Source organism: Heterodontus francisci, chromosome 37 (genome assembly GCF_036365525.1).
Source record: "Heterodontus francisci isolate sHetFra1 chromosome 37, sHetFra1.hap1, whole genome shotgun sequence".
Lineage (NCBI taxonomy): Eukaryota > Metazoa > Chordata > Chondrichthyes > Heterodontiformes > Heterodontidae > Heterodontus > Heterodontus francisci.
This window is the reverse complement of record NC_090407.1, coordinates 26304381-26798933: the sequence shown is the minus strand read 5'-3', so window position 1 is coordinate 26798933 and position 494553 is coordinate 26304381. Positions and strand designations below refer to the sequence as shown.

The 494553-nt window shown below is 43.6% G+C and overlaps 7 protein-coding genes across 20 annotated transcripts; 3 read left to right on the top strand and 4 right to left on the bottom strand.

Moving 5' to 3' along the window:
• Nucleotides 1–46558: 46558 nt before the first annotated feature.
• rimkla (ribosomal modification protein rimK-like family member A) lies at nucleotides 46559–145811 on the top strand. 3 transcript variants are annotated; one of them, XM_068017412.1, is made up of 5 exons: nucleotides 46559–47442; nucleotides 129531–129761; nucleotides 130459–130545; nucleotides 133467–133670; nucleotides 139599–145811. In XM_068017412.1, exons 1-5 carry the CDS (start codon nucleotides 47280–47282, stop codon nucleotides 140093–140095), a joined length of 1182 nt encoding a protein of 393 aa, XP_067873513.1. In that variant the 5' UTR covers nucleotides 46559–47279; the 3' UTR covers nucleotides 140096–145811. The 3 variants fall into 3 exon arrangements, with proteins under 3 accessions (XP_067873513.1, XP_067873512.1, XP_067873514.1); XM_068017411.1 differs by having other exon boundaries at nucleotides 130459–130569; XM_068017413.1 differs by lacking the exon at nucleotides 133467–133670 and having other exon boundaries at nucleotides 130459–130569.
• Nucleotides 145812–148317: 2506 nt separating this feature from the next.
• Nucleotides 148318–185793, bottom strand: zmynd12 (zinc finger, MYND-type containing 12). Of its 2 annotated transcripts, XM_068017409.1 has the most exons (9): nucleotides 185642–185793; nucleotides 182136–182277; nucleotides 178582–178753; nucleotides 172127–172296; nucleotides 166728–166850; nucleotides 163423–163549; nucleotides 157240–157385; nucleotides 154148–154287; nucleotides 151019–151080 (listed from the first exon to the last, which is right to left on the bottom strand). In XM_068017409.1, exons 1-8 carry the CDS (start codon nucleotides 185755–185757, stop codon nucleotides 154168–154170), a joined length of 1116 nt encoding a protein of 371 aa, XP_067873510.1. In that variant the 5' UTR covers nucleotides 185758–185793; the 3' UTR covers nucleotides 151019–151080; nucleotides 154148–154167. The 2 variants fall into 2 exon arrangements, with proteins under 2 accessions (XP_067873509.1, XP_067873510.1); XM_068017408.1 differs by lacking the exon at nucleotides 154148–154287 and having other exon boundaries at nucleotides 148318–151080.
• A 240-nt stretch (nucleotides 185794–186033) lies between these two features.
• ppcs (phosphopantothenoylcysteine synthetase) lies at nucleotides 186034–190758 on the top strand. The gene is made up of 3 exons (XM_068017410.1): nucleotides 186034–186614; nucleotides 189182–189285; nucleotides 189770–190758. The coding sequence occupies exons 1-3, from the start codon at nucleotides 186083–186085 to the stop codon at nucleotides 190100–190102; spliced, it is 969 nt and encodes a 322-aa protein (XP_067873511.1). The 5' UTR covers nucleotides 186034–186082; the 3' UTR covers nucleotides 190103–190758.
• Nucleotides 190759–192989: 2231 nt separating this feature from the next.
• Nucleotides 192990–222969, bottom strand: utp3 (UTP3 small subunit processome component). Its single transcript, XM_068017407.1, has 16 exons — nucleotides 222917–222969; nucleotides 222311–222404; nucleotides 220504–220560; nucleotides 219731–219787; nucleotides 218057–218156; nucleotides 217275–217349; nucleotides 215867–215988; nucleotides 213780–213932; nucleotides 207114–207185; nucleotides 206968–207008; nucleotides 200411–200507; nucleotides 199463–199636; nucleotides 198700–198821; nucleotides 196640–196706; nucleotides 195507–195614; nucleotides 192990–193183 (listed from the first exon to the last, which is right to left on the bottom strand). The coding sequence occupies exons 1-16, from the start codon at nucleotides 222928–222930 to the stop codon at nucleotides 193094–193096; spliced, it is 1443 nt and encodes a 480-aa protein (XP_067873508.1). The 5' UTR covers nucleotides 222931–222969; the 3' UTR covers nucleotides 192990–193093.
• A 493-nt stretch (nucleotides 222970–223462) lies between these two features.
• On the top strand, nucleotides 223463–354249 carry ccdc30 (coiled-coil domain containing 30). Of its 5 annotated transcripts, none has more exons than XM_068017397.1 (29): nucleotides 223463–223865; nucleotides 231628–231813; nucleotides 233372–233492; nucleotides 237413–237603; nucleotides 238400–238489; nucleotides 241472–241555; nucleotides 245665–245818; nucleotides 259345–259460; nucleotides 288028–288117; nucleotides 288728–288838; nucleotides 292676–292767; nucleotides 296234–296426; nucleotides 300434–300544; nucleotides 301230–301355; nucleotides 305811–305948; nucleotides 311144–311319; nucleotides 313801–314155; nucleotides 319665–319793; nucleotides 324240–324410; nucleotides 325790–325999; nucleotides 328935–329092; nucleotides 330993–331158; nucleotides 332712–332833; nucleotides 334149–334290; nucleotides 335920–336056; nucleotides 337770–337877; nucleotides 345254–345356; nucleotides 347872–347984; nucleotides 350235–354249. In XM_068017397.1, the coding sequence occupies exons 1-29, from the start codon at nucleotides 223848–223850 to the stop codon at nucleotides 350440–350442; spliced, it is 4119 nt and encodes a 1372-aa protein (XP_067873498.1). In that variant the 5' UTR covers nucleotides 223463–223847; the 3' UTR covers nucleotides 350443–354249. The 5 variants fall into 5 exon arrangements, with proteins under 5 accessions (XP_067873498.1, XP_067873502.1, XP_067873499.1 ...); XM_068017401.1 differs by having other exon boundaries at nucleotides 345254–345370; nucleotides 350235–350320; XM_068017398.1 differs by lacking the exon at nucleotides 241472–241555.
• Nucleotides 336520–421798, bottom strand: LOC137352200 (protein-arginine deiminase type-2-like). Of its 5 annotated transcripts, none has more exons than XM_068017406.1 (20): nucleotides 421715–421798; nucleotides 408907–409087; nucleotides 402190–402300; nucleotides 402004–402051; nucleotides 399003–399183; nucleotides 398030–398102; nucleotides 397373–397434; nucleotides 395968–396085; nucleotides 395130–395258; nucleotides 393924–394081; nucleotides 392954–393057; nucleotides 391975–392086; nucleotides 389819–389926; nucleotides 388609–388754; nucleotides 387133–387280; nucleotides 386005–386098; nucleotides 382323–382402; nucleotides 382078–382209; nucleotides 360605–360678; nucleotides 336520–336650 (listed from the first exon to the last, which is right to left on the bottom strand). In XM_068017406.1, the coding sequence occupies exons 3-20, from the start codon at nucleotides 402279–402281 to the stop codon at nucleotides 336587–336589; spliced, it is 1923 nt and encodes a 640-aa protein (XP_067873507.1). In that variant the 5' UTR covers nucleotides 402282–402300; nucleotides 408907–409087; nucleotides 421715–421798; the 3' UTR covers nucleotides 336520–336586. The 5 variants fall into 5 exon arrangements, with proteins under 5 accessions (XP_067873507.1, XP_067873504.1, XP_067873503.1 ...); XM_068017403.1 differs by lacking the exons at nucleotides 336520–336650; nucleotides 360605–360678 and adding exons at nucleotides 379669–380368; nucleotides 415945–416054 and having other exon boundaries at nucleotides 421715–421778; XM_068017402.1 differs by lacking the exons at nucleotides 336520–336650; nucleotides 360605–360678 and adding an exon at nucleotides 379669–380368.
• A 9008-nt stretch (nucleotides 421799–430806) lies between these two features.
• LOC137352198 (protein-arginine deiminase type-2-like) lies at nucleotides 430807–486105 on the bottom strand. Of its 3 annotated transcripts, none has more exons than XM_068017396.1 (17): nucleotides 486087–486105; nucleotides 476957–477066; nucleotides 468991–469171; nucleotides 464468–464540; nucleotides 463183–463244; nucleotides 458183–458300; nucleotides 457785–457913; nucleotides 457261–457418; nucleotides 451512–451615; nucleotides 450019–450130; nucleotides 441715–441822; nucleotides 437814–437959; nucleotides 436139–436286; nucleotides 434850–434943; nucleotides 434165–434241; nucleotides 433940–434071; nucleotides 430807–433457 (listed from the first exon to the last, which is right to left on the bottom strand). In XM_068017396.1, exons 1-17 carry the CDS (start codon nucleotides 486087–486089, stop codon nucleotides 433224–433226), a joined length of 1989 nt encoding a protein of 662 aa, XP_067873497.1. In that variant the 5' UTR covers nucleotides 486090–486105; the 3' UTR covers nucleotides 430807–433223. The 3 variants fall into 3 exon arrangements, with proteins under 3 accessions (XP_067873497.1, XP_067873496.1, XP_067873495.1); XM_068017395.1 differs by lacking the exon at nucleotides 486087–486105 and adding an exon at nucleotides 478064–478107; XM_068017394.1 differs by lacking the exon at nucleotides 486087–486105 and adding an exon at nucleotides 477878–477954.
• Nucleotides 486106–494553: the final 8448 nt, after the last annotated feature.

Here is a 494553-nt window from a genome sequence, read left to right as displayed (position 1 = left end):
GATCCAGCCCCTCAGTTCAGCTTGGTGGGGGGACCTTACACTGTGATCTTTCCCCATTGAGCCTTTGCTGCGGCTGCCCCAAGCTTTAGTGCGTCCCTCAGCATGTAGTCCTGGACCTTGGAATGTGCCAATCTGCAACATTCGGTGGTGGACAACTCTTTGCGCTGGAAGACCCTCTCCCTCTATTCATCCCTGTAGATGATGTTCTTCCTGAAACATTACATATCTTTTTCAAATGCTGTCAAGCATGCTGTATGTTTCCACCATTTTGGTCGTTCTAGCTACAGTGGAAGATGCTGGGAAAGGGCTAAGTGTTGTTCAGTCGATGATGACATCAACATAGTTGTTTTCTTGTATATTCTGGAAATGTTACGTTGTAGCATTTTTTTCAACTTCCTTTAATGCAACTCATTAAAAAAATCGATTGATGTAGACGGAAAAAATATTTTGTCTCTGTCAGTGGCCAGTTGTGGTCACGTGACCTTTGCAAATCACTCACACTTTCTGGCAATCTGGTTGGCCAATATTCCTAATGCCACTTTTCAAGCTGAGTGGTGTTTTAAAACAATCTCATTGGGTAACAGTAATCACATTGTTTTACTTAAGTCATTTTATGGCAATTTCATTCGTTGCAGTTAGTAGGCAATTAATCTGATTGGTCCAGAGTCCTGTCACTGAAATGTATAACGATGCCCATTAAGGCAACCGACATGGTTTAGGAATTCATCATTTTTCTGTTTATAAAGTAATGGCTTATTGGTCCCTGGTAACAATGTGACTGTTGTCATAGTAACCAATGTTCAGTGTTTTTGAGCACTGTGATTGGGGCTCTGATATAGATGTAGTACAGCCAAGTGAGCAATTGAATATCAGAATATATTTCTGATGTAGCTTTCTTGCCTGAGTCAGATGGTTGCGGGTTCAAAACCTGAGTCAGGGGTTTAACACATAATCCAAGTTGACACTCTAGGAGCCTCGGAACAGGAGTAGGCCAGTCAGTGCTGCAGGCCCACTCCACCATTCAATGAGATCATGACTAATCTACACCTCAACTCCATTGTCTTGTCTTTGCTCCATTTCCCATGCCTCTGAAACACCCTGGGACATATTACTATGTTAAAGGTGCTATATAAATGCAAGTTGTCATTGAAAGCTTCAATTACCCCAGCATCCGCTGTCTTTTAGAGGAGAGCGTTCCAAATTCCTACTGTCATTTATATGAGAAAAGTGCTTCTGGATTTCACTCCTGAATGGCTTTGCTCTAATTTCAAGATTATTATCTCTTGTTTTTTGATTCCTCCACCAGATACAATTGTTCCTCCCCATGTAACCTAACGAATCCTTTCAACATTTTAAACACCTTGATCAAATTACATCTCAACCATCTATACTCATGGGAATACAAGGCAAGTTTTTGCAATCTGTCCTCATAATTTAACCCTCTAAGGACTGATATTGTTCCAGTAAATCTGTGCCACACCCACTCCTCGGTCAAGATATCTTTCCTGTGGTGTGGTGCCCAAAGCTGAATGCAATACTGCAGATGAGGTCTGACCAAGGCTCTATGCTCTGAAACATAATTTCCTGCCCTTGAGATAAAGGCCAACACTACATGGGCTTTTTATGTTTGCTTTTTGCACCTGTCTACTGACTTTTCATGATTTGTGCAGTACTGCGGGAGTGCTGCCCTGTTGAAGATGCTGTCCATTTGACGCAGTGTTAAACCGAGACCCAGAAACAACTGAAAGGAAAACATGGGGGTTGCCAGCTTTGATTGGACATATTCCTAGAAGTTTTATGCCATCTCGTTCAGTCAAACAGTCTTCTTTCCCCATCCGCAAATTTATTTTTGTAACGAATCAGAAGTGTTCACAGATGGTGAAAAGAGCTTTTTTTTTAAATGCGCCAATGATTTTTCTCCTGGGTTGCTCTCCAGCATGAGGACAACCTCGATCATGTAACATGGGGAGACGAAGGACAGAGGCAGCAGTTCAAAACTGGGCATCCATGAGGTGATGTGGGCCAAGTTCTTCCAGTGACCTCACTAACATCCATTAATCAGCCAATGCCATCAAAAACGACTAATTCATCATTTATTCCATGTGAAGTGTCTGCTGTGTTTGCTACATTGCAGTAATGGTATTTCAAAAGTAATTCATCGGAACTTTAGGTACTTCTTCTTCTTTGGGCCTCCTTATCTCGAGAGACAATGGATATGCGCCTGGAGGTGGTCAGTGGTTTGTGAAGCAGCGCCTGGAGTGGCTATAAAGGCCAATTCTTTATAGCTATATAACTATAGTTATAACTATATAAACACAAGGTAGGTAAACAGGTTTGAAAACTGTGGGTTTTAAATTATCACTCGATCCGTGGCATTGGTCTGTATATATTTTTTAAAAATTATATGCTGGTCGATCTCCTGTGACATTGTGCTCGGGGAATTAAGACCAAGTATGACTCTCAGGTGCAGTGGAATTAGTGGACAGGGAATAATTGGACCAGGGCATGAAGACATCATTCAATCGCTGTTTTAAATCACACATTCTGCCCTTATTTTTCGACATCTCCATTATAATTTCCTATGTGCACATTCTGAATGGAAACAGACCAGCTAAATTCGTTACACTGTTATTCCACCCTCCCGATCGGGATGATACTTTGGCATCTCCACTGGTGGGAGAGTGTAATTGCAGTGTGATGTGTGTACACAGGCATTTTCCATTATAAGTGTGGACATAGGAACTATATATATGTGAGAAATATTGCATCCTTGTGAAGACAAACTCTTGTCTCCATCGCGACGACATCCTTGATCTTGTAGCATGTGACAGGCTTAGGACAAATCTAGCAATCCAAGACTTGGCACCCACGAGGTACTGTGAACAAAGTTCACCCGCAGACTTGTACACCACCACAATCTGTAATATCGTGCCCAGAGACATTCCTCATTCCTTGATCACCACCAACTCTAAGAGACCAACCATGGCTCAATGTGGTGTAGAAGAGCATGCCAAGAGCAGGACCAGGCATATCTTAGAATGAGGTACTAACCTAGTGAAGCTATCACAAAGGACTACCTTCACCCTAAACACCAAAAGCAGCAGGCTATAGACTGAGCTAAGCACTCCCACAACCAAAGGAACAAAGCAAAGCTCTGGAGCCCGATCACATTCAGTCAAGTATGTTGGTGGATGAATATGCAACGAACAGGAGGGGGAAGGTCCATGTATAAGCACAGCTTCAACGCTGGTGGAGGCCAGCAAATGAGTGCAAGAGATCAGGCTGGCATTTTCAAGACACTTCAGCCAAAAGTGCTACGTAGATGATCATACTCAGTGCACTCCAAGGTCTCCACCATTGTAGATGAAAGTGCCCAGCCAGTTCAGTTAATTCCACATGACGTTAAGAAGAGACTGAGTTCACTTGACACACAAAAGGCTATGGGCTTGACAACATCCTGGCTGTAGTGCTGAGGACCTGTGCACCAGAGCTAGCCATCCCCTGGCCAAGCTGTTCCATTGCAGCTGCAACATTGAAATCTACCCGACAATGTGAAAGATTGCCTAGGAATGCCCATTTCATAAAAACATGATGCATTTGGCCTGGCCAGTTGTTGCCTTATCAGTTTCTTCCCAATCATCAGTAAAGTGATGGAAGGAGTCATAAACAGTGCCATCATGTGACACCTACTCACCAACAACCTGTGCACCATGACTTAGTTTGAATTCTTTCAGAACCATTTAGCTCCACACTTCATCGCAGCCTCGGTCCAGATATGCATGTGAGAGCTGAATTCCAAAGGAGAAGTGAGATCCAGTGCCACACAACAGACTTGTGAGCAAATTTATAGCTCATGGAATAAATGGGACGGTAGCAATATGGATATGAAATTGCCTGAGTGACAGGAAACAGAGAGTAATGGGTAATGGATGTTTCTTGGACCGGAGGAAGGTTTGTCATGGAGTTCACCAAGGGTCGGTGTTGGGACCCTTGCTTTTCCTGATATATATTAATGACATAGACGTTGGTGTACAGGGCACAATTTCAAAATTTGCGGATGATATCTAACTTGGAAACATTGTGAAATGTGAGGAGGATAGTGTAGAACTTCAAAAGGACATAGACAGGTTGGTGAAATGGGCGGACAGGTGGCAGATGAAGTTCAATGCAGAGAAATGTGAAGTCATTAATTTTGGTAAGAAGAACATGGAGAGACAATTTAAAATAAAGGGTACAATTCTTAAGGGGGTGCAGGAGCAGAGGGAACTGGGTGTATATTTGAATAAAACATTGAAGGTGGCAGGACAGGTTGAGTGCGCATTTAATAGAGCATGCAGCATCCTAGGCTTCATTAATAGGGCATAGAGTACAAAAGCAAGGAAATTATGTTAAACTTGTATCGAACACTGGTTTAAGCCTCAACTGTTCTGGGCGCCACACTTTAGGAAGAATGTGAAGGCATTGGAGAGAGTGCAGTAAAGATTCACAAGAATAGTTCCAGAGATTATGGACTTCAGTTATGTGGATAGATTGGAGAAGTTGGGATGGTTTTCGTTGGAGAAGAGAAGGCTGAGAGGAGATTTAATAGAGGTATTCAAAATCATGAGGAGTCTGAACAGAGTAGATAGGGAAAATCTGTTCCCGTTGGTGGAGGGATCGAGAACAAGAGGGCACAGATTTAAGATAATTGGCAAAAGAAGCAATGGCGATATGAAGAAAAACTTTTTCACACAGCGAGTGGTTAGGATCTGGAATGCACTGCCTGAGAGGGTGGTGAAGGCAGGTTCAGTCGAGGCATTCAAGAGGGAATTGGATTGTTATTTGTAAAGGAAGAATGAACAGGGCTACAGGGAGAAGGTGGAAGAGCGGCAGGAGGTAAATTGCTCTTTCCGAGAGCCAGTGCAGACACGAAGGGCCAAATGGCCTCCTTCTGCGCTGTAACAATTCTGTGATTCTCAGAATAGCTGCCTTCAAAATCAAGGTTGCATTCATCTGAGTATTGAGTCAAGGAGCTCTTATTTCAAGGTGAACATGGTGTAGTAAGCTACCAGATTGTTCTTTGAAGTGAAGTGCACCATGTTAATATTTATTGAATCAGCTCTCTGTTTTTTTTGGGCTGCGTTTGCTGACAATGCAACCACTAGGTGGCGCAGTACTAGCACATGCGTAAATGTAGCCTCTTCCACTGAAACGTCACTGTCTGCGACTTTCAGGCAGCTGCCAGTAATAAAGATGGCGCTGCTCAATTTGTCACAACAAACAAATTCAACCCAACAATTCCCTCATCGCTGCCTCCATCCCGCCCCCAACAGTCCCCCGCTCCCTCCTGCCATTGCGCTTCTCTTTGCCGCTCCCTCCTGTGCCTGTCTTCTCGCTGTTCACTCCCTGTTGCCTTCCCTTAGCCACTTGCTCCCGCCTCGCCACTCCCCCCGTCCCCGGTTGCTTGCCCCCGCCCCCCGCTTCCCCCCTTCCAGCCACTCGCTCCAGGCTATGCTGCTTCCCTCCTCTCGGCCACTCACTCCCGCGTTCAATTGTTCCTCGCCGTGCTGCCCGAAGATGGAAGGCGGGCCGCGAGAGGTGACAGGGCGACGTGGGAGCGAGCGGCCGGAAGTGGGGAGTGAGCGGTGTGGGGGGGGGGGGGGGGCGGGGGGTGGAGGCCGGGGGCGAGCGGCCAGAGAGCGAGGTGTGGGAGGGGAAGCGTGGGGGGTGGCGAGCGGCCAGAAAGAGGAGTGGTGATGTCATGCGTGCTTATGCGCACATTCATCTTGGCAAGCTGGCATATGTTCGCACGCACTGATGACGTCGCGATCGCTCTGCGCCTCTCTGCGTTGTCAGGAGTCACTTTGGTTTCTTTTGCCATTTTTCTCCTCCTTTCCCGAGGCCATTGTTGGGGACAGTTCCAAGGCTGCCAGTCATCCTCTCTGAAGTCACCCAGCTTGTCAGATTTCATGCAATAGCCTAGATAGTGAGTCTCAACAGGGCATTTGATCTTCAGGGTAGCGTCAAAATCAAACTTAATTCTGCTCTCAGCTAATGCCCATACACATGGAGTTTCTAACAGGAGTGATTGAATGGAGATTGAGGGCAGGAACCTATCCATAGACCAAGGACGCTGAGGCCAATTGAAATGCTCTTTTACCACTTCAGCTGAGGTCAGCTAACTCAACACAGACCCATCAATCCTAGCCTATACAGGTCATTAATGTGTTGTCATAACCAACTAAGCAACCCGTGATGCTCTTACATTACAACCGAGACTAAACCTCAAAAGGTACTTTTTGCCCTCAGTGCAATCGGATGTTCTGAGGTCGTGAAAGGTGCTATATAAATGAAACTTTGCTCTTTTTAAAATTTTTCTTTCTTTTCATATTATCCTTCAATCTCACTTCTTGTAAGTGGCCGATGGAGGCAAACCTGAATTTATGTGATACTTGTGACCAAGTATTTTGTAGTCAATTAACGTATAGCCAACATCATTAAAGCTTACAAGCTCCACTTTAATTCTTTAAGGCTGCAAATTGGCTTCTAAATCAGCAAGAAACATTAATAGGAGTGGGAACCTGGACAAACTTTACAGCGAAACCATGGAGAAAATAAAGTACAGGTCAGTGGATGTCAAACTTAAACTATGCATGCTCTGATTGCACTGCTTTTCGTATAGTTTCCAGTTTTGGCCACTCGGCCACAGAGGAGTCATTCAAGCCCCTGGAGGCAGAACAGAGAAGATCCCATATATCAGAAGATTGAATTATTGGGAAACAACTGAGGAAGCTCGTTCCCTCATCCTTGAATAAAAATGGGCCTCAGCAATACAAAAGTCAGTAAAAAGTGCAGATCCAGTATATTACTTCAAATTAAACCATGACAGTAATACAAGGCTGCGCAGGGTCACAGTGATGAATTGCAAATTTAGAACTGATATCAGGAAACTCTTCCTCAGACAAAGTGTGGTTAACATGTGGAATGAACTTTGTAATTTTGGAATTATTTAAATAAGAACTGGCATTTGTTTAGCATTTTTCACAATCTCAGGATGTCCCAATGCACTTCACAACAATTGAAGTACTTTTGAAGTGTAGTCACTGCTATAGTGCAGGAAAACATGGAGCTAATTTGTGTACAACAGGGTCCCTCAAACAGCAATGAAAAAAATGACCAGATTAATCTGTATTTGGTGAAGATTGTCAAAGGATAAATGTTGGCCAAGATACTTGAAGAACTTCCCTGCTCTTCAAATAGTGCCGTGGGATCTTTCATGTCTGCCTGAAAGGGTATCTAATCAGTCTTAACAGAAAGATGACACCTCTGACAGTGCAGCACTCCCTCAGCACTGCACCAGAGTATCAGCCTAGATTATGTGGTCAAGTCTCTGAAGTGAGACTAGAATCCACACCCTCTGACTCTAAGGTGAGAGTGATACCACCTAGCCAAGACTGACACTGTAGAACAGCTGGATGCAGTAATGAGGGATATATAGGGTTGTTTGAGTTGGAATGTGCTTTTGTTCTTCTCTATCTCATGAGTGTGGGTTCAAAAGTGAAGTCCAAAATGTTTATGTTTAATGAATTGTTTCTTCTAATTTAGGCCCACCAGAGGGCAGCATAGAGCCAGCATCAACATTTACCTTATTAACAAAGGATCAGAGGCACTGCTTAAAACAATAAGCTGACAGCAGAAAGATCAGGTAACACAAGCATTACAAAATTGAACAGAAAGAGAAATTAAACACTCAACTCTTCAAAAATTGAATAATCTCCTTTCCCATGGACTATTTTTGGAGACAGGAGGAAGGTGCGTTGCTGAGGTATTCCTCTGAATCCTTCTTCTGACTAAGGAGTTTCAGTGGATAGGTGAGTCTGAAGTTTGGCACGACTCTCGAATTTTGCCCTGCTATTGGTTTGAAATTGCTTTCCTTCGTAACAGTACATCCACTGATGCAGGCAGGTTGGGATTAGCTGATTAACAGACTACTATCTGTGTGTAATTATTCTTCATGTAATCTTTGACCACACAGTATGTGTCCAGACTGTCTGATTTTGAATGTCCAAAGTTGATTTGAGAAAGGATCTGATCTTATTGCCAGTTAAATGTACATCATATGCGTATATTTACTTAAATATATTGCCACCATTCAACAACCAAGGAAGTAAAGCACTCACAGCCATCAAAAGACACTTGGCTTTTCGTCGAAATGATTTTAAAAAATTCATTCCTGGGGTGTGGGCATTGCTGGCCAGGCCAGTATTTATTGCCCATCCTTAATTGCCCTTGAGAAGGTGGTGGTGAGCTACCTTCTTGAACCGCTGCAGTCCATGTGGGGTAGGTACACCCACAATGCTGTTAGGAAGGGAGTTCCAGGATTTTGACCCAGCGACAGTGAAGGAACGGCGATATAGTTCCAAGTCAGGATGGTGTGTGACTTGGAGGGGAACTTGCAGGTGGTGGTGTTCCCATGCATTTGCTGCCCTTGTCCTTCTAAGTGGTAGAGGTCACGGGTTTGGAAGATGCTGTTGAAGGTGCCTTGGTGCGTTGCTGCAGTGCATCTTGTAGATGGTACACACTGCTGCCACTGTGCATCGGTGATGGAGGGAGTGAATGTTTGTAGATGAGGTGCCAATCAAGCGGGCTGCTTTGTCCTGGATGGTGTCGAGCTTCTTGAGTGTTGTTAGAGCTGCACCCATCCAGGCAAGTGAAGAGTATTCCATCACACTCCTGACTTGTGCCTTGCAGATGGTGGACAGGCTTTGGGGAGTCAGGAGGTGAGTTACTCGCCTCAGGATTCCCAGACTCTGACCTGCTTTTGTAGCCACGGTATTTATATGGCTACTCCAGTTCAGTTTCTGGTCAATAGTAGCCCCTAGGATATTGATAGTGTGGGATTCAGCGATGGTAATGCCATTGAATGTCATGGGGAGATGGTTAGATTCTCTCTTGTTGGTGATGGTCATTGCCTGGCACTTGTGTGGCGTGAATGTTACTTGCCACTTATCAGCCCAAGCCTGGATATTGTCCAGGTCTTGCTGCATTTCTGCACGGACTGCTTCAGCAAAAGCACAAAAAAATTAAAGTTCACATGCACAAGCTGTGTGAATATGAGTATTCAGATCACATACCCTATGATAGAGTCATTTTTAATTTACTAATCAGAAATGCAATTATCCACATCTGGATTCCCAATTAGTCACACGTGGCTAACGTATGAACACACGTACATACGAACATATGAATTAGGAGCAGGAGTAGGCCACTCGGCCCCTCGAGCCTGCTCCGCCATTCGACAAGATCATCGCTGATCTGATTGTAACCTCAACTCCATATTCCCGCCAACTCAGATAGCCTTTCGCCCCCTTGCTTATCAAGAATCTATCTACAAGGAAAACAATCCCAGCCTATCCAGTCTGTCTTCATATCTGAAATGCTCCAGTCCAGGCAACATCCTGGTGAATCTCCTCTGCAATCACATCCTTCCTATAGTGTGGTGACCAGAACCGTACACAGTACTCCAGCTGTGGCCTAACTTAAGGCAGGTGATCTCCAGTAAAGGTTGTTTTTAGCACTTCTTGATTATTCCAGCAATTGTTTTCACAGTCAGGTGTCCTTTCAGTGACCCCAGTGAAAAAAACAAAGTCCGGCATTTCTTCAGACTTCCAAATGAAAACATTTCCCCAATTTAAATATGAGTCGTTAAAAACATATTTTTTGAAAAGAAAATAGAAGCACTCTCATAACATGAGTATTGCTGAAAATAGGGACATGTTGTCGAAGCTTTTTGTTTTGCACTCATCAGGACAATCGGCAAGAACAAGTGACAGCCATTTGTTGGTGCATTCTGCATGACAACGCCTTTACCAATCAGAGTTCACTTGCCAACCAATCAGCACTCTCTTCTCATACAATATAAAGTTGTTGTTTTCCATTACATTGGTATTCTTGTGGGTTGTCCTGATGAGTGCAAGACGAAAAGCTTCAACAAAATATCTCTATTTTCAGCAATGCTCAAGTTCTGTACTCTCATAACAGTTGCATTTTGCACGTAAGCAAAATCACCCCCAACATCCCCTCCCATTCCTATAACATTTTTCCATGCAAGAGCAGGAAATGCCCTTTTACCTCCTTTCTCCTAACCATCCAAGGCCCCAAACACTCCTGTCCAGGTGCAACAGCAATTTACGTGTACCTCTCTCAATTTATTATACTGTATTCACTGCTCACAATGCGGGTCTGCTCTACTTTTGGGAGACCAAACGCAAATTGGGTGACCGCTTTGCAGAACACCTCTGTTCAGTCCGCAAGCATGACCCCGATCTTTGGATGACCTCTCACTGACATCTCTGTCCTTGGCCTCCTGCAGTGTTCCAGTAAAACTCAACGCAAGCTTGAGGAACAGCACCTCATCCTTCGATTAGGCACTTTACTGCCTTCTGGACTCAACATTGAGTTCAACAATTTCAGACCGTAATCTCTGCTGTCCCATTTTGTTTCCTTTTTTTTTTACATGTTTCAGTTTTAATGTTGTTTTCTCTTGTTTTGCTTTTGGACGGCAGCTGTTCATTATTCTGCCCTTCACACCTCCTCTGGATAAACCTTTTGTTTCTTTACTTGTCCCATTACCACTTCCTTTAGCTCTGCTCCACCATTTGTCATTGGTCATTTAATGTCTCCTGTCTTCCGCCCTATCACAGACCTTATTCCCTTTTGTTCTTTATCCACTCTCCCTCATTTGACCTGTTAAAACTTATTACATTTCGAACTTTTCCCAGTTCTGATGAAAGGTCATTGACCTGAAATGTTAACTCTTCACAGATGCTGCCAGACCTGCAGAGCATTTCTAGCATTTTCTGTTTTCATTATATTTCCTGATTGGTGGAATCTTCTATTTTAAAAATATTTCTTCCAGTTCTCTTAATGGAGAGATAAGTTAATGTTTGTTCAGTGTGTGTGTTTCTGGAAGCTTTATTCATTGGTTGTTTGTTTTCAGGAGGGTGAGGCTTTTACTGTGACTCACAGATATAGTGTAACGCAGGTTAGACTGTTGTTTAATAACTGTAGAGTGTTGGCAAGCCGTGTGAGAAAATGTGACATTCCCAATTCATCGCCTCACACAGACAGAAAGGCTTTAACATGATATCAGCATACTACTGACCACCCACCCCAAACATTGTCATTCTAAAGAGTATAGACCTCATAAATGTCAATCGGGTTAACTTGGAGTAAGCCTTTGGTTACTGTGGTAACACCTGTGTCTCTGAGTCAGAAGCTAAAGGGTTTGAGCCCAATTCCAGGCAGCCCCAGCATGTGGAAACTAGAATACTGTCTCTGAACTGGGTTGACATCCAGTGTGGAACTCAGAACTCACGACTGGATAGAGTGGTCACTGTCTCAATAATTTTATTCCCAGCTCTGTGTCAGAAGGGTTGTGCTCAGGCCCCATTCTGGACAGGCCCAGCAAGAATACTGGCTCTGAATACTGGATCGATGTTCAAAGCACGTACTCGTGACCTATGGGTGCTGGTGACCAACCCACACTCCCCCTCATCTTAAAGGATGGGGGGGGTGAGAGGGGGGGTGCTCTTCATCCATGGTTACAGCTCATCTAGGGAAAGGTGATGCTATATGAACATACAAACATATGAATTAGGAGCAGGAGTAGGCCACTCGGCCCCTCGAGCCTGCTCCGCCATTCAGTAAGTTCATTGCTGAACTGATTTCTCCACATTGTCACCTACCCCTGATAACCTTTCACCTCCTTGCTTATCAAGAATCTATCTTGTTCAATCTTACCTGATACTTATAACCTCTCAGGTCTGGTATTACTCCTGTGAGTGTTTTTTGCACCTTCACCAATGCCTCTATATCGTATTTATAATATGGTGGTCAAAACTCTGCATTGTATTCTAAGCGTGGTCTAGTTTAAGATTACATTCCTGCTTTTCAATTCTATCCCTCTAGAAATGAACCCCAGTGCTTGGTTTGCTTTTTAAATGGCCCTATTAACCAGCGTTGCTACTTTTAGTGATTTGTGTATCTGTACCCCGTCCCCAGCTGATCCCTTTGTGCCTCTATCTGATTTAGTCTCTTATTATCCAAACAGTATGTGGCCTCCTTATCCTTTATAGCAAAATGCACCACTTCACTCTTAACTATACCGGAATTAATTTGCCAATTAAATAACCATTCTGCAAGTTTATTAATGTCTTGCTGTATTTTGTCACAGAGCTGCTTTGTATTAACTATACCACCCCCCACCTCCACAATTTGGTGTCACCTGCAAATTTAGAAATTGTACGTTTGATTACCAAATCCAAAATCATTTATGAAAATGGTGAACAAAAGTAGTCCCAGCCCCGATCTCTGCGGAACATCACATTCCAGTCTGAGTAGATTCTACACATCTGCTGCCTTCGAGACTCTGCTGATCAGGTACTGAGGGGCAAATTTGTTGCCGCAGAGATGGATGTGGAAAGAGATGCAGTGGTTTCTGTCGAGGTTCGTCTCAATCGGCTCTGTAAAACAGGAGTCTGTGCTCTACAGGCTGTTCCCAGGGACACACGCCGAGATAAACATCAACTCCTGCTGAAGGACCAACAATTCGGTGAAAGACGCTCTTTGGTCTGCTCGAAACTTGCTGGTCTTCCAGCATGAAGAGTTGTCCACGATCAAGTGTTGCAGACTGGCACATTCCAAGGTCCAGGACGACGTGCTGAGGGACGCACTAAAGCTTGGGGCAGCCACCGAAAAGGCTCAACAGGAAAAGACCACTGTGTAAGGTCCTCCCACCATAGTGAACTGAGGGGCTGGACCCATGGGAAACCCCTCCGGCTGTATACACCAGATATGGTTTAGCTGTAAAATGTACATGGCATGTAACATGGAATGGAAGGGTTGTGAGGCAACTCACTCCAATATTGAAAAAAACTGATTTTCTTTGCACTTGTTTGAATGTCAACTTGGTGCTATTTTGAACTGTTTTGTAGTCTATTTTTTTACAGATTTTTATGAATAAAGTATATTTTTGGGAAAAAAATGTGAGGGTCGCTGGCGACCAGTATTTTATTGCCCATCCCTAATTGGCCTTAAGAAGGTGGTGATGAGCCAGATTCTTGAATCACTGCGGTCCATGTGGTGTAGGGGCACCCAAAATGCTGTTAGGGAGTTCCAGGATTTTTCCCCAGCGACAGTGAAGGAGCGGTGATATGTTTCCAAGTTAGGATGGTGTGTGGCTTAGAGGGGAACTTGCAGGTGGTGGTGTTCCCATGCGTTTGCTGCCCTTGTCCTTCTAGGTGGTAGAGGTCACAGGTTTGAAAGGTGCTGTCGAAGGAGGCTTGGCGAGTTGCTGCAGTTCATCTTGTAGATGGTACATACTGCTGCCACGATGCACCGGTGGCAGAGGGAGTGAATGTTTAAGGTAGTGGATGGGGTGCCGATCAATCAGGCTGCTTTGTTGTGGATGATGTCAAACTTTTTGAATGTTGTTGGAGCTGCACCCATCCAGGCAAGTGGAGAGAATTCCATCACACTCTTGACTTGTGCCTTGTAGATGGTGGACAGGCTTTGGGGAATCAGTTAAATTTCTGGTCAATGGTAACCCCCAGGACTCAGCATTGGAATGATTGGGGTGGATGCAGTGTCTAAACAAGTGGCACTTACGTGAGTTCCTTAGGTGCCTCCTACCCCTCAGGATGCCTCTATCGCCAGTGTCATCAGTAGAGCCTGCTCGGACATTTTTGACCTCTGCTCTCCCCAGGCTATCTACCCCCAGGTCATGGATTGGCGACATCAACTTGACACTGGCCGACAGGTCACTGTGCAACACATTCCACTGACTATTCAACGCTACATTGTGATGGCCAGCCTGGACTGTGACCTCCCACTCGGATCACTACCGCCCACTTGGACCATGACCCCCCACCCGGACTGCGACTTCCCACCGGTTTGCGATGTGCCTGAAGCCCTTCGATCTCAGTTTCTTTATGCCATACACAATATCCTCACTGGCAAACATCAAGATTCATGACCCATTCTTAATCACCTCCTCCATATTGCCTGGTGGACAGGTATTCTTCCAACCTCAGTAAAGACCACTAACTTTAAAGCAAGAAACATGAACTTCCCAGCGACCTATTAAAGAATCACATGACAAGATTTCACATTTTAAGATGTTTACTGTAACGACTAAATCTTCTTCTTCTTTGGCCTCCTTGTCTCGAGAGACAATGGGTAAGCGCCTGGAGGTGGTCAGTGGTTTGTGAAGCAGCGCCTGGAGTGGCTATAAAGGCCAATTCTAGAGTGACAGACTCTTCCACAGGTGCTGCAGATAAAATTGGTTGTCGGGGCTGTTACACAGTTGGCTCTCTCCTTGCGCTTCTGACTTTTTTCCTGCCAACTGCTAAGTCTCTTCGACTCGCCACACTTTAGCCCCGCCTTTATGGTTGCCTGCCAGCTCTGGCAATCACTGGCAACTGACTCCCACGACTTGTGATGAATGTCACAGGAATTCATGTCGCGTTTGCAGATGTCTTTAAAGTGGAGACAAGAATGGCCGGTGGGTCTGATACCAGTGACGAGCTCGCTGTACAATGTGTCCTTGGGGATCCTGCCATCTTCCATGCAGCTCACATGGCCAAGCCATCTCAGGCGCCACTGGCTTAGTAGGGTGTATATGCTGGGGTGTTGGCGCCTCGAGGACTTCTGTGTTGGAGATACGGTCCTGCCACCTGATGCCAAGGATTCTCCGGAGGCAGCGAAGATGGAATGAATTGAGACATCGCTCTTGGCTGACGTACGTTGTCCAGGCCTCGCTGCCGTAGAGCAAGGTACTGAGGACACAGGCTTGATACACTTGGACTTTTGTGTTCTGTGTCAGTGCGCCATTTTCCCACACTCTCATGGTCAGTCTGGACATAGCAGTGGAAGCCTTTCCCATGCGCTTGCTGATTTCTGCATCGAGAGACAGGTTACTGATGATAGTTGAGCCTAGGTAGGTGAACTCTTGAACCAGTTCCAGAGTGTGGTCACCGATATTTATGAATGGGGCATTTCTGACGTCCTGTCCCATGATGTTCGTTTTCTTGAGGCTGATGGTTAGGCCAAATTCGGTGCAGGCAGCCGCAAACCTGTCGATGAATCTCTGCAGACACTCTTCAGTGTGAGATGTTAATGCAGCATCATCAGCAAAGAGGAGTTCCCTGATGAGGACTTTCCATACTTTGGTCTTCGCTCTTAGACGGGCATGGTTGAACAACCTGCCACCTGATCTTGTGTGGAGGAAAATTCCTTCTTCTGAAGACTTGAACGAGAGAGCAGCAGGGAGAAGAAGATCCCAAACAGTGTAGGTGCGAGAACACAGCCCTGTTTCATGCCACTCAGGATAGGAAAGGGGTCTGATGAGGCGCCGCTATGCTGAATTGTGCCTTTCATATTGTCATGGAATGAGGTGATGATACTTAGTAGCTTTGGTGGACATCCGATCTTTTCTAGTAGTCTGAAGAGACCACGTCTGCTGACCAGGTCAAAGGCTTTGCTGAGATCAATGAAAGCAACGTAGAGGGGCATCTGTTGTTCACTTCCCAGTGACCGATTAAAGAATCACATGACAAGATTTCACATTTTAAGATGTTTACTGTAACAACTAAATAGTATTTAGTAAGAAGCTAATACACAATTACAGAGAAAGGTATTTCTCATTAACTTATTGACACACTCAAAAACCCCACACCACATTTATACATTTAAAAAAATTTGTTTCTGGGATGTGGGCGTCGCTGGCAAAACCAGCATTTATGGCCCATCCCTAATTGCCCTTGAACTGAGTGGCTTGCTAGGCCATTTCAGAGGTCATTTAAGAGTCAACCACGTTGCTGTGGGTCTGGAGCCACATGTAGGCCAGACCAGGTAAGGATGGCAGATTTCCTTCCCTAAAGGGCATTAGTGAACCAGATGAGCTTTTACAACAATCGACAATGGTTTCATGGTCACCATTAATTCTAGATTTATTAATTGAATTTAAATTTCACAATCTGCCTTGGTGGGATTCAAACCCATGTTCCCAGAGCATTAGCCTGGGATCTGGATTTCTAGTCCAGTAACATTACCACTGTGCCACCGCCTCCCCATTACAAAGTGTTCTCAGTAAAAAAAGGTATCCTTGCAATTAAAAGTGCCCAAACGCCTCCAAGCTGGATCTCCCGGTATCCTTCTCAAAGCCAACGTCATCTTTGCTCACGTCTTCTGACTACATTCGATTGGACTTCCATTAATAAGACAATCTCTGGTGACCCCATTGGTCTTTTCTCCTCAAACCTCGAGCCTTTGAGCTGGGTTCAAATCTTAACAGTTTTTTACTGTATTGGTGATCTGAGAGCAACTGTTTCCCCAGAAACAGCCCACAGGTCTCTCTCTCCCTCTCTTTAGGCTGTGTAGCTGACTTCTGGTCTTTGTTTTGTCCTTTCATCCCCAGACTTAGGAAAGCCTCTCGATTTTATCCAGACCAAAGTCAATAGTCGTTTGCCTTTGACAGTTCTTCAGAGACCATAAGTCTGACCTTAGCAAAACCATCTGGGCCTTCCTCTACTTCCAGATGTTACAAAGTGCAATTCAAATCTGCACTTTAGGGCCCCTGGCTCCCCGTTTGCAATCTCTGAGTCTGGGAGAGTGAAACCCATTGTCCTTTAGGTGCTATAACCTTGCATCCTGCTTTCAAAAGGTTTTTAAAACATAACCATACTACAAAATCTAGTGTTCGTAACAGTATCAGGGATGATAATACTACATCTCCACAACTGCCTTGTCTTCGCATAAAACAACCCTGTTCCCTGTGAGAATTGCATGTTTTTTTTGAGGCAGGCACCTACTGGACTATACCAGTGATCTCCTGCAGACTGCAAGAGGCAACAAATACCTCCTCATTATCATAGACTCGGTCACCAAGTGAGCTGAAGCAATAGCCACTTAACCGGTATATGGTCATAGAGTCATAGTGTTATACAGCACAGAAACAGGCCCTTCGGCCATCGTATCTGTGCTGGCCATCAAGCACCTAACAATTCTAATCCCATATTCCTGCACTTGGCCCGTAGCCTTGTATGCTATGGCGTTTCAAGTGCTCATCTAAATACTTCTTAAATGTTCTGAGGTTTCCTGCCTTGACCACCCCTTCAGGCAGTGCGTTCCAGATTCCAACCACCCTCTGGGTGAATTTTTTTCCCTCAAATCCACTCTAAACCTCCTGCCCCTTACCTTAAATCTATGCCCCCTGGTTATTGACCCCTCCGCTAAGGGAAAAAGTTTCTTCCTATCTAACCTATCAATGCCCCTCATAATTTTGTATACCTCAATCAGGTTCCCCCCTCAGCCTTCTCTGCTCTAAGGAAAACAACCCTAGCCTTTTCAGTCTCTCTTCATAGCTGAAATGCTCCAGTCCAGGCAACATCCTGGTGAATCTCCTCTGCACCCTCTCCAGTGCAATCACATCCTTCCTATAGTGTGGTGCCCAGAACTGTACACAGTACTCCAGCTGTGGCCTAACTAGCGTTTTATACAGCTTCATCATAACCTCCCTGCTCTTCTATTCTATGCCTCAGCTAATAAAGGCAAATATCCCATATGCTTTCCTAACTACCTGGCTGTTGCCTTCAGTGATCTATGGACAAGTACATCAAGGTCCCTCTGACCCTCTGTACTTCCTGGGGTCCTACCACCCATTGCATATTCCCTTGCCTTGTTGGTCCTCCCAAAATGCATCACCTCACACTTCTCAGGATTAAATTCCATTTGCCACAGCTCCGACCATCTTACCAGCCCATCTATATCGTCCTGTAATCTAAGGCTTTCCTCCTCACTATTTACGACACCACCAATTTTCGTGTCATCTGCGAACTTACTGATCATTCCTCCTATATTCACGTCTAAATCATTAATATACACTGCAAATAGCAAGGGTCCCAGCACTGATCCCTGCGGTACACCACTGGTCACAGGCTTCCACTCACAAAAACAGCCCTCGACCATCGCCCTCTGCCTCCTGCCACTAAGCCATTTTTGGATCCAATTTGCCAAATTGCCTTGGATCCCATGGGTTCCTACCTTCTTAACCAGTCTCCCATGTGGGACCTTATCAAAAGCCTAACTGAAGTCCATGTAGACTACATCAACTGCTTTACCCGCATCTACACGTCTAGTCACCGCCTCAAAAAATTCAATCAAGTTAGTTAGACACGATCTCCCCCTGACAAAGCCATGTTGACTATCCCTGATTAATCCCTGCCTCTGCAAGTGGAGATTAATCCTGTCCGTCAGAATTTTTTCCAATAGTTTCCCAACCACTGATGTCAGACTCACTAATGGTGCTCACTGCCATGAAAGTTCTTGTGGAACAAGTTCTTTCCTGGTGGGGAATGCCATGGGTCATTGATGGTGACAATGGAGAATAATTTGTGTGTCAGGTCATGAAAGAAATGTGCACAAAATTTGGGATAGAATAGAAATTCCACACTAAGTGTCAGACTTAGTGGAATGGTTAAGACTGTGCTGGAGAAGGTAGTTCGCGTGAGACTGGAAAGTGGAGTCGAGGTTACAATCACTGGGATCTTAAAATACTCCTGATTTTTATGTTAATTAGAGGAACTGTGTCCAAAAGTACTGAAGTAACACCTTTTGAAACTATGATAGGATGCAAAATGTTTCTCCCAGGAACACCTCTATGGTGCCCCTATGTTATGTATGTTAAAGCAAACCGTTGCCACTGAACAGTGGGTCATTTAGCTCCTGGTATGTGTGAGGGAGGTGCATAAGCAAGTACCAACTTTTTGTGGTTAGACCTACAGAAAGATGCAGTTGTACTATGAAAGGGATGTTATCGCTCAGGAGTATGAAGTAGGAGATAGGTTGATGGTGCGGCAGATCGTCGATAAGAAACCATTCTCGAAGCCCGCATGGGAAGACTATTCTATGTTATGCAGGAGGCAAGGCCTTTGGTACATCTGATCTGTGTGGACAATGGTAGAGAGGGAGTCGATTAGTGGTTGCACATACATACTAAAACCTTGTAACTGACCTCTGAAAGGCCTCCCCTTTTCAGTCCATACATATAGTTAATTTATGATTAAATTCTAACCTGTACATAGAGTTATTTCTTTTACATTGAATGGATGGCATGAATGTTCCTTGCAGGTCTGATGGATTTTGTTGTGACCTGTCAGGAAGGAGGTACCAGAGTACCTGAATACACCACTTACCAATGACAATTGGCAGTGCAACGCAGGCTGCTATTGATCCAGCAGAATGATATACTAGAACTTGAAATGTTTCTGTCATCAACAATTGTGGCAATTGTTTGAACTGCAGACTTGTGCTAAAGGGAAAGAGAGGGAGGATCAGATATTAATAAAGATCAGATATTACCACACATTTTTCTCTTTCTTCTGATATGTATGCCGTCAAAGACCAGGTGGTCTCGAGTGGCTGTTTTTCATCAAGCTATCAACATTTATCACCATATTCATTTGGCTCTAAAGATCCACAGCTGTGATAAATCAGACCACTGCTGACGACCAGGACTCTCTGCAACTAACACAACCCCTGACTATTTGGAACTGCATCGTGACAGCAGGCAATGAACGAATCAGTAAGACTGGTAACAATGTGGTGGTAATACTCCTGGGAAATGGTGCAAAGATTGTGTGTTTGCGTCCATCGAGAACGGGAGTGGTTCAGTAGTGACATTCAATGGCTGAGCCAGGGGACTGAATTTTCAGGGCCCCTTGAAGATTAGAATGGAGGCCGGGGAGGGGTGGGGAAAGTGGGGGCAGAAAATACTGGCGCTGGGTGGCATTTCAATTTCAAGGCACTGATCCCAGTGCTGGGGGGGGAGGGGGCGGTGGTGGGGGCAGAGGCAGAGCGGGATGGGATTCCCGCTCTCTTCCCAATTGAGGTCAATTAAGATTGTCAGAAACTCATTAAGAACTTGTCCTGGCTGGAACTTTAAATTTTTAAAGGGCAAACAAGTTACCCATGCTTCAGAAACTGACAAGCTGAAGGCAGGCAGGTAAAGAGTGGAGAGCCAGCCATGGCTGCCCCAGGGCATCACCCCAGCCCCATAAAAGGGCCATCGGGGCAAAAGGGGACTGGGCACTTGGGAAGCGGGTGCGCTTGGTGCTGCACAGATGGCAGGGAGACCGGGCAGTCAGCCCCTGGGCTTTGAATGGGGTTGGCACCCCCTGGCATCACAGAGGCAGAATATACGAATTAGGAGCAGGAGTAGGCCACTCGGCCCCTCGAGCCTGCTCCACCATTCAATAAGATCATGGCTGATCTGATTGTAACCTCGACTCCACATTCCTGCCTACCTCTGATGACCTTTCACCCCCTTGCTTATCAAGAGTCTATCGACCTCTAACCTAAAAATATTCAAAGACTCTGCTTCCACTTTTGAGGAAGAGCATTCCAAAGACTCATGGCCCTCTGAGAGAAAAGATTTTTCTACTCATCTCTGTCTTAAATGGGCAATCCCTTATTTTTAAACAGTGACCCCTAGTTCTAGATTCTCCCACAAGAGGAAACATCCTTTCCACATCCACCCTGTCAAGACCCCTCGGGGTCTTATATGTTTCAAACAAGTCGCCTCTTACTCTTCTAAACTCCAGCAGATACAAGCCTAGCCTGTCCAACCTTTCCTCATAAGACAACCCGCCCATTCCAGGTATTAGTCTGGTAAACCTTCTCTGAATTGCTTCCAATGTATTTACATCCTTCCTTAAATAAGGAGACTAATACTGTACACAGTACTCCAGATGTGGTCTCACCAATGCCCTGAATAACTGAAGCATAACCTCCCTACTTTTGTCTTCAATTCCCCTCGCAGTAAACGATAACATTCTATTAGCTTTCCTAGAAGAAGAGCAGAGGGCAGGGCTGCCAAGGAAAATTGGGTGGCCACCTGCACAGAATGAAGGCTCCAGCTGGCAATGGGGGTATGACTGTCAGACGTTGGGTCCAGTGGCGATGAGGGACAAGAACCTCCGCAGGAAGGGTAGAATCCTGAGCATCAGGAGCGTATGGAGAGGAAAGAAGGGCACTGGAGTGCTGACTTGGGTTGCATTAGAGTGTTGCAGTGGACGTTTGGTAACTGAGGATAATTAAGGGTTAATTTTATCTTAAATCTAATGTCTTTTATTTAGCAGATTAACTGAACAGTTGCTGTTTGGATTGGAGAAGGTGAATTTTAGACCAGCTTTAAACAAGGTTCACTCAGGCTCTGCTTGCAGCTGCACCTTGTTAATTAGAGAATTGGCTTAAACCAGTTTTCAGGGGGCTAGAGTCAGTCAGTATAAAAGTGAGCCATCTTACAGTGCTGACCTTGTTTGCACTAGAGTGCTGACTTGGGTTGCATTAGAGTGCTACAGTGGAAGTTTGGTAACTGCGGAAGTTCGGTAAGGAGGGAGCGAGGAGCTCTTTTCATTTCCTACCTGTCCTCAGAGTGAGGGGAGCTGAGAGCTTCCAAAGAGCACAGCTGACTGGGAGAAGACTCGGAGGGCGGAGTTCCGGACTGCTAAGTATAAAAAACTTACCTCTGGTAAAAAAAACTGAAAGTGACGTCACAGGAAAGCTGTGACCTGATTGGCTGGTAGGGAATTTTGTTTTACTGAATTTGAAAATAAAACATTGATAAAAATTAATTAAAACCCTAATTAACTAATTAATAAGTAGAGTAACTAAACCAGAGGGAGGAGATTACTGTATTTAGTTAGCATTTAATATTTATAGTAGGAATCTAGTACTAGGGACCAGATAGTTAATTATAACAATTTAGTAAGGATTGAATAAGTATTTATTGATTTTAAATTAATTTATTAATTAGTGCTAGAAATGTCAGTTAGAGGGGTGAAGTGCTTCACCTGTGAGATGTGGGAGGTCCGTGATGCTTCCAGCGTTCCGGACGACTACATCTGCAGGAAGTGTACCCAGTTGCAGCTCCTCACAGACCGCATGGATCGGTTGGAGCGGCAACTGGATGCACTTAGGAGCATGCAGGTGGCAGAGAGCGTCATAGACAGGAGTTTTAGAGAAGTGGTTACACCCAAGATGCAGGCAGATAGATGGGTGACCGCTAGAAGGGGCAGGCAGTCAGTGCAGGAATCCCCTGTGGCTATCCCCCTCTCTAACAAGTATACCGTTTTGGATACTGTTGGGGGGGATTGCCTATCAGGGGAAAACAGCAGCAGCCAGAGCAGTGGCACCACGGCTGGCACTGTTGTTCAGCAGGGAGGGACAAAGCGCAGAAGAGCAATAGTTATAGGGGACTCTATAGTCAGGGGCACAGATAGGTGCTTCTGTGGACGTGAAAGAGACTCCAGGATGGTATGTTGCCTCCCTGGTGCCAGGGTCAAGGATGTCTCTGAACTGACAGGGGGCATTCTGAAGCAAGAGGGTGAACAGCCAGAGGTTGTGGTACACATCAGTACTAACGACATGGGCAGGATGAATGATGAGGTCCTGCAGGGAGGGTTTCGGGAGTTAGGTAGAAAGTTAAAAGACAGGACCTCCAGGGTTGTAATCTTGGGATTACTCCCTGTGCCACGTGCCAGTGAGGCTACAAATAGGAAGATAGTGCAGCTAAACACGTGGCTGAACAGCTGGTGTAGAAGGGAGGGTTTCAGATATCTGGACCATTGGGATCTCTTCAGGGACAGATGGGACCTGTACAAGAAGGACGGGTTGCATCTAAACTAGAGGGGCACAAATATCCTGGCTGCGAGGTTTGCTAGCGTCACTCGGGAGGGTTTAAACTAGTGTGGCAGGGGGGTGGGAAGCAGAGCAGTAGGACAACAAGTGAAATAAATGAGGGGCAGCGAGTAAATAAGGCCAGTAAGACTAAGAGGAAGAGCAGGCAGGGAGATGTTGCTGAGCACAGCGGGACTGGTGGTCTGAAGTGCATTTGTTTCAATGCGAGAAGTATAACAGGTAAGGCAGATGAACTTAGAGCTTGGATTAGTACATGGAACTATGATGTTGTTGCTATTACAGAGACTTGGTTGAGGGAAGGACAGGATTGGCAGCTAAATGTTCCAGGATTTAGAAGCTTGAGGCGGGATGGAGGAGGATGTAAAAGGGGTGGGGGAGTTGCATTACTGGTTAAGGAGAATATCACAGCTGTACTGTGGGAGGACACCTCGGAGGGGTCGTGCAGCGAGGCAATATGGGTGGAGCCTAGGAATAGGAAAGGTGCAGTCACGATGTTGGGGGTTTTCTACAGGCCTCCCAACAGCCAGCGGGAGGTAGAGGAGCAGATATGTAGACAGATTTTGGAAAGATCCAATTCAAGAGTGAACTATACAGTAAATGGAAAAGTCCTGGGGAAAATTGATGTACAGAGAGATTTGGGTGTTCAGGTCCATTGTTCCCTGAAGGTGGCAACGCAGGTCAATAGAGTGGTCAGGAAGGCATACGGCATGCTTTCCTTCATCAGACGGTATTGAGTACAAGAGTTGGCAGGTCATGTTACAGTTGTATAGGACTTTGGTTCGGCCACATTTGGAATACTGCGTGCAGTTCTGGTCGCCACATTACCAAAAAGATGTAGATGCTTTGGAGAGGGTGCAGAGGAGGTTCACCAGGATGTTGCCTGGTATGGAGGGCGCTAGCTATGAAGGGAGGTTGAGTAGATTAGGATTATTTTCATTAGAAAGATGGAGGTTAAGGGGGGATCTGATTGAGGTGTACAAAATCATGAGAGGTATAGACAAGGTGGATAGCAAGAAGCTTTTTCCCAGAGTGGGGGATTCAATTACTAGGGGTCACGAGTTCAAAGTGAGAGGGGAAAAGTTTAGGGGGGATAAGCGTGGAAAGTTCTTTACGCAGAGGGTGGTGGGTGCCTGGAACGCGTTGCCAGCGGAGGTGGGAGACGCGGGCACGATAGCGTCTTTTAAGATGTTTCTAGACAGATACATGAATGGGCAGGAAGCAAAGAGATACAGACCCTTAGAAAATAGGCGACATGTTTAGATAGAGGATCTGGATCGGCGCAGGCTTGGAGGGCCGAAAGGCCTGTTCCTGTGCTGTAATTTTCTTTGTTCTTTGTAACAGGGTTGTAGTGGTGAGTGATTTTAACATCCCCTATATTGACAGGGACTCACTTCGTGCTAGGAGCTTGGATGGGGCAGAATTTGTAAGGAGCATCCAGGAGGGCTTCTTGAAACAATATGTAGATAGTCCAACTAGGGATGGGGCCGTACTGGACCTGGTATTGGGGAATGAGCCCGGCCAGGTGGTCGAAGTTTCAGTAAAGGAGCATTTCGGGAACAGTGACCATAATACCATAAGTTTTAAGGTACTTGTGGATAAGGATAAGAGTAGTCCTCGGGTGAAGGTGCTAAATTGGGGGAAGGCTAATTATAACAATATTAGGCAGGAACTGAAGAATTTAGATTGGGGGCGGCTGTTTGAGGGTAAATCAACATCTGACATGTGGGAGTCTTTCAAACGTCAGTTGATTAGAATCCAGGACCAGCATGTTCCTGTGAGGAAGAAGGATAAGTTTGGCACGTTTCGGGAACCTTGGATAACGTGGGATATTGTGAGCCTAGTCAAAAAGAGCACCTGCTGCTCTCACATGCGTTCAAGTCTTCAGAAGAAGGAATTTTCCTCCACACAAGATCAGGTGGCAGGTTGTTCAACCTTGCCCGTCTAAGAGCGAAGACCAGAGTACGGAAAGTCCTCATCAGGGAACTCCTCTTTGCTGACGATGCTGCATTAACATCTCACACTGAAGAGTGCCTGCAGAATCTCATCGACAGGTTTGTGGCTGCCTGCAACGCATTTGGCCTAACCATCAGCCTCAAGGAAACGAGCATCATGGGACAGGACGTCAGAAATGCTCCATCCATCAATATCGGCAACCACGCTCTGGAAGTGGTTCAAGAGTTCATCTACCTAGGCTCAACTATCACCAGTAACCTGTCCCTCAATGCAGAAATCAACAAGCGCATAGGAAAGGCTTCCACTGCTATGTCCAGACTGGCCAAGAGAGTGTGGGAAAATGGCGCACTGACATGGAACACAAAAGTCCGTGTGTATCAAGCCTGTGTCCTCAGTACCTTGCTCTACGGCAGCGAGGCCTGGACAACGTATGTCAGCCAAGAGCGACGTCTCAATTCATTGCATCTTCGCTGCCTCCGGAGAATACTTGGCATCAGGTGGCAGGACCGTATCTCCAGGCGGACCTTGAGGCGGCCAACATCCCCAGCTTATACACCCTACTGAGTCAGCGGCGCTTAAGGTGAGCCACATGGAAGATGGCAGGATCCCCAAGGATACATTGTACAGCGAGCTCGCCACTGGTATCAGACCCACCGGCCATCCATGTCACCGCTTTAAAGACGTCTGCAAACGCGACATGAAGTCCTGTGACATTGATCACAAGTCGTGGGAGTCAGTTGCCAGCGATCGCCAGAGCTGGCAGGCAGCCATAAAGGTGGGGCTAAAGTGTGGCGAGTCGAAGAGACGTAGCAGTTGGCAGGAAAAAAGACAGAAGTGCAAGGGGAGAGCCAACTACGAAACAGCCCTGACAACCAATTTTACCTGCAGCACCTGTGGAAGAGTCTGTTGCTCTAGTCTTGGCCTTTATAGCCACTCCAGGCGCTGCGCCACAAAACACTGACCACCTCCAGGCGCTTACCCATTGTCTCCCGAGACAAGGAGGCAAAGAGAAGTCAAAAAGAAAAAGGAAGCATTCGTAAGGGCTGGAAGGCTAGGAACAGACGAATCCCATGAGGAATATAAAGACAGTAGGAAGGAACTTAAGCAAGGAGTCAGGAAGGCGAAAAGGGGTCATGAAAAGTCATTGGCAAACAGGATTATGGAAAATCCCAAGGCTTTTTATACGTATATAAAGAGCAAGAGGGTAACCAGGGAAAGGGTTGGCCCATTCCAGGACATAGAAAGGAATCTATGTGTGGAGCCAGAGGAAATGGGCAAGGTACTAAATGAGTACTTTGCATCAGTATTTACCAAAGAGAAGGACTTGGTGGATGATGAGCCTTGGGAAGGGAGTGCAGATAGTCTCAGTCATCTCATTATCAAAAAGGAGGAGGTGTTGGGTGTGTTGCAAAGCATTAAGGTAGATAAGTCCCCAGGGCCTGATGGGATCTACCCCAGAATACTGAGGGAGGCAAGGGAAGAAATTGCTGGGGCCTTGACAGAAATCTTTGCATCCTCATTGGCTACAGGTGAGGTCCCAGAGGACTGGAGAATAGCTAATGTTGTTCCTTTGTTTAAGAAGGGTAGCAAGGATAATCCAGGAAATTATAGGCCGGTGAGCCTTACATCAGTGGTAGGGAAATTATTAGAGAGGATTCTTCGGGACAGGATTTACTCCCATTTGGAAACAAATGGACTTATTAGCGAGAGGCAGCATGGTTTTGTGAAGGGGAGGTCGTGTCTCACTAATTTGATTGAGTTTTTTGAGGAAGTGACAAAGATGATTGATGAAGGAAGGGCAGTGGATGTTATCTATATGGACTTCAGTAAAGCCTTTGACAAGGTCCCTCAAGGCAGACTGGTACATAAGGTGAAGTCACATGGGATCAGAGGGGAGCTGGCAAGATGGATACAGAACTGGCCCGGTCCTAGAAGACAGAGGGTAGCAATGGAAGGGTGCTTTTCTGAATGGAGGGATGTGACTAGTGGTGTTCCGCAGGGATCTGTGCTGGGACCTTTGCTCTTTGTAGTATATATAAATGATTTGGAGGAAAATGTAGCTGGTCTGATTAGTAAGTTTGCAGACGACACAAAGGTTGGTGGAGTTGTGGATAGTGATGAGGATTGTCAGAGGATACAGCAGGATATAGATCGGTTGGAGACTTGGGCGGAGAAATGGCAGATGGAGTTTAATTCGGACAAATGTGAGGTAATGCATTTTGGAAGGTCTAATGCAGGTGGGAAGTATACAGTAAATGGCAGAACCCTTAGGAGTATAGGCAGGCAGAGAGATCTGGGCGTACAGGTCCACAGGTCACTGAAAGTGGCAAAGCAGGTGGATAAAGTAGTCAAGAAGGCATACGGCATGCTTGCCTTCATCGGTCGGGGCATAGAGTATAAAAATTGGCAAGTCGTGCTGCAGCTGTACAGAACTTTATTTAGGCCACACTTAGAATATTGTGTGCAATTCTGGTCGCCACACTACCAGAAGGATGTGGAAGCTATGGAGAGGGTACAGAAGAGGTTTACCAGGATGTTGCCTGGTCTGGAGGGCCAGAGGAGAGGTTGGATAAACTCGGATTGTTTTCACTGGAACGACGGAGGTGGAGGGGCGACATGATGGAGGTTTACAAAGTTATGAGCGGCATGGACAGAGTGGATAGTCATAAGCTTTTTCCCAGGGTGGAAGATTCAGTTACTAGGGGACATAGGTTTAAGGTGTGAGGGGCAAAGTTTAGAGGGGATGTGCGAGGCAAGTTCTTTACACAGAGGGTGGTGAGTGCCTGGAACTTGCTGCCGGGGGAGGTGGTGGAAGCAGGTACGATAGCGATGTTTAAGAGGCATCTTGACAAATACATGAATAGGATGGGAATAGAGGGATACGGTTCCCGGAAGTGCAGAAGGTTTTCGTTTTGGCAGGCATCAAGATCAGCGCAGGCTTGGAGAGCTGAATGGCCTGTTTCTGTGCTGTACTGTTCTTTGTTCTTTGAAGGTAACGGAGGTCAAACTTTCAATACAGGATCTACCGCCGAGGCCAGGCAGATGGACACAGACATCTGTGCTCTGCTATGACCGAGGCAGGAGCAATGCACTGTCAATTCAGTCCCATCACTCCACAGGCACAGCATATTCTTAAACATTTTCGCACCCAACTGGAAAACAGCCAAATTAAACACTTTAGTAATGCCCAGAAGCAAACAGACCAAACCAGGTATCTTTAGACAACAACAAATTAACTATTTATTAAAACTAAATCTTAAACGCTGTCAAGATAAACCTATGTCTCAAGACCTTAACTTTTTATTTTATCCTAACTCCCCCATTCACACACATGCACTCAAAAACTGATGGTTAACCATTTTGTTTCTCAATGATGTTTTAAAAATTAGCTGTTTCTTAAGAATAAATAACTGGTTTATTAGTCTTTGTGGGTTACGTTCCTGATGGGTGAGGTATCCGAGCGTAAAAATAATCAAATGCCACTCAGTCTCCATGCGGATTTGATGAAACAGTCCTTCAATAGATAGGCATTCAAAGCACCTTGGCTGGCGCAGGCATCAAACAGTTCTTTAAACAAGGAATATAGCAATAGATCCACTCATATTTTAAAACCAACAGTCTCTCAGTCAAAACTTTACTGTGAATTCCAGAAAACAATCAGTCAAGAGAGATTCAATCTTGAAGCAAGGACTTATTGCGTTGGAAGTAAAGAAAATGAATTTTGCTACCTCCAGCAATACAAATGGTCTCTTCAAAAGGTTTTTTTCCTCCTGAGGCAGTTACCATGGCCTGTAGCTCATTGTAGAATTTCTGCTGAGAGAAATAGACCGCTCTTTCCTTTCGTAAGAAGGCTTCACTGGTGTCTCGCAAAACTGGTTTTAGCTGGTTTTTACATACAGTTAAATTGAAACATTATACCATGTGACCTCCTCATTCTCCTGCTGTTGCTAAGGTAACAAATGCAGCTGAGGCACTGTTCTCAGAAATCTAAACTTCTCTCTCTGTCTTAAGGGTGCACTGTTTTAAAAAGTCTTAAAGGCACACTGTTTGAAACAGAGGAGAAAAAAAATACAGTTCCGTGACAGCCCTCAATGCCAAAGGCCTTGCACCACTAGTTGCCATGTCCTGCCAGCAACCGTAAAAGAGATTGTTGCCTTGAACTTTTCGCTACAGGCTCCTTCCAAGGATCAGCTGCGGACCTTAGTGGCATCTCAAAAATGACTGCATACCACTACATCTTGCTGGTCACTGATACCCTCTTTGCCAGACCTGGACAGTACATTCATTTAATAAAATGGACAGCCTCGCAGGGACATAAGGCACTGTTTTTCACCTTTCTTGCTAGATTTCCCCAGGTGCAGGGCATCACCCATGTGGCCATCAAGGCACCCAGTGACCAGTCAGTGAGACCCATCAACAGGAAGGCTTCCACTCCCTCAACATCCAACTGGTCTGCAACCACAACAGGAGCTTACTCCATGTGTGTGCTCAGTTTCCTGACAGTTGCCATGACTCCTTCATCTTTCACCAGTCCAGGCTGGCTCAGATCTTCATTCCAACCATCAAAGTGCGAGGTTGGATCTTAGGGGACAGGGATATCCCTTGAAGAGATGGCTACTCGCCCCTCTGCGGGAGCCACAGACAGAGGCACAGAGGCGATACAACCAATGCCACCTTCTCAGTAGGGCAACCATTGAGCAGACCATCTGGCTTCTGAAGATGTGATTTCATGGCCTGGACCAGTCAAGTGGTGCCCTCCAATAAATCTCCTGCAAGGGTCTCGGTCATTGTGGTGGTCTCCAGTGCTTTCCGTAACATTGTTCTCCAGAGAGGTGTGGACCTTCAGGGCAGTGAGGCCCTGGAAGGAGACAGCTCATCGGACATGAGCAGGAGCAGTTGGTGAGAGAGGGAAAGGAAGAGGAGGGGGAAGGTTATGACGCTGAACAGAGAGGTGCTCCTGCTGCACGATGAGGTGGTCTCCTGCACCTCCGTGAAAAGGATCTCCCTCCACCCCCTCACAGCCTCCAGCATTAGATCCAAATCGGTACCGATGAAGCAAGGGGCTGCCCTGCCCCGGGTACCAGGCCTCCAGGTCCCCTGTGACATCTCCCTTCCCTCTGGTGAAGTGGAGGGCTTTGGCACAAACCGCAAATCTCTCCCTTAAGACATCCAGCAGACTCAGTGATGGCTGCCACAGAAGTGTAAAGGAGTCCCACACTTCATCTGACCCATCTCCGTTCCTGCTCCCACTGGCTCTAAGAGGACAGGAAATCTGTCTCCATACCAATTAAGGGCTTCCCCCCCCCCCCGCCCCCCAACCCCGCTCCAACCCCACCCCAGCAAAAATCTGAACTTTAATCAGTTTTCCACAGGAAGTGTTTTCAGACCTGGCTCCTGTTTCCCACCTCTGTGGTAAAAATTCAGCCCAGAGAAACGGCAATAATCTGAGAGCTCCAGATATTCCACTGGTAGGACTAGGAATACTATATTTTAGAGGCACCAGAAAGATGAACATGACAGAGCGAGATGGTCTAAATTGTCCACAGTTTTGGCCGAGAAATCAGATCGGAGCCCAGAGTCAGGTGGCTTAAGTATCATCATGGGTGATAATGCAAGGACAATAAAAGCATATCTGTGAGCTGAGGATGATGCTCACGAGTGCATGGAATTGAATTACAAGAAGTCCTCGAGAAATGGTGAAATATTTACTGGAATCCATGGACAATGGAAACATATGATATGAAATGATTGCTGCAGCCCAAAATTAGGGGGAGGCGGTGGCGTTGTGATTATATCACTGGACTGGTAACACAGAGACCCAGGCTTATGCTCTGGGGACATGGGTTTGAATCCCATCATGTCAGATAGTGGAATTTGAATCCAATTAATAAATCTGGAAATAAAAGCTAGTCGAGTGGTGACCATGAAACCTTGTCGATAATTGTAAAAACCTATCTGGTTCACTGGAAGGAAATCTGCCATCCTTACCTGGTCTGGCCTACATGTGACCTCCAGACCCACAGCAATGTGGTTGACTCGGAAATGCCCTCTGAAATGGCCTAGGAAGTCAAACTGCTACAAAGTCTCAGAAAAGGAATGAAACCGGACGGACCACCTGGCAACGACCTAGGCACCGGAATCTACAACAGCAAACCCAGCCCTGTCGATCCTGCAATGTCCTCCTTACTAACACCAGCATAGCTGTGCCAAAATTGGGAGAGCTGTCCCACAGACTAGTCAAACAACAGCCTGAGATAGTCATACTCACGGAATCATAACTTGCAGACAAATGTCCCAGACACCACCATCACCATCCCTGGGTATGGCCTGTCCCACCAGAGGTGGTGGCACAGTAGAATACAGTCAGGTGGGAGTTGCCCTGGGAGTCCTCAAGATTGACTCTGGACCCCATGACGCCTCATGACATCAGGTCAAACATGGGCAAGGAAACCTCCTGCTGGTTACCACCTACTGCCCACCCCCACCCCCTCGGATGATGAATCAGTGCTTCTCCATGTTGAATACCAATTGGAAGAAGCACTGAGGGTGGCAAGGGCACAAAATGTACTCTGGGTGGGGGACTTCAATGTCCATCGCCAAGAGTGGCTCGATAGCACCACTACTGACTGAGCTGGCCAAGCCCTAAAGGACATAGCTGCTAGACTGGTTCTGCGGCAGGTGGTGAGGGAACCAACAAGAGGGAAAAACCTACTTGACCTCGTCCTCACCATTTTTCCCCATTTATTCATAAAAATATGTTAAAAATACATCACAAAACAGTTCCAAGTTGACATTCCAGAAAGTACAAAAGAAATCAGTTTTCATCAATACAGAAGCTGAGTTGCCTCACAACCCTTCCATTCCATTTTACATGCAATGTGCATTTGCATTACACAGCAAAACCATATTTTGGAGCATACAACCAGAGGGGTTTTATACACGTTCCAGCCCCTCAGTTCACTATGGCGGGAGGACCTTATACAGTGGTCTTTCCCCATTGAGCCTTTGCGGCGGCTGATCCAAGCTTTAGTGCGTCCCTGAACAGGTAGTCCTGGACCTTGGAATGTGCCAGTCTGCAACACTCGGTCGTGGACAACTCTTTGCACTGGAAGACCAGCAAGGTTTGAGCAGACTAAAGGGTGTCTTTCACTGAGTTGATGGTCCTCCAGCAGCAGTTGATGTTTATCTCGGTATACATCCCTGCGAACAAACCGTAGAGCACAGACTCCTGTGTTACAGAGCTGCTTGGGATGAACCTCAACAAAAACCACTGCATCTCTTTCCACACTTGTTTTGCAAAAGTACATTCCAGAAGGAGGTGGACAATAGTGTCTTCCCCACCACAGCCACCTCGAGGGCAGTGTGCGGAGGTGGTGAGATTCCGGGCGTGCAGGAAGGATCTGACTGGGAGGACCCTTCTCACCACCAGCCAAGCTATGTCTTGGTGCTTGTTTGAAAGTTCTGGTGATGAGGCACTCTGCCAAATGACTTTGGGAGTCTGCTCAGGGAACCATCCGACAGGATCCACCATCTCCTTTTCCCGTAGGGCCTTGAGGACATTCCGTGCAGACCACTGCCTGATGGATTGGTGGTCAAAGATGTTTTTCTGCACAAACTTTTCCACGAAGGAGAGGTGGTACGGCACAGTCCAACTGGATGGAGTGTTCCACGGCAATGTGACCAGATCCATCCTTCGCAACATCAGGGACAGATAGAACCTCAGCACATAGTGACACTTGGTGTTTGCGTACTGGGGTTCTGCTCGATGCAGCCGCACACAAAGGTGGTCATCAGGATGAGGGCAACGTTGAGTATGTATTTTCCCCCTTTATCCAGAGGTTTGAACATCATGTCCCTCCAGACACTGTCCATTTTGAATCTCCAAATAAAGTGGAAGATGGCTCTGGTAACCACCACGGTGCAGGAGCGGGGTATGGGCTAGACCTGCGCCACATGCAGCAACAACGTGATCGCCTCGCACCTGATGACCAGGTTCTTACCCGCAATGGAGAGAGAACGCTGCTCCCACATGCTCAGTTTATGGTGTACCATGACTACTTGCTCCTTCCAGGTTTTGGCACATGCGCCAGCCCTTCCAAACCATATCCCCAGCACCTTCAGGTAGTCTGACCTGATGATGAAGGGGACAAAGGATCAGTCAGCCCAGTTCCCAAAGAACATGGCCTCACTCTTGCCGCGATTTATTTTGGCTCCCGAGGCCAGTTCGAATTGGTCGCAGATACCCACCAGCCTGTGACCAGATGGCGGATCCGAGCAGAAGATGGCGACATCGTCCATGTACAGGGAGGCTTCGACCTGAGTGCCTCCGCTGCCTGGGATTGTTACCCCTCTTATGCCGCATCCTTCCTAATGGACTCAGCAAAAGGTTCGATACAGCAAACAAACAAGACAGGGGAGAGAGGACAGCCCTGTCTGACTCCAGATTGGATCAGGAAACCTTCTGATTCACACCCATTGATTGAGACTACACTACTGATGTTTGTGTAGAGCAGTTTGATCCAATTGTGGATTCCCTCCCCAAACCCCATTTTGGAGAGCACGTCCATCATGTAGGTGTGCGATATCCTATCAAAAGCCTCCTCCTGCTCCAAGCTGATGAGGCAGGTGTCCACCCCCCTGTCCCGTACATAGGTGATCGTATCCCTGAATAGCACAAGGCTATCCGTGATCTTCCTGCTGGGTACAGTACAGGTCTGGTCGGGATGAATCATCAACTCCAGAGCAGACTTGACGCGACTGGCGATGACTTTGGACAGAATCTTGTAGTCTACATTAAGCAGTGAGATGGGCCGCTAATTTCTGATTTTTGCCCTCTCCCCCTTCCGCTTGTAGATGAAAGTGATGATGCCTTTCCTCATGGATTCTGACATGCTGCTGGCCAGAAGCACACTCTCGTACACTTCCAGCAGGTCTGGGCCGATCCAGGCCCAGTGTCGAATACAACTCAACCAGTAAGCCATTGCTTCTGGGAGTTTTACTCATCTCAAAGGACTGACGGCCTTTGTCAGCTCGTCCAGAGTTAGCGGTTTGTCCAGACTCTCCTGCGTGCTGTCACCTAAGATCTCCGTGATAGATGACAGGAAGTAGTGGGAGGCTGTGCTGTCTGTGGGCTCCACGTTGTACAGCTCAACATAAAAGGATTTGCTGATCCTTACTATGTCAGACTGCAATGACGGCACCAAGCCATCCTCTTCCTTCAGGCTGCTGATCACAGAGCTCTCTCTGTGTGTACCTTTTGGAAGAAGAAACATGAGCACATCTCATCCTGCTCAATGGAGCGGACTCTGGACAGTAAAATGATCTTGGAGGCCTCCGTGGCAAAGACCGAGGCCTGCTGGCTCTTCACCTCTTGGGAGATCCTCCTTGACCTCGAACCCCATCGACTGCAGCCAGCGCAGATTCTGCTTTCTTTTCTGGAGTCAGGACATTTCCCTCTGTCTCTCTCTCGCCCTCTGAACACCTTTTAAGGATAAAGAACCTCTTGATGTTCACCTTGATCGCTTCCCACCAGTGCACCGGAGACTCAAAGAGGGGTTTCACAGATCTCCAACCTTTGTAATCCCTTTTGAGTACCTCAATGTTCTCTGGGATCAGCAGTGTTACATTCAGCTTCCATGTCCCCCTGCCAACCCGCTGGTCATCCTGTAGGTGACAGTCGGCCAGTAGGAGGCAGTGGTCAGAGAAGAACACCGGTGGATCTGACCGTGAAAGTACGGGACACAAAAAGGAAGTCAATCCTGGAATGGCCAGACCCATCCGGTCTTGACCAGGTATATCTACATTGCACTCCATCTGCAGGGTTGCTGAAGACATTGTGCAGCTTGGCATCTTTTACTGTTTCCATTAGGAATCTGGACGTGGCGTCCAGTTTGCTGTCGTCACTGCCGGATCGTCCAGCTGCATCGATGATGCAGTTGAAATCACTGCCTAGAATGTGAAGCCCATGGACAGCACGGCCTCCCGGTCCTTCCTGTCATCTATCATGGAGACAGCAGTGGGAGCTGCTGGAGGACGGTCAGCCGCTCGCTGTATTGGACCGGGGCGTACATGTTGATTAACCGGAATGGAGCATTGTTGTACATTACGTCTGCTACGAGGAGGCGACTGCCCACCACCTCCTTAACTTCGGAGCAGCAGAATACCCAGGCCAGAGGAACAGGTATCATTTCCGCCAACCAGATCGATGGCCCGTGGAACCACGATCGCGACCATTGCCTGTAAGTGCTGAGGTGCGGTATCCCACACTCCTGCAGAAACAGTATGTTGTCTTTGAACTTGGCAAGGTAACCCAAGGTTGAAACACATCGCATAGTGGATTTAACACTACGCACGTTAATAGAAGGAATATTTATACCCATTTAAAAATGGATGTTGCTTACAACACCAGTTGTCCTTATTAGTCCCAGTCCTTGGGTATTTTCCTGCATACCCATAGTGTGCTCAAGCTGTTGCACATGCGTTGGGCTCAGAAAACCCTTCTGATCACTCACAGGGTTTTTTTCCCGCTGGGTGACATGGAGGGGGGGCGGGGGGAGGTGGCGGTGTCTCGTAGGCAGCAATGTTTGGATTGTCCTCTGCTGGTGTTGTCTTTCCCCTCTGTTACTCCTCAATGACGTTTCTGTTCCTGGCTTTCCGGAGCTGGAGTGTGCTGGACGCTTTGCTGCTCTCGGTCTCCCGGAGCTGGAGTGTGCTGGACGCTTTGCTGCTCTCGGTCTCCCGGAGCTGGGGTGCGCTGGGCATCCCACTGCGTTCAGCGCTTTTGGAGTTGGGGCCCGCTAAGCCCTTCGCTGCTTCCAGTGTCGCAGAGCTGGGGGAGCTTTCTCTTCCAGCTCCTTTGCATTCTGCCGCTTCTTTTGCATGTGCCTTCTTTCCGGCCCTTCTTCGTCCGATGAGGAGCAGCTGCCGTAGTCTGTCTCAGACGGTAGCCTCCTCTTGCTACTGGTTTGGGTGGTGACCTGTTCCTTTTTTGGGGCTTCTTCTTTGTGGTTTTCCTTTTGACCACTTTCCACTCATCCGATTGTCCCACTGCTGCCTCCTTCTTCATAGATTCTATGTGTTGAGGAGGAGTTTCCAGGCACGGGGTAGGTGTTGGGTCACTGGTGGCAGCTACCTCCCCTTTCTTCTCCTTCTCAGACAGATTTTCCTTGCTGCGGGGAGGGTTGCTGGTCTTTTTAGCATGAGGCGCGTTCACCGTTCCTTCCCCCAGCCTTTCCTTGGACCTTGCTACCTGTGCGTAATTGAGGTGGCATTTGGGGCAGGTCTTGGAGAGGTGGCCTGCCCCACCACACAGTTTGCAGCACTTACTCTGCTTACAGTCCTTTGTGTGATGGCCTTCCTGCTTGCAGTTCTTGCAGACGACTGTGCTGCAATTGGCTGCCATGTGACCAGATTTGCCACAGGCCCGACAAAGTCTGGGCACCCCGCGTAGACCAAGAAGCCTCGACTTCCCCCGATGGCGAAGCTGGAAGAAGGATGGATGATGGCTCCATTGGTGTCGACCTTCAAGGTCATCTTGACCTGCTGCTTGCTGGTCCAAATCCCAAAAGGGTCCTTGACCTCGGTGCTGCTGCTGGCCACCTTGTCGTACCTGACGAGGAAGGTGAGCACATAAACGACAGGGACATGGGGGTTGTAGAGGTGGGTTGTCACCACCTGGTTGCATTGTGACGGCAGGGTGAAGAGCGGCTCCACAGCGAGGAAGGACAACAGTGCCTGATTTCCTCTTTCCTTGAACACCTTCAGGAACTTGATGCATCCCGCCACATTCTTGAAAGTTACATTGAAATATCCACTGCTGGGAAGTCCTGCAGGCAGAAGACGTCCGCAGCTTGGAATCCACAGCATTCGATCAGGATTTTCTTAATAAAGAAGGCGCCGTCAATAGGTGAACTTCCTTCACTATCTTTCATCGCCACCCTAACGGTGTTACGCACCCCCTGGCCTGGAGCTCTGGTGTTGGTTGCAGCCATTTTTTGCTTGAAGCTTTCCTGGGACAGGCACTAAAAAAACCCCAATCAACAGGAAAACAACAACCACGGTAGATCTCCAATCCCAAAGGGTGAAATGCTGTAAAACGGCGCTGAAACCACACCCCAAAAAACCCAGAAAAAAACACAAAAACAGCACCTGCAGGATCAAAGACCACTAATCATGGTCTGTCCCCTGCCAGGCACCAACAAGAGGGAAAAACATACTTGACCTCATCCTTACCAATCTACCTGTCACAGATGCATCTGTCCATGACAGTATTGGTAGGAGTGACCACCGCACAGTCCTTGTGGAGACAAAGTGCCGTCTTCACGTTGAGGGTACCCACCATTGTGTTGTGTGGCACCACCACCGTATGAAATGGGATAGATTTTGAACAGATCTAGAAACTCAAAACTGGGCATCCATGAGGCGCTGTGCGCCATCAACAGCAGCAGAATTATATTCAACCACAATCTGTAATCTCATGGCCCGGCATATCCCCCACGCTACCATTAACATCAAGCCGGGGGACCAAACCTGGTTCAATGAAGAGTGTAGGAGGGCATGCCAGGAGCAGCAGCCATACCTCAATGAGGTGTCAGCCTGGTGAAGCTACAACACAGGACTACTTGCATGCCAAACAGCGGAAACAGCATGCAATAGATAGGGCTAAGCGATCCCACAACCAACGGATCAGATCTTAGCTCTGCAGTCCTGCCACATCCTGTCGTGAATGCTGGTGGACAATTAAACAACTGACAGGAGGAGGAAGCTGCACAAATATCCCCATCCTCAACGATAGGGGTGGCCCAGCACATCAGTACAAAAGACAAGGCTGAAGCATTTGCATCCATCTTCAGCCAGAAGTACTGAGTGAATGATCCATCTCGGCCTTCTCCTGAGGTCCTCAGCATCACAGATGCCGGTCTTCAGTCAATTTGATTCACTCCATGTGTTACCAAGAAAAGGCTGAAGGCACTGGATACTGCAAAGGCTATGGGTCCTGACAATATTCTGGCAATAATACTGAAGACTTGTGTTCCAGAATTAGCCGCGCCCCTAGCCGAGCTGTTCCAGTACATCTACATCATTGGCATCTACCCATCAATGTGGAAAATTGCCCAGGTATGTCCTGTGCACAAAAAGCAGGACAAATTCAACCCGGCCAACTACCGCCCTATCAGCCAACTCCCAATGATCAGCAAAGTGATAGAACATGTCGCCAACAGTGCTATCAAGCGGCACTTGCTCAGCAATAACCTGCTCACTGATTCTCAGTTTGGGTTCCGCCAGGGCCACTCGACTCCTGACCTCATTACAGCCTTGGTTCAAACATGGACAAAAGAGCTGAACTCAAGAGGTGAGGTGAGAGTGACTGCCCTTGACATCAAGGCAGCATTTGACCAAGTATGGCATCAAGGAGCCCTAGCAAAACTGGAGTCAATGGGAATCAGGGCGTAAACTCTCCGCTGGTTGCAGTCATACCTAGCACCAAGGAAGATGGTTGTGATCATTGTAGGTTGATCATCTCAGTCCCAGGACATCACTGCAGGAGTTCCTCAGGGCAGTGTTTTAGACTCGACCATCTTCGGCTGCTTCATCAAAGACCTTCCGTCCATCATAAGGTGAGAAGTGGGGATGTTCACTGATGATTGCACAATGTTCAGCACCATTCATGACAACTCACTCACTGAAGCAGCCCATGTCTATATGCAGCAAGACCTGGATAACATCCAAGCTTGGGCTGATAAGTGGCAAGTAGCATTCGTGCCAGGCAATGGCCATCTCAAACAAGAGAAAATCTGAGTTCTTATGAAAGGTTACAGACCTGAAGTGTTAACTCTACTTCTCTCTCCACAGATGCTGCCAGACATGCTGAGTACTTCCAGCACTTTCCGTTTATATTTTATATTATATGTGAGAATCTAACCATCTCCCCTTGACGTTCAATGGCATTACCATCGCTGAATCCCCCACTATCGACATTCTGGGGGTCACCATTGACCAGAAACTGAACTGGACCGGCCACATAAATGCTGTGGCTACAAGAGCAGGTGAGAGGCTGGGAATTCTGTGGCGAGTAACTCACCTCTTGTCTCCCCAAAGCCTGTCCACCATCTACAAGGCACAAGTCAGGAGTGTGATGGAATAGTGAAACAAAAACAAGAAATGCTGGATTCACTCAGCAGGTCTGGCAGCATCTGTGGAAAGAGAAGCAGAGTTAACGTTTCGGGTCAGTGACCCTTCTTCTTCCGAAGAAGGGTCACTGACCCGAAACGTTAACTCTGCTTCTCTTTCCACAGATGCTGCCAGACCTGCTGAGTGAATCCAGCATTTCTTGTTTTTGTTTCAGATTTCCAGCATCCGCAGTATTTTGCTTTTATTTTAGTGTGATGGAATAGTCTCCACTTGCCTGGATGGGTGCAGCTCCAACAACACTCAAGGAGCTCAACACCATCCAGGTCAAAGCAGCCCGCTTGATTAGCGCCCCATCCACCACCTTAAACATTCACTCCCTCCACTACCATGCATAGTGGCAGCAGTGTGTACCATTTATAAGATGCACTGCAGCAGCTCACCAAGGTTCCTTCGACAGCACCTTTAAAACCCGCGACCTCTACCACTTAGAAGGACAAGGGCAGTAGATGCATAAGAACACCGCCACCTGCAAGTTCCCCTCCAAACCACACACCATCCTGACTTGGAAATACATCGCTGTTCCTTCACTGTCGCTGGGTCAAAATCCTGAAACTCCCTTCCTAACAGTACTATTGGTGTACCTACACCCCAAGGATTGCAGCCGTTCAAGAAGCATGGGTGGCACAGTGGTTAGCACCGCAGCCTCACAGCTCCAGCAACCTGGGTTCAGTTCTGGTACTGCCTGTGCGGAGTTTGCAAGTTGTCCCTGTGACTGCGTGGGTTTCCGCTGGGTACTCCGGTTTCCTCCCACAGCCAAAGACTTGCAGGTTGGTAGGTAAATTGGCCATTGTAAATTGCCCCTAGTGTAGGTAGGTGGTAGGAGAATTGAGGGAAGGTGGGGATGTGGTAGGGAATATGGGATTAAATGTAGGATTAGTATAAATGGGTGGTTGTTGGTTGGCACAGACTCGGTGGGCCGAAGGGCCTGTTTCAGTGCTGTATCTCTCTATGACTCTATGCCATCTCACCACACCTTCTCGAGGACAATTAGGGATGGGCAATAAATACAGGCCTAGCCCGCGATGCCCACATCCCAGAAACAAATAATTTGGAGGGTCTGTGTATTCAGGGACAAAAAGAGTTTTTTGAAAAGTGTAAACAAGGACTTTCTGGCCTAAAATGCAAAACAAGATCAATGAAACCTGGCCCATGGTATCCAAACCCTGTGACCCTGATGTTCATAATATGACTAATGTTACGTCAAATCAGAGGAATCAAGACCTCAGTGAATGGGTGGGTATTGGTGCTATAGCCGATACTATGGCCTGGAACCAAATTGATATAGAGAGAGTTTGTGAACGCTATGAGTTCATGAGAAAACAACTAAATGGAATAGTGATGAAATTATCCAGGGAGCGTGGCGATTTGATTCACAAGGGACGTCAGACCATCCTGTCTCTGCAAAGAATGGCGGAAGGATTAGGACATGTAAAGAATAAAGTGAATGTTCTCATCCATCAATTCAATCAGCAGTCTAGAGGCCAAGACATATCCAAGGTTATTATGTGTGCTACTACGGAGCATTCATGGTATCTCAACTACAGGCTAAACTTAGTGATATTGAGAACAACCACATTCCAAACTTTGTCACTGATGGTCGCTTATCAACTTGGACAGGTAAAGGAAGGAACCATTGTGGTGTAAAGCCAGATGTTACGGATCTTGTATTACAAATGTAAACCCAATAAGGAGGACAATGGAGGCCCCGAACCTTTTGTCTTTTTTTGAACCATTCCCTTGTTATGAGAGATAAATAAATCTATGGAAGTTTCAAGGCAGAATACACAGGGATTATGGAAGGAAATATACATAGGGAATTTGTGAAGCATCCAAGATTTCTAACAAAAGAGCAAATGACATAGCGGGAACTTCTCGTACTTCATGTTGCAACTGCCACTTATGGGGTGTGGTTTTGTCAATGTGATGTTACCCTTGATAGTGAGCCACCTAACTGCACTGTACAGATGGCTAGTTGGCACGCAGAGGTGGCCAAGGCTGCCTTTGTAGCCAGAGGAAGGCATTGTATCATTGTGTAGAATACAAACAATTAGAAAGAAAAAAAATCAGAAACTTAAATAATTAGCTAATGAGGAAGAAGAAAATTCACCAATGCCCAGACAAAATGTTATCTTGAAGCTATTTTACCACAATTTAATTCAATATACTTTGTACAGATGTTCCAAGTTTTAAATAGATGCTGTCTGGTCAGAGAATTTACCAAGCCTGCTCTCCTTCCCTATCACTTATTCTAATTCCTAAAAACAAGAAAACAGACTTTATATAGCACCTTTCATAACCTCAGGATGTCCCAAAGCACTTTACAGACTTTGTAAGTGTAGTCACCGTTGTAATGTAGAAATAATTATTGAATACCACAGCAAGGGGTGATTTGAACTTTTGATGAACTCTCCTATTGCTTCACATAACACACGCACACACAATAGCAATTAAAATTAAAACACAACTCAAAATGTGACAGGAAAAATTGCAACTGTGACTGAAAAGAACACAGAAGTTTCTGCATATCTCACAAAGCAGCTTTCCCAGCAAGAGCAGATTTTTCTGTGACACTGAAGAGCTTGAAATGTAATGGGGAAAGCAATGCCAGTGAGTTCCAGCAATGGCTGGACCCTTTACTTTCAGATTATCAGTTACTTCAATAAGTTATAACACTGGTTCGTCTAAAAATAAGTACCTGCTGCTTCATTCATTAATTTGCTGACTTTTTAATGCAATCAATGAAAGACAAACATTTATATAGCGCCTTTATGGCCTCAGGCTTCCAAAAGCGCTTTGCAGCAAATAAAGTACTTTTTAAAGTGTGCTCACTGCTGTAATATAGGAAACGAGGCTGGATCAAAATCCTGGATCTCCCTTCCCAACAGCACTGTGGGTGTACCTACACCACATGGACTGCAGTGGTTCAAGAAGGCAGCTCACCACCACCTTCTCAATGGCAATGAGGGATGGACAACAAATGCTGGCTTTGTCAGCGACGCTCCCATCCCATGAAAGAATATAAGAAATTGGCACACAGCAAGATTGCAGAAACAGCAATGAAATAATGACCGTCTGATCTGTTTTAGTGATGTTGGTTGAAGGGTAAATATTGGCCAGGAGACCGGAGAGAATTTCCCTGTTCTTCAAAATAGTGCCAAGGGATTTTGAACGTCCACCTATGAAGGCTGTCGCAGCCTTGGTTTAGTGCTGCATCTGAAAGACAGCAGTTCCAACTAAAGGCCCTCTACCCAACCCGAACCCGGGTCGGGTTGCACTTCCGGGTCCGGCATTCAGGCTCGGGTCAGGTCAGGTTTTTTTTGCAGACCTGAGCAGGCCTTTACTTCCAACAGTGCAGCACTCCATTAGTACTGCACTGGAGTGTCAACCTTAATTTTGTGCTCAAGCCTCAGTAGTGGGACTTGAACCCATAACCTTCTAACTCAGAAGTTGTGAGAGTTCTACCCACTGACCCATGGATAACACTAGGGGTTCTTTCACCTCATCCAGTTTGGCAGCAATAATTAATTCAAAATATTTTAATTTCTTTATAAATTCTTAATTGAGAGAAGGGGTTTCCATGGTGATTGCTTAGTTAAAGAAACGTATAAGAAAGCTCCATTTTCAAAATTTTAGTATGTTACTGTACATTACTGAACCAGCAGACACTGTATTTGAGAGCAGACCAGGGCAGAAATATTGTTATAGCAGCTAGGAGCCAGTCTGTTGATTTTACATATTTCTGATTTATTTTAAAGTTGCAGTGTCTGAAGCATATGATTTACTTGAAAATAAACCACAAGGTCAGCAATGGACTTGAAACTACTACCTTTTTCTATCAAGCACATAGTCCTATTGTGTTCTGTTTTTAAAATTACATTTTGCAAAAATTTGAATCAAATCAAGTAGTTTCACAATGATGCCTCAGCTCATCTGCTGCTGACAATTTAATCCATGCTTTTGTTACCTATAGACTCATCTATTCCTATGCTGACAGGGCCCTCAACCACGTCTGAACCATTTTCCGCACTTCTGTCCTCACCCCTTCCCCTCCCTCCCAGAACCACGACAGGGTTCCCCTTGTCCTCACTTTCCACCCCACGAGCCTCCACATCCACCACCTCCAGCGAGATGCCACCACCAAACACATCTTTCCCTCCCCTCCCCTGTCAGCATTCCGAAGGGTTTGTTCCCTCCATGACACCCTGGTCCACTCCTCCATTATCCCCGATCTCTCATCCCCTTCCCATGCACTTCCCATGCAACTGCAGGAGGTATAATACCTGCCCTTTTATCTCCTCTCTCCTCACCATCCAATGTCCCAAACACTCCTTCCACGTGAAGCAGCGATTTACTTGTACTTCCTTCAATTTAGTATCCTGTATTCACTGTTCACAATGTAGTTGCCTCTACACTGGGGAGACCAAATGCTGATTAGGTGACCGTTTTGTGGAACACCTCTGCTCAGTCCGAAAGCATGACGCCGAGCTTCCAGTTGCTTGCCATTTCAACTCGCCACCCTGCTCTTATGCTCACATTTTCTGTCCTTGGCCTGCTGCAATGTTCCAGTGAACATCAACGCAAGATTGAGGAGCAGCACCCCATCTTTCGATTGGGCACATTACAGCCTTCTGGACTCAACACTGAGTTCATAGTTTTACAGCATGACTGGCCTTTTTAATTTTTTTTATTATCTTATATTTTTTAACCATGTGCCTTCATGTTTGTGCTTTTGGACAGAGCTGCTCATTACTCTGCCATTAACACTCTCTCTGGACTAATGTTTTGTCTTTCACCACAACCATTACCACTCCCTTTGCCTTCGTCCCATGACATCTTTGTCATTTAATCTCTCCTGCCCTCTGCCCTATCACACACCTTTCCTTTTGTTCTCTTCCCCACCTGCACTTCACTCGCTTGAAACTTAATACATTTCGAACTTTTGCCAGTTCTGATGAAAGGTCACAGACCTGAAAGGTTAACTCTGCTTCTCTCTCCACAGATGCTGCCTGACCTGCTGAATAGTTCCAGCACTTTCTGTTTTTATTCCTATGCTGTCTTGGCTGGCCTTCCAGCTTCCATTCTCCATAAACAAATTCATCCAAATCTCTGCTGCCTGTATCCTATCTGGCACCAAGTCTCATTCACTCATCATTTCTGTGTTTGCTGACCAATATTGGCTCCCAGTCCACCAACACCTCAATTTGAAAATTCTTATCATTTTGCTCAAATCCCTTCATTGCTATGCTCCTCCCTATCTCTGTAACCTCCTCCAGACATACAACCCTCCGCAATCACTGTGTTCCTCTGACTCTGGTCTCTTGTTCATCCACTTCCTTTGCCACACCATTAGCAGCTGTGTCTTCAGCTGTTTAGGCTCTGGCCCTTCCATCTACGAAAGATGATGGACATGCAGCATACAATCCATTTAGGTGATGTGTCTTCTCTTGATACCCTTTGTTGATGGCTGTGAAGGCCAATCCTTGAGAGGCAGGTTCTGCCCTAAGTGCCGCATGTGAAGCTGCCAAGTGACGCCCCGTGAGTTGTTGTTTTTGGTGTTCACACCTCTTGCCAAGCTGCTGTAGCCACCGGTTGTCGTGGCACACCAATCCACAGGATGTGTCGCCATGTCCCTTTTTCACCAGCTACTGATGCCCAGGTGAGACAGTCAACATTTAGAGCCTTTACGTCACACTTTCAAGCATCTTTGAAGTGGAGCTTTGGGCGCCCCACTGGTCAATGGGCCCCGGCTACCTCAGCATACAGAAGGTCCTTGGGTATGCGATTGTTTTCCATTCTGCGGACGTGTCCAATCCACTAACGTCGCCTCTGTTTGATTAATGCCAACACACTTGGGAGCTCTGCCTTTGAGAGAACTGCCGCATTTGTGTTTTTTTTTCTTGTCAGGATATACCCATAATGTGCTGCAGACAGCAAAGATGGAAATTAATTAGCTTCTTTCCCTGGTTGCTGTAAGTCACCCATGTTTCACAGCCACAGCAAGGTGGATAACACAGGCCTTGTAAACCATCAGCTTAGTCTTAAGGTTCAGCTTTGTGTTATTCCATGTGCTTTTCTCAAGTCGGCCAAAGGTTGCTGCTTCTTTCCCTATGCATGTATGGAGCTCTGGATCAAGGGACAGGTTGTCTGTCACCGTGGACCCAAGGTAACAGAATTTGCTAACCATGTCCAGTGTGGTGTTATTTAGTGTGATCAGTGGCGGAGATGCAACACCTTGTCGTATGATCACAGTTTTCTTGACACTTCTGGTCCAGGAGAACAAGTTGCAGGCATGGGAGAGACAGTCCATGAGTCCATTAAACTTTAAGCTCTGAAATTTCTTCCCTCACCCTTTCTGCCTCACTGGTCCCTCAAGAGAATCCTTTGATCAAGCTTTTAGCCATCCTAATATCTCCTCCTTTGGCTCCCTGTCAATTTTTGTCTGATTATGCTCCCATTTCACTACATTAATGGCAGTCTATAAATGCAAATAGTTTTCGTGGAAAGTGTGGCTGTAAAAAATATTTTTTTTGGAATGAGGCCTATTAAATAATTGAACACAGTTAACATCGAAGGCATTTTTTGAATGCTTTGCTCCGTAAAAACGCCGATTTCCATATGTTGACACCTTTTATGTTGACCCAGGTCATAAGCAGTGCAGGTCAAACCAGGCACCTGATTGTAATATTAAATGATTTAGCAATTACTGGAAACATTTCAATCGGGTGAACTTGCATGAATCAAAAATACAGATGATGTATTTGCAACGTATGTTTTAGTGTGCATTTTTTTAAAAAACAATCTGAGATTGCATTCATTCTTCTGGCATCTTGCAGCAAAAACATCCTTCTGTCTATCGGGATTAAATGGGTTCCAGTCTCCAGTTTGATCCACCTGACTCTGCATTCACTGTCCTTTGACGCATATGCATAGTCCTGGCGATCGACCCAAATTTGCAAGGACCCTTTTTCTACCTTGGAAGGAGCGCATAACCGAGACGCCCCCTCCCACAAATGCAACTTCAAAACACGTTTGCTGTCATCCAGACCCAGTTGCGCTCTTTTATGATTTCTTTTTGTACAGTGAGGGGCATCAAAATAATCTTTCCAAAAAATCCATAGCAAATAACAAGAGTCCATTCTCCAGGTCCCACCCCCGCACTTCCATATAGATGCATGCGTGGATGCCGACGAAGGGTGAGGTGCATGGTTACCAAGCACAGGAAGACTCCAGAAGCCGCAACAACAGAAGCACGATAATGAGTGGCGAGGGAGGGGGGGGGGGGAGATTTGATTGACGTGCGCGTGCCACTGGGTCAACGGGAGGAAAGGGGTCCGAAAGCGCGCGTGCGCAGGGAAGGGCGAGTCGCGCGTGTCTGCAAACGCAGCGCGCGCGGGGGTGACGGGGTGTCGCGCGCAGGTGCTCCGCCGACACACATGCGCCCCTCCCTCTCTCTTTCTTCGCAAAGCGCGCGGAGCTGGTTCCGCGCCTGGCACGCGGTAGGTTCGCGCGCTTCGAACGAACGAGAGAGAGAGGAAAAATGACGCGTGGAAGAGAGACCCGGGGCGGGTTACAGGGCGCGTGCGCAGTGGACTGTTCGCTGAGGACCAACTCCCCCGCCCCCCCCCCTCCTCCTGTCCGCCCCGCCCCCCCCCTCCTCCTCACACTGCCCCGCGGGTCGCCTCACTCACAACAAAACCGAGCGGTAGGAGGCTGGCGCTGTCTGCACCAGAGAGAGCGAGAACGGCCACCGGGCGTTTGAGGAGCTGTTCACACACAGACACCGTGAGGAGAGGAAAAGACACTTCAATATAAACCCAAAACAAAGAGAATCACCGTTATCCGCCCTTTTAAAGGGCATCGGAGGGGAGGGAGGGTGGTGGAAAAAACAACCTTTCCCTTCAGCTAGTTCGATATTTTTCTTTCTAAAGTAATTGTGTGAGGGGAGAAAGAGTAGAAAACGCCCCCCCCCCATTTTGTCTTTTGTCCGTTGAAGCCCCCCAAACACCCCTCCCCATTTCTCGGCCTCGTTATAAGCCGTCAGTTAGCGGCCAACCCGACCCGTCCATCCACCCGCCCACTACCTGGCCCGGACGGGGTTGATACCTACTCCTGGTCTAACGGTAACGTTTATTTTATTGTTTTTCTTCACAAGCTTCCCCTTCCCCCACCCCGACCCCCCCCCCCCAACCCCACCCCACCCCACCCAACCCCCAGGGCGAATTTAGGACGATCGGAGCCCGCGGGCGGAGAAGCGGCACCGGCCCCCCTCCCCTCCCCTCCCCCTTGTCTCAAGCTGGCATCTCTCCTCATCCATCATTAGCTCCCACTCCCCGAAGTCAGTTCTCTAGCCCTGATTCTTTCTCCCACTTCCCCGGGGCTGCCCTTTCGGTACGTGAATCATGTCCGCCCGGGTCTGGTTCGTGACAGATCGCCGGATCCTGCAGGATTACCCGCAGCAGGAGATCGAGCGCGCCCTCCGACAAAAATGCGCTGAGGAGGAGGTGGAATTTCGCATGGTCTTAATGGATGAGATCGTCATCACCATCGAGCAGGGAGCCTTGGGTAAGAAACAGTATCAATGCTTTCAACATAATTGATCATTTACATTCGTTTGCTCTATTCTTCCAAATTCTGACTTAGCACAATCATTATTTCTTGCATTGTGTCTGCATTTCCATTACTGCCAAGCATAATTTGGTTCTGAACAGGTTTATTTTCCCCTTCTGGTTAATTGCTTCTGTAGTGTAATGTTCTAATATGTGTTGGCGTGGTTCAGCAGATCATTTTATTTTAATCCTTTCTCCCGTTACATGGCTCATGTGGTAGAATGGATTGCATTGTATTTTAGACACTTGATTACCCTTTTTTGAATTGGTGGACAGGATTTCTTCCAAATGTTACTTCGATAGTTATTTGAAGAATCTCTGCCGGGAGAGTCGTCAGGATTAGCCAAAATCCACATATTATTTCTTTGTATATTATATGTTTATCCAGATCTTTTTAAACAATCTAAATTATTTCCAATTTGAATTTTGTTTGAATATTGAAATGATTTTTTAAAATCTCCACACTGTTCTGCTAAGGTTTTTTTTCTGTTCATTCATGATAGCACCAACTCCTCATTATAATGGAACATGTTGTTCCCTATCTTATACAGAAAGTAGATGGAACACATTATTTATAATGTCCTTTTGTAGGGCTGCCAGTCTTATGAAAGTATTTAACATTTCAGAATGTCTGAAAGGTCTTAAGGATGCAAAAAATGGCTAATGATGGATTTTGTGATGTCTTTTGTAGAGGTTTGTTTAAACCTTCCTTGCAAACATGTGGGTTAAAGAGAGTAGCTATCAAGAGTACAACCACTAGATGTAAGGAGGTAATCTTCTGTACTATGTACTGTGCCATATTCCTGTTAATATAATTTTGCAAACTTTCAAACTTGCTTGTACTAGACTTTCTGTATGACTGCAGTTTCAATTTTCAGTTGACAATGAAGTAAGTCCTAGTTTGGGAATGGAAAGTAGATTTACATATATTTCACACAGAGCACAATATCTTCACGTGATTAGTGAATAGGCAGGAAGAGGTGTCATCTGCTAGAAAAGGTACCCAAATGTGGGTAATTTTCGGTCAGAAAATGATCTTAATTATTTCAATTTTTTATTTGTAGCTTCAATTTTTTTGTGGGGGTGGGGAGGGGCGGTGGGGAAAAAGACCTGACACAAAGCTGAAACTTCAAATACAAAGCTTGTGGTTCATTTAGTTGAGAGAAGTCACCATCTTTATGACACCAATAGGTGAAAATCAGAAAATCATTTCCAGGTTGGCTTTCTGAAGATTGCAGTGGGTGCTCAAGGATGAAGACAGCGACCTGAAACAGAGAAGCAAACTGAAGACAGAACTAACATCTACGTAGAACAAAGACATGAAAGAAACAGTAAAATAAAAGCAAAATGCTGCGGATGCTGGAAATCTGAAATAAAAACAAGAAATGCTGGAACCACTCAGCACGTCTGGCAGCATCTGTGGAAAGAGAAGCAGAGTTAACGTTTCGGGTCAGTGACCCTTCTTCGGAACTAGCAAATATTAGAAATGTCAAAGGTTATAAGCAAGTGAGGTGGGGGTGGGGCAAGAGATAACAAAGGAGAAGGTGTAGATTGGACAAGGCCACAATAGCTGACCAAAAGGTCATGGAGCAAAGGCAAACAATATGTTAATGGTATGTTGAAAGACAAAGCATTAGTACAGATAGGGTGTTAACGGACTGAAGATTGAATAGCAGCAAGTACAAACATGAAAAAGAACAGTGGGTAAGCAAACTGAACAAACTAAGATGAAATGAAATAAACACAAAAAAAATTGTAAAAAATGTAAAAAAGAAAAAAAAAGAGAAAAAATAACTAAAAATAAAAGTAAAATGGGGGGGCCCGTCAAGCTCTGAAATGATTGAACTCAATGTTCAGTCCGGCAGGCTGTAGTGTGCCTAATCGGTAAATGAGATGCTGTTCCTCGAGCTCGAGGAACAGCATCTCATTTACCGATTAGGCACACTACAGCCTGCCGGACTGAACATTGAGTTCAATCATTTCAGAGCATGACGGGCCCCCCATTTTACTTTTATTTTTAGTTATTCTCTTTTTTTTCTTACATTTTTTACAATCTTTTTTTTTGTGTTTATTTCATTTCATCTTAGTTTGTTCAGTTTGTTTACCCACTTTTTTTTTCATGTTTGTACTTGCTGCTGTTCAATCTTCAGTCCATTAACACCCTATCTGTACTAATGCTTTGTCTTTCAACACACCATTAACATATTGTTTGCCTTTGCTCCATGACCTTTTGGTCAGCTATTGTGGCCTTGTCCAATCTACACCTTCTCCTTTGTTATCTCTTGCCCCACCCCCGCCTCACTTGCTTATAATCTTTGACATTTCTAATATTTGCTAGTTCCGAAGAAGGGTCGAAACTGACCCGAAACGTTAACTCTGCTTCTCTTTCCACAGATGCTGCTAGACGTGCTGAGTGGTTCCAGCATTTCTTGTTTTTATTACATGAAAGAAACAGTGTACAGAAATAATAGGTGAATTGGAAGTGTGTTACAAGAATGTGGAGCAATCAAAGGGCCTAGATGAAGTTTTAAATCAAAGGAGCTGAATCATAGAATGTTACAGCACAGGAGGCCATTCAGCCCATTGTGCCTATGCCAGCTCTTTGAAAGAGTGATGAAGTTAGTCCCATTCCCCTGCCCTTTCCCCATAGTCCTGCATATTTTTACCCTTCAAGTATTTATCCAGTTCCCTTTTAAAAGTTATTATTGAACCTGCTTCCTCCACCCTTTCAGAGAGGGCATTCCAAATCATAACTTGTGTAGTTTTTTTTCATGTTGATTCTGGTTCTTTTACCAATTATCTTAAACCTTTGTCTGCTGGTTACTGACCCGTCTGCCACTGGACACAGTAAATAAGGAGAAACTATCGAAACTTTTCATGATTTTGAACACTTCCATTTGCTTTATAAGTAGAGGCATAGAACACAAAAGCCAGGAAATTATGCTAAAACTATATAAAACACTAGTTTGGCTCTAACTTGGAGTATTCTATCCAGTTATGGGCATCACGTTTTAGGACGGGTGTGAAGGTGTTGGCAAGGATTATGAAGAGATTTAAGAGAATGCTTCTAGGGATGAGGGATTACAGTTACATGGATAAACTGGAGAAGCTGGGGTTGTTCTTCTGAGAGTGGGGACGGCCAAGAGGAGATTTGACAGGTGTATAAAATTATGAAGGGCTTATATTGAGTAAATAAAGAGGAACTGCTCCCAGCTGCTAAAAGTTCGATAACCAAAAAGCACAGATGCAAGGTGATTGGCAAAAGAACCAGAGGCACCAAGAGGGAATATTTTTTTTATTAATGCAAAGACAGTCAAGATTTGGAATGCACTGCCTGATAGGATGGTGAATACAAATTCAACAGTAGCCTCCAAAAGGGAATTGGATAAATATTTGAAGGAGAAAAAAACTACAGGGACGTGAGGAAAGAGCAGGGGAGTGGGTGAAGTCCTGGAGGGCTACTGGAGCCCATAGAGCTTTGATGCTGAAAGCTTTTGGGAGACATGCTTTTGTAGCTTAATTTATTTGATACTTTAAACATTAACACTGTATTTGACACCTAACCGAATAGAAGAAATATCTGAAAATGTAGAATGGTTGGGTGAAGTTTGCTACTCCATCTTCATTCAATCCTTTGAAAGTCAAGTTGTCAAATTTTAGGCTTCATCTATATTTATCATGCTTTACAGCTAATTAAGTACTTTGGTAGTGTAAATGCTGTTGTAATGTAGGAAATGTGGCAGCTAGTTTGCACACAGTAAGGTCCCATAAACAGCAATGAGATAAATGACCAAATAATTTGTTTTGGGTGTTGGCCAGAACTCCCCTACTGTTCTTCAGATTGTAGTGTGGGATCTTTTAAGTCTGCCTGCTAAGGATCTCGGTTTGACACTTCATCTGAAAGATGGAACCTCCAACAGTGCAACGCTGCTTTAGTACTGCATTGTAGTACAGTGTTGATCATAAGGATATTTAGGGAGCAGTATTAGAATGTGAGTGTAATAAAAAATGTATTGCCAGCTAAATTGAGAAATGGTTTTGAGTCCATATTGAACATTTTATCCCAAAATATGCAAAAAGAAAAAAGAAAAAGTGTGGGATATTTTAAGTCTGCCTGCTAAGGATCTCGGTTTGACATTTCATCTGAAAGATGGAACCTCCAACAGTGCAACGCTGCTTTAGTACTGCATTGTAGTACAGTGTTGATCATAAGGATATTTAGGGAGCAGTATTAGAATGTGAGTGTAATAAAAAATGTATTGCCAGCTAAATTGAGAAATGGTTTTGAGTCCATATTGAACATTTTATCCCAAAATATGCAATTGCTGAGTTGCAGCTTATGAGGAAAAATTGGATAGGCTAGGGTTGTTTTCCTTACAACAGAGGCGGCTGAGGGGTGACTTAATTGAGAAGCCTAGATTGAGTAGGCAGGAAGGACCTGTTTTCCCTAGCAGAGGGTCAATTACCAGGCGGCACAGATTTAAGGTGATTGGTAGAAGGATTAGAAGGGACATGAGGAAAAATGTTTTCACTCAGCGGGTGGTGGGTGTCTGGAGTTCACTGCCAGGAATGGTGGTGGCGGCAGAAACCCTCAATTCTTTTTAAAAGGTACCTGGATATGCACCTGAAGTGCAGTATCCGGCAAGGCTATGGACCAAGTGCTGGAAAGTGGGATTAGAATGGGCGGCTAGTTTTTCGGCCGGCACAGACACCACGGGCTGAATGGCTTCCTTCTGTGCTGTAATTTTTCTATGGTTCTATAATGCACCAATACAATAAAGGTGTGTCACAAGATTCTTAACCATGAAACTGTTACTTCTGTGAAGTATTTTTTGTGCAAATGATTGTGCACCAGTGCATTTAGTATAAAATAACCTAGAGGCATGGTAATCTGTGTTTAGTTGTGTACAAATTTTGGTGTATGTGCGCTCACCCATATCTTAAATTCAGACTGACCACAGTCTCATGTACATGAATGACATTGAGTTGATCATCACGTTGCTGTCAAAATGACATTTTATACATGAAGATTCATCTTCTATAATCTGAAAGGATTGTGCTCAGTTTGGAGAAGGCGCACAGTTCACTTTAACATGTGTTGAGCTTAGTTTTTTTTCCCCCTTGCTTCAAGAATGGAGCACAAGTTTGTTCGCAGTTGGTGGGAGGCTTTAATTGAATCGCACTTGGGATTTAGCACTTCTGAGGAATTTTGCCCAAGTTTTATTAGAATTTTAAATATGGAGAATTCAGTAATACATAATATGTTGATATAAAAATAATGAGAAAAAAGTTTATTATTGAAGTATAATTTATTTCAGGGCTTTTGATTTAACATTTTGTTGTAATTGAAATAGCTCCAGAATAGCAGTAAAAAAAATCTTGAAAAAATTGTACCTTATGCCTAAATCTACAGCATATATACAAAAGTATATTTTCTTTTGTCAGAGAAAATCAGCACAAATCAAAACTATGTGAGTACTTTCATTTCTAGTCTGACCTTCAGACAGAAACCTGCATTACTAAAAGACAGTAAACAGCATTTTGATTATTTTTAATTTGTGAATATGAACTTGGAGCAAAAGATCTATACTAAAATTTACAATTAAAAATTTAAAAACCAATGTCTATTGAATTTCTTTTGTTGAGATGTTTTTTTAATTCATTCGTGGGATGTGGGCGTCGCTGGCTAGGCCAGAATTTATTGCCCATCCGTAATTGCCCTTGAGAAAGTGGTGCCTTCTTGAACCACTGCAGTCCATGTGAGGTAGGTACACCCACAGTGCTGTTAGGAAGGGAGTTCCAGGATTTTGACCCAGCGACAGTGAAGGAACGGCGATATAGTTCCAAGTCAGGATGGTGTGTGGCTTGGAGGGGAACTTGCAGGTGGTGATGTTCCCATGCATTTGCTGCCCTTGTCCTTCTAGTTGGGAGAGGTCACGGGTTTGGAAGGTGCTGACTAAGGAGCCTGGGTGCGTTGCTGCAGTGCATCTTGTAGATGGTACACGCTGCTGTTACTGTGCATCGGTGGTGGAGGGAGTGAATGTTTGTGGATGAGGTGCCAATCAAGGGTGCTGCTTTGTCCTGGATTGTGTCGAGCTTCTTGAGTGTTGTTGGAGCTGCACCCCATTCAGACAAGTGGAGAGTATTCCATCACACTCCTGACTTGTGCAACAACTTGTTCACTGTCCAACTTCAGCTCAGTCTATGCTTTGAGATAGTTTTGTATAAACTTCCAATCTTGAGTCAGTTTTAATTATTGGAGGGTTTGATCTATATCTGAAGCTGTTATTCTCTTATTTCTTTATTCAGTCTAAATTATTTTAAGTTTCTTTCATAGATTTGTGCTAGATCCATTTGTTCAAGCCATGTTTACTGCTTTTCCAGATTAGGATGAAAATTTCAAAATTCATGTTTTAGCAGTGGTTTTCATGGAGCCAGACAAGCATTGATGCTTTATGTTTTTAAAGTATAAGTCTCAATACTGAAAGTTTGGTTGTTGGGGAATTGATATTTTCTTTCCAAATGATGATTTAATGGTGTTGTCGTGGGTTAATTGATGTAACACATGTTGGGGTGTTCAGTCACCGGTCCTACTCAGAAGGGGTGAGTGGAGTTTGGAGAGAGGAAAAATCTAGTCGTTGAATGACTATGGATTGCACTTCACGCATTCCTTGTTACCAGTCACCTGGCTTGCCCTTTCAGCTGGGCAGTGATGTGTGCTGCAGGAAGAGTTGAAATAGCTTTCAGGGCTCGAAATTTTATCTCCCTTCCTTTTGTGACATGAGACTTGTCTTTAAATTCTTTCAATATACTGTATGAAGATGCAGTGAGCTGGGCAGCATTTGTTGTAGTATTTGGTATTGTTTTGAACTGAGGTGACATACTTTCTCTTGTAGTGCTCGTCACTGCTCATTGTACGTTTAATCAAGACTGTGATCTGTGATATCGCTGTTTTGTCACTTGTCATGACTGCATAAATTTATTTTTACATTGATCTTCTGGTTGCTCTGAAATGAATATAGGATTAACTGCCTTTGAATTAGCTACTGTGCTGTTTGCAGACTTTTGGTGCAAGCAGGATTCAGATATACAATCTGAGCACTTAGGTTGCACTCAAGTTGCACATGACCCTAATAGAGACATTGGATGTACTGTAGCAAGGTTCAAAACTAATATCAGTCTGTGGGAATGCTTCAGTGGAAGAGGAGTTGGGTTAGTGTCTGTGTTATGATGCTAATATTTGCACACTTTATTGGGGTACTGGGAGTTGAAAATTGGAATGAGGGAAAAATTATGCATGTTAACTAATTTATATGTATTTGCTTTGATAAACCAGCAGTTTTTATGGTGGATCAGCTGCTGATTCAGGTGTTAAGTGCTTCTATAGCCCTGACTTTGGCTAGTACCAAGCCATAATATGGTTAGGTACTAGCCATACTGAGATTGTTTCCCCAAACTCTTTGGACTTAATGGAGTGAGGATGGGGGCTGTACCTGACCAACAACCAGGGTGGGAGAGGGCAAGTGTTTACTTGGAGAGAAAGGCATCAAAGGAGGAGATGACAGATTGACTTTAGTACCACAGCGAACGGAACATCAAAGGTTAGTTAAGAGTTTGAAAGTGCCATTGTAGGTGACACAAAAGAGTTTATTTTCCCAGGATGGATGCAGAAAGAAGTAGGTGTGGAAGGGGCATGCAGATGCGGAGGGAAAGCAGGAAGTGATCATTCATAGGTGGTCTTGTTTGTGATTAAAATGGGAATAGAGAGGTCACGTGAGATGGCAAGGTCAAGAGGGTGGCCATGAAGATGGGTTGGAGAATTTATATGGAGGCAGAGGTTAAGGGAAGACAGGTGGGCAGTGAACTCAGGAGGGATGGCAAGATGAGTTGAAATGGAGATGTAAATCACCGAGGCTGAGAAGTCGCTCAGTGCAGATGTTTATGGAGGAATGAAATGAGCATATTTCAGTGAGAAACTCTGGGTGAGATGGGTGGACGATAGAGAATAAGGATTTTAAAGGAAAGGTGAGAAGAGTGAAACAAGATGAGGTGCTCAAAGGAGGAGGTGTCAGGGGAAAAGCCATGGTGAGATTTGGTGATGACAGCACCATCACCATCATGGTGCTTTGGGCAGGACAAATGGTGGAAAGTGTAGCAAGGCAGGGAGTCTGCAGTCAAGGGCACGGTGCCATCACTCATGAGTTGAGTTTCCATCAAGGCCATGAAGCCAATGCAATCATTCATACCTTATTAGCAAGTCAAAGGATATTCTGAGCATGACTCCGTACTTCCCTCTTTAAACTTTGATTTGCGCTCATATAAAGTTAAAGTTTTATTCTGATTGCTTGTTTTTGCTTCCCTGCTACTTTGTTTATGCCCCTTCCAGATTAGAGTTATGTTCTATAAAGCAAGGCTCCTTGGCATCAAAAAATCAGCCTCGCATTTACAAAATAGTTTCACCAAAGCTTGGAGCATTGTTAAGCCGTTACTGTGGCTTGGAGGGCAATTTGGGGAGAAGTGAGGGAAGAGATGCAGTCTGTTTCTAATAATTCCCCCCAAAGCTGAGTCAGCACAATCAATTGATAATAGAAAATATCTATGGTATTGGGGAGTCAAATATCACTCATCACCTATCTCTGCCCCTCCCTCAGCTTATCTACTGCTGAAACCTTCATCCATGCATTTGTTACATCTAGACTCTCCTATTCCAATGCTCCCCTGGCCGGCATCCCATCTTGCACCTATTTCTTGATGCCAAGGGGCTTTATATAACGTAACTCCCATCCTAATCATGAAAGGCCATAAACAGAAAGTAGTGGGGAAGCAAAGACAAGTCATTATATAACGTAAATTTTAGCTCATCCAAAACTCTGCTGCCCAAAGGCGAACTTGGATGGGGAGGTGGTGGTGTAGTGGTATTGTCACTGGACTAGTCACTCGGGTGTTCCTCTGGGGACATGGGTTCGAATCCCACCAGAAGGTGGAAATTGAATTCAATTAATTAAAAAATCTGGAATTAAAAAGCTAGCCTAATGGCCATGAAACCATTGTCGATTGTCGCAAAAACCCATCTGGTTCACTAATGTCCTTTTAGGGAAGGAAATCTGCTGTCCTTACCTGGTCTGCCCTACATGTGACTCCCGACCCACATCAATGTGGTTGACTCTTAAAATGCCCTCTGAAATGGCCTAGCAAGCCACTCAGTTGTGTCTAACCGCTAAAAGGTCGATAAGGAATGAAACCGGACGGACCACCCGGCATTGACCTAGGAACCGGAAACAACAATGGCAAACCCAGCCCTGTCGACCCCGCAAAGTCCTCCTTACCAACGTCTGGCGTCTTGTGCCAAAGTTGGGAGAGCTGTCCCACAGACTAGTCAAGCAACAGCCTGACGTAGTCATACCCGCCGAATCATGCCTTACAGACAATATCCAAGACATGACCATCGCCATCCTTGGGTATGTCCTGTCCCACCGACATGACAGACCCAGCAGAGGTGTCGGCACAGTGGTATACATTCGGGAGGGAGTTGCCCTGGGAGTCCTCAACATTGACTCCGGACCCCATGAAGTCTCATGGCATCAGGTCAAACATGGGCAAGGAAACCTGCTGCTGATTACCACCTACCGCTCCCCCTCAGCTGATGAATCAGTACTCCTCCATTTTGTACACCACTTGGAGGAAGCACTGAGGGTGGCAAAGGCGCAGAATGTACTCTGGGTGGGGGTCTTCACTGTCCATCACCAAGAGTGGCTCGGTGGCGCCACTTTGACTGAGCAGGCCGAGTCCTAAAGGACATAGCTGCTAGACTGGGTCTGCGTCAGGTGGTGAGGGAAAAACTCACCAATCTGCCTGCGGCAGATGCATTTGTCCCTGACAGTGTTGGTAAGAGTGACCACCGCACAGTCCTTGTGGAGACGAGGTTCGTCTTCACATTGAGGTTACCCTGCATCGTATTGTGTGGCACTACCACCATGCTAAAGGGGATAGATTTCGAACAGATTTAGCAATGCAAAACTGGGCATCCATGAGGCGCTGTGGACCATCAGCAGCAGCAGAACTGTACTGGAGCACGATCTGTAACCTCATGGCCTGCATCTCCCCCCACTCTACAATTACCAACAAACTTGGATTTCAACCCTGATTCAATGAAGAATGCAGGAGGGCATGCCAGGAGCAGCACTAGGCATACCTAAAAAAATGAGGTGTCAACCCGGTGAAGCTACAACACAGGACTACTTGCATGCCAAACAGCGCAAGCAGAATGCAATTGACAGAGCTAAGTGATCCCACAACTAATGGATCAGATCTAAACTCTGCAGTCCTGCCACATCCGGTCGAGAATGGTGGTGGACAATTAAACAACTAACTGGAGGAGGTGACTCCACAAATATCCCCATCCTCAATGATTGGGGAGCTCAGCACATCTGTGCAAAAGATGAGGCTGAAGCATTTGCACCAATCCAGCCAGAAGTGCTGAGTGGATGATCAATCTCAGCCTCCTCTAAAGTCCCCAGCCTCAGATGCCAGTCTTCAGCCAATTCGATTCACTCCGCGTGATATCAAGAAACGACTGAAGGCACTGGATACTGCAAAGGCTACAGGCTCTGACAACATTCCGGCAATAGTACTGAAAACCTCTGCTGCAGAACTTGTTGTGCCCTTAGCCGTGCTGTTCCAGTACAGCTACAACACTGGCATCTATTGGGCAATGTGGAAAATTGCCTGGGTATGTCCTGTACACAAAAAGCAGGACAAATCCAACCTGGCCAATTACTGCCCCATCAGTCTACTCTCAATCATCAGTAAAGTGATGGAAGGTGTCATTGACAGTGCTACAAGCGGCACTTGCTTAGCAACAACCTGCTCAGTGATGCTCAGTTTGGGTTCCGCCAGGGCCACTCAGCTCCTGACCTCCTTACAGCCTTGGTTCAAATATGGACAAAAGAGGTGAGGTGAGAGTGACTGCCCTTGACATCAAGGCAGCATTAGACCGAGTATAGCATCAAGGAGCCCTAGCAAAACTGAGGTCAGTGGGAATCGGTCCGGTGGGGTGGGTGGGGGAGAGCTCTCCACTGGTTGGATTCAGACCTAGTGCAAAGGAAGATGGTTGTGGTTGTTGTAGGTCGATCATCTGAGCTCCAGGACATCACTACAGGAGTTCCTCAGCCTAGTGTCCTAGGCCCAACCATCCTCTGCTTCAACAATGACCTTCCTTCAATCATAAGGTCAGAAGTGGGGATGTTTGCTGCTGATTGCACAATGTTTAGCACCATTTGCAATGACTCAAATACTGAAGCAGTCAGTGTACAAATGCAGCAAGACCTGGACAATATCCAGGCTTGGGCTGATAAGTGGCAAGTAACATTCATGCCACACGAGCTAGGCAATGACCATCTCCCCATGACATTCAATGGAATTACGATCGCTGAATGCCCCCACTATCAATATCCTCGGGGTTACCATTGACTAGAAACTGAACTGGAGTAGCCATATAAATACTGTGGCTACAGGAGCAGGTCAGCGGCTGGGAGTCTTGTAACAAGTATCTCACCCCCTGACTCCCCAAAGCCTGTCCACAAGGCACAAGTCAGGCGTGTGGTGAAATACTCTCCACTTGCCTGGATGGGTGCAGCTCCAACAACACTGAAGAAGCTTGACACCATCCGAGACAAATCAACCTGCTTGATAGGCACCCCGTCCACAACATTCACTCCCTCCACCACCGACACACAGTGGCAGCAGTGTGTACCATCTACAAGATGCACTGCAGCAACGCACCAAGGCTACTCGAGCAGTACCTTCCAAACCCACGGCCTCTACTAACTAGAAGGACAAGGGCAGCAGATGCGTGGGAACACTACCACCTGCAAGTTCCCCTCCAAGTCACACACCATCCTGATTTGGAACTATATCGCTGTTCCTTCACTGTCGCTGGGTCAAAATCCTGGAACTCCCTTCCTAACAGCACTGTGTGTACCACATGGACTGCAGCGGTTCAAGAAGGCAGCTCACCACCACCTTCTCAAGGGCGATTAGGGATGGGCAATAAATGCTGGCTTAGCCAGCGACGACCACATTCCATGCAATGAATAATAAGTCCCATTCACCCATCACCCTTGTGTTTGCTGACCTACATTGGCTCCCTGTACAGCATCGCTTTGATTTTAAAATTCTCATCCTTTTTTATTGCTCCACCATTGGTGGCTGAGCCCTTAGCTGCCCAGACCCTAAGCTCTTGGAATTCCCTTTCTAAACCCCTCTACCTCTCTCTCTTCTCCTTTAACATGCCCCTTTAAACCTACCTCTTCAACCAAGCTTTAAACAACCACCTGTCATAACGTCTCCTATATGTCTTGGTGTCAAACTTTGCTCGATAATGATCCTGTGAAGCGCCTTGGACATTTCACTACGTTCAGGGTGCTATATAATTGCAAGTTGTTGTTACTAGGAATGTTCTCTTTTTTCTTTCTTGTCGCTTTCTCTGATGCTCCCTGCAACTGACAGCCCGAGACCTGGAAGTGTCACGGAATTCTGACTAAGTTCATGTTGTACTGTTATGTTTGTAATGCAGCACTTGCACCTGTACAACATTTGATTGCACTACTGAGCAACCTTCAGCAGTTCCATTTTTATATCAAGCCTTGCTACTTATTGTATGACCTCCAACATTATTTACTAGATACGGACTCAAATTTTCTTTTTGGTAATTTTGATGTTAGTTGGTCCAAGAGCTTTGCCGTCACATAGACTTTATCACTAAAATCATTGCCAGGAAAGGAATGTGACCCCTGGGATTGGTTTAGGATTGTGTACTTGATGTGATATGCTGCACTGTACTTTATTGAGCCGAACTCAGTCTAGAAAATTACCAATTCAGAAGCTTAATGTTACAGCAGTTAAATAGAAACATTAAATATTGAAACTTTCTTCACTTTAAATTGCCCCAGCTCATGGCTTAGAGATGAGACAAATAATCTGTTTTCAGGCTTTTGCCGATATAACTTTTGTAACTGATCATATGTTGAGAACAGCTTGGGTGGTCTACCCTTTAATTTCCCTTTGTTGTGAAAGTCTCTCCTTAAAGTTCAGTAATCAAGAGTTTGTGCTATGGGGAATCGTGGAAATGAACTATTCTATTCTACTCTTCTGGCACAGCTTGTTATGCCACTATGTGCTGTTTTACTTTTAAATTCCTTACTTGCCAAATGAAGAAACTTCTATTGAATATAAATAAGTCTGAATTAGGAGCTTCTGTAAGTCGCATTGTTAGAGCCAAACCATTTAGGTTTTTAAGGCCTAATGCCAGATTTTTAAAAATGATTTTCAATCCTGTGTTTGGGTGTTCGCCATTCATACGGATTCACGCTCGAAAGTTGTTGGATTAAAATGTCATGTAACTTTTGCCCAAACCTTGGTTAGGACAGTCCAGTTATGGGTACCTTTTCTGGATGGTGTTAAGACCTTCGAACCTAAAATATTCAAGGATGCTGAAATGTTAATAGAAAAGATTTCCCTGGGATTTGTCACTTTAAGCCTTCAGAAGTTTTGGGATTCTAGATGACTGAGTATATCTGGCACCTTTCCCATCAATGTTCTTTCCTCCCCCCCCACCCACCTTGAAGGTTTAGATTCTTTGCTAGGATGTAGTTTTATGGGTGCCATTTGACCTCTGAGAAATTAAGGGTGGCAAAGGATTTGATTTTAATGGTGGGGGAGATCTTGACCTGCATGCTTGCATGCTTCCAGTAAGAGTGGTTGTTATGTCCAGGTGAACAATGTGTTTTAGTTTTTAGTTTTAGAGATACAGCACTGAAACAGGCCCTTCGGCCCACCGAGTCTGTGCCAACCATCAACCACCCATGTTATACTAATCCTACACTAATTCCATATTCCTACCACATCCCCACCAGTCCCTATATCTAGGAATCTCTTTTGTCTTACCTGGTCTTATTGTAACAGGGTTTAATTTTAAACACTGTGTTTTGAGCTCCCCTTTTTGTGAATCCTTGTTCACAGTTTCCAGTTATAAGACATAGAAATGAGCACAAACGGGCTTTCTTTGGTTTAAAGCTGAACGATGAAATTTATTAAACCTTAAACAAAAACTCCAATACGGTTCATACCCATGTTAGCATGCACACGCGATAAAAACATTCAGATAGGGACAGGAAAGAGCAGAAGATAAGATAAGTAGAATGAGGCAACATCTTGTTACTGTTTCTCGAACTCGCTGTAGTCCTTGATTGAGGATATGATCTTGTGTTTCGTTGGGGCCCAGTAGTGTTAAAACCTTGTTCACGTAGGAAACCTTTCTGAGTTTCACATGTTTCCACAAGATTCAGTTCCGTGTGAAGAGATGGAGGCAGGCAGACAGGAGAGGCTGTAATTCTTGCTTCAGTTCCAGGAGAGATCTTTACTCCATGAGCACATGTCTCCATTCAGATCCTTTGTTGGAAGTTCAAATTCAAAAACTCCAGCCGACTAGTCATGTGACTAAAACTGGTTTGACCACTTTTGTGTATTGTGGAAGCAACTACTGCCTTGTGGGCGTCTCGGGAGAGACCCAAGGCTAAGGGAGTAAACCCTAACAGATAATCCGGAGTGGAACCCCGTAGGCGGTCATGTGTCACCTTTGGCATGTTTCCGGCAGTTCCTGCAGCCATACCGGTGCCAAACATCGTGCTCTGCACTCCTTTGGACCCCACCAGAAAGGCCGAGAGGGGGGTTTTGACTACTGGGCAACTCTCAACCTCCATAAACTTTCCCAGGCATGCGCCATGGAGAGGTCACTCCATAGTTGCCTCAGAGCGACTGACACAACATGGAAGGCAGCAGTTACGGGTTATAAGTCCAGATAAATTGGCGTAGAAACTGGGCGCCACGGGTTGCCTTTGTCGGTGGGAGAGGTCATTGCACCTCACTGGACAGCTACCGCCCGCCTCAAACCGGGCAACCCCCGGTCAATAAGGTTCTGTCCCGCCACAGTCTGCCTGCTTCAATGGATGCTTGGAGCTCAGGGTCATTGCCTGAAAGGTGGACTGATACACCGCACCAAACAACACGAGAAAAGGAAAGAAGGTACCAGCCCTTCGCTTTGCAAGCTGGAACGTCAGAACTATGTGTCCTGGCCTGTCGGAAGACCTTACACAAATCAACGATTCTCGGAAGACCGCCATCATTAACAACGATCTCAGTAGACTCAATGTAGACATTGCAGCACTTCAGGAGACACGCCTCCCTGCGAGTGGATCTCTAGCAGAGCAAGACTACACCTTCTTCTGGCAGGGCAGAGATCCTGAAGAACCAAGACAGCATGGAGTGGGCTTTGCCATCAGAAACTCCTTGCTCAGCATGATAGAGCCTCCCTCAAATGGCTCGGAACGCATACTGTCCATCCGACTGCTCACCACCTCTGGTCCAGTACACCTACTCAGCATCTATGCTCCAACACTCTGCTCCCCTCCTGAAGCTAAAGACCAGTTCTATGAGCAACTCCATAACATTAGCAGCATCCCCAAAACCGAACACCTATTCCTGCTGGGGGACTTTAATGCCAGGTTTGGGGCCGACCATGACTCACGGCCCTCCTGTCTTGGGCGCTATGGCGTTGGAAGGATGAATGAGAACGGGCAGAGACTGCTTGAGTTGTGTACCTATCATAACCACTGCATCACCAACTCGTTCTTTCACACTAAACCCTGTCACCAGGTTTCATGGAGGCACCCAAGATCGCGTCGTTGGCACCAGCTAGACCTCATTGTCACAAGGCGAGCCGCCTTAAACAGTGTTCAAATCACACGCAGCTTCCACAGTGCAGACTGCGACACCGACCACTCCCTGGTGTGCAGCAAGGTTAGACTCAGACCAAAGAAGTTGCATCATTCCAAGCAGAAGGGCCACCCGCGCATCAACACTAGCAGAATTTCTCACCCACAGCTGTTACAAAAATTTCTAAATTCACTTGTAACAGCCCTTCAAAACACTCCCACAGGGGATGCTGAGACCAAGTGGGCCCACATCAGAGACGCCATCTATGAGTCAGCTTTGACCACCTACGACAAACGTGCGAAGAGAAATGCAGACTGGTTTCAGTCTCATAATGAAGAGCTGGAACCTGTCATAGCCGCTAAGCGCATTGCACTGTTGAACTACAAGAAAGCCCCCAGCGATTTAACATCCGCAGCACTGAAAGCAGCCAGAAGCACTGCACAAAGAACAGCCAGGCGCTGCGCAAACGACTACTGGCAACACCGATGCAGTCATATTCAGCTGGCCTCAGACACCGGAAACATCAGAGGAATGTATGATGGCATGAAGAGAGCTCTTGGGCCAACCATCAAGAAGATCGCCCCCCTCAAATCTAAATCAGGGGACATAATCACTGACCAACACCAACAAATGGACCGCTGGGTTGAGCACTACCTAGAACTGTACTCCAGGGAGAATGCTGTCACTGAGACTGCCCTCAATGCAGCCCAGCCTCTACCAGTCATGGATGAGCTGGACATACAGCCAACCAAATCAGAACTCAGTGATGCCATTGATTCTCTAGCCAGTGGAAAAGCCCCTGGGAAGGACAGCATTACCCCTGAAATAATCAAGAGAGGCAAGCCTGCTATACTCTCAGCACTACATGAACTGCTTTGCCTGTGCTGGGACGAGGGAGCAGTACCCCAGGACATGCGCGATGCCAATATCACCACCCTCTATAAAAACAAAGGTGACCGCGGTGACTGCAACAACTACCGTGGAATCTCCCTGCTCAGCATAGTGGGGAAAGTCTTTGCTCGAGTCGCTCTGGACAGGCTCCAGAAGCTGGCCGAGCGCGTCTACCCTGAGGCACAGTGTGGCTTCCGTGCAGAGAGATCGACCGTTGACATGCTGTTCTCCCTTTGTCAGATACAGGAGAAATGCCGTGAACAACAGATGCCCCTCTACATTGCTTTCATTGATCTCACCAAAGCCTTTGACTTCGTCAGCAGACGTGGTCTCTTCAGACTACTAGAAAAGATTGGATGCCCACCAAAGCTACTAAGTATCATCACCTCATTCCATGACAATATGAAAGGCGCAATTCAACATAGTGGCTCCTCCTCAGAGCCCTTTCCTATCCTGAGTGGCGTGAAACAGGGCTGTGTTCTCGCACCCACACTTTTTGGGATTTTCTTCTCCCTGCTGCTTTCACATGCGTTCAAGTCCTCTGAAGAAGGAATTTTCCTCCACACAAGATCAGGGGGCAGGTTGTTCAACCTTGCCCGTCTAAGAGCGAAGTCCGAAGTACGGAAAGTCCTCAACAGGGAACTCCTCTTTGCTGACGATGCTGCTTTAACATCTCACACTGAAGAGTGCCTGCAGAGTCTCATCGACAGGTTTGCGGCTACCTGCAATGAATTTGGCCTAACCATCAGCCTCAAGAAAACAAACATCATGGGGCAGGATGTCAGAAATGCTCCATCCATCAATATTGGCGACCACGCTCTGGAAGTGGTTCAAGAGTTCACCTACCTAAGCTCAACTATTAGAATTAGAATTAGAATATTACAGCGCAGTACAGGCCCTTCGGCCCTCGATGTTGCGCCGATCATCTGACCTACACTATTCCATTTACATCCATATGTCTATCCAATGACCACTTAAATGCCCTTAAAGTTGGCGAGTCTACTACTGTTGCAGGCAGGGCGTTCCACGCCCCTACTACTCTCTGCGTAAAGAAACTACCTCTGACATCTGTCCTATATCTTTCACCCCTCAAATTAAAGCTATGTCCCCTCGTGTTTGCCATCCTCATCCGAGGAAAAAGACTCTCACTATCCACCCTATCTAACCCTCTGATTATCTTGTATGTCTCTATTAAGTCACCTCTCCTCCTCCTCCTCTCTAACGAAAACAACCCCAAGTCCCTCAGCCTTTCCTCGTAAGACCTTCCTTCCATACCAGGCAACATCCTAGTAAATCTCCTCTGCACCCTTTCCAAAGCTTCCACATTCTTCCGATAATGCGGTGACCAGAACTGCACGCAATACTCAAGGTGCGGCCTCACCAGAGTTTTGTACAGCTGCATCATGACCTCGTGGCTCCGAAACTCGATCCCCCTACTAATAAAAGCTAACACACCATATGCCTTCTTAACAGCCCTATTAACCTGGGTAGCAACTTTCAGGGATTTATGTACCTGGATACCAAGATCTCTCTGCTCATCTACACTACCAAGAATCTTCCCATTAGCCCAGTACTCTGCATTGCTGTTACTCCTTCCAAAGTGAATCACCTCACACTTCTCCGCATTAAACTCCATTTGCCATCTCTCAGCCCAGCTCTGCAGCCTATCTATGTCCCTCTGTACCCTACAACACCCTTCGACACTATCCACAACTCCACCGACCTTCGTGTCATCCGCAAATTTACTAACCCACCCTTCTACACCCTCATCCAGGTCGTTTATAAAAATGACAAACAGCAGTGGCCCCAAAACAGAACCTTGCGGTACACCACTAGTAACTAAACTCCAGGATGAACATTTGCCATCAACCACCACCCTCTGTCTTCTTTCAGCTAGCCAATTTCTGATCCAAAGCTCTAAATCACCTTCAACCCCATACTTCCGTATTTTCTGCAATAGCCTACCGTGGGGAACCTTATCAAACGCCTTACTGAAATCCATATACACCACATCCACGGCTTTACCCTCATCCACCTGTTTGGTCACCTTCTCGAAAAACTCAATAAGGTTTGTGAGGCACGACCTACCTTTCACAAAACCGTGCTGACTATCGCTAATGAACTTATTCTTTTCAAGATGATTATAAATCCTGTCTCTTATAACCTTTTCCAACATTTTACCCACAACCGAAGTAAGGCTCACCGGTCTATAATTACCAGGGCTGTCTCTACTCCCCTTCTTGAACAAGGGGACAACATTTGCTATCCTCCAGTCCTCCGGCACTACTCCTGTCGACAATGACGACATAAAGATCAACAACAACGGCTCTGCAATCTCCTCCCTGGCTTCCCAGAGAATCCTAGGATAAATCCCATCTGGCCCAGGGGACTTATCTATTTTCACTCTTTCCAAAATTGCTAACACCTCCTCCTTGTGAATCTCAATCCCATCTAGCCTAGTGGGCTGTATCTCAGTAATCTCCTCGGCAACATTTTCTTTTTCTACTGTAAATACTGACGAAAAATATTCATTTAACGCTTCCCCTATCTCCTCTGATTCCGCACACAACTTCCCACTACTATCCTTGATTGGCCCTGTTCTAACTCTAGTCATTCGTTTATTCCTGATATACCTATAGAAAGCCTTAGGGTTTTCTTTGATCCTATCCGCCAATGACTTCTCGTGTCCTCTCCTTGCTCTTCTTGGCCCTCCCTTTAGATCCTTCCTGGCTAGCTTGTAACTCTCAAGCGCCCTAACTGAGCCTTCACGTCTCATCCTAACATAAGCCGCCCTCTTCCTCTTGACAAGCGCTTCAACTTCTTGAGTAAACCACGGCTCCCTTGCTCGACAACTTCCTCCCTGCCTGACAGGTACATACTTATCAAGGACACGCATTAGCTGCTCCTTGAATAAGCTCCACATTTCGTTTGTGCCCATCCCCTGCAGTTTCCTTCCCCATCCTACACATCCTAAATCTTGCCTAATCGCGTCATAATTTCCTTTCCCCCAGCTATAATTCTTGCCCTGCGGTATATACCTGTCCCTGCCCATCGCTAAGGTAAACCTAACCGAATTGTGATCACTATCGCCAAAGTGTTCACCTACATCTAAATCGAACACCTGGCCGGGTTCATTACCCAGTACCAAATCCAATGTGGCATCGCCCCTGGTTGGCCTGTCCACATACTGTGTCAGAAAACCCTCCTGCACACACTGGACAAAAACAGACCCATCTAAAGTACTCGAACTATAGTATTTCCAGTCAATATTTGGAAAGTTAAAGTCCCCCATAACCACTACCCTGTTACTCTCGCTCCTGTCGAGAATCATCTTCGCTATCCTTTCCTCTACATCTCTGGAACTATTCGGAGGTCTATAGAAAACTCCCAACAGGGTGACCTCTCCTCTCCTGTTTCTAACCTCGGCCCATACTACCTCAGTAGACGAGTCCTCAAACGTCCTTTCTGCCGCTGTAATACTTTCTTTGATTAACAATGCCACACCCCCCCCTCTTTTACCCTCTTCTCTGTTCTTACTGAAACATCTAAATCCCGGAACCTGCAACATCCATTCCTGCCCCTGCTCTACCCATGTCTCTGAAATGGCCACAACATCAGGATCCCAGGTACCAACGCATGCTGCAAGCTCACCCACCTTATTCCGGATGCTCCTGGCGTTGAAGTAGACACACTTTAAACCAAGTTCTTGCTTGCCAGTGCCCTCTTGCGTCCCTGTAACCTTATCCCCTACCTCACTACTCTCAACAGCCTGTACACTGGAACTACAATTTAGGTTCCCATTCCCCTGCTGATTTAGTTTAAACCCCCCCGAAGAGCACTAACAAATCTCCCCCCCAGGATATTGGTACCCCTCTGGTTCAGGTGAAGACCATCCTGTTTGTGGAGGTCCCACCTACCCCAGAAAGAGCCCCAGTTATCCAGGAAACCAAAACCCTCCCTCCTACACCATCCCTGCAGCCACGTGTTCAACTCCTCTCTCTCCCTATTCCTCTCTTCGCTAGCACGTGGCACAGGCAACAACCCAGAGATAACAACTCTGGTTGTTCTCGCTCTAAGCTTCCACCCTAGCTCCCTGAATTTCTGCCTTAAATCCCCATCTCTCTTCCTACCTATGTCGTTGGTGCCTATGTGGACCACGACTTGGGGGTGCTCCCCCTCCCCCTTAAGGATCCCAAAAACACGATCGGAGACATCACGTACCCTGGCACCTGGGAGGCAACACACCAACCGTGAGTCTCTCTCGTTCCCACAGAACCTCCTATCTGTTCCCCTAACTATGGAGTCCCCAATGACTAATGCTCTGCTCCTCTTCCCCTTTCCCTTCTGAGCAACAGGGACAGACTCTGTGCCAGAGACCTGCACCCCATTGCTTACCCCTGGTAAGTCGTCCCCCCCAACAGTATCCAAAACGGTATACCTGTTGTTGAGGGAAACGGCCACAGGGGATCCCTGCACTGCCTGCTGGTTCCCTTTCCTTCCCCTGACGGTAACCCATCTACCTACTTCTTTTACCTGAGGTGTGACTGCCTCCCTATAACTCCTGTCAATAATCCCCTCCGCCTCCCGAATGATCCGAAGTTCCTCCAGCTCCCTAACGCGGTCTGCGAGGAGCTGGAGTTGGGTGCACTTCCCGCAGATGCAGTCAGCAGGGACACTCTTGGCGACCCCTACCTCCCACATTCTGCAGGAGGAACATACAACTGCCTTTACCTCCATTCCCACTATTCTAGATTCCCAATAAATCTACTGAAAAACCAAACGAAAAAAAAGTCAAAACTTGTTCGCTTAGCAATCCGACGGACTGAACTTTTTAAATAAAAAGCTTACCTTATCAACACACCAGAGTCCTTTTTTTTTGGTTAGAGGAGGAGGGTGGGTGGGAGACACTACACGTGTAGTGTCTCGGGTACTGCCACTGCCCAAATAAATACTTTTCCCTTACCCAGCAGTCCCCTGGTCCTCCGAAACAAAAGGGGATTAACTTGTAACTTACTGAAATTGACCGCTCAGCTGAAAGTCCGCTCCGCACCTCGTTCTGTCAAAGCTGCTCCTCGCAAAAGACAAAGATTTTAAAACTGCCCAAATAAATACTTTTCCCTTACCCAGCAGTCCCCTGGTCCTCCGAAACAAAAGGGGATTAACTTGTAATTTACTAAAATTGACCGCTCAGCTGAAAGTCCGCTCCGCACCTCGTTCTGTCAAAGCTGCTCCTCGCTAAAGACAAAGATTTTAAAACTGCCCAAATCAATACTTTTCCCTTACCCAGCAGTCCCCTGGTCCTCCGAAACAAAAGGGGATTAACTTGTAACTTACTGAAATTGACCGCTCAGCTGAAAGTCCGCTCCGCACCTCCTTCTGTCAAAGCTGCTCCTCGCAAAACTATCACCAGTAACCTGTCTCTAGATGCAGAAATCAACAAGCGCATGGGAAAGGCTTCCACTGCTATGTCCAGACTGGCCAAGAGAGTGTGGGAAAATGGCGCACTGACATGGAACACAAAGGTCCGAGTGTATCAGGTCTGTGTCCTCAGTACCTTGATCTATGGCAGCGAGGCCTGGACAACGTATGTCAGCCAAGAGCGACGTCTCAATTCATTCCATCTTCGCTGCCTCCAGAGAATACTTGGCATCAGGTGGCAGGACTGTATCTCCAACACAGAAGTCCTCGAGGCGGCCAACATCCCCAGCTTATACACACTACTGAGTCAGCGGCGCTTGAGATGGCTTGGCCATGTGAGCCGCATGGAAGATGGCAGGATCCCCAAAGACACATTGTACAGCGAGCTCGCCACTGGTATCAGACCCACCGGCCGTCCATGTCTCCGCTATAAAGACGTCTGCAAACGCGACATGAAATCCTGTGACATTGATCACAAGTCGTGGGAGTCAGTTGCCAGCGTTCGCCAGAGCTGGCGGGCAGCCATAAAGACGGGGCTAAAATGTGGCGAGTCGAAGAGACTTAGTAGTTGGCAGGAAAAAAGACAGAGGCGCAAGGGGAGAGCCAACTGTGCAACAGCCCCGACAAACAAATTTCTCTGCAGCACCTGTGGAAGAGCCTGTCACTCTAGAATTGGCCTTTATAGCTACTCCAGGCGCTGCTTCACAAACCACTGACCACCTCCAGGCGCGTATCCATTGTCTCTCGAGATAAGGAGGCCCAAAGAAGGAAGCAACTACTGGGGTCACCATTGTTTCAACATTGTCTGGTACTATGCAAATGTCCTTCCAGTAAGGGCTTGCAATTTTAAATTTTAATGTTCATATGGCGAAATAATGTGTGCCTGAAGTCTTGGCAGGTGGGGTTTGCCTGACACTGCACTGGTCATTGAATTTAGAGATCAGGAACAGTAATTCTAGGTAATTTTCGCTTTCTATCAGCTCAGCACAGACTGAGGATAGAAATGGGAACACTCTTGATCTGTGTGGTTTACCTATTCATTGCCTTAACTACCTGAGTATCTGGGACATTAAGATGCATGTCCTCTACTCTTACTGTCTGCATGAAAATTTTGCACAATGCCCTATGCTCTAAAAAGTCTGCTGTTTTTGGCCAAACTCATCCCACGTGCCTCAATCTTTGAGGTGTTGTTTGGCAAATCAACCTCACCTCTATTGTTGTGATGGGCAGATTACTGATATGTTTGTTCTGTCTGCAGCCTTTTACACGGCTGACCATGCTTCATCTTCCGCCTCTCCTCCATTCAGCTGGGTGAGGCAGTCTTTGCTAATTCCATTCCAAGCTATCCAGTCATAGCCAGAAAATCACCTTCAGTGGCTTCTCTTTCCACTCCCACATCATTACCTCTGGAGTCCTCCAATGATCTATCCTTGGGCCTCCCTCTTATTTCTCATCTACATGCAGCCCCTTGGCGACATCATCTGAAAACAAAATTTCAGATTCCCCATGTCGCCACACTTTAGGAAGGATGTGAAGGTCCTTGAGAGGGTGCAGAGGAGATTTACTGGAATGGTTCCAGGGATGAGGGAATTTAGGTACAAGGTTAGATTGTAGAAATTGGGTTTGTTCTCCTTGGAATAAAGGAGATTAACGGGGGGGGGGGATCTGATTGAGGTGTACAAGATGATCGGTTTAAATAAAGTAGAAAAAGAAAATCTGTTCCCATTAGCTGATAAAGGGAATAGGGGACACAGATTTAAGGTTTTGGAAAGAGATACAGGGTAAAGTATGGCTATCCGACCCAAATCTGACATGCTGGGTTTGAGTCGGCTCTCTCTTCCAGGTACAGCATTCGGGCTCGGGTTGAGTTGGGCTGGACGTGAACAGTGCTGCCTTGCTCTGGGAAGTCATCTTCAAATGAACATTCAGGACGTCAAGGCAGGAAACGTGCAGTCCAGATTCTGCACTATGCAGTAAACCCTGGCGACCTTACCAAACCCGACTACATGTGTCTGGTTCGGGTCGGGCATTTAAAAAAATTAAAGGACTCTGGCCCGGGTCAGGTTCGGGTTGGGTCGGGCCTGGGTCAGGTTTTAATTTTATACCCGAGCCAGGTTTTAATACGGGGGATGTGAGAAAGAACTTTTACATAGTGAATGGTAATGACCTGGAACTCGCTGCCTATGAGGGTGGCGGAAGCAGAGACTATCAATAATTTAAAAAAAATTGGATAGACACGAGGGAAGTAAACTTTGAGGGCTATGGGGATAGAACAGGATAATGGGACTGATCTTTGATGGGTCGAATGAACTCCTTCTGTGCCGTTATGACTCTGTCTTCGCTGATGACATCCAGCTCTACCTCACCATCACTTCTCTCGATCCACTCCACTGCCCCTGATTTGTCATGCTGCTGTCCGACATCCAGTATTGGATGAGCAGAAATTTCTCTGACTAAATATGGGGAGATCGAAGTCGCTGTCTTCAGCCGCCACAGATTCCATTCCCTGGTCACTGTCTGAGGCGGAACCTGATCCAGAGATCAGCAATCTTTTTTTACCCGAAGAGCCTTTTTCAAGAATTTGACAAATAAAAACTAGGGTGTCGCAAGGTGAAATTTCAGCATTTCTAAACTAAATACGTGGCAAATTGCCAAGTATCTCTGATTGAATGCGTAATTTGCATAAATAACAAAATACATTGTTATGACCAAATGAGGTGGGGGTCTAGGGCTCCCCTCTCAGCCTTTTCCTGGTTTGGTCGTAACAGGGTTTAATTTTTAAAACAGTGTTTTTGGCTTCCCCTCAGTGAATCCTTGCTCACTGCTCTCGAATTGAGATTGCAGAGAAATCAACCAGAGAAATTTTCTCAGATTTCAAACAAAGGTGTAAGGTTATTAACCTTAAAACTCTATTTCAGTTAAAACTACTAAAAATATGTGACGCGACCATGCTAGCATGCATACGTAATGAGCACACATGCAAATCGAGACAAAGGAGGAGGAAGAAGGGGAAAGGTTTGAAGTAATAACTGCAGTTCAGTTACTGGTTTTGGATTGGATGTGAAGTCTTTGATTGAAATTAAGTCTTGCAGTTCTCGTTGGGGCCCAGTGCACGCTTTCACATGTTTTGCTAGTCTTCTGTCCTGAGGCTTAAGTTACTTCCGTGGGTCCCTAGAACTTTGCGAGAGAGAGACGTGCTCTGTTCTTGAAGTTCGGTTGCAAACTGTTACCCAAACTGTTCTGTGAGCACAATTCAATCCCCCAGCTTGGCCAGCAGGTTTGTCATGTGACTAGCTTTTTGTTTAGAGCAGCCTCGCCTGCAAGATTTGTGGATTCCTTCAAGCTCACCAGATACTCTGAAGGGGGTCGGGGCGGAAGTGCGTTGCTGGCTCAATGACTCTCAATGTCTCTTGATCATCACTATTGGCAAAATCCATCTGGTTAATTGAATCAGGGAGTAATCCCATTGTTGTCTTCATGTAACTGTCTTATAGAATGCAAATGTGCGGCCATGTTTTCAGCAACTGTTGTGGTCTTTTTAAACAAGTTATTTCGAGTCCAGTAACAGTTAAAAAATAGTGTTCCATATGACAATATGTCTCATTTTGGCAGATGTGGTTTCCGTCACGTTTTTTTGATTTAGAGATACAGCACTGAAACAGGCCCTTCGGCCCACCGAGTCTGTGCCGACCATTAACCACCCATTTATACTAATCCTACACTAATCCCATATTCCTACCACATCTTCACCTGTCCCTATATTCCCCTACCACCTACCTATACTAGGGGCAATTTTTTATAATGGCCAATTTACCTATCAACCTGCAAGTCTTTTGGCTGTGGGAGGAAACCGGAGCACCCGGAGGAAACCCACCCAGACACAGGGAGAACTTGCAAACTCCACACAGGCAGTACCCAGAATTGAACCCGGGTCGCTGGAGCTGTGAGGCTGCGGTGCTAACCACTGCGCCACTGTGCCGCCCTATGTATTGAATTTATATATCAATAGGAAAAAACAAAATTAAAATAGACCTAACTCTGAATTATCATGTTTTTTGACTTTTTTTAAACTATAATTTTGTCAGTAAAATCATCTTTTAAATCAAAGTAGAACTTAAGATGCGTAAAATTAAGACACATTTTTCGGCTATTGATTCTCATGATTAAAAAGCTTCCAGTAGCATATTCAGGATAATTAATTGTCTCAGCTATATTAAAAACAATAATGGCTGCAACCATAAAACCTGTACCTTGAACCAAAGGCATTATCTAACCATGGTGTAGCTATACCACTCAGTTTTATTTAGAGCACAGATGTTTTTCATTAAATTAATCATTTAAAACCATGAAGCATAATTATTACCTTTTTATCCCCACAATAAAAACGCGGCTTTTACTTTTTGTTGACCCTCTTGCACATCCCTAATTTTAATTGCGCCACCATTGGCTACCGTGACTACAGCTGACAAGACCCTAAACTCTGGAATTCTCTCTCTAAACTTCTCTGCCTCTGTACTCTGACGGAAACCACACCGGCCAAATGAAAACATATTAATTTTGTCATATGGAACACTTTGAACTTTTTACTGGACATTGAACATAACTTGTTTAAAAAGACCACAGAGCTGAACGGCTGAAAACATGGCTGCACGTTTGCATTCCGAGAGACAGTTGCATAGAGAGACAATGGGAGTGCTCACTGATTCAATTAGCGAGATGGGTTTTGTCAGTAGTGATAATCAAAAGACATTGAGAGCCATTGACTTAGGAAAAGAGAAACCTCCACCACCTCCTTTCCACTGCGCCCCCACCCCCCGCAAACTGAGTGTCTGTGGAGAACTCTTGAAATCAACATTCCTCCCCAGAAGATGCTTTTTGAACAAAGAGCTGGTCACATGACTTACCTGCTGGCCAGACTGGGAACTGTCTGAATTGTGCCTCATAGAAAGGTTTGGGGCAGACAGCAATTTGTTTATGTTTAGAGATACAGCACTGAAACAGGCCCTTCGGCCCACCGAGTCTGTGCCGACCATCAACCACCCATTTATACTAATCCTACACTAATTCCATATTCTTACCACATCCCCACCTGTCCCTATATTTCCCTACCACCTACCTACACTAGGGGCAATTGCTAATGGCCAATTTACCTATCAACCTGCAAGTCTTTGGCTTGTGGGAGGAAACCGGAGCACCCGGAGGAAACCCACGCAGACACAGGGAGAACTTGCAAACTCCACACAGGCAGTACCCAGAATTGAACCCGGGTCGCTGGAGCTGTGAGGCTGCGGTGCTAACCACTGTGCCACCCATTTGAAGACCAAAAAGAAGGAAGCTCCGTCTCTCATTTTTTTCTCCCTCTTTTTCTCTCCCTCGCTCTCTCTCCCTCTCTCCCCTCCCTCCCTCTCTCTCCCACCCCCCCCACTCTCTCCCACACCCCCACTCTCTCCCACCCCCCCACTCTCTCCCACCCCCCCACTCTCTCCCACCCCCCCACTCTCTCCCACCCCCCCACTCTCTCCCACCCCCCCACTCTCTCCCACCCCCCCACTCTCTCCCACCCCCCCACTCTCTCCCACCCCCCCACTCTCTCCCACCCCCCCACTCTCTCCCACCCCCCCACTCTCTCCCACCCCCCCACTCTCTCCCACCCCCTCACTCTCTCCCACCCCCCCACTCTCTCCCACCCCCCCACTCTCTCCCACCCCCCCACTCTCTCCCACCCCCCCACTCTCTCCCACCCCCCCACTCTCTCCCACCCCCCCACTCTCTCCCACCCCCCCCACTCTCTCCCACCCCCCCCACTCTCTCCCACCCCCCCCACTCTCTCCCACCCCCCCCACTCTCTCCCACCCCCCCCACTCTCTCCCACCCCCCCCACTCTCTCCCACCCCCCCCACTCTCTCCCACCCCCCCCACTCTCTCCCACCCCCCCCACTCTCTCCCACCCCCCCCACTCTCTCCCACCCCCCCCCCACTCTCTCCCACCCCCCCCACTCTCTCCCACCCCCCCCACTCTCTCCCACCCCCCCCACTCTCTCCCACCCCCCCCACTCTCTCCCACCCCCCCCACTCTCTCCCACCCCCCCCACTCTCTCCCACCCCCCCCACTCTCTCTCCCACCCCCCCCACTCTCTCTCCCACCCCCCCCACTCTCTCTCCCACCCCCCCCACTCTCTCTCCCACCCCCCCACACTCTCTCTCCCACCCCCCCCACTCTCTCTCTCCCACCCCCCCCCCACTCTCTCTCTCCCACCCTCCCCCCCACTCTCTCTCTCCCACCCTCCCCCCCACTCTCTCTCTCTCCTCACCCCCCCCTTCTGTCTCGCGCTGTCTCTTTCTTCAGCATTCTGATACCAGAGAAACAAGTTTGAAAGTGTGCACTGGGCCCCAGCGAGAACTGCAAGACTTCAACTCCAATCAAAGACTTTACATCTAAACCGAAAGACAGCAACTGAATTCTATTCATTGCCTACCCTACTTCAACGCACCCCCCCCCACACCCGTAATTCTTCCCGTCTGTATCTATTTGTGTGTGTGTTTATTGTGTATACACACTAGCGTGGTCGATCCACGTATTTTAGTAATCTTAACTGAGTTAAAGTGGTAAGGTTAATAAACTTACATCTTTCTTGTTTAAACCTAAGGAAACCTGTCTGGTTGGTGCATTTACAATTACAATTCGAGAGCAGTGAGCAAGGACTCCGAGGAAAGGCTAAAACACTGTTTTAATAGTTAAACCCTGTTATGGCCAAACCAGGAAGGGGGCAAGAGGGGAGATTGAGACACCTTCCTCACCTGGTCATAACAATACTAAGACGCACTTTTTAACTTACTTGTTCGATCAGTCTTTTGGTCACCTGTCCTCACGTGGCTCGGTGTCTAATTTTGTTTGTGATCACTCCTGTGAAGCAGCTTGGGATGTTTTACTATGTTAAAGGGACTATATATATGCAAGTTGTCATCAGCCTCAGTAGAATGTCATACTTGATTGCTTGGACATTTGATGGGAACTGTTGAAAAATTGGGAGGTTTTGTGAATAAATGAATAAATCCGGTGTTGCTATTAAGCCATACAGACCCAAAAGTCTGAGGTTACATTTCTAACTTGTGCGCAGTTAGCTGATCTCAGCCATGGCAGCATTTGGATGCTACAGCTGTCCTTTCCTGGACTATAGAAGGGAAGAAAATTCAGCCAAAATGTTTTCTTCATGAATGCTGTCTGCTGACTTTTCCTGGAAAGTGGGCATATATGAGTGTCTGGTAAGGAGCCAGTCAAATTCAGATCTGTTGACCCTGTTGGACTAATAGCTTATTGCATTTGCTATCTTAGATTGCACATGAGAAATGGCCAGTTGGACGAGATCTAGTGAGAAACCTGGGCCTGCTGAAATAAACCCCAGCATGTGTTGGCACCTTTAGGGGAGGAGGGGAACTTGGGGCTGTGGAGGTGGACAGGAATTATTAATGCCTGTTCTTCATAAGCAAGCAGTAATTTGTATTCTTGGTAGTGCTGACTCTAAAGGTTGTCGCAAAAATTTCATCTTATCTGATGCAGAATACACACTAAAGTGAAAAGTGTATAAAAATTGCAGTCATGTTCAATGGTCTTAGTGTTAAGTGGTGGTTATTCAAAAATATAGGTGTCGCTGCCAAGATGAGTATAAATTGGAAGATCTGTATTCCTTAATTGGTCTATCAGATGATGTGCTTAGGCAATGCTGATATTAATCTTGCTGCTGTGTGAGAAGGATAAATCAGCTAAGCAATGAATTGTCAAATTCTTTCTTTTTCTTTTGGGCCTCCTGATCTCGAGAGACAATGGATACGCGCCTGGAGGTGGTCAGTGGTTTGTGAAGCAGCGCCTGGAGTGGCTATAAAGGCCAATTCTAGAGTGACAGGCTCTTACACAGGTGCTGCAGAGAAATTTGTTTGTCGGGGCTGTTGCACTGTTGGCTCTCCCCTTGCGCCTCTGTCTTTTTTCCTGCCAACTACTAAGTCTCTTCGACTCGCCACATTTTAGCCCCGTCTTTATGGCTGCCCGCCAGCGCTGGCGAACGCTGGCAACTGACTCCCACGACTTGTGATCAATGTCACAGGATTTCATGTCGCGTTTGCAGACGTCTTTAAAGCGGAGACATGGACGGCCGGTGGGTCTGATACCAGTGGCGAGCTCGCTGTACAATGTGTCCTTGGGGATCCTGCCATCTTCCATGCGGCTCACATGGCCAAGCCATCTCAAGTGCCGCTGACTCAGTAGTGTGTATAAGCTGGGGATGTTGGCCGCCTCGAGGACTTCTGTGTTGGAGATACGGTCCTGCCACCTGATGCCAAGTATTCTCCGGAGGCAGCGAAGATGGAATGAATTGAGATGTCGCTCTTGGCTGACATACGTTGTCCAGGCCTCGCTGCCATAGATCAAGGTACTGAGGACACAGGCCTGATACACTCGGACTTTTGTGTTCCGTGTCAGTGTGCCATTTTCCCACACTCTCTTGGCCAGCAGTGGAAGCCTTACCCATGCGCTTGTTGATTTCTGCATCTAGAGACAGGTTAAATTGTCAAATGGTAGTATCCAAAAAAAAAAATCATCTTGTAACTGCTTTTCTTTGGCATTTCTGCTGTTTTAATTGGAGATTATGTGGGCTTGTTTGATTTTGGGGTTTTGGGGGGAAAGCTGGAAAAAGAGAGCGCCATGAATATCATTCAGGGGAGGGGGATTTCAAACGTCTTGAGTGTATTTGATTATTTTCAGGTGTTTTGTAGCTTGTGCTGTTAAGAGTACAGATCCTGTTGGCGCAGAAGTGCAGTAGGCATGGTTGTGTGAACAGACATTGTGGGGGTGGGGCTGACACTGCAGAGACTGCAGACTGAATTAATGGATCATTTTCTACTGACATTGGAAATTCCTACCATTGTCCCTTCACATAAACAGACAAAGGCAATTCAACCACTTCCTAATTAAAATAGCTTCACGATAATCCCAGCAACATTGATGCATCGCTAGCCCCCCGCCAATCACCGATTTTTGTCCTGTTTTGAATTTAGGGTTGGTAAATAAATGTGTATGTCTATTGACTGGCAGATTGTAATACGAGATTCTGAGAGCCATTATAGACAGGTTTCAGTGCATTCGCATCAAGGTTGTTCACTGAAATAAGACGAGTTTTTGAAGGAAAATTTTCCACTTTCATTGGAGTGGTTGGATTGTATAATGTGAGGCGTTAAGCACTACAGAATATTCTTAAATCAGTTATGTATATTGAAGAGATAAAACTAAATTCTAGAAATATGAAATAAAAAATGCTGGAAAATCACAGGTCTGTTGGCAAATTTCAAATGAACCTTTGACAGGGCTTTGCATTTTTTTTCAGCAAGTTGCGGGATGTTTTTCCACCCATTGATGAATTATGTTAAGAATCCAAAGATTTCTTTGCCAGATTTGAAGATCCTCAGACATGGTTTGATACTATGTTTTGGCAAATTGTTCATGAAATATAAATACATTGGATTACAAAGATATTGTGCAAATGTGGCAGTGATTTTTTTAAAAATATTCATTCATGGGATGTGAGCATTGCTGGCAAGGCCTGCATTTATTGCACATCCCTGATTTCCCTTGAGAAGGTGCTGGTGAGCTGCCGCCTTGAGCCTCGGTAGAGACACCCATTGTGTTGTTAAGGGAAGGGGTTCCAGGATTTTGACCCACTGACAGTGAAGGAACAGCGATATACTTCCAAGTCAGGATGGTATGTGACTTGCAGGGGAGCTTGCATGTGGTGGTGTTCCCATACACTGCTGCCCTTGTCCTTCTAGGTGGTAGAAGTCACGGGTTTGGAAGGTGCTATCAAAGGAGCCTTGGTGAGTTGCTGCATGCATCTTGTAGATGGCACACACTGCTGCCACTGTGTGCTGCTGGTGGAGGGAGTGAATGTTGAAGGTGGTGGATGTCATGCCGATCAAGAGGGCGGCTTTGTTTTGGATGGTGCCGAGCTTCTTGAATGTTACTGGAGCTGCACTCATCCAGGTAAGTGGAGAGTATTCCATCACACTCCTGTTTTGTGCATTGTAAATGGTTGACAGGCTTTGGGAGTCAGATGAGTTACTCGCCGCAGAATTCTCAGTCTCTGTCCTGCTCTTGTAGCCGCAGTCTTTATATGGCTGGTCCAGTTAAGTTTCTGGTCAATGATAACCCCCAGGATGGTGGGCAGTTCAGTGATGGTAATGCTGTTGAACATCAAGGGGAAATGGTTAGATTCTCTCTTGTTGGAGATGGTCATTGCCTGGCACTTGTGTGGTGTGAATGTTACTTGCCACTTATCAGCCCAAGCTGAATGTTGTCCAGGTCTTGCTGCATGAGGGCATGGACTGCTTCAGTATCTGAGGAGTTGGGAATGGAACTGAGCACTGTGATATCATCACAGCCTTCCCCACCTGATCTTATGATGGAGGGAAGGCCGTTGATGAAGCAGCTGAAGATGGTTGGACCTAGGACACTACACTGAGCAACTCCTGCAGCGACATCCTGGGCTGAGATGATTGGCCCCCAATGACCACAACCATCTTCCCTTGTGCTAGATATGACTCCAACTAGTGGAGAATTTTCACCTTGGTTTCCATTGACCTCAAATTTGCTAGGGCTCTCTGATGGCACACTTGGTCGCATGCTGCCTTGATGTCAAGGGCAGTCACTCTCATCTCATCTCACCTCACCTCACCTCTGGAATTCATCCCTTTTGTCCCTGTTTGGACCAAGGCTATAATATCTGGAGCAGAGTGGCTCTGGCAGAACCCAAACTGAGCATCAGTGAGCATGTTATTGCTGAGTGCTGCTTAATAGTATTCTTGACGGAGCCTTCCATTACTTTGCTGATGATTGAGAGCAGACTAATTATCTGGCTTGGGTTTGTCCTTTTTGTGGACAGGGCATACCTGGGCATTTTCTGCATTGTCAGGCAGATAGATGCCAGTGTTGTAGCTGGACTGGAACAGCTTGCTAGGGGCCCGGCTAGTTCTGGAGCACAAGCTTTCAGTGCTACAGGTGGGAGATTGTCAGGGCCCATAGCCTTTGCTGTATCCAGTGTCTTCAACCATTTCTTGATATCATTTGGAGTGAATGGAATTAGCTGAAAACTTGCATCTGTATTCCTGGAGACCTCAGGAGGAGACCAAGATGGATCATCCACTTGACAGTTCTGGCTGAAGATGGCTGCAAATGCTTCACCCTTGTCTTTTGCACTTTTGTGCTGGCTCTGGCATCATTGAGGGGGGGAATGTTTGGGAGCCTCCTCCTCCAGTTAGTTGTTTGTCCACTACCATTCACGACTGGCAGGACGGCAGAGCTTTGATCTGATCCATTGGTTGTGGCATTGTTTTGCTCTGTCTATTGCATGCTGCTTCTGCTTTTCAGCATGCATGTAGTCCTGTGTTGCAGCTTCACCAGGTTGGCATCTCATTTTTAGGTATGCCTGGCGCTGCTCCTGGCATGTTCTCCTACACTCCTCATTGAACCAGGGATGGTCCCCTGGCTTGATGGTAATGGCAGAGTGGGGGAGGTGCCAGGCCATGAGGCTACAGCTTGTGGTTGAATATAATTATGCTGCTGATGGTCCACAATGTCTCAAGAATGCCCAGTTTTGAGCTGCGAGATCTGTTCTGAGTCTATCCCGTTTAGTACGGTGGTAGTGCTACACAACACCATGGAGGGTGTCCTCAGTGTGAAGCCGGTACTTCGTCTTCACAGGTACTGTGCAGTGGTCACTATTGACAATATTGTCATGGACGGATGCATCTGTGACAGTTAGATTGGTGAGGACAAGGTCAAGTAGGTTTTTATCTCTTGGATGTTTTTCTCACCACCTGCCACAGGCCCAGTCTGGCAGATATATCCTTCAGGGCTTAGTCAGTAGTGATGCTACCGAGCCCCTCTTTGCGATGGACGCGAAAGTCCCCCATTCAGAGTACGTTCTTTGCCTTGCTACCCGAGTGCTTTTTCCAAGTGGTGTTCAACATGGAGAAGCATTAATTCATCAGTTGAGTGAGGGCAGTAAGTGGGAATTAGCAGGAGGTTTCCTTGCCGATGTTTGACCTGATGCCATGTAACTTCATAGGGTCCGGAGTCAGTGCTGGGGACTCACAGGGCCATTTGCCCTGACTGTATACCACTGTGCTGCCATTGCTGGTGGGTCTGTCCTGCCACAGGGACAGGACATGCCCTGGGATGGTGATGGAGGAGTCTGGGACATTGGCTGTAAGATATGATTTGATGAGTATGACTGTGTCAGGCTTTTGGTTGACTAATCTGTGGGACAACTCTCCCAATTTTGGCACAAATCCCCAGATGTTAGTGAGGAGGAGTTTGCAGGGTTGGCAGAAAGCTAAAGCAGTTTTTGCAGTTGACGTTTAAAATGATTACACCTTGCATTCAGTGCCTTTATCTTTTTTTTTACAAATTTATACAGCTATGTATGCATTGTCAATGAAAAGAAAAGGAATATTTAAAAGTTGATCTATCTGGCACTCCTTAGAGGCTCAAGAAGTTTCTCTAGTTCATAGCTGAACTCAGTACAGTGGTAGAGGTGTTACTATTTATTACCTTTAGCCCTTGGGTTGGGGAGGGTTTCTTGGTTAATGTTTTAGTGCCCAATTGCTATCGAAGTAACTCCAGCCAGGCTGTGCATGTGTGACCAGCGGATGAAAATGGATCAGGCAATAATTGCAAGAGAGAAACTCATTTAGGAGATCAGAGGCTGGGAATTCTGCAGGGAGTAGCTCGCCACCTGACTCCACAAAACCTGTCAACCATCTACAAGGCACAAGACAGGGGTGTGGTGGATAACTCCCCACTTGGCTGGATGAGCGCAGCTGCAGCAACATTCAAGAAGTTCACCAGATGGACTTCAGCGGTTCAAGAAGGCAGCTCACCACTACCTTAAGGGCAATTAGGGATGGGCAACAAATGCTGGCCTTGCCAGCCATGTTCACGTCCCGTGAAACGAGTGAAAAATATATTTTGGGTGATGGTGTTAGATGAAACTCTCAATTCACCATTTATTTTTCAACAAGGAAAGCAACATGGCAATGAAAACTTGCTGCCATTTACCATTTAAACTAAAATGGTAGTTCCTGTAGTAAAGGCATTCAACAAGTTGTGGTAGTGACAGCTAGTGGCAAAATGTTTATAAACCAAGCGATTTAGATTTTGCAAATGTGTCTTGAAGAGCTAATCATAACAAGTTCTCTAGCCATTGAGAAGCTCTGTTCAATTTTGTGATAGAAGCTTCCCAAATGGAGTTGACTTAAATGTCTCATTTGAGTCTGCCACAGATAACTACTTTGTTCGCTGCTGAAGTGATCTGATCACCTGTTTTCTTATGGGAGTTGATGGCTGCTGTTCTACATGTACTATCTTGGTAACAAAAACTGGGACTGGATCTTATCAATGTGTACTTATTCAATCTCATTGAAGGAAGATTGAGTTAACACTAGGTAGATAATGTTTGCTCATTCTGTTGGATGGCCGTACTCAACTTAGAAAACACAATGGGCGCAAAGTTAGTTATGGCATATCCTACGGGTCCTAGAGACTCCAGCAACAATAAATAAGGCCAATACAATGTTGAATTGTGTAGCTAGAGCAGTAGATACAAGTTCGATAGCTAAACTGTGTGGTGTGCTCATCAGACTGTACCTTGAGTGCGACATCTAATTCTGGTTATTGTGACACAAAGGAGGCATTCAGGTGCTACCAGCAGTGCAAAGAACCACAATGCTGCTCCCTAATGCCAAAGCACTGAACAATGTGAAAATCAAGAGTCTTGGTCTTTTTAGTTTGAAAAGGAATCTGCAATGTGATTTAATACAGTACATAAAATAGTTATGAGAATGGAAAAAGTAAATCTGGAATATTACTTCAAAATACATTGCGTGAGAAAGATGAGGGAACACCGAGTCAAGCTACTATCTGTAAATTTAAGGTCGTCAAGAAATTCATGTGAAGCGTGAACAATGTATAGAAAAAACAAGAACAACTTTTATTTAGATAACACCTGTAACGTAATAAAACATCCCAAGGTGTTTTACAGGAGAAATTATAAAGGGAAGTATGACACTGAGCCATAAAATCAGATATTGGCTGGAATTTTACGCTCCCCAAAAGAGCGGGCTGATGGTGGAGGGAGAGGCGTAAAATGGAGTGGGAGGCCAGGGTTGGGGGGAGGGGAGGGACCCTTCCTGACCCGCTCGCGCCTCCGCTTCAAATTTACCTGGGACGGCGGTGGCGAGAAACGGCTTGCTTGCCCCAGGCCAGTCGAGGCCCTTAAGTGGCCAATTAGCCGGCTGCTGGGCAGCTGAGGCCTCAGAAAGCCTACCTGATGAAACTAGGCGGCGTCTTGCGGGCTTGGGGGTGTGGTGCGTGGGTGGCCCTCCTGATGGGGAATCCTGTGCGCCTTGGAGGGCCGCCCCGAAACCCCAGCCGCCCCCAACGCACGAAATGTCCCCCACTGACCCCCACCCCCCATTGCCCAGCCAATTGTCCCCGGCGAGGCCCTGATAACTTAACTTTTTTCCAGGGCCGTCCTTCATCTTCCTCCTGAAGCTTGGTGTAGTCCCAGCAGTGGCCACCGCTCCAGGGTTGGCCGCTGATTGGCCGGCAGCTCCATTAGGCGGGACTTGCTGCCTCAATGAGGTGGAAGTCCCACCCAAGACCAGTTAAGGGACTGGGGAGCGTAAAATCCTGTCTGGATTAAAGGAGAAATAGAATTCCAGATAAAGTAATGCAAGCAAGAGCCCAGGAATAATTTAAGAAACAATTGGTTGCTGCAGTGGTGGAGCTAAGAGACCTCTGTGGACATATAATTTGTTAACTATTCAGTTGTTAAATTATAGATTTTACGTCCACATGAAAACAAATCTTGTGCTCAGTTTAAATGATGTCAGTGTGCTATTTTCCTATTTTAGTTCTTGTCTGACTTCAGCATCAATCTCATGCCTTGGTTCCATTATTAAGGCAACCATTACTGTCATTACCCACATGCTTGTGGCTTTTCTTCTTTTCACTTCCAAATTTTAATTTCTTTGCTCTCAGGAAGGCATTGACTCCAGCTGGGTATACAGAGATTGACGACCCCTCTGGTACCTTTTAGAATGTTAGCCGCCTTCCGGTGAATTTAGGCAGTAGGCATTATAATTGAGCTTGATTCTGTTCTCAACCAATGCCATGTGCAAGATGTTCCCATATGTACCTTCTAGTAGGAATGACTAGATAGTGATCAGGAGCAAGAGTTTTGACTGGCTTCTGCTTCCTAGCTCATGAATTGTTGTCCTGATAAAATCAACTAAATTGGACCAGACCAGGAATAGAATCATCGACTTTCTTTTCTATGAGGCGTAGTCCTTCCCTGTTGATGGTTTTACTCATTGGGTTTAGTTTAGTTTAGAGATACAGCACTGAAACAGGCCCTTCGGCCCACCGAGTCTGTGCCGACCATTAACCACCCATTTATACTAATCCTACACTAATCCCATATTCCTACCACATCCCCACCTGTCCCTATATTTCCCTACCACCTACCTATTATGGGGGCAATTTATATTGGCCAATTTACCTACCAACCTGCAAGTCTTTTGGCTTGTGGGAGGAAACCGGAGCACCTGGAGAAAACTCACGCAGACACAGGGAGAACTTGCAAACTCCACACAGGCAGGACCCAGAATTGAACCCGGGTCGTGTCATTGAGTAAGCACTCTTGTGCCAAAATGGTGGTGTTTGTAGTTGCAATTCATCACAAGTTACCATTAGAAAATAATTGCCTGTGCTTTACTATTCTTTCCAGTGCTTCAGATGGCAGCTGGCAGACCCAGTAAAAAGATCCACTTCACTGTGTAAGTACACTAGTAATATTGATGGGCAGAAGATAAAGGCACAACTTTATGGCTGAAGATTTTTTGCAGCTAGATTGGCTAGTTCAGCTCACATACTGATAATCTTCCCACTTTCGAAAGAAGCACTGAGGGTAGCAAGGGCACACAGTGTACTCTGGGTTGGGGACATCAATGTCCATCACCAAGAGCGGCTCGGTTGCACCACCACTGACCGAGCTGGCAGAGTCCTAAAGGACATAGCTGCTAAACTGGGTCTGTGGCAGGTGGTGAGGGAACCAACAAGAAAAAACCTACTTGACCTTGTCCTCGCCAATCTATCTGTCGCAGATGCATCTGTCCATGACAGTGTTGGTAGGAGTGACCACTGCACAGTCCTTGTGGAGCTGAAGTCTGCCTTCACACTGAGGGTACCCACCATGGGCTTGTGTGCCACTACCACCGTGCTAAATGGGATAGATTTTGAACAGATCTAGCAACTCAAAACTGGGCATCCATGAGGTGCTGTGGGCCATCAGCAGCAGCAGAATTGTACTCCTGTAACCTCATGGCTGAGCATATCCCCCACTCTACCAATACCATCAAGCCAGGGGACCAACCCTGGTTTAATGAAGAGTGAAGGAGGGTATGCCAGGAGCAGCACCAGGGATACTTAAAAATAAGGTGTCAACCTGGTGAAGCTACAACACAGGCACTACTTGTATGCCAAACAGTGGAAGCAGCATGCAATAGACAGAGCTAAGCAATCCCCCAACCAATGGACCAGATCTAAGCTCTGCAGTCCTGCCACATCCAGTGGTGAATGGTGGTGGACAATTAAACAACTGACGGGAGGAGGAAGCTCCACAAATATCCCCATCCTCAATGATGGGGGAGCCCAGCACATCAGTGCAGAAGACAAGGCTGAAGCATATGTATCCATCTTCAGCCAGAAGTGCTGAGTGGATGATCCATCTCAGCCTCTTCTTGAGGTCCCCACTATCATAGATGCCTGTCTTCAGCCAATCTGATTCACTTCAGAGTTAGGTCTATTTTAAATTTGTTTTTTTCCTATTGATATGTAAATTCAATTCATAGGGTGGCGCAGTGGTTAGCACCGCAGCCTCACAGCTCCAGTGACCCGGGTTCAATTCTGGGTACTGCCTGTGTGGAGTTTGCAAGTTCTCCCTGTGTCTGTGTGGGTTTCCTCCAGGTGCTCTGGTTTCCTCCCACAGCCAAAAGACTTGCAGGTTGATAGGTAAATTGGCCATTATAAATTGTCCCCAGTATAGGTAGGTGGTAGGGAATATAGGGACAGGTGAGGATGTGGTAGGAATATGGGATTAGTGTAGGATTAGTATAAATGGGTGGTTAATGGTCGGCACAGACTCGATGGGCCGAAGGGCCTGTTTCAGTGCTGCATCTCTATATCATAGCATATCATAACGTCATTAATGGAAAAGAAAATGGTGAATGTGGCCAGGATTTAACCCTGGGCGGACGGGAGCCGGCCACCTACTAAAAGGTCGGTGGCGAACCTGCTTCCGCCTTGCCTGGGGATCCGGCCTGTATTGTGCTGGTCCCCGGGCTTTATTTAGTCTGAGGCGGGACTTCCACCTGCTTGAGGTCCTGCCTAATAGAGCTGCTAGCCAATCAGCGGCCGGCAGCTAACTGGGACTACAGCCCAGCTTTAAAAGGATGACGTCGGGGACCCCGGAACACAGGTAAGTTTTTTGATTGCCTCGCTGGGGTTGAACGGGTGGGCCCCGACGTCATCTTTTTGAAGCTGGGCTGTAGTCCCAGTTAGCTGCCGGCCGCTGATTGGCTAGCAGCTCTATTAGGCAGGACGTCATCTGTCGGGCACAGGGTGCCTGATTATGAGGCCTCCTCCCCCTACTCCCAGGACGTCAGAGAGCTGCCTGCTTTTAACAGGTGGCTTTTCTCAGGCCTGGCCGCCCGACCAGCCACAGGTAAAATCCCGTGGAGGTGGGCGATGGCTGTTAAATGGCCACGTAAGGGCCTTTATTGCCCTGGGGCAGTTGGACTGTTTTTTTCCGCTGCTGCCCTACGTAAAGTGGTGGCAAGAGCAGGTTGGGAAGGGCTCCTGGAGCCTCTCGCTCCATTTTATGCCACCCCACCACCACCATCCTGCTCTTTTTGGGGGGGGCGGGTGTAAAATTCAGCCCTATGTTTCAAAAATATTGGCTGTAAAATGCTTTGAGACATCCAGTAGTCCTGAAAAGCGCTATATAAAATGCAAATTTTTCTAATAGAATACAGTGCTTTTTTCTTTTGTCACTCGGTGTCAGCTTAGCCAACTGCAGAGCATGGCTGTTCCTGCTCTGCTCCAACAGTGTGCTTAAACCTCAACCAAAGATAATCATCTGTACTGGTGTGATATTTTCCCACTTTCCATCTAGCTATCCGGCTAACCTTTTGAGAAAGATTGTCAATTTTTTGCTTTGGGCTTGAGCGCCACAAGCAACTAGGTTGAAATTGCCTAAAAGAAGGGAGGCTTTCATTCTTCCGTCTCAGCTGAATTCAGAACAGGATGCTAGACTTGAAAGGGCAATGTACAAACCCCATGGCACCAAGTTCTTTTCTCATTTTTCTTCTGTTACTGTTTGTCCCTTTTTAATTATGTCTTCTGATAGCTATGTTTTATTCTATTTATTTGTGTTTGGTTTTTTTATTTACATTGTACGAAAAGTATGTGCATATATTCTTAATTCTATCATATATTCTTTCTCAATTCAGTAGCTTCAAAGCCTAGTTTGCTGATCTTCAGAGTCTTAATAACAATAACATGTATTTATATAGCACCTTTAATGTAATAAAACATCCCAAGGCACTTCACAGGGCATTATAAAACAGAATCTGACACTGAGCCACATAAGGAGATATTGGGGCATATGTCCAAGAAATTTGTCAAAGAGGTAGGTTTTAAAGAGTGTCTTAAAGAAGGAAAGCAAGCAAGATAGAGAGATGGAGAAGTTTGAAGAGGGAATTCCAGAGCTTAGGGCTCATTCAGCTGAAGGCACAGACACCATTGGTGAAGTGTTTAAAACCAGGGATGCTCAAGAGAACAGAATTAGAGCAACACAGGTAACTCGGAGGGTTGTAAGGCTGGAGGAGATCACCGGGAGGGCCAAGGCCATGGAGGGATTTGAAAACAAGGATGAGAATTTAAAAATTGTGTGTCTGTGTGTGGTGTTGCTTAACCGGGAGCCACTGTTGGTCAATGAAAACAGGGGTGCTGGGTGAACGGGACTTGGTGCAAGTTATGAGATGGGCGGCAGAATTAAGTTTATGGAAGGTACATCATGAGAGGCCAGGTAGGAGTGCATTGGAATAATCAAGTCTGGAGGTAACTAAGGCATGGATGAGGGTTTCAACAGCAGATGGGCTGAGTCGGGGCCAGGGATGAGAAATTTCCCTCAAGTGGCGGATTTCCAATATTGGGGTTTCAGAAATCCATCATTGGTTTCTCCCTTTCTGACCTTGACCAAAAGAAAGGCGTTTTTAAAAAAAAAATCAGTATTGTCAGTTTCACTGACCGTTCCTTTTTTTAAAAGCCGGCCAACCATGAAGCTGCCAGAAGGTCTTCAAGACCCAAGCTGATGGTTACCCACAACAGTAACTGAGTTGCTTTTCAGCACCAGGTAAAATCCCTTCTCATTATGATACAGAAATATTCTCAATGCTAAATCGAAGGTGCAAAGTGGATGCAGACTACTCTCCCACCCCTCACCCTCTCTTTGGACATTGAGTCATCCATATAGGACTGACTAGTTCCCAGTACCCTGTTCTATTAAATTAATAACTGAAGGCAGATATAGTGTGTTGAATCATTTCATATAGGCAACTTGATTAGTGCTTTAGTAATTTAACTTAAATAGTTGTAACTGCAGCATAAATGTTAAACTGTAACTTCATCAATAGGCAAACTTAATGCAGTTATTTATTTAAACAAGAAATTACTCAGATTATGGTTTCATGTTTATTGGCCACTTCCTGAATTATCTATCATCCCTTTGCTATAGCTTTTCACTATATTTATAAATGACAGCTGAATCATGTGCTGTATATCCATTGTTTGTTGATGACTCTGTTATTTGTTGATCTCATAAGTAGTGTAGATGGGAGCCGGAAAGTTGTGAACTGACATCGATGGATTAAATCTGTGGAAAAAACTATGGCAGGTGGAGTTCAGCGTGAGGAAGTGTGAGGTCATCCATTTTGGACCTAAAGAAAGATCAGAATATTTTCAAAGTGGTGAGAAGCCAGGAACTGTGAAGGAACAGACAGATTTAGGGGGGGCAAGGTACAGAAATCATTAGAAAAACTGATGGACAATCAGGCACACAAAGTAATGAGAAAGGCTGATTGAATGTTGGTCTTTATCTCAAGGAGGCTGGAATGCAAAGGAGTGGAAGTTATGTTCGAGTTACATAAAGCTCTGGTTAGGCCCATCTTGTGTTCATTTCTGTACCTCAGGAAGGATATATTGACTTGGAGGGGGCGTAGAGCAGATGCAACAGAATGTTTCTGGGGTTAAAAGCATTAAATTATGAACAGAGATTGCATAAACTAGACTTGTAGTCCTTGAAACATCGATGGTTAAGGGGTGATTTGAGCTTTATAAGCTCAATTGATGGGGTAGATAGGTAGAAACTTTTCCACTAGTGTGGAAGTCCTAGGACTTGTGGAATGACATTAAAATTCAAGCTAGACTTTTCAGGGGTGATGGCACTTTTCACACAGAGTGGAAATCTAGAACTGTCTTCCCCCAAAGAACCTGTTGAGGGTTAGGTCAGTTGAAACTTTCAAAACTGAAATTGATAGATTTTGTTGATTAAGGGTATTAAGACATAAGGTGTCAAGATGGGTAAATGGAATTGAGGTACAGACAGGCCATAATCTAATTGGATGGTGGAACGGGCCCTCCGGACTGAATAGCCTCCTCCTGTTCCTATGTTCCTAATCTCTTGCTATTTTAGGCTAATTTTCTCTTGAAGGGATCATCCCTTCTGGTGTATGGTTCCAGGGTTCCTCTCTGGAATGCTCTTATTTTATGTGATCTGAGAGTGAATCATGGAGGGCGAAGTGCAGACATTATAGCTGAACCCAATCCTGTCCTCACCTGATGATCACAGTTTCTCGTGGGAACCTTCCCTGATATTTCTCCTGTGCATGGGGCACTGATGTTGGGCATACTTGCCAGCTTGACTGAAACCTCACTCCAAAGGAGCCTAGAAATCCAAACTTAGACTTTCTGGTCCAAACTGATCAATTGGGTGAGCGATTGTGAAGCATTAATGGATTTACCAAGTGGTTAAATTGCTCCTTCTCACCCTTATTCCTATCTGTAGCCTGTGTTCCAAATCCCAGATTATTCTGTTATTTATCAGGCTTTCCAACTCCCTTTCTACTGCCCATTCTGGAGGGTTTGCTAAAATTGGTCCGAATGCCTCTGGGCACGGAGGAGAATGTCAGTGAAGGTCCTTGCTCCTAATTGTATTCAGTAAAGGTTGAACTTGTAGATATTGTGTGCAGCAGTGATGTGATGCGCTCCATGGTAGAGTATATATTTCAGACATGAAGAAGGACTACTTGCGTGAGATGCTAGAAGGCTGCTGGCATCTGAAATTGAGATGCAATGAGAATCTCATCCTTCAGGTGGAATTGTATGTGGTGGGAGTGGTGGTATTTCAAGCATGTTTATAGCACCTGTTCATTGCAACAATCAGACAATACATTGTCAATTACACTGGTATAAGCACAATGCTTGGCTGATATAGAAAGCAGATTTGAATAATCCACTGTTACTAGGCAAGAGGTGTGACCAGTGACTTATACAGCATTTGGAAGTCCAGAAGCATCAGCATGAAATTGGAAAAATGTCTCGTACAGTTGCACTCTATGGTTGCGAGAGTTGGGCTCTGAAGAAAGAGGATGAGAGGTTCTCCCTGTGTCTGCGTGGGTTTTCTCCGGGTGCTCCGGTTTCCTCCCACAAGCCAAAAGACTTGCAGGTTGGTAGGTAAATTGGCCATTATAAATTGCCCCGAGTATAGGTAGTTGGTAGGGAAATATAGGGGCAGGTGGGGATGTGGTAGGAATATGGGGTTAGTGTAGGATTAGTATAAATGGGTAGTTGATGGTCGGCACAGACTCGGTGGGCCAAAGGGCCTGTTTCAGTGCTTTATCTCTAAACTAAACTAAGGAGGACAACAGCTTATGAAATGCGGGTAAGGCAGAGGATGCTCGGAATCAGCTGGATGCACAAAAAGAAAAATGAGTGAGTTAGATCAGGAGTAGAAGTTCAGGAATCAGAAGGGTTGCTCAGCACCGTTAGAGAGAGAAAGATAGCTAAGTACGGACATCGGAAATGAAGACCCGACAGCTTTGTCATGGCAACAGTTGAAGAAGAAATTGAGGGAAAAAAGCAAGTGGAAGAAGAAAAATCAGATGAGTGGATAAAATTGAGATGTGGACTGAGGGAGGCTTGAAGAAAGCTAGAGGAGAAGCAAGATAATGCCAATGACCCCACTGAGACTATGGTGGCATCGAATGAATGAGTGCAAATTTATGAATAAGTTTTCAAGGTCATATTCTGGTAAAATTTACTTCAATCTTCATAATTACATGATATACTAACTATATTAAATGCTGGAATGCTGTGCCCATCTTGGTGATTTTATACAAATGAAGTGGTCCACCGTTTTGATAGCAATCGAAGGTAAACAAAGGGAAAACTAGTGATTCTACACATTTGAAGTGGCTAGGAAGCATTTGCATTCATTACAGATCATTTAACAGTGCTATAATTACATGAATCCTTGTCAAAAAAAAAATTGACTTTTTTGTCTTAACTAATTTTTTTCAGACCTTTTTTCGTTTATGGCCCCTCTTACCTTTGGGCAGGGCGGAGTTGGGTGATGTTACGGAGGTGAAAATAGGTGGCCTTAATGCTGGCACAGATTTGTGGTTGAAAACTCATCACTGGGTCAAATATGACAGCCAGGTTTCAAACAGTCTGGTTCAGCCTCAGACAGTTGCCAAGGAGAAGGATGGAGTTTGTGGCTAGGGAGTGGAGCTTGTGGTGTGGACTGAAGACAGTGGCTTTGTTCCTGTATTTAATTGGATGAAATTTCTGCTCATCCAGAGCTGGATATCGGATAAGCAGTCTGACAACTTAGAGACACTGGAGGAGTCAAGAGAGGTGGTGGTGAGGTAGGGCTGGGTGAAGTCAGCGTACATGTGAAAACTGATGTGTTTTCGGACTTTTTTGCCAAGAGGCAGCATGTAGATGAGAAATAGGAGAGGGCCAAGGATAGATCCTTGGGGGACGCCAGAGGTAACTGTGCGGGTGCGGGAAGAAAAGTCATTGCAGGTGATTCTTTGGCTTCCAGCAGATACAAGTGGAACCATACTAGTGCAGTCTCACCCAACTGGTTGATACTGGAGAGGCATTGGACGATGGTGGTGTGATCTTCCATATCAAAGGCAGACTGGTCGAGAAGGACAAGAAGGGATAGTTCACCTTTCTCACGGTCACACAGGATGTCATTTGTGACTTTGATATGAACCATTTCGGTACTGTGGCGGGGTGGAAACCTGATTGGAGAGATTCAAACATGGAGTTCCGGGAACGATAGACACGAATTTGAGAGATAACAACACTTTCAAGGACTTCGGAGAGGAAAGGGAGATTAGAGATGTGGTGGTAGTTTGCAAGAACAATGGGGTCAAGGGTTGTTTTTTTTTTTGAGGAACGAGTTGATCACGACAGATTTGAAGGCAAGGGTATCAGAACTTGAGGAGAGAGAACTGTTTACAATATCAGCTAACATGGGAGCCAGGAAGGGAAATTGGATGGTCAGTAGTTTAGTGGGAATATGGTCAAGAGAACAGGAGGTGGGTCTCATGGACATGATGAGCTCGGAGAGAGCACGAGACAAGATAAGAGAGAAAAATGCAAGTTCATGGTTATGCTGGGGGGGAGCCTTAGAGGAAGTTTCGTTGACTAGGGGAAGTGAGAGAGGCAGCTGATTGAATGGTCTCCATCTTAGTGACACAGAAAACTGGCACTTGTTGGAGGTGAGGGTGGATGAGTCAGAGGACAGAGGTTCCAGAAGATGGCTTGCAGTAAAGAAAAGAAGCCGGGGATTACTTTTGCATTTCAGGACGATCCTGGAATATGAGAGTAGCACCCAGTAGTGCTTTAAATGGTGAATCTGGTGGTGAATGACTAAACCAGTTTTCCTCCATATGCGTTCAAGTCTGCGTCTCTTTGACTTAAGAGAGCAGAGATCAAGGTCGTACCGGGGGAATGGCCAGGGTGCAAGAGAGTAATCGTTTTAATGGAGATGCAGGTATTAGAGGTGGAGGTGAGAGTGTGGTTAAGCAGATTGCTAGCTGCAGAAATGTTGTGGTGAATGGAGGACCAAAGATTAGACAGTGAGATTTTAAAAGTGCAGTTGTAAGTTGGCAAGAGTTTTATTTTTCATGGACGGGCACAGAAGGCAGTAGTTTGGGGGGTGGGGGGGGAAGATAGTTGTGGTTGGAGATCGATACAAGGAAATGATCAGAGATGGAGTTATCCATGATAGATACTGAGAGATGTCAAGGAGGTGGCCTTGCATATGGGTTGGGAAGATTATGTGGAGGGAGAGATTAATGGAGGATAGGAAGACAGTGAACTCAGGAAAAGAACGTGATGAATTGAGGTGGAGGTTGAAATCACCTAGGATGAGAAGTCACAGTGCAAAGGCTGAGGGAGGAAAGCAGTGAAGATAGCTGGATGAGAAAATTGGCATAGTACTTGGGTGGGTGGTAGAGAACTAGGGCCAGAATTTTAATCCCCCCCCCCCCCTCCACCCCAGGAGTGGCCTTGAGGGGAGGGGGGGGGGGGCCGCATTGCCTATCCGTCTCCGTTGCCATTTTATGAGCAGCGGGAGGGGTTGAAAATGTCCTGCCTGCCCCAGGCCAATTGAGGCCCTTAATTGGCCAATCAATTGCCACTTAAGGACCTCCTCCCGCTGCCTTATTACCAGCAGCAGCTGGGCACTGCCACCTGGGGAGACCATCTGGTAAAACCAGGCAACCTCCATGCAGGCTCGATTTGGGGGGGGGAGCACCCTCCTGATTGGACATCCTGTGCCCCACAGAGGAGCCACCCGTGGCACAAACCGCCCCTGCTGAAATACCTCCCCCCTCACCCTCCTAATCGATGCCCGCCCCACTTGCCGGGGCCCAGCCAATTTTCCCCGAAGCGACCCAAAACCCCACTCACATTTCGGTGCTGGTGTCCATGGTCCTCTGCTGGCTGTGTGCATTCCCAACAGTGACCACCACTCCCAGTGGCACTGCTGGGACTAAGAGGCTTCCAGTCCTCTGATTGGCTGGCAGCTCCTGGAGGCAGGACTTTCTGCCTCAGGGGCAGAAGTCCCACCCAGGGCCAACTCGGGGTTTGAGCTATGTAATATTGCTGTGTGGCTTCCAGGCCTGGTGGAGATGGACTCACCCCTGACATTATAGCCAGAGGGCAGGGCCTCAGCCGCCACGTAAACTTCTGGCCTAGGATTTTAAATGAGTGGTGGGAGGGTTTGAACAAGGTGAGATGCTCAAAGGTGGAGAAGGTGCCAGAGGAGTAAGGGAACAGACTAAGGTATGATTTGGTGATAAGACCCAGGCCACCACTGCAATGATCTGGGTGAAGCAAGTGGCAAAAGATATAGCCAGGTGGGGAGTCTTCAGTTGGGGGGGAAGGTGTCATCACCCCTCAGCCAGGTTCCTGTCAAAGCCATGATGTTGATGCAATCATCTACAGTAAGCTCATGGATTGCAAGGGCTGTGTGGTCAACTATTTCACATTGCTAATCTGTTAGTTATTGTAATTTCTAGTTATCATTGGCGTTTTGTTGATGCGTGTATTGATGTAGTGTTTGGATCACAGCAGATGCAATCTCATTGAGCTTCACTTTCAGTTGGTTTATTGCATTTTACTTGCAGATGGAATTCAGCGAACTTAGAGAACTATAAACTTGAATCAGAATAACCTCTTGTATGTGTTCAAGGTGATTAAGCACAGTTTGGGTTAAGACTTGTTTCTTGAGGATGGTGCAATTCAGTGGTTGAAGATCTTGCTGCCAAAATCTTTTTTACAGAAGACGTGCAAAGCAAGGTTTGGGAGAGTAAGGTTTGAATAGTGCGTATTATATTCATCAGGACAATCTTGTAAACAGAATATATTATGTGAATTGTCTGTTAACCTTTTTCTATTATAAGGACCAATGTTCACATAATTAAAACTGCTGTGTAAGCCGTAATGACACGCTCCCACTAGTCATGTAATGTTTCAGGTTTGCATCTCCCAGCTTGTCATTCTGTACTGCAAAAAATCATCCAGTGCTCCAACCAACGATATTTCCCGGGTTTGTCATTTAATTATAGATAATATTTTAAAATACATTAATTTTATGATTGAAATCAATTTAATTATAAAAATCAAGGATAGAAAATATGACTTTGAAAGTTGGTTGAATTCCGTCTGTGTGCCTGGTTCACTTATCTGCCCTCTGACCCCAATTCACCTGAAGTCTGCACTTGGTCTTGACTCACTGTGCAACACCATAGGATATCAGCCAGTAATATTTATAAATCTAGGGAGCTATCTTAAATAAATGTTTTCTTTAACATCCAGCCTGATATAAAATTCAAAAAGTAGATTGATTTATAACCACGTACTTGCTGTACAGTGGTTTTATTGGAAGCATTACAGTGTAATTTCCAGTGTCTTGATTCTATAAATGAATGCTAGCCGTGTTTCAGTTAAATGTAGCAATATATTTCAGGTTCTATAAGGTCATTGAAAATGTGCTTTCTTTTGTCCTCTCCTTTGATGTTTTGTTACTGATTAGTGAAGAGTCCCTGAGGATGTTTAGAAAAGTTGTGCGATTCAGTCTCTGCCAACATTATATGTGCCTCATAATTACATACTACATAGATTTTTTTTAAATTCATTCATGGGATGTGGGCATTGATGGCAAGGCCAACATTTATTGCCCATCTGTAATTGCCCTTGAGAAGTTGGTAGAGAGTCACCTTCTTGTACTGCTGCAGTCCATGTGGTGAAGGTACTCCCACAGTGCTGTTAGGTAGGGAGTTCCAGGATTTTAACCCAATGACGATGAAGGAATGGCCATATATTTCCAAGTCAGGATGGTTTGTGACTTGGAGGGGCACTTGTGTAGTGATGGTGTTCCCATGCCCCTGCTGTCCTTATGAGTGGTAGAGGTCACAGGTTTGGGAAGTGCAATGGAAAAAGCCGTGGCAAGTTGCTGCAGTGCATCTTGTAGATGATACACAGTGCAACCAGGTTTCGCCAGTGGTAGAGGGGGTGAATGTTTAAGATGATGGATGGGGTGCCAATCCAGGCAAGTGGAGAGTATTCCATCACACTCTTGACTTGTGCCTTTTAGATGGTGGAAAGACTTTGGGGAGCCAGGAGGAGAGTTACACCCCACAGAATACCCAACCTCTGACCTGTTGTAGCCATAGCATTTAGCTGGCTGGTCCAATTAAGTTTTTGGTTTTGTTTTATTCATATGTGGGCATCATTGGCAAGGCGTTTATTGCCCATCTGGAAGTGCCCTTGAGAAGGTGGTAGTGAACTGCCTTCTAGAACCTTGAGGTGCAGGTACACCAACAATGCAGTTAGGAAGGGAGTTCCAGGATCTTGACCCAGCGACAGTGAAGGAGCAGCGATATGGTGTGTGGCTTGGAGGTGAACTTGCTGATGCTGGTGTTCCCATGCATCTGCTGCCCTTGTCCTTCTAAGTGGTAGAGGTCGCGGTTTTGGAAGGTGCTGTCAAAGGAGCCTTGGTGAGTTTCTGCAGTGCATCTTGTGTATGGTATACACTGCTGCTACTGTGTGTCGGTGGTGGAGGGAGTGACTGTTGAAGGTGGTGGATGGGGTGCCAGTCAAGTGGCCTGTTTTGTCCTGGATGGTGTTGAGCTTCTTGAGTGTTGTTGGAGCTGCACCCATCCAGGCCATTGGCAAGTATTCCATCGCACTTCTGACTTGTGCCTTGTAGGTGGTGGACAGGAATTGGGGAGACAGGCACTGGAGCAGACAGGTGTTGAGTCACTCGCCACAGAATTCCCAGCCTCTGGCCTGCTCTTTTAGCCACCGCATTTATGTGGTTGGTCCAGTTCTGTTTCGGGTCAACCCTAAGCCCCCATGATGTTAGTGGGGAATTCAGTGATGGTAATGCCATTGAATGTCATGCGGAGATGGTTAGATGCTTTCTTGTTTGAGATGGCCATTGCCTGGCACTTGTGTGGCATGAATGTTACTTGCCACTTATCAGCTCAAGCCTAGATTTTGTCCAGCTCTTGCTGCATACGGCATGGGCTGCTTCGGTATCTGAGGAGTCGCGAATGGTGCTGAACATTGTGCAGTCATCAGTGAACATCCCCACTTCTGACCTTATGATGGAGGGAAGGTCATTGATGAAGCTGCTGAAGATGGTTGGGCCTAGGACATTACCCTGAGGAACTCCTGCAGTGATGTCCTGGGACTAAGATGATTGACCTCCAAATTTGGTCAATGGTGAATCCCCTGCCCCCCCCATTCCCCCAGGATGTTAATGGTAGTTTAGAGATGGTAATGCCATTGAATGTCAAGGGAGGTGTTTAAGCTCTGTATTTTTAGAGATGGTCATTGCCTGGCACTTGCATGGTGCAAATATTACTTGCCAGTTAGCCCAGCTTGAGCATTATCCAGGTCTTGCTGTGTGTGGATGTGGACTGCTTTTTCTGAGGAATTACAAATTGAACTGAACACTATGCAATCAACAGTTGACATTCCTACTTCTTCTGACATGATGGAGGGAAAGTCATTGATGCTGAAGTTGACGGTGGTTGGGCCTTGGACACCACCCTGAGGAACTCCTGCAGCAATGGCCTGGGGTGAGAATGGCACAGAATTCACAGCACAGAATAGACTGTTAGGCCCAATTGGTGTTATGCCAGTATGTAAGATCCACTCCAGCCTCCTCCCACCCTACTTTCACCAGGACAGTGGTACTGAGCAAATTGGAGGTGCCGGCTGGCAAGTCCCCGGGTCCTGATGGACTTCGTCCTATTGTCTTAAAAGAAGTGGCTAGTGAGATAGTTGATGCATTGGTTTTGATTTTTCAAAATTCTCTAGATTCGGGAAAGGTTCCATTAGATTGGAAAATAGCCAATTTAACTCCTTTCTTTAAAAAGGGAGGGAGACAGAAAGCAGGAAACTACAGGGCAGTTATCTTAAGATCTGTCATTGGGAAAATGTTGGAACAAAAAGACATTATAGCAGAGCACTTTGAAAAATTCAAGGTAATCAGGCAGAGTCAACATGGTTTTGTGAAAGGCAAATCATGATTAGCCAATTTATTGGAGTTCTTTGAAGTAACATGTGCTGTGGATAAAGGGGAACCGGTGGATGTACTGTACTTAGATTTCCAGAAGGCATTTGGTAAGGTGCCACATCAAAGGTTATTGCAGAAAATAAAAACTCATGGTGTAGGGGTAACATTGGCATGGATAGAAGATTGGCTGTCTAACAGGAAACAGAAGATGCATAATTGGGTCATTTTCTGGTTGGCAAGATGTAATGAGTGGTGTGCCACAGGGATCAGAGCCGAGGCCTCAACCTTTTACAATTTATATAAATGACTTCGATGAAGGGACCGAAGATGTAGTTGCTAAATTTGCTGATGATGCAAAGATAGGTAGGAAAGTAAGTTGTCGAGAGGACATGAGGCTATAAAGGGATATAGATAGGTTACGTGAGTGGGCAAAGATCTGGCAAATGGAGTATAATATGGGAAAATGTGAAATTGTCCATTTTAGCAGGAAGAATAAAAAAGAAGCATATTATCTAAATGGTGAGAGATTGCAGAGCTCTGAGATGCAGAGGGAGCTGGGTGTCCTTGTCAATGAATCGCAAAAAGATTAGTGTACAGGTACAGCAAATAATAAGGACAACTAGTAGAATGTTATCATTTATTGCGAGGGAATTGAATACAAAAGTAGGGAGGTTATGCTACAGTTATACAGGGCATTGGTGAGACCACATCTGGAGTACTGTGTACAGTATTGGTCTCAATTAAGGAAGGATGTAAATGCGTTGGAAGCAGTTCAGAGAAGGTTTACTAGACTAATACCTGAAATGGGTGGGTTGTCTTTGGAAAGGTTGGACAGGCTAAGCTTGCATCTGCTGGAGTTTAGAAGAGTAAGAGGCGACTTGATTGAAACATATAACATCCTGAGGGGTCTTGACAGGGTGGACGTGGAAAGGATGTTTCCTCTTGTGGGAGAATCTAGAACTAGGGGTCACTGTTTAGAAATAAGGGGTCGCTCATTTAAGACAGAGATGAGGAGAAATATTTTCTCAGAGGGTCGTGAGTCTTTGGAACTTTCTTCCTCAAAAGACAGTGAAAGCAGAGTCTTTGAATATTTTTAAGGCATAGGGGATAGATTCCTGATGAGCAAGGGGGTGAAAGGTTATTGGAGGTAGGTGGGAATGTGTCGAGGTTACAGTCAGATCAACCATGATCTTATTAAATGGCGGAGCAGGCTGGAGGGACCGAGTGGCCTACTCCTCCTAATTCGTTTGTTCATAGGGCTAGGTAAAGTACATATCAGCATAGCCATCTATTCCTTTCTCCTTCATGTACTTGCCTAATCTCCACTTAAATGCATCCATGTGATTTGTCTCAAGGACTGCATGTGGTAGCATGTTCCACAGTCTAATCTCTCTGGGTCCTGAAGTTTCACCTGAATTCCTTATTGGATTTATTAGTAACAATATTATATTTTTGACTCCTGGGTGATTGAAGTTGATTGCAATTCAAACTATTTCCAATGACTAAACAGTGTTGTGTAATAATTGTAATGTGGTTTCTATGGCCTTTTTTGTTTTACCTCCTGGGAACATAAAAGAAAAGACTTGCAATTATGTAACTTTTCAAAACTTCATGGTGTTCTGAAGTGCTTTACAGCCAATGAAGTGCTCTTGAAGTGCAGTCACTGTTGTAATGGAGGAAACGTAGCAGCTGAAAAGGTTAAGTTCGAAGAACAGGTGGCATGGAGTGAGCTTGTGTTGCCTTGAGTATCGGGGATTAGGAGGTGACCTAATTGGAGTGTTTAAGATGATTAAACGAGTTGATGGGGTAGGGAGAGAGAGAGAGTGAGACACGATTCCCCCCTGGTGGGAGAATCCGTATCGGGACCGTAGACCTGGAGCCGGGCCCTGCAAGGACAATGTCACACGGCACATCACAAAGACGATAGTGAAAATCTGAAACTCTTCCACATTTCCTCCCCTGCCCCCAACAACTCCCCCGCACCTCAAGAGCTGGTTAAAGCTGAGGGTCAATTACAAGTTTCAAGACTCAGTTTGATAGATTTTTGTTGGGTAAGGGTATGAGGTGTTGCAGTGCCAGGGCAGGTAAATGGACTTAAGGTGCTTTAGAAGACAAGATCCAGTGGGAACTGTTTGCAGTGTGCTTTAAATTAGAGAGTCCAAGATCAATGACAAATTTCAGCAGTGGGACATGTTGGTAAATTCCAAAAACTCATTGATTAAAGTCAGTGATTGAAGAAGAGACCTTGTTAGATACGTATTTGAAGAAAATAGGTTGAAACCATAAGAGATTAACATTAGAATTTGAGTTAGGTCTACCATAGGCACAATGGGTTGAATGGCCTTCTGTGCTGCATCATACTATGACTCGGAAATTTATTTGGAGGATTCCAAAATAAGTTGCTTTCTAATTTCTAACTGAGCCAAGTAACTTGCCACTAAGCTGTGAAGTTGATCTTTTGGAAGCAGTTAATTTTTCATTATGGTAATTGAATTAGAATGGCGAAGAAATTCTCTTGCCGCTCTGTTGGTAATGTAAGTGCACTAAATGTACAAGTTGCCTAACAAAGCAGAAATGCAAAAAAAAAAAATACGTTTACTGTACAATTGTGCCATTTTAATTGAGAAGGGAAAATCTGTCACAAATGGTCATGAGTTTATGTTGCAAGAATATAACATTTTGCAGCGCTAAGTCTCCAAGGAGCAAAACTGTCTGCTTTGCATTTATTTTTAATGTCAGGTGCGATCACGAAGAATGTTTGGCATTTTGCAGAGGTCAGGAGTCGTAACTTGAGATGACAACCCTTTGGCATGTTCCATGTGTGTCTGTCTGCCTTAGTAATTCAATTTCAAATGTGTTCTCTGCTAGCTACCCCAAGAATTATGGGTTTTCTCAGCTAGGAAGGAACATTTTGTTTGTCTTGTTATCTTTCTCCCATCCGTTCAGTTACATGTGGACTGTTGGTATTTATCCCTTACATAATGTTAGTCTGGCTTCAAAGCCACTTGTGGAACTAATCACAGCAAGTAATATTGAACGTAGTGTTAAGGTCAATTTGCTAATAGTAACAACAACTACTTGCATTTATATAGCTTCCTTAATGTCATCAAACATCCCAAGGCCCTTAACAAAATTAATTAAACATTTTTGACACCAAGCTATAGAAGGGAGCTATCTGGACAGATGACCAAAAACATGTTTAGAGGTAGGATGTATCACTGGTTTGTTTTTGGCCTTTTAGCTCAGCAGAGCCTCACCAACTCTTCTGTTTTTACGGTATCGCTGCTACTTATGTATATTTAGCGTCTTCTATCAGATTTGTATCCCTTTATATTTTTTTATATTTTTTCGATGCCTTAAAATGTTTTCTTACATAGAATTACATAGAATCTTCACAGTAACAGGCCATTTGATCCAACTGCTGGTGTCTATACTTTACACAAGCCCCCTCCCACCAGTTATCTCTTTGTCCACTATCCCTGCATACCTTTATTCCCTTCTCCCTTATGTATTTATCAAACTGTCCTTTTTTTTTTACATCAGTGCTGTCTGCTTCAGCCACTCCATGTGAAAGTGAGTTCCACCTTCCCACACACTCACTTTGTAAAGAAATTACTCCTAAATTCTTTATTTGATCTGTCAGAGAAAAGAGCTCCAGCCAGCACAATCTTTGGTTTCATCCTCTCAACTCTAGTAACATCCTTGTAAATCTTTTCTGCACACTCTCGAGTGCTTCAGTATCATTTTTGTAATATGGAGACAGTTACTGCACACAGAGGTTCTACATAAATTTAACATTACCTTCCTGCTTTTGTATTCTATTTCTCTAAGAACAAAGAAAATTACAGCACAGGAACAGGCCCTACGGCCCTCCAAGCCTGCGCCGATCCAGATCCTCTATCTAAACATGTCGCCTATTTTCTAAGGGTCTGTATTTCTTTACTTCCTGCCCATTCATGTATCTGTCTAGATACATCTTAAAAGATTACATCTTAAAACCACCTCCGCTGGCAACGCGTTCCAGGCACCCACCACCCTCTGCGTAAAGAACTTTCCACGCATATCCCCCCTAAACTTTTCCCCTCTCACTTTGAACTCGTGACCCCTAGTAATTGAATCCCCCACTCTGGGAAAAAGCTTCTTGCTATCCACCCTGTCTATACCTCTCATGATTTTGCACACCTCAATCGGGTTCCCCCCTCAACCTCCGTCTTTCTAATGAAAATAATCCTAATCTACTCAACCTCTCTTCATAGCTAGCGCCCTCCATACCAGGCAACATCCTGGTGAACCTCCTCTGCACCCTCTCCAAAGCATCTACATCCTTTTGGTAATGTGGCGACCAGAACTGCACGCAGTATTCCAAATGTGGCCGAACCAAAGTCTTATACAACTGTAACATGACCTGCCAACTCTTGTACTCAATACCCCGTCCGATGAAGGAAAGCATGCCGTATGCCTTCTTGACCACTCTATTGACCTGCGTTGTCACCTTCAGGGAACAATGGACCTGAACACCCAAATCTCTCTGTACATCAATTTTCCCCAGGACTTTTCCATTTACTGTATAGTTCACTCTTGAATTGGATCTTCCAAAATGCATCACCTCGCATTTGCCCTGATTGAACTCCATCTGCCATTTCTCTGCCCAACTCTCCAATCTATCTATATTCTGCTGTATTCTCTGAGAGTTCCCTTCACTATCTGCTACTCCACCAATCTTAGTGTCGTCTGCAAACTTGCTAATCAGACCACCTATACTTTCCTCCAAATCATTTCATTTATATATATCTAATACTTTGCACTCTTTAGAGCCGTATCAACTTATGTTGGTACTTTCAACAATTATGTATCTGTATTCCCAGATCTCTTTGCTTCTCTACCCCATTTAGTTTCTTCCAAGGAATAAATAGCTTCCTATTCCTCCCATCACTGAACCATATTCCCATACTTGTTAAAGGAAAGTGTTTTATCAGTCTGTGGAAACTGAATGGAAGCATAGGTCTGGTATCCTCTCAAAGCCTGATGCTTGAAAAGGGAGTGCAATATAAGGGTTTTGCTCCTTCAGTTGTGGAGCCTGTTTTAGTATCCAGAACAATCTCCACACTAAGCTGACAATGTTGAAAATAGTATGCATGTATTTTGGCATAATTCATTCAGTCTTTTACATTGTGACATACCATCCATTTCATGTTACATTCAGCCCTTCCTGTTTTTCGCTCTCTAAGGGTATATTGTTGGCCATTGTGGCATTCCACATTCCCGTGGAAGGCAGATCTGATGGGGAATGCCATCTTCTATGTCTTCTGTAATTGAGTTTTAGTTTCAAATCAAGTGGAGCTTTAAATCACAGGTTTCCTCCTTAGTACCAACCTGGTAACTAAGATAAAAACAGAAAATGCTGGAAATATTCAACAGGTCTGGCAGCATCTGTGTAGAAAGAAACAGTGTTAAGTTTTCAGGTAGATTACCTTTTAATCAGAATCATCTGAGACCAATCTAAGACTTGTTCTCTGCAAACTCCGGAGTATTGTCCTTGAATTCATAGTTTTGGATGCTTCCAAGCTTCTTGTGTTTAAAAGAAATGCTGTCATTAGCTAACTTTTTTTCTTATTGGATAAACTAAGAATAGTGATTTGATAAAGTGTTCCATTCCTTGAGGTACAATATTTTTTATCTCTGAACCAAAGCACTTGGAATTGATGAATTTGTGTCCAAAATTTCTCTCATTTGCTGCCATCCCCATCAAATTCTGATTGAAAATAATTTGTATGGTGTGGAAAGAGATAACCATGTGGAGCTTGGAAGGCTGCTGTGAGCTTAAATGCTAAAATGTGGCTTGCATTTTAGTTTAGAAACCCCTATCACTAATTGTAGTTGGAGGGGTATTTCTTACCAGAAAACAAGATGGAGGTGCGTTTTGAAATGTAGAAAGGTAGCGTCAGAACATTACCTTGTTCGCTTTGTTAGATGACATGAATGGCATGAAGCAGGAACCAACAAAATGCTAGATGAATGGTTTTCCAGTTTTTCTTGAACCTGTAATGAAATAATGCATAGGAGATTTCCCACTCTTGTCTCTTTGTACACCGAATCATGGCTACAGCTCATCATACTTTATGGGTGAAATCTTACTGCATATTTTCATTTTAGTTAATTTGAAATATTTAATTCTAATGTATTTTTTTCTGTTACTTCTATTTTGAATTTTGTTTCAAATAAAACATTTGGAGGGACTGGGTTGCAGGGTGATTTAAGCGAGAGAGTATGAGTTTCTAAATTCTCAACAGTCACGATGTTGGGGGTTTACTACAGGCCTCCCAACAGCCAGCGGGAGGCAGAGGAGCAGATATGTAGACAGATTTTGGAAAGATGTAAAGGTAACAGGGTTGTAGTGGTGGGTGATTTTAACTTCCCCTATATTGACTGGGACTCACTTAGTGCTAGGGGCTTGGATGGGACAGAATTGTAAGGAGCATCCAGGAGGGCTTCTTGAAACAATACGTAGATAGTCCAACTAGGGATGGGGCCGTACTGGACCTGGTATTGGGGAATGAGCCCGGCCAGGTGGTTGAAGTTTCAGTAGAGGAGCATTTCGGGAACAGTGACCATAATACCATAAGTCTTAAGGTACTTGTGGATAAGGATAAGAGTAGTCCTCGGGTGAAGGTGCTAAATTGGGGGAAGGCGAATTATAACAATATTAGGCAGGAACTGAAGAATTTAGTTTGGGGATGGCTGTTTGAGGGTAAATCAACATCTGACATGGAGTCTTTCAAATGTCAGTTGATTAGCATCCAGGACCAGCATGTTCCTGTGAGGAAGAAGGATAAGTTTGGCAAATTTCGGGAACCTTGGATAACGCGGGATATTGTGAGCCTCGTCCAGAACAAAAAGGAAGCATTCGTAAGGGCTGGAAGGCTAGGAACAGACTAATCCCTTGAGGAATATAAAGACAGTAGGAAGGAACTTAAGCAAGGAGTCAGGAAGGCTAAAAGGGGTTATGAGAAGTCATTGGCAAACAGGATTAAGGAAAATCCCAAGGCTTTTTCTTCTTCTTCTTCTTCTTCTTTGGCCTCCTTGTCTCGAGAGACAATGGGTAAGCGCCTAGAGGTGGTCAGTGGTGTCAGTCGCTGTGAGGCAACTATGGAGTGACCTCTCCATGGCGCATGCCTGGGCGAATGTATGGAGGTTGAGAGTTGCCCAAGCGTCAAAACCCCCCTCTCGGCCTTTCTGGTTTTTTATACGTATATAAAGAGCAATAGGGTAACCAGGGAAAGGGTTGGCCCACTCAAGGACAGAGAAGGGAATCTATGTGTGGAGCCAGAGGAAATGGGCGAGGTACTAAATGAGTACTTTGCATCAGTATTCACCAAAGAGAAGGACCTGGTGGATGATGAGCCTAGGGAAGGGAGTGCAGATAGTCTCAGTCATCTCATTATCGAAAAGGAGGAGTTGTTGGGTGTGTTGCAAAGCATTAAGGTAGATAAGTCCCCAGGGCCTGTTGGGATCTACCCCAGAATACTGAGGGAGGCAAGGGAAGAAATTGCTGGGGCCATGACAGAAATCTTTGCATCCTCATCGGATACAGGTGAGGTCCCAGAGGACTGGAGAATAGCCAATGTTGTTCCTTTTGTTTAAGAAGGGTAGCAAGGATAATCCAGGAAATTATGGGCCGGTGATCTTTACGTCAGCAGTAGGGAAATTATTAGAGAGGATTCTTCAGGACAGAATTTACTCCCATTTGGAAACAAATGGACTTATTAGCGAGAGGCAGCATGGTTTTGTGAAGGGGAGGTCGTGCCTGACTAATTTGATTGAGTTTTTTGAGGAAGTGACAAAGATGATTGATGAAGGAAGGGCAGTGGATGTTATCTATATGGACTTCAGTAAAGCCTTTGACAAGGTCCCTCAAGGCAGACTGGTACAAAAGGTGAAGTCACATGGGATCAGAGGGGAGCTGGCAAGATGGATACAGAACTGGCTCGGTCATCGAAGACAGAGGGTAGTAGTGGATGGGTGTTTTCTGAATGGAGGGATGTGACTAGTGATGTTCCGCAGGGATCAGTGCTGGGACCCTTGCTGTTTGTAGTATATATAAATGATTTGGAGGAAAATGTAGCTGGTCTGATTAAGTTTGCGGACGACACAAAGGTTGGTGGAGTTGCGGACAGTGATGAGGATTGTCAGAGGATACAGCAGGATATAGATCGGTTGGAGACTTGGGCGGAGAAATGGCAGATGGAGTTTAATTCGGACAAATGTGAGGTAATGCATTTTGGAAGGTCTAATGCAGGTGGGAAGTATACAGTAAATGGCAGAACCCTTAGGAGTATTGACAGGCAGAGAGATCTGGGCGTACAGGTCCACAGGTCACTGAAAGTGGCAACGCAGGTGGATAAGGTAGTCAAGAAGGCATACGGCATGCTTGCCTTCATCGGTCGGGGCATAGAGTATAAAAATAGGCAAGTCATGCTGTAGCTGTACAGAACTTTAGTTAGGCCACACTTAGAATATTGCGTGCAATTCTGGTCGCCACACTACCAGAAGGACGTGGAGGCTTTGGAGAGGGTACAGAAGAGGTTTACCAGGATATTGCCTGGTCTGGAGGGCATTAGCTATGAGGAGAGTTTGGATAAACTCTGATTGTTTTCACTGGAACGACGGAAGTGGAGGGGTGACAAAGTTATAAGCGGCATGGACAGAGTGGATAGTCAGAAGCTTTTTCCCAGGGTGGAAGAGTCAGTTATTAAGGGACATAGGTTTAAGGTGAGAGGGGCAAAGTTTAGAGGGGATGTGCGAGGCAAGTTCTTTACACAGAGGGTGGTGAGTGCATGGAACTTGTTGCCATGGGAGGTGGTGGAAGCAGGTACCATCGAGACGTTTAAGAGGCATCTTGACAAATACATGAATAGGATGGGAATAGAGGGATACGGACCCCGGAAGTGCAGAAGGTTTTAGTTTAGGCAGGCATCAAGATCGGCGCAGGCTTGAAGGGCCGAATGGCCTGTTCCTGTGCTGTACTGTTCTTTGTTCCTTTGTTCTAGTTACAGTAATATAACTGGTTCAGTAGTTTTATCCATATATACATTCAACTCCCTCATGCTTTGTGGCTCAGTAGATTCTCCAAGGCCATTTCCCCAGATCGTGTCAACATTAATACTTGCTGTTGAAACATGCAAAATAAGCATCAATGGGGATTACTATTGAGAGCTGTTAGACTATTGCAGTACAATAACCATGCGTTGTGTGATATTGTGCAAAACATTACAAACAAAAGTGTAATCTGAATCTGGAATATAATTTTTAAAGTGAGACAGATGTTTTGGCTAGCAGCAAAGTGTTGGGCTGTGTAGGGGAAATCCAGCTGTTTAAGTTGTTTAAACAGTCTTCCTCTCTTCTGGTTGGCCTCAGAGTACAGCTCCCCACAAATCCCACATTATTTTTTGTTTAGTATTATTTTGTTGGCCTTCTTGCACATCAGAAGTGACATGAAAAACTTTTTTATGCATGCAAGTGGTCGAGTTTATTAATGTATGTCAGGAAGAGCAAGGGTCCTAACACTGACCCCTGGGGAGCTCCACTGTAAACCTTTCTCCAGTATGAAAAATAACCATTAACCACACTCCCTGATTTCCTATCACTCAACCAATTTTGTATCCATGTTGCTACTGTCCCTTCTTATACCATGAGCTTTAACTTTGCTCACAAGTCTATGGTGCAGCACTTTTTCAAATGCTTTTTGAAAGTCCATGTACACTACAGCAACAGCATTACCCTCATCAACCCTCTCTGTTACCTCATCAAAAAACATAAGCAAGTTAGTCAAACAGGATTTCCCTTAACAAATCCATGCTGGCTTTCCTCAATTATCCCACATTTGTCCAAGTGACTGACTGGCTGGCTGGTCTTTAGTTGCTGGGCATATCTTTACACCCTTCCTCCCCCATCCTCCCTTCCTCTTCCCCCCCCACCCTACCCTCCCTTCTCCACCCCCCCGCCCGACCCTCCCTTGTTATTCGCCCCGCCCCTCCCTTCTGCCCCCCCACACCCTTCCCTCCCTTCTGCTTTCCTCCCCCCCCACCATACCCTACCTTCCCTTCTTCCCCCCCCCGACCCTCCCTTCTTCTTCCCCCCCCACACACTTCCCTCCCTTCTGCTTTCCCCACCCCCACACCCTACCTTCCCATCTTCTTCCCCCACCCCCCCGACCCTCCCATCTTCTTCCCCCACCCCCCCGACCCTCCCTTCTTCTTCCACCCCCCCGACCCTCCCTTCTTCTTCCCCCCCCCCCCCACCCTACCCTCACTACTTCTTCCCCCACCCCCACCCTACCCTCCCTTCTTCTTTCCCCCCCCCCCCACCCGACCCTCCTTTCTTCTTTCCCCGCACCTATATTCCCTTCTTCTTCCCCTGCACCCTTCCTACCCTCCTTCTCTTTCTCCCCCCCCCCCAACCCGACCCTCCCTTTGTTCTTCCTCTCCCCCCCCCCCCTCACCCTACCCTCTCTTCTTCTTCCCCCCCCACCCTATCCTCCCTTTTTCTTTCTCCCCCCCCCCATACTACCCTCTCTTCTTCCTACCCTCCCTTCCTTCCCCCCCCCCACCTTACCCTCCCTTCTTCTTCCCCCCCCTCCCACCTTACCCTCCCTTCTTCTTCCCCCCCCCCCCACTCGACCCTCCCTTCTTCTTTCCCTCCACCCGACCCTCCCTTCTTCTTTCCCTCCACCCGACCCTCCCTTCTTCTTCCCCCTCACCCTACCCTCCCTTCTTCTTCGCCCCCCCCCCCGACCCTCCCTTGTTCTTCCCCGCCCCCCCCCACTGACCCTCCCTTGTTCTCCCCCCGACCCTCCCTTCTTCTTTCCCCTCACCCTACCCTCCCTTCTTCTCCCCCCCCCCCCCCCACCCGTCCCTCCCTTCTTCTCCCCCTCCACCAACCCTCCCTTCTTTCCCCCCCCCCCACACACGCTACCCTCCCTTCTTCTCTCTCTCCCCCCCCCCCCCCCAACTCCCGACCCTCCGTTGTTCTCCCCCCCCCCCCCCCAACCCAACCCTCCCTCCTTCTTCCCCTCCACCCTACCCTCCCTCCTTCTTCCCCTCCACCCTACCCTCCCTCCTCCTTCGCCACCCCGCCACCCTAGTTCTCCCCCCCCCCCGCCCTCCCTCTCCTGCCTCCCCGCCCTCCCTCTCCTCCCCCCCCCCCGCCTCTCTCCCCCTTCCTTCCTCTCCCGCCTCCTCCCCCCACTTCCTCTCCCTCTCTTTCCCCCCCCCCCCTTCCTCTCCTCTTCCCCCCCTCCCCCTCCTTGTCTAATCTTAGCATTTATATAAGCTGCCACTTCAAGGCTTCTACCACAGGGCCTATGCACAACTCCCACTACAGTCTTAAATCTTTTCTGTTTTTTAATTCTACCTGTTCTCACTGCGTACTTCCTTTTGTGATATCCTTTCTAATCATTTAAGTGCTTTCATTCTTAATCGTTAAGATTACTCCTCTCCATTTACTATTTTCCTTAGCATTGCAGTAGACCTTATAACCTGCTATATTTAGTTCCCAGTCCTGACTGTCTTGCAGCCATGTCTCAGTAAGGGCTGCCATGTTGAATTTGCATCTGCAATTCATTCAATTTGTTCCTGATGCAAATTTGTAAAAAGAACGCTTATCTGCAATTTATTCGTAAGGTTTAAATTCAATTTTTCCTCTGGACTGGAATTTGAACTTTGTGCTTCTTATTGATTTCTATGAAATCATTGTGTGAAAGGCATTCTAGAGCATTATGCATTTTTGCCTTTAACGGAATGCATTAGCAAAAGATGACTCGAATAAATTCAAAAATCCAGCCTCCACTATTTTCTGGGGAAGAGAATTCCACAGACTAATGACCCTTTCCTCATTTCTGTCTTAAAAGGGAGACCTCTTATTCTTAAACTGTGTCCCCAAGTTCTAGTCTCCCCTACAAGGGGAAACATCTTCCCGATATCCACCCTAGCAAGTCCCCTCAGGATCTATATGTTCCAATAAGATCACCTCTCATTCTTCTGAACTCAATTGGGTAAAGTCCCAACCTGTTCAACCTTTCTTTGTAAGATGACTCATTCCTTGGATGAAGGCTTTAAGTGAACCTTCTCTGAACGGCCTCTAATGCAATTATATCTTTTTTCAAATAAGGTGACCAAAACTGTACACAGTACTCCAGATGTGGTCTCATCAAGGCCCTGTACAGCTGCAATAAAACTTCCCTACATTTATATTCCATTCCCCTTACAATAAACACTGACATTACAGTTGCCTTCCGAATAACTTGCTGTACTGGCATACTAACAATTTGTGATTTGTGTACCAGGACACCGAGATGCCTCTACCACTGAATTCTTTAATCTCCATTTAAATAGTATACAGCTTTTCTATTCTTTTTGCCAATGTGGACAAGTTCACATTTTCCCACATTATACTCCATTTGCCAAATTTTTGCCCACTCACTTAACCTATCTCTATCCCTTTGTAAACTCTTTACCTCCTCTTGACAAGTCATTGATATAGATTGTAAATAGTTGAGGCCCTAGCACTGATCCTTAAAGAGACTATTGCTTGTGTGCGGTCTGTTGGTTCCCTGCGAGGCACATTCCTGATTGCTGTGCGTCCGGCCAGCTTAGAGAAAACGTTGCCATCAGGACCGTTCATATTCATCCTATCCATAGTATGATGCAGATTTGTACACCAACCTCCCCAGCTGTTTGTGACTGCCAGAGACTTGCAGTACTGAAGATGAGATGTTAGTTAATTTCAGGAAAGCACCTCCCTAACTCCCAAAGGCCATTACGAAAGCTGTAGAATGGTTACCCATCATTGCATTGCTAGACATGCTTCCAATTTTATTATGCATGATAGAACTAGACAGGATGGGAAATAAATATCGCCATCTATCTAAGAACATAGGAACTAGGAGCAGGAGTAGGCAATTCAGCCCCTGGAGCCTGATCCGCCATTCAATACGATCATGGCTGATCTCATCTTGGCCTCAACTCCACCTTCCTGCCTGTTCTCCATAACCCTTCAACCCATTTCTAATTAAAAATCTGTCTATCTCCTCCTCAAATTTACCCAATGTCCCAGCATCCACCATACTCTGGGGTAGTGAATTCCACAGATTCATGACCCTTTGAGAGAAGTAATTTCTCCTCATCTGTTTTAAATCGGCTACCCCTTAACCTAAAACAATGACCTCTCGTTCTAGATTGCCCCACAAGAGGAAACATCCTCTCTATGTCTACTTTTGTCAATCCCCTTAATCATCTTATATACCTCAATTAGATCTCCTCTCGTTCTTCCAAACTCTAGAGAGTAAAGGCCTAAACTACTCAATCTCTCTTGATAAGACAAGCCCCTCATCTCTGAAATCAATCTAGTGAACCTCCTCTGAACTGCCTCCAATGCAACTACATCCTTTCTCAAGTAAAGGGATCAAAACTGTACGCAATACTCCAGGTGCAGTCTCACCAACGCCTTATACAGTTGCAGCAACACTTCCCTACTTTTATACTCTATTCCTTTAGCAATTAATGCCAAAATTCCATTTGCCTTCCTTATCACCTGCTGTACCTGCAAACCAGTTTTCTGTGATTCATGCATGAGGGCACCCAGATCCATCTGCACCGAAGCACTCTGAAATTTCTCTCCATTTAGATAATTTGCCTTTCTATTCTTCCGACCAAAATGGATAACCTCACACTTATCCATGTTAAAATCCATCTGCCAGATTTTGGCCCATTTATCTAAGCTATCCATATCCATTTGTAGATTTCTTATTTCTTTGTTGCAACTTGCTGTCCCACCTACGTTAGTGTCATCTGCAAATTTGGCTATAGTATCTTCTATCCCTGCATCCAAGTCATTAATATAGATTGTAATTAGTTGGGGCCCGAGGACCGAACCCTGTGGTAGGATCAAAGTACTCATGAGCAGTCTGCCCTCCCTAGAAAAAGTGTCGCAAGTTAAAAACCATGACCAATGTAAATGAGATGATCTAGACAAACTAAAAGGGCTTAAAAACAAAAAAAATCATTTGGGTTAGGTAGCATATGCTAGTACTTAGATGCGAGAGATTTGTGAGGTATTCACGATCATTAAGGGATTCAATGGACTGTGCAGAGGATTAGAAGCCAGTGAATATGGTGCCCATTTTCAAAAAGAATCACATTAAAAACTCTTTATAGGTTACGTTACTGGTCAATTGATGTTAGTCCTTGCTTCAGCATGACTGAAAATTATGACAGAGCTTTATAGGTTCATAGTTTATAGTGTACTAACCAAACCAATATATTTCAGTAAGTTCAAATGCTCTTCTAAGTATACTCCTCCGTTGCCCTAATAATGTGAACAACCAGTTTTTCACACGACAGGGGCCTTTAGATTCTGAAAATTTTCAAGGGGATAAAAAAGCCAATGCGGAGGGTTAAGAACCATGATGCAGGACATCATCAAGGTTGATCTATGTCGGAGAAGATGACTAGGTAAATGAAAGAGTTAGGTGACTTCAGGCTTGGGTTTGTTCAGATTCTAGATTATCACTACTTTCAATGCATATCTGCTTTCACCGTCCAAGCCAGAAAGCACCTAGCAAGCTTAACATTTCTTTGGCTCTTCCATCAATGCACATGAAATATACTGCATGTTCACCGATATTTTTTGTTTTTCACTACAGTAATTCTACGTGTGTACAGTCAGTGGCTCCTATGACACTGGGGATTCTCCAACAGTGTAATGGTTGTTCTTATTTACTCTTGCTGTTTGATTTTAGGGAAGCAGATGCATATCCCTACTTTCTTCACTGATGCAGCTGTGACCTAGATGCATCCCCGCATGGCTGACCGGCAAAATCGCTGGAGAGAGTCTGGAAGACAACAGTAGCATAGAATGTGAGTACTGCAGTCACTTTCACTGCTACTGGTAAGGCTGTGGAAACTGCAGGTGCAGATTTGAAAAATCTGTCCGCAACTCTTCTCTGGCCTATCTGAGTCTGAACTGCTTGGCACACTTAACCTCTGAGAAAGTTGGGCAATTTCTGTGGTCCTATACATCTTTTATGAGGCTTGGTTTGATCTCTGCTGTAGCAATGTATAGTTGGTGAATGTGGGTATCTCGTTATTGCCAATTGGTATGCTGTTTGACAGATCAATCTTTTATGTACAGTATTTAAAAGAGGAAGAATTTGACTGTTGGTTGTTTTATTACCTCAAAAGCAAGTTGGCTCACCTGAGAGATTTTGGAGAATTCTGCCTTCTCAAACAACATTCTTGTGCAAGGCTCAGGGATTCAACCACAAAAAGTACAACTAACCAAATCCATACTGTTACAACATTGTAATCGAAATTAAGCCAAATTTTGTTCAAAATCTTCTCAAATGCAAGAAAGATCAGAGTTGAGAGAAAGGGATAGTTGAAATGCAAATGGCATAAGTACTTCTTGCTATCTGATTGCAGCTAGAATTACCACATCCACAGCATTGGTAGTAATGACCCACGACAAAAGTCTCCTCTTTTGTGGAGGACACCCTCCAATGTGTGGCTTGCTACTATGGTAGCACTAAGTGGGAGTGACTATGGACAGATCCAGAAGCCCAGAGCTGGACGATCAACCTGATCTGTAATCTTATGACCCAGCACATCCCTATCATGCTGGGGGACTAACTTTGGTTCAATGAGCTGTGTGGAAGGATGTGCAAGGAGCAGCACCAAACATACTTTAGGATAAGGCATCAATTTAATGAAGCTATATCACAGGGTGACCTACATGTTAAACAAAAAAGTAGTAAGATACAGCAAGAGCCCGTACCAACAGATCAAAGTTCTGTAGCCCTGCCACATTCAGTTGAGATTGGTGCATGATCAGGCAACTATTGAGGAAGTGGCTATGTAAATTTTCCCATCACATTCTCAGGACAACTGGAGTTGCTGTTTCAACTTGCTGTATTGGTGGCCAGCCAAAATTTGGTATTTTGACCTCTTTCGCACGTCCTGCTGAACTGAACAGCATCTTGCACAAATTGGATTGAGATGGCTCAAATTCATTCCACTTGGGATCTGTGCTGCAATCTATCTGACAATATTTTTGTTCCATCTATTTTGATTTGACTCAAACTCTGAGTACTGAGGAGAAGCACAATTCATTGGTCCTGAATTTTACTCTATGTAAATGAGTGGTTTTGAGTGATTTTAAAATCTGGTTCATTTATATTAACTTACTGGAGTACCTTCTCCCTGTGATAACACTTCAGTGTAGATTGTGAGTAACTGAACTACAGCTGTTGGGCCTTATTCCTCGAAGCCTTGGCAACCTCACCCACAAAACCCAGGCAACTCAGCCTATTTGTGCTTGTATTTTTTGCCTGCTGGCTTATCCAGTTTGAATTTTGTGGGCCAGGAGATTTGGAAACAACTGTTATTTGTCCTGTTGCCTTGTTGTATAAAACCTGAAGTAGAGTACCAAAATCTCTTGAGATCTGTAGTTAGAGAGATATGCAAATCAATGGGAACACTGCTTTCAGCTTTACATATGCCTCATGAGACTCCATGATATGTACCAACGCAGCCCATGAAGACAGAAAGCTTGGAAACTCATTTAGAATAGTTTTTATTGTCTAATTAACAGGGCCTTTTCTGTATTGAGGCACCCATTTCTGTAACCTTCTGTGTTGATTTGTAAATGTATATGATGTTGGTCAGTCATCACTACATCAAGAAAATGATTGTCTCATTGTGTAGAGGGATAGAGAAAATTTTTTGTATCTCAAAAGTGCTGCTGTATAAACACTAAAACCACGACTGGGCAGGCAGCCACATTTGGCTCAGTAAGGTCTGTCCTGGTTATGACCCTGCTAGTCAAAACTGGGATTCAGGTGCAGGCTGCTCAAGCTACAGATACATCTTTTTTTAAGATTTTCATTTTTACAAGCAGAATTCCAGAAGAAAATTTATTTTATGTTGCTCATGTGGAATGATAACTATGTTGAAGGTGTATTGGAATTTACAAGAAACCTTTAACAAAAGTGAGATGCTTCTAGTGCCATGCCTGTGGCCATTTGAATAGCCAGTAAATGGGTACATGAATTAAATGAATTGAGACAGACCCTCATTCAGTGTCAGGTGTGAAAGATGCAGCTAAACTTATGGCTCATGGCAAGGAATTGCAGGTGTAAGGCTGTATCCTGCAACACTGTGACACAGCGGGTTGCTATTCCAACTCATCACTGGTGGGCTGCCCAAAGTTAGATATTCTCTTTCCATTCCCATTCCCTTCCCCCCTCTCTCCCCTCGATGTACTGGAGAGCATCTTATTACCTGAGAGGCGCTATTAATGTACCCTCATGTAAATACCATAGTGTGCCAAGCTGCTTCACAGTTGGAAAATCGACTAGGAAATGGATGCTGAGCCATATCAAGAGAGATTAAAGGGGTGACTGAAATTTAAAATTAAAAAAAAAAACACATTACTGAAAAGATGCATTTTAAGATGACTTTTAAAGGTGGGGAGGCATGGAGAAGAATGGGATTTCGTGAGTGATTTTTAGAGAGTGGCTGAGGTAGACAAAGGTTCTAACGCTGGTGGTATGGGCGGCAGAATGAGAAGTGGAAAAGGTTAGAGTCAGAAGTTGTGTAGGAGGGATTATAATCCTGAAGTAGGCCACAGAGATGTGGTGAGAAAAGTCATGAAAGGATTTGGAAACTCGGACGAATATTGGAAATTTAAAATATTTTGGGAGACAAGGATGGGGGTAAGGGTGAACTGGATTTAATATGGATTAGGAGACATGTGAAAACCACTACCTTTTTTTTCTTTTAAAAATAACTAATTAAAAAAAATTATATCTGGATTGTTGGTTGTTAAATATTTTAGTTTTCCTGTTTCAAATGATAATTGATATTGTAATATTTTGAGTGTTCTGAAATGCTGGCGTGGAGTTTCCACCAGGCTGTGCTCATTTGTTCAAAGCAATTCGCCTGAAGTGAACCAAACCAGCGCACGAGACTGAGGAAATTTGAGGGTAAATTACATCCAGGACAAATCCAGTTTCTGCAATCTTTTGTGCTAATTCAAAAATCATGGCACTAAAAGTCGGCGCAGGCCACAAAACTGTCCACATTCCCCAGATTAATGTAATCACCATGATAAGTTTCAGCTAATTGTGCCCGTTTGCGAGTCATAACTTAAGAAATACGAGCAGGAGTGGACCATATGGCACCTCGAGCCTGCTTCGCCATTCAGTGCGATCATGGCTGATCCTTGGCCTCAACTTCTCTTTCCCGTCTGCTCCCCATATCCCTTGATTCCCTAAGAGACCAAAAATCTATCTGAGCCTTAAATATATTCCAAGATGGAGCATCCACAACCCCGTGGGGTAGAGAATTCCAAAGATTCGCAATCCTTTGACTGAAGAAATTTCTCCTCATCTCAGCACTAAATAATTGGCTTCTTAACCTGAGACTGTGCCCCCATGTTCTGGATTCCCCCGCCAGGGGAAACAACCTCTCCATGTCAATCTCTGTATCTACACAATCAAGCCCCTTAAGAATCTTGTATGTTTCAATGAGATCACCTCTCATTCTTCTAAACTCCAGGGAGTATCGGCCCAATTTACTCCGCCTGTCGTCACAGGACAACTCTTTCATCCCAAGAACTAATCTAGTGAACCTTTGCTATATCGCGTCCAATGCCAGTATTTCCTTCCTTAAATATGGAGACGGAAACTGTGCACTGTACTCCAGGTGTGGTCTCTCCAAAGCCCTGTACAATTGTAGCACGACTTCCTTATTCTTGTACTCCAATCCCCTTGCACTAAAGACCAACATGCCAGTTGCCTTCCTAATTGCTTGCTGTACCTGCATGCAAACTTGGGTGTACTTGTACAAGGAACACAAAATCCCTCTGAACATCAACATTTAAAAGTTTCACGCCTTTTAGAAAATAATCTGCTCTTCTGTTCTTAACACCAATGTGAATAATCTCACACTTCCCAACATTATACTCCATCTGCCACCTTGTCGCCCACTCACTTAACCTGTCTATATCTCTTTGCAACCTCTTTGTGTCCTCCTCACAGTTGACATTCCCAACTGCCTTTGTATCATCAGCAAACTTAGATACATTACTCTCTGTCCTGATGCCTAAGTCATTATTATAGATTGTAAATAGCTGAGGCCTGAGGACCAATGTTTGTGGCGCTGCACTTAGTCATAACCTGCCAACTTGAAAATGCCCTGTTGATCCCTACTCTCTGCTTCCTGTCTATTAACCAATCCTCTATCCATGCTAATATATTACCCAAAATTCCATGAGTTCTTAACTTGTATATTAACCTTTTGTGTGGCACCTTATTGAATGCCTTTTGGAAGTTCAAGTATTCTACATCTACTGGTTCCCCTTTACCCTACTAGTTGCATCCCCAAAAAACTCTAGTAAATTTGTCAAACACAATTTCCCTTTTGTAAAACCATGTTGACATCATCTGATCATACTATGATTTTCTAAATGTATTAAGACTTCCTTAATAATAGATTCCAGCATTTTCCTGACGGCTGATGTCAGGCTAACTGGCCTGTAATTCCCTGTTTTCTCTCTCCCTCCTATCTTGAATAGCAGTGTTACATTTGCTAATTTCCAATCTGCTGGGACCATTCTAGAATCTAGAAACGGAATATTGGAGAATCATAACCAGCGTATCCACTATCTCTGCGGCTATCTCTTTTAAAATCCTGTGATGGGATTTGTCAGATTTTAGTCCCATAAGTTCCTTCAATATTTTTTCCTTGCTGATTATATTAAGTGCCACAATCTTATTAGCCCCTTGGTTACCCTCTATTTCTGATATGTAATTTTTGTCGTCTTCTGTGAAGGCAGACACAAAATATTTGTTCAGCGTCTCTGCCATTTCATCATTTCCCCATGATAATTTCTCCTGCCTCTGCCACTAAGGGACCAACGTTTACTTTTAGCTACTCTCCTTTTTATATACTTGTAAAAGTTCTTGCTATCTGTTTTTGTGTTCCTGGCTAGTTTACTCTCATATTCTGTTTTTTCCCTTTTAATCAACTTTTGGTGGCCCATTGCTGGTTTCCGAAACACACCCAATCCTTGGGCCTACTACTATTCTTTGCCACATTATCAGCCTTTTTAAAAACCTAATACTATCCTTAACTTCCTTACTAAGCCGGATGAATCTTTCTGACTGAGTTTTTGTTTTTTAATGGAATGTATTTTGTTGAACATTTTGAGGAGGCTCTTAAAATTAAGCTTTTTATTAGGCAGAAGGACACTAATAGGCACTTTTAAAAGCTTTTGATTTTTAAAAAAATTTACTAACAAACTGATCCCTTGTGCACTAGTAAGTAGTAAATGGTTCTGAATAGTTTTTTAAAAGTCATTTTCAGTTCTTTAATATTGGGTTACTCACATATGTTGGACTAGACGCTCTGATTAAAAATGTTTTTTTCTTTTGATAAACCCATTTTCAACTGCATTAATAAAACTGCACCAGCTTACTACTCTTAAATATATCAAAGAATATATTTTAATGCAAATTTTAAAATGTCCTTGATTGCACTGGTTCATGAAAGATTTTGCATTTTGTGATAGAAAGATCTCCAGGCGCGTATCCATTGTCTCTCGAGATAAGGAGACCCAAAAGAAAGAAAGATAGAAAGACATGCATTAAAAGAGCAGCTTTCACAACCACAGGACTTCCTGAAGCACTTTACAGCCAATGAAGTACATTTGAAGTGTAGTCACTGCTGCAATATAGGAAACATGACAGCCAATTTGCTCACAGCAAGTTCCAACAAACAGCAATGACTAGATAATCTGCTATGGTGAAGTTGATTGTGGGATAAATATTGGCCAGGACACTGGGGACAACTACCCTGCCTGAGATCTTTTACATCCACCTGAGGGGGCAGATGGGCCCTTGGTTTAATGTCTCATCTGAAAGATGGCACCTCCTGCAGTTCAGCACTCCCTCAGCTGGAATGCCAGTCTTGATTTTTGTATTCAAGCCCTGGTGTGTGTCTTGAACCCACTAACCTTCTGACTGAGGCGAGAGTGCGACCCACTAAGCCATGCCTGACACTGCAAATGAGTTTGAGCGGAAGCAAAAAATAAACAGTTCTGAAAACCAGCGCCATTCTGAGCGCAATTTGCTCCCAGATGTCGACCGACTGTGCCCAAAGCGGAAATTATACCACAAAATGTTTTTATGTCAAAACTGCACAATGTAGTTTTTCATTCAGCTTAGAAAACAAGGTGTTGGAAATTTGAAAGAAACAGAAAATACTGAAAATTGAGAATTCATCAGTCAACATCTGAAAGAGGTTTATATTTCAGGGGTGGCTCCTCATCAGAAGTAATGAACGCCACACCTAAACTTACCTTTTTTTCTTGTAGTTGTTGATCATCCTGCTTTATATCTGCAATACTTTCCTGTTTTTATTCAGAATCTTATTAACCTGATTAATAAAAGTTGTTTTGAGAAAATAGAGAACAGGAATATTGTTCCCAAAGCAATATGCTGTAGGTTATATCATCTTTCATCTAGAATCTAGGTTTGAATCCAATCCAGACTGAAAGTATGCAAGTCTCCTCTCTGTGAGCTCCGAGGGGCCAATATGAAATGAGTGCAAAACCAGATGTTATAAATATTCAAAAAGTAGTATTGTTCCTATAAGTAGTGTCTAATATTTAAATAAAAGCATATTTTCTGCAAAACCCTGAAGTTGCTTTTGAAGTTCATGCAGAATCTTGTCTGGTGTAAATCTACATATTTATTGGTTTTTAAAGTTACTTTGTAAGTGTGGGAAAAGATATCTTTTAATAAAAAGAAGATGGCTGTCTGTATTTCTGAGCAGTTTTTGATCTTGTATATCATCACTAATCCAAAATGATGCAACATGCATGTGATTAGGAGTACCTTGTGATGCTGAGCACCATGGTTTATCCAGATTATGTAAGATTGACATTTAGAAAGGGTGTATTGAGAAGAGATTCCTATGGCTGTACTGTATATTACAGCCATGCTGAATCCAGCAGACCTGCTCATTTTCAGCCACAAGAATTCACCATCATCTTCTGTCAGTTCCTACAACTGTCTGGTTACACTCAACACTTCCATTCAGGTTTTTTCCTGACAACCATTCCTCCATCTTAGCTTTAACCTTTCGGACATTCTTCCCCAATTCTAGAACTGTGTGAAGAAACCAGTCTTCAGCCATACAACATACATGTCCAGCCTCTTGAATTAATCAGCTTTATTTCGCATACAGGCTGTGATGGTCTGTCCTATTTCAGATTATAACATTTGAAAATTATATTTTATGAATTTGTAGCTAGCCATAGGTAGTGGAATGTTCCAAATTGACACTGTCTGCTTTGGTTTCCTTAGTCTTGCTTTGAGACACTGTAGGAAAGTGAAATGCTCAACTTTGTCCGGAAGCATTACATATTGATGCCAAATTTAAACTGGTTTCAGTTAACTGCTTTCTGTTTTTATGAGGGAGGAGTAAATATGCAGAACATGTCAGGAATACAGGTGCCAGTTTTAAAGGATGACCAGCCTCTCTCTCTTTCGGTTACTTGAAGCATGATCCCCTATTGGGGCAAGATTTGTTTTTACTTATCACTGAAAAAAATAGAACTGATAATAATAGCTGTCGTACTGGAGTAGAGAAGCTGGTATTTTATCAGACTTCATAGTACGACATGAAAAGCTTTTTTGGTATCAAGGCCTTGAATTGTTGCTTATCTCCAGTTCACTAAGAAACAGCACATCCAATTGACTTTGGCAAGAAGGGACATGCCTAGCACCATGTTTGTTTGTTCAAAATTGACTTTAATGCAAGACAGTTTTAATGTCCTGTTGAAAATAAGCAGTGTATTTGTTGTTTTAATCTGCTGTTCCAGATAGTTTCTGTGGAATTTATTTCTTGGAATCAATTCAAGTAGTGGGAAGTTGTGTGTGGAATCAGAGGAGATAGGGGAAGTGTTAAATGAATATTTTGCGTCAGTATTTACAGTTGAGAAAGAAAATGTTGTCGAGGAGAATACTGAGATTCAGGCTACTAGGCTAGATGGGATTGAGGTTCACAAGGAGGAGGTGTTAGCAATTTTTGAAAGTGTGAAAATAGATAAGTCCCCTGGGCCAGATGGGATTTATCCTAGGATTCTCTGGGAAGCTAGGGAGGAGATTGCAGAGTCTTTGTCCTTGATCTTTATGTTGTCATTGTCGACAGGAATAGTGCCGGAAGACTGGAGGATAGCAAATGTTGTCCCCTTGTTCAAGAAGGGGAGTAGAGACAGCCCTGGTAATTATAGACCTGTGAGCCTTACTTCGGTTGTGGGTAAAATGTTGGAAAAGGTTATAAGAGACAGGATTTATAATCATCTAGAGAAGAATAAGTTCATTAGCGATAGTCAGCACGGTTTTGTGAAGGGTAGGTCGTGCCTCACAAACCTTATTGAGTTTTTCGAGAAGGTGACCAAACAGGTGGATGAGGGTAAAGCAGTGGATGTGGTGTATAAGAATTTCAGTAAGGCATTTGATAAGGTTCCCCACGGTAGGCTATTGCAGAAAATACGTAAGTATGGGGTTGAAGGTGATTTAGAGCTTTGGATCAGAAATTGGCGAGCTGAAAGAAGACAGAGGGTGGTGATTGATGGCAAATGTTCATCCTGGAGTTTAGTTACTAGTGGTGTACCGCAAGGATCTGTTTTGGGGCCACTGCTGTTTGTCATTTTTATAAATGACCTGGAAGAGGGTGTAGAAGAGTGGGTTAGTAAATTTGCGGATGACACTAAGGTCGGTGGAGTTGTGGATAGTGCCGAAGGATGTTGTAGGGTACAGAGGGACATAGATAGGCTGCAGAGCTGGGCTGAGAGATGGCAAATGGAGTTTAATGCGGAAAAGTGTGAGGTGATTCACTTTGGAAGGACTAACAGGAATGCAGAGTACTGGGCTAATGGGAAGATTCTTGGTAGTGTAGATGAACAGAGAGATCTTGGTGTCCAGGTACATAAATCCCTGAATGTTGCTACCCAGGTTAATAGGGCTGTTAAGAAGGCATATGGTGTGTTAGCTTTTATTAGTAGGTGGATCGAGTTTCGGAGCCACGAGGTCATGCTGCAGCTGTACAAAACTCTGGTGAGACCGCACCTGGAGTATTGCGTGCAGTTCTGGTCACCGCATTATAGGAAGGATGTGGAAGCTTTGGAAAGGGTGCAGAGGAGATTTACTAGGATGTTGCCTGGTATGGAGGGAAGGTCTTATGAGGAAAGGCTGAGGGACTTGAGGTTGTTTTCGTTGGAGAGAAGGAGGAGGAGAGGTGACTTAATAGAGACATATAAAATAATCAGAGGGTTAGATAGGGTGGATAGTGAGAGTCTTTTTCCTCGGATGGTGATGGCAAACACGAGGGGACATAGCTTTAAGTTGAGGGGTGATAGATATAGGACAGATGTTAGAGGTAGTTTCTTTACTCAGAGAGTAGTAGGGGCGTGGAACGCCCTGCCTGCAACAGTAGTAGACTCGCCAACTTTAAGGGCATTTAAGTGGTCATTGGATAGACATATGGATGTAAATGGAATAGTGTAGGTCAGATGGTTTCACAGGTCGGCGCAACATCGAGGGCCGAAGGGCCTGTACTGCGCTGTCATATTCTAATTCTAATCATTTTAGCCTAAGTACAGTGACATCTCATGCTATTTCCAACATATAACCAGTTGCATTAAGATAATTTCCCTAATGACTTCATCCCAAATACTTCATGCATAGCATCAAGTTTTGGTGCATTGAAAGCACAGAATTACCAGTGGAAGCTTGCTCTTTTGTTTTTATTGATTCATGGAATGTGGGCATCATTGGCAAGGCTAGCATTTATTGCCTATCCCTAATTTCCCATGAGTTGGTGGTGAGCCACCTTTTTGAACTGCTGTAGTCCTTGTGATATAGGTACACTCACAGTACTCTAGGGGTGGGTGTTCTAGGATTTTAGCCCAGCGACAGTGAAGGAATGGCGATATATTTCCAAGTTGGGATGTTGTGTAACTTGCAAGGGAACTTGCAGGTGGTGTCTCATGTGACTGCTGCCCTTATACTTCTAGGTGGTAGAGGTTGTGGGTTTGGAAGGTGCTGTCAAAGGAGCCTTGGCAAGTTGCTGCAGTGCATCTTGTAGATGGTACACACTGCTGGTACTGTGTACCCGTGATAAAGAGGAGGTATTAGAAAGGCCAGCTGTACTTAAAGTTGATAAGTCACCAGGACCAATGGGATGCATTTGTGGATGCTGTGGGAAGTAAGGGTGAAAATTGCAGAGGTACTGCCATTATCTTCCAATGCTCCTTAAATAGTGGGGTGATGTCAGAGGACTAGAGAATTGCAAATTTTACACCCTAGTTCAAAAAAGGGTGCAAGGATAAACCCAGCAACTACAGGCCAGTCAGTTTAACCTCGGTGGTGGGGAAGCTTTTAGAGACTATAATCCAGGACAAAATTAACAGTCACTTGGAGAAGAATGGATTAATTAGGGAAAGCCAGCATGTATTTATTAAAGGTAAATCGTGTTTAACTAACTAGATGGAGTTCTTTGAAGTTACGGAGAGGGTTCATGAGGGTAGAGGCCTGCTACCTGACCCGAACCCGACTGGACCCGACAGCTTGTGTCAGGGTCGGGTCGGGCCCATCTTCAGGCTCTGGCTCTCAGGCTCGGGTTGGGTTGGGCTGAGTCCAAGTCGAGTCGGGTTGGGTTGGGCCGGACTTGCAGGGTCAGTGCTGTGCCGGTAAGAATTAAAAATAAAATACTTACCTGAGCTAGGAGTCCGGGACGAAACTGAGTCTGGACAGTAAGCGAGTGATGTCACCATGACATCATGCATGCGCGGCAGCTTCGTGGAGGTTCTGAGTCGGGAGGTAAGTAAAGGGATGGCCGGGTCGGGCTCGGGTCAGGTCAGGCTTGGGGCAAAAGCGGAGGGACTCAGGCCGGGTCGGGTTCGGGTCGGGCTCATTTTCCCGACCTAAAGTAGGCCTCTACATGAGGGTAATGCAGCGGTTGTTGTGGTGTATAGGGACGTCCAAAAGGCATATGATAAAGTGCTACATGATATACTTGCCAGCAAAGTTGAAGCCCATTGAATAAAATGGCAAGTGACAGCTTGGATATAAAATTGGCTGAGTGACAGGAAACAGAGAGTAGTGGTGAACAGTTGTTTTTCAGACTGCAAGAAGGTATGCAGTGGAGTTCCCCAGGGGTTGGTACTAGGACCACTACTCTCTTGATCTGTATTAATGACCTAGACTTGGGTGTGCAGGGCACAATTACAAAATTTGCAGATGACTCAAAACTTGGGAGTATTGTGAACTGTCAGGAGGATAGTGATAGACTTTTAAGAGACGTAGCCTGGTGGAAAGGGCGGGCATGTTGCAGATGAAATTTAATGCAGAAAAGTGTGAAGTGATACATTTTGGTAGAAAGAACAAGGAGAGACAATATAGGACACAATTCTAAAGTGGGTGCAGGAACAGAGAGATCTACAGGTATGCAAGCACAAATCATTGATGGTGGCAGGGTGGGTTGAGAAAGTGGTTAAAATGCATACAAGATCCTGGGCTTTATAACTAGAAGCATAGAGTACAAAAGCAAAGAAGTTATGGTGCACATTTGCAAAACTCTGATTCAGCCTCAACTGGAGTATTGTGTCCAATTCTGGGCACCACACTTTAGGAATGATGTGAAGGCATTGGAGAGAGTGCAGAAAGATTTACAGTAATTGTTGCAGGGATGAGGGATTTCAGTTGCATGGATAGATTGGAGATGCTAGAATTGTTCTCGGAGAAGGGAAGGTTTGATAGTATTCAAAGACAGAGTAGATAGAGAGAAACTTCCTATTGGTGGAAGGATTGAGAATCAGAAAGCCCTGATTTAAGGTGATTGGCAAAAGAATCAACGGGAGACTATTCTAGAATCTAGGGAATTATGAAAAATCATAACGAGTGCATCCACCATCTCTGCAGTTACCTCTTTTAAAGTCCATCAGGTTCTGGGGATTTGTTGGCTTTTAGTCCCTTAAGTTTCTCCTTTACTTTTTCTCTGCTGATAATTAATTACCTTTAGTTCCTCACTGTTATTAGCCCATTGGTCACACTCTATTTGTTATGTAGTTTCTGTCTTCTACTATGAAGACAGACATGAAATATTTGAATGCTACTGAACACTGTGCAATCATTAGTGAACATCCTCCACTTCTGACTTTATGAAGGACAGAAGATCATTGACGAAGCAGCTGAGGATGGTTGGGTGTAGTGCTGAAGAACTCCTGCAGCGATGTCCTGGGGATCAGCTGATTGACCTCCAACAACCACAACCATCTTCCTTTTGTGCTAGGAATGACTCCAGCTAGTGGAGAGTTTCTCCCTGATTCCCATTGACTTCAGTTGTACTCTGGCACCTTGATGCCGCACTCTGTCAAATGCTTCCTTGATGTCAAGGGCAGTGACTCTCAACTCACCTCTGGAATTCATCTCTTTTGTCCATGTTTGGACCAAAGCTGTAATGAGGTCTGGAACTGAGTGGTCCTGGCGGAACCAAATTGAGCATTGGTGAGCAGGTTACTGCTAAGTAAGTGTCGCTTGATAGCACTGTCGATGACCCCTTCCATCACTTTGCTGATGATTGAGAGTTGACTGATAGGGCAGTAATCGGCCGGATTAGATTTGTTCTGCATTTTGTGGACAAGACATATCTGGGCAATTTTCCACAGTGCTGTAACTGCACTACAACCGCTTGGCTAGTAGCACGGCTGGTTCTGGAGCACAGGTCTTCAGCACTACAGCCAGGATGTTACCGGCACCCATAGCCTTGGCTTTGTCCACTGCACGCAGCTGTTTCTTGATGTCCTGTGGAGTGAATTGAATTGGCTTAAGACTGGCATCAGTGAAGACTGGAGTCTCAGGAGGACGTCAGGATGGATCATCCATTCGGCACTACTGGCTGAAGATGGATCCAAAAGCTTTAGTCTTGTCTTTTGCACTGACATATTGGGTTGTGCCTTCATTCAGGATGAGAATGTTCATGGAGCCTTCTCCTCCCATTCATTGTTTAATTGTCCACTGTCATTCACTGGATTTGGCAAAACGGCAGAGCTTTGATCTGATCCATTGGTTGTGGGATCGCTTAGCTTTCTATAGCATGCTGCTTCTGCTGTTTAGTATGCATGTAGTCAGTCCTGTGTTGTAGCTTCACCAGGTTGGTACCTCATTTTTAGGTATGCCTGGTGCTGCTCCTGGCATGTTCTCCTACATTCCTCATTGGACCAGGGTTGGTCCCCTGGCTGGATAGTAATGGTAGGGTGAGGGGTATGCCGGGCCATGAGCTTACAAATTGTGGTGGAGTACAATCCTGCTGCTACTGCTGATGGCCCACAGTGCCACATGGATACCTATTTTGAACTGCCAGATCTGTTCTGCACGGTGTTAGTGCCACACAACACAATAGAGGGCCTCCTCAGTGTGAAGACAGAACTTTGTCTCCACAAGTACTATGCAGTGGTCGCTCGTACCAATACTGTTATGGGCGGATGCATCATCAGGTAGATTGGTGAGGACAAGCTTGAGTAGATTTTTCCTCGTGTTGCTTGATGGGTCTGTGGAACAGCTCTTCCAATTTTGGCAGAAGGCCCCAGGTATTCGGGGGGAGAACTTTGCAGCGTCAGCTGGGCAGGGTGTACCTTTGCCGAATCCGATACCTAGGTGGATGCTGCGTTGTCAATCCTGTTTGTGTTTTTTTTTTACTTTTCTGCAGCGGTTCGATACAACTGAATGGCTTGCTGGGCCATTTCATTGGGCAGTTAAGAGTCAACTGCGTTGCTGTGGGACTGGAATGACATGCAGGCCTGCCCGGATAAGGATGGTAGATTTCCTTCCCTAAAGGACATTAGTGAACCAAATGGGTTTTTACAACAGTCCAGTAGCCTCATGGTCAGCATTACTGAGACTAGCTTTTTATTCCAGATTTATTCAATCAGCTGAATTTAAATTCCCCCAGCTGCCATAGTGGGATTTGAACTCGTGTTTCCAGAGCATTAGTTCAGGCCACTGGATTGCTAGTCGAGTAACATTAATACTATGCTACCATTTGTGCCGTGAGTATGAATAGAGCGTATTTGGAAGGAGCCCAAATAGTAACTACACATGTCCCCAGCTTCTCAACAATATCCTTCCTGTAACAAACTTCATTACTGTATACAAGGCACTTCTCATTACTTCAGTACTCATCACTTCAGTACTCTTCAGTCTCATCTTGGTCTATACCTTACATTCTCTACACAAATGTTGCAAAGCATCCAGAATCTGCTTCTGTGCTTTTCCACTTGTATCATGGTTCATCTCTCAGCATTTTGCACAGCTACTGATTGGATGCTCGCTTCATATGCTGCTTTTCATTGCTCATCATGTCTCTTCCTTACCAATGCTCATTTCTGTCAGACATCATGCAGCGATCATGCACACCTGGACTGGGAGAAATTTCATTTACAGATTTCTCACAGAGTTACTTGCTGAACTATGTATCTTACTGGTTTTGAGCCAAGTGCCTACTAAGAACTGTGTCATGCGTTTTTTAAATCAAAATCATCTTTGATTTAATGTCTGTTCATTAAATTAAAATAGTAAAAGGGCATGAAAATAAATTGAAAGATTATTTAATTATTGAAGAATCTTGTTCCAAATATACCATGAGTGTAACTTCCTCTACTGTGCTTGTTTCATTTACTCAAAGCAACTTGCAGTTTTGAGCGTTGTCATCTTACTCTCTTATTTTAATTTCTGTATAGATCTTCCCTAGCCGCCCTTCCTTCTCATTTGTCTCACCAATGACGTGAGTGCAGGCAGGAGAGCTGTTCTGATGTAGATAGACTGCAAGAACAATTTTCAGTGACTTGTGCGAGTGTTTTTGTGTTTGTGTTTTGTGTTTCTCTCTTTTCTCACTAATCTCTTATGCACATTTGTGGGTTATCAACTAACCTGTGTTATTCTCTGAAAGCAGAACCAGGATCAGAAAGTCATACACATGCATAATATCTCATCTTCTTGTGACTATTTGTCTTTTCCTCTTCCTACATTTTGTAATTTGCCTTTTTAATCCAGTAATGCTATTTGTGCTAAAATAAATATTTCCATGCCTCTGAGTCAAGTCTTGTGTTCATTTACAGAATCGTGCACAAAGGAAATTATCAATATAAATCTATTGTAGGTTACATCTTCCTGAAGACATTTTTGTTGTATATATGTAGGTTTATTTTTTTGGGGGGGTGGGATTTGGTGGTGAGTGTTGCTTATTGTTCTGTGAGGTTACCAAAATAAGTTGGTTTTGAAGGTAGTGTTAGGGGTTCTCTTTACTACTTCCTCCAGTTCTGATATGCTGAAGTTAACCCATCTGAGCTGAGCACCAGATAGAATTATTAGCACACCTAACCAAGAGGCTGCTTGTACTTGTTTGCCATAAGCCCTGTCGTACGGTACGGTTTTGGAATTGTGTAAGCAAAATATTTTATGTAAAAAGTGTACATAAAGTATTCATTCTGTAGATACTTTTATGGCCATCTAAGATTGTTGAATTAGATGGTTGTACAATGCTACTAATGTTGACTGTTTTGTTCCCTGCAGGACTACGTATCAAACAGGAACCAGTAACCAGTTACCCTCAAGTGGTGGTGGTTAGAGTTCCCACTCCTTCAGTCCAGAATGACAGTGACATCACTCTACTACGGCACCTGGAGAAGATGGGCTGTCGCCTGGCCAATCGTCCTCAGGCCATATTGCACTGCGTCAACAAGTTCTGGACATTCCAGGAGTTAGCTGGTCATGGAATACCACTGCCTGATACTTTCTCTTATGGTAAATATAAACGGATGTCAAGGATCCTTTTGCAACTTTACAGTCTTTAGCAATATTTTATTTTGTTTAATTTGGTCGTCAAATAAACGCTTCATACCCTCTGACAAAGTAATTTAATTTAGATACAAGCTGGTCTATGCAGTCTGCAGAGCTGTAGCTTTCTTTGCCACCTGCAAAAGTTACTATCCGTAATTGTTATATGTACACCTGTGAACTTACAGTTGAACAAGAAAGCTAGACAAGAGTTATAAAATGTGCTTCGTTACCATTCTTGATCTTGGTGTCCTTTTTTTATTGTGAGTACTGTGTGTCCCTGAAGACTTTCAACCATTGCATTTGATATAGTTTGCCTCTTTTTTTTTAAATAAGAGGTAACCAAAAGCTGAAACAGATTTCCAGGATGGGTAGTTGAGACCAGAATACGTGACTTGTTTATGAAATGGCTAGGTGCTGTAGCTGGTAGGGTTAGTATTCTGGAAGGGTAAGCTAAAATGTGTCTAATCTTTGGCTCAATCTGTATATATTTTAAATTTTCTGTTTATCTTGGGTGATGAGGGGGGATGGCGGTAGTGGGGAAGAGAGGACAAATTTGTTTGCTTCCTGCAGACAGCCAAATTGGGGAGATGGGGACTGAAGCATCCGTAGCCTTTTCCCTTATTTGCTCAATAACCTAAAAACTCTATTCTGTTTACAACAGGTGGCCACGAAAATTTTTCCAAAATGATTGATGAAGCTGAGCCTTTGGGTTATCCAGTAGTGGTTAAAAATACACGAGGTCATCGAGGTATAAATTCTTTCTCATTTTGCAGTTAAGTATGGATACAGTAAAGCCACATAAACTTACATTTATTTTGTACTCTTAATTATCACTTTTGTTGAGGGCGCCATCTTTGACTCAGCAACGACCACCTTTGGCAAACGTGAGAAGCAGAATGCAGACTGGTTCAATCTCACTTTGAAGAGATGGAACCAGTCATAGCTGCTAAGCGCACTGCACTGCTGAACTATAAGAAAGCCCCCAGCAAGTCAACATCCTTAGCACTTAAAGCTGTCCGAAGCACCGCGCAAAGTACAGCCAGGCGCTGTGCAAATGACTACTGGCAACACCTATGCAGTGATATTCAGCTGGCCTCCGACACTGGAAACATCAGAGGAATGTATGATGGCATTAAGAGAGCTTTTGGACCAACCATCAAGAAGATCGCCCCCCTCAAGTCTAAATCAGGGGAAACGATCACTGACCAAAGCAAGCAAATGGACCGCTGGGTGGAGCATGAGCTAGAACAATACTCCAGGGAAAATGATGTCACTGATACTGCCCTCTATGCAGCCCAGACTCTGCCAGTCATGGATGAGCTGGACGAACAGCCAACAAAATCTGAACTCAGTAATGCCATCGATTCTCTAGTCAGCAGAAAAGCCCCTGGAAAGGACGGCATTGCCCCTGAAATAATCAAGTGTGCCAAACCTGCTACACTCTCCGCACTCCATGAACTGCTTTGCCTGTGCTGGGTTGAGAAAGCAGTACCACAGGACATGCGCGATGCCAATATCATCACCCTCTATAAGAACAAGGGTGACTGCGGTGACTGCAACAACTACCGTGGAATCTCCCTACTCAGCACAGTGAGGAAAGCCTTCGCTCGAGTTGTTTTAAACAGACTCCAGAAGCTGGCTGAGCGTGTTTACCCTGAGGCTCAGTGCGGCTTTCATGCAGAGAGATCCACTATTGACATGCTGTTCTCCCTTCGCTAGCTGCAGGAGAAATGCCGCAAACAACGGATGACCCTCTACGTTGCCTTCTAGCAAAGATCGGATGTCCACCAAAGCTACTAAGTATTATCAGCTCGTTCCATGATAATATGAAAGGCACAATTCAGCATAACGGCGCCTCATCAGAACCCTTTCGCATCCTGAGTGGTGTGAAACGGGGCTGTGTTCTCATACCCATGCTGTTTGGGACCATCTTCTCATTGCTGCTCTCTCTCGCCTTTAAGTCTTCAGAAGAAGGAATTTTCCTATACACAAGATCAGATGGCAGGTTGTGCAACCTTGCCTGTCTTAAAGTGAAGACCAAAGTACGGAAAGTCCTCATCAGGGAACTCCTCTTTGCTGACAAGCTGCATTAACATCCCATACGGAAGAATGTCTGCAGAGACTCGTCGACAGGCTTGCGGCTGCCTGCAATGAATTTGGCCTAACAATCAGTTTCAAGAAAACGAGCATCATGGGACAGGACATCAGAAATGCTCCACCCATCAATATCGGCAACCACACTCTGGAAGTAGTTCAAGAGTTCACCTACCTAGGCTCAACCATCACCAGTAACCTGTCCCTCGATGCAGAAATCAACAAGCGCATGGGAAAAGCATCTGTTGCTATGTCCAGACTGGCCAAGAGGGTGTGGGAAAATAGCGCACTGACACGGAACACAAAAGTCCAAATGTTTCAAGCGTGTGCTCTCAATACCTTGCTCTACGGCAGCGAGGCCTGGACAACGTATGTCAGCCAAGAGCGACGTCTCAACACATTCTATCTTCGCTGTCTCCGGAGAATCCTTGGCATCAGGTGGTAGGACCGTATCTCCAGCGCAAAAGTCCTCGAGGTAGCCAACATCCCCAGCATGTACGCCCTACTGAGCCAACGACGTTTGGGATGGCTTGGCCATGTGAGCCGCATGGAAGATGGCAGGATCTCCAAGGACGTGTTGTACAGCGAGCTCGTCACTGGTATCAGACCCACGGCTGTCCATGTCTCTGCTTTAAAGACATTTGCAAATGGGACATAAAGTTCTGCGACATCGACCACTAGTCGTGGGAGCCAGTTGCCAGCGATCGCCAGAGCTGGCGGACAGCTATAAAGGCAGCGCTGAAGAGAAGCGAGTCGAAGAGACTCAGCAGTAGGCAGGAAAAGAGTCAACTGTCTAACAGCCCCAACAACTGACTTTACCTGCAGCGCCTGTGGAAGAGTCTGTCACTCTAGAATTGGCCTTCTTAGCCACTCCAGGCACTGCTCCACAAACCACTGACCACCTCTAGGCGCTTACCCATTGTCTGTCGAGACAAGGAGGCCAAAAAGGAAAAGGGAAAAAGGAGAATTCAGAACTGTGAAGGATGGCATGATCTCTGCTCTGCGTTGAGATAGCTGATCTCTCCTGTGGTAGCAGTTGGGGCACTAACACAAATTGGTTACCGTTCTTGTCACTGGGTGGGGAGTGTGGGAGGAGGAGGGATGGATGCATAATCAACTGGGCTTTTGCTCCTGATCACTATCCACTGACCCCTAACGATAAATGAGAGAGTTTGGATTTGAGCGAAGGCAGACTTGGCTGAGATGCCACCACCACCTCAGTGCTCAAGTAACCTGCAGACACTCGCCATGCAGGATTGAATAGTAAGATTAGCCCCCTTGGTGAGGTACGGAGAGTGCCTGGTGCTCAGTAGAATGCACCCCTGCAGGAACCAGCTTTTTCAGAAGAGGAGAAAAGAACAAAAAGGAAGGGATTAAAATCATTTTCTTCAAATAAATAATTGAATTTGCATAAAAATTTTGCGAGGTAAAGTACTGCACTGTCTTGTGTGTTTTAGCACCTGTATATAAAGAATAATACTAAACCTTATTCTTTATTGGCTGATCAGAAATTACATCTAATAGATAACCTGTTCAGAGGCATAAGAGTTTTACCTGTATGTTGTTCCTCTTCAGGGAAGGCAGTGTTCCTGGCAAGAGACAAACATCATTTGTCTGATTTATCTCACCTGATACGACATGATGCCCCATACCTTTTCCAGAAATATGTAAAGGAATCTCACGGGAAGGATATCCGTGTGGTCATGGTGGGAGGCCGTGTGATTGGTGCGATGCTGCGCTGCTCTACCGATGGCAGAATGCAAAGCAACTGCTCACTAGGTGAGATTTTGCACTTCATGGGTCGTTACTAGATGATTTGTGGTTCCCCCAGTGGCACCATTGGTAAAGGTTGTGTTTGATCCCTGGTCTGGGCTGGGACAGTTGGGGCAGAAATTTCCCAGCCCAGTGGAGGTGGATTAGGGAGCGTGTGGGGTGGGAAAGTCCTAGAAATTGACATTGGGTTGGGATCCCAACATGGTCCTGCTCTCTTCCAGCTTTCCCTAGGGCTGGATTGAAGGAGAGTGGGAAAACCCCTTTGGATCTTCCGGGTAAGAAATTAAGAAGGAGGTAAGGCTATTAAACCAATTATGAGCTGTTTGTACCCTGAATCCTGGATTTCCCAGCCAGGGAACCTGTTTCTGACCTATCAGCAACTTTCCAGGGTCACTGAGGCGATTGCACAGCAGGAGGTTTCTTCAGTGAAACTGATGAGCTTTGAAGGCTTGGATCAGTTATGCTGAAGAGCTCCAGCCATGGCCATTGAGATACTGCTGTTCAAAGCACTTCTCTCAGAGAGTGCTTTCACTGCTTGACAGGTGATTGCCAACTTTTTGGAAGACACTTCACTCACCCTCAGCTGCCCTTCCCTCTTGCCAGCCTTCAACGTGGCATGGCAGCAGTTCATGTTGCTCCGTCTTCCACTCCTGCTTGAAGTTAAGAGCAGAGACCACACCACCGCCAACTGTTCCAGTAGCAGGAGCAACACCAGCTGTCTTTTCCTCTGCTGCATACCCCTCCACAGCTGGAGTTAGGAGGAGAGACTGCCAACAAAGGGTCTACAGGCAGAGGATCAGCTCTGTCGACATGTCTGAGCACCTATGCCTCAGGAGGTTCATTCTCTCAAGGCAGCTCATTGCTGACATCTGCAGCCCTCTGGAACAAGGCCTCCTTCTCAGTGGAGCAGGTGGGCATGCGTTGCCAATGGCCGACAACGTGCCTGTCACTGGAGGGCACCCCCCCCCACCCTCCCTTCCTTCCTGGGTTTCTGCCTCTCGTCAAGTAGCGTGGTTTCTTCTGCAAGGAGGGAAAGCAGAGAGGTGTGAATGGTCGTAATAGCTTGGATGGAGAGGAGGGAAGGACACCTTTTGTGGAGGTTGACTGTAAGGCATGGGTTCAAGACGGTAATAGGTTGAGGGTGAGTGAGCGTGTTGGCTGCGGATGTGAAGTGCCTGCAAGGAGAAGGATAAGTGGAACTGCAAGCTGTGTTGATCTGAGGCGTGTTGTGCAGGAGAATTCTGGGCAAGTCAGGTTGTGGAGCTTGGCAACTAAAAGTGTTACACCACTTATTTGCATTGCCCTCCTGAGGCCCTAGCCCTGGCTCCTCTCAATGCACTGTCTCCAGCTTGGAGGGACCACACCTGCTGACTTCCTCAGTCGCTTCCAACTTCCATCCATGCCTGCTTGGTTGGAAAGGTTCCTCCTGTCCTTGGGCAAGCTCACCTAACTGCAGCCCCTTCGATCCTACAGCAGGACTTCCAGATAAGAGTGGGAGACGAGGGAGGCAACCTCCCCAGGTCTCCTCTCCATTCTTATGGTTGCTGCAGCCTCAAAAATCCAAGTGTTGGTGAGCTTTTCTGACCAATGCCATGGTCCCTTTAATTAGAAATCCTTCCTTTGACAGAATGATTGCACCATCCCACAATCTCTCCATAATTGGTCAGGGAACCTGGAGGGGGAAGACAGTTGGTTTGCACTGGTAATGATCACTGGCCAGGCATGCAATTCAGAAAGTCTGGTTTCAGACCTAAAACTGGTCCTGCTGTTCTGGCAGGAACTAAGGTGACAAGATTTTACTCTTGGTTTCAGTGCTCTGGGTTTTGATGGGGAGAAATCAGCAAGGCTTCATGTTCTTAATCATGAAATAAAAGCAGTCTGCAATTAAACCTATCTTCAGATTTGTAACTTTTGCCTCTGTGCAGAAATAAAGTGGTGGGGTGGGGGGGGTCAGATTCTTTTTTTTTCTTATCTTTGTCTGTTGGCCTATTGCTCTCAAGAGAAAGCTGAGGAAAGATCCAAACCTGTTGTGAGCTGAAATGTTAAACCACCAAGAAATGCCAGGATTCAACCCCTCATGAACTAATCACTCTCCGATATTTTTCACGTTCAGTATTCTAGCTCCTAATGACCATTTTGTAGTTCACTCTCCCAGTGGGCCCATTGGCAGTGTTGAAAACTGAAATGTTGCGTTGGTACCAAAGGGTTTTAGTCATGTTATTGGACAGTGTGGAGGGAGTTTAACTCTGTCTCTAACTGTGCTATACGTGACATAGGATGGCTTCTTGATTATGCTGGGCACAACATATGGCCGGTGTTCCATCTCCAACTGTAATATCCCTCATCTTAAATAAAATCATTCAGTAAAGCATCCCCCCATCCCCAAACCAAAACACTTTCTTTATTTAAAAAAACTACGGTTTGAAGAGTATGTTCATTATATAGTAGAATGTTGCTAATCCAAACAAGCTAAGAACAGCCACAGTTCAGTTTAGCTGTTTGGAGTTGCTTTTATTTCTAGTACCTATGCTCGTCAACTTTGCAGTTGCTTTGTAGATTTGCTGTGTCTTAAGTGTTTGTTTCATTACATAAATACGAATTTCTATAGATGGTCTTTCCAACTCCCTGTTCTCAACATTGATCTGTGCAAATTAACTGTATTTGGATAACTGGTGTTGTGCTTTGCTGAGAAGTAATATATTACAAAAGTAAAATACTGCGGATGCTGGGAATCTAAATACAAACAGAAAATGCTGGAAATTCTCCACAGGTCAGGCAGCATCTTTGGAGAGAGATAGCATTAACGTTTCAGGTTGATGACTTTTCATCAGCACTGGGAAAAGTTAGTAATGTAATAGGGAAAGGGGGGAGGGTGGAAAAAACAAAGGGAAGGTCTGTGATAGGGTGGAAGGCAGAGATTAAATGACAAAAGAGTTGATGGTGCAGGACCAAAGGGAGTGGTAATAGGACAAGTAAAGAATCAAAACCTATCTGGAGGAGATGTGAATGGCAGAATGAACAACTGCCATCCAAAAGCAAAACAAGGAAAAATGAGAGTGAAACTGAAACCTGAAAAGAAATTTGAAGTAAAATGGGAACAGAGGTTTACAATCTAAAATTGTTGAACTCACTGAGTCTGGAAGGTTGTAAAGTGCCCAATCCAATGATGAGGTTCCTTGAGCTTGCATTGAGCTTCATTGGAATACTGCAGGAGGCCGAGGACAGAGAGATCGGCATGAAAGTGAGGTGGAGAATTAAAATGACAGGTGACCGGAAGCTTGGGGTCATGCTTGCAGGCTGAATGGAGGTGTTCTGCAAAGTGGTTACTCAATCTGCATTTGGTCTCCCCAGTGTAGAGCAGGCTGCATGGTGAGCAGTGAATACAGTATACTGCATTGAAATAAGTACATGTAAATTGCTGCTTAAGCTGGAAGAGTGTTTGAGGCCTTGGACGGTGTGGAGAGAGGAGGTAAAAGGGCAAAAGTATTATACTAATTGTGCTTCCACATAAATTTGTTTTAATTACACAAGGTTTGGTTACCAAGATGTGCTACAAGCGTACCATGTTATTGCACACTTAAAAATTACTTTTAAATTTAGAAAATGAGTTTTGAGTGTTTAGGCTTTATTTCTTGTAAAAGATATTGGTTCCACACCTGACTACTTGTTTCTTTTTAAAAAGTTAATTCTGCCATTTTATAAGGTTGTATTGCTGGGTTTTTCTACCGTTTAAGGGCTTCATCTGTGAAGGCAGAGAGCATCCTCCACTGGAAACTGATACTACTGCATTTTGATACAATGAATTGATCAGGCTGTATCGTCATTAGAACCCAGAGTTCAGGAGCTTGGATTCAACTGGAAAAACATTTCTGCTTTTCTTCAAAAGCATGATAGTTCAATGTGCTGCATGATTAAAATTCAAGAGTTTGACTGCATTGCTGACGAAAGGTAGCATTGGAAAGAGTGTGGCATCCTAAAGAAACTAAAGTCACTGAGGGTCAAAGGGAGAATCCTCCAGTGATTGGAGTCATAGCAGACTCAAAGGAAAATACTTGTAGATTGTCAGGTGATAATCATCACAGCCCTCGGACATTTTTGCAAGATTTCTACAGGGAAGTGTCCTGAGCATAAACTTCTTCAGCTGATTCATCAGTGATTTTCCCTCTGTCCAGAGGTCATGAGAGAGGTTGTTCATTGCTAATTCTAGTATTCAGCTTCATTCACAACCTTTCTGATAATAAACCCATGCTAGTCTACATCAGGATCTGGACAATGTCCAAGGTTGGGCTGACAAATGCAGGTAACATTTGTAACACATAAATTCTAAGTAATAGGAGCATCCACTCGGCCCCTCGAGCCTGCTCCGCCATTAAACAAGATCATGGCTGATCTGGTTGTAACCTCAACTCCACATTCCTGCCTCCCCCCAATTAACCTTTCACCCCTTGCTTATCAAGAATTCTACCTACCTCTGCCTTAAAAATATTCAACGACTCTACTTCTACCGCCTTTTGAGGAAGAGAGTTCCAAAGACTCACGACCCTCAGGGAAAAGCATTTCTCCTCATCTCTGTCTTAAATGAGCGACCCCTTATTTTTAAACAGTAACCCCTAGTTCTAGATTCTCCCACAAGGGGAAACATCCTTTCCACATCCACCCTGTCAAGATCCCTCAGGATCTTATATGCTTCAATCTTCTAAAGTCCAGCAGATACAAGCCTAGCCTGTCCAACCTTTCCTCATAAGACAACCCGCCCATTCCAGATATTAGTCCAGTAAACCTTCTCTGAACTGCTTCCAACGCATTTACATCCTTCCTTAAATAAGGAGACCAAATGGCCATCTCCAGCAAGAAAAGGCACAACCACCTCCCCCTGATCTTCAGTAGCACCATCATCAACATCTTGATAGCTACCAATGACCAGAACCTGAACTGGACCAGCCATATCAACACCATAGCTACAGGAATAGAACAGAGGCTCAAATGAGTGGCTCACCTACTAACCCCCTCAAAGCCTCTCCGCCACCTATAAGGCTCGTCAGGTGTTTGGTGGATAAGCCCGGTCACCTGGATAGGTGCAGCTGCAAAAACACTCAAGAAGCTCAATAGCATCCAGGATCCATTTGCTTGATTTTTGCCCTTGCCATTGGATTTGATATCCACCTCCTGCACCACCTGCTTGCCATTGCTGTAGTATGTGAGATCTACCAGATGTGTTGCAGAAACTCAACAAGGTTAGTTCAAAACCACTCTCTCCCCTGTGACCTTTACCATTGAGAAGACAAGGCAACAACATAATGAGAATTCCATCACCTCCATGTTTCCCTCCCATCACGCATGATACTGCCTTGGACATATATCACCCTTCCTCATCTCTTCTGAAATTCCCTACCTAATATTATTGTGAGATCACCACCACCATGAGAATTGCACTGGTTCTTGTAACTAAGGATCAATAATAAATGCAGTCTTGGCAGAATTGCTCACATTCAGAGGGCTTTTTAAAAAAAAAATGGAGGAGGATCTGGAGATGAATGATGGTAATGTCAAATATAAACTCTTTAAGATATGAGTTGGAAAAATTGTCATCTTCAGTTTAGCAACAAGCATGGAGGGGAAGTGACTGTTCTTCATTTCAAGATTAGCAAAATTGCTGTTAGGAGATAAATTTATTTTCTTGGACGTGACAGACTGTTGAAGCTTCCCTGGCTATACGTAAACTAAGTTAAGACTGGAGATTTGAGTTTTTGTTGCCCATCAGAGTTTCTAGCTGTAGATACAAGGCTTCCTGAGTGTTGCACAGAAAGCTTAATTGTTCATTTTAAAACAGTGCCTACTATTTCACTTTTACCCTTTTTCTCTTCAGTTCCCTAAAAATTTTTAATTTTCATGGGAGTTCTGAACTGATGCTGTTTTTTTTTCTGTGTTTGACAGGTGGTGTTGGTATGATGTATCAGCTGAGTGAGCAAGGCAAACAGCTGGCAATCCAGGTCTCCAATATCTTGGGCATGGACGTGTGCGGTATCGATCTGCTCAGGAAAGATGACGGTTCTTTTGTAGTGTGTGAAGCCAATGCAAATGTAGGTTTCAGGGCCTTTGACAAAGCTTGCAATCTGGATGTAAGTGGTATCATAGCGGACTATGCCCTGTCGTTGCTGCCAAGCAGACTGACCAGAAAAATGTCACTTCTTTCTGTAGTCTCGAGTGCCAGTGAAACAAGTGAGCCAGAGGTGGGGGTTCCAGTCAGTGCCATCCCAGAGAGTGTGTTCACCATGAGTGTGGGATCAAGCTCTAGTGAGAGTGACCCTGAAATAGTGGAGGTCAGGGATTCTGACACTACTGCTTCCAGGTCCATGCAGACTGTACTACCTGAGCCAGGCTACAACATGAACAATCTCATAAACACTGAAATGAAACTATTGAGTGAGTGAGGCTGAGGACTCTCTACTAATAGGTATAACAGACAGGGCAGCTTTTCCAGCTGAACTGTGGATAAAAGGGTAAGGGAATTGATGGAAGGGTCACTTAATGGTTAATGTGGAGAATAAATGATCTCACTCCTGGGCAACGGGTTATGTAGTCTCAATGTCATTGGGGGTTACGGTTAGGTGCTGTTCATAAACTTACTCCAGTAACACAATAATACGATTTCAGTTGTTCAGTTAAAAGGCATTGTCTTGGCAATAAAAAGGTAGTCAGTCAATATCATAAAGAAGAAAGATTGTTTAATGTTACAGAGGAGACCTTTCATCACTTCCCATCAGGAAATTCATGGCCTCTGCTTGACATCTTCCTGTGGTGGCATGATTGAAGTCAGGAAAGTCCTGCATTTCGAGACAATATCTTGCCTCTCTGCAATGAACTGCACCTCTATGCTATTTCCCCTTCCATGCATACCTGTTGAGGCAGATAGTAAGTGTTATTTGCTAAAGTCAAGTTCACAGAACTTTAATATTTTTCAGGAATTTTGGTGAGAACAGTTTGAACTGGTGCACTAATAAACCTATTATTCCAGAGCTAGTAGTAACTCACAAGCTGAGATCTTTTAGCTGGTCCTAGACCAAAAGCTTAAGGGTGAACGGAATGGAGACCCTCAATTTAAAATAGAATTTCAGCACATACCAACAATGACACGAGCCACGATTTCAATTCTTTTCCCCAAATCTCCCCCCAAACAAAATTCCTTAAACAGTAATAGTAAAATACTGATAAGAAAATAAACAAACCTCTGCGGAAAATAATTTGAGAGAAAATCTAAATCTTGGATAATTAGTCACTTAATATTTTTAGCTGTTTTTGGAATTTGGCACGTGAGGTTGCCTATCTGGTAGATTAATGGATAAAGAGTGCATGTTGAGGGGGTATGATCATAAACAGTGGAAAACTGTTGCTTACAAGTAGTTTCTCTGCATTTGAAGGTGGATTAGATGTTCTTCTCAGCTCGAGATTTGGTTGTAACATTGAAATCTTCATTGTGTTGACTTAATTGATAAAATGCTGATTTTCTTAGACGTGTGATTGCATGGAAACAATCCCAGACATAACAGAAATAGTGGTAAAATAAATAAGATATGCATTCTAGCCCATAGATACAGAAGTTCTTTTGACTCATGAGTGACCACGTTGGTGTGTGGTGTAACTGCTTTGAATTGCAGCCACTGTTCATTGCCCCCATTTCCAGTTCACTTTTAATTTTACTTGCCAGCACTTATGCTAAGGTTATATCACTATAGTCAAAGATAAACAATGACGATTTGTCCCATTGAAGCTTGTCTCTCTAGTATCCTGACTCTCTAGTCCTAGGATCATGCAGGTAATGGATGAAAGGTGTGAAATGTACTGCGATTGATCTCTGCTCCTTCATCAGCTGGTTTTGCAGAAGTTTTGATCTGGTTTATCAAGTGCAGTGTGCAAGGTGTAAAATGCATAGGGGTTAACTGTAAATCAGTAAGAATTAAAAAATTGTCATTTGACATTCAGAGCAGCAAGTATTGATGTTTATATGTTGAGTATTGGTTATCTGCTAGACAGGTGGAATCTGCAAAGTGTGTAATGTATGGGGATTGATCTGAGCTCTTTTTGACTTTGCAGAAGCCAGCTGCAGACTCTCAAGGTCTGCTGAGCCTCTCTTATTTAAAAAGTATTTACAATTTGTATCTCAGAATGATGGGCAAAGCATCAGTATTATGTTTTCCTTTTAAACATTTCAATATATTTCCTGGTATTTATAATTGTTAGTGAGTTTGAGTGCCCATTGCTGAATACGTTATGGCAGTTAATGTATCTGTCAATAAGCACAAGGCTCACAGGCATTTAAACAGACTAGGATATACAATATTGTGATTTAGTATTAAATAGGAAAACTCAGTTTCAGTTGTTTTTGTTAATGCGTACACTTTTATCGTCATTACTATTGTAAATACTGGAACTTTAAACAAAAGCCATCAGCTTAGCTAACTGTCAGGTCACCCCTAGCTGTCTCATTTTGCTAGATTAAAAAAACTCGATAAAACAGCTGGGGGTTAAGTGGCAGCTATTACTGTAAAATGAGCAGTGCATGGGAATCAGAAGCCAAATAGAGTAATCTGCTTAAACCATTAAAATGCCTGTTTAAAAAAAAAAAAGCTGCTACTTTTTGCAGTATTAAAAACGTATATGAAGTCCTGGACAGGTTTGGCCACAAAATTTACATTTACATATCACATGTTGAGTTTCCTGCAGCAGTTGGCTTAAGGTGCTGCAGAATTCTAGGTCCCAAAATTTAATGGTTGAATTTCTGCAAGAAAGGAGTCTCTGTGATTGAATGCTCAACAACAAGCTGTTTGTGCAGCTCAGTAAGGCCAGTAGTGTTCTCGAAATAATCTGGTTCTTATTAATGTGAAGGCAGTGGCTGGTACTGTTTGCACCATTAATGTACAGGGCAGCTCTCAACACAGCCTGTTGATGTGTGTGTACTTAAAGCAGTAAAAGAGCATTGTACACATTCTTCTTGCAGTGAATTTTACACTTGTAGACTGTACTGACCTGTGTTTGCACAACATCCAGGTCAAATGTAATTAATGTGTTATCTACAATTCAAGGGGCTTTGAACTGAAGTAATTAAAATTGACTCTGTCTGAGGGCTTGGGTTAAAAGGTTCACAGCATTCTCTTGTACCCTTTTAACATCCTTGAGCACACCAGCCTCTAATTTTTAAAATGGCTTGTGAACATTCCCAGCCATGTTCTATAAACCTTTCTGCAATTTTAAAGGACAGCAGGGTTACTTTGAAAAATTAAATCCAGATTTCATTTATTGAAAAGTTTTCATGCAATATTCTGACTGCATTGACTCCAACTGCTGCTGGTTTTAAAGTCAATGACTTGAAAATCCCTGGAAATATTTCTACGCAGCACTGAATCCAAGGATAAAGCACAGACAAAGTTCATCATGCATCACTTAAACTTGTTGACTAATTTTCTTGAAGCAGATGCTTGATTTTTGTTCTCTGATGTGAATGTGCCACATGGTATAGCATTTTTGCCATGCAGTCCCAACACATTAGGGTGGCGCAGTGGTTAGCACTGCAGCCTCACAGCTCCAGCGATCCGGGTTCAATTCTGGGTACTGCCTGTGTGGAGTTTGCAAGTTCTCCCTGTGTCTGCGTGGGTTTTCTCCGGGTGCTCCGGTTTCCTCCCACAAACCAAAAGACTTGCAGGTTGGTAGGTAAATTGGCCATTATAAATTGCCCTTAGGTGGTAGGGAAATATAGGGACAGGTGGGGATGTTTGGTAGGAATATGGGATTAGTGCAGGATTAGTATAAATGGGTGGTTGATGGTCGGCACAGACTCGGTGGGTCGAAGGTCCTGTTTCAGTGCTGTATCTCTGAACTGAACTAAACTGAACAGTTCCTAATGAGGATACTGCTTTTGACCTTGCTGTGCCTGGGCTGGGGGAGGGGCACAAAATTGGCCTCAGTGGAAGTGTTTGTGAACAGTAGCAAAGGACAAAATCAGGCTTAACTCTTAATCAAACAGCCCACCAATATTTGCTATTCATGCTTGCATGTGAAGAATGGCCATGTGGGTGAAATGCCAGAGGCCACTCTGACTGGAACTGTCGCTCAGCAAAAGACCTGGTCTTCACGGAATTAAAGATGAGGGTGAAAATTAAAATTTAATGCCATTTATGCTGAGGAAGTTGCACAATTGCTGTGGTAGACAGAAAATTCTAATAGCAATCAATATTATTTGTATGTACACAGTTGCAAAATTAATAGCAAAAGCAATACACTTGTATAATCCTTCTCTTCCCTCCTACACCCCTCCCAAACACCAAAGGAAAAGGATTAGCTTTGACATTCTTTCTAAAGAAGCTCTGAAGTTACCCTGTAAATTCAATGTTTTAAGAAGTTTGTTGAGTGGCAAGGGCATTTCCTGGTCCAGAATAAGGTGTAACTGACTCCCTAGCCGTTTTGAGGGAAGAAGGATGGGTTATCAAGCCTGTGAACATCTTCACAGACACTGCCAGTAGCTAACCCATAAAGAGCTGTGTTTCAAGTGGTATGGATAGACTGTCCCCAACGAGATAGTATTAGTTGTTTTTGCTTCCTTCTCTTTGTGAATGTCTAGCATTTGAGTAGGTTGATGAAATGAGTGGGGAGGGTTCTGATGTTGAAGGTCAAGAGGTGACTGATAACACAGATCCAATATCGATGTGCATGCTCAATGGAGAGATCCAGAACTATTGGAAATTTGACTTATTCTCACAGTGTAATATGGTTTGCAGTTTAACTTAAGAATATGCAAGAAAATGAAAGCTTATGTGTTTAAATAAAGATGACCATTGATTGCATTGAGTGTGCTTACCTCCCTGATTACTGTGAGAGGTGTGGGGAAGAGAAGAGGGGCTCCAGTGGTTCAAGGCTTGAAAATATTTTAAAATGGTAAGGGATAAGTGTTGAGTGTTTGCTGGTGTTCTGTCCCCTCATCTTTCTGAGTAACTTTAAGAATTTGCTGATTTTTATCTATGTTTTAACTTAGTAACACTATGACAAATGGCTGGTGTTTATGCAGTGGCTGTGCCTGGGATGTATCCTGGTCAAAGCAAAACGTGTCAAATATTCACAAGTGAAGCTGACTGGATAACCTACTGAAAAATTTGTGATTATACAGCTAGCTGTTGACCTATTTACAGTAAGCATCTAAAATTTGAAAGAATTTTTGCTTTGATGACTTAACTGGTAATGGGGGTAAGGGAGAAGAAAAGATGACTTTTTTAAAAACAAACCTAGTGATTCTCAAGCTATGGACATAATGAAAAACTTCTTCACAGACATGAATTCCTTCAGCCCTAGACCTCTGCTACAATTAGGATTTCTGAATGCAAACTTCAGAGATCAATGCAGCAGATCTTTCTGCCAGCCGTTTGATAGATGAGTGCTATATGATACTATGTACAAAATGTGTTCTCGTGCAAAACACTGACTGAATGTTAGCTAACCTGCTGTCCTGTTTAATCAACAGCATTAAGACTATACTAGTGAAATAATTTAATTGACACATGCTGATATCAAAATTTTATTTTATTTTTTTTTTAAGTGTGACAGTCCCTTACCAATAATTTTAGAATGAAATGTGTATGGTTTTTGTGGGGGGTTGAGGGAAGAAATTTGACCCTTTTATCCACACTTGCTCTGCATTTCAGCCTTTGCTTGGAGATGTAAGCGCTTGAACAAAAATATTATTGGAGAGTTTTTGGTATTTGCCTCAGTCTGATCAATATGGATTTTTACCCAGTGGATATTCTCCTTCCCAACTTTAGCATAACAACAAAATAGTTGAGTCAGATCAATAATGTGACGCCCCATTGTGCTGGAAACTTTAAAGTGGAAGCCCCCAGTAGCCGAAGTTTCAAACCCAATTGCAGATCTTTTACTACAGTCTATATGTGGTTTCTATACCCAGGGCAAATTTGAGAGCAGTTCATTGTACAGAGTGTAAAACTAAGGCAGCCTCACCAATCCTGACATTCCATTGTGTTTGCAGACCTACTGTGGGAGAGCAGGAGAAGCAGCCCTGTCCCATTCTCCTGGCATGAGTAGAATATTATACATATGTAGTTAGGAATTAAATTTAACTTGTATTTAAGAGAAAAAATATTTGAGCATCCAAAAACTGTTGAGTTTATGCTTTTACTGCTTATTAAACATTGGGATGGGGAGAGGGGTGGGGGGTGGGAAGGTCTGAAATGTACATTTTAAGAATAAGCTGTGAGTGTTCCAATGCACTGAACTGTACAGCTGTGAAGTTTGAATTTACTGACAGTTTCACTAACTGTGTTTCTCTGTATAACATTGTGTTTGGAGCAAAGTTGATTTTTATGTGTATGTGTGGCTGAATGCATGCTAGACTGGGTGCCTCGTTCAAATCTAATTGACACAATTGTCAAAGGTCATCAATGAGTTGGAATACAAGTCAGTTGTGCAACCAAGTATCCTTGACAACATACACTAGGGACATAGCTAAACTGGTTTGAATTATCAAAGCCTGAAAATTTGTGTAACGATCTTCACTGAGATGATTTGGGATATATGCACTATGCTTGTTTTAAATATTTTATTGGGTAAAACAACCTTTAAGTGCAGCATTTTCCATTCTGGTCAATGTTCGTGTGAAATGGAAAGTAATTTTTAATGGTTGTTGCCATTTAGGTAATGTATAGTAAACTAAAAGGTAACTCATTTCAGCCAGCAGCTTGTATTCAGTGTATCCATCATTGGTTATACATTGTGCTTGCACAGATTACAACATGAGCTGTGATTTAAGATCTGACTATAGTGATGTGTACAACAACTGGTAGGTTACCTTCAGCTTCAAGCTATTGGGAGTTGTAAAAATTTTGACCGTGACACTGAAAAAGATTGGAGTATGGTTTTTGTTTAAAATAATCCATTAGACCCTTGGGCTGCAGTTCTGGATGGCATGGTGACAGGTAGTGATCAGCACGAAAGTACCTTTATATATTAGCAGAAAATTTTTTATAGACCTGGATTTATCTCCCATTTTTGTGATCTTGTCCAACTGGCAGCTAGAATTTGCAAATTTATAAATTATTGTAAACTTTTCAGATGTTTTTGTCACACAAAAGATATTTTATAAACTTTATTAGAAATTTTTTGAAAAACATTTTTACTATTGGTTATTAATTACCTTTACACTGGGCAGTCATTTGGGTATTTAAGGAGACTGAAGCAATGAATTTTCCACTTGTAAAGTTGGTGCCTCATGACATGCTGCCTGCACATGCTGCCCGATTGTACTGCTGTTTGACAGCTGAGTGACTGTAGCCCAAAGGTATAATAAAACATTTTTTGATGGTAATACTTAAGGTTTTGCCTCCTGATCATACAATTGACATCCTGTGTACAATAATGTGTATTAGCCTTTTGCTTTTATCATCAGGCACAAACTCTTAGTCATTCTGGTTCTTTTGGGCAACCTTCTAGTACAATTGTGGGTTACTAATTGTATTATATGTTATGTATTCCCTGTGTATATATATATATGTGCGTGTGTGTGTTTGAGAGAGAGAGCGAACATGCATGTCTTTTGTGATTGTACAGATTTCAAGAGTGTGGTTAACTGGTAAGTGGATTGACCTACAAAGTTTGAAAACTTGAAGGACGAATGAAATTGAGAATGCTTGGTAGGGGTTTCATGACCATCAGAATGGTAAGCTGAATTCCTGGACGTCCATATCCTAACTATTCTAACTATATTCTAAAATGCTTCCCAAAAGGATGTGGATTTTTAAACAATAAACTGACATAGTTTGATAGACAAGTGGTTGTGACTTGAACTGCTCACACGATAGAAGAATTATCTGAATGAAAACATCTATAATCACCTTCTAGAATCCTGTCTAGCTTTAAATATATTGAAATAAGTTTTAAAGATTTGGTTAATAGAGAGAATTTTCAAACGATGCAGGATGAAATGACAGTTTAGAATCCCTCCATTTAGATGCTCTTGCTCCATTACAACATGAAATATTTGTGTTGGTTTGTGGAGAATATAGGATTTCAACACAATATTAAGTTAAGTGGGCCTTAAAACAAATTGCTTCCCCATCTTGCAGCTTCTTCTGGTGCAGCATGTTCATATTCTCAGCTTGTGCCACACCAGTTATTTTTCCTGCACTGTTCTATTTTTCAGCCTCTGCGGCATTGAATAGTAGCAGTGCAAAGCAACGCTAGTGGTGAACATATGAAGATAGAGATTCACATATTAGGTTTTTAACATCATTAATACAAACTGTGAAACATTACATCTTTTAAACATCAGTAAACACTCTGGGTGCCAAGTGCCTGTAGGTGGGGTTTGATAGCAATGTTTTAAAAAATTATCATCCCACAGCTATTTGCAGTTCACTTTGGAGTTGATAGAATGTTTATTGATGTAGCAGTTTGAATATGAAACTCCTACCAAGTAGTGCATACTGACCAAGTGCCAGTGAAGCTGGCCAATTATTGGTACTTGGATAACTAGTTGGAAAGGCAGGGATGTGGTGTTAGTCACATTGATCATGGTGAATACTGTACATATACTTATGTTTCAATTTTTTAGAATGTAATAAAATGATTCATAGAAATTAAAGCCATCTATTAAACTGAGTTGTATTTTTTTCTTACTTTAAAAGAGGGGTAAGTGAAGGGTTAAACCAAATACAAAGGCACATCCTTTCTACAGACAATGAAACAGCCTCTTTCTTGGAAAACATTTTTCCCTAACAGGATTTCTTGTAAAATTTCAGCATTAAATGGTCATGTGTGAACTTTACTGAAAAGTAGGTTTAGTATTTACTCTGGTCCTGTACAACCCAGAACATTCTGTTACTCTTGCAGCAAAGTTCAGACTAATAATTACTTCACTCATTCACAATACAGTAAAGAGACACTTCAGATCACTGTGTTCCATACTAATGTTTGCTTCCACCTTTGGCAGGAGATAACACAATTTACTTGGATAGTTCCTATTTGATCTGTTAAGTCAAACCAAAATACAGTACTGCATGTTTTTTAAAATATATATTTTGTACCAGTGTGCATTACTGTTTTACCATTTGAATTTCATCTACTATTTGGTATTGATGTTTTCCCCTTCCTCGAAGCAGATAGAAACGTCAATAGAAAGTTGACGATCAGCCATGATCGTATTGAATGGCGGTGCTGGCTTGAAGGGCTGAATGGCCTAGTCCTGCTCCTATTTTTCTAAACCAAGTTTATCAGGCAAAATGGTGGTGGGAGGTTGGTGACCCTCTGGACAAGATCATGGATACAGCTGATTCACTGTTTTGAAGACTCTGCTGGATACTCAATCGTTTCTATGCATTCCGGATTGGCTAGACAAGTTTAGTCACATAGACATGTGTACGATCTCTGGTCTGTGCTTCTCTCAGCTGGGTAATTATAATCAGTGTCAGTAACCTGGGATATGTAGGAAAACATAAGCTTGGATTCTTGCTTCTTGTAACCTTGTGCAACCTACTGCCATTGAATGCATGTGAATATCTGGTGAGGACAAGATAACACTTCAATAGTCAAATGGGTTGCCTGGAAAAAAAAAAGGCTTGTGAGCAGTGTTACGTCGCTGCTCTGGTACATTATATTGCCAAGTATAGGATGCGTAATCCAAGGATTCAATTCCCAATATGGTGTGTATAATTACCTCCGTTTTTACTATTATGTATAACTGCTCTGTTGAAATTGCTTACTCAGTTACAGCAGGTATCCAGTATTATTTTCATAATGGAAATAAATTTACACTTACTGAGTAGCTGTATTGTAAACTGTTCTGTTCCTAGATACAATTTTCCTTAATTGTCACTCCTAATCTGGTAAAATACACTTGTCAGCTGACCTAATTATCTGGCTTTTTAAATATTCCTATGTATCACCTGGGCTGTTAATGCAGTACTGGGCAACTACTGCTTGGTTGAAGATGCTGTGTTTCAAATGAGATGTCAAACTGGGATCTGGTTTGTTGGTCCTAATGGACATTCACAGTCCCATGGCATTATTTCGAAGAGTAATGAGTTCTCTTGTTGTCCAAGCCAACATTCCTCCCTCAACCCAAAAATGGAGTAAATGGTAATTCCTCTAAGTGCTATTTGTGGGATTTTGCTGTGCATGATTGGTTGCAAGAGATAACAAGAGAATTGTAGAATGGGTACAGCACAGAAGGAGACCACTGTGCCCATGCCAGCTCTCTGCAAGAGCAACTCAGCCAGTCCCACTCTCCTGCCCTTTCCTGTAGCCCTGCGCATTTTTCCTCTTCAAATAATTATTCAATTCCCTTTTGAAAGCCACAATTGAAACTGCCTGCAGTGCATTACAGGTCCTAACTACTCGATGCTTAAAAATAAAATTGCTCAAGTTGCCTTTGGTTCTTTTGCCATTCACCCTAAATTGGTGTCCTCTGGTTCTTGACCCTTTGCCAATGGGAACAGTTTATATCTACCTTCTCCAGATTTTGAATACCTCTAACAAATCTCAACCTTTTCTAAGAAGAACATTCTCAGCTTCTCCAATCTGTCCACATAACTGAAGTCCCTCATTCCTGGTATCTTTTCTGCACCCTCTCTACTGCCTTGATATCCTTCCTTAAGTGTGGTCCCCAGAATTGGATGCAATATTCCAGTTGAGGCCAAACCAGTTTTATGAAGGTTCAGCATAACTTCCTTGGCTTTGTATTCTATGCCTCTATTTATAAAGCCCAGGATCCCATATGCCTTATTAACCACTTTCTCGATCTGCCTTGCCACCTACAACAATTTGTGCAAATGCACCCCTAGGTCCCTCTGCTCCTGCACCCCTTTTAGAATTGTTTGCTTTATTTTATATTGCCTCTCCTCCTTCCTACCAAAACACATCACTTCACACTTTGTGGGATTTTGCTGTGCATAAAAAGATTGCAGTATTTGCATAACAATCACTGTACTTAAAAATTTATTGTATTTGAAGTACTTGAGATGTTTAGACATAAGATGTTCTATAAATAAGTATTTTTGTTGCAGTGACATTATTTGCTGTTATAATGACTTTTAAGTGTAATGTCTTTGCTCAAGAAACTCTTAGATAACTTTCTATGTGGATTTTTTTTGTCAAAACATTACTACTACCAAGTGAGTGTATAAAGTATATAAAATGCAACCGGCGTTCATTTTCTTTTACACTGAGAGAGCAACCTGGCACAGATGTTGGCACATAATTTTTAGCATGAGTTAGCCCAAGCAGAGGGAGATGGTCCCTTTCCTCCAGGATACGAAAGTGCCTTTTCAGCCATCTCGAGAAGACGCATGACAGTGGCAATCTCTTTCTCATTGTGTGATAACAGCTGGCTGTCCTCCAGAGCCAGTTTCCCATATTCAACTGCCTGTAACAAGAAAAGACAAACCTGTATGAAAGGACTCTCTGACCTTTACTTAAAAAAGGACTATAGAAAATTCCCTTGATTCAGTGAAATGCTTATAGTGGACCATTCTTGGTCTCTTACAAGAGCATAAGAATTAGGAGCAGGAGTAGGCCATACACAGCCCTTTTAAAGTCTCTTTGCCATTCAATAAGCCATGATCTGCTCTTCTACATCAACTCCACTTTCCTGCCCTATCCCCATATCCCTTGATTCCCTTAATGCCTAAAAATCTATTGATCTCAGTTTGAATATATTCATTGAGCATCCATAGGCCTTTAAGGTAGTGAATTCCAAAGGTTCACAACCCTCTGAGTGAAGAAATTTCTCCTTATCTCTGTCCTAAATGGCCGACTCTTATCCTGAAACTATGACCCCTAGTTCTCGACTCTGCAGCCAGGGGATACGGTCTCTCGCACTAACTTTGTCTGTGAGATGAAAATAAACTTCCTTGAAGCCTCAGTGTCTTCCCAATTTGATTAGATAGATCATTAAAATATATTACAAAATGGATCACTAATCTCCTGTTAAAATGCACCAGGCATGAACTGTATTAATGCTGTCAGTGTCATAGCTCTCGAAGACAGGGCAGTTGAATTTCAGAATTCTTTTTTGAAAAACATTGTTCTATTAATATTCCCTGATTAATGGCACAGACAGATTAATAATCCCATGCTAATTGCTAACCTATGTTTTATATAGAGAATAGGATGGGAAGCCGACTGGTGACAAACCAGTACTACGAAGGTCAGAACAAATCAACAATGGATCTGGATGAGTCAGTGATCAGTTATATTTTCACGTATTCCAGATTTTAATGAATTTGCTTTAGTTGTAAAATGCAGGACTTTGCTGTTCAACTGTGGCAGAATATAACAAAATGAAACAGGAGTCACTATACTATCCATAACCTTGGAACTCTCACAAATTGGTTAAGTATTAGCTGTGGCTCAGTTAGTAGCACACTCCCCTGAATCACAAGGTTCTGGTTTTAAGTCCCACTCCAGAGTTTGAGCACAAAAATTAAGGCTGACACTCGAGTACAATACTGAGGGAGCGCAGCACTGCGAGAGGTGCTGTCTTTAGGATGAGATGTTAAACCTGCCTGCTCAGGTGCATGTAAAAAAAAAATCCCATGGCACAATTTCAAAAAAGAGCAGGGGACTTATCTCGAGTGTCCTGGCCAATATCACAAAAAAAAATTGTGATCATCAGCACATTGCTGTTTGTGGGACCCTTTCTATGTGCAAAGCTGCTGCATTTCCTATATTACAACAGTGACTACACTTCAAAGTAATTTATTAGCTGTAAAGCACTTTGAGACGTCTGATGGTCGTGAGAAGCGCTATGTAAACTCAAGTCTCTCAAAAAAAATCGGAGATCTACCTGGTTATGGATTTGTTTCTCCCAGTTTTTGCGCTAATGTCTGAGTGTTTCTCATAGCGAGAGACTTAGTTTTAAACTAACATTCACCATTACTTTCTGAAATAGATTTACCCTTTTATTAATTATTGAATGCAAATTCCAGTATTTTCCTCCGGTATACTTTAAAAATTCATTAATGTGTTGATTCTCTACCAAATAAAAATGCAATTTTGACTTGCAATTATAGGTGGCTTGGTTCAGTCCAAGATGCGGATTGGTAGGAGTGTGATCGGAGCTTCTCTTCCCTCTGAACAAATTAGGTGCTTTGGGTAACCTCAGGCCTTGTGGGGGGACCTCTGAGCCGCCTTTGCCTGCAGTGTTTGTCCCTTGTGAGGCCTGACATACCTATATTGTACCTTCTGAGCTCTACTAAGTAACCAAATGCACCTGACGTATTCCCTTGTGAGTTTTCTCAAGCACACATATATCTGCAGCGTTTGTCGCTCAGGAGCTCTTCTAGCACCCTTTTGTTCCATTATTCTTACTGTGCTTGTTAAATAGTCAAGGCTCTATAGTCTACAAGCTGAGTTGTCATTTGAGCACGAACATCCTGAAAACAGGTCATGTGGGAATAGTGGCAGATTGATATTGTACACACGCTTGCTTGAAACAGTTGAAGTATTAAAATGAAGAACAGCTGTGATCTTTGGATATTCAGGGGCAGGCTGACACTAATATCATCAAGGAACAGATCCAACACAACTCATTATTGCCATTTGAAACATCGAGCTCAGTAGTTAATGCGAGTGCGTCATTTTTAAAGTTCCCTTTAAGCGTTTTCACTTAAATAATATATTTAAATAAGCTATTCAGCTATGTGGCCTTGTCCAATCTACACCACCTCCTTTGTTATCTCTTGCCCCACCTCCACATCACTTGCTTATAACCTGTGACATTTTTAATATTTGTCAGGTCCGAAGAAGGATCACTGACCCGAAACGTTAACTCTGCTGCTCTTTCCACAGATGCTGCCAGACCTGCTGAGTGGTTCCAGCATTTCTTGTTTTTATTTCAGATTTCCAGCATCTGCAGTATTTTGCCTTCATATTTAAATAGGGCTGCGTTTGCTGACAATGCTACCACTAGGTGGTGCTGCAGTGGCACATGCGCAAATGCAGCATATGCCACTAAAACGTCACAGTCTGTGACTTCAGGCAGCTGCCAGAACTAAAGACGGCACTCCTCAAATAATCACACGAAGGCAACCTGACCTAAATACATGGCAGCACACAATGGCGGGAGGGAGAAAGCAAGTGAGCAGGCTGGTGGTGGGAGGCCACAAGGGCGAGGGGGGGGCGGAGAGCGGAGTGACCTGGGGTGGGGGAGAGGAGCGGCCGAAAGAGCGGAGCAGCCGGAGAGAGCAGCGGGGGGGGAGTGGAGCAGCCGGAGAGAGCAGCAATGGGGGGGGAGCGGACCTTGACGCATGGGTGAATACATTAGCGTTGCATTGCTATACGCGTAAAGTGCATGCGCAGAGGCTGACCAGGCACGTTGCCTGAAGATGCACACATCACGCGATGATATCAGCGCATGCGCTAACCAGTTCTGGCAAGTTGGAACGCAGCGCATATGCAGAGAGCAGGAGCCCATCTGCGCAAGTGCACACCTTGGCGCAGCCTGATGACTTCAGTGGCCGGCTGCGTTGTCAGGAATCACTTTGTTTAAATAATTAGGTTCTGTTGTCTCCAGGCTCCCCTGACTAGTAGCGAAAAAACCGCAGCTCCTGTAAATCTGAAACAAAAAGTGCTGGAAAGTGCCAGTAGATTAAACAGCATCTGTGGAGATCGCACGTCTGCTTCAGCCCTCCTATGACCGGTCGGCACCACGAGCACTGGAGCGCATTTTCCACATGGGTGGAGCATTATTATTTAAGTTTTCTTTTTTATGATTTGATTTCTATTAGTAGTGTCCCTCTAAAAGGGGGGCACTGGTTTGATGACACTGGGACCAGTGTCATCTTACAGATTCTAAAGAAAAGGATTCTATGAAGAGAACAGGGGAATGAACACCTTGGGTGCGCTGCGCACCTGAAACATTAACTTGTCTGTTCGCTCCACAGATGGTCCCCTCCTCGACCCTCTGACTCTTGTTGGAGTACAGTTCCATGGGCACCATCAGTTCCCTGATAAATAAAGGGGCTATTCTTGGTGGCGCAGTGGTTAGCACCGCAGCCTCACAGCTCCAGGGACCCGGGTTCGTTTCCGGGTACTGCCTGTGTGGAGTTTGCAAGTTCTCCCTGTGTCTGCGTGGGTTTTCTCCGGGTGCTCCGGTTTCCTCCCACAAGCCAAAAGACTTGCAGGTTGATAGGTAAATTGGCCATTATAAATTGTCACTAGTATAGGTAGGTGGTAGGGAAATATAGGGACAGGTGGGGATGTTTGGTAGGAATATGGGATTAGTGTAGGATTAGTATAAATGGGTGGTTGATGTTCGGCACAGACTCGGTGGGCCGAAGGGCCTGTTTCAGTGCTGTATCTCTAATCTAATCTAATGGTGTGTGAATTTAGCAGAGAATGACCATAAGCTAGTTCATTTCGTTCAAGCCTAATCTTGGGACACAATTCCAACAGTTTCGGAGTGAAGGATGGAGTGAAACAGGATTGTGTCCTAGCCCCCACTCTGGCATCTTCTCCATGCTCCTGACCTTCGTCTTCCCTGCAGATAAGGAAGAAGCCTACTTAAACACTAAGTCAGACGGCAAGCTCTACAATCTAGCAAGGCTGAAAGCAAATACAAAAACACATCACGTCCTGATCAGAGAACTCCTCTACACTGATGATGCTGTGTTTGTAGTTGAGTTTCCATGTGAACAACTAAGACTCATGGACTGTCTCTCCCATGCCTGTAACTTGTTCTTCTTGACTATACGTGTCAAGAAAACCGTGGTCATGGGTCAAAGTGTTGCATCTCTGCCCCTGATCATACTAAATAACACCTCATTGGAAGTGGTTAGCAAATTCTGCTACCTTGGGTCCAGGGTGACAGACAATGTGTCCCTTGATGCAGAGCTCCATACGCGCATAGGGAAAGCAGCTACCACCTTTGGCCGACTTGAGAAACACGCATGGAACAACACCGAGCTGACCCTTAGGACTAAGCTCAGGGTTTGTAAGGCCTGTGTTCTCAGCACCTTGCTGTATGGCTGTGAAACATGGGTGACTTATAGCTACCAGGAAAAGAAGCTCAATAATTTCCATCTTCACTGTCTGCAGCGTGATATGGGTTCATCCTGGCAGGTCAAAATCACAAATGTGGCAGTCCTCTGAAAGGCAGAGCTGCCAAGAGTGTTGGCACTAAACAAACAGAGGCGGCTTCGGTGGATCGGAAACGACCGCAGGATGGAAGACGGTCGCATACCCAGGGACCTTCTGTATGGTGAGGTAGCTGGGGCCAGATGACCAGTGGCACACCCAAAGCTCCGCTTCAAGGATGCTTGCAAGCATGACATGAAGGCCCTAACTGTTGACTATGTGGGAGTCACTAGTTGGCGAAAGAGGGAAATGACGCCACATCCTGTGGACTGGTGTGCACTACCACAACGACCAGTTGCTACAGCAGCTTGGCAACAGGTGCCAACATCAAAAACCACAATTCACAGTATCACTTGGCAGCTTCACGTGCGGCACTTGTGGCAGAAGCGGCCTCTCAAGGATTGGCATTCACAGCCATCAACAAAGGTGCACCAAGAGAAGACACCCCACCTAAATGGATTGTTTGCGTGTCCACCATCTTTTGTAGATGGAAGGATGCCAACCACCAACCAATCTTGGCCACATGGGCGTACTTTCCAACAGAATCCCTGGCTAGTGGGAACCCTAACTTCACTCTCATTGAAAACCAGTTACATGGTCTAGCTGCTGCAGAGGGTGAGATCAACTAATGCAGACCAGGAATCCAACCTTTGACCATCTGGTTGATTTGGTCCAGTAACACACCGAATAGTGTTTTTAACCACTCAGCCAGGAGGGGAGGAAAACTTTGATTTTCTTTTAAACTGCAGACTGAATGGGAGTTGTGCTGCACAGTACAATCTGTACCAGGCAATAGAGGGATGTACTGGGCCTAGAAGGTGAACTAGAAGTGTTAAAGGGCATTTTTTTCCTGCCCTGTGTTTTTGATGGCTTGTGAGAATAGTAGTGTAATTGGAAGCATTCTTCCCTAAATTAAAAAAAATTGCCTCCTTTCCCAAAGATGCAAACACATCTGCATACAAATCCAGTGGTTCTGGCAGCACAGCAGCTCTTGGCCCATGTGGCCAATTCTCCTCATGAACCCAAATACCAAATATCACTTTCAATATGTGCAACTCCCAGTTGGAACATGGACAACAATCAGATGGGCAGTGGGCACCTTAATCTTTCTGCCCCCAGTCCAGGGGTCACGAGGCCAACTGCTGGTGCTCTACCTGCTGAAATTTGCTAAATTAGCACAGAATCTGGGATTTTCCTGACCAGGTAATGCCCAACTACCTATGTGGTACTATCATAACATTTTATCTCCTCATTTGTGGCCTTTTTGAGGTTTTGTTGCTTAGCAATTTGACAAAAGCTGGACCTAATCCTTAGCAATTTGACAAAACAGATTCACTCAGAAATTCATGGTTAGATACTTAGTCAATGATCAAGTTTATTCTGGAGACCATCTAATCATCGGCATATATTATGGTTACATCTCCTGAAAAGGTAATGTGAAGCCTACCTTTTTAAAATCCAAGAACAGGTAATAAAGCATAGCCAGGGTCTGAGCAATATTTCCAATTTTGCCATGTTTTGGAAGGTACTCCTGGTTCCGCAGGTCAAAAATTGCATGCAGGACTTGAACTGCTTCTGCTTCCTGGGCTTCATCTTCAGGAGACACAAAGAGGTATTTAAAAACAGAATCTCATACACGTAATGTACAGGTGAACATGTGTAACCATTACCCAACAGGAGATGGTAACTTCACAAGAAGACTGGAGAAAAAAGAAAGGAAAGTAGTAGAAACAACTTGCACACCTCCCAGCAGCTGACTTAAAGACTGCATTAGCAACGGTCTGGGAGGATATCTCTCACATTTATCACTCAGCTATAGGAAGCTATGTGCTGCAGGCAACCTAAAAGGAGAGAAATAAATTGTAGAAAGAATATATTTTTCATAATTGCTCAACTACTGTGTCTTGTGACAGCTTGAAAGAATATTCAACAATGAAAGGTTTAATTTTCATTACCTGTGCATTGGGGATTTTGTTGTCATTGTTTTAAGCTGCCTCATCAATTGTTGAAGCTGATGCTGCTCTTTTATGGCCTTGTGTCTTTAATGTAATGGCTGTGCTGCAGAGTGAATCAAAGTGATGTATCTGTGTCTGGAATACAGGAATAGGCCATTCAGCCCCTTGAGCTCAATCTATCATCCAATTAGATCATGGCTAGTATGATGCAGTGCGTTGGGTATCACTGGGACTCTCTTGCACTCATTTAAATAGCAGGCTCTAACCATATACCTCAGATTGAAACATGTCTTCTACTCCACTTTCCTCTAGCCCTCCTTATCTCCAGATATAGTGACTGCCAAGAGAGGAAATTGCTGCAGTTGTAGTGACTATAAGGGTCATTGCCTTATCTAAAAAAATGACTGATAACATAATAGAGCCTCCCTCAAATGGCTCGGAACGCATATTGTCCATCCGACTGTTCACCGCCTCTGGTCTAGTACACCTACTCAGCATCTATGCTCCAACACTCTGCTCCCCACCTGAAGCTAAAGACCAGTTCTACAAGGAACTCCATGGTATCATTAGTAGCATCCCCAACACCGAACACCTGTTCCTGCTGGGGGACTTTAATGCCAGGGTTGGGGCCGACCATGACTCATGGCCCTCCTGCCTTGGGTGCTATGGCATTGGAAGGATCAATGAGAATGGACAGAGACTGCTTGAGTTGTGTATCTATCATAACCTCTGCATCACCAACTCATTCTTTCACATTAAACCCTTTCACCAGGTTTCTTGGAGGCACCCAAGATCACGTCGTTGGCACCAGCTGGACCTCATCGTCACAAGGCGAACCTCTTTAAACAGCGTTCAAATCACATGCAGCTTCCACAGTGCGGACTGCGACACCAACCACTCCCTGGTGTGCAGCAAGGTTAGACTCAAACCAAAGAAGCTGCATCACTCCAAGCAGAAGGGCCGCCCCAACACTAGCATCAACACTAGCAGAATTTCTCATCCACAGCTGTTACGTAAGTTTCTAAATTCACTTGAAAAAACCCTTCAAAACACTCCCACAGGGGATGCAGAGACGAAGTGGGCCCACATCAGAGGCGCCATCTATGACTCAGCTTTGACCACCTATGGCAAACATGTGAAGCGGAATGCAGACTGGTTTCAATCTCACATTGAAGAGCTGGAACCTGTCATAGCTGCTAAGCACATTGCACTGCTGAACTACAAGAAAGCCCCCAGCGAGTTAACATCCGTAGCACTTAAAGCAGCCAGAAGCGCTGCACAAAGAACAGCCAGGCGCGGCGCAAATGACTACTGGCAACACCTATGCAGTCATATTCAGCTGGCCTCTGACACAGGAAACATCAGAGGAATATGATGGCATTAAGAGAGCTTTTGGGCCAACCATCAAGAAGATTGCCCCCCTCAAATCTAAATCAGGGGACACAATCACTGACCAATGCAGGCAAATGGACCGCTGGGTGGAACACTACCGAGAACTGTACTCCAGGGAAAATGTTGTCACTGAGACCGCCCTCAATGCAGCCCAGTCTCTGCCAGTCATGGATGAGCTGGACGTACAGCCAACAAAATTGGAACTCAGTGATGCCATTGATTCTCTAGCCAGTGGAAAAGCCCCTGGGAAGGACGGCATTACCCCTGAAATCATCAAGAGTGCCAAGCCTGCTATACTTTCAGCACTGTACGAACTGCTTTGCCTGTGCTGGGACGAGGGAGCAGTACCACAGGACATGAGTGATGCCAATATCATCACCCTCTATAAGAACAAGGGTGACCGCGGTGACAGCAACAACTACCGTGGAATCTCCCTGCTCAGCATAGTGGGGAAAGTCTTCGCTCGAGTCGCTTTAAACAGGCTCCAGAAGCTGGCTGAGCGTGTCTACCCTGAGGCACAGTGTGGCTTTCGAGCAGAGAGATCCACCATTGACATGCTATTCTCCCTTCGCCAGCTACAGGAGAAATGCCGTGAACAACAGATGCCCCTCCACGTTGCTTTCATTGATCTCACCAAAGCCTTTGACCTCGTCAGCAGACGTGGTCTCTTCAGACTACGAGGAAAGATTGGATGCCCACCAAAGCTACTAAGTATCATCACCTCATTCCATGACAATATGAAAGGCACAATTCAGCATAGCGGCGCCTCATCAGACCCCTTTCCTATCCTGAGTGGCGTGAAACAGGGCTGTGTTCTCACACCTACACTGTTTGGGATCTTCTTCTCCCTGCTGCTTTCACATGCGTTCAAGTCTTCAGAAGAAGGAATTTTCCTCCACACAAGATCAGGTGGCAGGTTGTTCAACCTTGCCCGTCTAAGAGCGAAGACCAAAGTATGGAAAGTCCTCATCAGGGAACTCCTCTTTGCTGATGATGCTGCATTAACATCTCACAATGACGAGTGTCTGCAGAGACTCATCGACAGGATTGCGGCTGCCTGCACCGAATTTGGCCTAACCATCAGCCTCAAGAAAACGAACATCATGGGACAGGACATCAGAAATGCCCCATCCATAAATATCGACGACCATGCTCTGGAAGTGGTTTAAGAGTTCACCTACCTAGGCTCAACTATCACCAGTAACCTGGCTCTCGATGCAGAATTCAAGAAGCGCATGGGAAAGGCTTCCTCTGCTATGTCCAGACTGGCCAAGAGAGTGTGGGAAAATGGCACACTGACACAGAACACAAAAGTCCAATTGTATCAAGCCTGTGTCCTCAGTACCTTGCTCTACGGCAGCGAGGCCCGGACAACGTACGTCAGCCAAGAGCGACGTCTCAATTCATTCCATTTTCGCTGCCTCCGGAGAATCCTTGGCATCAGGTGGCAGGACTGTATCTCCAACACAGAAGTCCTCGAGGTGGCCAACATCCCCAGCATATACACCCTACTAAGCCAGCGGCGCCTGAGATGGCTTGGCCATGTGAGCTGGATGGAAGATGGCAGGATCCCCAAGGACACATTGCACAGCGAGCTCGTCACTGGTATCAGACCCACCGGCTGTCCTTGTCTCTGCTTTAAAGACGTCTGCAAATGCGACATGAAGTCCTGTGACATTGATCACAAGTCGTGGGAGTCAGTTCCCAGCGATCGCCAGAGCTGGCGGTCAACCATAAAGGCGGGGCTAAAGCGTGGCGAATCGAAGAGACTTAGCAGTTGGCAGGAGAAAAGACAGAAGCGTAAGGAGAGAGCCAACTGTGTAACAGCCCCGACAACCAATTTTATCTGCAGCACCTGTGGAAGAGTCTGTCACTCTAGTATTGGCCTTTATAACCACTCCAGGCGCTGCTTCACAAACCACTGACCACCTCCAGGCGCTTACCCATTGTCTCTCGAGACAAGGAGGCCAAAGATTAAAAAAGACTATGAATGAGAGATATTAAAGCAAGGTTAAGTCCTCCTGATAGCTTACTTGGTAAAGGGAATTTATAGCTGAACCATATGGATCAGAAGGTTCCAGGTTTGATTTTTGGTTTGTGCAGTTGGAATACTTACAATTAGTTTTCAGTCCCCAATGATCTGCCAGGATTGGTGATCTCATTGAAGCATACAAAATTCTTACAGGGTTAGATGCAGGAAGGACGTTTCTCCTGGCTGTGGGGTCTGGAACCAGGGGACATAGTCTCAGAATAAGAGGTAGTCCATTCAGGACTGAGATGAGGAATTTCTTCACAGAGGGTGGTGAATCTTTGGAATTCTCTACCCCAGAGGGCTGTGGTGGCTCAGTTATTGAGTATATTCAAGACAGAGATAGACAGATTTCTAGATACTAAAAATATCGAGGGATTATGGGGATAGCGCAGTAAAATGGCATTGAGGTAGATGATCAGCCATGATCTAGTTGAATGGCAGAGCAGGCCTGAGGGGCCGAATGGCCTACTCCTGCTCCTGTTTCCGATGTTTCTATGATTCCCCTCCCTGGTTGTTATGCAGTGACTCATGCTGGCATGTTGGCTGAGAACTAGTAGACATGAAACGGGGCAATAGCATTTTGGGTTTAATAAAGGGGCGTGGAGTACAAGAGAAAAGAGGTAATTAAAGAATTGCACAAAACAATGGTTAAGTTAGATTTCCAGTACTTTGTGCGGTTTTGGATGCTCCATTTTCAATCCAAAGAGAGAGCACAGCACATATTCACTAGTATACCAGGGATGAGAAACTATCGTAATGACAGACACAATACTGAAACTATTTTCACTCAAGCAGAGAAGATCAAGAGTTTTATTTTAAGTCTCTTAATATTTATGAAGGGATTTGATAGGATGAACAGGGGAAGGCTATTTCCTCTAGTTGGTGAGTGAGTGGTGAGGAATATCAATTTAAAATAATCACTGAGAGTCAGGGAAGAGGTTAGGATGTGTCTTTATGCAGAGTTATTAAAGCATGGAATGCTCTGCCACTGAGAGAAGTTGAGAAAAGAATAAATAACATTTGAAATAGTGAAATTAAGTTTTGGATTACTCTCGCAAAGAACTGACTGGCTTTCTGTGCTGCCAACTTCTGTCCATATTTTGAGAGGATCAGGTATGGTTGCGATGACCTACGATGTTAAATAATCTATAAATTCACTGTCTGGGTTCACCACCAAAATTACCATTCTGCATGTAAATACTGGAGGATTGTTAACCCCAGAGGAACTGTATCACAGTAAGAATTGGTGACCAGAGGTAGAGAGAAGAAAATTGGAACCAAATAAAGTTTGTTTTGTTGGAAGTAGTATAATCTTTTCCTTCACTTACATGCATGCTTGTGGACCCAATAGACAGAGAGATGTCTGATTTTTTTGTCAATACACCAATTCTAACCTAACACATGCAGTACTTATGAGGGTGACATCAATTATCCTCACAAGCAACAAACTCATCTGGCCTGTGAACTCCATCCTCTGACTGTTCATAATGGTCTCATCAAAAATACTTAAAAGTTCTGGAAGTACACTGATGTGTGGTACCTTTATATAGTTAATTGTGTAGGGTAAGCATGATCTTAGTTATCCATTGAATGTATGGTTAGTACGCAAGTATGTTTGGCTGGTATGTAAGCAGGTTAGTGGTTATGCAGGATGCTTTCCTCATCCCGTGCATGCTCATGAACAATATTATCTGTTTATTATTCTCTGGATATTTCACACGTATGATTGGCCAAAACTGGCCTTCAGAATCCTCACTTCCTTGTCTTTTTAGATTTTTTATTACACTTGAAGCCTTTTTCTATTCACACTCCAAACCCCTCCACCAGATATTTGTGTGCCTGTCCAATAATTAACATTTCACTCTCAGGCTATCCTACACTTTGTAGTCTGATATCTCTGTGTCCAGAATATAATATAATCCAATTTAACTCTTGCTGCTTTTACCCTACAAATCTGCTGCTGACTACTCTACCTACCTTACTGGTCATTACAGTTTCTTGGCTATACTAAAACGTTTTGCAGTCACTCTGTTCATTCCTTGAACTGGCTAGTCAGTAATTATTCTGAATTGCTGATTTTAGGCAGAGAGAATTTGAAAGGAATTTTAAAGTACTCTAAAATCCAACCTCCTTTGTTGTTGGGATTGCCCCTATCTGGCATATGGCTGGTTTTACTTCCTGCCAATATCACAGTTGTGTGTGTAAATACCGTACTTTAAGGAAACAGTTAATCACGTGATAAGGCACAGACCGAAAACATCCTCCAAATCCATGACAGTGGTGCCGGGTTCTGGTGAACTGACGCCTGCTTTCCACAGTGTTTTTTGTATCTCCATCTCAACCAGCTCACCCAGGAAAGTGTTCCAGATGTTGGTTACCTGTATCGAAAATATGAATCATAATGCTGTTTAAATGCAACAGGACATGTAACTACCTTTATTTATTTAAAACCCTTTTTAGTTCGCTAAACAATAAATTTATAAGCCTAATTTGTGTGCACATCTCGTTATATTACAATACAGACGCTTCTTAACGAGGAACTATAAGATAGTAAGCCTAACATCATTAGGCAAAATGCTAGAATCTATTATTAGGGATGTGGTAACAGGGCTGTTAAAAAATCAAAAAATGATTAAGCAGAGTCAACAGAGATCTATGAAAGGAAATTTGTGTTTGATAAATCTGTTGAGTTTTTTGAGGATGTAACTAGTAGGATGAATAACAGGGAACCAGTGGCTGTAATGTATTTGGATTTTCAAAAAACATTCGACAAGGTGCCACTCAAGGTTATTACACAAAATTAGGACTCTTTAGCTTGTGAGTAATGTATTAGCATGGATCGAGGATTGTCTAATGGACAGAAAACAGCGAATAGGAATAAACTGAAATTTTCATGTTGGCAGGCTGTAACCAGTGGGGCACTGCAAGGATCAGTACTTAGGCCTCAACTATTTACAAATATGTTAATAACTTAGATGAGGGGACTGAGTGTAACTTATCCTAAATCAAAATACTGTGGATGCTGGAAGTCTGAAATGAAAACAGAATTCTAGAAATGCTCAGCAGGTCTGGCAGCACCTGGAGAGAGAAGGAGAGTTAACATTTCAGGTCGCTGACCTTTTCAGCAGGTCCAATTTACGCAGCCTGTTATCATGGGACAACCTCTCATCCCAGGAACCAATCTAGTGAACCTACCCTGTACTGCTTCCAGGGCAAGTATATCCTTTCTACGAGGAGAGATTGAGTAGACTTGGCCTATATTCCCTGGAGTTTAGAAGAATGAGAGGTGATATAATTTAAACATATAAAATTCTTAAGGGCTTGAAGGGTAGATGCTGATAGAATGTTTCCCCTGGCTGGAGAATCTAGAACACAGAGATAACCGTCTCTGAATAAGGGGTCGGCCATTTGGGACTGATAGGAGGAGAAGGTTCTTCACTCAAAGGGTTGAGAATCTTTGAAATTCTCTACCCCAGGGAGCTGTGGCTGTTCAGTTGTTGAGTATATTCAAGACAGAGGTTAGTAGATTTTTTGGGTACTAAGGAAAGTAAGGGATATGAGGGGAGTGCAGGACGATGGAGTTGAAGTAGATCAGCCATGATCATTGCTGCTGTACAGAATCCTCATGGTGCCAAATCCATTGCCATAAACTCCTATTGGCTAGAATCCCAATTGATCCTTCACACAAAATTTCTGATCCAACCACAAAATGTCACCAATTACACTCTTGTAATTTATGCGCTAATCACATTCTGGGATGTTGCTTTCCCATTTCAGACATCTAGTGTGAGTGACAGGCACTCACCAATCACATTTCGCATGGTTAGATAGGGCTTTTTTTTTGAATCAAGTAGTCTCAGGTTAGATACAGAACAAATAAAACTCCTCTACTCAGCCTCCACCCCAATCTTCGGGATAGTACACGTACTGCATGAGTGTCTTGCTCTCCATCAGAAAACATAAATTCTCTGAATTCAAGAATAAAAAACTGTTAGTAAAGTTTAAATATTGAATATGGCCCAAGAATTAAATTAATGGTTCCCAGCCACATCGTGGGATTGATTCACTACCTGTCATTTCACCTGGAATCATATGAAGTGCTACAACTGGCATTAATGCACCCAGGCTGAGGGGACATGGGAAATCATCCAGAGTCCCTGTTCCTTCCTGATCACTATTAGAAACCACTGTTGGAAAATGTATGTGAATATCAGGTGGGGCAGGATTACCTTTGGCTGTGACAACCCTCTATGGCTAAATAGTTGCAAATACTCACTGTCAAGGTTCCTGGGAATCATAGAAATTTGCAGCACAGAAGGAGGCCATTCGGCCCATTATGGCTGCACCAGCCAACAAGTAGCCATCCGGCCTAATCCCACTTTCCAGCTCTTGGTCTGTAACCTTCTAGGTTACGGCATTTCAAGTGTATATCCAAGCACTTTTAAAATGTTCTGCCTCTACCACCCTTTTAGGCAGTGAATTCCAAATACCTACCACCCTCTTGGTGAAAGAAATTCTCCTCGAATCCCCTCTAAGCCTCCTCCTCTTACCCTAAATCTATGCCCCTGCTTATGGACCCTTCAGCCAAGGGGAATAGGTCTTTCCTATCCACTCTATCCAGACCCCTCATAATTTTATACACTTCAATTAGCTCTCCCCTCAGTCTCCTCTGTTCCAAAGAAAACAACCTTAGCCTATCCAATCTTTCCTCATAATTAACACTCTCTAGTCCAGGCAACATCCTGGTAAATCTCCTCTGTACCCTGAATCTAGTGCAATCACATCTTTCTTATAGTGGGGTGACCAGAACTGCACGCATACTCCAGCTGTGGCCTAACTAGTGTTTTATAACCTCCCTGCTCTGATATTCTATCTCTTGGCTCCCGCACACCTTCTTGACCACCTTACTTACCTGTCCAGCTACCTTCAGGATCTGTGGACATGCACTCCAAGGTCCCTCTGTTCCTCTACACCTTTCAGCATCCTACCATTTATTGTGTATTCCCTTGCCTTGTTAGCCTTACCCAAATGCATTACCTCACATTTCTCTGGGTTGAACTCCATTTACCACTGTTTCGCCCACCTGACTAATCTATTAATATCTTCCTGCAGTCTACAGCTTTTTTCTTATCAATAACTGAGCCAATTTTTGTATCGTCTGCAAGCTTCTTCATCATACACCCTACATTTACTTCCAAATTGTTGATATATACCACAAAAAGTGAAGGAACTAGTACTGAGCCCTGCAGAACCCCATGGGAAACAGCCTTCCCGTCACAAAAACACCCATCAATTGTTACCCTTTGCTTCCTCCCTCTGAGCCAATTTTGGATCCAACTTGCCATTTTGCTTTGGAACCCACAGGCTTTTACTTTAGTGATCAGTCTGCCATGTGGAAAAATGACAAGTTTGACAAAGTACCAGTGAGAGACTAGTGCCCCCATCAAACTGTGCTCTAGCTTGAGACAACACCTTCAAGCAAAGAGGAAAGAAAATTGCCAGTTGTTTAGTCCTAAAAATGTTGATCATGCTGGATTGTATGATACTGATGCTTACCTCCGAATACAGCGAGTCTGCTATGTCCATCTTTTCCATTCTGTAAAACACGTTGGCCATGTGGAAGTACCCACCTGCTGTGTGAATATCGGATGCACTAAACACCTGAGTGGCATGGTAAATCTGTCGAGAGTAAATTTCTGCACTTAGTTTCTTTCAAATGGGAAATGAAGCAGCTTTTATAATGTGGGGTTCATCCATCATTGTGTGTTTTATTTTAAATGAATCGTAAAGGTACCTTAATATTACATGGTTATAAATGGAAATGTACTTCAGGTCTGATGACTGGGTTGAAATCGTAGTGGACAAGCAGAATGATTTGCAGTAGTGATGCATTTCCAGATCTTTTGTTTGAAAAATCATTCAGCCTGTGTCAGTCAAAGGAAGTGTGTGGATTATTTGATGCATATGGCAGCATCATGCACTAAAGCCTAATCCTACCCATCTGAGTGCTGTTAGGGACAGGTGGTAAGGGTTGTGGGTGATTCCCACTGTTCACCTCCCAACTGACCGCAATCGTGTTTTGTTTAAAATGATGAGTTAGTCAGAGTGTGACAGGTTTTCTTGTAGGTTTAAAGCAGAAGATTAACTATTTATTGAACAATATTCATTCCCTGAAATGCTGGCAACACCTCTTACTCTTACATGCACTCTCAAGAGAAGATAGATAGAAGGTAAAGGGCAAGAATTCAAGGTGTGCTAGGTGTTCGTGGTTTATGGTAAAAGGTTATTCCTTCATGGGATGTGGGCGTCACTGGCAAGGCCAACATTTGTTGTCCATTCCTAATTGCCCTTCAGAAGGTGGTGGTGAGCTGTCTTCTTGAACTGATGCAGTCCATCTGCTGTCGGTACACCCAGAGTGCTGTTAGGGAGGAAGTTCCAGGATTTTGATCCAGCAACAGTGAAGGAACGGCAATATATTTCCAAGTCAGGATGGTGTGTGGCTTGGAGGGGAACTTGCAGGTGGTGGTGTTCTAATACATCTGCTGTCCTTATCCTAGGTTGAAGAGGATATGGGTTTGGAAGGTGCTGTTGAAGGAGGCATGGTGAGTTGCTGCAAGTGCATCTTGTATTATGGTAAACTGCTGCCACTATGCGTTGGTGGTGGACGGAGTGAATGTTGAAGGTGGTGGATGGATTGTCGATCAAGCTGGTTGCTTTGTCCTGGATGGTGTTGAGCTTCATGAGTGTTGTTGGAGCTGCAAGTGGCGAGTATTCCATCACACTCTTGATTTATGCCTTGTAGAGGGTGGACAGGCTTTGGGGAGTCAGGAGGTGAATTACTCAGTGCAGAATTCCCAGTCTTTGAGCTGCTCTTGTCGCCACAGTATTTATGTGGCTGGTCCAGTTCAGTTTCTGGTCAATGGTAACCCCCAGGATGCTGATGGTGGGGGATTCAGCGATGGTAATGCCATTAACTGTCAAGGGGAGATGGTTAGATTCTTTCTTATTGGAGATTGTCATTGTCTGACACTTGTGTGGCATGAATGTTACTTGCCACTTATCAGCCGAAGCCTCAAAGTTATCCAGGTCTTGCTGCATACGGACATGGACTGCTTCAGTATCTGAAGAGTTGTGAATGGTACTTAACCTCATACAATCATCAGTGAACACCCCACTTCTGACTGTATGATGGAGGGAAGGTCATTGAAGCAGCTGAAGGTTGTTGGGCCTAGGACACTACCCTGAGGAACTCCAGCTGCAATGACCTGGGGCTGATATGATTGACCTCCAACAACCACAACCATCTTCTCCTGTGCTAGGTATGACTCCAACCAGTGAGGAGTTTTTCCCCTTGATTCCCATTGACCAGTTTGGCTAGGGCCTCTTGATGCCATACTCAGTTAAATGCTGCCTTGATATCCAGGGCAATCACTCTCACCTCGCCTCTTGAGTTCAGCTCTTTTATCCATGTTTGGACCAAGACTGTAATGAGGTCATGAGTTAAGTGCCCTTGCGGAACTCAAACTGAGCATCAGTGAGCAGGTTATTGCTATCGCAGTGGCGTTTGATTGCACTGTCAATGACACCTTCCATCACTTTGCTGATAATCGAGAGTAGACTGATGGGGCGGTAAATGGCTGGATTGGATTTGTCCTGCCTTTTGTGGACAGGACATACTTGGGCTATTTTCCACATTGTCAGATAGGTGCCAGTGTTGTAGCTGTACTGGAACAGCTTGGCTAGGGGCACGGCTAGTTCTGCAGCACAAGTCTTCAGTACTGCAGCTAGGATGTTGTCAGGAACCTATAGCCTTTGCAGTACCTGTTGAATCTTCTAAATAGAACAGTCTCTTTTAAAGATGCAGACCTGGGTTGTTCATATTCTTGACTTGTTGAAGTGTTGTAGATTTCTGGTGGTTAAGATTTCAGATTGGAGGTGGTGGGTCACTTTCAGTTCTCTGCTGCAGCAAGTTGAAGTATAGACTTAGCAGCTGGGCTCCTTGTTGCCGGCCTGGGCTTCTTTCCACAGCCATTGGCTGGACAGCCTTTCTGTGATGTTATTGTGATCTCTCTCTCTCTCCCAGAGAACTACCATTTTAGGTCAAGATCTCTCTCATTAGCTTTTGTTAGGAGACTGACATGGAACTGTATTTATTTTCTCCTCGGATTAAAACTGTGTGTGCCTTTAAGACTTTTTTAAAGGCACACTTTTTCACCAAAGAGGCACAGCATGTCAGCAGGAGAGAGAGGGCACATGGTGTACTGTAACAATTTAACTGTGTGTAAAAACTGGCTGAAACCAGTTTTGAGAGACACCAGCAAAGTGTGCTTACTGAAGAAAGGAGCTGTCTATTGCGCTCAGCAGAAATTCTACAAGGAGCTACAAGAAGTGTTAATTGCCTAAGAAGGAAAAAACCCTTTGAAGAGACAATTTGTATTGCTGGAGTAAATATTTTACCAAAAGACTGCGGATATTTAAAAATTCAAGTAGATCTATTGCAGTGCTCATCGTTGAAAGAACTGTGTGACACCTATTGCAGCTGAATGCCTGTCTACTAAGAGACTGTTTCATCAAATCCATGTAGAGACTGTTTCATCAAATCCATGTGGAGACTTCGATGCCATTTGATTATTTTTTCACTAGGATACCTCACCCGTCAGGAACGTAACCTACAAAGACTAACAACCCAGTTATTTATTTATTCTGAAGAAGCAGCTAATTTTTTAAAACATAATTTTTTTAAACTGGTTATCTGTTAGTTTTTGAGTGTATATGTATGAATGGGGAGTTAGGTTAAAATAAGTTATAAGGTCTTTAGACATAGGGTTATCTTCATAGTGCTTGAGATTTAGTTTTAATAAATAGTTAATTTGTTGTTGTCTAAAGATACCAGGTTTGGTCGGTTTTATTCTGGGGGTTACTTGAGTGTTTAATTTGGCTGTTTTCCAGTTGGGTGGGAAAACTGTAATAATATGCTGCGACCTGTGGAGTGATGGGACTGAATTGACAGTGAATTGCTCCCGCCTCAGTTGTAACAATACACATGGCCGTCTCCCCTGTTGTGACCACACAATGGACCAGGATGTGGAATCCATACGTTATTATCTAGATGAGTATAATCCTGTTCAGATGTGGCTACTTCACACCTTTATTTCAGAGGAACTCAATCAATTAGGGAATGTTGCTTGATTGTTTCAGGATGGATGTAATTAACACCTCTTAGCCTGGAATGTATCCTTTGTCCTTAACAGACAGTGAGGCAATGTTCAAATACACAGGCCGGTGTCATTTAACCTTTGGCGACTATTTTCTGCAGTACTGTCCACCTTTGTTATTAAAAAAGTAGTCAATTTTAAAAGAGTCTACCCTGAATAAAGTTTGTATCTTAAAAGTAGGAATATATGTCTTTACTGGGCATGTGTATATTTGTGCATAAAACAGTCTACCTGCACTGCTCTAACTGCACACATTAGATGTGATATATTATGAAGTTGTTGGAATTTATATAAGGCAAGACGACTTGATCTGAATAAATTAATGACAGTACCCAGGTATTAAATAGGGCAACATTGCAGAAACATTACAGCTGCACATTTTGAGGGTGAACTGGCACTATCCTGAAAGCTGGATCCACATTTATAATAGGATCAGAGGACTGGCATGGAGGGGAAAGGAAGACACTGAAGAATAAAGTAAGAAAAGTAGCATGAAGACTGGGAGACACATGAAGAAAGACAGAGATATTGAGATGCATGCCAATGGCCACAGATGAGGGTGAGCCCTGTCACATAAAAAAAGAAATGAAAGACTTGCTTTTCTGTAGCGATTTTAATGACCTCAGGATGTCCCAAAGTGCTTTAGAGTCAATGAAGTACTTGTGAATTGTAGTCACGGTTGTAATGTGGGAAATGCAGCAGCCAATTTGCACACAGTGAGATCCCACAAATAAGAATATGATGATGAATAATTTGTTTTTTATTGATGTTGGTTGAGCTATAAATATTGGTCAGGAATCCAGGACGAACTCCCCTGTTTGTCTTCAGAATAGTGCCCTGGGATCTTTTTGTCCACCTGAGGCAGCAGACAGGGCCCCAGTTTAATGTCTCATCTGAAAGATAACACTTCTAGAGTGTCAACCTAAATTTTGTGCTCAAGTCTCTGGAGTGGGACCTGAACCAACAACCTTCTGACTCAGGAGCGAGAGCGTCTACCACTGAGCCATAGCACCGAGATCAGACAGCACAAAGAAGTGCCAAAGTATGGAATAGAGACGTTTAGTTTAGTTATACAGCACTGAAACAGGCCCTTTGGCCCACCGAGTCTGTGCCGACCATCAACCACCCATTTATACTAATCCCATATTCCTACCACATCCCCACCTGTCCCTATATTTCCCTACCACCTACCTATACTAGGGGCAATTTATAATGGCCAATTTACCTACCAATCTGCAAATCTTTTGACTTGTGGGAGGAAACCGGAGCACCCGGAGGAAACCCACGCAGACACAGGGAGAACTTGCAAACTCCACACAGGCAGTACCAGAATTGAACCTGGGTCGCTGGAGCTGTGAGGCTGCGGTGCTAACCACTGCGCCACTGTGCGTTATCAGGAAGAAAGTGAAAGGTTTGGCTTCAACATTGTCACCAGCTTCATCAATTCTCTCAACCAGTCAAAGATGAAGTTTGTATTACTCCCCCAAGATCAAATACTTGCTGCCACTTTCTTGGCCGAGGAGCTAGAGCGTTATTTCCGGATTCCGGATCCCAGCTAGAGTCAGTACTTTTAGAATGAGGAAAGGAGAAAATTGAGGGTGGGAGAGAAAGTTTTAAAAAATGTAATATGTTCTGTGTGTATATATATTTCAGAATTCAAAAGTCCCTTCTATTCATCATACACAAAAGCTTAGGTTAGGTGAACACACTGCTATTCTCTGTCAACTCTCAGCTACTTACATCTTCAGCGTAGTACCAGAGTGCCTTCTCGTCATCGCATTTGGCTGAGAAGAGGAGGCCCAGGTTTCTGTACAATTTGTATTGGATGGCATTAACGCACTCTGTGGTCCTCATCACTGTCCACTGAGCCTGTGAAAGGTATTCTTCTGCTTCATCTAACCGTCCAAGGCCTGAACAACATTCAGTACACAAAAAGGTTAAATTACTAATTGAACATTACTACAACAAATCTTAAAAATATATAAATACACCTCCTCTAATATCTCAGTCAGTGAAGGTATTAGATGTAGCACTAAGCCATGCAGAGTAGCAGGTCTGAGATTTCTCAGGTCTCAGCACTTCTGATTACCATCTAGTGACCATTGCCAGAAAATATGCATGTTTGGATTTTAGGTGATGCCCCACAGCTAAACAGCCTGCTGACACGACCTATCTTGGCTTATACATGAAGAATAGCCACTAGGGTGAGGTACTGGACGAATGCTAGAACTAGGTGAAAGTGTCTTATTAAGACCTCAGAAATCCCAATACATTTCATTAAGGAGAAGAACGTGGTTGTGGGGGGCCAAGAATGTGCAAGTAACCAAACAAAAGTTTGAACAGTGATCAGACAGTGCTTGGCAATGCATGGTATTGTAACAGATCACAAGAAAATGCATCTCTGCTATTCAAAGTCTGTCCACTGGTTTTTAGTTTTTAGTTTTAGAGATACGCACTGAAACAAGCCCTTCGGCCCACCGAGTCTGTGCTGACCATCAACCACCCATTTATACTAATCCTACACTAATTCCATATTCCTACCACATCCCCACCTGTCCCTATATTTCCCTACCATACTAGGGGCAATTTATAATGGCCAATTAACCTATCAACCTGCAAGTCTTTGGCATATGGGAGGAAACCGGAGCACCCGGAGGAAACCCACGCAGACACAGGGAGAACTTGCAAACTCCACACAGACAGTACCCAGAATTGAACCCAGGTCGCTGGAGCTGTGAGGCTGCGGTGCTAATCACTGCGCTGCCCACACATGACAATGACACATGAAAATGACAAAAATAGAAGCACCCAGCTGAAAATAGGAAAAGCCAGCTGCTGGCTGACACTTTCCGAAATTCACTCTCTATATATGTCGAGTGAACCCATGGCCACCCGCAGCAACAAATCACAGATCATAGTAATAGGAAAACTAATGAGATAAGATTGATGTTACTCCTAGCAGTCGATATCATCCAGAACCACCCCCAACCAATGAAAACCAATTGCGTGCATCCTCCACCATTAAGCAAAGATTTCACCGATAATATTTTGATATCTCCACTGCAGAGGTTGAATTTCAACCCCCTTCAGCAACCCAGTGAGCAGGGATAATTAACCCCTCCATTTGACTCAGCAGATCAGCACCAAACCCCCTCCTGCCCCCAACACACTGAGCTGAAATTTCAACATCCCCAAGAACCAGAGTTGAAACATTGGATGCCCAAGAATCCATTAATGATTAATTGTCAAGGACAAAGGAGTGGAAGCCTGGCAGTAACCAGGTGCAAATGTGGAGTAATCAGTTCAGCCATGAACTTATTGAATGGCGGAGCAGGCTTGCTCCTAATTCGTATGTTTGTAACCATCTGACCTTCCCTAACAACCAAGGTAAGAAACTCCTAGCTCTTTGACAAAGGGAGCAGGAAAGCCTCCAGACTTCCTCCTCACACACTCAGCGGAGATTGATAGTGACTCCCTTCAACCCCCACTGAGCACAATACCCCTTCCCATCCCCTGAGCTGAAACAATGTGCTTCTTCTAGCCACTCACTTGGATGCAACCCAGTGTCAGCCACACCTGAGCTGAAAATCTACCTTCTGTAAAAACCCCAGCATGTGAGAAGAAAAACATGACCCCTCCCTCAAGATGGAATTGGGCCTAGGTACAGTGCAGAACCCCTCATCCTCTATCTTCCTTATGGTGTCAGCAATGGCTCAGTTCGGAGCACTCTTGCCTCTGCATTTGAATGTTGTGGGTTCAAGTCCCACTCCAGGACCTGAGCACAAAAATCTATGCTGACACTCCAGTGCAGTAATGAGGGAGTGCTGTGCTGTTGGAGGTGCTATCTTTCAGATGAGATGTTAAACTTAGGCTTTGGCTGCCATCTCAGATGGATGTAAGAGATCACTTGACACATTTTGAAGAAGAGCAGGGGAGTTATCCCTGGTGTCCTGGCCAATATTTATCCTTCAATTAACATCACAAAAAAGATTGTCATTATCACATTGCTGTTTGTGGGAGCTTGCAGTGTGCAAATTGGCTGCTGTGTTTCCTGCATTATAACAGTGACTACTCTTCAAAAGTAATTAATTGGCTGTAGGGTATTTTGTGAAGTCAAGAATGGCATTATATAAATGCAAGTCTTTTCCTTTCTCCATTCATCCTCTTCCCTTGCCCAATTCCCCCTCCCTATTCCACTCCCATCGCCTCTCCGTGATAAAACAGGCACTGACCCAGTGCCACACACCCCTTCATTGTGGTCTCTGGCTCCTTCTCGTCTACCCGCTCCTGTCCGTGGGAACAGCTTTGTATCAACATTTAACTGCAGTACCCGTTACACCTGTAGGTGGCAGTGTAATAAAAGTTTTCGATGTTAAATGTCTTAATATTATCTGCCAATAGCAACCATAATTCTGAGTTAATCTTAAAATAAATCCAAGGGTCGCTGTGGAGCAACCTAATTTTTTTGAAACTCCACTGAGGTAGGCAGCAGACATGTGGATAAAGGATCTGTAAAGGAAGGGAAGGAATGACGGGTGATTGTCAATTGTTCCCTGTGTACCCTATGTAAGTAGAATGCAGAAACAAATTTTATTGTTGACATTAATGGTGACTAATCGAACACCTTCCCATTTCCAGTGCTCAACAGAAGACTCTGATCTGTGTTTTTATATTTTCAAGTTATTCTCTTTGGCCTCCTTATCTCGAGAGACAATGGGTAAGTGCCTGGAGGTGGTCAGTGGTGTGTGGAGCAGCGCCTGGAGTGGCTATAAAGGCCAATTCAAGAGTGACAGGCTCTTCCACAGGTGCTGCAGAGAAATTTGTTTGTCTGGGCTGTTACACAGTTGGCTCTCCCCTTGCGCTTCTGTCTTTTTTCCTGCCAACTACTAAGTCTCTTCGACTCGCCACACTTTAGCCCCGCCTTTATGGCTGCCCGCCAGCTCTAGCGAACACTGGCAACTAACTCCCACGACTTGTGATCAATGTCACAAGATTTCATGTCGCGTTTGCAGACGTCTTTAAAGCGGAGACGTGGACGGCCGGTGGGTCTGAAACCAGTGGCGAGCTCGCTGTACAATGTGTCTTTGGGGATCCTGCCATCTTCCATACGGCTCACATGGCCAAGCCATCTCAAGCGCTGCTGACTCAGTAGTGTGCATAAGCTGGGGATGTTGGCCGCCTCGAGGACTTCTGTGTTGGCGATACGGTCCTGCCACCTGATGCCAAGTATTCTCCGGAGGCAGCGAAGATGGAATGAATTGAGACGTCGCTCTTGGCTGACATACGTTGTCCAGGCCTCGCTGCCATAGAGCAAGGTACTGAGGACACAGGCCTGATACACTCGGACTTTTGTGTTCCGTGTCAGTGCGCCATTTTCCCACACTCTCTTGGCCAGTCTGGACATAGCAGTGGAAGCCTTTCCCAAGCGCTTGTTGATTTCTGCATCTAAAGACAGGTTACTGGTGATAGTTGAGCCTAGGTAGGTGAACTCTTGAACCACTTCCAGAGCGTGGTCGCCAATATTGATGGATGGAGCATTTCTGACATCCTGCCCCATGATGTTTGTTTTCTTGAGGCTGATGGTTAGGCCAAATTCATTGCAGGCAGCCGCAAACCTGTCGATGAGACTCTGCAGGCACTCTTCAGTGTGAGATGTTAAAGCAGCATCGTCAGCAAAGAGGAGTTCCCTGATGAGGACTTTCTGTACTTTGGACTTCGCTCTTAGACGGGCAAGGTTGAACAACCTGCCCCCTGATCTTGTGTGGAGGAAAATTCCTTCCTCAGAGGACTTGAACGCATGTGAAAGCAGCAGGGAGAAGAAAATCCCAAAAAGTGTGGGTGCGAGAACACAGCCCTGTTTCACGCCACTCAGGATAGGAAAGGGCTCTGAGGAGGAGCCACCATGATGAATTGTGCCTTTCATATTGTCATGGAATGAGGTGATGATACTTAGTAGCTTTGGTGGGCATCCAATCTTTTCTAGTAGTCTGAAGAAACCACGTCTGCTGACGAGGTCAAAGGCTTTCAATGTAGAGGGGCACCTGTTGTTCACGGCATTTCTCCTGTATCTGACGAAGTGCGAACAGCATGTCAACGGTCGATCTCTCTGCACGAAAGCCACACTGTGCCTCAGGGTAGACGCGCTTGGCCAGCTTCTGGAGCCTGTTTAGAGCGACTCGAGCAAAGACTTTCCCCACTATGCTGAGCAGGGAGATTCCACGGTAGTTGTTGCAGTCACCGCGGTCACCCTTGTTCTTATAGAGGGTGATGATATTGGCATCGCGCATGTCCTGGGGTACTGCTCCCTCGTCCCAGCACAGGCATAGCAGTTCATGTAGTGCTGAGAGTATAGCAGGCTTGGCACTCTTGATTATTTCAGGGGTAATGCTGTCCTTCCCAGGGGCTTTTCCGCTGGCTAGAGAATCAATTGCATCACTGAGTTCCGATTTGGTTGGCTGTATGTCCAGCTCATCCATGACTGGTAGAGGCTGGGCTGCATTGAGGGCAGTCTCAGTGACAACATTCTCCCTGGAGTACAGTTCTAGGTAGTGCTCAACCCAGCGGTCCATTTGTTTGCGTTGGTCAGTGATTATGTCCCCTGATTTAGATTTGAGGGGGGCGATCTTCTTGATGGTTGGCCCAAGAGCTCTCTTAATGCCATCATACATTCCTCTGATATTTCCAGTGTCTGAGGCCACCTGAAGAACCAAGACAGCATGGAGTAGGCTTCGCCATCAGAAACTCTTTGCTCAACATGATAGAGCCTCCCTCAAATGGCTCGGAACGCATACTGTCCATCCGACTGCTCACCACCTCTGGCCCAGTACACCTACTCAGCATCTATGCTCCAACACTCTGCTCCCCACCTGAAGCTAAAGACCAGTTCTACGAGGAACCCCATAACATCATTAGCAGCATCCCCAACACTGAACACCTATTCCTGCTGGGGGACTTTAATGCCAGGGTTGGGGCCGACCATGACTCATGGCCCTCCTGCCTTGGGCGCTATGGCGTTGGAAGGATGAATGAAAACGGGCAGAGACTGCTTGAGTTGTGTACCTATCATAACCTCTGCATCACCAACTCGTTCTTTCACACTAAACCCTGTCACCAGGTTTCATGGAGGCACCCAAGATCGTGTCGTTGGCACCAGCTAGACCTCATTGTCACAAGGCGAGCCACCTTAAACAGTGTTCAAATCACACGCAGCTTCCACAGTGCGGACTGCGACACCGACCAAGTTATATTTTATATAATTAATGGGGAAAAAATCAAGGGTGCACACCCTACGCTGAAGACGAAATGCTGTCATTAACAATCAAGTGTAATCTTAATGCAGCACAGCATATTCTCCCTTTTGAATGATTGAATAAGACATTGGTTTGTAAAACACAGGAACAGGAGACCATTCAGCCCCTCGAGCTATTCAATTTGATCACGACTGACCCAGTATCTTAATTTCATCTACCTATCTTGGTTCTGTAATACTCATGCCTGATAAAAGTCTATCAATCTCAGTTTTGAAATTTTCAATTGACTCAACAGTTTATTTCCAGATTTCCACTACCCTTTGTGTGAAGAAGTGCTTCCTGATATCATCCCAATCAGTCTAGCTCTATTTTCAATTTTATGCCCCCTTGTTCTGGACTGACCTACCAGAGGAAATATTTTTTCTATATTGACCATATCATCTCCTTTAATTATCTTAAACACTTCAATTAGATCACCCTTAAGTTTTCTATACTGAATCCAAGCCTTGACTATGCAACCTGTCCTCATAACTTTTAGCCAAGATATCATTCTGGTGAATCTGCACTGCACTCTGCTCCAATATATCCTTCCTGAGGTAGGGTGCCCAGAACTACACTACTCCAAATGCTGTCAAACCAGACCTTTATATAACTGTAACATACCTTCCACCCCTTTGTATTCCATCCCCCTTGAGATAAAGGCCAACATCCATTAGCTTTTAAAATTATATTCGTACCTATCCACTAGCTTTCAGTGATTTCCATTCTTAGACTATTAAATATTCTGCTGCTCCATAGTTCCTAGTTTCTCACCATTTACAAAACAATCTGATCTATCTTTCTTAGGTCCAAAGTGGATAACCTCATACAGCTCATGCTGACACAGTTTAATAATTGTACAGTTCTACACAGGTGACAAGCCCCCATAACACAAGACATTCTTACCAATACTGGCCTCTGCCAAGAGTAATTGAGATGGCACTAGCTCAGCAGAGGTGCTGCCATAAACAGCAGTCGCAAAGCGGAGAGACTGCAAGGCTCCAGGAATAGCTTCCTCGTGTTTACCCTCGAAAAGAAGTTTCTGGGCCACGGTCCGTGTCAGATCGATGAGGTGTTTCTGTAAAACAACAAAAGCATTAGACAAATGTTAAATATCAACATTAAATGTTGAGTTCTTTTTGTTCATAGGAATTACTTTAGCATAGTAGCCAATTAACAGAATTACCAACAGGCAACAGGTACAAGACAGCAAATTAAACTGTATTTGTTTGTTCCAATTTTCCTATCTCCTCTCTTGAAGGCTCTTCTAAGCAAACAGCATGGCAACACTCCATTATCGCACCAACTGCCATTCCTCATGTGTAAATGAGATGGTGAGTTTTTGCAGGCTATTCAACTGTAGAAAAATATCACAGCTGAGTCCGATCCTGTCCTTACCAATGCATTTTCCAACAAGGATTAATGAATTAACAATCTGGAGTGAGAACTCTGGCTGATTTTTAAAAAACTTTTACTAATGCAGCAAACTTATGGGCAAAAATGGATTACAAACATACTCAATGAATAGTGTTAAAATAGTTAAGGATAAAGTTGAAAGAGAATTGGGTGTCTTGATACTCAATATACCTAACTATTGCAGAATGACAATCAGCAAAATTAATACATTATTAATAGAATTAATGGAATAGAAGTCAGAGGAAGCCTAGTCAGACCATATCTTGAGTACAGTGTCTAATGCTATTTCCCAGGATGGAAGGGAGGCATTGAAGTTTTGGAGGCAGTGCAAAGAAAATACATGAGGCTGATTTCTAATGTTAAAGGTCTGAATCAAGACTGAAGAAACTTGGGCTTTTGAGCCTGGAATGGAGGTGTTTGATCTTAAAGAGGTACAGATAGTATATTACGGAAAATATAAATCTGGCAAGTTGGTTGGCATCCTTCCAGCTACGAAAGATGATGGACACACAGCAAACAATCCAGTTTGCTGATGACTGTGAAAGCCAATCCTTGAGAGACAGGTTCTGCCACAAGTGCTGCACGTAAATCTGCCAAGTGGCGCTGTGAGTTGTTCTCTTTGATGTTGGCGCCTGTTGCCAATCTGCTGCCGCAACTGGTCATCGTGGTAATGCACACCAGTGCACAGGATATGGTGCCATTTCCCTCTTTCGCCAGCTAGTGACTCCCACGTGCGATAGTCAACATTTAGGGCCTTCATGTCATGCTTGCAAGTGCCCCACTGGTCGTCTGGCCCCAGCTAAGTCACCATACAGAAGGTTCTTGGGTATGTGACCGTCTTCCGTCCCGCAGATGTGTCCAATCCACCGAGGCCGCCTCTGATTAGTGCCAACACACTTGGAAGCTCTGCCTTTGAGAGGACTGTCGCATTTGTTATTTTATCCTGCCACGTTATATCCATAATGCGCTGCAGACAGTGAAGATGGAAATTATTGAGCTTCTTTTCCTGGTAGCTGTAAGTCACCCATGTTTCACAGCCAGATAGCAAGGTGCTGAGAACACAGGCCTTATAAACCATCAGCTTAGTCCTTAGGGTCAGCTTGGTGTTGTTCCATGCACGTTTTGCAAGTCAGCCAAAGGTGGTAGCTGCTTTCCCTATGCGTGTATTGAGCTCTGCATCAAGGGACAGATTGTCTGTCAGCCTGGACCCAAGGTAGCAGAATTTGCAAACCACTTCCAGTGGGGTGTTATTTATTGTGATCAGGGGCAGAGATGCAACACCTTGTTCCATAACTGGGGTTTTCTTGACGCTTATAGTCAAGGAGAACAAGTTACAGGCACGGGAGAGACAGTCCATGAGTCCTTGTAGCTGAGTTTCTGTGTGAGCGATTAGTGCAGCATCATCAGCTTGGAGGAGTTCTCTGATCAGGACGTGATGTGTTTTAGTCTTCACTTTCAGCTTGTCGTCTGACCTAGTGTGCACATAGGCTCCTTCCATATCTGCAGGGAAGGCGAAGGTCAGGAGCATGGAGAAGAAGATGCCAAACAGAGCAGGAGCTAGGGCACAACCCTGTTTCACTACATTCTTCACTCAGAAAATGTCTGAAGTGGAGCCATCAAACTGTACAGTGCAGTGCATGTTGTCATGGAAGGAGCGAACGTGACTGAGGAGCTTCGGTGGACAGCCAATTTTTCCAAATTCTTGTACAGCCCTGTTCTGCTGATGGTGTCGAATGCTTTAGTGAGATCTACAAAAGTAAAGTAAAGGGGTACATTCTGTTCCCTACACTTCTCTTGTAGCTGTCTTATGGAGAAGGTCATATCTACAGTAGATCTGCCGACATGGAAACCCCTTTAAATTAAATTGTGATAGTTGGAGAATGGAACACAGGTTCAATCTAGTAAAAGACAAGCATCAGACTGATATCGGAAAGTGTGTGGTCAATATATGGAACATAAAACTTTACAGATGTAGACCCTCAAGCGCTCTTGACTCTGCTAATTCTACTTCTTAATAAGTTCGATTTATATATAGCTTAAGACTGCTGTAGAGTTTTTTTCCCATCTACTGAAGAAGCTTGGAGACCATCAAGTATCATGCTGTATTCAGTGAGGTTGTTGGCTTATTGTTCACTCTAGGTACACTACCTCTCATTACTTCACATACAAGGTCACATTTTGGTTCATGGGAAGTCTGACTGTGGATGAGGCCTTTTGCACTGGGCACTATTTTTTTAAGAGCTACTTAATCTGTCTATGTAACCCAGCCTTCCATCTCCACAAACAGCACAGCAGACTATTATAGAGAGTGCATTCATTGTCACTGTTACTTAGTATTGATCTGCCTGATTGATTGGTTTTGTTTCCAAATTGTTTCCAGTATCTCTATTTAGAACACTCAGGGTTCACCAAATCTGCCTGATGAGAACTGGGGGGGAGGGGAGGATAATTAATATCACTATAGATTCATATTACCACTGTAAAGCCACGTGCATATGATGGAAGGTAAGGAATGACTTCATTCATTAATGGCATTTGATCTGTCCATTATGTGTTGTTGCCATTTAAAAAATATCATTTTGAATGCTTACCAATGACTCAGTTGGTAAACAGACTGCCCAGTGTGGGGCTGAGCCATACAGGCCAGCAAGGTTCTAGGTTCAATTCCCAGTCTGTGATGAGTTAGATGATATAAGGAAGGATAGGAATGCGAGTACTAAAATTCACCTTGCACCCCGAGTTAAGGAGGGGAAAGAAGTCAGCCAGGTTTCTACTCTGTATCACAATTCAGATACCTTCCTGCTGTAGATCTGCTAATGTGGACCTCAGGTATAGACAGGATTTGACTTGGCTGTGCTTACCCCATGGTCAATATTAATATCCTGCAAGCACTCAATATCAAGGATCACATATGTAGAATGGTACCAAAGGGCTGTTCGTTCCTATGAAACTATATCCCTAGCATGAGTCAGTGCCTTCAAGGAGAGGAGAAAATTGAAGCAAGAGAAATAACTGAATGAATATGAAAGCTGCTCAATATTTACCTGTCTCTGGACCATCTGCTCCTCACTGTGTTTTCTCTCTTTCGCAGAGCTGAGGAATGATGGCACTGTCCGTATTGGAATCAGGAGCTGGCAAATCTTCTCATGGATCCCATTCCAGTCTGCCTCTTGGTGTGCTACATCACTGACAGAAGACAATTACAGGCACATATTCTTGATAGGTCATCCTTAAAAAAGTAAGATACACATGCTGGCACAGTCTGATATATACAAATGTATTGTAGATCCAGTGAAAGAACTTGCTCTTATATTGCATTTATCACATCTCTGAGAAATTTCCAACATATATCCCATACAATATATTACTTTGTGGTAGTCACAGTTGCATTTGTAGATAATTGCAAAAGCCATTTTGCACATAGCAATGCCCTATAAACAGCAGTGAGATAAATGACTGATTAATTTGTTTTGTTGTTGGTTGAGGATGGAATGTTGACAGGAGAATTCTCTGCTTTTCTTTGAATAGTACCAAGGGATCTTTAACAACCAACAGGACAACTGAAGCAGGCAGACAGGTCCTGGGCTAAACCTCATATATGAAACACCTCAGCCAATACAGTCTATCTTCAGTAGTGCACTGAAATGCCAGGCTAGATTAGTGCCCAAATCTTGCAGTGAACTTACAACAGCCTGATTCAAAGCCAAGAGTGCTATCAACTAAGCCAAGCTGACACTTAAATGTGGTAGGATGTGAGCTTGTCCCTTCAATTCCACACACAGTTCCTGATCTCAAAGCTGCTGTACAGAAGCACTGAGCAAAGTCCAAGTGATTCTACTTGGAAGGAGAAACTGGAGGCACAATTGCTCCAGAGCACTTGCATCCAACTAGCATCTGCATAAGTCTGGGAACGGCTGAAAGTCAGCAGTTCACTTCTCATGAATAGGCATTGCATGATCCAGGGGAGATAAAAGGGATCAAAATGGAAACCTAGGAAAGCAATCTCTACTGCATGGATTTGGGATTTTCAGTTTTCGCACCATTCAGACTGCTCCAAGTCAAAGTGGCAACTTATATCAGCTTGTGAGCAGTTTAGTGCAGTCTGATACAACGTGGCCCAGTCTCCAAAGTTATACTAAAGGGTTTCAAAAAGTTTGCTTACAACTTCAATAACCACCAATACATAGGGAATGGTTTCAATTTCAATTTAATGGTTTCCACTGTGAAGGCCTTCCAAATTTTTTTAACCATTGTACATATTTATTTTAATTAAACTCCTGTCATTCTTTGCCCATAGTTCAAACTACTGCAGCAATTTTCTCTTTACAATCACTAATATAATAACAAAATAAATGCAGCTTCACTTTTACAACAGTTTAAACAGGATGATAATCACCATAAATTAAGAAAACTGTGAATAGGCTTCGTTCAAAGGGAATGCTGCCCTTGTCCTTCACGCAGAACCATTTGTCCTTATTTCACTCTTCCAAGGGTAAAAGCCATCTGCGTATCAGACTAAGTCCCACTGCAGTGAGACTATAGAACCATAGAGGGTTATAACACAGAAGGAAGCCACTTGGTCCATTGCGTCTGTGTCAACCCTTTTCTGGAGCAATTCCAAATGAATCCCACTGCCCTACTCTCTTCTCCCTTGCCCTGTATCTTTCTCTGCTTCAAACATTTATCCAATTTTCCCTGAAAAGATGCAATGTCCTCTGCCTCAACCATTCTCTGTGGCAAAGCACACTACACTCCATCAATGTAAAGACATTTCTTCTTAACCTCTGGCTTCATTTCCTGAGCTCTCATTGTCTCCCCAGTAGATGAAATAATCTTTCATTTGTAGTCTATCAAAACCCCATATAATTTAAAAAGTCTTTATTAAATCTCAACAACTTGCATTAATACAGCACATTTAATGCTGTAAGATAAGTCCCAACCTGCTTCATTGATGCATAAAGAAAAATGGACACCAAGCTGAAGAAGGAAATATTAGAAGATGTAACTAAAACATGGTCCAAGTTTTAAGAAGCGTCTAAAGGAAGCCAGAGAGATAGAGAGATGGAGAGGTGGGAATTCCAGAGTATGGAGCTGGGTAGTGGAAACCGTAATTGTCAACGGTAAGGTGAAAGGAGAGGGGATGCACAAGAGGTCTGAGTCAGAGGAATGGAGGGTTTGGGAGGGATGTCCTAGTACTGAAGGAGTAAGAAGATAGGGAGGGTGCAGTTGTGGAGGGATTTAAACATCAAGGTGAAAATTTTAATTTTGAGGTGCTGGGGAACTGGGAGCCAATATAGATCAAGAGGATAGGAGGTAATGAATGAGTGGGACTTGCTGTGGGATAGGATATGGGCAGCAGAGGTTTGGATGAAATGAACTGTATGGAGCGTAAAGGATGGGTAGACGGATAGAAAAGCATTAGACAGTTGAGTCTAGATGTTTCAAAAGCATGCATAAGGGTTTCAGCAGTAGATGGGATAAGGTAGGTACTTGGAAGGTAGTGTTATAGAGATGAAATAAGTAGTCTTTGAGATGGAGAGAGTATGGAGTCAGAAGCTCATCTCGAGTTCCTTGAGGATGCTGAGACTGTCAACATTCCAGTTCAGTGACCGGGAAGGGGGATGGAGTTGGTGGTGAGGGGACAGAGTCTGCATTGGGAGCATCAATCTTCCCAATGTTTAACTGGAGGAAACTGCAGCTCATCCAAGACTGGATGTCAGACAAGCGGTTTTATAGGACAGAGGCAGTAGAGAGGGTGAGAGAGGTGACGGAATAGCGACAGCAGATGATTTTGTGAAAGGGTGGCAGATCTATATGAGAAAGAGGAGGGGGCAAGGATACATACTGAGGACTGCTGAGATGAGAGTGTGAGGATGCGAAGAGAAGCCATTGGTAGAAATGCTCTGGCAAAATTAGATAGGTAAGAGTGGAATCAAGAGTGTCATCAAACTGGAGTGCCCAGGCTAGGCACTGGAAGAGGATGGTGTGGCCATCTGTGTCAGTTGTAGGAAGATTAAGGAGGGAAAATGCCCCATGGTCATACTGTGGGAGGGGTGGAAACCGAAATAGAGAGAATAAGGAAAGGAGTTTAGTTTAGTGATACAGCACTGAAACAGGCCCTTCGGCCCACCGAGTCTGTGCCGACCATCAACCATCCATTTATACTAATCCTATATTCCTACCACATCCCCACCTGTCCCTATATTCCCCTACCACCTACCTATACTAGGGGCAATTGCTAACGGCCAATTTACCTATCAACCTGCAAGTCTTTGGCATGTGGGAGGAAACCGGAGCACCCGGAGGAAACCCACGCAGACACAGGGAGAACTTGCAAACTCCACACAGGCAGTACCCGGAATTGAACCCGGGTCGCTGGAGCTGTGAGGCTGCGGTGCTAACCACTGCGCCACTGTGCCGCAGTTGGGGAGGGATGGGCACGAATTTGAGGCAACAAGACTTCAGAGAGGAAAAGAAGGTTGCAGTTTGGACAGTAGTTTGCAAGGAGAGTTTTTGAAGAGTGATGTGATGTTGGTGCTTTTTTACTCACCAGTAATAAGTCACCCTGCACTGGGAACACATAACATAAGCGGTTTTTTGGCATATCTCACATTCTAGTTTGACGCCTTTGGGATTAGCAAGTGGATAAATCGAAGAACTGAGCATCTCGGTGTGCTTAGCTTAGCTTCTTCTCGGCTGCGGTTGCTAGGGACTTCTGGCCCGTTGCTAAGGACTCTGACCTCTGAACCCAGTGCTTGCGGCACATCTTAGTGCATCCCCCCAACAAACAGATCAAATCACAAATCGAAACTTAAAATAGATGAATAGAAAAAAATCACATATTTAAATATCAAAGTGTCCTTCCTGTGACTAGTTGATGGCCGACTTTTTAAAACTAGTGAGGGGGTTGGGGGTTATTGTTGGTGCCTGGCGGACTTGTTAGTGGGTGGAAGGGCTGGCACCCGGACGTTAATTGAGAGGGGACCAGTTCATGATGGCGGCGGTGAAGAGTGAGTCGGAGTGGAGCGGCTTTTTCTCAGACTGCGTGCCGCCGCCCAATGCGGACAACGCGGCTAAGGCCATGGCCGAGTTCGCGGTGCGGCACGCCACGGAAGGGCGCAGGGTGGTGCTGGTGACCTCGGGAGGCACCAAGGTGCCGCTGGAGTCGCGGACCGTCCGCTTCCTGGACAATTTCAGCAGCGGCTGGCGCGGCGCCGTGTCCGTTGAGCATTTCCTCGGCCTGGGCTACGCCGTTATTTTCCTGCACCGCCACCGCTCGCTCTACCCGTTCTCCCGGCGCTACTCCGGTCTCAACATGCTGGACGCGTTGAAGGCCGTGCTGGACATCAGAACTACCTGCTGGCGGGTGGAAGCCGACCAGGCGGTGTTGCCGGACATCGTGCCGGTGCTGCAGCGCTATGCGGCCGTGCGAGAAGCCGGCCTACTCTTACCCGTGGAATTCAGCACCTTATCCGACTATCTGTACCTGCTGAGGGCGGCGGCTCAGGCGCTCAACTCCATCGGTGAGGAAATTAATACTCGGGTTCGGTCGCTTCGTGGTCATGTAACTGGACTATTAAATCAGAGTTCCGAAGAACGGTCACTGACCCGAAGCGTTGACTCTACTTCTCTTTCCACAGATGCTGCCAGACCTGCTGAGTGGTTCCAGCATTTCTTGTTTTTATTTCAGATTTCCAGTATCCGCAGTATTTTGCTTCTATTAAATCAGGATTAATGATTTGAAGACACGAGTTCAAATCCTATCACAGTAGTTGGGGAATTTAAATTAAATTGATTAAATACAATCTGGAATATTATCTGTAATGTTGACTGTAAAACTACCAGATTGGTGTAAAAACCCAAAATACTGGGGATGCTGGAAATGTGAAATAAGAAATGTATGAAATACTCAACAGGTTTGGCAACATATGTGGCAAGAAAAACAGAAGGGAAAGCTGAAAGGTCATCGACTTGAAACGTTAACTCTGTTTCTCTCTCCACAGATGCTGCCAGACCTACTGAGTATTTCCAGCACTTTGTTTTTATGTTTTAAAAACCCACCTGGTTCACTAATGTCCTTTAGGAAAGGAAATCTGCCATTCATACTCAGTTTTGCCTATATGTAACTCCAGACCCACAGCAATGTGGTTACTTAACTGCTTAGTAGTATTCAAAAAGGTTGCTCACCACTACCACCTTCGCAAGGACAATTGAAGATGTCTCAATAAGTGCTTGCCTTGCTAGTGACACATCTGGGAATGAATAAAAAGATGGGCTGTTTAATGTTGATGCGTTACTAAGATTTTAGTGAAGTGTGAGGGCACGTGTGTGAAATTTTCAAATGGAATATGTGTATTATATATTTTACACTGAATCTAACTAGGATTTCTTCCAACCAAACATTGGAAAGAACAAAGCCATTGTCTTTGGTCCCTACCACAAACTTTGTTCCCTAGCCACCGCCTTTCCTTCTCCCTGGCTACTGTCTGAGGCTCAACTAGACCATTCATGACCTTCGTGTCATATTTGACTTTGGAACAACCTACCAACCACATCGAATTATAGAATGGTTACAGCACAGAAGGAGGCCATTCAGCCTGTCATGTCCATGCCGGCTGTCTGCAAGAGCAACTCAGCTTGTCCCAATCCTTGCCTTTTCCCTGTAGCTCTGTAATTTTGTTCTTTAACAACAACTTGCATTTATATAGCACCTTTTAATGTGGTAAACTGCCTCAATGTGCTTCACTGAGTGATTATTTGACACTGAGCCACATAAGGAGATATTAGAACAGACGGTCAAAAGCTTGGTCAAAGAGGTAGGTTTTAAAGATTGTCTTAAAGGAGGAGAGGTAGAGAGGCTTTGGTTGTCGAAAGATTACAGTTTGAGCTGTGTAGTGCTGGTGGTTACAAGCCTATTGGGATAATCTGTGGTGTTGAATTAAAGGTGAATTAGCATTACATCATATTGGATAATGTGTAATTTTCCAAAACAAGTCATATAATGCACAGTATTTATACTGGGGGAGGAAGGGTAGTTGCATGTCACCGATCACGAGGTGTAAAAGACATGAGTTCCTGTTGTGGTGTTGTATTGTGATGCAAAGTACATATTTGCCTTTTGAGCTGTTCTACAAAAATATTTTTGAAATTCCAGCTGCTGTTGATAGCTTCTACATGTAAGGAATACAACATCTATTTTCTGACCTTTGAGAAACCCCCTTATGTCTTGTGCCTGCTTCCCCATACAAAACTTGGCTTTTTTTTAACCTTCCCTATGAAAAAGACTTGCATTTTTGTAGCATCTTTCACAACCTCAACAATAAAATACAATAGTAATTGTGTTTCAAAAGTAATGTAGGAATGCAGCAGCTAATTTGTGCACAGCAATGTGACAATGACCAGATTTTTTTTGGGGTGATGTTAATTGAGGGATAAATATTGGCCAGGACACTGGGGAGATCTCACCAGCTCCTCTTTGAAATATTGCATGGGATCTTTTATATCCACCTGAGGGGGCAGATAGGACCCCTCTTTTTTAACCATCACATCTGAAAGACGGCACTCAACAGTGTAGCACTCCCTCAGTACTGGAGGATTGTCTTAAGGTATATACCAGATGGTAATGCTCCTTTCAAAAAAAAAATTCAGCCTGGTCAAAATTAGATATTTGGCTGAAAGCTGTTGGTTCTATTTGGATTTGCATCTGGTGTATTCTGTTCTGCACACATTTATATAAACTGGGAGATTAACTTTCATTAGCAGATACATTCTTGTATTAGAGCAGTCACTCCATTCCAGCCACAAATGATTGAAACTTTTTACTTTGCTATTCTTTTTTCTGTATTTGGTGTCCAGACATTGAGTTAGATGGACTGCTGCTGAAAGAGGGACGAGCAGAGACTTATGTAGTTGGTTCTGTTTATAAATTCAGTAGAATGAAGAATAATTTCTACACTGCTGTGTTCCATATTAGAATTTACAAGTCCGATTACTCACTAGACAGGAAAATCGATGTTATTTAAGCATGTAATTATATCTACAAGGCATGGCATTATGAAGTAGGTAATTTGTGACTTTTTTTGTTCCGCAGGACCAAAAGCCATGTTCTACCTTGCAGCAGCCGTGTCTGATTTTTTCATTCCTGCCTCTGAGATGCCAGAACACAAAATCCAGTCAGGTGTTAGCCCTCTGCAGGTGAGTGAGAAGTGGACTATCCTTAGAGAGCAGGGTTATGAGGAATAAAGCCTGGCTCAGGTATAAAATTAAAACCTGACCCGACAACAGCCAACCCGAACCCAACCCAAGTCCTTTAATTTTTTTGAATACCCAACCCGAAAATAACATTTTTGGAACAGAACAAAAATCATAGACTAAAACAAAAACAATACGAAACAAAACAGTACAGTCAGGTCCAACCCGAGCCCGAATGCTGGACGCAGAATACAGACCAACTTGAACCTGACATGTAGTCAGGTTTGGTCGGGTAGCCAGGCTTTGATGAGGAATATTTGTTTCACCTGAAGTGGATGTTCTCTCATGCCCTCTGGCTAGAACTAACAGTTTGGGTTACGTTTGTGCAATTTTCCATCTCCAGTTGGGATTGCTTCTTTTAAATTTTAAAGTGGATATTCTTGGAGAAAGGTTAGTTTATTGAATGTGATTTTTTTTTTCTTCAAAGCTAACTATGCAAATGGTTCCCAAGATGCTTACCCCTCTCGTAAAGGATTGGGCTCCTCAGGCATTTGTCACATCCTTCAAGTTGGAGACTGATCCATCACAGCTGATTGCCCGAGCACGTAAAGCTTTAGCAACTTACAGACATCAGGTTGTGGTTGCCAATGCCCTTGAAACGCGGAAGGTGTGCGTTGTAATAGTAACGGCAGACTCTCAAACTAACTTAGTGCTTTCAGAGAATGAAGTGAAGCAACACCATGAAATCGAAGAGAAGATTGTGAAACACTTAAGTGAATGCCACACTAATTTTATGGAGAAGAGCAACAATCCTGCATAAAGATATTTCTCGAGTTATTGAGGAATAGTTGTCTGACAAAGGAATATGATCTGTTGAAATGTTACTTTTTAAAAAAAAACTTGCACGTGAATAAAGCCAGCTGGGTGATCTGGTATTGTGCTTAATAAAGGTTTTAAAAAAACAAGCACTAATATATGTAGTTTGGGCTAAATCTAAAACTTAGCTTCTGACTGCATTAAAATTTCCTCCTTGAACCATGACAAACTGATAAAAGGCACCACAGAACTCGGTGTACCTGGAATGGGAAATACAAAGGCATGTAACTGCAATATTCAGTGATGGCACCTGCCTTGGTGTGATTATTTAATCTGTATGTGTCTTTTGAAACTATTTCTGGTGCAGGTGGTTGAAGGACTAAATAATTGCAGCGGGAAGGAGTTTTTAAAACTTTCAGTAATACTTCTTGGTTGTGTGCGCAGTAAAAATACCCCAGTATTATTAAATAGGGCAAAACTATTTTTTATCAATATAGTTGAATTCACTGGATGATATATGCTGTAAATAAACTAAACCAGAATATTGTAGCATAAATCTTGGGATACAGCTTTCACAAATGAGAAAGTTATAGCGAATACGAGTGAATACAATTGATATCTTGATCCTAAGCTGAAATAAAATGCAATGATGTACATTAATTATTTTTTGCCATTTGTGATTTTCCTTCTTTGGTAATCAGTGCCATTCCACATTGTTATGCTAGGCCCCACCTATCAAGAATGAGGCACATTAATTTTGTCATGAACATTGATTTTAAACTGTTACTGGAGTGAGGGGAGGTCTTGAACAGATCAGCTGTGGCTGGAAAAGGCATTTGCATATTAACAGATGGTGTGTGGAAGGACAAAGCAGCCATTCACTAACATTCAACCCACAATGGACTTTTGATCAGATGTTGAAGGTGGGGGAGCTCGCATGCCAGATTAACTAAGATGGCCGAATACACAAACGGACATGGTCAAACCAGCTAGTCCCATGGCTAACCTGCTGGGTAACTTGAGTTTTTTGAATTTGTACAAACAGCTGGGGTAGAAAGCTATTTGCTCCTGGACTGAGAAGATCTCTATACTGTCTGCTCCCATCTCTTTCTCATAAGCCTCTGAATCCACTGAAGATACATGAACCCCAAGAGAAAAAAGTCTCCTCCAGCTACTGAGGTTTAAGAAGAATACTGGGCCCCATCAAAAAGCAAGATCTACCAACAATCAAGGACTCTACAGTGAGCTCGAAGAACGGTAACAATAATTCTTCAGATATTGCCTCAAACCTTTCTACTTTATTTTTCTTCTCCCTTCTGTCCCTATTTGCGCTTGGGGCGCGGCGTGTATCCCTAGTCGTTGACTGAATTAGAATTTAATAAATTCCAACTTTTCTTTAAACCAAAGAAAGCCTGTTTGTGCTGGTTTCTTTGCCTTATAATTGGAAAGCGGTGAACAAGGATTCACCAAGGGGGGGGGGGGCTAAAAACACGGTGTGTTTAAAATTACACCCTGTACAGTAAGACCAGTTGAAGGCTGAAAGGGATCCCTAGACACCTTTCTCACCTGGTCATAACATCAATACATTTACAGGGATAAGACACCTAGTTGTAAGTAAATGTTCATTCAAAACTTTATTAATAGTTGGTGACAGCTGTGCCCAGTATTATGCTCCCCTTGAATCAATACATTAGGTCTGATTAAGGGTCACTGACCTGAAATGTTAACTTTGCTTCTCTCTCCATAGATGCTGCCAGACTTGCTGAGTATTTCCAGCATTTCTTGAGATACTACACTACCCTGGGCTTGGGTGGTTAAATATTGGAAGTATCTGCTCCTTCTTGCTATCCACCAACTCCTACTGGAAAATGTATTGATTCAAGGGGAGGCTGACTGGGCATAGCTGTCACCAACTATTGATAAAGATTGGGGATTAACTGATTATAAACTTCGAGGTCCACAATAAAAAGGTTAGGCATTTGCACCACTCATTATTACTGTATTCTAGTCATTTTTTTTTAATGAGGGATACAGTACTGAAACAGGCCCTTCGGCCCACCAAGTCTGCACCGACCATCAACCACCCGTATTACACTAATCCTACATTAATCCCATATTCCCTACCACCTACCTACACTAGGGGCAATTTACAATTGCCAATTTACCTATCAACCTGCAAGTCTTTGGCTGTGGGAGGAGACCAGAGCACCCGGCGGAAACCCACGCCGTCACAGGGAGAACTTGCAAACTCCGCGCAGGCAGTACCCAGAATCTTAAATTATCTATATGCAAGTTGTCTGTTTTTTATAATGAGGGAAGAGCATTGTTCAGTTGCACTAGTGACTCTACAAAGTCACTCTCAGCACTGAAGCCCCATCAAGAACAGCAATCCATAATGTCAGCAGTCAGAAGTTATCACCCAATGTGAAGAATGGTAAACAGCTGCCAGCTGTCTTAGTGCAAGTTGGTTGGGAAAGCCCAGTCTGTGGCACAGTACATTCTATGCAAATGATTCAGTCATACTTTGCACAGGAAGTAAACTCTTGTACCATATTGCTCACCAGCAATAATAAAGCAGAAAAATATGCAAGGCCTGGCAATTATCGTAAATATGCACAAACTAAACTTTGTATCAAAAACTATTTTGACAGAGGATTGATACCTCCATTGAAACAGTAGCCTGAGGAACAACACAAAAGTGTTAAGTGTTCATACACTATATCACAAAGTAATTTTGAGGCTGCAGTTCCTACTGTCGTGAGCATTCTATATTGGGTTAAAGTGGATTGTACGCCATCCTTGTAAATATAATTCAATAGCCTGTAAATTACATGGTCCACAAGTCCACTCATCAGTATGTTTGCTTTACGAATAGGTTATAAGTACAGTAAAAATGTACAAATTCTTTATTAAACACTATAAATACATCAGAAAGAGGCAGAGCAGGTGCTTCCCCGGTTTTCTATTTGCAGATGTTTGACAGGAGGCAGCGAGATCACTGAAGCTTGATGCTCTTCTTAACTCCAGCATGGATACCAGACAGCTCACCTCCATATCTGTGTTCCTCCTTACGGACCTCTCGTACCTGTAAAATTAAAACCTCTCAATGATGTAAACAAACTATGGCATTGGGCTTGAGGGAAAGACCGCAACACCAAAAGAAACATACTATTTTGAGGTAATTATATTACGGAGGTATGAAACTAAAGGATGTAGTTATGAGTCAATTCCAAATATGGATTCAGTATAAATATCCACTCTTCGTAAAATAACTATTCTCAAATGTTTCAGCCAGTGCAGCATCATTAGGAAGTGCTCTTTTCTCTTGGCTCCCAAGAGTCTCCCACATGAATATTGGGCCATACTTTGTTAAAATTAACAGCAAGGCACTTGCCTATTTTTACGAATCAAATGGTACTGTAATTGTATGAGGAGCAGATGCACAGTTAAATACAAATATCCAAACGTTGCTGTCCGAGTTGCAGGGAGCTTGGTGAAAACAGCATTTTGCCCTTAGCCTTCCAGTTTTTTCCCCCCTGGAACTTGCTGTATTTGTCCATTAATCTCACCACAGAAAGTTAAGTCTCATTATAACAAGTGTAGGTACTCTTTTAATGATATCATAACTATTAATGACAGCTAATTAACCTTTCTGGCACCAAATTTTTTTTTTTTTTTTTAATATTCATTCATGGGATGTGGGTGTCGCTGGCCAGGCCAGCATTTATTGCCCATCCCTAATTGCCCTTGAGAAGGTGGTGGTGAGCTGCCTTCTTGAACTGCTGCAGTCCATTTGGGGTAGGTACACCCACAGTGCTGTTAGGAAGGAAGTTCCAGGATTTTGACCCAGCGATATAGTTCCAAGTCAGGATGGTGTGTGACTTGGACGGGAACTTGCAGATGGTGGTTCCCATGTATTTGCTGCCCTTGTCCTTCAAGTTGGTAGAGGTGGCGGGTTTGGAAGGTGTTGTATGATTCAGTGAGTATGACTATGTCAGGCTGTTGCTTGACTAGTCTGTGGGACAGCTCTCCCAACTTTGGCACAAGCCCCCAGATGTTAGTAAGGAGGCCTTTGCAGGGCCGACAGGGCTGGGTTTGCCGTTGTCGTTTCCGTTGCCTAGGTCGATGCCGGGTGGTCCGTCCGGTTTCATTCCTTTTTATTGACTTCGTAGCGGTTAGGTACAACTGAGTGGCTTGCTAGGCCATTTCAGAGGGCATGTAAGACCCACATTGCTGTGGGTCTGGAGTCACATGTAGGCCAGACCAGGTAAGGACAGCAGATTTCCTTCCCTAAAGGACATTAGTGAACCAGATGGGTTTTTACAACAATCGACATTGGTTTCAGATTTATTAATTAAATTCAAATTCCACCTTCTGCTGTGGTGGGATTCGAACCCATGTCCCCAGAGAAATATCCTGGGTCTCTGGGTTACTAGTCCAGTGATAATACCACTACGCCACCGCCTACCCCTATTAACTAGTACAAGTGGGTAGTCTCATTCCTTCAAGTTTTGAATTTTTCAGGGAGATTTTAAAAACATTTTAAATTAAAAAAATTTTTCTTACCTTACTGTTTTTTTTCTTTCAATCCAAATTCTCTTTCCCTCCCTATTTCTCTTTCTATACCTGTTTTGGCATGGATTTCACTCCTGTAATTCATCCTACTTCTGAGTCTGTCCTGTGTTTACTTCCTAATCCTTAAATCTCATTGGTTAAGGGGATACCCTGTTCAATCAGGTTCCCGATGTCCAGTTTCCCTCACTGTACTACTATAGATTGCATTTTCAGCAAATTTGTGGGTAAATTTTTTTTTGAACTGAAGGGTGCAGGGGCAAGTCTAAATAATGGCAGTCACTGTTAGATGTCCTGCTATAGTAAATTCTGGTTCGTTGTGTTCCATTAAGCTAGGAGCTTCTGTTTCATGCACTTTGCCAAATGATCTCATAATCCTTTCTCCCCCACTGCTTCTGACTACAACTAAGCTTTTAGTTTGTACGGCTTCAGTACTTGAGCCTTCTCAAGTATAATTATTTCAATTTCTAGAGTCTCTTATAGCTTAAGGGCTCAATCCCAGTTATCAATTTAGTTGCCCTGTGCTATACCCTCTCCAAAACTATTATCTCAACTGCAGTACAGAACATGAACACAGTACTTTGATTCAACACAATGCCATTGAGCACTACCATTCTAGAAACAGTAGGTTATTCATAGGGAAATTTCTACAAAGGCCAATGTCAGAGGAACCATTTCCAATTTTATTCACTTAATGTCTGGCATCTCCTCTCCTGCTGGTAAATAGCAGCTGAGAGACTCCCACAGCCAGATTTAAATTTAAATGTTAACGACCTTTATTATTTAAAAAAAAGATTCTCAACAACTTGAAACTACTAAAGGGCCCCTTCACTTACCTGGCCCTTCCGTCGAATTTTAGCTCGTCTGAATTTCTCTCGGTGCTTAACTCGAGGATTACGATCAATCTTCTTCCTCCTGGGCGTGAGACCTTTATTCTTGGCAATCTGTAGGGGACCGTGCAGAAATTAATGTGCATCCAGAGACGATTTTGACAGACAGGGTTACAAACAGATCTTTGTAGTCAAATATTGTGAATTGAAAAGGCTATCTAAAACAGTTGAATGCATAATTCAGTCAGTAATGTGCATCACAAATGATCTCCAGACCCAGTTCAGTTGGTATGTTGCTCAACTAAAGATTAAGATGTGTTTCCGAGTTTATCTTCTGCACAGCAGCTCATAAAAGACATAAAATGTGAAATGTGACCAGCACATTTATAACATTCAGTACTGGGGCGGCGCAGTGGTTAGCACTGCAGCCTCACAGCTCCAGGGACCCGGGTTCGATTCTGGGTACTGCAAGTTTGGAGTTTGCAAGTTCTCCCTGTGTCTGCGTGGGTTTTCTCCGGGTGCTCCGGTTTCCTCCCACAAGCCAAAAGACTTGCAGGTTGATAGGTAAATTGGCCATTATAAATTGTTACTAGTATAGGTAGGTGGTAGGGAAATATAGGGACAGGTGGGGATGTTTGGTAGGAATATGGGATTAGTGTAGGATTAGTATAAATGGGTGGTTGATGGTCGGCACAGACTCGGTGGGCCGAAGGGCCTGTTTCAGTGCTGTATCTCTAATCTAATCTACTATAGTTGCTCATACTCATTAATCTTTTCATGATGACCTGAGATTCTCCATCTGGGGAGGTTAACATCCAATTGGACAGTTAGAAAATGAGGAGCAAAGAGGAAACACAGATTACCCCTGAAGTGCCATTTGCTCACTCATGTAGTACATTATACAGCAGCAAAAATTGAGCTGGGTATTAACTGCCTATCTGCCCTTTTGGTAAGTAGAAATTTAGGATTGTAAATGTCCTCATCAATATAAACTCAAAAGAAACAGGAAAATAGTCTTAAAATTAGAGTTCTTCAAAAGTATCACTGCTTCAGGTAGGTCCAGAAAAAAAAAAATGAAAAACAGTCCTAACCCAGACAAATAGTAAACTATAATATGATGTTAGAATTGAGATAGAAACCTGGTATGTGATCTTTCTCTTCCCATCTGGACCAAGCACTTCCTTTACCACAGCACTATCCTCATTCCTGAAATACAAAACCCAATGTTACTGCATTTGAATACGTCAACATTTCACATATAGTAATGAATATAGGTGGTAGTGGGGGCACACGAGGTGGGGAGTTCCAGCTGTCTGGGGTCAAGTAAGTTTTGGAATAAACTGGCATGACCACATTATTTCTCAAATTAACAACCCATTCTTCTTCCCCCACCCCCAAAAGGTGCGGCTTCTTGAGTTCCCTGTAGCTTTTCCATGCAGCTACTCTTCATGTTTGAGTCCAGGCAATGAATCACAGCAGATTATTTGATCAGAGGGATGTGAAAAGAGACCAAAGACGAGCCCAATCCAGCCCTTCATCCCATGCTCAAAAATACTCCAGCTGGGGTCACTGCAAAATGGCAAGGAGCAGAAAACACTGACGAGCCAGAAGCGTCCGTTTAAAGGGGAACTAAACCCCGTTATGATGACTTCATGTCTAATTTACAGCTTTTCCCATTCTTGTTACTCAAGCCTTTTTCTGATGCAGTGCGGCTGATGTTTTGCCTCCTTACCACCCCAGGGAAGCTAAATCCAGTTGTTGTGCCCCTATTGCACCCTTGTCTGAGAATTATGTAAGAATTACAACATAGAAATAGGCTAATCAGCCCAACTAGTCCATTTTGATTTTTTAATCTTGCTATCACAGTAGTACTAATGTCATGTATATAACCTGTTCCCATCTCTTTATTTAGCTTTCCTTCAACCACCTATCTACCCATTATTAAATGTTGACGTGGTCTGCTTCAATCATAATCTCTAATTATGCATTCCAGAATCTCACAACTGAGGGTTTAACATCAAAAAATGTTTCCCCTGTTTTCAGTCCTAAATCTCTTACATTGATGTCTGCTGATTCCAGCCCCTTCAATCATATAAAACAGTTTCTACCTACTCTGTCCTACCCCTTCATAATTTTAAATACCTCCATCAAATTGCCACTTAGTCTCCTCTGACCTTGCAAAAACAGCCCAATTTTTTCAAATCACAGTTTACACTTTATATTTCCTCATACCAGGCAGCATCCTAGCAAATCTGTACTGTACCCTCTCTACTGCCTTAACATCCTTCCTATAGGGCAGAGCCCAAATTGCACTCAGTATTCTGTGATCTTACTAAGGCTTTATGTATATTTACCACTACATCACAAACTAAATATTTGATACCTCTTGCTGTAAAATCCAATATTCCATTTGCTTTCACTATGGCCTTATCCACTCAAGTGCTGCTTTTAATGTCTTCTGAACCTGACCCTCGTTTTACTCTGCTCATCAACAACAGCCATCATTCCCCCATTCATAGTATAATTTTTTTTATAGAAACCACGATGTACTACCTCATCTTTGCTGACATTGAATTCTATATCCCACTTTTTTGACCATCCCCTCATCTCAAGATCCCTTTGCAGCTTCCTTTGGTCCTTAAAATTACTTACTATGCCTCCCATTTTAGTATTGTCTGCAAAATTTGGATACCACTCCCTCTAGCCCTATATCCAAATCACTAATTGCGCATTGAACAGAAGCAGTCCTAGAACAGAATGCTGTGAGGCACTGCTGACTACCTCTAATCAGCTTGAGAAACTGCCCTTAGTTCCTTCGCTGTTTCCTCTGATCTAAATCAGTTTTTAATTTAAGTTGCTACCGTCCCTGTAATTCCACATCCCTTATTCTTTTCCAATAATATCCTGCATGGTACCTTGTCAAAGTCTTTCTGAAACCCTATGCACATCCACAGCATCTCTGCCTCCACCATATGTCTAATCTTCCCATCTCCAAGGCAGCTCATTTTTTTTTTTAAGTGCGTATGACTTAATGCTATATGTATGATGCCTTTCCCCACTAAATAACTGGTCAGTTTTTGTGTGGTGCAGTGCACACCCCGATAGCCATTCTCCTGATTAGAGGACACTTCAACCTAGGACATGTTTTAAAACACATTAATATACATGCATACTCCATGTTTAAACAAATAATCAGTACCTGTCTTGTTGCGTTCTCTTTCTCTTCTGGGTCAGCCACTCCTCCATTTCCTTATAATATCGGAATGCTGCTTCTTCATCTGCATCAGACTCCGAGTCTTCAGAGACTTCCTGAGCAGTGACCTGCATCAAAACATTAATCCTGTAAACTCAAGAATGTGTGGAAAGGCAGAAAATCGTGCTCTGTGAGCCAAACACCTATTCATATCAATACTTAGAGAAAGAGATCCCCGCATTAACATTTCACTCCCCAAAACATTTGAGAAAATCCATTTAAAGGGGAACCTCTTCCAATTTCATGCTATTCTCGTAACTAGTCTCTGATACCGGGCAGTTTTGAATCACTGTGTTGCGTCTCACTGTTTGACACCAACGTGGCTGGACTATGTACATTGTATACTTCTATGTAATTTATTCCTTGGGGCAGGGGAGAAAGAAGTGAAAAATGTGGCTAAAGGATGAGTGAAATTAACATAAGCTGGGAAAACTTTTGAATTAAAGTTTCAAATTAATAAATCCAACCAAATATAAATCAATAGGACTGCAAAGGACAGATTCAGACTGAGAGAGCTCACTATAAAACTTGGATTTCAGCTTCAATATCAAACTTGTATGAAAATAGTCATAATTCTGGACATAGCTCTGTGTCACTGTCACAACATGTTCAAACTTTGTACACTTTACACAACTAGCAATAATTGTTCAACCTTCAAAACCTGGATTCTGTCTCTGCTAATCTCTGATGAAAGCTCCTCCATCCTCACCTTTTCTTCTGCTCTTTGTCCAGCTTGTTTGCTCAGCTGCATCGGGGCTTTCTTCATCTCTGAGATGAGTTGATTTTTTTCTGTAACTGATCCATGCTCTTGGCTATTGTGGCTCAAAAGCTGCCGGATTTCAGGTGCCAGTTTTGCATCCACTTCAATCAAGTCATTGATCAACTGCAAGGAGAAAACTCACAGTCGTCACTTCCTGGAAAAGAGAAGTCTGCACAATTTGTTTTTAAACCCAAGCATTGTTTAGCTGGGACCCCCTATCCCCAACCACTGGGTATAGTTATGGAATCTTCAGTAACCTAACCTGGGATTTTACTGCCCAGCGATTGAGGTATTTTTAGTTTAGTTTAGAGATACAGCACTGAAACAGGCCCTTCGGCCCACCGAGTCTGTGCTGACCATCAACCACCCATTTAAACTAATCCTACACTAATTCCATATTCCTACCACATCCCCACCTGTCCCTATATTTCCCTACCACCTACCTATACTAGGGGCAATTGCTAATGGCCAATTTACCTATCAACCTGCAAGTCTTTGGCTTGTGGGAGGAAACCGGAGCACCCAGAGGAAACCCACGCAGACACAGGGAGGACTTGCAAACTCCACACAGGCAGTACCCAGAATTGAACCCGGGTCGCTGGAGCTGTGAGGCTGCGGTGCTAACCACTGCGCCGCCCTTAAAAACAACAAATGGAATTTGATGCTGACTGGGGTGGGGAGGAATGGGTAGGAGAATAAAACAGAGGGAAGCATCCCTGGGCTCGTCTTATTCACTGCCTAATAAAAAGGTTCTGAATGACACAACAGAAAACATAAGCCCAGGCTGAGCCCATGGTCTTAGCCATAGGTAGCAAGGAAAACAATAAAAAAAAAGGAGGCAGCAAATACCTTTAAGTCACTAAAGACCCTGGAACAGTTCAACCGTGCAATACTCACATTTCTGTAGGTCAGCAGTCTCTCAATCACTGGGTGGTTGTGCACTGGGATCCGCTTTGCCTTCAGTACCAGGTAAAAACTGATGTTTGTGCAGTAGCTACAGGTTAGAGACATCTCAGTAAGAAGGAAATCATAAATGATATTTGAAAATTTAAACAAAAAACTGTGGGTAGGTGGTGGCGTAGTGGTATTATCACTGGACTAGTAACCCAGAGACCCAGGGTATTCATCTGGGGACATGGGTTCGAATCCCACCCCAGCAGAAGGTGGAATTTGAACTTAATAAAAAATCTGGAATTAAAAACTAGTCTAACCAGGAAACCATTGTCGATTGTTGTAAAAACCCATCTGGTTCACTAATGTCCTTTAGGGAAGGAAATCTGCTGTCCTTACCTGGTCTGGCCTACATGTGACTCCAGACCCACAGCAATGTGGTTAACTCTTACATGCCCTCTGAAATGGCCTAGCAAGCCACTCATGGCATCAGGTTAAATATGGGCAAGGTAACCCCCTACTGATTACCACCTACCGCCCTCCCTCAGTTGATGAGTCAGTAATCCTCCAGGTTGAACACCACTTGGAGGAAGCACTGAGGGTGGCAAGGCAAGGGCACAAAATGTACTCTGGGTGGGGGACTTCAATGTCCATCATCATGAGTGGCTCGGTAGCACCACTACTGACCGAGCTGGCCAAGTCCTAAAGGACATGGCTGCTAGACTGGGTCTGCGGCAGGTGGTGGGGGAACCAACACGAGGGAAGAACATACTCGACCTCGTCCTCACCAATCTGCCTGCCGCGGATGCATCTGTCCATGACAGTACTGGTAGGAGTGACCACCGCACAGTCCTTGTGGAGACGAAGTCCCGCCTTCACATTGAGGATACCGTCCATCGTGTTGTGTGGCACGATCACCGTGCTGAATGGGATAGATTTCGAACGGATCTAGCAATGCAAAACTGGGCAACCATGAGGCGCTGTGGGCCATCAGCAGCAGCAGAATTGTACTCAACCACAATCTGTAACCTCATAGCCCGGTATATCCCCTACTCTACCATAACCATCAAGCCAGGAGACCAACCCTGGTTCAATGAAGAGTGCAGGAGGGCATGCCAGGAGCAGCACCAGGCATACCTCAAAATGAGGTGTCAACCTGGTGAAGCTACAACCCAGGACTACTTGCATGCCAAACTGCGTAAGCAGCATGCGATAGACAGAGCTAAGCGATCCCATAACCAACGGATCATATCTAAGCTCTGCAGTCCTGCCACATCCAGCCGTGAATGGTGGTGGACAATTAAACAACTAACTGGAGGAGGTGGCTCCACAAATATCCCCATCCTCAATGATGGGGGAGCCCAGCACATCAGTGCGAAAGATAAGGCTGAAGCATTTGCAACAATCTTCAGCCAGAAGTGCCAAGTTGATGATCCATCTCGGCCTCCTCCTGAAGTCCCCAGCATCACAGATGCCAAACTTCAGCCAATTCGATTCACGCCACGTGATATCAAGAAACGACTGAAGGCACTGGATACTGCAAAAACTATGGGCCCTGACAATATTCCGGCAATAGTACTGAAGACCTGTGCTCCAGAACTTGCCGCGCCCCTAGCCAAGCTGTTCCAGGACAACTACAACACTGGCATCTACCCTGCAATGTGGAAAATTGCCCAGGTATGTCCTGTACACAAAAAGCAGGACAAATCCAACCCGGCCAACTACCGCCCCATTAGCCTACTCTCAATCATCAGTAAAGTGATGGAAGGTGTCATCAACAGTGCCATCAAGCGGCACTTGCTTAGCAACAGGGCGGCACGGTGGTGCAGTGGTTAGCACCGCAGCCTCACAGCTCCAGCGACCCGGGTTCAATTCTGGGTACTGCCTGTGTGGAGTTTGCAAGTTCTCCCTGTGTCTGCGTGGGTTTTCTCCGGGTGCTCCGGTTTCCTCCCACAAGCCAAAAGACTTGCAGGTTGGTAGGTAAATTGGCCATTATAAATTGCCCCTAGTATAGGTAGGTGGTAGGGAAATATAGGGACAGGTGGGGATGTTTGGTAGGAATATGGGAATAGTGTAGGATTAGTATAAATGGGTGTTTGATGGTCGGCACAGACTCAGTGGGCCGAAGGGCCTGTTTCAGTGCTGTATCTCTAAAAAAAAAACAACCTGCTCAGTGATGCTCAGTTTGGGTTCCGCCAGGGCCACTCAGCTCCTGACCTCATTACAGCCTTGGTTCAAACATGGACAAAAGAGCTGAACTCAAGAGGTGAGGTGAGAGTTGTCCGCCCTTGACATCAAGGCAGCATTTGACAGAGTATGGCATCAAGGAGCCCTAGCAAAACTGAGGACAATGGGAATCAGGGGGAAAACCCTCCGCTGGCTGGAGTCATACCTAGCACAAAGGAAGATGGTTGTGGTTGTTGGAGGTCAATCATCTGAGCTCCAGGACATCACTGCGGGAGTACCTCAGGGTAGTGTCCTAGGCCCAACCATCTTCAGCTGCTTCATCAATGACCTTCCTTCAATCATAAGGTCAGAAGTGGGTATGTTTGCTGATGATTGCACAATGTTCAGCACCATTCGCAACTCCTCAGATACTGAAGCAGTCTGTGCAGAAATGCAGCAAGACCTGGACAATATCCAGGCTTGGGCTGATAAGTGGTAAGTAACATTCGTGTCACACAAGTGCCAGGCAATGACCATCTCCAACAAAAGAGAATCTAACCATCTCCCCTTGACATTCAACGGCATTACCATCGCTGAATCCCCCACTATCAACATCCTAGGGGCTACCGTTGACCGAAAACTGAACATATAAATACCGTGGCTACAAGAGCAGGTCAGAGGCTAGGAATCCTGAGGCGAGTAACTCACCTCCTGACTCCCCAAAGCCTGTCCATAATCTACAAGGCACAAGTCAGGAGTGTGATGGAATACTCTCCACTTGCCTGGATGGGTGCAGCTCCAACAACACTCAAGAAGCTCGACACCATCCAGGACAAAGCGGCCCGCTTGATTGGCACACCATCTACAAACATTCACTCCCTCCATCACCGACGCACAGTGGCAGCAGTGTGTACCATCTACAAGATGCAGTGCAGCAATGCACCAAGGCTCCTTCGACAGCACCTTCCAAACCCGCGACCTCTACCAACTAGAAGGACAAGGGCAGCAAATACATGGGAACACCACCACCTGCAAGTTCCCCTCCAAGTCACACACCACCCTGACTTGGAACTATATCGCCATTCCTTCACTGTCGCTGGGTCAAAATCCTGGAACTCCCTTCCTAACAGCACTGTGGGTGTACCTACCCCACATGGACTGCAGCGGTTCAAGAAGGCAGCTCACCACCACCTTCTCAAGGGCAATTAGGGATGGGCAATAAATGCTGGCCTGGCCAGCAATGCCCACATCCCGTGAATTAATGAAAAAAAAGCATGCAGTGTGGAAAACTGCAGATATGCGAAACATTGCTGTTGGCAGTACAAATTATTTTCTGTGTACAGTAGTTCCTACCCATATTTAGTTTAGTTTAGAGATACAGCACTGAAACAGGCCCTTCGGCCCACCGAGTCTGTGCCGACCATCAACCACCCATTTATACTAATCCTACACTAATCCCATATTCCTACCACATCCCCACCTGTCCCTATATTTCCCTACCGCCTACCTATACTAGGGGCAATTTATAAAGGCCAATTAACCTATCAACCTGCAAGTCTTTGGCATGTGGGAGGAAACCGGAGCACCCGGAGGAAACCCACGCAGACACAGGGAGAACTTGCAAACTCCACACAGGCAGTACCCAGAATTGAACCCGGGTCACTGGACATATATAGTATATATAAATATATAGTTCTCGGGCATAATACAAGAAATCCTTATTTTCTCTCAGTCATTATTCCACAGCGCGCCTTTCCATAGTGGGTTCCTGGTGTTTCTGTGGTGAAGTCCAGCATCTTCAGCTATAACCAATAAGCAGTAACCAAGGAAGTATAGTGCACATAACAATTAAAAAAAATACTTGCACACTCTGCTGTTCACTTTACTATCAAATGCGCGAAAAATTTTACAGGACACATGCATACACCATGTGAATATGAGCATTGAAAGCATATGTTCATTACTCATTTCGATTTACTATGGTGGCTAGTGGCAGTTTTAGACAGTGTTTGGAAATGAAGATGGGCAGGTGGCAGTGGGAGAGCATTTGGTGGTAGTGATCATAATTCAGTCAGTTTTAACATAATTATGGAAAAGGACAAGGATAGAACAGGAGTTAGAGTTCTTAATTGGGGAAAGGCCAATTTTACTAAACTGAGTGATTTAGCGAAAGTGGACTGGGAACAGCTACTTGAAGGTAAATCAGTGTCAGAGCAGTGGGAGGCATTCAAAAGGGGAGATTCAAGGGGTTCAGAGTAAACATGTTCCCACAAAGAAAAAGGGTGGGACAGCCAAATTTATGGGGTTTACAGGGCAAGATAAGGCAGAAAAGGAAAGATTATGTCTGATACCAAGAACTCAACACTACAGAAAGCCAAGAGGAGTATAGAAAGTGGAGGGGTGAAATCAAAAATGAAACCAAGAGAGAGCATGAAAGAACATTGGCAAGCAAAATCAAGGTGAACCCAAAGATGTTTCATCAATACATTAGGAGAAAGAGGATAACTAAGGAAAGAATAGGGCCCATAAAAGACCAAAAAGGTAACCTATGTGTAGGGGTGGAAGATGTTGCTATTGTTCTTAAATGAATACTTTGCATCTCTCTTCACAAAAGAGGGAGATAATGCAGATATTGTAGTTAAGGAAGAGGGGTGTGAAGTATTGGATGTGATATACATAGGGAGAGAGGAAGTATTAATGGGATTAGCATCCTTGAAAGTTGATAAATCACCAGGCCCGGTTGAAATCTACCCAAGTTAAAAGAAGCAAGAGAGGAAATAGCGGAAGGTCTGACCATCATTTTCCAGTCCTCACTGGATACAGGTCTGGTGCTGGAAGATTGCAGGACTGCTTACGTTGTACCTCTGTTTAAAAAGGGAGCGATGGATAGACCGAATAATTACAGGCCAGTCAGTCTAACCTCAGTAGTGGGCAAATTATTGGAATCAATTCTGAGAGACAGGATAAACTGTCACTTAGAAAGGTACGGATTAATCAAAGATAGCCAGCATGGATTTGTTAAGGGAAGATCTTGTCTGACCAACTGGATCGAAGATTTTGAAGTAGTAACAAGGAAGATAGATGAGGGTAGTGCAGCTGATGTGGTCTACTTGAATTTTAGCAAGGCTTTTGACAAGGTCCCACATGGCAGACTGGTTAAAAAAAATAAAATCCCATGGGATCCAGTGAAATGCAGCAAGGTGGAAACAAAATGGCTCAGTGGCAGGAAACAAAGGGTAATTGTTGTTGGGTGTTTTTGCGACTGGAGGGCTGTTTCCAGTGACATTCCGCAGGTCTCAGACCTGGGTCCCCCACTTTTTGTGGTATATATTAACTATTTGGAAGTAAATGTGGGGGGCATGATCAAGATTTTGCAGATGACACAAAGATTGGCCATGTGGTAGATAGTGAGGAGGATAGCTGTAGGCTGCAGGAAGATATTGATGAACTGGTCAGATGGGCAGAAAAGCGGCAAATGGAATTCAACTTGGAGAAATGCGAGGTGATGCATTTGGGGAGGTCAAACAAGGCAAAGGAATAGACGATTAATGGGAAAATACTGAGAAATGTAGAGGAAGTGAGGGACCTTGGAGTGTATGTCCACAGATTCCTGAAGGTAGCAGGACAGGTCGATAAGGTGGTTAAATAGGCATATGGAATCCTTTCCTTTATTAGCAAGGTATAGACTATAAGAGCAGGGAGGTTATGCTGGAACTGTATAAATCATTGGTTAGGTCGCAACTTGAGTACTGTGTGCAGTTCTGGTCACTTCATTACCGAAAGAATGTAATTGTACTAGAGGGGGTACAGAGGAGATTTACGAGGATGTTGCCAGGACTGGAAAAATGCAGTTGTGAGGAAAGATTGGATAGGCTGGGTTGTTCTTCTTGGAACAGAGAAGGCTGAGGGGAGATCTGATTGAAATGTACAAAATTTTGAGGGGCCTGGAGAGTGGACGTGAAGGGCCTACTAACCTTAGCAGAGAGGTCAGTGACTAGGAGGCATAGATTTAAAGTGATTGGTAGAAAGATTAGAGGGGAGAGGAGGAAAAGTTTTTATACCCAGAGGATGCTGGGGGTCTGGAACTCACTGCCTGAAAGGGTAGTTGAGGCAGAAACACTCAACTCATTCAAAAGGAGTCTGGATATGCACCTCGAGTGCTGTAATCTGCAGGGCTACGGACCAAATGCTGGAAGGTGAGATTAGACTGGGTGGATCGTTTTTCGGCTGGCACAGACACGATGGGCCAATTGGCCTCTTTCTGTGCTGTAAACTTTCTACGATTCTAGTGGCTTAACACATTAGACATCCTGTATTTAAAGCATCTGCTTAGTCTCCCACCTCATCATCTTCTGGAAAGGGCACAGACTTGCCAAGGTACTACCAAAGAAACTTACTTCAGGTACAGATGGTACTTTGTCTGCAAATAGTTGGCACCCTGTGAATAAAAAAAAAAGAGAACAATTATTACAATACAATGCCAACAACCTGTACACCCCCTATTCCCACCCTGCCATATGTGGTTCTTTTGTTCCCATCATACCTTCCCTGTAGGTATCTTCCCACTTTGCACCATCTCCATCAGTGGATGCAGCTCATCCCTCAATTCTGAAAGCTGCAAGAGATAAATCAGAAACTAATGTCCTGCTTCTTACAGAAACTTAGCATCGATGGTCTTAAAATCAATCCACAGTCATAACAAGTAGCAAGTATCTAAGACAGGAATGCCCAAACTTTCTGTCTTTCTAAGCGGCTTTTAAAGAGGAAGATTTCAATAGTTACAAAAAGTCAGATACCTTCAAGTGAAGGGGATAAAGAAATCTGGGAGACTACACTACCGTAGCATAATTCATAGGCTGCAAATAGTAGGAACTTTCTTTCTTTTGGGCCTCCTTATCTCGAGAGACAATGGATACGCGCCTGGAGGTGGTCAGTGGTTTGTGAAGCAGCGCCTGGAGTGGCTATAAAGGCCAATTCTGGAGTGACAGGCTCTTCCACAGGTGCTGCAGAGAAATTTGTTTGTTGGGGCTGTTGCACAGTTGGCTCTCCCCTTGCGCCTCTGTCTTTTTTCCTGCCAACTACTAAGTCTCTTCGACTCGCCACAATTTAGCCCTGTCTTTATGGCTGCCCGCCAGCTCTGGCGAATGCTGGCAACTGACTCCCACGACTTGTGATCAATGTCACACGATTTCATGTCGCGTTTGCAGACGTCTTTATAACGGAGACATGGACGGCCGGTGGGTCTGATACCAGTGGCGAGCTCGCTGTACAATGTGTCTTTGGGGATCCTGCCATCTTCCATGCGGCTCACATGGCCAAGCCATCTCAAGCGCCGCTGACTCAGTAGTGTGTATAAGCTGGGGATGTTGGCCGCTTCAAGGACTTCTGTGTTGGAGATATAGTCCTGCCACCTGATGCCAAGTATTCTCCGAAGGCAGCGAAGATGGAATGAATTGAGACGTCGCTCTTGGCTGGCATACGTTGTCCAGGCCTCGCTGCCGTAGAGCAAGGTACTGAGGACACAGGCCTGATACACTCGGACTTTTGTGTTCCGTGTCAGTGCGCCATTTTCCCACACTCTCTTGGCCAGTCTGAACATAGCAGTGGAAGCCTTACCCATGCGCTTGTTGATTTCTGCATCTAGAGACAGGTTACTGGTGATAGTTGAGCCTAGGTAGGTGAACTCTTGAACCACTTCCAGAGCGTGGTCGCCAATATTGATGGATGGAGCATTTCTGACATCCTGCCCCATGATGTTCGTTTTCTTGAGGCTGATGGTTAGGCCAAATTCATTGCAGGCAGACGCAAACCTGTCGATGAGACTCTGCAGGCATTCTTCAGTGTGAGATGTTAAAGCAGCATCGTCAGCAAAGAGGAGTTCTCTGATGAGGACTTTCCGTACTTTGGACTTCGCTCTTAGACGGGCAAGGTTGAACAACCTGCCCCCTGATCTTGTGTGGAGGAAAATTCCTTCTTCAGAGGATTTGAACGCATGTGAAAGCAGCAGGGAGAAGAAAATCCCAAAAAGTGTGGGTGCGAGAACACAGCCCTGTTTCACACCACTCAGGATAGGAAAGGGCTCTGATGAGGAGCCACCATGTTGAATTGTGCCTTTCATATTGTCATGGAATGAGGTGATGATACTTAGTAGCTTTGGTGGACATCCGATCTTTTCTAGTAGTCTGAAGAGACCACGTCTGCTGACGAGGTCAAAGGCTTTGGTGAGATCAATGAAAGCAATGTAGAGGGGCATCTGTTGTTCACGGCATTTCTCCTGTATCTGACGAAGGGAGAACAGCATGTCAATAGTCGATCTCTCTGCACGAAAGCCACACTGTGCCTCAGGGTAGACGCGCTCGGCCAGCTTCTGGAGCCTGTTCAGAGCGACTCGAGCAAAGACTTTCCCCACTATGCTGAGCAGGGAGATTCCACGGTAGTTGTTGCAGTCACCGCGGTCACCTTTGTAACGGTCACTAAGGGGTTAAAAACTGCCATGTTTAATCTGTTGTTACTATACCACTTGAATGAACCTGTGCAGGTTATGGCCTGCTGCAGTTTACATGAGGTGCTAGATTTTTAAAGTAGAATGCTTTTAAGAAATGTTGTAGTTATGCTTGGGAATAGTTATACTTTGTATGTGTATCAATGCATTATATTAAAATTAAGTTGTGTACCTTGTGTTTGGAATCATGTTATGTGAAATGTATATTTCTATGCTGAACTGGAAAGATGGTGAAAGACTGTGTCTACTGTAGTAACAACAGCAGAAATGGCTTTTAGATGAAACAGGATGTCTTCATGACTGCTCTTCTCCATTTCAATTAAGACGGACTCAGGATAACAATATGTGATAGATTTGCAGGCCTCAGAGATGGAAATGCAAATAAAGGTATTCAGAGGCCATTCACGACTGGAATGTTAATGGATATCACAAACATCGCCATTGTGTGACAATTACTTAGACCATCAAACCATCTGTAGAGACAATGTATGGAAGGTGAGTCATACCTGACCAATTGAAAGGGTTAAGTTGGAACATAACCTAATATGGAATGAAGAAACCCTCAGAGGGGGATAAAGAAAAGGTGCTGGGAGACATCGACGCGCACAGATTTGAAGAGACCGTACTAGGGTCAACAGAACACTTAGAGAGAAGACTGCGCCACACTGGCTCGGGAGGCAAGAACTGAGGATACTCTGCTGTATAACGACTGCCGTTGGTTAAGTATTGCTTTGTAAATCCTTCCTATGCTTAACAAACTCTCTACCTTGATTCAAGATCAGTCTGTACCTTCTAGGTCAAAGACTAGTCAATATTTCCCCCCTCCTCCCAAAACACACAAAAATCTTACAAAGCCAAAGGTTGTGGCAACCGATTAAAAGACTGTTGTGACGTGCACCAAAAATGCAATGATACAAATTATGGACTAACTCAGAATAGTTATGCAAAACTGACCTTGACATTTAAAAAAAAAGATCCTTTATTTTAAAAAGTGAACTGTCCAAAATAGTTGAAGAAAAAGGAATTGGCCTTTGTGTATTCAAACTGTCTGACAAAGAAAGACAAAGGACAAATCTTCAAAGCTAAGAGGTATCAATTGAACCCATCCTAAAACATTCCAGAATTGAATGTCTCCTTCTAAAACAAAGGTGTGAAGTAGCCACGTCCTGGGCCATTGTGCGATCACCATGGGGATCAGAACGTCTCCTACCAGATGAGAAGTAACACAGCTTTACCTTAAAAAAAAAGACAACAAAAAAAGAGAGAGCCAGAGAGAAAAGCAACATCCAGCAGCTTGTTTTCCAGCAAGGCAGAAGGCACATACCTTGCTGTAGAATCCTACATCTACATTATACAGCAGCAAACTAGAAGTGACCCACCATCTTCAACTGAACTTTCAATCAAAAGAGAAATCTACAATCATCTCAGACCTGTGCCCATCGAGAACTTGATTTCCAAGAGAATTCAACAGGTTTATTGTGACCACCCCCCCCACTAAAAATCAGTTCCCCCTCGTCCCCCTCTCTGTCTTGTGCGCGCGCCCGTGCACGAGCGAATGTTTGAGTGGAGGAGGTTGCGACAATTTTGGGATAAGGTGTATCAATCAATAAATAATTGATTTTCTGTTCTTTTAAACCCAGAAGAAAACCTGTTGCTGTCTGTTTATTTGAAAAATAAAACACCAAAGGGTTAAACTCCAATAACAAAACACTTGCTACGGTCAGGTGGGGAGTTGAATAGTGGGAACCATCCATATCGCACCATGTATCCATAACATGTAGACAGGCCAACCATGGGCGATGCCACATTGGATTTGGTACTGGGTAATGAACCCGGCCAGGTGTTAGATTTAGATGTAGGTGAGCACTTTGGTGATAGTGATCACAATTCGGTTAGGTTTACCTTAGCGATGGGCAGGGACAGGTATATACTGCAGGGCAAGAATTATAGCTGGGGGAAAGGAAATTATGATGCGATTAGGTAAGATTTAGGATGCGTAGGATGGGGAAGGAAACTGCAGGGGATGGGCACAATCGAAATGTGGAGCTTATTCAAGGAGCAGCTACTGCGTGTCCTTGATAAGTATGTACCTGTCATACACGAGGGAGCCGTGGTTTACTAAAGAAGTTGAAGCGCTTGTCAAGAGGAAGAAGGCGGCTTATGTTAGGATGAGACGTGAAGGCTCAGTTAGGGCGCTTGAGAGTTACGAGCTAGCCAGGAAGGATCTAAAGGGAGAGCTAAGAAGAGCAAGGAGAGGACACGAAAAATCATTGGCGGATAGGATCAAGGAAAACCCTAAGGCTTTCTATAGGTATAACAGGAATAAAAGAATGACTAGAGTTAGATTAGGGCCAATCAAGGATAGTAGTGGGAAGTTGTGTGTGGAATCAGAGGAGATAGGGGAAGCGTTAAATGAATATTTTTCGTCAGTATTTACAGTAGAGAAAGAAAATGTTGTCAAGGAGAATACTGAGATTCAGACTACTAGGCTAGATGGGATTGAGGTTCACAAGGAGGAGGTGTTAGCAATTTTGGAAAGTGTGAAAATAGATAGGTCCCCTGGGCCAGATGGGATTTATCCTAGGATTCTCTGGGAAGCCAGGGAGGAGATTGCAGAGCCTTTGTCCTTGATCATTATGTCGTCATTGTCGACAGGAATAGTGCCGGAAGACTGGAGGATAGCAAATGTTGTCCCCTTGTTCAAGAAGGGGAGTAGAGACAGCCCTGGTAATTATAGACCTGTGAGCCTTACTTCGGTTGTGGGTAAAATGTTGGAAAAGGTTATAAGAGACAGGATTTATAATCATCTTGAAAAGAATAAGTTCATTAGCGATAGTCAGCACGGTTTTGTGAAGGGTAGGTCGTGCCTCACAAACCTTATTGAGTTTTTCGAGAAGGTGACCAAACAGGTGGATGAGGGTAAAGCAGTGGATGTGGTGTATATGGATTTCAGTAAGGCGTTTGATAAGGTTCCCCATGGTAGGCTATTGCAGAAAATACGGAAGTATGGGGTTGAAGGTGATTTAGAGCTTTGGATCAGAAATTGACTAGCTGAAAGAAGACAGAGGGTGGTGGTTGATGGCAAATGTTCATCCTGGAGTTCAGTTACTAGTGGTGTACCACAAGAATCTGTTTTGGGGCCACTGCTGTTTGTCATTTTTATAAATGACCTGGATGAGGGTGTAGAAGGGTGGGTTAGTAAATTTGCGGATGACACGAAGGTCGGTGGAGTTGTGGATAGTGCCGAAGGATGTTGTAGGGTACAGAGGGACATAGATAGGCTGTAGAGCTGGGCTGAGAGATGGCAAATGGAGTTTAATGCGGAAAAGTGTGAGGTGATTCACTTTGGAAGGAGTAACAGGAATGCAGAGTACTGGGCTAATGGGAAGATTCTTGGTAGTGTAGATGAACAGAGAGATCTTGGTGTCCAGGTACATAAATCCCTGAAAGTTGCTACCTCGGTTAATAGGGCTGTTAAGAAGGCATATGGTGTGTTAGCTTTTATTAGTAGGGGGATCGAGTTTCGGAGCCACGAGGTCATGCTGCAGCTGTACAAAACTCTGGTGAGGCCGCACCTGGAGTATTGCGTGCAGTTCTGGTCACCGCATTATAGGAAGGATGTGGAAGCTTTGGAAAGGGTGCAGAGGAGATTTACTAGGATGTTGCCTGGTATGGAGGGAAGGTCTTACGAGGAAAGGCTGAGGGACTTGAGGTTGTTTTCGTTGGAGAGAAGGAGGAGGAGAGGTGACTTAATAGAGACATATAAGATAATCAGAGGGTTAGATAGGGTGGATAGTGAGAGTCTTTTTCCTCGGATGTTGATGGCAAACACAAGGGGACATAGCTTTAAGTTGAGGGGTGATAGATATAGGACAGATGTCAGAGGTAGTTTCTTTACTCAGAGAGTAGTAGGGGCGTGGAACGCCCTGCCTGCAACAGTAGTAGACTCGCCAACTTTAAGGGCATTTAAGTGGTCATTGGATAGACATATGGATGAAAATGGAATAGTGTAGGTCAGATGGTTTCACAGGTCGGCGCAACATCGCGGGCCGAAGGGCCTGTACTGCACTGTAATGTTCTAATTCTAATTCTAACACTGTCGACATCCAGATTGGCATCTTATCCTGAATGGATGCATTTCGGATTTAATTATTTTTCAAAAAATTCAGCTATTCTGAAAAGTCAGTGTTTATAAACACTTACTAATTGCGCAGCGACCCCAAATCTAAGCTTCCCTGAAAATTGAGCTGCAGCTGTTGCCGTAAAATGCAAGAAGGCCAGAAGTAGTGAATTCAGAACGTTAAGAGTCTGCCTGGAGTAGTGTTACACTACTAATCCACAATCACAAACTGTAACTGATGGCACTGTTGGAAAGAGGCAAATCCTGCATATTAAAGTCTCGATTCCATTTTAGCTATTTTCATCCCTTTTCCCATCCTCCTACACCACTAGGTCACCCAGTCAAGCAACTGCTCTGGAAATCCTTACCAGAAAGCACAGATCCATTCCAGTTTACTCTTTACATGATGTATGAGGAGCTCCCAGTGAAGTAGTTTCTGGCTGCACAACTCTTGGCTTTTCTTCTTTTAACTATTTTGTACGTCAGATTAATTTATTTTTAATCCTTTCTATATACCATTTAACATTATTCAGAAAAAACAGCAAAACATGAATAAACTAAAGAGCAGCTTTAAAAGTTTTGCTAACCTTTTCTTTGAAATCCTGAATGAGTTCCAGAAGCTCTGGTGACTCTTTCTTCAGCAGTTTCATTTTTTCTTTATGGGACATTTTCTTCAAATCCTTTTTGATTTTCAGATCCTTTTCTGTCTCTTTCTGGGTTTCCTGCTCCTGGGTAAATGCCTGCGACAAGAACACTCCATGAAATAACCAAATCTCCCCCTCGGCCTTTCTCGAAAACCCTGCCTCCTTTGAGATAGAGTCTCAGGAGTGCAGGCAGCCCTCAAGATACCTCATCCCACTTCTCATTCTTCATCTGCACTTGCGTTGGCAGGATATCTTCTCACCTGATAGTCATAAAAATCTTGCAGCTTGGATAATAATCGGAGCAGGAATCATCATTGATTTCCCATCCTATGCAAAGGGGCACTGAGCTGAATTGTAGTCTCCCAGCCAATTAAGATCAGTCGATGGGAGAGGAGCAAAACTGCAATTTAAGGAATGAATGCCTTTCCTTTTGGGCCCTGTGCCTTAAATCCAGCACCAACAGTGGAGATTGAAGGCCTGCTACCCAACCCGACGACATGTGTTGGGTTCAGGTTGCGTTGCACTTCCAGATCTGGCGTTCAGGCTCAGGTCGGGACGCGTCAGACACGTTCTATCACAGGCTCCACTATTTATTTAATTTTTGGACTAGAAAGGTGGTTTCGTTACAGATATTTTAAAATTGCGCAGATCAGCAACAAAGTGAAAAACGGAAGGCAAGTTAACTGATGGTCGGGTCGGGCGCGGTAAAAAAAAAATGGAAGGACTCGGGCCGAGCTCGGGTCGGATGTGGTTCTGTTGGGCTCGGGTCATTTTTTTTTTTTGCAGACCCGAGCTGGCCTTTAGTGGAGATGACATCTCCTCTAGTTAGAGGGATATTGCATGAGTAGAGCTTCTCTCATCTCTGGGATTTACAGACAATGGGAGGGAGAATGAAGATCCCTTTTGGACAGTTATTTTACGCAGTGAAGCAAGTTTATGTAATTGCAATCTAGTTCACTTTTGTATGAGTTTACAGCACAAAATTCAAGTAAAGACATATAAAAGAAAGTTTTAAGATGAAAATAGCTTTACTTGTTTAACAGGGACAAAATTTCCCAACCCTTCAAATTTAGCAACAGCACTCAAGTATCATAGACAGGGTGTGAGAGACAATACTGAACTGACCTAACTGCTATGCAAAGGTTGTGCTTCAGGTGCAGCATGGATTTAAAACACATGAGGTAATCTCCTGCATACCCATCTCCCTGTATCTCTCGATGCTGCCCCGACCCACTTCCACACAGTGTGATTCAGAATAATGGGAGAATCAAATGGAGTCGGGGAGAAGCCCTGCGCTACATATTATTGGTGCTATAAAAGGAGACCTGGGTTACTGCATTCAATGATCCTTTAAACAGGAGAGTAATGGGCACCTCAACATTAGCCAGAATAGGTGCAGAAGGTGCAAAGAGACATCAAGCAATTTCTCGAGGAAAATTGGGGGGAAAGAGGGGAAATTATTCCAGACTGCTCCGATGCCCTTTCCAATTACTGTCTGTAAAGGAATACTAGAGCAAGTGTCAGTTCATCAGATCACTAAGCAGCAAGTCTTACACTTAGACCCTGATAACAATGATACCCAAAATAAACCCATAAACAGCATTTAAATACAGAGAATGGAGACTGCAAGCATTCTGAAAATGTCAGGATAACACATGGCTGGATCTCTCATTACAGGGTGCAACAATCTGGGCTCTCCATCCCCCCTTGGCCCACTGACTTTTTGGCAGATCAGACAGGCAGATGCAGAGATTAAGTCAGGAAAGCATTCTGCCTCCCCATCACTTTCAATGGGTCAGTTCCACCAGAACAAACCACACCTGCCCATGTGCGTGGACACATTGCAAAGACATTGAATGCCAGAAATATGGCTGACATCAAGCAAGCATTGCAAAAACAGATGAAAGTTGAGCCCCAATGGAGATGTGCCCCAAACCTAGTGGTGGGGTAGAGAGAAAATCAGAAAGCCTAGAGCAGCACTTTCTGCACCTACATTGATAATTCTCCTTTAATACAAATTAACTGGTTACCTGAATAAGGTCGAGTCCAAAGTCATCCTCAGTCAGATTCTCCGCCAATCGTTTCTGAATATTCATAGCCTCTTGCTCCTCCTCCTCAGCTTCTGCCAGTGCCTCCTCCTGACTCTTACCACCTGCAAGTGTGTAAACAGCCAGATACTGAGAATCTCACCATGATAAATTCCCATACCTCCCTGCATTACCAGTAAATGTTCATCAGGATGAAGTACAAAATAGAAAATGCAGGATTATAATTTTCCAGTTGAGGATTCTCATGTCAAAAAAGGAAGAGATTACCAGTTAAAACATTTGTAAAACTTGAAGCAAAGTGCAGCAATGCACCCGATAGACTTGATCTCAGCTGTGCCACTATGACAAAAGGGTACTGGAATCAGTTGCTTACTGCATTCACACACCTCCCAACACCACTGGCAGAGAATTGTGAACGGATCATGCATTGCTAGCATGTCACCCAGAGACACTGATCCAGCTTGAATTCAGGATCAACATCTATTGGTTCCAAAAGGCTGGGTGTTGAGGGAATCTAAGTTAGACCCAATATGTTGCGTCTTTGGGGCTGTGAGGAGTGACAGTGGACACTTGCAGCCAAAGCAGTTTATTTAAGATGCACACCATGAATCACAAGATTGTTGCAGATGAAGGTGTTTTTGTCCCATTCAATCCCACGTTTCCAGAATACCAACTTTCGTGTCCTCACCATGATTCCAGTGTTCAAGCATTTGTCTTAAAGAAAATCACAGCCCCAAGATGCTTCCTGGGAACACGGGGGTACAGGATTCCTTACAGAACAGTCATTTAACAGCTACAGAAGAAAGAGGAGGTCAATGGACTGAATGAAAGGATAGAGAATTTGGCACTAAAATATGGGAGGTTCAACCTCTCAAACTGGAGAATGCAAAGCAGCAAGAAAACCTGCAAAGTCCATTATACTATTGAACATGTAATGGAGGAATGTGTCCCAATTTGTTGCAATTTTCAACAACACATCAATACAGAATCTGACTCCATTCTCACCAACGCTCAAACCACCGCATGTCACATTCCAAGAAAGAGCGGAAATCAGCCTTGGAATAAATGAATGAGTACAGTATGGCATAGCTCAGCTCACAATGAACAGCATAGCCAGTGACTTCAATATTGTCAGTTTTAATGAAGGGTTGCCATCCGAAACATGAACCCGTTTTCTTTTTCTGGTGATAAATGATCTGTTATACATTTTCTATTTTTAATTCCACTTCTTCAATTCTCAAGGTGGAGATGCTGTCCTTATGGTACAGGTGACAAAAATAAAGAATTTGTCTATAAAGAACCGGTTTATAATTCTGTTACATAAAATGCATGCAGGAAATCTTTCCCACCCTGTTGAAGCTGGTTCAACATGGAAAATTACTGGACTTACGCGGAAGCTCATCGACATAGTCTGTATTGTAAAATGCCGCCTTCTTCTGGCCCCAGGCCAACTCGTTCGGAAGGCCTGCAAAATGAAAACCATGTGAAGCAAAAATGAGTTTTACTGTAAAGAAAATAATTCAGCACTTGCAGAACAGTTTCTGTATTTTATCAGTTACAGGTTTAAGCAGGGATGCATGCTTCCAGGTCAGATGATTTATAAGCATAGTACAAGAAAGATTAGGCAATCAGGTTTTAAAATAAGTTACCAAAACTTAATAAGATAATCTCGTACAATATAATTTAATAAAAAAATTAAAATAGATGCAGCAACTGGTATCACTTGGCCAACAAGATGAAATGGGAATGGCACTCCCACTCCTCAGTCAGGAACCTGTTGTGTTTTTTTTTATAAAAAGAGTGGTCACTCATGTAAATAGCATCTGTTTAAAGTTAGATGGATTACTTGGTTCAATTTACTTCTTGGTATTGCAGAATGCAGTTTCTGCCACCAGAGGTCACTACAGCACGTCAACAAAGCTTCATAAAAGCTAGTTGAGGTTGGGGAGTTATGTGAAGTACAAGAGTGAGTGCACCCTTGTTCTGACATCTTGGCACTTTGGTCCTGGTACAATTGATTTATCCCCTCCTTGCAATCACACAGGGGTTTCCTTTGTTGGAGGTGAGCTCGCCCAAGGGAATTCCAGAACGGGGAGGTGGAAAGAGATCGATGAATTTTGTTGAAACTGAATGCATTATATAAAATCTGACGCACTGCAGCACTACACTCACCAGCCTCCGATTTGCCCTCAAGGTCACTATCCATGTCAACATCTTCCTCATCAACATCATCTTCCTCAGAGTCAGGAATCTCCAGGGGCATCACCTCTTCCTATTTAAAAAAGGATAAATTCAATCAAATAGCAAATTTTAGGGTGGGTGGGGGGGGGGGGGGGGAAGAGGCTAATTGGTTAATTGTCACCATTAGTTTCTATCTTAATAGATGTATGCACATAATGACCCAAGGAAATGAAGATGAAGGCACTGTGCACTGGAAACAGTAGAAACCAACATAAGAACCCATGGACAGCTTCCTTTTAATTCACACCTTCTTATTGAAACACAAGATTGTGAGGGGGTTGACTGGGTAGATGCTGTATCCCCTTGTGGGGGCATCTAGAACTGGGGGCACAGTTTCAAAATAAGGGGTCTCCCTTTTAAGACAGATGAGGAGGAATTTCTTCTCACAGAGGGTCGTTAATCTTTAGAATTCTCTTTCCCAAAGAGTTGTGAAGGCTGGGTCTTTGAATATATTCAAGTCAAGACAGATTTCTGATCTACAAGGGAATAATGGGTTGGGTGGGTGAGGAGGCAGGAAAGTGGAGTTAAGGCCACCATCAGATCAGGCATGATCTCACTGAATAGCGGAGCAGGCTTGAGGGGCTGAATGGCCTACTCCTGCTCCTATTTATGTTCTTATGTACCTATTGAAGAGGTAAATTCTACAGTGTAAGACACCACCACAGCCTAAATGTGTAGGTACAGAAGGTGAGGTGAATTAAGTAGTGACATTAGATTCTGAGATAGATGACAGGATGGAAAAATTATAAAGTGCCTACCAACTGCCTCAAGGGATCAGAACATTCTTGTAGGATTTAGGAGGGACTGACAAGTGGCAGTGGTACTGGTACTACCCCAGGTGAACTAAGAGGTTCCACCACTTGTTATTCTGAACACCAGTAATGCACAGAACAGGAAACCCAACACTGCCTTCAATTGGAATGCAGGATTTCACAGAAATAACAACTGGCTGATCATGGATAAAAAGCAACTCACCAGACCTGCCCTGTATGGACATGTTATCTTCCATATCAGCTGTGGCTCAGTTGTAGCACTCTCACCTGAGTTAGAAGGCTGCGAGTTCGAGTCCCACTCCCGAGACTTGAGAACAAAATCTAGTCTGAGTCTTCAGTACAGTACTGAGGGAGTACTACTACACTGTCAGAGGTACCATCCTTCAAATGAGACTTTAAACCACAGTCCTCTCTGTACCCTCATATGGGTGAAAAGATTCTATATACTATTACAAAGGATGCTCCCCAGTGTTCTGGCCAATATTTATCCTGCAGCTAACTAAAACACTCTATCTGGTCACTGTCACATTGCTGTTTGTGGTACCTTACTGTGCTATGTTTATTACATTAAAACAATGAGTACATTTTAAAAAAAACTTCATCAGCTACAAATCGCTTTGGGACATCCTGAGGTTGTGAAAGACACTATATAACTGTTTTTCCTTTCCCATTGGAATCCTGCCATTGCTTCTCAGAGGATGCATTGCGAAACTTTTTCGGGAGTTTGTTTTCTTTTTCAACAAGGGGATTTAGAAACAAATCAAAGATTTTTGGGAGATCCTGTATCCCCCACAGGGTTCAGTGTCAGTTTAGTGGAGTCGATCACACCCACCTCACCCGCAGAGTCTTCACTCGCATCGTCTAGCATGACTCCATCAGCCAGCAGCTTCTGTAACACAAAATGCCACAGTCAGCAACAACAAGGATGATTCAGGTTTAAAAAGTCTGCAACGGAGACCATCAACATACTAATATTCTTTTGCTGAAAAACTTGATTTGGCAATTGGGAATATTATGTGTTCCTGACAATTACCTTCTATAAAAATGCTTTTCCTCCTACCAGCCTTCTCACACCTGCCCAGCCAATAGAGTAGTCACAAGGTGGTACAGACTCTTTCATTTTGGAAAATCTATAACAATATACTCATCTAATCACAGAACATACTATGTGCATTTATCTATATATAAAAAATCTGATGTCGGAGCAACCGTACTTGCTGCCGTTACATTTTAGTTGCATGTTTGAGTCAATTGTCCTATTATAAATTATGTCCACATTTATAATGTTAAGTGCCAACGTAAACTAGTCTTACTTTAACTGCACCCTTCCTGCCATAGCAGCATTGTACAAACCTGGCTTTGCAGCTCCCAGCTCGTCAGCCTGTATTGTAGAAAAATTCCCATGTCCCAACTCTGTTTCCCAAATTGCCTTCGGTTTTGCTCTTTAATAAGTTACAATAGAACTTCAATTATTGTTCCTCCACCTGCTACACCTGCAGATTACACTTGTCTCAACTCCATGGGAGATCGACTAACACACAATTGCATGTGTTAGTAATTTACAGTTTTCTTGACTGGAGAGTTATGGTCATGCATCTCACTCACCTGGAGCTTCTTCTCGTGAAATTCATCCACATCATCATTATAATATTCTGAGGAGTTCTACATAGGGGAGAAAATAAATGAGTGTTTTCATGTCAAACAGAACTGCTCCTGCCCTACGTTCCACTTCATGGTCACAATTGTACATTTCGTAGCTCAACCGCTCCCCCCCAGGCGCTATATAAACGCAACTTTGCTCCTTCAATCAATATCACTGGTCATTTATCCTAATGCAATTTGAGGGATGTTGCTAGTGCAGAATGGCTGCTGTGTCTCGACATAATAGTCAAAGTACTTCATTGTGTGGAACACAGATGTTTCAATATCTTAAGGTGCTATGCAAGTTCAAATATTTTTGTCCCGTACCATCAAAAAAATATACCTTTCTCTTGATGGACAAGTTAACATTTTACTTCCAGCTATCTATTAATAACCAGTGTTTTATAAAAGGTGTAGCATAAATTCGTACTCTTTACCTCTATGAATAAAACCAAGTATCCCTCATGCTTTAACAGCCTTCACAACTTGTCCTGCCAACTAAGATGTGTGTACATACTCCCCAGGTTGCTATGTTCCTGTACTCCCTTTAAAATTGTATCATATAGGTTTATATGCCTCTCCTCACTCTTCCAATCAAAAAGTATAACTTCACACTTCTCTGCATGAAATTTCATCTGCCACGTGTCTGCCCATTTCACCAGTCTAAGTCCTCTTGAAGTCTGTTACTATCCTTCTGATTATTTACTTCATTTCTTAGTTTCATGTTATCTGCAAACATTGAAATTGTGCCCTGTACACACAGGTCATTAATAGACATTAAAAATGTAGTGGATCCAATGCTGACCCTTGGGGAACACCACTGTATACAACAACTTGTATTTATATAGAACTGTTAAAGTAGTAAAATGTCAAAGGCGCTTCGCAGGAGCATAACCAACAGAAGTTGACACTAAGACACACAAAAGGATATTAAGGCAGATGACCAAAGGTTTGGTCAAAGAGGTAGGTTTTAAGGAGCGTCTTAAAAGCAGTAAAGAGAGGTAGCGAGGCAGAGGGGTTTAGGGAGGGAATTCCAGAACTTTGGGCCTAGACAGCCGAAGGCATGGCCACCCATGTGGTGGAACAATTTAAATCAGGATGCTCAAGAGGCCCGAATTGAAGGATTGCAGATATTTGAGAGATGTAGGGATAGAACCATAGAAAAATTACAGCATAGGAGGCCATTCAGCCCATCATGTCTGTGCCGACTGCTTAATCAGGAGCCAATGTAGGGCAGCGAGCACAGGGCTGATCGGTGAATACGAGTTAGGACACAGCCAGCAACATTTTGAATGGCCTGAAGTTTACACAGGGTAGGAAGTGGGAGACCAGCCAGGAGAGCATTGGAATAGTCATGTCTAGAGGTAACGCAGGTATTGATGAGGACTTCAGTAGCAATTGTGCTGAGGCAGTTGGGGGGGTGGTAGTTAGGCAATTTTACAGAGGTGAAAATAAGCAGTCTTAGTAATAGCGCAGATGTACTTCCCGCCACAATGAAAAACAACCATTCACCACTGCTCTCTGCCTTCTGTCCCTTACCCAATTACGTATCCATACTGTCACTGTCCCTTTAATCACATGGGCTTTAATTTTGCTAATAAGTCTTTAATGTGGTAGTCAAATTGAAGGTCTTTTGAAAGTCCATATACACATCAACCCTTTCCATTACTTCTGTATAGATCTGTAGGATTTTAAGTCATCAATTCAAGTTACTAAAATTTGAGTCCTCCCCAAGCCATTTAAGAAATGTGCTCATCCCTTTAATACTCACAATATTTGGATTTGATAACTTGCTGTACACCTGAGGGTCATCACGGTCATCATCCACCTGCTGCTGTTGGTTGGGCTTTTTTCTACTGGACCCCCTACAAAGTAGAAAACAATTTTAAAATAAGGTTACAGACAACTCCAACATTTGTAGATGTATGAATACAAACTGATGGATAACATCTTGTTCTTCCCATATACAAAGACACTGGCGTAGGAGCTGGTCAGATATACATCTTCCTAGAATTTTCTGCCTATTTACATAGAACCAGATGTAGAAGTTAGTTACAGAATAAAGACCCCTGTAGTCTTCTTCGTATCAAATGAGGAAGTTTTTGTGTTGAGACCCTACACATCGGAAACTGGGCTGACTACCCGAAACTCGTTTCAAAGATATTGGTGGGTAAGGGACTTTCATTTCTTCTGACTGAGCTGGATGTGTGTCAAGATCCCGAGGAAGAAAGAGGAGGGTCTCACCCACTACCCCATATATTTACAAATGGATAAAGCAGCAGCTCCGAATATAACACCTGATAATAAACGGACTTGAAATAAGCACCAGAGAAGGAAAAGCCCCAGCCCCTCTCCTCGGTACCGGCCTATTTATTACCTCCGCGTCCGCATGGTCTCTAACAGCAACTCCAGGCGCTCCCGGTCCCTCCCCGAACACCACCCTCAACACCACCGGTGAAATATAACAGTTCCCACGGTGCGCGAGTGTCGGACTCACTTACTAGTCTTGAAGAAAGGCCCATGGCTTGAAACGTCGATTGCTGTTTTTGCACGGACGCTGAATGATCTGGTCAGTGTTTCCCATCTTTTTCCTGTTTGTATTTTCGGATTTAGAGCATCTTCAGTATTTTGAATCTTTTTTGTTGATTCTCTTACCCGGAACCTTTCTCTAGCCGGACCATTACCGGTATGCGGGGATTATTCCACTGTAGCTGGCAGAGGGGGCAGCAGACTCGCCTACCATCTATTTCCGAGATTGTAAGGCATCTGGTTTAATATTCAACGCAAAATTCAATTGAAATATACATCTTATTTTACAGTTTGATGATAAGGTTGGGTATTCTGAGTTTTTCCCATATGTAAGGTGTTCAGTAGGTGTGGTCTTCCCCTGGGTAGGTGAGAGTGGACTATGCTGGCTGCCTGGTAACTGAGGGAGGCGCTGAGGCTCAGTGCGGTTGCTCTGTACACAATGTGCAGATTATATCGGTACAGATATATTATAGGTGGTGATTGCATTGCACCTATCAGCATTGCGTTCAACAGGGGAATTCCCTTCTATATTTAGCTTGGAAGCTGTGTTGTTAAGCTGCTCACCCACATGCGGTCCTAGCTGCAAATCCTTGTTCCTCACTCTTCAGCTGCAGGGTTTCAGGGACCTCTGCAAGAAGCTGGCCTGGTGGCCCACCGGGAACTCGGTGCATCGTCCACTCTGGTGACAGCAACAGAAGGACCGTGCACGATGTGGTCGAGTCACGGTCTGAGAGAAAGAGGAGGAGTCAGAGGAGCCTGCTGAGTTTGCAGGGTGGGAGATGGAGAGCAATGGCGAGGTAAAGATTAAAATGTGATTTTCCCTCCATCTCTCCTGAAGTCCCACTTGGTCTCAAAGGCGCTGGGATTCCTCACTGGCCAGTCTCTGGATCTAGACGTTGAGATGTTGGCAGACTGTCTGACCGTAAAGACCAACTTTAAATCCTGCCCTGATCCAATATTTTTTTTCATGCACTTCCAAGCACGAGTTACCGGAGAACAGTCATGAATCGAAATTCTGCTTATTTCCCCCATTCCTAACCCAGGGGCATTGAGGATACTTGTAGCACCCGACTGCTCCTATCGTTCAGATCAGTTTAGAGATCAGATATCATCCCTGGGACATACTTTTCTGTACTAACCTGTCAGGTGGGCTCTAAAATTTATGGTTTATTTTCATTCCCTTCAATTTCGAAATTTCATAGCAACAGATGTGTTTTCTTTGCTGAGATGGGTTAACATAGCTGAGCGCTTGGTGGAAGAAAAACACATTCAACCGTGGTAATTCATTCATTGCATGCCTTTCTGCATGCTATCGCAACGCACATTTCACACTTCTAGTTCAAACTGTGATATGTCTTGTCTCATAAAGTGCTGTATAAATCTTTATAACAATCTCACTTGTTTTAAGTGCTGGAATGCATAACTGTCACTTGGATTTTAGTCAAGTACAACAAACAGTGGATGAGTAAAATGTTTGTATTGTAACTATTTAAATTCTGAAGTGCAGTACAATATTTTTTGAGTTTAAAACCTCTGGAACAAACATATTAAGCTGGACAAACTAGGATGAAATGCTGGTAGTTACAGTTATTAGTGGTGGGACCAAATTGAGATGATGAATTTAAAATATCACCCAAGGTATTATATAACATTCAAATGTATTGGGTTAAGATCTGACCATGCACAAGATGTGTCCAATGTTGTCACTGGGCATATCTAGTGTATTGGTATTGACATGCTATTTTCTCAGTATTGTGTTAGTACTCCAAATGCTAGCTATGCCTAGTGACAACACTGGAGGGTGTACAAATCTAAATATTGGTCTTTAGTACCATTATATCTTTGTGTAGTGAAGCTGTTCTTTAGAAGTTTTCATTTATCCTAAGCAATGTGAATCTGAACTACCATCATTTGTTTCTGCACACACTTTATCATTGGTGAAATAGCTTTGTAAGACTACTTTGAGATGCTAGTATTTTGGGTGGGATCCTTCACTTGAACACAATTGGTGATCACAAGTCTGTGTTGAGAATTATTTGTCTCAGTTCATGTGAACAACGAATTGAAATTTTTGAGGAAGTAACTAAATTACTATACAGAGGAATGTCTATGGATGTAGTTTATATGGAATTCCAGAAGACATTCGATAAGGTTCCCCATAAGAGGCAGAAAGTGCTGAAAATACTTAGCAGGTCTGGCAGCATCTGTGGAGAGAGAAACAGAGTTAATGTTTCAGGGTCTGTCATCAGATGAAAGGTCACAGACCTGAAACGATAGCTGAGTATTTCCAGCACTTTCTGTTTTTATTTCAGATTTCTGGCATCTGCAGTATTTTGCTTTTATCCACATAAGAGACCATTGGCTAAAATTAAAGCTCATGGAATTGAAGGAAAACCATTGATCTGGTTATGAAATTGATTGGGTGCTAGAAGACAGAGAGTAGAGATAATGGGTACATATTCAAGTTCAGCTTTGGCCCAGTTGGTAGCACTCTCACCTCTAAGTCAGAAGATGTGGGTTCAAGTCCCATTCCAGAAACTTGAGCACAAAAATCTACATTCCAGTGTAGTCCTGAGGATGGGTTGGAGGTGCTGTCTTTCGGGTGAGATGGTAAACTGAGGCCCCATCTGCTCTCTCAGATGGATGTAAAAGATCCCGTGGCACTATTTCAAAGATGAGCAAGGAGTTCTCAGTGTCCTGGCCAATATTTATCCCTGAACCAACTTCAAAAAAACAGATTATCTGGTCATTATCACATTGCTATTTGTGGGAGCTTGCTGTGTGTTTCCTACATTACAACAAAGATTACACTTCAAAAGTACTTCATTGGTTGTAAAATGCTTTGGGAAGTATAATATATATTTGATGCTATATAAATGCAAGTCCTTCATTTATCTTTCTATGTTATACTTTACAATAACCCTGAAAGCTCCAAATACTGAGTTATTTGGTTGTGACGTGATTCTGAAATGCTATCCACTATCTTCGAATGACTAGTAGCTTGTGTTTGCTGTCTGGTAGGTGGATAGTGAGGCTCCTTCATTGGAGGGTTTTGGAATCTGATCCTCTTTTCTGTGAAGGGAATGTTCATTCAATCCTGTGCTTGGGTGGTTTGCAAACATTCTTTGGGTCACAGGAGGATGTTAACACATGTTTTAGCATGCCAGCCTCACGCTATTGTTGCATAGCATGCTAGCAAATTGACATATATTCTTTAGTTTTTTTTTAATGGGAGTCCTGGCTTGTGAAACAACTTTCAACTCTTTGATGACTGCAGTTGCAGCTCTCTGTCCTACTCAGAAGAAAAGGTGTACAAGTGTTGGAATATTGCAGTTTGTTAGATAGTGTTGTGCTCTGGAGATGTTTTGCTGATGCTCCATACTTTGCTCTGTGCGTATTCTTTAAAAGTTCTGCGACTAGAGTTGATTATCCTGTTGGTCTGTGGGGTAGTGTGAGTATGCATATTCTGGGAGAGACAGGCCTCACTAACATTCATATAGCTCACTAGCAAGAGTTATAAGGTGTTGAGGAATATATTGAGTAGCTCTAAAGAAGTAACCATGATAATCAGGGTGTAATAATCAGCAATATTCCACTGACAACAGTGATTCAGAAATCTTTCTTCCTTTGCCTCCCTTTTCCATCTTTTAGGACTTTACTTTCCATGTTTTAGTGCTGTGAAGTCTATCCTTTTCCCATCCAGAACTGCAGTTTTGGCTATATAATGTACTGTATCAGAATGACTCCATCTAGAGAGACAATACTCATGTTTCAGTTGCAGCTTTTAAATCTGTTTGTTGAGGAATGTCCCATGCTGCACTTACTCTTGGCTTCTATGTAATGTTAACCTGCAATTTCATTTCACTGTTGTAAAAGTATAGGGTTCTGATTTCAATAATACGCAGGAGCATGTTGCTACTAGCCCAAATGGCACCCCCACCACTCCAGTGTGGATAAAATGAAGCTGTTCCATGGCAACACCCTGTATCCAAATGCATGTTTAGTGTTATATTTACTGTACTATAGAGTAGGAAGTTGTAAATGTAGAGTGGCCAAGGCACCAGGGCAGACAGGGGGCTGCATTGGAACATGACAATGCGACAGACAGTTTCTGTAAGTATTTTGTTGTGTTTTTACTGGACTGGGAGTCATTCTCATGCAATATGTTATTAAAATCAGATGCGACGGAATCTGAGTCAGTTCAGGTTGCATCCCTGTCAAGCTGAAGGCTTCAAGTCAAATAAATGGTCTTTTGCAAGACAATGGACATTTAATTTCTAAAGTCAAAAACTGTCCAATTGATGTCAGCAATGGTTTCATCTAGATGGAAGTGTTAATGTATGCTAGCTTGTAGACTAGGTATGAAGACCTGTATAGACTGATATCTTGAAGGGAAGATGGTTAATATCTAAAATTAGCTTTTTAAGGATGGAAGTGAAGTAGTGAAACAGCAAAGTTTTGGGAGGAAGCATTGATGCGAAGAAAGCCAGAGCTCAAAGAATAGAATGCATACCTTGGCACTTAGAGCTGTAGCCAAGTTGCAGAGGTGAGGAAAAGTGAAGCTGCGGAAGGATTTATGAATGAGGACCAGGATTTTAATTCAATGGATAGGGGCTGGGGAGTCCTTGGAGATTGACAGAGGCAGTGGTGTTTGTGGAGTGCGATTGGAGTTTTGGATAAGTTGCAGTTTATGTAGGATGTTGAGGAGAGGGTTTAAAAAGTTGACCCTGGAGGTGACAAAGGTGTGGATGAAGGTTAATGGAGGTGGACAATGCTGTGAAGATGGAAATAGACGACCATGGTGATGGATAGAATGTGGAGCTTGAAGCTTGCATTTATATAGCACTTTTCACGAACACTGGCCATTTCAAAGCACTTTACAGCCAATGAAGTACTTTTGAACTGTAGTTACTGTTGTAAATGTAGGAAAAAACATGAAGATTGTGCATCATTGGGTTCAGCAAGAGCAAGCAGAAGAGGGTAGGGATATAATTAGGCTATGATGTGGGATTTTTGTCAGGGACTTGAACAGAATGGCTTTGGTTTTGCAGATATCAAGTTCAACAAAGTTCCTACTTATCCACAACAGCACAGTAAAGAGCCAAGAGGTGAGATAGAGTTGGTTGTTACCAGTGTAACCACAGAATCGGATCCCATGTCTTCAGATGCTACTAAAGGGCAGTGTGTAGAGGAGAAGAAGAGGGTCGATCTTTGTGAAACTCCGAGCTAATATTGTGGGAGCAGGATGAGAAGTCATTGCTGTGGATGCTCTGGTGAGAGCAGTCCCACTGAGCTGGACAGATGTTGGAGCAGGATGGTGTAGTTGATCATGTCAAACACTGCAGGGAGATTGAAGAGGACGGAAAGAAGGACTTGCATTTATATAATGCCATTCACAACCACAGGGCGTGTTAAACCAATTAAGTACTGTTATAGTGTAGTCACTGTTGTAATGTGAGACATGCAGCAGCCAAGTTATGCACAGCAAGATCCCACAAACAGCAATTTGACAATAATAAAATAATCTGATTTAGTGATGATGGTTGAGGGATAATACTGGCCAGGACACTGGGGAGCATTCTCCTGCTCTTCTAAATTATGCCATGGGTTCTTTTATGTCCATCCAAGAGGGCAAACATGGCTTTGGTTTGACGTCGCATCTGAAAGGCACTACCTCCAACAGTCCAGCACTCCCTCAGTACTGCACTGTCAGCCTGTATTTTGTACTTAAATGTCTGGAATGGGACTTGAACCCATAACCTTCTGGATCAGAAGTGAGAGTGCTATCTACTAAACCATAGGTGAGGAAGAGGGATTATGCACTATGGTAACAGAGGATGTTATTTGTGACTTTGATTAGGGCTATAAAAGTAATGGACTCAACTGAGTATTTGGCCTGTTGTGTTGCAACTTAGCAGGAATGCACTGGGTTGAATAATGTTGCATTGTTCAACTACCTGAGTGTTCAATGATTTCTTTCTTCGCTGTAGCACAGAGAGTAAACTCGTGGTGTATATTCTATAAATGCAATATGCCTGCTGCTATTGTTATGGCACCCAACTATGGTGCAGAGAGTTTAATCTTCCCCATCTTCTAAGGCAGCCCCTAGGAATCGAGGATGACATCTTCCCCATATAATGTTACAGGATTTCTGTGATATCCTAATAACTTATTACATGGTTGTGTGTTTCACATACTCTGGCATCCTGGTTATGTGGAGAAACTTGTTATGGAGGTTAAAAGGGTGTTGAGCTGGGAAACTATAAATTTGGGTTCTTGATGATACCTGCCCTCTGTTTTTTTAAACTTTGTTCTGAGGATGTGGGCAACATTAGCAAAGCCACATTTATTGACCTTTTTTTAAGGTATGGGGCAGGAGGTTTAGAGGGGATTTGAGGAATAAAATTTTCACCCAGAAGGTGGTTGGAATCTGGAACACACTGCCTGAAGGGGTGGTAGAGGCAGGAACCCTCACAACATCGAAATACTTTTTAAATGAGCACTTGAAACGCCATAGCATACAAGGCTACGGGCCAAGTGCTGGAAAATGGGACTAGAATAGTTAGGTGCTTGATGGCCGGCACAGAACACGATGGGCCAAAGGGCCTGTTTCTGTGCTGTATAACTCTATGACGACGACTCTAGCACATTGAGAAGATAATGGTAGGCCCTGTTCGCCATAGTGATTATTTTTGTGATTAAGTGGCTTGCTAGGCCTTTCCAGAGGGCATTAATTGTCAACTATAGTGCGAGATTGGCATCACATAAAGGCCAGACCAGGTAGGAGAGGCAGGTTCCCTTGTCTGAAGAACATTAGTGAACCAGTTGGCTCTTTATGAAGATGCTGACTATTGCTAGGGTACAGTTCCAAGGACACCTGGAACCCTCTGGTACTTGTCACAGGTGGCCTTTCTGAAGACAAGGTTCAGTAGGATACTTTAGTGTAAGGTCATCACCGCTAAGCTTGATTCTACCCTTACCTGACATCAACTTGCATGTACTTTCCTGCAGAGTTTTCTAGATAGGGTACCCTTTACCCTCTCTCTGTGCTAATTCAACACTGGACTCAGTACCATACCATTGTGCTTGCCCATTCCTTTTATTGTTGCTGAGGAGTATAGGGAAGTGTGCATGGAGGAGTATAAAATTCAACTCACTACTGATGGATTACTTTCTGGTGAATAAAATCTGACACCTCCAATCATTCAGGTTGTAATATTTTCCTACTGCTCTTGGCCCTCTGTTGTGTTGCAGTTCCTCACTGAAGTGTTACTATGGATAAGACAACACAGGCATCCCTGATAGCAATGGAATCTGTTCCACATTTTAACTGATGATGCAGTAAAATATGGGGTGTGAAAGGTTCATGAGAATGAATGTTACTACAAAGCTTGCATTTTTATCGTGCTTCTTATGTAAAAAATGTCTCTTAGCGCTTCAAGTTGTGTTGGACAGAAGAATAAATGCAAAAGATTTTTGAAAGCTGGAGGATGATGAGGTGGATCAATGCTGAGGGATACAGTTTCAGAGAGTACTGATGTAGTGGTTGCTAATGGGTGGGGAGTCCGTGTCAGTGTAGTGAAAATAACTGACCCCTGATGTTGGAAGAGTTGAAGGTGTGGACAAGGACCTATGGCTGGAGGAGATTGCGGAAGTAGAGTGGGCAAGAACTGAAGGGATTTTTAAGGTAAGAATGCGGATCTGAAAACTCAACTTGTCAGAGCACAGCGAGCCAGGAGAGGTGAGGTTTTGAACAGATGACGACATGGGCCTTGGAATTTTGTATAAATTGTAGGTCCTGGAGAGTGGAAACAGGGAGGCTGGAAAGGAAAACATTGGATAAATGAAATCTGCACATGATGAAACAAGAGGTGGGTGGCTGGGGGGGAGGGAGGGGCCAGATGGGTGTCAACGTGTGGGTGGAAGAAAGTGGTGGTGGTAATGGATCAAATACTCAGGGGGGAGTTGAATTAGAAGTTGAGCAGTACATCTTCAGAAGACTATGGTCCAAGCTCAGACAATGCAGAGTGCCCTTTGCTGCTAGCCCCTAAACCGGATTGATACCTCACTAGGCATTTAAGTATCTCACGAGGGCATCATCACTGAGACTTGAAGACATCATGAAACTGCAGCTGACAGTACACACAGTGTTCTCTTGATATTAGTGGCACTTGGAAATGTCTTGCTTCACGGCAGTGATCCACTGTTTTGTAACCTTGTGAACTGACGTTGAATTTGGCAGCCCCTGCTCTGGCCAATATCTGATGGAGAACAATCCTAGCTGGGAATGTAAATGCTTTAATATGGTAACAGGAGGTGGGAATAGAGGCATTCTGCTAAAAAGAAAGCAGCAACCTAAAAGCACCCATAAAATTTAACATGCAGAGAGACTGAGCAAAATTTAATGGCTGTTACAATTTTTGAGATCACTTTTGTACACGCTACATCTTTGAAAATATTGTGAGTACAAGGGGAGAATTGGGCTTTTTTGCTATGTAGAATCTCTTCTTTCTCCATTCAGCAAACTATTTCTGATTCTCACTGTTTCTTTCTCTTCAGGAGAAGGTGGAGCTGGAAGATATACTGAACAGACTCCGGGCAGATGGACTGGACACCGCAGCCTGCACTGCAGATGAGCACCTCCGCCACCTGTGGCGTATATACCAGCAGGCTGAGGGCACGCTGCAAGCCACCAAGCAGGATCTGGAAGGGGTGCGACAGCAACAGGTGTCTGAGATGAAGGAGGTGAGATCTGTCAGCAGAGTGGCGCAGTCTTGACCTCTTGTGAGATTTTAAAATAAAATCTGGTTTGTATGTGACTGTTGGCCTTTGACCATCAAATTTATAGCCTGCAGCTTTGGCCAGATTAAATATGCTTGACTGATTTTTCTTTTCTGTGACAAGCTTTCAAATCTACATTGGCTAGTGTGTTTCATTGCTGCCTCTCCAGAGCGCTAGCTGTGCACTGACCGGTGACTGATCTCTGTCGTTCCCTTGAGGGGTGGTTATCTGTACTCCAACTCATTCTCCTCACTTGCAGAGTTAGCTGCAACAGGGAAAGTGACCCAGTCCTTTCTCGTAGGTTATTAAGGTTCTTCAGCTACATAGTAACTCACACTGTTCATGATTTATCTTTAGAGTAAAAATGAACATACCAGCCATGTGTATCAGTTCCTGAGCTGGCATCCTTTTTTGCATAGAGAAGTGATTTAGGAACGGGCATTTTGTGTAATTTCCCCCTACGGCTATTTTGTGAGATTCCGCTTCAGTGACATTTTTTTTGCCCTGCAGTATTCTCTCCCCTGCTGAAGTCCTAGACTCTTCCTCGATTCCAGGTTTGCGGGTGAAGGCAACCTTCTTGTATGCCACCCAAGTGGCCATTCGTCACATCCAAGCCTAGGCAGTGTTAGCAGACTATTTGCCCAAGAGGCTGAGCTGTATCCTGTCCTCATCTGTCATCCATCTACACACTGTAGGCATCCTGGATGACAACCTGGAGTAGGGACCCTGGTTGATTTGTATTCCTTTCCCCTCGTGCAGGGTCAATGAGGCCTGTGCAACATTGGAAATGCTGCCTCAGCTTAAATCCTAGTAACATTCGAAAATTCTAAATCAGCTAACTCAACACAGGTTGGACATTAACTTGAGACATCTGGTGGCCTGACTGGCTCAGTAACCCCAGTCACTGAGGGGAGCTTCACTAAAGAAAAGGACCTATTTTTTGTGTTCTTGGGATGGATAGATTTTTGGTCTCGCAGAGAATCAAGGGATATGGGGAGCGGGCAGGAAAGTGGAATTGAAGCCCAAGATCAGCCATGATCGTATTGAATGGCGGAGCAGGCTCAATGGGTCATATGGTCTACTTTTGCTCCTATTTCTTGTGTTCTTGTGTCTCTTTCAAAGATAAACTTTCGTATCTTGTTGATCCTTTCACCTTGGTCGCCAATATATATCCTTAATCCTCTTAACCAACCCCCTGCTGTGTGACATGGTAAAATTAACTGCTTTAAATGTTTTGTGAGATTTGTAAACAATATCACAATCAGTCCAACAAAACCTGCCTTTGAGGTCAAGTAAAATTGTATTGCAGCATGAGTATGGCTTGAAAAGGCTTAAGTTGCTATGGATATTAAATCAAATGCAAGTGCTACTGGGACTACCTGACCCTCACCTCCCTCACTGGTGTAGTGGTGTCACAGTTTGCAGCAACCTTCTGCTATTCTTTACAACTGCCCCTCCCCTTACCTGTGAAACGTAACTGGCTCACCTACAGAGTGACATCGGAATACTCCTGTTTCTGCAGGTGGAGAATTATGTGGATCACATCCGCAACCTGTCGGAGGACCGGGAGGCACTGACAGCCGAATGTGAGCGGGAGAATGAACTGCTCAAGATGGAACTACAGCAGTTGCAGTTGGAGCAAGGTCAGCACAGTGACCTTTCAACTTTGTTTTGACCCCTCCCAACTGATGTGAGGTGGATTTGTTTTTCTGTGACTTGCATTTGTTTCAATTACACACTATGACTATGTGACCATCTGAATAAAATGTTCTCACACTTTCATTACCTTCTTGTCCTGATTAACTCTTACTGGGGCATAATTTCACAGCCACTGGTAGCCCTCCAGTATCTTGCCCTAAAGTGTCTGTTCTTCATGCAAGAGTCTAGACAGTAAGTCTCTGCAGGCTATTTGACCCAAGGGGATGGAGTCATAGCTGAACCCGATCTCCACACATATGCATTCACTTTTCAGCATGGGTCACTGGATTTTCTCCCCAGCTACTGAGGTCAATTATAGTGCCTGACTGTTGCCCCAGCTGAAATTGGTAAATTTCTTTTTAAAGATTGAACAGGCTCAAGTTCCATTCCAACCCCATCCTCCCTTGAGTCTTCCAAGGCCTTGAGCAAACTACGGCAGGTGATCTATTCCTACAAATCCTCCAGGACTGCTGTGAGTCAGAGCTGCCATCTTTCAGATGAAACATTAAACCGAGACCCCATCTTCTCTCTCAGGTGGATGTAAAAGATCCCAAGGCCCTTTTTCAAAGAAGAGCAGGGAATTTCTCCCTGGTGTCCCAGCCAATATTTATCCCTCAACCAACATCACTAAAAGCAAGAAACAGATCCAGTCGTTACCACATTGCTTTTGTGGACATTGCTATGCACAAATTAGCTGCTGCATTTCCTACATTACCACAGTGACTACACTTAAAAAGTCAGCCAGTGGGATGAGAGAGAAGGCCAAACATAACTCTCCTAGTATTTATAATAACATGGCCTGCACTTGGTGACACCTCACAGCGACATGGCTGAAGATTAGAAAGTCATTGGAGTGGGAAATCCAGTAATTATGCCTCTCCATGAAGCTGGTCATCAGTACTCATATTTGGCACCAAACCTTGGACTATATCGTTACATAATTGATGCAAATTTTTTAAATATTTCATCAATTTCCTGTGGTGTTGCACATTGGGAGTTGAGACTGAGTATTATCTCCATGGTGAAAAGGGCTTAGAGGATGGGAGATAATTGGACTCGGGCACACAGACACAGTTCAATCCCATTTTTCACACTCTGTCTTTTTATATGTTTCTGTTATAAATTCCTAGGTTCATGTTTATAATGGAAACTGCCTATGTAAACTTGCCACACTGACAAACCTCCTCCCACTGGTGTTTCAGCATTTGCGCTATGGGGTGTAAATGCAGCATGACATGTTTAAGTTGGCAATTACCATTGTGTGGTCATGGGAATTTGTGATGGAAAAAGTTGACGGGAAGTGCATTGCAAATGAATGAACATCTAGAATATGTTTAAAAATCATATATTGAATGGATTTGACATTGTTTCTGACTTGTTACTATTGCACTTCCACACCACAATCAGTATTTCTGGAAAGCTGTGCGATCTTTTACAGCACGTGAAATCTGTAAGAATTCAGTACTGTCCTAACCCAGTTTGTGTATGTTTGGAAGTATGTAACTGAAGGACTGTGACCATGAGACTACATACAATTAATGTTGCAGTGGAATATTTTCAATCTTACTTGTTTGAGGTTTGCTTTTACTTCCAATTGAAAGTTGTTTTGATTTGTAATAAAGTCATAATTCCAAAAAACGGATTGCAGTTACAACTTTTCATTAATATGAAGTCATTTTGGATGTGCATTGATGCAGAAGTGACAGAATAACTCTGGAGTTAAGTGTAATAAAAATGCTGGATATACTCATCAGATCAGGCAGCATCTGTGGAGAGAAATAGCATTAATGTTTCAGAACTAAGCAGCAGTTGTGATGAAAGGTCACAGAGCTGAAACGTTAACTCTGTTTCTCTCTCCACAGATGCTGCCTGACCTGATGAGTATATCCAGCGTTTTCTGTTTTTTTTCAGATTTCCTGCATCTGCAGTATTTTGCTTTTATCTGGAGTTTGGTGCCCAATTTAATGAGTGTACAGCCGTGGCTCAGTTGGTAGCACTCTCGTCTTTGAGTCAGAAGGTACCACGGCGATGACTTGAGCACAAAATCTAGACTGACACTCCAGTGCAGTACTGAAGGAGGATTGCACTGTCACAGCTGAAACATTAAACCGAGACCCCATCTGCTCTCAGGTGGATGTAAAAGATCCCATGACCCTTTTTCAAAGAGCAGGGAATTTCTCCCTGGTGTCTCAGCCAATATTTATCCCTCAACCAACATCACTAAAAGCAAGAAACAGATCCAGTCATTACCACATTGCTTTTGTGGACATTGTGCACAAATTAGCTGCTGCATTTCCTACGTTACCACAGTGACTACACTTGAAAAGAAGTACTTATTTGGATATTAAGCACTTTAAGATGTCCTACGTTTATGAAATGCGCTATATAAATTCAGTCTTTTGTTCTCTTACTAAAGCTAAAAGGTATAAGATGCATTTTTGGAGATCATCTGTCGTCTCTTGAGCTTCACACTGTGTGGAGTTCAAGTCCAATCTGGTATGCAGCTGGGTTTTAAAGGTGCTTGGGAATTCTGATGGTTCTTTGGGAATTTTCTAAACTTACTGTAGAATATTTTAGAATGGTATGAACAAGCATTCAAACCAAATATAGCTGCCACAACAGCAAAGTTTTACAAATGCGTGTACACACAGAGTGCCATCTAGTGATTGGAGTGTGATTCACAGCTAGGGACAGTGTGCAATATAACTGTGTTGTCAACTGCAGCCACCAGACTCAAACTGGTACTGTATTATAACTACAGTAATCAGTATTGAGCATTATATTTAATACTGCATGGCCACCAAGAATTGTACTTTGAAATAAAACTGGAAAATGCTAGAAAAACATAGCAGATCTATAAACATTGGAAAGAGAAAAGACAAGTTAATATTTGCAGTGAGACTGTATCAATATTATCTTGTGTTACAAATACTATGTCATTTTACTTTCAAAGTTCATATTTCCAACATTTTCCCTTTTAATTTCAGATTTCTAGCATTTGTGGTTTCTGTTTTCACAGGATAGGTTTAGATGAAGAAGGTCCTTTAGCCCATATGATATCCTTCTAGAATACTAACTCTACCATCTTCCCATTACAGCATAACATGCACCTGGACAGATAGACAGGGGCTCAATTTATACCCATTTATCTGATCCTATTTATTAAAGTTTTGCCGCTCTTAGTTTCGCTAGTGCTCAGCAACGAACCACTTGAGTGAGTGGAAGCCAGATGTCTCTGAGTGGGAGAAGGGAAAACTGGACAGGAAGTCTTCAATATGCCTACTGCTGGATTGCTAAAGAATAGAAAGAAAGAATCTGCATTTATGTAGCACCCTTCACATCCTCAGGAAGTCCCAAAATGCTTCACAGCCAATTAAGTACTTTGGAAGTGGTAATCACTGTTATAATGTAGGCAAATATAGTAAGTAATTTGGACACAGCAAGGTCTCACAAACAGGAATGAGATAATTGATAAGTTCATCTGTTTTTAGGGGTGTTGTTGAGGGATAAGTTTGGCCAGGACACCTGGAGAAGTCCCCTGCTCTTCAAATCATGACATGGGATCTTTTCGATCCAACTAAGAGAGCATCTATCTGAAAGGTGACACCTCTGACAGTGCAGCATTTCCACAGTGCTGCACTGAAGTGCCAGCCTAGATTATGTGCTCAAGTATTATCATTGAACCAAGGCTGAATCCAGTGGTATAAGTGGAAGGTTGGGAAGCAGAGTCCTTCCCTTGTATGACCCGAATCAGGGATTGGTAAAGAGTGTATGTCTTCATAGGAAGGAACATATCATGATTTTTAAAAAAAAATTCATTAGATTTTACCACTAACCCAAGTACTTTGGACTGGTGGATGTACAGAGACACAGGTGAAGGAAGTGGAAGAGATGTTGGATCAGGAAGGACTAGCAGAGATCGCACATAGTGGCCCAAGTGAGCAGGTAGCCTACCTTCTCGTGGAGCGCGCTACACTGCTGGAAAAGTTGGAATTGGCAGAGAGAAAGATGGATTCACAGAGTGTCACAGGGAGCAGCCGTGAGACACACTTACAGGTAAGAAACTGTTACAATACCTCCATGACATGTACTTAGATAAACAAAATGTGCAGTCACAAGTGATTTATTAGTTCAGTTTCATTCAAAAGTACTCATTTTGAACAGATTTGCAAAACATGTAGTTTTCTGCTAACTGGTGCCCATATGGTATATTTTCTTCCAGCACTAATGTAAACAAAAAGGACAGTATGAGTACAAAGCAGGGAACATTAGAAGAAAAATCTACCTACATGCAATGTGTAATCCAGCTCCGTATGCTGCAGGCTTGTTTCCATTATTTCTTTCATTTCCTGATTTGCCTTCTGGCTTCACTGTTTGCTTATTATTGCTGTAGAATGTGGAAGATGGGTCAGGGGAAAAAATTGCACTAAGTAGGACAGTGGAATCACCATTATCCACTACACTAGAGAAGCCTCCACCCTCCCCATGAATAATGGAAATGAACAGAGTAGAAATTCTAATCAATGAAATACAAGTATGCACACTTCATGTACCCGTGCTGCATTCCTGTAGCTGCTATTTTTATAGAGACATTGGATTTTCTGTGTTTTCCACTGTAGGGCCTGCTGAATGGGACAGGTAATGGCAAATTACTAACTGTACAAGGACAAAGGTAAATAATGAATCCACATTCACCAACTGATTAGGGGAGTGAACAATACTGAAGTTATATTCACTGACTGTACAGAGGAGAGGGTCATAATGAAGCCAGATTTACTATCTCATTGTTTGCTTTTGTTGGTGATTCAGTCTCAGAACGTCACGTGAGAGTAACATTTTCTCTTGTTCACAGGTGGAGTTGGACCAGATGCGGCAAACCCTAGAAGAGGAATTGAAACAGCAGCGGGAGTCCATGCAACGCACCAAGGAAACCATGGCAAAGGTAAACACGTCCTTTATAGGACTCACTGGCTGCCCCATGCTCCAATGTGAGAGTGATATTTTCGCCTAGTTTTCTTTCATTGAGTTAAGATGACTTTTGAACTAAAAGAAAGATAACTTTTAATCATTAAATCGAAATAGAAATATTGTGCTAGAGTAATGTTGTGCATCGGACATTGCTCTTTGACCTCGAAGACTTGGATTCAAATCCAGCCCAAACTAATGGGAAGATAGTCTGCTCACTTGCTCTGCTGGCTATAATAGTCCTACTCGAAACAAGTGCCAATACTTCCTGGTGGATCTGGCAAACAGCATAAAACTGCCCCTAATTCACTATCATCACCACTGGTACTCCCACTAAATACCTGTCTATGGGCTCAGTCGCAACAATAGGACTGAAATTTACCATTAGTTGACACTAAATGGCCAACCACCCAAATGTTTAGTGTATCAAATGGAAAAGATTCACACTTTTGCTGTAGAGGCAATTTTCAAGGTTAGGCTTAAAGCATATTGTTGGGGCAGTATAGAGGAAGCTTGGTTTTGCACCTGACCATGCTGAACTGGAAATTCTTGATGGCAGGGTGTAGCAGGAGCTTAATTCTGCAATTAACCGAAATTAGCAAGGATAAAATAGTGGGATAATGTTCCTTGATCAGCACTCGCTCAAACTTCCTGAAAATGTATATGAATTAATAAAGTACTTGTTAGACCATGTTTTACTTTTAAAATACACCTGCTTTATTATGTTGTTCACCCCTGGTGTCACTTGCTTTTATAGTATATACTGTGGCCTGTGCTGAGAGATTCATTTTAGTGTACAAAGCCTTGTTTCCCAATTACTTTGTTATAGTAACATGGACTGTGCAGTCGTGGTAGTTGTAGTGTTGAAGAGATAGGAGAGTTGGGACGTGCTTTTAAAAAAATACACAAGTGACTCTAAGCTAAACAATTCGATTTTGCTACAGGAAGACATTGTCACTTAGTCATAGGAAGAATATTTTGTTCTAGTTATGGTGCAGAGGATACATAAAGAAAAGTTTGTTGTAAGGGTAGTTCCGGAGGTTGGACTGATTTTGTTTGTAAAAGAGAAGACTTCAAAGTGACTTTTAAGTTTTCAAGATTATGAAGGAAATTGACATATTTGATTGGGGCAAATTATGGTGGAGGGTTTAAATACTGGGGGACAGAAGTGAAAAATCAGGAAGTTAAGAGGAGGAAGGGAAGTTAGGCAGAGTTCTTTACCCAAGGAGTAGTGGAGTTATTGAAACTAATTACCAGGAAGGGCATTAATGAGTTCAAGAGGTAACTGAATGAGTTTCTGGCCAGAGAAGGGGTTGAGGTAAGATCTGTAGAAAAACAGGAAAGAATGGGCTTGTCAGACATAATAGTCTTTTTCCTTTGTGTGCCCCCTTTGTTTACTGTTTTAAGCCATTGCCTCCACCCCTTCCCCAACCTTCTGGTCTCTAAACCAGGTCCAGGTAGGAAGCCAAAACTTGTCAGTGTTGCTGGCTTGTCTTGATGACAGTCATGGCATCTCCAACCAGTGGTGTTCTTGGTAAGTTTTTTTTTAACCAAGCATTCACAAAGCATTGTCTTCTGTTCTCTATTATTATAACTTCCATTTTAGTAACATTTTACACAGAAATCTTGTATGACTGTTAAATGGTTATACAGGTTTGATGATGTTTAGATGCCACGGTCAATGCCACCATAATGTTTAAATAACATTTTAGCATTAATTGAGTTAAAATAAACTTTCTGATGTCTCAGTTGGTAAAGCCAGTGCATAACTGAGCTGTTCAGACCAGGAGACCACGGGCTTAAATCCTGGTCTCTGCAAAATTAGCTGATCTCAACTAACTCAGTGGTAGGACAATTAAATTGATTTGGTCCTGACTCAGGGAGAAAACAAAATCAGCCCCTTGATTTCCATGTGTGCGTGCATGTGTGTGTCAGATAATGGCCTCTTGTTGAACAAACTTGTTGACACTGAGGCCTAGGCTTTTCACCCCTGGCATCTTGATTGGGGTGTGGCATGATCTCCCAGACCTTAGTTATATTTCTGAGTCCAGAAAGGTCTAGGTGTGGAAACTTCTTGTGGCAGCAGGAAAAGGAGATGCCTAGTGAAGGCAAAAAAAGTTCTGATCAAATATTTTTAATTTTACTGAGAGCACTTCCATGGGCCCCTCTTCCAGTTTTGTCCTGGGGTGCCCACTGCTGATCTCTGAACATTAGATACTGGGGCCTAGTAGGCAGATTCTGTGCCCAGAGTTTGCAGATGGAAAGAAACACAGTGAGGCCATGTTTCCTTCAATTGTATGTATTTACCATGCAGGTAAATGCAGACCAGGCACCAGAAAACAATGTGAAAGTGAGGACATCCCCATATTGCTTTCTATCTCGAACTGCCCCAAGAAATCAGCGGGCAGGATGGGAGGGAAAGCATAAAGTCAAAGCCTCACTATTAAAGTTTACATATGAATAATGGCCCTTCAAGTGAAGGGTGACAGAGCCATTTACTCCAGCAGGAGTCAAAGCCTTCAGGAAAGGGAAGGGGTTGAAAATTAGCCAGGGTGGGGTAAGTTAAAATCAGAAGACAGTGTCAATAAATGTGCTTTAAGGCACTTTAAACTACCGTAGGCTTGTTGACTTTCGATGCATGACCATCTTGTTCCAGCAGCAATTTTTAGCAGTCCCTTGGCCTGCAGGAGACTGGCAGCAGACTTCAAATGTAAATACAGGTGACCGTTGCAGAGAGGTCAGTTTAGGGTCACATTGCGAGTGCTGCAGCAGGCGCAACTGAAAAGGCCTGTAGAAGGTAGCATTCACTACAACAGGACTAACTGACACTTAAGGTTGAAATGTACTTTTAGCTTTATCTTTAATGTTGTATCTGTTGCTTAATCATTATTAATTGCAATTTCTAACTTTGTCTATTTTTCACTTTTAATTGTAACTTTTTACCTTATTCTTTCGAAAGGATCCTTTATCTCAACCTGCGAGTCCATGGAAGAAGCTGTTTGGGGTCCGTCAGCAGACGCACAGCGTCTCCAAATACATAGCCGTATGTCCCACCTACTGTCTGCCCATGGCCAGACTGTACCTAATAATGTTCTGGCTACATCTGCACAGAGCAAGGCAGCAAAATGAACGCACCTACTGTGGGCAAAATATTCTCATTGCACAAATAACATTCCCCACCCCTCCTTACAAATTCCTGTGTCTGAAAGACTTGCAGTTATATGGTACTTTATCTTGCTGCCTAACATCTACTTTCGAAATGCAGTCACTGTAGGAAATTACGGCAGCCACTCTGTATCAACAACATACTGCAAAGAGTGAAAGCTGTTCGTATATTGGTTTAATTGTGTGCCAGAGCCACTGGCTTTTATTTTTATTGGGTCTTTCCATGTGCTGGCGTTCCATCTTCCACCCCCTGTAAACTAGCTCATCCAAAACTCTGCTGCCCATATCCTATCCCACACCAGTTCCACTCGCTTATCACTCTGACCTTCCATACCTGTTTTGGGTGGTGGTCCCAGATTCAAAATTCTCAAAATTGCCGCAAAGATCTCTTTCTCTAACTTCCTCTAGCCCAACCTGGGCCCCCATCCCCGCCCCACAAACTCTCTACTTCTCTGATTCAGGTCTCTAGTGCATCCCCCCTCCCTCGCCCCACAGTTGGTGGTTGTACCGTCAGCCACATAGGTCCCACTCTGTAATTTCCTCCTTCAAACTCCCTTCACCTCTATGCCTTGCTCTCCTCCTTTAATAGCCTCCTTAAACCCATCTCTGGCCAAGCTTTTGGTCAACTCTCCAAATCTTTCCTTTGCTTTGAGTTTTTCTCATGCAACTGTGACACACATTGGGGTGTTTTTTGATATGGAAAGGGCTACATAGGTGCAAGCTATTGCTTCAAAGGTGAAATTTAGAAATATAAATGTTTTGATATAGAGTGCAATGAATGCTGGCAGGAAAGTAAACGGAAATGAACCTGCCTCTTCTCTCTCTGGTGCTACCTATTGTGCTTCATTGCACTGCAGATTTGTGCTGCAACAGATGCCAAACATTAGGCTTTTGGACACTCCCATCTGTTAGTTGAGCATAAGGAAGTCACTTTTTGCCCCCCTTTTTCTGCCTCCTCTTCCAAATTGACTCCACGTTGGGGTGCATTGCATATTTGCACAAACCACCCACTGGTATCTCACCCAAGTTGCAATTTTGTATCTGTGAGCTTAGACAAAGAGCACTGGCAGATGGAGATGGTTACAGTCAAGCCTAATCATATCTTCACGCAAAACTCATATACACACAATTTTCAGCATGAGCTAATGAATAGCAAGCAATGAAGAGAAGGAATCCTAGTTGATTTTTATTTTCTCTTTTTCTAACAACCCCCACCCTCAGCTGCTTCTCTAGCCCATAGGTATTGAATCAAATTATAACACCCTTCACCGCACCCACCCCCAGCCCTGCCACCCTAACTGAGATCAGTCAACTCGGCATGGATCAGGAATCAAACATAGAGCCTTCCTAGTCTGTGTGGCTTTGTTCCAAACTGCACAGTGCTTTTACCAACGGAGCCTTGGGGGAACTCTAGTTTGGTGACTGCTGAGAGACAATACTGCTTTAGATTTATGGTATGTCTATTTTCCTGCTATAACCCAATTCTAACAATTTAGTTGCAGTTTTATATTTAATCAGCTGTGAAGGAAAGATGTCAGAAAGCATCTTTTCTACACATGGGAGATCAAGTGCTGGAATGAGTAGCTAGAACATAGAACAGTACAGCACAGTACAGGCCCTTCGGCCCACGATGTTGTGCCGAACCTTTAACCTACTCTAAGATCAAACTACCTAGATACCCTTCATTCTACTATCATCCATGTACCTATCCAAGAGTCGCTTAAATGTCCCTAATGTATCTGCTTCTACTACCACCGCTGGCAGTGCATTCCGCGCACCCACCACTCTCTGTGTAAAGAACCTACCTCTGACATCTCCCCTAAACCTTCCTCCAATCACCTTAAAATTATGCCCCCTGGTGATAGCCCTTTCCACCCTGGGAAAAAGTCTCTGGCTATCCACTTTATCTATGCCTCTCATCATCTTGTACACCTCTATCAAGTCACCTCTCATCCTTCTTCGCTCCAATGAGAAAAGCCCTAGCTCCCTCAACCTTTCTTCATAAGACATGCCCTCCAGTCCAGGCAGCATCCTGGTAAATCTCCTCTGCACCCTCTCTAAAGCTTCCACATCCTTTCTATAATGAGGCGACCAGAACTGAACACAATATTCCAAGTGTGGTCTAACCAGGGCTTTATAGAGCTGCAGCATAACCTCGTGGCTCTTAAACTCAATCCCCCTGTTAATGAAAGCCAACACCCCATACGCCTTCTTAACAACTCTATCACCTTGGGTGGCAACTTTGAGGGATCTATGGACGTGGACCCCAAGATCCCTCTGTTCCTCCACACTGCCAAGAATCCTGTCTTTAAGCCTGTATTCTGCATTCAAATTCGACCTTCCTTCCTAGTGATTCATTTTGGAAGGGTATTTGAGGATAGGACATTAGAAACAGCTTGATGTTGATTGTAGGGTTGGTATTCTGGAAGGATGAAATCAAATGGTGCAAAGGGCCACCATTGTTTGCAGCCACCTTGTGATCTTGTTGGATTTTGCACACAAATTGCAAGGTGTGCCCTGTGCAATAATGCTGTTTTAAGGGACGCTGTGTGGATTTTTGAACTGCCTTGCTCTGTCTGAGATTCGGGCTACCCTGGAATTCCAGTTGTACTTACATCACTTATCAGATCCTAGCATGTCTTCTGTAGTAACCAGATTCTGCATGTATGGAACTACTCACTTCCTTTTAACTCCCTCTTACCTTCTCATTCCCTAACAGACCAAGAGTGCCAGTCTACCACCAGTACTGAATAATTGAGGATGGGGTTAATGTCTTGATTCTATTACTTCATGCAATAAATAAAGTATCTAAGGTTCTGAGGCTCCATTTGCTGTATTCCTACAAATGTTACATTCATACTTTCTCTGGTTAAATTGAGCTCATGGAGAGCATGCATCAAAGGAAGAGGGTCGGGGCAAAAACGAATATATTGTGTTGCTTTTCTGAATTTTTGACTTGCAAAGTAAAAATTTCCAGTTTGTTAATAAGCTATCCATCTCCCTTGCAACTCACTAAGGCTCCTTTGACAGCACCTTTCAAACCCGTGACCTCTTCCACCTAGAAGGACAAGGGTAGCAGATGCATGGGAACACTACCACCTGCAAGTTCCCCTCCAAGCCACACACCTTCCTGACTTGGAACTATATTGCACTGTCGCTGGGTCAAAATCCTGGAATTCTCTTACAGAACTGCAAGGACTGTAGTGGTTCAAGCAGGCAGCTCACCACCACCTTCTCAAGCGGAATTAGGGATAGACAATGACACTAGCCAGTGATGCCCTCATCCCATGAATGAATAAAAAAAACTACATGTTCCACCAATTCATGAAGGGGGATGTCCATACCATTTACCTTCATGCTTTTTTTTCTTTCTCACCCATTTTCTCCCCTCACCTCCTGGAGTGCAGATTCCTGGGCACTAGCAGCTCACCTGTACCTCATCCAAATGACCATTTTCCATGTGCAAGTCTGCACAGTGATTGCCAGAGTTGAGTATTTCACCATGGAGGTGGCATCCTGGCTGATTCCCGAGCCACTCCTCACCAATGTCCACGTTCCCACAGGGGTAAGTGGACAGTGATCAGAAGTGGGAACCTTGCCTGATTGGGGCAGAGAAGAAGCAGCTTTGCTCTGCATCTATCTCCTGTGCCTGGCCTGGAAGCTCTGGATGCTAACACCAGGCAGCTGAAATAGGAATGTGCTTGACTTCCCAGCACAAATATTCCTCAGCTTGAGCACAAAGTTTGTAAACAGAAAATAAATCAGATTTAATAGTAACTGACCTGGTTCTGTATGGCAGAAGTTCAAACTGCAAAATGTAGGTTCAGTACTCTGGTGTCAGACTGCTACTCATACTTGGCTCTCGTAAGGTTTCTCAGGTTTTCTCTGCACCTTTTCTCTGTATCGATTTCTCTTATCAGCAGTCCATGAGGACCTTATGTATTTCAGCAGTTCATTTTTGACACCTTGCTCTGGTTGACATTACAGTCCCATGAAGAGGACCTGGAGAAAGAGAGGAAACTCCGGGAACGAGCAGAGAGAGACCTGGATGAGGCAGCACGGCGGTTACAGATGGCACACGAGGAGATCCGTCGACTAACAGATGAACTGGACATGGAGAAAAAAGTCCGTAGCAACAATGGTGAGTGAGGTTTAAACTACTGCTCTTGGCTCTTTCTCTTCCACCAGCAGCATCTGCAACATTAGGGGAAATTGTCAATAAATCATCTGATGAAATGAAAAGCTCGCTCACGATCACAACAAACTTTCCTAATAAAATGTTATACCAAAGCCTTTCTCTACCACCATTAGTCATACCATTAGGTCTATTTTTATGTTTGGTAATGTTAGTGTGACAAAATCTAAGTATTTTTTAATCTAGTTTTGACTTGGTGGCTGTTGCTTTAAAAACAGTCACATTACGCAAACAGTTAAGAAACTGGCCACAGTGCAGATTCCTGTACTGAGCTTGTTTTGATGAGTTTTTCATTTTGCGAGTCACAGGCTAGATGGAAGAATAATTCATGCCGGAACAATACTATGTGATTGGTTTTATTTGTATAAGGCAACAGTTCCTTTTAAATATGAATGATCTAATAATTCAAAATCCAGGCAGTATCAATAACTTTTAATTTCCTGAGCTATAAAAAAGGAGTGTTGTATTTAAATCAGAGAGTCAAGCTTTTGAAAGGAGCCGGTTAGCCTGAAACGACTGAAAGAGAAAAATCAGTTTTGTTATTTCCAAGAAGCAATTTAATTTTCCACACTGATAAGTGATTCAACGGACAGAAACACTGAATGGAATTTGCAGCTTTGGCAGGAGCTATATTAATAACTGGTTCACGTTGACCACATGCTTTTAAGGTGCGATCAATGATCATTCCAAAAGGACAATGAAAAGGTAAGTCTAAGCCTGAAATTTGATTGCTAAACTGATGTTTGACCGCTGTGCCTACTGTGAATCTGGAAAAAGCAGCACTTTGAGTATCCTTGTATCTACATTACATTCTCCCTTGCCAGAGACAAGCAGATGGAATGAGCACATGGCTTTGCTAGGATTCCAGGCTTTCCCATTCGATTAATGGGTGTTCCTCTAAATTATGCACAGTCTCCATATCTGAGCTGGTGGCTGCACGTTTGAAATCAATTGTGGGTGTGTCTTCATCATTACTGTCTTCTTGTCGTTCCTCCACTGCCTGGCCAGGTTGCACTTTTTGGGTATATGAAAGGTGAAGGGCACAAGGGTAAGGTTATGGTGAGGGGAGTAGGAGTAAGGGAGTAAGAGGTGCAGGCTGACATCATCTTCAGCTTCAAAGTTAGAAGAGATTATGGGATGAGGACAATGTGGGATATGAGAAGGAGAATTAGGTATGAGGATATCATCATCTTGGATGGTTTCTGCCCTGTTGCTGGCCATGGCTCCGCAATTGATGTTCCAATAATGGCCAGTGCCATCTCCTCCATGGAGATCAAGACAGGCTGGCTCACCTGTCCCCCTACGATTGTCCAATTGTGTGCCACCTTCTCCTACAAGAGAGAAGGAAGTGTGTCACTGAGTGTCATGCATAGTGTCCTACCAAATTCACAGTCAAATTTAACAAATTTCATGGGCACAGTGTCACAAAAGGTTTTATTTTTGGACTAAAATCTTGGACTTATATGTGTTTTTTAAAAAAAAGGATTCTGCTCAGTGAAGGACACCTGCAAAAATAATTGGAATTCCAGCAATGTTTTGAAAGGAAGTTCAGAACAAAGAGTTTTGGGTGTTTTGAAAGGAAGTTAAACTTGTAAAAGGACAGGAAGGTCAACAGTTTCAAGGAAATCACAGGAGTTTGACCTTTTTTCAGAGCAGCTTGAGTGACAAGGGGGAGACACTGTGTCTGGACATGTGGCCATGTTCAGGAAGGTGCTTTTTTCAATTTGAATCCTTTAAAAGCCTGTGAATTGGACGAAGAGCAGGGATTTTGAAATTTTTGCTTGACGTGCCTGGAGCCAGAGAGACAAGACCCAGAAAACTGTTACCTCTCTTTCTGTAAATGAGACTTGCATCTCTTGAAAAGGAACTCTGCATTTGAAAGGTAGAAGATTCCAGTTGCCACCGTTCTCTGAAGATTTTCTGCATCCAGTGAGATTCCTGCTGCCTCCTGTGTTCTGAGAAAATCCTGAAATCTGAAGAATTCTTCTACTGCTAGACTGCAGCTTCAAAACCCAAGCAGACCTGTTGCTACACCCCTGATGGAATACCAATGTGACGCCTGCTGCAGTTAAATTGCCGTGAACACCTACCCATGACAGACTGTTCATCAATCTCGTCCGGATAGACTTCAAGTGGCATCCAACTATTCGACTCTTGGACACCTCACCGTACCGAAAGCATCCTACCAGAACGTGAACCTCAATTTTTAAAAAAATTATTCCTGCTATTCCTAAGAAACAGTTATAACCCAAAACCCCCTTTTGAAACCGATTAACCGTTTCTTTTTGAATGTATGTGTGCCTGAGGGTTAAGAGAATAGGGTTTTTTTCATGTATAGATTCATCTCATTAGTAGTTAAGACCTATTATTTCTTTTCTAATAAATAGTTAATGTTGTTATTGTTTAAAGAAACCTGGTTTGGTGTGCTTTATTCTGGGGGGAAAATATAGTGTTTAATTTGGCTATTCTTCGGTAGATGGGAAACTTTATTTGATATGCTATGACATGTGGAGTCGTGGGACTGAAGTAACAATACATTACTCCCGCCTTGGTCGTAACAACAGCATTTTAAGAATCGTGAATTTCACGATTTCACGTATTTAAATCATAAATTTCACAGTGCCGCAATATACCATTAAAATGATCTATTTAAAACAAGAAAAAAGACAAGGGAGGTTCCTGGTTTCAAAAGGCATTTATTGCATACTCAAAAACTATGGTAAAAAGCTGACTATAAACAGGTCATATTCTTTACTCACTGAAGTCAGTGGTTGAATGTGAGCATGGAGCAACCTGCAGCTATCTCTTTCTTCATTCCCTGTTTCTGTGCTGTGAACACCTGTCTGTGTTTAGACACAGCTCTGCCCGCGTCCACAGAGTTTGTTGGAATTGTCAGACGGCGCCGTACAAACTGTGCAAGGTGGGGGATTCTGCATTCCATGGAGTTCCAAAACTGCATCACAGGCAAAGTACAATCTGCTTCTTTTGCAATGCTTTTATAAGCCGGTATCTCCAGCCTACAATTCTTGTCAAAGCCAGGAATTGCATCAAACAATCACAGAATCACAGAATAATACAGTGCAGAAGAGGCCCTTCGGCCCATTGAGTCTGCACCGATGCATTAAAGACACCTGACCTGTCTACCTAATCCCATTTGCCAGCACTTGGCCCATAGCCTTGAATGTTATGACGTGCCAAGTGCTCATCCAGGTACCTTTTAAAGGATGTGAGGCAACCCACCTCTACCAGCCTCCCAGGCAGTGCATTCCAGCCCGTCACCACCCTCTGGGTAAAAAAGTACTTCCTCAAATCCCCCTTAAACCTCCTGCCCCTCACCTTAAACTTGTGTCCCCTCGTAACTGACCCATCAACTAAGGGGAACAGCTGCTCCCTATCAACCCTGTCCATGCCCCTCATAATCTTCTACACGTTGATCAGGTCACCCCTCAGTCTTCTCTGCTCCAGCAAAAACAACCCATGCCTATCCAACCTCTCTTCATAGCTTAAATGTTCCATCCCAGGCAACATCCTGGTGAATTGCCTCTGCACCCCCTCCAGTGCACTCACACCCTTCCTATAATGTGGCGACCAGAATTGCACACAGTACTCCAGCTGTGGCCTTACCAAAGTTCTATACAGCTCCAACATGACCTCCCTGCTTTTGTAATCTATGCCTCGATTGATTAAAGGCAAGTGTCCCATATGCCTTTTTCACCAACCTATTAACCTGCCCTTCTGCCTTCAGAGATCTATGGACAAACACGCCAAGGTCCCTTTGTTCCTCGGAACTTCCCAGTGTCAGGCCATTCATTGAATACTTCCGTGTCACATTACTCCTTCCAAAGTGTATCACCTCACACTTTTCAGGGTTAAATTCCATCTGCCACTTTTCTGCCCATTTGACCATCCCGTCTATATCTTCCTGTAACCCAAGACACTCAACCTCACTGTTAACCACTTGGCCAATCTTTGTGTCATCTGCGAACTTACTGATCCTACCCCCCACATAGTCATCTATGTCATTTATATACATGACAAATAATAGGGGACTCAGCACAGATCCCTGTGGTACGCCACTGGACACTGGCTTCCAGTCACTAAAACAAGTTTAAATCCACCACCAACAGGTGTATTTGTGCAGGATCAAAGATACACACAGCTTTCAGGAACGCTGCAGAAAGTTGTTGAAACCTCTGAGCCGCTTTTTCTTCTCCATAGCATTAATATTGTTTGAGCTTCTTTGCCATGCAGGAAAACACCTGTTTTAATTCAGCATTATCAGAGTGTTGTTCATTTGATTGTGCTTCAGCCCAGAACAGTGCATCTGTTACTTTATTGTAAGATTTGTGGATTGTGCCGTTTTGAGATTCAAACCAAGTGATTAAATCTGACGGTCGTGTAGCGTTCTTGGCAAAAAACGGAACCTCCTCATGAAGCTAAGCATCGTTTAGAAGGGTTACAATGTCTGTTAAAACCTGTGTTTTTGGTGTCAGTTTGAGCTGTTCTAAGACGAAGTCTGAGTAGTATTTCAGGTGAGCTGAATGATCCTGTACTGCCCAAAACCAAGAATTCCAACGTGTCATTACGGTTGTGGAGGAAGGGCGATGTTTAGTTCCCCAATTCCAGCCATTTCAGCTGCATTTGCAATGTGTTGCCTGTATCGAAGTTTGTGACTAGGGCAGTGTTTGAAAATCTTTTTAATGTAGCTTACCAGTTTGTCGACTTTACCAAACTTGCTTTTCCACAGCTCAGTGATAAGAGAAATGTATGTGCATTGCATGTAATATGGACAGTATTATTACACCTTGGAGCACAGATTTGAAAGATTTTGTCATGTAAGTTGCATTGTCACTGATGAAAGCAGAAACTTTATTGAAATCAGCAGCATATTTTGAAACAGTTTTGATTATTGCTTGGGAAACTGGTGTAACTAAGAGCTTCTAAGTGGATGCAGTCTTGAGCACTATTGTTAGCTTTCCTGACTGTACATCTTCGTCTTACCAGACATAAAATCAAACAAAACATGCAGAACATAGTTGTCTTGCTCATTGATGGACTGATCACAAATAATTGCAAAAGACATGCGTTAATCTGAGACTTCATCTCCTCACAATGTGTAGCAAAAACCTTCGGTAGGTAGCCCTGTCATAGTTTATTTGCACTTGGCAAGCAACCACCAGCTTGATCATTGCGTTGAATGAATACCCACATCTTTGGGTGATCAAGTTTTTCCAATGGTATGTAGGCGCTTGCAAAAGCATCCGTAAGTTCCATTGTAACCAACTGATGATTTTTTGAGCTTTCTGTCAACTTCTTAAAAAGAGATGAAATTGTTGCTTGTTTCTTTCTTGTTCATTTTCCAGCAGCGCGGTGTCGGATACTCTGTTTTTGCCAAGATGCCTTTCGGACTCTAAATGGCGCTGAATCATTACCCGCCATGTGTGATTCAACGAAACATTACAGCTTGTACAAAACAGTATTCCACCATTGGCATGCAGAGTTTAGCTTTCAAATTCTTTCACTTGATGTGCTGCTGTAATGGTTGTGGTCGTTTTTGATTTGCTCATTCTGGCATTCTCACTTGTCTACTAATATTTAAGACTGCTTCTCTCAAAACTGCACCAAAAGCCCTCTTTCATCTACCAATCAGTGAGTTGAGCCTTGTGTCAATCACTAAAACACACAATGTTCGTAACATGCCCAGCAATCAGCGAGGTGAGTCTTGTGTCAATGAATAAAATGTGCAATGTTCACAAAATGGCCAATTTCACAGAGGACTTCAGATTTCATACAGGACCCAAGATTGCGTGGTCTGTAATGCATTTTTCACAACGTGAATTTGTTAGGCCCTAGTCATGCAATATGCTTGGCTGATGTAGCTGTCTTGGTTGAATAGCTGGCAGGGTGTGCAACCTGTGAGATGTGGGTGTCAGGCTTGTAGTGGTGCTAAGAAGGTGAGGTGAAGTATATCAATGTTATGTATGAGCTTGAATGATAAATTGTTGGTAGGTGAGTGATGGGGGTTGGGGGGATGAGTGTGGGTGGTCATGGTGCGGTGGTGGTGCGGTCTGGTGATTTGAGTAGTGGCTGAGGTTAGTTGTGCAGTTGATAGGATATAACCTTTGACGATTCATTCTCTGACCTTGACCAGTTGTGCGAGATCATTTAACTTCTTGTGGTACTGCATCCAGATTCTCAGAGCTTGACACCTGGCATTGACCTCTTCGCCTGTCTGCCCCCACTTCCTTTTGAGCACGTGTCTTGTTATGACGGTGCTACTATACTTATTGTTAGGTTTTTTTGAGGATTCACATATTTTAGAATTATGGACATTGTTTCATTTGGGAAAACTGAAAAGGATTCCATGGATGCTTTTTTCACTGGGGTCATTGAAAAGAGGGAATCGGAAGGTCTTTAGGACTTGGTTTGTAAATGACCCTTTACTGGAAGTCACCTGTCTTCAGATAAGTACCCAGTAGGGTTTTTTTGACCAGGGGATGATGATTAAGAGAATTGATAGGTCAAAATTTATAGGGGTCAGGAGGCTTGACTCTTGAGATATCGTTTTTGCCTTCATTTTGGACAGTCAGTTGGGGTTTGGACAGTGTTTTGAAAGGAGTTTATGAATTAACCTGCCAAGGACAAGACCCCAGTTCAGCCTTTTTCCATCTCTTTGAAAAGCTCTTAGAAGCGAGTATAAGAAATTGAGAAATTGATGCTGCATTCCTCTTGAAAGGCCTGCCAGAAACCCCTGTTGCCGCATTTCTGCTGGAACACCTGCCAAACTGATCTTCAACATCGCCTGAAAAGAACTGTTCTAGAAAGATCCTAGTGACAGCTATCTATGCGTATTTGGGATGCCAAACCAAAAAGGACAACTGGCATCTTTCCATATCTTCTCTTTTTTTCTTCAAGAATTAGCAAGTATTTGGCCAAAGTATTCTTTGTCTTTTTTTTGAAACAGCGCTCTAAAGAGAAAATCTTTATTTTTTTGCGTGTGTGTGAAGTTGCAAATTTTTGTTTTTTGATTAATAAACATTTATCTTTCTTTAAACCTACAAGAAAACCTGTCATGTCATTTGTCTGTTTTTGACCATTAAAATGTTCAAGAGTTAAAACACAATTCTAATAAAAACACAGTCTGCGTCAGTTGAGAGGTGAAAAGGGAAACAAGTGCCAGGCAATGGCCATATCCAATGAGAGAGAAAGAATCTAACCATCTCCCCTTGATGTTCAGCAGCATTATCGTCACTGAATCCCCCACCATCAACAACCTAGGGTTACCATTGATCAGAAACTTAACTGACCAGCCATATAAATACAGTGGCTACAAGAGCAGGTCAGAGGCTGGGAATTCTGCAGCAAGTAACATCTTCTGACTACCCATAGCCTGTTCACCATCTACAAGTCAGGAGTGTGATGGAATACTCTTCACTTTGCTGGATGAGTGCAGCTCCAACAACCCTCAAGAAGCTTGATATCATCCAGGCAAAAGCAGTCTGCTTAATTGGCACCCCATCCACCACCTTAAATATTCATTCCCTCCACCACCCAGTGCACAATGGCAGCAGTGTGTACCATCTACAAGATCCACTGCAGCAGCTCACCAAGCCTCCTTTTGACATACCTTCCAAACCCCTGACCTCTACCACCTAGAAGAACAAGGGCAGCAGACACGTGGAAACGCCACCACCTACAAATTCCTCTCTAAACTACACACCACCATGACTTGCAACTATAATCATGGTTTCTTCACTGTTGCTAGGTCAAAATCCTTGAACTCCCTTCCTAACAGCACTGTGGGAGTACCTGCACCACATGAACTGCACTGGTTCAAGAAGACGGCTCAGGTTAATTAGGGATGGGCAACAAATACTGGCCTTGCCAGCGACACTCATATCCCATGAACGATTTTTAAAAAAATCATTCTTACATTTATATAGCAACTTGTGTTTCTGAGAAGCATCTGAAAATGCTTAACAAAAATATTGAAGTATAGTCACTGTTACTGTAGTGATGTGAAAGAAAAAGGAAGGAACCTGCTTTTCATGTCCTTGGGACATCTCAAAGCAATTTACAGCCAATAGTATTTTTTGAAGTGTAGTTACTGTTGTAATGTAGGAAACAGAGCAGCCTATTTGTGTATAGCAAGCTTCCATAAACAGCAAAATGATAACATCCAGATTATCTGTTTTAGTGATGTTTGTTGAGTGATAATTATCAAAAATTTGTGAGAACTCTGCTGCTTTTCTTCAAATAATGCTGCAGGATCTTTTGCATCAAATTGAGAAGGCAGACAGGGCCTTGGTTTAATGCCTCATCCAGAAGACAGCATCTTTAATGGTGCAGCAGTCTCTCATTACTGCCCTTAAGTGTCAGCCTGGATTATGGACTCAAGTATCAAGGTTTGAATCCACAATCTTCTGACTCAGAGGCAACAGTGCTACCCACTGAGCCACGGCTGACACTTGTGGCAGGCACTTTACACATAGCAAGATCCCATAAACAGCATTAAGATCTGAGAATTTTTTTAGTGTTATTAGTTGAGGGATAAATATTGGCCAGGAGAGCAGACAAAACTCTCTGTTTTTCTTTCAAAAGTGTCATGGGATATTTCACATCTATCTTTGATGTTACATCCAAAAGATGGCACCTTTGAGAATGCAGCAGTCCTTCAGTGCTGCTCTGAAGTGTCAGCTCAGACTATGTCCAAATCCTGGAATGGGGTTTGAATGCAAAACCATCTGATTGAGAGATTAGAGTACTACCAAAGAAGCTAAGCTCGCACTTAAATGATGGACTGGAAAGGTCTTTTCAGGCCTGCAATTACTTTCCCACAGGATGATCTGTGCAGGTACAAGCAGGGTTTATTTTAGAGCATAAAAGTTGTTACACACCTGAGTTTAAGCATCCTATTGGGGAACTAACAGGGCAGAAGAGAACATGTGAGCTCACTTCTCTCTTCCCCACTACCAGCCCCATTGTGCCCCAAAGTTTGTAATAACAAAAGCTTGAATTTATATCGTGCCTTTAAAACAGAAAAACCTCCCAGGGTTCTTCACAGAAGTAAAATCAGACAAAAATTGACAGTGACACTGAAGCCAGAAATGATATATTAGGAGGGGTGACTAAAATCTTGGTTAAAGAGATAGGTTTTTAAGGAGGGACTTAAAGGAGGAGTGAATAGTGGAGACATTTAGGGAAGACGTTCTTTCCTCAGGGAAGGAAACTTAAAGTCTAGATGGTTGAAGGCACAGCCACCAATCATGGGGTGAAGGGAGTGGGGAATGCATGAAACCAGAGCTGGAGGAATGCAAAGTTCTCAGAGAGTTGTAGGGCAGGTATTTGTGACTGGGACCAAAGACAAAAGCTTCAATCTTCCCAATGTTCAACTGGAGGAAACTGTAGCTCATCAATGATTGGATGTCAGCCAAGCAATCTGACAGAACAGAAACAATGAAGAGGTCGAGATGGGTTAGAGAAGTAGATCTGTGTGTTTTTAGTGTAAGTGTGGAAGCTGACCCCATGACTTCAGGTATTGTCACTGATGAGCAGAATGTGGATGAGTACTGGGATTGGGGGGCTAAAGATGGATCCTTGGGCATTCCATAGATTCAAGAGTAGGTAGAGCAGCCGTTGAATCATAGAATGGTTACAGCACAGAAGAAGCCCATTTGGCCTGTTGTGACTGTGCTGACTCTCTGCAACAGCAATTCACCTTGCAAATTTTTTCTCTTCAGATAATTATCTAATTCCCTTTTGAAAGCCTCAATTGATTCTGCCTCCGCCCCACACATAGGCAGTGCTTTCCAGATCCTAGCACTTGTTGCGTAAAAAAAGTTTTTCCTCATGTTGCTGCTGCTTCTTTTGCTAGTCACCTTAAATCGGTGTCCTCTGGTTCTGAATCCTTGTGCCAATGGGAACAGTTTCTCCCTATCTACTCTGTTCAGACCACTCATGATTTTGAACACCTCTATCAAATCTCCTCTTAATCTTCTCTTCTCCATGTAACTGAAGTTCCTCATCCCTGGAACCATTCCCGTGAATCTTTTCTGCACCCACTCTAATGCCTTAACATCCTTCCGAAAGTGTAGTGCCCAGAACTGGATGCAATACTCCAGTTGAGGCCGAAGCAGTGTTTGAATCAGGTTTATTCATAACTTCCTTGTTTGTGTAGTCTTTGCCCCGTTTATAAAGCCCAGGATCCCCAATGCTTTACTAACCACTTTCTCAACCTGCCCTGCAACCATCAATGATTTGTGCACATAAACCCCCAAGACCCTCTGCTCCTTTAGAATTGTACCCTTTACTTTATACTGCCTCTCCTCATTCTTCCTACCAAAATGAATTACTTCACAGTTTTCTGCATTAAATTTCAATTAAATTGCAGGAAATTTTCAGGCTAAAATTGGATAGCTCTGTGGAACCAAGCGACAGCAGACCTGCTGTGCTGGACAACAGAAAAGAGGTGCTGGTGAAGGACGGTGTGGTCAATCAGCCATGTCAAACGTTGCAGAGAGATTGAGAAGAATGAGGCAGGATCAAGCGTCACAGTTGCAGATGATATAATATGTGATCTTGATGCGGGTAATTTCAGTGTTGTGGCAAGGGCAGAAACCTGATTGAAAAGATACAAACCTGGAGTTGTGGAAAAGATTTGGGAGGCAACGGCATGTTCAAGGACTTTGAAGAGGAAAGGGATGTTGGACATGCAATAGTAGTTTGCAAGGACATGGGTTCAGGATAGGTTTTTGAGGAGGTGTTGGCAGTGGTTTTCAAAGGGAGGGGGAGACCCATTTAAAATGTCAGCTAGCATGTTGGGAAGTTGGTTGGTTAGTAGTGGGAATAGGATCGAGACTGAGAGCAGGGGATGGGTCTCCTGGCCAAGATGAGCTCAGATAGGGCATGAGAAAAGATGGGAGAGAAGCTAGAGAAAGATTTGGGTTCAGGACTAAGATGGTGGGGGGAACCTTGGGTTTGTTTGTAATTTAAAAAATGCAAGATCTTGCTGTAAAAGCATTGTTTATGCTGTTTACCTCCTTCGAAAGGACTGATTATTGGTCCAATAATATGATAATTGTGAGACTTGGGGTAGAAGGAAAGCAAGAAATTGTGCCCCATCCCTCTATCTAGCATGTGCCTGACTGTTGAATGCCTTCCTATAACAGTATAGCAAGATTGATAACTTACTGTTTAGGAAACCAATCCTGGTATCAGTGGTATAATGTGTTGGAGCTGCAGCTTGCTTACTCACTGTATGGTCCTTGTCCTCATAAGTCTTATTAAAAATAAACCTGTTTTATATAAAGTTAATTTCTTCAAGGTTTGAACTTACAATAACAGTGACATCACAAACTAGCTTCAACTGTTACCAGGCTGTGAAAATGCTAAGTAAAATTTTATATTTTACACTGAAAATCTTGTACAGGGGGATTTAGTTCCACGTGATAAATCTTTCCATTTGGGAAGTGCCCATAAACCAAGAGATATTTCTGTAAAATTTCAACCCCTTACTCCCTACAAGAGGCTGCTTGTCATATGTTGTGACTGGCCAGGATGCAGCTCTGTAATGCCTTGCAGAACGACCCTCACAATGTTTTAGAACCGTTCAGCTTCATTACATCATAAAGCAGAGTAAACATACTCAAGACACTAGAATTATTCATTTTAGAAAGCATTTAAAAGCAGTTTACCTCAATCTTTGTCCATTGTGTAAAGGGAACTCTTGCATTGCCACGTTTTCAACCCACTGAGCTAATTTTAGGAATGCTGATATATTATTTCCTGGTCTCATTTTGCCTCCAGTCAGAGCTAGCTACTAATGTGTGATGGGATGCTAATATAATAATCAGTGGTCAGTCCAATAAGGAGATGGTCAGGTAGGATTGTATAAAATATCACTCCTAATGTTTTTTTTTACCTATGTAAAAATATGATCTCAGCTGGGCCAGTAAAAACATTACATTTGGCCTCAACTCCTTGGAGTTAAAAAAAAATCAGCCAGAGTTCCCACTCCTGATCGACATTCAGTGACTCCTGCTAGAAAATAGGAATATATGGACTTTGGCTCTGAACAAGATTAAGCTTGGCTTGATTTCCTCCACTGTCAAGTATCCTGGTAATACTCTGGTAAAAACAGGTGGGTTTGGGTCGGGTAGGACATTAAAATGTTAAAAATTTGAATCCCGTCCCTAACCTGTCTATATCCAGTTTTAATGCAAGCAGGTGGCAGACAACTAACTGCTCACAGGAGGTGGGCTTGAAATTTAAATATTATAGTGAGGCTGTGTGCCCCATATTTAACCACTATTTTAAATTTAACTCTGCCTGGCTGAGTTTTCCAGACCTTGGGAAGCCTGGCAGCTAAAGGGAGATGAGGACTGCTGGATCCAGTATACCTTCTTCATCAACCCCCGTGGTTGTCACCATCCCTGCTCCCTGTCCCTTCCGATCTCCTCCACAAGGCCTCCAATCTCCTTCCCCATGCCCCACCCCCCAACCCGCAATCAACCCTTTCGATCTATCCGGACTGCTATCTCCCGTTTGCCTTTAGCCTCCAATCTCTGCCGACTTCGGCCTTTGATCTGCCTCTGAACTCCCCCAATCCTGATCTCCTGATTTTGGCTGTTTGCGTACCCTGATCGCCCCCAGCTTCAGACTCTGATCTTCCTTGTTTGTGCAACTTTAGCCCAACAAGATACATTGCCTTCAGGAGAGGAGAAGAGATGAGAGGGAAAATTGTTTGAGGAAAAAAGTTAAAAATCACTAAAGTGAGGCCTACCTCATTGGTATTGTTCATGGTACAACTATGTGGTTGCATGGAGTTCACTATCCATGAGCAAGTCAGACTGGTAAAAGGACACTCAACTTTTTTTTAAAATCTGTATTGCTGATCTAGTTGTCTCACAGCTTCACATGATAAATCTCTCCATTGGGAAGAGCCCATAAGCCATATATGCAGAAACATTTGTGTGCCCACAAATGAACTCAACCATTCTGTGTTTGGAGGACCCAACTTGAAAGGTAATCAGTCTTCAAAAAAAGGAGAAAGAACACTTTTGCATCATAAAGCATGACCTCACAGCTGCATGTTGGCTGTGTTAGTTAAAGGCAGCTTGTTGTGTGTTGACTGCTCATGGCCATCTGGCTGAAGGCAACCATCAGGCTAATGATGATCCAAAAGTTGCCCCAAAATATTTTGCTTTTTCCCTGATGCACTAATGTATATATTTTGGGGCAATGTGCAACTCTTAGCTGAATCATGGACTCTACAGATATAAGAGAAGAGGAATGGTCTGTAAAAGAGGAGGAATTGCCAGTAAAACACAAAAAAATCAGTAAAAAACGCAAGAAATTGGCTGAAAAAGAGAAGCGTGTGATTTTAGATGAGAAAGAATTGCCTGTAGAAGAGGAGCCTGTACAAGAAAAGGAATTACCTGCAAAAGATTCAAATCTCCTTGTTTTTTTCACAGACTTCATGGAACTAGATAAAGCCAAAGAACAGAACAACAAACTGGATGAAGAAATCCTGGCATTACGTAATCGTGTACGATCATTGGATTCAGAACGGAAATCCCTTTTAGAAACAGTAAGTAGCTCGTACCAAGGTTGTCACACTGTTGTTACAGTGCAATAGAATACTATATTTTAAACTAGTTGTTCCATCTTTTACAGTCAGTTGTTGCACTTTATTTCTGGAACTCTGAACTGTGATCAACAATACTGTCTCTGATGTATAATACAATTTGGAGAATTTCTTTTCATCATTGTCAAGCATGGTATTCTCCTTGAAAACAAGTTTACTGGCAAAACCAATAGAATTGTAACAAATGCATTTGCATTTCAATCTGTCAGCATCCAACTACCAGATAAAAGTTTATGTATTATTAAGGGACAGAGTGTAGCAGGGCTTTGTGCAGAAAGAGTTAAAGAGTAAATTGGAAAGTAATAATTAGGTACTGTTGGGTTTTAAGGGTTATATATTATAGGAGGAAAGACTTGAGGGAAGTGAGGAATTCCAGTTTTGAAGTCCTGAGGAAAGATTAAGTTGGAGCAGGAGCTGGTGTGATAAATAGTGATTTCAATATAGTGAGGATGTGGGGAGGAGGAATGTTGTATATGGAGTATGTATTTTTGTAGCTTCGGAAGAACGTGGAAAGAGGAGAAAAAATATGGCTGGGAGGGAGATTGGGAGCTAGAGATGGTAAAGGGCAGCAATTCAACATGTAGTTTATCTTCTATTTGATGAACTCTTCAGGATAAATTTTCATTTCCATCATTTGGCAATGGGATAGGTTGCTGGTTCTTTATATAAGCAATCTGATTTTCATTCCAAACAAACCTGGATATAAAAAGCTGTTATATGTAAAAATGGCCATGGAGATTGTCATTTAAAAACAAAATAACCTGCCATCCTCACCTGGTGTGGCCTAGATGTGAATCCAGTCTTGCACGAACATTGGTGACTCTTAATGCCCTCTGAAGTGGTGTAACAGGTTACTTAGTTGCATAAAACTAGGGGAGCTGGGGGATGGGCAACAAATTTCAGTCTTGCCAGTGATGCCCAAATCTTGAGAATTAATTTTTAAAATGCATAGCATAAGTTCCACTACATTGTCCCAATCAAGTAGTTCTAAATGAGATAAAGCAATGGTCAGATGCCCCCTTGAATGTGCTGTATTGAGCATTCCTGGCTAAGGGTAACATGGGGTAGAATGTAAATTGAATCTCCACTTAGCATGTCCCAAATATGCGTTCCCATTTGAGCTTTAGCATGAATAGCCACATAACTCTGCCTTATCAAGTACTTTCAGGTCAGTTCCAGGTGAGTTGCATTTCTCCCAACAATATACCTTGGCCCCAACATTAGAAGAGTCCTTCCAAATATTTTAGGTGACTCTTCTTATTTCCAAACACCAACCATCCCTAAAGATGCTTTGAGTATGATAGCAGATCTGTACTGCAGGACTTGTTCATGGAAACTGGTTTGAGGCTGGCCCAAACTTAGTTCATATAGATTCTGCTCAGCCATCAGAAAGAGGAGACTTTTTATTACTGATTCAACCATTCTTCAGAAAAGAAAGACGTGTAATTATATAGCACCTTTCGCGACCACCAGACAACTCAAACCGCTTCACAGCCAATTAAGTACTTTTGAAGTGTAGTCACTATTGCAAAATAGAAAATGTGGCAGCCAGTTTGCACACAGCAAGGTCCCAGAAATAGCAATGTGATAATGACTAGATAATCTGTTTTTGTGATGCTGATTGAGGGATAAATATTGGCCAGGACACCGGGGATAGCTCCCCTGCTCTTCGAAATAGTGCCATGTGATCTTTTACGTCCACCTCGGGGCAGACGGGGCTTCGGTTTAATGTCTCTTCCGAAAGATGGCACCTCGAACAGTACAGCACTCCCTCAGTACTAGATCTTTTGTGCTCAAGTCCTGGGTAGGACTTGAACCCACAACCTTCTGACTCAGAGGTGAAGGTGTCACAGCTGGCACAGGAATGCAAAAATCAAAGGACAATCTGTGTGGAGAACTACTGTACCACTCAATCCCTTTACCATTTTAAAGTTGTATTTAATTCTGGTAAACATTGAAGCCAATGTGCTAGTGGAAAGGTTCTCATTCCTCAGTCTGTAGTGATATCAGCTGGAAGGTGCATGTGTTGAATGTAAGGTGAGGTCAGAATTGTGCTGAGCTGTGACATCTGCCTCACTCGAGTCGCCTACTGATTCTCAATGACAAGGCTACTACTGGGAAAAAGCTTGTTGGGTGAGATACTAGAGGACTGCTGCACCTCAACAAGAGGCAGTATCTTCAGAAGAAAATTTGGAGCAGGGAACAAGAAAGCTAACATCATAAAGAATTTAGATAACTTATCTGTAGAATATCCAATACTTTTTAAAGAATATTTTGCTATATCAAGCTAGAGGTGTAAATAGAAACTTTGTCAGAATGGCATGACCAATATCACCAATGGTCATGACATAGGTTTTGAAATGGGGATCTAGAATGGGATTCCAGGGGAGTTCCTAAGATCATCAGATTTCTGTATTAACTTTTTTCGTTGCTGATGAAAATCTTTCGGGTACTCATAGCACTCTTTCCCTTTGCATAGGAGACATTGTCCTTCAGAATTGAGGGGGGCCCTACAAAAGAAAGTTTGAAAACCACTGGGTTGTGTCAGCCCCACTTGTGGAGATATTTAACAGTTGCTCTGTGATGTCACTGCCATTGTGATGTGGCCTCAGTGGAAATATGATTTTATTTCCACTGGTATTTCCTTGCACAAGCGATGCTAATCAAATCGGTAGAATATTTATGGCTATTTTCACCAATTTGACATGATTCCAGTGGAAATAATGAAAACGACCAGAATTGGCTGATAAAAGGTGCGTAAGAGTGACAAGGGAGTGACTCGCTTCTGTCCTCATAGGGAAGCATAGGGGAAAAATATTTACTTAGACTTGTTCCTTTTCTTTACATAAAACAAAATCTTTTGCCCACTCACTCCCTTTGTTTTCTGAAGATACTGACTCTTGCTGGTGTTTAGTTCCAAAGGTGCAGATTATTTGTCTTTTTGGAAAGGGAGGGTAAACAGTCATAAATTGTGGTTCTTTTGGAACCAGTGATGTAAAGAGAGCAGTACGGAGGTCATACAGAGGGATTTTGAAGATTTCAAGGTTATTGCCTGTACTGAACCAGTTTGGCAGAAGCAGACTAAATATATCAATGATACATCAATGAGTGGCTAGGACAGTGGTTTAGAAAAGTGAGTTTTACATCGAAAGACATTGGGGCAAGTTTGGGGGCACGGGTAGGAGGAAATGTTCAGATGCAGAGATCCTTCTCTAAACCTAATTGGTAGTAATGTCCTTGCAGAACAGGGTTGTGGGGGAATTTGAACTCTTATCAGGAGGGGAGAAAGCAAAACAGACAAATGAAAGGAAATTAACAATAGAAAAATCAGTTAAGGAAAGGAGTGCTGTGAAGGACTGGTTTAACCTATTAAAAGAAAAAATATATAAATGTGAAAGACATTCACAACAGGAGGACTAAACTGCTGTGGCACTTGCCGTCAATCCATTGATGGGAGATGAGTACAACATACAAAGGGTTAGAGTGTTCAAGAAGGACAAAATAGATGATGTAGCTCGAAATGTCAATGACATATGGAAGATGGAAGAAATAGTTGTATCAGTAAATGCTTCTCAACTAGGTAGTCTGCGTTGACTTACGTAGTAGCATAAAGCAAGCAAAGATAATACCACAGGTTTGGTATAGACCACTGGGTCAATGCAAAAGTGAGAGTAAGTTACTATGTGAAGAGATAAGAAAATATGTTCCAATAGAAAGATCATACTTGTGGGCGATTTAAATCTACCTAATTTAACTGGCAAAGCCTATGAAGACCAGAAAATGAACTAGTAAATGTAATGACTGCTTTCTGACCCAATGCAATAGGGATACATTTTGACCTGATAATGGCGAGAGACCCAGACAGCATACTGGGAATGGAAAGGGGGGAACCCTCAGCAAAAGTCACCATTTTATGTATGGTCATAGGAGCTTATAACACAGAAGGATGCAATTTGTCCATCATGTCCGTCTCGGCATTTTGCTAGAGCGTTCCAAACTTACCCTACTGCCTGTGTCTTTCTCTGCTTCAACTGTATATCTAATCAGTCCAGAAAAGATACAATAGTCTTCAACCAAATTACTCTCATGATCTCGCATAAGATGATACTGCAAATCATTACCCAAGTTTACATTTTTAAAAGGACCAAGTTCAATACAATGAGGAAACAAAATAAAGTGATCAATTGGTAGCTAATATTCAAGAAAACCTAAACTGATTATAAATAGAAAGCTTTTATTAACAGCATTCAGGATAAGGGACTTGTCAGGAAGGATGAAGGAAACATGAACCAAAACAGATTAATAAGGCAATACTAAGTGAGGCAAGTAAGAAGTACAAATTCTACAAAGTGTGGAGGGACAAAGGTGAGGGGAACAACTGGGAAGAATACAGGAATCTCAAAAAATGTTTTTAAAAAATGGCTTGAAGGGCAAAGAAGGAACTCGAAATATGTAGTTGTAGAAGTCATACATAATGGATAAAAAGTTTTCTAACATAGGAGCATGAATAGGCCATTCAGCCCATCGAGCCTGCCCTGCCATTCAATACGATCATGGCTGATCAATGCCTTTTTCCCACACTATCCTCATATCCCCTTACGTCATTTGTATTTAGAAATCTATCAGTTTCTGCTTTAAACATACTCAGTGACTGAGCTTCCACAGCCCTCTGGGGTAGAGAATTCCAAAGATTCACAACCCTCTGAGTAAATAAATTTCTCCTCATCTCTGTCCTAAGTGGCTTCCCCCTTATTTTGAAATTGTGTCCCCTGGTTCTAGACTCCCCAACCAGGGGAAACATCTTACCTGCATCTACCCTGTCTATCCCTTTAAATATTTTGTAGGTTTCAATGAGATCACTTCTCATTCTTCAAAACTCTACAGAATACAGGCCCAGTTTCCCCAATCTCTCTTCACAGGACAGTCCTGCCATCCCGGGAACAAATCTGGTGAACCTTCGTTGCACTCCCTCTATAGCAATAATATCCTTCCTAAGGTAAGGGGACCAAAACTGCACACAGTACTCCTGGTGCGGTCTAAGCAAGGTTCGATACAATTGAAGCAAGACTTCACTACTCCTGTTATCAAATCCTCTTGCGATAAAGGCTACCATTAGCCTTCCTAATTGCTTGCTGCACCTGCATGGTAGCTTTCAGTGACTTACTGACAAGGACACCCAGGTCCCTTTGTACATTTACATGTTTTAACCTTTTACCAGTTAGGAAATACTCTGCACATCTGGCCATCCTACCAAAGTGGATAACCTCACATTTTTCCACATTATATTCCATCTGCAACGTTCTTGCCCACTCACTAAGTCTGTCCAAATGCCCTAGAAGCCGCTTTGTATCTTCCTCACAGCACACATTCCCACCTAGTTTTGTGTCATCCGTGAACTTGGAAATACTACATTTGGTCACCACATCCAAATCATTGATAGATATTGTGAACAGCAGGGGCCCAAGCACTGATTCCTGCAGTATCCCATTAGTCACAGCCTGCCAACGCAAGAATGACCCGTTTATTCCTACTCTCTGTTTTCTGCCTGTTAACCAATCCTTAATCCATGCCAGTATATTACCTCCTATCCCATGTGCTTTAATTTTGCTAACCAACCTCCTGTGGGGGACTTTATCAAAAGCCTTCTGAAAATCCAAGTATACCACGTCCACCAACTCCCCTTAATTAATTCTGTTAGTAACATCCTCAAAAAACTCCAACAGGTTCGTCAAACATGATTTCCTATTCATAAATCCATGTTGACTATGCCCAATCAGATCATTATTATCCAAGTGTCCACTTAACACATCCTTTAAAATAGATTCTAGCATTTTCCCAATGACTGATGGAAGGCTAACAGGTTTGCAATTCCCTGATTTCTCTCTCCCTCCCTTCTTAAATAGTGGGGTGACATCTGCTATCTTCTGAGCTGCAGGAACCACTCCAGAATCTATAGAATTTTGGAAGATGATCACCAGTGCATCCAGTACCTCCATAGCTACCTGTTTCAACACTCTGAGAGGTAGAATATCAGGTCCTGGGGACTTATCAACCTTCAGTCCCATTAATTTCTCCAATACAACCTTCTTACTAATAATAATTTCCTTCAATTCCTCATTCTCCCTCATCCCTTGGGTCTCTAATTCTGGGAGATTTCTTGTATCTTCCTCGGTGAAGACAGATACAAAGTAATCATTTAGCTTCTCTGCCATTTCTCTATTCCCCGTTATAAATTCTCCTGACTCTGCCTGTAATGGACCCACATTTGTCTTAGCCAAATGTTTCCTTTTTACATACCTATAGAAGCTTTTACAGTCTATTTTTATATTTTTTGCTAGCTTACATTCATATTCTATTCTCCCTTTCATTATCAGTTTCTTCATCTTCCTTTGCTGTATTCCAAAATCCTCCCAATCGTCAGGTTTACTACTATTTCTGGCAACTTTATAGGCCTTTTCTTTTAATCTTATAAAATCCTTAACTTCCTTTGTTATCCATGGTTGACTGCCTTTACTTTTGGGGTTTTTGTGCCTTGAAGGAATGTATAGTTGCTGTAAACTATGTAATATTTCTTTAAAGACTATCGATTGCTTATATACTGTCATACCTTTTAATGTATTTTCCCAATCCACCTCAGCCAATTTGTCCCTCATACCTTCATAATTTCCTTTATTCAAATTTAACACCTTGGCTTCAGATTGAACTACCTCACTTTCAAACATAATATAAAATTCTATCATATTATGGTCACTCATCCCTAAAGGTTCTTTTACAACAAGATTATTAATTAGCCCTTTCTCATTACATAATACTAGATCTAAAATAGCCTGTTCTCTAGTTGGTGCCTCAACATACTGCTCTAGAAAACCATCCCTAACACACTTCTGAAACTCGTCCTCCACAGCATCAGTGCTCATTAGGTTTATCCAGTCTATATGCAGTCACCCATGATTACTGTTTTACCCATGCTACATGCTTCTGTAATCTCCTGATTAATACCATGCTCCACACTACCATTACTGTTTGATGACCTATAAACAACCCCTACCAATGTTTGCTGCCCCTTGCTGTTTCTTAGTCCACTCAAACAGATTCCACATTTTGTTCTTCCGATCTAAGATCCTCCCTTACTAATGTACTGATATACTGATCCCATCCCTTATTATCAGCGCAACACCACCTCCTTTTCCTTTTTGCCTGTCCTTCCTAAATGTTGAATATCCTTGAATATTCAGTTCCCAGTCTTGGTCACCCTGTAGCTACCTTTCCATTATGGCAATTAGATCATACCCATTTACCTCTATTTGGACCTTTAAATCATTCACCTTGTTGTGAATGCTGCATGCATTCAGGTAGAATGCCCTTAACCTTGGCTTCTTGACATTCTGCATTCTAAGTCTAGTTGATGCTCGCCTTTGTTTCCGCTGCCTTCTAATGTCACTTGCTACTTTTCTACCTCCTGTTACCAGGTTTACTACTTTACAATTTGAGCTACCCTTCAGGTTACCATTGCCCTGACAAGCTAGTTTAAACCCTCCCCAACAGCACTAGCAAATCTCCTTGTGAGGATATTAGTTCCGGTCCTGTTAAAATGTAGCCCGTCCATCTTGTACAGGTCCCACCTGCCCCAGAACTTGATGCCCCCCCTCCTACACCAATTCTCCAGCCACATGTTCAATCAATAATCCTCCTATTCCTGTGCTCACTACCATGTGGCACTGGGAGTAATCCTGAGATTACTGCTTTGGAGGTCCTGCTTTTTAATTTCCTTCCTAACTCCCTAAAATCTGCTCTCAGGACCTCATCCCTCTTCCTACCTGTGTCATTGCTACCAATGTGGACCACGACCTCTGACTGTTCACTCTCCCCCAGAAGGATGTCCTGCAGCCACTCCGTGACATCTTTGACCCCGGCACCAGGGAGCCAACACGCCATCCTGGAGTCACATTTACTGCCACAGAAACGCCTGTCTGATCCCCTGACTATCGAATCCCTATCACTATTGCTCTACCACTCTTCTTCCCGTCCTGTGCAGCTGAGCCACCCGTGGTGCCATGGACTTTGCTTTGGCTGCACTCCCCCGAGGAACCATCACTCTCACCAGTATCCAAAATGGAAAACCAATTAGCAAGCAAGATAGACTCAGGGGACTCCTGCACTGCCTGCCTGGTTCTCTTAGACTGCTTGGTGGTCACCCATTCACTTTCTGCCTGAATACTCCTAACCTGCGGTGTGACCACCTCCCTAAACGTGCTATCCACGTAGTCCTCTGCCTCGCAGATGCACAACAGTGACGCCAGCCACCGCTCGAGTTCCGAAACCCTGAGCTCAGGCTTCTGCAGCCAGTGATACTTCCTGCAGATGTGTTCATCTAGGACACGTGATGCGTCCATGACTTCCCACATACCGCAGGACTCGCATTCCACTTGGCTGAGCTCACCTGCCATAACGTAACTTTAAAAACTTTTTATTACAATGAGAAGTAAAATAACTTACCTGTTACTCACCAATCAGCTTCTTCTCCTGTACTGAAGAGAGAGGCAGCTACTGGAGGCTGAAAAAAGGTAGAAAAAGAAAGAAGCCCCTCCCTCAGGCACCAAACTCCTATTTTACACTCTGTGCACTCAAATTTATTTTTTTCTTAATTTATAGTTCCCCTCCTTACCGAACTCCCTCACTCAGCAAACTCCCTTCTTCACATTCGGTGCCTTCCAGCAGCACTCAGTAAGAGGTTATCAAAGAGAATGCAAGATCCTTAAAGATGCAAACAGGGTTGATACTGAGGATGAACTAAATGCAAAGGCCCAAAAAATCCAGGGGTGCACTACCCTGGCATTAGTTGCAAGATGTGCCCACCAGGAATCTCTTTTGCTGGCCCCACCGAAGTACGCAATGTTGGGGAGGATCCCTTAATAAATTTCACTGGTGGGTACATCATGGATGCCCACCAATTGTATGAGGCTCCGTGCTCCAAGGGTGCACTAGCGCCCTTTTCCCCCTGAAAAAAATACTTAATACATTTTTTTTTACATCTTTGGCGGTCCAGGCCACAACCCAGCATGGGACCCTTCAGTGGTCAGTGCATATAACAGTAGGCTGGTGTGCATGTTTTTCACCAGATAAAACCAGTCTGCTGGTGGATTGTCAGGATGGAAACTCTTAGCCTGGGACATCCCTCTCTTGGACATGCCCCTCTGATGCTGGTGCTTGGGGTAGTTGGTAGCCCCCAACAAGGCACTGTGAAAACTGGTAGGGAAGGCTAGGAAACAATATGTCCAGGTCCCAACCTAATTTCAAGTCCTTCCACCAGATACTTGGTGGGGGTAAACTGGGCCACAGAATTTCAGCCGCCCAATGATTACTTTGTAGAAATATTCACTAGTGATGGCCCTAAAATAGCATGCCAACCTCAATTAGTGGTTCTACAGCAACATTTAATGACTGATAGCACTTAAATAAATGTTGCTCAGAGGCTTCAAGGGCTTAGAACCAAGGACAGTCAGAACTTGTACCCAAAGATGGGGATGAGGTCTGAAATATTGACATTCAGTCACAGCTGAATACAAAGACTTGGAAGCAAGTCAACATGGTTCCTATTTTCAAGTGATACGGGCAGGTTGTAAGTGGTGTGAATGGTTTTCACTTTTTACCTCCCAATTGACTGCAGGTCTTGTTAAAAATGCTGTGTTAGTCCCCGAGTGTCAAATAAACAGACAAAAGACAGGTTTTCCCATAGGTAAAAAAAAATAACTATTTTTAAACAATTGCAAAATGGTCGCAACCTCACCCACACACGCATTCACACACATGCATACACAAGAACAGATAAATAGAGAGAAAAGGGTAGGATGAAATTAAGGTTCAAATTACTGTGCAACAGTCCATTACTTAGAGAACCAGCAGGGTTTCTTTCAGGAGGAAATTTTATAAAAGTGTTGTAGGCCTGAATGTTCCTTGTCTTGGAGTTGTTGAAGTATTGTAATCAACTGTGCTTAAAACTCAGCCCAAACTTGGTGGTGTGAATCTGGTGTATTTTCACAGATGGAGAGTCTCAAAGTTACCTTGCAATTTCTCTGATGTAGTTGTTGTTCAAGTTGTTATTCAGCAGGGTTCTTCTGCTTAGCTGGACTGTATCTCTTAGCCTCTGGCTAGAACTGGCTTTCTGTGATTTTCTGTTGATCTCCCCTCTCTCTCCAGAGGGCTACCTTTTAAGGTAAATATCCATCACATTTGAGTCTCTATCAGGTGACAAAGGGTGCACTCCCCTGTTGTGACCACACAATGGTCCAAGATATGGAAACCATTGCTATCAGTTGGTGTCTGGATGGGGACCATTCTGTTACAATGGTGCTACTTTATGCCTGTTCATCTTGGTTTGGGCTATGGATTCAGTCTTTCTACAGAACCTTTGTTAATTCATTCCTGTAGATAGGAGTCATCAATATGTAATGGGCTGCTTTCAATTTCAATGGGTTCTTCCCAGAGCTAATTCAGACGAGGTTAATGAATTTCATCCTCAATGGACGGAAGCACTTATTGACAGTACAGGAGGAGTCACCTGACCTGTGCTCCATTTTGTCTCTGGTACACATGTGCCCATTTTCTTGTGTGCGAGTTGAACTGTTGACTTTTATTTCATAATTCCTCCAGTTCATTGTTTGTTTCACCATGGCTCCTTCCGAGCATGATACCTCCACACAAAACGGAAAAAAATGAAATTCCTTGGTATTTAATTTTTTCTTGTTTCTTCCTTTTTCACAAAGAAGAAAAGTAAGATATCGGATAGCACACATTTATGCACATTCATCCCAGGCACTCCTCAGGCTTTCAGTCATAATTTCTTTACAGACTTTTTGGTCGTACAATGTTTTACATTCTAGACAAGGCATCCGCTATAATGTTGTTCTTCCCAGCTGTAGGTACAATTTTCAGGTTGAATGGTTGGAGAAATAAGCTCCATCAAAAAAGTTTGGCATTTTTAACTTTGAATTTTTCCAGCAATGTTAGGCAGTAGTGGCCGGTATAGATTTGAATTTCTCGGTGTGCATTATTGGCATAAACTTCGCAATGTTGAAGGGCCAGTAGGAGCCCTAATGCTTCCTTTGATGTTTGTTTCATTTTTTTAAAAAATAGCCAATTGGCCTTTCGAGGCCTGAATCATCATCTTGGAGTAAGACTGCTCCCACTCCGACACCACTGGTGTCAATAGCCATCTTAAAGGGCTTGTTGAAATTTAGGGCTGCAAATACTGGCTCATTTGTTAAAATTGCCTTCAACTTTTGAAAGCTAGCTGGCACCATTCTGACCATGCCACTTTTGAACTCTTCAACAAGTCAGTGAAAGGTGCTGAAATTTGGAACAAATTTTCAGTGAAACCCACCACATTCCCAGGAAACGCATTATTTCCCTCTTTGTTTTGGGTGTGAGGAAATCTACCAGGGCTGCCCTTGGCAACACCCAAACTTGGCCTACAATGTGGCCTAAATAGGTTACTTTAGCCTTAGTGAATTCGTTCTTTCCTAAAATAAGAGCAAAATACTGCAGATGCTGGAACTCTGAAGTGAGAACAGAAAGTGCTGGAAACACTCAGCAGGTCTGGCAGCATCTGTGTAGCGAGAAATAGACTAAGGGTTTCAGGTTTGTGACCCTTCATCAGAACACCGTTCATCGCTCTTTGCTAAATTGGCCACTCGGTGAGCTTTCTGTAAATCCTTAAAGAATTCCCTTAAATGATTCAAGTGGTCTTCCCAGGTATCACTGTCAATTAACAGGCCATCCAGGTAGACAACACAGTTGTTTAAACCAGCTACCTCCTGGTTCATGAGTCTTTGGAAAGTTACTGGATCGTTCTTTAAGCCAAGGGCATTACTTTACATTGAAATAAGCCATCAGCAGTGACAAATGCTGAAATTTCTTTTGCTTGGGTGGTCATAGGGACTTGCCAATATCCTTTCAGTAAATCGATTTTTACTAATTCAAGTGGAGTTTCCTACTTGGACAATGCAGTCCTCAATATGGGGGATTGGATAGGTATCTGTTCTTGTTACTGCATTGACTTTGCAGTAGTCAATGCAAAGTCTGGTTGATCTGTCGGGTTTGGGCACTAGTACAGTAGGGGAACTTCAGCTGCTTTGGCTAGGTTCAATTAAAGCGTGTCCACCACATATTGGACTTCCTTGCGGACGTGAGCCAATTTGTCAGAGCTCAGTCTGTATGGGGCCTGCCTTATAGGTGGGGTCTCCTATATCTACTGTATATTGTTAAGGATGTACAACCCAGTTTGTCCCTGCAAATTTCCTCAGACTCTGTTAGCAGTGTTGCTAGGTCCTGTCTCTGCTGGTCGGAGAGACAGTCAAATATGATGTCTAGTCTCCTTAATATTACTGCATTTTCCAATTTTGTGGTGGGAGGTTCAATTTGAGAATTTTCTGGGTTCTCTTCCTCGGCTAGTTCACCTTGACAAGGGCTGTCTTCCTCTACTGTTCTTACTGCCTGACATACCCTTACTGGTCTATCTGGTTCTTGGCTGTGATATTATTTTAGCATATTGATGTGGGACAACCTGTTTTTTCCTCCAGTCTGGGGTATAAATTGAGTAATTCACGTCATTCACCTTTTTCCTTGTACTGTGTGGGCCACTAAATCTAGCTTTTAGAGGTTCACCTTGCAATGGTAGCAGTACCAGAACCTGGTACCCTGGGTTAAATTCTCGAGCTGCATCCTTTTTGTCTGCGTGCCTTTTCATGTTTTGTTGTGCCGCTTTCAGGTGTTCTTTTGCTACTGCACAGGCCTTAAAAAGTCTCTTGTGAAAAGTGGACACGTAATTTAGTCATGAGGTGTTCTGCCTTTGATCTAAGAATTTTTCGTTCATCAATTTCAGAAGTCTCTCACCTCATGTGCAAAGGCCAATTCAAATGAGCTGAAGCCTGTGGATTAATTTGGTGAATCTTTGGTAGCGAAAAGCAAAAAAGCTACTCCTTTATCTCAATCATGGGGTAATCACAGCAATATGCCCTGATCATGGTTTACTGGGTTTTATGGTATCGTTCCAGAGCCCATTGAGACTGTGGGTGGTATGCTGAAGATTTCATCTGGCCAATACCAAGGCTGTGTAGGACTTCCTCGAACGTTTGGGACATGAAATTATTTCTTTGAACGGACTGAATTTCTTGGGTAGGCTGTATCCTGCAAAAATGTGGGTCAGCCCCTCAACTACGGCTTTGGCAATAATTTTCCTTAAGGGTATGTCTTCTGGGAATCGAGTAGCCATATCAATGATGGTTAGGAGGTATTGGTAACCTGTCCTAGTTTTAGATAGTGGTCCCATGCAATCGACCAGAACTCTGGTGAAGGGTTCCTCGAAAGCAGGGATAGGGATTAGTGGAGCAGGTTTGATGGTGGGTTGTGGGTTCCCAATGACCTGGCAGGTATGGCAGGCCTTGCAAAAATTAACTACATCCTTGTGGATTTGAAACCAGTAAAGGTGTTGGCTTATCCGGGCCTGGGTCTTTCTGATACCCACGTGCCAGCCATAGGGACTTCATGGGCAATTCCCTACAATATTTAGGAGGGACTACAATTTGGTGGCGCAGTGGTTAGCACCGCAGCCTCACAGCTCCAGCGACCCGGGTTCAATTCTGGGTACTGCCTGTGTGGAGTTTGCAAGTTCTCCCTGTGTCTGCGTGGGTTTCCTCCGGGTGCTCCGGTTTCCTCCCATATGCCAAAGACTTGCTGGTTGATAGGTTAATTGGCCATTATAAATTGCCCCTAGTATAGGTAGGTGGTAGGGAAATATAGAGCCAGGTGGGGATGTGGTATGAATATGGAATTAGTGTAGGATTAGTATAAATGGGTGGTTGATGGTCAGCACAGACTCGGTGGGCCGAAGGGCCTGTTTCAGTGCTGTATCTCTAAACTAAACTAAACTCTGCAGGCATTCTGCTCTATTCTTTTTAACTCGGGGTCTGCCCACGAGCTTCAATTAAAGAGGTTTTACTATATACTTCCTTCTCCTCCCCTAAATCTCAAAAAGAAAATGTTTCAGCCAGCCAAATCTCGGGGTCACCTGGCTGAATTACTGGCTCAGCTCGCTCTGTTGGAGCTTGCTTAGCCATGGACCAGGTTATCTCACAGTCATGGAATATTACAGGGACTTCCTCCTGTGTTTGTTCTGTCTCCTTGGTCTCATTTGGCTGATCTAAAACTACTGGGGCTGCTATCACCCTACCTCCAGTCAAATCATTGCCTCGCAGCAAATCTATTCTGGCCACATGCAGACTAGAACCACTCCCTACTATAACTGGTCCAGAGACTAGGTCACATGGCAGGTGGACCCAATACAGGGGCATGGACGTGTACCCACCTTCAATGCCTTTTACCAGAACCTTTGCCTTTAGTGAGCTTTGTGGTGGAAAGGTAATGCCTTTATCCAGCATTTAAGATTAAGTGGTGCCTGTATCTCTGAGCAGGACAATGGACTTTCCTGTCTCATCAAAGGTGTATGGGGATACCGTTCCATTTGAAACAAAATCCTGGTAACCCTCAGGAATGTTTTCTATTTCTGCCACATCTATGGCGGTATTCTTTCCATTACTGTGGTTAGGGCCACTGATTTGTCTGCCTTGCTTCTTGCTTGGGCACTCTTTTCTAAACTAGCCTTGTGCACTCCCACAAAACTCACTGGCTTCCCCTTTAACTTCCAGCAGTCAGCTCTCACATGCCCTGTTTTACTGCAATGGGCACATATTGCTCTGTGGAAGATATCCCTACCCTCTGCACTTTCTTTCCTTACTGGTGGAGGGCTTCTTGCATTCTCACTTTTGGTTTCCCTTTTGCTAGCATCCCATCTTTTTGTCACTATCTCACTTTCTGTCCTTCCCGAATCTCTGGGAATTATTGTCATAGAGTCATAAAGAGATACAGCACCGAAACAGGCCCTTCGGCCCAACGGAAGGGCTTTCCCTGCGTGAAGGGTTTAGGAGTAAGCTCATAGTTGTCTGCCATCACAGCTACTTCTTTCACCCTTGTAATTCTTTGCTCCTCAATATAGGTTCTTATATTAATGGGAATGCTGTTTTTGAATTCTTCTAATCGAACTATCTCTCTCAAATTTTCATAGGAGAGTTCTAATTTTAGAGATCATATCCAGCGATCGAAAGCAATGTGTTTAATTCTTTCAAATTTGATAACGGTCTTGGCAGGTCTTTTGCTAGTATTTCTAAATTTTCGCGATAGGCTTCAGGGACCAACTCATATGCATTTAATATAGCAGTTTTAGTCTGGTGGTAGTCAAAAGAGCTCTCTTCCGACAACAGAGAAAAAGCTTTGCGAGCCCTACCCACTAACTCCCCTTTGTAAAAGGAGAGTCCAATATATTTTTTTGGCCATTTTAGCCTAGGAACTATTTTCTCAAAGGAAATAAAATGAGACTCAGCTTCCTCCTCATTAAATTTTGGCACTACTCATGAGTGTCTCAATGTCAAAGTTCTATTCCGATTTAAGGTTAATAATTGAATTGCTGGTGGCATTCTCCCCTTGCGCTTGCAGCCGCCTCTCTTTCCTCCTGCAATTGCATCTCCTCTCTTTTCAACTGAAACTCCCTTTCCTCTTTTTCCTTCTGCAATTGCAATTTTCGCGGGGCAAGTTCCTTGTCTGCTTGAATTTTAGCTATTTTTCAGACCCTGGTACCATGCTTGTTCCTCTGCTTCTGGGATAAGATTAAAATGGTTAGCTAGATTCTTAAGTATTTCAGTTTTCTTTGTTTTTTCTTGAAAGTGATTCCCACCTGGGCAACTATGGCTTTTAAATCTTCAATACTTAATTGATTTAATGTATCATAGGATACTTTTCCCTGCTCTACAAACACTTTAGCATCAAATGTGGCCATATCTTTTGTTTCTAGCACCATAGAAAAGAAAAGAATGATACAAGAAAATCTGTTTGTTCAATTTTCCACATTCTTTGAGGTCAATTTTCCTCCTGTTTCCAAATCACTCGGTTAAATTGATGTTTCAAAAATCTTAGCTCAGAGCCCCCAATTTGTTATGGACAGGTAGTAAGTGATGTGGGTGACTTCCACTTATCACCTCCTAACTGACTGCAGATAGTGTTTTGTTAAAAATGGTGTGTTAGTCCCTGAGTGTTTTTAGGGTCAAGTAAACAGACAAACAACAACAGGTTTTCTCATAAGTTTAAAAAAAGAAAAATAATTATTTATTTCTAAACAATTCCAAAATGGTTGTAAACTCACCCACAAATACATTCATACACATGCATCCACAAGAATAGATAGATACAGAGTAATGGGTAGCATGCAAGTATTGTACAAGAGTCCATTGCTTAAAGAACCTTCAGAGTTTCCTTTGGGAGGACATTTTACAACAGTATTGCAGGCCTGAATGTTCCTTGTCTTGGAGGTGCAGAGATGTGGTGATCTTCTGTGGTTACAACTCAGCCCAAAGTTGTTGATGTGAATCTGGTTTACTTTCACAGATGGAGAGTCTCAAAGTTACTTTACAATTTCTTTGCTGTAGTGGTTGTTCAAGTTGTTATTCAGCAGAGTTCTTCTGCTTAGCTGGACCGTATCTCATAGCCTTTGGCTGGAACTGGCTTTCTGTGGTCTTTTGTTGATCTCCCCTCTCTCTCCAGAGGGCTACCTTTTAAGGTAAATATCCATCACATTTGAGTCTCTATCAGGTGACAAAGGGTGCACTCCCCTGTTGTGACCACACAATGGTCCAGGATATGGAAACCATTGCTATCAGTTGGTGTCTGGATGGGGACCATTCTGTTACAGTGGTGCTATTTTACATCTGTTCATCTCGATTTGGGCTATGAAGTCAGTCTGTCTACAGAACCTTTGTTAGTTCATTCCTGTAGATAGGAGTCATCAATATGGGCTGAGGTTAACAAGTTTCATCCTCAACAGACAGATACATTTATTGACAGTACAGGAGGAGTCACCTTACCTCTACTCCATTTTGTTTGTAAATAGTTGTCTTTTATATTAATTCCTCCAGTTCATTGTTTATTTCATCACAGCTCTTTCCGAGCATGACACAAGAAAGGTGACGAAACAAGCCTAGGTAATTGCTGATTCACTAGCAGGAAATTATATCGATGATCAGGAACAATCACAAGACTAACTGTATGACGTGTCCTAGAAAAGTAGCAACCAAGATAGTTTCAGGAGAGGCAATTCCTGCCTCTCTAATATTTTTGAATTTCTTGAAGCAACATTCCAAGTAGATGTTGGAAAATCCTATGATGTAGTGCAAATTGATCTTTGTGTGGAAGTCTGTTATGCAAGCTTCAGGCAGTGGGCATCTTATGTAAAACTTCAGTGTGGATAAGGAATGGGCTGAGAAAAGAAAAGCAGATATGAGTTGGAGGAATGTTAGGCTGAGAAGCTGCACTCATGGAGTGCCCTAGGGATCAGAGCTGGACCCCTTACTGTTTCTAATTCAGAAAGACAATGTAAATCGGTCAAGTACATAAATGAGACCAAACTAAGAGGGGCAGTCAAACTAATGAAGCAGCAAAAGAATTTACAGGAAAACCAAGAGCATACTTACTCATGGACAGAACAATGATAGATGAAATTAAATAAGGGTAAGTGCAAGGTCTCCATAGAAACAAATGGGGGACATACTGAATGTGAACTAGCTAAGGGAGAAGAAAAGAGATGTGGAAGTGATATATCTAGCTTTAGCAGTTCATAAAGCAAACGGAATGCTGAGCTCTATTGCAAAATCAGGAGAGGGGGAGATGAGAGAGAAAGAGAGAGATAGGGTGACAGGTGTAGGGGAGGCAGGAGAAAAAGAGAGAGATGTGGTGAGAGGATCAGAGGGGGCAAGACAAGGGGGATTGAGACTATTGTGCTGAGACTGCATTATCCTCTGGTCACAAAGGGAAAATCCATCCTCTGGACATGGTGCAGAGCAGAAAACCTCGAATGTCAGAAAACTGAATTATGAGGAATGGCTAGAAAATTTGGACTGTTTAGTCTTGAGAGGGATCCTTACAGGCATATAAGATATGGTAAAATAGAAAAGATTAATCCTGAGTACTATTTCAAGCACATGAGACTATATCAGAAGACCATTCAGCCCACACAAATTCATCCACTGCAACATCTTATTGTTTCTTGAAAGTTAATAAGATTGTTGCCTTCTTTACTCATATCTGAAAGTCTGTTGCATATGTTGATCACATTATGTGTGATGAATTTCCTGATACCTGTCCTAAATTTATCTTTTATTAGTTTGAACTTATATCCCTTTGTCTTATTCTTGCAAATTAATTTAAGCTAATATTATGGATATTAACTATCTTATGTACCTCTGTAATATCACCTCACTGGCACATTCTTTTTAGGGTGTAAACCCACAAGAAAGGGAGCAAAATGTGATTAATATGGTTCTCTGGCTGGGACAAAGCTCTGAAGAAGTATTCCGATGCTGTGATGGGAAAAATGTAGGTTTCGAGGGAGGGTTTAGCTAGATTGGCTAAATTCCCTTTTAATCTACCATTTTCTTGTGAAGCCATATTCTGCAACACATTATATTCCGGTTTCAGGGTGTTGTATAACCACAATGAACTGTAATTTTCATTTGAACCCAATTGCTTACTATATTTGTAAAAAGGGATCGCTCATAGTTTCATTGCTTGCTGGTGAATATTCATGGTCTTATAATGAATTATACATCCAAACAGATTGCGCACACCCCACAGTGGTAGAAAGTGGAAAACACTAAGGGATTTTTTAAGGCAACTTAGAATTAACAATTTCTTTGTTTTACAAAAAGAAAATACATGTAAATCAGACAGTTGATGACTTGCGTCCACCGATTAATTTTAGAGATTTCCTTTCTCTCCAACATTTGGTTCAAGTCAGCAAAGTCAATCCATAACTTTTTCTAACTCTCACTTTTCATAGAATGTACATTATCCCACAATGAATGATTATCTACATAACATTCAATGGGTATACGATCCTCACAACGCCCATTGTACAGAATCTCACTTAAAATATTTAACAAATAGAATTCCATACCTACTGCCTCCACGAAAGCCAGTGTTTCAGCAGCCAAATTACTTTTAACAGCCCTTTTTCTTAGCTTCCCCAGCTAAAGGACAATATTACCCATCTCACCCATAAGGAATTATATGAAACCTGCTGAAGTAGAATACCAATCGCAAAGATTAGCATGCGAAGCATTGCTAAAAATGACTAGTTTCATGTTCTTTGGTCACCTAAGGATGGGAACGTAAGTATGCATTTCTCCAGATTTAATTTTTTCATCGTTTTATTTGTCCTTAAAGCATTCCTGACTTTGGGGTGTTTCATCATAGTACTTAACTCCAACACATCAAAACTAGCATCTGGTCCAGGATGAGTGCCCAACAGTTCAACTGACCAATCAAGCTTCACAATTTTCACATTTGCTCTGTCTTTTCTTTCGATATAACATCTTTCTGTGAAAACCTAATACGGTTAACCGGGGTGGGAGTAACACTAAATACAATTGTTGATACCAGACCTATCCTGCTTAATATCTAAACCAATATATTTAAAAGCCCCACAAGCCTGACAGTACCACCCCATAAGAAAGCATCAACATGCATCATGAAGATGTCTGAAAGATTTCCTTTATGTTACCAATAAGACATTGTGGGATCTGCTTTTAGTTGAACACCAACTAGTTTCAGCCAAACAGATATCACAGAACAACACCAAACCTTGGAAGCATCATGCAGGCCATAGACCCATTTGTTTAGTTTCAGTAGTTTTCTTTCTGCCTTTGCTGCCTTTTTGGGCAGTTCCATAAACACTTAATCTTTGAAAAGTATTGCTCTGCAGAAATGTGCCTTTTATGTTGATTGACATTCCAATGAATATGTGGCAAAAAGATTTTCAAGATTACTTCTCTAGCTGTGGGAGGGTCCACTCTAACATCTGTATCCTGATCCACAGTTTTTCACTTTATCTTTCGCCTCATCTGGCGCTTTAACAAACTTTTTATCTTCCTTTCAGGTGTGAAGAATCACGAGCTTTAATAACTGATGGGTATCAACACCCATCTGGATCCTTCTTCCCCCTTTGCTTCCCTTTGACTCCATCTCTTCTTCAAATCTCACCCTTGTGTATTCACAATACCCTCTGACCTTCCCCTCTCTGACTTTGAATGATCTGTCCTCAGCAAAGGCCTCAGCTTTATCCCCTTACGCCCCCCACCCCCCCCCCCAATGAATTTCCAGCTCTTCTTCCATCTCCGCACCAACTTCTTTGGCCAGGAATCATCCCGCCGCTTGGCGGACCCTTTTACTTGTCTCCAATATTCTCCCTCCACCCAGACACCTCCATCTGGCCGCTTGTCTTCCTTCGATCTTTTCATTGAGAACTGCCAGTGTGACATCGGCCATCTCAATTTCTCTGCTCCCCTCACTCGCTCTAACCTATCTGCCTCTAAACTTGCAGCACTCCATTCTCTCAGGACCAACCCTATCATTGTCATCAAACCTATTGACAAGGATAGTGCATTGTCTGGCATATTGACCTCTACCTAGTAGAGGCTGAGTGCCAACTCTCTGACACTTCCTCCTACCTCCTCCCGGACCATGACCCCACCACTGAACGTCAAGCCATTGTATCCAGGACTCTCTCTAACCTCATCTCCTCTGGAGATCTTCTCTCCACGGGCTCCAAACTCATAGTTCCCCAACTCGGTACAACCCACTTCTACCTCTTTCCCAAAATCCACAAATAAGACTGCCCTGGTAGACCCATTGTTTCAACCTGTTTCTGCTCCACTGAATGGATTTCTTTCTATCTTTTTTATTCGTTCATGGGATGTGGGTGTCGCTGGCAAAGACAGCATTTGTTGCCCATCCCTAATTGCCCTTGAGAAGGTGGTGGTGAGCCGCTTTCTTTAACTGCTGTAGTCCATCTGGTGCGGGTACATCCTGCTCTGCTGAGTATTTTCAGCACTTTCTGTTTTTGTATCTGTATCACCCATTTGCTCTTCAAACCACCAGCAACTACCCCTGCTTTAGCCTCATCAGTCCCATCTGCAAGGAATTTTTTCATTACAAATCCACCCACGTGACAAAGCTGGATGCCTCAGGTACCTAATCTGGTACCTCAGAACAAACTCAGCTCTCTCCAACTATCTAATTTCCTTTAATAATAAAATCAGAAAATGCTGGAAATACTCAGATCCGGCAGCATCTTTGGAGCAAGAAACAGAGTCAACATTTCATGTCGATGTCCTTTCATCAGAACTCATTAGAAAGGTCACTGACCTGAAAAGTTATCTCTGTTTCTTTGTCCACTGATTTTGCCGGACCTGCTGAATATTTCAAGCATTTTCTCTTTTTATTTCAAATTTCCACCATCTGCAATATTTTGCTTTTGTATCTAATTTCCTTTGTTCGGTCTCTCTTTAGTTTATTCTCATGCTTATTGCCAGCCACCAAAACTTCACAATCATGAGGACTTCTGTTTCTAATTTTGTTCCGAGACTACTCAGTGGTCTTCATTTCATTGTCTAATCTATTCAAGCTATGGCCTCTACTTGCACTTTTATGCCCGCACTACTACCACGAGATCTCCCACTTGCACTATTGAGGGTCTTTCTCCAGTACCTGATTGTTTTCTGATGCAAGAGTCAGTTCCAGACCCATTAACTATCAGTACTTGTACTGTGCTTTCTTCCTTTCACTCCATTCTGCTAGTCTTTTGGACCTCTTGGCTATCATCCTGAACATTCACCAACATTTAAACTTGCCAGTAGCTTTTCCTGCACTTCCCAATTGGCCTTTAGATGTGATAGCTCTGTCCTGCACGTCATGCTCACTCACATTATTACTATCTAGCCCCTGATCCTATCCTATTCTGTTCCTCAGGAGCTTCATCACGAAACACGTGCACTTGAGGTAAAAGATGCCTTGTTTATTTCTATCAGCTGCTTGGAGTCACAGATTTTGTAATTAATTCTGATTAATCATGAGGAATGAAACTTAACAGTTTGATTGCCATGTTTGAGAAGTACTGTTTGACCCCCGTCATGTCCTATTACCTTGCCAGGGTTTTTTTGATTAGATTAGAAATACAGCACTGAAACAGGCCCTTCGGCCCACCGAGTCTGTGCCGAACATCAACCACCCATTTATACTAATCCTACACTAATCCCATATTCCTACCAAACATCCCCACCTGTCCCTATATTTCCCTACCACCTACCTATACTAGTGACAATTTATAATGGCCAATTTACCTATCAACCTGCAAGTCTTTTGGCTTGTGGGAGGAAACCGGAGCACCCGGAGAAAACCCACCCAGACACAGGGAGAACTTGCAAACTCCACACAGGCAGTACCCAGAATCGAACCCAGGTCCCTGGAGCTGTGAGGCTGCGGTGCTAACCACTGCGCCACTGTGCCGCCCTTTCCATTCTTTCCATTCCCTATGACCCTATCATTTACACCAAGTCTCCTGAATTAAATTCGGTCTCAGATGGTCTTATATGATGCCTCAGTGCTCTCCAAGTTTTCTCCAAGACCTCAGCCTTGATGAAAGCCCTTTTTCTTGCATGCAAAGCATTTAAATATGCAGAAAGAATTGAACTAATTGTAGTACATTCTGGAGCAGGAGGACTATCGCACGACGCAAAAGGCACTATGGGATTTCGCTCTTAGGCTAATTGATTGGGACTAAATCCTGCAACCATCTGGACTGAATTCTTGGCATGAACCGCCCATGCCAGGGTGGTTTTCAATTTGCAGTCTGGTTATCAGTTAAAATTTTATGCAGCATTTCATTAATCACAACCCAATTCCTTTCACAGAGTCCATTGCTGAAAGGACTTTCAACTGTGGTGTTCAAGTCCATGATGTTCATGTTTTCACACATGGTTCGGAACTCATCAGTGGGAAATTCCCCTCCTTCTCAGTCAGAAACTTTGCTGGTGCCCCAAGTCCAGTCCCTGTCCATTTCTCCATGATTTTGTCTATATAACCCTTTTGGCTTACTAAGTATTATTGTAAGACTAAATCTGGATGCCAGGTCTACAAAATGTAAAATGAAAATATTTCTGTCTCTGCCCCATATCTGTAGATCCATACCTTTAGATTAAAGTAACGTGCCAATGGAAGGCTTACAATAGGACATGGCGACGTTCTCCGATACTTTTTACAATTTCACACTTCTCACCAATCTCTTCTATTAATTTCATGCACTCTTAATCAACCACATCCACACCTTTTAGCAGGATTTTTAACCTTTGACAAGTAGGGTGAGCAAATTGCCGATGTATTTTAAGGCAATTTGCTTTTTTCTCTCTGCTTCTTATCACCTGATGCCATTATTACTTGCCTGAAACTCTGATTAGAAACATCAGGTTTTGTAAGGGGATACAATAATATTCTGACTGGGTAAACTGTAGATCCACTGACTTTTCAAAAATAATTGCCTTTTCATGTTCCTTGTCAGATTTCACTTGTGCCTTTTTCATAGAAGGTTTACTCAACAGCACAGATACCTCACTAAAGACTCAGTACTTATAAAATGGCTTGCTCCAGGTATTTTACATGGAATTGCAACTCTCTTTAGTAATCTCAGTATCTTGTCATCACCAAATCTAAAGCAGGTAGTACTTTTATATGCCTTAACTTTGCATCGATCTTCACCACTTAGTGAAACATTATTCCACGTACTGCCGAAGTGCAAGCACTATGTAGCATTGCACAATTAAAGAAGTCTGCGACTAACACATTCATCACAGGATAAAACATCTTGTGACCAGTATAATTTGTTCGGATTCATCATTATCTTCATGCTCTTCCTCAGTCTCCTCTTTGTCATGTGTCATTTCTAGGATCCTGCCTCTCTGCTGTAAGCAATTCACTGCATAATAGTTTCAGCCACACCTGACTCACCTATTAACAGTTTCTTGTGCATTCTGGGATTTATTGGCCTATTATTGCTGTTCCAATTCTCTTTTCTCCTGTAAGACACATATCTGCTAAAGGTTCTTTCATCCTCATTCTGCCTGCCTTTAATCCTTCCATTGTATTGACAGTTGTATCCAGTATCTGGACCACTTCAAAATCTGGCCATTATTGAGTCCTCTCTTTGTGTCACCACATAATGTTCCATGAAGGCTGAAGGAAATGTACTTGTCCATAGATCATTGAAGGTGGCTGCACAGGTAGATAAGGTGGTTAGGAAGGCATATGGGATACCTGCCTTTATTAGCTGAGGCATAAAATATAAGAGCAGGGAGATTGTGACGGTGCTGTATAAAATGCTAGTTAGGCCATAGCTAGAGTACTGTGTACAGTTCTGGACATCACACTACAGGAAGGATGTGATTACACTGGAGAGAGTGCAGAGGAGATTCACCAGGATGTTGCCTGGGCTGGAGCATTTCAGCTGTGAAGAGAGACCGGAAAGGCTAGGGTTGTTTTCCTTAGAGCAGAGAAGGCTGAGAGCGGACCTGATTGAGGTATACAAAATTATGAGGGGCATTGATAGGTTAGATAGGAAGCAACTTTTTCCCTTAACGGAGAGGTCAATAACTAGGGGGCATAGAATTAAGGTAATGGGAAGGAGGTTTAGAGGGGATTTGAGGGAAAAGATTTTCACCCAGAGGGTGGTTGGAATCTGGAATGCACTGCCTGAGGGGGTGGTAGAGGCAGGAACCCTCTTAACACTTAAGAAGTATTTAGATGAGCGCAAGGCTACGGGCCAAGTGCTGGAAAATGGGATTAGAATAGTTAAGTGCTTGATGGCAGGCACAGACACGATGGACCGAAGGGCCTGTTTCTGTGCTGTATAACTCTTATGTCTCTATGAAATGACTGTTTCCCCAGGAATTATTTCAAAGCAGCAGACATCGGATACAACAGTAGACTGTCCGTGTGAGACACCTTGGCACAATCCAACAATTTAAACACTAGTACTGATTCAGGAATCCCCAAATTAATTTTTTCAATCCTTTATACAATCTGTCAAAGTCCATGATATATTCTTCCATGGTATGGCCATCTGTGTTCCGAAATATATTGAAGTCTGACCATGCCTCATAGGCACTTAAGAGATCATCTTTCTTGTAAATTTCATCCAAGAATTCTAATAGAAGGCCCAAACTTTTATCACTAATAAACTGATGGGCATTCATCTCACAAATACTTTTGATTTTTCTTCTCCTAGGAAGCTACAATGCCAAGATCATGCCTTGTTTCCTCTTTGGTAGGGATGTAACCCGTATCCATATATCCATTTCATTCTTCCACTGGTTAACAGGTTCAGAATCCAAGAACATTGGAGAGTAATCATACCCTGACATTTTCCACAATTACTGTCAAGATTGTAGTTTTCAGTCTGATTTTTTTTTTCTTAATTTCAAACCTTCGTCTTTAGGTAACTATCCTCTGCTACCATGTCATACTCCAGAAAGCCAGTTGGTGAAGGAGAGCACTGGAGGCAACCTTTATACACATTTTACACGCATTTATTTACAGAATTACACATTATAAACCAGCACTGCCTAACCCAACAAATACAATTTCATCTTTGTCTATTTATAGGGGCAAAACTGAATCCACAGTTAATGCCCACTGCATGCATACAATTCAACATAATTAACATACAATTAACCCTCCTGCCCCGCCTCCCCTCTCTTTCTTTTTCACCTCCCCTCTCTTTCTCTTTCACCTCCCACTCTCTCTTGCCTCCCCTCTTTCTCATGCCTCTCCCCTGTCTGTCGCACGGGCGCCCCTCCCCCCGGCTGTCGCGCTGGCGCCCCTCCCCCCCCTCTCTCTCTCTCGAGCATGGCGCCCCTCCCCCCTCTCTCGAGCGCGGGCGCACCTCCCCCCTCACTCTCTCACACATCCCTCCCTCACTCGTACCTGCTCCCCTCTCTCATGTGCCTCTCCCCTCCCCTCCCCGCGCACCTCTCCCGCAGACATGCGCACCTCACCTGTCTCGCGCGCCTCCCCCCTCTCTCGATCACGCGCGTGAGCCACCCCTCTCTCACTCTCCTCACTATCCTGCACCTCCCCCTCACTCGTGCCTCTCCCTCTCTTGTGCACTCCACCCCCTTCTTGTCTCCCCCCTCTCTCTGTCTCTTGACTCTCCATTCTCTCTCTTACGCCTCCCCCCTCTTTAGCGCCTGCCCCCTCTCTAGCCTACCCTCTCAGCCTCAGCTCTCCCCTCTTTCTCTCTCCTCCCCTTGCCTCCCCCATCTCTTTCGCCTTCCCCCCCTTTCTTACCCTTGTCTGTCTCTCGCCTCCCCCTTCTCTCTGTCTCTTGCCTCCTCCCCCTCTCCCCCCGTCTCTCACCTCCCCCTCCTCTCTGTCTCTCGCTTGCTCGCTCTCTCTCTCTCCCTCTCTGTTGCCTCCCGTCTCTGGGCTGGATCTGGTTCCAAGTCCGACGCCAGGATTGCTGAGCCCGATCTTCCCATCGGCGGGGAAGCTCCGTGGCAGCCACTTTGCGACGTGACCTGAGTTTGCATATTTAAGTTATATCTTCTCTTCTTTGGCCTCCTTGTCTCGAGAGACAATGGGTAAGCGCCTGGAGGTGGTCAGTGGTTTGCGAAGCAGCGCCTGGAGTGGCTATAAAGGCCAATTCTAGAGTGACAGGCTCTTCCACAGGTGCTGCAGATAAAATTGGTTGTCGGTGCTGTTACACAGTTGGCTCTCCCCTTGCGCTTGTCTTTTTTCCTGCCAACTGCTAAGTCTCTTCGACTCGCCACACTTTAGCCCCGCCTTTATGGCTGTCCGCCAGCTCTGGCGATCACTACAACTGACTCCCATGACTTGTGATTGATGTCACAGGACTTCATGTCGTGTTTGCAGACGTCTTTAAAGCAGAGACATGGACGGCCAGTGGGTCTGATACCAGTGACGAGCTCGCTGTACCATGTGTCCTTGGGGGACCTGCCATCTTCCATGCGGCTCACATGGTCAAACCATCTCAAGTGCCGCTGGCTTAGTAGGGTGTATATGCTGGGGACGTTGGCCGCCTCGAGGACTTCTGTGTTGGAGATACGGTCCTGCCACCTGATGCCAAGGATTCTCCGGAGGCAGCGAAGATGGAATGAATTGAGACGTCGCACTTGGCTGACATACGTTGTCCAGGCCTCGCTGCCGTAGAGCAAGGTACTGAGGACACAGGCTTGATACACTCTAATTTTTGTGTTCCGTGTCAGTGTGCCATTTTCCCACACTCTCTCGGCCAGTCTGGACATAGCAGTGGAAGCCTTTCCCATGCACTTGTTGATTTTTGCATCGAGAGACAGGTTACTGGTGATAGTTGAGCCTAGGTAGGTGAACTCTTGAACCACTCCCAGAGCGTGGTCACAGAATTTGATGGATGGAGCATTTCTGACGTCCTGCCCCATGATGTTCGTTTTCTTGAGGCTGATGGTTCAGCCAAATTTGTTGCAGGCAGCCGCAATCCTGTTGATGAGTCTCTGCAGACACTCTTCAGTGTGAGATGTTAATATGTAATCCACAGTGATCTTACCTTCAGTTCCTGATCTTCAGTGCGACGTGCCTTCACTTTCCCGTGCAGGGAAAGCTGGCACCACCAAGGTGGGGAAGGGGTGAAGTCTGCACTATGTACTGTCAGAGGAAGGAAGGGGTGAACTCTGCACAATGTACTGTATTTTCGGGAGGTAGCGGTCCACTCTGCACAATGTACTGTATGAGGATGAAAGGGGTGAACTCTGCTCTGTGCACTGTGTCAACTCTGCGTTGTTCTGCTTGTAGGGTTGGCAGCCTTTTAAAAATGGTGCCAGCACCTGTTCCTTCAACAGATGATGCCTGAACGGCGGCGTCGCTGTGGCTGCCCTCGCCACGTGATTGGTGGGGGAGAGGGTGGTGCCCGCCATTCATATGCAAAGTTCCCGCCAGATGCAAGGCATGGCGGTGCGGAGCCCATGCATGGCGGCTGCCATTTTCTGCACCCACCACCAGGTCTGGTGGTGGGAGACCAACATCTAGCCCTCTCTGTCTTGCCTCCCTTCTCTCTGTCTCTTGATTCCATTCTCTCTTACTCTCTCTCACCTCCTCCCTCTCCCTCTCTCGCCTCCTCCCTCTCCCTCTCTCGCCTTCCCTGTCCTCCCCCTTCTCTCTCACTTTTCTGTCTCTCTCACTCCATTTCTCTCCCCTCCCCTCCCCTCCCCTCCCCTCCCCTCTCTCTCCCCTTCCCTCTCTCCTGCCTCCCTGTGCTCTCTCTCTCACCTCCCCCCCCCTCACCTCCCCCCCCCCTCATCTCCCCTCTGCCTCTCTCGCCTCCTCTTCGTCTTTCACTCTCTCTCATCTCCCCCTCTCTCTTGTCTCCCCTCTCCCTCTTTCTCTCTCTCTCGCTCGCCTTCTCTCATCTCCTTTTACTCGCCTCTTTTCTCTCTCTCTTGCTCCCTCTCTTTTGCCTTCCTGCCTCCCTCTTCATTTCAGTATGTCTTTATAGTAAAGCCATCTACTATTTTATGTTGTATCTCAATAGGTTGAGAGCCTTCAAAAAATCCAGCCTTCACAGGTGCAACAGCCCAGTATTCTACAGAAGCAAATGGATCAGCTGCAACCAGACTACAAGGTAAATACTGTGAATGTCTTCAGCAAGTTTGAGTTTATAGGATATCTGCTGTTTCATTGTCTACTTTTCCCTTTGTTGTTGTAATGTTTGTTTTTTAAAGATATGTTTGGTGCAGAGTTCCTGTGCTGTGACATGAATAGGTGTCAAATTGATGTGTTCTTTATCAAATTAGTCCTACTGGTGGGGATAGCATGAAGGTGGGATGGCTAGTGGGCTTAGCATGGAGGGCGGCTGGTGTCTTCATTATTGAGTAGGTTGACTTGTGGGTTGATTGTGGAATTTGGCTGCTTTGTGAGCTCAGCATGGAGCTTAGTGTGGAGGTGAGATATCTGCTAGGTTCACTGTGGAGTTAGGTTAGCTGATCAACTCAGTGTAGAAATGATGATGGATGGTTTATTTTGGAGGTGGGTTCATTGTGTAGGAGGCTTAGATGCTCAGCTGAGTTGGTTTGGAGTAGTAGAAAATGGGCTGTATTTTTATTGTAATAAGTATAAACTTCAATTGCAGTGCCAAGTCTCACTTCAGAATATACTGAGCCAAATCCTTGTCATACAGTAATGGTTGCTGTCTTTCCTCACTGTTTCCTTAATCTTTCCTCATTCTACCTCAGTGGGAACCAGTCCAACAGATGGATTCCCAGCAACAACCAGTAAAAGAGGCTCCAGTGCCATCTGTTCGTAAGAAGAAGAAGTCACTTACATCTTCAAGTACAGTTGGTAAGGTAAGGGGTGAAGAAAGCCTGCGTTCCTGCATGGCTCAGTGTGAAGGTTTATAGCCTGGTATGGCATGTGCGATACAGACTAGGAAGGTCCCAGTCAGCAGTAGGGTTGCTACAATCTTTCTCAGTGTCCTTAAGCTACGACACTAAACATCTAGGCTCACACATAGAGAATGGCCTTCGGGTGAGTTATCAGTGGGCTGCCAAAGCACCTTCAGGAGACCTTTGAGATAAACAGTACTTAAAAGAAAAATCATGATGTGTGGAGCATATCTTTGTCCAAAATATGACTGGATATCGAAAATGTATGAACTGTCTTCATGTTCATGTCTGTTAGCTGTTGTGGTGCAGGCCGATAACCTATTGTAATGTTCTATAGTAAGAGACTAAAGCACTGATATTCTCCTCCCCCCCCCCCACCCCATCTATGGCTGTCTAGGGGCATTCTGCTCCATATGCCTCCAATCACAGCCTTCCTGTCTTTGGATATTGACTGAGCTGGAAATCAAGGCTGTTCCCTCTCCTGTATCTCCTCTCCTATCAAACAATGGCAGGGAAACGTTTTGAAAAGGCATGGTTTTCCCACTTTCCATACAGCAAAGAACTTTATTATAATAGAACTGTTGATTCTACAGTTCATTTTCCTCCTGTGATAAAATGTTTTGCTTCCACTCAACAACTGCCTACAATGTATAATTGGCATCAGGAGCGTACCACCTGAAGAATCACAGGACTACTAGGGTAGGCCTTCCAGGATACCCTCTTTCGTGTTGTGTGGCACTATCACCGTGCTGAATGGGATAGATTTCAAACGGATCTAGCAATGCAAAACTGGGCATCCATGAGGCGCTGTGGGCCATCAGCAGCAGCAGAATTGTACTCAACCACAATCTGTAACCTCATATCCCGGCATATCCCCCACTCTACCATTACCATCAAGCCAGGAGACCAACCCTGGTTCAATGCAGGAGGGCATGCCAGGAACATCACCAGGCATACCTCAAAATGAGGTGTCAACCTGGTGAAGCTACAACCCAGGACTAATTGCATGCCAAACGGCGTAAGCAGCATGCGATAGACAGAGCTAAGCGATCCCATAACCAACGGATCAGATCTAAGCTCTGCAGTCCTGCCACAACCAGCCGTGAATGGTGGTGGACAACTAAACAACTAACTGGAGGAGGTGGCTCCACAAATATCCCCATCCTCAATGATGGGGGAGCCCAGCACATCAGTGGGAAAGATAAGGCTGAAGCGTTTGCAACAATCTTCAGCCAGAAGTGCCGAGTTGATGATCCATCTCGGCCTCCTCCTGAAGTCCCCAGCATCACAGATACCAAACTTCAGCCAATTCGATTCACTCCACGTGATATCAAGAAATGACTGAAGGCACTGGATACTGCAAAAGCTATGGGCCCTGACAATATTCCGGCAATAGTACTGAAGACCTGTGCTCCAGAACTTGCCGCGCCCCTAGCCAAGCTGTTCCAATACAGCTACAACACTGGCATCTACCCTGCAATGTGGAAAATTGCCCAGGTATGTCCTGTACACAAAAAGCAGGACAAATCCAACCCGGCCAACTACCGCCCCATTAGCCTACTCTCAATCATCAGTAAAGTGATGGAAGGTGTCATCAATAGTGCCATCAAGCGGCACTTGCTTAGCAACAACCTGCTCAGTGATGCTCAGTTTGGGTTCCGCCAGGGCCACTCAGCTCCTGACCTCATTACAGCCTTGGTTCAAACATGGACAAAAGAGCTGAACTCAAGAGGTGAGGTGAGAGTGACTGCCCTTGACATCAAGGCAGCATTTGACCAAGTACGGCATCAAGGAGCCCTAGCAAAACTGAGGTCAATGGGAATCAGGGGGAAAACCCTCCGCTGGCTGGAGTCATACCTAGCGCAAAGGAAGATGGTTGTGGTTGTTGGAGGTCAATCATCTGAGCTCCAGGACATCACTGCAGGAGTACCTCAGGGTAGTGTCCTAGGCCCAACCATCTTCAGCTGCTTCATCAATGACCTTCCTTCAATCATAAGGTGAGAAGTGGGGATGTTCGCTGATGATTGCACAATGTTCAGCACCATTCGCAACTCCTCAGATACTGAAGCAGTCTGTGTAGAAATGCAGCAAGATCTGGACAATATCCAGGCTTGGGCTGATAAGTGGCAAGTAACATTCACGCCACACAAATGCCAGGCAATGACCATCTCCAACAAAAGAGAATCTAACCATCTCCCCTTGACATTCAACGGCATTACCATCGCTGAATCCCCCACTATCAACATCCTAGGGGCTACCATTGACCGAAAACTGAACTGGAGTAGCCATATAAATACCGTGGCTACAAGAGCAGGTCAGAGGCTTGGAATCCTGAGGCGAGTAACTCACCTCCTGACTCCCCAAAGCCTGTCCACAATCTACAAGGCACAAGTCAGGAGTGTGATGGAATACTCTCCACTTGCCTGGATGGGTGCAGCTCCAACAACACTCAAGAAGCTCGACACCATCCAGGACAAAGCGGCCCGCTTGATTGGCACCCCATCTACAAACATTCACTCCCTCCACCACTGATGCACAGTGGCAGCAGTGTGTACCATCTACAAGATGCACTGCAGCAATGCACCAAGGTGCCTTCGACAGCACCTTCCAAACCCGCGACCTCTACCAACTAGAAGGACAAGGGCAGCAAATACGTGGGAATACCACCACCTGCAAGTTCCCCTCCAAGTCACACACCACCCTGACTTGGAACTATATCGCCGTTCCTTCACTGTCGCTGGGTCAAAATCCTGGAACTCCCTTCCTAACAGCACTGTGGGTGTACCTACCCCACATGGACTGCAGCGGTTCAAGAAGGCAGCTCACCACCACCTTCTCAAGGGCAATTAGGGATGGGCAATAAATGCTGGCCTATCCAGTGACGCCCACATCCCGTGAATGAATAAAAAAAAACATAGAACTACAAGGTATCACTGTATGACTCCGTGAGATTCATGATCCTATATTCTAGCCTATGCCTCCCTGGTTCTACAATTTTATTATTTTGGGTTTTATAAATAGAGGCATCGAGTACAAGAATAAAACAAGAAGTTGTATAAAACTTTGATTAGGCCGCATTTATAGTTTTGAATGCATTAAGGATGCCATGTTATAAAAAAAAAATTGAAAGCATACTGTGCTGATTCACCATTATGATGCCAAGGATGTGAGACTTTAGTTATGGGGAAAGACTTCCTATGATTTTAGCCTAATTCACTTGGCGAGAACAGGGCATATTCAAGATGGGAGCCTGATTTAGACCCCGCCTGATTTATGGCCCCTTTAAAGTCGGGTGGGATATAAATCGGGAGTTCAAACCAACCGCCCTGTTCTTGCTGGGCAAATTAAGTTAAAATCACGGCTTCTATTTCGATTGGGAGTAGAGAAAGCTAAAAGGAGATTTAACAGATTTTTCTTGATTATGAAAGGTTTGAATGGCATGAATGGAGAAGAACTATTTCCTTTTGTTGGTCTGTCGGTGAGAATGGGCATCATTAAGATTGTCAGTGAGGTAGTGAGGGGAAGGGTTAAGAGAAATTTCCTAACACAGATGGTTGTTGGAATATGGAATACTTTGCATCCAAGCAGTGATTGAGGCAGAGACCTTTGTATCTTTTGGGATAAAATTGAGTGAATATTTGAAGCAGAGGAAGGAAGTGGGGTATGGGAAGAAGGTGGAGCAGTAGGATTAGTTTTGGATTACCCCAGCACAATGGGCTGAATGGATTTCATCTGTACTGTTCTGTGTTCATTGCAATTAACAGTCCAGCTTTCATTGATCTTTCTCCTTTACCCCAGGAAAATATTAACCAAGATTTGGAGCCAGAACCATGGCTCACAGATACAAGCCATGACGGTCAGCATCCAAAAGCAGAGGAACTCCATAAAAGGTATAATAACAGATCATGAATTATAGCGATTTGGAGGAGGGGGAAGCGTGAGTGCTGGTTTAGTAGTTTTCCTCTCCCAAAAATCGCTGCATTTTTATTCGCACCATAAGTGGGTTGGACTAGATTTTTGAAAGGTGCTTCTTGTCTTCCAAGGGGACCAAACAGTTTGTCTGGAATGTGTAATTTGATTCTGCCTTCTGTAGAGTAATTCAAGGTCTCTGCATTGTGTAATTTGATCCATTTAGTGTCAGACAGGCAAGTAGGTTGCAGAGCTCCCAGTACGAACGTTACTGTTTTCAGAGAACAGATAGGGCTCACAGTCCCGGGTGAGGACCACTCACAGCACTCACCCTTGTGAGTTCAGAGAACGCGCAGCATTCAACCTTCCGAGTTCAGAGAGGAAGGGGTGATGGGTAGAGGGATTTCAACATGCAGTGGGGAACATAAAAATTGAGGAGTTACTGGACCAGAAAGCAGTGTAAGTCAGCAAACAGGTGTGCTGGGTGACTGGGACTTGCCGCAATTTAGAATACATGCAGCAGAGCTTTAGATGAGCTCAAGTTCATTGAAGGTGGAAGATGGGAGGCTGACCAGGAGAACATTGGAATAGTTGAATCTGGCAAATAATACATAAATGAAGTGCAATGCATGATGGTAGGAACACAGAGTACACTCATTTTTCGAGGTGAACAACCCCAGTTTCTCTAGTCTGTCCATGTAACTAAAGTCTTTCATCCTTGGAACCATTCTAATAAATTTCCTCTGCACTGTCTCTAAGGCCTTGACATCCTTCCTAAAGTGTGACACCCAGAAATGGCCACAATACCCCAGCTGAAGCCTAATGAGTGTTTATATAGGTTTAACATAACGTCCTTGCTTATGTACTATATGATTCTATTAATAAAGCCAAGGATCCTGTAAGCCTTTTAACAACCTTCTTTCTTGTCCTACCACCTTGAGACTCGTTTACATATACCTGCATGTCCCTCTGCTCCTGCACCCCTTTAAAATTGTACAATTTAGTTTGTCTATCCTCATTCTTGCTACTTCTCCCACACACCCTCCCCAACCGTTCATCGCATTCCCTCTCCAGAGTTCCTGACCTTTCTCCCTTCCTGCTCCCCCCGGACTTCCTGACCTTCAACCCCCTTCCTGCACCCCCTCCCAACATTCCAAGCCATAGAGTCATCATTATTTTCTTAATGGCACAGAAGGAGACCATTGAGCCCATCAAGTCTATGCTGGCTCTCCGTAAAGCAATCCAGTCAGTCTCGTCCCCCCGTTATATCCTCTAGCCCTGCAAGTTTATTTCCTTCAAGTGTCCACCCCATTTCCTTTTGAAATCAGTGATTTTCTCTGCTTCCACCACCTTCAGAGGCAGTGAATTCCAAATCATTACCACCCGCTGCGTAAAAAAAGTTCTTCCTCACATTTGCGCCCCCCCCCACCCCCAATTCTTGCCCAAAACCTTAAATCTGTGACCGAGTCCTTGTACCATCAGCTAATGGGAACAGTTCTTCCTTGTCTGCCTTATCTAGACCTGTCGTACAGAAATGCCTGTCTATCTCCCAACTATGGAATCTCCTTTTGCAACTGCATTCTTTCTTTTGGATGAGACATGGATGGGGCCCATTTGCCCTCTCAGGCAGACATAAATGATCCCATGGCCCTATTCAAAGAAGAGCAGGGGAGTTATCCCTGGTGTCCTTGCCAATATTTATCCCTCAATCAACATCACAAAGCAACTGCATTCTGGATTCAACTAATTTGAGTCAATTAGTTTACATGATGAAGGAATGTAGATCCTTGTATGGATGGGTAAGCTAAGATGAGCCAAACACCTCCTACATTTGTATCAATCTTGTAAGTAATTGCCCTCTTCACCCTTGTGGTTACCCGTGGAAGAATCCTCTGGCAAAAGTTCTTTAATAAGTTTGATACTACTGCATTGGATCATTATCATGCAAATCTCTTCAACATCTAGACTTGGATCTTATATCCTTTCCTGATGCTTGCAGTTTTCCTGAGGGTTGACTTGGACAAATTCCAGGGATGGAAAGGTATCCTTTAAGAAGGGTCCTAATGCAGCATGACATAGGTAAATCGGTATTGATGACTTTCCAGTTTACAAATCTTTAAGAGCATAAGATCTAGGAGCAGGAGTGCACCATACGGCCTCTCGAGTCTACTCAGCATTAATGGCTGATCCTCAGCCTCAACTTCATTTTCCCCATATCCCTTGATTCCCTGAGAGATCAAAAAGCTGTCTATCGCAGCCTTAAATATATTCAATGATGGAGCATGCACAATCCTCTGGGGTAGAGAATTCCAAAAATTCACAACTCTTTGAGTACAGAAATTTCTCCTCACCTCAGTCTGAAATGATTGGCCCCTTATCCTGAGACTGTGCCCCCCTGTGCTCTAGATTCCCCAGCCAAGGGGAACAACCTCAGTGTCTATCCTGTTAAGCTTTTTCAAAATCTTGTACGTTTCAATGAGATCACCTCTCATTCTTCTAAACTCCAGAGAGTATAGATCCAATTTACGCATCCTCTCATCATAGGACAATGATCTTTTACCAACTTTCACTCAGCAATGGCAATTAGCCAAAATAAGTTGATTTGTTAATTTGACTTAGTTGGTCACAGTATTTATAAATCAGGTTATTATGAGTTAATGACCCTCTGCAGCTTTGAGCATGTAATCTAAGCTGACAATCTAGTATAGTATTTAGCGAGTTTTGCATTACAAAAGTGCCGTCCTTCAGATGAGATGTTAAACTAAGGCCCTGTCTGCATTCTACTAGTTCAGGTGGATGTTAAAGATCCACTGGCACTGGTTTTTAAAATAGCATTTTTTTTCACACCATGTCCAGCACACTATTCCTTCCTTAAATCAACATCACCAAGAATAGATTAATTGGTTATTCATTTCATTACAGATTGTGTGATCTTGCACTGTGTGGGATGCTGTTTTCCTACATCACAGCTGTTAATACACTTCAAAGTAATACATTCTATTGAGAAACACTGAGAGGTCTTTAAGATGTGATGAGGTGTTATGTAAAGCTAGTCTTTTTTTTCTTAAGTGTAGCTGTTGAATATCATTAGTGGCTAAAATTGCTGACCCATATGGAGGCTGTCCAGTTCCATTCCTGATCTTGGCTGGGGCAGTAGATTTGAGTGGAAAATGAACCCAGGTTCACCATCTTGGTCACAATTCAGTGATCCCTGCTGCAAAATGCATGTGGGTAAGCACAGTAAAAATAAGATTGGACATGGCTGTTCCCCTTCTGTTGAAAACCCTGTCAACACTGTCCCGAAAATCACCTATTAAGAAAGGCCACCTGGTGGAGATTTTTGCACAGCATGTGATTCATCATTAAAACAAGAATTAACACTTTCAGAAGAGAATAAATCTTTAAAAATGAAAAGGCAGAAAATTCATCATTTGTTATATGTGCTAGGTGCCACCATGAGATTAATCGGCTAGACACCAAGAACCATGAGCTGCAGCGTAAGATGCACAGACTGCAACAGGAGCTCGAACAGGTGACGTTGAGGAATGAGACACTAGAGTCCACATTGGAAGAATACCACAATCGTTTAAAAGATGACAGACATAACACTGACTGTGAGAAGGAAGTACTGAAAGCCAAGGTTAGTCTGGACAGCAGAGGTCCATATACTATGGTCCTCTTTTAATTTAAGAACAATATTGAGAGACAGGCATGGGTCTGTAACTCCGAAACAGCAAGCTAGCAACATTTGCACCCTGTGACTGTCCACTTCATAGGATTTGCTTTTAAATTCATGTCTGTGTTCAATATGATTCTCTTACCAACTTTCTGTCTGGTAGCAACTAGTACTAATGTCTGCAGTTCTCTGGTACCTTGCCGAATGTACCATTTCTCATGTGTGAACCTAGACTGTGAGTGTTAGGCTATGGAAGTCAAAACTAATCTTAACCTCACCAACACATAAGAGGCTTTTGAAGGCAGTGAGTGAGATGGAAATAGGAAGGTGGTTGTTTTGGAAAAGGGCAAGAATCTAACAATAGAAACATTCCTCACCAAAGGTGGATCATATGCAGGATGAGTAGTAATGCAGAGTCAGAGGTTTTGAAAGCGCAGGGAAACGGGATGGGTGCAGCACACGTTGGGATGTATGCTGAAATGGCTGGAGCCAGGATCTGGATGGATTTGTAAATGAGAAGTAAAAATCCTGGACTTGAAGCTGATTCATTGGGGAACAGAAAGACAGTGGAGTACAATACAGACTGCTAAAGTTACTTGTGCGATTTGTGTTTCATTTCCTTTTCTTACTGGAGAACCATCGATGTTTACAGCATGGAAAGTGGCCATTTGGCACATTGTTCCCATGAAGGCTCTTTCTATAGCAATCCAAAATAATCCCACTGTCGTGCTCTCTTTCGATAGCCTTGTAATTCTGTCTGCCTCCAATGTTTGTATCTTTCAAGGAAATAGACAATGGTATTTGCCTCAATTAGACTCCCGTGGCAATGCATTCGATGCTCCAATAACCCACTGCATAAAAAGAAATTCTCCTAACCTGTCTCTCTTCATGACGCTTCTTGATTAAATGAAGAACAGGCTGGGCCTCTCGAACAGCGAAAGATGAAGAGTGACCTAATAGAGATCTTCAAAATTATGAGAGGTTTTTAATAGAGTAGACACAGAGGGAGTGTTCCACTTGTAGGGAAGAACAAAACAGCATCAATATAAGATAGTCACTAAGAAATCAAATAGGGAGTTCAGAAGAAAATTCTTTACCCAGAGTGGTGAGAATGTGGAACTCGCTATCACGGAGTAGTCAAGGCGAATAGTATAGATGCATTTAAGGGTAAGCTAGATAAGCATATGAATGAGAAGGGAATAGAGGGTTCTGCTGTTAGTTATTTGAGGAAGGATGAAAGCAGGTTCAAGTGAAGCATAAATGCAGGCACTGACTGTTCTAGCCAAATGACTTGTTTCTGTACTGTATACGCATTCCTGTGCCCAGGTATTGCTGTGATTTACAAGTAAGCCACACATTTGGGAGACTGGATTCTCTGCCTATCTCCTTTACTCACCAGAGAATTCCATTCATTAATTCAGATGTTTAGGTCCCTCTGTAAAAAGCTTGGGTGTTAATGAATTATTTGTGTCAGATTTTATAAATAGGATCTTAAATTTTAAGAATTTGGTCAGACAAACTAGTTTTTAAATATGGGATTGATATGGAGCTCTTTTAACAGTATGTTCTTAAATCTGACTTCATTTCAAACCCAGCAGCCTACGTTTCATCACAAATCGTCCTAGGGACTGGATGATGCATTGGGTTAGATGCTGGCCTTTCACCTCTGAGCCCAAATTTAAATTCAACTCAGAGCAATGGGATAATAGACTTGTAATTCTGCTACCTATAGGGTTCTTTGTGAAGTGACTTTGGGTAGTCTCAGTCCAGGATGGGTCTACTTCACAAAACTGCTTCTAAATGCCTGTGTTACTTTGGCTATACAGTGCTTGTTATGGGGAATGAAAATGTCACACTGGGGCTATAGATACTCTTCTGATTTTGAGAAGATTTCGGCAGTGTGAAGGAGTTTTATTCTGTACCTAACCAATGTTTCCTTTAAAATTTACTTGTGCACGGCTTGTTTTGTTTTCAGTGCGCAGCCCCTTTAAATTTTTTTGCACTGCCGTGTACAAACATGATTTATCACTGAGCGAGGCTTGTGCCGAACCTTGCAGGCTGCTGCATGACCATGCAGCTTCCCGGGAACAATGCACTTTACCTTTTCTGTACCTGGCCTGGGAGTAATTAATGCAGCAGCGTAAAGGAAACATTACTGTAAGTCTAATGAAAGAAAAGCAAAATACTGTGGATACTGGGAAGCTGAAATAAAACGAAATGCTGGAAACACTCAACAGGTCAGGCAGCATCTGTGTGATCTGCATCTCTATGCTCCACTGTCTCCACAGTTCAGTGAATCTTCATTTTTTTCTTCACATTTTCAAATCCCTCTGCAGCCTTGCTCCAGCCATTTCAACAATCTTTCACAGTCGTGCATCCCAAGTTACGTAGCACCCTACGCCCACTCTACTCCTATGACTGCATTACTACTTATTCTTGCCCTCTAGAATTTTTTTCCAAAACCACTTCACCTGCCTCTCTCCACCTCCCTTCTCATCTTTAAATACCTACCAAGAACCCACCTTTTTACCTATGCATTTGATCTCCTCCCCACGATCTAAATGCCTCCTTTTTCCTGCAGTCAAATGCCCTTTTACATGTTGAATATGGTGCTTGTTTGATTCCTAACCTGTAAATAATCATGCTATACACCTAGCTTTGGTCAAATGCTGGGTGCCTGAAAAGGATTGTTTCATTTCTCAACTCAAATCCTTCAATTTAATGAACATAAGCCTCACAAAAAGCATTTTTAAGAAAAGATTGCAGTGCAGTGGGAGTATGAATGATACCATTGAGGCTTCCAATCAAATACTGATTGCAATCAGTTTATCAGAACAGTGTTAAGCTTCTGGAGTTGTAAATAGCTGAACCTAGCTTGCACAACTGAGGCTATTTTCCACAAAGATAATTTCAAAACAAAGAGATCTTTGTTTAATCTTCACATGTGTAGCTTGAGAGGAAGAATACTGAGTTCCCAAATTGGGGACCCAGCTTCAGATCCCATTTGATCTGACGGTGGGGATGAAAGGCTTCTAGCTGAGGACATGAGTTCAGATCCTGTTAGCTGTAGTGGAATGGAATGCTAGATTTTTTTTTGGTTGAAATCTCAGCTGTACTATATGGTGCAAGATTCTCATGCAGGACATTGGGGCTTGAATCCTATATCTTGACTGTTAAACTCCAGAAAGCTTCTTGTGGAAGGATAATGCTGGAGCCTATCTTTACACAGTTTCACATTTATTGTACAAAGTAAAAGGATTACAAACATGTAGCTCCTCACTCAAAACCCTCCACCAGTCTGAGTGTCTGCTTATAAGTGCTCAACTAAGACCCCAGTTAACACCCTTCACCTGCATATAATCAAACAATTGACACAAAATTAACAGATTCACATTGGCTATTGAAACATATTCTTTTTTTCTAAAGAATGTCAATGTTGCCATTTTCCAAGCAGATATACAATAAGAGAACTCTAAGCTAGGTTGTTGGACTTGTAGCAGAAGGTTTCATGTTGGAAATGTGTAGGTCATTGTAACAAGGAAGACTCCACATTGGGATGGGGCACTATAGCAGGTTTGTCACTGTGTTGCATTATAGCAGAGGACTCTATTTTGGGTGTAGGACATTATAGTGGGATAGTTCTAGATAGGGTTTGATGCATTGTAGCGAAGGTTACACATTGAATGTAGACATCATAGTAGGAGTGCTCAATGCCCAAGATGAGGCACTGTAGCAGGAGTACTTATGTTGCCGTTGAGGGACCTTACTTGGGTTGCCTAGTATTTGGATGAAGAATTGTAAGGAGGCTTTGTGTTGGAGGTGGAATAGTTGATGAGCCGAGTTTTAATTTATGAACTCATTTGCATTATGTAAATGTACTTTGCTCCCACGTTACCATGGCACTGGTTCTCACCTTTCCCTTTTCTTAGAAAGGAAGTTAGTGTTTTCTAACACTTTATCTTTCTGCACAGATCAGCAGCATGGAGACTGATTATGTAAAACTCAAGCGGAAGTACAAGGAGCTTAAAGCCAAAAGTCATGAGGTGATCAGTATTGTGGGTAAGGATCAAGATATTCAGGAGGTGAGTGTGAGACTTTACTCTGTTCTGTGGGAAAGGATTTGTCTAACAAGGATATTGATGCTTGATATATAATCAGTGGTGCATTAGGAACCATTACCTGGAGTGTGATACTGTCAGCATGAAGTATACCTTACACTTCAGCCATGCATTTGACAATCTCAATAGTTGGAAGTTAGAATAATGTTCTTTTCTTCAGACCTCTCCGTTGTGCATGATAAATAATGTAGTCAAAAACAGAAAATGCAGCTGCCCTACTCTAAGCTATCCGGACCAGAAGATGCAGGTTCAATTCCTGGTTTATGTTGAAAAATATTGATGTCAGCCAGGTATCAGTAGGGGCATTCCAATTGACCTTGGTGCCCTAATCTAGAGATGGGTAGCAAGAATTAGCAAGAGATTGTGATCCAGATTGCTGGGCCATGCTTCTTTATTGATATTGAAGGAGGACAGAGCTGGTCTCAGCCGTGATGTTTTCGACAGCCAAAGCTCACACATAATATGGGTGTACGATGGATGACTGCACCTATGGAACTTACCTCAACAGGAGTCAGTGCCGGAGGGATGAGGAAACATTTTTGGGAGAATGGTGCGGAAGCATTTTTAAAAGGAGCCCTGATTGAAAGGCTTGTGCCTTGTATTGTATTCTGCTAACACTGATAATTGGTCTCTGTATTACCTTCAACAGCAGTTAAAAAGAAGTCAAGGGACAATGGAGAGCATTCAGCTAAGGCTTGAAGAAGAAATTAAAAACCGGGAGTATCTTGAAGCAGCACTGGCCAGTGCCGAGCAGTCAAAAGTACGAGAAGCGGAGGTAGGACTGTGAGGAAATTGCTCCGCTTGACATTGGAAATGGGAGTTTCACCAGCACGATCAGAAGATCTGTTGCGGAACCCATTCTTTTTTACTGATGTGAGATAGATTAGAAAATGTAAAATAATTATAAAGGCAATCTTAGCATAATGTTTTTACATTTTGTTTTCAATTCTACGGTACAGTAATACATTTCAGACATACTGATGCAGTAAGCGCCTTGGGATGCTTTATTATCCTAAAGGTGCTGTATAAATGCAAGTTGTTGTTGCTTAGGTAGTAAGACTAACTTGAGGTAAGTTCTAGTAAATTACAAACAAGAACAGAAAATGCTGGAGTCATCCAGCAGATCAGGCAGCAACTGTCGGGGAAACATGAGTCAATTGACAGTGAATATAAACCCTTCCACAGAACGACAAGATATCGCAGGTGAACAGCATTTAATAAGGAACAGGAGGAAAACGCATACACGTGCACAGGAAATTACATAGAAAGACTGTAAAAGTTCTATGGTGGGGATCAGGAAATTATTAAAGGGTAGAAGTGATATGCGCAAGCAGCAAGAGAAGGCTTGTTAACAAAAACTTAAGAAATAAAACTCATACGAGATACCTATCTATACTCCTTTAAAGCTCCACTTTGCCAATGTTTTCATGCTTCCCATTCCACTTACCTATCCTCTTAACATTTTACCTTGAAATAAATTGTAGTCGTTTGAATAGTCAGGAACATTTATCAGGGGAGAAATCTGGTTCCAGGGATGAGGGAATTTAGCTACAAGATTAGGTTGGAGAAGCTGGGGTTGTTCTCCTTGGAGCAAAAGAGATTGAGGGGAGATTTACGACAGGTTGAGATAGGGTAGACAAGGAAAAACTGCTCCCATTATCTGATGATACAAGGACTAGGGGACACAGATTTAAGATTTTGGCCAAGAGATGCAGGGGGAATGTAAGGAGGAATTTTTTTACGCAGCGAGTAGTAATGACCTGGAACTCACTGCCTGTGAGGGTGGTGGAAGATGAGACGATGAATTATTTCAAAAGGAAATTGGAAGGGCATTTGAGGGAAGTAAACTTACAGGGTTACAGGGATAAAGCGGGGGAATGGGACTGACTGGATTGCTCTGCAGAGAGTTGGCATGGTCTCAATGGGCCGAATGGCCGCCTTGTATGCCGTTATGACTCTACGAAAGTTCAAACTTTTTTATCTGTAGCCGTTGTTGTGTTAATTCTGTTCTGGTGGATCTAGCCACATAGATTTCACACGAATAACAGGATGGCAAGATTTTTTTTTTGTGACCAATGGGCTGGAAGACCCATTGAGATTCTCAACAATATATACTTATTTCAAGATTTTACAATTTGCATTTATATAGAAAGACATCTTTACTTTTTGCAGTGCATGAAGAGAAAAATGAACACTCAGTGGGAGGGAAGAAAAGTAGATGGAATTAAGGAATGGGGCTGAAAGAGCAGGTGAGAATTATTTTTTAAAAGCTTTTGAAAGGAAGAGAGGAGATAAGGTGGAGGGATTTCTGTAGGTAGTTCTGGAGGGCAGGGGCATGGTGGCTGGAAGAACTGCTGCCAGTGTTGGAGAGAGGAGGATGGGAAAAGGGGAGGGGACTAATGTTGAATAGCAAAGGATTTGAGCAGAGAAAGGGGCTGAAGGAGGTCAATGAAGTGGAGTGGTACAAGGTTAAGGAGGTATTTGAAGGCAAGGACTAGGATCTTGAAGTTGATTGGTAAGGGAAGGAGGAGCCAGAATTTGAGAAGCATAAAACAATAACCTCAAACTAATATCAGCAGCATCCAAACATGTCTAAGATTTTCTTTTCCTAACTATAGGAGGCCAAAGGCACAAATTCCAGTTCCTTTACTCTTTCAAGGGCATTTGCCTCCTTTTGTACAATTCTGTGCTTTGGGAAAGAAAATGGCAGAATTTCGTGACACAGTTTGTAATATTTGTCTTATTTATCTCAGCATTAATCTACTTGAAGAAAAGCAAATTTAAGAGTCAATTTTTACAGTAAATGGTGTGTATAAAATTTCCAGTGTTTTAAAAAAAATAAATGATATTAATATGACTGAGTCATATTGACCAAAAAGGCCTGGATTCTGTTCCAGTCTAGCTCTGTTAGCTGGTGTCATAGAAAATAGGAGCAGGAGTAGGCCATTCGGGCCTGGTCTGCCATTCAAAAAGGATCATGGCTGAGCGTCTCATTCAGTACCCTGTTCCCGCTTTGTCCCCATACCCCTTGATCCCTTTGGCATTAAGAAATATATATATCTCCTTCTTGAATATATTTAATGACTTGGCCTCCACTACGACTAGTGTACAAGGACACACAGGTCTCATTGCATCTCCCCCTTTTCCCAATCTATCACCATTCAGATAATAATCTGCCTTTCTGTTTTTACAGCCAAAGTGGATAACCTCACATTTATCCACATTATACTGCATCTGCATTTGCCCACTCACCCAACTTGTCCAAATCACATTGGAGCCTCTTTGCATCCTCCTCACAGCTCACATTCCCCCCGCAGCTTTGTGTTGTCTGCGAACTTGGAAATGTATATTGTGAATAGCTGGGGCCCAAGCACTGATCCCTGCCGTACCCAACTAGTCACTGCCTGCCACCCGGAAAAAGACCCGTTTACTCCTACTCTCTGTTTCCTGTCTGTCAACCAATTCTCAATCCATGCCAGTATATTACCCCCAATCCTATGTGCTTTAATTTTGCACACTAACCTCTTATTTGGGACCTTATCAAAAGCATTCTGAAAATCCAAATACATCACATCCACTGGTTCTCCCTTATCTACTCTACTAGTTACATCCTCAAAAAACTCCAGTAGATTTGTTAAGCATGATTTCCCTTTTGTAAACCCATGCTGACTTTGTCCAATCCCGTTTATGCTTTCCAGGTGTTCTGCTATCACATCCCTGGTAATAGACTCCAGCATTTTCCCCACTACTGATGTAAGGCTAACTGGTCTGTAATTCCCTGTTTTTTCTCTCCTTCCTTTTTTAAATAGTGGGGTTACATTTGCCACCATCCAATCTGTAGGAACTGCTCTGGAGTCTATAGAATTTTGGAAGATGACTACCAAACAATGATGACCACCACTATTTCCAGGGCCACTTCCTTTAGTACTCTGGGATGTAGTTTATCAGGCCCTGGGGATTTGTCAGCCTTTAACCCCATTAATTTCCCTAGCACTTTTTTTTTTTTACTAATACTGATTTCCTTCAGTTTCTCCCTCTCATTAGACCCTTGGTTTCCTAAGATTTCTGGGAGGTTATTTGTGTCCTCCTTTGTGACAACAGAACCAAAGTATGTGTTTAATTGTTCTGCCATTTCTTTGTTCCCCATTATAATTTCCCCCGTTTCTACATTTGTCTTCACTAATCTTTTTCTCTTCACATATTTATAGAAGCTTTTACAGTCAGTTTTTCTGTTCCCCACAAGTTTACTCTCATACTCTATTTCCCCCGCTTAATCAACCTCTTTATCCTCCTTTACTGAATTCTAAACAGCTCCCAATCCTCAGACTTGCTGCTTTTTCTGGGGATATTATTTTATATGCCTCTTCTTTGGATCTAATACTATCCCTAATTTCTTTTGTAAACCACGGTTGAGCCACTTTTCTGGTTTTATTTCTGTGCCAGACAGGAAAGAATAATTGTTGTAATACATGCACACGTTCATTAAATATTATCCATTGCCTATCCACCATCAACCCTTTTAGTAAAGTTCCCCAATCTACCATAGCCAACTCGCGCCTCATACCTTCGTAGTTTCCTTTATTTAGATTCAGGACCCTAGTTTTGGATTCAACTACTTCACTCTCCATCTTAATGAAAATTTCTATCATGTTATCGTCACTCCTCCCCAAGGGACCCCGCACAACAAGATTGTTAATTAATCTTTTCTCATTGCACAATACCTAGTCTAGGATATCCTGTTCTATAGTTGGTTGCTAAATGTATTGGTCTAAAAAAAGGACACATACACACTCCAGGAAATCCTCCTCCACAGTATTATTGCTAATTTGGTTTGACCAATCTATATGTAGATTAAAGACTCCCATGATTACAGTTGTACCCTTATTACATGCGTCTCTAATTTAATGCCATCCCTTACATCTCCATCTCCCAGAGTGGCAAATGGAGTTTTACCAATAGACACAGTCCACCTGAGCTAGAGTGGGTGGATGATCAGCCAGACTCCTACAGTCCTGTGATTCCATTGGAAGGTGCACCCATGTAGCTATTGGGCGAAGGCAGCATTAGGCATGGCTTTGAGGTTCCTTGCAGTCAAATATCCTGCCAGTCCTTACAATTGAATATATGCCCCAGCAAGAATTTAGTGCCTTCTGGAGATTGGAGAGGGTGAAACTGATGGGGATAAAGGATAAAAACGCAGTGTTAATGTGAGGTTTAATGCCTTTCTCAGGAGCTGGAGGCTTTCAGAACTCAAGTGCATTTTCTGAATATGGAGCTGAAGGATTATCGTGCAGCAGCAGAGCAGAATCAAGCATTAAATAACGCTCTTGAAAGGATGCAAATGGAAAATAATGCTCTAGAGCAGAAGGTGAGGTCATATTACATAGTAGCAAATACAATACCTAATATTGCTGCAATGGGCACTCACACCTGAATACCAATGCCAATCACCAGATCCAGTTCTGAAATAGTGTTATTATGCAAAGTTCACTGCCTAACACTCTGTACACCAAACTATGAAGTACCTTTTGCAAGTTTGCATTCTCAGCAAAGAGGCTCACTCATGATTTTGCGATTATTTAAATGACAGGTACATAAATGGCAGGTACATTGTGAGGGGGCTGCATATTAGGCACACTGATCATCCTGTCCGTTTCTGAGATATGCCTTCCCATCAAGGAAGACTCCCAACTAGGAGTAAAAATTTATCCCTGTGCACACTGTTCATAAGCGCAGGAGTAGGCCATGCAGCCCCTTGTGCCTGTTCTGATATTCAGTTAGACCATGAGTGATCTGAGGTGGTCACATTAGGGTGTGTGGCCCAAATAAATGTTCCTTATACAACTGCACAGAGTATAAGGAACAAATTGAATGAATTCCAGGTGCAAATTCAACTTAGAGGGTTTGACATGGTAGCCGTTACTGAGACATGACTGTAAGGCAGTCAGGAATGGGAGCTGAACATTCCTAGTTGTAAAATCTACAGGAAAGATGGGGAAAATGATAGAGGGGAAGGAGTAGCATTTGTGATAAAGATGAAATTACTTCTTTGATAAGAGATGATATAAAGAGAAGTAAGCAGGCAGTGGAGACTTTATGGATAGAATTAAGAAATTGAAAAAGGTTTAAGACTGTACTGGGAATTGTGTATAGGTCTCCTGGTAGCAGCTGTGAAATGGCAGAATGTACTAATGCAGAAACTGTACAAGCATGTAATAATGGCAGTCATTTTAATGGAGGATTTTAACTTTCATATAGATTGAGATCATGTCAGAAAGGTAGTGCATTTCTTCAGTGTGTTCAGCAACAATGGGCTGAACTTTACAAGCCCTCCGATGTCGGGAGTCGTGGCAGGGGGCCCGGAAAATTCTTCCGGGAAAGGCCTGCCACGACCCACGAGGTCAGGAAGGTCCCGCAGCAAGGCCTCAGTGCGCACACACCACCCCCCCCCCCCCCCCCCCGCCCCCCCACTGCTTAGCGGCAGAGCCTTCATCTCCATATTGAAAGCAATTTAAATAAATTTAAGTGAACTTACCTGGTCCCAAAGTCTGTCCCACACTGATATTCCGGCCACTGTCTAGAACTCCCATGCCTTCGGATCTCCATTCAGAGATCCGAGGCAAGACACTGTTGGGGAGGGGGGGGGAGAAGTGAAATTCTCAGGGGGCGGGGAGAACTATCGCAATTGGTTGTGGGGATGATGGGAAGGGGTTGCGGGTCAAAAGTTCTGAAGTTGGGGGGAAAGTTCAGGAAATCAAAAGGTGCTTTTTTGGAGGGATATGTCACTGTAATAAATGAGGACTCAGTGGGGGTGGGGGGGTGGTGGCGGATGGGAGAGAGGAATCAAAGTTGAAATGAAATTGTTTGCCAGGCTGTAGTGAAGCGGCACCTTTAAATATTGAAATGAGAATGAAGGGCCTGAAGCCCTTTAAAAATGGCACCGGTGCCTGCGCAGTGGTGCCGGACGCCATTGCCGGGGACGGAGCGGCTGCCCCTTTACGCGCACTTTTCCAGGCTCGCTGCCGAGAATGGCAGCAAGCTCTTAAAATTCAGCCCAATATGTCCTGCAACCAACGAGGGTGATGGCCAAATTAGATTTAATAACGATTTGGTTATAATAGGAAAAATAGGGTGGCTAAAGGCAATGTCAGTTCCTTATAAACTGATACTGATGATGTAAATGAAAATAAGGAAACCATAGACATGTTGATTTTGATTTCCCTTTTTGTAGCTCTTACTATCTGGTTTGTCACCCTTTGCTTTTCTTTGCATCTCTCCCATTCGCCAGAACCTGCTGATGTCTGTTTGGAACTTTTTAATTGACCCCCTGCCTCAACAGCTTTTTGGGGGAGAGAGTTCTAGATTTCCATGACCCTTTGTGCGAAGGTGTGTCTTCTGGCATCACCCCGATCAGCCTCGCTCTAATTTTAAAGTATGCCTCTTATTCTGGACTCCCCCACCAGAGGAAATAGTTTATCTACCCTAGCAAGTCCTTTGTCTTAAAACACCTCAAATAGAGCATCTCTTAGACTTCTTTATTCAAGGAAATACAAGTCTACATAACCTGGTCCCATAATTTAACCCTTTTTTCCCTGTATCATTCTCATGAATCTGCGCTGCACCCCCTCCAAGGTCAATATATCCCTCCATAAGATGCGGTGTCCAGAACTGAGCACAAAACTCCAGATTGGGTCTAACCAGAGCTTTCTACAACTGTAGCATAGCATTCACCCAACTATACCAATGGTGTATGAGCATGTGAGCGTTGAGTATATTTACGTCTGGGTCACAAATATGAACAAAAAGTTCAGAGCAAGAATAAAATGGGGGGAAAGCTTACTCATCCTCCCCGCTCACATTAGCAACGGGGCGAAAATTTACCCATATGTTTAAAACTGGCTCCTGTTATTTTGTTCTGCTTTGCTTGAAAGGAACTGACTGGCCCATTCATCTGTCCTATCGGCTCGCTTCATTCAGAGGAAAATAAAGCACCAGTACAGAAGACAATGTGAATTACACATCGCGCACACATTGAAGCTCTTGTGGATAACACTTTGATTTCCTCCTGACAGTTATGTAAACCTCTGGTTAGACCCCATTTAGAGTACTGCGTTCTTTTCTGGGCATCAGAAAGATATATTAGCCCTGGAATGGGTGCAGCACAGATTCACCAGAATGATATCTGGGCTTAAAGAGTCAAATTATCAGGACAGATTGCATCGATTGTTTACTTTTGAATATAGAAGATTAAGGGGTGATCTAATTGAAGCATTAAAGATGATTAAGGAAGTTGATAGGGTAGATAGACAGAAACTATTTCCCATAATAGGGAAGTCGAGAACAAGGGGAGATAACCTTAAAATTAGAGCTAGGCCGTTCAGTAATGTCAAGAAGCACTTCTTGAAACAAAGGGTGGTGGAAATCTGGAACTCGCTTCCTCCAAAAAGCTGTTTGAGGCTGGGGGCCAATTAAAAATTTCTAAACTAGGATCGATAGATTTTTATTAGGCAAGCATATTAAAGGCTATGAAAACACGGTGGATAGATGGAGTTAAGATACAGATCAGCCATAATCTAATCGATTGGTGAAATAGGCTCAAGGGGGTTGAATGTCCTCCTCCTGTACCTATGTTCCATTCCTTCCCCAAATAGCAGTGCAAGTGGGCTGAATAATTCCAAGGTGCCCATTCACAGTGTCTCAGAGAGAAACTAGCACCATATCAGCAAACTCAACATGGTGCAGGTATTGATGCCAAGAATCACTGCACAGTACTGGAGGGTCCAAGGATGGTAACTGCTATCTGACTGCTGCGCCTACTGGGACTTATGCAAGCTTCTTTGTGTATGAAGTTAAAGAAATAATGTCATCCAGTCTGTTTTCAAGAAAGCAAGCTGGATATGGATGCAGAAGGCCGTTTGACCCATGTCTGTATCGATTTAGAAAAAATCTGAAGCTCTGACATCACAACATCCAACTGTTTCTTAAAAGGTTTCAGAATTTTTGTCTTTATTACCCTATCCAGAAGTCACTTCCATGGGCCGGATTTTGCAGTCAGCGGCGAAGCCAAAGAGCGCTTGCCACTGACCACAAAGTACGTCTCGCTGAGAGATCTAGTGATCTCCCTGATGAGAATTTCAGCTCTAGAGCCATGCAGTGATACTGCAACTGACTGCAGTGTTCTTTTCTGGGCATTCACAGAGCGGAGCTGCTGTGATGTCGTCAGGCCGTCCAAGCAGCCAATCAAGTGAAAGGATTTTCATAAATCCTCCCAGAAAGAAAACTAAAAGTGCTAAAGTAAAATCAGTTTTAAAAATGTTTACATAGACCAAATTAAAAATTAAGGTAGAAGCTAAAATATTCTGAAAAAACTACTTTGTTATTCTTCCTTGATGTGTTGTAATTTTTTTTTGAATTCTCAGTATCATCTTTAATGGCAGACTTGGTATCTCTTTAATAGATTTTCCCATGAATTGTTTAACTATGGTGGCTATTGTAGAGGTTACACAGGAAGGGTAACTAGTCTGAACTAGAATCTGGGCCCAAACTAGTCAAAAGCATGAGGTGATAGCCAAAGTTCTCATTTTTGCATTCCGTGCACCATCAACATTCTATGTTAGCCATCTGTCGAGATTGTAATTATCATGAAGTTTTTACTTTTCATTTTAGCTTAAAAAATCGGTTAATTAATCATTTAACATCACTCCACAATTATAAAATTATTTCTTCAGGACCAGTTCTGTTGTTTATTATCACATTGCTGTTAAAAACCCAGCTACACCTGATTGAATAAGCTGGAACTTGTTAAGGGGTTTCAGATGGCAATGTGGGGGCAGGAAAGTTGAAATTATCACTGATTTCAGTGATTGCTGACTCAGGAGGAGCCACAGTGCAGCCTGTTTTGGAAGCCTGGGTGACAAGGCAACTTCAAGATTTCCGTGCGAATTTGCACATGCCTGATACAAAAACAAGAAATGCTGGAATCACTCAGCAGGTCTGGCAGCATCTGTGGAAAGAGAAGCAGAGTTAACGTTTCGGGTCAGTGACCCTTCTTCGGAACTGGTATCCTGAAGTTGCGTTCAGTTTCAGAGGGGTGATGACGGCAATCATCGATAGTTCACTGTCAATTCCCCCCCACCACTAAATCTGGCCTCATGTGTTGATCACTCACTTATTCCTACACATTGTGAGCGCATGCATAGCAGTGCAAGAACCGCTGCACTCAATCTTGAGATTTGCTGCAAGGCACATTCTAGGTATAGTATTCTGAACTGTGTTGTAAATAGAATGATTTGTGCTTAGCCATGCATTGGAATCAATATCTCCCCTCTTGAGTTGATCAAATGAGGAAATAAATATCAGTTGACCAGTGATCCCAGCAAAAGGACTCAGCAGTGTAAGAATTGCTGCTATCTTTCACCCTTGGATAAATGCACAGCTGTGAATGAACCATTGCACTACAGTCATATTCAAGAGACTTTCCATTTATTCTTCACTTTTGCTTCTGTGATATATTATAATTTAGGATCAATAAGAGTTAATCTGACCTCTTGATTTATTTATTAGCTCAACAAGGTGATGGAGGATTTCACAGGGGTGTCCAAGAATCATAATGAGACACCACATACCAATTGGAAAGAGTTGGCAGAAAGATACCCAAGCCAGATAGCAGAATTGAAGAGCACCATATTCAAACTCCAGGAAGCATTAGACAAGTCAGGGAAAGAACAAAGCAGCGCACAGTAAGTACTGTAAACTCAGTTGAGTACATAAGCAGATAGGAATAAAATTACCCCACCCTATCTGGCTTGCTCCAGAACAAAAGATCTTTGTAGTTTTGTGAAATTCTTTCTTCCATATAGTAAAACTTCAGCTCAACTTCTAACAGTGCCTCACTAAGAAAATGGTTGTGCTGTATAATTAATTGGCTGTGACCAAACGTTCTCCTGTGGTTCTAAGTCAATTAGTGATACAGCAGAAACATGCAATTACTCTAATATGGAGTAAGTCAGTTAGCAGGGCTGCACTGTGGAGCAATCTTCTGCTCTTTACTAAATAATGCTGTTCACACCTATCTTTTTGATTTGTCATCCTTTAGCGTGGATTCTGTTGGTAGTTGCCCCCTTCTGTTTTACATGCCATATAATAATCATTGGCCTGTTGGAAATGAAACAAATGAAGAATTGTGCATGTCAGTTTGGCTCATACTGGGTCAGAGCACTCGCACTCAAAGCCAAGAGAGATATTTGCTGTAAAAATGCAAGTCTTTCTTTAAATGTGTGATCTTTCTCCTTTGAATGCAGTTCCATTATCAAACTGCCACCTCTTTATCCTACTGCCTTATTTGGAAGTGCTTGGAGCTTGCATTTGGGTATTTTTCCTGCAAACAGTAGCCGCAGTAATGGCTGCCTTGATGTGTTTAACTGTAGCTTGCACTTCAGCAGTCCTATCTCCATTCCCATAGCTGCTAATTTCCCATCCAACCCTCCCTCCAGTCAAATAGCAGCCTGCCTCTGCAAAAATCGCAGGCTGTGATTACTTGCCTCACCCCTCCCACCCCAACCCCGGAGGCAGGGCCAGGACCCGAAAACAGTCCCAATGTCAGCTTCCCAAACCTGGAGAGAAAATCCTGCCTTAAAATTCAGTCAGCATCCTTTCACCTGATCATTATAGATGCTAGGAACAGCATGCAGAAGGGAGAAAACTGGAGGAACTTTAAAAAAAAAAGCACATCTCTTCCTGTGGCAAAAGTGCAATGTCAGAGGAATATTATCATATTATCCTAATGCAAAGGGAAAATACTGTGGATGGTGGAAATCGGAAATATAAACAGAAAATACTGGATATACTCAGCAAGTCAGACATCAGGGGCTGGATTTTAAGAGCCCGCCACCAATCTTGGCGGTGAGCTCAAAAAATGGCAGACTGCACGCATGGGCCGCACGCCAAAGAGCCGCCACGATCTCACATGCGGCGGCTAATTTAAATAGCTGGGGCAGCCCGACCTCCCCACCCCCACCGCCCCGTAATCTCGTGGAGGGGGCGGGCTGTCCGTACCCGACAATGGCGTCAGCTGCCTGTGTGCAGGCTCTGGCGCCATTTTTAAAGGGCTGCCAGCCCTGCCGGTTAATTTGAATTTTTAAAGATACACTCCCCTAAATTATTAAATAAATTTCTAACACGCCTTTCCTGCCCCAATAACAATTACATTAACCATTTGCCCTTCCGCCCCTCCCCCAAAATACTTACCTTTTAAATCTGACTCCCCCCAACCCCCAACCCCGACTGCACAAAGGTTAAAGTTCACCCCTTCCCACCATCCCCTACACCCATTATGTTTATTTGACCCCGTCCCACCCCTCCCACACTGAAAATATTAATTCCTCCCCCCTCCCCACCAGTGTCACGCCGGCTTTCCCCAAACGGGGAATTGAAGGCGCGGGAGTGCCGGCTGTCACGCCGAAGATCGCGCTGGCCCGGAAGATTGAAGGTAAGTTCGTTTAAATTTACATATGTCATTAATTTAAATATTGAAATCCAGGTTCCGTTGCCCAGCGGTGTGGGGGGGGGGGCGGGGTGGGGGGGGCGGGGAGAGGGGTGCCACCACAGAGCCTTGTTGCCGCTGGAAGTATCGGGCTGGGCCCTCCCAGCATCAGCCTCCCCGGCGGACCACTGCTGGCCCCATCTTTCAGCCCCCACTTACCACAGAGCCCATGTCAAGGGTATGTTAAAATCAAGCCCCAGTTGTGGACAGAGAGGTAGTAAACATTTCAGGTCAGTGATCTTTCATCAGAACAGGGAAATGTTACAGATGTAGCAGGCCTGAAGCAAATACAAAGGCAGGTTAAATGGGGGCAGGGGAAGAAAGAGCAAAAAAGGAAGGTCTGTGTCATTGTGGAAGGCAGGAGTGAAAAAATGACAAAAGGGACAATGGTGCAAGGTGAAAAGGGATGGTAATGGGACAAGTAAAGGAGCAAGAGATGGGTCTAGAGGAGCTGTAAATGGCAACAGTGGAATCATTACCAGCACCTGCTGTCAGAAAAAAATGGGTGGAGAGGCTATGATATCAAATTGCTGAACTCATTGTTGAGTTCAGAAGCTAGTAAACTGCCTGGTTGAAGGATGAGGTGCTGTTTCTCCAGCTTCTGTTGAGCTTCATTGAAACACTGTAGGAGGCCAAAGATGTTATACTAACCACTTCTCCGTAACACTCTGTTCCTCAGCTGCCAGATGTCTGACTGTTCCAACAAACAGCTAGAATGTATGCAGCAACAGCTCAGTACGTTGCTAACGGAAAACCAGCATCTGAACCAGGAGAATCTTATTTTACGGCAACAGTTATGTACCACCCAGCAGGGCAGCCAGTCTGTGAACCAGGAGACTGCCACCATACGACAGCAGCTCATCTCCAGCCAGCAGGAGACTAAACGGCTATCACAGGAAAACTGTGCCATACGGCAACAGCTGGCAAGTAGCCAACAAGAGAACCAGTGCCTGAACCAAGAAGTGTGCAACATACAGAAACAGCTGAATGACCTAATTCACTCCAAAGAACAAGTGACAGAAAACATTAATCAGGTAGGTTGCACTGTAAATATCTTGTTGTGCCAATGTAGAGAAAGGTCTTGAAGATATCCCCGATATTCAGACCATGATCTTGCACTGTCCCCTATAATGGCAAAAGCTTTTTTTTTGTAGGGTGGAGGGGCAGGCAGGAAAGCCCTTGTAAGGTACAAGTAAAGCCAACAAGCCCTGAAGTATATTCCTGGACTCTTATTTGGTAACTGAGCTTCTCAAAAGAGCCAAGAAGACCCAAGCCTCAACTCTGTTGAGATTTTATGGATATACACTGCCTTTTTTGGAAAAAGTTGAGTGCCATGACCAGTGTCCAAACAAAGACCTCTATGTAAGAGGAGTCATACAATGGCTAAACAACTTTCCCCAGATCCATGTCACTGTAAGGGCCAACTTGGAAATTTCACGTCCATAAACACAAATTACCACATTTTAATTGAGGAGGATACTTACCTCTTCTAAATTTCAATCTTCATACAGGACACCAATGGGAAGAATCATGTGGGAGATCCCATTATTAAAACATTGTTCTTTTGACCCGCCTTACCAGTTCCCACCAATAATTGGTATTTAGCTTCTAAATGGTTCAGTGTAACACACACTCAAGTGTTTTTTTTCTTATCAGGTGATCCACCACCCCCTCCCCCATCCCCTCCTCTCCCGATGCTATCATAAAGTGCAAGGCAATAACCACCTCCAACAAGAGAGAGTCTATCCACCTCCACTTGAAATTGAACGGCATTACCATTACTGAATTCCCCACCATTAACGTCCTGGGGTCACCATTGACTAGAAACCTAACTGGACCTGTCCCAGAAATACTACGTCGACAAGAGCAGGTCAGAGGCTGGGTATTCTGTGGTGTGTAACTCACCTCCTGGCTCCCCAAAGCCTTTCCACCATCTACAAGGCACAAGTCAGGAATGTAATGGAATAACCTCCACTTGTCTGGATAAGTGCAGCTCCAACAAACTCACCACCCATGACAAAGCACCGCCTTAAACATCACTCTCTCCACCAGTGCACCGTGGCTGCATTGTGTACCATCTACAAGATGCACAGCAGCAACTTACCAAAGCTGCTTCAACATCACCTGCTAAACCAGGGGTTGGCCAACATACGGCCCATGGGCCAGGATCTGGCCCGCCAAACATTTGCATCCGGCCCGGGGATGTAACTGTTCCCAGGCCGTTCCTCATCCTCACCGTGACCGGAGATGAGAAATTTCCCATTGTCAGAACTGGCTTTTAAACTATTGCGCTGTCAGTTTCACAGGTTGCAGACAGTGGAATGCTCTTTTAAAGTTCTTTTGAAAGTCAGTTCTTGTAAAAAAGATCACTGTCAGTTTTGCAGGTGACAGCCACTGACATCGGGAACAGCCATTTCCCAACAGACTCAGCGTTTGCCGGAGGGTTCTGATCTTTTTCAAAAAAGCCGGTTGGAAGTTCAAAGAACATTCCACTTTCTGCAACTGTGTGAGAGAGAGTGGTGGAGAGAGGTAGAGAGGGGAGAAGATACGGGGGGGTGGGGGGGAACAGGGAGATGGAGAGAGGGAAAGGGGGACAGAGGGGGAACAGAGCAACAGAGGGGACAGAGAGATGGGGGAAAGAGAAGGTGGAACACGGAGTGGAGAACACTGCAGACACCGGGGGGGCTGGAGAGAGGGGGCTATGGAGAGGGGGAGAAGGAGACAGAGAGAGAGGGAATAGGGAGACAGAGGGGGCAGAGTGGGGAAGAGAGAGAGAGAGAGAGAGACAAACAGACAGGGGGAGAGAGAGCACAGCACAGAAGGAGGCCATTCTGTCCATCGAGCCCATGTTGGCTCTCCACAGAGCTATGCAATCAGTCTCACTCCCGGGGTCAATCCCCGTAGCCCTGCAAGTCTATTTCTCTCAGGTGGCCATCCAGCTTTCTCTTGAAGTCATTGATCATCTCCGCTTCCACCACCCTGTGGACAGCGAGTTCCAGGTCATTGCCACTCGCTGTGTAAAAAAGTGCCTCCTCGTATTCCCCCTGCATCTTTTGCACAAAATTTTCAATCTGTGTCCCCTAATCCTAGAGGGGAGGGAGGAGGGAAGAGTGAACAAGACATACGCACAGAGCGCAGGGAGAGGGGGAAGGGAGATCAAGGTCTCTCCTGAAAGATGTACATCTATTCTGAATACTATGCATCGCCAGATCAAGTGTGCGGGCAGAGACTGACTACTTCTGCAAGTAAGAACGATGCCAGGTATGTCAATAAATCAGTTTTCAATATAGTGATGAGAAAGTAAGTCAATAAATTAGTCTTCTCATTTAAAGCTTCTTCACAAAAATGCAGATTTGTTGTTGTTTTTATTAGTAAGATAAATTTTTAATGCCTTTATCTTTCGAAATTTGCTCACTGGCCCCCCCGGGCCAAGGAAAAATTGCAATGTGGCCCTCCGCCGAAAAGGTTGGACAACCCTGTTCTAAACCCATGACCTATGCCACCTGGAGTACAAGGGCAGCAGGTGCATGGGAACACTAAGACCTGCAAGTTTCCCTTCAAATCGCAAAGCATCCTGACTTGGAAATAAGTCGCTGCTCCTGTCACTGTGCCGCTGGGCCAAAATCCTGGAACTCCTTCCCTAACAGCACTGTGGGAATACCTTCACCACGTGGATCAAGAAGGCAGCTCACCACCATCTTCTCAAGGGCAATTAGGAATGGGCAATAAATGCTGGTCTTGCTAATGTCCACATCCCATGAATTAATGAAAAAAACTCAGGTTTGATTGTAATCTGCAAATGTGATCAATTTAAATGGAATTTCTGAATCTATGGGCCCGATTTTAACTTTGTGTGAGTGAGTTAAAAACAGGCCCCCTCTCTCCCCAACCTAACATCACTGCCCAAATCTGTGCTTGCTAGCTGCTATCTTTCAGCCAATTATTTATTCATCTCTCACGTTTTACCTAGGATATCCAGTTTGTTTAGCAACCTTCCATGTGGAATTTTATTGAAAACTTTCTGCATAGGTATACAAACTCATAGGGTTTCCCAACATCCATGTGGCATTCTACTCATATCTTCTGTAGTGAATACTTATGGGAAGTAAGGATTTAGTATGCTAGTTTAGTTTGTCTTCAGTTTCAATCCCATATGCATTCTTAAAGTTCTTTGTTTGGCAACCCTGTGCTGCTATAATACTGGAAGACTTTCTTACTGTTTTGTTTGGTTTCTTTCTGTGCTCATTTTTACTTCCCTCTTTGCTCCTCTGAGTGCCCTTTTGCACATTTTGGAGGTTTGTGCATTTTTTCCTTCGGTTTTCTCTCTGCAGGTTTTTTAAAGTTTGATTTCACTTACATTTTCTTTGGTACTGTCTTATTAATCAATTTAGGGTCATATTTCTTCAATCTGTTCTTGCTAATCATTCTTCTTTGGCCTCCTTATCTCGAGAGACAATGGGTAAGCGCCTGGAGGTGGTCAGTGGTGTGTGGAGCAGCGCCTGGAGTGGCTATAAAGGCCAATTCTAGAGTGACAGGCTCTTCCATAGGTGCTGCAGAAAAATTTGATTGTCGGGGCTGTTACACAGTTGGCTCTCCCCTTGCGCCTCTGTCTTTTTTCCTGCCAACTGCTAAGTCTCTTCGACTCGCCACACTTTAGCCCCACCTTTATGGCTGTCCGCCAGCTCTGGCGAACGCTGGCAACTGACTCCCACGACTTGTGATCAATGTCCCAGGATTTCATGTCGCGTTTGCAGACGTCTTTAAAGCGGAGACATGGACGGCCGATGGGTCTGATACCAGTGGCGAGCTCGCTGTACAGTGTGTCTTTGGAGATCCTGTCATCTTCCATGCAGCTCACATGGCCAAGCCATCGCAAGCGCCGCTGACTCAGTAGTGTGTATAAGCTGGGGATGTTGGCCGCCTCGAGGACTTCTGTGTTGGAGATACGGTCCTGCCACCTGATGCCAAGTATTCTCCGGAGGCAGCGAAGTTGGAATGAATTGAGACGTCGCTCTTGGCTGACATACGTTGTCCAGGCCTCGCTGCCATAGAGCAAGGTACTGAGGACACGGGCTTCATGTACTCGGACTTTTGTGTTCCGTGTCAGTGTGCCATTTTCCCACACTCTCTTGGCCAGTCTGGACATAGCAGTGGAAGCCTTTCCCATGCGCTTGTTGATTTCTGCATCTCGAGACAGGTTACTGGTGATAGTTGAGCCTAGGTAGGTGAACTCTTGAACCACTTCCAGAGCGTGGTCGCCAATATTGGTGGATGGAGCATTTCTGACGTCCTGTCCCACGATGCTCGTTTTCTTGAGGCTGATGGTTAGGCCAAATTCAGTGCAGGCAGCCGCAAACCTGTCGATGAGACTCTACAGGCACTCTTCAGTGTGAGATGTTAAAACAGCATCGTCAGCAAAGAGGAGTTCCCTGATGAGGACTTTCTGTACTTTGGACTTCGCTGTTAGACGGGCAAGGTTGAACAACCTACCCCCTGATCTTGTGTGGAGGAAAATTCCTTCTTCCGAGGACTTGCACGCATGTGAAAGCAGTAGGGAGAAGAAAATCCCAAAAAGTGTGGGTACGAGGACACGGCCCTGTTTCACGCCACTCAGGATAGGAAAGGGGTCTGATGAGGAGCCACCATGTTGAATTGTGCCTTTCATATTGTCATGGAATGAGGTGATGATACTTAATAAGTATACTTGATAAATACTTAACTTGCATGCTCCATGGTTTGCCCTTAAAAGTATTTAAGTTCCACACAACGCAGGCTTTCTTGACTGCTATCTGCCCCAGTTGAGTGGTGTAAGCTCTTCCATCATTGTCTTGAATTTTGACCATTTAATGTGTATGTCTGAGCATTGAGAAAATGTTGTAAAGATGTTTCCCATGTCAGTTTATTGTGGCCTGAGCCCCTTAACAGGATTTAAGATTGTATTCAAGGGAGTGCTGCAGCTTTTAAGGTCGTGTCCTTAAGATGAGACATTACCTGAGAGCTTGTTGACTGATTAAAAGGGATGTTAATGGTCCCAAGCTCCATCCAAAGAAGAGAATGGAGTGGACCCCCTGTGTGATCCTGGCTAACATCCATTCCGCTCTCCCTCACTCCACCCCTCACCTCCTTTACCCCATACAACCAAAAACTGATGTGGGTTCATGCTTTTCTCAAAATTGTGGTGTACATAACAACAGTTACTCCACTTCAAAGTGTTTCTATGTGTAGCATTTTATGATGTTCTGATCACATGATAAGGCAGTTAAATCAATGCAATCTTATAATTATATAATACAGCATGCTTTCAGTGCTGGAATGGAACATGAGCTTAGATTATGGAGTCAACCTCACAACCGTCTGATCCAGCAGCAGGAATGCTCCATCTGCATCTAAAACATGGTACTTCTGCTAGTACAGTGTTCTCACACTACAACACTAGTATCAACCGAACAATCAAAACCTATTCTGGGATTAGCATCTTACTGTCTATTCTGTTTACAACAATAAGTATGTCTGTAGCTCCCTGACTTGACTGTTCTCTCTTAGGTGCAGCTGCAGGCCCTGAAGCTGGAAATGAGCCAAATGCAGACTTCTCTAGAGTTAGAACAGAAGAATTCTTACCAGCAGAAACATGCCCTAGAAATGCAGCTGGAGGAAGCAAACAACAGAGCTAAGGTACTTGTAGAATAGGAGAAAATTTTAAAGATTGTTGCTCTTAGTTCCTTTTGATGCCTTCTAATGATTAAATGCACTGCCTGAATTTGGTACTATTCCAGAAAGGCCAGGCTGTGAAATAGCTGATCTCAGTTAGTACAGCAGTTAGGATGCTATAGTTGAACCTTGCATTCGGGAGATAGGGGAATCAACAACAAAAACAACAACTTATATTTATATAGCAAGTAGGGTTTCTGCTTCAGGTTCTGCTCATAATTGCTGTGACCTTTATTGGAAAGTGTAATAGCTCCGACCATCAAACATCTTGCAAAATTCACTGTTTAGGCTTGCACATCAGGAATAGTGAGATGCCTGTGGAATTGCCTAGTAGCAGCAATCATCGCTTTCTGACTGACCTGTATATTAGTTCTGCTGCATTACTCAGTTCTTACCACTTGATGGCAACTGGTGATTTGTAATGAACTCAATTTGCTAAGATGCACATTCATTAACTGCTGATCTTGGGTATTTTAAAATACTTTTTTGGTGAGACGATTATAGACTACTTTCTCAATCCTGTTTCCAGCAGGTGTGAGAATTGTGTATCACACTCTGCCGTTTCTATGCTTGATTTCTTACGCTGCATTCATATAGTTTTCGTGGCAAATGGAGATCTGAATCTCTGGTCCATGCAAGTTCCAGGCCAGAAAGAGTCAGCCAATGTCTGACAGATGTGGAAACTCATGTTTCTGCCACACAGGTTGAATCATTAATTTACTCTTTTTTTCACAGATGCTGCCTACCTTGCTGTGTGTTTCCAGCATTTTCTGTATTAAACATAAAGTCCTTTGGCCCCTTCTGGGATTGGAATCAGAGGCAGGTGGGGCCAAAAATTAATCCCACCTACCGTTATGCCAGTTCCTGGCTCCATCCCGCCTCCAGGCTATTTTTGTGGAGGCAGGATTGGAGCCAGCAAGGCTACCTACCCACACGTGGCGGGTAGCCGATTAGGCTTGTTAAGGCCTAGTTAAGTCCTAATTATCCTGGAACTAGTCATGATGTCTTCATTCTGTGGCAGTCCAATGTGCCAGCTACATTTGTGCTTCCACGGTAGGCTCAAGGGTGGCTATTGGGCGACAGGAGCTATCTGCTGCTGAGATGGCTGATGACTCCTGTACATGACATGCATGCAATGCAAACCGTGCTTCTACACAAAATGTGATAGAACAGACTATTGGCATGTTGAAACAATGCTTCCGCTGCCTGGACCACTCAGGAAGAGCTCTGCAGTACTTGGCAGAGCAGGTATCAAGATTTGTGGTGGCCTGCTGCATGTTGTGCAACCTCACCATCATGAGGGGACAGCCCTTGCCACCAGCTATGCAATGAGCAACTGAGGAGCAGGAGGAAGAGAAAGGGAGGAGGCAACCTGGACAGCCCCTTCCTGAATGGTCTGTCCGTGAAGAATTAACTTAAGTGCAATACTAGTAAACTCAACCTCAATTCTCCTTTCACCAATAGTTCCACACTTTGTCTTCCCTCTGTCACTGACCATCACAATGTCCACTTGACCACAATGCAAAAATAAAAGGCACCACAAAATAAACATTCAAAAGCAAATTTATGAATGAAATCCCATATTGCATACAAAAGTCAACTAATCACCCTTGTGCATTCCCTTAGTGCCTGTCTTCCATGTGCAGCATGGCTAGTGGAAGACTGCTGATTTTCAGTGGAAGAGATTGGCCTTGGATAATGACCTCCACCAGCTGTGGCTGCAGACTGCATCATTTCAGCATGGACAGCAGCAGCTTTAGTTGGCTGGCAACAACGAGTATGCTGACAAAGTGGTAGTAGTGGGAGGGTAAATGCTGCCTTTCTGAGAGAAGACAGCAGGTTTGTGCTCCATGGAGCCCCTGCCGTCCCCTGGGATGATGCCCCAACAATACTACTAATCTGTTGGAGGACAGGTTGCTGGACTGCTGTGACACTCTGCATTCCCCTTTGCACACTGTAATCCACTTTCATGATGACAGCAGAAGAAATAGGAGGAGGAGTAGGCCAATCAGCTTGCTCTGCCATTCAATAAGATCATGACTGATCTACTCAGCTATACCTTCCTGCACAATCCCCATATCCCTTGATTCCCTTAGTATCCAAAAATCTGTCAATCTCTGATTTCAATATACTCAACAACTGAGCATCAACAGCTCTCTCCAGTAGAGAATTCCAAAGGTTCACAACCCATTTGAGTGAAGTAATTTCTCCTTATCTCAGTCCTAAATGGCTGACCCCTAATTCTGAGACTGACTCCTAGTTCTCGACACCCCAGCCAAGGAAACATCTTCCCAGCATCTATCCTGTCAAGCCCCTTAAGAATTTCATGTGCTTCAATGAGATAACCTGGTCTACTCAATCTCTTCCCTTGGACCATCCCCTCATCCCAGATTCAGTCTAGTGAACCTTCACTGCACTCCCTGCAATGCAAGGAGATGAAAACTGTGCGCAGTGTTCCAGGTGTGGTCTCAGCAAGGCCCTATACAATTGCAGTAAGATTTCTTTACTCTTATACTTCAATCCCTTTATAATAAAAGCTAACATACCATTTTCTTTCCTAACTGTTTGCTGTGCCTGCATGTTAACTTTCTGTGATTTGTGTACAAGGACACCCTCTGAATACCAACATTTCTTAGTCTCTCACCATTTTTAAAAAAAATCTGATTTTGTAGTTTTCCTACCAAAGTGGATAATTTCACATTTCTCCACATTATATTCAATCTACCATTTTCTTGTCTACTCGTTTAATATGTCTAAATCCTTTTGCAGCCTCTTTGCATCCCACCCATCTTAGTAACATTAGCAAATTTGGATACATTACACTTGGTCCCTCCATCTAAGTCATTGATAGAGATTGTAAATAGCAGAGGCCCAAGGTCTGAGCCTTTGGAGTTGAGGTTACAGGTATCACACTCACCGTTCCGGAAGGTTCTGTCCAGCTTGCCTCCTCCCTTCCTCTTCCTCCTTGTCTTCATGCTCCTGCTCCTCAGTTGCTCATTGTATAGCTAGTGGCAAATGCTGTCCCCTCATGATGGCGAGGTTGTACAGCATGCAGCAGACCACCATGATAGATGTTCTGCTAAGTACTGCAGGGCTCTTTTTGAGTGGTCCAGGCCGCAGAAGCATTGTTTCAGCGTGTCAATGGTCTGCTTTAGGCCATCATGCCCAGGGGATTTGTCGGTTTGAAGTACCATTAATTTCTCCAGTATTATTTCTTTACTAATGCTAATATCCTCAAGTTCCTCATTTTCATTTAGACCCTTGGTCTTCATTGCATTAAATATGTTTTTGTGTCTTCTACCATCATTGTTTCTGCCATTTCCGTATTCCCCATTATAATTTCTCCTATCTCTGCCTCTAAAAAACCCACATTTACTCTCACTAATCTCTTGCTCTTTACACACCTATAGAAGCTTTTGCAATCTGTTTTCATGTCTCTAGCTAGTTTATTCCCATATCCTATTTTCCCTTTCTTTATCAATTTCTTTGTCATCCTTTGCTCAATTTGAAAATCTGCCCAGTCCTTAGGTTTACTACTCTTTTCGGCAACATTATAAGCCTCTTCCTTTAATCTAACACTACCTTTAATTTAAGACAAGAGCAAAGTACTGCAGATGCTGGAAATCTGAAATAAAAACAGAAAATGCTGGAAATACTCAGCAGGCCAGGCAGTATCTGTGAAGCGAGAAACAGCATTAACATTTCAGGTTGCTGAACCTTCGTCAGAACTTGAAAAGGTTAGAGATGTAACAGTGTTTAAGCCTGGTAGGGAAAGGGGGGAGGAGAAGGGAGGAAAGAACAAACAGGAAGGTGTGTCATCAGGTGGAAGACAGGAGTGATCAAATGCCAGAAGAAATGATACTCAAGGCAAAAAGAGATGGTAATAGGGCAAGTAAAAAACAAAACATTTGGCCAGAGGAGGTGTGAATGGGAAAACAGAATCACCACCAACAGCTGCCTTCAAAACAAAGGGGCAGAGGTTATGATCTGAAATTCAATGTTGAGTCCAGACAGCTGTAAGATGAGTCGAAAGATGAGGTGTTGTTCCTTGAGTTTACGTTAAGCTTCATTGGAGGCTGAGGACAGAAAGGTATGAGTGGGAGTGGAACTGAAGCTCGGGTCACACATGCGGATTGAACGGAGGTGTTCCGCAAAGCGATCCCCCAGTCTGCATTTGGTCTCCCCACTGTGGAAGATACCGCATCGTGAGCAGTGAATACATTATACTAAATTGGAAGTAAGTTGCTGTTTCGCCTGGAAGGAGTGTTTGAGGCCTTGGACAGTGAGAAGGAAGGTGGTAAAAGGGCAGGTGTTGCATCTCCTGCACTTGCGTGCAAAGGTGTGGTGGAAAATGTAGAAATCCCGTAGTCCTTATAAAAATGAAACTGACTCCTTTTTTTAAATCTCAAGTCGCAGGAAGCCATGCTGGTGCAGCACACAGAGGAGTCTCGGCAGCTGCGACAGGACTTGCAGAGGGTGCATAACCTGTGCGGCACTGCTGAAAAGGAACTGAAGTACAAGAGAGAGCAACTGATAGAGCTGCAAAAACAAAATTTGCTGCTTGATCAGGAAAATGTCAGGGTGAGCATGTGGAAAATGTCCAGGACCAAGAATAAGGGTTATTCAGTTAAAGCAAGTGGAAGAGTGAATTGATTTATTAAATTTTAGTGATGTGCAGGAGCTGATTTGATACATACAGCTGAAGCTAGCATGTAGCCATAAATGACTATATTCCAGAAATTGTGCTCTGTAATATTCCTGTTTAAATTAGCCTGGCTAATGCTTCTGTTAAAGTAATAAACTAATTTAAAAACATAAAATGATTTACAATGCAGAACGAGGCCATTTGGCCCATAATGTCTGAAAGGTGCTAAGCATTCCTACTCTAATATCAGATAGGCCCACATTGCCGCTGATACTTTTCTATCACAATAGCTTTCGAGTCAGTGACTCCACAAAAGAGTCCATTCCTCTGATAAACTCATGATTTTTTTTGTAACATTCTTGAAATGTCCTCGTCTGATGACACTCACTTAAATGCCAGTGAACGTTTCGATTTTTTTTTCTTGCTTATTTGTAGCTCCGGGTTGCACCTGCCTCCAGCTGCCAGTAGTTCCTAGTAAAGGAACCTGGGTAAGACTTCCTCTGGTTGCGATGGACAATGTGTTTACAAATATTTCATTTGTCTGAAAGATTGTAAATTTGTTCCAAAATACCAAACTGAAATTCTTCACAAATGCATTTACAATGGCACTGGAGAAATTCTTCACTGACTCCCTCTAGTAACCAAGTTTAGCTTTTGTCAGAAATGTTTATGTGTGAGGCCCTTGCTCCTAATAATGAAGCAAAATGATGGTCCATTTTTCCAGCCCACCATGCAGCCAAGAACAAATTGGTGTTTATCGACTTAAAGCTTGATATCCTGGCCCATAGCCTTTGCACCAATGCTCTGGTCTTTGAATTGTTCAGAGGCAGCTTCCAACACTTACCTATAGTGCATTTATCTGCATGTATTGTGTTACCTACATGCTTAATGCAAGTATTGCTTGTGTCTTTAGAGAACCATTAGTCCCATGTGTAGTCCAGATATAAGGATTATACCAGGGGTGAGTGGATATACTTCTGATGAGACACCAAGGCTGCACTTATTAGGGCAGGGAAGGTTAAGGGGAGAGCTAATAGAAATGTTCAAAATTATGGAAAGGTTTGAAAAATTATGTACCAGAAAAGAAAAGGGGAAAGAGTTTCACAGAAAGGTTATTAGAATTTTGAATAGATTGCCATCTGGCTGTTGAATTTGATTGCAACATTTAAGAGAGAGTTAAATAATAAAAAGAGAGAGTGAAATGAAAAAAATAAAGGGTGTGGAGAAAGTAGACAGCTCTGGGGTGGAGTTAGCAGTGGCACAGATGAAAGGGTCCAAAATAATGTGCTTAAATTCTATAATTCTATATTTATAGGTGAACTTGGAGTTCAAAACAGTGCAGTGTAGGTTGGCTGAACTGGATAAACACAACTTGATATTGAAATCAGAATGTGAAATTAAGCAGCAGAGGCTGAAAGAACTGGAATTAGAATGTGGCAAGACCTTCCACCTCAGCAAACAGCTGAAGAGCGTGCAAGACGAACTCATAGCAGAGAAAAACAGAACTATAAGTGCAGAGAAAAAGGTGAGAGATGATGCAGAGTTTACTGGGGGGTTTTTTTCTAGAACTTTGATCCTTAAACGTGAACATGTGAAAAGAAGGTGTTCACTCCTGGGTTATCTCTTGTAATCACTCTCTTGGGCTCTGCAAAACGTCGTAGCCTGTTAAAACTGAACTAGCAACAGTTTGCAGTTAGTGCCTTCAAAGCATCCAAAGGATTGGGGTGGGGGGTGGGGGGGTGGGTACAGGGGGGTGGTGGTGGAGGTGGTTGTTGGGGGCAGTGAGCACTGAGCAGGAATTAGGAGAAAAAAATCAGGGATGCGACTGAGAGCACCAAAATGATATGGCTAACCATTGATTCCAAATTACAACAGGATGTTGTAGTATCCTCACCATACGTGTGTGGGCGTGTGTGTGCTTTGATACAGATCAAGCTTGTCTGATATGTATCTGCAAACTACCTCAGTAGGATTGCCTGCTAACAATCCACTATCCATGTTCACACAAGACAGAACTGGAAATAGCAATAGAACTTTACCCCTGTATAATTCACAGCCTATGGAGAGTAGGTAGATGATTTGTTTGGTGGGGTTGGAGGCAGGCGGGCAAGGGTGTGGAGCTTGTTATAATGTAATGTGGTAAACTTCCACCGTTTCAGAATGAACACCGATTCTCAGATACTTTTTCTTTGAAAATAAAGACCACAACTGAAATTATGGAAATGTTCCCTATTAACGCTAACTGCTTTAATTGATTATTAGTAATGTTAATCCTTTCCTTAGATGGTAAAACGGAAGCAAAATTTGGCAGATGGGTCTGATGGGCAGTCATTTGAGTTATAATTGGAATCTGCTTGATTTGAAATGGAGGTGTGTGTTTCTGCCATTCATAATTAAATTTTTCTCAGCGGAAAGCTCAACTCTGTTTGCCGATAGTACCTTAGATCGTGGTGTATAAGTCGACCTTTGAAGCCTCCAAATATCGTTCCAAAAATGGGGGTCGACTTAAATGGCGAGTATAAAATGTGATCCGCATTTTTGGGTGTGGATGGTCGCCATTTTGAAATGTGAAAATAAACATAACGCCAGTAATTCATATTAAATTAATGTGGCATGGTTTATTGAATAAATTAATTCTACAAAGATACCTTTAACCACAATCAAAGCGTTTTTGCTGCTGTCTGATGATGAATCGCTGGAAACTGGTAATTTTGGCACTGAGGTCTTTTGGTAGTTTCTGAGCAATCTTGGTTTTCTGCCGTAACACTAGCCATTTTCATTCCATAAAGCAACTGCACCAACTAGCTGTTACTCTGAAATCTTTGCTGGACTCAGGGATTAAGTGCGTATGTACGCATTGCATTTCTGGTGATGATGATTTCCGCAGACGCATTCCGATACATGCTTCCCAAGACCAGCCCAATGACTGCTCCCAGTTCTCATGGCGCATTTGGTCATGGACAACCTCTTCCATTCTCGCACCAGTTTTTTTTACTAACACTGAATTCCCTCGCTGCAGCAGTTATTTGACCAGTTAGCAAATGTTACGACTTTTAGCTTGAAACCAGCTTCATACTTCGTCGGATTTGCTGGAGGACCCATTTCTCTTCATCATTCAGCACGCAGGGTCTGCTCTGTGCGGACGTGTTTTAAACTCCCGCGCATCTTCACAACACAGCCCTTATCACCTGCTTGATGATCCCTTGCGCCCTTTTGTAAGGTAGGTAAAACATGCATTTGTGGGGCGAAAAGTTGAGGCTGACTGCTAATGTCAGTATAGCATATCATGGCTGAAAAGTGGAGGGGGGAGGGTTGACTTATATGTCAAGTATATGCAAAATACATGACTTTTAAGGCCAGAAAAATGGGGTTGTCTTGTATGCTGGGTCGATTTATATGCCGCGATCTACAGTATATGTTGGCAATGTCCCTCCCAGTACACCTTTCTGCCTAGACTTCCAAATGATATATTTTCATACTGTGAAGCTCACCAGTTTGTCTAGGCTGACACTCGAGTGTGGTACTGAGGGAATACTGAATTTTTGAAGTTGTTATTCTTCTGATAAGATGTTAAACTGAGGTCCCATACACCTGTTTTGATGTTCCAGGTGGACATTCGGTTCTTATGGCTCTATGTCCTTACCAACATTCCTTACTCAACCAATGGCATTAAAAATGGATTAACTGAAAAGATTCCCCGTGTTGTTGTTTCTGGGATCTTGCTTTGCCATGTTTGCCTATGAAACAACATTCATTGCACTTCAAAGTAATGATTTGTACGGGAAATGCATTGAGATATTTTTGAGAGTTGTGATGTGGTTCGGTATAGATATCTTTCTTTACCGTTCTTCTCCCTTCTTTTCCTTCCTTCCTACCTACTTACCTGCAGTGCAGTCAGGTAATCCAGCAAATTTCCTTTAACTCGTACCCATCAGCAGTCAAACAAAATTCATCAATTAAAACTAGTTGTGGTTAAACAAGGTCTCAATTTGTATAGTTTTAAATTTTTCAGTCAGCTGAGATGCATACGTGTTGCTTTCAGATAATATGTAGCCAAGTGGCGTTTCAGTTGGGAATGAACTCAATTTGTTTTTTCCCCATACTTCTCAGTCAGATGAATTAAGGAAAAAACAGGATCCAACCCAAACTTGGAACTAATGTGGAGGCGTAACTTAGCCATCTTAAAAAGAGTTTTCTGTATTATAATCTTATGCAATAACTGGATTCTGGAGCTACACTGTACATCTTTAGCATAGAACTTTGACTAAGTAAATGAAGCAGTTTATTTTTTTTTAATCCGCTTATTCTAAGCCCTGTTTCAAAATCTGCTTGGCTGGACTGTTTGTTTAATTTTTAGATTGGTAGATTGTTTGAGAAGTGTCGTTTGTAAGTTATCAAAAATGCTTTATCATTCTCTCTCTCACTCCCATGGACAATCACTATGTGACCTGGGCCTGAAGACTGCAGAGCTACAGCAGCACATGTCCAACATTCAGCATCAGCTACGAATGTCTGAGGCGCGAATGAAAGAGAGGGAAGTATTGGAAACAGAGCTAAAGGAAAGCAGGGACACAGCAGCCAAGCTCAAGAACCAGCTACAGGAGGAAATCCTTCAGAGGTAAACTCTGAACATAGGAACTTAGGAACATAAGAACATAGGAGCAGAAGTAGGCCATTCAGCCCATCGAGCCTGCCCTGCCATTCAATATGATCATGGTTGATCATCCACTTCATTGAAGGGACAGGATCCCATGATGTTGGAAAGAGAGTGGGTATTGTGTAAAAGAGTATGAAACCAAGCATATAGTCTTATCTTACGCTACTACTTCTAAGGTCAATTATTAGGAAGGTTGAAGCACTGATGTTAATCTAAACGATCATTCTTATCAAACTCTGAATTATTGACTGAATCGCAGAATTCCACAACAGTGTGCCTGGACAGATTAGCTGCCACATCGTTCTAAATTGCTTCTTGCTAATGCTGCAATTTGCTTCTATTCCGCACCCCACCCCCAACCCCCGACCCCACACCACCACCCAATGGCTGACTATAACACACCACATGGCACTGAATTGTACAGGACAGGAGTTAGAGGTTGAAGACCTGACTTGAGCTAAGTTGGAAGGATTCAGACAGGGCAGCGGATGCAGTGCTACAGTGGCCGTGGTATAACCAGGCTAGCCATGTGAAAATTGCCCAAGGCTCCTGCTGCTGATCACATTCCACTGACCTCTTGCTGTTCCATGTGTGTGGCCATCAAAGCAGGACAGAATTGGGCGTGGCTGCGGTGCTCCTCCTGGTCAGAACTCACATGTGAAGAATGTGCTTTTGGACGAGGTATTGGAGGGAGCCAGGGCCAGCGGAACCATTACCACTTCTAGGAGAGGAGAGCGAGAATTGTGGACAGCTTTTTTTTAAAAAAAGAAAAGAGGAATCCCGCATAAACTCTAGGGCATAAAGCTCAAAGTTATAAGGAAAAACACACAAAGCTGAACTTATCTTGTTGCAGAAGGTGGCATACATTATTCGGGTCTTTAAAGGCGGACTGCAAAAGTAGGACAACAGTACATATAGTTTGGTCTCCCAAAGCTCATCTTTAAGCAAAAGGAAAAGCACCTTTAAATTAAATTAGATTTAAATGCACCAAATTTAATTTCACAGATACCTTTTCCCACACAACTACCAAATAATTTAAGTGAAAATTTCCTGTAGTGCAGTACAGCCTGTGAAAATTCTAATGTGCAATGACTGTATGTATAATCTCTACAGATTGTACACTGATTGTGTCGATTACATAGAGAAGTTCCCAGACGTATCAGCATCTGAACTCTTAGGCTCAATATTTACCACCCCACCACCACTCCCCCACCCCATCCTGCCCCTTGCATGGCAGGCAGGAGAGGGTAAGGACAGTGGGGATTGGTTTAAAAATGTAAAAAACAGGAACATGACCCAACCCTTTGCGTACAAGCTTGTTGCATTTTTATGGCAACATGTTCCAAGCCATCTGAGTGTCCTGCTCCACACCCTGCCCATAAATATTGGAGCCGAAGAGACATTGCACCCTGTCTTTTTTTTTTATTCATTCATGGGATGTGGCGTTGCTGGCCAGGCCAGCATTTATTGCCCATCCCTAATTGCCCTTGAGAAGGTGGTGGTGAGCTGCCTTCTTGAACTGCTGCAGTCCATGTGGGGTAGGTACACCCACAGTGCTGTTAGGAAGGAAGTTCCAGGATTTTGACCCAGTGACAGTGAAGGAATGACGGTATAGTTCCAAGTCAGGATGGTGTGTGACTTGGAGGGGAACTTGCAGGTGGTACTGTTCCCATGCATTTGCTGCCCTTGTCCTTCTAGTTGGTAGAGGTCGCGGGTTTGGAAGGTGCTGTCTAAGGAGCCATGGTGAGTTGCTGCAGTGCATCTTGTAGATGGTACACACTGCTGCCACTGTGCATCGATGGTGGAGGGAGTGAATGTTTGTAGATGAGGTGTCTGTAACTCTCCCTCTCTATCTTGTTAGGAAACTTGCCGATCAGAACACAGAGGAGCTCCAGAAACAAATCAAATCAATGCTAGAAAAGGAAGGATGCTTATCACGGGGCAAATGTGACCTGGAGCAGCAAATACAGCAACAAGGGTCACGGGTGCAGGTTCTGGAAGAGGAAAAGGAGGCCATCTTTGCTGAGGTTAGTAACTGAGGGCTGAAATACAGCTGAATGATGCCTAATTACGTTGGCTGTGGAATTAGATTTTCTTTTTTCTCAATTTTGATTCTTGCTGCTCAGAAGGCATTGACTTTTGACTGGGATGCAGTTTTTAAAAAATTCTTATTTAGAGATACAGCACTGAAACAGGCCCTTCGGCCCACCAAGTCTGTGCCGACCAAGAACCACCCATTTATACTAACCCTACAGAAATCCCGTATTCCCTACCACCTACCTACACTAGGGGCAATTTACAACGTCCAATTTACCAATCACCTGCAAGTCTTTGGAGGTGGGTGGAAACCGGAGCACCCAACGAAAACCCACATGGTCACAGGGAGAACTTGCAAACTCCGCACAGGCAGTACCCAGAATTGAACCCGGGTCCCTGGAGCTGTGAGGCTGTGGTGTGTGCCACTGTGCCGCCAAGTTCCATGATCACTGGCTGCACCTCAGATTTCTGACCCAGTTAGCTAGTCTTCATGTGTGAGTCTAGACAAGTGAGTGCTTGACATAAGAACATAAGAAATCAGAGCAGGAATAGGTCATTCAGCCTCTCAAGCCTGCTTCACCCTTTAATAAGCTCATGGCTGATGTGATTGTGGCCTTAACTGCACTTTCCTGCCTGTCCTCCATAACCCCTGACTCCCTTGTAGATCAAAAATCTGTCTAACCCAGCCTTGAATATATTCAATGACCCAGCCTCCACTGTTCTCCGGGGAAGAGAATTCCAAAGATTAACGATCCTCTGAGAGAAGAAATTCTCTCCGTCTTAAATGGGAGGCCCCTTATTTTGAAACTGTGCTCCAGTTCTAGATTTCCCCCACGAGGGGAAATATCTTCTCAGCATCTACCCTGTCAAGCCCCCTCAGAATCTTATGTTTCAATAAGATCACCTCTCATTCATCTAAACTTCAATGAGTATAGGTCCACCCTGCTCACCCTTTTCTCATAAGACCAACCCCTTCATCCCAGGAATCAGCCCAGTGAACCTTCTCTGAACTGCTTCCAATGCAAGTATATCCCTCCTCAAGTAAGGAGACCAAAACTGTACGCAAACTGTTCAGTTATGGGATATCACTGCTGAGCCTGATCTGGACCTCACCCAATCTTTGCATACACAGAATTTCCAGCAGGGTCACTGAATAGCAATCATGAGCAGGAATCCTGGATGATATTACAGGCATTCCTTTGAAGTAAACCTACAATTTGGAGCATGTGGTGACCAAAGTGCCTTCCAAACTAGTTTGTTATTGTCCCCATAACTCCCACCAGCAAAATTTCCTATCTTGGGCAGGCAGTCTGGAGGAAAGGTGTGTATCAACTGGGCAGGTGAGGAGTCACCCATAGGATGCACTCATACTACAAGTGGGCGCCTAAACAAAACCATGGAATGATGAAGAACATACATTATTTTTAAAAATGAAGAATATTATTTGCCGTCTTTCAGGGTGTGCTGCGTTTCTGTCTCATTTTAAACCATAAAGTGGTTGTTTGCTACTTCCCAGTACTAATATAAATCATTCTCTATCTAGAATCTCGGTAATCAAAAGGTTAATAAAAAGCTAATGGATGAGCTGGGTACACACAAACAAGAGATAGAGAAACTTAAGGAAGAGCTGCAAAACATTCTGCAACAACTGGATTCACAAGTCAGGCAAGTGAATGATCAATTCATCAGGGGTGATAGAGAGTGGGAAAGAACTAATGGGGAACAAACCCAGCATTAACATCTTTTGTTATAAGAAGGTTTAGACATTCCGTTTGTCCGGATTAACCAAAGCGTAGCAGTGAAAATGTTGTTGGTCTCACTTACAGCAATTACACCAGTAATTCTCAATTTTGAAGCGCGAGGTCTGTAGAGGCATGGCCATCCCAGCATCCTAAGATCAAGTGAAAGTACTCCCTTAAAAAACACAGCAGGAACTGGCCCCTCAATTCTGGGGCTTTCGTTCAAATCCAACACTGGCTGCTGGGTGAAAGTCTTCTCCATCTGCCAGCTTTAAGGGTCGTCTGTGAAATTAGCTAGGGCAGACTTCATCTAATTCTTGGTGGGCATGGACTACTAATTGGCAATTTCAGCCAGGCGGGCCTAAGGATGGTTGGTGTAAAGAATGGAAAATAAAATCACACTGGTGGTGTTAGGGGGTGGCCCCTCAAGGTTCGGGCTAAACTGTGTTGTTAGGGCAAAATAGAGAAAGATGAATTCCAAAGTATTAGTGCAAAAGATAAACATCTGTACTGACACATGCACTGGATGTTAAAAGTCAGGATTAGTTTACTTCTGACCTTCAATTGCTGGGCAAAGTCCATAGCAACCAGTGATTATTAAATCACATTAGAAGTTTGAGTGGGAGGGTTGGCCTTGCCTGCAGCCAGACAATATAGCGGGGCCTGTGCTTTTTGTCAATGTTTCTGCAGGCTTTAACACCACCTCAATAAGTGTCAACCTTGGCATCTGGTACTGTGCTGGTGGTCTGGACAATATATATCCTTCAACCAACACCACTTAAACATGTTATCTGGTCAGTAAGTCACTGCTGTTTGTAGTGCTGGCTGTGCGCAAATTGGCTACTGAGTTTGCATACATTACAACGGTGACTACATCTCAACATAGAAATGTAGGGACATAGGAACAGGAGTCGGCCACTTAGCTCCTCGAGCCTGTTCTGCACATTGCTCCAAAATATTTTGTTATAGAGATGGCGGACAGGAGATGAGAATAAGAGTAAAACTTGTCCAAACCAACAACCTCCTCATCTTTTTGAAGCAAGGAAGTGCTATCTGTTACAAAACCTCCAATGAAGTCTGCTCAGAATAAGAAAAGCATTGTACAAGGAAGAAGCAAGAGGTATACCATATAAAATCATGTTTCAATTTCTCAAGGGATGTCATTGATGGTGAAGCACATTGGGACATCCTGAGGATGTGAAAGTTGCTAAATAAATAGTTTTGTTTTTCTTTATTACCAGATTGTATAATGAGAAACAGGTGAGACACAAACAGAAGCTGCGCAAAGCTAAAGAGATCTTTATCCGTGAAGTGATGCTGCGGGATGGTAAAATAAAACATCTGGAAAGTGAGATCAAATTGATGAAAAACCTGATGGATAAGGTGAGTCTGTTTACTTGTAAACCAAAGGTTATGTGTTCAAGCCCAACTCTGGGACTTGAGCGTATATCTAGGTCAACATTCCAGTGCAGTGTTGAGGGAGTGCTACATTGTCACAGGTGCCACCTTTCACATAGGGAGTTAGAAGGAGGCTTTGCCTAAAGTGAAAGAAGAGTAGGGAGTTCTGCTGGCTAGCATTTCTGCTTCTCTTCATTCCACCAAAATACAGATTAACTGGCCTTTCATCTCATTTGCTGTTTTATCAGAACTTCCTGGGTGCAGTTGCTGCCACATGTGCCTACAAAACCACAATGGCTACGGCTGGAACTTTACACGCCTCCCACCGTCTCCCCCCTCCCACCCCACCCCACCCCACCCTGACCAGAGGTGGGCTGGGAGGTAGGTTGTGGGGGGAGGGCGTAAAATCAGGTGGGATGGTGGGGGGGAGGGTGCCGTGCCCGCCGCGGACCCACCTCCGCTGGTATTTTACCAGCAGTGGGGGAGGTGGCGGTGGCCCGCTGTTGGGTCAATTGAATCTCTTAAGTAGCGAATTAATGACCATTTAAGGGCCTCTTCCCGCCACCACTGGTATTTTCCATTGGAGGCAGCACATCCTACCTTAGAGGGGTGGAAGCCACGACTGCGGGCAGTTAATTGCCTGAGGACTGTAAAATGCATTCGTGGCTTCCAGGGCCAGCGGAGGCGGCCTTGTCCCTGCTTTCTAGCTGGTGGGCGGGGCCACCACCTCCATGTTAAATCTTGCCCTGCTTTTTAAAAGTATTTGGTTGTGAAGTGGACATGGTGAGCCTTTCTTTGTGCATTTGAATTGTATTTGTTTAGATCATCCAACTCTCAGTTAATAAAGGTATTGTGTCACTCAGCGGCACACACCAGGAAAGCCCTAGCTTAGATCCATGACCTGTGCTGAGTTAGCTGATCTTAGCCAGGGCAGCAGTAAAGGTACTGCAATTGGGCGCAGTGTCACCAGACAGGGAGGACAAATATCAACTAGGTTTCCCATTCCCGATTGCTAGTACCTCGTTGACATTCTCTGCTCTTGCACGAGGAGAATGACCACTTGGCTGTGGTACTGAAGGATGTGGAACCCTTCCCCAGCACATTTCAGCACCTTCAGGAGAGGAGGTAAGAAATTAGAGGATAAAAAATTCCTTTTTAATAGAAAGCAATCTGGGCAGAATGTTGGCAGCTTGCATTGTTGCCGGCTGTTGCATCAAAAGGCGCTACATTCAGTTTTAAGCAGACACATCGTTCCTGGCTCACAAGGCAAAATATGTTTTAAAATCACTGATTAATTTTGCTTATTTTTCTCAACGGGCATAGGCTGGTAGTAGAGGAGGTTTACTTTATACCTAACCTGTGATGTACCTGACCTGAGAGTGCTTACTATAGGACACTGATAAAGAGTGTGCTTTACTCTATATCTAACCCACATTGTAATCTAACCTGAGAATGTCCGACGCTGACTCTGGTGCCATGAATTCATGTTGCTTCATTCCCCAGTACCAACACCAGTAACCCTAATGAACATTAAACATTTATTTTAAATTAAACATTTTAAAAATAGAGCTGCGATTAATCGTGCTCATGTTGTCCCTTTTCACTGACCCACAGGAACATGCTTGGAACATGAAGGTCACGTATGAAAATGATCTGCTCCTTGTCGAAAAGAGAGAGCTTCTACAACAGTTGAATGAGAAGGAGGATGTTGTACGGAACAACAATTCAGTTGTCTGCAATGTAAAGCACAGGTACCAGCACTGCAGACATACTGTCTTTAGGCATTAGAATTTATTTTGTAAACTTTTACTTTTTATTTGTGCAAGAGGGATAAAATTAAAAACCAGAACCCTGAAATCTGGGCAAGCTGTAGAGTAATCTAGGGTGGGACCTGGTTACCTGGCCAGATGTCCATCGCACTTTTTAATCATTTTAAAATCCCACCAGAAATGAGAATGGGCACTTCTTGCATATGACCCTTCCATGTGGACGTCATCAGCAGGGCTGGTAGAATCGCAGTATCAACTCAAAATCCCACCGCTACTGGACGAAGGAGGCAGAAGTGGGGCCTGGTATTATTCAAAATGCCCCTCCTACTGTGGCAATCGGATGCAGAACTGGCCTTATAGTTATTTTTTAATGATCTTGCCTTACATTGTGGCAAAGAGCTACAATGAGCTGTCCCACACAAAATGAGCCCTAGGTTGTCAGGTTTATTTTTATTTTTAAGAAAATGTTTTCAATGAGTATGTTTCCCTCTTGCTGCCAAGCCACATTTTCTTTAACGTGGTTTTGTTTTATTTTCTTTGACAACTTCCTCAGATCCTTCGCAAGTCTGGCAGCACCTGTGGGGAGAAAATTAAAGTTAACATTTCAGGTCCATGACCTTTCATCAGAAGTGACTCCCAAGTGACCCCCTTTAACATTTACCCCACTCATATTCTATTTACTGAATTTAACACTGTCTCACTGCCAACATAAGAACAAGCAAAAATGAGAAAAGGTCATCCTGTCCCTTAAAACATGCCCCTATGGTCTGTACATTCGGTTGTACTAACCTGACTTCCTTTGAAGCCATGCTCTGTGTTTACCTTATCCAGACTGTTGAATATTTTAAATACCTCAATGAGATGCCCCCCCAACTCACTCTAGAACCTGAGTTTATCAGTCCTTGCCTCCCAGTTCATCCCTTCTAACCTTGGGATCATTCTTGTTACTTTAAACTTGACCTTTTCCAATGCAACAAATTTCAGAAGAACTGTCATCCTGTTTCAAACTGATTTTAATCAATTGGGCGTTAAAACTAATAGCTGTATTTATTCATCTAATATACAGATTGCCAGACAATTTTAGAAACACCATCATCTAAATTTATAACAGCAGAGAAACAGTTAACCTAAGTACAGTGGTGCATATTCCAGAAGACTGGAACATTTAACATGTCATGTCAAACAGACAAAACAATTTGCATTTATATGGTGCCTTTAAATGTCCCAAGCCGCTTCACAGGAGTGTTACCAAAAAAATTTGACACCGGCCCACATAGGGCAATGTTAGGATAGGTAGCCAAAAACTTGGTCAAAGAGATAGGTTTTAAGGAGTGTCTTAAGGAAGGAAAGGAGGGAGAGGTTTAGGAAGGGAATTTCAGAGCTTAGGGCTTAGACAGCTGAAACCTAAACTGATCAATGTTACTGTTCAAATCAAGGAAACATCTTTGATTCTTTTTATGTTGGGTTGTGTGAGACTGTGTTAACTTCAGTAAACCAATTAGCTGAAGTGTTGACCCTTCAGATACACATCTTTTGACTTTAAAGTAAATTAACAAGCAATTAAACTTGTGCTAGAGGGAGTACCTTTAATCTAAAGTTACCACTCCAGTCTAAATAGCATCGTCAAGTAGTAAGGAAATTCCCCAGTTGGTAGGCTTTTCATATTTTAATTTTCCTTTTCCCCCTCCCCACTAGATCTCCCACCTCTGGTGCCCAGACACTTTTGGGAACACCTCAGCTGGTGTCAGCAACAAGAACTGTTAACGACAGAGTCCAGCGGAAATCCCAAAGATCGGCATCCAGGTCAGTCCTCGATGTCACTTGGGAGGCATTTTGAGCCAGCATAATTCAGTATTGCCCAGTTCCACTGCAGGAATGGGGAATAAAAAGTCAGTAGCAAAATGTTTTCTATCAGTAATAGATAAGGTTCTAAACAAAGGGTATGAAGCTTGATGAATGCAAGCCAAGTAATTGTTAAGACTGCATTGCTAAATGTAAAGATACACACAAATTTTTAAGAGGCTTTCCCCAGCGACTCGGCAAGTTTATCCAATGAATAGCTGAGGCACACAGACCAGGAATAACAACAACAACTTGTATTTGTATAGTGCCTTTAATATGATAAAACGCACCCCCCCCCCCCCCAAGGCAAAAGCATTATAAAATAAAATGTGATACCGAGCCACATAAGGAGATGTTAGGTCAGAGGACCAAAAGCTTGGTCAAAGAGGTAGGTTTTAAGGAGCGTCTTAAAGGAGGAAAGCATGGCAGAGAGGAGAAGAGGTGTAGGGAGGGAATTCCAGAGCAAAGGCCTAGGCGAATGAAGGCACAGCCACCAATAATGGAGCAATTAAAATCAGAAGATCCAAAATTCAAACCCTGGTCTGTGTTTGACTACCTAATGTCAACCTGGTGGCAGAAAAGTATAACAAGTGACCTCATTGCCCCGGTGCTGGGGATGGCGGGGGGAATTGGATACATTCCTGCTCTCAATCATTATCTAGTAAAACTTTGCTAGAAGTTCATTCTCTTGTTGAGAAACCGAGATGAAGGGTTAAGATCTATAATGCAGGACCGCACCAACGTCCAAAAAAGATGAGATAAATCATTAAGTAGTGATTAGCAACACCAAGTTTAGATTTATAAGACTGGACTATTAGAGTTCTGTAGTCTTTGGTAAATAATGATTTAGATTAGGAGACAGCGTGATATCTTCCTTTCAACAAACTTGGCATGTAGGGAGAAAGACAGCATCATTACTCAAAAGGAACAGGAGAGAAAAATAGCAGAGCAATGATGTTGATAAAATAAAGCTATAATTGCAATGGCTAGAGGTGAGGGAAGATTGGTGATGCAGAAATAATAGTTTTATTAATAAGGAAAAGGCCATTGGTCCTAACAAGCCTGTGCCTTTTTCATACTTGAAGCCTACCTAGCCACCATCACAGTATTCCTCAACCCCTTCTCTTGGGAAAAGTATGCAATTGCTCCCTTCAACCTCTTTATGCTGTCCTCTACAAATGGGCTTTCCTGGTAACTTGTTCTGTATTCCATTATCCTTTGACCAAATATTTGCCTATCTTCCCTTCTTATTCCTATCTTCCCAGTTTTTAGACTTGTGTCCTTGGTGTTTGAACTTGTCGCAATTGTGAATGAGATTTGCAATATCTTTTTGTTAATTTAACCAAACAAAACCAGTGCATAAGTGGGAAATCTCATTTCCTGCTTACTGAGCTTTCGTCAAAACTTATTGACAGGAGTAATTTTACCTCCATTGTATGTTGGGTTCCAAGTTAATCATGTGTTTTGGTGACTGAAGAATTAAGTGAAAGGACGTAGGGGTCAAAATTCTGTTAGTCCATTCCATCAGCAGAAGTGCAATGAAGCGACCCCAAGGCCAAGGGGTGGTGTTCCAGCAGTACCTGCCCTGACTGAGTCGTGGAATGACAGACTGGTTCCATACCACTCCAACATAGCAGGTGCAGCCTTGGGAAGGGGCTCTCACTAACAGTAGAGCCTCAGTTCTGCAGCTGCCAAAAGAGCTATTCACCCATCCCAGTGACGTAATAGGTTCCCCTTCCAGGATTTGACCTGCTCGTTCCAATATTCTGGGGCCTTTCCTAAGCCCATAATGGAATATTACTAGAGCCTCGGCAGAATAAGATTTCACCTAATTTTTCTCCCATCACCTCCACAGCAACACCTGAATTGGGTTCAGTGCATGGGTGAAATTTCAGGTCTATGTTTATTTTGGTCTAACCAAATGTTGGAAGGCACCTGTTGGAATGTTTCCCATGTTAGGATAGGTTAGAGAGACAGCAGCCAAGGAAGCTTAAAAAAAAGTGTAAGGAGCTGATTATGAGGCCGAAACATGGAAGTGTAAATGTAGAAACACATATGGACTTGTTATTAGGTTTGTAAACTTCATCTGTTGGGTGGAATGGAGCAAAAGGCAAGTTTAGGACTGATGTCAGAAGCACTTCACACAAAGAGTGATCAACAAATGAAATGACCTTTGGATAAGGTAGTAAAGCTAAGCACTCTGGAATTATTTAAGAAACAGATCCAATGATGAGGGAACTGTAGGCTGTTTTTGGAAGAATGAGTTAAGTTGGGCTGATTGCCTACAGTGTGAGTTTAGTGAAAACTGTGCTATTTCAGGGATTTTTTGAGGGAGGAATCTAGGGCAGGGCTGCAGGTTGCTTGTTGTAATTGGGAAATACTTCAGACGTGTAGAGACAAAATGCAACGTTAGTGTAAGGATGGAGCAAACCTAAGTGTGCTTGAGCTATCACAATGTAAATGGATTGGTAAAAACAGTAAGTACTTGATATCTGCTCCCCATATGGCTGAGTGAGTAAATGTACTGGGTCATCCTGATCAGATTGATCCCTGCTCTGTGCCAAGTTAGCTGCTTCCAGCCACAATATCAGTAGATACAATTATCCTCAGCATGGTTTGGCTGGAAAAGGCATAAACAGAGTAAGGGGTCCTGCTTCTAATCGCTGTCCATTAAGTCCTGCTTGAAAGTGGGCATGTACAACATTATGTGAGCAGCCAATTGGTATTAGCTGTGTTGTTTGTTAGCCTGCCAACATTCACAGCCTAGACTTGCACACAGGGAATGGTCACTAGGCTGAGGTAGTGGGTGGGATGTACCACGTCATGAAATAGCATCTTGAGGAGTAGAGAGGGGAAAGATAGCAAGTTTGAACAATAGCTTGATATATGTGTTGCCTTAGTTTAGTGTACTGGTACTAATGTGCTGTAAGACACACTCACACTTAAACCAATACACTTTATGCATGATACCAATGCAAGCAAATGGACCGCTGGGTTGAGCACTACCTAGAACTGTACTCCAGGGAGAATGTTGTCACTGAGACCGCCCTCAATGCAGCCCAGCCTCTACCAGTCATGGATGAGCTGGACGTACAGCCAGCAAAATCGCAACTCAGTAATGCCATTGATTCTCTAGCCAGCAGAAAAGCCCCTGGGAAGGACGGCATTACCCCTGAAATAATTAAGAGTGCTAAGCCTGCTATACTGTCAGCACTCTACGACCTGCTTTGCCTGTGCTGGGACGAGGGAGCAGTACCACAGGACATGCGCGATGCCAATATCATCACCCTCTATAAAAACAAAGGTGACCACGGTGACTGCAACAACTACCGTGGAATCTCCCTGCTCAGCATAGTGGGGAAAGTCTTTGCTCTAGTCGCTTTAAACAGGCTCCAGCAGCTGGCCGAGCGTGTCTACCCTGAGGCACAGTGTGGCTTTCGAGCAGTGAAATCGACCATTGACATGCTGTTCTCCCTTCGTCAGCTTCAGGAGAAATGCCGCAAACAACAGATGCCCCTCTACATTGCTTTCATTGATCTCACCAAAGCCTTTGACCTCGTCAGCAGACGTGGTCTCTTCAGACTACTAGAAAAGATCGGATGTTCACCAAAGCTACTAAGTATCATCACCTCTTTCCATGACAATATGAAAGGCACAATTCAGCATAGTGGCGCCTCATCAGACCCCTTTCCTATCCTGTGTAACAGGGCTGTGTTCTCGCACCTACACTGTTTGGGATTTTCTTCTCCCTGCTGCTCTCACATGCGTTCAAGTCTTCAGAAGAAGGAATTTTCCTCCACGCAAGATCAGGTGGCAGGTTGTTCAACCTTGCCCGTCTAAGAGCGAAGATTAAAGTATGGAAAGTCCTCATCAGGGAACTCCTCTTTGCTGACGATGCTGCATTAACATCTCACACTGAAGAGCGTCTGCAGAATCTCATCGACAGGTTTGCGGCTGCCTGCAATGAATTTGGCCTAACCATCAGCCTCAAGAAGACGAACATCATGGGACAGGATGTCAGAAATGCTCCATCCATCAATATCGGCGACCACGCTCTGGAAGTGGTTCAAGAGTTCACCTACTTAGGCTCAACTATCACCAGTAACCTGTCTCTCGATTCAGAAATCAACAAGCGCAGGGGAAAGGCTTCCACTGCTATGTCCAGACTGGCCAAGAGAGTGTGGGAAAATGGCGCACTGACATGGAACACAAAAGTCCAAGTGTATCAAGCCTGTGTCCTCAGTACCTTGCTCTGCGGCAGCGAGGCCTGGACAACGTATGTCAGCCAAGAGCGACGTCTCAATTCATTCCATTTTCGCTGCCTTCAGAGAATCCTTGGCATCAGGTGGCAGGACCGTATCTCCAACACAGAAGTCCTCGAGGCGGCCAACATCCCCAGCATATACACCCTACTGAGTCAGCGGCGCTTGAGATGGCTTGGCCATGTGAGCCGCTTGGAAGATGGCAGGATCCCCAAGGACACATTGTACAGCGAGCTCGCCACTAGTATCAGACCCACCAGCCGTCCATGTCTCCGCTTCAAAGACGTCTGCAAACGCAACATGAAGTCCTGTGACATTGATCACAAGTCATGGGAGTCAGTTGCCAGCGATCGCCATAAAGGCGGGGCTAAAGTGTGGCGAGTCGAAGAGACTTAGCAGTTGGCAGGAAAAAAGACAGAAGCGCAAGGGGAAAGCCAACTGTGCAACAGCCCTGACAACCAATTTTACCTGCAGCACCTGTGGAAGAGTCTGTCACTCTTGTATTGGCCTTTGTATCCACTCCAGGCGCTGCTCCACAAACCACTGACCACCTCCAGGCGCTTACCCATTGTCTCCCGGCACAAGGAGGCCAAAGAAGAAAAAAAAACTTTTTGATTCATCCCTTCAAATAGCTCCCAGCACTATTGACAGACCTGTAATTATCTGCATTTCATCCAGTGTTACACAGCTCAAAGTCTTCTCTTTTAGAGCAACCCAGTGTTGGGAGGCACATGTATAACTGGTGGATGTTTCTCCCAGTTATACAAAAGTTTCACATCTCCACTGTTGCTTCCCTGAAATCCAAACAGCAATACAGGATATCATTCAATTTTTGTTCATTTACCCACTTGGAATCAGGCAGGATTGATTTGGGCCAAATGACCCTTTCTTGATCTAAATTCTATTCTTCACAGTGACTTAGGCAGTTTTATCTTCAAATATATTTTCACTTTGCAGATTGTTAATGGTTTTGAATAATATTGTTGGCAGCAGTTTAACCGTCAAAGGCTCACAACTCTTTCAGCCAGACATACATTTTACCATAATGTAGCATAAGACAGAACCACACAGTGTAATGAGACTGTAGTTAGTAGCAGCAGCAGTGATTGAGCAGCTTACTGTCTGATTACTTCTGCATTCTGGTGAGTTCCTGCTGGAATTACACACTGCATCATGACACTTTCTCTTGCCTTTGTATCGTACAATGAAAGGAAATGTTGTGAAGATCTCAATATTTGGGAGTGAAAAGGGTTCCGGCATAATGGTTGGACAGGGTTACTGTACTGGACAGTGTGAGTGCTGGATCATTACGTACTGCTGAAAGGACCAGAACCTAGGTACAATTATATTGGGTCAGACAGCTTTGGAGTAAGTTGACATTTAAAAGAGACTGGGCCTTCATCAGACTAGCACAATCAGACAGGAGCCTAATGAAGGGTCCCACTGAAGGTTCTCGCATCTTCAATTCCAGACGGAGGCAGATTAACTGAGAGGTAGAATGGCTTCTTCACATTTGTACTATCTAAATTTTTAATTCTCTCCTCTTTTTCTCTTTTGGGATGTAATACATCAGCTGGGAAGACAGGCAGCACCTTGACCCGAGTACTCTGCTTATGTCAGGCATATTGTAGAGTCCATGAGTGATTTGGATAAATTTCCTTGTGTCTCTGTGGTGGTTGGGAAGGGGGCTGTGCCTTCCCTCTGCTACTGTTCAATTTTCTAAAAGTTCTGGAGGATGGTTGGGGCGATTTCAAACCCACACAGATCATGGCTTCCATGATGGATCTGCTCCTAAAGGTAGTGAGATCCTGAGCCCAACAGACCACATCTAATCTCAGTCTGTGCAACGGTTAGATTTCAGCCAGGGTGGCAGCTGAGGTGCTTCAACTGACCTAGAAACCCCTTGTTTTGGGGGGAGGGGAAGGGAATTAACTGGAACTCCTGCTTCTAATCACTATCCAGTGACCCCTCCTGGAAAGTGCCCACATGTGTGGCCATTGGGTGAAGACAAGATTGGGCTAAGATATGATGCCATCTGTGGTCAAATAGCCTGCTAACGTTCACTATCTAGGCTTACACATGAAGGGCTGGATTTTACCAAGCCCATGACATCGGGCTCCATGGCGATGGGAGGGGTCAGAACATCTTTCCAGCAGAGGCCCACCATGGAGGCCGACACTGGGAGGATCCATCCTGATCTCCCCGGCAGCGGCGAGGCTCCATGGTGGCCCCCACACCACTGGGCGACGGGAACTGAATCTAAATATTTAAATGAATGGGATAAATAAATTTAAATAAACTTACTTTTAATCTTCCAGGCCCACTGCGATCCTCAGTGCGGCGGCCGGCACTCCCATGCCTTCAGTTCCCCGTCTGAGGAAAGCCTCGTGACACTGGTGGGGAGGGGGGAGGAGGTAAGATTTTCAGTGCGGGGTGGGGGGAAGGGGTCAAATAAATGTAATGGGTTTAGTGGATGGTGTGAAGGGGTGAACTTTAAACTTTGTGCAGTCTGGGGGCTGGAAGGTCAGATTTAAAAGGTAAGTGTTTTGTGGGGGAAGGGCAAATAGTTAATGTAATTGTTATTGGGGGGGTGGGCACTAGAAATTTATTTGGTAAACTTTGGGGGAGGGGGTGTTTCTTTAAAAATTTAAATATGCCAGCAGGGCTGGCTGCCCTTTAAAAATGGCGTCAGCACCTGCGCACATGCAACTGACACCATTCTGGTGTTGGACAGCCCGCCCCCTCCACGTGATTGAGGGGTAGGGGCGGGCCGCCTCAGCTATTTAAATGAGCTGCCGTGTGGGAGATCGCAGCGGCTCTTCGGCACGCGCGGGCTACATTTTTTGAGCTCGCCACCGGGAGTGAGGGCGGGCTCTTAAAATCCAGCCAGAAGAGTTGCCAATGACGACTGCTTCCTTTGGAGCTGTACTCCAACAAAGAGTCGGCACCTTTGAAAGAGGCAGCGGTGAGGGGAAAAACTGGTGACTAAAGGAGGAAGAGAAAAAGCACAGTTCAGACTGTGTGCAGTGCTAGTGGTGATCGATAATGATTATCTGCTTTTCAATCACTTTTTAGGATTAACTACCTGGAAGAGGAGAACAAACAGCTTCAAGACGAAACAATGAAGTTGAGTGACCGGCTTGGCTCATTGGAGCGTTCTCTGAGAATAATTAAGACGGTACATGGTACAGAGTAAGCTGGATGGTGCTCCATGCACTATCCAACCATTTAATTTTTTTCTTTGTTTTCCTATCCCATTCTAAAGAGCCCTCTGTGCTACATCGTGTGTAGGTTTGCCGCTTAGGCCAGGTTTTAGGGGCCTTCCAGTGCCAGTGGAATTGTAGCCCAGTAAGGGTCAGCACCTCGATGGGGGAAGGAATCCACAATTCTTCATGTACGAGTCTAGATAATGATTGTTGGTCAGGTGACTTCAGCCACAGGTGGCACAACGGCCAAACACTCCTTCTGTCTCTGTCTTCTTTGCAAGCAAACATCTAGCCATGGGTTTGCTCATAGAAACTGGCGGAGCAACTATTTTTAATCTAAAAGGTGGTGCTCATTGACAAGTTATGTCATTACACAAGTATAGGTTTGTTCCTTTGAAAATATGCACTTCATCATCGAATTCAAGTCAAAAATATCATCAACACTTCCACGATGCTCGAATAAAACCACAGTTGGACATTCAATCACCATAAGAGTGTCCTTGAAAACATGTTGTACAATACATAACATAAAACAGAGTATCCATTAAGTGATTGAATATTGCAACCTATATCTGCTAGTAATGTAGTTGATCCCGTATATCAATTTATCTTAAGTGTCGCCCTAGCTATTTGAATACAGTGTAAGTGGTGATGTCTTGGATGTAAAAATATCATGCATACCCATGCTGTGCATGTGCCCAGAAACTGTAGTTGTCACTAATATTTATAAGTAATAAAGTGAATCTTTGATATAATGCCTGCTTGAACTATGAAAATCATCCAATAGTCCTATTAGAGACTTTAGTTTTCCAGCCTTGGGCTGGATTTGGTGAAAAAAATGACGGCCCACACATGCAGGCTGCGTGTCGCCATGCCGTCACAATCTTCCTCATGGTGGCCCACAATAATATGCCAGCCGGGCCATCCCCCCACTCACATGGAGGGGGCGGGATCTCCGATGCTGCAATGGCGTCAGCTGCCTGTGCACTGCTAGCTAATTTAAATTTTTTAAGTTATACCCCCCCCACTCACTGTACTGATTAAATAATCTGCTGCCCCTTTCCCACCCCTCAAATAACAAAATTCATTATTTGCTCTCTCCTGCCACAAAGCACTTACCTTCCACACTTGAGCTTCCTCCCCCAAACTGAACAAAGTGCAAGGTCACCCCTGCTCCCACCATCCCCTACACTAATGATATAAATTTGACCCCAGCCCCCACTGGTACTAAAAATCTTAAGGTCCCCTCCTTCCCCACCACTGCAGCACCTGCTTTCCCCAGATGGGAAAGTGAGGGCGAGTGAGTGCCACCCGCTGCTCAGAAGATCACAAATTGAATTTAAGATTGGAGTCAGTTTTATTTAAATGTATGAATTCTGCTAATTTGAATATTTTAATCCAGGTCCCACTACCCAGCGGCGGGGGGCCATCACGGAGCCTCACCGCTGATGGGAGGATCGGGCCCAGCCCTCCCAGCGTCAGGCTCCATGGCGGACCCACTGCCAGAACGATCTTCGGCACCCCCCCACCCAGTCATGGAGCCCGATGTCAGGAGCTTCGTAAAATCCCGCCCCTTGAGTGTGACTTGAAAGAGCAGTTTGAGTTGTATCATAAAACATATAAGATCCTGAGGGGAATTGACAGGGTAGATGCTGAAAGGATGTTTCCTCTTGTGGGAGAGACTAGAACTAGGGGACACAATTTAAAAATAAAGGGTCACCCATTTAAGATGGAGATGAGACATTTTTTCTCTCCGAGGATTGTGAGTCAATGGAACTCTCTTCCCCAGAGAGCGGTGGAGCCAGGGTCATTGAATGTTTTTAAGGCAGAAGTAGATACATTCTTGCCTAACAAGGGAGGCAAAGGGTATCGGGGGTGGGTGGGAAAGTGGAGTTGAGGCCACAATCAGATCAGCCATGACCTTATTAAATGGCAGAGCAGGCTTGAAGGGGCCGAATGGCCTACTCCTGCTCCTAATTCGTACGTTCATATAAGGGGTTGAAATAGTAATGGTGAGAAACATTTGTATTGACCAGACAAGGATCACAGATTGATAAAGCATATTGGCTTATGAGTGATTTCCATCCCCAGGCCCACCTCCCTACATATGCCTACAAATTGGGCCCATCAACCTTCGAAAGAAATGTTATTAAGATGTTTAACAGTATAGAGAAGGTAAATCTAGAACAATACTTTCAAATGCAGTAGGACAAGTAGGTGCAGGGTCATATTTGTGAAGGGTAAATTTAGGACAAATGTTGGGACATTTTTTATTTACACAGAGGGTGATCAACAACTGAAACAGGGTTACCAAAAGAGGCAACCAGGGCACTGAATTAATTTAAGAAACAGCTCAATGCTGGACTGGAGAGATGATAGGGTCTGTATTATGAACCAAAGGGCCACCTTCATCTGCATTTATCATGTGTATACTTTCATTCTTCTGGTCATGAGCTTTACGTTTGTGTGTCTGTATCTTTCTACTAGGATCCTTGCAAGTCGCAGCACCATGAGAGTTTGTCTGTGTCCTTTCCCCAGGAATCTTGCACATTTCAGTACAATGACACTTCTATAAAGAATGGGAGCTTCCTATCTTCACGGTATTGTAATTACTGTAAATGAAAATTCTTTGTTTTTGTCACTTCCCAATGGCTCAGTTGGTAAAGCCAACACATGAATGAGCCTCACAGGCCAGTGAACCTAGTGTTTGATCCCTCATCGTCTATACACTGAGTTAGCTAATCTCAGCGGAGGTGGCTACATGGACACTACAATTGGCCTCAGCAATTCTGGGATAGGGAAGGGAAAATATAGCCAGGATTCCTAATCAGTATCTAATGACCCGTGCAGAATCGTGTATGCATGTGAGGATGGTGGGTGAGGACAGGACCAGACTTGACTGTGATAGCCACCATGGTCAAATACTTTATTAACACTCATTGTCTAAGGTTGCACATCAAGGTTGGCCACTTGGGTGAGATACTAGATGCACTGTTGAGCAATATTTAAAATGTCATACCTAACAAAAACAGCTGTTACACTAAAAGTAGTCTCACCTTGGTGGCTGTTCCTCTTTGTAAAGCTAGACAGTGAGCTTGCTATTCTGCTATATAGGACATCGCAACTGATCCTGTCACCACCTGTCATATGCACTTTCTAGAAAGGAATCATTGAATAACATTCATGAACTGGGGCACGGGCTGATGGTCCCCTTGCCAAGTTGCACTACAGTCTATTGTAGTTTCCCAACTGTTTCCCCAGCTGACATCAACTCATTGAATACAGACTGGGGATCAAACCCAGGACTTTCCTGAGTAAAAATACCTGAGCAAAATTGCAACATTTTACTTTGTGTAATGAGCATTGAGGAAAGACAAATAGCTGTGAACAAGACTATAATGTTGTTCACTTCAGTTAGAGAATTGGAAGCTGCTCAAACAGTGGGGGATGCAGCTGAACCATTTATAAAAGGGAAAATATCACACCCGCCACTGCCCCAGTGGCTCTGTGAGTAGATGGGTCACAATGACCAAGAAAGTCCCAGGATTAATCTCTGGTCTTATCCTGATTTAAGGACCGTCTTTCTCCTCCGCCCCCGCCCCCCCACCACCCCTCCCACCTTGAGTTGTGCACTAGGATGTCCACCATCCTTTCCTCCCTCAGCCTCTCTACTGAGCAACTTCTCATTCTCAGTGATTTCAATCTAAATCTCAGCTCATTTTGCCTTCTCTCATCTAATTTTATTGAGCTCCTGTCCTCCCTAAACCTCTCCTTCCCAATCATTTTACCCATGTTCATGCTCACCACCACCTCCATCCCCCCAACCTTGCCATCTCATATGGTTCACCTCCTTGGTATTAATAACAAGCAAGGCCATCTATGACCATTTCCTTGTATTCCTCATCACCCACATCCCCAGACATGAGTTTAGCTTTCATATGTATGATGACAGCATTCAGCTCCACCACCTATCTCAACTTCTCCACTGTCTCTGTTATCAGATTACTTGTCTTGGATGAGCTACAATTTTCTCCAATTAAACACTGGGGACACTGAAGCCATCATCTTTGTAGCCACTACAAACTCTATATCCTTGCCACCGTCTCAGTTTGAACCAGCGTATTCACTACCTCGACTCAGACCTGAGATTCTGACCATTTATCCTCTCTGTCACAAAGATTATCTACTTCCATCTCTATTACAGTTCCCACCTCCACTCCTGCCTTAGGCCTTCTGCAATTTAAACAATCATCCATGTTTTTGTCATCGCCAGACTCAACTATTCCAATTCTCTCACATTGTGCTTCCTCAGTAAATTTAAGCGTTTCTAAAACTCCGCTGCCCCTATTCTATGCTGCACCAAATTCCATTCACCAATCACTGCTTTCTTTATTGGTCTATGTTGGTTTCTGGCTCCCCAGAGCATCTAATTTAAAATTTTCATTCCTTTATGGCCACAGCTCTTCCTATCTCATTTAACCTCCTTCACCCTGCAACTTCCTCAAGAATTTGGTGTTCCTCTGACTCAGGCCTCTTGCACCCCTCTCCCTTTGGCCCATCATTGACAGCTGTGCCTTCAGCTATACAGGCTTTATGCTCTGGAGTTCTCTCCATAAACCCCTCTGCATCTCTACTTTCTTCTTATCCTTTAAGATTCTCTTCATACTCCATATCATTAACCAAACCTTTAGTCAGCCCTCCTCAAATGCCTTTCTTTACCTTGGTGTCCATTTTTGTCTGATTACATTCTCTGTGAAGCACCCTAGAACATTTTTCTATAATAAAGGTGCCATATCAATGCAAGTAGAAGCTGTTTTTGTTGTTGTCACCAGATTATTTTTTTCTTGCAGCGAAACACCGTCACCAGCTGGCAGTAACAATCTCAGTTCTTTGGACAGCATCCGACGGAGCAAGACAATGGAGTATTCTGATGCCACAAAATCTACGTGTACACCATCCAGGCCACATCAGTCGGATGTGGGCTACCTAAACCTGACGAGTTCCTCACGGTACAGGGAGCAGGAAGATACCCGAAGCCTAGGCAGTGATGAGGTGTGATCAGGCCATGACAGAGACAGCGGTAGAGCTGAGTACAATTTTAAGTGGATCCTGATTGTGCAACCTGAGCAAATTTGAGACTGGATGACCCACAAGGTGTTTCTATCTGGAGTTAAAGTAATGCTGGCAATGGGGCCATGGACATATTGACTCAACATGCAACAATCTGTTGTCTTTGTCACGTTGCCTAACAGGAATATTAACACATCTTTCTCTGGATGAGTAGTGATAGATTGGTTGAAATACCTGACTTGACGCTGGTTTGGCTATTGCACTTACAAGCACACGAGTACTGGAGTTGTGCCAGTATTACAAAGGTCAGGGTGCAGGCTGGGTGTATGAAACTACTGTGTTTCTATGATTCTAAAATCCACAGTCCTCTCCTAGTGTTAAAATGAGCTTTGGTACTGATGTCCCATTTGTACAATGAGAACAAAGAATTCACCTGTATGAGTAATTAGTTTGTCCATATGTAGTTTGAATCCATTATTTGTGCTGGGCTTTGTCTTGGAGCTTTGCAGTTGTAACTTGTAAAGTAATTTTATTGCAGTAAATTTGCACAGTTTGAGAAAACCATAAGGAAATAGCTTTAGGCAGTAGTACTGGCAACTAGGTTGTAAAACACAGTGTTTTCACTACTTTCTGAATCTGATACCTGCTTGTACTTTATTTGTACCAAATTGCTTTCACTTGAATTTCTGAATTTTAACATAAGCACAGTACAGCAGGCACACGCCTGATTGCCGAGTGACAAAGGCCTCAGGTGTGATGTAGGGCCTGGTACAGTCCCAAGGACTATTTGAGTTGATTTATCTCAGGCTGGATGGTATTTCGGGGGTTACGATTGTCCTCCACTCGCCAGACTAGAGATGGGCAAAAATGAGCCAGGATTCCCACTTCTGATCGCAATATGTGTGTGAGATCAGGGTCAGCTCAACAGTGATTCCCTCCACAGTCAAATAGTCCACGACACTCACTGTATACCTGTGTGACAGTGACAAATGGCTGCTTGGACAAGGTATCAGAATGTGTCTGCGCCCAAGCAAGAGTCTGTATCTTCAAGAGAGGTGCAGGTGGGGGGTTTGTAGAGGAAAGTAAATAGCTCTATCTGAAGCATGCTTCTTGCAGACATCTTAAAACGTGTCAGGTACTTTTTAACTTAAATCCCAATTGCAGACACTTGAAAGTGTGAAAATAGGAAAGTAGTATACAGAAATGCAGGCAGCAAACACAGTCTGCTGCATTGGCAGTTAACATGCATTTACTGCTACTGAGGTTACTTAGGTAGCTGGTGCATTAACCCATCAGTGCAATAGGGTAGTGCACCACAGGTTTGCAGCTTCCCCCTCAGAGTGAGTTCCCAATCTCGGCTTTGCTATGGGGTGAGGGGAGGAAAGCGGTGGTGGTGGAAATTTGATACTTCCCAAAAAATCATGAGGGTAAGTCTGAGGAGAGAGTCATTCCTCTCATATGCCTCATATGCCTCTGAAGTGCCAGACAGGGAGAAGAGCAACATTGGCAGAGGCCCAAACGTAGGTCACTCTCGGGGATTGGTGCTTGGTGCAAAACCACAAAGAGAGGGAGAAATACGTCATTAAAATAAATGCACCAAAACAATGTGAAATTGGAACTCTTTTGATTTAGTAGATGGGAAAGTAAACTAAGAATCCAGATGTGAAAATATCAGTGAGCAGCATCACCCTTGATTTAATTCATGTTTTTTGTCTTCTGCTATAAGCAAGCGATAGTTTTCTATGAATAAGCTGTTAAGGCTTAGGGAGGAATCTTATTGAGTTAGTCCAGATTGTAAGAGGCATAGATATACTAAATGCTAATAACATTTAACATAATCACAAACTCTACATAGGGCACAGACTCGAGTTCAGAAGAAGAAAGGTGAACAGATTTAACTCTTTAATACAGGGGGGGGTGGATATATGGAACAGACTGCTCAGGGAAGTAGTGGAAACAGAAAGTATTGGCAGATCCAAGAGGTAATTGAATAAATATTTGGCAGAGAAATAGATTGTGAGGTACAAGTGACAAAGTAGTGCCTATTTGTTCAACTTTTGGAGTGGCCAGGTGAAATGCGCTAGTCTTTCATATCCCTTGTACATTCCTGTGCTCCTAGTTTCAATGCTGATGAAATAAACAAAAGTAGGGGGTGAATAGGAGTGCTACTGTTTCCATGTCCCCATCCATTACAAACATAGTTAAACTTGAGTGGATGAATTTTGATGGGGTCTTGGTTTGGTTTGCTCATGAAAAGTTGGATTATCTGTTGCTACATGAAGCTCCGTGCAAATGTAGAGATGCAGTATTGAGGCTTAAACTAACTGAAGGTCAGGAATTATTGGGAGGGACAAAACATACATAATTAACTTGATTCACTTGTTACTAACGCAATGTTAAAACATAATTCTGTCCCCAAAAGATATTCAAGATTGAAGTTCACATAGCTCTTAAAGGTACTTTTTACACAGAAACACATTTGGTTATGGCCAGACTGGTTATTAACTAATTAGTATGCATTATTGTGTATTCACAGGTAATAAGAATGAACAAGCCAGTGGTTAAGACAAATAATTTAGTTCACCCTTTAAATGACTTGCTTCCTAAAGTGTAACTGTAAAAAAAAAAAGAGCTGCTTCCAAAGAAAATTCTGAGTTGTGCAAGTGGCTCAGTCTGGTATTGTTTGATATATGATGCCACCATGAACATTATCTGCAGATGACAGACATACAAAAAGACCACCTGGTCCATCAAGCCTGTGCCACACTGTTATGACTGTCATTGTGTAATTTCTGCAAACTGTGATCCTCATCTGCATGCCCCTCCCCACCCCAGCTTCCTGTCCACCGGCCATGCGATCTGCTGAGAGAAGCAAAAATATCCAGCCAATTTAACGAGGAGAGGGAAAGTGCTGGGAAATTCCTCTCTGATCCCCAAAGGCAATCCAACAAGTTCATGACACCAGTGTGACTGGAAGATACAGACTTAATACCCCATCTACCTTTTATAGACGCTGATGTCAGCCACAGTCAGGAATTCGTTCAGCTCCCTGCTGAACGTTTGCTGAAAATCCACACACTCTGCGTGAGCCAGTAATTTGTTCTGTAGGTCAAGGAAGAGAAATACTTCCTGATATCTAACCTAGTTCTGTGGTGACATATGTATACTTTGCTCCTGGTCCTCCCTAATATATGTAACTCAAAGCACATGTACACATGATCCAAACCTAATCATAGAAGAATCACATCACAGAAGGAGGTCATTCGGCCTGTCATGTCCATTCCAGCTTTCTGGGAGTGCAACTCGACTAGTCCCACTCCCCCACCTTTTCCTCATAGCCCTGGAAATCTTTTCTCTTCAGATGATTATCCAATTTCCTTTTGAAAGCCACGATTAAATCTGCCTTCACCACAGTCTCAGGCAGTGCATTCCAGATCCTAAATACTCGCTACATAAAAAAGTTTTTCCTCATGTCTTTTCACAATCACTTTAAATCAATATCCTCTGGTTCTCAACTCTTCCACCAGTGGGAACCATTTATCCCTATCTACTCTGTCCAGACCCCCTCATGATTTTGAACACCTCTATCAAATCTCCTGTCCACCTTCTCTAAGGATACAGTCCCTGCTTTGCCAATCTATCATCATAACTGAAGCCTCATCCCTGGAAACAATCTTGTAAATCTTTTCTGCATCCTCTCCTATGCCCTCACATCTTTCCTGAAGTGTGGTGCCCAGAATTGGACACAATACTCCAGTTGAGGTTGAACCATTTTTTTTTAATAAAGGTTCACCATAAAGGTCTGCAAAGCAAACCTGACCCGAGCCCGAATGCCGGACCCGGAAGTGGGACCCAACCCGAGCCCGACACATGTCATCGGGTCCCGTCGGGGTCGGGTCGGTAGCAGGCCTGTACCCATGTACTGATGTAAAGGCCTGCCACCCGACCTGACCCCGACGGGACCCAACGACACGTGTCGGGTTCGAGTCGTGTCGCGCTTCCAGGTCTGGCATTCGGGCTCGGGTCGAGTTTCCTTTGCAGACCTTTAGTTCATCATAATCTCCTTGCTTTTGTACTCTAGGCCTCTATTTATAAAGCTCTGGATCCAGTATGCCTTATCAACAACTTTCTCAACCTGCCCTGTAACCTTCAATGATCTGTGTACATACACTCCTAGGTCCCTCTGCTCCTTCACCCACTTTAGAATTGCATTCTTTATTTTATATTGCCTTTCCTTGTTCTTCCTACCAAAATGTATCACTTAACACTTCTCTGCATTAAATTTCATCTGCAACGTGTCCACCGTTCCAGCAGCCTGTCCATCTCCTCTTGAAGTCCATCATTATCCTGCTCACAGTTCACAATACTTCCAAGTTTGGTGCCATGTGCAAATTTTGAAATTGTGCCCTGCACACCTAAGTCTAGGTCATTACTATAGAGCAAGAAATGCAGTGGTCCGAATACCAACCCCTGAGAACCCCACTGTACAACCATTAATCACTAGTCTCTGCTTTCTGTCACTCAGCCAACTTCATTTCCATGCTGCTGCTGTCCCTTTTATTCCATGGGCTTCAGCTTTGGTGACAATTCTGTTAGGTGGCACCTTATCAGATGCCTTTTGGGTGTCCATGTACACCACATCAATTGCATTACTCTCATCAACTCTCTCTGTACCTCAACAAAAAACTTAATCAAATTAATTAAACACGATTTAATCCTTTTATAATACAACACACCTCAATCAAATCTCTGTGAAGTCTACTCTTTTCTAGAGTAAAAAGACCTAGTTCCCTAGGCCCATCTTGGTAACTGAGGGTCTTAAACTAAGTGTCAGTCTAGTGGTCCTCCTCAGGCTTTAAATTGCAGTGAGAGGCTAGACTGGAGAGCACACTCAGCTCTGAAAAAATTCCCTAAACAATTGATACTGATGCAAGAATCAAATTAATTCTAATTTTGTTGGGATCCTCTAATTAGTTTCCCCTTCCCCCAATATTTCCCTTCATTCCTTGATAACCCCTGAGTGAAGTGGTACTTGCAGCCAAGGGTGGCCTCTTTCCTCCAAAAATTGTGCCAAAATGATGGTAAGCAGGCAGCCTCCTGAGACTAAAACTGCTCCATTTTCCTTTATAATGGACTGCACATGGTGACCAGACTGTGTTTGGGACTCAGACAGATACCAAACTTTTGACCGACCACTCCATGGTATACAACTCTGTTACTCCATTGCATAAGACAACTGTGCTGCTTCTTCCTCTCTCTGCAAATCTGTTATTTTTGCGTGTGAAACTTTGTAAGAGAAATTGTTAAGAATTTGGACAGTTACTGCACCCAAAAATGAATTGTCACATACACAATCACATTGCTTGTTGGAATTCACTGCTCTGATGTCATTAAATTCTGAGTTTTGCTACATAACTAATTGTTGAAGGAGGGAACATTAAGTCGAGGGGAGAGTGTTCAAAAACTTGAAAGGGTCAATATTGAAAACCTCACTGATCAGGGTGTCGGTAACAAGAGGACGCAAAGTCAGGAGTAATTGTCTCAGCAAAAATGTGGAGGCTAGAAATAATATTTTCACAAGATATTTAAAGTAGTTATTGAAATCAAATCACTCGAGATTTTAAGAGGGAGTTAAATAAACACTGAAAGAAAGACAATTAAAGGGGATGGCAAAGTGAGGGGAGATTGGGTTAGAGTAGATTCAGTGATAAACTCTAAATGGCTTCCTGTGCTGAAGTTTCTCAGATTTTATGTGGCTACTTTTACCCTGTATTTTGTGTCCTTTTTACACAGAAACCTTTTTATATGTGGTTGGAATTAGATTTCTGTTCTGATTTTCCACCCCAGATTTATGAACGCAGGTGCATCCAAATAAAACAGTTCTTTTTAGTCTAGTATCTTGAAATTTACACTATGGGATATTAACGTGCAAACACTTAACCCCTGAATCTATTTTAAGTAGGGTTAAGCTGTTCAGAATTTAATTCTATATGTACTTTTAAGGTTATGGTCCTTAAATGATGCTGCAGGATACAACACATAAACATGTTATGCTTATTACAGTGCAGCTTCTGTTAGTGTTGATTTCACAGCCCGGGTTCTTTGATCTCTCAATGTGCTCTGTTCTATAGGGACCTCAAGTCAGTGATGTGGATAAATAGAAAAATGAGACAGTGACCTCTTTGAATCTGGCACATACACATGCTGTGTCATTTACCCAAATTGGCCTACTGATGTCTATCAAAAAGAAGTGACTAATGCCAATGACTGGCAATTTTGTGTTTGAGATATAGGAAGCAGTCATTGCAGCACTGTGGATGGCTGGATGATGGTCAGTTAAATGGTCTGGACAAAAAACTGACGGGTGCTATAGCTAGGAGTCATTCTAAGCTGTTGAAACTTTATGCAGCAAAACACCCTGCAGGATTAATAGACAGCAACTTTCCAGAATGTAATATTATTCAGTATCTAAAGTGGATTGATTGATTGAGTAATCAGGAAAGCATTGTATTAAGTGCAAATTTACAACTAGTTTGCTTTGAATAGTGGTGACAGCAGAGAGCACATGCCTCTATTGTGCAGTACCAGGAATTGGGGAAGGAGAGTCATGGGTCTCGGCTGTGTGACTTTGGGAACACTAGTCTTTGCAGCTAAGATCACTGACTGGTGTCCTTGTCTTTCCAATCTAGCAAGTTAATAATTAAGCTGGACTTTTTAAATGTGTCATTGTTTGTTCAGATGGATGGTTAATTCACATGTTAGTAGCTGCTATTTGCGTTAACTGAGCTTTTTGTTACACAGTTCCAATATTGCCATAGCTTCTACCACATTTAGAAAGGAATGGAGTTTCATCTATATTGCACCTTAACAGATTTCTTGGAAGATCCTAGAGCACTTCCCATCTACTTTTAAAGTGCACTTGCTATCATTATGTAGCAGAATGTGGCAGCAATTTTGCAAACAGCATGGTTCCACAACAGTAATGAAATAAATAAATCCTTTGTGTGTCCATCTGAACATGTGTAAAGGACCGTAGTTTCACATATTGTCTGAAGGATGACACCTCCAACAATGCAGCACTCCTTCAATACTGCATTGGAGTGTTAGCCTAGGTTACATATGGAAGTCCTAGAGTAGGGCTTGAAGCTACCACCTTCTGACTGAAAGGCATTAGTGCTACCAAATGAACAAAACTGACATTTCCAAATAAGATAAAGAAGTATTATACTCAGATTAGTATTTGCCAGTAGATTAATTGGATACAGGTCTGTCACTGGTGATGAGCCATTTGAAGTAATGAATTTTGAATATTGCACCTGGAGTGCATCAGATAACGTAAGAGCATAATTACTGAGGTATGATTGTTTATACCTGTACTATAAAATATGCTATTAAACTCATTGACAACACTGATTTGTTTGCAAAGAAAGAAACACGATAAAGAACATAAGTGAGTATGTTTGTTGCTGATACTGGAGGGAAAATTATCCTGTTTGCTAGGTTTTGTGAAATGAGTACTGAGAGTAAAGCAGTTTTTACTGCTCCATGCTTTCGCTGCCTGTTGTTTAAACTTAGTGCATGGAACAATTTTACTTCTTCTGTTGCTGTTTGAAGCCACCAGTGCCGAATATCACCTCTAGGATCGCAGATGTGAGGATGTATTAAATGCAAAGTGTGTTTCTGTACACAGAACAAGTTGTTGGTATTTAGCATACATACATTTTGATTACACCAATTCACATGTTATCAAATCTGAGCCCTGAGACTTGAGACAGGCTTTGATTATGTTACTGTGCATGCTTCCTATGTTACCATATACACAATTTGTGTCACAATAATTTCTTATTCTTGAATGGAACAGACTTGCTGAAAACAGCTGTCATGCAATTTAGTGATTGCCATAATATCTGAGAGTAAACCCACGACACAATGTCTTTTAAATTCAATTAAATATAAGCTGTCAATCATAACACAGATCAAGAAAGGGTTGATTATGCTTCTTACTTTAATTTACTGTTCTTATTAATCCTTTTTCCTGTATGTATATCAGGGTGCATCTAGTATACACAACATTGTATATGTACGGTTGAACAGAATATGCATGTCGTGTGTGTTTATGTACAAGTTTCATCAAGTTCACTGCGTGTGAATATGTGTATTGCCTGTGGCATTGTCCATAATCAGTTGTTGAATAAGAAGTTGTTTATATGCAAAATGGTAACAGTGTTGGAAAATTTCACAACCTAATGGCCAGAGGTTGCAACCACATCCTGACAGTTGACATAGGAAAATTGAATGGGAAATGATGATGTAGTAATTGACAATAGAAAATGTTGACAGAGAAGATTAACCAAAGATCTTGTCCTACACAAGATTTTTAATAATATAAATATTTTCAGCATAAATAATGTATCTAGCTTTGGTTAAGAATGTGGTTGGGTTTTGGAGCCTGATTATCTTTCATACCTCATAAACAGAGCTGTGTATTTTAGCAATCTGTGTGACCTTGCAGAGTGTTTATGAATTTATCCTTATTTCTGAGAACATTATCATAATGATGATTATGGTTTATAATACAGTTAACATGCAACTGCTGAAGTCATAGAGCTGTTACTCAATCTGCAATTGTAATTTATTCAGAAAGATGCTACTAAATGAAACAAGTTGCTTTGCAAGTTAATAAGAGAGGTTTAGGCTTATAAGTGAGTTGTTCTCCATTACATGCGAATGGTGTTGGAATCCTGGTCCCTTCTCAAAAGATCATAACCCTGAAGTATTTATCCTTCAAAATGTTGAGATAGAGTTCTCTTCAATGCTGAAAATCTTCAGATGATGTGTAGTCTGCACCAGTTACAAGCTGTGTTCTGGCATTTGACCTGTCACAGGATTATATTGGTCACAGTACCTGGCAAGGCTACACTGTACTGAGAACCAAGAAAGCTATGTTTTATACCCTTCAATTTAATTGCCAAATTGTGGATACTCCCTATTTGCAATGGATTTTTTTTAATGATGTTACAGATCGAGTCACACACTAACTCTTCACATGAACTGTTCAACCTTTCCTTTCCTACTCCATTTTAATCTTAATGGATACCAATGTGCCTTGCACTGTGAGTAAGCCTTGCCCCTTCCCTAAGTTCTAAAAACAGGACACAATTCAGTGCCATGGAGGGACAACATAATTCTAGCAATTGTTAAGGGGTCAAACACCTGAATATTACACAATCAGAGAGAAAAGTGAGATTGGTGCTTCCCTCATACTCATACATACTATATTAAATGTAATAGTGCATGATCCATATTAACTTGTCTGTAGGAGATCAGACCTTCTAAGTACAGAATGTTGTTGGTGAGAGGCCTTGCCACTTCAATCCTTTTAGCTTATGCTACTCTGGTAAATTGACGTGCAAAAGTAACATGATCAAAAAAAAACACTAAAGGTGGATGCCTGCAGTTCCTGGTCCTGACCATGCTCTTTGAACAGGCACATAGCACAGACCAGGCATTTTCCTACAAGCAAGGAAGAGGGAATTGGAGAGTGAGACATCTCAGGTGAACGTTATGGCCCTGTGGCTAAGAACAGTGTCCCAGGTGGAGGCCTGGAAAAAGCTGGAAATGGCTGCATACCCCACAGCGACTTGAAGCGACACATAGAATAAAATAATTTTACAACAACAAAAAACCTTATCACAGACTATTAAAAAAAAAATGAAGCTGCTGACCCCATAGAAGTTTGGGTGGCTGCAGGGAAGAGGAAAGGGTCACCTCATTGTCCACTTTGCTGGATGAGTAGGAGTGTGCCTATGAAAGGTGATAAAAAGCAACCAAGAGGAAACCAATGGCACAAAGAAAGCCTGACAGAAAATAAACCTCTAAAACTTTGCTGTAGGGTTTGCTTGTTCTTGCTACTGGTGGATAGAGAGCAGGGACAGAAGAGAATGCAGGAAATTATTGAAAATTAAACATTAATCCAGTAGGCAGGGTCACAGTCACACTAACCATTTGTATGTAAACATGAAAAGGTACACAAAGGCGTTCTATATTTGAGACAGAATATGAAGATATTTTCATAAGAAACCACAACTTCAAAAAGAAAATAAACATATCTGTGCCTACTGCTTTCTTGTTTTTTCCTCATTTGACTCACTGGTTTGTGCTCCAGGCTGCTTCCTTTAATTCCACTGGACAATTCCACGAGTCCTTTATTCTGGCACTGGGGTCCTGGGCAAATATGAAATGGCATACTGAATAAAATAACTACCTTTGTTACTTTTAAAAGAGTTGTCAAACATATGGTAAGCAAATTGAGGTGTTCATTAAATGTTCTATCAATGTTATTAACTTTTTTTTATTCATTCATGGGATGTGGGCATCGCTGGCCATCTGGCCATTTATTGCCCATCCCTAATTGCCCTTGAGAAGATTAATTGTGTTCTGGTTATATATTGTAATCATATTGCAGTGTGCTTGTTCTACCCCACCCTGCCCCAAGCGACATTTATCATCTACCTCTGTGTACAGAGTATAGAATCTCAAGATGTGGCAGTCTGTCATTTATTTTCATTTAAAGTATGATTGGCATGTGACCAGTTTTGAGTAGGTGGTTTATGAGTTTTTTTAAAAAAGTTAACCTGACTTCAAAAGTGTGACTTTTTAAATAGAAGTCAATTATCTCTCACATACTTTTTATCACACGATACAGAGATGTTAGTTATCACGGTTTTCAATGAACTCTGATCATTAGCAAACATCAGAATGCCACTCAAACACCCATCTCTGCCATCCTGACCACATGGATATGACCAGATGTGGTGACCTTATTCTAAAGTATGTTTCAAACTAACCTAATGTTGAATTAAACCATTCTCTTCCACTTTTGATTCACTTAAAATGTTACATTTGTTGTAATGGATTTACCTTTAAATCTGGTAACCATCCATGCAGCCTCAAATCAGTAGCCACAGGTCCTAACTGAATCCACATTGGATGTTTGACAGTTCAGCAGGCAAGCTGGTATCATACATGTCCCAGTCACTGCCTTAGTTACATATGTCAAGTTTCATTTTTATTACAGGGAGTTTTTACTAATCTTAATGAATTGAGATCTATAAATTCTACCCATTTTCCATGAAAACTGAAAGCCAGTGACCTGGTCTAGTACTACAGCTCACTGACAACTGGAAAGGAAGAATTAAATTACGTTGCACAATTTGAAAATTCTAATAGTTTGGTGCTGAAAGCTCATGATACCTAGGCAGATTTAATGTATGTGAAAGATATTTGAGAGGTGCAAAGAAAAAATGTTAATCTGATACAATAATAGAAACACGCAGCATTCTGGTCAGGAATGAAAAGAGAATGAACAAGTAAATGCTTTCACCAGAACCAGTTCAAGAATATGAAGAAAGGTTTCACTTGACACAACATAAAGAAGCTTCCTCCATCACTTGACACATTCCCGGAATACCTGCAGAAATTTGAGGCAGGTGATTAATTTGGGCCATTCAGTTAAAGCATAAAATGACTTGGAAATTATGCACAAAGGGCGGCACAGTGGCGCAGTGGTTAGCACCGCAGCCTCACAGCTCCAGGAACCCGGGTTCGATTCCGGGTACTGCCTGTGTGGAGTTTGCAAGTTCTCCCTGTGTCTGCGTGGGTTTTCTCCGGGTGCTCCGGTTTCCTCCCACAAGCCAAAAGACTTGCAGGTTGATAGGTAGATTGGCCATTATAAATTGTCACTAGTATAGGTAGTTGGTAGGGAAATATAGGGACAGGTGGGGATGTTTGGTAGGAATATGGGATTAGTGTAGGATTAGTATAAATGGGTGGTTGATGTTCGGCACAGACTCGGTGGGCCGAAGGGCCTGTTTCAGTGCTGTATCTCTAACCTAAAAAAAAAAGTTTTGCTAAGCCCTTTTGACACCAAGTTCAGTCTGTATGTACATGTCAAGGTTTTATATCTGCAGTTCTGACACATTTGCAGCATGCATTCAATAAGTATGGTACAGTACAGAATTTTAGCAGACAAAATGTATTTTATCTGCAGTGTATTTTTGAAATAAAGATATATAATTTTTTTTTCTAAATGCATGCGTCTGTATTTTTTATATAGTTTATTGTTATATTATTTCTGCTCTTCCCACCTACCAACTATCCTGGGCAATTCTAAAAATGGTTTTATCCTCTGTTCAAAACTTCATAGTAAAATTCAAAATCTTCAAGGGATTACAGACTTGCTTGAATTATTCTAAAATTAAAACCCTCACTGAATAGATGTCTAATTCAGGTGGAAGCAGAGGTTTTGGTAAGAAGCCAGGAGAGAGAAGGAGCTGCAGTAAGGTAATGCTGAATCTTAGCCCAAATGAAGAAGAGGTTGGTGATTAATTCTTGTTAAAATAACATACTGAACAGTTTCACAGAAACACATTAACAGGAAACTACTGAAGGAAGCACCCAAATGTGATGAGGAACTATTACGAAACTATTATTAATGACTTGGATGAAGGGGCCGAGTGTATTGTAGCCAAATTTGCAGACGATACAAAGATAGGTGGGGAAAGCAAGTTGTGAGAACACAAAGAGTCTACAAACGGATATAGATAGGTTAAGTGAGTAGGCAGAAATTTGGCAGATGGCGTATAATGTGGGAAAATATGAGGTTGTCCACTTTGGTGGGAAAAATAGAAAAGCAGAATATTACTTAAATGGAAAAAGATTGTAGAATGCTGTGATACACAAATCTGGGTGTCCTTGTACATGAATCACAAAAAGTTAGTATCCAAGTACAGCAAGTAATTAGGAAGGCAAATGGAATCTTGGCATGTATTGCAAGGGGGATGGAGTATAAAGATCAGGAAATCTTGTTACAACTGTACACGGCATTGGTGACTGCACCTAGAGTACTATGTACAGTTTTGGGATCCTTCTTGCTGGAGGGATATACTTGGATTGGAAGCAGTTCAGAGATAGTTCAATATTTAACATGCATAATACAGTAATCATGAAGTACTTCGATCTACATATAGACATGGTAAACCTAATTAGCACAAATGCTGTGGAGGATGAATTCCTGGAATTCAAGATGGTTTTCTAGAACACTATGTTGAGAAACCAACTAGAGAACAGGCTATTTTAGATAGATTCATAGAAAGTTTAAGGCACAGAAAGTGGCTACTTGGCACATCATGTCTATGCCGGCCAAAAAATGATCCACCTATTCTAGTCCCACCTTCCAACATTTGGTCCATAGCCCTGCAGATGACAGTACGTGAGGTGCATATCCAGACTCCTTTTGAATGAGTTCAGGGTTCTGCCTCAACCACCCTTTCAGACAGTGAGTTCCAGACCCCCACCACCCTGGGTGAAACAATCTCCCCTCTAATTTTTCTACCAAACATTTTAAATCTATGCCCCCAAGTCACTGACCTCTCTGCTAAAGTGAATGGGCCCTTCACCTTCACTCTATCAAGGCCCCTCAGAATCTTGTACATTTCAATCAGATCTCCCTTCTCTGTTCCAAGGAGAACAACCCCAGCCTATCCAATCTTTCCTCATAGCTGCATTTTTCCAGTGCTGGCAACATCCTTGTAAATCTCTTCTGTACCCTCTCTAGTACAATTACATCTTTTCTGTAATGAGGTGACCAGAACTGCACACAGTACTCATGTTGTGGCCTAACCAATGAGATACACAGTTCCAGCATAACCTCCCTGCTCTTATATTCTTTGCCTCGGATAATAAAGGAAAGGATTCCATATGCCTTCTTAACCACCTTATCGACTTGTCCTGCTACCTTCAGGGTCTGTGGACATTCACTCCACAGTCCCTCACTTCCTCTACACTTCTCAGTATTTTCCTATTAATCTTGTATTCCTTTGCCTTGTTTGACCTCCCAAAATGAATCACCTCACACTTTTCCAGGTTGAATTCCATTTGTCACTTTTCTGCCCATCTGACCAGACCATCGATATCATCCTACAGCCTACAGTTATCCTCCTCACTATCTACCACAACGCCAATCTTTGTGTCATCTTCAAACTTCTTGATCATGCCCCCTACATTTACATCCAAATCATTAATATATACCAAAAAATGTAGGGAACCCAGTACTGAGCCATGCGGAACGCCACTGGAAACAGCCCTCCAGTCGCAAAAATACTCATCAACAATTACCCTTTGTTTCCTGCCACCAAGCCAATTTTGTATCTGCCTTGCTGTATTTCCCTGGATCCCATGGGATTTTATTTTTTTAACCAGTCTGCCATGTGGGACCTTGTCAAAAGCCTTGCTAAAATCCAACTACACTACCCTCATATATCTTCCTTGTTATTTCTTCAAAAAATTCGATCTAGTATTGTGCAATGAGAAACGGTTAATTAATAATCTCATTGTAAAGGAGCCTATAGGGAAGAGTGGCCATAATATGATAGAATTTTACATTAAGTGTGAAAGTAAAGTAGTTCAATCCAAAACTAAGGTCTTAATTCTAAACATAGGAAACTACAAAGGTATGAGGAGCAAGTTGCCTATGGTAGATTCAGAAACTACATTAAAAGGTATGACAGCAGATAGGTAATGGCTAGCAATTAAAGAATTAATACATGGTTTACAACAAATTTATATTCCTTTGAGGCACAAAAAAGCCAACAGGAAAGGTGATCCAACCATCGCTAACAAGCGAAGTTAAGGACTGTTTTAGATTAAAGGAAGAGGCTTATAAAGTTACCAAAAAAGTAGTAAACTTGAAGATTGGGAGCATTTTAAAATTCAGCAAAGAAGGACTGAGAGACTGATAAAGGAAATAGAATATGAAAGTAAACTAGCAAGAAACATAATAACAGACCATAAAAGCCTCTATAAATATGTAAAAATGAAAAGATTAACAAAGACAAATGTGAGCCCACTACAGGCAGAGACACGAGAACCTAATAGCAAAGAAACTAAACAAATACTTTGTGTTTGTCTTCACAGAGGAAGACGTAAAAAAAACTCCCTGGACTACTAGCGAACCAAGCGAATAGTATGATTTAGGAACTGAAAAAAATCAGTATTCATGAAAAAGTAGCACTGGAGAAATTAATGGGACTGAAAGTTGATGCTGATGGACCTGATGATCTACATCCCAGAGCTTTGAAAGAGGTAGCTGTAGAGATAATGGATGCATTAGTGGTCATTTCCAAAATTCTATAGATTCTGGAATGGTTTCAGTAGATTGGAAGTTAGCAAATGTAACCCCACTATTTAAGAAAGGATGGAGAGAGAAAATAGAGAACTACAAACCTGTTAGCCTGACATCTGTAGTAGGGAAAGTGCTAGAATCTATTATAAAGGATGTGATAACCAGAGATCAGTAACGTGTCTGTACACAGTCACCAGTGTCCATGGTAAACAACTTTGGGGTCCGTGATTGGTAATTTCAGAGATGAGAAATTTCCTTTTGGCTTCGATGGAACGGCTTTTTAAAAAAGTCGCAAGTGTCAGTTTCACAGCTGACAGGTGCTGAAGCAGAACAGCACTTTCTGAGACCCAGACAGTTTCGAAGTTTTCCGACAGGTTCCAATTTTTTTAAATGTCCGCTGGAAAACTCCAAATCTGTCTGGACTTCGGAAGAGCTGTTCCCGCTCTCAGCAACAGTCAGAGAGAAAGCGAGAGGGGGAGAGAGAGAGTGAGGGAGAGATGGAGGGGGGAAGAGAGAGAGTGGGAAGAGAGAGAGAGTGGGAGAGGGGGGACAGAGAAAGAGAGAGTTGGGGAGGACAGAGTGCACATGAGAGAGAGAGAGAGGTGGGGGACAGAGAGAGAGGGGATAGACGGGACACAACACAAGGGGAACGACACGGTGGGGGGAGACACAGAGAGGTGGGGACAACACAGAGGGAGTGGGGGAGCAGTGGGAAGGGGGTCACAGAGATGGAGGGGGAGAGAGACACACAAAGAGAGAGAGGGACAGAGAGCAATCAAGATCATTCCTAACAGATGGACATCTATCCAGAATACTCCGCATCACTACACAAGTGTGCGGGCAGACATTGACTACTGGTGCAACAAAAAAATGCAAGGTATCTGATTAAATCAGTGTCCAACATAGTGACAAGAAAGTAAGTCAATAAATTACTCTTCTCAGTTAAAGCTTCTGCACATAAAATGCACATTAGTTGTTGTTTTGATTAATAGAAAGATAAATCTTTAATGCCTTTATCTTTTCAAAATTGTCTCACTGGCCCCCTATGTAAGACAAAAATTGTAATGCTGCCCCCTCGCCCTCACAACCACCTCCCCCCCCCCCCCCCCCACCCCCGCACCACCCAACCCCCCATCCCGCTTCAAGCTTTTAACCTTGTGTTTTAAAATAACTTAGCAACTAGGTTATTTTAAAACACAAGTTTAAAGGCTTGTGTTATGTAAACTCATTTTAAAATGGCAAAAGTTGCTGAGGGAAAGTCTCAATTTTTATGCTCTGGCATGCATTATTTTCACTTGGAACACAATCTCACTGACATGTTGAAAGTTACTAGACTTTTATTTCTAAATAAATTTCACAATTCTGCGCTATCTATTTGGAATCACATTGTTCCAGAACTTGTATAAAGGGGAAAACAGACAAGAAAATCCAAGGAATCTCCAAAAGTCAGCACTGTAAGTTACTCATGAATATAAAAGTATGGTGTATTAGGGCTGAGTGATATTCGTGAAAACAGGATGCTGCTGACTCATATACAATTATATACAATGTAACAGATAGCTTTAATAGACCTTAATCTATGGTGAACTGTCTACGATTCCTTAACAAAATCCATGCTGCATTTGCAGTTTTAAAAACTGTCAGGGAAGACATAGTAAAAATTTATTTTGTTTCAATGACCATGTTAGAAGCCGTCATTAACTGATCTTTTTGCTGCGCATTCGATTAAAGAAAATGTTTTACAAGTATGTCAAAGATCAGTAACTGCAATGTGCATCATTTACTATCCAGTTTGAGGGCAGATAACATGACTGACTAGTGTTATTTGAAAGTTGTCTGTATCATAGAATTACATTACGTTATAAGTGCACCTTTGCTAATGGGTAATAGATTTGACTTGAACATAAATTGGCTAGTCTGGAGTACAATCTTTCAGATAATGACTAAACATTTTGTAATTGAATAGTACATGCAAGAACAAGAACAACTGCTCCACGTTTTGCAGAAAAGCTTTTTCTTAATAATTAGCTTGTCAGAGCTGAATCAGAATTGTCAGTGACTGACTGAGATATAGACATACGTGAATTGCAGGAACTGAAAGGCGCCCTTTATCTGTCATTGTGTTTATCTAATTTTGTCACTGGCTTTGGTGAGTAAATGACATTTTGTCCCATGAGAAATTCTATTGTTTCTGTATTTTAGAATCTTCGTTTAACAGTCTGTTAAGATGAATGAGCTAGTCTTGGCTACCTACTGTTAATCTCTCTGTCCTTTCTGTCCCACTTTGCTTTTCTGTCTTGCATGACTCTTCTGAAGTACTATCTGCTCCATCCTATAAAATTCTCCTGATTTGGAGATCACTGCCTTTTTGTTGGCTGCCCTGTCTTCAAACACATATTCTATAGGATGGAGCAGATAGTACTTCAGATGAGTCATGTAAAACAGAAAAACAGAGTGGGACAGGAAGGACAGAGAGATTACAAGCAGGTGGAGCAGTTGCACAAATATTGACATGGGTTAAATTGTCTTGTGACAACAGCAGTGTGAGAAATTGTCCATCTTCCTATTGCTGAGTTTTCTACTGTCCCATCTCAATAACCACAATAACAATTTTGTCCTTGAGTTTCATGATTTATTAGACAATTCATTTGACAAGGTCCGTCTACTATCCCGTGACACAGTGTAGCTAGCTCTATTCTGTCAACAAAAGTAATTGGCATTGCATACTATTTTGCTTGCTATCTAGCTAATAACGTTGTGCTGCTCTCCATTGATGTTTGTATGCTTAGCTACTTCATTTAAAGGGAGAAATGTGTTTTAAATTGGACTGTGTTTTGATGGCACTAGATTGGCTATACACTTTATATTTAGATAAATTGCCCCAAGTCAGTGAATATAGGAGGTATGATCAGTAAGTTGGCAGATGACATGAAAATTGGTGGTGTCGTAAATAGTGAGGAGGAAAGCCTTAGATTACAGGACTATATAGATAGGCTGGTAAGATGGACAGAGCAGTGGCAAATGGAATTTAATCCCGAGAATTGTGAGGTGATGCATTTTGGGAGGACTAACAAGGCAAGGGAATATACAATGGGTGGTAGGATCCTAGGAAGTACAGAGGGTCAGAGGGTGTACTTGTCCATAGATCACTGAAGGCAGCAGCACAGGTAGGTAAGGTGGTTAGAAAGGCATATGGGATACATACTTTTATTAGCCAAGGCATAGAATATAAGAGCAGGGAGGTTATGATGGAGCTGTATAAAACGCTAGTTAGGCCTCAGCTGGAGTACTGTGTACAGTTCTGGTCGCCACACTATAGGCAGGATGTGATTGCACTGGAGAGGGTGCAGAGGAGATTCACCAGGATGTTGCCTGGGCTGGAGCATTTCAGCTATGAAGTGAGACTGGAGAGGCTAGGGTTGTTTTCCTTAGAGCAGAGAAGACTGAGGGGGAACCTGATTGAGGTATACAAAATTATGAGGGGCGTAGAAATGGTAGAGAGGAAGAAACGTTTTCCCTTAGTGGCGGTGTCAATAACCAGGTGGCATAGATTTAAGGTAAGGGGCAGGAGGTTTAGAGGGGATTTGAGGAAAACATTTTTCACCCAGAGGGTGGTTGGAATCTGGAACACACTGCCTGAAGGGGTGGTAAAGACAGGAACACTCACAACATTTAAGAAATAGCTAGATGAGCACTTGAAACGCTATAGCGTACAAAGTTACAGGCCAAGTGCTGGAAAATGGGATTAGAATAGATAGGTGCTTGATGGCTGGCACAGACTTGCTGGGCCAATGGGCTATGACTCTAAATGTCTGTGGTGCAACATGTTGGTGCCTATCCTCGGTATTAACTGGACACTTAGAAAATAATGATAGGATTGGGCAGAGTCAACATGGATTTATGAAAGGGAAATCATATTTGACAAACCTGTTAAGAGTTTTTGAAGAAATAACTAGCAGAATAGATAAGGTGGAACCAGTGGATGTGGTGTATTTGGATTTTCAGAAGGCTTTCGATAAGGTCCCGCACAGGATGTTAGTAAGCAAGAGTAGAGTACATGAGATTGGGGGTAATATATTGGCATGTATTGAGAATTGGTTAACAGACAGAAAACAGCAAGTAGAAATAAGTGGGTTATTCTCAGATGGCAAGCTGTGACTAGTGGGGTACCAGAAGGATCAGTGCTTGGGCCCCAGTTATTCACAATCTCTATCAATGACTTGGATGTGGTTCCAAGTTTGCTGATGACACAAAACTAGGTGTGAGTTGTGACAATCTAGTGGTGCGAGACCCCTTGGGGACGAGCGACCATAATATGATAGAATTCTTCATCAAGATGGAGAGTGACGTAGTTGATTCTGAGACAAGGGTCCTGAATCATAGTAAAGGAAACTACGAAGGTATGAGGCGCGAGTTGGCCGTGACGGATTGGGAAACGTTACTTAAAGGGATGATGGTGGATAGGCAATGGCAAACATGTAAAGAGCACATGGATGAACTGCAACAATTGTTTATCCCTGTCTGAAGCAAAAGTAAAACGGGAAAGGTAGCCAACCATGGCTTACAAGGGAAATTAGAGATAGCATTAGATCCAAGGCAGAGGCTTATAAATTTGCCAGGAAAAACAACAGACCTGAGGATTGGGAGCAGTTTGGAATTCAGCAAAGGAGGACCAAGGGATTGATTAAGAAGGGGAAAATAGAGTACAAGAACAAGCTTGTAGGGAACATAAAAATTGACTGTAAAAGTTTCTATAGGTATGTGAAGAGAAAACGCTTGGTGAAGACAAATGTAGGTCCCTTACAGTCAGAAACAGGGGAATTTATTATGAGGAATAAAGAATTGGCTGACCAAATAAATGCATACTTTGGTTCTGTCTTCACAAAGGAGGACACAAATATCATACCAGAAATGTTGGGGAATACAGGGCTTAGTGAGAGAGAGGAACTGAAAGAAATCAGTATTAGTAGAGAAATGGTGTTGGGGAAATTGATGGGATTGAAGGCCGATAAATCCCCAGGGCCTGATGGTATGCATCCCAGAGTACTTAAGGAAGTGGCCCTAGAAATAGTGGATGCATTGGTGGTCATCTTCCAAGATTCTATAGATTCTGGAAGAGTTCCTACAGATTGAAGGGTAGCTAATGTAACCCCACTATTTAAAAAGGGAGGTAGAGAGAAAGCAGGGAATTATAGACCAGTCAGCCTGATGTCAGTAGTGGGGAAAATTCTAGAGTCCATTATCAAAGATTTTATAGCAGAGCACAGAACAGTGGTAGAATCGGACAGAGTCAGCATGGGTTTACTAAGGAGAAATCATGCTTGACAAATCTACTAGAATTCTTTGAGGATGTAACTAGTAGAGTTGATGAGGGGGATACAGCGGATGTGGTTTATTTGGACTTTCAGCAGTCTTTCGACAAAGTCCCACAAAAGAGATTAGCATGTAAAATTAAAGCGCATGGGATTGGGGATAGTGTATTGCGATGGATTGAAAATTGATTGGCGGACAGGAAACAAGGAGTAGGAATAAATGGGTCTTTTTCCGATTGGCAGGCAGTGACTAGTGGGGTACTGCAGGGATCGGTGCTAGGACCCCAGCTATTCACAATATACATTAATGATTTAGATGAGGGAACTAAATGTAATATCTCCAAATTTGCAGATGACACAAAACTGGGTGGGAGGGTGAGTTGTGAGGAGGATGCAGAGAGGCTTCAGGGTGATTTGGACAATTTGAGTGAATGGGCTAATGCGTGGCAGATACAGTATAATGTGGATAAATGTGAGGTTATCCACTTTGGTAGCAAAAACAGGAAGACAGATTATCTGAATGGCTATAAACTGAGAGAGGGGAATATGCAGCGAGACCTGGATGTTCTCATACACCAGTCGTTGAAAGTAAGCATGCAGGTCCAACAGGCGGTTAAAAAAAGGCAAATGGTATGTTGGCCTTCATAGTGAGAGGATTCGAGTACAGGAGCAGGGATGTCTTGCTGCAATTATACAGGGCCTTGGAGAGGCCACACCTGGAATATTGTGTGCAGTTTTGGTCTCCTTATCTGAGGAAGGATGTTCTTGCTATAGAGGGAGTGCAGCAAAGGTTTACCAGACTGATTCCTGGGATGGCAGGACTGCCGTATGAGGAGAGATTGAGTCGATTAGGATTATATTCGCTGGAGTTCAGATGAGTGAGGGGGGATCTCATAGAAACATTTAAAATTCTAGCAGGACTTGACAGGGTAGATGCCGCAAGAATGTTCCCGATGGTGGGGGAGTCCAGATCATAGACTAAGGGTACGGGGTAAACCTTTCAGGATTGAGATGAGGAGAAATTTCTTCATCCAGAGAGTGGGGAGCCTATGGAATTTGCTACCACAGAAAGCAGTTGAGGCCAAAACATTGTATATTTTCAAAAAGGAGTTAGATATAGCTCTTGGGTCTAAAAGGATCAAAGGGTATGTGGCGAAAGCGGGAACAGGCTACTGAGTTGGATGATCAGCCATAATCATAATGAATGGCGGAGCAGGCTCGAAGGGCTAAATGGCCTACTCCTGCTTCTATTTTCTATGGTTCTATGTGAGTAGAATGCAAAGAGGCTTCAAGTGGATTTAGACAGGCTAATTGAGTGGGAAAGAACATGGCAGATGGAATATAATGTGGAAAAATGTGAAGTTATCCACTTTAGTGGAAAAACAGAAATGCAGAGTGTTTCTTAAATGGTAAGAGATTAAGAAACGTTGATGTACAAAGGGACCTGGATGTCCTTGTTTATAAGTCACTAAAAGCTAACATGCAGGTGCAGCAGGCAATTAGAAAGGCAAATAGTATGTTGGCCTTTATTGCAAAAGGATTTGAGTACAAGAGTAAAGAAATCTTGCTGCAATTGTGTAGAGCCTTGGTGAGAGCGCATCTGGAGTATCGTGTACAGTTTTGGTCTCCTTACTTAAGGACATACTTGCCATAAATGGAGTACAATGAAGGTTTGACTGATCCCTGGGATGGCTGGATTGTTCTATGAGGAGTGATTGAGGAGATTGGGCCTGCATTCGCTAGAGTTTAGAAGAATGAGAAATGATCTCATTGAAGCTTACAAAGTTCCTACAGGGCTTGACAGAATTGATGCAGGAAGGATGTTTCCCTGGCTGTGGGGTCTAGAACCAAGAGATACAATCTCAGAATAAGAGGTAGGCCATTTAGAACTGAGATGAGAAGGAATTTCTTCTCTCAAAGGGATATGAATCTTTGGAATTCTCTACCCCAGAGGGCTGTGGAGGCTCAGTCATTGAGTAGGTTCAAGACAGAGATCAATAGATTTCCAGATACTAAAAATATCAAGGGATATGGGGATGGTTCAGGAAAAGGGCATTGAGGTAGAAGATCAGCCATGATCTAGTTGAATGGCGGAGCAGACTCAAGGGGCTGAATGGCCTACTCCTGCTCCTGTTTCCTATGTTCCTATCTTCAGTCCGTTTCGCTTTCCACAGATGCTGCCAGACCTGCATGAGTATTTCCAGCATTTTCTGTTTTTACTTCAGATTCCCAGCATCTGCAGTATTTGACTTTTGTATTGATGTTAACAGAGTTGTACAGTACACAGCAAGGAGATTGGTCTCCCTGAAGCGTCTGTTGATTATTTGGATCGTAATTGCTTTTAAACTTTGGTTTTTAGAACATTCCAGAATTTCTATCTCCCCTCACAGGTTAAGTTTTTATATTTCAGTCTCTACAATTGCCCCTCTCCTTGGAAAGCATTCGCTCCCTCACTGGGGTTAAACTTCATGGATACCCAAATGACATCATTCCCGTGTGCTTCCAGAAGGCGAGTGTTAGTGGGCTGAGCCTATTGCTATTCCTCGTACAACATCCTCAAACATATATTCCCAGTAGGAATTGTTGAAAGGTGATCAAGTCCAAGAACCATGGTTAATTTACTCTTCTCTAACCCATGGGGCTTAGACTAATTATATTGTGCCGACTGCTACTCCACCCCAGCCGATAACAACAGGTTTCAGCAAATAAACAATAATATAAGATTATTGGAGTTAATTTCTCCACAAATGGTCAGCACAGCTATTTTTCAGTGAACTCAGTTTCGAATTCATATTTTCTGTGCACTAATTTAGCAGGAGCATTATTAACCTGTTCAAAATAAATGGGGGATTCTTCTTTCAAATGCAGCACAGGGAAATTCAATACAAATGCATTAAGTTTAGTTTAGTTTAGAGATGCAGCACTGAAACAGGCCCTTTGGCCCACCGAGTCTGTGCCGACCATCAACCACCCACTTACACTAACCCTACTCCTATTACTAACTCTACATTCCTACCACATCTCCACCTGTCCCTGTATTTCCCTACCACCTACCTATACTAGGGGCAATTTATAATGGCCAATTAACCTATCAACCTGCAAGTCTTTGGCATGTGGGAGGAAACCGGAGCACCCGGAGGAAACCCACACAGGCAGTACCCAGAATTGAACCCGGGTCGCTGGAGCTGTGAGGCTGCGGTGCTAACCACTGTGCCGCCCGAATACCAGAGTGAATGCCAGGTCTTAGATCTAGGATTTCTGAAGCCTGCTCAGTAATGTTACCTCAATGAGACATCAAACTGCTGCTGGTGTTGTTTTCTAAATAATGTTAATCAGAATCTAGAATTTCACCCCAGACAAAGGACTAGCACAGTCAATGCCTAGATGGTTCCCACTGAATGAAATGCTCTTATTCAGAGATAGGGATACTCAAATATCCACTCACATTGAGAGTAGGGTTGAAGGGAGGGAGTCTGGCGAATGGGTGGGCTCAGAGGAGAAATCATGATGGGGATTTGGGAAGAGATAGAGACAAGAGTGGGGATCGGGGGAGATCTGGAGACTGGGGAATGGAGCTCAGGAGAGAGATGGGAACAGGAATGGGGATCGGAGAAAGATGAGGAATAGGGAATAGAGGCTGAGAGGAAAGGTAGACTAAAGAATGGGGACTTGGGGACTAGGGGCTCAGAAGAGAGGGACAGTGGGGAATGTGATGAGCATGGCACCCAGCATTTCTGGCTGAGCTGGGAGCAATAGCAGCAAGGTGGTGAGTTGGGAGGGTGGAGGGGCAATACTGAAAGTGAGCAGTTGATAGAGGTAAGTGAAATCTAGGGACCCGTGGGTCAATAGTGAATGATTATTTTTACCAGTGGACGAATATGAAACAAGGAGATGGAGACTGAGGATTTTCACTGGAAGAAAAGGGGGAAGGAAGGAGGAAGGTTCTTGAACTGAGGTCAATTAGACTGTGGGATACTTCACCACCAGTGATAATTGCGGTGGAGACTAAAATTAATTTAAAAGACAAAGGGATAAATATTTGACAAGGAGAAATATAAAAAGATTGGGTGTGGAGAATAGGCTTACAAGAGTGACAGTACTGGTAGGACTGAATGGCCTCCTCTTGTGCTGTAATTCTTACAAGTCTATGAAAACTTTCCTTCATCAAATCTGAGTTCAGGGAATGGTTTAGAAATGTCAATGCTGAGCTGAGTTAGGAAAATGTGCCCTGTGAGAAGTGGCTCAAGCACTGAGCCTGCTGTACTTTGTGCAATCTTCTGGTTTGGTTCAGATCAGTTTGTGCCAACTGGTTTTGACGTGTGAGGTCCAAGTACAGATCAGCTCAGACTGAGAATTCCAGTTCAGAGATGTTACCTTCACAGAACCAGCACCAAAACCGGACTCCAAGAAGATAAAGGAGAGAGATCAGACCAGTTAAAAAATAGCATCGATGGGGAGTATGACCCAGATTGCAGGGGGGATTCTGGCTGTGGTTTCAGGTTGAAAATCAGCAGGTTATAGGATTACTACTAGATGCAGGTAGGATACCAGGCCAATACAACTATTACTACCTATTAGTACCAGATACATATCTATCCGTGAGGTATTATATTACTGTTAGTTAACGGTGCAATTTCACTGAGTTACCATTAATTACTGCTGAAATCAAAGTTCCTCCCAACACTAGCTTCGCCTCAGCGAATTGCTCCCCCACCTTCACATACCCCTCTTCCCTGCCCTCATATGATCAGATGCCACATGATCAGGTATCACATGGTCAGATATCATGTGGTCAGACTGTCACATGATCAAACCTCAGGATGCCTCCAACCAGGGTTGACAAACTTTACACCATACCCTGGCTCAGTAAACAATGACAGGGAGACAAATTCTTTTGAAAAATGTGAGTAACCAAGCATAGATATTAAGTTCAGACTGTAGGACCTGTGGTGTTTGAATGGCACAGGTTGCACGTGACTGTGTGGACTTTGATAAATACCAGTCTTTTGTCAGCAATTTGCATTTTATTAAGGTTACACAAAATTAAAAAACAAAACATAGAGTCATAGAGTTTTACAGCACAGAAACAGGCCCTTCGACCCAATGTGCCTGCGCCGACCATCAAGAACCCGTCTTAACTAATTCCATTTAACACACTTGTATGTTATGGCGGTTCAAGTGCACATCTAAGTATTTCTTGAAAGTCGAGAGTGTTCCTGCCTCTACCACCCCTTCAGGCAGTGTGTTTCAGATTCCAACCACCCTCTGGGTGAAAAAATTCCTGCTCAACTCCCCTCTAAACCTCCTGCCCCTTACCTTAAATCTATGCCCCTAGTTATTGACCTCTTCACTAAGGGAAAAAGTTTCTTCCTATCTATCCTATCAATGCCCCTCATAATTTTGTATACCTTAATCAGGTCCCCCCCTCAGCCTTCTCCGCTCCAAGGAAAATAACCCCAGCCTATCTACTCTGTCTTCATAACTGAAATGCTCCAGCCCAGGCAACATCTTAGTGAATCTCCTCTGCACCCTCTCCATTGCAATCACATCCTTCCTATAGTGTGGCGACCAGAACTGTACACAGTACTCCAACTGATTGGTTTCTTAAGCTCCATCATAACCTCCCTGCTCTTATATTCTGTGCTTCTGCTAATAAAGGCAAGTATCCCGTATACCTTTCTAACCACCTTATCTATCTGTGCTGCTGCTTTCCGTGATCTTTGGACAAGCACCCCAAGGTCCCTCTGACCCTCTGTACTCCTTAGGGTCCTACCATCCATTGTTTTTTCCATTGTTTTGTTAGACTTCCCAAAGTGCATCACCTCACACTTCTCAGAATTAAACTCCATTTGCCACTGCTCCACCCATCTATATCATCCTGTAGTCTAAGGCTTTCCTCCTCACTATTTACGACACCACCAATTTTCATGTCGTCTGCGAACTTACTGATCATACCTCCTATATTCACGTCTAAATCATTAATGTACACAACAAACAGTAAGGGTCCAAGCAAAGATCCCTGTGGTACACCATTGGTCACAGGCCTCCACTTACAGAAACAATGCTCAACTATGACCCTCTGCCTCCTGCCATTTTTGAATCCAATTTGCCAAATTACCCTGGATCCCATGGGCCTTTACTTTCTTAACCAATCTGCCATGTGGGACCTTATCAAAAGCCTTACTGAAGTCCATGTAGACTACATCAACTGCTTTACCCTCATCTACACCTCTAGTCACCTCCTCGAAAAATTCAATCAAATTTGTTGGACACAATCTCCCCCTGACAAAGCCATGCTGACTATCTCTGATTAATCCCCGTCTCTCCAAGTGGATATTAATCCTGTCTCAGAATTTTTTCCATTAATTTCCCTACCATTGATTTAGACTCACCGGCCTGTAATTAGCTGGTTTATCCCTGCTACCCTTCTTAAATAATGGTACCACATTCACTGTCCTCCAATCCTCTGGTACCTCTCCTGTGGCCTGAGAGGATCTGAAAATTAGTGTCAGAACCCCTGCTATCTCCTCCCTTGCCTCATATAACAGCCTGGGATACATCTCATCTGGACCAGGGGATTTATCCACCTTCAAGCCCGCTAAAACAGCTAATACCACCTCCTTTTCAATGCTAATATGATCAAGTATATCACAATCCCCTTCCCTGATCACTATACCTACATGGTCCCTCTCCATAGTGAGCACAGATGAAAAGTAATTATTCAAAACCTCACCTATGTCCTCCGGCTCCTCACAGATTGCCTCTTTGATCCCTAATGGGCCCCACTTTTTCCCTGGTTATGCTCTTGCCCTTAACATACTTATAAAATGCCTTGGGATTTTCTTTATCTTGTCTGCCAGTGTTTTTTCATGCCCCCTCTTCGCTCTCCTAATTACCTTTTTAAGTACTCCCCTACACTTTCTATACTCCTCTAGGGACTCTGCTGTTTTCAGCACTCTGAATCTGCCATAAGCCTCCTTTTTTTTCCCTTATCCAATCCTCTATATCCCTTGACATCCAGGGTTCCCTTGACTTGGTCCTACTCTTCACCTTTAATGGGAACATGCTGCACCTGAGCTCTTGCAATTTCCCTTCTAAATGACTCCCACTGGTCTGATGTAGACTTTCCTACAAGAAGCTGCTCCCAGTTCACTTTGGCCAGATCCTGTTTTATCATACTGAAATCTGCCTTCCCCCAATTCAGTACTCTTATTTCCGGACCCTCTATGTCCTTTTCCATAACAATCTTCAGTCTTATGGTCACTATCCCCAAAATGCTCCCCCACTGCCACTTCTACCACTTGTCCGGCTTCATTCCCTAGGATTAAGTCCAGTACTGCTCTTCCTCTTGTAGGACTCTCTACGTGCTGGCTCAAAAAGCTCTCCTGAATGCACTTGAAGAATTCCGCCCCCTTTAAGCTTTTTGCACGAATACTATCCCCTCTAGTATAGGGGAAGTTAAAATCCCCTATTATTATTGCACCTCTCTGAGATTTGCCTACATATCTGATCCTCGACCACTGCCTGACTGTTTGGAGGCCTGTAGTACACTCCCAGCCAAGTAATAGCCCCCGTTTTGTTTTTAAGTTCTACCCATATGACCTCATTAGAGGAACCTTCTAAGATATCATCCCTCCTTACTGCAGTAATTGACTCCTTGATCAACAATGCAATGCCACCTCCTCTTTTACCCCCTCCCCTATCACGTCTGAAGATTCTATACACTGGGATATTGAGCTGCCAGTCCTGTCCTTCCCTCAACCATGTCTCAGTAATAGCAATAATATCATATTCCCATGTGTTAATCAACACCCTCAATTCATCTGCCTTACTAGAAAGACACCTTGCATTAAAATAGAAAAAAATCCAGCCTTGCATTATTTGCCTGAGCCTTAACAGATCTACATTTACTGTGTCCTCCGGACTGACTTAGCTTCACATTTATATTTTTTTGTACATCACCTCCTAATGTGCTTCCACTCTGTATCCCACCCCCCTGCCAAATTAGTTTAAACTCCACCACCAACCCCCCAACAGCAAAGGATGCTGGTCCCATTCTGCTTCAGGTTCAACCTGTCCGTCCATCTTATACAGATAACACTTTCGCCAGAAACAGGCCCAGTGATCCAGGAATCTAAAGCCCTCCCTCCTGCACCATCTCCCCAACCATGCATTCATCTGCTCTAACCTCCTATTCATATACTAACTAGCCCGTGTCACTGGAAGAAAGCTCTGAGGTCCTACTTTTTAAATCTACTGCCTAGCTCCCTAAATTCTTTTTGCAGGACCTCATCTCTCTTTCTATTACGGCATTGGTACCAACGTGGACCATGACCTCTGGCTGTGCACCCTCACCCTCCAGAATACTTTGTAGTCGCTCAGTGATATCCAAGACCCTTGCACCAGGGAGGCAACATACCATCCTGGAATCACATCTGTGACCAAAGAAACGCCTATCTGTTCCTCTAACCATAGAGTCCCCAATCACTATTGCCCTTTTGTCCCTTTTTCTCCATCCCAGCACAACTGAGTCAGCCATGACATTCCACCCATGACTCTTGGTGCATTTTCCAAAAGAACCCTCTCCCTCATCGGTACTCAGAACTGAATACCGGTTAGAAAGTGGGATGTCCCCTGGGACTCCTGCACTTTCTGCCGTGACTTCTTTGTCTGTCCGGCATCCACCGAGTCACCACTCCCCACACCCACCCCATCCCCAAACTGTGCTCGCCTAGTCTCCGGCTTGACAACCTCCTGAAACATGCCATCCACGTAGTCCTTCACCTCGCAGATGCGCCACAGTGACTCCAGCCACGCTCGAGCTCCGAAACCCAAAACCCAAAGGTTCTGCAACCAGAGACACTTTCTGCAGACATGTTCACCAAGGTCACATGGCATTTCCACGACTTCCCACACTGCACAGGAGGTACATTCCATTTGGACAAGCTGCCCCGCCATTGCTTACTTTTACAGTGAGAAAAAAAAACTTGCTAGGTATCCCCTATACCTTTGAGGCTGAGAAAGAAAGAGAGCAAAGAGTACCTATTACCACCCCCAGCCAACGAAAATACCCACATTTAACTTACAGCCTCACTCCATGCAAACAGTACTAGAATAGCCAGTAAATATTAAAAATCTACAGGTAGCTATCCGAGGGCTTTAATTTATATTTTGTTGCTCGTGGTAATTACATCTCCATATTCCACCATTTAAAGCTAAATGGCTTCCGATGAACATTGGAGCCGCAGTGAATTTCACCAGCCAACAAATGATAGGAAGCAAAGTCATCGATGAAGGTACAATCCAGGCCGAGCGGTTCTAACGCTGAGCGCACTGCAGATTCCAGTGGACATTTTCCATTTATCAGAGGTCCAAACGGCTTTGGAATGCCCAGGTATTTTCCGAGGACTATCATGTTCACCTAAAGGAACACAGAGTCCCATTACTCTTGCTTTATGGTGCATTTACAGTACAACATTGTAGAGGTGGTTGTGCTGCCCCTCCTGGGTGCATTGGAATCCAATCAGTTTGTAACGTCGAGTCAATCCGGGTGCACAGCCAGCAACAACACAGCAGCCCATTCACACATTTCAGAAACCAGTTATTCAGAAGCCACATTCTCAACTACCTTTCTGTCTGTGCCACATTGCTGATGTGAGACAAAGGTTGTTACATGTATCCACTGCACCCTCGGTGCACCTGATGCCAGAAAACCCCATCTGAAGACATAAAGACCGTCTTTTGAGGTGAGGCCCTGTGCTGCTTAATTTAAAATGATAACTTTTGCTACGGAGGTCAGGACTGCTTCACAGGCTTCACAGTTATATAAACGCAGCAACAAAAATTACCTTTGTTCTGCCACAGCCACAAAGTGGTCTGCCAGTCTATCAGGTTTCAGCAGTGTGGGTGTGAAAGTGACTTGGTTGAGGGCTTTATATTGAACATGTGCATCTGAGTGCCATTAGAGGACAGAAGTGGGCTTGGACTGGGTTGCGATGCCTCACAGTGCCTGCACAAACTCACTGTCTAGGGCCATCTATGAAAATGGCCATTTGGATGACATACCAGAGGATTGCTGCAAAACAATCAGTACAGAGAAGGTATGATACAGGGAGAGGGTAAGGATGGAGGAGCAAAGGCAAAATGTGTTTAGAAGAGGCTTCTGAAAACAAAAAGAGAGGTGGTAACAAAGGCAACTGGGCAGCAAGTTCCAACATCAGCAACTTTACAACATATAGCGTCCTTAATGTAATAAAACATTCGAAGGCACTGCAACAGGAGTGTAATGAAGCAAAATTTGACATCAAGCCATATAAGGAGATATTAGGACAGATGACTAAAAGTTGGTCAAAGGGATAGGTTTTAAGAAGCAGCTTAAAGGAGAAAAAGAGAGGCGGAGAGGTTGAGGGAGGGAATTCCAGAGCTTAGGGCCTGGGTATCTGAAGGCACAGCCACCAATGGTGGAGTGATTAAAATGGGGGATGCTGAAGAGATCAGAATTAGATGAGCACAGATATCTCAGAGGGTTGTGGGGCTGGGACAGATTACAGAGATAAGGAAGAATGAGGCCATGGAGGGATTTGGAAACAGGGATGAGAAATTTAAAATTGAGGCATTGCTTAACCAGGAACCAGTGTAGGTCAATGCAAACAGGGGTGGTGGGTGAATGGGACTTGGTGTGTGACAGTTCCAAAGAGAAGGAGTGTAGTGACTGACTGAGAAGCCAACGATGGTGGTGTGGGGAGGACAAGGAGAAGTGTTAGATGAAATGAGGATCTGTGTGGGATGCAAAACAGAATGAGCTCAACAAAATAAGGTGGGCAAGATAAGCCTGAATATATTTGAAAGCAAGGGTGAGTATTTCAAAATTAACTTAAGAGGTACAGGGAGCCAATGAAACTTGGAGAGGATGGAGATGAATGGACTGAATCATCATGAATTTGAGGACACAGGCTGAATATTTTTCAATGTGTTAAACTTGTAGAGGTTGAAGCAGGAGGCTGGCTGGGAGAGCACTGGAAACATTGAGTCATGAGGTGATAAATGAATGGACTAGGATGTTGGCAGTGGAGGAGGAAAGGTAAGGAGAGGAACTCCATTCTCTTTCAATCCCCTCCAATATTTACTCACCATGTCTGGAAAAAAGGATTCTGCTCTTCCATCCTCCTGAAACAATGTAAACAACACAGGAATATCAATAATATCTTCTTCATCCAATCCCAATTCCTTCTTTAGAACATCTCGGTTCCAGTCAATGCATCGCTGAGAAAGAAATCAGAAACAATAAAGGAAGCAAAAGAAAGAAAATGAACAAAATAATCCAGAATTTCATGCAAAGTATGATTAAACCAAATCTTATTATTTCACTGACTCACCTGCACAAAAGCATTATATTTGAGCAGTTTTTGATTGCTAAGGAGGTCATTAACTTTGAATATTTGCTCAGTGTTTTTACCTGATTGAAAAATACAAAACAACATTACTGTTCTTATTCAGTCGGCTCCTTGAATAGCTCCTCAATAACTCTGCTGTGAGGCTGATCAGACATATAGTTCCACCCATCGGTACTCTGCCAAGGACCCCCTGCATTCTTGAAACCTTTCCCATCCCCCTTATGGGCATCAGGACATTTATAAAGATTATGTTTATTCGTTACACTGTTATTCTCACCAATCCCTGCAATATTCACCCTGGGCTCTGCACATAAACGTCATAGATTCCACAACTTCAGTTAAAGCAGAAGACAACACTAAAGGTACTTACTAATATCTATTCATAAAAAAACTCTTAAGAACATAAGAAATAGGAGCAGGAGTAGGCCATTCGGCCCTTCAAGCCTGCCCTGCCATTCAATAAGATCATGGCTGATCTGCCCCAGACCTCATCTTTCGTGCCAGTTCCTCATAGCCCTCAACTCCACAATATTTCAAAAGTCTATCTATCTCCTCATTAAATACTTTCAGTGATCTAGCCTCCACAACTCTCTGGAGTAGAGAATTCCAGACATTCACTACCCCCTCCGAGAAGAAATTCCTTCGCATCTCAGTTTTAAATGTGTGTCCCCTTATTCTGTAACTATGTCCACTAGTTCGAGATTCCCCCACAAGTGGAAACATCTTCTCAACATCTACCCTGTCAAGCTCCCTCAGAATCTTGTACATTTCAATAAAATCACCCCTCATTCTTCTAAACTCTAATGAATAAAGGCCTAACCTGTTCAGCTGTTCTTGATAATTCAGCCACTTCATCCCAGGAATCAGCCTAGTGAATCTCTTTTGAACTGCCTCCAATGCCAGTCTATCCTTTCTTAAAATATGGGGACCAAAACTGTACACAGTACTCCAGGTGCAGCCTGACCAACACCCTGTACAGTTGTAACAAGACTTCCCTATTTTCAAACTCCAACCCCCTAGCAATAAAGGCCAAAATTCCATTTGCCTTCTTAATTACTTGCTGCACCTGCATGCTAACTTTTTGTGTTTCTTGCACAAGAACACCCAGATCCCTCTGTGCTGCACTTTTTGAAGTCTCTCTCCATTTAAATAATAATCTGCCTTTTGCTTCTTCCTACCAAAGTGCATGACCTCACACTTTCCTACAATAAACTCCATCTGCCAAGTTTTAGCCTACTCAAGCAACCTATCTATATCCCCTAAAATAAAAGCAAAATACTGCAGGTGCTGGAAATCTGAAATAAAAACAAGAAATGCTGGAAATACTCTGCTCCTGTCTCCACAGATGCTGCCAGATCTGCTGAGTTAATGTTTCAGGTCAGTGACCATTCTTCAGAACTAGCAAATATTAGAAATGTAAAAGGTTATAAGCAAGTAAAGTGGGGATGGGGCAAGAGATAACAAAGGAGAAGGTATAAATAGGACAAGGTCACAGAATAGCTGACCAGAAGGTTGTGGAGCAAAAGCAAACAATATGTTAATGGTATGTTGAAAGACAAAGCATTAGTACAGATAGGGTGTTAATGGACTGAAAATTGAACAGCCACATGTACAAACATGAAAAAAAAAACAGTGGGTAAGCAAACTGAACAAACTAAGATGAAATAATATAAAATAAACATAAAAAATAACTAAAAATAAAAGTAAAATGGGGGGCCCATCATGCTCTGAAATTATTGAACTCACTGTTCAGTCCGGCACGCTGTAGTGTGCCTAATCGGTAAATGAGATGCTGTTCCTCAAGCTTACGTTGATGTTCACTAGAACACTGCAGCAATTCCAGGACAGAGATGTGAGCATGAGATCAGGGGGGAGACCACTGGGGAGGCCAAATGCAGACTGGATGACCGCTTTGCGGAACACCTCCGCTCAGTCCGCAAGCAGGACCCCGAGCTTCCTGTTGCTTGCCATTTCAAGACTCCCCCCTGCTCTCATGCTCACATCTCTGTCCTGGGATTGCTGCAGTGTTCCAGTGAACATCAACACAAGCTAAAGGAACAGCATCTCATTTATCAATTAGGCACACTACAGCCTGCCGGACTGAACATGGTGTTCAATAATTTCAGAGCATGACAAGCCCCCCATTTTACTTTTATTTTTAGTTATTTTTTTCTTTTTCCTTTTTAAAATTTTTTTTTGTGTTTATTTTATTTCATTTCATCTTAGTTTGTTCAGTTTGCTTACCCATTGTTTTTTTCATGTTTGTATTTGCGCTCTTCAATTTTCAGTCCATGAACACACTAATGCTTTGTCTTTCAACACACCATTAACATATTGTTTGCCTTTGCTCCACGACCTTCTGGTCAGTTATTCTGTGACCTTGTCCTATTTACACCTTCTCCTTTGTTATCTCTTGCCCCACCCCCACTTTACTTGCATATAACCTTTTATATTTCTAATATTTGCTAGTTCTGAAGAAGGGTTACTGACCTGAAACGTTAACTCTGCTTCTGTCTCCACAGATGCTGCCAGACCTGCTGAATATTTCCAGCATTTCTTGTTTTTATATCTATCTCCCTTTGCAGATTCCTTATATCCTCATCACAACATGCCCTCCCACATACTTTTGTATTATCAGCAAAATTGGATATATTACACTCTGCCCCTTCCTCCAAGTCATTAATATAGATAGTAAATAATTGAGGCCCTAATTGATCCTTGTGGCACTCCACTAGTTACATCTTTCCAACCTGAAAAAGACCCATTAATCCCAGCTCTCTGTCTTCTGTAAGTTAACCAATCCTCAATCCATGCCAATACATTACCCCCAATACTGTGAACTCCTATCTTGTGCAATAATCTTTTATGTGGCACCTTATCGAATGCCTTCAGGAAATCTAAATACACTACATCTACCGGTTCCCCTTTATCAACTTTGCTTGTTATATTCTCAAAGAACTCTAGCAAATTTGTCAAACATGATTTCCCTTTCACAAAACCATGTTGACCCTGTTTGATCGCGTTAAGCTTTTCTAAATGTCCTGCTATTTCTTCCTTAATAATGGACTCTAGCATTTTCCCGACGACCGATATTAGGCTGACCGGCCTACAGTTTCCTGCTTTTTGTCTCCCTCCCTTCATGAACAGGGGGGTCACATTAGTGGTTTTCCAATCTTCTAGCACCTCTTTCACTCTCTTGGCCAGGACATGTGTTAGAAAAATGTTATCTCACCTCTAGTCTCCAACCTCTTCCAATTTTATTGATAGCTCTATGATCTTTCCTCTTTTATTCCTTCCAAGCTTCACACATTCTACTCTTCATTCCCCCTTCATTCTTATTGTGTCTCCTGCAACTCATTCTTTCCCAGGCCCTTTAAACTGTGGAACTCAACCTCCCTTAATCCTAGTTAATTAGGTGTTACCTAACCCCCTTTGCCAAGTGTGCATGATAATGTACAGAAATAGCCAATATGGTTCCCTTAGCCAACCACAAAGGAAGTTTATGTTCACTTTCCTAGCATTGCACCAGAAGAGAACACATATCTTTGTATGGCAGATATTCTACTTGAAGCTGTGCAAACAGCACCAGCCCTGTGTGAAGAACTAATTTGGCTTGATGCATGCACCACTTCCTACTACTGACCGTAGCTCGTCAGAAACTCACCTTCAAACAGCTGGGCTTCTCCATGGCCTTCTTGCTGGAGCTCCTTGAACAACTTGCAACAGGCATCAGGACTGCACAGAACAAGCCGAAAACGCTACAGGAACAGGAGTAAAGTTGAATATCAGAAATCAAATAGTTATGATTCCCTTAGTAAAATAAGAAAGAACTTGTATTTATATGGTGCCTTTCACAACCTCGGAACATCCCAAAATGCTGTACAAGCAATGAAGTACTTTAGAAGTGTAGTCACTGTTGTAATGTAGAGAAACATGGCAGCCAATTTGAGCACAGCAAGATCCCACAAATTGAAATGAGATAATGACCACAAAGTCTGTTTTAGTGATACTGGTTGGGAGGAAAATATTGGCCTGGACTCCAGGAGAACTCCTCTTGAAATAGTACCATGGGATCCTTTATGTCTACCCAAGAGGGTAAACGAGGCTTTGCTTTAAAGTGTCAACTGAAAGATAGCGCATCTAACAGTCAATTGGTACAATAGAGCTGAAAGTCCTCAAGGGTTCCACTAGTCTACAGCTTGAGATCAAGTAGAACCTTCCAGAAGGCAGTGGGAATTTAGTAGTGCTGATAATCCTCCTGGGGCCTGGCAAGAGGCAGAACCTCCTTCTGCTCCTTATTTTGAGCACCTACATTAGATGGGGGAAGAACCCAAGAATAGGAACTTCCAACACTGGGAGTTCTTATGCCCTCAGCCTATAGGCACCTGGTATCATTATGCAGAGCCAGAAGAGGCTTCTCGGCCTCCAGTTCAGGTGCTCATGGATCCCCTTGTTGGGTGGAGTGATGGTTCAGGCTGTGATCAGAGTTTTGAACTTCGAAAGGTGAGAGGAACTTTTTTTAAAAATTAGGAGTGGCTCCCTTACAAAGGTGCTACAGGGTGCTCCCCCACTTTGTTTCCAAGAGGGATGCGAGGAGTGTGGTGCGGGGCGGCGGGCGGGCAGTACACCCTCCCTGGCTGGCCTCTTGCAGCACACTAGGCAGCCATTTCTGGTGTATTATCCCAGAGGCACCCCTCACATGCCCAGCCCTGCAACATTTGGTTGGGTCAGTGGTGGTGGTCACATCTTGGTATATGAACAGCCCATTTTCTGAGCCCAGTGTGATGGTTACCTTTCTGTCAGGGGCAGGAACGAAGGTCATGAACTCATCCACATGACCCACTGATAACCAGTCAGAGAAGAGCTCAACAGGAGGCTGGACTTGTTGAGCATAAAGGAAATCCCGAATTACTTTTAACATGTTCCTCCCGTTGGAAGTGCTACAGTAATTTAAAAAAAAGAAATACATATTTACACCTGTTAGCAATTTCCAAAATCTTCTTTTAAACTGACACTACCCACAGATGGCGCTGACGGACAAACGGATGCAAAAATGATAAACGCCTGCCGCCTGAAATTCTTCGGCCTGGTGGGAGGGAACATTGCCCGTGCAATCAGCGTGGACTCGGGACGAAATACAGTTCCGCAGGATCGGAACTCCTTTTGTTCCTGTCAGCAAGTTCTGCTGGAAAATTGGGGAGGTTATTTGTCACATCCACCCCCTCAATGCGAACTTTCTGACTGGAGACAGGACTGGTGAGTTGACACTAACATTCACATTATTTCCTCCTTTAGTGCCTCCAGTAATAAGTCCACTTGCACGATGCAAGGGAACTAGCATCCCTGGATCAGATCCTGCCAGAAGTGGTGCCCATAAATGTATTAAATACCAATTTCCTAACAGCAATTGATTGCTTCTTTCAGAGTGACAGTTGTTCAATTTTAACTGACTTAATGTTTAAAAAATCCTTTTGGAGCCCCTTGATCAGAAAGCTGGGCTGTCACTGTTGTGGCAAGGTGCTGCACTGAGGTTCTTGTCTTCTATGCCACATTATGAAATTACTCTGACGCGGGGATGTGGAACTGGCACAGGTCCATGGGCAAGGAAGATTGGCAGCTGGGAGGCACACCTGTCCATTGCAGCAACTCTCGACCGATAACATGTCCAAACCCACACTAAAAGACATTTCACTGTGCCACAGCTGAACTTCATTGAAAGGTTCTGTACGCAGATAACCAGCACCGGATAATCAATTTACTTCCTTATCCCATCCCTCTATACAAGTAAGAAAATGAATCTGACTTTGACCTGCTAAGAGCATCTGTTGTGACCTGTGGCCTTATTATTCAACCTGTGCTTTGCCCAGCAGTTGGTCTAATAGATGTTCCCTGTGACCACTTCTGTACTGAAGACTGGGCACAGGCTCACCGTTTCCTTGGCTCTTTACATTCCACATCCTGGAGTAACCTGAACCATGGAAGGGGTTTAATGCCGAGGAGATCAGCAACACTTCTAATTTTAGACATGACCAGAAGTGGAGGAACTAGACTCTGAAACCCAGAGCAGTTCTACTGCCTTCTGCTTGTTAGCTTCAGGAACCGAGGGTTTCCTGGGTCACTGGCTTTGCGGAAAATGTGGGGAAAAGAAAATTTGAAACTAGAGCTGTGAGGCTCATGGGGATGACATAGAAGATCATGTTTTTAAAGAAAATAGAATGATTTTCAAATTGAAAATACTTAAAAACCTCTCAGCGTAAAATAACATTACTTGGGAAAAGCGCTTCCGATGACAGTTCTTCCCATTGGATATTCTTTTCCATTCACAGTTACTGGAGGGCTGACCTCCAGATTCCCAAACTGGTCCAGGCTGCTGTGCTCATCAGATGTTCTGGTTACATGTCCAAAATCTGGGCCCTGGACAAACATAAGAATAAAAAAGATTGCATTCAAATTAACAATGTTTAGAAAATTAGCTCACTAATGATAGAGTTTTATATCCATCTGTACAACTGTTGCCTTCTGAACTAGATGACCAATAGCCTCAGTGCAGCCTCTCACTGAATCCAACCATTTCAGCATGGTTTCAGGAGAGTGGGTAATTCTGCTATATCCACAAGCTCTGAAATTCTTGGGTGTGGGAAGACACTTCTGGACATATGCTGAGTATTGGGGAAGGGGCAGAATGTGGGGAATAACTTCATTCCACCAAATCGGCAACCCTTTCTTCCATGATGAGGAATTCTGCTGGGGGGCTGTGGGTACTTCTTGTGCCTGCTCTTCCATGCTATTATGAGAAGAGGTGGACTCACAGAATTGTCATCGCGCCCCTTACGTGAACTCTTGAGAAAGGATATCTCTGTAATGAGAGTGTACTTGAAACATTAACACGGAAATGGGGCCACAATGCCAGTTTCCCCAATGTCATTGGATCACTCTTGCCTTTTAACAAATGACAGATTCAAAATGTATACTTTTGGAGACATTCTGTCTATCTTCAACCAGAATGGCCTGAATTCCCAAAGGAGAAGCAAGATACTGCCCCAAAATTCCACACCCTGGACAGATACTCAAAAAATACTATAAATGGCCAAGATGCCTACACCCTCTCTCTAAATGACCTTGTCTCTGGGATTTGGGTTGGGGTTAAGTTCGAGGCTTACTGATACTCGCATTCTCCCAGCTGGGGCTGCTTCAATACTCTTCAGTACTTGAAGTTAGAAATGTGCTTTGTTCCCAGAATCTGCACTGTGTTGAAACCAAAACTTATTGCATGCTTTCCTCCTCTAACCCATTCTTCTCAAGGACCACAATGCTCCAAATCTCCTCCCTTCCTGTTACAGTGAGCTGACCATCATCTAACCATTACCTCCTGATTTACTATATCTTTTCTCCCACATTTTTCACCCTTTGGTAATGCTCTTCACTCTGAGCCTTGACTTTACCTTAGATTCTTAATAAAAAGAACAATTCTAACTCACTAGGATTTGTTGGTAGGGAAACTTCTTCAGTCCACCATCTCGAGGGGCATCCAACACAACAGGGAAGTACTTGTGAGGGGCCTCATTGTAACCAAATTCAATTTCATCCTGTAAGGAAGGAATAAAGATTGAGGTAAAAACCAAATGCGGAGTGACAGAATGTGACAAGATGAGACAGGCAAACTCAAGGGATAGAATGCAAAGAAAAATGTGTTGACAGAGTGAAGAATGGATAAAGGAGGAAAACTGTGAATGAAATGGAAGCTGAGATTATAAAGTTGTTACAGTCCTTTTAACTTATCCCAAGTTACTTCACCCTGGCTTGGGGAGCTACTCGATTCAGTTGCAGACATATTTACACAACCACAAGAAAACCTGTATTGGAATCTTGCTCTTTTTTGATTGGGAACAATTTGGCTTCCCACTTCCAATTTCTCTCATTTGTTTGTGGGTAAAATCCATGACGGAAGCCCCCAAATATCTGATACAACCTGGTGAGAAAGGTGTCAAGGGTTCCCTCTCAGCCTTCACCTGGTCTTACCGTAACAGGGTTAAATTTTAAACACACCTTGTTTTTAGCTCCACTTTGGTGAATCCTTGTTCACCACTTTCCAATTATAAGGCAAAGAAACCAGCTGAAACAGGCTTTCTTAGGTTTAAAGAAGAAAGGTTGAAATTTATTAAACTTAAACTTTAATTTGGATAACGCCTACAGATACATGACGTGCCCATGCTAGCATGCATACGCGATACACACATGCAGATAGAGACAGAAAAGAGCAGAAGAAAATAAAGTGAAAAAGTTTGAGGCAATCTCCGAAGAGGATTTTTGTTATGGTTCTTCGAGGTCACTGTAGAGTTCTTGATTATAGGAAATCTTGCTCTTCGTTGGGGCCCAGTATTCTTCTTAAACTGTGGTCGCAGTAGGAGACTTTTCTCTCTTGGGGTTCATGTATCTTCAGTGGATTTGGAGTTCCGTGAGAAAGAGATGGGAGCAGACAGGAGAGGCTGTGGTGAGCCAGCTAGGAGAGGTCTTTACTGTCCAGGAGCAAACAGACACTCTGACTTCAAACTGTTTGTACAGTTCAGAAAAACCCAGGTTGTCAAGCAGGTTTAGTCATGTCTGACCACGTCTTGGCTCTGTGAATTGTATCATCTTAGCAGGGCCTGGAATGCACTCCCTGCCTTCAATGTCTGGTGCTCAAAGTCCATTGTGGGTTAAATGGATAAGGGGAGTAACCTCTCTTGTCCCTATTGGTATGTAAATATCTTCCATCCAAGTGTCTGGCAGTCCTTGTAACAGGCCTTTTCTTCTTCCAAGCAACGATTTGAAATTTAATGTCCACGTGGTGAAATTAATATGCCTCATTCTTGGCAGGTGGGGACCCAGCAGGACAAAGTCAACAGGTTATAGACAAAAACATTTCACATTTTAGGAGAGTGAAGCTACAAGAAAATACCTGTCTCCATAATTTGTACCATTGATGATATCTTGAAGAAATTGTTTTGTTTTCGTGAATGATTTGATTAGGTGGCAAAAAGCCGGAGACCTGTACTTGATGCATGAGTGCTTATTGTTGCATATATCAGCAGACAATAGGAAGGGGAAGGTTGTCTTCAGTACAGTTACCACAGAAACACTGCTCGTAGCTGCCTGGGTATGTGTCAGAGATTGACAAGACTGATTTGGGATTGATAGTGACATGTGGAAGTGAGGTTAGTCTTTCTGCTGGCTGTTCATTTGTTAGTTCTTCAGAGGAATTTTCATTCTGGGGTCAGGACCATTTCCAAGCCCCAACCCTGCACTGCATTGGCGCCTAATGCAATTTTCAAAAAGATGGCCAATTAGTGGCCAGATGGCATGCTCACCGTCCAATTAAGGACAGAGGGGAGGCTCTGAGGTTGGAGGGTGAATGGGACATTCTCCAGCACTGACAGATCAGCAGCACCATCACAGGTGGGGTCTAACAATGTAGGCAGAAGAGAGAGAGAGAGAGAGAGAGAGAGAGAGAGAGGACAACTCAAGAAGAAACTGCATAAAGGTAAAATAAAAGGTGTCCACAGCTGCCAGACCATCATTACGGAGGGGGAACCTATGGAGTTGGGGTGGGGGTGGGTAGGGAGGTAAAATTGCATGATGGAATAAATTGTTTAACCTGCATCCAGCGATCGTCCCGATTCATGTCCTCGGAACAAATTGTTAGTTTACACTTGGTCTTTGCTACCAGATCCATGAATTCCTTCAGGAATTTTTCATTTCCTTTTACTCTAAAGAAATGAAATTAAATTACCTTTAAATGTTCAAGTACAGTTCTTGTTAACTGATAATATTCTAACCCTGATCCAATATAAACATTTTTAATGTTCTTTTAGGGTGAAATATATTCTCCCCAGGATGAAGCAGGTTATCACCGGAAAATGGTATATTTTTCCTAACTCAAACACAAACAAGCAATCCCAGGTTAAGTAGAACAAGCTTCCTCTACATCACCCCAGCAATCTGTTCCTCAGCCACAGCCTCAGAAGAGTCCTCCAGTTCACTAGTGTCAGTGTTTTACTACCACCCATCACTAGCCATCCTCTGGTTTCCCCAAGTGAGATTATCAATTTTATTAAGGGCAGTTGTATATTGTAGGCCATACCAAGAGAAACTGGATTAACACAGCTCCCACTCATTTGACCCAGGCTTTCATCTTAATCTGAGCTAGAATGGTCCCATAAATGAAATGTCAGTATCCTAACTCACTGCATTACCCAGTCCTCCTTATGTCATGCTTCGCAAAGCCATCTACCAATAATGATGCCAGTCAGTAGGGATAAGAAAACATTGGCACTAATCACGCGAGATAGGAGTCCCATATGGAAAAAAATCCATTTTGAAAAAGGTAACTGCATGGATGTTGATCACTGGGACAAATCATGGGGTTTGAATGATCACTCAACTTTCCTGTGCTTCCCTCGTCCACATTGTAACATCATTCAACACTCTGCATTTCAGCTTCTAATACACTCCATATCATCTGCTATGTTCCAAATCACACAATATAGTTACTTTAAGATGATGATAATGTCAATTGGAGTCAATGCTGCATCCAGCAAGAGCACCAGTTGGTATTTTAAGCAACAGATTCTTACCTGCACACAAAGACTTCCTCAGGAGCCAGTGTATTAGGAGTCATAATCCATGGAGCCATACGGAAGACAACTCGGTCTGTGTAAATAGGAGCCTCTCCTAATGTCTAGAAAGTGTGTTTGAAAATGTTAATATAGTAATAGCAGAATAATTCTTACCTGATATGACTTGAGAACAGTGCATGTGGGAGCTGAGGAACCTTGGAGGGCAGTGTTGGGAGACTGCAATATAAAAACTTTTGCTATTACACACAAGGAATCCAGACATTAATGATGCACAATAGGTGGGTATGTGCACCACCAGACATGTTACTGAACCTTACAGAGCCTAACCTGTTGAGTTAACTGATCTCAGGCAGACTCAGATTTGCAAAAATCAGCCTGGATTCACACTCCTAATCAATTATGCCTGCTGAACATTGTATAGTCAGGATTCAGCCAAACTATATTAGCTGTCACTGTCAAATAGACTGATGACACTCATGGTCTAAGCTCATAGATGAATCATGGCCACCTGGCCAAAGTACTGGAGGGCAACGCCCAACATGATTATTTTATTCATTCGCCGGCTAGGCCAGCATTTATTGCCCATCCCTAATTGCTCTTGAACTGAGTGGCTTTATAGGCCATTTCAGAGGGCATTTAAGAGTCAACATGTTAGCCAGATCAGGTAAGTACAGCAGATTTCCTTCCCTAAAGGACATTAGTGAACCAGATGGGTTTTTTATATAACAACCGACAATGGTTTCATGGTCAGACTAGCTTTTTAATTCCAGATTTATTAATTGAATTGAATTTCATCATCTGCCGTGGTGGGATTCGAACCCATGGCCCAGAGCACTAGCCTGGGCCTCTGGATTACTAGTCCAGTGACATGGCCACTATGCCACCGCCTCTCTGAAAGTGCCTTCCTGAAAAGTGGGGGGAGAATTGGGAGAGGAAGAGGGAAAAAAGACATTGGATAGAATCTTACCATTGATTCTAGTAGGTTGAGGTTGATGGTCACCAAGCCATCAAACTCCTCATCCGGAAAGTTCAGTCCTTCAACGAAGAAATTGTATTCTTTCTTCCCAAACATGTAATCAGTGACAAAGGACAGTTTCTGGTCTCCCAAGACAGGGATCAAAGACGCTGTGGGATCCATGAGTAAAGAAATACAATGCAAAGATTGTGTTACATGTTTAAATTAGAGAATTTATGATAAACACTCACCTTCCTCCCCATCCCCATCCTTTTGGCACTCAGGGATCTGCTCTGGCTAGAAAGAATCACACACTGAACAACCAGAGCTTGCAAATGGTGCTTAGGTGGGGGAGTCTGGTCTGCATTGATCTTCATCCATGAATGTAAACAAGTGATGGAGGTCCCAAACAGCCACTGTCCCTGTCAAGCACAATGGTTGACATGCATGTTCCTGATGGCATTCCCTTCTTTTCTCTTACTAAAGTCAAAAGAAAATGAAACAGCACGGACTCCCACCTCAGTCAGCAATCTACTGCCAGTAGGCTCATCGATAGAGGCCCTGAGAATCATGCAGCAGTGATTCCGTGCTGTGGGTATTGTGCTTTGAAGGACAAATTTGACATATACAACTTAGAGTCAATTTGACCTTTCGGTACTAGTAAGGAGAATTACGAGGGAATCAATGTAGAGTGATCTCTCAAACATAGCCACATAAATGCACAGCACACATATGCACACTTTCAGCCAGAAATACCTTTCTAAATGATTTCTATGAGCAAACTTGCTTGTTCTTTTATGTTGTATGGAATTGATTTCCTAGAACAAAAGGCAAAGCATAGCTTGTGCATGGGGTGTGGGGAAGGTTCCACTACCATCCTTTGAGGGTCAAGGTTTGGAGTGGTTTCCGAATTGAGACAAAGTTAAAACAAATAGAAAGTTTGGGGTTAGTGCGGACCCTTTTATTCCTGAATGTCATATCTCCAGTGCACTGGCACAGTTTGCTGTTCACAGCCATTCTTTAACTGCTCGATGCTATTTTTGGCAATTACACTGAGGCCCTCTTGTATTTTTCAATTCATACCTAGTAGTGTTTGCTTGTTGCATCCAATTCCACAGTGTGTTTTCTGTGCCAGTAACTCATCATCAATGGCCAATGAGTTCTTTAAAATAGCTTCACAGCCTGGTACAAGTTTGATAGACATAAAAATAGACTCACCTTCTTCTTTCAGAAAGACCTGTGCATTGTACCTATCAGAGGCTGAAATGTAGAGCTGGAGTTTGTAGCCAGATTGCAGAATCTCTGGTCCTTCAGTTCTTAAAATCATGGGAGACATATCCTTCAGATCTAAAACAGGAACAGACTTTTTTTTTTTATCTCCCACCTCTCCTAAAGTGCTGACTCTCTTACATGTATCAAAAGAAAATCTTCTAATCTCTAATCTCACTTATAGTGCACTCATTTTCACCTGAATCCACCTGTTGAAATAGCCTCTGTTTTAGGCATCAATCAACATTATAAAAATCTGGGTTACAGTTCTCCTTCAATGATCCAAATAAACAAGTGAAAAGAGCGAGATGTTGTTCCAATGCTTTGTGTCCTTTACCTATCTGTGTGGGGATTCAATGTGATTGCTAGGTTCAGTACCATGTGCCAAAGGGAGGTTACAGTACCATTGCCAGCTGGGCATTTTGGCTTGAGATAGCATATAGTGCTTACATTCCATTTGAAGGAAAAACTAGAGCTCCCCCACCCCAAACAGTGACCCACTTTATACATCTCTGAACAAGGCTCTAAAGCTCAGTTCCTTGACACAATTCGAAGAAAACTGGATGTGGCACTAGCGGTTACAAATTACTCCCTGCATTACATTTATCCCATAAGCAAGTTCATGACCTCACTATGTAAATGTTATATATATATATATATATATATATATATATATATATATATATATATATATATATATGACATGGAGGAATTTATACTTGTTGTTCAAGTTGCCACAGAAACCACAATGAGTCCAAATGTGTGCAGTGCATACAATTCTCAATACCTGAAAGATTGTTCACCAAATTATCAACATTGTCAGGCTTAGATGAAAGTGTTTCATCCTTATCACAGTTCACAAGAAGAATAGCACCATGTCCGTTAGGACCCCAGGTCCAAGAAGCCTTGTAGAGGAAAGAAAAATTTAGTTGCAGTTTAATTCAGATCCCCACTCTGCAATCCCATTAAAGTTGTGAGGTATTTTAATCACTTGGCACTATTCCCGGGTGAAAAGATGGACAATTGATAGCCAAATTTCTACCAACAACGGGACCATCTCCTTGTACAAGTCTGAACAATATGAACACAAGTAAGGACACCAGGATCGGTGACCCCAAAAAATATTTATTAAGGCATCAGATGAATCATTAACCCACTTCACCTTCAGTCCTCATCAAGGAACCATCTAGGCTTTGCTGCCCAGCCTCTCGCTAAGAGTCAATGATGCCTAGATTTGCTTGCCTTCCCCAGATGACAGTTTTGGCTTCTTGTATTCTCCAGTCCGGGTAAATCCACCTAATGTTTTAGTCACTGTACCTGGACTAGCTTGTTTACATCTCGCCTCAGGAGATGACTGCAGGAAAACTTTTGTCTACCTATAATTGTGCATGGAGCCATACAATCTGACACTAGGTAAAGACTAGTAAAAACTAAAAACAATAAGAAGCAAGAGCAAGCTGTGTGAATGCACGCTGCTATAAATTCTTGATTTTCAAAGAAACCACCATCCATTCAATTGACCAGTTTAAGTGGCACATGTGCCTGAAGAGTCTCCCTCTTTCTGTTGTCAATTACCTTAAACGCCCATGTCATTACTTCTGGTGACTTCAGGTGAATTGAACTGTAGAATCTGGACTAGCCAAATGGCAAATTCACTACCACAACTTCTTATAACAATGAAAGTTGTATTTTTTCAGTTAGGGAGTCACACTTATCTCTCCTACCAAGCTGTCTCTGGGCCTCTGGCCTGGATGGCCTAAACTTCTCTAGTTTCTGTGAAAATATCTTGTTCTTGTGAGTGTCCACCATTTTTAACTTTTTGGGGAAAAAAGTTCGACTCATGGCCATCAATTTAGCACTTGAAAAGTCGACAACCAAGGGCTGAAAATTGGGCCACACTTCACCTGCCCCACTGTTACCCTAGGCCCACTTGATATTAATGTGGACCTGTAAATGATGAAGTAGCCTGCCCACCTGAAGCAGGTGCAAAGCTACTTTACTATGCAAATCAGGGTCCTGCACTGGTTGTAGACCACTGATGCGAAATTCAGGTACAATTTGGCAGACATAAGGTCCTCCTATTTCACAACGGTCTTGATTGGCCTAATCAGTGGCTAGGAGGTAGAAGGACCTTTTGTATATGAACGTGTTTTGAATAAATTTACTCCAGAATTTCAATTTTTTCTGATCACCTTATTTGGATGATTCTTTTCAACTTTACCATCACGATCTGCATCCACATCCAGGGATATGCCTGTAAAAGAACGGATAGAGAAGTTCAGGGAACTTAGCATTGTCACCTTGAGCAACCATTTAAAAATACACTAACCATCACAGAAGACAGACTTGCAATTCTTGAGCTCCTTACCATGTCTCTGAGAAATATCTCAAAGCAATTCACATAACTTAATTTTAAAATGTAATCACTATTCTGCAGCCAATTTACACACAGTGAGCAATAAGAATGACAAATTAGTCTGGTAGTGTTGGTTGAGAGAAGAATGGTGGTCAGGACTCTGAGAAAACTTTCTGCTCTTCTTCAAACAGTGCTATGGCTCTTTAACATCCACCTAAACGGGCAGTCGGGACCTCAGTTTAACATTCCATTCAAAGGGGCACGTTCCCTCAGTATGGGATTGAAATATGCTTGAGATTTGGAGTGAATCAACAATAATATTGAGGCAAAGGTACCGCCTTGGATTTTTTTTCTATGCTGTGCCCTAACAGAAGACTCTAATATAATCAAAAAGGATTAATAATTGAAGTTTTAGAATGCTTTTCATTATAGTCCCACGAGCATGGGTAATAAACCCAGCAACATCCATTTAACCTGTGTGTGAGACACTTACTGACAATTGTAAACTGCAGGGTCATTTTGTCGATGGGGTTGTCAGACTTATCTCCATAAAATGTCACTGTAACCTACAGGAAGAGAGTGGACACAGTGTCAAGAACCAAGGATAAGATGCATCAAACAATTCAAGTTTTGAACAAGAATATGAAGTCAGGTAAGGAAATGACCAGTCTCAGTTGTAACACTCACTCTCTGGCCTCAGACTGGCCAGTCAGGTGAGGTACCAGTATGGCGTGTGAAACTGTCCCTGAGCAGGTCATAACAGTATAAGAAAAGACAAGAACAGAACCAGTGGCACATCAAAGTACAGTCCTCTTAACACACTAACTCTCCCATTATTAGTGGCTAGCTACATATTGAAAACTCTACTTTTTCATTTTTCTTCTGCTGATTGGTAGATTATTTGAAATATTTATCATTCTTTAAGTTCTAATACATATTTGTCTTAAATTTGCTTTTATATAATTTAAATTTATATCCTCTGTTCTGGCTTTTGAGATTTAGTTTGAAGCAATATTTTGTATTTACTTGAGGTGCACCATTTAATATTTTATCTGCCTCGATGAGGCCACCACTTAATCGTCTTCTTTGCAGAATGTAGAGCATGAGTTTCTGTAATCATTCCTAATAGCTCATCCCCTTTACAACTTAGAAATGTACAGCCTGAAGGTGACTATTGCAGTGCATCAGATACTAGTCTATTTTCATTTCTATTTCCATTTTCTCTTCAATTTGCTCACATTAGTTACTCTCGCTTCCAATTCAGGAAAGGAGTAGAGAAAACTGTGAGGAAAATTAGAGAAGCAAATAGGAAAGGAGTGACAAAAACAAACAATAAAATAAGGGAATAGTCAGATTCCGAGAGCAAAGAGATGAAATGCAGTAGGAAAGAAGTGTAGCACCAGAAATGCTTTTAACATGCAAGTAAAGTAAATCACAGGAACAAAGGAAATATAAATTCCTGTTACCTTGTTGTCGTTGACATCACTGCTTATTTTATCTGATGTGACTAGGAGCATGGTTCCTGTCTGGAGAACAAATTTAGTTGCATGTTCAGTCACCGGGGTTCTCTGCTGTTGATCTAAAATGGAACATCTGGTACCAGGGCTGAAGCTGATTTCAAATGACAGGGATTTTGGAGGCGATGGCCTAGGAAAAGAGACAGTTTAATTGATGTAGTTAATTGATTTTAATTGATTTTAACAATGGGCCTATTATAGCACAGTGACACAGCTTTAAGTAACTCATTTAATTGTTAGGTGGCTCAGTGGCAACACTCTTGCTTTTGATTCAGAAGGGTGTGTATTCCAGCACTGTTCCAGAATTCCACACACAAACTAACATCACCAGTGTGTTTGTTCTATTTGTTCTTGTGATGAAAGACACTAGAAAGCTTCATTTTCATTACCCTGAGAAGGCGGTGGTTTGCCCTGTCCTTGAACTACTGCTGTTCTTGTAGTGATGGTTTTTCTAATGACAGCATTAGACAGTGAATGAACAGTGGTATATGTTCAAGTCAGGATGGTATGTGACTTGGAGACAAATTTGGAGGTGCTAATGTCCCACAATCTTCCTGCTGTCCTCCTTCTAGGTGGTACAGGTTTCAGGGCTGGGATTGGAAGGAAACTGATAGGACGGTAATTTGTTGTCCCAATTTCTGTAAATGGAACATACCTGCAGCACTTTCCACGTCGTTGGGGAAATTTGGGTGTCATAGCTTGTTCGGGAGTGGGGCAGGTTTTTACAGACTTTCAGCACTACATCTGCAATGAGTGCCCATTAATGTCACAGTGCATGAACCAAGCTGGTTACACACTGCCATCTATGAAGATAGGGACATCGGGGTGGCAGGGTGGGGGAGAGGAGGAGGTGGTGGTGCTTCCTAGGATTGTCCATTCAGCACTTTCAGCTGAAGACATTAGCAAGCACCAGTTTTGTCCCTTGTACTGCTGTGCTTAGCTCAGGCATAACTGAGGGTGGAGATTTTCATGGAGCCTTCTCCTCCTCCTATCAGTTATCTAAGTGTCTATCACTATTCTCTACGGAATATGCTAGAACTACAGACCTTTTCTCTAATCCATTGGTTGTGGGGTCACTTTGAACTTTTTTGTGCCTGCTGCTTTTTGCATTTTTCATGCACGGTGCCTGTGCTGTAGCTTCACTAAGTTTGAGCCTCATTCTAAAGCATGTCTGTTGTTGCTCCTAGCACACCCTCCTACAGTAACAGTGATCTAGGACTGGTCTCTCACCTTGATGGACTGCTGCATTGTTGCAAGTGCCTTCTTTTAAGTGAGACATTAAACCATTGACTTAGACTTTGGTGTTCAGGGCACAATTTCAAAGTTTGCAGATGATACGAAACTTGAAAGCATCGCAAACGGTGAGGAGGATTGTGTATAACTCCAAAAAGACATAAATAAGTTGGTGGAATGGGCAAACAGGTGGCAGATGAAGTTCAATGCAGAGAAATGTGAAGTAATACATTTTGGTAGGAAGAAAATGGAGAGACAATATAAAATAAAGGCTACGATTCTAAAGAGGATGCAGCAGTAGAGGGACCTAGGTGTATATTTGCTTAAGTGGCAGGACAGGTTGAGAGCATGGTTGATAAAGCACACAGTATCCTGGGCTTTATTAATAGGGACATAGAATACAAGAGCAAGGAGGTTATGTTGAACTTGTATAAGACACAAGTTTGGCTTCAGTTGGAGTATTGCATCCAGTTCTGGGAACTGCATTTTAGGAAGGATGTGAAGGGATTAGAGACGGTGCAGAAAAATTTCACGAGAATGATTCCAGGGATGTGGAACTTCAGTTATGAAGATAGATTGGAGAAGTTAGGACTGTTTTCCTTGGAGAAGAGAAGGCTGAGAGGAGATTTGATAGAGGTACTCAAAGTCATGAAGGGTCTGGACAGTAGATAGGGAGAAACTGTGCCCACTCGTGAAAGAATCGAGAACGAGCGGGTACAGATTTAAAGTAATTGGGAAAAGAAGCAAAAGGGACATGAGGAAAAGCTTTTTTTATACAGCGAGTGGTTAAGGTTTGGAATGCACTGCCTGAGAGTGTGGTGGAGGCAAGTTCCAATCGAGGCTTTCAAAAGGAAATTAGACTGTAATATAAAAAGGAAGAATGTGCAAGGTTACGGGGTAAAGGTGGGGGAATGGCACTAGGTGAAATGCTCGTTAAGAGAGCCGATGCAGACACGATGGGCCGAATGGCCTCCTTCTGCACTGTAACAATTCTGTGAAACCATCTACCTATGTGGGCGGATGTAAAAAAGTGCTGTGTCACACTTGAAAAAAAAGAGCAAGGAGTTCTCCTGGTGACCTAATCAGCACTCATCCATCAACCAACAAAAGCAGATTAACTGGCCGTTAATCTCCTTGCTGTTTATGTGATCTTGCTATGGACAAATCGGCTGCTGCATCTGTCTATAAAACAAGTGACTTTACTTAAAAAGTAATTCATTGGTTGTGAAATGCTTTGAAACATCCTGAGGGTGTGAAAGCTAAATTCAAGTTCTTTTTGTTTTGATCCTAGTTCCTGTGTCCACTGACTAACAAATTAAATGCTCTGCAAATTATATGTACAAAGTCGGGCTAGTTATTTCCTAAAACCAATCAATGTACTCATCCAATTCAATCCTATATCATAGAATAAGGTTTTAAAAATATAATTTGGGCCTCTAGTGTTTCGTGAGGTATTTCATCACATAATAGGATATTCTTCAGTTCTTCAGTTGTCATGAATACTCATGTTCCTTCATTTTCACACACCCAGCAAGACACCTGCTGCCAGGTTTATGTCACAGATAAAAGAGTGATTTGTATTTTCCATTCAAGAAGGATAAACCAGGTAACAATAGACCAGTTAGTTTAATGTTAGTTGTAGGCAAACTCTTAGAATCCATATTTCAAGGTAAAATTAACAAGCATTTAGAAATACTTGAAATAAATAAATACTTACTGGGGAATGGTTCCATGGTTCTCCAAATGTGTGAGTCTAGACACTATGCTGATAGGATATTAGAACATGGGAGACATTACAACAAACCCGATACTGTTTACCAATTGAATCATCAAGAGAACACCCAGCCACATTTTAATTTTAAATTCAGGAGAGGACATCAGATAAATCAGTTTTCTGACTTACTTATTAACATCGATGCGGAGTTCGGTTCCCAACACATAAATGATTTGGGTAATTTTCCCACATTCCAGACGCACGGTCCTTTGTCCAGACATGGTGAAGCTTTACAGAACTCTGCAGTGTAAGAGTCAGTATTACAGCTCAGGTAGAAGCTTATCTATAGACACCCACAGCCCTGCTCACAATAACAGCCCAGAGCCACCCAGTCTCTTCAGCTGTCTTCAAGTGTAAGAACTATTTGTAATTTAATATAATCAGTAGCCCCCCTCATCTCTTACTCTCCCTATACACTTATCTGCAATATTGATACAGTTTATGATCTTCTAATTTAACAAACTAACTTGAATGCCATTTGTTTTTGTACAGTAATATACCTGTTAAAAGTAATGGGGAAATAGTCCCATTTAGCAGATGCTCCCATGGAGTAAATGCCCCATTGCTGTCTTAAAACAATCAGAAATTAATCTGGTTCAGAGGAACCCCAATAAAGAGACCCAACGATTAATTGGAACCATTCACTCCCTTCAATGTTCAAATACAAATCTCCCTTTTTAATTGTTTGTTGACCTAATGCTCACAGTGAATAGTTAACCTGGAAAGCTAATCCACTGAACCGTCTCGTTTTTATTATTTGAGATCTCAGTTTGCTTTCAGTAACTGTCTACTCTGCACGTGGCTCAAGTGCTGCCTGCTGTTCAACGTTATAAACAAAGCTTGGTCCTTTCCCATGTTTCCCTCACCTCTACGCCCAATAATTTCATGAGATTGTTACAAAAACTAAGCCTGTTGAAGCCCAAATGACTGCCACCCTATCCTTCCGAAACTGTTCCACGTAATCTGGTCTCTCGTAAAAGTTAAGCATACCTGTGTAATTGTAGTCTGTGGCTCCTGAAGGTTAGAGCTTTCCCTATAATATATTCTTGCGCAAACTCCACCCATTTTCTGGAATCTATGAACACTGGCTAATTAAGCTGTCAATTTATATCCTTGTTAACACTGGTTCTCCAATGTCCTTAAGGGACAGGCACCTTACCTGTTCTGGCCTACACATGACTTCAGCCCCACATCATGTGTTTTTTTTAAAACTCTGAAGTAACATTGCAAGCCACTCAGTTGTAAACAATTCTTTCCTGTCAACTAGAGATGGCCAATTAATGCAGCCTCATCAGCAACAGCCACATCCTGAAACTAAATACAATAAAAGACAGGGAGAATCTTAACACCAGAAGACAGGAAAAGGGGCGACTGGGAGACTCTGGGCTTTGTTTTTGTCAGCAGGGCCCCGTGTTTCTATATCAGGCACAAAGATGATGGAGGAGCAAATATATCTTTTATTACAGAGTCGCTGGAAACTTTTCACCGCTGTTTCATTGCTTCTTAAACAAATCACAGTACTGCACTGGTGCATCAGCCTTGATTTTTGTGCTCAAGTCCTGGATTGGGACTTGAATCCAAATTCTTGTGATTCAGAGGTGAGAGTGCTACCCACTGAGACACAGCTAACACTGAATAAGATGCAGGTAACAGAGGTTTGGATAATCTGAAGTTATTGAAAGGTAGAATTCCAGCTAGAGAGCGTTGGTACAATTGATTCTGGAGGTAACAAAGGCTTGGACGAGGCTTTGAGTGGAAAATAGATTGAGGAAGGTTGCAGGCAATGTTCTCTCCAAGCCATGCGGCTGAGTAGCAACCCAAAAGTTCCCATGCAGGCTGTGCACAATTAGGCCCCTTAAACTTAGCACACTTGTGTGTGAGACACTTACTGACAGCTGTAAACTGCAGGGTCATCTTGTCGATAGGGTTGTCAGACTTAGAGTCAAAGAGTTATGCAGCACAGAAACAGGCCCTTCGGCCCATTGTGTCCATGCCGGCCATCAAGCACCTAACTATTCTAATCCCATTTTCCAGCACTTGGCCCCTAACCTTGTATGCTATGGTGTTTCAAGTGCTCATCTAAATACTTTTTAAATGTTGCGAGGGTTTCTGCCTCTACCACCTCTTCAGGCAGTGTGCACCAGATTCCAACCACCCTCTGGATGAAAACATTTTTCCTCAAATCCCCGCTAAACCTTCTGCCCCTTACCCTAAATCTATGCTCCCTGGTTATTGGCCCCTCCGCTAAGGGAAAAAGTTTCTTCCTATCTAACCTATCAATGCCCCTCATAATTTTGTATACCTCAATCAAGTCCCCCCTCAGCCTTCTCTGCTGTAAGGAAAACAACCCTAGTCTTTTCAGTCTCTCTTCATTGCTGAAATGCTCCAGCCCAGGCAACATCCTGGTGAATCTCCTCTGCACCCTCTCCAGTGCAATCACATCCTTCCTATAGTGTGATGACCAGAACTGTACACAGTACTCCAGCTGTGGCCTAACTAGCGTTTTATACAGCTCCATCATAACCTCCCTGCTCTTATATTCTATGCCTCGGCTGATAAAGGCAAGTATCCTGTATGCCTTCCTAACCACCTTACCTACCCGTGCTGCTGCCTTCAGTAATTTATGGACAAGTACACCAAGATCCCTCTGACCTTCTGTACTTCCTAGGGTCCTACCATCCATTGTATATTCCCTTGCCTTGTTAGTCCTCCCAAAATGCATCACCTCACACTTCTCGGGATTAAATTCCATTTGCCACTGCGTTGCCCATCTTACCAGCCCATCTATATCGTCCTGTAGTCTAAGGCTTTCCTCCTCACTATTTACGACACCACCAATTTTCGTGTCATCTGCGAACTTACTGATCATACCTCCTATATTCAAGTCTCCCCCTGACAAAGCCATGCTGACTATCCTTGATTAATCCCTGCCTCTCCAAGTGGAGATTAATCCTGTCCCTCAGAATGTTTTCCAATATTTTCCTAACTACTGATATTAGACTCACCGGCCTGTAATTACCAGGTTTATCCCTACTACCGTTCTTGAATAATGGCACCACATTCGCTGTCCTCCAGTCCTCTGGTACCTCTCCTGTGGCCAGAGAGGATTTGAAAATTTGTGTCAGAGCCCCTGCTATCTCCTCCCTTGCCTCACATAACAGCTTGGGGTACATCTCATCTGGGCCTTGGGATTTATCCACTTTTAAGCCCACTAAAACAGCTAATACTTCCTTCCTTTCAAAGCAAATATGTTCAAGTATATCACAATCCCCCTCCCTGATCTCTACACCTACATTGCCCTTCTCCATAGTGAACACAGATGCAAAGTAATCATTTAAAACCTCACTTATGTCCTCCGGCTCCACACACACATTGCCATTTTGGTCCCTAATGGGCCCCACTCTTTCCCTAGTTATCCTCTTGCCCTTAATATACTTATAAAACACCTTAGGATTTTTCTTTATCTTGCCCACCAGTGTTTTTTCATGTCCCCTCTTCGCTCTCCTAATTACCTTTTTAAGTACCCCCCTACACTTTCTATACTCCTCTAATGCCTCTGCTGTTTTCAGCGCTCCGAATCTGCCATAAGCCTCCTTTTTTCCCCTGATCCAATCCTCTATATCCCTTGACATCCAGGGTTCCCTGGACTTGTTGTTCCTACCCTTCACCTTAACGGGTACATGTTGCCTCTGAACCCACACTATTTCCTCTTTGAATGACTCTCACTGGTCTGATGTAGACTTTCCTACAAGTAGCTGCTCCCAGTCCACTCTGGCCAGATCCTGTTTTATCATATTGAAATCAGCCTTCCCCCAATTCAGTACCTTTATTTCCAGCCTGTCTTTGTCCTTTTCCATAACTATCTTAAATTTTACAGAGTTACGGTCACTATCCCCGAAATGCTCCCCCACTGACACTTCTACCACGTCCAGCTTCATCTTATCTCCATAAAATGTCACTGTAACCTATAGGAAGAGAGTGGACACAGAGTCAAGAACCAAGGATAAGATGCATCAAACAATGCAAGTTTTGAACAAGAATATGAAGTCAGGTAAGGAAATGACCAGTCTTAGTTGTAACACTTGCTCTCTGGTCTCAGACATGAAGACTGGCCAGTCAGGTGAGATACCAGTATGATGTGTGAAACTGTCCCTCAGCAGGTCATAACAGTATAAGAAAAGACAAGAACAGAACCAGTGGCACATCAAAGGGTAACACCCTAACTCTCCCATTATTAGTGACTAGCTACATATTGAAAACTACTTTTTCATTTTTCTTCTGTTGATTGGTAGATTATTCCAAATATTTCCTTTATTATCTGAGGTATAGAATATAAGAGCAGGGAGGTTATGCTGGAACTGTATAACTCATTGGTATGGCCACAACTTGAGTACACTGTGCAGTTCTGGTCACCTCATTACAGAAAGGATGTAATTGCACTAGCCAGGGTACAGAGGAGATTTACGAGGATGTTGCCAGGGCTGGAAAAATGCAGCTATGAGGAAAGATTGGATAGGCTGGGGTTGTTCTCCTTGGAACAGAGAAGGCTGAGGGGAGATCTGATTGAAATATACAAAATTGTGAGGGGCTTGGATAGAGTGGAGGTGAAGGGTCTATTCACCTTAGCAGAGAGGTCAGTGATGAGGGGGCATAGATTTAAAGTGATTGGTAGAAAAATCAGAAGAGAGATGAGGAAAAACCTCTTCACCCAGTCATTGCAAGAGGTGATGTTGAACAGAGAGTCATTTTTACCACACTGGAATGTGCGTGTTTATGCTACATGAGACCTTCTCGTAAAGACAAGTTAAGACATCTATGAGTAATTATGCAATGTATTTCATGCAGTATTTAAACTTACAACAAAAATGTTTGCTCCATTGGAATGGATGTGCAATAGATTCTGGCTTCATGTATTGGCGGCCTGGAACTCACTGCCTCAAAGGGTAGTTGAGGCAGAAACCCTCAACTCATTCAAAAGGAGTCTGGATATGCACCTCAAGTGCTGTAATCTGCAGAGCTACGGACCAATGGCTGGAAGGTGGGATTAGAATGGGTGGATCGTTTTTCTGCCGGCACAGACACGATGGGCCAAGTGGCCTCTTTCTGTGCCTTAACCTTCCTATGATTCTATGATTTATCATGCTTTAAGTTCTTTCTAATAAATATTTGTTTAAAATTTGCTTTTATATAATTTAAATTTATATCCTCTGTTCTGGCTTTTTGAGGTTTAATTTGAAGTATCATTTTGTATTTACTTGAGGTGCACCATTTAATATTTTATCTGCCTCGATGAGACCACCACTTAATCGTCTTCTTTGCAGAATGTAGAGCATGAGTTTCTTTAATCATTCCTAATAGCTCATTCCCTTTTTTCTTCTTCTTCTTTGGCCTCCTTATCTCGAGAGACAATGGGTAAGCGCCTGGAGGTGGTCAGTGGTGTGTGGAGCAGCGCCTGGAGTGGCTATAAAGGCCAATTCTAGAGTGACAGGCTCTTCCATAGGTGCTGCAGAGAAATTTGCTTGTCGGGGCTGTTACACAGTTGGCTCTCCCCTTGCGCTTCTGTCTTTTTTCCTGTCAACTACTAAGTCTCTTCGACTCGCCACACTTTCGCCCCGCCTTTATGGCTGCCCGCCAGCTCTGGCGGACGCTGGCAACTGACTCCCACGACTTGTGATCAATGTCACAGGATTTCATGTCACGTTTGCAGACATCTTTAAAGCGGAGACATGGACGGCCGGTGGGTCTGATACCAGTGGTGAGCTCGCTGTACAATGTGTCTTTGGGGATCCTGCCATCTTCCATGCGGCTCACATGGCCAAGCCATCTCAAGCGCCGCTGACTCAGTAGTGTGTACAAGCTGGGGATGTTGGCCGCCTCGAGGACTTCTGTGTTGGAGATACAGTCCTGCCACCTGATGTCAAGTATTCTCCAGAGGCAGTGTGAAACAGGGCTGTGTTCTCACACCCACACTTTTTGGGATTTTCTTCTCCCTGCTGCTTTCACATGCGTTCAAGTCCTCTGAAGAAGGAATTTTCCTCCACACAACATCAGGGGGCAGGTTGTTCAACCTTGCCCGTCTAAGAGCGAAGTCCAAAGTACGGAAAGTCCTCTTCAGGGAACTCCTCTTTGCTGACGATGCTGCTTTAACATCTCACACTGAAGAGTGCCTGCAGAGTCTCATCGACAGGTTTGCGACGCCTGCAATGAATTTGGCCTAACCATCAGCCTCAAGAAAACGAACATCATGGGACAGGACGTCAGAAATGCTCCATCCATCAATATTGGCGACCACGCTCTGGAAGTGGTTCAAGAGTTCACCTACCTAGGCTCAACTATCACCAGTAACCTGTCTCTAGATGCAGAAATCAACAAGCGCATGGGAAAGGCTTCCACTGCTATGTCCAGACTGGCCAAGAGAGTGTGGGAAAATGGCGCACTGACACGGAACACAAAAGTCCGAGTGTATCAGGCCTGTGTCCTCAGTACCTTGCTCTATGGCAGCGAGGCCTGGACAACGTATGTCAGCCAAGAGCGACGTCTCATCCCCTTTACAACTTAGAAATGTACAGCCTGGAGGTGACTATTGCAGTGCATCAGATACTAGTCTATTTTCATTTCTATTTCCATTTTCTCTTCAATTTGCTCACATTAGTCCAGAAAACTGAGGAAAATTAGAGAAGAAAATAGGAAAGGAATTAGAAGTGACAAAAACAAAGAATGAACTAAGGGAATAGTAAGAATCCGAGTGCAAAGAGATGAAATGCAGTAAGAAAGCAGTGTAGCACCAGAAATGTTTTTAATATGCAAGTAGAGCGAAATCACAAAGGAAATATAAATTCCTGTTACCTTGTTGTCGTTGACATCACTGCTTGTTTTTACCGATGTGACTAGGAGCATGGTTCCTGTCTGCAGAACGAATTTAGTTGCATGTTCAGTCACCGGGGTTCTCTGCTGTTGATCTAAAATGGAACATTTGGTACCAGGGCTGAAGCTGATTTCAACTGACTGGGATTTTGGAGGCGATGACCTAGGAAAAGAGACAGTTTAATTGATGTAGTTGATTGATTTTAATTGATTTTAACAACGGGCCCATTATGGCACAGTGACACAGCTTTAAGTAACTCATTTAATTGTTAGCTTGGCTCAGTGGCAACACTCTTGCTTTTGATTCAGAAGGGTGTGTATTCCAGCACTGTTCCAGAATTCCACACACAAACTAACATCACTATTTGTTCTTGTGATGAAAGACACTAGAAAGCTTCATTTTCATTACCCTGAGAAGGCGGTGGTTTGCCCTGTCCTTGAACTACTTCTCTCCTTGTAGTGATGGTTTTTCTAATGACAGCATTAGACAGTGAATGAACAGTGGTATATGTTCAAGTCAGGATGGTATGTGACTTGGAGACAAATTTGGAGGTGCTAATGTCCCACAATCTTCCTGCTGTCCTCCTTCTTGGTGGTACAGGTTTCAGGGCTGGGATTGGAAGGAAACTGATAGGATGATAATTTTCCGGGTAGAGTTGTCCCAATTTCCGTAAATGGAACATACCTGCAGCACTTTCCACGTCGTTGGGGAAATTTGGGTGTCATAGCTTGTTCGGGAGTGGGGCAGGTTTTTACAGACTTTAGGCACTGCGTCTGCAATGAGTGCCTATTAATGTCACAGTGCATGAACCAAGCTGGTTACACACAGCCACCTATGATGATAGGGACATCGGGGTGGGGTGGGGTGGGAGGTGGGCTGGTGGTTCTACCTGGGATTGTCCATTCAGCACTTTCAGCTGAAGACTATGCGTGGAGCCAGAGGAAATGGGTGAGGTGCTAAATGAGTACTTTGCATCAGTATTCACCAAAGAGAAGGACTTGGTGGATGATGAGCCTAGGGAAGGGAGTGTAGATAGTCTCGGTCATCTCATTATCGAAAAGGAGGAGGTGTTGGGTGTCTTGCAAAGCATTAAGGTAGATAAGTCCCCAGGGCCTGATGGGATCTACCCTAGAATACTGAGGGAGGCAAGGGAAGAAATTGCTGGGGCCTTGACATAAATCTTTGCATCCTCATTGGCTACAGGTGAGGTCCCAGAGGACTGGAGAATAGCCAATGTTGTTCCTTTGTTTAAGAAGAGTGGCAAGGATAATCCAGGAAATTATAGGCCGGTGAGCCTTACGTCAGTGGTAGGGAAACTATTAGAGAGGATTATTCAGGACAGGATTTACTCCCATTTGGAAACAAATGAACTTATTAGCGAGAGACAGCATGGTTTTGTGAAGGGGAGGTCGTGTCTTACTAATTTGATTGAGTTTTTTGAGGAACTGGCAAAGATGATTGATGAAAGAAGGGCAGTGGATGTTATCTATATGGACTTTAGTAAAGCCTTTGACAAGGTCCCGCATGGCAGACTGGTACAAAACGTGAAGTCACACGGGATCAGAGGTGAGCTGGAAAGATGGATACAGAACTGGCTCAGTCATAGAAGACAGAGGGTATCAGTGGATGGGTGTTTTTCTGAATGGAGGGATGTGACTAGTGGTGTTCCGCAGGGATCAGTGCTGGGACCTTTGCTGTTTGTAGTATATATAAATGATTTGGAGGAAAATGTAGCTGGTCTGATTAGTAAGTTTGCGGACGACACAAAGGTTGGTGGAGTTGCGGATAATGATTAGGATTGTCAGAGGATACAGCAGGATATAGATCGGTTGGAGACTTGGGCGGAGAAGTGGCAGATGGAGTTTAATCCGAACAAATGTGAGGTAATGCATTTTGGAAGGTCTAATGCAGGTGGGAGGTATACAGTAAATGGCAGAACCCTTAGGAGTATTGACAGGCAGAGAGATCTGGGCGTACAGGTCCACAGGTCACTGAAAGTGGCAACGCAGGTGGATAAGGTAGTCAAGAAGGCATACGGCATGCTTGCCTTCATCGGTCAGGGCATAGAGTATAAAAATTGGCAAGTCATGTTGCAGCTGTACAGAACCTTAGTTAGGCCACACTTAGAATATTGCGTGCAATTCTGGTCGCCACACTACCAGAAGGACGTGGAGGCTTTGGAGAGGATACAGAGGAGGTTTAACAGGATGTTGCCTGGTCTGGAGGGCATTAGCTATGAGGAGAGGTTGGAAAAACTCGGATTGTTTTCACTGGAACGACGGAGGTGGAGGGGCGACATGATAGAGGTTTACAAATTTATGAGCGGCATGGACAGAGTGGATAGTCAGAAGCTTTTTCCCAGGGTGGAAGAGTCAGTTACTAGGGGACATAGGTTTAAGTTGCGAGGGGCAATGTTTAGAGGGGATGTGCGAGGCAAGTTTTTTACACAGAGGGTGGTGAGTGCCTGGAACCTGCTGCCAGGGGAGGTGGTGGAAGCAGATACGATCGCGACATTTAAGAGACATCTTGACAAATATATGAATAGGATGGGAACAGAGGGATATGGGCCCCGGAAGTGCAGAAGGTGTTAGTTTAGGCCGGCATCAAGATCGGCGCAGGCTTGGAGGGCCGAATGGCCTGTTCCTGTGCTGTACTGTTCTTTGTTCAAGCACCAGTTTTCTCCTTTGTACTGCTGTGCTTAGCTCAGGCATAACTGAGGGTGGAGATTTTCATGGAGCCTTCTCCTCCTCCTATCAGTTATCTAAGTGTCTGTCACTATTCTCAACTGAATATGCTAGAACTACAGACCTTTCCTCTAATCCATTGGTTGTGGGGTCACTTTGAACTTTTTTGTGCCTGCTGCTTTTTACATTTTTCATGCACGCTGCCTGTGCTGTAGCTTCACTAAGTTTGTGCCTCATTCTAAAGCATGTCTGTTGTTGCTCCTAGCACACTCCACTACAATAACATTGAACTAGGGCTGGTCTCTCACCTTGATGGACTGCTGCATTGTTGCAATTGCCTTCTTTTAAGTGAGATATTAAATCATTGACATAGACCTTGGTGTGCATGGCACAATTTCAAAGTTTGCAGATGATACGAAACTTGGAAGCATTGTGAACTCTGAGGAGGATAGTGCAGAACTTCAAAAGGACATAGATAAGTTGGTGGAATGGGTGGACAGGTGGCAAATGAAGTTCAATGTGGAAAAATGTGAAGTGATACATTTTGGTAGGAAGGAAATGGAGAGACAATATAAAATAATGGGTACAATTCTAAAGGGTGTGCAGGAGCAGAGGGACTTGGGTGTATATGTGCATAAGTGGCAGGACAGGTTGAGAACAGTTGACAGGTTTAAACTCTTGATAGTGCTGCACACCCTCAGTACTGCACTGTGCATTATAGGAACATAGGAGCAGGAGTAGGCCATTCAGTCCATCGAGCCTGCCCCACCATTCAATATGATCATGGCTGATCAGCCACTTCAATGCCTTTTTCCCAACACTATCCCCATATCCACTTATGTCATTTCTATTTAGAAATCTGTTAATCTCTATTTTAAACATACTCAATGACTGAGCTTCAAACTTCCCCTGAGGTAGAGAATTCCAAAGATTCACAACCCTCTGAGTAAAGAACTTTCTCCTCATCTCTGTCCTTAGTGGCTTCCTCTTTATTTTGAAATTGCGCCCCCTGGTTCTAGACTCCCCAACCAGGGGAAACATCTTAGCTGCATCTACCCTGTTTATCCCTTTAAGTATTTTGTAGGTTTCAATGAGATCACCTCTTATTCTTTGAAACTCTAGAGAATACAGGCCCAGTTTCCCCAATCTCTCTTCATAGGACAGTCCCCACCATCCCGGGAACAAGTCTCATGGACCTTCGTTGCACTCCTTCTGTGGCAATAATATCCTTCCTAAGGTAAGGGGACCAAAACTGGTGGAGATTTGGACTCCAGGTGGAGTCTAACCAAGGTTCTATGCAAGACTTCACTACTCCTGTATTCAAACCCTCTTGCAATAAAGACTAACATACCTTTAGCCTTCCCAATTGCTTGCTGCACCTGCATGTTAGCTTTCAGTGACTTATTGACAAGGACACCCAGGTCCCTTTGTACATCTACACTTTCTAATCTCTTACCATTTAAGAAATACTCTGTACATCTATTCCTCCTACCTAAGTGGATAACCTCACATTTTTCTGCATTATATTCCATCCGCAACGTTCTTTCCCACTCACTAAGTCTGTCCAAATCCCCTTGAAGCCACTTTGTATCTTCCTTACAAAACACATTCCCACCTAGTTTTGTGTCATCCGCGAACTTGGAAATATTACATTTGGTCCATACATCCAAATCATTGATATATATTGTGAACAGCTGGGGCCCAAGCACTGATCCCTGCAGTATCCCACTAGTCACAGCCTGCCAATGCGAGAATGACCCGTTTATTCCTACTCTCTGTTTTCTGCCTGTTAACCAATCCTTAATCCATGCAGCACCTGTGGAAGAGCCTGTCACTCCAGAATTGGCCTTTATAGCCACTCCAGGCGCTGCTTCACAAACCACTGACCACCTCCAGGCGCGTATCCATTGTCTCTCGAGATAAGGAGGCCCAAAAGAAAGAAATCCATGCCAGTATATTACCTCCTCTCCTGTGTGCTTTAATTTTGCCAACCAACCTCCTGTGGGGGACTTTATCAAAGTTCAAGTATGCCACGTCCACCGACTCCCTTTTAGCAATTCTGTTAGTAACATCCTCAAAAAACTCCAACAGGTTCATCAAACATGATTTCCCATTCATAAATCCATGTTGACCATGCATAATCAGATCATTATTATCCAAGTGTCCATTTATCATATCTTATAGAATATATTCTAGCATTTTCCCAACGACTGATGCAAGACAAACAGGTCTGTAATTCCCTGTTTTCTCTCTCCCTCCCTTCTTAAATAGTTGGGTAACATTTGCGACCTTCCAATCTGCAGGAACCACTCCAGAATCTATAGAATTTTGGAAGATGATCACCAATGCATCCACTATCTCCATAGTAGAGCATGGCTACCAACTCGAACCTGTCAGGACCCGACGACATGTTTCGGGTTCGGTTTGTGTCGGGTCTCTCTTCCGGGTCCAAAACTCGGGCTTGGGTCAGGTTGGGCTGGCCGTGGACAGAGATCAGGACAAACAGAAATCAGAAGTGAGAAGAGTGGGGGGAAAGGAGGGGAATGAAACAGCTACAAGTTCCAACATAAAGCACCTGAGTGATATTAACCCAATCCCTTACACTCTGAAATCTATCAAGTCCGAGAGAAACTGACAAGCCTGGAGAAGATACCAGTAACTGCAGGAAGTACAGAAATATCAACTGAGCTCTTGCTTTAATCTATACTTGGCCCAAGGATTTAAAATTATCTGGAAATAGGGAGATTAAACTTCCCAACCTGAGTTCTCCGTGGATATTTTTTTTGTTAGAAATCGGAACTTGATACAGATCAGAAGCTTGTTTGTTACATTGCATGATTTACTGAAGAGGATACATTTTTTCCCACGAGTGCTCAGGGTCACGGCGCCTTCGCCTGTTTGAAATCAGTTTTTGTTTTTTGTTAAACTTTATGATGTTAATTGAGCATGGCTACATCAACAACTGGCACCTGTACTCGATCACTGGTCTAAAGCCTGGCTACCCATCCTAACCCAAATACATGTGCTGGGTTCGGGTCGGGTTGGGTCGGGCATTTATAAAAATTAAAGGACTCGGGCTTGTGTCGGGTTCAGGTTGGCTGTTGTCGGGTCGGGTTTTAATTTTATACCTAAGCCAGGCTTTACTCCATAGCTAGCTCTTTCAACACTCTGGGATGTAGAATATCAGGTCCTGGGGACTTATCAACCTTCAGCCCCATTACTTTCTCCAATACAACCTTCTTACTATCCTAATTTCCTTCATTTCCTCATTTTCCCCTAATCCCTTGAATCTCTAATTCTGGGAGATTTCTTGTGTCTTCCTCAGTGAAGACTGACACAATGTAATCATTTAGCTTCTCTGCCATTTCTCTATTCCCCATTATAAATTCTCCTGACTCTGCCTGTAATGGACCCACATTTGCACATTTGTCTTAGCCAAACGTTTCCTTTTTATGTACCTATAGAAGCTTTTACAGTCCGTTTTTATATTTTTTGCTAGCCTACGTTCATATTTTATTCTCCCTTTCATTATCAGTTTCTTCATCCTCATTTGCTGTATTCTAAAACCCTCCCAATCCTCAGGTTTACTACTATTTCTGGCAACTTTATAGGCCTTTTCTGTTAATCTTACACAATCCTTAACTTCCTCTGTTATCCACAGTTGACTGCCTTTACATTTGGAGTTTTTGTGCCTTGAAGGGATGTATATTTGCTGCAAACTATGTAATATTTCTTTAAAGACTATCTATTGCCTATATACTGTCATTACTGTTAATGTATTTTCCCAATCCACCTCAGCCAATTCGCCCCTCATACCTTCATAATTTCCTTTGTTCAAATTTAACACCCTGGCTTCAGATTGAACTACCTCACTTTCAAACATAATGTAAAATTCTATATTATGGCCACTGATCCCTAAAGGTTCTTTTACAACGAGATTATTAATTAGCCCTTTCTCATTACATAATACTAGATCTAAAATAGCCTGTTCTCTAGTCAGTTCCTCAACATACTGCTCTAGAAAACCATCTGTAACACACTCCAGAAACTTGTCCTCCACAGCATTAGAGCTTATTAGGTTTACCCAGTCTATATGCAGATGGAAGTCACCCATGATTACTGTATTACCCTTGCCACATGCTTCTCTAATCTCCTGATTAATACCATACCCCACACTATCACTACTGTTTGGTGGCCTATAAACAACTCCTACCAATGTTTGCTGCCCCTTGCTGTTTCTTAGCTCCACCCAATCAGATTCCACATTTTGTTCTTCTGATCTGAGATCCTCCCGTACTAATGTACTGATACTATCCCTTATTATCAGCGCAATACCATCTCCTTTTCCTTTTTGCCCGTCCTTCCTAAAAGTCAGCCTTGACTTTTGTGCTCAAGTCCTGGAGTTGGGCTTGAATCCAAATCCTTGTGATTCAGAGGTGAGAGTTCTACAAAGTAAGACAAAGTTAACACAGAATAAAATGCAGGTAACAGAGGTTTGGATAATCTGAAGTTTACAGTGATTGAAGAGTAGAATTCCAGCTAGAGAGCATTGGTACAATTGATTCTGGAGGTAACAAAGGCTTGGACGAGACTTTCAGTGGCAAATGGATTGAGGAAGGGATGGAGGCAATATTCCCTCCAAGCCGTGCGGCTGAGTAGCAACCCAAAAGTTCCCATGCAGACTGCACAAATCGGCCCCTCAAACTTAGCACACTTGCACAGTCATGCAAAAAAAAATTAAGGGGCTGCGCATTTAAACAAATTTCCCATGTACTTCAAAAATTTTAGAGGGTACATTGGACGGAGGCAGACAATCTTACGGAGGTGGAGATAGGTAGCATTTATGCTGGAGAGGAAATGGGTCAGAAGATCAGCTCAGAGTCAAATAGGATGCCATGGTTGCAAACAGTCTGGTTCAGCCTTAGACATTGGCCAGGGAGGGAGATAGAGTGGCAAGTGCACACAGCTTGCAGCAGAAATAAAGGTAATGGCTCCTGTCTTCCCAATGCTTAGCTGGATGAAATGGCGACTCATCCAAGAATTGATGCCAGACAAGCTATTGTTAGTGGTGATGGTAGATGAATGAGGAGAGGGGATGAGGGATTGTTGATGGTAAGAGGAGAAGCCATGGGTTATCCTTTCTCTCCAGGATGCTCCTGACGTAGCAGGTGTTTTCTAAGGGTACTGTACACAGTAGTGGTATGATGCAACTACATAGCACCTATGGACAGATTCATTTTTTGAAATGCACAACCAAACATTCCTCATCAAGGAACTGACTGGGTTTGCTGTTCAGCCTATTCCCAGGAGTGAGCAACGCCTCAATTTGACTTGCCAAACTGTCTTGTATCCACCAGTACAGATTGTGTTAGCAATTACACTGCTATCCCTCAACAAGCTGCTGAAGTTAATTGTGGTGGCCATCCCGGATCAGGCGTACTTCTCAGATGATCACTCTCACTTGAGGTTGAGAAAGACAGATCCTAAAGACACTTGGATGGGCCAGTAGGACTGATCGAACTCTCCGTAAAGGAAAGGAACCAGCTGAGAATATTACCGTCCCCAGATAGACGTAATAACAAGTTTCAGCCAGATTATAATAGCCCGGATATTATAAGGGCCCAGGAATCTCTCCTCAGTAATATACCTCCCCACCAAACAGAGATGGTTCACAAGTTAGTGATTCAGAAGACTATGTGAGACAACATAAATTCTAAATTATACAAAAGTTTATTAAAGAACCGAACATGCAATTCACAATTGGTGAGACAGTCAACCCCAGAATTGAAAACTGAAGTAAATGGACAAAGTCCTGGAACAAGTGAAAAGGTTTACAGACCTTGGGCAGATTATCACAGGTGAGGGGAGATCTGACTGTGAGATCCAAAGGAGAATTGAGATAGCCAAGACCAGCTTTGTCAGAATGAAGGACTTGTCTACGAAACGTAAGCTGCAAGTCTCAAGTTGGTTAATGTTCTCATTAGTAACCTAACTGTGTTTCAATATTATAATTCAGTTTTTGGATTTGTTAAGTTTTATCAAGAATTCAGTTGACTAATTTAGGGCTGAGGTGGAGATCCATGACAGTCCTGGGAAGAAGGTGACACCAGTGAAGGAAGACAGTCAATTGCAATGTTAATAGTTCCAGGAATAGAAAGTACAATCTTGTTTCCAGTAGAGAATCCAATTTTTAAATCTCAATATTGTTAGAGTAAAATATTTAAGTAGAATATCCATCAATTATTGAAGTAACATTTACCTTAAATCCCTAAGTAGAAGGCTACAGAATTTAGCAAGGTACCTCTGTCCCAGTTTAGGGGAGAATTGTCATCATCTCACTCCAACAGCTGTGGGAGATGTTGGAGCGTATGCAACAAATTTAAAAATCCAATATTTATGCTGTTTCCATGTTGCATAATTCATAATTTTGTCACTAACTTTGGTGAGTAAATGACATTTTGTCCATGAGAGATGCTGTTGCTTCTGTATTTTAGAATCCAGTACCTGGTCTAACAGCCTGTCAAGACGAATAGTCTTGACTACCTACTGTTAATCTCTCTGTCCCTTTCTGTCCCACTCTGCTTTTCTGTTTTACATGACTCTTCTGAAGTACTAGCTGTTTTACCCTATAAAATTCTCCTGATCACTGCCTTTTTGTTGGCTGCCCTGTCTTCAGAGTTACAAGCTAGCCAGGAAGGATCTAAAGGGAGAGCTAAGAAGAGCAAGGAGAGGACACGAGAAGTCATTGGCGGATAGGATCAGGGAAAACCCTAAGGCTTTCTATAGGTATATCAGGAATAAAAGAATGACGAGAGCTAGATTAGGGCCAATCAAGGATAGTAGTGGGAAGTTGTGTGTGGAACCAGAGGAGGTAGGGGAAGTGTTAAATGAATATTTTGCGTCAGTATTTACAGTAGAGAAAGAAAATGTTGTCGAGGAGAATACTGAGATTCAGGCTACTAGGCTAGATGGGATTGAGGTTCACAAGGAGGAGGTGTTAGCAATTTTGGAAAGTGTAAAAATAGATAAGTCCCCTGGGCCAGATGGGATTTATCCTAGGATTCTCTGGGAAGCTAGGGAGGAGATTGCAGAGCCTTTGTCCTTGATCTTTATGTCGTCATTGTCGACAGGAATAGTGCCGGAAGACTGGAGGATAGCAAATGTTGTCCCCTTGTTCAAGAAGGGGAGTAGAGACAGCCCTGGTAATTATAGACCTGTGGGCCTTACTTCGGTTGTGGGTAAAATGTTGGAAAAGGTTATAAGAGACAGGAGACAGGATTTATAATCATCTTGAAAAGAATAAGTTCATTAGCGATAGTCAGCACGGTTTTGTGAAGGGTAGGTCGTGCCTCACAAACCTTATTGAGTTTTTCGAGAAGGTGACCAAGCAGGTGGATGAGGGTAAAGCAATGGATGTGGTGTATATGGATTTCAGTAAGGCGTTTGATAAGGTTCCCCACGGTAGGCTATTGCAGAAAATACGGAAGTATGGGGTTGAAGGTGATTTAGAGCTTTGGATCAGAAATTGGCTAGCTGAAAGAAGACAGAGGGTGGTGGTTGATGGCAAATGTTCATCCTGGAGTTTAGTTACTAGTGGTGTACCGCAACGATCTGTTTTGGGGCCACTGCTGTTTGTCATTTTTACAAATGACCTGGAAGAGGGTGTAGAAGGGTGGGTTAGTAAATTTGCGGATGACAGTAAGGTCGGTGGAGTTGTGGATAGTGCCGAAGGATGTTGTAGGGTACAGAGGGACATAGATAGGCTGCAGAGCTGGGCTGAGAGATGGCAAATGGAGTTTAATGCGGAAAAGTGCGAGGTGATTCACTTTGGAAGGAGTAACAGGAATGCAGAGTACTGGGCTAATGGGAAGATTCTTGGTAGTGTAGATGAACAGAGAGATCTTGGTGTCCAGGTGCATAAATCCCTGAAAGTTGCTACCCAGGTTAATAGGGCTGTTAAGAAGGCATATGGTGTGTTAGCTTTTATTAGTAGGGGGATCGAGTTTCGGAGCCACGAGGTCATGCTGCAGCTGTACAAAACTCTGGTGAGACCGCACCTGGAGTATTGCGTGCAGTTCTGGTCACCGCATTATAGGAAGGACGTGGAAGCTATGGAAAGGGTGCAGAGGAGATTTACTAGGATGTTGCCTGGTATGGAGGGAAGGTCTTACGAGGAAAGGCTGAGGGACTTGAGGTTGTTTTCGTTGGAGAGAAGGAGGAGGAGAGGTGACTTAATAGAGACATATAAAATAATCAGAGGGTTAGATAGGGTGGATAGTGAGTCTTTTTCCTCGGATGTTGATGGCAAACACAAGGGGACATAGCTTTAAGTTGAGGGGTGATAGATATAGGACAGATGTCAGAGGTAGTTTCTTTACTCAGAGAGTAGTAGGGGCGTGGAACGCCCTGCCTGCAACAGTAGTAGACTCGCCAACTTTAAGGGCATTTAAGTGGTCATTGGATAGACATATGGATGAAAATGGAATAGTGTAGGTCAGATGGTTTCACAGGTCGGCGCAACATCGAGGGCCGAAGGGCCTGTACTGCGCTGTAATGTTCTAATTCTAATTCTAATTCTAATATTACAAGCAGGAAGAGAAGTTGAACAAACAAAGGCCATCACAATTGTCTTGTGACAGCTGCAGTGTGAGAACAGGTCCGTCTTCCTATTGCTGATTTTTCTACTGCCGCACCTCAATGACCACAAAAACCATCCTCTCCTTGAGTTTCATGCTTTATTGGATGAATTTGCACTCCTGACACAGAAGTCATCCGATAAGGTCCAACTATCACCCCAGTGACATGATGTAGCTAGCTAGCTAATACAATTGTGCTGCTCTCCATTGACGTTTGCATGCTCGGCTACTTTATTTATAGAGAGATATGTGTTTTAAATTGGACTGTGTTTTGATGGCAATAGATTGGCTATATGCAGTATATACAGATTAATTGCCCCCATGGCCATAGCTGAGTCAATAATTTTGTCCAATGCCCATGGTGCAACATGTTGTACCTATCCCTGCAAATTAATCCGGCACAACTTGAGTTTCTACAATCTTTTGCACTAATTTTATAAACATTGCACTACAAACATGCTCTGCCTACAAAATTGGCCATGCCCCCAGGGTGAATTAAATACCTTTGGGAGTTTCTTTTAATCGTGCCCATTTGTGGTCTTCAAGGAGGCTTCAAAAATTAAGTTGGAACTTCTGTGGGCAAGGGCGCTAATAGGTACATTTTAAAAGGCAAGGAACTAACAACTGCACCCCAGTCTAACTAGAAATAGCTTTGTATATTTAAAAAAAAATAATTTTCAATAATTTAAAAGCAGTTTACTCATAGGTGGTGGATTGGCACTTTGATTTAAAATGCTTATTTTGTGTGCTAAAACTATTTTCAGCTGTTTTAATACAACTGCACCAAGTTAAATATATCAAGGAATAATTTGCAAAGCAAAATTTGAATCATTTTAAAATTATATTCTAAAAAGCTGTCCTATTGCTCTGGTTCAGGGCAGATTTTACACTTGACGAGATGCAAATAAGCTTGAGCAAAAATACGGGGACAAGAAACACTTTTCAAAACAGGTACAATTCTGTGGAAACTCAATAATGTCTTAAAATATTTCGCCCATGTTGGTTGCAGCCATGCTGGCACCCTTGTTGACCTCTAAGTTAATTAACCATTAGTATTTGGACATGCAAGATCGTACTTTTACTCCCTAGCTTCTCAGGTTCTCACTATCGAAGGGTCTCACACAGGTCAGAGAGCTTTGATATATTTATATCCCCCTATAGAGCTATTTCCAGGTTTGTGACCATGATGGTTTGTTTTCTATTACTGGGAAGTAATGTGTTAATGTAAGAATTGATGATTTCAATTAGCGTCTGCCTTCTTGATTTCCCAGAATTCAGTCTGATTACCACTTCCATTTTGAGAACACGTTTAAGCTGAAGCTCCATTTTGAGCACCTGTTGAAGAGAATTCTTAATTGAGAAGCAGCTCCAAATAGAAGACAGTGTACAGAAACTGGATAAACATTATTTTGGTGCAGACACTTGTCTGAGAATGGGATAGCACAGAGAGACATTACTCTGCATCTTACCTTGCTTTGCCTGAATACAGGCTCTGGGTGCCTATAATGGAAAATGTTCCAATGCCCATTACTAACACAACTGAAAGATTGCACTACAGAATGAGTTAGCTTGTGATATTGTGTAATTGATGGTGTTATTCTGTAACAGAAAGCACAATAGGCAAAGGCATAACATGACTCTGTTCCAGATGCAGGAATATTCATTCAGTATTAAAGTGATTGCTGTTATTTTTAAGTGACCTCGGTGAGTGATGTGATGGATGGTAATGAGTTCCCAAAGTTTAACATTTGCTCATTTGTCTGTCAGTCACATTCACCATGGCGCTTCCTGCCAGATGTGCTGGTGTGTAACATATCACAGAGTCCGGTTTGTTGATACTCTTACTCTTGACAGTGTTTCTGTGACGTTTAATCCAGCAGCGAAGGTAACTGTTACCAGAGTCACACCTCCAAGGATTCTGATCTAATCTGATGGTACTGAGGTTAGCTAGTGGCTCAAATGCTCCATCAGGCACCAACTCCAACCTATTGTCATGTAGATCCAAGTAAGTAAGGTCCTGTAAAACACAATATAAATCATTTCAATGTTAGAATATAAATTCCAGCTCCCATGTATAAATCCACTTGATTGAATTTTCACCTGTCACTCAAAACACTATTTCCAGATATAAACTATACTGACACTTTGATTAGATTACACACTGGTTGCTATTACTTCTCAGCAAATTCATTCAGTAACTAAAGCTGAGCCATACAAATCAGAAAGTCCTAAGTTTAATTACTGATCTCTGTTGAGTTAGCTGGTTGCAGCTGGGGTGATGGTAAGTGTGGAGCAGATGGCTTCTGTGCCCCTAGGTAGTGGATCGCTATCCAGTGACCCCCTGCTAGAAATCTTTGGTTGTCAGGTGACAACACAAATGGGCTCATCTTTGACACCTCTCACCATCCCCCACGCAACCACTAATATACTTTTTGTGAAGACGCACACGTGAATAACAACAACAACTTATATTTATATCACACCTTTAACGTAATAAAATGTCCCAAGGCACATCACAGGAGCATTATAAAGCAAAATATGATACTGAGCCACATAAAGAGATACTAGGTCAGATGGCCAAAAGCTTGATCAAAGAGATAGGTTTTAAGGAGTGACTGAAAGAAGGAAAACAAGGTGGAGAGGTGTAGGGAGGGAATTTCAGAGCTTGGGGCCCAGGCAGCTGAAGGCACATCCACCAATGGTGGAGCAATTAAAATCAGGGATGCTCAAGAGGCCAGAATTAGAGGAGCACAGATATCTTGGAGGGTTGTGGGGCTGGAGGAGATTGCAGAGATAGGGGGAGTGGGAGGGAGGCCATGGAGGGATTTGAAAATAAGGATGAGAATTTTAAAATCAAGGCAATGCTTGACCAGGAGCCAATGTAGGTCAGCGAGCACAGGGGTGATAGGGGAACGGGACTTGGTGCAAGTTAAAACATGGGCAGCAGAGTTTTTGATGAACTCAGGTTTACAGAAGGTAGAATGTGGGAGACCGGCCAGGAGTGCACTGGAATAGTCAAGTCTAGAGGTAACGAAGGCATGAATGAAGGTTTCAGCAGCAGATGCGCTGAGATGGGGGTGAAGTCGGGTGGTGTTATGGATCTGGAATTAGGTGGTCTTAGCGATGGCACAAATATGAAGTTGGAAGCTCATCTCGGGATCAAATGTGACACCAGGGTTACAAACAGACTGGCTTAATTGCAGAGAGTTGCCAGGCAGAGGGATGCAGTCAGTAGCTAGGGAATGGAGTTTGGAGTGGGGACTGAAAATGATCAGGCTGAATTCAGTGCACCCATTTGGAGCGGGAATGGAGGCGTTGGGAGGGGGTGTTGCCGGAGAATCACATCAGAAGCATCCGCCCGTAAATCCGGCATTGTGATATTGGTTCCAGATTTAGTCAGGGGCGGGAAAGCACCATCACCTTGACCCGATGGGAACGTAATGTAAATTGTAGAGCACCATACATTAGCATATAATACAATGCGATTCAGTGGGGGCCTTGGGATGGGTGTCCCTCATGTGCCTTCAGATTCCTGACAGTTAAAAGCTGGTGGTACCAAGCCGAGGACTCGGTGCCGTGACAGGTAGGCAGCCGCAACCAGCAGGTCATAGGGGAAGAGGGAAAGCAGAGGCCATTGTGGACATACATTACAGTGAGTTCTGCAAGGGGCATCGGTATCTTGGGCACTTTGCAAAGGGGGGGATTGGGGTCTCGGGTGCTCTGCATGGTGTGGGGGTGGGTGGGATTGGGTTCTCATGTGGGAGTGCCTGCTGAGCAGGGTCTTGGGTGGTCAGCAAACTGTTGAGTGAGATGTTTGGCTGCCCATACTGCTGGATGCGAGCGTCGGCTATCATCAAGGGTGGCCACTGAGGGCCAGGAAAAGTAGCAAAACATAGCTGCCAAGGCAGGGTTGTCTCTGCATCAACAGCGCTCTGTAGGCCCATTGGTCACCTAGCTTGGGTCTCATACACCCTGTCTTTTCAGACCCCTGTGGCATGATGCAGCGCCTCCGATGGAGGGAGGGCAGGAGGCAGCTGTGCCTGCCTGTGAAGCTCCACAAGGAGAGCAGCAGCTGGCAGCCATGCTAAAAAGGGCCCACCTGCACCAGAGACTGTACTGGACTCTAATCAGCTACTTCCAAATGTCCCAGCGGCATCGTCAGACTACGGCTCTCAATGGAGGCCGTCATCAACTCATGCGCCCATGCTGCAGGACATGTTGCAACCTATGGGATTCAAGGAGCACCCTATGCCCGTGGCCTTGAAGGTCACCGTGGCGCTTAACATTTACACGTCTGGATCATTCCAAGGATCCACCGGGGACACGTGTGGTGTCTCCCAGGCCGCAGCTCACTGCTGCATCAAGGAGATGACAAATGCCCTGTTCAAGAGGGCTGGCAACTATGAGCTTCCATTCAGTCAATGTTCAACTGGTCTTCGACCACCAAAAGCATTTCCTGCAGGTGTGTGCCTGCTTCCTGAGAAGCAGCCATGATGCTTCCATAATTCAACAGTCCCAGATGCCTCAGCTTTTTCGGCCCCCTGTTCGCCTACAGGGATGGATTCTTGGGGACAAAGGCTACCCATTGAAGACTTGACTACTGATGCCTGTGAGGAACCCTCACAATACAGCGGAGGAGAGGTGCAACACTTGCCATGGCTCCACCCGAGCAACCATTGAGCAGACCATTGGGCTGCTGAAAATGAGATTCCATTGCCCAGATCGATCCGGTGGAGCTCTGCAGTATGCCCCAGCAAGAAGTTCACATGTCGTGGTGGTCTGCTATGCTCTGCACAATCTAGCACTACAGAGGGGTGAGGCCTTGCATGACGAGGACATGGCAAAACAACACTCCTCCACTGACGAGGAAGATGTGGAGGACGGAGAAGAGCAGGCAGCACTGGATGTTGAAGCCCTTGCATCGGAGACCAGGCTGGCTGAAGGACAGGCCGAGGAGGCAAAAGACAATCTCATATTTACCCACATTCAGCTACCCTGATGGCCATTCAGGGTCAGAAGAATAAAGACTCACCTCAATGTATCCTTTCTATTTGTGTTTCGTCCCTATTGCCCAGCTGAACCATGCGCTGTGGCCCATGGGAGATCATATTCAAATGATGGCTCAGTTGTGAAGGGCAAGCAGCAAAAGAGTTCAAGGCAGCAATGCAAGCAGAGCTGGCAGGGTTTTAAATATGGTGCCAGCATCTGCTCCATGGTCATCTGAGCTCATATTCGGCAATACGCATCCCACTCCTGTCACGTGATTGGCCAGGCCCTGCGCCTCCATTATGTAAAGTGGCCACCTGCCACGTGATCGCAGTTGCCAAGCCCCCTATGTGACTAGCGGGAAAGATGAGCATTAATTTGGGATGAAACAACTTGTTCAAGGACTTTGGAGAGGTAAGGAAGGTTGGAGACGGGACAGTAGTTTGCAAGAATGGTGGGGTCAGGATTGGTTTTCTGAGAGGAGTGATGATGGCAAATTTAAAGGTGGAAGGGACAACGACTGAAGAGAGAGAACTGTTAACAATATTGGCTTTCAGACGGGCAGGGCCAGGGAGAGTGTCCAACCCATCCGACATCGTCTGCTTGAGCGTTCGACTGTTCCGGGTTCTTATTTACATCCCGTCAGCCAGCCGGCCACCCAAAATGGGAGTGAAGCAGAAGCTGGCTGGTGGGTGGTTGATTAAAGTCCTGCAGCTTAGAGGCTCCCTCCCTGTTGGAAAGAAGGGTCTCACAGGTGGGAAAGCTATGTGTTGAGGGGGTTGGAGCCTGGGGTAGCAGAAAATGAGACCTTCCTGGTGGTGCTCGGAGGAACACTCCTCCTCCTCCTGGCCCCACAGAGGAAAGTTTAATACTTATCGCCTGTGGATGCTTCAGCCTTCAGAGCAGCTTTCACTGAGTGGGGCAGCCACAGAGGGCACTCTGTTCAGGGTTAAGAGGCCACCAGGGTCCCTAATTTCCATACATTATGAAATTCTCACCTGATCTAGGTGGTTGCTTCAGCAATCTCCCATTTAACAATCTCCCATCACAGCTCGTTTCTCTGGACGTGGGGTGGGGACGGGGAGTGGGTAGTTAGAAATCCCCCACCCCGCCCACTGTTCATATTATTTGAATATTTCAACAGAAGCTAAAAATGTGAAATCATTTTGTCTCACCTTCAAAGAATGCAAAACTCCTGTAGGCAACCACTCCAGTTGGTTGCTGTAGAGAAAGAGCTTTAGGAGTGGCGTGTGACTGAAAAGTTTAGGGGGTAGCTCTCGGAGGTGGTTATTTGCTAATGTTATCCAGTTCAGGTTTCGCAAACCATGGAAGACCTTCTCAGGGAGGGACTCCAGTCTATTGTTGTTGACAGCACATATTCTGAGGTTATGCAACGGTTTAAAAAGTAGCTCTGGAAGAACAGAAAAATGATTGAATGCCAGAGACAATACTTTCAATGATTCCAAACCCAGGAAAATATGTGGGGAAATCACGTGGAGATGGTTGTTGGACAAAATTAATGTCTTGAGTTTCTTCAGGGGAAGGAAAAGTTGATCGGAGACATTGAGTAACTGGTTTGCATTGAGAAGGAGGTACTCCAGATTGGAGACAGTATTGAAGATATCATCTGGTAAGTGGGACAACTTGTTACTATACAAATAAAGCCCTCTTAGCTGAGGAACCCAAGCAAATAAGCCCCTTGGGAGAAAGATGAGGTTGTTCATCTGAAGATGGAGCACTTGAAGATCAGGTGTATTTCTAAAGGAATTTGATTCTAATTGAATTGAATTATTTCTTAATTTCAGAATGTTGACAGTCTTGGGTATATCAAATGGAAGAAAGTTGAGTCCTGCGTTTGCACAGTCCACTGTTAGATTACCCTGTGCCTGGCTACAGGTGCAGACACTTGGACAGGAGCTGAACCCCTCAGCGATTGACAAAAGGGTGAAAATCACACACTTCCACGACATGGCCCTCCTCCTTCCCCTACAGAAACAACAACAGCATTTAAATAACACTTTTAACATAGGAAAACATTCCAATGTGCTTCACCAGAGTGTAATCAGATAAAAATTAACACTGAGGACAGGTAACTAAAAACTTGATGAAACAAGTAGACTTGGCAAACAGTTGTTGCTGGAAGTGCAACTTTCCACTTAAAAGTACTTTCTCCCCTTAGTGTTAATCAAATAGCACTTACCTTACTGCTGCAGCACCAGACTAAATATACTGACACAAGCTCCACCACAGTGCAACAGATCTGGAATATTCCTTCTGGGATTTATTGAATCAGCAATAGCAACTTCCAACAAGAGCTAATATTGCACATAAACACTCAATTGTAATTAATATTTAATAGTGTTACAGGAAAAAGCCCAGCTTATGGTAAATGGTACTAGATAAAACTTCAGGGACATTCAGCTGATACAAAGCCAATTTCTGCTACTCATATTTTTGAGAAGCACCTTGCTTTTGGAAAGCTCTCTTGTCTCATTACCTCTCCTGCCATTCTCCATTCCATTTATACTGCTTAGGTCGCTGTTCTTTTGAACTTTACTCTCTTGTTTCCAGCTACTTTCCATCAAGAAAAAAATAAAAGTGTTGGAACTTTGGGAATTAATCCTTAGAATCGTGAATGTAATTTAATATCAAAAACATGTTTGGGTTAATTTTGAACTTCACTGCCTGGGAGCAGACTTCCCACCCATTGTCGAATTCACTTGATTTTCATCCCATTGAAACTTAAACCAAAAACACCTTTAGGACCAATAGAAATCTCAAGCCCTATGGGGGGGGACAGAAAGCAGGGTTCATTGCCAGGTATTTCTGGCACTGCAAATTCATTCCACTAACAAAGGAAGCAGTTGTGTCTGACACAGTCGAGGACCCCACCATTGGCTTACTCTGAAGCAAAGAACCTCTTTCAATGCTTGAGTTCTGTGTTGTTATTGCCAACTGACAGGAATTTTGAATCCATCCTAGATGTTGATAAGTAAGTTCTAACAACTAGATTCCTGACTGACGTAACACGTGAACTGTTAGGAGGATTTAGACTCGAATAGAATGAATAATGACAAAGGCATAGGATTACAACATTTTCCAATTAACTTTATTGAACTATGCTTCAAAATCACAAGGATATCAATGCACAAAGATAGCTGATAAACAGGTGAATAACACCATGCAGGACGATCAACAAAACTCACAAACTGATCTCTTTCAATTCAGTTTTGTCCTCATTTAATAAATACCCCTGTCTTACTTTAGACTATGGGATCAAAGGTTTACACATCCAGGTGTCTGCATGATATCCACAAAGCTGAATCTTCCACACGGTCCCCAGCCTTACCCTTCAATCTCTTTAACTCAACCACAGAAAACTGGCACTTCCCCAACTCTCCATTTTAACTCAACTGGGAGACTAAAGATATACACATTCCCTGAATGATACAAGCTTTCCTCTTACCCAGCCCAGCTGGCCCCTCTAGTCTCTGTTCACACTTGAAGCGCTGATCAGATGCCCGGGGAAAAGATATAACTACTGACACGTTGGCCAAAAGTCCAGCTGTACAGTGAAGAACAAAGGAAGGTTCGCCTTTCTTATACCCCTCTGTGTTCAGAACTTGTGGTTATCAGGGATTGGTTACTCATTGCATGGTCAGCTCTGTGAGTGGTCAAGGGTGATGTTACCTCTCATGGACAGCGTCCCTAGCAGATACTAGTGATAAAGAGATGGCCTCTGTTGCCAACTATGCTGTGAACGTGTCCCTTTCTCAACCACCCATGTGTCTTCCTTCACACTGTTTCAAGTTTCCTCACTCCCCGGACAGAAATGATGATCATGGAACTAGAAGAAGTTACAAGATTCCCTTACTGAGGTTCATCCTGCTCGTGGTGTTTTGATAATCATAGGTATTTGTAGCATTAGAATGTTTGCGAAAAGAACAGATCCCATACCTGATTTCTTATAATTACAGGCTTTTGGTCATTTTATTGCCTATAGCCTGTCTTGGGAACACAGCACACAGTGAATTGCCAGGTTTTCCTTATATTTTTCGCTCCCTTAACCCTTGTGTTCCCACAAACATCAAGCTAGCAAATTCGACAGTGGCCAATTCAACTTAATATATCTTGCCTAATGTACATTCTCATAACATAGTAGACATAACTGTAGTGATGGTATGCAGCCAAAAATTGATCAGTTACTTTGTCATTTCAGTCCATATTTACACTGACATGAAATTTGCTGCTGATGTGTGGGAAGATGCTATTGCAAGTGGGCGAAAGTGTGATTGAATGTGTTGAATTGGTCATGGGAACTATTGGGCATGGCTTCTTTGAATCACAGAATGATACACTACTGGAGGCCATTCAGCCCACCATGCTAGTGGTGGAGCTACCCAATTAATCCCACTCCCCTGCTCTTTTCCCATAGCCCTGCAATTTATTTCCTTCGAGTATTTATCCAACTCTCTTTTGAATGTTACTATTGAATCTGGTTCCACCATCCTTTCAGGCAATGCATTCCAGACCATAACTTCCTGCTGGAGTTGGTTAAGTTTTGTGTTTTGTCTCCACCAAGAGGCTATCTTTATACACTCAGAAAGATTCCCACTAATACAAAATTAATTCTGAGAACTTAGTACTCCTCTGGTGGAAAGCAAGGGGTGGAGCAGAAATCTCTTTAAAAAGTAAGCATTTTTGTTGAATAGCTGAGCCGTACAGGCTGGAAAAGTCCCAGCTTCTGTGCCCAGTCTCTGCTGCATTAGCTGATCTCAACTAGGGCAGTGGAAAAGGTGTTGCAATTAGCCACAGTTCTCTTAGACAGGAAAAAAGATTAGGCTGTCCAATCCTGATTATTATCTTGTGGCACTGCTGTAGATGCACACGTGGACATCTATGAAGATAAGATTGGTTTGGCTACGATGCCTTCTACTTTCTGGTAGCCAGACAATGCTCACTAAACTGGAGCATGAAGAATGGCCACTTTGCCGAGGTACCCAAGGAGTAGCTGCTTTCTGAGGAACCGTAGCCCCAGCATAATTTGGTGCTTTTGGGAGTGGAGAGGAAAAAATTGAGGGAATAAAAAGATAACAGTTAAGGTTACATTTCAATCGGGTAACCAAACTGACTGTTTAAAAAAAAACACAAGAACTCTGTAAACTTTATCTGAGAGAGCAAATATTGCATTGTGAAATTCTGCAAAGCTCACATGATGTACTGGAATCACTGTGTTGCCTCATTGAGAGGTAAATATGTATGGGAGCCAGAAAATGAACATTGTGTAAAAAGTGCTCATCAGGATACAATGTTATTTCCAATTCCTCATTTATTTAATTAAAATATAAAATGTGGTGTATTTTTATCTTTTAGATCTTCCAACATAAGATCTCACTCCCCACCTTATTGTAACTAGGAAGCAGTACTCTCTACATGCAGTGCAAAGTGGAAATGTTTCCTGTCCCCGTGTTCAGACTTCTCACTGCAACTTGGACAGATATGTTGTTCCAGTTTATATTGACCTATAACAGAATGTGCTGAGTGAATTTGAGTGTCTCAATAACACAGGAGGCAGCCACAATTTTTTTCAAATCTTTATTGCTTGCAATTGACATTAACCCTTTGAAGCTTTCAGTAATACATTTACACCAAATTACTCTTTTTAATCACCTAAACCCCAAGATATATTAAGCTTGCCAAAGCTTCTGTGTGCCTTTTGCAGTTACCTTCTTTAAAGGTTTTGTGGTTATCAATGCTACGGTGCAGCAAAATGTAATAATCAATCACTGTTCTCCATGGATAAAGCCACTGCAGCAACATTGGAGAGCAGTTTAATTGCAGAAATCCAGTACAGATTAAGAACAAAGGTCTCTTTTTCTTCACACCCTACCTCTGGTGAGAACTCCATTCCATTCTCCCAGTTTCTCCATCTCTGACGCATCTGCTCTGATGATGCAACCTTCCAGAACAGAGCTTCTGATAAGTCTTCCTTTTTCCTCAATCAAGGATTCCCCCCCACTGTGGTTGACAGGGCCCTCAACCGTGTCCGGCCCATTTCCTGCACCTCACCAGCTTCCTCTCCCTCCCAAAACCGCAACAGGGTTCCCCTTGTCCTCACTTTCCACCCCACCAGCCTCCACATCCAAAGGATCATCCTCTGCCATTTTTTCATGTTTGTGCTTGGGGCCAGGGCTGTTCATTTTTCTGTCAATTAACACCCTCTCTGCACTAATGCTGTGTCTTTCAGCACACCATTAACATACCGTTTGCCTTTGCTCCATGACCTTCTGGTCAGTTATTCTCTGCGACCTTGTCCTATCAACACCTTCTCTTTGGTTATCTCTTGCCCAACCCCTGCTTTATTTGCTTAAAACCTATTACAATTCTAATATTTGAAGGGTCATTGACCTGAAATGTTAACTCTGCTTCTCTTGCCACAGATGCTGCCAGACCTACTGAATATTTCCAGCAATTCTTGTTTTTATTTCTATCTGGTGGAAATGGCTCTCAGATGGTATCCAAGCCATTTATGCCATCATTTACAATCTGGGCTACCTTGAAATAGAAATGCTCCAGTTTACATTGAGCAGGAAGGAGAGACTTCCTTGTTCTTTCATTTGCAGGGATCAACCAGAGCTATAGAGTCTTGTCCGGATCAGAGCCAATGCATAGGCCTCAAGCTCTTTGCCTGGCCTGGAATTAGAGTTTCAAGAGAAGATATAAAGAGTTCCAACACAGGACTGAGCTGATTCTCGGAATTTGCTTCAATAAAATTAGAAACTTCTATGGAGAACTCATGTTTAAACTCAAGTCTTGCCATGCCATTGTGTATTTTGTTATCAATGCACCAGATTTCCTGACCTATTTGAATTATACATGATCCTCTGAAGGCAAAATACATTTATCCTATTAAGGAACTGTGCCACAAAGACCAAAACTGAATCCCTGGTTTGTGCTGATCTTAGCTAAGGCAGCAGTAAAGCATTATGATTGGTTTCAGTGTCCCTGGGTTTCAACAACTTGCATTTATGTTGCACCTTTAAAATATAGCAAAACATCCCAAGGTATTTCACACCAGCACTATCGAACAAAATTGGACACCAAACCACATAAGGAGATATTAGGACAGGTGACCAAGCACTTGGCTAATGGTGTAGGTTTTAAAGAACATCTTAAAGGGAAAGAAGTAAAGAGGGAATTTCAGAGCTGAGAGCGAAGGCAGCTGAAGGCACAGCCACCACTACTGCAGCAATTAAAACTGGAGATGGGCAAGAGGCTAGAATTGAAGGAGTACAAAGGTTTGGAAGGTTATAGGGCTGGAGGATATTGCAAAGTTAAGGACGGCGAGGCCATGGAGGGATTTGAAAACAAGGATGGGAATTTTTAAATCCAGGTGTTACCGGACCACAAGTCCTCAATTCAATGAGTCCTGGTGAAAATTGTGTGTCAAGTGAAGAGAGGAACAAGATCAGCTGTGATGTCAAAAAAAATTTTCAAAATCATTGCACTTTTCCAGGTAAAATTTTCAATTAACAACTCGACCTTTCAAGATGGTGAAAGCAAGATCATCAATATCCAATGAACACAAAGTAACAAGCATGCAACGTGTGCCATTATGATTTTTTTAGTATAACTCTGTGAAGCATTTTGGGATGTTTTCCTATGTTAAAGCTGCTATATTAATTCAAGTTGCTGATGTTTACTTGGCTGGAATAAGAACTTGCAAAATGACATCTGAGTTGAGACCCACAGCAATATAAACAGCAGGCGTTATCTGGCTTAAAAATTTAACCAATTCTTAACAGAAACTGGCTGAACACAGATGTTGACATCAACTACAGGACTCGAAATGCTTGAACGGTACAAGTTGCATGCCAGTGTCTGGGTATTGTTAGGTGCTAGTATTAGCAGGTTCTATGTGATCAAGGCTGCGCAAAAGCAAAATAAAAAATAGAGCTATGTTTCCTTATTTGTGGCAGTTGTACCTGGCAATTACATCTCCACATTCCACCACGGAAAAGCAAATGGCTTCCGACGAACATTGGAGCCGCAGTGAACTTCACCAGACAACAAATGATAGGAAGAAAAGTCATCGATGAAGTTACAATCCAGACCGAGTGGTTCTAACACTGAGCACACTGCAGATTCCAGTGGACATTTTCCATTTATCAGAGGCCCGAAAGGCTTTGGAATGCCCAGGTATTTTCCGAGGACTATCATGTTCACCTAATGGGACACAGACAGAATGAGTCCTTTTCTCATTAGCACTTTCAAAACTGTCGGAATGATAATGAGAGAAGGAAGTATGAGGCAATTAACAGAGGCACAGACAAAGAAGGTAACCAGGAAGAGAAAGACAGAGAGAGGATAAATGAGTGAAAGACAAAAGTAGAGGACAAAAGTTAGAGGATGATGAAGAAAAGGGTAAAATGATGATCAAGTGGAAAATGAAAAGAAAGAAAACTGAAGGAGGAGGAGGGGAAGGCAAATAAAATAAATATCTATTTTGACAATTAGTTGACACACAAAACAGGTCCTATATTATGTTTATAATTTATATAACCAAGGTTCAATTCCTGCGGACTGCTGAGCAGAGACCAGGCATCTCACTGGGGGGATGGGTTCTAACAGCTGCTCTTATGTATCTCTGAACAGCCTGCAAGCAGCAACTGGGATCAATTCACCCACCCTCACCAGTTTTCACTTACCATATCTGGAAAGAATGCTTCTGCTGCATGGTAACGCTCATTCAGCTCAAACAACACAGGAATATCAATAATATCTTCTTCATCCAATCCCAATTCCTTCTTTAGGACACCTCGGTTCCAATCAATGCATCGCTGAGAGGAAGGCAGAGAGAATTTGAAATTATTATGCAATAATTTTCACACAGGAACACATTTACACTATATTATTATATCATATTGACTCACCTGTACATAAGCATTGTCTTTAAGTAGTTTTTGATTGGTTAGGATTTCATCAATTTTGACTGGTTTTTTACTTACATCTGGTTGGGAAACACAAAAACAATATTACTGTTTCTTAGTCAGCTGGCTCATTGAGTATCTCCTCATCAACTTCACATTTGGATTTGTGAGACTGATTGTTCCACCCATTTATGATTTGCTGTCTGCCTCTCAGTCCTGACCATGTACCTTGGTGGTGTCTGCCCATGATTCTTCTATTTCTGTTTATCCGCCCTCTCAACGAGGGAAGACCTTAGCAAATATTGGTTCATGAAAGGTGCCTGGAAAGTGGTCCATCTATGGGTAAGCACCTGGCCTCCACTCTGCATGACCCCTATCTGATAAAGAATATGAACCTATTCAATCAAAGCCACAAATCCATGTGTAACTCTTGCTTTTGGGAAAGCAACATCACATAATTATGTATAGAAATGGCTACTATGATTTGAAATTTTAATTCATAATGATGTGATGTGTTAAATATGAATATATTCAAAGGAAATCTACACACATTTTACCAAGTTCTGCACCAGCAGAGAGCACACACTTTTGCATGGTGGGCAGTCTGACACTTTGGGCTCAGTGCATGGGACTGGAATTGGGTTACACATGTTTACAGTTGAAATGTTACAACTGGTCAGAAACTCACTTTCAAACATCTGGGCTTCACCAAAACCTTTTTGCTGAAGCTTCATGAACAACTTGAAGCAGGCGTCCGGACTGACCAGGAGAAGCCGGAAACCCTGCAGAAATACAAGGCAAATGTTGATACGCAAACACAGAATTGCTCCGGCAGAGCCTCCTGACTGACTTACCCGCTGTGTTGTTTTCTCTTTTTTCCCTCTGCATTCACAGGAAGTAGTTTGTGCAGGGTGGAAGGATGGGGGGAGGGGGTGTGGTGGCAGGTTGCTGGTGCCAACTTCCGCCTGACCAGGGTTTGGCCACCACTGTTCCCCCTTATCCTCATTGCTCTGACTGCAGCCTTTGACACAGTTGAATACAGCATCCTTCTCCAAAGTCTGTCCTTGTCCAACTTGGTGGGACTGTACTTGCTTGGTTCCAATCTTACCTTTGCAACAGTAGCCAGGCCATGTCTACCAATGGCTTCTCTTCCAACTATCAACTCAGGAATTTCATAATAGATCTGAGCATGGTGTGGATGAACCAATGGTCCAATATGGTTCTCATGAAGTCAGACCATGAAAATATGCAAGCCTCCGGCAATCTGTATCCACTTTTCTGACTCTTGCCTCTCATACCCCCTCCCTTCATCCCACCATTGGTGGCCATGCCTTGAGACAACCTCCTCTCAAACACCAGTTCAAATAAATTACCTCAGGGGACGTATAGAGTGAGATAGAGGGGTATGCAGTGGGTGAAAGATAGAATGTGAATGAGATGTTAAAGAAGCCTGGTTTGTGAGAGTGCCAAAAGGCTATCTCTTGTCACTTTGATAGACCTGGCAATCATGCAGGAAGAACAAAGAGACAGAACTTAGTTATGGCTCAGTTGCTCTTTGCCTTAATCACCTGTAACATGGGAAAGCTGAGAAAAGGAATCCAATGGAAGCCCTTTTAGTCCCTTTTCCAGTTGCCCTGGTCCTGGTTGCTGTATTCAGTGTCTGTTTCATAGTTTACAGCCTCTATTGTCAGTGTCACTGGGGTTGCATTTCCAAAAAGTTTCTGCCAATTGTCCACCATAACCTTTAAGATTTGCAAAGATCTTGGGGAGACCACGTAAATGCTATTTACACTGTTTCTGCAGTTCTTGTGCTAAAGCTGCATCGGATGAACCCCTCCTGACAAACCCCTTTCCACCTCCACCCATAGAAGTTTGCCTCCATTATCTCTAATAACGCAGACTTCAGAATATACCAAAAACAACAAATAAATACACAGGAGTCTGATACTGTTCACTTGGTAGAATTAAATTGGTTACCTTTCTGTCAGGGGCTGGAACAAAGGTCAGGAACTCATCCACATGACCTACGCTCAACCAGTCAGAGAAAAGCTCAATAGGAGTCTGCACTTTCTGAGCATACAGGAAATCCCGAACAACCTTTGCCATGTTTCTCCCATCAGAAGTACTAGAGCAATAATTTAAAAAAAAAATACAGATTTTACTTTTACATATCGTCAATGTTTAAAGAACAGAAATTTCATACTTCTGAGTCCTTGGCCACTGCTGTTAACTAATGACAAAACCTGCATCTAGAAATGAGAATCAATTCAGGCCAGAGAACCAAACCTGTTGGAACTTTGGATGAATTAAATTTCAGTCATAATTATTGCTAATTTATGTTCATTACCAATTTCCCCGACAGTTTCACAAGGGTATCTATGCCAGTCTGCAATCAGAAGCTTTGACCTGCTGATCAAGACAGCAAATACCAGGCCAGATCTCGGGATCAATAATGCGAGGTGTGTAACAGCCCCGACAACCAATTTTATCTGCAGCACCTGTGGAAGAGTCTGTCACTCTAGAATTGGCCTTTATAGCCACTCCAGGCACTGCTTCACAAACCACTGACCACCTACAGGCACTTACGCATTGTCTCTCGAGACAAGGAGGCCAAAGATAACAGGAAGATAACACACAATCAAAGCATAACTCACAGATGCTATATGCGCCAGCACACAAATGGACTGACCTCACTATGTAAAGCAAGGTCAGCTTATTTGCATAATTTACTGGTGTTGTGGGGTTATGTCATGACATGCTGCGAGTACCAGGACCATATTTTTTTGGCAACAGCAAGCAACAAATGGCTGTTAGCTGCCTGTTGTGTGCTGGACACTTTTTCTGCATTGGTAGAGGGCGAGATGTGGCGGGGGGGGTGGAATGCGGAGAGGCAAGGGACAAAGAGGAAAGAGGTGCCTTTCCTCTTCAGATCTGGGCACTTAATTTCTTCCAATGGGAGCCCTGGGAAACTGTACCTGGGGTGGGGTGGGGTGGGGGGTTTCATAAATGCCTTGTAAGTTTCAGTTCTCTGTCTGCCATTTAATGCAAATAACAGGCAAGGGGTAAATGAGCGGAGGGATACCATCCTCCATGAAGTTACATGGACTCCACTGGTAGGGTACAGGCCAAATAAGTGTCACAAACCTCCAATTTTTGGAAACGGATTTAGTTGGCGGCCAACCCCCTGTGTATTGCCAGCATTTTCTGTTTTTATTCAGGGTGCTCAGTCAGTGAATTAATACCTTTCTGGTGTTGACCCAACAGATGCCCTTTAACATCGGGCAGGGCACTTTGGCACTACATTGCACAGGGAAGCTGGTACCAGAGAGAAAACTGTACAGATTAAGAATTGTGATTCCATGTTTGATTTAAAGGCTGATCAAGCTTCATGTTCGTCCAATTAAAAGTAACTTCAAAAAATAGAAATGCTTGATATAAGACTGAACTTAGAAAACTAAAGGATGTAGATGGGTCATACTCGGCACATCAAAGAGCCTGCTGGCTGTCACCATCTACACTTACAGATGAAGCATAGTTACTCGGTCAAGCTACTGGAGAGTGGCTGTCACCTGAGAAACATATCCCAGAAGAGGAGGAAAAAGAACTCTACACCTTGGTCTCACACCCTCCAAAGTTAATAAAATAACATTACGTGGGAAAAGCGCTTCCGATAATAATCCTTCCCATTGGATATTCTTTTCCATTCACTGTTACTGGAGGGCTGACCTCCAGATTCCCAAAGCTGTCCAGGCTGCTAATTACATCAGATGTTCTGGTTACATGTCCAAAATCTGGGCCCTGGACAAATATATAATAATAGAAAAGATGGTATTCAAATTGCTAATGTTTAGAAAATTAGCTCACTAAAGATAGAGTTTTATATCCAGCTGACTTTGATATTTACAGGTTGCTAATTAGTAAGAATGTTGCCTTCTGAACTACATGACCATTAGCCTCAGACCTGTCTTGTCATTCAACCTACCTGGACTAATTATACAACAGTGGCAAAGATAAGAATCATGTCATCAAATTTCACTAAGCATGAATTTTTATGTTTGCCAAGGAGAAAGGGAGGGATTTCCCCCCATCTTTTTACCTCTATTAACAGCATTAAGCTCTCTCAGATCAGGTATGGCATGGGCTTGATACAGAACAAAGCACTGTGTATTATTGCTATTTGGCACTCCTAAATCAAGGTCAACATAGGCTAGATGTAGAGTGCAGCTCTCTCTACTCTCCCATCAGGCACTCCCGATGATTATCCAGTGAAGCCCTTTGGAAAGTGAACCAGCATGTGAAGGTCCACTAATACGGTAGGATTACCCTGGAGCCTCCAGGAATGAGATATTTATCTCCTTAACACTGCCTCAAGCAACCCAGCAGAGAAGTCTTAGGGGTAGTAAATAAAATGAATGTTTTTCATTTTCTTGGTATGCTTTCATTTATTAGTTATAAAAATATGGGAGATGGAAAATTGTCTGTTTGACAGCCTATTTTTAATTAGGTAATAAAGTTCACCAGCCAGTCGTCATGTTGCATGGATGGGCATGTTGGGCAGGGCAGTTGGGGGTAGTTAGTCATGTGATGAAACCCCCAGCGTAAGATACCGTATTCTTGTCATATATATTTTATATATATGGAATAGGATTTGGTTTAATCTCATTTGATTAAAGGTTTTGGTTTCTTTTTATTTATAGATAGCTCGTATTTTTTTTACTGTAGCTAAAAACAATGAAATGGTTAAAAGTTGTTCATTCCTAGGATGCTTTAGGGTTCAGTATGTCAGGGTACAATTTAGCTGACTATGCTGCTTAGTTTTTGCTGAAAGTGTATAGGGAATAGGGATAACCCCGGGAATTATAGACCAGTCAGTCTTACGTCGGTAGTGGGAAAATTATTGGAGAGGATTCTGAGAGACAGGATTTATGATTATTTGGAAAAGCATAGTTTTATTAGAGACAGTCAGCATGGCTTTGTGAGGGGCAGGTCATGCCTCATAAGCCTTATTGAATTCTTTGAAGATGTGACAAAACACATTGATGAAGGAAGAGCAATGGATGTGGTGTATATGGATTTTAGCAAGGCGTTTGATAAGGTTCCCCATTGTAGGTTCATTCAGAAAGTAAGGAGGCATGGGATACAGGGAAAGTTGGCTGTCTGGATACAGAATTGGCTGGCCCATAGAAGACAGAGGGTGGTAGTAGATGGAAAGTATTCAGCCTGGAGCTCGGTGATTAGTGGTGTTCCACAGGGATCGGTTCTGGGACCTCTGCTCTTTGTGATTTTTATAAATGACTTGGATGAGGAAGTGGAAGGCTGGGTTAGTAAGTTTGCCGATGACACGAAGGTTGCTGGAGTTGTGGATAGTGTGGAGGGCTGTTGTAGGTTGCAACGGGACATTGACAGGATGCACAGCTGGGCTGAGAAGTGGCAGATGGAGTTCAACCTGGAAAAGTGTGAAGTGATTCATTTTGGAAGGTCGAATTTGAATGCAGAATACATGCTTAAAGACAGAATTCTTGGTAGTGTGGAGGAACAGAGGGATCTTGGGGTCCATGTCCATAGATCGCTCAAAGTTGCCACCCAAGTTGATAGGGTTGTTAAGAAGGCATATGGTATGTTGGCTTTCATTAACAGGGGGATTGAGTTTAAGAGCCACGAGGTTATGCTGCAGCTCCATAAAGCCCTGGTTAGACCACACTTGGAATATTGCGTTCAGTTCTGGTCGCCTCATTATAGGAAGGATGTGGAAGCTTTAGAGAGGGTGCAGAGGAGATTTACCAGGATGCTGCCTGGACTGGAGGGCATGGCTTATGAAGAAAGGTTGAGGGGGCTAGGGCTTTTCTCATTGGAACAAAGAAGGATGAGAGGTGACTTGATAGTGGGGTACAAGATGATGAGAGGCATAGATAGAGTGGATAGCCAGAGACTTTTTCCCAGGGCGGAAAGGGCTATCACCAGGGGGCATAATTTTAAGGTGATTGGAGGAAGGTTTCGGGGAGATGTCAGAGGTAGGTTCTTTACACAGAGAGTGGTGGGTGCGTGGAATGCACTGCCAGCGGTGGTAGTAGAAGCAGATACATTAGGGACATTTAAGCGACTCTTGGATAGGTACATGGATGATAGTAGAATGAAGGGTATCTAGGTAGTTTGATCTTAGAGTAGGTTAAAGGTTCGGCACAACATCGTGGGCTGAAGGGCCTGTACTGTGCTGTACTGTTCTATGTGTGATTCATGACAGTAGATGTTTTTTGGGGACACATTGTGAAATGAGATAACCAAGGCAGTTTTGAGATAGGAAGTGGGACAGAGCACAGGATGATTAGTTACATCCTATTTAGTAACCAAGTTGGCATCTAGTGTTTCAAAGGAAATATCTAACTTCTGGGAGTCTTGTTCACGATAATATTTATCATGCCATGATGAATCAGCAATAAGAGTGTTCATGAGAGATGGTCTATAAAGATTTGTGGAGTCAGGATCAAAAGAATTGACAAAAGTTACCTATATAACTGGGGAAATGCGGTAATATTGTTCATTTCTCGATATGTCAATTACTCAAAGACATTGGGTGGAATCTTCTCTTATAAGATTCTTGGGCATCAGGGACCATATATCGGTCCTGCACCCAATGGTGTCCAAATCCTGCCCACCTGTGCAATCTTCCCAGAGGCAGCCAATTAACAGGCTGCCTCGGGAGCCCAGTCCAATTAGGGATGGTGGGCAGGCTTTGCAAGTTGGAGGGCCAATTGGAGTGCCCAAGCTGTGGGTGGCTGGTAGCCCCACTGGGAAAGGTGGGTGCTGCCAATGTCAGTGACGGAATGCCAGGGTGCCTCAAGATGGAAGTCCCTTCTGAAGATTTCTTAAATTGTGAAAAGTAAGTGTAGCCACAGCTGCCAGGCTATCAATGTGGAGGGGGAACTCGTCACTGGATGGTCTGCGGCCATAGTTCTGGCATTCTGGCACCCCTGGCTCCAGTGGGTGGAGGGGGTAATTAAAGGAGGCTTTGCTGGTCCCCCGGCCTGCCACTGGGAGACTGCCTCCAAGGATCTGCTGGGCTTCAGGTTCAGTGGGAGGCATGTCCGCTGCTGGGAGATCCCTGTGGTGTCACAAAGTGGGTACTTAATTGGTAATTAGCTGCCTGCCACTGCTAGGCTCGAACTCGTCAGGGAGCTGCCCCAACATAAGATTTTGTAATTTTGTTCCAGGTCTGTAAACCATCTCTGTGGGACCGGGGATATTCTGCTCAATCTGTACTTGGGTCGAACAACAACATAATAAACAGATTTGTTGTTGCAAACCATATTTGGTGTCTTATCTGAACTGCCTTACAGCAGGAATAGGTCCAGAGTTGACAACTCTATCAACTGAGGATATGATTGGGTAAGCTTGCTGTAAAAAGCCACTAACATTCACTGTCTAAAGTCACAAATGAAGAATGACGACTAGGTGAGGTACAAGGGGAACGTATGACCCCAACAAGAATGAGGAGCAGAATGAAGGGATAAAAAAATTATTCGAAAGTTTCACAGCACGTAAATATTGTGCCTCACCAGGAGTCTTTTGTAGGGAAACTCACTCAGTCCACGATTTCGAGGAGAATCCAAGACAACAGGGAAGGATTTGTGAGGAGCCGCCGTGTAACCAAATTCAATTTCATCCTAAAAGAAAGAGAAAGATAAGCTTGGCGATCCATCTTGTTCCTCTCCTTGTTTGACCGCAACAGGGTTTATTTCTTTTAAACAGTGAATGTGCTTACAATTCAATGAGTGTTTAACTCTATTAGGTACTAGGATCATAAAAGAACCAATTGGACAGGTTTTCTTGAGTTTAAACAAGAAAACGGTTAGATTATAGTACTAAAAAAAAATCAAAACCCGATCAAGTAAAAATAATAAAATATGCTCCAACTTTCTCTTTCACATACACACACACACACACATGAGAATCATACACACACAAATAGGTTACAGAGTGAAGGATAGTTTGATTGGATTAGACTCTGGAACAAATAAAATATATAGTCTGTTGAGTCTGGTAATTCAGGTGTCTTCCGGCTGAATTCATGGTCCTGAAGTTTCTGGTTGGTAGAGGTGGCCACCTGGTTCAGGGTTTTCTTGGAGATAGTGATGTAGATGGTCTTCTCCCCAGAGTCTGCAGCAATGATAGACTTGGATGTTTGCAAACCGCAGACAAGGTTCAAAACTTAGTGTTGCCTGGAGAGAGAGAGACACCCCCACTGTAGTCCTGAACTGGTTAGCTCATATGCTTGTCTGATGTGTCCATAAAAAACTCCAAGTTTTCACACAGACTGGGGAGACTGTCACATGATTCTCCCAGTGTATTTTCTTTTGCACTTTAATGAGATCCATCTCGATACCTTGGAATGTGAGGTATTTCAATACAAATTGTGGTGGCCATCTTAGCTGCTGTCTTTTTAAAAGTTGCATTTAGGATTCCAGCTTTCCTTTTAAAAGTTTAATTTAGGTTTCCAACCAATGAATTAAAAATCATCATCATTCAGCATGACATGTTTTCATGACAAAATCTACAGGCAAGCAGAAAGATTCTACAGACCTAGTGAGGGGTAAGTATAAAACACAAGTGGATGGCTAAAGAGAAACGGCTAATGAGGGCAGTGCCATTGTGCTGAGATTTGGGTGGGGTATGCTTCAGTGCACCAAAGGAAAGATGGTGTCACAACTACCTGTGACCAGCATTGCTCCATTTCTGCTGGCTGCAAAAAGAGGTAATCTTCCTCCTTATACATTTGGCATTCCTGGACTCTGCAGGCTGAGAAAGGTTTTAATGAATAAATTTCCATGAGTCCAAGTCCATTGGGCCATTATAAATTGCCCCTAGTATAGGTAGGTGGTAAGGGAATTGAGGGAAGGTGGGGATGTGAGAGGGTGATGGGATTAATGTAGGACTAGTATAAATGATGGTTGTCAGAGATTCGGTGGGCCGAAGGGCCTGTTTCAGTGCTGTATCTATAAAAAAAAAATTAAGAATAATTGCTGCTGATATTAGCACACAAACATTTAAAATTATTGTTATGACCTCTTTCCACTATTTTAACAGAGGGATTAATATGTTTATTTTAAAGCTTCTTCCCCAACAATCTGCCTCAGCCCTAAACTCAGAAGTGCATCCTGTTATCTAGCCAAATCATGATCGGCTGAGTGAGATTGCTCATTTCATGTCAACAAATATATTAGTGCAGTGTGATGTTTTGTGTGCATATCTATTAGGACCTGGATTCAGATGTCCAAATTAACTTCATACTTACTTGACGAAAAGCCAATCTTTAACTTATCTGCACCGCCGAAGCACCCTTTTTGATTTATAATTCTTACAAATTTTAGTGAATATAAAGTAATACCATCAATGTTCTTCCAAACAAGAGTTAAATACAGGAGGACCGTGTTTACTTCGAATAGTCAATTAACTATTTGTTTCTACTAGTTTTATTGATTAGGTGAACATACCAACTGTGAATCCCAGCATCTGTGGTTTCAGGGTATTAATGTGAATGTACTGTGAAAATTCAGTTTAGGATCAGAAATTATTGATATCAAATTTTTAATTTTTGAACATCAATCTCAAGTGTGGTTTTATGAATTAATACTGTGTAACTGAGAAATTAGTTGATTTATGAAAGTGGCTATGGACTGCACTAAACCTACAAAGTGTTAGTCCAATTTACATTTGTTACATAGTTACATAGTATTTAATACACAAAAACAGGCCATTCAGCCTAATAGGTCCATGCCAGTGTTTATGCTCCACACAAGCCTCCTCCCACCCAATTTCAACTAACCCCATCAGCATAACCTTCTATTCCTTTCTACCTCAAGTAGTTATCTGGCAGCCCCGTAAATACATCTATGCTATTTGCCTCAATGACTCCATGTGATATATGGTGTGCACTATCACCTGTCTCTGAGTAAAGAAATTTCTCCTGAATTCCCTATTGGATTTATTGTTGACTATCTTCTCTTTATGTCCCCTGGTTTAGGATTCTCCTACATGTGGAAACAACTTCTTTACGCCTATCCTATCAAACCAGATCAGAATTTTAAAGACCTGTATTAGGTCACCTCTTAGTCTTCTCTATTTTTCAATGGGCAGTGATCCAGAGCTGGAAGGCTGGCTCACCTTTTCTCCCCTTCCTTAGCCTATTGGCACTGAGGCCAACTGCAACATCCCAACTGCTGCTTTGGCTGAGATCAGTACAATCCAGAGATCAAAGCGGGGGACATTTGATGAAGTCTGGGGCTCAGTGCTACCTCGGGTGACCCATTTACCCACTGAGCCACCCAGGAGAACCAGTTGGCTTTATTCTCATAGATCCTACAATGGAGAGCAGGTCTTTGGAATCATACTGCCGCAGAAGGAGACCATTTGACCCATTCTGCCTGTGCCAGCTCTTTGCAATTGCTATCCAATTACTCCCATTAATCCTGATCTTTTTCGATAGCCCCACAATTTCTTCCTTTTTAAGTAATTTTTTTAAATTTCCAAAATATACTTTATTCATAAAAATCTGTAAAAAATACATGACAAAACAGTTCTAAACAGCACCAAGTCAAAAATTACAAACAGTGCAAAGTAGGTCAGTTTCCTTCAATGCAGGAGTGAGTTGCCTCACAACCCTTCCATTTCATTTTTCATGCCATATACATTTTACAGCAAACAAATATTTTCCGGATACAGTTTGAGGGGTTTTCCATGGATCCAGCCCCTCAGTTCAGCTTGGTGGGGGGACCTTACACAGTGGTCTTTCCCCATTGAGCCTTTGCTGTGGTTGCCCCAAGCTTTACTGCGTCCCTCAGCAAGTAGTCCTGGACCTTGGAATGCGCCAGTCTGCAACATTCGTTCGTGGACAACTCTTTGTGCTGGAAGACCAGCAGGTTTTGGGCAGACCAAAGGGTGTCTTTCACCTAATTGATAGTCCTCCAGCAGAATTTGATGTTTATCTCGGTGTGCATCCCTGGGAACAGCCCATAGACCACAGACTCCTGTGTTACAGAGCTGCTTGGGATGAACCTCGACAAAAACCACTGCATCTCTTTCCATACCTGTTTTGCAAAGACACATTCCAGAAGGAGGTGGGCAACTGTCTCTTCCCCACCACAACCACTTCGAGGGCATTGTGCGGAGGGGGTGAGACTTCCGGCGTGCAGGAAGGATCTGACGGGGAGGGCTCTTCTCACCACCAGCCAAGCTACATCTTGGTGCTTGTTCAAAAGTTCTGGTGATTAGGCATTCCGCCAAATGACTTTGGCGGTCTGCTTGGGGAACCATCCGACAGGATCCACCATCTCTTTTTCCCGTAGGGCCTTGAGGACATTCCGTGCAGACGACTGCCTGATGGATTGGTGGTCAAAGGTGTTTTTCCGCAGAAACTGCTCCACGAAGGATAGGTGGTATGGCGCAGTCCAACAGGATGGAGCGTTCCACGGCAATGTGACCAGGCCCATCCTTCGCAACACCGGGGACAGATAGAACCTCAGCATGTAGTGACACTTGGTGTTTGCGTACTGGAGCTCTACACACAGCTTGATACAGCCGCACACATCAGGATGAGGGCGATGTTGGGTACATTTTTCCTGCCCTTATCCAGAGGTTTGAACATCGTGTCCCTCCGGACCCGGTCCATTTTGGATCCCCAGATGAAGCGGAAAATGGCTCGGGTGACCGCCACAGTGCAGGAGTGGGGTATGGGCCAGACCTGCGCCACATACAGCAACAACGTGAGCACCTCGCACCTGATGACCAGGTTCTTACCCACTGCTCCCACATGCTCAGCTTGTGTTGTACCTTGGCTACTCGCTCCTCCCAGGTTTTGGTGCACATCCCGGCCCTTCCGAACCATATCCCCAGCACCTTCAGGTAGTCTGACCTGACGGTGAAGGGGACAAAGGATCGGTCAGCCCAGTTCCCAAAGAACATGGCCTTGTTCTTGCCGTGGTTAACTTTGGCTCCTGAGGCCAGTTCGAACTGGTCACAGATGCTTGTCAGTCTGCGCACAGACAGCGGGTCCGAGCAGAAAACAGCGACGTCATCCATGTACAGGGAGGTTTTAACTTGAATGCCTCCACTGCCTGGGATTGTCACCCCTCTTATGCTCGCCTCCTTCCTAATAGACTCAGCAAAGGGTTCAATACAGCAAACCAACAAGACAGGGGAGAGAGGACAGCCCTGTCTGACTCCAGATTGGATCGGGAAACTTTCTGATTCCCACCCATTGATTGAGACTGTGCTACTGATGTTTGTGTAGAGCAGTTTGATCCAATTGCAGATTCCCTCCCCAAACCCCATTTTGGAAAGCACGTCCATCATGTAGGTGTGCGATATCCTGTCAAAAGCCTTCTCCTGGTCCAGGCTGATGAGGCAGGTGTCCACCCTCCTGTCCCGTACATAGGCAATCGTATCCCTGAGTGGCGTGAGACTATCAGAGATCTTCCTGCCAAGTACGGTACAGGTCTGATCAGGGTGGATCACCAACTCCAGAGCAGACTTGACTCGACTGGCTATGACTTTGGACAGAATCTTGTAGTCAACATTAAGCAGTGAGATGGGCCGCCAATTTCTGATTTCTGCCCTTTCCCCCTTCCGCTTGTAGATGAGGGTGATGATGCCTTTCCTCATGGATTCTGACATGCTGCCGGTCAGGAGCATACTCTCGTATACTTCCAGCAGGTCTGGGCCGACCCAGTCCCACAGGGCCGAATACAACTTAACCCGTAAGCCATCGCTTCTAGGAGTTTTACTCATCTCGAAGGACTTGACGGCCTTTGTCAGCTCGTCCAGAGTTAGCGGCTTGTCCAGTCTCTCCCTCCTGCTGTCATCTAAGACCTAGCCATTTCTCTTTTGAAAGTTACTACTGAATCTGTTTCCATCTCCCTTTCAGATTGAGAGTACTAGCGGTTCGGGAATAACTTCACAGTTGGTCTATGTGTAATATTTGGGCTTGAACAAAATGACTTAAGAGCCGGGGTATTCCATCCCTTGACTGCCCAAAATTTGGCATTAAAATGACGACCTGGGGCGCAAACTAATGAGGATGACACTCTGCATGGTCCCACCCTACCATCAGGGAGCACAGCGCAGGACATGCAAATGGATGATGTCATTTCCTGATAGCCCATTATCCCATCTCTAGTTACATTGGACATAGGGCCCATCGAATCAGAACAAGCTGACTCCAGATTTGAACTTTACTCTGCTGAGAATGGATGATGAGGAGAATCTGGAGATTTTGCTGTTATTTCAATTTAGTGCATTTCAACCTGTTTATTTTTTGAGGACTGAAGCTGTGCGTTCTGCTTGGAAAGCATTTAAAGGGGACCAATCTGCCTCTTAAAAGGTGTTAATTCCCCCTGGCAAATTGTGAGCTTGTTCATATCATTATATTCTATGATGTAAAGGTGGAGGAGGAAATACTAGAATAGAGATTTGGCTGCTTCAAAGCAAACTGAAGAGGGTAGCAAAGAGCTCTTTCCTGCACCTATCTGAGCAACATTTACAAGCAGAAGGGGGAGAGGGTAGAAATCAGAAATTGGCGGCCCATCTCACTGCTTAATGTTGATTACAAGATTCTGTCCAAAGTCATAGCCAGTCGAGTCAAGTCTGCTCTGGAGCTGGTGATTCACCCCGATCAGACCTGTACTGTACCCGGCAGGAAGATCTCTGATAGCCTCGCGCTACTCAGGGATACGATCGCCTACGTACGGGACAGTAGGGTGGACACCTGCCTCATCAGCCTGGACCAGGAGAAGGCTTTTGACAGGATATCGCACACCTACATGATGGACGTGCTTTCCAAAATGGGGTTTGGGGAGGGAATCTGCAATTGGATCCAACTGCTCTACACAAACATCAGTAGCGCAGTCTCAATCAACGGGTGGGAATCTGAAAGTTTCCCGATCAAATCTGGAGTCAGACAGGGCTGTCCTCTTTCCCCGGTCTTGTTTGTTTGCTGTATTGAACCCTTTGCTGAGTCTATTAGGAAGGATGCGAGCATAAGAGGGGTGACAATCCCAGGCAGCGGAGGCACTCAGGTCAAAACCTCCCTGTACATGGATGACATCGCCGTCTTCTGCTCGGATCCGCTGTCCGTGCGCAGACTGATGAGCATCTGCGACCAGTTCGATCTGGCCTCGGGAGCCAAAGTTAACCACGGCAAGAGCGAGGCCATGTTCTTTGGGAACTGGGCTGACCGATCCTTTGTCCCCTTCACCGTCAGGTCAGATTACCTGAAGGTGCTGGGGATATGGTTCGGAAGTGCCGGGGCGTGCACCAAAACATGGGAGGAGCGAGTAGCCAAGGTACGACAAAAGTTGGGCATGTGGGGGCAGCGATCTCTCTCCATTGTGGGTAAGAACCTGGTCATCAGGTGCGAGGCGCTCACGTTGTTGCTCCACGTGGCGCAGGTCTGGCCCATACCCCACTCCTGCGCCGTGGCAGTCACCCGAGCCATTTTCCGCTTCGTCTGGGGATCTAAAATGGACCGGGTCCGGAGGGACACGATGTTCAAATCTCTGGACAAGGGCGGGAAAAATGTACCCAACGTGGCCCTCATCCTGATGACCACCTTCGTGTGCGGCTGCATCAAGCTATGTGTAGATCCCCAGTACGCAAACTCCAAGTGTCACTACGTGCTGAGGTTCTATCTGTCCCCGGTGTTGCGAAGGATGGGCCTGGTCACATTGCCGCGGAACGCACCATGCAGTTGGGCGGCGCCGTACCACCTATCCTTCGTGGAGCAGTTTCTGCGGAAAAACACCTTTGACCACCGGTCCATCAGGCAGTGGTCTGCACGGAATGTCCTCAAGGCCCTACGGGAAAAGGAAACGGTGGATCCTGTCGGATGGTTCCCCGAGCAGACCGTCAAAGTCATTTGGCGGAATGCCTCATCACCAGAACTTTCAAACAAGCACCAAGACGTAGCTTGGCTGGTGGTGAGAAGGGCCCTCCCCGTCAGATCCTTCATGCACACCCGAAGTCTCGCCCCCTCCGCACAGTGCCCCCGCGTTGGCTGTGGTGGGGAAGAGACGGTCACCCACCTCCTCCTGGAATGTGCCTTTGCAAAGCAGGTGTGGAAAGAGATGCAGTGGTTTTTGTCAAGGTTCATCCCAAGCAGCTCTGTAACACAGGAGTCTGTGCTCTACGGGCTGTTCCCAGGGACGCACACCGAGACAAACATCAACTGCTGCTGGAGGACTATCAATTCGGTGAAAGACGCCCTTTGGTCTGCCCGAAACTTGCTGGTCTTCCAGCGCAAAGAGTTGTCCACCACCGAATGTTGCAGACTGGCACATTCCAAGGTCCAGGACTACGTGCTGAGGGACGCACTAAAGCTTGGGGCAGCCGCAGCAAAGGCTCAATGGGGAAAGACCACAGTGTAAGGTTCCCCCACCAAGCTGGACTGAGGGGCTGGAACCATGGGAAGCCCCTCGAACTGTATCGTTAATATTCTCAATTGCTGTAAATGTAAAACTGTAATTGACATGACAATTGTGAAACGGAAGGGTTGGGAAGAAACTCATGACATTATTGAAAGAAACTGATCACTTTTGCAATGTTTGTATTTTTTCGTGCTGTTTGGAAACTGTTTGGCAATGTAATTTTTACAGATTTTTATGAATAAAGTATATTTTGGGGAAAAAAAAAAATCTGAGCAACATAAGGAGATTCTGTTTCCCTAAAGGTGCTCTCTTTAGCATACAGGAGTCTGACCTGAGGCCATATTCTAGATATATACCTTCTCTGTCTGTGGAGGTAAAGGTCAATACAACACTCTCCTTTTATGTACACTCAATGTTGCTGCAGACTGGGATTTTAGGAATTACCTGAATCCAGCGATCACCGCGATTCATCTTCTCAGTACAAACTGACAGCTTGCATTTTGCCTTTTCCACCACAGCTGTGAATTCCTTCATGAATTTTATATTATCTGTTATACTGAGGAAATATAAATGAGATTCTAGAGAGTAGAGCAGCTGAATTAGATCACCTCTTAATTATCTATGCTCCATGCAATAAAAGCCAAGTTTATGCAACCTGTTTTCATAATTTGACCCTTTCAGCTGTGGAATCTAGGCTGCACCTCCTCCAAAGCCAATATATCCTTCCTGACATGTGATGCCCGGAACTGAATGCAGTACTCCAGAAGAAGACTAACTAAAGCTTCATATAACTGAAGCATAACTTTCAACACTTTGTATTCAAGCCTTCTTGAGATAAAGACTAACATTCCATTAACCTTCTAAATGTTTTTGTACCTGTTCACTACCTTTTAGTGATTTCTACACATGGACACCTAAATCTCACTGCATCACAGTTCCTAGCCTCTCCCCGTTTAGAAAATACTCTGGTCTATCATCCTTGGGTTCAAAGTGGATGACCTCATACATCCCCACATTGAATTCCACCTGCCATAGTTTTGTCCACTCACTTAATCTATCAATGTCCCTTTACAATTTTCTGCTCCCATCTACATTATTTACTGTGCCAGCTAATTTAGTGTTGTCAGCAAATTTGGATGGAAGGTTCACTATTCCTTTTTCCAAGTCATTGAAAAGCTGAGACCCCAGTTCCGATCCTTGGAGGACACCACTAGTCTCATCCTGCCAATTGGATTACATACCCATTAGCCCTACAATCTCTTCTACCTCCTTACCAATTCCCTGCTCATGTCAATCGGTTGCCTCCAATTCAGTGCACTCTCATTTTTGCTAATAATTTCTTGTTTGGAATCTTCTGCCTTCTGGAAGTCCATATAAATAACATTCTTAGACATTCCCTGATCTACCATATTAATGCCTTCCTCAAAAAAATTCAAGTAGGTTAGTTAGACATGATTTGCCCTTTATAAATCCATGGTACTGTTTGTATTTGTTCAAATGCTCAATCACTCTCCCTAACAGATTCCAGTAACTCCTCCACAACAGAGGTTGGACTAATGGGTCTATAATCTAGTGGAATCTAGATCAAAAGGAAGGAATAATCAATTTTTGATAAAACTGCTGGATAGACAGTCAGAATATTGGTAAATATAAACCCCCCTGCTGTATCGGGCTCGTAATTCTGGGATAAGGATTACACCCAGTCACAGACCCCTCCATGACTACCCCAATGACATCACAAGCTCAGCCAACAGGAAGCACACTCAGCAAAACACAATGGTCATGTTTTCACTACAGCAACAAGAGTGATTCTCATGACCAAACTCAGCCAAATTGCAGCTGGCAGCTTCAGCAAACAGACTTCTAGGTCTGTTTAGAAAAGATGGTGTTGTAGCCAATAAGAAAATCAGTCGCTTCTTTACACGGCAGCCTCTTACCTGCACACAAACACTTCCTCAGGAGCCAGAGTATTAGGAGTCATAATCCATGGAGCCAAACAGAATACAACATGTTCTGTGAAGATGGGAGCATATTGAACAATCTGGAAAAAATGCGTTAAAGTGTGATATAGTTACAGAAACATTTTATGAATTGATATTTCACTTTCCAGCAGTAATCCCCTTTGCTTTATTTAGTATAACTTGGTACCACGAAATCTAAGTTTTTGTTTCACTACTTTGCAGTCAGGCAGGGCAGAAAACCTGTGCAGTCTTGGTTATGAGGCAGTGGGAGGGGGCTTCTCTTTGTGATGGGACTCATATCTGACGTGTTTCCACCCCATATAACGTATCTCGAAATTCTGATCAGTAGGAGGAGGATGAGTCTTCTGCGGACCCCTTACGTCTAGGAAGACTGTCTGGAGATAACCCTAACCTTAATGCTTTAGTTGCTGTGGCAATTCTGCTCATTAGCTCCTCCTCAAACCCAGTGAAAGCCCTGCTAGCTGAGAACTAGCTTGATCTTGGTCTTTTAAAGGCCCTAAAATTCTTCCCAGATTAATTACCTTTCGAAGGCAAGGCAAGTAATACAGAAAGTTGCACTGACCCCTTCAGTCCTCTGGCTCCCCTTTTGGAGTGGCAAGGTGTCACCCCAACTTTCCAACCAGCAATCTCAGTTCCGTGGCCCAATTGCCCCAATTATGTAAATGACCCCCAACATGCCAACCTCCCCACTATCCAACCGCCCCCCAGTCCAGATTTGGAACAGAGACCCATCCTTGCCTACAGATGTCCTGTTGTCCTCACTTCTGACAGATGAGTCGGGAACCCCATTTTCAGGGCCTTCGGAATTATGATGTACGTTGAAGAAAGAAAGAACTTGCAATAATTAGCACCTTTAACAAAGTACTTCACAGCCAATGAAGCACTTTATAGAACCTTGCAGATTCAGTCAGGACTTTTGTTGTTAGTTCTGCTCAAAGTACTGCTTTGCATTGGGACATGGATTTCCATCTATTACGCTATAAAGTGGAGGATGAGGATGTAGAAGAGTCTAGATTGGATGCTTGTAGAATGAGGCATCACAAAATGCATCTCTTCCTCACATGCATATACCGACACAGCAATGCTTACAGACCAACAAAGTCGCACTTAGATTTTTTTGTCATTGCCTCAGAAGGTTGCACTTCCCCTCAGAGGCTATTGGGAAAATATGTCAATTATGGCTGAAAACCTGCAGCCCACTTCCATCAGGAAAACAGTCTGTATCGGTCAAAGGTCGATTTGCCTTGAATTTCTTTACAACTGGATCCTTCCAAGTAGCATCAGGTGACCTTTGCCATTGCTCACACTGCACCAAGAGGTCACTGATACTCTATCAGGAACATGGTAAAATTGATATATTTTCCAATTAACCCAGACAAACAAAGAGAGATAGTCATTCAGTTCTAAAGACTTGCAGGATTCCCACAGATGGAAGGACCTACAGAACACATGTGCCACTCAAAGCCCCCCATCTTCTCAATTTGGTGAACAGGAATGGCTTTCACCTTTACTAGTATACAGCTAGCATGCATTGCCAATGTCCTTAAATTGCATGTGAATGCCAAAACCCAGGAAGGTGCCTTGGCGAGGGCTATCTCCTGAAGTTATGGTTTATGACTCCAGTCAGGCTTTTGCAGACAAGAGGTGTCAACAGATATAATGAGGCTTGTTGCACCTACAAGAAATGCAGTAGAGCAGATTATAGACATTTTCCGAGCTCATTTTAGGTTCCTGGATAATGTCCTGCAATACAGCCCAGTAAGAGTCTCAAGAATTATTATAGCATGATGCATATTACACACCATCATGATGATGGGAGAGGCCTCCTGCATCCAGGAGCTGAAAACCATGATGATAGAGAGAGTTTGAAAGGACCTCCTTCCTCACAGCATAATGAGGGTGCACAGGATGGAGAGGACATGGAACACAGCCAGAGAAAGGAGAACATAACAATCAGCCCAGTGCTTTCAATAAATAACTGTTGATGCAACCAATAAAGTTACTTCACACCTGCCTGTTGTCACCCCACACCCTTACAAATCCCTTCATTGTCAGAGACTTCTGCCAATTTCTTTTACCAGATAAAGTTTACTTTTCTCTGTCATTATCCAAAGCTCCCAAAAGTTGAAAGCAAAGCACAAAAATGAACTCAGAACTTAATGTGCACAATTCATGTAGAAAGAAAGAAGAACTTGTTTTGATACAATGCCTTTTACAACCCCAGGATGTTCCAAAGCATTTTAAAGCCAATGAAGTACTTTTTTTTTTGAAGTATTGTCACTGTTGTAACATAGGCAAAATGCATCTACTAATTTGTGCACAGCTAAATCCCACAAACAGCAATGAGATAAATGGCTGGATAATCTGTGTTAGTGATGTTGTTTGAGTGTTAAATAATGCACAGGATACCCCGAGGACCCCTGTACTCTTCTTCAGATTGTTCCATGGGATCTTTTATGTCCATCCACGGAAGCAGATGTTTAAGTTCTCATCCAAAAATGCTACCACCAAGACTGAAGCCTATATTACATGCACTTCCACCGATTACAAGCCAGGATCCGCCTGCATACCAAAGAAACTTTCAGCTCATCAGTCTGTGTAGGTTTTAGTGCCATTAACATAAAATTGCTAACAAACATTAATTTAAAATGGCTTATATAATGTGCACAATGGGAAAGTGGAGCTAACTTCACTGCCCTGTGATCCAGTAATGTCCAACATCTGCTTCACTGCAGACAGGTTGCTAAGCCATTTCTCACAGTCAGCTAGCCGGAACAGAATGAGTAGAGGAACTTTGTCTGTCATTAAAGATAATACAAATTTAAGCAAGAATGAGTACAAGAACAGATAAATAACAGACAGTAAAAGACTTACTGGTCCATCCAGCCTGTCCGTTGATGAAAAAATTACTGAAGGAAACAATTGAAGGCTGCAATTCCCGTATTTCCAAACCAGTTGAAACCAGTTGGTAATGTCAATTGGTCTTAAGTGGTCTTTTCTGGACTCAACTGCAAGTAAGTGGTCTCAACTGGTGTTGTCTGGATACAGCTGGGATAACTGGCAATCTTAACTGGTAAGCATTTGGTATTCTTAGTTTCCCACTTGACTTTAACTGGAACCATTTGGGCTCATCTGGTACCAGTTCGCTTGCCGACTGGTTCATCTGTTGAACCAGTTGGAATTAAGTGGAGCCAGTTGACAAAGAGCTGCTTCAACTGTAACCAGTTGGTTGGCAGAATCTTAGAACTGGAAAATATTGCTTATAGTCAATCCAGTTGAATTCAGCTCAGTGAGAAGGTGTAAAATATGCTTAAGTTATGTTCTGATTAAAAAGGTGTAAATATATTTAAATTCATGTTTTCATTGCAAAGACTGCAAAATATGTTTACATTTATGAAAAGGTCCTTTTTGAAAGGATTTCTGTATTAGCTTTTAAAGATGTTGGGCTCGATTTTGTGCAGGAGGCGGGGCCCCCGGCGCTGGATTGAAAAGGCGGGAGAACATCTCTGCATTTTCTCGGCCCCTGCAGTGATCCTCCGGTCTTTCGGGGTCAATGTTTTAGGAGGCAGGATCCCCATCCCTTTAAAGACTTTATAGGGACGGGGATCCCGCCTCCAAGAGCTCAGAGGGCTGGCAGCTCAGTAGTATCAGCAATGCCTCTGGGAGCGGTAGCCACTGCCGGTACTGCAGAGGCCTCGGACCCAGGCCCAGTGGTGGAACCCTGCAACACAGGTAGGTGAGGCGGGGTCATCGGGGCCAGTCCGGAAGGCCCGGCGAGGGGGGCTGGGGGACTGGTCATTCATTCCAGGGGGATGGGAGTCCTGGGAGGAGGTACAGTTGTTCCCATGGGGGTCCTTTGTGGGCCACAAATTGCCCACAAAGGAAGGATTCCCCCCCCGAGCCCGCACAGAGGGCATCTTGTTTTACAAAGCATCCTCCCCACCTGGCGGAGGCCCCCCACCGCTGGTAAGATCCCAGTGGTGGCAGGAATAGGCCCTTAATTACCTACGGGCCTCAATTGGCCTCTGAGCAGGAAGGTCAACGTTGGCCTATCTCATCCCAGGAAGTGGAACTGGGAATCTCGGCGTCGGGTTCCGAGGCAGGCAGCTCTGCTCAATTCTTTGCCCACCACCCCCCTCCCCCACGCCTTCTGGACGAGCACAAAATCCGGCCCAATGTTTCTGTTGCAAGATGGTGCCATTAAGTCTGGGGTGAGATTTGGAGATGCCAATCAGCTTCAGAAAAAAGTATCAATTGTTTTCAAGTCAGGAAGGGCAAGCTGCACAGAATTTGCACTTTGGCATATAGGCACTGAAAAAAAGATAGTAAAAAGCTGGGTCACAGAACAGGCAAAGACAGAGACAGAGCAAGAACCACAGAATAAGACTCACACAGAAGAAGCCAGAGTAGAAGCCATCAGAGAAGGACCGAAGACAACATCACCTGTGTCCGGGCAGCTTTGAGGAGCAAGGATCGAAAGTGGCTTGTCTACTATCGCCAATTGTTAAGTATTATGTTTAAGCATTTATTCTATGACTTGTTGCACCAAAACCATTGCCTGTTGCCCTTTTTGTCTTGTCCCAGAACTCAGTCATCAAATGTCTAAATGTAATTAAGGGGGCGGCACAGTGGCGCAGGGGCAGCACAGTGGCGCAGTGGTTAGCACTGCAGCCTCACAGCTCCAGCGACCCGGGTTCAATTCTGGGTACTGCCTGTGTGGAGTTTGCAAGTTCTCCCTGTGTCTGCGTGGGTTTCCTCCAGGTGCTCCGGTTTCCTCCCACAGCCAAAAGACTTGCAGGTTGATAGGTAAATTGGCCATTATAAATTGCCCCTAGTATAGGTAGGTGGTAGGGGAATATAGGGACAGGTGAGGATATGGTAGGAATATGGGATTAGTGTAGGATTAGTATAAATGGGTGGTTAATGGTTGGCACAGACTCGGTGGGCTGAAGGGCCTGTTTCAGTGCTGTATCTCTAAAACTAAATCTAAAAATCTAATTTTGCATTTTGATTATAGCTGTAATTTAATGTTTTTGCATTTTAACTGCTGTGTTCACTTATTTCTTGATTTCTGCACTGTGTTTAATTTGATTTTTTGCAATTTAATTGTGTTTTTCTGGATCACAATAAAATTTGAAATGAACAGTAGTCAAAAGTGTCTTGAGCTTCACTGCATGACCACAGCACACACCACATAGGTAATTTTCACTTGTTAGTGGTACTTATATGAACATATTTCACTAGTTAATACTCTAGGCTCAAATGGAACGAGTTGAGCCAGAAACCAGTCGAACTGGTCACAGCTTTAAGCAATATATTTTTCAACTGGAACCAGTTTCACTGGTCTCAACTGGAGCCAATATAATTTTCAAATGGAGCAAGTACAAATGGTCAACTGGGAACCAGTACAACTGGTCCAGTTGCGCCAATTTCCATGTTCAGGTGGACCAGTTGCAAATTATTCGGATTTATGGGATGTTTCTTATGATTCATGTGTCAATATAAGATACAGAATGGGGCAGAAAATCTGTTAATCTTATATTTCTTAATAAAGCGTTCAAGTAATTAACACTAGAACCCATTAACTGGTGAGACAAGGCAGCTGGAATCTTATCGTCTGCACTGGGTTCGAAGTCTTTAACCCATAGATGCATCTAATCCCATCAGTTTGTGAAATACATCTGGAATTAGGTCAGAATTTTACCATTGGTTCTAGAAGGCTGAGGTTGACGGTCACCAAGTTACTATTGTCCTTATCTGGAAATGTGAGTCCTTCGATGAAGAAATTACATTCATTGTTCCCTTTGGTATAATCCATAACAGCTGACAGCTTCGTTCCACCCAGGACATTTGTCATTTTTGCTGCCGTGTTCAGAAAAAAAGGAAAATGATGCAAAATAATTGAATGTTGCCTTGAATAAGAATTTTTTTTTTTAAATCAAGGGTAAAATGAGGGGGGAACAAGAAACAAATTGAGAGTTGGTATGAAGTTCAAAGATTTTCTTGTGAAGGTTTTTATTTTATAAAATTAAGAAACCTGTATAAGTGGCCTGAGCCCATAATGCAGTACAGCATCAAGGTGGCAAGAAATTGGAAATTAAACAAATCAGGAAGCAGGGATGATATGTTGCCAAATATGAGTTTTATAAACCTGGAAATTGCCATAGAAAGGGAAGAATGACCTTAATGAAAATCTACTTCTGAAGTACATCTGACAAATAGACTCACTTAGATCATGACGAAAGATATGAACTTTCCCCTTATCAGAAGCTGAAATGTACAGCTGGAGTTTGTAGCCGGGTGGCAGAGAGTTGGGTCCTTCAGTTCTTAGGATCATACGAGACATATCTTTGAGGTCTGAAAAGAAGAAACGTCCACATTTGACAGTAAAATAACAGGGGTAGCTGCATTCTTAAGATGAATAATGAGTCAGCTGACCAGAAATCTCTACTTTTCCTGGCATGTTTATAGACACCTCTCAAAAAAGTGCTTATTTTATTACTGTTTTTATCAGTTACAACTGAACTTTCATGTACTCCCAAAAAGATCCTATTTGTTCCAGTTTGAGAGCACCTTACTCAGCCAGCAGTATCTTGACACATGTAACAATACACGTTTCTTGTCACCTTCAAATACGGGCACTTCACTGTCACTTCTATCAGATTCAGCGACATCCGGCCTATCCTTGTCGCAGTTCACAAGAAGAACTGCTCCGTGTCCTTTAGGACCCCAGGCCCAGGAACCCTGGTAAAGAAAAGAAAAAAAAATACAACTTGCATTTATATAGAACCTTCAACTTAGAAAAATATCTCCAGTCACTTCATAGAAGCATGAAGAAAATAAACACCAAGACAAAGAAGGGGAAATTAGGAAGGGTAACCAAAAGCTTATTCAAAGCGATAGGTTTTAAAGAGTATCTTTGATGGGTCCCTATTTCAATTTGCAGGGTATGCTAGAAGCAGTAACACCACTTTTCACTGGGTTACTGCTGCTGCAATGGAGGGAGAGAGAGAAAGCTGCTATAGTGTTTATAACGCTGCATCAAATTAAAGGATCCACTATGACTGAGAAAATAACATCCTTGAGATGCATGGTCAGCAGTAGGAAAGATTCCCAGATTCTCAAATCTGTCCATGGATGTTTTACTGGCTGATGCATGGGCTAGAAAGGAACTATTTCTGGGGACTGGGGGCAGGAAGCCCATAAAAGGGTGGTTCAGGCTGTATAAAGAGAGGCCACTCAAACAATAAGTGCAACTTTTACCAGCCCAAGAACTGCCAAATAGTGCAGGAAGATATTCAACGACCTCACGAGGGTGAACAAGATAAGTGTTCCCCATACTCATCCTATACAAACATCGAACAAATTAGCATTGAAAGGGAGGAGGTATTAGCGGTTTTAACGGACTTAAAAGTGGATAAATCCCCAGGCCCAAATGAGATGTATCCCAGGCTGCTATGTGAGGCAAGGGAGGAGATAGCAGGAGCTCTGACACAAATTTTCAAATCCTCTCTGGCCACAGGAGAGGTGCCAGAGGACTGGAGGACAGCAAATGTGGTACCATTATTCAAGAAGGGTAGCAGGGATAAACCAGGTAATTACAGGCTGGTGAGTCTAACATCAGTGGTAGGGAAACTGTTGGAAAAAGTTCTGAGGGACAGGATTAATCTCCACTTGGAGAGGCAGGGATTAAATCAAGGATAGTCAGCATGGCTTTATCGGGGGTGATCATGTCTAACAAACTTGATTGAATTTTTTGAGGAGGTGACTAGATGTGTAGATGAGGGTAAAGCAGTTGATGTAGTCTACATGGACTTCAGTAAGGCTTTTGATAAGGTCCCACATGGGAGATTAGTTAAGAAGGTAAGAGCACATGGGATCCAGGACAATTTGGCAAGTTGGATCCAAAATTGGCTTAGTGGCAGGAGGCAGAGGGTGATGGTCGAGGGTTGTTTTAGCGATTGGAAGCCTGTGACCAATGATGCACCACAGGGATCGGTGCTGGGACCCTCGCTGTTTATAATGTACATTAATGATTTAGGCATGAATATAGGAGGTATGATCAGTAAGTTGGCAGATGACATGAAAATTGGTGGTGTCGTAAATAGTGAGGAGGAAAGCCTTAGATTACAGAAAGATATAGATGGGCTGTTAAGATGGACAGAGCCCTGGCAAATGGAATTTAATCCTGAGAAGTGTGAGATGATGCATTCTGGAAGGACTAACAAGGCAAGGGAATATACAATGGCTGGTAGGACCCTAGGAAGTACAGAGGGTCAGAGGAAGCTTGGTGTACTTGTCCATAGATTACTGAAGGCAGCAGCACAGGTAGATAAGGTGGTTAGGAAGGCATATGAGATACTTGCCTTTATTAGCTAAAGCATAGAATATAAGAACAGGGAGGTTATGATGGAGTTGTATAAAATGCTAGTTAGGCCATAACTGGAGTACTGTGTACAGTTCCGGTTGCCACACTATAGGAAGGATGTGAGTGCACTGGAGGGGGTGCAGAGGAGATTCACCAGGATATTGCCTGGGCTGGAGCAGCTCAGCTATGAAGAGAGACTGGATAGGCTAGGGTTATTTTCCTTCGAGCAGAGAAGGCTGAGGGGGGACCTGATTGAAGTATACAAAATTATGAGGGGCATAGATAGAGTAGATAGGAAGAAACTTTTTCCCTTAGCGAATGTGTCATTAACCAGGGGGCATAGATCTAAGGTAAGGGGCAGGAGGTTTAGAGGGGATTTGAGGAAAAAAAATTTCACCCAGAGGATGGTTGGAATCTGGAACACACTGTCTGAAAGGGTGGTAGAGGCAGGAACCCTCAGAACATTTAAGAAGTACCTAGATGAGCACTTGAAATGCCATAGCATACAAGGCTGTGGGCCAAGTGCTGGAATACGGATTAGAATAGATAGGTGCTTCATGGCCAGCACGGACACGATGGGCCAAAGGGCCTGTTTCTGTGCTGCATAACCAACCCTATGACTCTATGACAAATGATAGAGACTCAGAGCTTGTTACAAGGGATTCTGCTAATCTCGAAGGACGGGTGATTTAAAGGGGTAGTACACCTGCAGTTCACGTGATTATGGGATGCATGTGCTCATATGGAAGAAAATCTGTCTATGCCTCTCACACTGCTTTAACATTGTGTTCTCCCCATGTAAAGGAAATAGTCACTTATAACTAGTGTCAGAGAAATGCACCGGGAGGGGAGGAACACCTACTGGAAATACTTCTGTCTGTGTAAATCCTACTAGGGTCATAAGCCATGTCTGCAGGGGATGGCCTTCATCTCCAATCAGTCATCATGATACATGGCTTTGAGTCATCACGGCTGATACAGTTGATTGGGAATGATGGAAATGTCATGATAGCTTCTTGCATTGAGGGCATTAACATGCGGGATAAGATAGGGTGATTGGTATTGCACATTAGATACATATTAATCAAATGAAAGCCTTTCCTTTCCATGAGAATGGGGAGGTTCCCATTTGGAGCCTTGAACGCCACATGCTTTCCATCAGTTGCTCCTTGCACCTCTGGGAACCCTGCCAGTGTAGAATTGGATAGCTCGCTCTCTTTGTGTCTGTGGTTCCACTGAGAAGCAAATGAACTGTGCAATCCTCCTGTACACAACATCAGTACCTAACTAAGGTGAAAGATCCAGTCATAAAAAAATTGAAGGCAGTGGTTACTTTGATTGGTACAGACAATGCTGGTTCCCTGGTAAAAGTGGACTCTAGGTCTTCAGACAGAAATTAACATATCCCAACATTGCCTCCGCGAGAGAAGCAAAGCCTCCTGAGACAGTAATGCACAGAGAAATCTAAGTGTAGACCTTTTTGATCTGTAGAGCCTCTTGAGTGGGTATCTCCATGTTGGAAGCAAATGTCTTCTTTCATACTTCACTAGGAGTGTCTCTAAACTACCCTCTTCCATATCCACTTCCACCTCCTGCTCTTCAAAATATATGATTAGTGTGGTTTCCCATTGGGGAGCCCATGTTCTCAGTTGAAAACTGTATTTTCTGCAGAGCTGACTAAAGATGACAGGAAACGTATTGGAAGAACCCATTGAGCATCAAACAGATAAAATCAATATACAGGTAAATTAGCACAAACCTCTGTTCCAACAAGCAAATTGATTTCCTCAATTTAGTATCTGCCTCGAGATACCACTGTACCGCTCATATTTTTTAGTTAGAGTCAAATTTGGATGAAAGTTGGGGAAAATGTGGTGGCAATATTAGCCAAACACATGGCGCACAGTGGTGCAGTGGTTAGCACCGCAGCCTCACAGCTCCAAACGATCCAGGTTTGGTCTGGGTACTGCCTGTGTGGAGTTTGCAAGTTCTCCCTGTGACTGTGTGGGTTTCTGCCAGGTGCTTCGGTTTCCTCCCACAGCCAAAGACTTGCAGGTTGATAGGTAAATTGGCCATTGTAAATTGCCCCTAGTGTAGGTAGGTGGTAGGAGAATGGTGGGGATATGGTAGGGAATATGGGATTAATGTAGGATTAGTATAAATGGGTGGTTGTTGGTTGGCACAGACTCGGTGGGCCGAAGGGCCTGTTTCAGTGCTGTATGACTCTATGACACCAACTACAAATTAAGTATGGAGGAAGGGTGCGCTCCAGGTCGGCATTATTGTGGAGTTGGGGAGGACAGGTCTGGTGCAGATTATCTGAGGGCAGACTTGAAGCATTGGCCCTAGTTTTCTCAGTTAAGTGCTCTAAAATCACCCAAAAATGAGAAGTAATTCGAAGGAAAATTCATCCCAGTGTGTCAGGATATTAGATCGAGACAACTTTCTTCTGCTTTCTGCCCAGTTTAATTACAACTGAAGAATGCAGAAGCTTTTGTTGTTCAACAGAGTGTGAATTCTTTGCAGCTGCTTTTGTCACACAATGAAAGTGAAGTCCCACAAAGCTTTTCCCACTTGTCAACTGTAACTTCAGCGGAAGAGCTGCAGAAACCCAAGAAAAATGGCTCAACCATCTACCACCCACCATAAACTTGAGTTCATCCAAAACTTCGTGTCCATGTCCAAATTTGCACTGTCCAGATCACCTATTACCCCTGTGCTTGCCAACCTACATTGACTCCTGGTCAGGCAAAGTTGCAAAGATTTTAAAATTCTCATCCTTGTGCTCAACTCCCTCTCCGGTCTCACCCCTTCCCATCTCTGTAACCTCCTCCAACCCTACAACCCTTCAAGATCTCTGCGCTGCTCCAATTGAGGCTGCTTGTGCATCCCCAATTTCCTTCACTCTACCATTGGCAACTGTGCCTTCAACTACCTCGGCCCTAGGCTCTAGAATTCCCTCCCTAAACCTCTTTACCTCTCTCTCCTCCTTTAAGTAACTCTTTAAAATCTACCTATTTGACCCAGCTTTTGGTCATTTGTCCTAATATTTCCTTATGGTTAAGTCAAATTTTGACTGATAATGCTGCCAAGTGCCTTGGGACATGATGCTGTTGTAAAGGTGCCATACAAATGCAAGTTGTTGTTGTTTTCTGGTGTTTTTCCAGCAACATTACAGTAAATGGAGGGCGAATCCCACAGAATTCACCCCAAAATGTGTTGTAAAACATAAACTGGTAGGTTTCTGTTTTTAATCACCTTATTTGGATTATTCCTCTCAACTTTACCATCACGATCTGCATCCACATCCAGGGATATGTCTGTCAAAGAAGGGGTACAGAGATTTACTAGTAATAGGGGTTTGTGTGCTAATTGGCATGAGAGAAGTAAGTCATGGAGGTATCATCCTGTGCAGGAGTGCATTTTAGTGTTGCGCATACACGTAATTACTGTTAGTGGCTATGGGTAGCCATAATGTAAGATTCAGTGTCAGTTTTCCCCTTACCAGAGTGCATTGTGAAGGATTAGCTGTACAAATGTTGCTTTTCGAGCCTGCTAGTGACCAGAGTTCCCAGGGAAGGAAAGGGAGAGTGGCTGGTGTGTTACCCTACCTGACCTGTCAGGTCATTGCAGTTCTAGGCAGTGAGAGTGGGCATTCTGTTCCAGTGACAACTGCCTCCAAGTGGCTCAACTGATATTTTCTGCCACAACTCCCAATGCTCCACCTGTCCTTAGCAGGCATGGTAGCATAGTGGTTATGTTACTGGGCTAGTAATCTTAAAACCAGAGATAATAATCTGGCAACATGAGTTCAAATCCCACTACAGCAGCTAGGGAGCTTCAACTCAGTTACATAAATAAACCTGGAATAAAAAGCTAGTATCAGTAATGATGACTATGAAACTACTAGATTGTCATTTGTTAATGTCCTCTTGGGAAGGATGTCGGTTGTTGTTACCCAGTTCGGCCTATATGTGACTTCAGACCCACAGCAATGTTGTTGACTCTTAACTTCACTCTGAAATTTTCTTAAGGTCAATTAGGGATAGGGAACAAATGCTGGCCTTGCCAGTGATGCGCATATCCCACGGACAAATTTTTTTAAAAGTTCCATTTCATCAAGGAAAGTTTGGAATTTTAAGATTGGTGCATGTTCTTCTCCACCTTTGTGCCATGTCCCTTCTTTGGCTTCCTCTTGCCTAGTTGTTCTGTTTTAGACATTCTCCTAAAGTGGCAGTGTCAGGAAACATCCAGTTAAGCTAGCTGACAGTCAGTTGACTGAGCCAAGTGCTGCCCCTTACTTAGCTGCTGCTGCTGCAGTTTTCAGCCAGAACTGGCTTTTTAAAGGATGCACTCTTGTTTACATGCACTCAACACATTATTCCTATTTAACTCGTGTTTACACCAATCACTATTCCACTACAAAATTCCTCTCCAGACCCCCAGCGAAGCACAACTCATTTCCCACTGACATGATAGCAGTGCAACTTGGCCACATGAAATCTCTAGACCTGTCTGTTTGATCGGAGTGTCAATTACTTACAGACAGCTGTGAGCTGGAGGATAATCTTGTCAATTGGTTTATCGATCTTGTCTCCATAAAAGGTAACAGTAATCTATAGGAAGAGATCAGAAACCAGATTAGGAACAATGGGGTGGCATAAAGCAGGAGGTATTGGATCAGCCACCCAATATACACCCTGCCCAATTTTTTACTTTTCTACTGAAGTCAATTGAAGAAAGGGGAAAGAGATATGTTATCAAATTATAGGCCAGTTAGTCTTACCTCAGTTGTGGTTAAACCTCTAGAACTGTAATATGGGATGAAATTAGTGAACGCTTAATGAGACATCATGAAAATTAAAGCATATGATATCAAAGGGAATGTTATGTCATGGGTTCGCAGTCTATGGTATCCTCCCGTTTCTCCCACACTGTCTTTTACAGTTAATCTTATGTTTCTGGAGAAGAGAGTGAAGCAGTGGCAGGGTTTGCTCTCAGGCTGATTAATAATCTGATAGGCAACCTTGAGAATGCTTCTTACATGGCCATAACCATCTTCATACCAGCCGTTAAGGTAAATAGGTTCTATAAGGCAAGAGGTTTAATGGGCTCCCACATAGGGTCTAGAGATCAAGAAGTGGGTCTTATCAACAAGATGAGCTTGGAGAGGGCATGAGGGAAGATAGGAGAAAAACTAGAGAAAGATGCCAAGGAGAGAACATTGGGGGAGGTTAGGTCTGGTGGGCTAGGGGAAGGGAGCAAAGCAGCAAACGCAGAAGCAACCGAACGGATGGTCCTGATCTTTATAATGAAGAAGTCCATGAGCTCCTCGCACTTATCATTGAAGGTAAGAGTGGCGGAGGCAGGGAAGGGTAGTTTAAGAAGGTGGTTTTTAGTGGCGAAGAGAAGTTGGGTGTCATCTTTGCCTTCCTGGATGATCTTTGAATAATGGGCAGTTTTAGTAATAGAGAGCAGGACCTGATAATCCTTTACATCATCCAGCCAAATCTGGTGATGGATAGTTAAACCAGTTGTCCACCAACGACATTCAAATCTGTGTCCCTTAGCTTTAAAGGAGTGAAGATGGGGGTTATACCAGGGGAATGACTAAGATGAGACAGTGTAATGGTTTTAGTGGGGACAAGGGCATCAAAGATGTTGAAGAGGGGGTGATTTAGCAAATCGGTAGCTGCAGAATATCATGGTGACTCACAGACCAAAGGCTAGATAGCTGGGAATTTGAAAGTGCAGTGGTAAGAAACTTGAGCTCGTTTTTTCTGGGGCAGACACAGAAAGAAATGGGGTAGGGAGGGGGAAGGGGAATATGGGTAGAGAGCAATTTAAGGAAATGATCAGCGGTTGCCTTATCAGTGTTAGATATGATGGGAGTACTGAGGGCATATGAGATAACAGTCAAGGGGGTGGCTGTGAATATCAGTAGGAGAATCTATATGGAGGGAGAGATTTAGGAAGGAAAGGAGGGCAGTATGCTCAGAAGAGAGAGCAGTAAGAAGAGTTGAGATGGAGGTTGAAATCACCAAGAATGAGAAGTTGTTTGAAGCAAAGATAGAGGGAGGAAAGCAGAAAAGATATTTCAGTGAGAAATTTGGTTTTGAAACTTGAGTGGGCGGTACAGAACAAAGATTTTAATAGAAAGACATGAGGGATTGAACAAGGTGTGATGTTGAAAGGAGGAGAAGTTATCAGAGGGGCAGGGAGACAGACCAAGGTGTGATGTAAAGATAAGGGTTACACCACCACCACCGGCAATTTGACTGAGGCAAATGTTAACTGATATAGCCAAGCAGGGAACCCTCATTAAGTGGTAAGATATTAGCTCCCCTCAACCATCAGGGACATGATGTTGTAAGATCTGTAATATTCTTGACTGACTTGATAGTATTTTAAGTGAAATTTGTGGTTGAGATTTGTGAAAGCTATTCAACCCAGGAGAGCATCGTGCTTCAGATAAAAAGCAAAGTCCTTTATGTTTTAGCCAGTTGTCAGGCTGTTTTTTTCACAGATAAATAAGCCACTGAACTGTGCTGAAAAACAGCACTTTCAGGCTATGGTATATCTGGCCAAGAGGCCATAGGTCATAAAATAGGGTTAAAAGCAAAAAAGAGACATGCTTCAAAGCTGTATTTTGCTTCGTTGCAAAGTTAGAAGCTTCATGTATTGGTAGGTCTGCTAAGAAATAAAACTGGACGTAGCCAAAATGTCTGTTTCAGGGTGTTATAAAACAGAACTAAAGAGATATAGTTAATTTAAGTGGTGTAAAGTTTATTTGGAAATTACAAGAAAACTGACACAAGCTGACACTGATTGATGATGTCAGGGTTTGTCTTTTTTGAAGTGCAAAGAAGTTCAGCTCTGTGTGTTTTTCTGTGCTTGCTAGTATCAGATAAACTTGTTTATTTTAATTCACCAAGCAACAACTTGTAAGAACTTCAGTAATTTGAAAGACTGATTGTTTAATTATCTTGGTGGTCCTGGAAGGTGTGTGACCAGGAAAAGAAGGTGCTGTTGTGTGTACTGATCATGATCTAAAGACATCTACAGCATCCAAGAGTGATGGAAAATTACTGAAGGAAGTTTAAAACAGATGTACAACATCAGAATGGACTCTATTATCGTGGTTTGAGCAAAGAATCAGATGCCCCATTGGACAATTATAGCTTAAAGTGGATTTTGGTAGGGCAGTATGAAGCTGTCAATGGAATAACCTGCCCACCTTGGAACAAAGGGTATCAAGATCATTGTAAGAAATGATTTGACGCTGCAGCCAAGCAATTTGGTCAGTTGCTGAAGAGTACAATCAATGGGAAGTAACCATTCACCAGATGATCGTTTGTATAACTTCTTGTAACATACTTGTGACTAACAGGTGTATTGCTAATGGGTATGGCATTGTTAAATAGTATTCCTGGTAGAGATACTAGTGCTTAATTTGGGCTTTGAGTGCTGTCTCATTATTTCTCATAATCCTCAAATCCGAACAGTAGAGTAACCTGTCAAGGGGGTAGAAGGTTACATTTTACAATGTCAAAATGGGCATCCACAATAAACTCAGATGGCGAGGCCCTTATTCACAAATGAGGGGATATTCTGGAGGGAGATGTAAAGAGGGGTGGTAATAGCTGAGTTCACTGGGAGTTTCTGGAGCAGAGTTTGAACCCTTCACGGCTAGAGAGAGGTGGTAGAAATGCCTGTATTCTCTGGAGTTTAGAAAAATGAGAGGTAATCTCATTGAAACGTATATGATTCTAAAGAAGCTGGATGGGTAGACATTAAGAGATTATTTCCACTGGTAGGGGAATCTAAAACACTGTCTCAGGATAAGGGGCTGATCATTTAGGACTGAAAAAGAGGAGAAAATACTTCACACAAAGGGTTGTGAATCTTTGGAATTCTCTACCCCAGAGTATTGTGGATGCTCCATCGCTGAATACACTTAAGGCTGGGATAGACAGATTTTTGGTTTCTCAGGGAATCAAGGGATATGGTGAGCATGCGGGGAAGTGGAGTTGAATCCTAAGATCAGCCATGATCGTTTTGAATGGTGGAGCAGGCCATATGGTCTACTCCTGCTCCTATTTCTTGTGTTCTTGTGTTCAAAGACTAGGGTTTAAATGGATAGCAAGAAAACAGATGCTGGAAATCAGAAAAAAAAAGTAGAAAATGCTGTAAATACTCAGCAGGTCAGGCAGCATCACTGGAGAGAACAGTTAACATTTTCGGTGTGGTCCCTTTAAAACTGGAGAATAATATACATGAACAGCATTTAAAAAGTAATGTAACAAATGAAAATGGAAGGGGAAAACAGACACAGGACATTACAAAATGGCGCCTATATCATTGGCATGAGACAATAGGAGGCATAATGAGAGAAATCAAACGCATTTCAGAAAACACATGAAACATGTGAATAGCTGAGAAGATTTAAAGTAGGTGGAAATGGAAGCACAAAAACCAGAGGCTGGGAGAATAAAACACAGATCAGATGGCTGCTTTGATGACCTCGTCCATTCTGTGTGCAAATGTGGCTCAAGCTGCCTGTTGCTTGTCATTTCAATTCCCCATCACACTACCACTCTGACCCCTCTGACAAGCTCAACGAACCGCATCTCATCTTTGCATTGGCCTCTTTACAACTCTCCAACCTTAATACTGACTAATAATTTCACATGTTAACCACAGTCCCCCACTTCCTCTTTGGCAGAAAGCACTGGCAATGTAGGATGGGTTTGCTGGCCTGTCTGGGCGTTGGTGAGGAGAGGAACCCTCTGTCAGAACATCATGCTGGCAGGATGATCTTCACCCTTGGTGTCAACCTGCACTTTTTAATCTCCACCTACTTCCTCAATTTTCACCTGCCTCAATCAAAAATGTCTATAATTTCTTGCGTTTTCCTCCTATTGTCTCATTCTGATATCACTGTCATTCTACCATCTTTTATTTTCCATTTAAGTACTTTACAGGCCATTACATTTCAATCTAAATTTACTACAGAATGCACTATAATCTTAATAAGGTACACCTGCAGAGGTACCACAATGTTACCTTGCTATCGTTGACAGAATTGCTTATTTTTTCCATCGTGATCACAAGCAAGGTCCCGTTGTTGAGAGTCCATCTTGTTGCATTCTCAGCTGCAACAGTTACATTGTGTAGATCTGAAATGGAACATTTGACACCAGGACTGGAACGCACATCAAATGTCTGGGATCCTAGAGGGGCTGGCCTGGAGGAAGAGAAAAAATTTAAGTCTAGATAGTTATTTGCTTCATCCAAAACAGAAAGGTATTTCAGTCAAAACAGGGTATGGTGCTGGCAGTAAGGTTCATACACTAAATTAGTTCAGGGAATCTTAATCCAGTTCCTCATAGGAATGGCCCACATTTTAGAAATGCCTCAAATTCAGCACTAGTTGGACAAATGTTCAGTTTTAGCGCTGACGGGTAAATACTTACTTGCACTGAGAGCAGCAACTTAGTTTATGGAAACATAATGCTGGGCTGAGTTCCCAGGCCAGATTGCACCTGCTAACAGGTGCTCACAGTCTGCAGGGATAGGGAATGAGATGCAGCTCTTAAAAGATCACAGCTGAAATTTACAGAGGCTATTTGATTGTTGCTAGGTAGAAAACTGCAAACAAAAAAAAAATTAAAACTTGCACTCATATAGCAACTTTAACATAATAAAACATCCCAAGGTGTTGCGCAGGTGTGTAATCAGATGAAAATTGATAACAAGCCAAAGAAGGTGACATCAGGCCAGGTGATCAAACACTTCATTAACAGAGTAGAGTTTAAACAATCTTAGAGAGAGAAGCTGAGAGATTTGAGGAGGGAATTCCAGAGCTTATCGCCAAGACGCCATTCAGATTGGCTGCCTGCTTAATGAAGGTAGGCAACCAATTGCAGTAATTAAGGCTCCAATTAGGGGTGATTTAACCGGCTTAATGGCATTTTGCTGGTGCCAGAGCAGCCCCCGCCATGTGGGGAGACCACCAGCTCAATGGAGGCGGCTTCCCTGCGGCAGGCTTTGGGGCACCATCGGATCCGAAAGCTCGATCCTCCAAAGAGTGGGCTCCCAGCACCCACAGCCCACCAGGCCCTACTGCTGAAGAGGTTTCCTCTCCTCCCCACACCAGCCCTCCCCACCTCCAACATTCCAGTGTTTGTAATCTTTCACCAGTATGAAAATATTACAATTTGTCTGATGAAAGATCATCGACCTGAAACGTTAACTCTTTCTCTTTCCCCAGATGCTTGCAGACCTGCTGAATATATTCAGCATTTTCTGTACTTATTACGATTTGTCTCCATTGGATAGTAGCTCCCCAGGTTGGACTTCATTCACCACAGTTTTGCCCATTCACTTAATCTGTGTCTCTCTGAAATGTCCTGCTACCACCTACACAACTTTCTGTGCCTGCTAACTTAGTGCTACCTGCAAACTTGGATGTACAGCTCTCAATTCCTTCATCCAATTCACAAATATTTATAGTGAATATAAAGCCGCAGTACAGATTCCTAGGCAACACCATTTGACATAGCCCACTCATCAGAGTACATTCCCTTTATCCCTACTCTCTATCTCCCATGACCCAAACAACTACCAAGGTTTGAAGGTTATCTAATTCCATGTTCTTTCATTTTTAAATCTTCCTGATTTCCTCACCTGGATGTTTTCTATAGATAGGTTACTGTTTTTTTCTTTTAGGTGATGTTGCCACATAATGTTGTCATGTATCATTATGCTCAAAGCACCACCTCCAGATTCAGGTCCTTTGGGATGCAGCCATCACACAATGTTTTTGATATAATAGATTAAGTAATAAATAAACTATTAACATAGGTACTGATGTATCTAACATTGAAAACACCTGCACAAATACTTCAAAGGGATTTCCCATTTTAAACGTGGCCACACCTACCTGTTAGGTTTTTCTGGTAATGTCTATAATGTTTTTAATAGGGTTTTCCCATTAATATCATAATCTATGAGGTTGAAATATTTTAAGGGTGGCTTTGGGGAGGAATTTTAGGCCCCGATTGGGGTGGCTACAGAGGCGGGCTGGCGCGAAAATTCATGCCACAGGCTGGAGTGCCAGTTCCCTGGCTCCATCCTGCCCCAGGCCATTTTCCAAGAGGTGAGATGGAGGAGCAGCAGCCCGCAAGTGGCAGATAGCCAATCCACCCAATTAATGCCCTATTAAGGCCTACTGTCAGAGGTCAGGTGGAATTTTCCAGCTGGCCTCTCCCCGGAGGCAGTGGGGAACAGTGCAGCTGCCTGGAGGTGGCCTCCTGGCAGTAGACTGGGGTGCACTGTTCCAGACAGACTTTCTGCCTGCCTGACTTCCATTGCTGCCGCAGACCGCCCTGTGGAGGGGTTGCCCTCCCACAATGGTGGCTAGGCTGCTGATGGCTTTTTTTAAATTTCAAATTTCAAATAGTTGAAGAGCGGGCACCTCAATTTGGGGTTCGCTCTTGCTCACTTCCCTGCAAAGGCATCCTGCTGCTGCTTCCCAGCTTATACAGCACACCCACCGTCCTTAAGTGGATGCCCTCTGGCTACTAATTGGCCAATTTGGGAAAAATCATAGGTGAGTGACTGTTCCCCCACATAGTGCAGGTTTCTGAACCCCAGTTGAGTCCGATGGCAGGGTCCTGAAGCCCACAGGAAAATCCTGTCCTTTGAGTCTGCATGCAGTTGCAGGCTTTGGCCACGAGATGTCACCAGGAATGAGTTTTCAACTTCCTAAAACTGAGTCGTATCTTCCAGCTCAGTTATTTCCTCTTGAGTACTCATCAAGTGCTGGGCTTCAGCATTTTAAAGACATACAATCTTTGCTTTCATGTACTAGAACAAGAACAACTTACATTTATATAGCACCTTTAAAGTAATAAAATGTACCAAGGTACTTCAAGGAGTGTTATCAAACAAAATTTGGCACAATGTCGTGTAAGGAAATATTAGGGCAGATCACCAAAAACTTGGTCAAAGAGGTAGGTTTTAAAAAGAATCTTAAAGGGGGAGAGAACTTCAAGCAGGAAACTGAGGACAGCAAAGGCACAGAATGTACTCTGGCTGCAACACTTCAATGTCAACTACCAAGACTGGCTTAGTAGCACCACCACTGATCTAGTTGGCTGAGTCTTGAAGGACATAGCTGCCAGACTGGGCCTGTGTCAGGTAGTGAAGGTACCAATATGAGAGATTCTGATGAAAGGTCACAGACCTGAAATGTTAACTCTGCTTCTCTCTCCACAGATGCTATCTGACCTGCTGAGTATTTCCAGCACCTTCTGTTTTTATTTCAGATTTCCAGCATCTGCAGTATTTTGCTTTTATTATATGAAAAATTAATCTACTTGGCCTCATGAAATCTTGTAATGAACTGTGGCAGCCACTGCCACACAGGCAGGAGAAAAACAGCCAACTCAGCAGCTCCACCTTGCCTCAGTTTGGAATGTGCCACACCTCTGTATTAAAGGCCAGGTACCCGACCTGAACCCGACGGGACTCAACGACATGTGTCAGGCTCGGCTCGGGTCGGGTCTGGGTCGGACACCCCCTATCACAGGTAAGTGGCTCTAATGTTAATTTAATTTTTGGACTAGAAAGGTGGTTTTGTTACAGTTATTTTAAGCTTGTGCAGATCAGCGACAAAGTGAAAATCAGAAGTTAACTGATGGTCGGGTCGTGCCAGGCACGGGAAAAAATGGAAGGACTTGGACCGGATTGAGTGGGGGTGGGATGTGGTTCTGTCAGGCTCGGGTTGGGTTTTTTTTTGTAGACCTGAGCAGGTCTTTACTCTGTATCTCCTCACTGAACCAACAGGAAACTACACATACATAATCAGGTAACCAGCCAATTATATCTAGAGACATAAAAGTCTTTTAATCAAGAAAGAACTAAAACGGAGTTCAGACTTGTAGCCAGTGAATCACATCTGGCAATAAGTAAGTTAAGATACCTAACAAAATGGAAAAAAGTTGGCAAGTTCATCCAGTTACATTCACAGACATAATAACCTTATTGTTTTTCTCACTACTTGTCCATGCCATCTCCCCCTCCACTCCAATCCCTAATATTTATTTATTTAGAGATACAGCACTGAAACAGGCCCTTCAGCCCACCAAGTCTGTGCCGACCAACAACCACCCATTTATACTAATCCTACATTAATCCCATTTCCCTACCACATCCCCACCATTCTCCTACCACCTACCTACAGTAGGGGTAATTTACAATGGCCAATTCACCTATCAAACTTTGGCTGTGGGAGGAAACCAGAGCACCCGGCAGAAACCCACACGGTCACAGGGAGAACTTGCAAACTCCACACAGGCAGTACTCGGAACTGAACCCAGGTCGCTGGAGCTGTGAGGCTACAGTGCTAACCACTGTGCCACCATAATTTGCAAACTTTTAAGTACTGACTATGCAAAACCAGGTGAATTCCAGTCTGCTAGTTGCAATATATTTTAAATTGGCTGGACACAAATCAAAAAGAGACTGAATTACAAGCATAAAAAAACATTGCTCTGGGCACCAATACTATTTCACTAAGAACTGCCAGAGGTAGAAAAACCCCAAGCCTCCAGCTTCTCAGCCTTTATGAGGGGGAAGTCCTGGAATATACACATTGCAATACCAAGTGTGGGTCTTGCTCAAGACCCTTTATGTGAAGTGGCATTAGAGGGCGGGGTGTTACAGTACCAGAGTACACATACATAATTCCGTTCCAATTTTAAAGTCATACATTTACCACCCATTGTCCTCCTCAACTGTAAAGCCAGTACTCCTCCAGTACAGAGAGGTTTAGGTACGGATCTCCAGAGCTTAGGGACTAGGCAGGTGAAGGCACGATCGCCAATTGGGGAGCAATTAAAATTGGGGGTTTGCAACAGACCAGAATTCAAGGAGCACAGATATCGCAGAGGGTTTTAGGGTGGGAGGAAGTTAAAGAAATAGGGAGGGGAAGGTCACGGAGGGATTTGAAAACAAGGATGAAAATTTTAAAAGTGCGACGTTGCTGGACTGGGTGCCAATGTATGTCAGCAAATATTGACTGGAAATACTATAGTTCGAGTACTTTAGATGGGTCAGTTTTTGTCCAGTGTGTGCAGGAGGGTTTTCTGACACAGTATGTAGACAGGCCAACCAGGGGCGATGCCACATTGGATTTGGTACTGGGTAATGAACCCGGCCAGGTGTTAGATTTAGATGTAGGTGAGCACTTTGGTGATAGTGATCACAATTCGGTTAGGTTTACCTTAGCGATGGGCAGGGACAGGTATATACCGCAGGGCAAGAATTATAGCTGGGGGAAAGGAAATTATGATGCGATTAGGCAAGATTTAGGATGCGTAGGATGGGGAAGGAAACTGCAGGGGATGGGCACAATCGAAATGTAGAGCTTATTCAAGGAGCAGCTACTGCGTGTCCTTGATAAGTATGTACCTGTCAGGCAGGGAGGAAGTTGTCGAGCGAGGGAGCCGTGGTTTACTAAAGAAGTTGAAGCGCTTGTCAAAAGGAAGAAGAAGGCTTATGTTAGGATGAGACGTGAAGGCTCAGTTAGGGCGCTTGAGAGTTACAAGCTAGCCAGGAAGGATCTAAAGGGAGAGCTAAGAAGAGCAAGGAGAGGACACGAGAAGTCATTGGCGGATAGGATCAAGGAAAACCCTAAGGCTTTCTATAGGTATATCAGGAATAAAAGAATGACCAGAGTTAGATTAGGGCCAATCAAGGATAGTAGTGGGAAGTTGTGTGTGGAATCAGAGGAGATAGGGGAAGCGTTAAATGAATATTTTTCGTCAGTATTTACAGTAGAGAAAGAAAATGTTGTCGAGGAGAATACTGAGATTCAGACTACTAGGCTAGATGGGATTGAGGTTCACAAGGAGGAGGTGTTAGCAATTTTGGAAAGTGTGAAAATAGATAAGTCCCCTGGGCCAGATGGGATTTATCCTAGGATTCTCTGGGAAGCCAGGGAGGAGATTGCAGAGCCTTTGTCCTTAATCTTTATGTCGTCATTGTCGACAGGAATAGTGCCGGAAGACTGGAGGATAGCAAATGTTGTCCCCTTGTTCAAGAAGGGGAGTAGAGACAGCCCTGGTAATTATAGACCTGTGGGCCTTACTTCGGTTGTGGGTAAAATGTTGGAAAAGGTTATAAGAGACAGGATTTATAATCATCTTGAAAAGAATAAGTTCATTAGCGATAGTCAGCACGGTTTTGTGAAGGGTAGGTCGTGCCTCACAAACCTTATTGCGTTTTTCGAGAAGGTGACCAAACAGGTGGATGAGGGTAAAGCAGTGGATGTGGTGTATATGGATTTCAGTAAGGCGTTTGATAAGGTTCCCCACGGTAGGCTATTGCAGAAAATACAGAAGTATGGGGTTGAAGGTGATTTAGAGCTTTGGATCAGAAATTGGCTTGCTGAAAGAAGACAGAGGGTGGTGGTTGATGGCAAATGTTCATCCTGGAGTTTAGTTACTAGTGGTGTACCGCAAGGATCTGTTTTGGGGCCACTGCTGTTTGTCATTTTTATAAATGACCTGGAAGAGGGTGTAGAAGGGTGGGTTAGTAAATTTGCGGATGACACGAAGGTCGGTGGAGTTGTGGATAGTGCCGAAGGATGTTGTAGGGTACAGAGGGACATAGATAGGCTGCAGAGCTGGGCTGAGAGATGGCAAATGGAGTTTAATGCGGAAATGTGTGAGGTGATTCACTTTGGAAGGAGTAACAGGAATGCAGAGTACTGGGCTAATGGGAAGATTCTTGGTAGTGTAGATGACCAGAGAGATCTTGGTGTCCAGGTACATAAATCCCTGAAAGTTGCTACCCAGGTTAATAGGGCTGTTCAGAAGGCATATGGTGTGTTAGCTTTTATTAGTAGGGGGATCGAGTTTCGGAGCCACGAGGTCATGCTGCAGCTGTACAAAACTCTGGTGAGACCGCACCTGGAGTATTGCGTGCAGTTCTGGTCACCACATTATAGGAAGGATGTGGAAGCTTTGGAAAGGGTGCAGAGGAGATTTACTAGGATGTTGCCTGGTATGGAGGGAAGGTCTTACGAGGAAAGGCTGAGGGACTTGAGGTTATTTTCGTTGGAGAGAAGGAGGAGGAGAGGTGACTTAATAGAGACATATAAGATAATCAGAGGGTTAGATAGGGTGGATAGTGAGATCTTTTTCCTCGGATGGTGATGGCAAACACGAGGGGACATAGCTTTAAGTTGAGGGGTGATAGATATAGGACAGATGTCAGAGGTAGTTTCTTTACTCAGAGAGTAGTAGGGGCGTGGAACGCCCTGCCTGCAACAGTAGTAGACTCGCCAACTTTAAGGGCATTTAAATGGTCATTGGATAGACATATGGATGAAAATGGAATAGTGTAGGTCAGATGGTTTCACAGGTCGGCGCAACATCGAGGGCCGAAGGGCCTGTACTGCGCTGTAATGTTCTAATGTTCTAAAAGGGGTGATAGGTGAATGAGACTTGCTGCGAGTTGTGATTGAGGAACTGGAGTTTTGTATGAGCTCACCATTATTAGGGTGGAAAACTGGAGACCAGCCAATGGAGTTTGGAATAGTCATGTCTCAGCATACCAAAGATATGGATGAAGGTTTCAGCAGCAGATGCATTGATGCTATATTTTTACAAGATTAGCAAGAGAAACCTGACCCCTCTGTTTCAGCAATACTCACACCTTCTCCATGAATCCTGTCATTGCAATTCACCCTCACCAGCAGCAGCCCAAAGATACCCACTCAAGAGGGGGCTTAGTTAGCGAGATTGAGGTGAGTTCACATGGTGACACACAAAACATGTGGCCAGGAGGAGTTGAGGATAGAAAATGAGGGGAGCAAGTAGGGGATGGTTACCCTAGCTGAGGAGACTCGGGATTCAGATTTCAGAAGCCCAACATTTGCAAGAAGGTTGTTTGAAGAGCATCAAACATATGTACATGGATCAACTAATAGAAGAAAAATCAAATCAGCTTGCCGACTTACTTGTAAATGTCGATGTTGAGCTCAGTTCCCAGCACATACATCAACTGGGTGGGTTTGCCAATTTCCACTCGCACGGTCCTTTGCTTGAACATAGTGAAGTTGACAGCACTCTGCAGAGTAAGAGGCAGTGTTTCAGCTCAAGTAAAAGCTTATCTATGGATACTCATAGCCGGCCCACAACAACAGCCCAGTCTCTCTTCTAACCTGTCTTCTGATGTAAGAAAAACCTACAGTTTAATATAATCGGTAGCTCCCCTCATCTCTCAAATCTCCTTTTACTCGTATCTGCAATATTAATATAGTTTTAGGAATTTATCATGCAACAAATTGCCTTATCTGTTTATCAGAACGAAGAGGCCTGTTTCTATAATATTTACAGATGTCCCGTTCGTAAAGAACCTTTTAATGAAACAGAAACCGCCCTATTTATCAAGCGATGATTGAAATCCCCTATTACTCATTTAAATCCATCAACAATTAATCTGTTTAGGAAAAATATCCCCAATTAAATGACTCCCAAGTTGCACAAGTCCTCAACGGAGTCAGTGCCATTTTCTGTCTCTCATCCACTTACACAAGTCTTCATTTTTCTTTGACTTATCTGATACTCACAATGATTATCTTACCAAACTGCCCAAACTTGTTTTAACGCAGACCTGCAACTCAAGTTCTCTCTTAATGCATGAGCCGAGACTGTTTTCTGTGCTCACACTGTAATAAATAACGTTTAAGGGAGACGGTGACTGCGAGCCATTTTCCACATCGCTCACAGCCTTTGAAAATAATAAGCCTTCGATAAGATCCTGACTTTCCTGCCCCTGTGTCCTTTACCCATCCCAGGTACTGTGTATCCCTCTTACAACTGATTTGGAGACCTGATCTCTCTTTTTCAGCCTCACTTACAATTCCCGTTTACTATACCTCTTTCAGTGTAGACAGCTGCTTCTCAAATGGAGCTTGCCTTCTCAGAGGGATTATCATGAATACATAAACTCCACCACACCCCCAACAGTGCATGTGGCAAAACATGCTCTGCTGATTAGATATTTATTTCAGAAAAGGTTACAGGACCAACCCACTGCTTCATTCCAAAAATGCTGAACTCACACAAATCAGTGGGAACCTCTGGAGAGAACAATCCTTCATCAGAACTTTGTGGGCTGGATTTTGATGTCCCAACGTCAGGAGCGGCAGCAGGTGCAGAAAATGGTGGCCACTACAATTCTGCGGGAGATGTCCACTTAATGTATTGATGGTGACCCCCGCCCCCCTCCAATTGTGTGGCGGGGGCGGCATTGGCGACGCCGTGAATGGTGTCACTTGATGCGGGAGCTAGTCCTGGTGCCATTTTTAAAAGGCTGCCAGCCCTGTAAACAAAATGCAGAGTTGACCCCTTGAGCCCCCCCCATCTATAAAGAAAATGCAGAGTTGACCCCTTCCTCTCCTCAGTCGTGCCAGCTTCTTGTGGATGGGAAAGTGAAGGCGTGTGAGTGCCACACATCCAGCTCAAAGTCAGGACGATGGGAAGATGGCAGCGGATGACATTGAAATTTATGCAGAGAGGTATTTTAAATATTTAAACTCGGGTCCTGTATCAGAGCGGCTGAGGTGCTGCCACGGATCTTCCCCACCCCCGGGAAGATTGGGTCCGGCGATCCTGGCGTCGGGTTCTGTGGCGGCTGCTGCCGCTCCGATTCTCTGGCCCCCTGCCCCCACCCCCTCGCCACAAAACCCGATGTCGGGCTGAGAACAAAATCCAGCCCTGTATTTTCTGATTTTGTATTGTATTTACAGCTTTTCACTATTTATGGCAGTTTAATAGCTCAGAGAGACTGCTCACAACCAGCTCCAGCTGACTGAGCAATTGAATTGTAAGGGCATAAAACAGATGCCAATTAGAGTAAAAGAGGAGAAAAAGAAATGGTTCAGTTCCAAGGGAACTTTTCTGGAAGGTGTCAGAAATATTTGCTTAGACTGATTTTTTTTTAATAGCTTTTATTAACACCTTGAGGACAAGCACACAGAATCAGGCTTGATTATCATTCCCAATGGCAAATTCACTGTGACTCCATCCTATGTTCCTCTATTGAATTCGTTTTAACTTTGTAGACAAGTTGCTAGTGCTATTTGCACCCTATTTATCTCTGAAAGGCAAGAGAATTGCAGTGTTGCTGCAGCATTGCATTGGTAACCACTCGGAATGTGAGGGCACTGACAACACAGACTGAGAGAAGAGGACAAAAGTAAAATACTGAGGATGTTGGAAATCTGAAGCAAAAACAGAAAATGCTGGAAAATGCTCAGCAGGTCAGGCAGCATCTATGGAGAGAAAAAGGTTAATGTTTCAGATGACGTTTCCTCAGAACCTATCAGCAGCTTTGGATTCTCCTAGGATGCTTCCAGCATGGACTCGATGGGCCGAATGCCCTCCTTCTGCACTGTAAGTGACTCTATGTCTCTTAACTGCCCTCTGAAATGACGTAACAAGTCACCCAGCTGTATTCATGATGCTGGCTTACCACCACCTTCTCAAGGGCAATTAGGGATGGCCATTAATGCTGCCCTTGCCAATGATGTCCACATCCTGTGAATGAGTTTAAAAAAAAGTCAAGGCTGACAGTGAGTGAAAGGTAAGACAGCTAAGCAGCAGCTTGAAAAGTGCAAAATGAGCTTTGTTAAATGTTAGGAACATCCAAGAGAAGGAGCAGTGTTTCAACTTGTCATCCTGAAAAGTATTTAGCAGAATTGGATACTTTACTGGTTTGGCTTGTTAAGCCACTGAACAATGTAAGCGAAAACAAACATTAAAAAAGCTAATCAGTTTACAATGTTTCCCTACTCCATATGTATTTTAGATATTGCTCCACGTCAAACGTCTTCCCACATGTAGCTAATGCATGAGAGAGCCCAGGTCAGCTCACCTTCCACTCTCCTTCCTTTCATCAGGGGAAGAAAACTTTGGATTGTATCAGAGCAGAGATCTTGTGACCAGCAATCCCAGTACTAGGTCTAAAATGAAAATGTTGTTTCCAGTATTCACATCTCTCACTATAAAAAATGCATACACCTTCACAACAAAAATGACAAAATTTTAAAGTAATTTATGAGCTATGAAGCATTTTGGGGCACCCTGGGGATGTGAAAAGCACTAAATAAATGCAAGTTCCTTTGATACCTAGAGAGATGTGTTACTCCAGTTTATAGAAATACAACAACAACTTGTATTTATATAGCATCTTAAATGAAAGGAGGAGAGATAAGTGTTGGGAAGCTGATAATGTTCAGTTACAGGATAAATATGAATAAATCAATAACACGAAAGGTAGTCAACAGTTTATTGTTTGCAATAGCAGAGACATTAACCCTATGAATAATGGAGATGTATATATTGTGACGGAAATCACACATGCCAAATGGAAAAATATTAATTTCATCGTATGAAACTCTGCTTGAGAACTTTTTACTGGATGTTACAAATAACTTAAAAAGCAGAACCGAACAGCTAAAAATGGCCACGCATATTTGCATTTGAGAAGACAAAGGCTGGCTGAGAGACAAGAGGTAAATTACCCAGTCTAGCTGGAACAGTGCGGGTACTCCCTGATTCAATTAGCGAGATTGGTTTTGTCAATAGTGGTGATCAAGAGACGTGACACCCTTTGACTTTGAAAGAGCCAACCTCGCCCCACCCCCCCCACCACCAAGTATGTCTGAACAGCCTTAAATTCCAAAGATCCTTCCAGAAGTTGCTGTTTCAAACAAAGAGATGGTCACATGACTTCTGATGAAGGGTCACTGACCTGAAACGTTAACCCTGCTTCTCTTTCCACAGATGCTGCCAGACCTGCTGAGTATTTCCAGCAATTCTTGTTTTTATTTTAGGTCACATGACATACCTGCTGGTGTAACACTGAGGTTTTGAAATTGTGCCTCAGAATGAACAAGAGACTGGAACTGAACTTCAAGGAAAAGCGTCTCTCTCTCTCTCTCTCTCCAGCAAAGTCCCAGGGAAACCACGGTGGCAGCTACTACGCCTCAAGACTATAGAACTTTACAGATCACCACCAAGTAGACAGATAAAACCTCTCTTCAGCCTCGGGAACCAGAGAAGCAAACCTGAAATTGTGCACATAGCCCCAGTGAGGACTCCAAGACTTTAACTTCAATTAAGGACATTACAACCCAGCATCTGAATTCCATTTATTACAAACTTTACTTCAAACTCCCAACTCTTTCTTCCCTCTGTATCTATTTGTGTGTGTGTGTGTGTGTGTGCGCTTATGAGTGTGGATGCGTCGCATATTTCAGTAATTTTAACCGGTTTAGAGTGATAAGGTTAGTAAACTTACCTCTTTCTTGTTTAAACTCAAGAAAACATGTCTGATTGGTTCATTGTAATTATATTCCAGGAACAGTGAGCAAGGGCTCACTGAGGTGGTAAGTTAAAACCACTGTGTTTAAAAAATTAAACTCTGTTACGGCCAAACCAGAAAAGAGGGGAGAGGGAAGCCTGAGACCCCTTCTTCACTTGGTCGTAACAATATGCACCAAATGTAATTACTTTAAATTAGTTTCTCTAATTCACAAGTTGCAAAATACTCTCAGAGCATCTCCATGTCTTTTGTAGTCAGAGGGTGGTGAAATCATATTGACTTTAATGAAATTAATATTGGTTGTGGGTTATAATTGCTGGCAGATGCGAAATTTCCCATTTTGCATCCCTACGCAAGTCATATCTCACCCCCATGGTCTTAACATAGAAACATAGAAAATAGGAGGAGTAGGCCATTCGGCCCTTCGAGCCTGCTCCGTCATTCATTATGATCATGGCTGATCATCCAACTCAGTAACCTGATCTCGCTTTCGCCCATATACTTTGCCTCTTCCTTGGATCTAATGCTATCTCTAATTTCCCTTGTAAGCCATGGTTTGGCCACCTTTCTCGTTTTACTTTTGCGCCAGACAGGAATAAACAATTGTTGCAGTTCATCCATGTGCTCTTTGAATGTTTGCCATTGCCTTTCCACCATCGTCCCTTTAAGTAGCGTTTCCCAATCCATCATAGCCAACTCGCGCCTCATACCTTCGTAGTTTCCTTTACTAAGATTCAGGACCCTAGCCTCAGAATCAACTAAGTCACTCTCCATCTTGATGAAGAATTCTATCATATTATGGTCGCTCATCCCCAAGGGGTCTCGCACAACTAGATTGTCAATTATTCCTCTCTCATTACACATTACCCAGTCTAGGATGGCCTGTTCTCTAGTTGGTTCCTCAACGTATTAGTCCAGAAAACTATCCCGTATACACTCCAAGAATTCCTCCTCTACAGTATTGTGACTATTGGTCTTCTGGAGTTTTGTGTATATCAATGAAATGGTGCAGTGAAAGTGTAATAATCAAACAAAATCCTTATTGTCAGTGGACAAAACCACTGTAGCATCACTGAAAAGCAGTTTCACTGCAGATTTGTTTCTTCACAGCTCAACTATATATAAGGAACAAAGGTCGATCTGGTGGAAACCGCTTTGTGACATGGTACAAGGCATTTATACTGTTCTGGAAATAAAGCACTCTAGTTTTCAAAGAACAATATTAATGTGGCATAAGAAGGTCGCTAGATTGCCTAGGTGTCAGCCATGGCTCAGTAGTAACATTTTTGCCTCTAAATCAAAAGATTGTGCGCTCAAGCTCTACTCTAGGACATAATCTAGGCAAGACACTACAGTGCAGCACTGTTAGAGATGCTGTCCTCCAGTTAAGATGTTAAACTGAGGTCCTCTCTGTCTTCTTAGGTGGGTGCAAAAGATTCCATGACACTATTAAAAGAGCAGGATATTTCTTCCTGGTCCTGGCCAATATCTGTCCCTTAAATAACATTAAAGGCAACTGATCTGATCATTTATTTTGTTGGTGTTTTCTGGAACTCATTGCTCACAAGGGTGGGGGAAGGGAAGTGAAGACAATCAATGACTTCAAGAGGAAGTTGGATGGCCACTTGAAAGAAATAGACTTACAGGGCTATGGGGATTGAGCTGGGGAGTGGGACTGACTGCATAGCTCCATGGAGAGCCGGAATGGACTCAATGGGCCGAATGGCCTCCTTCTGTGCCGTAAATGACTTTATGACCTTCCTTTGTACAAACTGGCTGCCATGTTTCCTGCATTACATTGCGAAATGTGCTATATAAATGCAAGTTCTTTCTTTAGATGTCTAATTTCTAGGAATTGAAGTATAGCTATTTAGAATCACAGATCTAACAAAGGGCCAATGCATAGGCCTCAAGGTCTTATCCATGACGAGAACTTGTTTCATTAACCAAGAAGTTTCAGTATAGGAATGACCTGGTTATTGGAAGCACCTTCCACTTGGCACGGCTTCCACCAAAATCAGAAACTAGCCTTGGAGAGCTATGAATATAATCTCAATCGTACTATGCAGTTTTATGTGTCGTTTCCAAACCACTGGGTTTATTGAATTTTTCGAATTATACTTAATTACGCTTGCTAAAAACTATATATATTCTTATGCAGGGACCTGTTCTCTGCAGGCAAAAGTAACATGTCCACGCGTTGCAACTTTATTGAATTAAACAAAAGCCTGGGGACAATAGTTCCCTGGTGCATTCCCCATGGCAACACCTCAACCAATTAGAATTGACTTGCCAACCTTTTACACATGTAGTATATATTGTTGCTCTCTTTGGAATTTGCCATTCCTTGTCTGTCCTGATGAGTGCAAGATGAAAATCTTCAACAGCATGTCTCTTTTTTCAACAATACTCAAGAATTATACTTCTTGTTTCTCTTTTGGCTTGATGTGCTTATTCAATGACAGACAGCTATAAAGTTCCAGGTTCAACCCCAGCTATACTAAATTAGCTGGCCTTAGCTAAATCAATAGTGTGGTATTTTTACTGGCCTTAGCATCCCTGGGGTACAGAGGAGAAAATCAAGGTTCCCCAGGGATCGTGTTGCTGATCTTTATCTAGTGACTCTTGGTGGAAAGTATAAGACTACTGAGACAAAATTTTCAACCTATATTCATAAGGTGGTGAAATTAGGTTGCCAGTATCTACTAGACACAAAAAAATGGCTTAAATGCAAGTGAGCAAAATTTGCAAAGGCAATTGAGCTGAAATCCTTGCTCCACCACCAGAAATGCAACAGGACAGGAAATCTGGCCACCACTGAGCCCTGGCATGACCACATTCCAAATCCTGGGGACAGGCCATTTTCATAGAGACAGTGGGTGGCCAGTGTCTGTAGTGATACAACAGAAGTGCCCATCCCAACGTGCATTGTGAGATTTGGGAGGTGCCAAACAAATACAGTCACAAAAGTTTTGGAATACTCTTAAGCGTAGATTCATCATCAGAAATGTAATAATAGCCCTCTAAGATCAATAACCTGTGTTTTGGACCATTTAGGGGCCTACCTAAAACATAGTTGGCTCACCTCACCTAGCTGGCTCACATCTGGTAGATGTTCCCCTGGGCTTCTCTGGTGACATATTGAGTAGAGTTCCTGGGGTAGATATGGTGAAATCCCAGATACACCATTAAAGCTTGCTATGGTTTGGAGGGGTGGGCTAAAGACTCTCCTACCACTGCTCCTTCCACCAATTGGAATTTCGGCTGTACGTTTTGCAGGGTGAAAATTTGAATGGGGCTCCAGCCCCCACCTGATGCCTGCCCTTGAGAAGTGCACTGCTTTTGATTCACCCTGTCCCAGAGAATTTTTCCCCCAATAAGAAGGTAAATTCCAGATAACCAACAATTAAGTTTTGGGGAATTCTGTGTTTGTAAAATTCAACTTATTCCTAAGAGGGACTATCTGAACACAGACATATGTTCAGGTGATAGAACTTGATTTAAATGCCACAAGTTGCAGGTCACTGCGTGGGTATTGTTAGGTGCTCGTATTTTGTCACAGGTTGCATGTTATCAAGGCTGCACAAAACAAAATAAAAGCTAAAACAATGGGCTGTATTTTAAGAGTCTGCCGCCGAAGAAGCCGACGGACATTAAAAAAATAAATGAGTGAAAGACAAAAATCAGGTGACAAAAATTATAGGTTGATGAGGAAAAAGATAAATGATCGTGGAAAATAATTAAATAACTTGAGGAGGGTACAGTAAATGGCAGAACCCTTGGGAGTATTGACAGGCAGACAGGCAGAGAGATCTGGGCATACAGGTCCACAGGTCACTGAAAGTGGCAACGCAGGTGGATAAGGTAATCAAGAAGGCATACGCATGCTTGCCTTCGTCGGTCGGGGCATAGAGTATAAATATTGGCAAGTCATGCTGCAGCTGTACAGAACTTTAGTTAGGCCACACTTCGAATATTGCGTGCAATTCTGGTCGCCACACTACCAGAAGGACGTGGAGGCTTTGGAGAGGGTACAGAAGAGGTTTACCAAGATGTTGCCTGGTCTGGAGGGCATTAGCTATGAGGAGAGGTTGGATAAACTCGGATTGTTTTCACTGGAATGACGGAGGTGGAGGGGTGACACGATAGAGGTTTACAAAGTTATGAGCGGCATGGACAGAGTGGATAGTCTGAAGCTTTTTCCCAGGGTGGAAGAATCAGTTACTATGGGGACATAGGTTTAAGGTGAGAGGGGCAAAGTTTAGAGGGGATGTGCGAGGCAAGTTCTTTACACAGAGGGTGGTGAGTGCCTGGAACTTGCTGCCGGGGGAGGTGGTGGAAGCAGGTACAATAATGACGTTTAAGAGGCATCTTGACAAATACATGAATAGGATGGGAATAGAGGGATACGGTCCCCGGAAGTGCAGAAGGATTTAGTTTAGGCAGGCATCAAGATCAGCGCAGGCTTGGAGGGTGGAATGGCCTGTTCCTGTGCTGTACCGTTCTTTGTTCTTTTTGCTTTGAGGGAAAGATGCCAGATAAAGCAAATACTTATTCTGACAATTAGTTGACACACATAACAGATCCGTATTATGTTTGTCATTTATTTAAGTATGACTCAACTCCTGCTGAGGTGTTGAGCAGTGACCAGGCAACTTCCTGCAGGGATGGGTTCTACAGCTGCTCTCATGCATCTCTCAGCAACTTGCTAGCAGATACTGGGATCACGTCACCCATTCTCACCAGCTTTCACTTACCATATCTGGAAAGAATGCTTTTTCTGCTTGATAAGTCTTTTCCAGCTCAAACGACACAGAAATATCAATAATATCTTCTTCATCCAATCCCAATTCCTTCTTTAGGATATCTCATTCCAATCAATACATCGCTGAGAGGAAGGCAGAGAAAATTTGAAATAGTTATGCAGTAATTTTCACAAAAGTACACAATTACACTTTTCCTTTTCTTTCTTTCTTTTCTTTCTTTATTGACTCACCTATGCATAAGCATTATCTTCGAATAGTTTTTGATTGGTTAGGATTTCATTCATTTTGACTGTTTGTGTATTTAGATCTGGTTGAGAAACATAAAAACAATATTACTCATTATTAACTCCTCATTAACTTTTCATTGAGGCTTCTGTGATCAACAGTTCCACCCATTAATGATCTGCTGTCTGCCTCTCATTCCAGACTATGTACCTTGGAGACATCTGTGCATGTTAAGGATATTGTAGATTTTCCAATAATTCTTCACAATTGCACAAAACACAGGAAAGAAACAAAGCTGAGGCTTCACAGCAAAGCTACAAAAGTGGTCAGTAATAACCAAGAAAGGTGAATTCTTCATTCATTTAATCTCTGCAAACAAAAAGGATTTGCCATCATTAGAGAGTTAGATGAAGAAAAATGAGACAAGGCTCAAGTGGAGCATTAATCACAGAATCACAGAATTGTTACAGCGCAGAATGAGTCCATGCGCCCATCGTGTCCGCACTGGCTCTCTGAAAGAGCAATTCTCTCAATTCCATTCCCCTGCCTTCTCTCCATAACCCTGCACATTCTACCGTTTCATATAACTGTCTAATTCCCTTTTGAATGCTTCAATTGAACTTGCCTCCACCACTGGAACGCACTGCCTGAAGGGGTGGTAGAGGTAGGAATCCTCACACCATTTAAGAAGTATTTAGATGAGCACTTGGAACGCCATAGCATACAAGGCTGCGGGCCAAGTGCTGGAAAATAGGATTAGAATAGTTAGGTGCTTGATGGCCAGCACAGACATGATGGGCCGAAGGGCCTGTTTCTGCGCTGTATAACTCTATGATTCTACAACTTTCTCAGGCAGCACATTCCAGACCTTAACCACTCGCTGTGTGAAAAAGTTTTACCTCATGTCATTTTTGCTTCTCTTATCAAATACCTTAAATCTGTGCCCTCTCATTCTCGATCCTTTCATGAGTGGGAACAGTTTCTCTCCAACTACTCTGTCCAGATCCCTCACCTTTATCAAATCACCTCTCAGCCTTCTCTTCTCCAAGGAAAACAGTCCTAACTCCTCCAATCTATCTTCAAAACTGAAATTCCTCATCCCTGGAACCATTCTCGTGAATCTCTTCTGTACTCTCTCCAACGTCCTCATGTCTTTCCTCAAGTGCGGTGCCCAGAATTGGATGCAATACTCCAGCTGAGGCCGAACTAGTGTCTTATACAAGTTCAACATAACGTCCTTGCTCTTGTACTCTATGCCTCTATTAATAAAGCCCAGGATACTGTATGCTTTATTAACTGCTCTCTCAACCTGTCCTGCCACCTTCAATGACTTATGCACATTTACACCTAGGTCCCTCTGCTCCTGCATCCCCGTTAGCATTGTGCCCTTTATTCTCTCCATGTTCTTTCTACCAAAATGAATCACCTCACATTTCTCTGCATTGAACTTCATCTGCCACCTGTCTGCCCATTCCACCAACTTGTCTATGTCCTTTTGAAGTTCTACACTATCTTCCTCACAGTTCACAATGCTTCCAAGTTTCATATCATCTGCAAACTTTGAAATTGTGCCATGCACACCAAGGCCTAGGTCATTAATATACATCAGGAAAAGCAAGGGTCTCAACACTGATCCCTGGGGAACTCCACTACAAACCTTCCTCCAGCCTGAAAAACATCCATTAACCACTACTCTTTGTTTCCTGTCATCAGCCAATTTTGTATCAATGTTGCTATCGTCCCTTTTATTCCATGAGCTACAAGTTTGCTCACAAGTCTGTTACATGGCACTGTATTAAATGCCTTTTGAAAGTCTATGTACACCACATCAACAGCATTGCCCTCATCAACCTTCTCTGTTACCCCCTCAAAAAACTCCAGCAAGTTAGTTAAACATGATTTCCCCTTAAGAAATCCATGCTGGCTTTCCTTAATTAACTCACATTTGTCCATGTGACTATTGACTTTGTCCCAAATTATTTTTCTAGAAGTTTTCCCACTACCGAAGTCAAAGTGACTGGCCTGTAGTTGCTGGGCTTATCTTTACACCCTTCTTTGAACCAGGGTATAACGTTTGCAATTCTCCAGTCCTCTGGCACCACCCCTGAGTCTGAGGAAGGCTAAAAAATTATGGCTAGTGCCTCTGCAATTTCCACCCTCACTTCCCTCAGTATCCTTGGATGCATCTTTATCCACTTTAAGTTCAGACAGCTTATCGAATACTGCCTCTTTATCAATTTTAAATCCCTCTAGTGTCTGACTTACCTCCTCTTTCAACATTGCCTGGGTTGCATCTTCTTCCTTGGTAAAGACAGATGCAAAGTGTTTATTTAACACCTCAGCTATGCCCTCTGCCTCCATGTGTAAATCCTCTTTCTGGTCTCTAATTGGCCCCACTCCTCCTTTTACCACCCTTTTACTATTTATATGCCTATAGAAAACTTTGGGATTTCCTTTAATGTTAGCTGCCAGTGTGTGAGAACAGAATTTTTAAGAACAGAATTTTATGGGGACATTTAAGATGAAATAATTAATCAATCATGTATTGCTAACAAGCGAGCTTCGGAGCTGCAGAGACAGCTTATCAGTAATTACTTCATAACTTCAGGGCTGCAGAGGCAACTTATCAGCAGAAACAGACTAACAAGCAGAAACTAACAGGAATTTCACCATTGGCCTTGCAGTTGGTACAGCGCAATAGCAGAAAGAGACATTATGCTTCAACAACACTCTTCTCATTGCATCACCCAGACATGACACGTTCCTAAGGAACAGTTAGTGTGAGAAACATACTGACCAGGCAAATCCACGCCCCTTGTCCGAGGGTGGCTCAACCTAACGGTCCAAAAAGATAGGGGAATAAGAAACTGCTTGAGGAGAGGATGACAAGGCAGTACCCCAATCAGACCCCGACACCAAGAAACTGCAGAAGTTTGTACACCAATTGGGAACAAAGAGTAGGTGTTCCTGATTTGTATGAATAACTATAATAAGGCTTGATTTGGCGTGAAGAGTCAGTTCAGTTCAGTTTCGGGGGCGGGTGGGGTGGTGGTGGTTAGTTCAGTGTTAGTTCAGTGTATGTGTTGCTTTTAGTTTTAGTTCAGTTCATTGTTAAGTTTTCTGAAGATGTAACAATTAAGTATTGCAATAAAGTTTCTTAAAGCTACAGTCGGACTTCGTCTCTTTTTGGTGTAACCAATGAGAACAGGAAAATTGAGATCCAACAACTTGGCGTAGTCGGCAGGATCGCTGGAGGATAAAGACCAAAGCACTGGACATCGGACCGTTATCGGGCCCCAGAGGTAAGCACTCCTCGTTGTTTTAAAAGTCCTTGGCCGTTGTCTAAGCTCGGTACTCCACCACGCGATCCCGAACCTTTTAGTTCAGTAACTCGAGTCCATTCTGGGGGAGTACGGAAGACGGAAATCCCATATAGTCAGGCGCCTTATTCGGCGGTATTCGGCGTAATACCTGCCCACGGGCTTCGAAGGAAGCTCCATCGGCTTGAGTTTATCTGTAGAAATATCTGGTTATACCGACTTTACGGCATTGATAAAATGACCGACGAAGGTAACTGACAGTTACCAACTACTGTCAAAGGTGGGCGGGCCCCACCTGACGTTCCCGAAGATGAAATACTTCGGCAGTTAAAAGAATATGTAGAGCAACAGTTTAATTTGGCTAAAACGTACACTGAAATTGGGCAAAAATATGGCACCTCCACGGGACAGTGGTCCCTGGAAGATATAAAGAGAGTTCGGGTAAGGATAAAGAATGGACCCAATGGTCCTTGGCTGCTAAAGGGCAGAAGGCTCCATGACAAAGTTTATGGCAGAGTGACATAAAAGACTATGTTTTAGAGTAAAAACAAGTTACTGTGTCTTTGATTTGAATGTATGAATGTTGGAAACTTCCAAGAATGAATTGAATGTGCCTGGGATGTACAGCTTGTGTTCTGTACAACTTGTGTTCTGTAGAACTGACTGTCGTTAACTCTTTGTTGTCTGGCCTTAATGATGAAAGAATGAGTGGAGATGCTTTCCTTTGAAGTTGATAATGTACTAATGTTTTTGTTGATTTCAAACCCTAAGGATACCAAAAGGATTCAAAAAAGTTTAAAGTGGAGAGTAGTTCTTTTCGATCAGAAAAAAAGGTTACGTAAAGTGACGAAGCTGAGAATGTTTTGCTCCGCCCCCTTGGAGACAAACAAAGAACTTAACCCTGCTGCAGCTTTTTGCATTGCTGAGAGTAAAATTTATACATATTGGACATTGTTAAATTTTAAATTTCTAAATTGACAGATATAAGTGGACAAATTAACCCATTGGGCTCAGGGGCAGAGCCACGATGGATTCTTTGTGTTTTTTTTTTAAGCAGGTGACGGCAGGTTCCAAGGCCATGTGAGAACTGATGCCACAGCAAGAGATCCAGCAGCTTTGAGAATTTAAGAACTGAATTGCAGACATCAAATGTCACAGCATCTTTATCAATGAGACAAAGTGCTTGAGAAGGAGAGATAGTTGCAAGCACTTCTGTCTTTAACGTACAAAAAATACCACCAAGTCTGGGCATAGGAAATTGGAATCAATAAACAAAATTTAATTGATATGAGTGGTTATTTAAAGCACTCAAAGGGAAATTTATCTGATATTTAAGAGGACAATCAAAGTTTTAGAAAATAACAAAACAGTGGTTTACTGTGTTGGACATTAGCAATGGGTTGTGGTCCATACCGTTGGCACAAGAGTGTCAATATAAATTTGCGTTTACGTTCAAGGGACAACAGTACATCTGGACGTGTCTCTCCCAGGGATTTCATAATAATCCATCAATATTCCACCTTCCTCCAGAAGGTCAGAATGAAAGTTAAGCTGAAAAAGGCACAGATAATGAAGGAAAAGGTTTCTTATTTGGGAATAGTAATAACACAGGGAAAGCATGAGACAGAGCAAAAGTGAGTGCAGACAATCCTCGAACTCCCCCTAGCGCAAGATATTAAAGCTCTAAGATAAAAAAGGACAGTTCCTATTCCAGGTTGTGAGATTAAACAGACAAGAAGCACCAACCCCCACGGTTACCCCCACATCCGAATTACCGATGAGTAAGGTTACGACCCAGCAGTAACAAGTGACTGGTCTCCCTTGCCCTGCTTTAACTGCAGGACCAGAAAATGGACTTGCAATAATAAAAATTAATAAAATTGTATATGATAATATAAAGCTTGAGTTGGTACTGGTAATATTGAATATCTCAGATATCCAGCTACCTGGCTGGTGCCCTGAGAAGATCTGAGAGTTGTACAAGGTATTACTGTAACAATTGCTGAGACAGGAATTTGGTAATGAGGGAATAATAAAGGGTAAGAGACATAAACGTAGTTTAGTGAATGATGCAGCCACAGTCCTTAATACGGGAACTTCAGTTGTCAATACTATAGATTTGGAAAATGTGGACCAGAATGTTAGAACTCTTAGTCAGCTAGTAAAGGATATTTTGAAAAAGGAACAAAAGGGACAGAGTGGTGTAGCTAAAGTAGGAAAGGACTTGATGAATACGGTGACAGGAAGGGTGAAGAGACTGCCAAGGTATGTCGTAGCAGGTAGTAAGGAAGCAGGACCCATGAGAGAAAGGGTTAAAGATTTGTGAAGGAGCTGTGCAGACAACTGTACGAGCTGAGGCAGGAGATATAATAGAAACAGACATGAGAGAGGAACAGACGAAGGTGCCTGTTGTGGGAGACAAAGTAATGGTAAAAGGGAAGGGCCGATGGAAACACTGGTCCCAAATGAAGGTATATAAAGTCAACAGCAAATGACCGACTCCAAAATAAACACCACCTGGTATGCAAAGAGATACCGGGAATGGAAGAAAATGTGATTTGTTACATGCAGAGCAACTGAACTAATTACAGGACTGATGAGAGTACTAGAAGGTCATGCTCATACTATTAATGATATCATTTTAAATAATGAAAGTGTTTGTAGTACATACAGTTCGTGAATGTTAGAACAAATTCGAGAAAATTTGAGGCAAATTGATGCAGGACAGGTGTCAGTTTGGATCAATGACACCCAGTTGGAATACTTAACTAGTCACACGAATGATAAAATTACCAGGTGCCAAATCAGAAAACTTAAGGTATGGAAAGGTCAGGAATGTGTAAATACAGGATCTATGAGTATTGGAGTCTTCTCTTCTTTGGCCTCCTTATCTCGAGAGACAATGGGTAAGCGCCTGGGGGTGGTCAGTGGTGTGTGAGCAGCGCCCGGAGTGGCTATAATGGCCAATTCTAGAGTGACAGGCTCTTCCACAGGTGCTGCAGAAAAATTTGTTTGTCGGGGCTGTTACACAGTTGGCTCTCCCCTTGCGCTTTTGTCTTTTTCCCTGCCAACTGCTAAGTCTCTTCGACTCGCCACACTTTAGCCCCGCCTTTATGGCTGCCCGCCAGCTCTGGCCAACACTGGCAACTGACTCCCACGACTTGTGATCAATGTCACAGGACTTCATGTCGCGTTTGCAGACGTCTTTGAAGCGGAGACATGGACGGCCGGTGGGTCTGATAGCAGTGGCGAGCTCGCTGTACAATGTGTCTTTGGGGATCCTGCCATCGTTCATGCGGCTCACATGGCCAAGCCATCTCAAGCGCCACTGACTCAGTAGTGTGTATAAGCTGGGGGTGTTGGCTGCCTCGAGGACTTCTGTGTTGGAGATACGGTCCTGCCACCTGATGCCAAGTATTCTCCGGAGGCAGCGAAGATGGAATGAATTGAGACGTTGCTCTTGGCTGACATATGTTGTCCAGGCCTTGCTGCCATAGAGCAATGAGTATTGGAGTAGTGTTGGGAATACCTGTAGTTCTGAGCGATAAGTTAGGGATGCAACTATATGAGGATACAGCAGGATTAGATCGGTTGGAGACTTGGGCGGAGAAATGGCAGATGGAGTTTAATCCGGACAAATGTGAGGTAATGCATTTTGGAAGGTCTAATGCAGGTGGGACGTATGCAGTAAATGGCAGAACCCTTAGGAGTATTGACAGGCAGAGAGATCGGGGCGTACAGGTCCACAGGTCACTGAAAGTGTCAACGCAGGTGGATAAGGTAGTCAAGAAGGCATACGGCATGCTTGCCTTCATCGGTCGGGGTATAGAGTATAAAAATTGGCAAGTCATGTTGCAGCTGTACAGAACCTTAGTTAGGCTACACTTAGAATATTGCGTGCAATTCTGGTCGCCACACTACCAGAAGGACGTGGAGGCTTTGGAGAGGGTACAGAAGAGGTTTACCAGGATGTTGCCTGGTCTGGAGGGCATTAGCTATGAGGAGAGGTTGGATAAACTCGGATTGTTTTCACTGGAACGACGGAGGTGGAGGGGCGGCATGATAGAGGTTTACAAAGTTATGAGCGGCATGGACAGAGTGGATAGTCAGAAGCTTTTTCCCAGGGTGGAAGAGTCAGTTACTAGGGGACATAGGTTTAAGGTGTGAGGGGCAAAGTTTAGAGGGGATGTGCGAGGCAAGTTTTTTACACAGAGGGTGGTGAGTGCCTGGAACTTGCTGCCAGGGGAGGTGGTGGAAGCAGATACGATAGCGACGTTTAAGAGACATCTTGACAAATATATGAATAGGAAGGGAATAGAGGGATATGGGCCCCGGAAGTGCAGAAGGTTTTAGTTTAGGCAGGCATCAAGATCTGCGCAGGCTTGGAGGGCCGAATAGCCCGAGGGGCAGCATGTAGATGAGAAGTAGATCCATTGAGAGACACCAGAGGTAACTGCAGGAGTGGGGAGAGAAGCCATTGTAGGTGATTCTCTGCATACGACTGGATAGCTGAGAATAAAACCAGACAAGTGCAGTTCAGTCATCTGGACGACAGTGGACAGATGTTGGAGGAGGATGGCATGGTCAACTATGTCAAAGGCTGCAGACAGGTCGAGGAGTATGTGAAGAGATGTTGACCGTTGTCATAGTTGCATAGCATTTGTGACTTTGAGAGCTATTTTGGTACTGTGGCAGAGGCAGAAACCTAACTGGAAGGATTCAAATGTGGAGTTCTGGGAAAGATGGGCACTGATTTGGGAGGTGACAACACATTCAAGGACTTTGGAGAGGGAAGGGAGGTTGGAGAAGGGAGGAGGTAGGTCTCATGGCAAGATGAGCTTGGAGAGGGCATGAGGGGCGATAGGAGAGAAACTAGAGGAAGAAGCAAGTTCAGGGCTATGGCAGGAGGGAAC

Excerpts from the sequence above, each read along its gene's own strand:
- rimkla (XM_068017411.1), top strand. The coding sequence starts at position 47,280 with ATGTCCGCCCGGGTCTGGTTCGTGACAGATCGCCGGATCCTGCAGGAT. Across the intron at positions 129,762-130,458 it reads GCCTGATACTTTCTCTTATG|GTGGCCACGAAAATTTTTCC; the intron begins GTAAATATAAAC and ends TGTTTACAACAG. Across the intron at positions 133,671-139,598 it reads GCAAAGCAACTGCTCACTAG|GTGGTGTTGGTATGATGTAT; the intron begins GTGAGATTTTGC and ends TGTGTTTGACAG.
- zmynd12 (XM_068017408.1), bottom strand. The coding sequence starts at position 185,757 with ATGCTCAGTTCTTCGATTTATCCACTTGCTAATCCCAAAGGCGTCAAA. Across the intron at positions 182,278-185,641 it reads TGCAGGGTGACTTATTACTG|TGATGTAGCACACCAAGAGG; the intron begins GTGAGTAAAAAA and ends GTCTTCTGTCAG. Across the intron at positions 172,297-178,581 it reads CTTGGCAGAGGCCAGTATTG|GCCTTGGACGGTTAGATGAA; the intron begins GTAAGAATGTCT and ends AATGTTGTTCAG.
- ppcs (XM_068017410.1), top strand. The coding sequence starts at position 186,083 with ATGATGGCGGCGGTGAAGAGTGAGTCGGAGTGGAGCGGCTTTTTCTCA. Across the intron at positions 186,615-189,181 it reads TCAGGCGCTCAACTCCATCG|GACCAAAAGCCATGTTCTAC; the intron begins GTGAGGAAATTA and ends TTTGTTCCGCAG. Across the intron at positions 189,286-189,769 it reads CAGGTGTTAGCCCTCTGCAG|CTAACTATGCAAATGGTTCC; the intron begins GTGAGTGAGAAG and ends TTTTCTTCAAAG.
- utp3 (XM_068017407.1), bottom strand. Across the intron at positions 198,822-199,462 it reads GACAAAGAGCAGAAGAAAAG|GTCACTGCTCAGGAAGTCTC; the intron begins GTGAGGATGGAG and ends GTTTTGATGCAG. Across the intron at positions 195,615-196,639 it reads AGAGAAAGATCACATACCAG|ATTGCCAAGAATAAAGGTCT; the intron begins GTTTCTATCTCA and ends GGTCCCCTACAG.
- ccdc30 (XM_068017397.1), top strand. Across the intron at positions 296,427-300,433 it reads AGGAAGTACTGAAAGCCAAG|ATCAGCAGCATGGAGACTGA; the intron begins GTTAGTCTGGAC and ends CTTTCTGCACAG. Across the intron at positions 345,357-347,871 it reads CTCTGAGAATAATTAAGACG|GATCCTTGCAAGTCGCAGCA; the intron begins GTACATGGTACA and ends TCTTTCTACTAG.
- LOC137352200 (XM_068017402.1), bottom strand. The coding sequence starts at position 402,281 with ATGTCTGGACAAAGGACCGTGCGTCTGGAATGTGGGAAAATTACCCAA. Across the intron at positions 396,086-397,372 it reads AAAAGAATCATCCAAATAAG|GCTTCTTGGACCTGGGGTCC; the intron begins GTGATCAGAAAA and ends TTCCTCTACAAG. Across the intron at positions 382,403-386,004 it reads AGAAGCCCAGCTGTTTGAAG|GTAAAAACACTGAGCAAATA; the intron begins GTGAGTTTCTGA and ends TTTTTCAATCAG.
- LOC137352198 (XM_068017394.1), bottom strand. The coding sequence starts at position 477,937 with ATGATAATCCCTCTGAGAAGGCAAGCTCCATTTGAGAAGCAGCTGTCT. Across the intron at positions 469,172-476,956 it reads CTCAACATCGACATTTACAA|GCCAGCCCCTCTAGGATCCC; the intron begins GTAAGTCGGCAA and ends CTCTTCCTCCAG. Across the intron at positions 450,131-451,511 it reads GAGGAAGTGTTTGTGTGCAG|TATAACAGATAATATAAAAT; the intron begins GTAAGAGGCTGC and ends ATATTTCCTCAG.